The following is a 446,278-nucleotide window of genomic DNA, read 5'->3' on the forward strand; positions in this document are numbered from 1 at the left end:
GCATATGTGTTCATGATTGTTAGGTCCTCTTGTTGGATAGATCCTTTAAGTATGAGATAGTGTTTCTCTTCATCTCTTACTACAGTCTTTGAGATAAACTTTAATTTATCTGATCTGAAGATGGCTACCCCTGCTTTCTTTGAGGATCATTTAAAAATGGTAAATGGTTCTCCCACCTTTTATTTTCAGGCTGTAGGCATCCTTAGGTCTAAAATGAGTCTCTCGTAGAAGGTAAAGAGATGGATCTTGCTTTTTTATCCAGTCTGAAACCCTGTACCTTTTGATGGGATGATAAATCCCATTCACATTCAGAGTTACAATTGAAAGATATGAATTTAGTGTCATCATAATACTTATTTAGTCCCTGTTTTTGTAGATTGTTTCTTTGGACTTCCTTTTTCTTTTACAGAGTCCCCCTTAATATTTCTTGCAGAGCTGGCTTGGTGGTCACATATTCTTTCAGTTTCTGCTGATCTTGGGAGCTCTTTATCTCTCCTTCTATTCTGAATGAAAGCCTTGCTGGATAGAGTATTCTTGGCTGCATGTTCTTCTCATTTAGGACCCTGAATATATCCTGCCAACACTTTCTGGCCTGCCAGGTCTCTGTGGAGAGGTTTGCTGTTAATCTAATATTTCTCCCCATACAAGTTAGGTACCCCTTATCTCTTTTGCTGCTTTCAGGATTTTTTCTTTATCTTTGGAATTTGCAAGTTTCGTTATTAAATGCTGATGTCTTGAACGGTTTGTATTGATTGGGGGGGGGGCATCTCTGTCTCCTGGATCTGAATGCCTGTTTCCCTCCCCAAGTTAGGGAAGTCCTCAGCTATGATTTGTTCAAATACACTTTCTGGTCCTCTGTCCCTTTCAGTGCCCTCTGGAACCCCAATTAAACATAGATTTTTCCTTCTGAGACTGTCATTTATTTCCCTTAGGGAAAAGGCTTAAAATCCTCATGGTATTTTAATTGTTTTTCTCTTTTTCCTCAGCTTCCTTCCTTGCCATCAACTTGTCTTTTATGTCACTCACTCTTTCTTCTACCTCATTAACCCTCATCATTAGGACTCCATTTTGGATTGCATCTCATTTAATTGATTTTTAATTTAAGCCTGATTAGACCTAAGTTCTGCAGTCATGAAGACTCTTGAAACCTTTATGCTTTTTTCCAGAGCCCCCAGTAGCTTTATAATTGTGCTTCTGAATTGGTTTTCTGACACCGAATTGTAATCCAAATTCTGTAACTCTGTGGGAGAGAGGACTGTTTCTGATTCTTTCTTTTGTGGTGAGTTCTTCTTTCTAGTCATTTTGTTCAGTGCAGAGTGGCTAAAAATAAGTTGTACTGGAAAAAGGAAGAAAAAAGAAGAGAAAATAAAAAACAAACAAGGCTGGATATCCTCTGGTTCTATATACTGTAATTCCCTTGACTTCCCCTGGAGCTTTCCAGCGCTGCTTTGTCAGAACTTGCTCTTCCCCTGTCCTTCTAGCTGGTCTTCTGGGGAAGGGACCTGCTGTGTTGATTCTCATGTCTGTGCCCCTGGGGGAGGTCCTCCGCTCCCTGCCAGGTGCACGCCTCAGTGGGAGCTGTTTACCCCATGAGGCCTCTGTTCCCCGGCGGCCCCTCCAGGGTACAGGGTGACAGGGTGACAGCAAGAGGAACAACCCAACTGGCGGCGGCTAGCTCTTCAGCCCTGGAGTCAGCTCCTGCAAGTAACTACCACCGCTTTCCAGTCTGCGCTGGCCTGGATGCTCCTGGGGTGGGGAGTGCTGATCTGCACAACTTGGGGGCGCCCAGTGGCAGGAGAGTCCTCGCTGTCCTGGACCCTCCCAGCTTCTGCCTGTCCTGTGGAAGTGCAGGGTCCTGGGCTGTGTCTCCCAGAGTCCTGGGATCCCGGGCCTTCACCACTGGAATTGCGTTCCTGGGGCCCCGTAGCTCCCTCCCCCGGAGCCGCCACCTGAGCTGCCCCCAGGCCACGCTGGGGTGTCTAGACCTTTACCGCGCTTGGTCTGTGGTGTGTGGCGTCTCTCCCCCGGGGCACACTTCCTCTGTTAGTGACCGGGGAACCTGGAGACTCCAATGCCCCCCTGGGATCCTGCCCGACTTCCCTGCCAGCGCCTTTCCCTCCGGGATGAACCTGTGCAGATTTTTAAAGTTATTGCTTCTCTGGGACTGGGCTTTCCTGTCCTAGAGGCCTTCGCTGCCCCCTTTAGCCCAGCTCCTCGTGGAGCCCCTTCCCACTTGATTTTATTTATTTATTTATTTATTTATTTATTTATTTATTTATTATTTTTCCTCCTTCCTACCTTGTTAGAAGTGCAAACTCTTCTCTCTGTAGCTGTTTTCTCTTTAAATCTGAGGCCGAATTCATAGGTTTTCAGGATGATTGTAAGTTGGTGGGGACAGGTGACTTGGATACCCTACTCTTCCACCATCCTGCCCCACCCCCAATTTATCTAATTTTTATGGTATATGAACCTTGTCAGGAAGCTAAGGCTATTGCAGAGGCAATTAGAAATCCACAAATATTTTATTTCCCTCCATTGTAAATCAGAAAGGAATACAATAACATCTTTAGAGTACTAAATGAAAATTATGACCTCTAATGTACTAAATGCAACCTTAAATTCCACTAAAAGAGCTTTTAAAATTGAAAGTGAAAAATGATATTTCCAAACAAGTGAAAATATAAATTGTTTTGCAATGCACTGATAGTAAGAGAATCGGTCAAGTGATTTCTTCCATTAGAAACATTTTTGTAGGAAAAAAATACCAATATTGGGAAGAACAACTGAAAGGGTAAATATTGTCAGGACATAAATTGAAGTAGACATGAAATATTAAGATTTGTAGGTTGATTTCTAAAACATGGCTAAGATGTATTTTAAATATGAAAATAGGTAGAAAATAAAATAATAGAAAAAAGATCTATATTCATACTTTGAAAGAAATCTGCTGAAGCGCAGCCACTTTGAGGAATTTTGTCTTTAAAGCAAATATAAGCAGAAATATGAACAGTGCCATTTATTAAACATAGAGGAGATGCCAACCAGGAAGATAATACATTCAAAATCTTTCTACAACTCATTATAGCACTTCAAAATCTGAAGTGCTTTTTTAAATTTAGAAATATTAAGATTTAAAGCAATATTGGGTCTGTCAATTCATAACCATTGTTTTGTTTTGTTTTCTAATTCATAAACATTGTTTATGTCTTCATTTATTCAGGTCACTTTTACTTTCTCTTAGTAGTAATTTATAGCTTTCTTGTAGAGGTGCCAAAGTTTTTTCAAATGTTTATTTCTAAGTATTTGGCATATTGGTAATATACATAGTATGCTTTGTTGGAATTTAAAAACAAAACAGATGAACAAAGGGAAAAAAGGGGTGGCAAACCAAGAAAAAGACTCTTGTTCTGTTTTGTTGGGTTTTTTTTGTTTGTTTTTATTTAAATTTGTTAGTTAACATACAGTGTCATATGAGTTTTGGTTGTACAACATAGTGAGTGATTCAATACTTTCATACAACAACCAGTGCCCACCATGCCAAGCTTCTCATTAATCCCCATCACCTATGTCACTCATCCCCCCATCCATTCCCCTTCACCTCCCTTTTTGTAATCATCAGTTTCTTCTCTAGAGTTATGAATCTGTTTTATGGCCTGCCTCTATTTTTCCCCTTTTCTCACTTGTTATGTTTCTTAAATTCCATGTATGACTGAATTCATATGGTATGTTTTTGACTGACTTCTTTCTTTCTTGTGACTCACGATATCCCAGTAGGCAGGGCAAGCAGTTAGTTTACAATAAAAGGTAATAGCATAATTAATAATACCAAGGTGCATATCATGTTCTGATTGCTATGATTACTTACTGTTTACATAATATTACTAGTTTGGTTACATTTTCTTTTTTTTATTTGGGTTCATATTTTAAGAATATTTAAAAGTCCTGTAAAAATCAGAATTGACCAATTGCAGTTAAAAATATTTCCTCAGAAATGCATCTATTTGTGTTTCTCGGGGGACGCCTGGGTGGCTCAGCAGTTGAGCATCTGCCTTCTGCTCAGGGTGTGATCCCATGTCCAGGGATCGAATCCCATGTTGGGCTTTCTACAGCAAGCCTGCTTCTCCCTCTGTATATGTCTCTGACTCTCTCCCTATATCTCTCATGAATAATTTTTTTTTAAATTGTCTTTGTCTGACTTATTTTGCTTAACACAATATTCTCTACCTACATCCACGTCATTGTAAATGCAAGATTGCATTCTGTTTTATGGCTGAATAGTATTCTATTATATATATATATATATATATATATATATATATATATATATGTATATATATATATATATATTCACTTCTTTATGCATTCATCACTTGATGGACATTTGGTATCTTTTGGTAATTTGGCTATTGTTGATAATGAGACTATAATCGTTAGGGTGTATATAACCCTTCAAACCAGTATTTTTGTATCGTTTGAGTAAATATCTAGTAGTGCAATTGTTGGATCATAGAGTAGTTCTATTTTTAACTTTTTTTTTTAAATTTATGATAGTCACACAGAGAGAGATGAGAGAGAGGCAGAGACACAGGCAGAGGGAGAAGCAGGCTCCATGCACCGGGAGCCCGACCTGGGACTTCATCCCGGATCTCCAGGATCACGCCCTGGGCCAAAGGCAGGTGCCAAACCGCTGCGCCACCCAGGGATCCCTATTTTTAACTTTTTAAGGAACCTCCATACTGTTTTCCAGAGTGGTAGCACCAGGTTACATTCCCACCAACAATGTGAGAAGGATCCCCTTTCTATGCATCCTCATCAACATCTGTTGTTCTTTGTGTTGTTAATTTTAGCCATTCTGACAGATGTGAAGTGATATCCCATTGTAGTTCTGATTTGTACTTTCTTGATGATCATTGATGCTGAACATCTTTTCATGTGAGTGTTGGCCATCTGCATGTCTTTTGGGGAAAATGTCTATTCATATCTTTTGCCCAATTTTTCATTGGATTATTTGGGTGTTGAGTTTGGTAAGTTCTTTATATTTTTTGGATGATAACCCTTTATTGGATAAGCTATTTACAAAATACCTGCTCTCATTCTGTAGGTTGCCTTATAGTGTTGTTGATCATTTCATTTCCTTCACTGTGCAGAAGCTTTTTATTTTGAGGAAGTACCAGTAGTTTATTTTTGCTTGTGTTTCCCTTGCTTCAGGAGACATATATAGAAAGAAGTTGCTACAGCCTATGTTAAAGATCATGCTGCCTGTGTTTTCCTCTAGGATTTTGATGGTTTCATGTCTCACATTTAACCCTTAAATCCATTTTGAATTTATTTTTGTGTATGGTGTAAGAATGGGGTCCAGTTTCATTCTTTTGCATGTCACTATCCAATTTTCCCAACACCATTTTTGAAGAGACTGTCTTTGTCCCATTAGATATTCTTTCTTGCTTTGTTGAAGATTAATTTACTATGTAGTTGTGTGTCCATTTCTGGGTTTTCCATTCTGTTCCATTGATGTATATGTCTGTTTTTGTGCAAGTACCATACTGTTTTGATCACTACAACTTTGTAATGTAACTTGAAGTCTGGAATTGTGATACCTCCAGCATTGCTTTTCTTTTTTCAAAATTTCTTTGGCTATTTGGGGTCTTTGTGATTCTGTACAAATTTTAGGATATTTGTCCTAGCTCTGTGAAAAATGATGTTGGTATTTTGATAGGGATGGCATTAAAGGAATGGATTGCTTAGGGTAATATACATATTTTAACAATATGCATTCTTCTAATCCATGAGGAGGGAATGGTTTTCAATTTCTTTGTGCCCTCTTCAATTTCTTCATCCTTGTTTTATAGTTTCAGAGTGCAAATCTCACAAATCAATCCTCAACAAGAACAAAAGGATTGAGATCATACCATACATATTTTCCAACCACAACGCTATTAAAACTTGAAATCAACCACAAGAAAAAATTTAGAAAAACCACAATATGTGGAGGTTAAAGAATGTCTTACTAAAGAATGAATGAGTCGACCAGAAAACTAAAGAAGAAATAAAAGAATATGTGGAAACAAATTATAATGAAAACATAATGGTCCAAAACCTTTGGGGTGCCACAAAAGTAGTCATAAGAGAGAATTATAGAGTAATACAATCCTACATCATGAAGCAGGAAAAATTTCAAATAAGCAATGAAACCTTATACCTAAAGGAACTAGGAAAAGAACAACAAATAAAGCCTAAAGTCAGAAGAAAAGGGGAAATAATAAAGATTAGAGCAGAAATAGATGACATAGGAACAAAACAAACAAAAAGCTTAGTAGAAGAGATCAATGAAAGTAGGAGATGGTTCTTTGAAAAAATTAATATTGATAAACCCTTAGTCAGACTTGTCAAAGAGAGAAAGAGAGAGAGAGAGAGAACCCAAATAAATAAAATCACAAATGGGAAAGAAATAACCAACACCATGGAATTATAAACAATTAGAATATTATGAAAAATTTTATGCCAGATAATGGACAATTTGGAAGAAATGGATAAATTCTTAGAAACATACAAACTACTGAAACCAAAAAGGAAGATACAGAAACTGTGAACAGACCTAAAACCAGCAAAGAAATTTAAAAAGTAATTAAAAAATCAGCCAACAAACAAAAGTCCAAGAGCAGATGACTTTCCAGAGGAATTCTACCAAACATATAAAGAAGAATTAATACCTATTCTTCTCAAACTATTCCAAAAATGGAAATGGAAGGAAAATTTCCAACCTCATTCCATGAAGTCACTATTATCCACTAGAAAAAAGAACTACCGGCCAATATCCCTGATGAACATGAATGCAAAAATTCTCAGCAAAATATTAGCAAATTAAATTCAACTAGTATATTAAAGGAATAATTTACCCAATCAAATGGGATTTATTCCTAGGTTGCAAGAGTGGTTCAATATTTGCAAATCAATCAATATTATACACCACATTAATAAAAGAAAGAACCATACAATCCTTTCAATAGACACAGAAAAAAGCATTTGACAAAGTACAACATCTGTTCTTGATAAAAACCCTCAACAAAATATGCTTAGAGGGAACATATCTCAACATAATAAAGGCTATATGTGGAAAACCCACAGCTAATATCATCTTCATTGGGGAAAAACTGAGGATTTTTCCTCTATGTTCAGGGACACTCTCCATTCCTGTTATATAACATATTACTGGATCTTAGCCTCAGCAATCAGACAAAAAGAAATCAGACAAAAAGAAATAGCAAGGAAGAAATCAAACACTCCCTATTTGCAGATAACATGATACTGTATATAGAAAACTCAAAGACTCCACAAAAAAAAAAAAAAAAAAAAAAAATCCTGGAACTGATACAGGAATTCAGCAGTCACAGGATATGAAGTGAATATATTGGAGTCTGTTGCATTTCTATACACCAATAATGAAGAAGCAGAAAGAGAAATCAAGGGATCAATTCCACTTACAATCATATTAAAAACCATAAGATACCTAAGAATAAACCTAACCAAAGAGGGAAAAGATCTAATTTCTCTAAGTGTTTGGCTCCTTTAGATACTTCATATAAAAGTATAATCGTGAAGTATTTTCCTTTACATGACTAGTTTATTTCACTTAGCATAATGTCTTCAATGTTCATCCATGTTGTAGCATATTGCAAGAGTTCCCTCTTTGCTAACATGGAATAGTCTTTGCTGTGTTTTTATCCATTTTTCTGACTTCTGAAAGGAATTGGTGCATTTAAGACTGATGGTTTATCTTCTTAAGCATTTGCTAGATTTCAATAAGAAAAACATTTCTCTATGAGACATCTTTTAATTATGATTATGATTGTTCTATTAACTAAACTTCTATCTAAATATTTAAATTCATCTTAAGTCACTTTTTAAAAAATCTTTTTAAAAAATATTTCTACCTTGGGATGCCTCAGTGGTTGAGTGTCTGCCTTTGGCTCAGGTCATGGTCCTGAGGTCCTGGGATCAAGTCCGGTATCAGGTTCCCCAGGGGGAGCCTGCTTCTCCCTCTGCTTATGTCTCTGCCTTTCTCATGAATAAATTTTTAAAAAATAAAATTCTATTTATGTAAATATTTAAATGTTATTTTTAAAGACCGTGTGCCTTTTTCTCATATTGATAATTTGCACATCCAAAATTTTTCTTTACCTTGATAATCTTTTGAAAGGTTAATTTTATTAGTATTCTCAAAGAAATAACTTTGCTTATTCTCAGTATTATATATTTTGTTTCTCATTTATTTTTGCTTCTTTCAGTATTATTTTTTACCTTAAATTACTTTTTAAAGAATTTAATGTTAGTTTTTTAAAAATTTTTCCTTAATGTTTTCAGATAGTTTATATTCCTTCTAAGCAAGATCTAAGGTTCCCTCTAAACAAGGACTCTCTATATTATGCATTTTTTTCTGGAATTAGTATATCTAAAAGATGTACTATATAGTTTGAAGGATATTTGATATACTATATATACTATATATATAGATATATAGATATACTATATATACTATATATAGATATATAGATATACTATATATATAGATATATAGATATACTATATATAGATATACTATATAGATATAGATATACTATATATACTATATAGTTTGAAGGATATTTGAATTTCCATTAATTTTTCTTCTGTGACTCATGGATTATTTTAAGCAATATATTGCTTATTTCCTTATATTTATGAATTTTTAATATAACATTTGTTTTAAATTTTAGTTAGAAAATATAATCTAAATATTTCAATCTTAAGAAAGTATTTGGGTTGTTTTATATCCAAGCATGTGGTATATATCAGTAAATCTTTCATTGTATATATATATATATATATATATATAATATATGTATATATGTATATAATATATATTATATATTATATATTATAATATATTGTAATATAATGTTATATATTATTAATATATGTATATAATATATATGTATACATATGTATATATGTATATAATATATGTATACATATGTATATATGTATATAATATATATATATACATATGTTATTGGGCACAGTGCTCTCTGTATCAAATAGCTCGCTCATATATGTTCATCATGTTCAAATCCCTCACTATCTTTGATAATTTTTCTAAACCTTTTTTTCCTAAATATTTGCTTCATTTATGTTGAAGCTATATTAAAAGTCATGAAATATAATTTGTTATGCTTAATTTTATGTATTAATTTAAATAGGCTAAGGGATGTCTGGGTACCTAGTAAAACATTATTTCTGAATGTCTGTGAGGGTGCCTCTGGAAGAGATTAGACTTTGAATCAGAAGACTGAGAAGAAGATCATTCTTGATAAAACTGGTGCACATTCTCCAATTCTTTAAAGGCCTGGATAAAGCAAAAATGTAGAGGGGGAACTCACTCTATGCTTGAGATGAGACTTTAAATTCATCTTGCCTTAAGACGTCAACAATTGTGGTTCTTAGACTAGGACTTATAGCACCACTACCCCCACCACTGTTTTCATTCTTAAACTTTTGAACTTGAATTGAATTAGATCAGCAGCTTCCCTGGTTCTCCAATTTGCAGATGTCAGATCATGGGATTTCTTGGCCTCTATAATCATGTGAGCCAATTGCTACAATAAATATTATATCTATCCACTTGTATGTATCTCTATACCTATCATCTATTTATCTTTTTTTAAAAAAGATTTATTTATTTATTTATTCATGATAGACACAGAGAGATAGAGAGAGACAGAGAGAGAGGCAGAGAAGCAGGCTCCATGCCAGGAGCCCAACGTGGGACTCGATCCCGGGACTCCAGGACTGCACCGCAGGCCAAAGGCAGGCGACAAACTGCTGAGCCACCCAAGGATCCCTTCTATCTATCTTTCTAATAAATCTATATATACTATTGGTTCCCTGGAGAATCCTCATACATATTTGGGGATTTATTTTTAAAGATTTTATTTATTTGAGAGAGAGAGAGCGAGTGAGCAAATGAGGGAAGGGGTAGAGGAAGAAGGGGAGAGAGAGAATCTCAAGCAGACTGAGCTGAGCAAGTTGCCCAACTCAGTGCTCAGTCTCACAACACTGAGATCATGACCTGAGCCATAACCAAAAGGTCAGGGGCTTAGCCAACAACCACCCAGATGTCCTTGGACTTCTGTTTCTGTGGTGTGAGCTATAGGTTCCATAGATTATTTTTTTTAATATTTTATTTGACAAAGAGTAAGCATGAGCAAAGGATGGGGAGGGCAAAAGGGAAGCAGGCTCTCTGCTAATCAGGGAACCCCATGTGGGGCTGGATCCCAGAACCCTGGGATCATGGTCAAAGCAGAAGGCAGACTCTTACCTGACTGAGCCACCCAGTCACCACCAGAGATTTGGGAATTTTTAAGAATGAGTTTTCTAAATTGGTTCTGAGATTTCTGGATTTGGCTCTCTAATTTAATATTAAATTTAAATATACTAATGACTCCATTTCCAGTAGTAAAGACAGCATTGAGAGTCCATGGCAAACACTGTTTATAAATATGTGCAAAATATCTTCATTGGATACTCCTAATCAAGCACTTGTAAGAGGCAAGAAGACTAATGACTTTTACATGATACTTTTAAACATTTTTTTAAAACTAAGGAATACAGCAATGTTGATTTGGTTTTTCTTAATGTGCCAGACAACATAGTGACCAAAAAAATGACTAGTGATTTGAATTCCCGGGTAAAGCATTGCATAAATGACCTAAAATATCTACATATGCCCTGAAAAAAATTAATCTGTAGCCTCAGGGCTGCAACCGCTGAAAATAAAATTAACTTAAATCTCATCCTGTGATTGGCTGAATTATAATGCAATTAGAACTTCAAGACTCGGGGGAGGGGCAAGATGGCGGAAGAGTAGGGTCCCCAAATCACCTGTCTCCACCAAATTACCTAGAAAACCTTCAAATTATCCTGAAAATCTATCAGTTCGGCCTGAGATTTAAAGAGAGACCAGCTGGAATGCTACAGTGAGAAGAGTTCGCGCATCTATCAAGGTAGGAAGACGGGGAAAAAGAAATAAAGGAACAAAGGCCTCCAAGGGGGAGGGGCCCCGCGAGGAGCCGGGCTGAGGCCGGGGCGAGTGTCCCCAGGACAGGAGAGACCCGTCCCGGAGGAGCAGGAGCTGCACCGACCTCCCCGGGGGAAAGGGGCTCGCGGGGAGGTGGAGCAGGACCAGGAGGGCGGGGATGCCCTCGGGCTCCCGGGGACAGTAACAGACACCTGCGCCCCGGGAGAGTGCGCCGAGCTCCCTAAGGGCTGCAGCGGACGGCGGGACCCGGAGCAGCTCGGAGGGGCTCGGGCGGCGGCTCCGTGGAGGGGGCTGCGCGGCCCCGGGAGCGCGAATCCACCAGCGCGGGCTCCGGAGCACAGGGCGCCGGGACACAGCCCAGGATCCGGCCTCCCCCCGGGACAGGCAGAAGCCGGGAGGGTCCAGGACAGCGAGGACGCTCCTGCCCGAGCTGAGCAGATCAGCGGCCCCGCCCCAGAGCCTCCAGGTCCTGCACACGGAGTTCCTGCCGGAGCTGAATCCAGGTTTCCAGAGCTGCCCCGCCACTGGGGCTGTTCCTCCTGCGGCCTCACGGGGTAAACAACCCCCACTGAGCCCTGCACCAGGCAGGGGCACAGCAGCCCCCCCAAGTGCTAACACCTGAAAATCAGCACAGCAGGCCCCTCCCCCAGAAGACCAGCTCGACGGACAACTTCCAGGAGAAGCCAAGGGACTTAAAGTACACAGAATCAGAAGATACTGCCCCGTGGTTCTTTTTTTTTGTTGTTTTGCTTTTTGATTTGTTTCCTTCCCCCACCCCTTTTTTTCTCCTTTCTTTTTCTTTCTCTTTTTCTTCTTTTTTTTTTCGTTTTTTTTTTCTTTCTTCCCTTTTTTTTCTCTTTCTCTTTTCTTTCCTTCTTTCTCTCCTCTCTTTTTCTCTTTTTCCCAATACAACTTGCTTTTGGCCACTCTGCACTGAGCAAAATGACTAGAAGGAAAACCTCACCTCAAAAGAAAGAATCAGAAACAGTCCTCTCTCCCACAGAGTTACAAAATCTGGATTACAATTCAATGTCAGAAAGCCAATTCAGAAGCACTATTATACAGCTACTGGTGGCTCTAGAAAAAAGTATAAAGGACTCAAGAGACTTCATGACTGCAGAATTTAGAGCTAATCAGGCAGAATTAAAAATCAATTGAATGAGATGCAATTCAAACTAGAAGTCCTAACGACGAGGGTTAACGAGGTGGAAGAACGAGTGAGTGACATAGAAGACAAGTTGATAGCAAAGAGGGAAACTGAGGAAAAAAGAGACAAACAATTAAAAGACCATGAAGATAGATTAAGGGAAATAAACGACAGCCTGAGAAAGAAAAACCTACGTTTAATTGGGGTTCCCGAGGGCGCCGAAAGGGACAGAGGGCCAGAATATGTATTTGAACAAATTCTAGCTGAAAACTTTCCTAATCTGGGAAGGGAAACAGGCATTCAGATCCAGGAAATAGAGAGATCCCCCCCTAAAATCAATAAAAACCGTTCAACACCTCGACATTTAATAGTGAAGCTTGCAAATTCCAAAGATAAAGAGAAGATCCTTAAAGCAGCAAGAGACAAGAAATCCCTGACTTTTATGGGGAGGAGTATTAGGGTAACAGCAGACCTCTCCACAGAGACCTGGCAGGCCAGAAAGGGCTGGCAGGATATATTCAGGGTCCTAAATGAGAAGAACATGCAACCAAGAATACTTTATCCAGCAAGGCTTTCATTCAAAATGGAAGGAGAGATAAAGAGCTTCCAAGACAGCCAGCAACTAAAAGAATATGTGACCTCCAAACCAGCTCTGCAAGAAATTTTAAGGGGGACTCTTAAAATTCCCCTTTAAGAAGAAGTTCAGTGGAACAGTCCACAAAAACAAGGACTGAATAGATATCATGATGACACTAAACTCATATCTCTCAATAGTAACTCTGAATGTGAACGGGCTTAATGACCCCATCAAAAGGCGCAGGGTTTCAGACTGGATAAAAAAGGAGGACCCATCTATTTGCTGTCTACAAGAGACTCATTTTAGACAGAAGGACACCTACAGCCTAAAAATAAAAGGTTGGAGAACCATTTACCATTCGAATGGTCCTCAAAAGAAAGCAGGGGTAGCCATCCTTATATCAGATAAACTAAAATTTACCCCAAAGACTGTAGTGAGAGATGAAGAGGGACACTATATCATACTTAAAGGATCTATTCAACAAGAGGACTTAACAATCCTCAATATATATGCTCCGAATGTGGGAGCTGCCAAATATATAAATCAATTATTAACCAAAGTGAAGAAATACTTAGATAATAATACACTTATACTTGGTGACTTCAATCTAGCTCTTTCTATACTCGATAGGTCTTCTAAGCACAACATCTCCAAAGAAACGAGAGCTTTAAATGATACACTGGACCAGATGGATTTCACAGATATCTACAGAACTTTACATCCAAACTCAACTGAATACACATTCTTCTCAAGCGCACATGGAACTTTCTCCAGAATAGACCACATATTGGGTCACAAATCGGGTCTGAACCGATACCAAAAGATTGGGATTGTCCCCTGCATATTCTCAGACCATAATGCCTTGAAATTAGAACTAAATCACAACAAGAAGTTTGGAAGGACCTCAAACACGTGGAGGTTAAGGACCATCCTGCTAAAAGATAAAAGGGTCAACCAGGAAATTAAGGAAGAATCAAAAAGATTCATGGAAACTAATGAGAATGAAGATACAACCATTCAAAATCTTTGGGATGCAGCAAAAGCAGTCCTAAGGGGGAAATACATCGCAATACAAGCATCCATTCAAAAACTGGAAAGAACTCAAATACAAAAGCTAACCTTACACATAAAGGAGCTAGAGAAAAAACAGCAAATAGATCCTACACCCAAGAGAAGAAGGGAGTTAATAAAGATTCGAGCAGAACTCAACGAAATCGAGACCAGAAGAACTGTGGAACAGATCAACAGAACCAGGAGTTGGTTCTTTGAAAGAATTAATAAGATAGATAAACCATTAGCCAGCCTTATTAAAAAGAAGAGAGAGAAGACTCAAATTAATAAAATCATGAATGAGAAAGGAGAGATCACTACCAACACCAAGGAAATACAAAAGATTTTAAAAACATATTATGAACAGCTATACGCCAATAAATTAGGCAATCTAGAAGAAATGGACGCATTCCTGGAAAGCCACAAACTACCAAAATTGGAACAGGAAGAAATAGAAAACCTGAACAGGCCAATAACCAGGGAGGAAATTGAAGCAGTCATCAAAAACCTCCCAAGACACAAGAGTCCAGGGCCAGATGGCTTCCCAGGGGAATTTTATCAAACGTTTAAAGAAGAAACCATACCTATTCTCCTAAAGCTGTTTGGAAAGATAGAAAGAGATGGAGTACTTCCAAATTCGTTCTATGAGGCCAGCATCACCTTAATTCCAAAGCCAGCCAAAGACCCCACCAAAAAGGAGAATTACAGACCAATATCCCTGATGAACATGGATTAAAAATTCTCAACAAGATACTGGCCAATAGGATCCAATAGTACATTAAGAAAATTATTCACCATGACCAAGTAGGATTTATCCCTGGGACACAAGGCTGGTTCAACACCCGTAAAACAATCAATGTGATTCATCATATCAGCAAGAGAAAAACCAAGAACCATATGATCCTCTCATTGGATGCAGAGAAAGCATTTGACAAAATACAGCATCCATTGCTGATCAAAACTCTTCAGAGTGTAGGGATAGAGGGAACATTCCTCGACATCTTAAAAGCCATCTATGAAAAGCCCACAGCAAATATCATTCTCAATGGGGAAGCACTGGGAGCCTTTCCCCTAAGATCAGGAACAAGACAGGGATGTCCACTCTCACCACTGCTGTTCAACATAGTACTGGAAGTCCTAGCCTCAGCAATCAGACAACAAAAAGACATTAAAGGCATTCAAATTGGCAAAGAAGAAGTCAAACTCTCCCTCTTCGCTGATGACATGATACTCTACATAGAAAACACAAAAGTCTCCACCCCAAGATTGCTAGAACTCATACAGCAATTCGGTAGCGTGGCAGGATACAAAATCAATGCCCAAAAGTCAGTGGCATTTCTATACACTAACAATGAGATTGAAGAAAGAGAAATTAAGGAGTCAATCCCATTTACAATTGCACCCAAAAGCATAAGATACCTAGGAATAAACCTAACCAAAGATGTAAAGGATCTATACCCTCAAAACTATAGAACACTTCTGAAAGAAATTGAGGAAGACACAAAGAGATGGAAAAATATTCCATGCTCATGGATTGGCAGAATTAATATTGTGAAAATGTCAATGTTACCCAGGGCAATATACACGTTTAATGCAATCCCTATCAAAATACCATGGACTTTCTTCAGAGAGTTAGAACAAATTATTTTAAGATTTGTGTGGAATCAGAAAAGACCCCGAATAGCCAGGGGAATTTTAAAAAAGAAAACCATATCTGGGGGCATCACAATGCCAGATTTCAGGTTGTACTACAAAGCTGTGGTCATCAAGACAGTGTGGTACTGGCACAGAAACAGACACATAGATCAGTGGAACGGAATAGAGAATCCAGAAGTGGACCCTGAACTTTATGGGCAACTAATATTCGATAAAGGAGGAAAGACTATCCATTGGAAGAAAGACAGTCTCTTCAATAAATGGTGCTGGGAAAATTGGACATCCACATGCAGAAGAATGAAACTAGACCACTCTCTTTCACCATACACAAAGATAAACTCAAAATGGATGAAAGATCTAAATGTGAGACAAGATTCCATCAAAATCCTAGAGAAGAACACAGGCAACACCCTTTTTGAACTCGGCCACAGTAACTTCTTGCAAGATACATCCACGAAGGCAAAAGAAACAAAAGCAAAAATGAACTATTGGGACTTCATCAAGATAAGAAGCTTTTGCACAGCAAAGGATACAGTCAACAAAACTCAAAGACAACCTACAGAATGGGAGAAGATATTTGCAAATGACATATCAGATAAAGGGCTAGTTTCCAAGATCTATAAAGAACTTATTAAACTCAACACCAAAGAAACAAACAATCCAATCATGAAATGGGCAAAAGACATGAACAGAAATCTCACAGAGGAAGACATAGACATGGCCAACATGCATATGAGAAAATGCTCTGCATCACTTGCCATCAGGGAAATACAAATCAAAACCACAATGAGATACCACCTCACACCAGTGAGAATGGGGAAATTTAACAAGGCAGGAAACCACAAATATTGGAGAGGATGCGGAGAAAAGGGAACCCTCATACACTGTTGGTGGGAATGTGAACTGGTGCAGCCACTCTGGAAAACTGTGTGGAGGTTCCTCAAAGAGTTAAAAATAGACCTGCCCTACGACCCAGCAATTGCACTGTTGGGGATTTACCCCAAAGATACAAATGCAATGAAACGCCGGGACACCTGCACCCCGATGTTTATAGCAGCAATGGCCACGATAGCCAAACTGTGGACGGAGCCTCGGTGTCCAACGAAAGATGAATGGATAAAGAAGATGTGGTTTATGTATACAATGGAATATTACTCAGCTATTAGAAATGACAAATACCCACCATTTGCTTCAACGTGGATGGAACTGGAGGGTATTATGCTGAGTGAAGTAAGTCAGTCGGAGAAGGACAAACATTATATGTTCTCATTCATTTGGGGAATATAAATAATAGTGAAAGGGAATATAAGGGAAGGGAGAAGAAATGTGTGGGAAATATCAGAAAGGGAGACAGAATATGAAAGACTGCTAACTCTGGGAAACGAACTAGGGGTGGTAGAAGGGGAGGAGGGCGGGGGGTGGGAGTGAATGGGTGAGGGCACTGGGGGTTATTCTGTATGTTAGTAAATTGAACACCAATAAAAAATAAATTAAAAAAAAAAAGAACTTCAAGACTCACAAAGTGTCTACTTTTATATTAAGGACATTGATTGGAAAAGACTAGAATTTTGTCAGTTGGAACGGAGACATGTGAAACTGATAATAGTGTATTTAGCCCCTAAATTCTGCTGAGTCTTTTTTTTTTAAAGATTTTATTTATTCATGAGAGACTGAGAGAGAGAGAGAGAGAGAGAGAGAGGCAGAGACAAAGGTAGAGGGAGAAGCAGGCTCAATGCAGGGAACCCGACATGGAACTCGATTCCGAGTCTCCAGGATCATGCCCTGGATTGAAGGTAGCGCTTAACTGCTGAGCCACCTGGGTTGCCCCTGAGTCGTCTTTATGGAAGAAACCTCCCCACCCTCAGAGGAAGTGACCTCACTATCCTCTGCTAAAGTGTCCTCTCTAACCCCAGTGCAAGTGGCCCTCCCACCTCCAGTGGCAGTGGCTTCTCTACTCATGTTCTTTCCAAGGTAGTTTTAGCCTTCCTACCTCCATTTAGGATATTAACTTTGAGGAAATTATCATGGCTTCCCCTGAGGCAGCTGCATGTAACAGTGTTAACTCTTCTCAGGACCCATCCCCGCCACCTTCTTTGCTTCTAGACCTATAGCTAAACTCAGTCCCAGTAAATCCTTAAAGGTAAAGTACAAAATATGACCCACGAAGTGGTGGACTACACTCCAAAATAACTATTTGAGTTTTCTAATTTATACAGGAGGGAATCTGGGGAACCTGTGTGGAAGTGGATTAAGGATGTGGGTGGGATTATAGTGGAAAGAATAAAGATGGATCAGGAGAAATGTATTGGTAGGGTTTGCTTAGCAGAGATTTTGCATTTAATGTTGCAAAAACATGGCCCACTGTATAAGTTCAACCTCTGTTGGTTTAACATATATAGGGGAATCACAGGTGACATCATTGAGGACTTGAGAGATGTGGGGAGGTAATTTCTACCACATACTCATTCAACCCTTTTGGTTGGGCAAAAGATAGATGGATTTGGGGAAATAACCATGAATTTATAATAAGGCTTAACCAGATGGTGAATTCCATTGTATATGCTCTACCAGATAGTTTCACTGTTTGAACAGATCAACACATCCTTTGATCCCTGACATGTAGTGGTTAATCTGGCAAATGCTTTTGTTTCCATCCTTGCCGATAAAGTCCACTGGAAGGACTTTGCTTTCAGCTGGCAGAGCCAGGGAAACACCTTTACTGTCCTACTTCATGGATCTATGAACTTTCCAGTCTTGTGTCATAATAAAGATCTTGATTGCTTTTCCCTTCCATAAGATATCACATATCACACTTGTCCATTACCTTGATGACATTATGTTGATTGGACCTAGTGAGCAAGAAATAGCAAATGTTCTAAGCTTAAAACACTGCTATCAAAGGGTGGGAAATAAATCTGACTAAAATTCTAAGATCTAAGATAGATCTAAGATCTCTATTTCTAGTAAAATTTCTAGGAGTCCAGTAGTATGAAGCATGTTAATATAAACCTTCTATGGTGAAGGGTAGATTGTTATAACTGGACCTTTCTACAACCAAGATAGAGGTGCAATACCTAGTGGGTCTCTTTAGATTTTGGAGACAATATATTCCTAATCTGGGTGTTTTACTCCAATACATTTACCAAGTGACTTGTAAAGGTGCTAGTTTTTTGTGGGGCCCAAAAGAAGAAAAGGCTCTGCAACAGGTATAGGCTTCAATGGAAGCTGCTTTATCACTTGGGCTATATGATCCAGCATATCCAGGGATGCTTGAAGTGTCAGTGGCATATAGGGATGCTGTTTGGAGCCTTTCGTAGACCCCCCTAAGTGTATCACAGTGCATGCCTTTAGGATTTGGGGGGAAATCCCTGCCATAATCTACAGATAACTACTTTCATTTTCAGAAACAACTCTTGGCCTACTACTGGGTCTTTGTAGATACTGAATGCTTGACCATGGGCCACCAAGTTACCATACAACCTCAGCTGCCTATTGAGTGTTTTCTGACTCATCAAGCCATAAAATTAAGCATGCACAGCAGTGCACCATCATCAAATGGAAATGGTAAATATGTGATCAGGCACAACCAGCCCTGAAGGCAGAGGTAAGTTACATGAAGAAGTGGTCTAAATGCTCATGGTCCCCTCTCTTGCTACCCTGCCTTGTCTGCCCCAGCTTGCACTTATGGCCTTATAAGGATTTCCTTATCATCAATAAACAGAGGCAGAGAAGATATGGGCCTAGTTTACAGATAACTCTGCAGAGTATGCAAGAACCAACAGAGAGTGAAGAGCTGCAGCACTATAGCCTTTCTCTTAGACATTGCTGAAGGATAATAGTAAAAGGAAATCCTCCCAAGAGGAAAGAACTTCAGGCACTGTACTTGGTTGTGAACTTTGCTTGGAAAGAGAAATAGCTAGACATGTAATTTATGTTGATTCATGGGCTGTAGCAAATGGTTTGGTTGAATGGTCAGGGGCTTTGAAGGAACAAGTGGGAAAATGGTGACAAATTTGGGGAAAGAATATGTGTATAGATCTCTCTGAATGGGCAAAAAATGTGAAGGTATTTGTGTCCCATGTGGTTGCTCACTAAAGGGAAACCTCACCAGAGGAATATTTTAATGATCAGTTGAAGAGGATGACTTATTTTGTGGATACTAGTCAGTCTATTTCTCTATCTGCTCTTACTCAAAGGGCTCATGAACAAAGTGGTCATGGTAGCAGAGATGGAGTTTATAATTTGGCTCAGCAACATGGACTTCTACTCAACAAATATACATGGTTACAGTCCATGCTAAATGCCTAATCTGGGGCAGCCTGGGTGACTCAGAGGTTTAGTCCTGCCTTTGGCCCAGGGCCTGATCCTAGAGATCTGGGATCAAGTCCCACGTCGGGCTCCCTGCATGGAGTCTGCTTCTCCCTCTGCCTGTGTCTCTGCCTCTCTCTCTCTCTCTCATGCATAAATAAATAAAATTTAAAATTAATTAATTAATTCATTCATTAAAAAGAAAACATGCCTAATCAGTCAGCAGCATAGACCAATGCTGAGCCTCAGGTGTGGCACCATTTCCCAGGATGACCAGCTAGATACCTAGTTGCAGGTTGATTACACTGGACCACTTCCATCATGGAAGGGGAAATGTTTTTCCTTACTGGAATAAACACTTGCTCTGGATTTTTATCTGCCTTCCCTACATGCAATGGTTCTGCCAAAACTACCCTCTATGAACTTATAGCATCCCTTACCTACTATTATGTTATTCTACTCAGCATTTATTCTGGCCAAGGAACTAACTTCAGAGCAAGAGAGAAGTGTGGCAATGATCCCAGGCTCAGGGAATTCACTGGCTCTCCACTGTCATGAAGCTGTTGGCTTGATAGAATGGTGGAATGGCCTTTTGAACGTTCAATTACAGCATCAACAAGGTGGCAATATCTTTTGGGGCTGGGACAAAGTTCTCTAGAGGATAGTATATGCTCAGTGTTCAGTATATGGTGCTGTTTCTAACATAACCAGGAATTCATGGTTCCAGGAATTGAAGGGTGGAAATAGGAGTAGAGCCACTTATTCTTACCCTAAGTGACCCACTGGCAAAATTTTTGCTTCTCATTTCCATGACTTTATGCTATGCTGACCTAGAGTCTTAGTTCAGAGGGAGGAATGCTTTCATTAGGAGACACAACAATGATTCTTGAGAAGGAAATTGGAAGATTTTTTAGGATGTGTCTTAGTGTTGCCATGCCCTGTGATAAAAGTCAATAGAGAACTACAATGACAGGACTACTAATAGTCCAGAAGTGAAGGTTTACATCACCAAACCAGGCCAGGTGCTGGCTGAGGTCATAAGGAAAACTGAATGAGTAGTAGGAGAAGGTAGTTGTGAATACCAGCTATGACCACATGACCAGTTACAAAAATGAGGACTGAAATGTCATGAATATTTCCTCTTTATTTTGTTATAAATACACTTATGTGTATATATGCATATCTTGAGCTTTATTTTTTCCTCTCTTATTCTTTTATAGTAAGAGGTTTTGACTTTATATCAATGTTTTAATTATTGCTGATTTTATTTATATCATAGTATTTAAGCTAAAGGATATCAGAAGAGTAAATATTACTCAAGGACTTTATTTCCTTTTCTGAGAAGGGATTAGTGCCTTTTTGTTTGTACACAGGATATTTATATCACAATAGACAGCAATGACATTTATTTGAAGAATACATATAGGAATGCAAGTTGAGCAGGGGTAGATTGTGATAGTTAATTGTAAATGTCAACTTATGAACCACCAGAAATCTGATAAATCATTATTTCTCTGAATGTGTCTCTAAAGAGATTAGTATTTTAATCAGAAGATTGAATGAAGATTACCCTCATCAATGAGAGTAGGCATTATTCAATCCGTTGAGGACTTAAGAGAAAAAAAAAGGTGGAGAAAAGGTGTATTTGCTCTCTGCTTGAACTAAGGCATCCTTCTCCTGCCCTTGGACATCCACTGGCACTCTTGGTTCTCATTTTGAACCCAGACCTAAACTTACACCATTGGCTTTCAAAGTCTCAGGACTTTAGATCCATACTGAGTTACACTACCAGCTTTCCTGGTTCTCCAGCATCCACATGACAGCTCATGAGACTTCTTGGCTCCTATAAACATGTGAACCAATTCCTATAAAAAATCTTCTCATTTACCTATCATCTATCATCTTTATCATCTAATTATCGATCATTGATATCCTATCAGTTCTGTTTCTCTAGACAATTTGACTAGTGCACTTGTATTGTTGTAATTTCCTTTTAAGAATAACCCTTTGCATTATGATTTTTTTTTATCTCTATGAATGCTATCAGTGTTAAAGTCTATCAAGCTTTCTTTTGTATAAAGTTTTTGGATAAAGTTCCACGGCATATATCCTCCCATCCCTTACTTTGAACCTTTACATAACTGAGTTGTATCTTTTGTGAAGAGCATATAATTGAGATTTTTTTCCAAATCTTAGAATCATTGTTTTTTGATTGGTTACAGATCTGACTATAACATAACTACATAGCATTGCAATTTAAAATATAACAGTGAGCTTTAATCATGGTATTGGATTTATTATATTATAAAGTTTTTCTCATGCCTACTGATAATTTAGTGCATACTAACAATTAGTATGACATAACTTTAAAAATAAGAAATGTAATATAAATACTCATAAGCATGCATTTCTTACAAGTAATTCATCTGTGGCATTTTATATATAAGTATACAGGTATATTTCTGTTATAGTAGAAATCTTCTATATATTCTTGTCATATCAGACCAATAAAATACAGGTTTTGAATCCTAGACAATCCAGCAATGCAAGTAGTTTTTTGTTTTTTCTTTTTTTCCATTTGTCCTGTCCATTGAAGATAACTGCTCTTAAAGAATAAATAAAAGGGGAAAAGTTACTTGTTTGACCAATCAATTTAAAAGTGGTTAATTCAACAAATAGCATGAGGTTATCCTAATTATAAGAGTTCTATCATGCAATTTATTTGTGACCAACTTCTGAATGCACAAATACTAAAGGATTAAACATTATTAGAAAAAATTTAAAAGATCACACTGCAAAGAAGTTTTTAAACTGCAAAATGAGGTCATTTATACTTTATCATGTCATGGTATAGTTTGCAACATTGAAAATATTCTGCAATTCAATTTTATTATATGTAGCTATATGACTATCATTAATATATGTTTATAGTATTTACATTTATTTAATATGTTAAATTTTTTTTCATTTCTCTGCCTCTACCTTTCACCTTTAAACTATTTTATACTCACTGTGATATGACGGATTCTGTTGTCCTGCCTACTCTTTAGGTTCACTCTCACTTTCAAGTTGCCTGTATGTTTCAAAATAAATATAGTCACTTAAAATTATATTTTCTTTAAGATTGTTCTATAAAACTCTGTATACAATATCAATTTTGAAAAATGTTTGAATTCCTATTTAGGATCTGAGGGCAGCCACTACTTGAGAATATCTTACCATTGAGGACATTTCTCAACTAGTATCTCAAGATTAACTTGAGAAAAAACACAGTAATACAATTTTACCTAAAAATGAACTAATAATTTTTCATAGTCATAACATTAACTAAATAGCTTTAAGTTTTCTTATGATTCATCTTCTTACATATTTATTCCTACACATTTTCATAGCTCTTTCCCCTAAAGATATTTGATATCAGTTTTTCCACAATAAAGTCCTCCAACATATGAATATTACTTTAATATTGAATTATGTTAACTACACACTGCATATTATTCAGTAATTTTACATAAACTTTTCAAAACATTTCTGTGAAATGTATTGTTCTCTTTTCATTGATATCTTATCAATTTTAAATATTTTAATAAAATTTACTTTATGTTAAATAAAATGAATAATACAGATATAAAAATTCAAAAGCAGAAACTATTTTATAGCAATTTCTCTGAAGAAAACTAAACAATTTTAATATTATTTTTATTTTTGAGGCATATCATCAGATGTTTCTAAGGTTTTTTTAATGAAAAACCATTTGTCTTATTTTTTTTGAAGATTAGCTTTTACTATAATTCAGATTTTTTCATTCTAACTATTATTTATTGACTTTTAACTTTTTCTATCTCTGGTTGCCCTACTCTCAACTTATTTAACTGCCTAAAGGGCTAACTACTCTTTTAGATTTATCTGCTTTCTTTTAGTAAGATAATAAACACAAAATACTTTGAAATATATACTAAAAAATAATGTTCATATATATTTAATAATTAAGATCAAATAATAAAAGGAGGTAAATAATCATTAACTAGAAGTCATCTCCACTTAATTTTACCCCAGCAGAGTTCAAGTTGTTATAAGACTAAAACTGCTGACCTTTGAAAAAATTCTGTTAACCACTATACTAATTATCAACATATTAAGTATTTTGTTTTCATGTAGAGATAAAATCTAAATCTGAATTATTAGTTACATCATGATGGTATTTATTAATGTTATATATATGCCTACAAATTATAAAAGTAATGAATCTTAAATATTAAATCAATATACTCATCACTTGTATACTCCTCAGTTCTCCATTTTTTCCTTTGGAAATAAACTTTTACCAGTATGATGATCAGTACAGAGAGAATAATGAGAAAAGGAATTAGTAAGAAAAATGGCCATTTTGTAGATTTGCCATGGTAAACATTCTCAATGTAGCGTCTTTCTGGGAGAGAAAACATCAGTGATTTAAAAGCAATTACCAGGAATATAATAAAGACATTTCTATATTTTAATATGACTATCAGCACAAAATTTTTAACTCTTGTATAATGTTATAATTAACATGTTTTTAAATGAAGTAGATAAGTTAACAGCATTTCAATGTGCTCCAGAATCTTTTTAATCCATAATAGTCCTATTATTTGCTTTATCATTAAGAACCTTTTATTTAATACTCTTTTCAGAATAGTTTAATAATTAATATAGATGAAAAAAAAGTGTGACCCCTGGAAAAAAAGAATTTTTCTCAATACCCTATTTTTAGTAAGAGATACTGCTGTGAATGTTATAAAATTTTCATGAGGTCCAAAGTACTTTTCTTTTATTGCATTGATATGTATCATCACATCGTATCTAATAAAATTTATTTTATGTTAAATAAAATGAGTAGTACAGATATAAAAATTGCTTATTCCAACATCGTGTGGGTATTTCTCTGCTTCTTTCAAGAAGATATATAGTTTTCATTTATGTTCAGATTTATGATTTATTTCATATAAATTGTTAAATGAGTTGAGATTTTAAGGGTCATTTGATCTTATGTGAATATTCAATTATTACAGAAGAATGTTTTGAACTAATTTTCCTTCTTCATGGAACTATCTGTATTTTTCTTGAAAAATTGATTAACCATATAACAATGGGTATATTTCTGCCTCCCTATTCCATTCCATTGATCTAACTGTATATCTATCATTTACCAATGCCACATTGTCTTCATTAGTGTAACTATATGCTAAATCTATAACATAGTATATTCAATATAAGGGCAATAGACTAAGGTGTCTTTCTTTGTTGTTCTTTTTCAGGAATTTTTTTGGCTATTCTGAGCACTTTGGCAAATACTGTAGAATCAAATTGTTTAAAAAGAAACTCTCATATGGTTTGCCTTCCTTTAATTTCCCCCCTCCCCCAATGTTCATCTGTTTTGTTTCTTCATTAGTTATTATTGTCTTCTCATGTTTTATCATAGATTACTTATAATCACCTACTGGAAATCTTTACAATCTACCTGGAAACCTTGCTGACCAGAACCATTGAATTTTATTTTCCACTTTACCACAGGCTGCAGTGATTTAAACTATTTACCACTTCATAATAAATGTCCTATTTCTCCAACTTCTAATAACATGTTTTTGAATTGTCTTTGGATTGCTCACCAACAGTATTCTCAAGACAATTTCAACACATAATAAATGTCTTCAACAGTTTCCTAGAGGTCTTTTTATGTTCTGTGCGCCATTCAGTTCCAAAGCTAATGCCACATGTCTTAGATTCTTTTTATATAAATACACCATCTGATTACCATATTGCTTTCTATATTATATATATAAATATATATTGTTTATGGATATGAGAGAGAGAGAGAGAGAAAGATGTGTAGGAAACTTCTCCCAAATGTAGTAATTTAAAACAACCATTTAATTTTGTTCATTTTGTGTGGCATGAATTTGAGGATTTTGCATTTTCATGTCTCAATGTAATCAAATTTCAAACAGGGAAGATGATTTTCAGCACAATGAGTGTTCTAATAATGAGAGTTCCAAGAATTAGTATTCTAAAAGACCCAGTCAGAATCTCACTTGTATACATGTTATTGATCAATTACATTGTAAGGTCAACCTGGAATGATATGTGTGTGCTCAAAATATGCTTTTTTTAAAAAGATTTTATTTATTTATTCATAGAGACGCAGAGAGAGAGAGAGGCAGAGACAGAAGCAGGCACCATGCAGAGAGCCTGACGTGAGACCCGATCCAGGGTCTCCAGGATCATGCCCTGGGCTGTAGGTGGTGCTAAACTGCTGCGCCACCAGGGCTGCCCCAAAATATGCTTTAATTATCTGTTAATTTAGGTTTTTATATAGAGTTTGGCCCTAAGCATCATTGGATATACTGCATTATTCTAAAACCCACCTCTCTTTGGAAAAAAAGAAATGTAGGAAACTACTTCAAACTTCTACTTATAATTGGCTAATAGGAATAACTGGCTAACATTTGCAGGGTCAGAATAGGTCAGAAATATTAAAGATATTTATTCCCCAATCTCTGCAGCATCTCCCATAGTGGCTGCACATGCTCTATAGCTCCAACTTCTGCTGAGCAGTACTCTCCCTGTGACTTAGATCCTGATATGTGGCCCTGACCATAGTTACATGTCATGAAGGTGCCTCGGATTCTGGTTCTAGTAATAGTGCCTCCTTTCATTGTCCTTTTAGCCCTAAGAAGTAGTAGTGGATCCCTCTGTTGCCTCAAGATTCTCTGATTGGCTTTCAACTCTGCCATTATGTGTTAGCCTTATATTGAATATCTTCTGTGTGAAGGACTATAATGATTTTTATTTCCCTGTCTGGGCCTTTACTGATATATCTTATTTATGATATATGTTATGTATGTTATATTATTCTCTATGGTAAAACATAAACTAGCTTTATATGTTTTACTATTTGATGTCCATCTAAATATAGATTGGTAGGCAAATAAATAAAATTTTATTTTATTAAATTTAATAAATTAAAATGTTGTTTTAATTATGTTTTCAATTTGCTATTAATACTTACCAGAACTGAGTTGGGCAAGTTGAGGTGGAAAATTGCCACTGTCAACACTCCCACCAATCCATGCATCATCAATATTTTGGCAATTAGGAGGCAAGTATGAAGGATTACAATGACAGTTCTTTTTATTATTGCATATCTGAAACCAGGAAAAATATCACCTTATGAGATAGGTAGCTATAATTATTTGTGTTCCAGTAGAATTTTAAAATAATACTTAGGTCAGATAAGGCCAATCTTTTTACATGGTTTATGAATATATAAATGTGCGTGTGTGTGTGTGTTTAGTTATATGTTTGCTTTCTAGGATTATTCTCAATGAGTTTTATTCTCCCATCATATTACTGGTACTTACACCCCGTTCATTGCATTTTCTTGGAGTACAATCATAATCCAAGTACCCAGCATCTACACATTCTTGGTTCTTGCAAACCTAAAAGGAAAATAAGCCAAAGTAAATTAACTGAAATAACATTTGTATTTGACATTTTACTAAAAGAATTCTATATATTCTTATATAAGGATATTCATTTAGCTATAAGTGAAATATACTAAGTGATTAATTTATAGGGCTACTATGTTTCCAGCACTAGATGAGACTCTGATTATCTGATAGTAAAGAAAACAACAAAAGTATCTTCCCTTCTTATACCGGGTTAAAAAATACAGACATCAAATAAATAAAGTGGAGATAAATATGTCATAAATACTATAATGAAAAAATAGTCTTATGAAAGATTAAAGTACAGGCAATTTATCTGATATGTGAGAACTATTCTCATATCATATGTTCTCATATCATATATCACATATATCATAACTTTCTTATCAAACCTGGATGTTGAACAATACTTAGTCAAGAATAGAAATGAGAGGGGATCCCTGGGTTGCTCAGCGGTTTGGTGCCTGTCTTGGGCCCAGCGCGTGATCCTGGAGTCCCGGGATCGAATCCCACGTCGGGCTCCCGGTGCATGGAGCCTGTTTCTCCCTCCTCCTGTGTCTCTGCCTCTCTCTCTCTCTCTCTCTATCTCTCTCTATCTATCTCTATCTCTATCTCTATCTATCTCTATCTATCTATCTCTCTCATGAATAAAAAAAAAAAAAAAAGAATAGAAATGAAGAATGCCTGGGTGGCACAGTTGGTTAAGCTTCCGACTCTTGGTTTCAGTTCAGGCCTGATCTCAGGGTCCTGAGACAAGCCTGCATCAGGCTTCATGCTCAGTGTGGAGTCTGCTTGAGTTTTTCTCTCCCTCTACCTTTTCCCCCCTAAAATAAATAAATCTTTTTAAAAAAAAGAATAGAAATGAAACACAAAGTACTTATAGGAAAAGAAATATTTAAAATGACCCTACATTGAAAGATAGTATAGAAATTTGAGAAATATTAGCAGCAGTGTAGCTGTTACACAGAGAATAGCCAATCATTAAATCACTATATATTTGAGTCCTACAATGTGCCTACCCTAACAACACACCAGTGAACAACAAAAAAATTCTCATATTGTTCATATGCAGTGAAAGATACAGAAATACAATACAAAATTTATTTGTAAAAGGGCAGGTATGATGTGATAGAAATTGTTATGGCAGGACTGTGTCGGTCCTGTGTCGGTCCGAAAGTAGGCCTATAACCTACAAGCAACTGATTATATTTAGAGATTTTATTGGAAGATGGAAAGCTAATAAAAATAGGTTTTTGAAAGAGGATGGAAAGGGCAAGAGAAAATGTAGGATACCATTACAGTAGTCCAAGAAAATGATAACTATAGAGTGAAACTGAGTGGCTGTGGTGTAGTGAAAATCTGTGGTTGTATTTGAGATATAACTTAGAAATTTAAATCAGTTTAAGTTTAATTATAATTATGAATTTTATATAGAGAATGAAAAGGGAGACAGATCAATGACACTAAGTTTCCTGGCTTATCTAACACTTTGGTGGTGGTACAATCAATTGAGGTAGAGAAAGCTAAGCAGAAAACTCAAAAGTGCAGCAATTATGTTTTGAAATTTCTTTCAACTATGCTTCATATTTTAAAAAAAAATTTAAAATTTGCTGCCCTCATAGAAAGGTTCTGCATGATATGGTGAACATATAATTGGAAATAGTTTTTCTAAAAATGTTTTCTAAATAATATTGTCAATATTTCTTTGGAATTCTTTCCTCTTGAAAACATATGATCAAAATATACTATTTATAAAGATTTGATCTATTTGTTTATTTTAGAGAGATAATGGGTGGGGGAGGGGGTAGGACAAGAAAGAAAACTCCACTGTCAATGGGGAGTCCAACATCAGGCCATGAGATCATGATCTGAGCTGAAACCAAGGGTCAGATGCTTAACTGACTAAGCCATCCAGGTACTCCCATAATATGTGAATTTTTAAACCCAGAGAATGAATCTGCTCAAATAGGTTTTGCAAAAATTACTGAATGTGGAAAAATATATCATTAAAGGTGTTTGATAATTGTAGCAACTCATATCTCTGTTTAAGACTTAGAAGGATATATACTGATGTTAAATGGATGGCCAGGTTATTCTGAGGGGTTATGGTAAGAGTATAAAACTTCTAGCTCTGGTTACAGACTAGTGTTGCTATAGTTAGAGATATATGTGTTCTGTATAAATGACACATTAACATCTAATTAGCACTTGTGCAGAGAAGTTAAGTATGTAATTTGCAGAGCTGTTGTCTAGAAGAAGATAAACTTAACTCTCAGAACCATGAAATAAATTCTTTGAACCAGAGAAGAAAAAAGTTGAAAAGATATTGTTGATATTATGGGTATCTATTACTGCAATGATTTTATTTTATTTTATTTTATTATTTTATTTTATTTTATTTATTTTGCTTAAACATGCTTACTTCAGTAGTGCCATGCAGAAAGGCTAGAAAAATATTATCTGAAGTGATGAGCTAGCTACAAAACCACAGAAGTTCTTTATCACCATATAATAATAACACAAAGAAAACAATGTTTTTTCACTAAAGTCTTTGAAATAGATTTTCAGAAATGTGGCTGTAGATAAGAAAATGATGCAGTTTCCTATTTCTCTTACTATGATAGAATAAGATTCTGTTTAAATCTTCTTGTACAGAGAACTTAAAATGGAGGATAAAATAAATTATGTACACCTATTCTTTAAAAAGAACACATGCCTATACCAGAGATAAAATAAACATTATTTTTATGTTCTCAAAATATAAGACATTGTGATTCCACAAAACTAACCAGAAACTGAAGCCAATATTCCTCCACAGGTCATCAGTGACCAAGCACATAGGCTTTAAATAATCATATTTACCCTGCACCAGTGACAGAATAACAAGCAGACTTTACCAAATACTGAAAAAATAATCTGGAGAATTGCTCAATATAATGGTGCACTAAGAAGTCTCAAGTTCTTGTTCTCCCTTGGAGATATTTTTTTAAAAGAAGAAGAAAAGCTGGCTAAAATAACCAATAGGAACTCTAGAAACAGTCAATGGTCTACGGCAACCAAGAAAATGCCCAATCAAGAAATAGCCACATTCAAAATGGTGGAAAAATGAGTGGGATGTTTGATCAAATTTTCCCCACTCCTTCCCCAACATGGCACAGTCTTGGTCTGGAGGAGGAAACTGCTGAGGTCACAATTATTTCCTTTGAACTGAAGGGAGCAGTGGAAACCTAGTTTTCAATATTAAAATATTTCTAGGAGCTTCCTGAAGGACTGGTCTCTGCTTCACCTAACTTAAATCTCAAATAGAGAGAAGCAATGAATGCTGCTCAGGAAAGCTGCAAGGAGACTAAGATTCTCAGACAGACACCTGGGGCAAAAGATTATGCATAAAACACACAATAGACTATTTAAGCCCCAAGGAGAGGCTGGTATGAGACTGTTTGGAAAAGTAGTACATTTGAAAGCATTCGTGTATGTGAGAAAAGGAAAAAGCCAAAAGGAAGACCAGAAAGAATGCATGATCACAAAAGTTCTGAAAAAACCACAAGCACTCTCTCTTCTCAGGCTGATTGCAAGGCCCAGAGCATCCCCAACTGCCCTAACACAGAGCCAGTCTACAGACAGTAGAAGTGTCTCTTTTTACAAAAGTCCAATGTAAAAAAAAAAAAATTAAAATGCAGAAAAAGAAACAGGAAAACATGTCCCACTCAAAGGAAAAAAAACAAAGTGATATAATGGTATTTTAATAACCATACTAAAAGGGTGCTTGGGTGGCTCAGTTGGTTAAGCATCTGACTCTTGATTTAGGCTCAGGTCATAATCTCATGGTCATGAGATCAAGCCCTGCCCTGGGCTCCATACTGTATTGAGCTTGCTTAAATTTCTCTCTCTCCCTCTCCCTTTGGCCCTCCCACCACTTGCAGTCTCTCCTCTAAAATAGTTAAAATAAAAATGCTGAAAAGCTAAATAAAAACATGGATTGAAAATGACCAAAAATCAGAAAAATTCCATATGAATTAAATAAAAATATCAACAGAGAGCAAATATAAATAGCAATCCAAAAAATATGATACTGAAACATACAACAGCTAAATTTAAAAGTTCAATATATGAGTTCAACAACAAATTTTGGTTGGCAGAAGAAAGAATCAGTGATTTAATGATAGGGTATTTTATATTTTGAAGTATTAGAAAGAAAAAAAGAACAAAGAAAAATGAACAAAACCAATGGGACTTATGAAATACCATTAGGCAAATCAAATACATATTATGGGAGTTTCTGAAGTAGATGAGAAAAAAAGGGAGAAGGAGATTACTTGAAGAAATGATGGCTGAAAACCAAAAATGATGGCCCCATGTTTGAAGAATAACATAGATCTAAAAATTCTAGGAGTCCAGTGAACTCCAGTAAGACAAATGCAAACAGACTCATACCAAAGCACATTACAATCAAATTCAAATGACAAAGAAAAAAAGAGAATCTTAAAAACTGCAAGTGAAAAAGTAATCACCATGTACAAGGGATCCTAAACAAGATTACAATAGGTTATTCAGAAAAACTTTGAGGCCAGAAGGCAGTGGACTGATATATTGGAAGTACTAAATGGAGAAAAAAAAGCTCTGACAACTGAGAATTCTATATCCAACAAAACTTTCCTGAATTTAATGGGGGAAATTAATACTTTCTCAAATTAAAAAGAAACAAACTTTAAAAAGTTGAGGGTACTTAATATCATAAAATTTAGCCTACAAAAAATACTAAAGGGAGTCCTACAGGAGGAATAAAAGGTTGCTAGTCTGTAACTAGATTTTAGAGAAATAAAGGTCTGTGGTAAAGTTAAATAAATGGTGAAAGTATAAAAAACAGTGGGACTCACACCAGGATCTCCAGGATCACGCCCTGGGCTGAAGGTAGGCACTAAACTGCTGAGCCACCCAGGCTGCCCCAGACAACATAGATCTTAAATCAACCATTACAATAAAAAAAGTTCTAGATTAATGTTCTAGATTAATAAGTGATCAAATTAATCAGAAAACATACAAATTATAGACATGTATATACCAAACATCAGAGCTCCAAAATATATGGCACAGAGAGAACTGCTGGGGAAATAGACAGCTCTACAATAATAATGGCCTTTAATATCCCACCTTTGAAAAGAAGATCAATAAGAAAACAGAGGATTTGAACAACACTATCTACCAATTGGATCTAAAAGGCATATATAGAACATTGCCTGACAACAGCAGATACACATTTGTCTCAGCTGCACATGAATATTGCTTAAATTAGGCCATATGTTAATTACAAAATGAGTCAATAAATTTAGACTAAAATCATACAAAGTACCTTTTCTGGTTAGAGTAAAGTAAAACTACAAATTAAAAGCAGAAGGAACACTGGAAAATTTAAAAATATATGGAAATTCTTACATTTTAATAAAAAATTGGTCAACAAAGGACACAAGGGAAATTATAAATTATTCTCAAACAAATTAAAAATGCAATACACCAAATCTGTGAGAAGCAGAAAAACGCTGTTGACAGTCATTTTTAACTATAAATCAGCATGTTAAAAATTAAAAAGTACTTTAAATCAACAGCTTGAACTTGCACTATCAATAAATAAATGAATGAATAAACAAACCTAAAGATAACAGAAGGAAGAAAATAATAAAGAATAGAACAGAAACAAAAGAAAATTTAGAGAAAAAAAAAGACCAATAAAATTGAAAAAAACTTTTACCTAGGAAGACTAAAATAAATAATTTTCAAATAATTAAATTACAAATGAAGATGGAACATTGCTATCAATTTTACAGAAATAACAAGGTTTATACGATCAAAAACTGAAAGCCAACATTTGAATAAGATAACAAAATTGGGGATCCCTGGATGGCTCAGCGGTTTAGCGCCACCTTCGGCCCAGATCTTGATCCTGGAGTCCCAGGATTGAGTCCCACATCAGGCTCCCTGTGTGAACCCTGCTTCTCTCTCTGTGTTTCTGCCTCTCTCTCTCTCTCTCTCTCTCTCTCTCTGTGTGTGTGTGTGTGTCTCATGAATAAATAAATAAAATCTGTTAAAACAAAGATAATAAAATGAACACATTTTTAGGAACACCCCATCTACCAACACTGAATCACAAAGACATAGAAAGTCTGACTAGACCTATAACTCATAAATAGATTAAATCAGTAATCAAAATCCTTGAAACAAAGAAAATTCCTGGACCAGATAGCTTCACTGGTGAATTTTACCAAATATTTACAGAAGAGTTAGATCTATTTTTGTCAAACTCTTCCAACAAATACAAGAGGACATACACCCAGATGCATTCTATGAGGCCAGAATTACCCTAATATAAGAGCCAAGGACACAATAATAATGGAGAATTACAACCAAATATTATGAATATTAATGCAATGTCCACAACAAAACACAAGTAAACAGAATTCAACAGAATGTTAAAAAAAATTCTGTATTATGACCAAGTGGGAATAATTCATGTAATGTGAGAATGACTCAACATACAAAAATTAATGTAATATACCACATTAAAGGACTAAAAGGGAAAAAATCACACAACCATCTCCACTGAAGCAGAAAAATTGACAAAATTTAACATTTTTTAAAATTATAAAAAAAATCTAACAAATTAGGACTAGAAGAAAACTCCCTCAATATAGTAAGGACTATCTATAAAGAACATACAGCTATACTTCCAGGGAAGATGACAGAGTTGGAGAATCCTAAGTGTACCGCATCCCATGGATACAACTAAATAACTCAGTATAAATAATCCAGAAAATGATCCAAAGACCAGCAGAACAAACTTTCCACATTCGAAATGTAGAGAAGAGACCATCTCAGAGAAGGTATGAAGGACAGAGCTATGGACCAGAGCTAAACAGCCCTGTGAGACTGACCACAGGAAGGACAGACATCTCAGGTGTGGAGAGAAGAAACAGACCCTCACACCAGAAAGCTCAGGCATGGGAGATTCATATGAGAAAGACAAATCCCCATAATATTTGGCTTTAAAAACCAGAGAGCATAACTTCATAAGAGTTTACAATCAGTGGGGCCTAATACTTGGAACTTTAAAAATCACTGGGCTTGGCTCTGGGAGAGCCTTTGAAAGGTGAGAGGAATTTGAGTCCCAGCCCTTAAGGAGAAGGCACAACAAACAGTGTAGAAGGAGATGGAGCATAGAAAGCAGTTTTAAAAACACCTGGGTTATACAAGGGGGATATTTATTTACTAATCTCAGAGCCTGTGCTGGAGTGGAGGGATCTTTGAGATACTTCTCCAGGAACAACAGAGCTGGCAGACACCATTTCCCTCCTTTGCCCCACACCCTAGATATACAGACACCTGTGGGAAACAATGTAGCAAAACACTAGTTTGCTAAAAGGCCACTCTGCCCCAGTATTCTACTGCAAACATGCCCTTTCCAGCCAGATCTTATGCCAGGTTTCTTCCCATAGTTCCTGACACTGCACACCTTGCTCCTGAGTTACCCTGCAAACTAGTCCCTTCAATATTCCCTTGACCAGAGCCCATCCAAAGTGGTACCACAAGCCTGGCAGTGTGCAAGCTGTCCCAACAGGGGCCAGTGCCACTCCAAAGTGAGTCCAGCTCTGGGGAGAGAAGAAGGCATCTGGTCTGACTGCAGGCCCTGCCCACCAAGCTTCTCAGGGGACAACACAGGGAAAGTGTCTGCAATTTGATGCTAACATATCTCTGGGAAACTCCTGGTATGACCCAACTCAAGCCCAAGATAGCCCCAGATTTGCCTCCTGACAGCACAGGGACCAAATCCTGTCCATACAGGCAAAGAGAAATAAGGCAGGTGACTGAACTGAAGGCAAAACCAGCTTAACCATAATAGTAGGTGCATACAACAAACAAAGGAGATACCCTTGATGCACTAGGTTCTGGTAAACAGGGGACATTGCACTGCAGGGCACTTTGTAAAGCCACTACTTTCTAGAGAAGGACACCTAGCTTCCTTTCCTAACACATAGAAACAGAGAGGTAGACAAATATGAAAAGACAGAGGAATATTTCCCAAATGAAAGAATGGGACAAAAATCACAGCAAGACACCTAGATGAAATGGAGAGAAGTAATATGTCTGAAAGAGAATTTAAATTAATAATCATAAAGATACTTACTGGACTTGAAAAAAAGAGTGGAGGACATCAGTTAGACCCTTAACAAAGAGTTAGAAAACAAAAAATAAATCAGAGATGAAGAATTCAATAACTGAAATTAAAAATGCACTAGACAGAATAGTAGACTATAGGAAGGAGAAGAATGGGTCTGCAACCTGGAGAAAAGAGTAATGTAAAGCGATCAAGTGAATAAGAGAGAAAAAAAATAATACCAAATGAAAATAGGGAACTGGGCAACATCTAAAAGTATAATTACATTTGCATTATGGGATCTCAGAGGAGAGACAAAGGCAGTAGAAAATTTATTTGAAGAATAATAATAATAATGGTAGACAACTTCCAGAATCTAGGAAAGGGAACAAAACTCCAGACCCAGTAGGTATAAGTGGTCTCCACCAAATCATTCTGAGAAGGTCCACACCAAAAGACATGGTAATTAAAATGGCAAAAAGGAGTGATAAAGATAATTTTAAAAGGAGCAAGAGAAAAGAAAATGGTTATGTATAAAAGAAATCCCATAAGACTATCAGTTGATTATTCAGCAGAAACTTTGCAGGCCAGAGAAGAGTGGCATGATATATTCAAAACTGAAAAAAAAAAAAAAAAAAGGCTGTGACCACAAACATTCAATCCAGCAGACCTATCATTCAGAATAGAAGGAGAGATAAAGAGTTTCCCAGATAAACAAAAATTAAAGGAATTAATGGACACTAAACTAATCCTATGAGAAGTGTTAAAGGGGATTCTTTGAGTGGAAAGGGAAAACCATAAGTAGGAGAAAAAAATAGGAAGCACAAAAGCAATAAAAATAAGTATATCTATAAAAATGAGTCAAGGGATTCACAAAATAAAAGGATGTAAAGGATACTATATGTATAAAGTTTAGAGATATTAAATAATGGGTTCAAACTTAAGCAACCATCAACTTAATATAGACTGTTATATGCAGAAGATGCTATATACAAATGTAATGGTTACCACCAATCAAAAAACAGTAACAGAGCTGCAAAAAATAAAAAGGAATCCAAATATATCACAAAAGAAGAAAGCAAGAGAGAGAACAGTGAAGAAATACAAAAACGGCCATTATACAAGTAACAAAATGGTAATAAGTACATACCTATCAATTATTTTGAGTGTAAATGGACTAAATGTTTAATCAAAAGATGCGGGGGGCATCTTGGTGGCTCTTGGTTGAACATCACACTCAATTTCAGCTCAGGTCATGCATGGTCTTGGGGTCAGGATGGGGCCCCATGCCAGGTTCCTTGCTCAGTAAGGAGTATGCTTCAGGATTCTTCCCTTCTGTTCCTTCCCACCCCCTCCACTCACTCTCTCTCCCTTTATTTTCTCTCTTTCTCTAAAATAAATTTTTTAAAAAAGATATAAAGTGACAGAATGGATAAAAAAGCACAACTCTTCTATATGCTGCCTACAAGAGACTCATTTCAGACCTAAAGACCAATGCAGATTGAAAGTGAAAAAATGGAAAATCAGTTATTATAAAAATGGAAGTGAAAAGAAAGCCACAGTAACAATACTTATATTAGACAAAATAAAATTTTAAAACAAGATACAAAGAAGAACACTATATAATCATAAAGGGAACAATCCAACAAGAAGAGAAAGTAATTATAAATATTTATGCAACTATCATGGGAGAATTCAAATATGTAAATCAGTTAATAACAAACATAAAGTAATCAATAGTAATACAACAATAGTAGGAGACAGTAACATTTCACTTACATCAATGGATAGATCATCCAAACAGAAAATCAACAAGGAAACAATGGCTTTGAGTGGCACATTGGATCAGAGGGATCTAACAGATATATTCAGAACATTCCATCTTAAAACAGCAGAATACACATCTTTTTCAAGACAATTAAAACATTGTCCAGAATATATTATATATAGGAACAAAACAAATATCAACAAATTCCAAAAGATCAAAGTCATACTACTTATCTTTCATCTTTTCTGACTACAATGCTATGAAACCAGGAATTAACCACAAGAAAAATCTGGACAGAACACAAATACATGGAGGTTAAATAACATGCAACTTAACAATGAATGGGTCTACTAAGAAATCAAAGAGTAAATTTAAAAATACATAGATATATACAAATGAAAACACATGGTCCAAAATCTTTGGGATGTAGCATAAGCTATTCTAAGAAGAAAGTTTGTAGCAATATAAGCCTACCTTAAGAAGCAAGAAAAATAAAAAAATAAACAATCGAATCTTACACCTAAACAAGCCAAAGAAAACAAACAAAACTCCAAACCAGGAGAAGAAAAAAAAATACAATAAAAATTAGAGCTGAAAAAATGAAATAGTAACTAAAAAAGTGAAACAGATCAGTGAAACCAGAAGCTGATTCTTTGAAAATACCAATAAAATTGATAAAACTTTATCCAGACTCATTATTACTCATCAGTAATAATAAAATAATAATAATAATTAATAATAATAATAATAATAATAATACAAAAGCTCAGGACCAGGGGCACCTGGGTGGTACAGTCAGTCAAGCACCTGCCTTCAGTTCAGATCATGATCTTGGGATCTCAAGATTAAGCCCTGTGTCAGGCTCTCTGCTCAGTGGGAAGTCTGCTTCTCCCTCTCCTTCTGCTCCTCCTCTGCTCATGCTTGTGCTCTCTCTCTCAAATAAATACTTTTTAAAAAAATTTCAGGACCTCACAGAGGAATTCTACCAAACATTTAAAGATGGGTTAATACTTATTCTTCTCAAACTATTCTAAAAAAAGGGGGGGGGGAGGAAAATTTTCAAATCCGTTCTATGAGGTCAGCATTACCCTGATAACCAAACCAGATAAAGACACTCCAAAAAGAGAGATAGATAGAGAAAACTACAAGTCAATGTCTCTGATGAACATAGCTGCAAAAATCCTCAACAAAATGTTAACAAACTGAATCTAACTCTATATTTTAAAAAATCATTCACCACAATAAAGTGGGATTTATTCCCAGAATGCAAGAGTGGCTCAATATTCACAACTCAGTCAACGTGATATATCACATCAGTAAGAGAAAACATAGAAACCATATGATCATTTCAATTGATGTAAAAAAAGCACATGGAAAAGTACAGCATATATTAATAATAAAAACCCTCAAAGAGAAGGTTTAGAGGAAACATACCTCAAGATAACAAAGGCTGTATATGAAAAACCCACAGCTAATACCATCCTCAACAGATAAAAGGTGACAGCTTTTCTATGATTTAAGCAATACAAAAATATCCACTCTCCCTACTTTTATTCAATGTAGTACTAGAAGTCCTAGCCACAGCAATCAGACAACAAAAATAAATAAAATTAGTAAGGAAGAAGTAAAACTTTTACTATCTGCAGAGAACATAATACTATATACAGAAAGCTATAAATAATCCATCAAAAACCTACAAAACTGATAAATGAATTCAGTAAGGTCACAGGATAAAAAGTTAATATATAGAAATCCATTGCATTTTATACACTGATAATGAAGTAACAAAAAAAGAAATTAAGAAAAAAACACCTTTACATTATATCAAAAATAATACCTTGTAATAAACCTGAAGGAGGTGAAAGAATTATATTCTGAAAACTATAAAACAATGATGAAAGAAATTGAAGTTGAAACAAATAGAAAGATATTCTGTGCTCATGGGTTGGGAGAACAAATATAGTTAAAATGTCATTACAATCTAAAGCAATCTACAGATTTAATGCAATCCCTATCAAAATATCAACAGCATTGGGCTACTTGGATGGCCCAGCTGGCTAAGTGACTGACTCTTGATTTGGGCTCAGGTCATGCTCTCAGGATCATGAAATTGAGCCCTAGGTCAGGCTCTCTGCTTAGAGTGGAGTCGGTTTAGGATTCTCTCTCCTTCTTCCTTTATCCCTTCCCACTCACAATCTCTCTCTCTAAAAACAAAAAATAAAAAATAAAAGACCAACAGGATTTTTCACAGAACTAAAACAAATAATGCTAAATTTGTATGGAGCCACATAAGACTCCAAAAAGCCAAAGCAATCTTTTTTTTTTTTTAAGATTTTATTTATTTATTCATGAGAGACACGGAGAGAAGCAGAGATATACGCAGAGGGAGGAGAAGCAGGCTCCATGCAGGAGCCTGATATGGGACCTGATCCTAGAACTCCAGGATCATGCCCTGAGCCAAAGGCAGATGCTCAACCACTGAGCCACCCAGGTGTTCCGAGCCAAAGCAATCTTTAAAAACAAAACTATAACATCTGGAGATTTGAGTCCTTAGGTCTGAGATGGTGCCTGGGAATCTGTTTTTGTGAGTAGAGCTTCAGGTGATTCTTAAGGACCAAGCAGGTTTGGGAAATATTGGTGTTGCAGTTAATAACAAGGCTTTGATATCAGATGGATCTGGGTTCTAGTCACATTGCATTTGCTTGACAGCTGTGTGTTTTGAAGCACAGAAATAACCTCCTTAAGTGTTAGCTTCTTCTAATAGCAGTACTTACCTCTTAGAATTGAGAGGATTCAAAGAAATAACATATATAAAGAGTGAGGCCCACAATAAATATGCAATAAACATTATCCACTATACTCATGTTCTATTTAACCATAATTAGACAGATATTTGACCATTAAAGGCCAATGATGAAGAAAACTCACTTTGCTTTCTAGGTGGAGTTGAGATTTTACAGGAAAGTCAGTAAGGGGCACTGACTGGCTTAGTTGGTAGAGCATGTAACCCTTGATCTTGGCGTCCTGAGTCTGAGCCCACTTTGGGTATAGAGTTTTTAAAAAGTTATATCATCAATAAGACCCATTTTTTAAAAAAAGATTTTATTTATTCATTTTTTCAGGTGCCCCACTTGTTTTTAAATGGACCATATCCAAGTCTCTACTATGGACATTTTTCTTTACTTAGATTATTAGAAAGTCTTTACTATGGACATTTTTTTCTTTATTTACCTAGATTATTGGAGTTAAACACATTACCTTTCAGATGTATTTTAAGCATTTGTATTTTGTTTTGAGATGTAGATTCCTATTGTTATTAACCTTGAATTATTATTGCATCACTATTACTATTGAAACAAACTCCTAATTTTTCCCCAAAATTAATTCTTACATTCACATTGCCAGGTTAATTTGAAGTACCTTTTTAAGATGTGTAAAGTACACTATACTCTTATTAATATTCTCCTGTTCAAAATCTTCAGTAGAAACAAAAGCCAAGCCCCTTAAATCTCTCAAAAACCCACCAATCTTATTATCTTTATCTCCTGACACTATTCCAAATTTACATATGAAAGAAACCAATGGGATTGATCCCTGTTTTGTGAAGAAGCTTTATCATTTCCTGCCTCTGAGTCTTCATTGTTCCTAGTTCCCATAGGACTCCATCTCATTCACTCACCCTATAACCCAATTCTAATATATTCTATTAGAATATATGTAATTTCTTTTATTCAAAAAATAGATCTTGGGGCACCTTGGTGGCTTAGTGTTTGAGCATCTGCCTTTGGCTCAGGTCATGATCCCTGGGTCCTAGGATGGGCTCCCGCATTGGGCTCCCCTTGGGGATCCTGCTTCTCCTTCTGCCTATGTCTCTACCTCTCTCTGTGTATCTCTCATGAATAAATAAATAATAAATATTTTTTAAAAGTAAAAATTAAAACAAATTTTTTTAAATGTAAAGCAAAAACAACACTGGAGTTATCATAATCCCAGATTTCAAGATATATCACAAAGCTGTAGTAATTAAAACAGTATGGCACTGGCACAAAAATAGACACATAGATCAATGGAACAGAATGCCCAGAAATAAACCCATGACTGTATGGTCAATTAATCTTTAACAAAGGAGGTAAGAATATGAAAATGGGAAAAAGTCTCTTCAATAAATAGTGGTAGAAGAACTGAACAGCTACATGCAAAAAAGAACAAATGATGAGGATGTGAAGCTACTGTAACCCTTTTGCACTGGTGGCAGAAATGTAAAGTAGTAGAAAATAGTAAAATTAACAACAGTGTTAAGTAAAATTAACAGTAGTGGTAACAACCCTACTTACAATAGCCAGAAGAAAAACAAACCAAATGACCATTTACAGATAGATGGATAAGCAATTTATGGTACAAACAGGCAATGGAATATTATTCAGACTGAAAAAGGAATGAAATTTTGGTATAGTAATAAAATGGGTGAATTTGAAAACATATTATCAGGTGAAATAAATCAGATTCAAAAGTTTAAATACTGTATGATTCCACTTGGATTAGGTACCTAGAATATTCAAATTTAGAGACAGAAAGTATAATAGTGATTACCAAGCATTGTGGGGAAGGCTCATTGGGGAGTTATAGTTTAATGTGTAGAAAGTTTCAATGTTTCAATTTATAATAAAAATTATCTGGAGATAGTGATAGTGGCTGCAACAACAATGTGAATGTACTTATGTTTCTGAACTGCACATTTGAAAATGATTAAGAGGGTAAAATTTATGCTATACATATTTTACCACAGAAAATTGTATGTATTTTATACACAGTGTTTTAAAAACTAAGATAGTAGGTACAATCACTAAACTGTGAGAACAGTATATACTACTATTCACAGCAGCCGAGGGCACCCTAAAAGATGGTATATTGTTTGTTAGTATTTGGGGAATATACAGTCTAAACAAATTGAATTATTTTCCACAGTTGAAAGGGTGGAGGAAAAACAGAATATTTATTTAATACACACTATAAAGTGATTACATGTAAATAAAATGTGAGATAAGTCAAATCAATCCAGATAAATGTTTTTAAAAAAATTAACATTCATTCCTTATAATAAAACCTATTTGAAAATAAGAAAGGGGCATCCTAAAGGAGTACCATTTTATTTTTTATTTATTTATTTTTTTTAGTAGTACCATTTTAAATGTTATGCATTTTTGTCCATTAAAATTGATTATGCCTGGAGTTTTATTCAGCACAGTCAACCAGTGTGATTTTTCAGACCCAGCCAGGTGACTTCCAACAATCTATTTCATTACCATCAGTAATATGATATACTGACTTGTTTTAATCCTTTATGTGAGCATGCAAAAAGTTTATGTTTTAGGAACATGAAATCAACTCTTGTTTTCCATTCTGTAGGAAGAGGCAAATAAAAATTACCCTGCCCACATTGTAGAGATTTTTCTCATACTGTAATGTTTTAGATTTTTACTCAAGGAAAAACAAATAAAACCAATGTATAGCAGTGCTCATAATTATCATTTCTATTTTTAGTGCTGTCTTATTCCTGTCTTCCCTTATAGCTAGCCATAGTAGCAGTAAAAATGATGGCAATTGTCAGGAATTTCTTGTTTCCACCATATTCTTTTATAACTCTTTCAGTTTCTACCTCAGAATCATACAATATTTTCTACTCTGATCTTCCATAAATATTGTAATAGAGTATCTGTGCTAGTTTCTTTTTTAAAAAAATATTTTATTTATTTATTCGAGAGATAGTTAAAGAAAACAGGATCAGGGAGAGAGAGAAGCAGACACTCTGTTGAGAAGGAAGTCCAATGTGGGGCTCAATCCCAGGACCCCAGGATCATGACCAGTTGAAAGCAGACATTTAACCAACTGAGCCACCTAGGTGCTCCTGTGCTTATTTCTTTTGAGAGAACATTTTCATATTAGGTTTTGTGCTTATCATTTTTGTTTGAATTTCAAGATCAAGACTTAAATACAGATCTTAGCAAATCTGTGTTAGATTCCCTTTAAGATTAACTGTGCACAAGGAGGTAGTAACATCTACTATTTCTCATACTTAGTCACTAATGTCTGAAAATTGAAACAATATGTTTAGGATTCAATATCTCCTGCTATTTCTTTTTTTTTAAGATTTTATTTATTTATTCATAGAGACACACACAGAATGAGAGAGAGAGGCAGAGACACAAGCAGAGGGAGAAGTAGGCTCCATGCAGAGAACCTGATGTGGGACTCGATCCAGGGTTTCCAGGATCACGCCCCGGGCTGCAGGCTGCGCTAAACCGCTGCGCCACCGGGGCTGCCCTCTCCTGCTATTTCTTTGTAAACAAAAAGAATTATAAAATTTCTTGTGATGATGAATCCATTATAATTCAAATGAACATTTATATATGAAGCATGTAAAAAAACAATGATACTCTAATTTTCAGAATACCAAAATGATTTATTAGAACACTAACATGAAGCTAGCTTGATTATCTTTTGCTGGTAGAAATATATGATATAAATGAAGCCAAAAATCTTGCAGATACCATTTGGATAATATCTCCCATAATCTCTGCCCAGCACCTGTATCCTCCTTACCTTGAAACAGAAACTTTTCCAACATTATATCTATTGCTTATTTAATGATGAATAGTATAATGGTTTAAATCTGCTGACACAGATGTCTTATTTAATAAAGCATCACCTTAATCACAAATACTGTGGCAGAGTAGTGACTACCAAATATTCCTCATTCTGTTTACTAACTGTGGTGAATAAAAATGACATGCATTCTTTTTACACTTTAGCTATTTCCAAAAATCATTCTTAAAATGTGGAGATAGTTGGAGTTCCACCAATCATCTTGAAAACACCAGGAAGAGTATCACTGTTACAGGATCTATAGCTGAAAATTAGACTGAATCTAGATCATTGATGATATGGAACCCATTAACTCTTCTGGATAAACAATCTCCCCTACTTTTTAAATAATGGGAAAGAATAAGCCATCTACTGTTTAAGTCATTCTTAGTGGGTCTTGTGCAATTCCTAATTCATGATAGCCTATGTTTGGCTGCTTAGAAATAATGGAGAGTTAAAAATACAAGACAGTTTAGGCAATAATTTAGGAAATATTTTGTAAAGTAAATTTTATGAAATTAAAACTTATTACAAAGTTTAAAAATGAGTTTTTGTGAGAATTTGGGGTGACAAGTTTTAGATACTTTTTTACTTACTAATTTTTAAAATAAACATTAGTAAAGCTAGGTTATAATAGGACATTAATTGTATGGCAAATATTTCCATAATTATCAGGTAATATGTTAATATGTATATCCTTATTGAATATAATTAACATACAATGTTTTATTAGTCTCAGGTGTACAACATACTAATTTGACAGTTCTATGTATTATTCAATGTTCAACACAGTAAGCTTAAAAACATCTGTGACCAAACAATGTTATTATAGTATTATTAACTATATTCCCTATGCTGTACTTTTAATATATATATAAATATATATATATATTTATTTATTTACTTATTTATTTGAAGGAGAGAGAGAGAGGGTATATGAGTTGGGGGAGGGGCAGAGGGAGAGAATCTTCAAGTAGACTCCTAACTGAGCATGGATCCCAACATGAGGCTTGATTTCACTACCCATGAGATCATGACCTGAGCTGAAACAAAGAATCTGATGCTCAACTGACTGAGCCACCCAAGTGTCCTCTGCCTCCATCCTGTACTTTTTACCTCCATCACATTTATTTTATAACTAGAAGTTTGTACCTCTTAATCCACTGTATCTATTTCATGCATCCCCCAAACCACCTCCTTTATGGCAACCGCAACAAATTTGTTCTCTGTATATAAAAGTCTGAACAGATAGCCAAGACACACATGAAAAGACGCTCAACATCACTAATCGTCAGGGAAATGCAAATCAAAGCCACAGTCAGATATCACATCACACCTGTCAGAATGACTAGTTTCAAAAACTAAGAGGGGCTCAGCAGTTGGGCATTTGCCTTCAGCTCAGGGCATGATCCTGGAGACCCAGGATTGAGTACCTCATCGGGCTTCCTGCATGGAGCCTGCTTCTCCCTCTGCCTCTGCCTATGTCTCTGCCTCTCTCTCTCTCTCTGTGTCTCTCATGAATAAATAAAATCTTAAAAAAAATAAGAAATAACAAGAGTTATTACATATATAATAATATATACTATATTATATATAATAACTAAATAAAAAATCTATATATACTTTATATATAATAAATATAACATACACCAATATATACTACATTATATATAATAAAATATGTATTATATATAACATATTATATATAATAACTAAATAAAAATAAGAAATAACAAGAGTTATTATATATTATTATTAATTATATAATATATAATAATATATTATTATTACATATATAATATATAGAGAGAGGGAGAGAGAGAATATTTGTCATAAAAGATAATGAGATCTTGCCATTGGTGACAACATGAATGGACCTAGAGGATATTATGCTAAGTGAAATAACTCAGGCAGAAAAAGACAAATACCATATGATTTAATGTGATATATGGAATCTAAGAAACAAACAAACAAATAATAAAAATAGCAGAAGCAGACCTATAAATACAGAGAACAAATTGATGGTTGCCAAGACAGGGTAGAGAGGAGATGGCCAAATGAGTGAAGGACAGTGAGAGAAACAGGAATGGTGATAAATGGTAACTACCCTTGTTGTGAGCATAGCTTAATGTATAGGCTTTCCAAAAATCACTGTTATATACCTGAAACTAATGTTGTATGTCATCTATACTTCAATAAAAATTCAAGTATTGTGTATACAAAATATAGTTATTATAATAAATATTCTATATTTATGTAAATGAGTTGTTGGAAGGTTCATGAAAATAGAGAGTGGTTACATCTCAGGTGTGTGCCTTTGAAAGATTTTGCTTTAGTCTCTTTATCTTTATTATTTTCATTGCAAAAATGACTATATATTATTTTAACAGCTATTTTAAACAATTATAGGAAAAGATAAATTCATGGCATTGGTACTCTCTATGTAATATGAGACAGGTTAATAAAATACAGTGAATAAACAGTATGATTCCCAGTACAGTGAATATACATAATTTCCATGAAAAAAAGTATGAATAGCCAATAAAATGTTCATAGCAAAGTAATGTGTGTGAATGCAGATTTAAGTTTTTTTCTTATTCTTAAAGTTTTTTATTTTTGAAATCAAATGTGCACTTAGTTATGAAAAAAATATTGAACATGCATTTGAAAATAAAGTATAAAATACTAGGAATTTATTTGGTAATAAAAGACTACGTACCTTATTAAGACCACAAACAGTTCCTTCTTTTACCCACATCTTATTGCCATCAATAAAATCATGTGGAAAATCCAATGCAACACAGAGGCGTCCATTTATTTTGGTATAAATAGCAGTGGCATTTGGAATATTAATTATTTCTTCTCCTCTATATTCACATATTAATTTTCCACATGGCAGATCCCTATAATTTACAAATAAATGAAATCATTAGCTTTTAATAAAAAGAAATATTAGAATATCATTTATAAAGTAAAATGATTTAGGTAAAGCATTGAAGGCTTGCAAAGAGACGCATGCAAATTAATTGTAAAACGACAAAAAGTATTAAGGCCTTGCCTGCATTGTTAAAAATAACTCAATATTTTAATAATTTTTAATTATTCTCAGCCTGATCACTTTTTTGGTAATAATTCCTTCACTCTTTTTTTGATTTTTAAAGATAAGTAATTCCAAGCTTATTCCATTTTTAAAAATTGGTAAAAGTTCATCTAATTATGAATCTCATTGGATTTTCTTTCCAATTTTTCAAACATAATACCTAATATCAGAATTATTAGTCCCAAAAAGACAAGACATTGAGACCCATATTCAAAAAGCATTATTCATAATAAATATTAAAATATAGCCATGAAGATTCATCATAAAGATAGTCTATAAACCACAGACAAACTGGTAAAAGTAACCAGAATATAAAAATGTATTAAAAGCAAAAGGGCAATAATAAAATTTAAAATTGACTTTCCAAGAGAAACAATGGAAACCAGAAGATTATTGAATGACAGATTCAAAAAATAAACAAACTGTCTTCCCATTCTATAGATAGAGAAAAAAATCTTTCAAAATGAAATATAGCATTTTCAGACAATAATTAAGAAAATTTGTCACCAGCAGTCCTGGACTAAAGAAAATGTAAACCAAGTTCTTTACACTGAAGGGAATTTATCCTAGATGGAAGCTTGCAGAAGTACAAAATGTATATAGCTTTACCAGATTAAGGAAGTCTCTCTTTTTTTCTTTTTATTTTATTTTATTTTATTTTATTTTATTTTGAGACTGAGAGAGAGAGAGGCAGGGAGAGAGAGGGAGAAGCAAGCACCACGCAGGGAGCCCAATGTGGGACTCGATCCCAGGACTCCAGGATTATGCCCTGGGCGGAAGGCAGGCGCCAAATTGCTGAGCCACCCAGGGATCCCCAAGGAAGTCTCTTTTTATACTTAGTTAGATGACAGTATCTATCATGGATCAGTGCTAGATTTTGTGATAAGTTAGACACAGAATCAAGAAAATTGTGCAGATAAATCTAAATGAGGAGGCTATGAGAGAGAAGATATATTTAAATCACCTACCCCCAAAACAGATATAAAACTGGGCAAATTTGTCAAAACAACCATTTTGGGGTGACAGATCAGACAGAAATTAAAGGCATGATCCTGAAAATAATAGCTCCATAAAGAGTAATGATAAACTCTCCTTATATCACATCCCTAGCTGACAGGGAGGCTACATGCATGTGCTAGAGAGAACTAAGAAGACTGACAGGAAGTAACACCAGTGAAAACTTTAAATTTGCCTAGAATATAAATGTACTCCCCAATTACAAAGAAAAGGGCAATGCCATGTGGCTCATATGATAAAATCTATAAAATGCATAAAGAAAAAAGTAATTCTACCTAAAATTTACAGAAAGCGAGAAATCAATGCAAAACACATTAATAAAAGAAAGGAATAGAACCATATAATCATTTCAAGAGTTGCAGAAAAAGCATTCAACAAACTACAACATCCATTCATGATAAAAATCCTCAATAAAGTAGGGTTAGAGGGAACATACCTCAACATAATCAATTATGAAAAACCCACAGGTAATATCCTCTTCAATGAGGAAAAACTGAGGTTTTTTTTTCCATATAGTCAGGACAGGGATGTCCAATCTCAACATTGCTATTTAACATAGTCCAAGAAGACCAAACACAGGAATTAGACACACACAAAAAGAAAAAAAAGGAAGGAAGGAAGGAAAGAAGGAAGGAAGGAAGGAAGGGAAAAAGACAAAGAAAAGGCATCCAAATTGCAAGAAAGAAAACAAAGTTTCACTATTTTCAGATAACATGATACTATATCACATACACAAATTAGGTAAAGTCACAGGACAGAAAAATCAACGTAGAGAAATCTGTCACATTTCTATACAACAATAATGAAGAAGCTGAAAGAAAAAAGAAAGAATTGATACCTTTTATAATTGCACCAAAAATCAAAACATACCTAGGAATAAACCTAAACAAAGAGGTAAAATATCTGTAATCTGAAAACTATAAAACACTAATGAAAGAATTTGAAGATGTCACAATGAAATGGAAAAACATTCCATTCCATACTTATGGATTGGAAGAACAAATACTGTTAAAAAGTCCATATTACCCAAAATAATCTACACATTCAAAGCAATCCTTATCAAAGTACCACCATTTTTTACAGAGCGGGAACAAGCAATCCTAAAATTTGTATGGAACCACAAAAGGCCTTGAATAACCTATAAGCAAACTTGAAAGAGAAAAGCAAAGCCAGAAGCATCACAGTTCTGGACTTCAAGGTATATCCCAAAGAAAATATAGCTCTGGTATAAAAACAGACACATAGATAAACAGAATAGAATAGAAAACCTACAAATGAAACCACAACTACATGGTCAATTAATCTTCAACAAAGCAGGAAAGAATATCCAGTGGGAAAAAGACAGTCTTTTCCAGCAAATGGTGTTGGGAAAACTGGATAGCAACATGCAGAACAATAAAACAATATTTTTGGACCACTTTCTTACACCATACACAGAAATAAATTCAAAATGGATGAAAAACCTAAATGTGAGGATGGGAATATCAAAATCTTAGAGAACACAGTCAATGACCTCTATGACATTGGTCACAGCAACTTCTAACTAGATATGGCTCCTGAGGCAAGTGAAACAAAAGCAAAAATAGACTATTGGGATTTAAGCAAAATACAAAGCTTCTGCACAGCAAAGGAAATAATCAACAAAACTAGAAGGAAACCTTTGGAATGGAAGAAGTATTTGCAAGTGGCATGCCCAATAAAGGGTTATTATACAAAATATATAAAGGACTGATACAACTCAGCGCCCAAAAAACCTTGAAATATCCAGTTAAAAAATGGGCAGAAGATATGAAGAGACATTTTTTCAAAGAAGACATATACATGGCCAATAGACACACAGAAAGATGCTCAACAATTGCAAGTCATCAAGGAAATGTAAATCAAAACTACAGTGAGATGTCACTTCACAACTGTCAGAATGGTAAAATCAATAACACAAGGAACAATAGGTGTTGGTGATGGAGAAAGGGGAAAACAATAGCTATTGGTGGGAATGCAAGGTGGTGTAGCTACTCTGGAAAATAGTATGGAGGTTAATAGAATTCAAGAGACACCTCACTGGCTTAGTAGTTGAGCATCTGCCTTTGGCTCAGATCATGAATCCAGCATCCTGGGATTGAGTCCCGCATCAGGATCCCTGCAGGGAGCCAGCTTCTCTCTCTGCCTATGTCTCCGCCTCCCCCTTTGTGTCCTTCATGAATAAATAAATAAAATCTTTAAAAAGTAGAACTCAAAAGTTAAAAATAGAACTACACTATTATCTAGCCAATGGCACTGCTAGATATTTACTGAAAGGATACAACTTCATGTTTACAGCCACATTATGTACAATAGCTAAATTATGGAAACTGTCAACTGACTGATGAATAGATAAAGAAAAAATGATATATATATAATTTATATATATGGTAGAAGTGATAAATATATGAAATGGTGTACATATATAATATATATTATATATATACATCATCAATTGGTGCTTATTACAAGTGCACTCGTATGTATATATATATATGTATATATATACATAATGAGCTGTTGCTCACTACAAGTCCACTTCTTTATTAAGAAGCAATGAGCAACAGTAATGAGCAATGTTGTAATGAGCAACAGTTGTATGGAAGTGTTGAGTGACCATATTGTACAACTGACACTAATATTACATTGTATATTAATTAACTGGAATTTTAATAGAAACATTGTTAAGAAATTTTTAAAAACATTGTTAAAAAGATATTAAACATATAGTTGCCATCCAAGTATGCATCAAAGTGAAATTTTAAAAATATCTGTTTATCCAATGACTTGGACTTGCATCTTTGTCACTTGTTATATCCCAAGAAAAAGTGAAACAAATACATGACTTTACAAAACCAATCACAAACAATACTACATGAGAATGTTCACAGCAGCATTATTCTTAATAACCCCAAACTAGAAAGTCTAAATTCCCACCAACTGTTAAATAACTTAAGAAATATAACCATATATATCCACACTGAAAAATTCAGCAATAAAAAATTATAAACTACTTATTTATACCACAAAAAGGATGGACCTTAAACACATTATGATCATTAAAAGAAACCATACAAAAACCCTTATGATTTCCCTTATATAAATTTTCCAGAAAATCCAAATATATGGAGACAAATAGCAGGTTACTGGTTGCTTGGGAATGGAATCAGGAATAAAGGTTGATTTCAGAATGGTCATGAAAGAAAACAGGCACCATGGAAATCTGGGGAAAAAGTAAAGAATAGATGATAATAGGAAAGTATTTAAGAAAATTGATTGGGGGTGCTGTAGCTGTGGCAGGGACTCAGCAATGGTGGCATGTGATGGGAAACTCTATACCTGCAAAAGGAACCATAACACTTCCAAAATCCATACCCCTGACACAGCACATTAAAATACTAAGCTTACATGAAAACTACAAAAGGTCCCTACCCACACCCCATCCCCATTCTAACAAGTAACAACAAAAGTGGATTATTACTGAAAGAACTGCAAGATACATATGATCTCCGAAGGCCAATGTGAAGGAAAACCCTAATCTTAAGAGGGGAGAGAGTGTCCCACTAGAGAAATTTGAGGATTCTCGTGCCCATAGCTACAACAAGAGCCAAGCTTCTAAAAGATTAATATAAATCCTCGCTCTAAAGGCCCATTTATTTCAGTGGCTATTATCCTATAGAACATGCCCAACTGTATGTGAAAAAGCAAAACAAACAAATAAAACACAGTCTAAAGAGATAAAACAAACATCAGAAGTGAAAATAATATAAAACAGATGTTGGAAGTACCAGACATGAAATTTAAAATAACTGTGATTAACATCTTAAAAGCTCTAAAGGCAAGTTGACAACATGAAAGGCTAGAGAGAAAATATCAGCAGATATATGGAACCTGTAAGAATAAGATATAATGAAAAGGAAATAATAGCAAAATAATAATAATAATAATAATAATAATAATAATAATAGAAATTAAGAATGGCTTCCAAGGGCTCATCAATAAAAAAAATAAGAAAAATAAAAAAAAATAAAAATAAAAAGAGCAGAAGATTAAAAAAAACTCAACGATAGGTCAATAGAAACTTCCTAAATGAAAACTCAATGGTAGAAAATAACAGAAAAAGAGAACAGAAAATCCAAGAACGATGGAACAGTATCAAAAAGTGTAACATAGGGCAGCCCCGGTGTCTTAGCGGTTTGGTGCCACCTTCGGCCCAGGGCGTGATTCTGGAGACCGGGGATCGAGTCCCACGTCAGGCTCCATGGAGCCTGCTTCCCCCTCTGCCTGTCTCTCTTTCTCTCTGTCTCTCTCTCTGTGTGTCTCTAATAAATAAATAAAAAATCTTTAAAAAAATGTAACATATTCAAAAGAATTACAGAAGGAAAATCGGGCAGAAAAAATATTTTTGAAAATAATGGCCAAGATCTTTCCAAACATCAAGCAGGATAAATACCAAAACATAAACCACCTACAAATATATGACATCCAACTGAAGAAACCAAAGTCAATGAGAAAATCTTGACAACTAGGTTGTGAGCACATCTTACTTACAGAGAAATAAGGATAAGAAATAAAATAGACTTATTAAAAAATCCTAAAATTAAGAAAAGAATGGAGGAGGGCCTCCTGGGTGGTTTAGTCCATTAAGCAATCCACTCTTGATTTGAACTCAGGTCATGATCTCAGGGTTGTGAGATTGAGCCCCAGGTCTGGCTCCACACCTAGCACAGTCTTCTTATCCCTCTCCCTCCACCTGCTTGTGCTGTCTCTCTTTCTCTCTCTCAAAGAAATAAATAATAAAAATTTTCCAAAAAAACTATAAGGCAATGGAAGAAAAATTTTGAGGGGTGAAAGCAGAAATATCTAACTTGGAATTCTGTCCAGTAAAATGATTCTTTGAAAGTTAAGGAGAAATAAAGACTTTCTGAGACAAACAAAAAGTGATAGAATTCTTTGCCAACAGATTTGTTTTGCAAGAAATGTTAAAAGAAGTTCTTCAGGCAGAAGGAAAATGATTTGGGATCAGAAAATTGGATCTACATAAGAAAAAGAAGAGCATCAGAAAATGGATACATTAAAAAAATATTTTAAAAGCCATACATTTTCAGTGGATAAAAAAACATGACGCAAAGCTAGCTTAACATCTGAAAATCAATTAATATAACATACTATATTAATAAAAGAATGGACAAAAATAGAATCATGTAAATAAATGGATGAGAAGCATTTGAAATATACAACCAGAACTCAAGATTTAAAACTCTCTACAATAAATAAATAAATAAATAAATAAATAAATAAATAAATACTCTCTACAAAGTAGGAATACAGGAGAACTTTCCTAGTCCAGTAAAGGCCATCAACAAAGCAGAGATAATGATAAACTTAATGCTTAATTTTTCTAAAAAATTTGGGAATAAACAAGTATCTCTTCTTTCTCCACTTACATTTAAACATTTTCAAGCAAAAGAAACAAAATAAAAAGCATCCTACTTAGAAAAGAATAAACAATTCAGACTTTACTTGCAAATGACATAAACTTGGACATGGAAATGCTAATAAACTCAGATACAAAAAAGAGAGAGAGAATTTAGGAAAGTCATGCAATATAACAATATAAAATAATATAAAATACAAAAACAAAAAAATATTTGCATTTTCATTATTACTGTTATTATATACCGGCAATGAACAATGTGAAAATGGAATTTAGAAAACTATTCTATTCACAAGTTTCAAGAGTAGAATGCTTAGAACATACTTAATGAAATAAATGCTACACTTGAACACTGAAAAACATTAAACCTTCCTTAGAAAAAATAAATAAGATAAATAAATTGAGATATTCTATATTTATATCTATCAATTGAAACTCAATATTGTAAGGTGGCAATTCACCACACACACACACACACACACTTAAAACTAACAAAATCTGAAGAGTGAGGTCTATTTACCAGTGATAATTTCCTGATTTTGATATTGTACTACAGCAAAAATACATATGATATAAATCATAGAAAATGCTACCATTTGGGGAAACCAACTGAAGGGTACAGGGGGGCTCTGTATTCTCTATATTTATTTTTGCTACTTCCTGTGAATCCACAATTAGTTCAGAATAAAAAGATATAAAGATACAAGTCAAAGATAGGAAGACTAAACTATTCTAAATACAATGGGAAAAAAATTGAACATATTCTCCAGTGGAACAGATTTACAGGTAAAAATATGCAGTGACAAGAGGACTTGGAAAATGCTCAAAAGTTTTAGATTAGATAAATATGTAAATTTAAACAGTTAAGACTAGAATGCTAAAATTAAAAATAATGGTAATACTAAGTAGTAGAATATTATAGAAAAATAGAACTCTTGCATTCTGCTAGTGTAAATGTACATTGCCACAGTCACTTTGGAAAATAATTTGGCAACTTCTTTAAAAGGCTAGTATGAAGTTATCATATGACTCACTAATTATAGTCCCTATGTATCTCTAACTACAAAATATAAATGAAAATATATTGCACTATAAAGACCTGATCTTAAAGATTTATAGCTTTATTCATATAGCCAAAAACAATGTACCACATAATTGACCATCAATAAGTGAATTTATAAACTAATCATGCTATTGTGATATATATATACATAAGTATATAAATTTTCAGTAAGATTCAGAATTATTTAACAATAAAAAAATGCTAATATAGTAGTAAACTATTTGAATCTCAAAACTATGTTGGTAATATAAAGTGTGACACAAAAAATGCATACTGTAGGAATCCATTTGTATGAAATTTTTTAAGAGACTACAATTATCTATCATCGAGATAAAGCACAGGTTTTATGGGGCAGAGATTAAAGAAAACATCTTTCCATCATGAAAATATTAATTAAGTTTTACATTTAAAGTACATTCAATTGGGCAGCCCAGGTGGCTCAGCGGTTTAGCGCCTGCCTTCAGCCCAGGGCATGATCCCAGAGACCCGGAATCGAGTCTGGTGTCGGATTCCCTGCATGGAGCCTGCTTCTCCCTCTGCTGTGTCTCTGCCTCTCTCTCTTTCTATGTCTCTATGAATAAATAAATACAATCTTTAAAAAAATAAATAAAAATAAAAAATAAACTACATTTTTAGTTTACACAATTATTTAGGTCTATGTACATTTAAAAGTCAAATAAAACCAAACAAAGTGAGGATAAACAAAAGCCTCAACAGGAGTTTGTATATACTCTACCTTTAGTATGCTGTATCTACACATGGACTTAAAGAAAAACTTTACAAGGCTAAAACAATAGTGTTTTCAGGTATTTAACGTGAAATTTAAATTATTTTAAAAGTTGTTTGAAGTACGAAGGGAAAGTATTATTAACAATAACAAAAATAAATAAAAGGCATCCAAATCAGCAAGGAAGAAGTAAAACTTCTACTATTTGCAGATGACATAATATTCTGTATAGAAAACCCACAAGAATCCACAAAAAAAATGCTAGAACTGATACACAAACTCAAGAAAGTCACAGGATACAAAAATCAACATACAGAACTCTGTCAAATTCCTATACACCAATAATGAAGCAGCAGAAAGAGAAATTAAAGAATCAATCCCATTTGCAATGGCACTTTAGATAATCAGATACCTAGGAATACACCTAGTCAAAGATGTAAAAGACTGTACTCTGAATACTATAAAACACTGATGAAAGAATTTTAAGATGTCACAAAGAAATGAAAAAAAGAAAAGTCCATGCTAATGGATTGAAATAACAAATATTGTTAAAATGTCTATATTACTCATAGCAAGCTACACATTTAATGCAATCCCTATCAAAATACCACCAGCATTTTCACAGAGCTAGAACAAACAATCCTAAAATTGGTATAGAACCACAAAAGACCCTAAATAGCTTATATAACCTTGAAAAAGAAACGCAGAGCTGGAGGCATCACAATTCTGGACTTAAGTTATATTACAAAGCTGTAGGAATAAAAACAGTATGGTACTGGCACAAAAATACTTACATAGATCAATAGAATAGAATAGAAAACCCACAAATGAACCCACACCTACATGGTCAATTAATCTTCAACAAAGCAAGAAAGAATATCCAGTGGGAAAAAGATAGTCTTTTCCAGCAAATGGTGTTGGGAAAATTGGATAGCAAGATGCAGAACAATGAAACTGGACCATTTTCTTACACCATACACAGAAATAAATTCAAAATGGATGAAAAACCTAAATGTGAGACAGGAATATCAAAATCCCAGAGAACACAGGCAATGACCTCTTTGACATCAGCCATAGCAACTGCTAACTAGATATGGCACGTGAGGCAAGTGAAACAAAAGCAAAAATAGACTATTGGGACTTCAGCAAAATAAAATGCTTCTGCACAGCAAAGGAAATAATCAACAAAACTAAAAGGAAACCTTTGGAATGGGAGAAGATGTTTGCAAATGACATATCCAATAAAGGGTTAGTATCCAAAATATATAAAGGACCGATACAATTCAATGCCCAAAAAGCAAATAATCCAGTTAAAAAGTGGGCAGAAGACATGAATAGACATTTTTCCAAAAAGAAATACAGTTGACCAAAAGACACATGAAATGATGTTCAACAGCACTGGTCATCAAGTAAATCAAAAGTACAGTGGGATGTCACCTCACACCTTTCAGAATGTCTAAAGTCAATAACACAAGAAACAAGTGTTGGCAAGGATGTAGATGTTAGTAGGAATGCAAAGTGGTGCAGCCACTCCAGTAAACAGTATGGAAGTTAATCTAAAAGTTAAAAATAAAATTACTCTATGATGCAGCAACTGCACTATTAGGTATTTACCCAAAGGATACAAAAATACTGATTCAAAGGAATATATGCACCCCAATATCGACAGCAGCATTATCTACAAGAGCCAAGCTATGGAAAAAGCCCAAATGTCCATCAACTGATGAATGCATGAAGAAAAAAGTGGGAGTATATATATATATATATATATATATATATATATATATATATATGTATATATATACATAATGCAATATTATTCAGCCATAAAGAAGAATGAAAGAAAAAGGTGGGAGAATATATATATATATATATATATATATATATATATATAATGCAATATTATTCAGCCATAAAGAAGAATGAAATCTTGCCATTTGCAGTGATATGGATCAGCTAGAGTATTAGACTAAGTGAAATAAGTCAATTAGAAAAAAACACATACCATATGATTTCTCTCATTTATGCAAATTAAGAAACAAAGCAAATGAGCATAGGGGGGAAAAAGAGAGAGGAAAACCAAGAAACAAACTCTTAACTATAGAGAACAAACTGAAGGTTACCAGAGAGGAGATGGGTGGAGGAAGATGGGTTAAATAGGTGATAGGGATTAAGCAGTGCACTTGCTGTGATGAGCATCAAGTGTTGTATATAAGCGTTGAATCACTAAATTGTATACCTGAAACTAATATTATACTGTATGTTAACTGGAATTTAAATAAAAACTTTAAAGGACACCTGGGTGGCTCAGTTGGTTAAGCATCTGCCTTTGGCTCAGGTCATGATCCCAAGTTCCTGGGATGAGCCCCACATTGGGCTCCATACTCAGTGGACAGCCTGCTTCTCTCTCTCTCTCTCCCTCTTCCTCCCCCAACCTTGCTCATGCTCTCTCGCACTTCTCTCAAAAAAATAAAATCTTAAAAAAAAACATAAAAAATTAAGATTTCAAGGGCTAAAGTTAGATTAATTAATGAAAGCAATTCAATTATGTACTCTAGAATTATCACTATGTACATTATTTAAGGCATATGCAGTATTTTAACAAAATGTGTATCTTGAAAATTATGTCTGATGGATAATGTGAGCATCTACTTAAAGTGTATTAACATACACTAAAAATTTTATTTGGCTTATGAATCCTTTTGGAGATCTTAAATTCTACCACACAGCCAGTGGTACATCAGAGGCTTCACCAAAAGTGGTAGGGGAGAGTAACACCAGCCTAACTGTACACAATGTTCTCTAAATAATTTCCTAAGCAGTAAAATCATAGCAATGATGAAAATATAGATATCTTGGAGCAATTTTTCTATGGTCTGATTTTTTTCTGCCTTTGGGCAAAAAAGGAAAGTGGAAAAGAAAAAGCAGCTCTTGACATTCGGGTGAAAGTATTAACAGCAAGGCATTAGAGTACTGACCTGCACTCATAACTAAATCATCATGCTTAACTGTTGAATATAAGCAATTTTAGGAGTATTAACTTTAAGCCAAGCCACTCTGTGGCCATGATGGATCAAGAAAAAAGAAAAACTTGCTCCATAAATTATGTCTTGAACATAAAAAGACATGACATAAATGTTGTCCAAACAAGATTACCAAGCATCCCTTTCATCCAGCTGAGTGACTATTGCTTCATTATCAATGACTTTAACTTCTCTCCAGTCTTCCTGCTTCGTATATAAGTTCTAATGAGGTATCCAATCATAGAATTACCTTCACTTTCTGAGAACATCCGATTCAGAAGAAAGATCCACTTTCTAAAATCCTGTTGAAAATCACTTAAAACACACCCAAATCCTATAAGAATAAGTTTCTAAAACTCTCGAACCAAGATGTCCCACAGTTTCCCATAGTGTTTAGTTTCACTGGTACATGTAACATATGTTCATATATGATACGAACATCACATGTTCAACTACAAGTGTGTTCCTGTGGTCTTTGGCTGGAAGGCATTGACACAGAACCTCATCTACAAAGCATGGGTTGAAGTATATTCCAGTAAGGGTACAATTCTAATCTGAAACACATGCACATACGCATACACACACAGAAGGCACCTGAATATAACCAGAAAGGGAAGAATTATATGATTAACTGAGCCTTACGAATGAGAACTAAATCAAGAGATACTGCGGATTGGGTTTTTTTTTTTTTTTTGATTCAGTACAGAACATTCAATCTCTTAACTTGAATAATCAGAGTGCAGAACAAAACAATGGGCCTCTGTCAATTAGGTAACTGGAAATTAAAAGGTACTTAGCACTAAAGTGTGTACAAACTTCATCCTAAAACCTGGATGACCACTGAACCAACCATGTGCAGCGAAGACTCCAGGAAGTTCATAAAAAGCATCTTAAGAGGCTTAAAGAAATAAACAGTATTTCAGCTGCTACTCAAAGAGAGATTATTGTTTATAGCATGAGTCCAACTATGTTAAATGCCTCCCATAACAAAATTCTATAGCTTTCAGAAAGCATAAATGAATGCAAAGTATCTGCTACATATTTTTCATAGTATCCAATATAAAATTTAAAAATTGTGAAACATGCCAAAAAAAATAAATGTGACATAGTTAAGAAGCATATTAATCACTAGATACCAATATCAAAATTATTCAAATATTGCAATTAGCAGAGAAGCACTTTATAAAAGTTAATATAAAAATGATCATTAATTTAAAGGAAAATACAGTCATAATAGCTAGAAGTTTTTCTTTAGTCGGTATACACAATTTTTATACACAATTTTAGTAATTGTGAAACAAACTTCAATGTATTTTGAGCTTGAACATATGAAAAGGCAACTTATATAAATATACTAAAATGTACTTTGTGGTGTTTAATCAGAAATGAAATTATCACTGGAAGTTCATGTCTTAAATACAGAGATATATGTGAACATATAAGAAATTGCATGATGCATATATTACATGTATGTTCTAGCTCTACTGACTAAGAAGGCTTAGAAGTAATGAAAGACATTTTAAATAAGCACATCTGGTGCCCAGATATTTATTTTTTAAATATTATTCTCTACTAAAAGGAATATGGGCTACTTGGATATATAGCTGTATCCAGAGTAGGGGTAGGAAAAAGCATAACAGGAGTATAGAACGTTTTGTGATAGAAAAACTTGGAAGTTCTTAAAGAGCCATACACACTTTTGATAAAACACTATAGCCAAATAAAAGAAACTCTCAGTAGCCAAAACTGAGACAATTTGAAAAGGAATAAAAATAAATAACAGTAATGTATTCTATACTATTAAGTAAAATAACAATTGGTGAATCTGAACTGATATTAACAAATATGTAAACAAACAAATAAATATAGTGAAGGGAATACTTCCTACAGCACATTTCTAGCTTAAAAAAGTAGAATCAATAATGGAGTTACAAATCATCAATGGATTTTAAACCTAGTGGGTGAAAGTTTGAAGAGGAACAGAGTATGTCCATGGTCTCAATATAATGTAACCTAAAATATCCAAGATTGAGAAAAAATGCCAAGCACCTTTTAAAAACTTCATTAGGGCATACATCACTTCAGTAGTAAGCATGCCAAAATGCATAACATGAATAATTATGAAAAATATCCATCAAAATCAAATTGAAGGAAATCTTTAAAACAATTACTCTGTAGCATTTTTTAAAAACCCTATGGAAAAGAAAAAATTAAAACAAAATTTTCTAGATGAAAAATTGGTATGACTGGGTTTGTTCCTTAAAAAGGCAAAATCGCTATAAATACTTCACTGAAACAAAGAAATTTTAATACAAGCTATGTTTTTATAGCTGCAATGTAGTTATATAAGAAAATATCTTTATTCTCAGGAAAGACACACGATTTATTTAGGGGTTAGAGAAGGATAGTTTTTAATATGCTTTCAAATATTTTAGGAAAATCATTTTGAAGACAAGAGAGGAGAGTTGGAAAAACAGAAGGATAAAGCAAATGGGCAAAATGTAAACAATCGGTAAACCTAGGTAAAGGTGTATGAGGAATCTATACTATTCATGCAAACTGGAAATGTTTTACAGAATTTTTACTTTTACTATCAAACAAATTTTTAAATCATATCAAAATAAAATATTATAATAACAGCAACATTCTAAATATTCCCAACAGACTATCTAAATTCCACACTGGCATCAACCCAATAGTGTTAGTGGAATTCATGTTTATATTTTACATATCAGAAAAATGAAGCACATATCTAAGGTCACACAAGTAAGTAAGCAGTGGGATTAGGATTTGAAACCAAGATGCATGACTATAGAGTATCTATTCTTAACCACAGTGCTTTACTTACTGGATAGTAAAAATTCATGTATTTTCATTTCATCACCAGAAGAATGCTCATTCTTTGCAAAATTAAAGTGACAATCGCTTCTCAGCCTTTTGGCTAAGATCAAGTATTGTAAAATTAAAGTGACAGTATGCAAAATAAGAATGATCAGTCTAACTAATGTTAATGTACCTATATAAATTAAACACTGTGGGAAGGCATAAGGGATAATTAGATATAGAAGAAAGAACAGTATAAATATTCTGTATTAAAGACATAATTTCTAGTCTTACTTCATGATCAAGTAATATTCTGATTACTCATAACTTTAATTATCTGGTGGTATTTTCTAATTTAAAGCAATAGAGTTTCTCAAATAGATTTCTTAAAGCATACTTAGTTTTACACCGTATGTATCCTGAAGCACCTGAACCACAGTTCCCAGATATATCAGCCTTAGTATTAAGGTAAGCATAACACTCTTCAGGACCAAAATCTGCATCTGAAAAAAATATGTGGTTAGTCATATTGAGCTTGTATAAATTTAAAATATTTTATAAATATATTTGAAATTCTGAAATGTTTTAAAATATATTGTAGAAAATACAATCATAATATAAATTGAAAACAAAAACTAAATTTAAGATCACACAAAATTACCTCAATGAAATATTTAAAAATTGAAAGCACTCTTGTCAACTATCCAAAAGGATATCTTAATCATAGTGTACAGTTTTTTTTCTAGTTTTTAGTAAGTCTAGATATCTGTAAATGTATTCTTATTCACTTACAGATTCAATTAAAATTTGACTTATTAGTCAATAGCCTATTTTCCATAAATGTCTTTTTAAGTCAAACCATTAGACTAATATCTTATTTTTTATATTTTTCTCAAACCAAAAAATCTTGGGAGGTCATAATTTTTACATTCACTATTCAATTCATGCATATGATATGTTCAATTCTCTTAAGATCTAACCTACTCAAAGTAGTTTATTTATGATGACCTCTAATCAGTTTTAATGTAGTTGAAAGATTAACCCAAGAACTTTGATAGGAAGATTTAACCTCTGAATTGTGGTACTGAAGAAAAATGACACACCTAAGAGGATCCACAGTGGACACATCAGGATCTCAGCTGAAATTCCCACAGGCTCTAGTGAACTGAAAATAAGCAGTTTATTTTATCCCAGAGGTCATTTGCAAACCTCCTTATGGGTGAGAAGTCAAAATTATGTGCTTCAATAGGGAAGCAGGCCATTGCTGGTGGAGATAAAAATAGACCGAAGTTGAAAGATCTTTATAGCTATAGTGACTAAATTAGAGACTCAAAGGGCTTCAACATATAGTTTATCCCCTCCCCAAAGCTTTTTCCTGCTTCTAAATGTGTGAAGAGCAAGAGATTAACCCATAAGAGATCCTTGACTATAGGAAACAAACTGAGGGTTCCCAGAGAAGAGGTGAGTGGGGGGATGAGGTAAATGAGTGATGAGTAGTGAAGAGAGCACTTGATGTATGAGTACTAGGTGTTATACACAACTGGTTAATCACTAAACTCTACCTCTGAAACTAATAATACACTATATGTTAACTAATCGATTTTAAATATTTTTTTAAATAACAAAATTAAATAAAATATAAGATGACTTCCATAGAGCAGGATGGATTTTTCTGCAGTCTCTGTATTGTCACGTATCTGCCAAGGGCAGGAGTCTCAGTAAATACAACTCTCAGTTGAAAACCCTGAAGAGTTATGCCATAGAAACAGTGAACTAGATGGACCAAATTTTATTTAAACCACGTATCAGTGTCTGATTTAATTAAAGTGATGAGTCTCTCATTTCATACACTTAATAGAAGAAAAGATAGGAAATAGTAGTATCTATACAAAAGAAGCATTTTAGACTGAAAGCAGGGCTTCAAAAAGGCAAAGATTGAAGAAAATAAAAAAAAATTACTAGAAATATCTTTGTCATTCAAGAAAAAATATAAGATAAAGATATCTACCTACATTAAAATAGTTGAGAAAGGGAACAATGATATATATATGAAAATTACAAAGGATATAAATATGCGAGAAAGAAGAGTATCAAAAATAAATATATTGAAGTAATTTATGGAGAGACAATTAAATATAAATATAAACTGAATTTTTAAGAAAATATGCATAATAATACAGGGTTTACACCAGAGTTTCAAGAAATTCACAGAACATTAAGAAGAATTAAGCATACAAATATAGTTAAAAACGTCCAAACATATGATATGAAGACTGGCCAAAAACAAGGAAAATTTGTATCGTTCAAGGAGAAAAGAGACACAATTTGACAGATTTTCTTTAGAAAATATGGAAACCATATGACAATAGACTAACATCTTTAAAATGTTAACGGGGGGATAGAGGTTCTAATTCAAGATGGCAGTGTAAGAAGAGTCTGGGCAAATCTTCAGCTCCATCAGTAAAACTGATGGAGTAAAAATTTCACTTCAATTTCATCAGTAAAAATTTCACATCAGTAAAACTAAAAACTAAGTGGACAACTCCTACGGATTGAGCAAAGGAGAAAAATCCACATAGAATTTGATAGTAGAGACTGAGACACAGACAGCACCACCCCACCCCTGGCATAGTGACCTACAATCATAAGGGAATACAAAACCCAGAGCAATAACACAAAAAGAGCTGGAATGCCTATACTAACATCACAAAAATGCAGTATAAGAAAAATATTGTTACTAAAGACAACCAAAGAATTCTTACAATGATAAGTCAATCCACTAATAAAATATTACAGTTACTAAGTGTGTTCCCTAAGAACAAAACACCAAAATCTAGGACATAGAAACTGGCAGAATTGAAGTAAGAAATAGGCAAAAATAATACCTGATTTTTGTCAGCTTTTTTTTTTAAGATTATTTATTTATTTATTTGTGAGAGACAGAGAGAGAGAGAGAGAGAGAGAGAGAGAGAGGCAGAGGCACAGGCAGAGGGAGAAGCAGGCCCCAGGCAGGAAGCCTGAGGTGAGACTCTATCCGGGGTCTCCTTGGGCTGAAGGCAGCGCTAAACTGCTGAGCCACACGGGCAGCCCAGTCAGCTTTCAATAATGAATAGAACAAATAGATCAGTAAGGAAATACAAAACTAGAACAACATTACAAATGAAATAGACCTATCAGATATCTGTAGAACACTATCCAACAATAGCAGGATACATATTCTTTTCCATGCATTTGGAAATTCTCCAAAATAGATCAGATAAAATGTCAAGATAGTCTAAGTAATGTGAAATATGTTCTCTGAACACAATTAAATTACATTAAAAATCAATAATAAAAGTACATTAGGGAATGTGCAAATATGGGAATTATAAAACACACTCCTAAATAACCGAAGCATCAAAGAAAAAAAATCTCATGGGAAATTAGAAAATAATTTAAAGTAAATAGGTATAAAAATATGACATACAAAAATTTATGGGAAACATTGAAAGCAGTATTTAGAAAGTGTAAATTTTCTTAAAAAAAGATTTTATTTATTTATTCATGAGAGACACAGGTAGAGGGAGAAGCAGGCTCCACGCAGGGAGCCGGACATGGGACTCGATCCCAGGTCTCCAGAATCACAACCCAGGCCAAAGGCTGCACTAAACCGCTGAGCCACCCGGGCTGCCCGAAAGTGTAAATGTTTAAAATAGGAAATAGTATTTCAAATTAATAACCTAGAATTCCATCTTAAGATACTAAAAGTAGAATTCTTAACATAAAGCAAACAGAAGGAAAGAAATAATAGTGATTATAGCAGAAAACAATACAATAAAAGATACACAAATGACAGAAAATCAACAAAACTAAAATTTCGTTCTTTGAAAAGATCAATAAAGCTGACAGATTTGAATTATTAATTAGGAAATTTCCTGCAATAAAATGGCTGAGTGCAGATGACTTCATTGGTAAATTCTCCAAAATTTTGAGACAATATGATACATTACAGATTCTTCTAAAAATATGAGTAAGGAATGCTTTTGCATCATGCAATGTGACTTATTAAAACAACTCAAGATATTTCAAAAAAGAAAAAAATTAGAACAATATCTTTTACAAATATAGATATAAAAATTTCAAAAAATCTACAGAATTTAAGAAACAAAACAAATGAACATAGAGGGAAAATAGAGATGAGAATGAAAAAACAGACTCTTAACTATAGAAAACAAATGGATGGCTGCTAGAGGGGAGGTGGGTAGGTGGATGGGTTAAATAAGTGATAGGGATTAAAGAGCACACTTGTGGGATCCCTGGGTGGCGCAGCGGTTTGGCGCCTGCCTTTGGCCCAGGGCGCGATCCTGGAAACCTGGGATCGAATCCCACGTCGGGCTCCCGGTGCATGGAGCCTGCTTCTCCCTCTGCCTGTGTCTCTGCCTCTCTCTCTCTCTCTGTGACTATCATAAATAAATAAAAATTAAAAAAAAATAAATCTTTAATAAAAAAAAAAAAAAAAGAGCACACTTGTGATGAGTACTGGTTGTTGTATCGAAGTGTTGAGTCACCATATTGTACACCTGAAACTAATATATTATACTATGTGTTAATTAACTGGAATTTAAATAAAACCTTTAAAAAATCTACAGATGAATGCCCTGTGTGAATAGCGATTTTAAAAATCTCAACAAAATGCTAGTAAGTTGAATTCTAGAGCATATTTAAACATTGTACATCATTACCAAGTGAGATTTATTCCTGGCATGCAAGGATGATTCAAATACAAAACTTTGTCAGTGTTATACACCAAACTAGCACAATAAAAGGGGAAAACACATGATCATGTCAACTGATGCAAAAAAAGTATATGAAAAATTCAATGCATTTTAATGATAAAAACAACAAACTAGACATAGGAAAGTCCTTCAATATAATAAAGGCCATCTATAAAAAAACACAGTGAACATAATACTCAATGGTGAAAAATTGAAACCTTTTCCTAAATGACAAGGAACAACACAAGAATGCCAGATTTTGTCACTTACTTAATGTAGTAGGAGTCCTACTCTAGAGCAAGAGGCAAGTAAAAGAAATAATAGGCACCTAAACTGGAACAGAAAAAGTATTATCTCTGTTCACAGTTGCCATGATTTTATACATATAGAACCCTAAAGATTTCACACAAATACACACACACACACACACACACAACTAACACATCAATTCAGCAAAGCTTCAGGAAACTATTAAGATGATCTACAGCTCCAATGCAAACTATATCAAAATACTGACTTTTCTCTGCAGAAATAGAAAAATCTGTCCTAAAATCTGCATAAAATCTCAAGGGCCTTAAATAGAGAAAATAAACTTAAAAATGGAGGACAAGCTTGGAGGACTCATACTTCCTGATTTCAAAACTTATCACAAAAGCTACAGTATTCAAAACAATGTATATTGGCATACTAGGATAAAGACATATATTTATATATATATATATATATATATAGGATAAAGACATATATATATAAAGACAGATATATATGTATATATATAAATATATATACAAATAGAATAAAATACAGATAGAATAAAATAGAATAAAATATAATTTATAATAAATATATTATTTAATTATTGAATTAATTAATTATTAAATATTAATTAAATATAATAAATAAATAAATTTAATAAAGTAGAATTTATAGAATAAAATAGAATATATATAGAATAAAATAGAATATATATATATATATACACACACAAATAGGATAAAATAGAGACCCCGGGAGTAAATCCTTTCATACGTCTGATAATTTTTGATTAGGGTGCCAAAACCATTCAGCTGGAAAGGATGGTCTTTTTGATGATTAGTGTTAAGAAACTGGATATACATATGCAAATAAATGAAGTTGAACCCTTAGTTATATGATATTCTAAAATTAACACAAAATGGAGTAGATACATAAATATAAGAACTACAATTATAAAACTCTCTTTTAAAATGATAGGGATTAAGGAGTGCACTTGTTTTGATGAACACTGGGTGTTTTATGTAAGTGTTGAATCACTAAATTGTACATCTGAAATTAATATTACCCTATATGTTAACTAACTTGAATTTAAATAAAAACTTTAACATCTTTTTTTATTTGTGTATAATTTACACAAAGTGTGTTGCATTAGTTTCAGGTATACAACATATCAATTCAATGTCTCTATACATTGTAGCTAAAAACTACAAAACTCTTAGAAGAAAATATAGAGGAAAAGTTTTCTGACATTGGATTTGGCAATTATTTCTTGGATGTGATGCAAAAAACACAGACAACAAAAGAAAATATAAGTCAAAATCTTAAAAACAGTTGTACTTGAAAATGAACAGTGAAGTCACCTTTAATGGATATGAAATTTCAGTTTGGAAAAGTGAAAAAATTCTGCGGATGGATCACCGTGATGTTTGCAAAGTAATGTGGATACATTTAATGAGATTGAATTTTACATTTACAAATGGTAAAAATGATATGTCATGTATATTTTTCACAATAAAAATTTCTCAAGCGTATACCAACAATCCATATCCATCAATATAAAAAAGAATACACCATGACCAAGTGGTATTTTTTCCAGATATGCAAGGTTAGTGTGATGCACTGTATCAATAAACTAAAAGACAAAAAAAAAAAAAAAAAAAAAAAAAGACCATTTCAATAAACACAGAAAAGCATGGGAAAACCTAGCATTTTACTCTTGATTTACAAAAAACAAAAACTGGGTGACAGAAGTAGAACTTCCTTAACTTAATAAAGAGTATAATAAAACCATAGTTAGCATCATCTGTAACATTGAAAAACTCAACTCCCAACCCCTAAGATAGGGAATAAATGAGAATATATGCCCTAACTACTTCTACTTAATATTGTACTGGAAGTACTAATGGAGGAAAAATAGCCAAGAAAAAAAAAAAAAAAAAAAGCATATAGATTGCAAGTTAAGAAATTAAAATATACTCATTTCCTATGACATTTTCTGATATATAGAAATTCTAGGAATCCACTAAAAATATTTATTAGAACTAGTAAGGAATTTTAGTAGTTTGTAGGATAAAGGTTCAATAACCAATATCAATTGATATCTATACACTAGTAATGAACAATGAAATTGAAAAAAAATCCTATCTATGATAGCATCAAAAAGAATACCAAGAAATATATTTAACAAAAGTATAGAGCTTGTATACTGGTAATTACAAAACTATAAAACATTTAGTTAAAATTAACTAAATAAGATACTAATAATTGGAAAGAAATATCATGTTTATGGATTAGAAGTCTTCATATAGTTGATATAACATTGCACCTCCAGTTGATGTACAAATTCAACACAAAATTACTATAAAAATTCTACATCTGACTTTTTTGCAGAAATTGATTAGCTGATTCTGAATTTCAAGAAATAGAAGAGACCCAGGATATCTAAAATAATATTAAAAAGAAAAAAATTGGATTTCTCACATTTCTTGATTTCTAAACTACAAAGCTATAGTAATCAAGACACTGTGCTACTGACATAAACACAGTGATGTATATATCAATGGACTAAAATTGATGGCCCAGATATAAACCGTTACTTTTGTAAACAAATGATTTTTCAGCAGAGATGCCAAGTCAGTTAAATAGGGGAGTAATCATCTTTTTAACAGTGATGCTGAGACATTTGGATATCCACATGCTAAAATACTGAGTTGGAACCATATTTCACATCATATACAAAACTAACTCAAAATCGATTCTAGACTCAAATTTATTTTTATTTTTTAAAAAATATTTTATTTATTTATTCATGAGAGACACAGAGAGAGAGGGAGAGACACAGGCAGAGGGAGAAGCAGGCTCCATGCAGGGAGTCAGACGGGGGACTCAACCCCGGGTCTTCAGGATCATGCCCTGGGCCAAAGACAGGCGCTAAACTGCTGAACCACGCAGGGATCCCCTAGACCCAAATTTAACAGGAAAACTCCCAGAAGAAAAAGAAAAGGAGTAAGTCAGAACCTTGGAATAAGCAATGCTTTCTTGTATATAACACCAAAATGTAAAGCAGACACACACAAAAATAGAGAATTTGAACCTCATCAAAATTAAAACTTTGCATTTCAAAGGAGGCTATCAGGAAAGTGATGATATAATCTACACAATGGAAGAAAAGATTTGCAAAATATGAACTTAATAAACTGAATACAGATTATATAAAGAGCTATTACAGTTCAATAATAAAAAAGACAACCCAATTAAAAAACAGGTGAAGAATGTAAATAGATATCTCTCCAAAGAAGACATACAAATGGTCAATAAGCACATGAAAAGATGCTCATCTTTAGTCTTCAGGTAAATGCAAATGAAAACCACAAGATACCACTTCACACTCATTAGATCTCCCACAGAATAACTCAATATCATATAGATATTAATTAAACTAAAATTAATGTATGAGTTAATTTATTAATCTAGTTCTTAAATTCATATGGAGAGGAGTAAGTCAATACATATGAAGAAGATACAAAAGGCTAAGATGCCTTATTTTTGAGATATTAAAATAATTGTAAAGGGAGAGAAATTAAAATAGCATAAGATTGACAAAGCAGAGAAAAATGACCAAGAGAACACTGAAAAACATTCACACTTTTAGGTTTAAAACCAACAACCAAACAGTCAAACAAACACTTAGCTTTTAGCAGATACCACATTGCAGTGCATTTTAGAATTAAGTTGAAGCAGTAAAGGTGATCACCAATATGCTGTAATAGTAAACTGAATATATGTTGAACAACACACACACACACACAATCACATACATCTTTTCTTTCCTTCCCCTAGCTTCAGGCAACTATTAATTTACCTTCTATCTTTATATATTTGCCTTTTCTGTATGCTTAATATAAATGGAATCAGAATCTGGTTTTTTTTTTTTGTGGCTGGCTTTCTTAGCTTAGCATAGGTTTTCAAAATTTATTCACATTTAGCAAATATCACTTCATTTTTATCAATTAAATGATATCCTGCTTTTTATTTACTCATTCATCAGTTGATGGATATTTGCGTTGTTTCTACATTTTGGCTATTATGAATAAATGGTATCAGGAATATTTGCATATAAGGTTTTGTGGGCATGTTTTCAGTCCTCTTGGCTAATACATACCAAGGGTTAAACTGCTATGTTCAACATTTTGAAGAACTTCCAAACTGCTTTTTTAAGCAACTGTACTATTTTATATAGCAATGCATAAGAGTTAGGATTTTGCCTTATCCTCACAAAACACAAAAATTGCTATTTCAATTATGGCTATCCTAGTGAATGTGAACAAGTATATTTTTGTGGGTTTAATTTGCATTTCCTTAATAATTAATGATATTGAGCATCTTTCATATGATTTGCCATTTCTATGTCTTTTTTTTCCCAGAAATGTCTATTCAGATTATTTCCTTATTTGTTAAACTACATTGTCTTTTTTATTGTTGAGTTGAATGTCTTATGTATTCTGTATATGACCATTATTAAAAATATGGTTTGCAATATATTCTCCCACTCCTTGAGCTGTCTTTTCACTTTCTTGGTGATTTTCTTTGAAGAACAAAATCTCCTTAAAGTTTTGAAATCCAAATTATTCCTTTTTCTCTTATAACTTGTGCTTTGAGTATCTTATCTAAGAAAATTTAGCCTAATCCATGGTCATTAAGATTTATGCCTATGCTTTCCTCTAAAAGCTTTATGGTTTTAGCTCTTACATTTAGATCTACAATACATTTGAAGTTAATTCTTGTGTTTGGGGTGAGGTAGGGGTTCAAATTCATTCTTTTGTCTATGTACACTTGTTCAAGGACATTTATTGAAAATATTTACAGAGTATTTTGGATCATTACAGAATTCTGGGTGGGCAGTTATTTTCTTTTGGTGTTTAAGAAGTGTCTTTACTTCATCATCTGGCTTCTCTAATTGTTGACAAGAAATCTGACTCACACTTGCCTTTTCAAAGGCATTGTGTCTTTTTTCTCCCACTCTCTATGTTTTGTTTTCATCTTTTCATTTTTTGTAGTAGTTTTGCTATGATGTCTTTATGTGTTTTATCTTTAGACATTCTTCTTAAGATTCTTAGAGCATCTTGAATTTGTAGGATTAGCTTTCATTTGGAAAATTATTGGTTCTTAACTCTTTAAATATTGCTACTTTCCATTCTCTATCTTATCTTTTTAATGACTCTTTCCAAAATTAGGCAGGTTGACTGAGGTAGTGACCACTGAAATCAAATCAGGCAATTAAATGTGTCAGGGCTGATGTACAGTTTTATTCTGAATCTGCTCATTATCTTGGGTGTGACCCTTGCAAGCTACTGACTTATCAATATTTGTCTTCACTATAAGTCTGCTTGAGATAAATGTTTACCTTCAGAAAATCTCAGAAAGCTTCCTAGCCTGCTAACATAGGCACTTTAAATCTTTTAGAAGACTAAGGATTTGTGGTGGTAAGCTTACTCCACCATTTGGTCTTTGATTATCTTGTGACTGCAGGGAAATTCATAATGCCTTTTTAATGTTTTTAATCTAATTAAACAAATTGCTGAGCAGCTTCAAAGCTCCCAAAAAGCCTCACGGAAATTTTTTTCTATGGTTTTGACAGTCCCCTTAAATTTCAAATGCTAAAATTTTCAATTTTTTTTTCTAGTGGAAGATTTCTGCCTAATCCAAGCCTGACTTTCAGCTTTCAAAATCTCCAAATGTCTCTAGGAAAAAAATTGGCTAATAATAGTCCCCTAAAATACACAAACTTTCTCTCCTGTGGTAATTTAAACAATTAGCTATCTTTGGTTTCATTATAGTCTAATACTTTTTAAAATATCATCAGGGGACACCAGGTGGCTCAGGGGTTGAGTGTCTGCCTTTGGCTCAGGGCGTGATCCTGGGGTCCTGGGATCTAGTCCTACATTTGGGTCCCCACAGACAGCCTGTTTCTGCTTCTGCTTGTGTCTCTGCCTCCCTGTCTCTCATGAATAAATAAATAATTTTTAAAAGAATTTAAAAATACAGTATCATCAATACGATGCATCTTGGTTTTTCTAGTTATTTTCTCACAATTACATCTGTCGCTACTCGCTACATCCTATCCCTAAATTTAATATTGAATACAGATTTTATATTTAATTTAATTGCTAAATATTTAAATGTAAATAAGCTATCTTAGAATTTATCGTCCATTCTATTTTCTTTTTTTAACTTTGTTCTTGTCTTCTTTGGGGCTAATCAAGTATTGTTATTCTTTTTGGTTTTCTCCTTTATGAGAGAAATATTGTAGTTTCATATTATTTTATTATTATTCTTGTAGCTATCTTAAATTATAAAATGAATACTTGATTTATGAAAATTTTTCATTTTACTTTGTGCCACATTTTATTGGAATGATTGACTTTTGTTTCAGGATTTGTTTTTTTTCCTCAGTGAAACTATTTTTTTCTATTTTTATTCTTCTAGGGATTACCACATTTTTGATATATTAAGAACTCCATTTCATATTATTCTTTATGTTTTAAGAGATATGTTTATTAGTCAACAGTGAATTTTGCTAATTCCTATGATGATTATTTCTTCTGGCTAATTCTTCTATCCCCTGGTTTAGTCTCCCTTTTCTGCGACATCATTAACAACCAATTCTTATAGAAATAAATTTGGAAAGTAAATTATAGGAGTTCAAATGCATGCTATCACATACTTTTTTTGGGGGGGTGGATATCTACCGATTTAAGATTTGGTGAAATTTGCAATTCTATCATAGATGATAGATGATGATGAGGAGGAAAATAGATGATAGATGATAGATAGATGATAGATAGATGATAGATAGATAGATAGATAGATAGATAGATAGATAGATATCTGAGAGAGAGAGATGGGGAGATAGAAATATCTCTCTTCAAAATTTCCTTTGTGGTTCAAGTCACCCAGTTCTTTGGGAGAGCACTTTACCATAATATAAGTTTCTTCCCTTGTATCTTTGTGTCACCTTTCTTCAAACCAACAGTCATTCTATGTCATTGTATTTTTATTTTGGGTTAATAATCATTTTGCAACTCATTTTTACACAAAAACGAGAGGAGGCATTTACCTGTTACAATTGAGAAAAGATTGACCCACCTGGCTATCTATATGAATATCCTAAATAATTCCTCTGTCAATTGCTCTTGCCTTTTCTGATACAGACATGACATGCTGCTGCCATTGCTGCTGTCTCCATCTTTTTCAGCAAATGATTCTGTGTATATTTTGTACCATGATTTTCCTTTTTGTTTTCAACTTTGGTGCACATCATCTTTCAATGATTCCATAGTTACTGGATCTTCATGACCCCTTTTTGGGATTTTATAAGCTATCCTTGTGGTTCCCAGGTGTGAATTTGTGTAACTGGAAGTGTGTACCTGCATGTATGATTTAAATTGTATTCGTATGCCAACTTACATTTATGACCTTCTAATGCCCATAGCCATATGTATTTATTTTATATTTACTAATAAAAATTGTGGATATGGAGTAAGAGAAGGAAGTGTAACTTATGTTCAGTCTGCTTTCTTCCTTCTTAAATGAAGATCCCATGGACTTTGAATCTTTCCCTTTATTATTTTGTGGAAATAATTCATAACTTTAATTCCAGACAACTTGTCTAATTTTTTTCTTACAGAGTATTCATTATATCTTTCTGTAATCCTTTAAAATATTTATACTAAAAATCACATTATTTTTTAAAATCACAATTATGTATCAACATCTTTTTTTTTGCTTTCCAGAAAAATACATATATGAGAGATCAAATTATAATAAATACCTTGACCAAATACAGCTATACATTGTCGTAGCCCACTTATACAACTTCCATTCAGACAGACCCATTGATTCTCTCCACATGGATGCCCATTCTGAACAAAAAAGTTATCTTGACATGTTGCAGATGATCCATTGCAATATTCAGGGAGATCACATTCATCAGTGGAAATTCTACATATTTCTCCTTTTGCAGAATACTGATGGAGTGAAGTAAATGACATTGAATAAAGCAGAATGTAAACATATAAATATTATGAAAAAATGACTTTGTTCATGTAAGTAACATAGAAAATTTTAAAAAGCTCTTACTTGACAATTTTTACAACATGCACCAGTATCACAAATTGAGCCAACTTTTAGTGTACATGTGGCAGGATTACAGCATGTGTTTGAAACAGTTTCACAATCCTAAAAGGCAAATCAAATGCTCTGAAGTATCTTCCAATTTTACTTGTGTTAGAGACATATTTTTATGATGACAACATATTATATAATATACAGATAGATGTTTAAATAACATGTTGGCGAACAAAATATGAAGCTACTTAATCATTTACTTAACAGATATTAGTTACTACTCTATGCTATATTGTATATCCCTAGGTAGGTTTGACTATGTTGGTAGTAGGATTTTCTGAAACTCTGGAGTCCACGAAAGGCAAGACATCAAGCTCTCTGATAAAGAGAGCTGGGTAGACAGAGATAGTTAAATACAAGACAAAAATAAATAGAAGCTATAATTTATCGCTTTCATTATAGTGACTAGCTCCTAATCAAGTCTTATGAATCTACTGTGTCTTAACAAGTCTGTAACTTTTATGGGATGCTCAAAGTTTACTTTACATTTAATTCTCTGAAGATGAAGAGCTAGAAAATTATGTTTCTAAACAAACATGACTGAAATTAACTCCTCTATATCACTCATCTATATTATTATGTCTTGATTAGTGCTATGATTCATTCAATATTCCCAGTAGTTGTCTTTTCAAAATTCAATTGTTATGCGTAATAAAAGCAACAGTTAAAATGGAGAAGGCTGGAGAAACAATTCTTACATACAGTCACACACACTTTTACTTTTTAAATTCCTAGGGATTTGGTATAGGGTTAATGGACAAAAATCTCAATAAGTTACACAAAAATAAATCATGTATTTCACTAGTCTTAATATGAGTTATAGCATAATACTTATTAAAGCAAACTAAATTTGCTGTATTTTCCAGAACTAATCTGTCTAATCAAATCATTGTATTGCCATCTATATGGGATTCCAGAAAGTAAAGTTATATCACAGGGGCTGTCTCAATTATATGATAATTAATAGAGCTATAATACACAGCTGTCAATTTTTACTAGAAATTTTCAGAGTTTCCATTCAGACCCAAACAAGAAAAGACAAGTGGGTACTGGGAAATAGTTTCTTAAAAACACATCACCCAACAAGGTATGTAAAGCTCACTTTCATATTGGGGAGGGTGCACATGAGTGACTTAAGCTACTGCTGTAGGGAACACTGAACTCCTTTCTTGTCTTGATTTTTTCACCTCCATATGCCCATTATGAGTCTCATGAACTCTTTCCTTCATTACATTCCTTTTATCTCAACTCTTCCCACCTTCCTTCAATTTATCTAAGACCTATGTGGTTTAGAAACATGTTTTTTTTTTTTTAAGATTTATTTAATTGTGATAGAGAGAGAGAGAGAGAGAGAGGCAGAGACACAGGAGGAGGGAGAAGCAGGCTCCATGCCGGAACCCGACGCGGGACTCCATCCCGGGACTCCAGGATGGCGCCCTGGGCCAAAGGCAGGCATTAAACCACTGAGCCACCAAGCAATCCCCAGAAACATGGTTTTATTAATTATATATGGTCCAATATTTTTTACTTAAATATTGACCTGTATTAAAATACTCAAAGCCTCAAGTATGCCTCATTTTCTTGTTGAATTGTGAAAACTTTGTATCTATTTTTCTGAATGCCAGAAGATCCTAGGTTAGGAAGAAATATGGGAGTACCTTATTTTATTGTGCTTGACTTCATTGCACTTTACCGATATTACATTTTTTTTAATTGAAGATTTGATTTGATTTGATTTTGATTTTGATTCTATCAGTGTCATTTTCCCAACAGTCTGTGTGTCACATTTTGGTAATTCTTGAAGTATTTCAAACTTTTTCAGTATTATTATATTTGTTATGATGATCTGTTTTCAGTGATTTTTGATGTTACTATTGCAATTTTGGGTAGTGTCATGAACCATGCCCATATAAGACAATAAACTTAATTGTGTATTCTCTTGACTATTTCACTGATGAGCTGCTCCTCTTTCTCCCTCTTCTCCGGCTTCCTATTCCCTGAGACACAACATTGAAATTAGGCCAATTAATAACCCTGTAAAAGGAGTCGTCTCGTATTTCTCACTTTAAGTCAAAAGCTAGAAATGATTCAGCTTAATGAGGAAGGCATATTGAAAGCTGAGATAGGCCAAATCCAGGACTCTTACACCAAAAAATTAGCCAAGTTTTGAATGCAAAGGAAGAGTTCTTAAAGGAAATTAAAACTGCTGTCTCAGGGACACTTGAATGATAAGAAAGCAAAGTGGCCTTATTGCTAATATGGAGAAAGTTTTAGTGGTCTGGATAGAATATCAAATCAACCATAACACTTCCTTAAGCAAAAACTTCATCTACAGTAAGACCCTAATTCTCTTCAATTCTGTGAAGGCTGAGAGAGGTGAGGAGGCTGCAGAAGACTCTGAAGCTGGCAGATGTTGGTTCATGAGGTTTAAGGAAAGAAGCTATGTACATCACATAAAAGTGCCAAGTTAAGTAGAAAGTGTTGATATAGAAGCTGTAACAAGTCATCTAGAAGATTGACTAAGATAATGAAGATGACTATACTATGCAACAGGTTTTCAGTGGAGATAAAACAGGCTTCCATTGAAAGATGTCATCTAGGACTTTCATAGTAGGACAGAGAAGGTAATGCTTAACTTCAAAGCTTCAAAGCACAGGCTGACTCTCTTGGAAGCTAATGCAGCTGGTGACTTTTAGTTGAAGCCAATACTAATTTACTATTTCAAAAATTCTAAGGCCCTTAAATTTTATGTTAAATCTACTCTCTCTGTGCCCTTTAAATGAAACAACAAAGTCTGAATGACAGCACAGCTGTTTACAACAAGGTTTAGTGAATATTTTATGACCACTGTTGAGACACGCTTCTCAGAATAAAAGAAGTCTTTCAAAATATTACTACTGATTGACAATACATCTGGTCATCCCAAAGTTCTGATGGAGATGTACAATGAGATTAATGTTCCTATGATTGCTAACACAACATCCATTCTGCAGAACACTGATCAAGGAGTAACTTCAATTTACATTTCATAAAGTTACAATTACAATACATAGTGATTTCTCTAATGGATCTGAGCAAAGTTGAAAACTTTATGGATAGGACTCACTGTACTGGGTGCCATGAAAAGCATTCAGAAAGCATTAACATAAGTTTTGAATAAATTGATTCCAACCCTCATGAAAAACTTGAGGGGGTCAAGACTTCAGTGGAAGAAGTAACTATAGGTGTGGTGGGAATAGCAAGAAAACTAGAATTGAAAGTGAAGCCTGGACTGAATTACTGAAACCTCATGATAAAACTTTGACAAGGAGATGCTTCTTCTAATAGATAAGCAAAGAAAGTCATTTCTTGAGATGGAATCTACTCCTGCTGTGAAGATTGATGAAATGACAACGAAAGATATAGAATATCATATAAATTTAGTTGATTAAACAGCAGCAGGGCTCGGGAAGATTGACTCCGATTTGAAACAATTCTACTGTGAGTAAAACATCGTCAAATGCCATCACATGCTTACAGGGGAGCTGTTCATGAAAGACTCAATCAATGCAGGAAACTTCATTGTTGTATTATTTTAGAAACTGCCAAAACCACTCCAAATTTCAGCAACCACCATCCTGATCAGTCAGCAGCCATCAACATTAAGACAAGATTATGACTTGCTGAAAGCTCAGATTATAATTAACATTTAAAAAAAATGTATTAGCAAATGTATTTAGCAAAAAAATTATTTAACTATTTACCTTGTTTTTTAAACATAATTCTATTCCACACTTAATTGACTATTTTTATAGTCAATTTTATTACATATAAACATAACTTTTATATGCACCAGGAGATCAAAAAATTTTTGTGATATTCACTTTATTGTGGTGGCCTAGAACCAAAGGTATGCCTGTATGAAGGAAGACAACACTCAAGAGGGAAAGTAAAATATCAGACAACTCAGTTATATAATTAGTGACCTTGAAAATCACCTGTATGAATAACCTACAAACCACTGAATCCATATAATGATATACAAGTGCACTCGACATTTTAATATAAAAGTGAGTTTGATGTATTAGGGAAAATGGCAGCATAATACTATAAAAATTTATTTACAACTTTTCATGTAATTCTGTTATATATTCTTCCAAATTAGTACTAACCTCTGCACTTCCACAGTCACATTGTTCTCCTTGTTCCACTTGTCCATTACCACAAACTGCAACTTTGTATGATGGATCTAAGTGTGGCTGATTTTGAAGACATTGGGACTTTGGCTTTGAAATAAACTGTGCAAAATCCTCCATGCTGCAGTTACTAAAGATCTTCACACCACTGGAATGACTAAACATACATCAAATTTCAATTTTTTATGTAAGTTGTTGCTTCATAAATTGCCTAGACTTGGAATAAAGCTACTTAATAGCATTCCACAAGAGTCAAAATGCTCAATTTTGTTAGTGTCAAGCTTTCAAAATCTGTACAAGGGAAGTCAAATGTGCAAGAATTTATATTAAATAATTTTAGTTAGGATTAAAATTTTATTGGTTCTTATATTACACTCACTCATGACATTATTTTCTCTTATAGCTCCTATCTCACAAAGTACTCCACCTGTTTCATTTGTTGCTTCTTTTTTCTTTTCTTGATTCCTATATATATAATACCCTGTATTAACAAAAGAGATTGGGCTTTTTGCTGCTTTATCTATATTTAATTATAGATAATATTATCAGTACTGCATTTTGAGTAACATCTATACCTGACAGCTCAGAGAGTTGTATCTCTAACTCAAACATATCGCCTAAACTCAGGAGTCCAGTATCCAATTCTTTATTCAGAGATAACATTTATAAGCACACATTTAAAATATCAACCCTTACTATTCTTATCCTTTTAGTGACATTTATTTTTAAAATATTTATTAGCAATCAAAATTTTATTATTTGCTCATTATCATCTCCTACTTTTTTAGCTTCAGGAAAAAGGCATTCCCATTCTTGTTCTTTAGCCAGAGTAAAAGCGCTCTCTCTCTCTCTCTCTCTCTCTCTCTATATATATATATATATATATATATATCTATATATCTTTAAAAATGAATTCATGGTGGAAACCTTCTGTTGAAAATAGTACATTCTTTGGTTGCTTTTCTATTATGATTTTTATTATGCTGAGTAGCATTAACATGTGAAAAGATTATATTCATAAAGGTTTATAATTTGATGACAGATATAGCTAATGCGAATTTTTGAATATTAAGGCAATAGACTCAAATCACAGTTCTTTGAATTAGCACAGGGAAATGTTATTTACATAGAGTCGAACAAATTAGGGTGTTTTGAATGAATTGCAATTTTGTTTAGAGGTCATATCCTGGTTGAACATACACTTCAGTTATGACCACAAATAATTTATTATTACATTGCCAGTAATTCAGATGATTTCCATTTATATACCAAAACACATAAAACATTATATTACTAAAAATTAGGCAATGCAAAATATTTTACTATGTGTGAACTGGTTTATAAGATATAAACTTTCTAGTAGTAAAATTAATGCTGTTATAAGAAAGAAAATATCAATAATTATATCCAACTAGAGAAATTTTTTGCAGCTTGAATCTTTGCAAACATTTGTTGGATGTACCCATTCTCTCATTTTTCCTTGATAATAGAGCTGATTTTCAGTTGAATACAGGACTTCCAATCAGTTTATTTAGATTATCTTGACCTTATATCTGATCTATTTTGGAGAATTTCCAAATGCATGGAGAAGAATATGTATCCTGCTATAGTTGAGTTTGTTTTATGCTTTGCCTCCTTTCTCCCCTATGTTCATGTCTTATTTCTTAAATTCCATGTATAAGTGAAATTAGGTTTTTGACTTTCTCTGACTTATTTCTTTCAGCATAATACACTCTACCTGCATCCACATCTTTGCAAGTGGCAAGATTTCATTCTTTTTGATGGCTGATTAGTATTGCTATATATATATATAGCAATATATATATATTGGAAAGAACCCAAATGTTCATCAACTGATGGATTATTATTAGAGAGAATGTGTTATTATCAACTTTGCTGCTGTAGGCAGTGGGGTTGATTTTCTAAAACATAGACAAGCAGAAAATGGCTGTGAGAAATGTCCTTCAGAAAGACAAGGGGCTGGCTCTAGTCACTGACTGGATGATGGTTTCCTAAATCCTATATTTGATCCTAATTCTATAAAATCTAACCATCATACTCTAAAAATAATTATGACTACAACAAATTCACTAGATCTTTAAGGCATGACAAGGATACTGCAAAAAAGCCTTCACTAGTAACAGAAAAAGCTGAATAACAGCTCCTCTGAAACCAGGAGATGCCAATACTTTTGGTTGAGTGAGGTCAAAATGAAAGAGATTGATGCAGACAAGACCAAACTAATAAATCATTCTTGTATAGGGATCACGAGCCTGAATTTGGCTTATCAAATCATGGATTAGATTATAAATTCAGGCATATAGTAATAAATGTAGAATTAGATCACATATGATAAAGCAAGTGTGACATCAGAATACAAGTGACAGGGCAGCCCCGGTGGCGCAGTGGTTTATCGCCGCCTGCAGCCCAGGGTGTGATTCTGGAGACTCGAGATCGGGTCCCACGTCGGACTTCCTGCATGGAGCCTGCTTCTCCCTCTGCCTGTGTCTCTGCCTCTCTCTCTCTCTCTCTCTCTGAATAAATAAATCTTAAAAAAAAAAAAAAAAGAATACAAGTGACAGTGAGGTAGACAATCAGCTTGGGCATTGGAATGGATCCAATGACTTGGACATTGTTGGATAAAGCTTATATTTGACCATAATTAATTATTTTAGCAGCCTAGACTCTTTAAACTAAATATACCAAACTTATTTTTATATAAACTATGTATATAAAGCATATAAAAGTAAAGCATCTTACATCGCTTCTGGGTTCATTATGCAGACAGCTCCTGAGCACTGGCATTTGTTAATATCATCATAAGCTATTCCCATACTAAGGCTCAGTAATTGGGCTAAAATAACTGCAAGCGATTCCAGACTTATGGTTCTGGGGTGCTGGCAAAAAAGAACACACATGCACACACTCACATTCAGGAAGATAATTCATTTGCCTGGACGTTAATGTAATTATTAAAGATAGTCACTCAATAAAATTGAATAGAGTCATCTAATGTATTAAACACAGGCATGCCATCCATATTGGTCTAACATGATACAGGTACTATTATCAATACAAGAAAAATATAAAAAGTGACATCTGAAATTTTACCAAAATGTAAATACATGGTTCACTTGGCATCAGGGCAAGAAAAATATTACCCCAATAACTTTTAATTATATATACAAAAGTTATATTTGTATTCACAAAAGAATATCTTTAGACATAATACATATTGATCAAATTATTAACAGATTATGTTCATCTATAATTTAATTATAATTAAATTATATTTATATTATATATTATAATAAATTAATTATGTGAATCTTCCATACATTTAAAAAAATCAAAAATTAACCCATTGAGTTAGGCTAAATAATGACCAAAAATAAGAATGCTGACTTGGCACAGTTGCTTAAACTTTATTTTCAAAACTAAAATATCTTTATAATTTTGTTTGCAAATATAAAATACTTATTATCGTGCACTTGGGACATACTAAAACATACACAGTCTAAGAAAAATCCAAAACCCACACTATCACTTTTTAGTATATCCATACTTATCACTATTAGTATATATCTAATAGCATTTTGTCGAACATACTTCAAGAATGGTTTCTGGGAATACATTTGGGTATCTTATGTTTGTCTCTCTATATCAGCTTTGCAGCATTTTCCACCCTGCTCTCTAGCCCAGAAGGTGACACCAACAGATTAGGTTAAAGGGTTCCTTTACCCTCTGCTTTTACCTTGATTTGGTCTAAAGAGAGGAACAGGCTGAGAGCAAAGTATTTATTACCACCACTGCCAGCATGCCTATAATTGTCTGAAATATTGAGTGGAAGCCTCTGTCTGTGACCGTAGTAAAATGACATTGTCCTTTCCTTCAAGTCTGGGTGACATTTTTTTATTACTATCCTTACAAGCATGGCAAAGTTCTTATGTCTTGCATACCCATTGACAAATGGTCCCTTTATCAAATTATCACAGTTTAATATACCACCCATCTCAGAGAGAGACAGAGAGAGAGAGGAAGAATGCTAAAGAAATTGAAGGATTCTGAGGATTTGGCTAAATTTCAAGAATTTAAATAATAAGATATTATATAATAATATAACAAATAATAGCATATTATTACTATAGTTACAGATTTGCTTGTTTGCAGGATAATGTGGAAAAGGTATAGCAATTATTCAATGTATCCTTACAAAATCATTTCTTTTTTTAAAAAACATTTTATTTATTTATTCATGAGAGACACACAGAGAGAGGCAGAGACACAGGCAGATAGAGAAGCAGGCTCCATGCAGGAAGCTGAGCCACCCAGGCATCCTTTAACAATCATTTCTTATTCTGTATCTGTCCTGTTCCCTGTTATCATTTATAGCTCAATAAGATGGAAAAAAATGATATTCAGAAATTTCAATTTAGCTATTTGTGTAAAAGTAGTTTCCTTCTCTCTCTCAATGTATAAACAAATCTTTAAAAAAAAGTAGTTTCTTACCCCCACTCCCCATTAACTGCTTGTCTTCTATCTTCTTACTACGACATGTATTTTGACCTTTCCTTTCATAGTATGATGGGATCCGATACATGGTTTAGTTTTTGAGATGACCTTCCTTTACACTCTCATTATGACAATCTCACATTGAACTTCTACTAATCAGCTCAGGCCGCTATTACAAAATACTACAGATTGAAGTGGTTTAAATAACTAATTTATTTCCTCATAGTTCTGAAGATCAAAAGTCCAAGATTGAACTACCAGCAGGGTTAGTCACTGGTGGGATCTCTCTTCTATGGCTACCTTTTTGCTGTGTTCTCTCACGTGGATTTTCCTCTATGTACGTGCAGATAGGTATTTCTGGTGTCTGTTCCTGTTTTTGTAAGAACACCAGGTCTATTGAATTAGAGATCCACTCTTATGATCTCCTTTAATCTTAATTATCTGCATAAAGGGCAGCCCAGATGGCTCATTAGCGCCGCCTTCAGCCCAGGGCCTAATCCTGGAGACCCAGAATCGAGTCCCACCTCAGGCTTCTCCCTCTGCCTGTGTCTCTGCCTCTCTCTCTCTCTTTCTCTCTCTCTCTTTCTCTCTCTGTGTCTCTCATGAATAAATAAATAAAATCTTAAAAAAATATATATTTCCATAAAGGTTAAATCTCCAAATACAGTCACATGGGGCTTAGGGCTTCAATATATGAATTTTAGGGGGCTCGATTTAGTACATAACAGACCAATATGAAAAACTTGTAAAAGGTAAGGACTAGAGTATTAGAATCTCCTACAGAATATGTTTATGATTACTTCCATTTTGAAAATAAAATAATAGAAAAAGTAAAAAGTAAAATTAAACATTGGATTTTTAAAAAATATTTTAGGAAAAATATTGCAACTAAGCAGACAAGTTTCTTTTTGCAAATAATACTTGCTTAGGACAGTAGTTGTAAAATAACAACAGTAACTGACATTTATTAAGGCTTCTTATGTGTCAATCACTAGAATGAAAAAAAATATGCAGATGAGTATTGATTGAGCAACATGTGATTACTTACCATAGTATGCCTGCCACTTATGCTTATAAAATCTTTTAGTCTCTAATTTAAGGTCAGATTCTATATATGCCTTTCAGACAAAGCTTGCCAATATTGTTCAAGTCTTCTAAATTTGGTCTGAAAAATTAATTATCCAAGTATGATTTATTTGGGCTAGTAGCTCTTTTAGTGTTTGCTTTGTGTTTTTTGTAGGTATTTAGTTAGGTACATATGATTTCAAGTTTATTATATAAGGCTGGTAAAATTTTGTTTAATTCGAAATAGTGAATCACTTAAAATTCATAGTTTACTTGAAGAACATTTTGCTGATTTACATTAACACTGATACATTAATTTTCCTTTGGCACTATATTCTGCATTTTTGTACTCTTCAGGTTAAAATTTCTGGCATTATATATGGTTTTGAAACATAAAAGAGAAAACAATCTGATAACTTTTTTATTTTTAATAGTTGAAATTAAAATATTTTTAGCCACTTCTGGTTATTGCCTTTTCAAAATTGATAAAATTTTGTGTAATGGTTTCACACAAATCTTATGCCTTGATGCAGTTTTATGTACATGTACACATATATATAGAATACTTATTTAACATATATACACATTCACATACAATTTATACATATTATATGTACATACACATATACATACATATTTGAATTGTATTTATATGTCACATACCTGCATACGTAGTACACTGTAGAAGATATAGAATGTTTTTATTACTCAGAAAGCTTTCTTCAGCAAGTTTCCAGGCATGATCTCTCCACGAAATGTTTCTGTTCTGATTTTTAACAATATGGCATATCTTTAGCTATGCTTTAGCTTCATAAAAATGGCACCAAGAAATAAATAGCCTTTGTTTCTGTCTTCTTTTTCTCAACTTACAGTTTTTGAGATTCATCAATATTGAGTGCACCAATAGTTCTTTTATTGCTTACATTATATGAATATATCACATGTATATCCATTTCATGGATAAGAGGACTCAGTATTGTTAAAATGTCAATCTCCCTCAAATTGACCGAAGGATTCAGTTCAAAAACCAATCAAATTCCAAGCTTTTTTTGTTGGAATTGACAAGCTGATTTTAAAACAGAAATACCTAAATTAGTCTGAAGTAGTAGGGCTTATACTACCATTATGGATGATTTACTATAAAACTATAGTTATCAAGACAATGTGATGTTAGCAGGAAGGACTAAAAAGACCAATGATACAAAAGAATACATAAAAAGAATATATATATGATGATTTGATTTATATAATAAAGGCACCACTGTAATTCTGTGAAAGAAAAATAACCTGTTTACTAAGTGTCATGAAATGATTGCTTGCCTACTGTGAATAAATAATCCTGACCCCTAACTCACAGCAAACAAGTTATTTGAATGTGATTTATATAGATCTGTAATTGAAAGGCAAAAATAAGTTTGTATTAGAAAATATAAATGATTAGCAAAAATTCTTTGAAGGTGTTCTTTTTTATATCTAGTTTGTTAACAGTTTTCTCTCTTTTTTTGTCATAAATGGGTTCTTTTTAAAATTTTTTATTTAAATTCAATTAACCAACATATTGAACACTACATCTGACACGAATGATGATATCATAAATGAGTTCTAACTTTACTAAATGTTTTTTTCTGCACCTATTATTTATTTTGGTATGATAGATCATGATTGATTTTCAAATATAAAATTAACCTTGCATTCCTAGAATAATTCCAACTTGGGCCATGTGTTAATCTGACAGATTGCAGACATAGTTGACCTAAATCTCAGTTCATAACACAAGTGAAGAAACAGGCCCCTCTTTTAATTTTCTCTAAAAGAATGTGTTATACATTGGTACTAGAACTTTTCAGGATTTCCTGAAGGAGGCCATATCAACCTCAAGTTTCTGTGTATTTTCATTTTTTAGTTTTATAAGATTCAATTACTCAATAGTTCAATGTTGATTCAGATTTTCTTTCCTATTGACTTGATAGATTTTTATTATTCAGGAAATTTGTTAATTTCATCCAGATTTATTGCCATCTGTTACTTAAGAACATGCCTTGTTTTATTTTTGATATGTCTGAGATCTGTGTTGATGGTGTCCCTTTTTTGTCAATGATGTTTTGATAATTCATTTGCTCTTTATGAGATAGCCTACTAATTTTGCTTGGAATTTATCAATTTTATTTATCTTCTTGAACAAATTGCTTTTGTACTTGATGATCTCCATGATATACATGTTTTGTATTTTTCACTGATAATATTATTTTTATTACTTCCTCCTTTCTATACAGTCTTTCAGTTTAACTTACAACTACATGGTTTTGAAATTGGATTTAGATTGTCTATATTTAAGCTACCTTTATTTTAATTTTTATAACTAAAGCTACAATGTTCTCTGTTCTTTTTTTTTTTATTTTTTCTGGCATCCCAGGAGTTTAAGTATGCTGTATTTTTGGTATCATTTAACTTAAAATGAGTTCTAATTTCTCATGTTTTATTTGCAAACCCTTAGAAGTTTTATGTGATGCTTCTATTATTTAGTTCTAATTTTAATCCATGGTGGTCAGAAAATTTTCTCGGTAAGATTTCTCTCATTGATGCTGTTTATTTATCACTGTTTTATTTATTTTGGTAAATTAAGAAAAAAGCAAGGGAAGAGAAGAAATCTTATAGATAAACATATCTGATAGATATGTTTATTCCCTTGTTTGGAGTGATGATATTATGGATTTATGCATATAATAAAATTAAAGTGTATACATTAAATATGAATAAATTGTTATGTTTAATGCAGTTAAAAATAAAATATTATTCTGCTGCTCTTTGGTATAAAGCTTTTAAATATGTTTCAACAAAATGGAAAATAGGGCATTTCTGAGTTAGATTTTTTTCTCATTCTCAAATATTATCATGGATGTCTTTTCTTCTTTTATTCTTTCACATTTGCTTTATGTATTTTGAAGCAGTGTAACTAGGTACATGAAACATAATGATTGCTATGTCTTTTCAATTCCTTTATCATTTAGTATTACCATTTCTTGTTTTTTTTAAGTTTCTTTTTTAGATTTAATTATTCATTAATGAGAAACACACACAGAGAGAGAGAGAGGCAGAGAGGCAAAGACATAAGCAGAGGGAGAAGCAGGCTCCATGCAGGGAGTCCAATGTGGGACTTGACTCAGGATGCCCTGAGCCAAAGGCAGAGGCTCAACTGCTGAGCCACCCAGGCATCCCAATATTCCTATTTCTTGTAACACATCTTTCCTTAAAGTCTACCGCTATGGATTGAATTGTGTCCTCTGCAAAATCTTAGGCTGAAGCCCTAGCCCCCAGTGTGACTAATGTGACTGTATTTGGAGACGGGGTATTTAGGAAGTAATTAAGGTTAAATACAGGCATCTCATAAAACTGTGGGCTTAAAAAGAAGATCTCTTTCTCTTCTTTTTCTCTCTCCTTCCCCACTTCTCCCCACTATATAAAAACACAAGAGAAGATGGATGCCTGTAAGCAAGAAAGAGAGAGAGCTGTCACCAGAACCTGACCATGCTGGCACCCTTATCTCAGACTTCCAGCTATAAGAAAATAAACTTGTGCTGTTTAATCTACCCACTCTATGTTATTTGGTTATGGCAGCACAACCTAATTAAAACATCTATTTTATTTGCTATTAACATCTCAAGAAAAATTGATTTTGTTTAGTATTTACATTGTATAAATTTTCAATGTATAGATTCCATTTTCAGAAAAATGGAGCAAACAAACACCAGTTTATCTCTCCCATTGAACCCATCTATAAAACCTGGACAGAATGAAGAGACAGCTCTTCAACAAGTCTGAAAGTATCAGCATTCAAAGGGGGAAGAATACCCTAACCCAAAGTACCAGTGAATTGGTCTCTTCTGGCCTAAAAGCCATGTAGTGTGAATTTGGAAGTGAGCACTATATTGCAAATGGAGAACCAGGAGAAAAATCTAGAATTCTAAACTGAAAAGTGGGAAAGGAAACTTGAATCTCAGGGAAAGTGGGGATGTCCTGTGTATTTCTTTTTTTCCTTTTCCTTCTGTTCTTTCATGTCCCATCTATCAGATGATTCTTCAGGGACTGTAGCAGCACTGAAGTGGACAAAATGGGGGAAATTACAGAGCCAAAATTCTGAATCTGAAGGAAGAGCACTTTTCCCTTCTTTTAGTGGAGCTTTGGGTTCAAGAATTTGGGACGAAATAAGGTAGTCCTTGTTTTGTCATACTCTGTTCTCTACTGCTTGGCCTCCGGAGGTGATACAATCACAGAAATGGAAAGATTCTGGACAAAAGACTAAAAAAGGCAACCACAAATAAGTGAAACATACTGGATGATAGAGAGGTGTGAATTGAGGAAATCAATCCCACAAAGCTATCGTCTATCTATTTACCATCCATCTATCATAATCATCTCTATCCTGTAACCCTCTCTTAATATTTAAGTCTATATTTTTTAAAATTTATGTATAAACCATTGTATTAATCTGGGCTTGCTAGAGAAATAGAACCAATAGCACAGTGAGAGAGAGTCGGAGAGAAAGACATGTATTATAAGGAATTGGCTCATGTGATTATGGAGGCTGACAAGTACAAAACTGGGAGAGTGGGCCAGCAGCCTGGAGACCCAGGACAACTAATAATGCTATTCCAGTTTGAAGGCCAGCAGGCTGAACACCCAAGGAAGATGATGGTACAGATGAAATCTGAAGGCAATCTGCTGACGAATTCTCTCTTGCTTGTGCCGGATGATCCTTTTGTTCTATTTCAGCCTTCAAATGATTGGATTAGGCCCACCCACATTAAGGGAGATAATGTGTTTTACTTAAATTTCACCAATTTAAATATTAAATATTAAACTCTCCAAGTCAACATGCAAAATTAATCATCACAAGCATCATTCTAACATTTCAAATTCAGGTTCAAAATTAAACTCCTCTTTTACCCTTCCACTTCCCTTATGCCTCTGGCCCTGTTCCTCTGTCTAGTTTTTTTAAAGACAAATCTGAGGCATAATCATTTATTTTTCTATCCTACAGATTATGTATTCCAATAAGGTGGTAAGCCCTTTATGTTCTATTTTCATAGTATTTACTGAACAAAATCTACTCACAAATCCAAGAATAAAACACTAGCTTATATCATTCATCTGCAATTATCTCCTATCTGGTCTCCTTGTTTTAGAAACTTACCACTCAACAATTATTTTTCCATAAGGCTACTAGAAGAATATTTCACATTGGCTTAAAAACCTCCAGTGCCTTTTTATTGCAAGTTGAATAAAATTCAAAACTATTTACCAAGATCTATAAGGCCCCATATAATTAGACTCTTGTTGACTTCAACAATCTTAATATTTTTTCAGCCATCTTGTTCATGACATTCATGTCCATCTGAAAGCCTTTGAATTTAATGATCTTTCTTGTAGTCTCTGACTTCTTAGACCTTGCCATAACTGCCTCTGTTTCATCCTTCATCCTTCCCTCTTAAATATTTTCTCCTTAAGGTTTTTCTCTGATCACCCTAGCTTAAATAGTCCCCTCTTCATCCCACCGATTATATCACCCTAATGTATGTTCTTATTAGCAAATGCCATTAACTAAATATTATGACATTACTTTCAGTTAAATGATGTCAACAGATTTTCCAAGTAGAAATGATCCTACATTCTTTGGATAAAATCACCTTGGTCATGGTCAATTATCTTATAAATTGTTAGGTTCAGTTGGTTAGTATTTTTGATTTATGTTTCTACTTCTCTTCATGTTTGTGGATAAATGAGCTCTAATTTCATCTTGTGTAACATCCTCTTTGGGTATTAATATTATTATGGTAATTCTGGCTTCCAAATTTGTATTTTTATTTTTCTATTCTCCATAAATACCTAAGATTGAAATAATCAGTTCCCTCAAAATTGTGTAGAATGCCTAAAAACATTGTTTTATTTTCCTTATGAGATTTTTAAAATAATTGATTCCTTTAATAATTTGGTTATTCTGAATTTCTAGTTCTTCTTGTGTAAGTTTTAGGAAGTGATAGATTCCTATTAAAAATGTATTTTTCTACATTTGCAAATTTGTTATAATACCTACTATCTTCCTAATGTTATCTACATCTGCAGTATTTCCCCTTTATTTTTATAATTTTATTAATATGTCTATTTTATAAAAATTAGTTTTGACAAAAGTATGCTTGTTTTTAGTTTTTTTTTGAGACAATATTCCTTTCAAATATTTCTATTCTACCTATAATGCCTTGCATTGATTTCTGCTTTTATCTTCATTATTTCTTGCCATTTATATGTCTTAAATGTTATCTTGTTTCCATCTTTTCACATATTTTATATTAGATAATTAGCTCATAGTTTTCAGCTTTATTATCTGCAAAGTTCATCAGATACTAATTTCCTGGACTATTCTTCCTTTACTCCTTCACTCCTAAAGTTTTAGTATCAATTATTTTAGCATCAACAATGCTTTTGATTTAAAGTTTCTTATGAACATGAGATTTTAATTTTATTAATTATTTTTGTTTATTGTATAGCTGGAATTGCCTTGACAACTTGTCCAAAAATCATTTGATTATATATGTGTGGGTCTATTTTTAGATTTCTATATTGTTACATTGATCGGTTTAATTACACTGCAATATCTTAATTACTGTGTTTTTTGGAAGTTTTTATCTTCCACTTTTCCTCAATTTTCAAACTTGTTTTATCTATTTTCTTAATATTTGTATATAAATTTTTTGTTATCAGCTTGTCAATTTTTTCCAAAAAAAAAAAAAAAAAAGCCTGCTGAGATTTTGATTAGGACTGCATTATTATCACTATAATATTGCAAAGGACAATTTAATTTCATATGAGAAAGACAACAATTTAATAATTTTTTTATAAGAAACAGATATAGGATTAAAAAATAAAATACCTTTTAAAAAGCTAAGAAAATTAGAAATGAAACTGAGCCTCCATATTATGTTACAAAGTGTCTATAATAATCTAGGATTATTAAATCTGGGATTTTTGAGGTTCTAGCCAATTCGATAGGAGAAGAAAGAAAAGATATAAGTATTAGAAAGGAAAAAAGAATGAAATTGTTCTTATTCACATATGACAAAATTGGACACGAAAAAGTTTAAATCTAATACTACTTTAGGTAAACATAGAAATATACAGGTCAGTGTATAATATTTGTTTTTCAACATAACAGAAACACATTATATTTAAAATATAATATTGTCAAAATCAAACCAAATATATGCAAAACATCTACATGGAAAGCTACTGTGAAGTTTATGCCTATTTGCTATGATATATATATATATATATATATATATATATATATATATATTTTTTTTTTTTTTTAAGAACTGGTGCGTTATTGGCTTCTCTGAAGGTTCTTTTTTTTTATTTTTTATTTATGATAGGCACACAGTGAGAGAGAGAGAGGCAGAGACATAGGCAGAGGGAGAAGCAGGCTCCATGCACCGGGAGCCCGACGTGGGATTCGATCCTGGGTCTCCAGGATAGCGCCCTGGGCCAAAGGCAGGCGCCAAACCGCTGCGCCACCCAGGGATCCCGGTTCTTTTTTTTTTTAAATATAAAGACTTTATTTATTTATTCATAAGAGCCACACAGACAGAGAGAGAGGCAGAGAGAGGAGCGGGCTCCTCGCAGGGAGCCCAATGTGGGACTCGATACCAGATTCTGGGATCACGCCCTGAGCTGAAGGCAGACACTAAACTGCTGAGCCACCCAGGTGTCCCTGAAGGTTCTTTTTTTTTTAAAGGATTTTATTTATTTATTATTGAGAGACACGCACAGAGAGGCAGAGACATAGGCAGAGGGAGACACAGACTCCATGCAGGGAGCCTGATGTGGGACTCAATCCCGGGACTCCAGGATCACACCCTGAGCCAAAGGCAGATGCTCAACCACTGAGCCACCCAGGCATCCCAATATATTTTACTATCAATTCTATTTGCTCATACTTGCTTGTTTCTTATTTAAATAGAATATATTTTAACTTTTTATGTTCACTTTCACTTAGTCCTAGTAATGTATCTCTTGTAAAGAACTAAACATTTGAACTTGAAAAAAACTTTAAATTCATCAGAGATTTTATCACTTAGTTGGTGAGCTTAATTCATTTACATTCACATAATTACTGTTATATTAAAATATATTAAACCATTTTATTTGATATTTTCAATTCACTTTATTTTATATTATTATCTTTCTTCTTCCTTAGCTATAATTTTCATTTATTTCATTAGATTATTACATGATATAGTTTTGTTCTTACTATCCATTCTTAAGATCAAAGTTCATCTCATATGCCCGTACTTCTTTTTTTTTATAATTTATTATTTTATTTTTTTTTTTTTAAAGATTTTATTTATTCATTCATGAGAGACACAGAGAGAGAGAGAGAGGCAGAGGCACAGGCAGAAGGAGAAGCAGGCTCCATGCAGGGAGCTTGATGTGGGACTCAATCCCGGGACTCCAGGATCACACCCTGGGCCAAAGGCAGGCACTAAACTGCTGAGCCACCCAGGAATCCCCCTCATACTTCTAAATTTTACTATTATCTATAACTTTCTCTTAAGAAGACAAGTTCTATAACATTCTTTTATGTCAATTCTATTACTCCTTAACCACACCATCATAGAATATGTTCTGGTTTAATATTGACATAATACCTATCATTCTCCACTGCAGCACAGTTCCAGCTATTTTCCTTTATAGCTTTTCATGTTATAAGTAATTTCTACAAATATATTCTGAATGTTAGTATATCTGGGAATATTTTTATTGTGTCTTATATTTGAATGACTTCTTTTAGGTATTAATTGTGCCTTTCAAGTACTTTTATATTACTTTTTTTATTCATTATTCATTATGATTTCTCCACTATAGAACTTCCTTGTTATTATGATCTTCATTTTTCTGGAAATAAAGCAATTTTCTTCATTGTATTTGATATTTCATTTCATTTTTGGTGTGATTTTTTATCTATTCTGTTTTGATGTTTTATATGACCTTTTCATCCAACGACCAACTTTTCTTTTCTCCTACAAGATGATTGAGTATAAGGGATATGGGAGACTGCAGAAGGGATTGCTTGACAAGGATTTTGTTGATCTGATAGTGGCTATGATTTAGTGAAATTTATTTTCATTTCTCTTTCAAAAGTCTTCTTATGACTTTTAATTATTTATCTCCATTACCTTTTTCTTAAAATATTTAACATACTTATTTGAGAGAGAAAGAGAGCACACACTCGAGTTGGGAGACGGGCAGACAGAGGAAGAGAATCTCAGCATGGAGCCCCATAGGGCGCAGTCTTATGACACTGAGATTATGACACGAGCTGAAATCAAGAGTCAGACCCTTAACCAACCAAGTCACCCAGGGGCCCCAATCTCCATTACTCTTAATATCTAGCTATTGGCACTTTTACTTCAATAATATATTTCCCTTAACTTTTCATTTACTGTTCCTATACCTTTTCTGATGTCTCCTGGGAGAGGTTCTAATTCTGATTTTATCCAATATTTTGTGCAGTTCTTATAATTATATTTTTTGTACCTAATGCTTCAAAGTAGTCCACTCCTATAATATCTTACACACTTCATTCTATAACTATAAATAGTTCTGCTTCAAGTGGTATATATTGTGTACTGTGTTTTCTTCCAAAGACGTATAATACTCAGGATCTACATAGTCCATGAACTGAGGTCAACAGATAATATGTCCAGTAATACATAATGGTATAAAAACCTTGAGGCCAAGAACTGCTTGTGTCAGTCCTCATGAATGAGTAAATTAGTGACTAACAAGTAAGTGGATGAGTCCAAGGAAAAAGAGTTGCAAGACATCAAATATCTTCTGCTAACTATTCTTACATGTTTCTACTAATCCAAAAGTCACCTGGGTTGTGGTTTCATCTACAAACTTTTAGGAAAAAGAAGCAACTGAGGGATATAGATCTTAGATTTTATTCCACAGCTCTGAGAAATTAGGTAGGGAGGTGGTGTTTAAACATAAGAGGACAGAGAGGAGCTAAGATAGGGTAGTAGGAGGACCCTAGGCTTGCCTGGTCCCTCAAACACAGGTAGATAACTATCAAGTCATTCTGAATATCAAGAAATTGTTCTGAAGACTAGTAGAACAAATTGTACAACTAGAGAGAGAGATAGAAGAGGCCACATCATGGAAGGTGGGGTGTAGGGAGGCATGATTTGGGGGAGAAAAGGATCCCAATGAGGGAGTCCAGGTCAGGGAGGGAGGCAAAAGAGAGAAAGAGAAGTGCACAAGAGATCACACAAGGAAAACATTTATCCAAAGACATTGACTGATAAAATGAGAGGGGCTGATTTTCATGAGCCCCTGGTTGTTTTTTTACAACCAATGGGGCCAAAGATTGGAATTTCAGAGGCCTAGAGTGTGATCAGGGTGGAGCCTGGTGGGTATTGCATTACTCCAATGGAGGAGGACAAATAGCCCAGTAGCAGGAATTGAGAATCCCCTGGTATACCCTGAGAGAAGTTCCCCTCCATAGACCACATCTTGGATAGATGGCATTATCTTTTCAGGGACAAGAGAGCTGGTGGGTGCCGTTATTCTTCCCTACCTTTAGGTCAGAAACACCTGCTGAGGGTAGCTCATCTGGACACTGGTTATTTGCTGCACTTTATTCCAAAACCCACTCCCTGTACTTTGCTGTGTCAGCTTTTCTGGGAAAAACTTACATCAACATCAGCATGGCAAGACCCTTCACCAGAGGACCAATGGGTCCATGTGATGACTGTTCCCTAAAGTTTGGAGTTCTAAAACTCAACCAGCCTGCCTGGGATAGAACACAGGTGCATGGTGCCACAAGAATGAAGTCAGTCACACAGTAAAGGAAAAGATCTGAGGGATGCCTGAGACACGTGATAGGTGATTATTTGCTCTTTAGGGAGGGCTTCCTAGACAGTGGCAGGCAAGAACTCCCTTCTCTAGGATGAGGGAAGGGGCTGGCTACATTTTTCTTCCCTTCCCCTCAATGTAAACTAACTTCAGTAAGCACAGCGCCAACAGCGGCAGCCTAAACTGCTTACACCAAATCCCACCTTCCTACACTCTTGCCATTGCTGCCTTTCTAGAGCAATTGTCCCAGAGAATGAGATCAGTGGATCCCTACATCAAAAGATTAGCACAAACTGCATGTACCACTTCTACTGACCATAAAATTCTACAAAGCTCAGTGACAGTAGAAATAGTATCAGGTCTCTTTTAACAAGCAAACCAGAGAACACTAGTTAAAATTCACCACACTCTAAACAAAGTCCAATGCTCCCCACTGCAGGCAAGAAGAAACTCTCCAGAGGGCTGACTTGAGGGAGCCAGCAGCAAAAAAACAGCAGCAAAGTGCACATAAAACACACCAGAGACATATCCTGAAGTGCCAGGACCTGGACAGTATATGACCTCTTCTTAATAAAGCTATTACTCCCAGGAGCAAGAGATATAACAGGCCTTCTGAAGACAAGACACCTAGCCAAAATGCCACGACAGAGGAATTCATCCCAAAAGAAAGAACAAGAAAAGATTACAGTCAATCAAAACAGATATAAGTAAGATGCCTTATCCATAATTTAAAACAATAATCATAAGGATACTAGCTGGGTTTGAGAAAAGCATAGAAGACACCAGAGAGTCCCTTACCATACATAGGAAAGACCTAAAACTAGTCAGGTTGAAATAAAAAATGCTATAACTGAGATGTGAAAAAGACTGGATATAATGACCTCAGGATGGAAGAAGCAGAGGAATAAAAGATAAAACTATGGAAAAAGTGAACTGAAAAAAAGAAGGAAAGAAAACTATTGGATCACAAATGTAGACTCAGAGAACTCAGCGAATCCATAAAGCATAATAACATTCATATCATAGGAGTCTGAAAAAAAGAAAGGAAGGGAAAAAGTTTTAGCAAATTGTAGCTGAAAACTTTCCTAATCTGGAGAAGGAAACAGACATTGCAATACAAGATGCACAGAAAATTCCCACCAAAGTCAACAAAAGCTGGCTAACACCAAGACATATTGTAGTCAAATTAACAAAACACAGACAAAGAAAGAATCTTGAAAGCAGAAAGGGGGGAAGAAGTCCTTAACTTAAAATAATCACTCTGAAAATGACCACTAAACAAGAAGCTGCAAGAAATATTAAGGGGGACTCTGAGTAGGGAGAAAAAAGACCAAAGGAATAAAGCAACAAAGACTAGAAAGGAACACAGAACAATTGTAAATATATATGCACCTCACTTGGAAGCATCCAGATATATAAATCAATTAATAATAAACAAAGAAAATCATTGGTAATAATACAATAATAGTAGGGGACTTCAACGTACCACTCACAGCATCCAGGCAGAAATTCCTCAAGAAAACAATGAACCAGATGTACTTAACAGATATATATATATATAATATATATATATTATATATATATATATATATATATAACATTTCATCCTCAAACAGCAGAATACACACTCTTCTCAAGTTTCCATGGAACAGTTTACAGAATAGATCATATACTGGATCACAAATCAGGCCTCAACAAGTACAAAAAGACTGAGATCACACTATGCATATTTTTAGACCATGACGTTATGAAACTTGAAGTACTTGAAGTCAACCACAAGAAAAAAATTGGAAAGACCATAAATATATGGAGGTTAAAGAACATAAGAATGAATGTGTTAACCAGGAAAGTACAGAAAATAAAAGTATATATGGAAATAAATGAAAATGAAAACACAACAGTCTAATACCTTTGGGATGCAGAAAAGGCAGGCCTAAGACAGAAGTATATAGCAATACAGGCCTATCTCAACAAGCAAGAAAAGTCTCAAATACACAATCTAAACTTACACCTAAAGGAGCTAGAAAAGGAAGAGCAAATAAAGCCTAAATCCAGCAGAACGGAAATAATTAAGATTAGAGCAGAAATAAATGATGTAGAAACAAACAACAACAAAAAAGTAGAATAGATAAATTAAACTAAGAGCTGGTTCATTGTCAGAATTAATGAATTGATAAACCCCTAGTCAGACTTATCAAAAAGAAAAGAGAAAAGACTCAAGTAAATAAAATAATGAAAGAGGAGAAATCACAACCAATATCACAGAAATACAAGCAATTATAAGAGAATATGATAAAAAAAGTATATGCCAACAAACTGGGCAATCTGGAAGAAATGGATAAATTCCTAGAAACATATAAACTACCAAATCTGAAACAGGAAGGAATAGAAAATATGAACAGCCCCATTACCAGCAAAGAAATTAAATCAGTAATAAAAAGTGTCCCAACCAAAAATAGTCCAGGGCCAATGGCTTCACAGGTGAATTCTACCAAACACTTAAAGAAGAGATAACTCCTATTCTTCTCAAATTATTACAAAATATCAAAAAGGAAGGAAAAATTCCAGTTTCATTCTATGAATTTAATATTTCATATTTAATATTCTACAGTACATTAAAAGAATCATTCACCCTGATCAAGTGGGATTTAATCCCAGGCTGCAAGAGTGGTTCAATATTTGCTAATCAACTTGATACACCACATTAATAAAAGAAAAGAGAACCATACCATCCTCTAATTAGATGCTGGAAAAGCATTTGACAAAGTATAGCATCATTTATTGATAAAAAACCCTCAACAAAGTAGAGATAGAGGGAACATACCTCAACAATGTAAAGGACACATATGAAAGACCCATAGCGAATATCATCCTCAAGGGGGAAAACTGAGAGCTTTTCTTCTATGTTCAGGAACAAGAGAGAAATGTCCACTCTCACCACTGTTAATTAGTTTTGTGCTAGAAGTCTGAGCCTCAGTGATCAGACAACAAAAAGAAATAAAAGATATCCCAATTGGCAAGGAAGAAATCAAATTTTCACTATTTGTAGATGACATGATACTTTATGACATGATACTTAGGCAGCCTGGGTGGCAGAGCGGTTTGGCACCGCCTTTGGCCCAGGGCGTGATCCTGGAGACCAGGGATCAAGTCCCACATCGGGGTCCCTGCATGGAGCCTGCTTCTCTCTCTGCCTGTGTCTCTGCCTCTCTCTCTCTCATGAATAAATAAAATCTAAAAAAAAAAAAAAAAAAAAACCTCCACCAAACATTTCAAGAATAATACATGAATTCTGTAGAGTCATAGGATACAATATTAACATGCAGAAATCTGTTGCATTTCTATACACCAATAATGAAATAATAGAAAAATAAATCAAGGAATTGATCCCATTTATCTCTGCACCAAAGATAATAATACCCCTAGGTATAAACCTAACCAAAGATGGAAATGATCTAAATTATGAAAATTATAGAACACTTATGAAAGAAATTGAAGAGGACACAAAGAAATGGAAAAACATTCCGTGCTCATGGATGGAAGAACACCTATTGTTAAAATATCTATACGACCCAAAGCAATCTACACATTCAATGCAATCCCTATCAAAGTACCACCATTTTTCACAGAGCTAGAACAAACGATCTTAGTATTTTTATGGAACCACAAAAGACCCTGAATAGTCAGAGCAATCTTGAAAAAAGAAAAGCAAAGTTGGTGGTATCACAATTCTGGACTTCAAGTTATATTACAAAGCTGTGGTCATCAAGACAGTATGGTACTGGCACAAAAACAGATACAGAGATCAATGGAACAGAATAGAAACCCCAGAAATGGACCTATAAGTATATGGTCAACTAATCTTTGGTAAAGCAGGAAAAAACATCCAATGGAAAAAAGACAACCTCTTCAACAAATGGTGTTGGGAAAAACTGTACAGCAACGTGAAAAAGAACAAAACTGGACCACTTTCTTTCACCATAGACAAAAATAAATTCAAAATAAATGAAAGGCCTAAATGTGAGACCTGAAACCATCAAACTCCTAGAAGAAAACACAGGCCACACATATAATAAGAAGCCAGAGGCAAGAGAAACAAAAGCAAAAATGAACTACTGGGACTTCACCAAGATAAAAGTTCTACTCAGTGAAGGAAACAATCAACAAAACTAAGAAGCAACTTTTGGAATGGGTGAAGATGTTTGCCAATGACATATCTGGTAAGTTTAATACCCAAAATTTATAAAGAACTTATCAAACTCAATAATCAAAAAACAAATAATCCAGTTAAGAAATGAGCAGAAGAGGGATCCCTGGGTGGCGCAGCGGTTTGGCGCCTGCCTTTGGCCCGGGGCGCGATCCTGGAGACCCGGGATCGAATCCCACGTCGGGCTCCCTGCATGGAGCCTGCTTCTCCCTCTGCCTATGTCTCTGCCTCTCTGTCTCTCTCTCTGTGTGACTATCATGAATAAATAAATAAAATCTTTAAAAAAAAAAAAAAAAAAAGAAATGAGCAGAAGATATGAACAGCCATTTTTCCAAAGAAGACATATAAATGGCCAATAAACATATGAAAAGATGCTCAACATCACTGATCATCAGAGAAATACAAATCAAAACCACAATGAGATATCACCTCATACCTGTAAGAATGGCTAAAGTTAACAACACAGGAAAGAACACATGTGGCCAAGGATGAGGAAAAAGGGGAACCCTTGCACTGTCGGTGGGAATGCAAAGTGGTGCAGCCACTCCAGAAAACAGTATGGAAGCTCCTCAAAAAGTTAAAAATAGTGATCCAGCAATTGGATAGTAGATATTCACCCAAAGGATATAAATTTTTATTTATTAAGGATATAAATTTATATCCTATAAATAGGATATAAATTTTTATTTATTAAGTTCAGTAAGAACTTTTTAAAGTTCAAACATTTCCAATGATCTTAGAATTATTTTGTAAATTTTAATATACATAAAATAATAAATATTAACTGTATATTAATCTAAATAGCATTCTACTTATACATTTCAGCCAAACAATTAAGCCATACTATACCAGAGCAACACCTCCTCCATAATGGCTATCACACATCTTCCCTTGAAAGGTTGCACCAACATAATTTGATTTTTCTCTGTAACTTAAGTTTAAAAACAGGATTATAATTATATGATTTTGTAAAATTAAGCAAATTACTATTGAATTTTCCTAATAAAACTTTTTGGTTTGCATATTTATATAATAAATTTATAAATATTTCCACCTAACATTAGAGCTTGAAATGACTAAACGTGTCTGCTTGTTTTGAAAACAGTGAAGCACATTTAAAAACAATAAAAAGTTTATTTTCATATTGAAGTTTTAGAAAATAACAAATCTTTATGTAATAAAATTTTTTAAAATTTTTGTTACATAAAAATTTTTTTAAATTTTTGTTACATAAAATTTTTTTAATTTTTAAATTATTTTTTAATCTTAAAAATTAAAAAAAATTTAATTTAAAAAATATTTTTCAAAGTTAAAATTTTTTAAAATTTTTTTAAATTATTTTTTATCTTAAAAGTTTTAAAAAATTAATTTAAAAATATTTTTCAAAATTAAAAATTTAAAAAAATTAAATCAATCCTAGAATATCAAAATAGAAGAGGAGGCTTATATTTTTTAAAGTGCAGCACAATGTAAATATGGTATGTTAGAGATATTAAAATATACAGTAGTATTGACATATCCTTGGAGGTTTTTTGTTATCTTATGAAAATAAAACATTAAAAGAAACCCTAACTACTACATCCATCATGTGTGTTTCTTTAGATACATATTATTAATATTTCAAACACAGTTAGGGACATTTAATGATATATTACACATTCTAAGGTAAGAAAGCATAAGAACAATATTGAAAGAGTGAGTTTTAAGTACAAATAAAATGATTGACATCAATAATTCTCTGTAAAATCTATGTTTTAAAAAATAATATTCCCATGATGTTGTATGTAGGGCAAAAATGGCATATTTTCCCTGAAGGCCTGTCGTTGTCAGAAATTGGGTCAAATATAGGTGTTTCCTTTGTATAAGATTTAGTAAAACCAAGATATGCTTACACAAGTAAAAATGCTACATCGTGAGGACGCAAAACAAGATAAGATCTTTTCCATTTTAAAAATCTGTGTAATAATTCATTAGCATCTCCAGTTACTGAGATTTTATTTTCATCTATCCAAAGTTCCAATGAAGAGAGAATTATTGTAACATTAAATGATGTAAAAATCTAAATAGAAGACATAAAGAAAATATGTTTAAAGGTCATGGTTTAAATAGATCCAGGGATTTATCTATAAAAATAAACACTACATTGATAACAATATTAAACAACAAAACTGCTAAGTCTGGTTCAGATCTTATAGAGTATATTAGTAAGTAATAAATACTACTTGTAAAACAAGTAATAATTAACATTTTGAAATACTTGTACTTCAGCAAGCCCCATGTGACATGCTTTATCAATTTTATAATTACCATAACTTAATTAGGTATATATAATAACTATTTTTCTTTTTATTATCCCTACTCAGAAAACTGAAACTTAAAATGGTTATATAATTTGGCCTATTCCATACTCATGTGTATTCAGGCAGTGCCATAAAAAAACGTATGGAAATTATTTAGGTAACACAGCAAATGCAAAAAACTAAAAAGGAAATACTTACAGCGTTGGTCAGTCCAATCAACTGGAAAATTTTTTGAGTGACAACAATCATATCAGAACCCATATAATTATACTGAAAAATATAAGAAATTGTTTAAATTACCAATTTATTAGTTTTTAAACATTATTATAGAATTATATATATTTAGTGTAAAATAGAAAAAATATTTTTACAATACAAAAGACACTAAAAACTCTTCCAAAAATAAAAGAGGAGGGAAAATTTCTAAACTCATTTTATGAGGCCACCATCACCCTAACACCAAAATCAAACACTGCAAGAAAGGAGAAATACAGATCAATATTCCTAATGAACATAGATGCAAAAAATCCTCAACAAAATATAGAAAGACTAAACTCAGCAGCATATTAAAAGGATAATACACTGTGATCAGTAGGGATTTTTTTCAGGAATATAAGAATGGTTCAACATCTGCAAATCAGTCAAAATGAAACACTACATCAACAAAATGAAGGATACAAATCATGAGATCAGATGATGAAGAACCATCAGAAGATACAGAAAAAAGCATTTTAACAAACTTGGACATTCTTTCATAATGAAAACTCTCAGCAAAGAGGATATCTAAGAAGGTACATCAACATAATAAAAGCCATATATAACAAGCCTATAACTAGTAGTATACTCAACCAGGAAAACCTGAAAGCTTTTAGTCTAAGATCAGGAACAAGACAAGGATGCTCACTCTCACCATTTTTATTTAACATAGTATTCAAAATCCTACCCAGAGGAACTAGGTAAGGAATAAAGAAGTCATATAAATTGGAAAGGAAGATGTAAATTGTCACTATTTGCAGATCATGTAATATTATATATAGAAAACCCTAAAGTTACACACACACACATATTTAGAACTAATTTTCAAAGTTAGCAAAGTTGCAGGGCAAAAAAATCAATATGCAAAAATCTGTTGCATTTCTGTATACTAGTAACAAACAGAAAAATTAAGAAAACAATTCCATTTGTATTTACAACAAAAAGAATAAAATACCTAGAAATAAGCATAAATAAGGAGGTAAAAGATATATACAGTGAAAACCAAAAGACAATGATAAAAGAAATTTAAAAAATGTATAAATAGAAATGTATACTACGTTCATGGATCAGAAGAATTAGCATCGTTAAAATGTGTATATTACCCAAATGAATATACAAATTCAAGGTAATGCCTCTCAAATTTCCAATGACATTCTTCACAGAAATAGAACAAAAAGTCTTGAAATTTGTGTAGAACCACAAAAGACCCTAAATAGCCAAAATAAATTTGAAAAAAGAAAAGAGCTAGAGACATCATACTCCCTGATTTCAAAATATATTACAAAACTATAGTAATCAAAACAGTATGATATTGCTATAAAAACAAACACATAGACCAATGAAATAGAACAGGAAGCTCAGATATAAATCCATGCCTTGTGGTCAATTAATTTATAACAAAAGAGTGAATAATACACAATGGAGACATTTTTTATTTGCCTAGTTATCAACTTATAAGAATTCTATGAATACTGAAAATATTCATGTTTTATTCTCTGAAATAAAATATCAAAATATTGACTTTGATAATTAAATTCATTTGCTTTTTAATCACAAAAATCTTTAATTTTCATGTATTCAAATATGACCTCACATTCCCACACAATTTTCACCTTTGCAATTTTAATTAGGAAGGTATCAATTCCTCCTATACTTTTTAAAAATGAGAAAAGATATAAGTTGTCAATTCAGAAAAAAGCTAATACCAGTGACCACTAAATATTAAATGATGTTTAAATTAATTATCAATTAAGGAGAGAGAAATTAAAATCACATTTAGATTACATTTTATGTGCAATGACTAGCAAAACTTAAAGAGAAATATAAAATGGATGGTTAGCAGGTATGAAAGGAACATTAGATTTTCATTTTTAACTTGGATATATTAAAAAAAGTTACAATCTTTTTATGAAGCAATGAATGATATCTATTAAAATTGAAAAGCATAAATCTTTTGAGCCATCATCCCTACTCCTGGTCACCATTCTCACAGGGTTAAATATCCAAGATGGAAGTACACATGAATAAAGGATAATTCATAAGCACTATATACAGTGGAAAGCAAAACAAAACTGGAAATAAAATGAATACTCAGCAAAAAAAGGAATCTATTTCACCACATGCATACCTGAAAGTCCTCAAAAAGAATTAACTACTCAGTTGACTTGAAGAAACACACACACACACACACAAACACACAAATTAAAAATTAAATAATCCAAGAAAACATCCTACACTGCCAGACTTGATCAAGAGAAGAATTAAATGTTTACAGAAGACATACTACATTTTCAAAGATAAAAATAACTTGAAAGTAAAAGTACTGAAAGAGCATACCATGCAAACAACATTGAGAACCGACATGTCCATGAGGAAGACATGTCCATAAAATTATAAATACATATGCATCTAAAAAAAAGATCCTGGGAAAGGGGAAAGAGTTAAGATGGCAGAGGAGTAGGGGACCCTAATTTCATCTGGAACCTGGAATGCAGCTAGATAATTATCAAATCATTCTATACACCTGAAAAATTAATGGAAGATCTGGGAAAAGAATTGCTGCAGTTCTACAAAGAGAAAAGTGATCACTTTTTGCAAGGTAGAAAGTGCAGAGGAGATGTGACTCTGGGGCAATATATCAGAAGATAAGCCTTGGAGGAGAGGGAGTTCCTAAGCAGGTTACCAGAAAGTATTAGAAACATCAGAGTGTAAAATTAGAACTTTAAGAAGTCTGTTACAATTGGGAACATCCCTAGCCTAAAGGTGCTCAGGTGGTGAATTAGGCAGAATCCCAGGTGGACAGTGTGGTCTCTGGATTGTCCAGGTCACAAAAAGAATGGGGGTGCCTAAGTGCAACAGATTTCCCAAGCATCAGAGTAGTGAAGTCAGCTGAAAGTAGCAAGTTTAAGCATCAGCCTTCCACTCAGTGTTGACATAAACTGAGAACCACTGCAAGGTCAGGCAACCATTCTCTGGGCAGGAGCCCAGGAAAAGGCAGAAGCTCAAGGACAACTCCTTCTTTACCCAGTAGGAATGGCTCAGGTCCACACTGTAGGAGTCCAAAAGTTTGGAGACTGGAAACTGGGTGATGTGCCTGAGATAAAAAAAAGGCTTAGTCGCAAGCTGGGTGAACATAGAGTTAGGATGAAAATCAGGAAACAGGATGAAAATCAGTGATTGACTACTTTTCTTTGAGAGATCAGTGAAGAGTTGGGGGCATGAACTTTTAGCTGTGGGGCTAGAGATCAGAGTTCCATCATTTTTATGACCCTTATTGGTGCTGAAAGTTTTCAAGGAGCAAAACAGCACCACATAGTGCAATCTGGAGCCACTTACAGATTGGCAAGGTGGGCACAATTCCATCGGCAAGAATACCTGAGAATCAGTGCAACAGGCCCTTCCCATAGAAGACCAGCAGGAGCAACTAGCTAACACCAAGTCAATCGATCATATAGAACTGCAAAATTTCAGCTCTTGGAGAAAACAGTACAGCATTTGTGGTGTTTTTATTATTCTTTAGTCTTTCATTTTTTTCCAGATATTTTCTTATTTTATCAATTCTTTTTTTAAAATTCCTTTTTAATTTATTAATATATATATTTATTTTTGGTTTTCTTTCATTGTAATATTGTAATAATACAATATTATTATTGTATTATATATAATGTATATAATATGTATGTATATAAATATATAAAAATCTATTTAAAAATATATTTTTTCTTTCTTTCTTATTTTGTGATCTAGTTTCCTCTAACAAACAGACCACAATACACCTAGGATCTAGGTTATTGTTTTGTCCTGTCTTACTTCTTGTTTGACTTTTTCTCATTTTGTTTTGTTTCTCTTTTCTTCCACTTTGGTTTTTTTTTTTTTTTTTTTTTTTTTTTTTTTGCATCTTTCTGGTGTTGTTGTTGCTATTTTTGTCTATTCTCTCTCTTTCATCTATTCTTTTCTGGACACAATGAGGAGAAAGAGAAACTCACCCCAAAGGAAAGGACAGGAGGCAGTACACACTACCAGGGGTTTAACCAATATGGATGCAAGTGACATCAGAACAAGAATTAAAAACATGGCTATAAAGATACTAGCTGGGGTTGAAAAAAGTATCGAAGACAGTAGAGAATCCCTTACTGCAGAAATAAAAGAACTAAATTCTAATCAGTCCAAATTGAAAATGTTATTAATGAGATACAATAAAAAATAAAAAATGGAGATTCTAACTGCTGGGATAAAGGAGGCAGAAGGGAGGACACAATGATGGAAAGTAAGAAAGCTGAGAAAAAAAAGAAGAGAAAAAACACTACTGGATCATGAAGGAAGACTTCGAGTAATCAGTGATACCATAACACAAAATAATATTTGAATAATAAGAATCCCAGAAGAGGAAGAGAGAGACAGAGGGATAAAAGGTTTATTTGAACAAATTAGAGCTGAGAAATAAATAGACACTCAAGTCCAGGAAGCACAGAGAAACTCCCTCAAAGTTCATAAAAATAGGTCAACACCTCGACATATAAAACTGAATCTTGCAAATTTCAGAGATAAAGAGAAAATTCTGAAATAAGTTTGGGACAAGAAGTCCTTAACATACAAGGATAAAAATATAAGGCTAACGGTAGACCTGTCCAAAGAGACCTGGCAGGCCAGAAAGGATAGATGGCATGACATATTCAATGTGCTAAGTATGAAAAATAAGCAGCCAAGAATACTTTATCCAGTAAGGCTGTCATTCAGATTAGAAGAAATAAAGAGTTTCAAGGACAAACAAAATTAAAGGAAATCATGAACATTAAGCCAGCCCTGCAAGAAATATTAAAAGGAATCCTTTAAGTGGCGAGAAAGCACAAAGGTAACAAAAACCAGAAAGGAACAGAGACAATCTACAGAAATAATGATTTTACAGGTAATACAATGGCACTAAATTCATATTGTTCAATAATTACCTGAATGTAAATAGCCTAAATGCTCCAATCAAATGACATAGGGTATTAGAATGGTAAAAAGCAAGACCCACTGATAATGCTGTCTACAAGAGACTTATTTTAGATCCAAAGACACCTCCAGATTGAAAATGGAGGAGTGGAGAACCATTTATCATGGTGATGGGCATCAAAACAAATCTGAGGTAGCAACCCTTTTATCAGAAAAATTAGATTTTAAACCAAAGATTGTAATAAGAGATGAAAAGGGATACTTATATTATACTTACAATGTCTATCCAACAAGGAGATCTAACAATTGTAAATATTTATGCCTCTAGCATAATTGGGAGCAGCCAATTATATAAAGCAATTAATAACAGAAACTTAAAGAAGCTCATTGATAATAATACAAAAATAGTAGGGAATTTAACAACCAACTCAAAGTAATAGATAGGTCATCTAAGCAAAAGAGCAAGAAGGAGACCAGGGCTTTGAATGATATACTGGACTATGTCAACTTCACAGATATATTCAGAGCATTTCATCCTAAAGCATCAGAATACATATTCTTCTTGAGTGTACACAACATTCTCCAGAGTAGATCACATACTTGAGTCACAAATCAGGGTTCAGTCGGTACCAAAGATTGAGATTATTCCATGAATATTTTCAGATCACAGTGCTTTAAAACTTAAACTCAATCAGAAGAGAAAATTTGGAAGGAAAACAAATATATGGGAGTTAAAGAGCATCCTATTAAAGAATGAAAGGGTCAACCAGGTAATTAAAGAAGAATTTTTAAAATACATGGAAACAAATTAAATTGAAATCACAAAAGTTCAGAACATTTAGGATGCAGCAAAAGCAGTCCTAAGAGTAAAGTATGTAGCAATAGAAGCCACTCTCAAGAAACAAAAAATGGGGACCCCTGGGTGGCTCAGCAGTTGAGTGTCTGCCTTTGGCGCAGGGCGTGATCCTGGAGTCCCAGGATCGAGTCCCACATCAGGCTCGCTGTGTGGAGCCTGCATCTCCCTCTGTCTCTGCCTCTCTCTCTGTGTTCCTCATTAATAAATAAAAATAAATAAAATCTTAAAAAAAAGACTTAAAAAAAAAGAAAAGAAACAAAAAATGTCTCAGATATACAACTTAACCTTACACCTAAAGGAACTGGAAAAAAACAGTAAGTAAATCCTAAATCCTGCAAGAGAAGATAAATAATACAAATTAGAGCAGAAATCAATGATATAGAAATCAAAGGAACAGTAGAACAGATAATGAAACTAGGAGCTGGTTCTCTGAAAGAATTAATAACATTGATAAACCCCTGGTCAGACTTATCAAAAAGAAAAGAGAAAGGACTCAAATAAATAAAATCATAAATGAAAGAGGAGTGATCAGAAACAGCACCAAGGAAATACAAACCATTATAGCAATTATATGCCAACAAATTAGGCAATCTGGAAGAAATGGATGCATTCCTAGAAACATATAAAGTACCAAAACTGAAACAGAAGACCTGAACAGACACACAACCATCAAAAAATTGAAGCAGCCATCAAAAAACTCCCAGCAGAGTCCATGGCCAGATGGCCTCCCAGCAGAATTCTACCAAACATTTAAAGAAGAATTAGTAACTTTTCTCTGAAGCTGTTTAAAAAAATATAAATGGAAGGAAAACTCATACTCATTCAATGAAGCCAGCATTTCCTTGATCCCAGAATCAAATGAAGATCCCCCACCAAAAAGAATTATAGACCAATATCCCTGATGAACATGAATGCAAAAATTATTCCTAAGATACTAGCTAATAGAATCCAACAGTACATTGAAAGGATTATTTACCGTGACCAAGTGGGATTTCTTCCTGGGATGCAAGTGGTTCAATATTCAGAAATCAATCAATATGATAGACCACATTTAAAAGAAAAGACATATGATCCTCTTAATAGATGCAGAAAAAAAAATTTGACGAAGTACAGCATCCTTTCTTGATTAAAACTGCACAGTGTAGGGATAGAAGGAACATACCTCAAAATTATACAAAAGCCATATACAAAAAGCCCACAGTGACTATCATTCTCAATGGGGAAAAACTGAGGGCTATTCCCTTAAGGTCAGGAACACAACAAGGATGTCCATTCTCACCATTGCTGTTCAACATAAAACTAGAACTCCTAGTCTCAGCAATCAGACAAAAAAAGGAAAAGAACGGTATCCAAATCAGCAAAGAAGTCAATCTTCCCCTCTTTGCAGAAGACATGATATTCTAAGTATACAAAATGTAAGAATCCACCCCAAAATTGCTAGAACTCATACAGGAATTCAGCAAAGTAGCAGGATACAAAATCAATGCACAGAAGTCAGTTGCATTTCTATACAATAAGAAGGAGGCCTAAGAAAGAGAAATCAAGGAATGGATCCCACTTACAATTGCATTAAGAACCATAAGATATCTAGGAGTAACCCTAACCAAAGAAGTAAATGATCTGCAGTCTGAAAACTATGTAACACTTTTGAAAGTAATTGAGTAAGACACAAAGATATAGGAAAACATTCCATGCTCATGGATTGTAGAACATTGTTAAAATGTCTATAATACTCAAAGTAATCCACACATTCAATGCAATCCCTATCAAAATGCCATCGACATTTTTGACAGAGCTGGAACAAACAATCCTAACATTTTATATTCATATGGAATGAGAAAAGACCCTAAATAGCCAAAGGAATGTTGAAAAAGAAAACCAAAGGTGGTAGCATTACAATTCCAGACTTCAAGCTGTATTACAAAGCTGTGATCATCAAGACAGTATGGTACTGGCACAACAACAGACACATAGATCAATGAAATAGAATAGAGAACCCAGAAATTGACTCTGAACTCTATGGTCAACTAATCTTTGACAAAGCAGGAAAGATCATCCAATGGAAAAAAGACAGCCTTTTCAACAAATGGTGTTGAGAAAATTGTACAGCCATATGTAGAATGAAACTGGACTACTTTGGGCACCTGGGTGACTAAGGCGTTGAGCATCTGCCTTCAGCTAAGGCCGTGATCCCAGAGTCGGATTGAGTCCCACATCCAGCTTCCCACAGGGAGCCTGCTTCTCCCTCTGCCTCTGTCTCTGCCTCTCTCTGTGTCTCTCATGAATAAATAAATAAAATCTTTAAAAAGAGAGAGAGAAAGAAAGAAACTGGACTACTTTCTTACACCATACACAAAAATAAATTCAAAATGGATGAAAGATGTAAATGTGAGACAGGAAATCATCAAAATCCTAGAGGAGAACACAGGCATCAACCTCTTTGACCTCAGCCATAGCAATTTCTTGGTAGACACATCTTGGTAGACACATCTCCAAGGTAAACAAAATCAAAAATGAACTATTGGGGCTTCTTCAGGATAAAAGCAAAGAAACCAGTCAACAAAACTAAAAGATGACTTACAGAACTGGAGAAGATATTTTCAAATGTCTTATCAGCTAAAAGGCTAGCATCCAAAATCTATGAAGAACTTATCAAAGCCAAAATCAAAAAACAAATAATCCAGTCAAGAAATGGGCAGAAAACATGAACACACATTTATCCAAAGAAGACACTCAAATGGCCAATAGACATGAAAAAATTCTCAAGCTCACTCAGCATCAGGACCACAATGAGATACCACCTTCCACCAGTCAGAATGGCTAAAATTAACAACTCAGGAAATGACAGATATTGGTGGGGATATAGAGAAAGGGGAACCCTCTTACACTATTAATGCAAGCTGGTACAGCTACTCTGGAAAACAGTATAGAAGTTCCTCAAAAAAGTTAAAAATAGAATTACCCTACAACCCAACAATTGTCCTATTAGATATGTACTCAAATGATACAAGCATAGTTATTCAAAGGGGCACATGTGCCCTAATGTTTATAGCAGCAATGTCCACAATAACCAAAATGTGGAAGGAGCCCAGATGTTCATCAACAGATGAGTGGATAATGAAGATATAGTATATATGTACAATGGAATATTACTAAGCCATCAAAAAGAATCATTATTTTGTTGTTTGGAACAATGTGGATGGAACTAGAGGGTATTATGTTGTGAAAAATAAGTTCATCAGAGAAAGACAAATATCACAAGACCTCACTCATATGGAATTTAAGAAACAAAAAAGATAACTAGAGGAAGGGGTAAAAAAATAAAATAAGATGAAATCAGAGTGGGAGAAAAACTGTAAGAGGCTCTAAACTATAAAAAACAAACAGGGTTTCTGGAGCAGATGTAGGTGAGATCATGGGGTAATGGGTGCTGGGCATTAAAGAGGGCACTTGATGTAATGAGCACTGAGTGTTATATGTAACTGATGAATAACCAAACTCTACCGTTGAAACTAATAATACACTATATGTTAATTAATTGATTTTAAATTAAAAAAAGAAAATAGAACATGAAATTACTAAAAAGATACAAAATGCAGAACTGAAAGGGGAAACAGAAAATTTAACAATAATATTGGAGACATAAGTATACAACTCTTAATAATTGAAGCAAAAACTTAGCACAACATAGAAACCTGAGACAAAACCAACAGATATCAATGGGACATCCCACCTCAAACAGTAAAAATTGATTTTTCTTGTATAGGCCACAAATAGACCACATGCTATGCCACAGGACAACTCTTCAATAGAGTTAAAACAATTTTTTAAAGTATAAAATATACTCTCTGACCACAAGAATTAAATAAAAAATTGACAACTAAGGGAAATTTGGAAAATTCCAAAATATGTGGCTATTAAGCAATCGATTATAAATAACGGATAATCAAAAAAGACATCATGGGGGTAGTAGGAAATGCTATATTAATCAAAATACAACATAGTAAAACTTAAGTTATTTAACACAGTGCTCAAAAGCAATGTATAGAAAGTGGCTATATATTTTTTAAAAATCTTCTCAAACTTAGGAAATTAGTCAAAGTAAAGCAAAGAACCCAAAGAAAGGAGGTTAAAGAAATTAATAAAGGTCAGAGCAATGTGCTTGAAATTCACATAAAAAATAACATAGAATATTAACATTCTTTGAAAAGATGAATATAATTGACAAACTTTTACTGACATTGACAAAGGATATGAAAGAAGTCTACAACTATTTATTTTTTTAAAGATTTTTATTTATTTATTCATTAGAGACACACAGAGAGAGACAGGCAGAGAGACACAGGCAGAGGGAGAAGCAGGCTTCATGCAAGGGAGCCTGATGTGGGACTCAATCCCGAGTCTCCAGGATCAGGCCCTGGGCGGAAGGTGGCGCTAAAACGCTGAGCCACCCAGGCTACCCGAAGTGTACAATTACTAATTCAAGATGGAAGAACTACAATTACTGACCATAAACAAATGATAAGTGTTATAAGGGAAGTCTGGGAATAGTGTGGTGAAAACTTAAATTAAATAGTTAATTCCTGGGATTCCTGGGTGGCTCAGTGGTTTGGTGCCTGCCTTCAGCCTAGGATGTAATCCTGGAGTCCTGGGATCGAGTACCGCATCAGGCTCCCTGCATGGAGCTTGCTTCTCCCTCTGCCTATGTCTCTGCCTCTGTGTGTGTGTGTGTGTGTGTGTGTGTGTGTGTGTGTGTTTCTCATGAATAAATAAATAAAATATTTAATTAATAAATAAATAAATAGTTAATTCCTTATAAGACATAAATAACCAAAACTGACTCAAGAAGAAATAAGAAATCAACAAGCTAAAGATTGAATAAGCATTTAAAAAATTTCTACCAAAAATAAATAAATAAATCAGTTTCAGAAGGCTTCATTGGTAAATTCTTCCAAATATTTAGAGAAAAACAACACAAATCCCTTATAAACTTTTCTATAAAATAGGAGGAAACTTTTTCCTATTTGTTCAATGAAGTTAGTATTACCCTGACACCTAAAGTCATAAAAGATATAATAATAAAATAAAACTACAAAAGAATATGCCACATGAATATAACTATAAAAATCTTAAAATACTAATAAACCAAATGATGCAATGATTTGGTTTGTAACCACACATTTGGTTATTCCACACATAACCAAGTGGAATTTGTCCCAGGAATACAAGGTTGGTTTAATATCTAAATACCAATCAATATAATTCAACTTATAAAACAGACAAGAAATGTGAAGCTTTAAGCAAATACAGAAGAAGTACTTGAGGGGCAGTCCAGCCTAGCGGCTCAGCGGTTTAGTGCTGCCTTCAGCCCAGGGCCTGATCCTGGAGACCTGGGATCGAATCCCATATCAGGCTCCCTGCATGGAGCCTGCTTCTCCCTCTACCTGTGTCTCTGCCTCTCTCTCACTCTCTCTCTCTGTATGTCTCTCATGAAAAAATAAATAAAATTTAAAAAAAAGAAGTACTTGAATAAATACTTGACTAAAGTATTGACTAAATATACTTATTCATGACAAAAACAGTCAATAAACTAGGGATAGAAGGGAACTCACTCAATCTGATAAAGGATATCTATTAAAAACCCACAGATAACATCATATTTAACAATGAAAGAATAAATGTTACTTCTTTTATATCATGACTAAGGTAAGGATATCTGTTCTCATTGTTCATTCCACCTTTAACTGAAGGTTCCAGCTAAGGCAATTATCAAAAAAGGAAAAGAAACAATAGGCATCTAAATAGGAAAGAAAGAAGTTAAGCTCTCTACTGATAGATAAAAAGATTTATATATTGAAAAATCCTAAGAGCCACTAAAGTATGTATGCATATAAAAGGTATTTCAGCAAATTTGCAGGATACAAGATCACTATACAAAAATCAATTACATTTCCATACATCTACAATAATCAATTCAAAATTAAATTAAGAAAATGAATCTATATACAATAACATTGAAAATAATAAAATATCAAAATATAAATTTAACAAAAGCACAAAATAAATATCAAAAACTCAAAGCCACTATTGAAAGTAAAAAGACATAAATAAATGGAAAGTTATCCTGTGTTCATAAATTGGAACATCTAATATTCTTAAGATAGCAATAATTTTTAATTGTTCTATAGATACAATTTAATCTTTATCAAAATTTCAGTTTTCTTTTTTGTTGATAGATTGACACATTGATCTTAATATGTGTATGATAATAAAAGTGATGTAGAGTGTCCAAAACAATTTTAAATAAGAACAAAGTTGGAGGACTCTCCTTACTCTCCAATTTCAAAACTAACTACAAAGTTACAGTAATTAAGAGTTATTAGGTTAGACTCATAAGTCAATGAAACAGAATTGAATGCCCAGAAACAAAATCTAACACTTATGATGAATTGATATTTGAAATTTTAAAAAAACAGCAAGAAAATTAAATGAGAAAGATGGATGCTTTCAAAATTTAAAGTCATTATGGTTTAAATGACACCATCATGAAAATGAATACACAGAATGGGTAAAAATATTTTAAGTCATATATCTGATAAGGGTTTAGTATCTAGAATATGTATAGAACATTTACAAATAAACAATAGAAAAACAAACAACCCAACTAAAATATATGTAAAGAATTTGAATAGACATTTCTCCAAATAAGATATGCAGATAATTTATAAAAAGTGCAAATATTCTCAACACCTCTGCCACGCATTAGGGAAATGCAAATCAAAAGCAGAATGAGAAACCAATTCACTTCCACTAAGGTGGCTATAAACAGAAAGATAGTCAATAACAAATGTTGAAAATGTAGAGAAACTGGAACTCTTATACATTTATCCATTGCTGGTGAACTATAAAATAGAGCAACCACTTTTTAAAACCATTTTTTTCCAGTTCATCAAAATCTGAAACATAAACTTACCATATAACCCAGCAATTTTCATCTTTTGCATCCACTCAATAGAAGTGAAAGTATATGTCCACAGAAAACCTTATACATAAATTAGTATTATTTGTAATATTAAGAAAGCAAAAAAACAATGTCTAACAAATGGGCAAACAAATGTGATTCATCTATATGATGGGATATTTGGCGATAAAAATTACTACAGTGTTAATACATGCTATAAATTGTATGAACCTGAAAATATGATAAATTAAAAGAGCAGAAATAAAAGGTTACATATTGTATGATACCATTTATATGAAATGTCCTTAAACCAAAAAAAAAAAAAAAAAGCATATGATTGCTTAAGTCTTCAAGGTAGGAAAGCAGGGAGTGACTGCTAATGGATATAAAGTCATTTTGTAGAGTGATGAGAATGTTCTAAAATTAGATTACTGTGCACACTGTACAGCTCTGCAAATATACTAAAACTCATTAATCATACACTTCAAATAGACCTTCTGAAGTATAAATTATATCTCAATAAAGTTAAAAACAACAATAAAACTGAAGCAGTTACATAGCTCCTTTTGCTCTTCAATGAGTTCAGTGACTGCATCTCTCCACTATAACTTAAGACTGGGAGGTTTATTTTCTTTTAAGGTTATATTACAGGATTTCTAAACAGGACAACAGGTAAGAAGCATTTCCCAAAAAGGGAGTTCAAATGCAATGTTGTTTTTTTATTTCTTCAATTAACTCTCGAGACACCTTTAATTTTGCCTTTCCAAAAGGAAAGATACACACATATAGACATCTATGCTTAACCAAAGAACACAAAGAGATCTTCTGATAAGCCTCAACTTGAAAATTCCTATCCCTGAAACCCAGTTTATCAAAGAATTTTAAGAAGACAATCTCTGAATATACTGGCATATTTAACTGCTTCGAACTATGCTCATAAATTGAGTTGGATTAGCTCTTTGAAGGAGATAATTAATTTAGAAAGATGGAAGTAAATTTTACATTAAGTTAATTTGGAGAATAGAAATAGAAATTTAAAAAATGAGATTGGACAGGTTAAGAGAGAATATTAAGAGAGGAATGGTGTTCAGTAAGTACAAACAAGTCTTTCAAGAAGTGTTATAAATAAAAGAAAAATATTGCTGTGTTACCTAAGAGAAGGGAGACTGTTGTTTTGTTTTTAACACAGAATAACACTTATTTTTTTTATGAAAATTGATGATGTGGGCTGGATTTTTTAGTGTCACATCCTTCAATGAGTGAGTGTTAATGTACACAATCAGAGTTCTCATATTAGATTGGAGCACCATTTCATCCATACTAACATCAAGGAAAGTAGAGAATATGATTATATATCCAAGTTCAGTATTTGATAAAGACTAAAGTTTGTGGGGTTTCTTCCTGATTTGTTCTATTTTATTAGTAAAATATGAGTCTGTAAGGTAACCAGTAAAAAGTGGAAAAGCACAGTGAAGTTTGGACATGTATGAGATTAAAGTGAGAGCATTCCCTATTATGGTGTATTCTTTCTAGTTATAAACAGATTTTTTCTAGACTTCAATTTAACCAGGTGTGAGGCTTTTCCAGGAAGATAATTAAAGGAAAAAATGGCAAGTGGGTTGAAGATGTTTGCAAAGGAGTGACAATAATAAGGAACCATAGGATACATGGTTTATATGGGAAAGGTTGATTACATGGTGAAGGCCAATGCAAAAGTGATAGAATCAATGATGAAAGTCTTGGTGGCATAAAATATGCAAGACTGGAAATGAGGAAAGAGAAATACCCCAAAAAAATGGAAGTCAAAGACTGTAATGCTTGAATATAAAAATATGGAGAAATGATATTATAGTAGTCATCAATTATAATGTATAATCATGGCAGCTGGTGGTTGAAGCAGGCTGATGAATAGTACTACTGAAGTAGTAAAGTCAAGGAATTGAAAAGTATGGGAATTGAAATGAACATTCATGTAAAATTATGATACGAGTATTATTGGAAAGTAGAGAGTGACCAAAGTGTTAAACTTTTTAGGAAAAAAAAGCAAGGAAAATGCAAAACTTTATTTATATTCTTTCCATTCCTGTATGATGTTACTTTGTAGTGTATTAAAGTATATTTTCCTACCCCTTGAATTAGAGGCTGGACATTGTTGCTCTTTTTGGATGTTTTAGCAATCATGATGTAAGGAGAAGCTTATAAGCCACTTACAAAGTGAATGTTGCTGTTTTGAAGGACCCTATCAATGCTAATAGCATGCAAACAACCCCTCAAAAAAAAAAAAAAAGACAAATTATAGGCCTATTTGCAGACTGATGAGACACCAAGTGGAGCAGAGATAAGATATGCTAGCTGAGACATCCTTGGACCAGTCAACCCAAGCAAAATTCAACCTTACTGAAGATACATGAGTGATGCCAGCCAGTAAGAGAAAATCAGAATAAATTTTAAAACTGTGAGTTAAATGAATAGTTGGGTGGCTTTTTTTTTTTTTTTTTTTTGAACCACTAAATTTTGGAGTACCTTATTATACAGAAAAAGCAAACTGATATACAAAAAAAAAAAAAAAAAAAAAGGATTCAAGAATCTTTGGAGGTGCAGCTCCCGGCTTTAATGAGCCTGGGCTGCCCGCGCCCACCACTTGGGAGCTGCCGGTGCGGGCGCTGCCCCTTGCGCCAGCGCGCCTGGCCGCCTGGCTGCTGGCCCTGGAGCAGCTGTGCGCAGTCCTCAAAGTGTTGTTAATAACAGCACTTGTAGTCGAAGGGATTGTTGTGGCCCAAAAGACCCAGGATGGACAAAATATTGGAATCAAGCATATTCCTGCAACCCAGTGTGGCATTTGGGTTTGAACCAGCAATGGAGGTCATTTTGCTTCACCAAATTATCCTGGCTCTTATCCGCCAAACCAAGATACAAAGGAGTGTATCTACATTTTGGAAGCGGCTCCATGTCAAAGAATAGAGTTGACCTTTGACGAACATTATTATATAGAACCATCATTTGAATGTCGGTTTGACCACTTGGAGGTTCGAGATAGGCCATTTGGTTTCTCTCCACTTACAGATCGTTACTGTGGTGTGAAAAGCCCTCCACTAATTAGATCAACAGGGAGATTCATGTGGATTAAGTTTAGTTCTGATGAAGAACTTGAAGGACTGGAATTTTGAGCAAAATATTCATTTATTCCAGATCCAGACTTTACTCACCTAGGAGGTATTTTAAATCCATCCCAGATTGCCAGTTTGAGCTCCTGGGAGCTGATGGAATAGTGCGTTCTAGTCAAGTAGAACAAGAAGAAAAAACAAAACCTGGCCAAGCAGTTGATTGTATATGGACAATTAAAGCTACTCCAAAAGCCAAGCAGTCTTCACACCATCTTCACCAGGAGTACCTTCCATCCGAAGAATCACTTTCTTTGCTCACCAGTGAGAAAGTCCTCTTCTGTTAAAGTTTTATCATGAGATTGTTGCAATTCAAATCTAGTAATTTCAGTTTGAAATATTGAGAAAATTACCAAATGTGATCCAGAGACACAAAATGAGCAAATTCTGTTGGAAAACTGGCTCTGATAGATTTGCTTGATACAGCATTGCCACAGATTTTCAATATGTAAAAAATGCAGTATCTGAGAAGCACAAAAAACAGGGTATGCCTGTATTTTTACAGAAAGGCCACCAAGAACAATGAACTGGAAAACTACTTGCATACTCAAACACCAGTGACTTCTTTTTTATACATAAGTAGATTTTTCTGAAACATCACCCATTAACTACTTTATCCCATTTTGAGTATTCACTGGTTAGGGTGGTTAATCTTTAATATTTTTTACTTTGAATTTTTTTTTAAGATTTTGTTTATTTATTCATGAGAGACACAGAGAGAGAGAGGCAGAGGCAGGCTCTATGCAGGGAGCCCGATGTGGGACTTGATCCCTGGACCCCAGGATCTTGCCCTGAGCCAAAGGCAGACACTCAACCGCTGAGCCACCCAGGCGTCCCTCCTTTGAATTTCTTAAATCTGTTTGCCCATTTAGTTAAACACAGTTTTAAAAATTTGATCCAATTCCCATGTCAATTGTGTATAATATTTTGGATTTTTAATTTAAAAAATGTAGTGATTAAAGTTACATTCTCCAGTGTTCAATATTAAATTTCTAAAAATTTATGAATATAGAATTTCTCCAAGAAGTATTTCAGAAAGAGAGCAAGAACTAAAAAATAATAATTTCATAAACACTTAGATGACTAAATATTATCAAATAAAAAAGGAAAAACTATGTAATATTATAGGTATAGAGGAAATCTATGTTCCCATTATCTTTTCTACGTACCCTATCATGAGTTTGAGTTTTATAATTCTTATATACAGTTTTGTATCTTCATATTTATGTACTATTCAAATATATACTATTCTGTATATTTTAAAAATTTGTATCAATTGTGGAAATAAATCAGTATCCATTCTCCTTTTAAAAAAAAAAAAAAGAATCTTTGGAGGTGCCTGGGTGGCTCAGCTGGTTAGACATCTGACTTTTGGTTTCAGGCTCAAGTCATGATTGTGGAGCCTACTTGAAATTCTCCCTCTCCCTTCCCTCTGCACCCCCCCCCAAAAAAGACTTTAAATTACAAGAAAAAAATATACAAAAATATCTAATTTATGGAAATAATGAAATAAAATGCCTAACAAATGTGTGAAATCTATAGGAAGAAAATTCATAAACTTCTCGGGGATTAAAAAATAATTACAGGCAGCAGAACTTCTGAGATGGTAAAATGATGAGCTCTGTAAATCCTAAATCCTTTCCACAATAAGCAATGATAAAACAAAATTTTCAAAAAAAAAAAAAATTTCAAGATTCTTGAAATTGACCACATACAAAAAACAAGAAGCATTTATTAAATAAAAACTTCTAATATTATGGAGAGAGTAGTAAGAATCTGTTGCATTTTATTTACTTGAGGCTGTTCCCATCACCATCTCAAGTTCTTCTGTATAGTAATTCTGCCATGCTAGGTCAAGACATATAAGCGAGCAGCTTCCCTTCTAGAAGAAGATGAGTTGATATGGAGCAGAGCAAGGGCAAAATGCCCTGAATGCATGCCTAGATACATCGTCAAAAACAATAGTAATCTCTGTATCGATTGAACATCAAAAGTCATTATTACAGCTAATCTCAGGATGTGATTCTCATTGTTTCAAAAAACAATCCAAAGACTAACATGGAGGTGGAGGGAATACAACAGCCATCGTATACAACGTATATGTTGATTCATATATCTTTGGTAGTCTGGAATATTCCATAAATACACAAGATATCATTCAGGCTCAGGAAAGACAATATAAGAATCCAAGATATCCACAAGATCATGTATAAACAAACTGGAGACATTACTTACTAGCAGAAGACACATGTGAACATCCTGATACAAAATTAAAACCTCCCTGACTTGGAAGACTACGTAAATATTGAATACTATCCCCCATCCACAGATAAATCCCAGATAGAAGACTTACTGCTCAGTTGTTGAAAGATAACCTTTGACTCATCATTGACTAGCTGACCACTAAAATATGCTGACCATATTATACATACAAAACAAAACAACAAAACCTAGGAAACCTGGCTTAAAAATAGAAACAAAGGGGGAAAACCAGTAATAACCAACATTTTTAAACTGCCTACAAGAGACTCATTTTAGACCTACTACATCTGCAGATTGAAAGTGAAAGGATGGAGAAACGTACTTGATATAAATGGATGTCAAAAGAAACCCAAAACAGTAATATTTACATGGGATAAACTAGACTCTAAAACAAAGTCTTTAACAAGAGATAAAGGGCACTAAATAATCATAAGGGGGACAATCCAACATGAAGATGTAACAATTGTAAATACTTATGCCCCAACATGGGAGCACCCAAATATGTAAAAATTAAAAACAAATATAAAGGAACTCATTGATAAAAATAGTATGAGACATTAACCTATTACTTATATCAATAGGCAGATCATCTAAACATAAAATCAACAATGAAAAATGGCTTTGAATAGCACACTGGAACAGATAGACTTAATAGATATATTCAGGATATTCCATCCTAAAACAGCAGAATATAAATTCTTTTTAAGTGCACATAGAACATTCTCAAGAATAGATCATATATTAGATAACAAATCAGGCCCCCTCAAATACGAAAAGACTGAAATAATACCATGCACCTTTTTTGACCACAATGCTATGAAACTTGGAAGTCAGTTAAACTACAAAATTTAGAAAAACCACAAATACATGGAGGTTAAACAACATGCTACTAAACAATAAATGGGCCAACCAGGAAATATAAGAAGAAATTTTATATATATATATATATATATATATATATATATATATATATGCAGTATATACATATATACATATATATATACATATGTACATATATACATGTATACATAGAGTATATATGTACATGGAAACAAATAAAAATGAAAATACCACAGTCGAAAACCTTTGAGATACAAGAGAAAAATATATAGTAATACAGGCCTATTCCAAGAAGCAAGAAAAATCTCAAATAAACAACCTAGACCTACATTCAAAAGAGCTAGAGAAAGAACAACAAGTGAAGCCTAATCCAGCAGAAGAATGATATAGAAACTAAGAAAAACAAAACACAATAGATCAATGAAATCAGGAGCTAGCTTTTAAAAAAAATAAATAAATAAAATTGATAAACTTAAAGCCAGGCTTATCGAAAAGAGAAAGGACCCAAATAAAATTACAAATGAGAGAGGAGAAATAACAACAATTACCACAGAAATATAATTATAGGAAAATATCATTAAAAAATATACCAAAAAATTGGTCAACCTGTATAAATTGCTAGAAATATATAGACTTTCAAAACAGAAATAGGAGAAATAGAAAACTTAAGCAGACCAATAACTAGCAAAGATATTGAATCAGTAATAAAAAAAAAACAAACTCCAAACAAACAAAAGTCCAGGGCCAGATAGCTCCACAGGCAAATTCTACCAAACATTTAAAGAAGAGCTCATGCCTATTCTCAAACTACTCCAACAAATAGAAGAGGAAGGAAAACTTTCAAACTCATTCTATGATACCAGCATTACCCTAATACCAACACCAGATTAAGACTCCACTAAAAAAGAGAACTATAGGCCAGTATCACTGAAGAATATTGATGCAAAAATTCTCAATAAAATAGTAGCAAATTGAATCCAACAACATAGTAAAAAAGTCATCCACCAATCAAGTAAGATTCATTCTTGGGTTGCCAGGGTGACTCAATAAGCACAAATCAATCTATGTGATATGACACATTAATAAAAGAAAGGATAAAAACCATGGTTATTTCAATAGATGCAGAAAAAGTACCTGACAAGTACAACAGCCATTCATGACAAAAACCCTCAACATAGTAGGCTGAGAGGGAACATACCTCAACATAATCAAGACAATTTATGAAAAATTCATAACTAACATCATCTTCAGTGGGAAAAACAGAATTTTTCCTCTATGGTCAGGAACAAGACAGGGATGTACACTCTCATCATTGTTATTTAATATAGTTCTGGAAATTGTAACTACACCGATCAGACAACAAAAAGAAATGAAATACATCCAAATCAGCAAGGGAGAGATCAAACTTTCACTATTTTCAGATGACATGATACTCTATATGAAAAACCTAAAAGACTCTACCAAAAAATTGCTAAAACTAATACACAAAGTTAGTAAAGTTGCAGGATATGAAATTAACGTACAGATATTTGTGCATTCCTATACACCAATAATGACACAGCAGAAAGAGAAACTAAGGAATTAATCCCATTTACAATTGCACCAAAAACTACAAGATACCAAGGAATCAACTAACCAAAAAAGTTAAAGACCTGTACTCTGAAAACTATCAAAAACTAAGAAAAGAAACTGAAGAGAAATGAAAATATGTTCCATGACTCATGGATTGAAAGAACAAATACTGTTAAAATGTCTATAGTACCCAAAGCAATCTGCACATTTAAGTAATCCTTATCAAAATACCAACATTTTTCACAGAAATAGAACAAAAAAATCCTAAAATTTGTATGAAACCATAGAGACCCTGAATAACCAAAACAATAATGAAGAGTAAATCTGAAGACATCATGTTTCCAGCATCATAATCACATCTTTATGTTACAAAGCTGGAGTGATCAAAACGATATGGTACTGGCACAAAAATAGACACATAGATCAGTAAAACAGAATAGGAAACTCAGAAATGAACTCAAAACTACATGGTCAATTAATCTTTGTCAAAGCAAGAAAGAATATCCAAGGAAAAAAGACAGTCTCTTCAACAAATGGTATTAGGAAAACAGGATAGCAACATGCAAATAATGAAACTGGACCACTTTCTTATACCACGCACAAAAGTAAATTCAAAGTGGATGAAACACCAAAATGTGGGACTTGAAGTCGTGAAAATACTAGAGAACACAGGCAGTAACTTCTCTGACATTGGCCACAGTGACTTCCTTTTAGATATAGCATCCTGAGGCAAGGGAAACAAGAAAAAATAAAACATTGAGATTTCATCAAAATAAAAACTTCTGCACAGCAAAGGAAACAATTAGCAAAACTAAAAGGCAGCCTAAGAATAGGAAAAGATATTTTTAAATAATGTAACTGGATAAAGGTTAGTACTCAAAATATATAAAGAAGGTATAAAATTCAATACCAAAAAAATCAATAATCCAATTTAAAAATGGGTGAAAAACATCAACATTTTTTCCAAGAAGACATACAGATGGCTAACATATACATGAATGCTCTACATCATTCATTATCAGGGAAATACAAATCAAAACTGCAATGAAATATCACCTCACAGTTGTCAGAATGGCTAGAATCCACAACACAAGAAGTAGCAGGTGTTGGTGAGGATGTGGACAAAAGAGAACCCTCTTGCACTGTTTGTGAAAATGCAAATTAGTGTATCATTCTGGAAAACAGCATGGAGTTTCCTCAAAAAGTCAAAAATAGAAATATCCTATAATCCAGCAATTACACCACTAGGATTTATCCATAGTATACAAAAATACTAATTATAAAGGATACATAAACTCCAACATGTATAGCAGCATTATCTACAATAGCTGAAATATGGAAACAGCCCAAGACTTCATCGACTGATAAATGAATAAAGAAGATGTGAGATATATATATATATTATATATATATATATATATCACATGTGATATATGTATCTATCTGAGATATATCTCAGATATATCTATCGCTGTGGCCAATGTCGATAGATAGATAGATAGATAGATAGATAGATAGATATCACATATCAGAGGTATATATATATTATATATATTATATATAATGGAATATTACTCATCCATAAAAAAGAATGATATCTTGCCGTTTGCAACGACATGGTTGGAGCTAGAGAGCATTATGCTAAGTGAAATAGTCAGAGAAAAACAAATACCATATGATGTCACTCATATGTGGAATTTACAAAATAAATAAGCAAAGAGGGGGAAGAAAGAAAGAGGCCTAAATAAACAAACAAACAAATAAATAAACAGATCTTAACTATAGAGAACAAACTAACGGTTACCAGATGAGAGGTAGGTGGGAGAATGGTTGAAATAGGTGATGAGGATTAAGGAGGACACTTGTGATGAGCACTAGGTATTGAAAGCAAGTGCCAAATTACTATATTTTACACCTGAAATTAATATTATACTGTATGTTAACTAACTGTAATTTAATTAAAACGTTCATAAAAGGATAACAAAATATGCTGAAACAGCTAAGAGAAAAGAAAGAACTAAGGAAATTCAGGAAATGGAACATGATTTATGAACAAAATGAGAATAATAAAGATAGAGAAATTATAAAAAGAAATGAAACAAATTCTGGAGTTGAATAATGCAATAAGTGAATTGAAATTCATTAGAATGGTTCAAAAGTAGATTTGAAGAGACATAAGAATCAGCGGACTCAAGAATAGAATAATTGAAATTACTGAGTCTAAGAATCAGAGAGAAAAAAAATAATTATAAGATACTATTGTGCAGAACAATATATGAATTATGGAAGTCCCTAATAAAGAAGTTTTTTGAAGAAACAATGGCCAAAAACTTCCCAAATTTGATGAAACACATGAAACTATAAATCCTGGAAGCTCAACAACAATAAGAAGGATAAATCCAAAGGGCATCACATCAATACACTTTATAATCAAAGACATTACAACCAAACTATCAAAGTTAAGATAAATATAGAATATTGAAAGCAGCAAGAGAGAAGTAATAATAAATTATCAGTCAATTTTTCATCAGAAATCTCAGACACCAGGGACAACTGTGTGGCTCAGTCAGTTAAGTATTGGACTCTTGATTTCAGCTCAGGTCATGGCCTCAGGGTTGTGAGATCAAGCCCCGGATCAGGCTCCATGTTAAATGTGGAGTCTGCTTAAGATTGTCTCATTGCTCCTTTCCCTATTCCCTCTGTGTCTCTCTTGAAAAGAAGAGGAGAGGAGAAGAGGGGGGGGAGGGGAGGGGAGGGGAGAGGAGAGGGAGGAGATATCACATATCTCCTATAGAGATTCTATCTATAGAGATTCTCCTATAGGAGATTCATATCTCCTATAGAGAGTCCCTAAACAAGAAAATAACACTGTTTTACTGGAGGATAAAAATGAGAGAGAAGAGAAGAGAAGAGAAGAGAAGAGAAGAGAAGAGAAGAGAAGAGAAGAGAAGAGAAGAGAAGAGAAGAGAAGAGAAGGAAGAGAAAAAAATGAAAAAAAAAAAAAAGAAGAAACCTCAGAGGTCAGAAGACAATGGGATGACATATTTAAAGTGCATTTTGCATTTATGCAAAATGGTACATTCACTTTAGAAGAAAGTCTAGCAGTCTCTTACAAAATGGAACAAACTCTTACCATATGATCTAGCAATAATACTCCTTGGTATTTACCCAGAGGAGTCAGAACTTATGCCCACACAAAGACCTGAACATGGATGTTTTTAGCAGTTTGGTTCACAATTTTCAAAACTTGTAAACAACCAAGATATCCTTCAGTAGCTGAGTGAATAAATAAATTGTGGTATATTCAGACAATAGAATTTTATTCAGTGCTGAAAAGAAATGAACTATTAAGCCATGAAAAGGCATGGAGTAAAGTTAAAAACATATACTAAGGTGAGGAAAATAGTTTGTAATGGCTACATAGTCTAATTTTCAATTATATGACATTCTGAAAAAAACAAAACTATGGAGATAGTAAAATAATTAGACATTTCCAAGCATTAGGAAGATGAGAGGGATAAATAAAAATTACTAAGAAACTATTCTAAAGGTAGCAATGGTTTTAATTTACGTCAATTATGTAAAACTAAGAATAAATTGATAGAGATTTGATTTCCAACTTATTAACAATACTAATAATTTAAAATACATTAAAACAGATATAAAGCAAAAGTAGTCATTTATTGTCATTTCTTAAAAATTTATTCCAATTTCTTATAAACCTTCATTGCTAATATAAATGGACATAAAACAAATAAATCAAAATATACTTACCAAATTCTTTTCAACTACAACATGCATTTCTATATACTGAGAGAACTCAGAAAGTGGCTGAAAAAAAACAAAAATTTTATATCAAAATAGAAGTATTACTTAAATATTTTAATATATATCATTACCTCATGAATTCAGTGTCACAAAATATACTTTTATATATAAAAAAAGAATTAGATAATATAATCAAAACTTGCTATCATTGAATCATTTTCAGAAATTTTGCCTTTGTCACTTCTTTTGCATTTGATCAAATATTCAATTTACTCAAGAAAAGCTTTCCATTACTTCCAGTGGGCAACTTCTCATTGGTACTGGGCTATTCATATTATTTTCTCTAAAGAAACTTTTCTATTGACTTTCCATTACAAAATATGTGTGTTTAATTAGCTTAAAAATTCTATTATACTGTAGCGTGTGGTCCTCTTTTTTTTTCCTATACCCCAAAGGAGTGAGGACACATCTCTATCTAAAAGAATGAGATATCATTTGAAAGATAAAGTAATTTTTGTATAATTTACTTCAGAAAAACGTTAGCCAAATAATTTTAAAAAAATGTTCGCCAACAAATAATTAAAATGACAAACTTTCTTAAATCAGATCACAGATATTTCAAGATGTATATTCTGAGTATGATGTGATCCACTTAGATCATAGTAGTTAAATTAGGCATAAATGTGAAGCCTAACGGTATTTCAAATCTTGCTTATCATTTATGTGACTTAGATTGTTTTCCCAAAATGAGGACAAAGTAATAATTGTTATAATTACTATTAATAAAATGTTACTTTTATTCATCATTATTTTTCATGAAGGAGGAACGCACATGTGAGACAGATGCTGCAAGCACTTTGAGACTATAAGTGTGGAAAATTCAAAATATTTTGTTACTAAAATAGCATATCGTCTATATGCACTGAAAAATATTTGGAAGCAGAAAAGGATAATCAAATATCAGAAATTGAGGAAAATTTTGTCATGTTTATTTTAGTGTCTGCATTTTTTCTTCTTTACACTGATATTTAATCCTTTGAAAGTTCAAAACCATTGCATTTTAAACTGTTTTTCTTTAACATAGAAAGAGAATAATTAAGGAGGGAACAACAAATCTGGGGATTTAATAAAGATGAAAAGAGTGATGATTTTAGTAATTTAAAGGAAAAAGAAAAGTTGAGAAAGGTCAGATAGAAAACTTTAGGATTGATTACTCATTTTCCCCCCCTCACTTTAAAATTCTTTCTTAGCCCAACTTTTGGAGATTTGAGGGTTTCATTTCAAAAATGCTGATGAGGGATCCCTGGGTGGCGCAGTGGTTTAGCGCCTGCCTTTGGCCCAGGCTGCGATCCTGGAGACCTGGGATCGAATCCCACGTCGGGCTCCCGGTGCATGGAGCCTGCTTCTTCCTCCCCCTGTGTCCCTGCCTCTCTCTCTCTCACTGTGTGCCTATCATAAATACATTTTTTAAAAAATTTAAAAAATAAAAATAAAAATAAAAAATGCTGATGAAATCCCCTTATGGTTTACTGCTTTCTTGTCATTTCTTCCAAAATTAAGCACTAAATTTTGCATAACAGTCTTGCATATAGGATTCTATCCTTTTATTAAAGTCCCTAAACAAGAAAATAACACTATTTTACTGGAGGATAAAAATAAAATAAACATTTAAATTAATTGAGAAAAATAATGTATTAATGGATTGAAAGATTCAAATCTGTTTTTGTTTTGTTTTGTTTTGTTTTGTTTTAATGAATATTAGTGTTGCTTAACATACCCTGAATTAATTTTTGATCATTGTCATACTTGAGATTGGGATTGGTAATATTCAGTTAATAATAATTTATTCATTTACTGAGCAATAAGCTTGTATGCAGAAAAAATACACAGTTCATCCTAAACAAATAAAAATTTAAGACAAAAATGCATAAAATAATGCCAGGAATTGTGTGTGTTGGAAAAGTGAGTAGATATTTGATTTCAAAAGACCTCTAAAGCCATTTTATTTAATAAGAGAAAGTAGCCATATACAGAGACAATTTGCTTAGATATATGTTATATAAAGATATCTCCAAATGCAGGAAAGTTTCCTTTAGTCAAGTAAATGCTAAAGAATTATATCTAAGCAAGAAAATCACATAATACTACCTGATGATCTAATTGCAACATGGATAGGTTAAAGATTTAAGTTTAAAAATTGTCAAAGGTCATTAATACAAATATTCAGGGAGTAAGATGGGACATGAAGATAAGTGATGATAGATACATAAATGATAGATAGATATAGGTAGATAGATAAGTAGGTAGATAGATAATGTGTGTTTGTATATTTTATCTTGGGATTACTCAAGAAAAAAACTTGAAAGAGAGTGGCAGATCTGTAAATCACAGTAGATAAATCAATGGAAAAATACATGACAAACAAATGAAAACCTGAGATATAACATGAAAAATATCAGTATCTAAAATGTGAATGCATAAGGAAAAGTCAGAAAAAGTGGGATAGAATGGAAAACTGGAGAGTTTTATCAGGGAGTAAAGTGAGTAAAAAGTTCTAGAGAGTTTTTATTTTATTTCACCATCCATATCAAACTTAATGGCAATGGACTGAATCCTTTCCTCCTAAGATTGGAAAAAGACAAAGATATCTCTTCTCACTAATTCAACATTATACTTGATGTGCTAACCAGGGCAATTTAGCAATTAAAAATAAATGGAAGGCATCTTAATTGCAAAAGAAGAAGTTTGCAATAAAAATTAAGTGTGCAATAGTATTTCAATAAAAAATGTAGAGATAAATTTCACAAAAGAAATTTTGATGACAACTTGAAGACTAAACTGTATAAAACATTGCAAAAGAAATTAAAACCTAATAGCCAAAGGCTACTCAATGTTCACAGATAGAAAGAATTAATATTGTTAAATGGCAATATTTCCCAGAGAAATCTACAAAATCAACAAAATCCCATCTGGCTTTTTAAGGGAATTAAAATAAATAAAATTTTAAATTTATTTGGAAATGAATACTACCCAAAGTAGCCAAACAGTTTCATAAAAGAGCATCCCTGAAGAGTGTACATCTACTAATTCCAAAGCATACTTCAAAGGTATAGTGGTTAAAAAAAAATAAAATGTGGTTCTGGTATATGAATAGACATAAAGATCAATGAAACATAACTGCAAGTGCAGAAATAATTCCAAACATTTATGATCAACTGTCCTTTGGGTGAAAAAAAAAATGAAAATTCAGTGGAACAACGTATATTTTTTTCAATAAAAAAATTTTTTGGGAAAACTAGATTCCAAATAAAAAATGATGAATTTAGAACTCTATCTGATTCCATTCAAAAAATTGACTTAAAATGTATCATATATTAAAATGTAAGAGATTGAATAATAAAAGTTTTAGAAGAAATATAGTAATGATTTTTCTAACTCTGGTGTGGTGGATAGTTTTATCTGTCAACTTGATTGGGCTACAATGCCCTGATTTGTAGTTAGACATTATTCTAGATGTTTCTGTGAAGGTAGTTTTGAAGATAAACATTTTTATTGGGGGACTTTGAGTAAAGCAGATTACCCTTCAAAATGATTGGACCTCATCCAATCATACATATATTACATGCATTTTGTTGGTTATGTTTCTCTGTAGAAATGTCTGCCCTGAAAGAAATCCTTAACTACTGTATTTGCTGAGCTGAGATTGTTGAAAACAAAACTCAATCTCATTTATATGAATGGATGAAATATTATGCAAATTGAATTTCCAATGTTACATGTGTCTACTATTAAAATGTGGACATAATTGGGAAGGAATAAGATCTTGAAAATTGGAATAAAAACATATGGGAAGACTCTGATGAAGCTCGAGTTCACTGAACCCCTAAATTCTGATGAATCTTCTTTTCTAGTAGAAGCAATCTCTCCATTCCTGTATAAGAAGATTAACCCTGTCTTTCTTGAGGAAAATGTAATGGTCTCTCATGAGGCTGTCGCCTTTAAAGATGCTGGTGACTCTCTTCAGGACCCTGGATATGTATCTTCAATATTTATGTGAATTGCTTTTGTGTTAATTATATCAAAATTTTGGCATAATAAATATGGAGAAAGGAGTGCATCTGCAGACAATAAAGATCTAGATCACAAGAAAACATGCTACTAACAGTGGAAAATGCCAGGTTGTAGTTCTAATAAATTGAATACTAGTTTTAAGGCTTACAATAGAGGTCATGAAGTTTCTGGTATATCTATCTATCTATCCAGTCTGTAATGTATGTTAATGTAAATAATTTGTACATTAGAAAAATACATTGTTTATATTGCTGCATAGTAATCATATAGTTTACTCAATCACCTACCTCTATACTTTGTATTTTATGGGACATTTCTCTTGACTCAATATCCTTCTCAGCATATAAAGAAACACCTTTATTCTTATGTTTTACTTGATAAACCACATGTTCAAAACCAATTGAAGGCTCCAAGGGCTCAATACCATAACTTACATTTTCAAACTGTAGTAAGCCCCTACAAATATCAAAAAATAAGTAAATAAATAAAATAATGCATTTTTAAAGTCAATACAATAAATAAATAAGAAAATGACAGTGAATGAGTTTAATAGTATGTAGATTATTTTGAGTCAGTCTTAGATGGTAAAGTAGGAAAGAGTTACTGAATGTCCACAAACTCACTGAATGGCAAGAATTGTAACATAATTGGTATTCATTTAGCCATTAATATTTTATAGTTTACAAATATATCAAAAATCTCAATTCAAGATTGAGTAGGAGACATAACAAGAATTTGCATATTATGCTTTTCCACTGACAGTTTTCTACAATAAGCCATGCCTCACTTTAAAACTCCTGAATATAATTTTTAAGAATTTAAAAATTTGGGGGGCCCTTGGGTGGCTCAGTCTGTTAAGCAATTGACTCTTGGTTTTCGATCAGGTCATGGTCTCAGGGTCATGAGATGGAGCCCCCTGTGGCAGGCTTCATGCTCAGCCTTCTCCCTCTGCTCCTCCCCACTTCTGCTCTCTCCCTAAAAAAATAAAAAATAAAAAATAAATAAAAAATTAAAAATTAAAAAATTAAAAATTTCTAAAACACGGTTCTACTTTGTAATCATAAAATTATATAACGAACCTGAGTCCAGAACATGTGCTAACGATGGCCATAGAATTTGGATAACCTTCAATATACCCTTGGTAGTAGCAAAAATTCTGAAAAATAAAGATACCTCTATTAGCATAATTCATTAGAACAATTCATGTTAAAGGAAATATTTTCAAATATTTAAAACATATATGTTTATTTGCATATATGTGTCAATTACTCATTATTTCCAAAATAGATTTATAAGATTATTCCTTGAGCATTTGATTCAATTATCCAAAAATTTTCCTGTTATAAATTACACATGACATTTGCAGTCACTAGGGTCAAAGTAAAAATCATCAAAAACTTTTTTTCCACACTCTCTTGACTTAATTTTGCAGGATAGAGGTTAAAAAATTGAATCCAAAAGATAATTTGTTCTTTTCAGAATTACTTGAGTACAATGGCCAACTAACTTGCATTAACTCTCACTGATAATAAAGCAAAAAGGTAAAGGAGGGGGACAGGGAATCCTCACTAGAAACAAAACTGCATTTTTTTAAGATTTGCATTTGTAATGGTTTTCACTTGAGGGCACTCCTCAAGTCAGGTCAGCATAATATTTCAACAAAAAAACCCAAATTATTGACCAGAGTTTGAAAGTGTCTAGAAAATGAGATATGATATTCAAGAAAGGAGGAGGCACAGAATCAGGCTTTAAAAATGTGTGCTATTAACTCAGGTGTAGGTTTTTTACTTACAACTAAATTGACACTTTATGAAAATAGTTTAGTAGAAACTAAAACCAAAAAAAATGGAAGAACTAAGGAGAGCTTTTTGGTTGTCTCCAAACTCAAGAGTAGAGTTTGGAAACTGGTTCCCGTCTAGTTATTTGTCTGCAATAGCAAGAATAAAAAAAAAAAAAAAAGTCACAAGCTCCAATGTATCATTGAATATGGCTAGTATATGATTTTAAAATATTGTATATATGAATAAAAGAAAAACGTGGCCCCTAGTCAAGAGAACAATCCAAAAGAGAGCTGACCCTGAAATAAGTCAGGATTTTGGAATTAGTAGAGGAAAAAAAAAGGCATTAAATCAGTATTAAAAATGTGATCAAAAATATAAAGGAAAGTTTGAGAACAATAAGCAAATTCAGCAAAGAAATAAGCGTTATACAAATGCCAACTCTAAATTTTAGAACAAAAAATATATTTAAAATGAAATGTACAGGATAGGTTTTACTGCACATTAAAGAAGGTAAAAGAAAAGGTTAAAAAAAAGAGTATGGATCTATAAGATATTATCAAATCTGAAAGAAAATTGAGAAAAAAAAGGGACTTTAAAAATTAAATATAGTTGCAGCTACCAGTAAGGCTATATTATCTAACATATGCTTAATTGGAGTTTCTGAGAAATGGAAAGAAAAAAATAGGTAGAAAAATATTGAAGAGATAATGGCTAACACTTCCCCAAATTCAGTGAAAAACTACAATTACAGATTCAGAGACTGAATATACAAATGGACAAAGGCCAGACCAAATATTAAAAATAGTCCTTCAGTAACCTGTCCAGAAAACCAATCCCATTGTTGACAATAAATAGCCCAGAAAGCCAGCCCACTGCAAATCAGATTTCATATTGCTATCTCCAGTAATAATCCAGGAAGCCGAACAATAACTTATATAACAGTCACCCCCAGATAATCAAGACTTGATTAAAAACTTTCAGCTTACCTAATTTTTTGTCTCTCCTTCCAATTTAGGACCAAGCAGAGAAAATTAAATATGTACTCCTAAACATAAAACATAAAATACTTCACCATTTCTAGTTAGCCTACACCTTCCTCAGGCCAACAACCTCTAATCAGGGATTCATGAAGCTTTCCCTTTTTTCTATCATATGAATGAGATAGGGACAGATAGGGCTAGGCAGGGAAAGATAAGAGAAGGCCCCCCCGAGTCAGGTTCCCATAAATCCCAAGGACATTGAGATGCAACAAAAACAGAGATAGGAAGTAAATCCAGCCCCCTAGCCCCAAAATGCTAGGGAGTATCTTCCTTTAACATCTACCAAGTAATCACCAAGACTCAAAACAATCATATGTCATTCATTCAAAATGGCTCAAGAAATCCCAAGTCCATCAACTTTCTAATGAGGTTTTCTATAAGAGGCAAGCTGAAAAAGCCCTCAGTGGCAACCCTGTCAGGATCCCTTTCACTTCTGAGAGCTTTCTCTGTATCTTTGCTTAATAAACTTCTATTCCTTTACTCCTCTCATTTCTCCATGAGATTCATTTTTTGACTCTGTAAGACAAGAGCCAAGTTCTCCCACTTCATAAACCTTTCCTACTTTCCTCCTGCTTTTGAGTGTCTGCCAAGATTCAACTCTCTCACTCTGGCAAGCTTTGAATAAGTAGTCTTCACTTATTCTCATTGTTTGGTTTTGCTTATTTCCACAAGATCTAAGGAACTCATTAGTATAAAAAAAAAAAAAGCAAGCAGTAGAAACTACTTATGAAAGTGACCAGATATTAGATTTAATAGGAAAAAAACTTAAAGGAGACATTATAATTATGTTCAAAGAATTATTGAAGGAAACCATGATTTAAAAATAGATGTATGATAATATCATATCCAATAGAGACTATCAATAAAAGGTAGAGATTGTCAGAAAAAGTAAAAAACAAGACAAATCTATAATCTGTCAACATGTACCATGCTTTAAATTCAAAGATACAAATAGATGGAGAATAAAAGAATGAAAAAAGTTGTATCATGAAATAGCATCCCCAAGCAAATCAGATAAAATAGACTTAAAAAAAATTTTTTTACTAGAAATGAAGAGTAACATTCTAGAATTATTAAAGTTTCAACACATCAGGAAGATATAACATTTTTAACACATGTGCACCAAATAACAGAACACCAAATGCACAAAGCAAAAAAAACTAGGTAAAATTAAAAGCAGAAATAGACAATTCAACAATCATAGTTGGAAACTTTTCTTTTTCTATTTCACATTCAGTAATGGATAGAACAACTAGACAGAAGATCAACAAGAAGATATAAAGCTTGAAAACAGCATAAATCAATGAAGCCTAGCAGACATCTGTTAAACACTCCACCAAATAACAATAACAACAGAATATACATTCTTCTTATGTATACACAGAACATTTTCTAGGATAGACTATATGCTAGGCCATAAAAAAGCCTCATTTAAAAGTATATAAATAATAAAAATATGTTCCTAAAATAGCATGAAATTCAAACTCGTTTACACAAAAATTTGGAAAAACTCACAAATATGTGGAAATGAATAACCTACTATGGGTCAAAGAACAAATAAACCTGAATCCACAAAATACTTTAAAGTAAGTTAAAATGAAGGTATACCATACTAAAAAGTATGGTAGGTAGTTAAATTAGAGATAAATTTATGTGGATAAGCGCATATATTAAGAAAGAAGAAAATCTTTTCTTTTTTTAAATATTTTATTTATTCATTAGACAGAGAGAGAGAGAGAGGCAGAGACATAGGCCAAAGAAGAAGCAGGCTGTCTGTAAGGAGCCTGATGCGGGACTCAATCCCAGAACCCTGAGATCACAACTTAAGCCAAAGGCAGATGTTCAACCCTGAGCCACCCAGGTGCCCAAGAAAGAAAAAAATCTTAAATTAATATCCTAACCACCCACCTAGGACATGGGGAAAAAAAAAAGAAAAGAAACTAAATCTACATCAAACAGAAGAAAGGAAATAATAAAGATTAGAGTAAATAAATAAATAAGAACAGATAAAAAATAAATCAATAAAACCAAAATGTGACTCTTTAAAAAATTAAATAAAAATGACAAATCTTTATAATAGCCTGAGTTTGATACAGAAACTTATTTCTCAACAAATAAAGTGCATTAATGGGTTTATGTGCTTGAGATTAACATAAACTTTACCATATAACTCTATCAGTTGAAAGCAGCTAGTCTGGTTGGAAGATTCCCTAGGTTCCTTAATAGTCATATACCATGCCAGTTGGTACTCTAAAAGGCTAGGGTTATATTTGAACCAGAGATCATCATGGTTTTCTGATGGAATATGTGGGTTCAGGAAATAGTGTTGAGGTGGGAATGTCTCCTCTCACGATTATACCAAATAATCTTTTAGAATTTTTGCATTCCATCTCAGTAAGGAAATTTGTCCTTACATAAAACAGTACATAGCAGGGACATAAAAACAGTTCCACTAATTTGGAAGATGAAAACTTCCAACTGGATGTGTTCAGATTCTTATTTCACTAAACAAAGGCTAATCTAGTAGTTGGAGTGACTGACTCTGAATATCAAAGGGAAATTGGTTATCTTTACCAATAAAAGCAAGAAGGGCTATGACTTGAACCCAGCTGATTATTACAGCAACCAAAAGAAAGTATAGTTAAAGATGCAATAAAGATTTACTCTATTCTGCTTGATTAATATCCATAACAAGCTAAGGTTCTGGGTGAAAGCAATGGGAACAAGGAATAGGTAATAGGGAGGAAAAGCCATAGACAGCAATTATAACTTAATACAGAAATCAAGAAAATAGTGCCTTTGCATATTTTCTCTTTTTTTCTTATATGTATACATATGTGTTTATTTGTATGAGCTAACCATTTTCTTTTTCCTTCTTCCTATTGGTTTATCTACAAGTTGTTGAAAGTTAACTTCACAATTTAATCTCTAGTTATCATAGCATTAATTAACGATCACAATGGCTCTTGTGATTCTTTTTATCCTCAATTGAAGGGAAGAGTGGGAATTTCTTCACTCGTAAAAAGGGTAGCTGAATCTTGTTAAATAGAAATATAGGGTAAATATGTTGTTTTACCAGAGTTCAAATGTGTGCAAATGAAGCCTGACTAGTCAAAGTTGTAGACTTTATCAATTATTGATGTATTGGCACTCAGCTTCTAATAAATCTTTTATCCGCTTTGTGCAAGTAAATCTAGGCTCCTAAATTATTTTTTCCTTTGCCAAGAGGCACTGGAGATTTGCCAGAAGAGCATGTAAGAGAGCATGAGAAGAGAGCTTTGTTTCCTGGTTCCAGTGTGCTGGTTTGGAAAGCTCCTGTAAGTGTCCTGCTCATTGTACCACCAGGATCCCTCAGTACTTGATGATTCTCCAGTACACAGATCCTTTAGTGCATGATGGTCACTAGCACCCATCAACCAGTAGTTTCCTTTCATGATTCAGATCCCTTTCCTTTTGTAGCAGAGTAGTTTTGTGAGATACTGCTTGGTGAACAGCTTTCCTGACTACCTTAAACAGATTTCCAGAAAGTTCCAAAAAGAAATTCTATGGCAATACTTATGGGTACAGCACCATTGTGGCTTCCTGCTCTTCAGCTTTAAGTGTTCCAAATACATGAGATATTCTTAAATGTATATGAAGAGAGGCACAGTTGTGCCTCTTCTAACAAGGTTTGGATCGCAGCCCTGGGATAACAAGACTGTCTTCTTTATCCCAGTTCTAGGGTTGCTGGCTGCTTCTTGTATCTGGTATTCCAACGTTAATTTTAGAGTTCTCTCTACTTATTTTTTAATCCAGTCTCTGTTGCACTTAATAATTCTTTATGTAATATTTTCCCTGTTTAAGTTACTATATGGTTTCTTTACATTGAACTATAACAGTATCTTATTTTTTTTAAAAATTTTTTCATTAGCATATCATCATAACAGATTACTTTGCCTTTTTTTTTTTTTAATTGTGGGCCCATGTAGAGTTTCAACGGTTCGAATCATAGTTTATAAGATCAAAATAAAATACCTGGACCTTTCTACCAGCTTTTTCTACTTCCTTCCAAAGGTGGTTTATATAATTCAGATTGATAAATTTCTAATCTTTTGGAATAATCAGTAAGTTATATCAGCATTATAAATATTTGGAAAAGTTAAAAATAAATAAGTAAAAAAATCATTTTTAAGTAAGCATATGATAGAATTTTCAGAGGAATCAAAAAATTATTATTATTATTATTAATCAATTTCCTTCTTTGGTTTTTTTCTATTTTTATCATTGCCATTTCTTGCACTGTTTTCTTCTATCGCATCTTGTTTAATGTTCTTTTTGCACTAAAAAGAATGTGTATACTGTTGCTACTCTGTGTTATCTCCTATAAATGTTGATTAGATGAAGATGATGGATAGTTCCTCTCAAGATCCACCAGATTTGCTATTTGTTTCCTCTTCATCTATCAATTATTGAGAAAATATTTAAATCTTCAATTATTTTAATAATTTATATATTTCTCCTTTCATTTCTGCCAATTTCTGCCTCATGTAATTTGAGATCTATTTTTATGTGCATACAAATTTCGAATTGTTATGCTATCCTGGTGATTTTACCTTTTAATAACATGATGAATATTTATTTGTTCTAGGGAAATTGTAAAGTCCACATTCATGAATGGCTTATACTTGTGAGCTCTAGGCAATAAATAAATTCTTTCTATGTCTAATGGACTAATCTGTTCTTTTGTAGCTAAGTCTGTATTTTCCAAGATAATATGACTTTGAGGGATAAAAATCACTTGTAGATTTTATTAAAAACAAATTGACCTACACTTTTAACCTAATTCAATAAACTTTCCTGATTTTCCCTGCACTACAAATAGGCCTGCAGTTTTGGCAAATATCAGTTATCTATGTGGAACCATATATGTATTACATTTGAAGCCAGCATTAACAACCTACTTCATTCAGGTTTTCAATAAAGTATTCTTTGCTTTGTTTTTTAAATTATACATTTATCTCTCATGGTCACCTCCTGGGATGTAGGGGCAGAGGTAAGTGCTAGGAATGGCAGAATTACATAAAATTCCGGTATGGGATATTGTAGCTCTGGTGTCTCTTTGTCCCACTGGTTCCAACTCGGTCTCTCTCTCACACACATGCACATACATGCTTTTATGCCACACACACGTATCATACATTTATGTGTGTATGTGTGTATAGCGTTGACAGCACATAGTATTTATGTATTTCTGTAGATGACTCACGTAAAATTTAAACCAACTCACCATATCTATTATTTCTTCTGTTAAAAGCTTAGTCTAAACAAAAATGCTTTAATTTCAAAGTACTGGTTGATTCACTACACAGAAATCAGGAATACAAACAGAAAAAAAAAGCAATAAGAATTGGTAGGGCAGTGAGAAAGAAAAAAGAAAACAGTATATCAGACATGGGTCATCCTAGCAATTTTATGCACGTTTCTTGATTATTTTTACAACAAAGCATAGACACTATTAAACAAAGCTTCAACTGTCCAAATACATGAGATATTCTTAAATGTATATGAAATTCCATGTATATTTATTTAGTCCTTGAACATGTTAGACAAGTCTTTGGACTCTCCTTCTCTTCCCAGATTTACCTTTCTTGATTCAAATTGTGGGTTTTTTTTTTTTTTTTCATTTTAAGTATTTCATGGTATTTTCAACCTTACTGCTACCTGTACTTAAGCACATACATCATCATGAAATAATAGCTTAAAGAAATCACAATCCTTTTTGGTTTGGTTAACCATCTTTGTAATAAGGGCTAACTTGTGACGCGTTGTAAGCAGAAGGTTAGAGGTTCTCAGAAAAAGAAAACGAGACACAGTTTTTGTGACCCAAGGGAAGTCATTTTAGGCTGGCAGGTTTTTTCTGTAATTTATCCCCACCAGCACACTGTATTTGCCCAAGCACACTTCCTGCAGAGCTTCCTAGGAAGTATCAGAATTATAAAGAAATGCAAAAACCTCAGTATTTAAGGATTTTAAGGTAACAAAAGGAATGCAAAAACTGAATCTCTATCAGGCCCGGAAATAGCCTAAGAATATCAGAGGAAATAAATCTGTAGTAAAACTCTCAGAGCTGTTTCAAAAATAAACAAGGCCCTGCATTCTCTACCCATGATAAGAGCCCAAGACTCCATCTCATTTATACTGACTCTCTGAGCATGCCCCATAGCCTCTAACCCCTTGTCCAACACTTACCTCTTTTTCATTATTATGTTAAAATCTCCACACCATGATGAACACAATCTTCATTAACAAGCATAAAAATGTATGTATAGGCATGTTTTCTAACATGCCTGCACAACATTTATCTGCACAACATTTTCTGCACAACTTTATCCCTGCCTTTGCACATGATAACTAATTTTCCCTCTCTGATTATTCACCCTAAACACAAAATAAAAAGAACCTGCTCCCTCCTGCTTAGGCTTTGGTGCTATTCCCTGTGATCTTGTTTGTTGCAAATAGTTTCCTTTGTGTGACAACCACCCAGTGTAGTCCCTATCTGTAGCTCACCAAGGAGAGAACCATCTTAGTTCAGTTACAGCATCATCAAAAGTAAATGTTAACTTCATTTTAAAACAACACATAACTCACAATCCTTTGTTTTCCAATATGCGAACCCTAAGTTACATAATCATAGGAACTCACATAGTAAAGGTAAAACAGACAGTAAAATCATACCTGAAACTGTTGTTCAAGAGGCTTCATACTTCCTGTGCCATTATATCCATAAACTCTAAAATTATGAGGCAAAAAAGCTCTGTAAAATAAGGATAAAAAGTATTTAATAGGAAGTTTGTTTTCTAAGCTCCTATTTTGAAAATATATTTATTGTATTGTATTTATTATAGACAGGAGTAGACAGGGTCAGGGGAGAAATAGAAAGATTACTTTATTCTAATTTTACTCAAAAATCCTGGTGTCCAGACCTCTCCTCATTCACTTTACCATCATACTGTCCTCTAGGCTGTTTTAATTTTATAATACACTAGGCAAGGGACACCTGGGTGGCTCAGTGGGTTGAGTATTTGCCGAGCCCTGTGTTAGGCTCCCTGCTTAGTGGGGAGTCTGCTTCTCCTTCTGTTTCTCACCCTACTCTTGCATGTGCACTCTCTCTCAAGTAAAATCTTAAAGAAAAAAAAAAAAAACAGTAATAGGCAACATCCCTTCCTGGGATGTTCTTCAGCTCAGTTTATTGTCTTATCTACTTCAAGTCTTTACTTAAATAACAACTTATCAGTGAGGCTTATCTTGGCAAGTTTATTTTAAAAATTCAACTTTCCTAATTATCAAAACAGGATTTTCAAACAACACTTCTAACTTTGCTCTCTATTTTGCTTAAGCATTTATCACCTTCTAACATTCTTCCTAATTCATTCATTTTTATTGATGTAGGAAAGATGTTAGGGTTTGAAACCGACAGCCAAGAGTTCTTGAGACCTCTTTGGTAGAAAAAAGGTGATTTTATTAAAGCACAAGGTCAGGATCTATGGGTAGAAAGAATTAAACTAGGGTCATGAGGAGTGGCCAATTATATACTTTCAAGTTGGGATGGGATTCAGGGTAGACTTATGTCTCTAAGAAATTCGAAAGCAAGGTTTCCAAGACCTTGAGGGGCTAGCTGTTGTTAGGAAAAGTTCATTTATTACTGTCTAATAAAACCTTAGTCATGATACCCTTCAGATGTATATCAGTGGGTCATATACTTGGGGCATGGCTGCCAATATACATCTTGTGGGGTAGTGATAAAGGAAGTTTCTGAAGGAATTTTTGTAGGTTAAAGTAGACTTACAGGATCCCCGGGGGGGGGGGGGGGTCGGGCTAATACTACCTTTTGCCCCTAGCAAATATTAGTGCCAAAGCAGATGAGTTTCCCAAAGAATGTCACTCTGCCTGTTTCAAGGATTTGTCAGTGGGCTATAGGTAATAAGGAAATTTAATTTTTTCTTTGCCTTTGTTTCCCACATTAATACCATCAATAATCTCATTTGATAACAATATAAACAGAGATTCTTGTTTATTTTGTTTACTAGTGCATCCTAAGCACTTAGAAAAATATCTGTAATATAGCAAATGGTTACTAAATATTGAACTAATGTGACAAGAATTCAACAGATTAGATGGAGATCTCACATTGCAATATATTATTTATAAATATGGGAAGAATATGCCGAAATGGCTCTGTAAATTTTTAAAAGATTTTATTTATTTATTTATTTGACAGAAAGAGAGAGGGCACAAATAGGAGGGGCCACAGAGGAAGAGGGAGAAGCAGGCTCACCATTGAGCAGGGAGCCCATCATGGGGCTCAATCCCAAGACTCCGGGATCATGACCTGAGCCCAAGGCAGATGTTTAACTTACTGGGCCACCCACGTACTCTTGAAATGACTCTATAAAGAGAAAGGGTAATTGTAGATATCCCATTTCATTTTCCTAATTTAAGCGTAATATACAAATCTGTGACTGCCATGGCAGTCTGGATTTGTTGAAGCAAAAGGTCAAAGAGCCAAACCACTGACAAGCGGAGCAAGATTTTTTGCAATTTTGTCATACCAAAAAAGACTATGACCCACAGTAGAGTGGGGCTTCAAGAAACACACAGATCCTGAGTTGAAGGTCCTATAAAGAGATTTAGCTGTTGATATGTGGACACCATTTTTTGGCAAAGAAAGAAAAGGCCAAATGTCCATATTTGGGCAAGGAAGCTACTTGGGGATGCCTAGAAACAGGCAGAGCCCCTGATGTCATGTATCCCTCCAGTGAAAATAATGAACATTTGAAGTATATCAAATACATAGCTTCTCTCCCTGTAAAATCTTTTGCCAACATTGGAAATTATTCAGAGTGGCCAAGGAGCTAAACTTAAATTCTCTGAAAATAATAACGAATTTTTTTTTCAAAAATGATGATACAGAATCAATAAACTCAATGTAACTCACGTGTAATAAAAGCAAAGAAAAAGCACATCTGATTTGTTTAAAAGGCTAATGAAAACCAAAATAAAATCTTCAAAGCATTAAGACAAAAAAAGAACAAAAGATTTTATCTTCAAAGTAATAGCAGTAAGACTGATAACTACCTTGTCAATAAAAATGAAGAAAATCAGAAGATACTAAAATGACAATTTTAGAAGACTGAAGTTATTTACAAAATGTCATCCTAGAATTTATTCCAGCAAAAAAAGTTAAGAGTAGGGTTAGGTAAAAATGTAACAATGAACACAAACCAATATAATTAAAAACAAAGAGACTTACAACAGAAATATGGAGAATTCCAGAGATATATAAATTAACTGCACATAGAAATGAAATGCAGGAAGAAATGAAGAGCACCAGACTGAGTAAATTTATTGTTAAATATAAAAGAATATTGACTGGACAAAAAATAATAGTAATATCTCATTGGGATTGACAAGTATGCAGGATTATAATGGCTGAAAAAAATAATGCCACATGTATTGATATTTAGAAATACAGTAATGTAATATAAACTTGAGTATTTAATGTAATGTAAACTTGAGTATGTTTGCTAATAGTAAAACAGAAAATTCTACACATTCAAAGATATGAGGGGGAGCTAAGAAGTATTTGGAGAAAAAGGTTAGCCTTAAGTTTATAAACTAGAAAATAAAATTGTTGATGAATAATCACTTTAGAATTCACTTGCAGAAGTAATAAAGGTCAAAATAAGCACAAAAAAGTCAAAAGCAAAGCAATAATACAAAAATCATATAATGTAGGCGATGACTGAAGTAAAGGAAATTTTTTTTACATAAAACTAAATTTTTCAGAAAGGAAAAATTCTCTTTACTAAAATGTCATAAGTGTGAAAACAGAAGGCATAAAATAAAAGAAGTTATTTGAAAAACACATCATGAATTAAAGACTTTTAGGCAAAAAGTTGAAAGAATTCTAAAAATAGGAACAAAAATGTTAGATTACACATTACTTTTTAAAAAGTATAAACGTCTTACATAGTGCTTCACAAAGAAGACAATCCAAGTAGCCAAATGATATATTTTAAAAAGTATTCAGACTTACTTGCATTTAGAGAGATACATATTAAATCACAATAAGATGTCAGTATATAATCAATAGTTATTGAAAAGTTAAACTATCTACCATTATTAATAGAATATGCAATTCAGAGGGGTATATAAATTAGTATAATGTTTCGGGAGAATTGCTTAATAATTATGACAATGCACGTAATTTAACAATCCAGTCTATCTTTAGTTATATATCATAGAACATCTTGTGCACATGAACCAAAGAATATATATATGAATTTTCATATTTGAATATTTGCAATATCTCCATAATAGAAAAAAAACACAAAAAAGCAGAATATATTGTTGTATAATCATGAAATTGGATCTTATGCAGTAATAAAAATGAATAAACTGAAATTACTTTTAACAACATTGGTAAATCTCACAGGCATTATTTTGAGTGTCTAAAATAAGCTGTAGAAGAGTACATCATTTAAATTCAAAACAAAGAATAGAAATATATTACTAGGATAATTAAATAAAATCAAGGAAATGATTATCACAATGATCAGAAAGTGGTTACAAATAACAGAGATAGGAAAATGATATCCATTTGGCTCTTGGAGGTCAGTCAATGTGTGTTTGATGTCAAAGGGATACAGGAATGTTCACTACATAATTACTCATTTAACTGCATAAACATATTTCAACAATTAATTAAATAAAGGTAATTAGTAGTGATTTTTATGAAAGAGAGAAGATTCAATCCCTTATTTCCATTTCTACTCTCAACACACAGAAATGACCAATTAACCGTACTAATACATTTTTTAATATGTTACTACACGTTAAACAATAAAGTGGTTTGACAAAGTATGGCCCATATGCCAAACCCAGCCCATCACTTTAGTGATATTAGAATATAGCTAGGTATATCTATTTGCATATTCCCTATGCTGGCTTTCACAATGGCAGAATTGAGAGGCTACACGAAAGATCAGATGAAGTTCATTCTAAAATGTTTACTATCTGGCCCTTTGCAAAAAGTGTACTGATTCTTGCTTTAAACAGAATGATCAAAAAAGTAAAAGCAAGACTAGTGCTTCAGCTAAAAGAGTAAGCAGGTGACACTACCAATTAGTACGGAATCTGAACCAGATTGTGTCTTAGGGATGGAGTTTTTTAAAATGCCCTTTAGTCTCTGGCATGAGAACACATTGTGGGCTTTCAAGTAAAGAGCATGGAGCTAGAAATATTCTCAGTAATTTGTAAACAGAAGGAGAAAAAAAATTAATGCCTGCTGTTGGTGAACAACAGGGTCCATGATTAAGATCCACATCAGGCTCCCTGCAAGGAGCCTGCTTCTTTCTCCCTCTGTCTGTCTCTGCCTCTCTGTGTCTCTTATGAATAAATAAAATCTTTTTAAAAAAATGAAAACCCTAAACTACAGCTCATGCAGATGTGGAATGGGTTACAAATGGTCCCATCATTTCTGAAACTCTGAGATAATGAATAATATAAACATTGGAGCCAGATAAATGGACCCACCAGGAATGAAGCAGAAACATCCATAAATCCATTGCTCTACTTACAGTTGCCACAAAAATCTTCACTATGTAAAAAATATAGTCTGTGTGAAGCACAATAAAATGAGGTTTGCTTTAGTATTATCCTCACTATTCCAATCTAGATCCATTCCTGATTTTGGCAAGAACAACTTTGAGCAATATGATAAAATTGGTGTTCTAATTCTTTTATATTAATCCCTGGGGGATTGCCAAGTTTCTGTGACAAGGCACATATTTTTGCTAGCTCTGCACACAGCCAAAACTTCATAGGCTGTTGAGAGTGCAAGTGATAGCGCCCTGTTTGTATATAGACTGTTGGCTAAGCCTGAAGCCAACTATCTGCCAAGACACCCTGAGTAGAGACAGTGGTCACTGAAGGCTTCATGACTCCACCAGCAGGGATTCCCTGGCCACACTTTATTTTGCTTCCTTTCATCACAGTATTAATCACTATATTCTCATCTGTTCATATAAAATGAAAGGAAAAAAAAACACAAAGTTTTACATTTTACTTTGATTAGAGATTTTGTCATATATATAAAGTTGAGTTCTATTTGTGATTACTTTATTGATATTTTGCAACAATATTTTGAATTTTTTGAGCCAAGATTTATTTGGTGACTTTTATTTTCCAAAAAGCTGGTTTTTCTTTGATTAAGCATTTGTAATTATGTTCTAATTTTATCATGCTAGTCATTGAGAATATGATTACTCTTCAAAAGATTTTGTGTTCTACTATGTGATAGCTTTTAAGTGTACTTTGTATGTAAATAAAAGCATTAATTGTAGGGTATGCAATACTCAATTCATCAATTACATTCTCACTAATTGTATGTTCTGTATCTTTTTTTCTTAATATAAAAAAGATAGCTTATGAATAGCAGTATACTCTTAAGCTCTATCTTTTTTTATATTAGAAAAAAAGTATAGAATATACAGTTCAACTAATGATGACACAGATAGCTAACAGACACAAGAAATGATGCTCAATATCACTTATCATCAGGGAAATACAAATTAAAACCACAATGAGATATCACCTCACACTTGTCAAAATGGCTAAAATTAACAATACAGGAAACAACAGATGTTGGCAATGATGTGGAGAAAGAGGAACCCTCAACTGTTGATGGGAATGCAAGCTGGTGCAGCCATCTGGAAAACAGTATGAAGATTTCTTAAACAGTGAAAAATAGAGCTACCCTATGATCCAGAAATAGCCCTACTAGCTACTTATCAAAGAATACAAAAAAACTAATATAAAGGGATACACGAACCCCGATATTTACAGCAGCATTGCCTACTATCACAAAGTTATGGAAATAGCCCAAGTGTCCATCAACTGATAAATGGATAAAGAAGAGGTTTTATATATATATATACACATTGTATGTATGTGTGTGTGTGTGTGTGTATGTATATATATATATATGAACAATGAAATATTAGGCATAACAAAGAATGAAATCTTGCCATTTGCAATGACTTGAGTGGAGCTAAAGTATATTATGCTAAGCGAAATAAGTCAGTCAGAGAAAGGCAAATATCACGTGATTTCCCTTATAATGTGGAATTTAAGAAACCAAACAGATTAACATAAGGGAAAAAGAGAGGGAGTCAGGCAAACCATAAAATAGATTTAACTATAGAGAACACACTGATGTTTACCAGAAGGGAGGTGGGTAGGGGATAGGTGAAATAGGTGATAGGGATTAAGGAAGGCACTTGTGATGAGCACCGGGTATTATATGTAAATGATGAATCACTAAATTCTACTCCTGAAATTAATATTATAGAATGTATTAACTGGATTTTAAAGTAAAAATTTGGGGAGAAAATACACAATTTCAGAGTTTTAAAAATACATATGTAGAGTTCTGAAATTCTTATTTTTACCATTTAAAAAGTACCACTACAGTTCTGATTTTTCTTTATTCCATAATATAATGTACCTATTTTTTTCCTCAATTCATCAGCTGGCATAGGATTGAGTTTGGCTAATCACAATATATATTCTAAGTCCTTAGTACATTCTGACAGGATATGCTAAGTAATTTTCTTTTTTTTTTCAGTTAGTAATTTTCTTTTAATTATCACTATTCTTTCCACCCTAAAATTCATGATGTTCTTTTCATTAATAGCTGAATATTAGGGATTCAAAAACAAGACATATTTATGTTCTGATAAAATAAAAATAAAAACTAATGTTTCATGAAATCCATGGATAGCCAAATAAAAATCTGGTGCTACTGAGAAGGAGGAAGATGGGAGTATACACTACAGGTCCAACTTCTAGATATTTATTGTATAAACTGGAAGTTTTTTAAGGCATAAGAGAAAAATGAATAGCCAGTTACTAGGAACATCTGAAAATACAAAATAACTACATTCTGGATTAATTATAAACAACAATTAGAATAAATACAGGTGATAAAATAATGTAGATCACCTACTTTTGCATTAAGTTCACCGTGTATGTTTTCCCTTCAATTATAATGTTGTAGGACACCTGGCAGGAGAGTATATTAAAAAAGCAAAGAAAAGTGAGAAGAATGTTATTTTATATTAATGATAATTACAGTCAAAGCACATTAATACAATAAAGAGAGGAAAATATATAATTTAATGTTGCTTTATTTCAACAAAATTTGATATTTAAATATTGGCTTTCATAATAAAAATAGATGGAAGAATATGATTTGTGCCACTTCTCGTTAATTTTTAAATGAAGCTAACAAAACCTTTGACTCTGAAAGATTGGTTTTTTTTATCCAATAATCACATTAGCTTAATAAAGAATGAGATCACTGCAAAACTTATGCTAAATTATTCTACATTTGACTCTGAAAGATTGTTTTTTTATCCAATAATTACATTAGCTTAATAAAGAATGAGACCACTGCAAAACTTATGCTAAATTATTCAATACAAGATTTATATAGAAGAGCAAAGATTTAACAGCATATATAGTATTTGCAGATTTTATAAAATTAATTCCACTTTTGGATCAAAACTCATTGATCTATTTTATTAATAGTAAGATTAAGAAATGATGTCTCTTAAATGGGCAATTTAGTCTTAGTACATCAATTTGGGTAGCTTTGACATCTTTACATCATTAGGTCTTCCAATCAAACAGCATGAGATATACTCCATTTATTTAAGTCTTTAATTTTTTTCGTGTTTTATTGTCTTCAGGGAGGAAGTCTTGCTTATCTTTGTTAGATTTATTAAGATTTTGATTTTTATGTAGTGTAGATTTTCTTTTTAAAAGTTTCATTTTATATTTTTGTTTTGCACAAGGCATTTGATCTTCTCTATAAGCCACAATTGATTATTATTTTTAATTGTTACATACTTTGGGCATATAAACATTACAGCAAATTACATTAAATGCCTTGTAGTGAAAGGGAAGATGAGGGAAGGGAGAAGAAATGTGTGGGAAATATCAGAAAGGGAGACAGAACGTAAAGACTGCTAACTCTGGGAAACGAACTAGGGGTGGTGGAAGGGGAGGAGGGCGGGGGGTGGGAGTGAATGGGTGACGGGCACTGGGTATTATTCTGTATGTTAGTAAATTGAACACCAATAAAAAATAAAAATAAAAAAAAAAAAAAATAAATGCCTTGTCACCAATGTCTATGTTAAAAAATAAAAAGATTGCAAGTATTTGAAAACAATTTTAAGTGCTCTCTCATCCCATGGTTAATTCTCTTTCTTGCACTCCAGCTAACCAACATCCTGAATTTTGTGTTTATCATTCCCATGCATATTTTTATATTTGTACTAATTATGGATGTTTAATTTTTTGCATAAACTTTAGCCCTGCATAAATATAATACTTCTAAAAGTTATATATTTCATTGCTGGATTTCATTTGCTTGAAACAATCTCATACAAAAAGCACTATGCAAACATTTGCTATCATCATTGTCATCAATATATGTAGCTTTAAAAATTTTTTTTCTGATGTTATAGTATGCCATTTTCTGAATATAGCACAGTTGTTTCATCTATGCGGTTGATGGATATTTTATCTTGTTTCACTATTTTAGGAAATGCCCCAATTAATAATGTAAACATATCTCTTTGTGAATATTCCTGAGATATATATTAAACTAAACCCATGAAAGAACTTCTTTTATTAAAAAGTACTTTTGCAACTTCACCTGAGGTTTAAAATTAATCTGCAAATTTGTTGTACCAATGTAGAGTCACAAAATGTGAATATTATCCTTTTATACAACTCCTCTAATTGCATTTTTTGTTAGATTTAACTTTTGCCATTGATGATGTTTAATAGTAACCTATTGTATTTCACTTGACAATTACTGATAAATTTTCTGATTTGTATATATGTTTGATAATTATTACTTCCTCAAGTTCAACACTTGTCACTCATAACTTTGCACATGTTTGTATTTTTTTTTGTTTTTTATATTATTGTATGATTTCTTGATATATTCTGAATACCTTTTGTGTGTTATGTTATATGGGTTGCAAATATCTTCTGTGAGTCTAGAATATTTTTCAGTTTGTTTATGGTAACTATTTATATCTTTAAATCTAGGTATTCCCTAATCCTTCTCTTAAGAATTTGTGTCCTTTTTCTTTTTGGTATAATTCTTCTGTATTAAGGTCTTAGAAATAATCTTCTATCTGGTCTTTCAGATTTATAGTATTTTACTCTCAGATTTAAATGATCTTGAATCAATTTTGCTGTATAATGTAGCACTAATACACACTTTATCATAATTCTGTATCATTAATCAACTGTGAGTTCACTGTTTATTAACCAGTCTATTCTTTATCCAATGATTTCATTGCCACCATTGAATAGAGTAAGTTAATATGTGTGTGGGTCTTTAGGTGGCACTCTATTCTGTTCTATTAATTTGTCCCTTAGATCATATCACATCATATTAATTACTAAAACTTTATTTTTTTTAATTTATTTTTTATTGGTGTTCAATTTACTAACATACAGAATAACTTTAAAATATGTTTTGAAATGAATCAAAGTGAATCACTGTTTTGTTCTTCAAAGTTAGCAATCTTTTACCATTTATCATGCCATATATATTTTAGAATCAACCTGCCAATCTCCACGAAATTTTTTTAAAGATTTTATTTATTTATTCACAAGACACACATACACACACAGAGGTAGAGATACAGGCAAAGGGAAAAGCAGGCTCCCTGCAGGGAGCCCAATGTGGGACTCATCCCAGTACCTCAGGATCATGCCCTGAGCTGAAGGCAGCCACTCAACAACTGAGCCCCCCAGGCAGGCGTCCGTCCATAAAATTTCTTATTCGAACAGCAATCTATGGATTTGGTGAAAATTAACCCAAGAAAATACTAAGTATTCTTGACTGCCAACATGATCTATCTTTTATCTTTCCACTTTTATTAGTGGTTGTGTAATGCCTTTTTTAAAAAAGATTTATTTATTTTAGAGAGATAGATGGAAGAAGAGAGAGCATAAGTGGGAGGGGAACAGGGAGAGAGAATCTAATGTCTTTCAATAAAGGTTGACTCTATCCTAAAAAGTCTTTACCTTTTAAATAATATTTATTGTTAAGGGACCCATATTTTTGGCCTAAATGTGTGTGTGTTGTACGTATTTATGTGTGTGTGTATACATACATACACACATGTATACAATATGTACACTCTATCAAGATGTTATTTACCAATAAATATTAAATATATGTGTATATTTTCCCTAATTTTTTGTTCTACATTTCTACTTAATTTTAATATTTGAGTCTTATAGTTTGTTCTTATTTTACTCTTAGTTTATAATACCATGTAGAATATCTGGTATTCTGATTTCACTATGTCAAGGTGTTGTCAATACTGATTTTTATTTCTTCCGTGTTGTCATACTTGCATCTGAGGATTCTCTTTTTTTCTACCATTTCTCAGTTATTATATGTTTAATATAGCCTCTTCTCCAGGTTTTTTCCCCTCTTTCAGGAATTTAGTTATTATATACCTAAGCCTCTAATTCTATATTCCTCTTCCCTAGGCATTTGTATGTTACATCTATCTGGTGTCTTTAGCTAACTCTGGTCTACTGTTAATTCTTGATTTTTTTCCCGCTTTCATTATACTTTTTCCCAGCTAGATGTGCCATTCAGTTGTTGGGTTTTTTTAACTGCTAGTTCAATATTCTTTTCTTATAATCTATATCATTTATCTGTGAATTATAACAATTATACACTATGTGGTTTTTTTTAAGATTTTATTTATTTATTCATGATAGACACAGAGAGAGAGACAGAGACACAGGCAGAGGGAGAAGCAGGCTCCATGCAGGAAGCCCGATGTGGGACTGGATCCTGGGTTTTTAGGATCACGCCCTGGGCCTAAAGACAGGCACTTAAACCGCTGAGCCACCCAGGCTGCCCTATACGCTCTGTTATATTTATAGCTTTGTTAAACCAATATATAGCCTCACTGTTTCAAAAAATACTATATATGTATCCAGCAGTATTCTAGAATGGGAGATAGAGATATTAACAAAATAGTAAACTTTTTCCCTGGTGAATTTGACAGTTGAGGACTGGTAATTTTTTTTTTTTGTACTTCTCTTATGAGAATTATTATCATAGAAGGTAGTGATGCCTGGTTGGAGATATATCCTTCTAAGTCATTCTGTATGTATTTTCTAATATGAGCAAGCAATTTCATATTATTTTGCATTCAAAAATAAAACTCTTTCAAAATACCTTAATGCCTCACCTTTTTTCTATTTAAATTATTAAATTTTAAGTTTTCATAAATATGCATTCCTTTTAAAATGATATATTGATAATTTTAAGCTTATAATATCTGAAAGAGGGTGACAAGTGAGTAGTTGCTAAGGAAATATTTGCATTCAAATACTGGAACATTTCCTACCCAACCAAAAATAAAATTAAGGTGTGGTGTTTGAAAAAACACATTTCATATCTTGGAAATGACTCTAGAAATCAGAAATAAATAAATAAATAAATAAATAAATAAATAAATAAATAATAAGATATTTTCTAATCCAAAGAAAAGGAAACCTAACACCCTGAACCAAGATGAATTAAGATGGCATGAAAAAAGTCTTAATGATTAACATATTTGCAACCAAGATGCAAAAATTACTCATATAAAACTTCATTAAATGAAATGATCATTAGATAGTATAAGGAAGCCATAAGCTTAACAAACAAAAAAAACCCTCCAAATATAACCTAGTAAGTAAAAAGAGAATCTCTAGATGAATTGGGTCAATGATTATTCAAAAAAACTCAAGAGGGAAACATTTAAAAAATGGGACTTGGGGCTTTAATAATAAATATCACTGCACTATATTTCTATGAAGCATTATCTTGATTCATTTTCAAAAGGGCTTTTCCACTTAAGGAAAACTGGATATAAATATAAAATTCACCAAGTTGCATGGATGAAAATGCCAAGTTTTCTTCTTACAAAAAAATATCCACATGATTTTAGAATGTGAAGAATGTTAGTGCTTAATTACATGTGATTCAGCTCCTCCACTGATTGTTGACCGTATTTTCTCTGGTATGGTAATTTGCACACGAAGTCTTTCAGAATCTGCAAGATACAAATGTTTTATTAAAGTAATACCATCACGTCATAGCTTCCTCCATTATTTCCTCATCTAAATCCACAATATTTCATATATCACCTTTTTTTGAGCTATCTTTTCAAATACACTCTATTCCCACTTCTTTCTAGAATTACAAGAGAAATTCAGTACAAGTAAAGTCAGGTCCTTTGGACCTTCCAACTACAGAGTCCACAGGTCGAAAAATGCAGAGTAGTATATGAAACTCTAACCTTGAGGCATTCACTCGAACCATGGCATCTCTCATTTTTCATATGGTACCAAGATGACTGGGAAAGCCCCCTCATGTCCAATGTGGATTTTGGTCGGGGAAGGTGATGTGGTGGTGGGCCCTGGCTTACAGAGTCGGAGCCCCTGCAAGAAGGCACTTTTCCAGGGTATCCAGCCTCTTAGAAGAAAATGGAGAGAGGAACTGATATTCCCGAAAGGTCAGAGGCAAGGTTTTTGTACTTACTATTGTCTGTCTGGAGCCCGATGAGCCCGATGAGCAAAAGCAGAAAGCACAACATAGCTTCATGTCCTTGATGCCAGCCCGAATATTGGCGGTTGGCTTGCCTAGAGGGCAGTTGGGAGCGCGAGGAATATCCCTCCTGGCCACGCACCCTGCAAGAGACAGCCAACTTTGAGAGCAGAGGTGAGTCAAGAGCATGGGTATTGTGCACTGTTGAACGTGGACTATCTTGCCACCTGCGTCTGTGTAGATTTCGAACAGTGTGACCCCGCTTTGAGGATAAAAAGGAACAGAATCACTTTCAAAAGGAAGAGCTGAAGAACAATTAATGAACAGGAAGATTCATATATACTTCTTACTGAACTTTTAATTCAAGATATGTATGTATTTTCAATCAATATATAAGATAAACTTATATTCTTAGAAGTTATAAAAAGAACAAATTACATCCAGTATAGAAAAAAGGAACATAAGAGGAAAAATCAATAAAATAGAAAACATGTAATAGAAAAAAAACCGAAATCCCAAACTTAGTTATCTTAAAAGTTAATAAAAATAATAAACTCAAAGAATGAATAATGTAGAGAAAAATCACAAATTATTAATCTTGAAAATGAAAAAAAGGAATTTGTTCTACAGAGTTCAAAAGAAAGATAAAGGAGGGAAGGATACTATGAACAGCTTTGGCCAATATATCTAACAACTCAGAAGAATTGCGATGAATATATATATCTTCAAATAATATTCAAGTAAACAAACCAGTGTAATTAACACCTAGATTCAGATCAAGAAATAAAACATAGAACCACAAAACCCCAGAGTGTCCCATGATAATTGTTACTGTCACCATCATAGAATAGTTTTGTCTGTTTTTGAACTTTAAATAATTGGAACCAATCACCATGTACTCTTTTATATGTGAGTTCTGTTAATATAATGATTATGAGAGCCAGCCAGCCATACTCTGAAGAGCAATAGCTTTGCTTTTTCCTTATAGGTGTTTATCACTCACTGAATGAATATAAGACCATCTATATTTTCATTTTACTGTTGATTGACATTTGGTTTGTTTATAGTGGTGGATATTAAAAACTATATTTAGCTATTTTATTTCTTTGATGAACATACGTAGTGATTTCCTTCAGTTACATTTCTAGAGTGAAGTTGCTAAATCACCATGTATGTTTTGTAGATATTTCTGAGTTTTCCAAGATTGTTGTACTAATTTATTTCTTCACCAGAAATATTTGAAAATTCCAATTCATATCAGTGCCTACACTTTTTTGTTTTTTATTTCATTGTAGTCATTTTGGTGGACCTATAGATGCCCTGCATTAATTTGCAGTTTCAGTTATTAACAAATTTTACCACAATTGTATATGTTTATTTATATAACTTATTTGGTAAATGCTTATAATAGTCATTTATATAACTTATTGGCTAATGCTTGTTTGACACTTTGGTCCATTTTTCAATTGACTGGTGTTGTCTCTTTTGTATTATATGTTGAACCTAATAATGCATTCTAGATATGATTCTTTTGTTGGATATAATGGTTTGCAAATATCTTCTATACTGGGGCTTACATTCAATGGATTTTTGTATATACACCTTGGTATTCAGAAATTTACTCCCCACCCCTTCCGGTTTGCTGGGATTTTCATGATATGTATCTTATTGTGAATGTGAATTTTATCAAAAACTTTTATTATAGGGGCACCTGGGTTGAGTGTGGGTTGAATGTCCGACTCAATTTTGGCTCTGGTCATGATCTCAGGGTAGAGCCTACTTAGGTTTCTCACTCTCCCTTTCCTTCTACTCTTCCTCTCCACTCCACACCTTCATCCTTACTGATGCTCTCTCACTCTCTTTCAATTAAAAAAAGCTTTTGCTATATAAATTGAGGTGACTATATAGTTTTCTCCATTTTCTGTTAATTTGGTGAATTAAAATTAATGGCTTTCTAGAGTTTAAACAAATTGTATGCTGGAATACATCCTATTTGATGTACTATCTTTTTATATTTTGCTGGGTTGATTTGCCAGCATTTTGTTTAGGATTTTTGCATCCATAGTCATAACAAATATTTGTCTGTAATTTTCTTTCGTTGAATAAGCTTGTCAGTTTTTGTACCAGAGATATGCTGCCCTCAAAAGAAAGTGGGAAATGTTATTCCTTCCTCTATCCTTTGAAAAAGTTAGTGTAATGTTATGAATATTTCTTCTCACATTTCTTAGAATTTAGAAATGGAGTGATTTGGACCTAGAATTTTATTTGGGAGAGACTTTCTTTTTAATTTATGAAACCAATTTTTAAAAAGAAATGGATTCAGATATTCTTTTCTCTTTGTGTTAGAAAAGTATTGTTTCTGATGGATTTTATCCAATTCTTCTGAGTAGTTAGATATATTGGCCAAAGTTGTTTATAATATCCTTCCCTCCTTTATTACCCTTTGAACTCTGTAGAATCTGTACAAATCCCTTTTTTCATTTTCAATATTTATAATTTGTGATTTTTCTCTAATTCTTCAATCATTCTTTGAGCTTATTATTTTTATTACCTTTTAAAATAACTAATTTTGGGATTTTTTTTTCTATTACATGTTTTCTATTTTATTGCTTTTTGATCTTATGCTCCTTTTTTTTCTATCAGGATGTAATTTGTTCTTTTTCTAACTTCTAAGAATAGAGGTTTATCTTATTCATTTTAAACAATTCTTTCTAATATGTACATTTAAAACTTTAAATGTTCATCTATTCATCACTTTAAATTTATCACCAAATTTATATGTATTATATTCAGTGAATGTTGATATACTTTATTACTGTTCATTTCAAAATGTTTTCTAATTTTCTTTTTTTTTTTTTTTTTATGATAGGCTCACAGTGAGAGAGAGAGAGGCAGAGACACAGGCAGAGACACAGGCAGAGGGAGAAGCAGGCTCCATGCACCGGGAGCCCGACGTGGGATTCGATCCCGGGTCTCCAGGATCGCGCCCTGGGCCAAAGGCAGGCACCAAACCGCTGCGCCACCCAGGGATCCCAGTTTTCTAATTTTCATCATGGTTTCCTCTTTGCCCCATGTGCCACTTAAATTCCATAAGTATGAGGATGTTCCACTCACATTTTTCTTATTAGTATCTAATTTAATCCTGTTGTGGTCATGGACCATACTCTGAACGATTTTAAGCCATTGTAATTCACTGAGATAAGATTAATTTTGTTCATTTAATGCTTCATTTGTTCATTAATGCTTCATTTGTTCATTAATGCTCCACATAAACTTCAAAAGAATGTGGATTATTCACTTGTGAGCTGTTATTCTATAAATGTCAAATAGGTCGTTAGATAACAGAGTTTCAAATATTTTTACACCTGTGTTAATTCTTTTGCCTGCTTGTTCTTTTAATATGCTCAACTAAGAGAGTAGATATATCTATTACTCCTTTGTGTTCTATCAATTTTTTTATTCTTATATTTTTAAGACATGTTATTTTGTATATCCCCATTTAGAGATGTTTTGTCTTCTTGATGAATAGCCTTTATCATTATGAATTTCACTCTTTATCTATTGTAATACTTGTCGTCATCTTCTATTTTGTCTCACACTTACATACCCAGATTTTGTTTTATGGTTAGAATATGCATGGAATATTTTTTTTTAATTTTTTTTTACTTCTTTACAGAGAAGGGTAAACTGCACCATGAATATACAAATAGAAACATCCAGACCAGGAGAAACTACCAAAAAACTACAAGTCAAACACCTGAGGCTTTTATGAAATAAATTTTTGGGGGAGAGGGGCAGTAAAATGGCATCTTAAAAAATGCATTCATATGTTGGTTTTCAGTATTTATGTCTTATTTTACTTTGTAAATAAGTAATTTCAAATTTCAAAATATTTTTAAATTGTTTCCTTATTTTTAAGGTGTGTATGTGTATTTTCAATAATATATAGATTTTTTAAAATCCAGATTGGCAATATTTAGCTTTAATTGAAGCAATATGTCTATTTCATTTACTGTTCATACAAATATGTTTACTTCTCTCATATTGCTAGTTTTTCTATTTTTTTCTGGTTATTTTGCTATTTTCTTTCTTTTTAAAGATTGATTGATTGATTGATTGGTGATTGATTGATTTTAGAGAGAAAGAGAGCGTTGGGGGAAGGGCAAAGAGAGAGAGAGAATCTCAGACTTCCCGCAGAGCACAGAGCTGGCAGGGCTCCATCTCATGACCAGAGACGAAATCAAGAGTCAGGTACCTAACTGACTGGGCCACCCAGGCACGCATTGTCTTTTCTTTTTACTTGTTTACCTTCTTAGAAAATTGTAATGAGCACTGGGTGTTGTATGGAAGTGTTTAATAACTATATTGTATACCTAAAACTAATATTACACTGTATGTTAACTAACCAGAATTTAAATAAAAATTTAAAAAATATAAAGTCATTGTCACTTCCCCTCTAGTGACCATCAGTTTCTTCTCTATAGTTTAGAGTCTGTTTCTTGGTTACTCTTTCTCTGTTTTCCCCTTTGTTCCTTTGTTTCTTAAATTCCACATATGAGTGAAATCATATAGAATTTGTCTTTCTCTGACTATTTCTCTTAGCATAATACATTCTACCTCCATCCATATCATTGTAAATGGCAAGATTTCATTATATTTTATGACTGAGTAATATTCCATTGTGTATATGTAGGAGCCCTTCTTTATCCATTTATCAGTCAATGGATACTTGGGCTGCTTCCATGATTTGGCTATTGTGGATTATTGCGTTGTAGTACTTTTGTTTTCTCCTTTCCACTCAAAGAGTCCCTTTTAATATTTCTTGCAGGGTTGGTTGGGTGGTCACAAACACCTTTAGTTTTTATTTGTTTGGGAAACTCATTATTTTGCCTTCTATTCTTAATGATAGCTTTGCTGGATAGAGTGATTTTTACATGTTTTCCCATGTAGCACTTTGAATTTATCATGCCACTCTCCTGTAGCTTGCCAAATTTCTATAGAGAAATACTGAGCTAGCCTTATAAGTTTTCCGTAGTAAGTTAAAGGCTCCTTTTATCTTACTGCTTTTAAAAATTAACTATAATTTGTTAATTTAATATGTCTTGATGTTGGCCTGCTTTTATTGATTTTGATGGGAGTTCTCTGTGCTTCCTGGATCTGGATGTCTGTTTCTTTTTGCCAGATTAAGGAAGTTTTCTGCTATTATTTCTTCAAATTAATTTTCTACTCTGTTTTCTCTCCATCTGAGGTTCCTATAATTCAAATATTATCCTGTTTGATGGAGTCACTGTATTCCTTAAGTCTATCCTCATATTACATTATTCTCCTCTCTTTTGTTCAGCTTCATTATTTTCCATTACTTTGTCTTCCAGATTGTTCATGTGCTTCTTTCAACCTGCTGTTTGTTGTGTATAGGCTGCTTCTAATCTCATTTATTTCACTTTTCATCTCTGATTTATTCTTTTTTATTCCTTTATCTTTGTGGTAAAGGTATTATTAGTGTCTTCTATTCTTTTCTCAAGCCTAGTGAGTATCCTTATGATTGTTGCTTTAAATTCTCTATCATTTATGCTACTTACATCTGTTTTGCTTAATCTTTGGCCATGGCCTTCTATTATTTTTTCATTTGGGATAAATTCCTCCATCTTTGCATTTTTTCTAAGTCTCTGCCTCCTTCTCTATGTTACAAAAGTCAGTTGTATCTCCTGCACCCAAAAGTAATGACCTTATGTAAAAAAGCTCATGTGATGCCCACAACTTGGCACTTCAGGGAGCATCTCGGGTATGTGGTGCATTAACTCTGCTGTTGAGTTTTGGCTGTTCTATCCTTCAGACAAATCATTTAAAGAGGCTTTCTTTGCCTGCTGTGGGCTGTATATAGTCCTGGCATAAATGTGATGAGTTTTAACTAGGTATGCTCTGGTCTGCTTGTGAAATAACACTTGAAACCACCTCCAACAAAACTGAACCTCTGCAGAATTCTGGTTGGGAGACACAGTGGGGGCATTTGTGCATGTCTTCTTGGGGAGGGTCCTGCCACACTGGGATTGAGGCAAGCTTGACTGAGGAGAGAAATCCCACCAAAGTGCAGGGCTGTGGGGCTTTGTGTAAGTAAGTTAAAAAGCCAGTGTTGGCACTGTGCTACTTCCCACAGGTGGCTCTGTGTTTATGCTGAGGGGTAGGGAAGTGAAGATATGTTGTCAGCCAGCTCCTTTGTCCCCAGAGAGGCATCTCTGTAAATTCCATCTCTCAGGGAAGCATATAATGAAGAGTAAATAGTCTGTCCATTGTGTGCCCCAGGCATTCTTCAAATCTCTGTTTCCATGCTACCTGGCCCCAGATTGTTTGCATGCCTTCTCTCAAGGAGCAGGGAAGTGCTCTACCCCAGCCATGCTCACTGACCTTTAAGACTCCAAGTTATAATCCCTGCTGGTTGAAAGAACTCAAAAAACTCAGCCTTTCTTATATCCCAAGACAATGGCTTTGGGGAACTATTCTCCTTGTATGATACCTCTGTGCTCCTCTCTCTCTCTCTCTCTCTCTCTCTCTCTCTCCCTTCTCTACAAACACAGCTCCCTGTCTTCATAGCACCCATGATCTGTTTGTCCCCTATACCATGTCTCCACATTTCCTACCTTCTTCAATGTGTCTTCTCTCCCTTTAGGTATGGAATTTGTTCTGTCAGTCTTCAGGTCAATTTCTGGGGTATTTAGGATGATTTAATAGTTATGTAGCTGTGTTCCTGGAAAGAGACAAACCGAGGGTCCTCCTACTCCACTGCCGTCTTCTGACTCCAGACCATAGTTTTTTGTTTGTTTGTTTGTTTGTTTTTTTAATTTTTATTTATTTATGAGAGTCACAGTGAGAGAGAGAGAGGCAGAGACATAGGCAGAGGGAGAAGCAGGCTCCATGCACCGGGAGCCTGACGTGGGATTCAATCCAGCATCTCCAGGATCGCGCCCTGGGCCAAAGGCAGGCGCTAAACCGCTGCGCCACCCAGGGATCCCCCGACCATAGCTTTTTAAAATAAAACTGGTTGGGATCTCAGAAGACAGACACTCTTGAGAGAATTTAGAAGATGGAGATCTAATGCTTCATAATCAAGACTTCAGAAAGCAATTAACTAATTACCAAAAGGACAATACCCTCAGGAAAACAGATCCTGAAAAACACTGGGAAGCTTAAACAAAAAGAAGGATCTCAAATCCAAGAAGATACTTTCTAAACCAAAAGGAAAAAGATTACTCACGGAAGTGGAAAGCTGACTCCATTAATGTTGCAGTGGCTTCTCATTGACTGAAGGTAAGTAAGGGCAGCCTGCTTTTGCCAGACAAAGAGGAAATCTTCCTTCTTTCTGCTGGATTATGCAAGCTGTGATGAATGGTACATGCACGAGAGCCCTGCCTCCCTGACTTCTTCACACCAATTTAGTTAGGTTTCCTTGACACAGCATCACAAAATTGATCTAGAAATCTAGAGCCATTCCCAATAAAAGTCCCATCGAGTGAGTTTATATGAGCATGTGTGTGAATGTGTTAGAATTTATCAAGCTAATTATAAAAGGTTTATGGAAATGAAAAGGATCTAAAATGCCCAAACAATTTTTAAATAAAAAGTCATACAAGCATACTTTATTTTATTGAACTTTGTTTTTGCACTTTGCAGAAACTGCATTTTTGCAAATTCAAAGTGTGGCAACCCTCACTGAACAATTTCATAGGTGTGATTTTTCCAACAGCATTTGCTCACTTCATGTCTCTGTGTCACATTTTGGTAATTCTCACAATGTTTCAAACTTTCTCTTTATTTGTTATGGTGTGCATTATGTACATCTGTACATCTACAGATATGTACATTGCTTTTTTGGACATAATGCTGTTGCACACTTAGACTACAGTACAGGGTAAACTTAACCTTTAATATGCACTGAAAACCCCCCAAAATTCTTACTTTATTGCAATATTGCTATACTGCATGGTCTGGAATGAAATCTGAAGTATGTCTACAGTATTACTGTACTATAAAGCTCCAGTAATTAAATGAGTGTGTTAATGGCTTCAAAGAGACACAGATTAGTGGAACAGAATATAGATTGCAGAAACAGATTACCTTTTTCATCTCTCTCTCTTTTCCTATAACTATATATGCATAGAAGTACACGTTTATATATAAACACATATGTATATATAACATATATAATATGTATATTCATGAACATATATATATATTTATATGTATAAATATACTCACAAACACATATTCGATTCTTTGTAGGTAAAGGTAACAAATAGTTTCATGAGAAAAGCACTGCCATGTCAATAAGTGGTTCTAGAAAAACTACATGTTCCTATGAGGACAGGAACCCTAAACCCTTCATCATGCCATATACAAATACTAATTTGAAATGAATCATTGAGTCAAACATAATCAATAAGACTATAAAACTTCCAGAAGAAAATATAGGGAAAAAAAGAAAATATAAGGCAACTTTTCATGAACATATGTACAAAAATTTTTTGAGGTAAGTGCAAAAGTAACTAATCAGAAAAGAAAAAAAAAGATAAATTGGACTTTGTTGGAATTAAGAAAATTTGACCTTTTTTAAAAGTTTTATTTATTCATGAGATACACAGAGAGAGAGAGAGGCAGAGAACACAGTGGGGAGCTAGATCAGAGGTTTTTATACAGAAGATGGAAAAGCAAAGTATTTAATTGGCTATAGTTTATTTATTTATTTATTTATTTATTTAAGATTTTTAAATTTTCTTATTCATGAGACACACAGGGAGAGAGGCAGAGACATAGGCAGAAGGAAAAGCAGGCTCCCCACTGGGAGCCCAATCCTGGAGTCCTGGAATCCTTACCTGAGCCAAAGGCAGGTGCTCAACCACTGGGTGACCTAGGCATCCCAATTGGCTACAGTTTAAATGGTTGCCCTTTTTGGGCTAATCTAGTTATTTAGATGTTTATAATTACTTATTTCTTGAGTTTCATTTTATAAGATACCAAAGCATTGATTCTGCCTTGGGTTTTGGTTTGCTTATATGGACTACCAAAGGCACTAGAGCCCCTCCAGTTTAACGTCTTTCTTGTTTAACTTCTCTAACAATATACATAAAGAGAGATGTACAACTTAAAATCAACCATCAGCTGAAGTAGATTATCCTGGTATTAAACCTTCCCCAAATCTCTATGACCTTATAAAGCATTTTTAACATCTTCTTGCTGAGATGCTCCAGGGGTCCCCAAGGTCTGTGTTCTTTCTCATTGCAATGACTAATAAACCTAACTTGTTTTACTACAGTTGTGTTCACAATTGTCTTTGGCAGGAAGGCATTGACAGGAGGAAATAAATCCACTATAACTCTCTCCTCAGTTAAGGACTTTCTTCTCGATGTTACAGCAATTAAGGCACTATGGCCTTCCACAAATATGCTTAGGTAAACTTCAAAGGTTAGACACTGTCTGCATTACTCCTGTTATATCCCCATTTCCAAGCCATGCTTTAGTGGAATATACAGGAAACGTGAAAAATTGAAAGCCCATGAGAAAAGAATCCTTTATATGTCTAAAAAAACCAACATGGCATAATGAGGTATTAAAGGAGGTAAAGAAGAGAGATAAAGGAGGTCAGCTCTAAGAAATAAAATGAGTATGTAAGCATACTCTATCACAGAATATAATGGCTTCAGTAATTCCATATATAAAATATAAAATATAAAAAATGAAGACAGGTACTGAACACTTCACATAAAACTCTTTCATGTCCTATATAGTTATACTTTTTGACAGACAATTTGATGTAAACAATTGAAGTTTAAAGTGATCATGCAATGGTAACTTACAAACAGAAGTAAATCTGAAAAAAATAGAAGAAAATAAACTTTTATGCAAATAATTTTTCAGCCAAAGGTAATGGAATTGTAATGGAATTACATTCATTACTGGTTTTTGATTTGTGATTACCATTAGGTTTGTCTATAGCATCTTCTACATATAATAGTCTATATTAAGTTGATGGTCACTTAAGTTTAAACCCATTCTTTCCTGCTTTACACACACACACACACACACACACACACAAAGACACACACACACATTTTAGGTATACGTTGTCATACCTTATATCCTTTTATCTTGTGCATCCCTTGACTGGTTTTAACAGATATACATATTTTCACTGCTTTTGTGCTTTCTATTTTACTCCTACTTATGGTCTTCCTTCCCACTCAAAGTCCTCTAACATTTCTTGAAGGAGTGGTTTAGTAGTCATGAATTCCTTCAGTATTTTTTTTTTGTCTGAGAAACTCTTTATCCCTCCTTGTAGTTTGAATAACAACCGTGCTGGAAAGAGTATTCTTGGCTGCAGATTTTTTTTCGTTTCAACACATTCCATATATCATGCCACCTTCTTCTAGCCTGCAAAGTTTCTGCTGAAAAAAATAATAGCTTTATGGGAGTTCCCTTGTATGTAACTATCTTCTTTTCTCTTGCTGCTTTTAAAATTATCTTTATCACTACTTTTAATTATTTTATTTATTTATTTTAGAGAGAGCATGTGTGTGCATGAGTGGGGGGAAAGGCAGAAGGAGAGGGAAAAAGAGAGAGAATCAAGAGAATCCAGGGTGCCTGGATGGTACAGCCAGTCAAGCAACTAACTTTAGCTCAGGTTATGATCTCAGGGTCCTTGGATTGAGCCCTGGGTCAGGCTACCTGCTCAGCAGGTAGTCTGCTTATCCCTCTATCCTCACCCCACCCCCCATTCATGCTGTCTCTCAAATAAATCAATTTTTAAAAAAGAGAGAGAGAGAGAATCTCTTGCTGAGCATGGAGCCTAACATCAGGCTTGATTTCAGGACTCAGATCATGACCTGAGCTGCAGCCAAGAGTTGGATGCTTAATTGACTGAGCCACCCAGGCACACATCACTACTTTTTACATTACTGTATGTTTTGGTGTGGATCTTTTTGGGTTGATTTTGTTCAGTTATCTCTGTGACTTTGGGATCTGGATTTCTGTTTCCTTCCCCAGATTTGGAAAGTTTTCAGTTATTATTTCTTCAAATATATTTTTCTGTCCCCTTTTCTCTTTCTTTTCCTTCTGGGATCCCTATAATGTGGATGTTACTACGCTTGATGGGGTTGCTGAGTTCCCCAAGTCTTTTTGCATAATTTTTTTCTCTCTCACTTTTTCAGCTTGATTACTTTCCATTACTGTGTCCTCCAGGTTGCTGATTCAGTTTCAGCTTCATCTAGTCTACTATATATTCCACTTAGTATATTTGTAATTATATTTATTATGTTCTTCATCTATGATTGGCTCTTTTCTATCTCTTTTTTAAGGGTCTCACTGTTGTCTTCCACTCTTTTCTCAAGTCCATTTAGTATCTTTATGATCATCACTTTAAATTCTCTATCAGACATATTACATATTTCCATTTTGTTTAGGGATCTTGCATGATTTGTCCTATTTGGGGGGGTGGCGGGGGGGGGGGACATATCCCTCTGTCTCCAGTTTTTCTAACTCTCTGTGTCTGTTTCTCTGTATTGGGAAAGTTGATTACATCCCCTGCTCTCAAATTCAGTGGTCTTATGAAGTGCCTGTAGTACAATGTCCCTTATTCACTAGAACCAGCTGTTTAAGAGGTGTCTCCTATGTGTACTGCATGCACTCTGCTATTATGGCTAGGCTGCATTTCCCTTCAGTCTAGTTCTCTGGAGTGGTTCTCTTTAACCTGTTGTGGGCAGTGTTTGGTCTCTATGGTGTTAGTGGGCCAATGTGGGGCTGCCTTGGGCTTGAGTTGAGTTAGAACAGCATTTGCCATAGATGTGATAACACCAAATTTCAGAGTACTTTCCCTGTGTTGTCTCCTCAAAATCTTTAATTGGTGGGTGGGGCCTGCAGTCAGACCAGTTTTCTGCCCAGGCCCACTGCTGAGGATGCAGTCTGACTTGTTTGTATGTGGCTATTTTTTCTTCACCCTGAGGAAGAGGTCACTTTGGAGTAATGGTGGCCCCTGTCTGAATTGTTTGCCTACTGCTAGGCTATGACACTACCTTGAATGGGTTCTGGCCAAGAGCATATTTTATGGAGTGGATCTACCAAATTGCAGAGGGGCAAGGCATGCAGTGTTAGCAAGTTAGCTAGTTAGTGTCTGTGCTACACTGGTTTCAGCTTGTGGCCCTGTGTTTATGCTGGGGGGCAAGGGAGAGAAATGGCATCTGCCAGCTACTTTGTCCTAGAAGAATCTCCCAAAGGTCTCTGTTCCTGCAAGACAAGTTCTGCTGGTTATAAGAACTCATGAAATTCAGCCCCTCTGGTTTCAAAGTGAAATCTTATGGGGATTTGTCTTGCCCATGAGGAATCCCCAGTGTGGCAGTTTTCTTCACCATACCTGTAGGCTCCTCCTTCCCATTGACCATCTCTTGGGGTCATTTAGCTCTCCCACCACATCTACACCATTCCTACAATCTTTCATGAGTTCTCTTCTTTTCATTTAGTTGTGAAGTTGTTCTGTCAGTATTTGGATTGTTTTCTGGGTTACTTACATTGATGTTAGAATTATCTAATTGTATCTGTGGGATGAAGTGAGGCTAGAGTCATCCCACTCACCATCTTTCCAGCAATCCTCACCCTTGACCCTTGATGCAGAGAGTGTATACCTTGGCTAACATCCTCAACCCTGGCCTGGGAATTAGGAAGACAGAGAGGAAGGAAGGAGCAGATTTAGGATGGGAGAGGTAGGGATCCCAGAGCTACAGGAAATTTCTCTCCGGGAAGAGCCTGGTTGGAGACAAAAAGAAATGGTTGAAGCACTAGTAGTCTCACCCTATTGGGCGTTCAATCTTCCAAGCTCAGAAAGCAATCCAAAGAGAAGGAACTAGGCTGGGCTAGAGCACAGCCAGCATGGCCAGGGCTGAAGGCCATTGGGAAGCTCTAAGGCTACAGGCAAGCAATACTCAGGAGTTCATCACACTGCCCTAAGCCCTGTAAGGACTGTACTTGCTTTCAGCTCATGCTGGATCACCCTTAGGGCTTCCATGTGGCTCAGCATGCTGCCACAGGATGCAGAAGAAGAAGCAGACACAGGCTTATGCCTTTGCACACAACTGATTTGTTCTGGCTAAGTTTACATTGATTAAAGCCTTCAATAGTGACACAGGAGCAAATGAGCATAATTTGCTATTCTGAAGTTCTTGGTAATTTCATTTCTCCATTTCATGGTTTTCTGGCATGTTTTATTTGCTGTTTTGGAGGAATAGAGGAAAATAGAAATGTTAAAACCTTGTACAAGAAATTTTGTTTAAAAGCTACTGCAGAGTTAATTTAGGAAAAGGAAACCTAAGTGTTTTGTTAACAGTTACTCTAAGCACTAGCAGGGAAGCTATAGAGGTGGGAAGGGCAACACGGCAAATAGAAACTGTGTCCCAGGTGGACAAGAGCATGAAATTGTCTTTGAATATCCTAAGAGAAATCTTAAACCACACAAGTCCAAAACCTAACTCAACTTCTACCCCACTTCTCATCTATATCTCCTTTTATCCCAGCACACCCTATTGCAAGCATGAGTTGTGTCAACAGTTGCAACATTAAACTCATCAGGCTTAAAACGTGAGCCTGCTAGTACTACACCAGAGATCCTCAGAAATTTTTATTAAAATAAGGCAGGCCAGTGATCACAATGACCTAAAATAAGTTAGAAATGAGGATGGGGAAAGTAATGGTAGAATTATCCTATGTGTCATATACATGTATGACATATACATGTATGATATAATATATATATCATACATGTATTATATATGTATATATTATATATAATATATATCATACAATTCACCCACTAAAGTGTACAATTGAATGATTTTAGGATTTTTTTCATATATTCACAGATGTGTACTTTGACCACCCCTCACCCAGCCTAAACAACCCAGCCCTACACAGCCATTAATCTTTGTCTCTATAGATGTCCCTGTTCTGGATATTTCATTAATATTGTCTCTATAGATGTCCCTGTTCTGGATATTTCATACAAAGAAATATGATTTTGTGACTGGATGTATTCACTTAGCATAATGGTTTCAAAGGTTCACCCATGTTGTTGAGGTGTGTTTCATTCCTTTTTATGGCAAAATAATATTCGTTGTGCATAAATTACTATCCATACAATGTTTATCCATTTATTAGTTGATGGACTTTTGGCAAAGGAATCTCTTGGGCTCTGTGGTGAGCTACTCTCAGGCCTGAACCAGGAGCAAAGAATCTTTGTTTATTGATGGAGACTCTGTAGGTTCTCATTAGATTCTACCTAGGTTGATGGTTTCTTTATCCATGTACAATGCTTTGAGGTATGCAGAAGTGCACTCATTTCAGTAAGAGGGAGATGAGGAGGAGGGCACTGAAGCAAGAAAATCTTACCCCGAAAGCTCAGCTCAGTGAAGAAGGAGTAACAATTCTGGGTTCCCCAAAAGAAAAAGATATATCCTAGATCTCAATTTACCTGAGGCCAAGGATGTATCACCTGGAGATGCAACATTTATATATGACCAGGAACTCAGTTCAAGCAATTCCCTGAAGATAGAGTGATCTTAATGACTCTCTGAAGGTTCTGGGGCTGTCCTTACCTAGCAATATTTCCTCTCAATATCCAAAAGCCTAGAATGTATAGAGCAGGGATACTGGAGAGATGTGGACTATGGGTGTCTTTCCCTGAGAAGGGATCAGTTAGCATGGCCCTGGGGATCTAAGGGTGGGCAGCAGCAGTGTAGCTTGGGATGTAACAATTTTCTTGGTTCAAAAGAGGCAATATTGTTTTTCCCCATTAAGGATCACAGCAAGTAGAGGAATCAATAGACACAAGCCTACATATTTCACTCTCAGGATTTATTTTTTTTTGTTTGTGAAATTGAAAGCTTTAAGCCATAACAAAAGGAGAGAATAGCAGATTTTTTTCATTATAAAATCAGATCACTTAATGGTGAATGTCTTGGTTAATAGTCTTTCTCCAACCTATGGCTTTTGATGTTGCTTAGTCACTGTTGTAAAACAGAGAAAAATGGAAATGTTAAATTTTAATTGTTAATAAAAGCTATCTAATTTTACTATGCAACTACAGGTGTAGGAAGTAATTAGCATATAGAACACTGCTTATAATGTCACTGTCTATGCCAGTGCTCCATGAAAATTATCAAACCCAGCTTTCTTTTTCCTGAATTGTCTGTGACAGCTCCAGTAAAAGGAAATACTATAAAGTGGTATTCACATGTATTTCAGTTACACAGTCTTAACAATTCATGTGGAGAAAAGAAAATTATCAGCAAGGAAAAAAGAGGAAAAGAACATTAAAAATATGTGAAGAAATAAATAACTATTGTCTATTTTTATCTTCCAGGGAAGAGTACTTCCAGAAGTCCTCTATGCATTTCCAACAGGTGTCCAACCTATGTACACGTTAAACTCAAACTCATTCTTCACTCCCTCCACGTGGTCACTCCCAACACAAACTGGTGCTGACCAGGCTGTACCTGTATGTCATTAGTAAAAGGTGTCATCATCCATTGGGTCAGAAATATTTATCCCTGCAGGTTTGTCTCTGTAGTTCTCTTGTATTCTAACCTAAATACACCTATCCAGTCACCCATTCAATTGAGTCTACACCTCTGTTATATCTCCTAAAACAATTCTTTTCCTCTTAATCCTGCCCTTCTCACACATTTCTGTGTATTCTATAGTCTTAAAGTTGTTTCACTAACCTTTGGTTCTTACTGACTCTGAATGACTTTTCCCCTACTTTATCCCAGTAAAATTTGTAAAAAGCAAACCATGTCATCCTGAATCCCTCCCTTACTACTTCAAAAATACTTTAACTATACAAGAAATACTTCTATATAAGAAAATGACTCCTTGTCATGGCATACGAGACACTTGTCTTGGCTCATAATTACTTGAGTAAATTTTCTCTTGCAATTTTAATTTTAATAAATTTTAAAATGTATTAAGAGCACACATTTGAAAACAGGACTGCATTTACATTTAATCTTGCTTATCTTGCTACTTTATCAATAAACATCATTTAAGTACTTCTTACACTTTATACTCAAACTGTCAATTCATTTTGTTGGTCACCTTCAAAATTTGTTCCTAAAATCATCTTTACTATCCCTGATCGCAGGTACCATCCCTTCCCTCCTGGATTGTTACAGTAGTTTCTCCACTCTCTAATTTCTCCAGTTCTACTGTTGCCATCATACAGACTATTTTTAACAAACCAACCTTTTATGTTTTAACAAACCAGCCTTTTAAAGTGGAAGTAATGTGCTTCAAACTTTAATCTTCCAGTGATTTCCCTCTTTCACTGGGAATAAAACACAGATGGCCCCCAAATCTCCCACAGCCTACAAGAGTTTTACTGTCTGATCTACTACTACCACAGCCCTCTTGCTAACTCTGCTCCAGCTAACCTGACATGACTTTTATTCATCAAACATTCCTGGCTTATTGTTTCATTGAATCATTCATGTGCTTGGAAAGCTCCTGCTCAGGTATATGCATGGATACCTCTGCTAGCTCTACTCCTATGTCAGAAAGAGTTGATTTACAGCTGGAATGGAAAAGCTCTACCTTTATCTCTGGGAAAGCCAGGGTCCCTGGTTTCACTTTTTGCCAAGATGTCAGTGAGATTTGTCATGGGCTCTTAATTTTTTTTTTAATTTTAAGTTCAATTTGCCAACATATAGTATAACATCCAGTGCTCATCCCACCAAGTGCCATCCTTAATGCCTGTCATCCAGTTACCCCACTTCCCCTCCTGCAACCCTTTGTTTGTTTCCCCAAAGTTAGGAGTCTCTCATGGTTTGTCTTCCTCTCTAACTGTTCCCCACTCAAGTTTCCCCCTTACCCTAAAGTTCTTTTCACTATTTCTTATATTCCATGTATGAGTAAAACCATATGATAATTATCTTTCTCTGACTGACTTATTTCACTCAGCATAATACCCTCCAGGGTATTATGGATACCCATCCATGTCGATGTAAATGGTAGGTATTTGTCCTTTCTGATGGCTGAGTAATATTCCACTGTGTGTGTGTGTATATATATATATATATATATATATACACACACACACAATATATATATATATCACATCTTCTTTATTCATTTATCTGTCAAAGGACATCTTGGCTCCTTCCACAGTTTGGCTATTGTGGACATTGATGCTATAAATATTGTGGTACAGATCCCATCATTTCACTACATCTGTATCTTGGGGAGCAATTGCTGGGTTGTAGGGTAGCTCTATTTTTAACTTCTTAAGGAATCTCCACACTGTCTTCCAGGAGTGGCTGTACCAGCTTGCAAGCCACCAACAGTGCAAGAGAGTTCCCCTTTCTCCACATCCCTGCCAACATTTGTTGTTTCATGTCTTATTAATTAAGGAAACTTGAGGCCTTGTGCATGAGGTGTACCTGTGGTGCTCATTGCTTGCCTGCACTCTCTTTGCTGCACTGTACCATTTACATTTAAATAAAAGCCTCATGTGAGTTGACCCCAGAAAGTCAAGTACCTCCTTTCAAATATCTAAACTGGGAAATACTCATTCAATCATATTCAAAATTTCTATCCAGCTCCTCCCTCACCATCAACTCTCCCGTTTACCTCTACTGAAAAATAAGAACATTTTACGTGAAGGGTAGTAGTTATGTTTTCTTTGGTGGCAGATGGGAAATAGAAATCCATTAACAACAACAAAAGAAATCCAAAAAAACAAAAACAAACAAATAAAAACAAAAGAAATCCATTAACTTAACTCTCCATCAAAGTAAAATATGAAGGAGTGGCAAATTAGTAATTGGATGAACTCTTGATTTCACTAATGGTTGAATTTTTAATTTTTCCATTTACTCCCAGTGATAGGTCTGTCAAATACTATGATTTCTCTATGTATCTGACTTATAAATATGAATAAATATAGGTATACAAATGTATATATGTACATATACAATTTATAGATATATATTTTGAATATATGCAAATGCCAACTTTATCCTATTTATAGTAAAGAATTTTCTTTCTAACCTGGAGGGACAGTGCATTTATCATTTTGCCTTGCATCTAATAGATCATCAAAAATGGAAATTTCATTTTCCATCACCAGGTATATATCAGGCTATATGTATCAAAATTGTGAAGTTCTTAAGAGTTAAACCCTGGAGTCTGGTTGTCTTAAATGAAATTACATCTCCCAAATTTACTAAAATTTTGTACACATAGTAACTTAAGTTTTTTATGTCTGTCCCTTCATTTCTAAAATGAGGATAAATATAACCATGGAGCCTTAGTGAGGAAGAAATATCAATGTTGGGAGTCAATCTGTGTAAATCTACCAAGTTAGAACTTAAATGTGTGAGCAAGATGCATGATGGCTCATAAATATTTTAAAGTCATTTCTTATCATAAAAATGTTGGTTAATAAATCTCTGGTAATATTAACAAAATATTAAATTTTAGTTTTCAAATTAAATTAAAACTAAATTAAATTTAGTTTTAGTCTTTGTTTTAGTATGTCATGATGTAATATGGAATAATAGCTTTTTAACACTGAGGTATTGTTAAAAATTTTAAACTATTTTATGAATTATGTCACTTTCACTAATTTGTTTCCTCCATTTACCTTTAACTTGATGACTGGTGGCTGTTACTTTTGCTGTCTTCTGATACAGATCTGTAAAAAAGAAATAGCATTACATTAGGGTTAAAAAACATTATTTTTTTCTTTTTTGAGTATACTTTGCACACAATGTTACATTAGTTTCAGGTATACAATGTGGTGATTTCACAAGTATATGCACTATGCTATATTCACAAGTGTAGATACCATCTATCCTATTATAGCACTATTACAATGTCATTGACTCTATTCTCTGTTGTGCCTTTTATTGCCATGATTTATACATTCCATTACTAGAATCCAACCTTTTCCTCTCCCTTTCACCCATTTTACCTAGCCATCCACCCCACTCCCCTCTGGCAACCAACAATTTCTTTTCTGTATTTATAGATCTGATTCTGCTTTCTGTTTTATTCGTTATTTTTTCTATTCATAAGTGGAATCATATGGCATTTGTCTTTCTCAGTCTGACTTCATTTAGCATAATACTTTCCAGGTATTTTGTTAATTTTGAGAAATCTTCATGATGTTTTCCACAATAGCTATACCAATTTACAATCCTACTAATGGTGTACAAATTTGTTTTTATTTCCTGCACATCCTTCCCAACACATTATTTTTTGTTTTATTGATTCTAGCTAATATGATAGGTGTAGGTCATATCACATTGTGGTTTTAATTTGCATTTCCTTAATGATTAGTGATGCTGAGCATCCTTTTATGTGTCTGTTTGCTATCTGTATATCTTCTTTAGTAAATGTCTATTCAGGTCCTTTGCCCATATTTTAATCAGATCATTTATGGAGTCTATTTGGTTTGAATTGTATAAATTTGCAAATGTCTTCTCCCACTCAGTGGGTTTCCTTTTCCCTACTTCCCTGAGTATAAGCTGATTTTGGCGTAGTCCTAATAGTTTATTTTTGCTTCTGTCTCTTTTGAGGACACATATGTAGAAAAATGTTTCTGTCATCAATGTCAATGAAATACTGCCTATTGTAGGATTTTTATGATTTCAGGTCTCACTTTTAGGTTTTTTTAATCTTTTTTTTTTTTTTTTTTTTGGTATATGGTGTTAGGAAGTGGTCCAGTTTCTTTTTATTTCTTTCTTTCTTTCTTTCTTTCTTTCTTTCTTTCTTTCTTTCTTTCTTTCTTCTTTCTTTCTTTCTTTCTTTCTTCTTTCTTTCTTTCTTTCTTTCTTCTTTCTTTCTTTCTTTCTTTCTTTCTTTCTTTCTTTCTTTCTTTCTTTCTTTCTTCTTTCCATGTAGCTGTCCAGTTTCCCCAGCGCTATTAGTTGAAGAGACTGCCTTTTTTCTCATTGTATATTCTTGCCTCCTTTGTCACAGATTAATTGACCAGTTTTAGGTTCATTTCTGCCTTCTCTATTCTGTTCCATTGGTTGATGTATCTATTTGGGGGCCAGAACCATACTGTTTTGATTACTAAAGCTTTGTAGTATATCTTGAAATCTGGGACTGTGATACCTCTAGTTTTGTTCTTCTATTTCAAGATTGCTTTGGTTCTTTGGGCTATTTTGTGGTTCTCTAAAAACTTTAGGATTGTTTGTTCTAGCTCTGCAAAAAGGAAATGCCACTGGTAGTTTGAGAGAGATTGTATTTAATCTGTAGACAGATTTGGGTAGTATGGATATTTTAACAATATTCATTTTTCCAATCCATGAGCATGAAATATCTTTTAATTTGTGTCATCTTCAATTTTGTTCATCAATGGCTTATAGTTTTCAGAGTAAACTTCCTTGGTTAAGTTTATTCCTAGGTATTTTATTCTTTTTGTTCCAATTGTATATGGAATTATCTTAATTTCTCTTTCCACTACTTCATTATTAGTGTATAGATTCACAATTGATTTCTCTGTGTTAATTTTGTATATTTCAACATTGCTGAATTCAATTAATATATAGTTTTTTAGAGGAGTCTTTGGTTTTTCTATGTAGAGTATGTTGTCATCCACAAATAGTAACAGTTTTACTTCTTCCTTACCAACCTGGATATTTTTTATTTCTTTCTGTTGTCTAGTTGCTATGGCTAGGATTTCTAGGACTATGTTAAAAAGTGGCAAGAGTAGACATCCTTGTCTTGTTCCTAATCTTAGAGGAAAAGTTTTCAGAGTTTCATCTTTGAGGATGATGTTAGCTGTGTGTTTTTCATATATGGTATTTTTTATGTTGAGGTATGTTCCTTATAAGTCCACGTTCTTGAGAGTTTTTTTTTTTTTGGTGGAAGTTTTATATATTATCTTTATTTGCTCAAGTAAGCAACAGAGACATTTTCCTTTAGCGTAGAACAATGAGACCTACTTATTTATCCTTATTTCTGCATTCTTTTTTCCCTAAAGATCCACTGACTAAACAAAATTGTGATTTGTATAGTGATATGGTAAAGAAAAAAGTTGTGTGTAAGTGAAATGCTAGATAAAGAAAGACAACTATCATATGATCTCACTTATATTGGAATCTAATTTTTTTTTATTTTTTTTATTTATTTATGATAGTCACACAGAGAGAGAGAGAGGCAGAGACACAGGCAGAAGGAGAGGCAGAGACACAGGCAGAGGGAGAAGCAGGCTCCATGCACCGGGAGCCTGACGTGGGACTCGATCCCGGGTCTCCAGGATCGCGCCCTGGGCCAAAGGCAGGCGCTAAACCGCTGCGCCACCCAGGGATCCCGGAATCTAATTTTTTTTAAACAGAAAATAACCTCATAGATACAGAGAATTGATTGGTAGTTACCAGAGGTGGGGGTGTGCTGTGAGTGAAATGAATGAATGAATTCAAAAGATACAAAGTTCTGGTTACAAAACAATTAAGTCATGAGTATATAATGTTAACTATATTTAATAATAAAATATTGTATATTTGAAACTTGCTAAGACAATAGATCTTAAAAATCCTCATCACAAAAAAATAAAATTTTGTAACTATGTGTGGAGACAGATGTTAACTAGGCTTTTTGTGGTGCTCATTTCAAGTACCTTAAGTCTAATTTTAGAAACATGAGCAATATTAAGTGTAAAATGGGCATTGTCTTATCCATATTCTCCCTTTGCTATAATGTTTTTTTTTTATATTTTTCTCAACTTCAACATATTCTATTCATTAAATTTCCTTATCTCTATTAATCTCCTTGGCACAATGTGAAAAAAATAGAGGTTGCTTAGGTGGTAGACAGAGCCTACTAAAGCAATTGTAGTCAACATGGCTTTCACTTTGAAAGGCACTGTGAATTTATTAAGTAGCTTCAGTTATTTCTATATCTATAAGAACAAGATAACTACTACATGAAATTGGAAAAAATTTGGTATATAACAAGACTGAATATGTCTAAATACTAACCCAATTCATCTGAGATCCAAACTTAACACTTTTAAGTCCTATTAGTAATATTCTAAAATATATTTTAGTTTTTCCACAATTGGATTTTAATATGACTTTTAAAAATAATAAATTTACTTACTCTTCACTTTCTGATCCCTCTCTGTTCCAAAATCTTATTTTATTCCATTTAAGGGCAACAATGGCAATTAAAATAAGGACAGGTATAAAAATGTAGAAACTGATCAAGAGGCCATTTTTTTTAGGAGCAGCATGTCGCTTTCTGAATAAGGTGTTGCTTTTCTCTGAAAATGTGAAAGTACATTTTAACTTTTTCAAAAATAATATTCAAAGCTTATTAGTAATTTGAAATATAAAAATTTGGGATTCAAATAATACAGTCCTAGGATAAATAAGTTTATATTTTTAAATGTTTCCAGTAAATAAATAAATAATTTTTAAATGTAAAAAAATAAAAATGTTTTCCAATATTCTGACTATGCCCCATAAAGTATTATATATTTGTCAACTCAATATATAATTAATATAAATCTACATTTAATCTTTATATGTATATTCAATCTTTCTATATATTTTCATATTTTTCTATACCCTTTTATGGACTGCTACTTAAAACACATTAAACTGATATTCAAATTTATTCATTTAAAAAATAGAGTAAGTATAAAAGAGGGACTCTAGGGTTGGGGAAGACACTGGAGAAGTAGGGACCCGACTTTCATCTGGTCTCTGGAATTCAGCTGGATAGCTATCAAATCATTCTGAACTTTTGTGAAATCAACCAGAGATCTAAGAAAAGAATTGCTGCAATGCTACAAATAGAAAAGCAACCATTTCTACAATGTAGGAGTATGAAGAAGTGAATCCTGGTGATGTTCAGAAGATAAACCAGATGGAGGGAGCCTCTGTAAGCTGGCTGTGGGAAAGTGATATAGCAGCAGATTGCAAAATAGGAACTTTTAGAAGTCTGCTCTGGCAAGGGACATCCCTGCCTGAGAGGCAGTCAGGTAGAGAAGCCAGGTAGAATCCCTGGTGGGACAGTGTGGTCTCAAGTTCCCCAAGGTCACAGAAATAATAGGAGTCCCTTAGTGATGCAGAGTTCGCAAACATCAGAGCCAGGGAGCCAGCTGCAATCAGTGAGCCCAGGAGCGGGCTTTCAGCTCAGTGTTACCATAAACAACATAAGTATTAACTTTTTTTTTTAGTATTAACTATTTTTAAAGACTTTTTTACATTTACTTTTTATATGCATATTCTTCATTTTTGGCTCCCTTTTATTACGTTCATTTTTTTTTTTTTGTCTCTATGTTTTCCTTTCTTTACAATTTTGGGATCTAGTTTTTTGTAACAACAGACCAAAATACACCCTGGACATAGTGTATCACCCTGTTCTGTCTACCTATTTGATTATATTCTCTCTTTTTTTCCTTATTTTCTTCTTGGTTTTTGATCTCTTCTGATTTGTTTAGTGTATATTTTGCTGGGGTCATGGTTGTATTTTGTACTTTATTCTCTCATTCATCTGTATTTCTCTGGACAAAATGACAAGATGGAAAAACTCACACCAGAAAAAAGATCAAGAGGCTGTACTAACCGCCAGAGCCTTAATAACTATAGATATTAGTAAAAATGTCAGAGCTAGAATTCAGAATAACTATTATAAAGACACTAGCTAGATTGAAAAAAGCATAGGACACACTAAATAGTTGCTCTCTGGGGAAATAAAAGAACTAAAATCTAATCAGATCAAAATCAAAAAGGGTATTACTGAGATGCAATTAAAAATTGAGGCTCTGTCAAGATAAATGAGGCTGAAGAGAGAATCAGTGACATAGAAGATAAAATGATAAAGAAACTGAGGAAAAGAGAGATAAACAAGTACTGGAAAATGAGAGAAGGATGTGTGAGATCAGTGATACCATAAATCAAAATGATATTAGAATAATTGGGATCCAAGATGAAAAGAAAAGGGGGGGGGGCAGAAGGTATACACTGGAGTAAATTCTAGCTGAGAACTTTCTCTAGTCTGAGGAAGGAAACAGGCATTCAAGTCCAGGAGGCACGGAGAACACCTTTCAAAATCCATAAAAATAGGTCAACACCTCAAACTATAATGGTGAAGCTTGCAGATTTCAGACAGAAAAAATCCTAAAAGCAGCTAAGGACAAGAGGTCCTTAATCTACAGAGGTAGAAACATAAGGCTAGCATCAGTCCTATCCACAGACAACTAGGAGGCCAGAAAGGACTGGCAAGATTGGAGCAAAAATAAATGATATAGAAACAAAAAAAGTAGAACAGATTGACAAAACTAAGAGTTGGTTCTTTGAAAGAATTACTAAAATTGATAAAACCCTCACAACACATATCAAAAAGACCCAAATAAATTAATAAAATCACGAATGAGAGGAGATCACAACCAGTACCACAGAAATGTAAACAACTGTAAGAGAATATTATGAAAAATTATATGCCAACAAACTGGGCAATCTGAAAGAAACAAACTACTAAAACTGAAATAGGAAAAAATACAGAAAATTTGAACAAACCTTTAACCATCAAAAAATTTGATTCAGTAATAATAATCTATGAACAAACAAAAGTACAGAGCCAGATGGCTTCCAGAGAGATTCTACTAGACATTTAAAGAAGAGTTAATACTTATTCTTCTCAAACAGTTCAAAAAAATAGAAATGGAAGGAAATTTTCAAACTTATTCTACAAGGCCAGCATTACCTTGATTCCAAAACCAGATGAAGACTCCACTAAAAAGGAGAATTACAGGTCAATATCCCTGATGAACATGGATGCAAAAATTCTCACCAAGGTACTAGCAAATTGAATTCAACAGTGCATTAAATGAATTATTAACCACAATCAAGTGGGATTTAGTCCTGAGCTGCAAGGGTGGTTCAATATTCACAAATCAATAAACATGATATGCCACATTAATAAAAGACAGGATAAGAACCACATGATCTTCTCAACAGATGCAGAAAAAGCATTTGACAAAAAAGTACAGCATCTATTCTTGATAAACTCTCAACAAAGTTGGGATAGATGAAATATAGCTCAACATTATAAAGGCTAGAGACAAAAGACACACAGCTACATATCTTGACATCATAAAAGCCAAAGAAAAAGAAACACAGCTAATATTATCCTCAATGCGGAAAAATTGAGAGCTTTTTTTCTCTATGGTCAGGAACAGGACAATGATGTCCACTCTTACCATTCTTATTTAATATAGTACTGACTTAGCCTCAGCAATCAGAGAATAAAAAGAAATAGAAGGCATCCAAATCAGCCAGGAAGAAGTCAAACTTTTACTATTTGCAGATGACATAATACTCTATGTAAAAAATCTGAAAGATTCCACCCCAAAATTGCTAGGTGATATACCAATTCAGCAAAATTGCAGGATAAAAATCAACATACAGAAATCTGTGGAATTCCCATATACCAATAATGAAGAATCACATAGAGATCAAAGAATTGACCCATTTACAATCAATCACACCAAAAACCACAGGATACCTAGGAATCAATCTAACCAAAGAAGTGAAATGCCTGTACTCTGAAAACTATAGAACTTATGAAAGAAATTGAAGATGACACAAAGAAATGGAAAAGAATTCCATGCTCATAGATTGGAATAACAAATATTGTTAAAATGTCTATACTATCCAAAGCAATCTACACATTTAATGCAATCCCTATCAAAATAACAAGAGTATCTTTCAGAGAGCTAGAACAAACAATTCTAAAATTTGTATGGAACCACAAAAGACCCTGAATAGTCAAAGCAATCTTGGGGGGGGGGGGGAAGCATGAAGGGCACCTGTATGGCTCAGTCAGTTAAGCATCTGCCTTCAGCTCAGGTCATGATCCTGGGGTCCTGGAATTGAGCCCCCATGTTGGGCTCCCTGCTGAGCAAGGAGTCTGCTTCTCCCACTGCCTCTCTCTGTGTCTCTTTCTCTCTCTCTCTCTCTCTTTCTCTCTCAAATAAAAAAAAAATAGAAAGAAAGAAAAAAACAAAGCTGGAAGTATCACAATTCCAGACTTTAAGCTACATTATTACAAAGCTGTAATCATCAAGACAACATGGTATTGGCACACAGACAGATACATACATCAATGGAAAAGAATAGAGAATCCAGAAATGGCCACAACTATATAGTCAACTAATGTTTGACAAAGCAAGAAAGAATATCCAATGGAAAAAAGGCAGCCTCTTCAACAAATTGTGTCAAGAGTACTAGAAGCAACATGTAGAAGAATGATAATGGACCACTTTCTGACACCATACCCAAAAATAAATTCAAAATGGATGAAAGACCTACATTGGGACCAAAGATATAATTGAATCTTTGAACTGCTGAAAGTGAAAATTCTCAGTGCAGAATTCTACTTCCAGTTAGAATACACCTCACAATTTGAGACATTTTTTTAAAAACATTTTAAAGACAAAAGCTTAAAACAGTTGGTCACCACAAGGTACATTTAAAAAAAAAAAAAAAAAAGAAGTTTTTTTCAGTGAGAAAGAAAATGACCCACATGGAAATTTAAATGTGCTGGAAGAGTTGAAAAGCCCTTAAAAACAGTAAATGCGTGGGTAAATGGGAATATTTATATAAAAAATTCTTTAACTTTCTTTTGACTGTTTAAGGCAAATATAAAATGTATTGTCCAGTTTGCAACATATCTATACATACACACACACACACACACACACACACACAGAATATATAGTTAAAAATGCAAATGATGGAAAGACATAGGGAATTATACCATTATGAAATTTTAACATAATATTTAGAAAAAATGAAAATGCTGTGAAGAACATGAGTTAATGTTCATGAATGTTCACCAAATACATTAAAAAATGTTTTATACCATCTACTATCCATATCTTTCAATAGGATGGTCTACTTCAAAGATGCAACTTGGTTGTGAACTAGCACATCACAATAGTTAACACCCTTGGAATATACAGAGTATATAATAAAACAATTACCTAGTCTGTAATTTAACCATACTTATCTATAAAACTCTGCCATATAAACAGAAATGTTTTGGGAAGTATGGTTTAAATTAAAGGAAGGCCTATTAGCATGTTCACTTCTTGACTGGAACTTAAAAGCATATGCAAAATTTTGACTGATAGTATGATCTGGAGCTGTACTGTTTAATTGCCACTAGCCACAAATGGCCACTTAAATTTAAATTCAATAAAGTAAAATAAAATGGAAATTTTAGTTCTATAGTGGCACCATCAACGTCATGTGCTCAATAGCCACACAGTCAGTGGAGACTATTTCTCTAAGTGCAGAAATCACTACTGAAGCACACTGATCTTGATACTAACTTTGTGGATGCCAAAATCCATCATTATAACTTCCTCCTGGTGATGATGGTGATGGGAGACAAATTGGAGGAGAATATCCAACATCACAGTGACAATTAAGCCTATCATTGCAAATCTAAAACCAAAACCAAACAAAAAATTAGATCATTTTAGGTAAAATGCAAACATTAAATTCATCATTTGTGACTGTTGGTCAATGTAAGTTATTAAAATATAACTTCATATACTATAATTTTTATTTTAATATGGAAAATAATTTTTAAAATATAATAAATATTTTGTAATATCTTTTCAATGTCATAGGTACTTCCTCTTATTTTCTCTTGTATTTTAAAATAACAATAGATTACTAGCTGATACAATGAAAATGTCTTATTCTACAAAGGCATAGAAATTATGAAGCTAGAAATTATAAAATAGTGGAAGTTGATATATATAATGAATTGTGCTAGGTTTTAAAATATGCCTGATATAAGAGCCAATTTTTACAAAAAATGGAGAAAAAAAACATAAAGGAAAAAGCTTGCTTAACGAGACACAGATACCAAAATGTATTTTGCTAGAAGTAGGAAGGCTATAAAATATCTATAAATGTGATCTGGTGGATGGGCACTTGGGTAGCTCAATCTGTTGAGCATCTGCCTCCAGCTCAGGTCATTGTCTCAGGGTCCTAGTATCCAGCCCCACATTGGGCTCCCTGCTCAACAGGGTGTCTGCTCCTCCCTCTCCCTTTGCTCTTCACACCTGCTCATGGTTTTCTCTCTCTCCAATGAATAAATAAAATCTTTTTTAAAAATGTGATCTGGTGGATGAATCAAAAGGGTCAGAAGCAGAAGAAAGAGTCTAGAAATAGATTCAAGCAAATTAAATTTAAACTAAATAAGAAAAGAAAGAAACAAAAGAAACTGTTAATAATAGGACATGTAAGTGATTTGGGAGAAAATTTGATACAAGTCATGTAGGCAGGTCACTTTCTTCCTGGATTATTATATAAAATATGAAGCATCAATATAGCAGGAGATATTAGCCAAAAAGTTAAAGCCAAATGCAGGCTTGGAAAATTTACTAAATTTACAAAATTTCTATTCCCTGGTAGATATTTTCACAATGGATGGACAAATAGAAATGCAAATGGTAAATATGACCATACATGCTTAAGAACTGTATCTTAATTTCTTAATTAAATGTAAATTAACAATAGATTTAGCATGTGAGAAGAGATTTTAAAAACTGAGAATGTAGTCTTGCCAAAATTTGAGAAAATGCATTTTTATCTATAAGGGTGAAAGTAAAAACAGTATAGTATTTCTAAAAAACATAATATCTATGAAAATTTAAACTGCATAAATTTGACCCATCGTATTTCATTGCTAGCAATTTAAGAAATCAGATAATTGTGTGAGGGGTAATATATAACAATGTCCATTACACCATTATTTACATTAGTAAAGTAAAAATTTGACATTATCTTAAAGTCCATTGGTAAATGAGTTTTTAAATATAGTTTGGAAGAGACATACATGGAAGTAAATTGAAGTTATTAAAGGATGAAAGATCTGGATGGATAAGAAATACTGCTCTCACAAAAATATTAGATTTTAAGTAATATGTGTAATATAAACAATATGTGCAATATAAATAGTGTGTTTAAACATCAGTACACATACATTCAATTACAAGCAAAATTTATATAAACATGTATAAATATATATTTGTAATCTTCAATGAACCCATTTCTAAAATTTTATACTGGAGTATTTTTCATGCTGCATTTTTGTACAAAGTTCAAAGTTTTTTTAGCTCATGAGGCCTATAATAACCTGAACACATAAATCATATGTATATGTATATGGAATGGAATCCACTTTATTAAATTTCTAAAGGAAATTTCTACATTGAATAATTCCAAACTTTATTACCACCTTGGAAAAAGTTACTGACATGGATTTTATTTTATTTTTTAAAATATATTACTTATTTACTCATGAGACACACACAGAGAGAGATAGAGGCACAGGCAGAGGCAGAAGCAGGCTCCTTGCAGGGAGTCTGATGCTAGACTCTATCCTAGGACCCTGGGATCACTAACTGAGCTAAAGGCAGACACTCCACCACTGAGCCACCCAGGTGCCCCTGACATGGATTTTAAACATTATACATGAAAATAGAGGAAATATTACATACCCCATGTCCACTGCAATTTTTTTCTGACTCACAATTTGGTCTATTTGGGTAGTTATTGATGTCTTCGCAGAGTCCATCAAAACAATACTAAAATGTTAAAACAACCAACAACAATTTAAATGTAAAGTCAAGAGTTGCACAATTATACTTGGTACAAAAATTAGACACACAAGATAGATTCATATATACACACACATACAAAGCATATGAATCTGGATTTCATGACATCTATTCCTTCTAATAAAATTAAGTTGAAGTCTAAATGGCATGTTATTACTTTACCATATAAAATTCTGAGAATGAGATACTAGTTATTTCCCCATGAGGCAGCAGAGCTGTAAGTTAGTTGATACTAACTGGCCTAAGAACAAATATAGCCAACTTGTACTGACCATTTGTAATAAGCTAGTATCTGTCTTTGCATTTTCTATACATTTTTATAATATATACTCAGAATGACCCTCTGAAGATGTTTTAACCTCACCTTATATTTGATAAAAATAAATGTACTCTTTCATGATCATGCATGAGTGATTAACAGAGGCAATATCAGTGCAGAAACTACTTCAGTCTCAGAGCCACATATTTATAGATCAATGTTAAATATTAATGTTCCTGTCATTTTTAGATTTATTTCCAACTTTAATGATAATCTTTCTTCTCTTTCACATTAGCAGTGTGACCTAGTACAAATTATTTAAACCCTCCTTGCCTCAGTTTATCCATCTTTGAATTTGGAATATAATTGATACCCAAATTTTTTTAAAACTATAGGTTATAAAAATGTAGGTTATAAGGATGAAGTAATTTGTTAGACATAAAGGGATAACAGCAATGTTTGGCACACTAGTAAATTTTCACTAACACAAGATATTGTTTTACTGATTATTTATTTCATTTTTTTGTAGACTTTAAGTGCTTATTCCCCTATCCAAATTTTAATTTACCCTAAATATCTTACCTGTTGACAAAACCATTTTCATTCTCCTTAAACATTGTCACTGTGGCAATAATACACTAGTCATATTTCACTTGGTTGTCCTTAAGGGAAAAATAAGCTATGAAAAGTTAAGACCTATGCTTCTGATACAGTTTCCTTCAAGTAAACAGACCAATTTATAGGTGGCTTTTTTGTAATGACAGCAAACAAGAGATGCTATAAAAGTACATAGCCTTGGGATGATGTTTTAAATATAAACTAATACACAAGACTTCCTTCTTTGAACAAGAGACACAAATAGTGTCAAACAGAAGCAGACACATCATAGTTCAAAGGAAAAAAAAGCAATATAAGTAAATACATATTTCCTAAAGAGAAATACCTGGATTATATAAGCATATTTTCTTATATAGTCCCAGGTATGAGTAAGAAAAAGGCAGATAATTTTTTTTATTTATTCAATGATTAGCTTATCTCATTTTGGATGATTAAATGTCTCAAACATACCCCTTTTCAAGTGTAAAATGAATGTGCTGAGATGTATTTGTCCTAGCCTACCTGTGTGAGCTAGAAATCACTGAAACTCTTTACCTGTTCTAAGTCTTTTTTTTTTTAAGATTTTATTTAATCAAAAAAGCTTTCTATCACATCTAATATTAAGCAAACTTGTATTATGAGAATAATGTTTATCTCCATGTAGTATACTTTTCACTCAATATATTACAGTATTAAATACATATGTTTTTAAAATTTTTAAAAAATACATATGTATTTAAAATTTCATTGTGATTAGTAAGAGAGACATACTTTTCTTTGTGTTAATAAGTAAGATATAAAGTCTCCCCTCTCCCTCTTTCTCTTCTTATCTAACAAGATAATTTTTACAAAGGACCCACATTTAATGAGAGTAAGGTAAGAAGTCTTTCCTTTCCAACCATTCTGAAATCAACTGAATAATGTAGAATAACAGATGAAAATAAAGTGTATCTTTAATTTTCTAAACAATCATAGAATAATTCCAGTTCAAGTTCACAGACATGGCAGTCATGATTGTTCCCCCTTTCCTAATTCATGTGAGTAAAGGAGAATCAGAACAAGCCAATTAGAAGATGAGAGAGTTAAGAACTTCCTGGGGTTTTGAAATAAAATGAAGGCCACTGGTGGATAAAATGCTGTGTGGAAGCGACCACATCAAATGCAATGATAAAAGAGAGAGCCTAGTTGATCAGCCTCACAATGCTCTGGAGGAGCTTCAGCCTCAGAGTAATAAGGAAAAGCAGAGGAAGGAGACCCAAAAAGTCAGGTTGGGCAGGGAGGCTAACAGGTGGAATTGTCCATGGAAGTCTGTCCACAGAACCACAGAAGTAGTTAGCTCTCATGTTCACCACTTGCCTCTCCTTTCTCTCAATTACAAAATGCAGCCAACACAACATTTTTTATCCCAAGGAAGAAAATTTAGAAAGGTATTTTGTTTCCTAAAGCAACTGAATTAATGATGAATATAGAATTTAGGCTTTTCAAGTGGTCTGTCCTCTAGGAGAGTCCTAACCAATTAAACTACAGGATGTACCATAGCCGAAATGGCCAGTTCCCAAATGAAGACAGTTTGTGAAAAGTCCCTGTCACATGGATAAGGCTGTAAATTAGTTTTTTTTTTTAATTAAAAATAAAATGGGAGTAAAAAGTCATGCCAGCTCAAAGTTCCTACTGAACCAAGTAGGAAGAGTCAGTTTCCCTTCCTTCCTTTCTTTCCTTCCCTTCTCTTCCCTTTTCTTTCTCCTTCACTTCCTTCTTTTCCCTCCATGGGCACATTAGTCAAATGGGCATAAGCTAGTGATCAGACCTTCCCAGGCAGAGAATCACTGATGGTGAGATGAGTGGTCATACAGGGCAGTAGGACACACCAGCATGGCATTCTTCTGTGGCATTCGTATGCCTCATCCTCATATGATTTTATTTCAATTGTTATCGTTATTTTAATTGTATTCTCCCTGTAGGTAAGATATGGTTTCACTCTCATTACTTTTTTTTAACATTCTTCATCTTGAGGGGGTGTGGCAAGATGGTGGAAGAGTAGGGTCCCCAAGTCACCTGTCCCCACCAACTTACCTATATAACTTTCAAATCATCCTGAAAACCTATGAATTCGACCTGAGATTTAAAGAGAGAACAGCTGGAACACTACCGAGAGAAGAGTTTGCACTTCTAACAAGGTAGGAAGACGGAAAATAAATTAATAAATAAAAAAGAAACCAGTGGGGGAGGGGGCCCCACAATGAGCCGGGCTAAGGTCAGGCAGCGACAGCCTCCAGGACAGGAAAGCCCAGGCCTGGAGAAGCAAGAACTTTAAAAATCTTCTCAGACAGAAAAGTGCTTGCAGGGAACTTGGGCAGGATCCCAGGGGGGCAGGGGGAGTCCCAGGTTCCTGGGGTCACTAAAAGAGGAGGTGCATCCTAGGGGGAGAGCGCGCGACACACTGCAGGCCCAGCGGGGTAAAGGGCAGGGCCTTGGGGAGAAGCTCAGGCAGCGGCTCCAGGCAGAGGGGGCTGCGGGCCAGGGAGCACAATTCCTGCAGTGCAGGCCTTGCATTCCAAGGCTCATGCGGGACACAGCCCAGGATCTTGCATCCCTGCCCAGGGGAGGCGGAAGCCATGAGGGCACAGGACAGCGAGGATGATCCAACCGCAGGGCGCCCCCAGAGCATCCAGGCCAGTGCGGACTGGGAGACTGTGGTAGTTACTACGGGAGGTGACTCTAGGGATGGAGAGCTGGCTGCTGCCACTGTTGCTGTTCCTCCTGACATCCTGTGCCTGGGAGGGTCGGGGCCACCGGGGAACTGGGCCTCACATGATAAACAGCTCCCACTGAGCCATGCACCTGGTAAGGGCAGGGCAGCTCCCCCAGGTGCACACACCTGAGAATCAGCAGAGCAGGCCCTTCCCTGAGAAGACCACCTGGAAGGACAGGGGAAGAGCAAGTTCTTGACCAAGCAGCACTGGGAAGCTCCACAGGAAGTCGAGGGATTTACAGTACATAGAACCAGAGGATACCCCTCCTGTTTTTTTTGTTTTTTGTTTCTTTGTTTTTCCCTTTTTTTCTTCCTTTTTCCAGTACAACTTGTTTTTAGGCACTCTGCACTGAGCAAAATGACTAGAAAGAAGAGCTTACCACAAAAGAAAGAATCAGAAACAGTACTCTCTCCCACAGAGTTACAGAATTTGGATTACAATTCAATGTCAGAAAACCAATTCAGAAGCAAATTATAAAGCTATTGGTGGCTCTGGAAAAAAGCATAAAGGATTCAAGAGACTTCATGACTGCAGAATTTAGATCTAATTAGGCCAAAATTAAAAATCAATTAAATGAGATGCAATCCAAAATGGAGGTCCTAATGACAAGGGTTAATGACGTAGAAGAAAAAATGAGTGACATAGAAGACAAGTTGATGGCAAGGAAGGAAGCTGAGGAAAAAGAGAAAAACAAAAGACCAGGAGGAAAGGTTAAGGGAAATAAATGACAGCCTCAGAAGGAAAAATCTACTGTTTAATTGGGGTTCCCGAGGGTGCCGAAATGAACAGAGGACCAGAAGGCATATTTGAGGAAATCATAGCTGAGAACTTTCCTAACTTGGGGAAGGAAACAGGCACTCAGATCCAGGAGATAGAGAGATTCCCCCGCCTAAAATCAATAAAAACCGTTCAACACATCGACATTTAATAGTGAAACTTGCAAATTCAGAAGATAAAGAGAAAAATCCTTAAAGCAGCAAAAGAGACAAGAGATCCCTAACTTCTATGCAGAGAGATATTAGATTAACATCAGACCCCTCCACAGAGACCAGGTAGGCCAGAAAGGGCTGGCAGGATATATTCAGGGTCCTAAATGAGAAGAATATGCAGCCAAGAATACTCTATCCAGCAAGGCTCCCATTCAGAATAGAAGGAGAGATAAAGAGCTCCCAAGATTGGCAGAAACTGAAGGAATATGTGACCACCAAACCAGCTCTGAAAGAAATATTAAGGGGACTCTATAAAAGAAAGAGGAACTCCAAGGAAATGATCCACAAAAACAGGGACTGAATAAGTATTATGATGACACTAAATTCATATCTTTCAATAGTAACTCTGAACATGAATGGGCTTAATGATCCCATCAAAAGACTCAGGGCTTCAGACTTGACAAAAAAGCAAGACCCATCTATTTGCCGTCTACAAGAGGCTCATTTTAGACCTAAGGATACATATAGCCTGAAAATAAAAGGTTGGAGAACCATTTACCATTCAAATGGTCTTCAAAAGAAGGCTGGGGTAGCAATCCTCATATCAGATAAATTAAAATTTATCCCAACGACTGTAGTAAGAAATGAAGAGGGACACTATATCATACTTAAAGGATCTATCTAACAAGAGGACCTAACCATCATAAATATTTATGCCCCTAATGTGGGAGCTGTCAAGTAGATCAATTAATTAATAACCAAAGTTAAGACATACTTAGAATAATACACTAATAGTGGGAGACTTCAACACAGTGCTTTCTGTAAATGACAGGTCTTCTAAGCACAACATCTCCAAAGAAACAAGAGCTTTAAATGATACACTGGACCAGATGGATTTCACAGATATTTTTACAGAACTTTACATCCAAATGCAACTGAATACACATTCTTCTCAAGTGCACATGGAACTATCTCCAGAACAGACCACATACTGGTTCAGAAAACAGGTCTCAACCGATACCAAAAGATTGGGATTGTCCCCTGCATATTTTCAGACCATAATGCTTTGAAACTAGAACTAAATCACAAGAAGAAATTTGGAAGAAATTCAAACACGTGGAGGCTAAAGACCATCCTGCTAAAAGATGAATGGGCCTACCAGGAAATTAGAGAAGAATTAAAAAGATTCATGGAAACTAATGAGAATGAAGATACAACCATTCAAAATCTTTGGGATACAGCAAAAGCAGTCCTGAGAAGGAACTACATTGCAATACAAGCATCTCTCAAAAAACTGGAAAAAACTCAAATACAAAAGCTAACCTTGCACCTAAAGGAACTGGAGAAAGAACAGCAAATAAAACCTACACCCAGCAGAAGAAGAGAGTTAATAAAGATTCTAGCAGAACTCAATGAAATAGAGACCAGAAGAACTGTGGAACAGATCAACAAAACCAGGAGTTGGTGCTTTGAAAGAATTAATAAGATAGATAAACCATTAGCCAGCCTTATTAAAGAGAGAAAAGACTCAAATTTATAAAATCACAAATGAAAAAGGAGAGATCACAACCAATAACAAGGAAATACAAATGATTTTAAAAACATATTATGAGCAGCTATACGTCAATAAATTAGACAATCTAGGAGAAATGGATGCATTTCTGGAAAACCACAAACTACCAATACTGCAATATGAAGAAATAGAAAACCTGAATAGGCTGATAACCTGGGAGGAAATTGAAGCAGTCGTCAAAAACCTCCCAAGACACAGAAGTCCAGGACCAGATGGCTTCCCAGGGGAATTCTATTGAACGTTTAAAGAAGAGATAATACCTATTCTACTAAAGCTGTTCTGAAAGATAGAAAGGGATGGAATACTTCCAAACTCATTCTACGAGGCCAGCATCACATTAATTCCAAACCCAGACAAAGACCCCACCTTAAAGGAAAATTATAGGCCAATATCCCTGATGAACACAGATGCAAAAATTCTCAACAAGATACTAGCCAATAGGATCCAACAGTACATTAAGAAGATTATTCACCCTGACCAAGTGGGATTTATCCCCAGGATGCAAGGCTGGTTCAACACTCATAAAGCAATCAATGTGACTGATCATATCAGCAAGAGAAAAAACAAGAACCATATGATCCTCTCAAAGATGCAGAGGAAGATTCGGCAAAATACAGCATCCATTCCTGATCAAAACTCTTCAGAGTGTAGGGATAGAGGGAACATTCCTTAGCATCTTAAAAGCCATCTATGAAAAGCCCACAGCAAATATCATTCTCAATGGGTAGCACTGGGAGACTTTCCCCTAAGATCAGGAACACGACAGGGATGTCCACTCTCACAAATGCTATTCAACATAGTACTAGAAGTCCTCGCCCCAGCAATCAGGCAACAAAAAGAAATAAAAGGCATTCAAATTGGCAAAGAAGTCAAACTCTCCCTCTCTGCAGATGACATGATACTATATATAGAAAACCCAAAAGACTCCACCCTAAGATTGTTAGAACTCATACAGCAATTCGGCAGTGTGGCAGGATACAAAACCAATGCCCAGAAATCAGTGGCATTTCTATACACTAACAATGAGACTAAAGAAAGAAAATTAAGGAGTCAGTCCCATTTATAATTGCATCCAAAAGTATAAGATACCTAGGAATAAACTTAACCAAAGAGGTAAAGGATCTATACCCTAAAAACTACAGAATACTTCTGAAAGAAATTGAGGAAGACACAAAGAGATGGAAAAATATTCCATACTCATGGATTGGAATAATTAATATTGTGAAAATGTCAATGCTACCCAGGGCAATTTACACATTCAATGCAATCCCTATCAAAATACCATGGACGTTCTTCAGAGAGTTGGAACAAATCATCTGAAGATTTGTGTGGAACCAGAAAGGACCCCAAATAGCCAGGGGATTTTTTAAAAAGAAAACCAGAGCTGTGGGCATCACAATCCCAGATTTCAAGTTGTACTACAAAGCTGCGATCATCAAGACAGTGTGGTACTGGCACAAAAACAGACACACAGATCAGTGGAACAGAACAAAGAACCCAGAAATGGGCCCTCAACTCTACGGTCAACTAATATTCAACAAAGCAGGAAAGACTATTAACTGGAAAAGGCCAGTCTTTTCAGTAAATGGTGCTGAGAAAATTAGACAGCCACATGCAGAAGAATGAAACTAGACCATTCTCTTACACCATACACAAAGATAAACTCAAAATGGATGAAAAATCTAAATGTGAGACAAGAATCCAGTGTCCTAAAGGAGAACACAGGCCACACCCTTTTTGAACTTGGCCACAGCAACTTTTTGCAAGATACCTCTATGAAGGCAAGTGAAACAGAAGCAAAAATGAATTATTGGGACTTAATCAAGATCTAAAGCTTCTGCGCAGCAAAAGAAACAGTCCACCAAACTAAAAGGCAACCTACAGAACGGGAGAAGATATTTCCAAATGACCTATCAGATAACAGGCTAGTATCCAAGATCTATAAAGAACTCTTTAAACTCAACAGCAAAGAAACAAACAATCCAATCCTGAAGTGCGGAAAAGACATGAACAGAAATTTCACCAAAGGAGACATACACATGGCCAAAAAACACATGAGAAAATGCTCCGCATCACCTGCCATCAGGGAAATACAAATGAAAACCACAATGAGATACCACCTCATAGCAGTGAGAATGGTGATAATTAACTAGACAGGAAACAACAAATGTTGGAGAGAGAGGATGTGGAGAAACGGGAACCCTCTTGCACTGTTGGTAGGAATGTGAACTGGTACAGCCACTTTGGAAAACTGTGTGGAGGTTCCTCAAAGAGTTAAAAATAGAGTTACCCTACAACCTAGCAATTGCACTGCTGAGGATTTACCCCAAAGATACAGATGCAGTGATATGCCAGGACACCTTCACCCCAATGTTTACAATAGCCAAACTCTGGAAGGAGCCTCTGTGTCCATCGAAAGATGAATGGATAACAAAGAAGTGGTCTATATGTGCAATGGAATATTACTCAGCCATTAAAAATAACAAATACCATTTGCTTCAATGTGGATGGAACTGGATGGTATTATGCTGAGTGAGTAAGTCATTAGGAGAAGGACAAACATTATATGGTCTCATTCATTCGGGGGATATAAAAAATAGTGAAAGGGAATAAAGGGGATAGGAGAGAAAATGAGTGGGAAATATCAGAGAGGGTGATGGAACATGAGAGACTCTGCGAAATGAACAAGGGGTAGTGAAGGGGAGGTGGGTGGTGGATTGGGGTGAGTGGGTGATGGGCACTGATGGGGGCACTGGACGGGATGAGCAATGGGTGATATGCTATATGTTGGCAAATTGAACTCCAATAAAAAAAAAAAAGTCAGGAGCTTAGCCGAGGGATTTGTATTAATAGCAGAAAAATAGATATCTTGGTGTGGAGACATATCAACACAAAGTCAGAGTTTATTAAATGTGAAAAAAAAGATTCTTCAGCTTAATTTTCATAAATTTAATTATGCTGTATCCTACTGTAAATTTTACTGGGTTCATCCAATATGATATTTCTTCATGTTCTTACATTTTTATGTTTTTATGTTGATGCTTTTTGGCAAATCTTTCTGGCAAACTCTTTCCAGGAGTCACTTCCTCAAATACTTTTCCATCCTTAAATTCTTTCTCCTATTCTAGAATGACAATGTCATGGATATTATATCTTTTGTTATAATCTCACAGGTCCCTGAGGCTCTATTCACTGTGTTTTTAGTCTACTTTCTGTTATTCAGATTAGGTATTTTCTATGGTTGTATCCTCAGGTTACTGATTCTTTACCCTGTCCCCTCCATTCTGCTCCTGAGCCTATCACACTGAGTTTTATATATTGATTATTTTTATTTTTTTAATTTCCAGTTGGTTCTTTTTTATATCTTCTCTCGGTGTACTAGAACTTTCTATATTGTTTCTTTTCTTTTTTTTAATTTAGATTCAATTAGCCAACATATAATACACCATTAGTTTCAGATGTACTTTCTATTGTTTCATTAGTAGTTTCAATCATGTCTGTAATTGCTCTTAAAAAATGCTAATGATGGCTGCTTACATTCTATGAAGTATACTGATAACCATCTTGGTGTTGTCTTGGTATTAGTGTTTGGGTTTTTTTCCCTTTCAAGTTGAGATTTTCCTGGTTCTTGGTATGAAGAGTGATTTTTTATTGAAAGCTAGATATTTTTAGTTTTATGTTATGAGATTCTAAAACCTGTTGAAACCTGTTGTAACAGTTCCTGTTAGAGCTCTAGAGGAAAGGCAAGGGACATTGCCTCATTATTGACAGGTAAGGTTGGAAGTTTGTTTCTTGGTGGTATATTCATCTATTGATTGAGAACATTAACATCATAACAAATTTAAGTCTTCCAGTAAATGAGGATGGTCTATCCATTTTTTAAAAGATTTTATTTATTTATTCTTGAGAGACACAGAAAGAGAGGCAGAGACATAGCCAGAGGGAGAAGTAGGCTCCATGCAGTTAGTGTTTCAGCACTAACACCTGAAATGAGAAGAACTCCTAATTACTAGAAGGGTCAAAGAAGGACAGATGCCACTGGGCCTCTGCTCATTCCACCCTGGTGAGAGTGTAGATATGACCCCAATTTTTTCTATGTTTTCAGTTGAAGTAGAACAGCTATTATTTAAAAGTGTGCTATTTGCTATACTGCTTTTTTGGCTAAAGAAGTTTGGCCTTCCTTGATGACTTCTTTTTGTCTGTTCTATTTGGCATTTCTGAGTTGCTAGCTTCTCTGACACCCAGCTTGGGATATATGAGGCAAAAAGGAAAGGAAACACATTGCTATGTTGTTCCTTGGGTTTTGAAGTCTCTACTTAGTTTGCCTTTCTCTCTTCAGCTTTCAGAGTCTTCTTATTTTTGCCTTACATATAAAATTGTTTTTTTTAACTGTACATAGTAGAAAAGTATGTCTAGTGCATCCTTCTGGAACCTCAAATCTCTATCTAGTCATTTTTAATCATCACATATATATTTGTCAATATTTTCCTATACATGTAACTCTTTTTGTAGCATTTAAGAAATCTTTTAGTGTACTAGACACTAAATTTTCTTTGAGCTCTGTATTAAAAATCTTTATCTGCAATTCCTCTGAAATAGTATTTTCTATTTTAGCCTAGAGATTAGTTTATCTATTCTTATACCAATACTGCAATGGTTTAATTATTTTAACTTTACAGTAAGTCTTGATATTTACTAGTATGAATTTCCAGTTTCCTTTTTCTTTAAAACTATATTGACTACAGGGTGTCTGAGTGGCTCAGTCAGTTAGGTGTCTGCCTTTGGCTCAGGTAATGTTCTTAAGGTTCTGGGATCCAGCCCTGCCTCTGGATCCTCTGCTTCTCCCTCTCCTTCTGCCTCTGCTCTCCCTCCTATTTATGATCTCTCTCTTTCTCTCTCAAATAAATAAAATCATTTTTAAAAAATAAAATTACATTGATTATATTGCCCTTTGGAGTTTGTTTCTTGGTGGTATATTCATCTATTGATTGAGAACATTAACATCATAACAAATTTAAGTCTTCCAATAAATGAGGATGGTCTATCCATTTTTAAAAAATTTTATTTATTTATTCATGAGAAACACAGAAAGAGAGGCAGAGACATAGCCAGAGGGAGAAGTAGGCTCCACGCAGGAAGCCTGATGTGGGATTCGATCCCAGGACTAGGATCACGCTCTGAGCCAAAAGCAGATGCTCAACCACTGAGCCACCCAGGCATCCCAGATGGCTCATCCATTTCTGTAGATCCTCTCTATTAGAGTATATCTCTACTTTACACTATACTTTGCAGTTTCAATGTAGAAGTTGTCTTGCATATCTTTTATTTAGTTTTCCTAGGTTATAAATGCTTTTAAATGCTATCAATGCCACAATGTCATGATGCTAGCACTCCTTCTAAAAACTTCACTTTTAAACTACTTATAAATGATATAACTTCAAAGACATAAAGTCACAGGGCTGTTACAATCTTGGCTTGGGAAGGACCAGCAAGACAACTTTAGCAAAACCACAATCTACACTTCAGTCAAAATCAAAACCCACAGAATTTCCATGTGTAATCCAAACAGAAGAAATGCATGTTTTGTAGGTTTTGCTCTGATTTCTTATACACTATGTTGGAAATATATGGTGGGGTCATTAAAAATTATTTGCAAATGTTGCTGTATAGAGAAATGTAGCATACTATAATTTAACCAACCTACAGTTGGTGTTTAATGTGTATTAGTTTTATTCTCTATTGTAACTCAATTCATAATTGCTCTATACTAGTGTATATTTCCTAATAGCTAAAAATTAATTCATTATTACATTAGAAATGGATTTAAAAGTATGTTAATATATTAAACTCTTTACACATTATTTTTAAAGTAGGCTCCATGCCAAGCACAGTTCAAACTGATGACCCCGGATCAAGACCCAAGCAGAGATCATGGTCATACACTTAACTGACTAAACCACCCAAGCATCTCACTCTTTACATATTTCTAAATCACTTTACAGAAGGCATGTGCTAATTTATACTTAGTTTAAGATGATACTAATTATGCTTCTCACCATCAAATGCTATTTTCAATGCCCAAATAACACAAAAATAATTGCTGGATATTCATTTAATTTGTATTCATATAGTAACAAGTTAGATGGAACATTTTCATATTCTATAGTCATATATTCAATTTCATGAGACTTTTTTGCACTGATATATGTTGGGGTATGTGTGTATGTATGTGCATATACACATATACATACTATACACATATATTGTGATATATGTATATGTTGTGATATATATATATTATGTGGTGTTTTCTTTAATACCAACTGAGTGTCTAATAATTCCATATAACTCAATTCTGACACTATTTGGAGTTAAAATCACATTCTACAACTTAAAAGTGCCATAAGACTGCCCCCATGTCAGATACCAGATGCAAATCCCAGACCACCTATACTTCTAACCATCTGGCTTATAAATTGGAGGTTCCCATGGCCCCCTCCTCAGGTTTGATAGTTTGCTCATTTGGCTCACAGAACTCAAGAAAACACTTTACTTATATTTACCAGTTTATTACAAAGTATGCAACTCAGCCACAGTTGAATGAAAGAAGTGCATAGAGTAAGTTATACTGGGCACTACGGGGCAAAGAGGATGTCATAGTGCCCATGACATCTCTAAACATCTTATCATTGCAGCAAATTGTTCACCAACTTAGAAAGACTCTGAATCTCAATGTTCAAAAGTTTTTATGAAATTCAACCTCTAGCCACACCACTTTTCTTTCATAGAGGTCTGTGAGTGGGGCTAAGTCTTCCAACTCTAATCATTTGGTTTTTCTTATAACCAGTCCCACCCTAAAGCAATCTAGAGATTCCACCCTAAGTCATCTCATTAGCATAAACTCAAGTTTGGTTGGAAGCAGATGAATAACAGAACACATTCTTATCACACAGGAAGTTCCAAGGGGATTTAGAAACTCTGCCAAAAATGAGGGACAAAGACCAAATTATTTTTATGTGTTATACCACACACACATACACACACACACACACACTCAAATACCACCTTAAGGTATATTAATGATTAAATTAGTTAATAAATTTATGTATTTACTCTGTCATATTTATAGTAAATATTTTTTTTCATTTTAAATATCTTTGAAAGGATGACATATTAATTTATAATATAGTCAGTGATAGTTTGTTCCTTTGCAATTATGTCATTTTTATGTCAGAATATCTTTTCTCATTCTTAGACAAGCTTACTAGTCACTTCCGTTTTCCTCTTGATTTTCATTTCTTAAAATATTATATCTCAATATAAATATTTTTATTAAAATATGTGTACTTTTTTCCTTTGGTCAACTTATTTTTAATGGTAGTTTAAAAAGTTTATTTTGTTTCTCAAAATTTTTAAGAAAAAAATATAAACAAAGCTTAAACTCTGTTTTATTATTGTGTCTTATGGGAAGGCCAAATTTTTAACATACATATATTTTGCTTTTGGAGGAAGAATTAGGCAAGTTGGCCAATGACAAATAAATGTTTTACTTTCATTACAATCAAATTGTCAATTATAGAAAGATTAAATTCTTGGCTTCTTTTGCTTTTCTTCGTTGTTCTTATTAGATTGTTCTGACCTCCTTTTCATGTATTATCTGATTCTTTTTTGTTTTTTATTTACACAGATTTTTGAAGATTAGATTCTGGCTTACCTAAGAGGTTTAGATTCTCAAGTATGAGAAAACAAGTTTAAATATCTATAGCAAAATTTATAATTAAAAAATGATAGTGAAGTAAGCATTCCTTTGGTTAATAGAAATTCTGATGTTTTAATCTTAAGATCACGAAACAGTAACCAAAATTTGTAATATTAAATATAAATGAAAAATCTTAAAGTCTCTCTCTTTCCAGAGGGAACAGTTCTATATCTCAGTGTAGATGCAGTGTATCCAGCGGAGGAAGTGAGTTCCGGGTCTTTCTAGATCATCATCTTGGACCTCACCCTCTTTTTTCTCTTTCTTATGCACAAATACTTACATACACAGACACTCAGACACACACACGTATCATGTATGGAATCAAGTAAAATTTTACTTACCTTATTGTATCCACACATAGTGCCATTGCTCATTTGGGTAAGATCCATAGCTGAAGATGTTGTGTCATTTCTTACATGGGCTGACAAACAAATATGGCCTCCAAGGTAAGTATATTGAACATCATGAACTGATGATTTTGGTACTATTTCTGAATGCGTCCAGTGACAAACTAACTTTCCACAAAGGATACTCCTGGCAATATGAAGATAATTCAAAATGTTATTCAGATCATAACATCAAAGTTATTCAGAACATACAGAACATACATGATCTTATAGAACAAATAAATTCATCTGTATATATTAGGTCCATCTCTCATTTGTATTAACTTATTTTTGCATACACACACACATGCATTTGAGAAAAGCAGTTAGCTAAATACACACCCAAAACTGCAACCTGTGTTTCCACAATTTCCAAAAATATCTGCTTGAAAATTCACTTCTTGTGTACATAGATAAGTAGAAACTTTAGCAACTGAAAATATAAAGTTATAATTAGTCATCTTAAAAAATTTTTAAAATAAAAGTGCTTAATTACTATAGGGACATCTAGACAATAGCAATGCCCAGTCAGTGTCATCTGCTATAAATATTTAGTGTCATCTACTGGATATATGAGAAGGAGAAACACTAAAATCTACCCACTTGAGAATAGGAAAATTGTATCACAGGCAGAAATAATTAAGAAAGTAGACATTTGCTCTTTTATCTATAATTCTAATATTCTGCTCTCCTTTGCACCTATCACCTGAAATTGGATTAATATCCTCTTTTATTGGTCCTGTACTTATTAAATCTGTTTTGCCTGTTTACATAGTTCAAAGTCACATTGATTCACAATTTTATTTTCAAATTTGGATTTAAACAAAACATATCTTTTATAATGGCTATTGGATGGATTATTGACTTTAGAAAAATATAGTTTGTAAATGAACCCCAGAACAAAAGACACAATGATTACATTTTCCAAATAATTTTTCACACTGTACATCCGGATCTTGGCATACTCCTCCAAAGCAAAAGGCAGTCTTATTATTGCATGGTTCTAAATCAATAGATTTCACATCAGGTACACAAGATGTAGATGTTCCATTGCAAAATTCTGGAAAATCACATGGATCTGTCCTTTGCCTACATAAACGTCCTCTTTCTGCTATCTGTGAGACAAAGAAAAACTAGTATTTTTTTAAAGTAGTAAACCAAAAATGTAAAAAAATTCTTAAATGAGAGCAGCATATTTCTGTTACTTCCACTAGTAAAAGTGGAAGTAACATTTTAACTACTTAAAGTCAAATTATGAATTTACTTAAAAGCTCAAATGAAATAGATTGGAAAAAACCCAACTGTCCATCAATGGATGAATAGATGAACAAATTGTGGTATTCATACAGTGGAAGGAGCACTGATATATATGCTACAAGGTGGATGAAACTTCAACACTATCTTAAGAAAGCCAGACACAAAAGGTCACATATTCTATGCTTCTACTTATATGAAATATCCAGAATAGGTTACTCCAGAAAGAACACAAATTGGAGGTTGTCAGAGACTGAGGCAGAGGGAAAAAGGAGAGCAAGTGCTTAATGGGCTGGGAGTCTCCTGTTTGAGTGAGGAACATGTTTTGGAATTAGGTAGAGGTGGTAGTTGTACAGCATTGTGAATGTACCGAATGCCCCGAAATTGTTCACCTGAAAATGGTAAATGTTATGCTATGGGATCTTACTCTTAATTTTTTTAAAGGCTCTACCAAATGTAGGAATTATCCCCATGTGTACGGAAAAGGGCAAAGGACTGTGTAGAAAAGTCTTATTGTTCAATACCGCTGATTTGGAGACCAAGGCCAAGATGAGAGTTCTGGTGAATGGAAGAATGATAAGCTTTATAGCTAAGTAGTAGAAACTCTAGACTTAAAAAAAAAAAAAAAAGAAAGAAAGAAACTCTAGACTTGCCTCTTTATTCATGCTCCTTTAAGACAAGTGACCACTGGCTTTAATTACTAGCACAGAGAGTGAAAAAGAAACACACGAACAAAGTAGAATGATGTTAGGAGAGATTTCATTGACAGAGAACCTACCAATCAAAATCTCTAATGGATCAGCTTCTATGACTGTTGTTGACACCTGAAAGTGACACAAAGGCAGCAAGAGGCTGCAATGAAGTGATCCCCAAACACAAATCTTACTCAGACTCCTTTTAGGTGTGGCAATAAAGGAAAACTGAATGGAAAACTTGCCAAGGGAAGTCAATGATTCAATCCACTTCTGGGACCAGGAGTCCTTGCATAGAACTTCAGTACTAAACATGCTACATCTTGCTGACTATAGATTGTTATTGTCTGTTTATTCAAATATTGTATGTCAACTGTGTGTTGGGCAGCTTATTTTCAATTTTGTCATAAATTGCCTGATCGTGAAGAGCTAAATTCAGGTATGACCAAGAATAATTCATAGTGTCCAAATAATCAGAAATTAATACTGAATCATAACTGGATGGGTCCTGAGTAGATTAAAAATGATGCAGTGAAAGGCATAGCTAAGGAGGTTGGAAAAGATCTAAAGACATCCTTGGAACTTAGAATTAAGTACATATATGAATGTATGTACCTGAGTCAGGTACATAAAGTTGTATGAATGTATGAATTAACTAAATGTATGTATCAGGTACATAAAGATACATATTGTATATATAAGTCAGGCACATAAAATTGCATATTTGAAAGCTGTGTAAAAAAAACAGTCTAAAAAATGCTAAAAAAAAAAATGAACACACAACACAAAAAAATATGGAAGAAAACCAAATAGTATTTTGAAAGCTTACCAGACAAGTTTTTCTATCACAGCATGGTCCGCTGCCACACTCTGCAAATCCAATCAGAGTACAATCTACAGGGTTACAACATTTTCTATGACTGCATTCCTATAAGCCAAAATAAAAGAGTTAAATAATAGGAATTTTCAATCAAATAAATAAATGCATGTATTTCAAAATATACAAAATATTTCCTCAAGTTAATTACAAACACAGTATGATTTTCACTTCTGTATTTAACACTACATCTAAACTTATATTTTCAGCATAGGAAAAAAAAAGATGGTAATTAAATCCATGCTTCTATACTCAAGAAACTGAACTACAAAAAACTGAATGCAATTTCTTTCAATCTTCTAGGAGTATGTAATTGAATGCACTCTAACTTCTTAGTTTTTAATTTATTATGCCCTAAGTACTTTTCTATTTTACCAGACCTCCTCAAGATCTCATATTGGGAACATATAACAATTTATGCATGTAACAGCATAGATATTCTAATCTATAACATTTTATTATCATAAATAATGGGTCAAAGAAAATAGTTTATCTTTTTAGCTCTAAGGCCTTATATTAAATATTAATTCTAGAAATTATTAGATAATAGAGCACAAAAATATGACTCTTCATAATATACAATTTTTTCTTTTCATACAGTAAAAGAGTGATGTTTTACAAGACTGATAGTAATATCTAAAAATTATTAAAGTGGAAAGGCACAAATAACTGTATTTATATTTGTTTCAATATTATTTTTATTGCTAGAGTGCTGAAAATGTCACATATCTGCACATTATGGTTTATTTTATATTTTGTGTCTGTATTTCTGTTCATGTATTCCTGTTTATTTTATTTATAAGCACTATATTAATGATGTTAACTTCTAGCCACCAATGTATATCACTACATTTTAAAATTTGTCATGACACTTACTTTTGTTTTGATTTATTGTTCAGGTAAGTCTTTGAAATTGTGATATTGTGAAATGGTATACCCATGAAATCTGAGAATCATCATCTTATTTTTTTCTTCTTTTGTTCTTTAAGTTTATGGGTAAAACTTTATTCCACCCTGACCCCACTAAATATGTGAGTTTATGTTTATAAAATGTTAGTGTCATATATTCACATATATTCACTTATTTTCATTTTACCTTTTTTTTTAGATTTATTTATTTATTTATTTATTTATTTATTTATTTATTTATTTGAGACACAGAGAAGGGGGCAGAGACACAGGCAGAGGGAGAAGCAGGCTCCTCACAGGGAGCCCGATGTGGGCTGGGATTCTGAGATCATGCCCTAAGCCAAAGGCAGACGTTCAACTGCTGAGCCAACCAGGCAAACCTACATTGAATTTTTAATTTGAGTATAGTTCACACAATGTTATACTAGTTTCAGGTGTACAACTTTGTACTTTGACAAGTTTATACATTATGCTAGGTCTGTAAGTGTAGCTACATCAGTCCCCATACATCACTCTAACAATATCATTGACTATATTCCTTATGCAATGCATTTTATTCTTGTAACTTATTCATTCCATAACTGGAAACCTGTATCTCTCTCTCCCCTTAATCTATCCTGCCCAACCATTCACTCTCTACCCCTCTGGTAACCATCAGTTTGTTCTTTGTATTTATAGATCTGATTTTGCTTTTTGTTTGTTTATACATTTGGCTTTTTTTTTTTTTTAGATTCCACTTAGAAGTGCAATCATATGGCATTTTTCTTTCTCAGTCTGACTCACTTCACTTAGAAAAATGCCCTCTAAGTATATCCATGTTTTCTCAAATGGCAGAACTCAGCCTATTTTACAGCTGCAGAATATCCCATTCTGTGTGTGTGTGTATGTATCATTTTCCTTATCAATTTGTCCATTGATGGACAATAGCTTCCATATCTTGGCCATTGTAAATAATGTGATAAGTGATGTGTATGTCTTTTTGAATTAGTGTTTTTGTTTTCTTTCGGTAAATACCAGTAGTGGAATTACTGGATCATATGAATTTCTATTTTCAATTTTTGCCTCCATACTGTATTTCACAGTGCTGCACCAATTTAAATTCCCACAGTGTACAATTCCCTTTTTCTCCACATCCTTACCAATACTTGTTATTTCTTATGGGTTTTTTTATTGTTATCTATTCTTTCCAGTGTAAGGTGACATGTCATTGTGACTTTGATTTGCATTTCCCTGATGATAAGTGATGTTGAGCATCTTTTCATGTGTCCATTGGTCATCTAGATGTCTTCTTTGGAAAAATGTCTATTCAACTTTAAATCAGATTGTTTTTTTATGTTGTTATATCAATTCTATATGTATTTTTTATATTAACCCCTTATCGGGTATATCCTTTGCAAATATCTTGCCCCATTTCATTTTCCTTTTTTTTTCTTTATTTTAATTCCAGTATGGTTAACATACAGTGTTATATTACTTTCAGATTCCATACATCATCCAGTACTCAGCATGCCAAGTGCACTCCTTAATCCTCATCACCTATTTAACTCATCCCCCTACCCACCTCCCCTCTGATAAATATCTCTTTCTTCGATATAGTTAAAAGTCTGTTTCTTGGTTTGTAAGGATGTAGGAGAAAGGGGAACCCTTTTGCGCTGTTGGTGGGAATTTAAAATGGTACAGCCACTATGAAAAACAGTATGGAGGTTCTTCAAGAAGTTAAAACTAGCCTAGTTGTGTTACTAGGTAATTGCTGAAAGAATACAAAAATACTAATTCCAAGGGATTGAGGAACCCAATGATAGCAGCATTATCTACAATAGCCAAATTATGGAAGCAGCCCAAGAGTCTACTGATTTATGAATAGATAAAGATGTGGCATATATGTATGATGTATTATGCTAAGTGTATTATGCTAAGTGAAATAAGTCCGTAAGAGAAAGAAAAATATGTGATTTCACTCATATGTGGAATTTAAGAAAACAAATAAGCAAAGAGGGGAAAAAAGAAAGACAAACCGAGAAACAGACCCTTAACTATGGAGAATAAACTGATAGTTACCAGAAGGGAAGTGGGTAGGGGGATGTGTTAAATAGGTGATGGTGTTAAGGACTGCTCTTGTTTTGATGAACACCAGGTGTGGTATAGAATTGTCAAAACATTATATTGTATACCTGAAACTAGTATTACATTATATGTAACTGGAATTTAAATTTTAAAAATTTAAAATTTAAATTTAAATTTTATCTGATGCAAGTAGTGCTGTTACACGTTTCTTTCTTGTATTTGCATGATTAGTGTTTCCCCATCTCCTCACTTTCAATCTACAGTATCTTTAGGTCTGAAATGAGTCTCTTGTAGGCAGCACATGGATGGTTCTTGTTTATTTTATCCACCCTAACATGCTCTGTCTTTGGTTGGGGTATTTAGTGCAGTTACATTCAAAGTAATTATTGATAGGTATGTATTTATTGCCATTATGTTACTTGATTTATGGTTATTTTTGTAGCTTTACTCTGATCCTTTCTTCTTTTTATCTCATGTTTTGTTGGTTTTCTTTAGTGATATACTTGAATACCTTATTCTATTTTTTGCACATCCATTACTGTTTTTTGATTTATAATTACTATTTGTTTTATATATAACATCTGCACATAGTAGTCTATATTAAACTGATCGTCACTTATAATTTTGAACTCATTTGGTACTCCTCTCCCTTTCATATTTCAGATATTTGTTATCATATTTTATATCTTTTTATTTTAGGAATACCTTAATTGACTTTTACAGAAACACTTATTTTTTACTGCTTTTGTGGTTTTTATTTTTTGTATAGTCTTTCCTTTCCACTCAAAGTATGCCCTTTACTATTTCTTGTAAAGCTGGTTCAGTGGTTATGAAATCCTTTAGTTTTTGATTGTCTAAGAAACTCTTATCTTTCCTTCTATTCTGAATTATAGTCTTGCCGGATAGGAATATTCTTGAATACCGATTTTTCCCTCAGCACATCATTCCACTCTCCTCTGGCTTGCAAAATTTCTGCTGAAAAAACTAACTCATAGCTTTATGGGGTGTTTCCTTTTTATGTAACTGTCTTTAATTCTCTTGTAAACTTTAAAATTTTTTATCACTATTCTTTGCTATTTTAATTACTATATGTCTTGGTGTGGACCTCTTTGGGTTGAGTTTGTCTGAAGATCTCTGTGCCTCCTGAATCTGGATCTCTATCTCCCTCCTTAGACTTCGGAAGTTTTCAGTTATTATTTCTTCAAATACATTTTCAGCCTCACTTTCTCTCTCTTCCTCTTCTGGGATCCCTAAAAGGTGAATGTGATTATGCAATAATGACAGTAATTATTGCATAATAAAAATACACTCTGTCTCTCCCTTGTTTAGCTTGATTACTTTTCATTACTCTATTCTCTAGGTCACTAATGCATTCCTCTGCTTCCTATGGCCTACTATTTAATCTATCCATTGTAGTTTACATTTTATTTATTGAGTCTCTGTTATTTTTTATCTCTTTATCTAGGCTTTATCTGATCTCTTCCACTTTATTCTGAATTCCAGTGAGTATCTTTATAATCATCAAATTCTCTATCAGGAATATTACTTATTTCTGTTTCACTTAGATCTCCTGCTGTGATTTTGTCTTGTTCTTTCATCTGGGACAAGTTCCTGTTTCATTTTGTCTTCCTCTGTTTCTCTGTGTTAGGAAAATTATATCCTTTGCTCTTTAAAGTAGTGACTTTATAAAGAAGAGGTCCTACAGTGCCCTGCAGTGCAGTATCCTCTGTTCACCAGAACCTGGAATGTCAGAGGAGTCTCCTATGTGTGTTGTTTATGTCTTGCTATTGTGTCTCAATGTCTTTTCCTTTCAGTTCAGACTTCTGCACTGATTCTCTGCCTGTTGTGGGCTGTGCTTGCTCTCTGTGGTGTTAGTGAGACCCAGGCAGGCTAGCTCTCAGGGACATGACTGCAGGAGGGCTCACAGTGGTGTGATGGTTTTAGCAAAATTTGCACTGAGCTGCTAGTCCTAGGCTCAGATCCCCAAAGTGCAGCAGTGGCCAGGGACATGGCACATGTTAGTGGCAGCAGCCAGGGTGCAGTGTGTGTGGATGGCAAAGTGGCCAGGATCATGTGGTGGCTGGCCACAGTGTGAGGCATCTGTGAACACAGAGGCTGGGCATAGAGCAAGGTTGTGGCTGGATAAGGCACTCACAGCATTAGCAAAACTTATGCTGAACCAGTAGTCTTATGTTAGATTCCCAAAGCAAAGTAGTAGTCAGGGGCACAGTGCATGTTAGCAGAAGCAGAGAGGGATGCTGTGTGGTGTCTATCTCAATCAGTCGGAGGCCCCCAAATGTGGAGCAATGATTGGGTGAAAGCCAGTGGTATGGGCAGTGAAAGTGGTATGGAACAAAGGAGACATTAGTTTATTGAATACACTACAAGGGAGGGGGGCTGGAGGCAGGACAACAAAGGAGAGAGAGAGGCTGTCTGCAATGGGAGCCATATTTAAAGTGGGAAAGTGAGGAGGTATGGGATGTGTGGAATTTTTCCTTTTATCTAATGAAAGGGAATATTCCCTTTATTTATTTAAAACTGCCTAGTTTTAAGTAGTTTATTGGTTTGTTAGGTCATGGATATCTTGAGGTGAGTGGCCTGATGGGGCTGTCTGTATTCAGCCAGGTGGTCACTGGGGCCCTCTCTACATTGCATTGCTCAAGACTGTTTGCCTGAAAGCAGCTTCTACAGGCAGCACACTGCAGTTGTGACAACCAGGATGATGTGATGTCTGTCTGCCTGATGGCTTGGGAGTGAATTGTGGCAGAAGCTGGGGACTTGTAATGTCTTTACCTTCTGCAGGTGGGTGGGGCAAAACACAGCAGTTAGCAAAATTTGTACTGAGCCATTAATCCTGGGATGCAGGGCCTGGAGGCAGAAGTTGGGCAGGGTGTGCAGCATTAAAACAATTCCCACTAAGCCCAGCTCTGAGGCTAGAAGGCTTGGAGTGGGCAAGTCTTCAGTGGGTGGCTCAAAGTGCTAGCAGGTTAGGTAGCAGGTATACATGTGGCACCACCTTTTGCACCTTCGGCTCTGTGTTTATGCTGTGGGATTGTGGAGGAAAATGGCAGCTGCCAGCTCCTTTGTTCCCAGAAAAGACCCCAACATGTTCTAAATCCTTATAAAGAGGTATCTCTCCCGTTTGCCCCAGGCATTGTGCAAAATGTCTATTCAATATTGCCTCCTGTAGGCTGTTGTCTTTTTAAGTGTGGGGACCCAGCTATCACTTGCCCTCCAGGTTAGTTCAGTGCCTAGTCAGCTGACTTTTAAAGCTCCAGGCTACAAGTCCCCCTGGTTATACAAGCACAGTTCAGTCCCTCTGGTTTTCAAGGCTGGACATTATAGGGACTCATTTTCCCCATGTGGTCTCCCTAGTACTTTCCACTCTGCACACCTGCAACTCCCTCCTGCAGACAACTCTCAGCCACTGTGTCTGCCTTTCTTAACCTCTCAGATTCACCTTCTTCCCTACATGTAGTTGTGGAGTTTGTTCTGACAGTCTTCAGGACGCTCTCTGGCTTATAAACTCAGATATGAGTGATATCTAGTTGTAAACATGGGGCAGGGTGAGCTCAGGGTCCTGCTACTCTGCCATGTTCCTGGAATCTCCTTGGCTTTTTTATTTTCTTGATGGCTTCCTTCACCATACAAAAGCATTTCATCTTGATGTAAGTCTCAATAGTTTATTTTTAGTTTTGTTTCCCTTGCCTGAAGAGACATAGGTAGAAAAATGTTGCTATGATTGAAGCCATAGTAATTATTGCCTCTAAAAATCTCTTCTAGTATTTTCATGGTTTCAGGATCACACTTAGGTCTTTAATCCATTTTGAGTTTATTTTGTGTATAGTTTAAATGGTCAAGTTTCACTCTTGCATTTTAGCCATCCAGTTTTTCCAACACCATTTGGAAATGGTAAGAGACTGTCTTTTCCCAATTGTATATTCTTGCCTCTTTTGTCAAAGATTAATCGAATATATAAATTCGGATTTATTTCTGGGCTTTTGATCTATTCTATTGATTGATGTGTCTAACTTTATGCCAGGACCATACTATTTGGATTACTACATTTTTGTAATATATCTCTGATTCCGAGATTGTGATACTCTCATCTTTGTTCTTCAAAGATCACTTTGGCTATTCAGGGTCTTCTGTGAATCCATATAAATTTTAGGGTTATTTGTGTTAGTTCTGTGAAAAATGCTGATGGTATTTTGATAGGGATTGTACAGAATCTGTAGATTGCTTTGGGTAATATGAACATTTTAACAATATTAATTCTTCCAATCTATGATCATGGAGTATCTTTCCATTTGTGTCATCTTCAATTTCTTTCATCAATGATTTTTAGATTACAGAGTACAGATCTTTCACCACATCTAATATCATACTTGGTGTGGAAAAACTGGGAGTTTTTCTTTAAGATCAGAAACAAGATTCTACTCTTATCCCTTTTATTCAACATAGTACTAGAAGTCCTAGCCACAACAATCAGACAAGAGAAAGAAATAAGAGCCATCCATATTGGTAAAGAAGTTGAGCTGTCTCTATTTACAGATAACATAATACTATACTCAGAAAATCTCAAAAACCCCACCAAAAAACTACTAGAAATAATAAATGAATTCAGTAAAGTTGCAGGATACAAAATTAATGCCCAGACCAATAGTGTTTCTATATGCTAATAACAAAGTAGCAGAAAGAAAACAAATAGAAAACAACACCATTTATATTTGCAGAAAAAAAAAAAAATTACCTAGGGATAAACTTAACCAAAAAGGTGAAAGACCTATACTCTGAAAACTATAATACATGGAATTGTTTTGAGTGTTAAGTTGTAAGAGCAGCTTTGATGAGAGATTTTTCTTCTGAAATAGAAGATAAATTTTTTAGGTGCCTTTATAACACAATAATTTATTCCTGACCTTTTGTAATACCTGGATTATCATGTAATATTTTATATAAAATTAGATACAATGTTTTCACACTAACTGCAAAGTTAGTGTATTATTAAAGTATATCAAACCTTTATTACTATATAACATCTTTTGAATTTATAGGAGTCAGATGATATTCTTTTTCATTTTTATATTTCAATATTAACAAAAGTTTGTTATTCTTCACAATATAAGTATTTTAATGAAAAATTATCTAGAGTAGGGAAGATAGAGGATTGAATATACATTAAATATTAATGTGGGGGGGGACAAAAATCAATGACATGACAGGGAATTCCCAGGATAGTATCAAAGAAAGGGTCTATAGTAGAGAGCAAGTTTTCACAATATTCGATGAATAATGTAAATTTAGACTAAATGCCTGGCTTAGAAATTGACTTGTAAGGGCAACTGTGCTGTAGGAATAGAATCTCATCATGGGACTAGAAGCCAGAACTTTATAAAATAGGTAGCTAAGGTTCATCATTGAGAAATTTGAGAGTCAAAAAGACATTTCTTTTTCTCCTACTTGTCCAAACCATTATCAAATTCTCTTCAATATTTAATATCCTACAATTTTTCTCTCTTGGTAAACTTAATATATGTTGAAAAATACTGAAATGTTTACTTCTGGAATAAACCCCAGAAGCATATTCTTTTTATAAACTAATTTCAGTTGATAATTCTAATTTAGATATTTTGTAAGTATTTTCCAAAATGTAAATCAGTCATTCAAAGTAACATTAATAGAAGGCATCAACAATTGTCATGATTTAATTCTATTTCTATATGCCTGCAAAGGATACTGGGAATTAAAATTTTTGCAAGTACTCATTTTACAATAACATTCAAAAACATTAAATATTTAGAGTTAACTTTAAGAATTAAAGATACTAAATAAGTGAAACAAAATATGCTCATCTTTTGAAAATCATAACATTATGAATATGTCCACTCTCCTCAAATTCATCAAGATTTTTAAAAATCTCAGTCAAAATTGGATATACATACATATAGAAAAAAAATACCCTATGCTTAATTTACATACATTACTTAACATGGATCATATATATATATATATATATATATATATATAGCTAAAACCAAAAAAAATTCTAGAAAAACATTTATGAGAAATCTTTACAACCTTGGAAGAGATAGGGCACAAGTAGTATAATGCATAAAAGAAAAAAAATGATAAACAGCTTTATCCAATTAAAAACTTTAAGCACTGGGTGTTATTCTGTATGTTGGCAAACTGAACACCAATAAAAAATAAATTTATTATTAAAAAAAACTTTAACTTTTTGAAAGATATCATTAAGAAAATAAATATGTACAAAATGTTTGAATAGACACTTTAAAAATGGGGACAGGGATCCCTGGGTGGCGCAACGGTTTGGCGCCTGCCTTTGGCCCAGGGCGCGATCCTGGAGACCCGGGATCGAATCCCACATCAGGCTCCCGGTGCATGGAGCCTGCTTCTCCCTCTGCCTGTGTCTCTGCCTCTCTCTCTCTCTCTCTGTGACTATCATAAATAAATAAAAATTTTTTTAAAAATGGGGACATATAGAAGTCCCATAATCATATGAAACAATGTCAAATATAATTAGTCATCAGGAAAATACAAAATGAAGCCACAATGCACACATTCAAATGACTAAAATGTAAAAGAATGGCAATAACAAAAGTTGATAAGGATTAAAAACTATCACTCTCATACTCAGATTTTTTGAATGTAAAATATTACAATATTTGGGAAAGCAGTTTGACATTTTGTTATAGATTTAAGAGTAAATTAACATATGATTTAGCAATCCCACCACTATATATCCGCAGAAATAAAAACATAAATTCAACAAAAGATCTGAACATGAATATTCCTTAGAAGCATTTTTCATAATAGCTGCAAATGAAAACAACCTAAACATTCATTAATAATTTCATGGATAAACATTCCACTATATAAATATAATGAAGACCACCTCGACACATCATAAGTCCTTTTTGTTAAAAACCAAAGATAAGGTCGCAATGCCTTTGTGATACAACAAAGATGGGTTCTATGGATCATCTGGCTAGGTATGGCAGGCAGAAGCAAAATTGGGCACTGATGTCTTCAGTGAAAATGGGACAAATGGTTAAAAACAGAACCACTCTATGATCCAGCAGTTGCATATGGGGTATTTACCCAAGGATACAAAAATACAGATTTGATGGGATACATGCACCCTGAGGTTTAAGCAAGCAGCATTATCAACATTAGCCAAATTATGGAAAGAGCCCAAATGTCCATCAATTGATGAATGGATAAAGCAGGTGTGGTATATATATACAATGGGATATTACTCAGCTATTTAAAAAAAAGAAATCTTGCTGCTTGCAATGATGTGGATGGATCTAGAGAGTATTATGTTATGCAAAATAAGTCAGTCACAAAAAGACAAATACCATGTGATTTCCTTGATATGTGGAATTTAAGAAATAAAACAGTGACCCTAGGGAAAAAATAGAGAGGCATCTCTATTATGATTATGTTCTTAACTATAGAGAACTGAGTATTGCTGCAGTGGAGGGGGGCAGTCTAAATGAGTGATAAGCTTTAAAGAGGGCACTTGTGATGAGCGCTGTGTGTTTTATATAAATGATGAATCACTAAAGTCTACTACTGAAATTAATATTACACTGCCTGTTAACTAACTGGAGTTTAAGTGAAAATTTGGAGAGAAAAAAAAGCCAATTGCATAGTTTTAAAAACACATTAATGTAGACTTGTGAAATTTCAGAATTATTATTATTTTAATTTCCTAAGAAAAGAAAAAAGAACACATTTGACCAGATGGACTAATAGATCAACATTCCATCCAAAAGCAGAAAGAATACACATTTTTCTCAAGTTCACATGAAATATTCTCCATTTTAGGTCATGTGTTGGCCACAAAGGAAGTCTTAGTAGTTTTAAGAAGACTAAAATCTTATCCAACATCTTATCTGACAAAGATATGAAAGAAGAAATCAATTGCAAGAAGAAAATTGGAAAAATTACAAATATGTGGTGGTAAAACAATATGCTAATGAATAACCAATAGGTCAATGAAGAAATTTTTTAAAAATCAAAGGATATTTTGAGACAAATAAAAATTTAAATGCAACCCAGAAAAATGTGATGCAGCAAAAGCAGTTCCAAGTGGGAAGTACATAGCAACATAGGCTTATCTCAAGAAATAAAAAATATCTCAAACAATCTAACTTTATACCTAAAGTAGGTAGGAAAAGAAGAACAAAGTTAGTAGAAGGAAGAAAATAACAAAAATGAAATGGAAGTAAATTAAAGGGAGACTGAAAGCCTAATAGAAAAGATCAATGAAACTAAAAGCCAATTCTTTCAAAAGATTAAAAATATGATAACTTTTAGCTAGACTCACGAGAAAATGAGAGAGAGGTTACATAAATAAAATCAGAAATGGAAAGGGAGAGGTTACAATGGATACTAAAAAATACAAAAGTTCATAAGAGATTATTATGAATAACTTAGTAGAAATGTATAAATTCTTAGAGACACATATACCAAAACTGAATCATAAATAGAAAATATGAATAAACTGACTACTAGTAAGGAGATAGGGTCAGTAATCCAAAACCTCCCAAGAATCATAAAGCCAAGATCAAAGGGCTTCACTGGTGAATTCTCAAACACTGACAAAAGGTTTAACACTTACCCTTCTAAACTCTTCCTGAAAACTGAAGAGCAGGGATCAATTTCAAACTTACTTGATGAGGCCTGAGTGCAAATTATTCAGGTGCTTGTTAAGTATCTATCCATTGCACATTTTATTCATCTTCCATGCATATATTTCATGTGTATTTTATATCACAATGAAATGATGAGTATGAGATATTTATTGTTAAAGTGGGCAGAAAACTACCTTTCAAAAGTACTAAAATATACTAAAGTATATTTAGTATAAAATATACTAAAGTATATTGAAAATTTATTTTCAAGAGAACTGAAATATAGTGAAGAATACTAAAATATACTAAAGCATATTCTCTTAGTATATACTAGTATATTAGTATGCACTATTATGCTTTCTTAGTATATTTTAAGAAAGAGAATATAATTTAAATGAAATTCCCTCAGAAGGGAACTGTGACATGCAAAGAAATACTAATAACCAAAAAGAACAATAGATAAAAAAAAGAGTACTTTCTGAATAAAATCTTCAGGGCATTTTCTAATGTAAAGTACAGAGGTGACAGAAATGCAATGTTTACAAAAATGTTATGTAAGTTAAGCCCTGTTATTTTGGAGGTGGCCTAGATATGGTTAAAATTTACATATGTATAGTAAAAATGCAAGAATAATCACTAGAGGAAAATTAAAAGTACACATCCACTAAGCTATAGAAATAAATGGTGGAAGAAAGAAAAACAAGCAAGCACACAGATTAAAAAAAATGAACAGAAATTCAATTTAAAAACATGAAAAATTGGGATCCCTGGGTGGCGCAGCAGTTTAGTGCCTGCCTTTGGCCCAGGGCGCGATCCTGGAGACCCGGGATCGAGTCCCACGTCAGGCTCCCGGTGCATGGAGCCTGCTTCTCCCTCTGCCTGTGTCTCTGCCTCTCTCTCTCTTTCTCTCTCTCTCTCTCTGTGACTATCATAAATAGATAAAAATTTTAAAAAAACATGAAAAATTTGAGGCTAATAAAATTATAAAAAATATGCAGTCTAGAGGAGTGTAAAAAGTCATAACAGCTAAGTGTAATGAATTACCTAGAGAAGATTCTGTTACAGAAAGATGCTATTGAGTAAAAAGAAAAAAAATCCAAATAAATTATGGACTTTAGTTAATGAAAAATATGCAAAAATGTTAATCACAATGATGTTTAAGAAGATAATCTGATTAATCAAAGACAGACTGGATAGTAACTCAAAACCCAGTGTAGATCTTGAACTTAATAGTACAGGAAAATGAAATGAGAAGAGAGAAATAACAGGGAAATATCAATTAAGGGTAGTAGCTACTGTGTGCATAGATACATAGATAATGTCAGACCAAATAGACTTTAAAACAAAAAGCAACATTAAAGAGATTCAGCATTTGAAAATAAAAGTTAAATTTTTAGGAAGATATAACACTCATAATTGGGGCACCTGGGTGGTTCAGTTAGTTAGGTGTCTGCCTTCTGCTCAGGTCATGATCCCAGGGGCCTGGAATCCAGCTCCTGCTCAGCAGGGAGCCTGCTTCTCTCTCTCCCTGCCCCTGCTCATTCTCTCTCTCACTATCTCTCTCTCTCTCAGATAAGTAAATAAAATCTTAAAAAATAATCGTCATAATATATCTCTTCACCATATAAAACAGCTTCAAAAAACAGAAAGCATAAATTGGATAATGTATAGTGAGAATTAGGCAAATCGAACTGTATGGTTAAAGGTATCAATATTATCTCTCAAGTACCAAGTTCAGGCAAATAAAACTCATAAAAATACAGAAGATATGAGGCATTCACCTAAAAATTATCATGTAATTAAGTTGTATAGAATTTTGATTCTAACAATTCAAGAGTTAACATTTTCTCAAGTGAACATAGAACATTCCAAAAACTCACCATGCATTAGTATATGAAAACAGGCACAACAAAATACAGTGATTAGCTATCTTACCACACACAACTAAAAAAGGGCAATAGCAAAAAGCTAAACATAAAATAATAAGCCAAGGATTATTATTAATCCAATTCTGTGAGATCAAGTTAAAATAAATGAAGTTCCTCCAGATGCAAGAATGGAAATTAGGAGATGAAGAGGTATACAACATACACGTAGTAACTTATTGAGCCACTGCAGTCACTTTGATGAATTCAGAAGATCCTTGAAGTGACATAGTATTGACATTACCAATGTTTATCATACAGAAATATGGGTATTACTACTAATGGTTACACCATGAAGAAAATCTACCTCTTTAATCCACACTACACTTACCTCTTACTTAAACTCTTCAAGTGCTTTAAATTCAGAGTGAGTCAGTTATTACATACCCCACATCTCCATATCTTGGATGTTTAATAAAATGGTGCTGCATTTCAAAAAAAGTCCTCCTGTATCACATCTATATTTATAAAACTACATAAAACGAATCTTTGGAAGAGTTATAAATGTTTGTTACTAACCCCTTCAAGGCCACAATCACACTGTTCTGGTGGTTCCAGAATTCCATTGCCACAAGCTGCTGCACTTCTTCCTTGGTAAACCACTTCTGAAACTTTTTGATTCTGAAGACACTGAATTTCAGGCTGTGAAACCATATGTTTAAAATCATCCATGCTGCAACTGCTAAAATACTTTACACCATGGGAACGTCTAAAAATAAATTATATTCCTCAGATACATGGAATACAGTCAGTATCAAAGTAACACTATGAATTACTGAAAAGTACCAAAAATTCTGTAGTGCTGCATTTACAGAGGAGCCAAGAAGGAAGAGAGAGGATTTTTATCTTTTATATAAGTTCTAAGTAAAAGCAATATGTTTATTTCTATTATAATCCAATATAATAGACATCTAGGAAGTAGAGGAAGTTAAGATGACATGAGTTAAAATATATTAAAACATAAATAATGTTTGCCACAAAAACTCTCTTTAAATATGTCCTATTATTATTTACATTATGATTATCAACATCACAATTTTAATAATTATTATAAGCACTAGTTATAAGAAAATGACACATGCTAGAAAATTTATGTGGAAAACTGAAGAAATAATGATGGTTGATTGTGTTACAGAAAAATCAGAATCATTTGTACTTTGATAACAAAATTAATCAATTAAAATATCTCAACATTGATTATATAAAATGTATAAGCCCTAGATTCATTTTATTTTGTTATCTTTGGAAATATTTCTGTGTTTCTATGTGTACTGTTTAATGATTTTTATTTAATTTTGTAACAATCTAAAACTTAGAGAAATTACACAAAAATAGACCAAAAAAATTTTCCCCAAACAATGAGGAAACACAATCCCAATAACTCTAAATATTATGCTATATAATTCCTACAGACATTAATTCTTAAAAAGACTCTTCAAAATCAGGAAATAATTACACATTATCTAATCCTCAGATGTCATCCAAATTTCCCATCATTACAATATTTGTACTTTATAGCAAAAAGATCCAGTTGAGAGTCAATATTGCACTTTTTTCAATTTTTTTCTCCAAGTTTTTATTTAAATTCCAGTTAGTTAACATGCACTGTAATATTGCTTTCTGGTGTAGAATTTAGTGATTGATTCATCACTTACATGAAACACTCAGCGCTCATCACAAGTGTTCGCCTTAAATCTTTCACTCATTTAACCCATCCCCCCCACCCAAACTCCCCTCCAGCAAACCTCAGTTTATTTTCTATAGTTAAGAGTCTCTTTTATGGTTTGCCTCCCCTAAGTTGATTGTTTTATTTCTTAAATTCCACATGTGAGGGAAATCATATGGTATTTGTCTTTCTCTGACTTATTTTGTGTTCCATATGCTCTCTAAATCCATCCACATCATTGCAAGTGGCAAGATTTCATTCTTTTTTATGACTGAGAAATATTCCATTGTGTGTGTGTAAATATATATATATATATATATATATATATATATATATATATCACATGTGTATATATGTATACATACTACATCTTCTTTATCCATTCATCAGTCAGTGGAACCTTAGGCTCTATAATCTGGCTACTGATGATTATGCTGCTATAAACCTCGAAGTACACATTTTCCACAAAATCAGTATTTTTTTTTATCCTTTGGGTAAATACCCTGTATGCAACTGCTGGATTGTAGGGTACTTCTGTTTTTAACTTTTGAGGAACCTCCATATTGTTTTCCAGAGTGGCTGCAGCAGTTTGCATTCCCACCAACAGTGTAAGACTGTCCCTCTTTCTCTGCATCCTTGCCAAGCACCTGTGTTGTTTTTTCCTGTGTTAAGTTTGACCATTCTGATATATGTGAGGCCGTATACCTCATTCTGGTTTTGACTTTTATTTCTCTGATGATCAGTGATGTTCTTTTCATGTGTCCATTAACTATCTGGATGTCTTTGAAAAATGTCTATCTACGTCTTCTGCTCATTTCTTAACTGGATTACTTGGTTTTTGATTATTGAATTGAAGCTCTTTTTTTTTTCTTTAAAGATTTATTTATTTATTCAGAGAGAGCGAAAGAGAGGCAGAGACACAGGCAGAAAGAGCGAAAGAGAGGCAGAGAGAGAAACAGGCTCCATGCAGGGAGCCCGACGTGGGACTTGATCCCGGGTCTCCAGGATCACACCCAGGGCTGCAGACGGCGCTAAACCGCTGTGCCACCGGGGCTGCCTTGAATTGAAGCTCTTTAAGGATTTTGGATACTAACCCTTTATAAGATATCATTAGCAAACCTCTCCCATTCTGAAGGTTGCCTTTTAGTTTTTTGTTTCCTTCAAATTTGCAGAGGCTTTTTATCTTGATGAAATCTCAATAATTCATTTTTGCTTTTGTTTCTGTTGCTTTTTTCAGACATATCTAGTAGAAGTTGCTACCTGTGCTCTCCTGTAGGATTTTGATGATTTCAGGCCTCACATTTCAATCTTCCATCTATTTTGAATTTATTTTTGTGTATGGTGCCCAAAGTGGTCCAGTTTCATTCTTCTCCATGTTGCTGTCAGTTTTCCCACACTATTTGTTGAAGAGGCTGTTCTTTTTCTCCCTTGGATATTCTTTCCTGCTTTATCAAACATTAGTTGGCCATATAGTTGCAGGTTATTTCTGGGTTTTCTGTTCTGTTCCATTGATCTGCTTTTGTGCCAGTACCATACTGTTTTGATTACTACAGCTTTAAAATACAGTTTGAAGTCCAGGATTGTGATTCCTCCAGCTATGCTTTTCTTTTTCAAGATTGCTTTGGCTATTTGGGTCTTTTGTGGTTCCATACATATTTCAGGATTGTGCTATTTCTGTGAAAAATTACGTTGGTGTTTTCATATGGATTACGTTAAATGGTTGGATTGTTTTGGGCAATGTAAATATTTTAACAATATTTGTTATTCCAGTCCATGAGCATGGACTATTCTTAAATTTCTTTGTGTCATCTTCAATTTCTTTCATCAGTGTTTTATAGTTTTCAGAGTACAAATCTCTTTCCTCTTTGGTCAGGTTTATTTCTAGGTGTCTTATGGTTTCTGGTGCAATATTAAATAGGATGGATTCCTTGACTTTTTCTGTTGCTTCATTATTGGTGTATGGAAATGCAACAGATTTCTGAATACTGATTTTGTATCCTGTCATTTTAATTTGTTTATCAGTTCTGGCAATTTTTTTTTTTTTTTGGTGGACTCTTGGGTTTTCTTTTTTTTTTTTTTTTACTCTTGGGTTTTCTATATAGAGTATCATGCTGTTTGCAAATAGTGAAAGACTTCTTCCTTGATGATTTGGATGTCTTTTATTTCTTTTGGTTCTCTGATTGCTGAGGCTAGGACTTCCAGTACCATGTTAAATAATAGTATTGAGAGTGGACATCCTCACCTTGTTCCTGACCATAGAAGAAAAGCTCTCAGTTCTCTCCCATTGAGAAAGTTATTAGTGGTGGGTTTTTCATGTAGGGCCTTTATGGTGTTGAGGTATGTCCCCTCTATCCCTATTTTGTTGAGGGTTTTTTTTTTTTTATCAAGAGTGGATTTGTACTTTGTCAAGTGCTTTTTCTGCATCTATTGAGAGGATCATATGGTTCTTCTCCTTTCTTTTATTAGTGTGGTGCATCACACTGATTGATTTGTGGGTCTTGAACCACTTCTACAACCTAGGAATAAATCCCACTTAGTCATGGTGAATAATTCTTTTAATGTATTGTTGAATCTGATTAGCTATTATCTTGTTGAGAATTTTTGCAGCCATGTTCATGAAGGATATTGGTCTGTAGTTCTCTTTTTTCATGGAGTCTTTGTCTGGTTTGGGAATCAGGATAATGCTGGCTTCATATAATGAATGTGAATGTTTTCCTTTCATTTATATTTTTTTTTGGAATAGTTTGAGAATAGGCCTTAACCCTTCCTTAAATGTTTGGTAGAATTCACCTTTGAAGCCATCTGGCCCTAGACTTTTGTTTGTTGGGAGATTTTTTATTACTGATTTAATTTCTTTGCTTATTTTTCAGTCACTCAAGTTTTCTATTTCTTTATGTTTCAGTTTTGGTAGTTTATATGTTTCTAGGAATCCATTCATATCTTTCAGATTGTCTAATTTGTTGGCATATACTTTTTCATGATATTCTATTATAATTGTGTATCTGTTATTTCTTCTCTCTCATTTGTGATTTTTTTTTAACTTGGGCCCTTTCTCTTTTCTTCTTGATAAGTCTCTCTAGTGGTTTATCAATTTTATTAATTTTTTTCAGGGAAATAACCTCCTCATTTCATTAGTTTGTTTTACTATTCTTTTTAGTTTCTTTTTTAAGATTTATTTATTCATGAGAGACACAGAGAGAAAAGCAGAGACACAGGCAGAAGGAGAAGCAGGCTCCCTCTGGGAAGCCTGATGCAGGACTTGATCCTGGGATGCTGGGATCACAACCTGAGTCAAAGGCAAACGCTCAACCACTGAGCCACCCAGGATGCCCCCCTTTTTAGTTTCTGTATCATTTTTTTTTCTGCTCTAATATTTTCCCTTTTTCTGCTGGCTTTCTCATTTGTTGTTCTTTTTCTAGTTCCTGTATGTGTAAGACTAAGTTGCTTACTTGAGATTTTTCTAGCTTCTTGCTATACTTCCCTCTTATGACCAATTTTGCTGCATCCCAAAGGTTTTGGACCATCATATTTTCATTTTCATTTGTTTCTATGAATTTTCTTATTTCTTCTTTAATTTCCTGGTTAATCCTTCATTCTTTAGTAGCATGTTTAACCTCCATGTATTTGTGTCTTACCAAACTTTTCCTTGTGGTTGGCTTTAAGTTTCATAGAGTTGTGGTCAAAAAATATGCATGGTATGATCTCAGTCTTTTTGTACCTGTTGAGGGGTGATTTGTGACCCATGATTTGTGACCCAATATGTGATCTATTCTGGAGACTGTCCCATGTGCACTCAAAAAGGACGTGTATTCAGCTGCTTTAGGATGAAATGTTCTGAGTATATCTATGAAGTCCATCTGGTTCAATGTATCATTCAAAGACATTGCTTCCTTGTTGATTTTCTGTTTAGATTATCTAAAATCCCCTAATATCACTGAATTATTATTAATGAGTTGCTTTATGTTTGTTATTGTTTGAATTATTTGAGTGCTCCCATGTTAGGGGCATATATATTTACCTTTGTTAGATCTTCTTGTTGGATAGACCCCTTTCTTATAATACATTGCCTGCCCTTATTCATCTCTTGTGACCGATTCCATTTAAGATCTATTTTTGTCTGATAGAAGTATGCTACTCTGGCTTTCTTTTGATGTCCATTGGCATGATAAATGGTTTGCCATTCCCTCAAAATCTGCAGATGTCTTTAGGTCTAAAATTAGTCTCTTGTAATCTTGTAGGTAGCATATAGATGGGTCTTGTTTTGTTTTGTTTTGTTTTTATCCATTCTAACACTCTATATCTTGTGGTTGCAGTTTTAGTCCATTTACATTCAAAGTATTATTGATTGATAGATATGTATTTAGTGCCATTTTATTACTGTTTTGTCATTGTTTCTGGAGTTTTTCTCTGTTCCTTTCTAGTTTTTGTCACTTTGGTCTTTCCTTCCAACCAAAGAGTCCTCTTTAATATCTCTTACAGGGCTAATTTCTCTTAGGTTTGTTTGTCTGGGAAATTCTTTCTCTCTCCTTCTATTCTGAATGATAGCCTTACTGAATAAAATATTCTTGGTTGCAGATTTTTCCCACGCAGAATGTTGAATATATCATGCCAATTTCTTCTACCTTGTCATATTCCTGTGGAGAGATCTGCAACAACCAGCAGGGTCTTCCCCGTGTAAGTTAGAGACTTCTTTTGTCTTGCTGCTTTAGGATTTTTTTTTAAGATTTTTAAATTATTATTATTCATGAGAGACAAGAAAGAGGCAAAAACATAGGCAGAGGGAGAGGCAGGCTCCCTGCAGGGAGCCCGATGCAGGACTCTATCCCAGGACCTTGGGATCCCACCCTGAGCCAATGGCCGCCACTCAACCACTGAGCCACCCAGGTGCCCCAGGATTTTTTTTATCATTGTATTTTGCAAAATAACTATAGAATGTTTTAGTTTTGGTGTGTTTTTGTTGATTTTAATGGGACTTCTCTGTACCTCCTGGATTTGGATTCCAGATTAGGGAAGTTTCCCTCCCCACATTAGGGAAATTTTCAGCTATTTCCTCAAATAAAACTTCTGCCCCCTTTTCTGTCTCCTCTTTTCTGGGACTTCTATGATATGAATGTTATTACATTTGGTGGAGTCACTGATTTCCCTAAGTCGAATCTCATGATCCATAATTCTTTCTCTTTTGTTCAGTTTCATTCTTTTCCATTATTCTATCTTCCATATCACTTATTTTTATTCCTTTTCTTCTTTTATCTTTGTGGTCATTATGTACACTCTGGTTTGAATCTTGGTTATTGCATTTTTCATTTGATAGTTTTTAATGCTTTTATCTCTGTGGTAAGAGCCTCCCTGAAGTCTTCCATTCTTTTGTCAAGCCCAGTGAGTATCCTTATAATTGTTTCTTTAAATTCTCCATCAGGCATATTCCTTGAATGTTTCACTTAGATCTCTGGCCATGACCTTTTCTTGTTTTTTCTTTGGGATGGATTCCTCTGTCTTGACATTTTGCCTAAGTCTCTTTTCTTCTTCTGTTTATTAGAGAAGTCCGTTATGTTTCCTGCTCCTGAGTAATGGCCTTATGAACAAGAGGTCATATATTGTCTAGGGCCTGGTGTGTCAGGTAACATGTCTGGTGTGTGCTACATGTACTCTGCTGCTGTGTTTTGGCTTTTCTATCTTTCCAGCAAGTCGTCTGTAGAGCCTGTCCCTGCTGGCAGTGGATAGTGTTTGGACCTTGGCTAGCGTGTGGTGAGTTTTAACTAAGTGTGCTCTGGTTTGCTTGTTAAATGAGATCAGATGCTACTTCCACTAGGACCAAAGCCTGCAGAACTCTGTTCAAAAGATGTGGTGCATGCAGGGATTTCTGTTGGTTTTCTGGGGAAGAGGCCCACCGGGCTGGGACTTAAGCACACTTGCCTGAGAAAAGCAGTACCAGTAGAGCACAGGGGTATGGGACTTGGTGTAAGCAGGTTAGGCAGCCAGTATCAGTGCTGGTTTATGCTGTGGGGCAGGGGAAGGAAATGGGGCCAGCCAGGTCCTTTGTCCCCATAGAGGGGTCTTCATGCTTGCTGCTCTCAGGGAAGCACTCCCAGAAGAGCAAATAATCTCCCCTCATGAGTTCCAGGTGTTTTTCAGATTGTTTCACACTGTTTCTGTTGCTTCCCTGTCTGGAGCAGTGCAGTGCACTTTGGATTCTGTCCCAGTGAAGCCTGCTGACTCTGAAAATTCCAAACTTTAGGGATATGCTATGGCAGGGGCCTTGTGCTGGTCTTTTGGACAAGGTTCTGACAGTGTTGGGACAGATGCAGGTTTGACTGAGAAGGACAGGGATCTGGGATTTGGAGCAAGCAGGCTAAGGAGACAGTGTCCATCTAGGTTAGCTGCTCTCAGCAGGTGTCTACTGTGCCTACTGGGTAGGGGGAGGAAATGGTGCCCGCCAGTTCTCTTGCCACCAAATTGTCATCCTGTGACCACTACCTCTCACAGATATGCTCCAAGAAGAGTGAGCAGTCTCTCTCCCATACACCTTTAGTTGATCCTCAGATCACTCGCTGTCTATCCCCAGGATGCTTGCCCGCCTTTTCCCTAGGAGTGGCAGCACCCTCAGGGCTCTATCACAGCTATGATGGCCATCCTCTAAAATTCCAGACTTTGAACCCTGCTGGTTGCAAAACCTCTTGAAAATTTGCCCCTCTGGTTTTTTTCAGCCAATGGATTTGAGGAAATGTTCTGTTTGTTTCTCTGTATATCCCCACTACCCATTATCTGCTACCAAGGCTCTCTCCCCTCTGCAGCACCTGGAATCCATTTCTGCCCCAATCCATGTCTCCATGCCTCCTACCATCCTTGATATGGCCTCTTCTCTTCCTATAGTTGTGCAGTTTATTCTGTCAGTCGTCAGATTGATTTCTTGGATGTCAGAATAAGTTGTTATCTAGTTGTGTTCTAGGTACCAGACAAGCCAAGGGCCTCCTTACAACGATGCCATTTTAGCTTCTCCTCAACCCTTGCATTTAATTCTCATGTCTCCTTAGTTTACTTACATTGTTTTTTGTTGAATTACATGATTATGAGAAGTTCTGTGATTACAGACTTATTATTCGGTAGAATGTCCCTCAGTTAGGACTATAAAATATTTCCTCATAATTAAACTGAGGCTATGCATCTTGGCAACATCATCACAGGAGTGTTGCTGAGTCTGTTTCACTGCATTCTAACAAATGGCATAGGATTTCAATTTGTTACAGTACTGATGAAAGTCGTTTTGATTAGCTAAGGTTTATCTGCTAGTTTTCACTCTAAAATTACTTTTTTCTTATTAGTTAGTAATTATCTGAAGAGAAATACTTTGGTTTTGTGTTAATATCCCATTCCTAATTATGTTTTCAATTTTAATTTATCCATATATTTATATGAATATGGAATCATGTTTTTTGGTCATGTTAATAAATAGGCTATAATCCATTAGTATCATTATTACTTATAAAATTCAGATTCCCACAGATTTGACTATTGGGAGTTGGCTTTTGTGTCTCTTTGATGAATCTCCATAATTCTTTTTTCTCATGCAAAAGAAATTTTCTCATGCAATATGTTCCAAGCTTCTTTTTATTTTCTTTTATTTTTCTTTTATTTTCAATCATTCCTTCAAAGTGCCCCAGTTATTTTAGTGAGGAATAGTATTTTTAAAACATGATTTGGGTGATACATGTATTATTGTTACTAGATTTTTTTCAAGAGGAGAGATCAAGGCCATGCTCACATCTTAAAAAATCACAGCCCCTTTGCTCTTACCTACAATTTGCCATATCCCCACCAATTCTGGCTCCTGCAATGGCATGAGCTTACTGATACTTCAGTCTCAGGAGAGACAACTCGTTAGGGTATGGCTAGCCAATGATTTGAGTCCCCAGGTCAGTAAGACTTTTAGAGTTCCTATTGTCATCCTATTTTATTTCCTGGTACACAGCTACTTACTTCATGCTTCTTAGTTCTTGTTAGTGGATTGGTCCCACCTGGTAGTATTTATGGTGCATTTCAGTTTGGTAAACTTGTGGAATATGCTTTTGCTGTTTGTTTTTCTAGTTTCACTGTGTTTTATGAGAGAATAGGGGGAGGCTAAAATACCATGCTGACACTTTTACCACTTGATTTCCATCCTTTCCCTTATTCTTGAAACACATCCCTCCCTAGGTAAAATTCCATCCTATCTTGGTTCTTGTTTCTTTTTTAAAGACTTTTTAAATTTACTTATTCATGACAGACACACAGAGAGGGAGAGAGAGAGGCAGAGACACAGGCTGAGGGACAAGCAGGCTCCATGCAGGGAGCCGGACATGGGACTTGATCCCCGGTCTCCAGGATCCGGCCCTGGGCTGAAGGCGGCACTAAACCGCTGAGCCACCTGGGCTGCCCTTGGTTCTTGTTTCTAATATTTTCTTCCTTTCTGTTCCTGCTCACTGCAATTCACCTGTTTTTCCTCAATTATTCAGCCTGTAAATATGAGAAGTATACAAAGCTAATCTTAAGGTACCCTTATCACTCTTTTAACTTCTTTGTAAATGATCCTCATGGTTTTAACTTCCATCAATAAAGTGATGGCACATTTTAAATTCCTTACTCTCTGAGATCAGGACCTATATATAACTATGCATCTAACTCTAATGGATGACTCAGAATCCTCATCCTTAACATAAACTGCCCCTCAAGACTTCTCATTTCTCTGCTTTCCTAAAATATTTTTCTTTTTCAATATCTGTTAATAAGTGTGATAGCTAAAAGCCTACAAATAATTCTTCACATCTTTTTTCTCTCAATCCTAATAAACTGCCATAAATTATTATGAGAATTATCTCTAAAATTTTACTATGTTGTTATTCCTTCTGATATATATTACATTCCTTTTAAGATAATTTTTACTATTCATACTGATAAATTAATTTAAAATGTGTTTGGTTACCATTTATCATAAAACTCTAGTTCTTGCATCATGATTGCACAATCAAGCTCTTCCATATACATTCTTGAATCATCTGGCTTTCTTCCCCTGACTTCTTATGTTTTAGCTTCACTGTATTTTACTTTCTTTTCCCTATGTCTAAAACTTTCTTCCTTATAGTCTCAGCTATTTTTTTTTCTTTTTTATCCTTCTCTCAATCTCCTTATTCTAGTCTGTCCAGCTTTTCAGGCTTCTTGCTCTTCAAGTATCACTTAATTTGCCAGCCTGAAAAGTTTTCAACATGCTCTTATGACCAAATTCATATCCTTCATTATTGTTTCCTCAGAAAACTTTCCTTTATCAGAAAGTTTCTCCCCGCCATGTATTCCCTATTTATTTCCTTCTTGGCACCTATCATAAGCTATTTATACTTTGTTTAAAAAGTAGGTTTACTTTTTAATTTTCAGACACTGATAGGATATTTATGACAAATCTATCTTGTTAGCCATTTATAAGACTATCACAATCACTACAACACAGTAAGTGCTTATTATATATTTTTAGAATGAATGAATTTCATCTCAAGACTCTAGTAAATGCCCAGAAAGTTATCATCAACATTCACTTTCTCTGTAACATTTAATATAGAAATATTAAGTACATTTTATGCAATATCAAATACTCCTCTTTAAATAAGATAAAAACAGAGGGGGGGGGGACAAACCATGAGAGACTCTTAACTCTAGGAAATAAACTGAGGATTGCTGGAGGGGAAGTAGGTGGGGGGATGGGGTAACTGGGTGATGGGCATTAAGGAGGGCACTTGATGTAATGACTATAGGTGTTATATGCAACTGATGAATCACTAAATTCTACCCCTGAAACTAATAATACTATATATGTTAACTAAATTGAATTTAAATAAAAAATTAAATAAGTTTAAACAAGCACATTATGTTTTTAATAAAAATATTCTTACTCAAGTTGTATTGCAAGAGATGAAACATCAGTTACTGCTACAAACATTTCCCAAGAGAAGATATAGATTTGATAAAAATAAAATCTTACATTGCTTCAGAATTCATTATGCATGTAGATCCTGGACAATAACAATTGTAGATGTCATCATATGTTAATCCTAGATTAATTCCAAGCAACTGTGCCATAACAACTGAAAATGCATCTAAAGTTATCATCTGTGGATACTAAATGCAAAAAAAAACAAAACAAAGCAAAACAGAATTGTTGCCTAAGTTATTTCTTCACCTCTTTGATCTTTTCTTTTTGGCCATATGACTTAAATGTAAATACAAATTTAAGAAACTACTATGTCAGAGCTCATTATTTTCTTAGGAATATGGAGAGCAAGAAAAAAATAGGTAATTTTTTTTCTTTTTGAGTTATTATATTTTTAATCCAAATGGCACTGACATAGAACAAAATAAGATTAATGCTTTTATTATAAATTCCAATAAGCTTTAAAAGTTTTTGAGAATATGCACTGTTTCAGTAACTATATTATTTTTTAATGAACACTTAGAAAAAATGCATAGATTCTTAAGGGTTGAATTTGCGATCAGTTTTGACTTCAGAAATAGTTTTGGGAGAAAGTCAAATTGATTTTTTTAAAAGCCAGAATACTATAACAATTTGCAATTAGCATTTGCCTTCAAAAAACTCTTGGGAAGTAATGATGGCAGTAGACACAGACCTTGGCAACTTATAATCTTTTTACTATCTCCACAGTTTTCCCTTTTCAGAAGATCATATAGTTGGACTCAACAGTATGTAGCATTTCAGATTGGCTTTTCTCACTAACCACTATGCACTTAGTTTTTTCCATGGCTTTTCATGGCTTGATGGCTCATTTTTTTTTAAATCATTGGATAGTTTTCCTTTATATCAATTTACTCTAGTTTATCCATTCATATATTAAATGACATCTTGGTTGCTTCCAATTTTTAGCAATTATGAATAAAGCTGCTATAAACACGTATGTGCAGGTTGTTGTGTGGATATAAGTATTCAACTCATTTGGGAAACACCAAAGAGGACAATTACTAAATTATATATATAAAAAAAAAAGACTAAGGACTTGAATAGATATTTTTTTCCAGAGATAGTATACAAAAAGCAAAAAGAATATGAAAAGATGTTCAGTACCAGTAATTACAGAAGTGCAAGTCAAAACCACAGTGAAATATCACCTCATACCACTTAGAATGGCTGCTACTAAATAACAATAACAATAACAATAACAATAACAGAAAGTAATGTGTTGGTAAAGATGTGATGAATGTAAAATGTAAACTGTTGGTAGGATTATAAAATGATGCAACCACTCTGGAAATAAGTATCTTGGTTCCTCATAGTATTAAGAATAGAGCTACTACATGATCCAGCCAATACCTACTTCTGGTATATATCCAAAATAATTGAAATCAGTATCTTGAAGAGCTATCTGCATTCTCATGTTCATTGCAATATTACAATAGCCAAGGTATGGAAATAACCTAAGTGTCCACTGACAGATAAATGGATAAAAAGTGTCATATATATATATATATTATTCAGCCATAAAAAGAATGCAATCCTGCCATTTGCAACAAGATGGATGAACCTGGATAAAATTATGCTAAGTGAAATAAGCTGGACACCAAAAGAAAAATACTATATGATCTCTCTCATATGTGGAACTTAAAACTGTCACACACAGAAACAACAAGTAGAATGTGGATTCCAGGGGCCAGATTGTATGGAAAATGAGACAAGTTGGTAAAAAAGTACAAATATTCATTTACGGAAGATGAAGAGGTCTGGAGGTCTGTTTCACAACAATGTGAACATACTTAGCACTACTGAATTGTACACTTAAAACTAGTAAAAATGGTAAATTTTATATTACTTGCATTTTACCACAATAGTAAAAAACTTTTAAAATTATAACATTTGAGTTTCAAAATTTAAAAAAAGTATACTCTTATAAAAATTTGTCAAAACATTATGGCAGATATACTATACATACTTTGTTCCTTGAAGTGGATATTTCAAAACATGATATAAACTGAGTAAATGGGAATAAAATACATACCAGAGCAATTCCTGCAGCAAACTTTGGATTGCAGGCCATTCCATGATATGTTGCTCCCACATAATTCAAAAGGTCCCTATAACTAAATAATATTTTTTTTCTCAATAAATGCATTTTAAATTACTAACTGAATGACTTTTAAGAATTGGATTTCTCAATAAACCTTTTTTTTTAAATACAAATATTGCATATTACATCTAATGCTTTCAATAGTTTTGTATTTGGGTAATCTCCCATAGTTCCTACAAAAGTTAAGTTCTAAAGTCTATTTTAACATTATATGATACACGTCCAAAACCCAGCAGTGCCTAATCCTTCCAAAAAATTAACCACTGCTGGATGGATATAATTCTAATATGTACAAGTCAGGATAGCTTACTGCCATGATTTGCACATAGTGAACCCCTAACGCATGTAAAAAATGTTGGATTGGAGCACAGGGAGACAAAGAGACAGAGTATGCACTAGATCCATTAAGAATAAAAGAGATAGCACGTAGAAAGTGTCCTCATACATTTCAGTCTTTAGTTTTTGTAGCTCTTGAGTTCCCAAACCTGACCTTAAATTCCACAGGAATCACCAATATATTTAGGAATATCTTGCATATTATACCTTAAATTCCACAGGAATCACCAATTTATTTAGGAATATCTTGCATATTATTCAGAATTGTTTTTATTATTTCCATCTCAATAATCAAACTATTAAGAGAAACCTATATAGAGACTCTTAAAAAAAATAGTGCAAGTAGTTAATAGCTACATCTTAGGTCAGTATAGATATACCAGACAGTAACCACACTACTAATTTGATGTATTATATTTTAACTAGCATTATATGCAATTATTGCATTCTGTTAACTAATTTACATTGTGTTTAAAGTTCAAATGATGGTTTTAATTATTTACTAAGAAAACCTTTAAAACCATTGAGGCGCTGTTTATCTCAAGGCTTTCAGAATTTTCAAGTTTACTATATTTCCATAGGTAACAGCCTACTCTGAGAATACTTGCCTATTATGACTTAGCATTCTACGCTATTGTCAGAATTTTATATTTTGCATTTCATCAAAACACTATGCATATAATCTTTTTTTGAAGTGTCTTATCATTACATAAAACACACTTTGTATATAACCTTGACAGCTATCATATGAAATAATTTAACAAACCCTATGTCAATACAAATAAGATACTTGCATTAATAAGTATGCCATATCATGGGACCTTTGAAACAAAAATTGTTCTTTCCATGACACAAATCTTTGTAGTACTTCATTAGCATCTCCGCTAAGTGAAATCTTATTTTGATCTGACCAGAGCTCCAAAGAAGTTAGCATAATAGTCATATTTAGCTGGGAAAACATCTGAAAACAGAAGGTACATAATATATAGTTTTAGGTAATCATAAATATAACATTACATTTCTATACATAATGTTAATATATTCAATTTACTCTTTTTTGGAGATGAAATTCATTCATTGAGGGATGAAACTAGTTGATAGGACTAGTTTTTAAAAAACTGGAAATGGTATTTACACAACCAATATTACTGCATTAATAGGAATGTTTCTTACTTAAATGAAACACAAATACTTACAGTGTTGATTAGACCAAAGATATGAACAACTTTCTCAGCTGCAATTGCTACTTCAGAGCCCATATAATCAAACTGAAAGGCAAATTTTGTTTCTTAATTGCTAGTGACAAGTAATAAACTATTACATATTAAATGGATATAAAATATTAAAATAATGCAGGGCTCAGGTGAAAGGAAAAAATAGAATTAAGATTTATCAAGTACTTAGTAAGTTTTAGGCATAAACCTAGAGACTTCATATATTAATCAATAATCTTAAGATGAAAAGGTTGTGATTGACTTCCTCTTCACACATAGAGAAATTAAGAGTCAAAAGTTAAGGTTCCAAGATTCCGTAATTACAAGGGTAAGAACCAGGACTCAAGTCTCCAACTAACTACACTACTAAGTCTTTTTTTTCCCCACTATAGTATGCTGCCATCATTTGTCTTCATCCCACTAAAACATGACTATAAATCCTGGATAAACAGCGTACTTTCTAAATACAGACCTCTGAGGACCATAACAGTGAATAATTTCAAGAATATGTCTTCATTCAAAGGAACAGAAGTCATAATATTTTCTCTAAATATTTCTAATTATGTGTATGTACACATTTCTAAGTGTTAGCAGAAAATATAAAAAGTGGCATCTTGGTATCTTCAATAATCTAATTTTCAGCAAGTCTGCCAAAAACTACTAATAGAAAATTAAATATAATGGATAGACTTCTCTGATTTGGACAAAAGAGATGTTATCCTCCCAGGTCCTTAGAAACTATTTATACTTTATTTCTCTGTATGTAGCCTATCCCAATAAACTATATTGCATAGTTACACAATGCAGCATGAGTGATATGAGTGAAAGTGATCCTTTGCAAAACTGAACATATGAAAAGCAAGACAAAAGAATACAAAAATATGACTATGGAAATAAACCCATATATTTCAATAGTCACAAATTATCAACAGACCAAATATTAGGTAAATGAGAGAAACTATTGAAAAAATCCACTACATGCAAATTAAAATAAAAACCTCTAAATTATGAGTACATAGAGATATTAAGAGTCAAAGCATGAAAATATACACCAGGAAAATAATAGACAAAAAGCATATATTATACGATAATTATATTAATCAATGCAATAATTACATTAATATTTAAAAAGCTTAAAAGCAAAAAGTGTACATGATAATTATCACAGTGCATTAATATTCAATTATTAAGAAAAATGGAAGAATTCTAAACTTGACTATAATAGCGTAGCAACAAAATGTATAAAACAAAATTTAACAAAATTAGAAATTATCATAGTGAGAGATTTTTACATAGTTTTTTTAATCATTAATAGATCAAACAGGCAAATTAATACAAGAATTTTCAAATTAAAGCAAAACTTAGATATGATATGTATAAAAACATATAAAACAATGAGACTTTTTTTTCAAATATACATAGAGGTTTTACATAAATTGACTTATATTAGGCCATAAAACAGTTATTTGAATATAAAACATAAGTGTCACTTAGATCACATTGTCCAATCACAATGCAATTTAGTTATAGTAATATGTATAGTGTTATTTGATAAAAAGTATTTTAATCATGTTATTTTTACTTACATGGATAACTCTAAAAGCTCCATGATGCAATTTATAACTTACTTTCAAACAGAGAGAGCACAAGTGATAATGGGATACATTGTAAAACAATAAGTCTAAGAAAAGAGAATATAGGTGTTGTTTCATTATTCTTATTTTTACAGCTTTCTTAGTGTATGTGCTGCCGAAGCGAGCACTATTTTTACAACTTTTATGAAAGTTTGAAAATATTTCCAAGTAAGATGTCTTAAAAATGAAGATAAAATAAAGACAACTGCATATGAACAAACGCTGAAGAGACCTCATCAACAGGCTAAACAAAAAAATCAGAAATACAGACCAACAAAAGGAATGAAGAGTCTTGGAAATGTTAAAATGTGGAAAAAATGAAGTGCTTTTTTCCTTTCCTTAATATCTTTAAACAAATCAATATTTTATTTAAACTAATTCATTTTGTGGTTTATAACATATGAAGAAGTAAAAATATATTACACTAATATCACAAAGAGGTTTTATGGAATTTTACTGTTGTAAGGTTCTTACATTGTATGTGAAGTGGTATAACATTAATTCTAGATTGTAAAAAGTTAGGAACATTTCATTGGAACACTAGAGAAACCACTGGTGTAAGATATGGGGATAAAGAGGTACAGCAGGAAAAAAAAAAACAGTATGGGAAATAAAAGCAAGTGCTGAAAATAATCCACTAATCCAAGGGTAACAAAGGAGGAACAAAGAAGTAAATCATTGATGGGACAAATAGAACACTAATAGGACAATAGCACTTAACCTACATCCATATTTATCAGTAATTTTGATAGACATAATTCAACTGAATTTCTAATGAAGAGGCAGAGATTATCTGACTGAATAGAGAAAAAAAAAGACCTACCAATATTGTTTACAGAACTATACTTTAAAATTTAAGATAGATAAACCCAACATAAAAGAAGAAATACTAAGCATATTTTAAGGAACTCCTCCAAGTTTTTAGTAGTTGGGTTTCTTTGTTTTGTTTCGCAGGATGTCATTTGCATTGAAAATGCCTTCTGTTGTTACTGGAATGGTAAGAAGGTACCCAGCTAAGTGGAGAGAGGAAAATAGGCCATCTAGATTCAATGTTAGCAACCTGATGGGAGAAGCTGTGGCTAAACATAATTCCACCACCTGTGATCTTGATTTTAGGCCAAATACTATTACTCCCATGTAACAACAAAAATCAAAATCTAAATGCTCCTGGGGTTCAGTTAAGATGGTGGAATAGTAGGAGGATCCTATGTTTGCCTCATCTCTGGAACAAAGCTAGTTAAAATGTTAGATCATTCCAAACACCCAAGAAATCAATCTGAGGACTGACAGAACAAACTGCAGAACTTGGAGGGAGAGAAGAAGTCACATCATAGAGGGTAGGAGGTATGGAGACATGATTTGAGGGAGAAAAGAACCACAAGTGCTACAGAGGAAAGGGAGCTCTGACCATGGAGAGAAGGGAGAGAGGAGAGAGGGAAGGGGAGAGGGAAAGAGAGAAGTGCACAGGGGATCACATAAGAAAAACTCTCCCCCAAAATCATTGACTGGGAAACAAGAGAGGCTGATTATCTTAAGTGTTTACAACCAGCAGAGCTCAAAGACTGGTGTTTTATTAGTTCCATGCTGTAATTTGTATGGAGTCCAGTGGGTGCTGCCGTGCTCCTGTGGAGAAGGAGGGTAGATGCCAGGAGCTAATGATGCAATCTGAAGATCCCCAGGGATGCACTGGGAGAGACGTTCCCCTTTCTTGGAACGCATCTAGGAGAGGTGACTTTCCCTGTCAGAGACAAAAGAGCTGGTGGGCACCATTGTGCTCCTCATCACCCTTTATGCATGGGGGACAGAGACATCTGCTGAGGGTGGCTAACCTGGACTTGGTTGGGCTTTTTGCTGTGTGTTACTCTAAACTCCAAACTCCTGTGCATTGGTGCAACTGCCCCTTTGGACAAAGTGGTACAAGCCTCAGCCTGGCAAGACCCTCACCCCGAAGATCAGCATGGGTCTTTACCACAATGGGTTCTTAAAGTTTGGAGTTTTGAAACTCATCCAGTGTGTCTGAAATAGAACATAGGTGCACTGCATGGCCTGGCAGGCAGACTACCCAGACACAGACAGGGAGAAGGCAGGGATCTGAGGGATGCCTCTGACACACAAGAGGAGACTGTTTGCTCTTCTATGAGGGCTTCCTGGACAGCAGTGGACATGAACTCACCTCTTTAGGGACAAGGGGTAGGGCTGGTCCACTTTTCTCCCATACTCATCAGCACAGACTGACTTCAGTGAACAGCACCGTTCCATCAACAATAGAGGCTTAAGCTGATTACAAACCACTCCTGCTTATGTTCTGCAAGTGCTTCTTAACTAGGGCAAGTGTGCCTGAGAGCAGCAGGTCCCTACCCCAGAAGACCAGCAAAAACCTCCTTATGCACCAAGTCTACTGACCATAGTGCTGCAAAGCTTCAGCTCAAGTGGAAATAGCATCAGGCTTCTTTTAACAGGCATACCAGAGCACAGCTAGTTAAAATTCACCACACTCTGGACAAGGTTCAAACTCCCCCACTGCAGACAAGGAGAAACTTCCTGAAGCATCAGGCCAGGAAGAGTATATGACCTCTTCTTAGCAAAGCCATTACTCCCAGGAGCAAGAAACATAACAGGCTTTCCTAACACAGAGAAGAAGACAGAGACCTAGACAAAATACCAAGATGGAGGAATTCATCCCCCAAAAAAAGAAGAAAAGGTCATGGCCAGGGATCTAATCAAAACAGAGATAAGTAAAATGCTTGGCCCAGAATTTAAAGCAAATCACAAGGATACAAGCTGGGCTTGAGAAAAGCATAGAAGACATCAGGCAGTACCTTCCACAGAGATAAAAGAACTAAACACTAGTCAGGCCAAAATAAAAAAATGCTGTAACATAAATGCAAAACTGACTGGATGTAATGACCACAAGGATGGAAGAAACAGAAGAATGAATAAGTGAATAGAATAATGAAAAATAATGAAGCTAGAATAATGGAAAATAATAAAGCTGAAAAGAAGAGGAAAAGAAAAATATTGGATCATGAATGTAAGACTTGGGGAACTCAGTGACTTCAATAATATAATAACTGATATCATGCAAGTACCCAAAGAAGAGAGGGGAAACAGAAGGTTTATTTAAGGACACAGCTGAAAACTTCCCTAATCTCGGGAAATAAATAGATATCCAAATCCATGAGATACAAAGAACTCCATCAAAATCAACAAAAGCAGGCAAACATCAAGACATATTACAGTAAAATTTGTAAAATACAGACATAGGGGGAAAAAATCCTAAAGGCAGCAAAGAAATCCCCAACTTACAAGAGAAGACCAGTAAAGATAGCAGCAGAGGTCTCCACAGAAACTTGGCAAACCAGAAGACAGTGACATGATATGTTCACCATGATGAATGGGGAGAATGTGCAGCAAAAATACTTTATCAAGCAAGGCTATCATTCAGAATAGGAGAGACAAAGAATTTCCCAGACAACCAAAAACTAAAGGAGTTCATGACCATGAAACCAGCCCTACAAGAAATATTGAAGGAGACTTTTGAGTGGGAAGAAAAGACCAAAAGTGACTAAGACTAGAAAGGAACAGACAAAATCTCCAGACACAATGACTTAACAGGTAATAATACAATAGCGTTAAATTCACATCCATCAATAATCACTCTTAATGTAAATAGAATAAATGCTTGAATCACAAGACTTGGAGTGTCAGAATGGATTAAAAAAACCAAGACTCGTTGATATATTGCCTACAGGATACTCATGATAGACCTAAAGAAACCTGCAGATTGAAAGTGAGGGGGTGGAGAAAAAAGCAGGAAGGGAAAAAGTCCTTAATCTACAAGGGAAAACAGATCAAGTTCACAGCAGATCTGTCCACAGATACTTGACAGGCCAGAAGTGAATGGCAGGCTATATCCAATGTGCCAAATAGGAAAAATATACAGCCAAGAATACTTTATCCAGCAAGACCAACATTCAGAATAGGAGAGATAAAAAGTTTCCCAAACACAAAAACTAAAGGAGTTCATGACCACTAAACTAGCCCTGCAAGAAATATTAAGGGGATATTCTTTGAGACGGAAAAAAAGACCAAAAGCTGTAAAGACTAGAAAGGAGTAGGCAAATTAGATTTCAATTTATATTACATAAAGTAGTTGGACACTATGTGAACTCAAAATTTAATTGAGTTAATATATTTCATTAATATGTGGGAAAATATTATTTTAAAAAACTTACAAAATAGTATATCTAAAACAAAAATGGGACGCCTGGGTGGCTTAGCAGTTGAGCATCTGCCTTTGGCTCAGGGCATGATCCTGGAGTTATGGGATGGAGTCCCATATTGGGTTTCCTGCATGGAACCTGCTTCTCCCTCTGCCTGTGTCTCTGCCTCTCTCTCTCTCTGTATCTCTCAGGAATAAATAAAATTAAAAAAAATCTTATAAAACAAGAGTATATTAATATATATGCATGTGTACAATTAAAACAGGACATGTATACATATGATTTATCTCCTGGTAATAAAATTATGTGTGGGGTCGCCTGGGGGCTCATTTGATTAAGTTTCTGACTTCAGCTCAGGTCATGATCCTAGAGTCTTGGGATTGAGCCCTGCATCAGGCTCCCTGCTCAGTGAGAAGTTGGCTTCTCCCTCTACCTCTCACCCCACTGGTGTTCTCTCTCACTCTCTCTCTCAAATAAATAAATAAAATCTTTAAAAAAAACTGTATTTTTTCTTTATTATTTTTTGTCTATTCTTTACTGTTATTGATTTTTTAAATTATTTAAAGATCCAAATATTTCCTTTTTTAAAATTATTTCCGTTTATGACCAAAATCATGACATTGTGACACTTGTTAAGATACTTTATGCAAAAATATCAGTGATAATGGACAAATCTGATTTTTTAACTTGCTACTCATATGACTTTGCTCAAAGTGATTACATAAACAAGAATTCCATAACTAAATGGATATTCCTATGAATAAATCTCATTTTCGGAATACAGAACTTCCACTAGAGAACTCAAGCAATTATACAGCCAGCATAAACTAATCTCATAAAAGAGAATATTTAACGATAAGGGTCTAATAAACAAAATAGCTTGTTTTAAAACGGAAATCAATTCAAGGAAAAGAATTCACCACATTACAGAGTGGATTCAGAAATATCTATAGCTAGTTGTAATCCAATAGTTATACTGTAGTAGAACCCTTGCATACATACATATACATCATTGCTAGAATTCTATACTGATTTGGAAATCAATACCATAAATATTGGTCCCTGTATATCAATGTAAAAGCAATTAACAACGTTTTTTTTATATCCTGCTATCCTAAGATACATATTGTGAACAGAATGAAATATCTGTATTGCAAACAAGGCAAGTTTCTTTTTCATATTCCCTTTGAACTTAAACACAGGACAAAGATATGATGCAATTTATCAATAGTACCTACCAAGGCTTTATCCATAACGACTTGTATTTTCAAAACTCTTTTCAATAGCACATCTGAATTTTTCTGTGAAACAGAGAACATGCATTAAATAAAACATTTTTAAAATTCTTATATTGTTTGTAATTATCATGAACATTACCTACATATATATGCACATAATTACATACATACATACACAAAGAGAGGTATAGATACATAGAAAACCAGATAGATATAGATTCATCAAGATATAATTAGAAAATAAGAGAATACCCACTGAATAAATAAGTAGATTCAAAATACAAATTTTAGGAAGAAATCAAAAGATTTTACCTATATTCCTGATAATTAGAATCCTCAAAAAATTACTGGAGGGAGAACCCATGTTTCCTTCCTCTGAAAACCTCTTCCCCAACCTTGAAGTTAAATGAACTTCCACTGACTGTCCTCCAAATGTTGCCTCTATATTCTCATTATTTTAATTAACTGTATTAACTTGTGGCTTATATTCAATAGAATGCATCCATTTTAAGAATACAGCTATAAGAATTGGTACTAATGTAAATACCCATGTAACAATTTCCAGAAGTAAGATAGAGAAAATTTCCATTTTGCTCTGCCAAGTCAATCATCCACATGGCTGAAGGCAACCAATTGACCTGTTTTCTCTTACCATAGGTTAGAATAATCTATTCCAGAATTTCATATAACTGGAATCATATAGTGTGTACTCTTTTGTTTCTGACTTTTTTCCCTCAGCATTCACTCATGTTGTTGTGATTATTAATTCATTAGTTTTTACTGCTAAGTAGTATGTCATTTTAGAAATATACCATTTTATAAATATACCATTGACCTGTCGATGCTGTGAAAGATGGAATAAAATGGTGTCACTTATGTAAAATGTGTTTTAAAACATAACTGGGAGGACATAAAGGAGGTAGGCCTTATGCACATCCTCACTGGGTAGAACCATGAACTTTTGAACTGGGCCCAAACTTAAATATTCCTAGGGCCCTGCACAAACTTATCTGCAACTTGCTAATAGTAACAAATTTTTACTTAGTGACAGCCTTAAGAACCAATTATGTTTAGCCTAGTTTACGTTTCTGCTAACAATCAAAATCTTTGTAAACATATGCAGGCAGATTATAAAGACATAATAAATAAATATTATGACATGAATAAATCTATGAATATCCATGTACAGATCATTGTAAAGTTATATTCATTGTTCTTGGTAAATATTTAAAAATGGAATACTTGAGTCATATGGTAACTGTGGGTGTGTAAAGTAATACAAAAGTACCAGATTGCTTTCTAAGATAGTTTGATTATTCTAGGGTCTTTGCATCTCCTCATGAATTTGAGAACCAATATGTGTGAAAATGTTTTCTGGAATTATCAAAATTGGGATTATACTGAATCTACAGATTAACTGAGGGGAAATGAACATTTTAACAATGTCAATATCTTTATTCCTTGTGACCTTGCTCTTATAGCAAAGGGACACTCTTACAGTCCTGATTGTTTGACAGAATTTCTTTTTAATCTATACACACAGAGTTAGGTCACTAAAAACATAAGGTTATTTTTTTCCTTTAAACAATGTATGCCATTTTTTTTAATTTTATTTATTTATCCCTGAGAGATACAGAGAGAGAGAGAGACACAGACAGAGACACAGGCAGAGGGAGAAGCAGGCTCCATTCAGGGAGCCTGATGCAGGACTCGATCCCCGGACTCCAGGATCACGCCCTGAGCCAAACGCAGAGAGAGACTCAACCGCTGAGCTACCCAGGTGTCCCTGTATGCCATTTATTATTATTCTTTTTCCTATTTAGCATCCAGAAACTCTAGTAAAATGCTGACTGGCAATAGTGAGGGCAGGCAGGCTTGAGTTATTCCTAATCTTAGGGTCTGTTTTAGTCAGTGCAGGTTGTAACAACGTATACCACAGAATAGCTGGCTTAAACAGCAAACCCTCATTTCTCACAGCTCTAGAGGCTGGGAAGTTCAAGATCAAGGCCTGAGCAGATGCCCTTGGGTAAGAGCACTCTTCCTAGTTTGCAAATGGCTGCCTTCCTCTCACAGGACAAAGCAGAGAGAGAGAAATCCATATCTCTTCCTTTTTTTTTTTTTTTTTTTTTAAATAAGAGCATTAATCCCATCCTTAGGGCTCTACACTCACAAATGATCTAATTTAACCCTAATTATTTTTCAAAGGCTTCCTGATGCCATCTTCCTGAGGGTTGGAGTTTTAACTCAACTCTCAGGGGAATTTGGGGAACACAGCATGCAGTCCATAACAGGTAAAACATTCAGTCACTTACATTTATTAGGTTAGCTGTAGATACTCACAGATGTTCTTAATTAGATCAAAGAAGTTTTCTATTCTTAGTTTTTATCATGAATGGGTATTGAATTTTGACAAATGAAATTTCTAGAACAACTGATTAGATCTTATGGCTTTCTACATAACTATGTTAAATTGTTTTATTTAATTCCTCTTTTTTTTGTACTAATTTAGTAATAATGTCTCAAAATCCCATAGTCAGAATTCTTGAAAGAATATTTTTATACTATAATGGCAACTGGACTGGGTAAAAAAAGAGTTGGGATATCGTATACCCCCTAAAGAAGCCATTCTCAACATCCTCTCCATAGATATTCCTGTCTTATAAGCACTTCATTTTGGCAAAGGCTAAAAAGCCAATCTTGAGTTTTTCCATATTTGTAGTTGATTTTCTTTGATGCCAAAAATCCTATAGAATATTTATAAAGTCCAGCATATTAACAACATTATATATATCTGGGTGTTGCCAGTTTCTATCATAGTTTCTTGAGAAATTTTTCAAATTTAGGACTCTTTTTTCCAACGTTTTATTCTTTAATAACCTAGAATACTTTGGGTGCTAGTTTATTCATGAATGACAATATTATCTAGAATTTCTATTATCGTCTTTCACACTCCATTAGTCAGGATTCCTCAGAAAAACAGAACACTTATTATAATTTGTTATAATTAGATTTATATAAGGAATTGGCTCACATAATTATAGAGGCTGGCAAGTTCAAAATCTACAAAGTGGGCCTGTAGGCTATAAATCTACAAAGTGGGCCTGTAGGCTATAAATCAGGCTGAGGTACATTTCCAGACTGAAGGCAGCTGGCTAGAAGATTCTGTGGGAGGGTCCATCCATTTGTCCTATTCAGGACATCAACTGATTGGATAAGGTCCATCCACATATGGAGGACATTTCTCCTTTATTCAAAGTCCACTGATTTAGATGTTAATCTTATTCAGAAACACCCACAAAATTTGACCAACTGTCTGAGCAATATGTCCCAGCCAAGTTGACACATAAAATTCACCACCACACATTCTTAGGTTTTTTTCTATCATCATTTTATATAATTGCTTTCTAGACTCCTAAACCTGACTATAATATCACGTATTGGGGTTTATCGTAGTGTCTATTATTCATTAGCTACTTATCAATGGCTTTCAATTTTAAAATAGCTTTATTTTTCTCTTACATTTATTTCCTGAGCTCTTCCAAGGATCTTTTAAACAGATTATATAAATGTAGACCATTAGACTACTATAGAATGTATATCTCAGGGCTCACATTATCTAGGTTTGAGTTTTATTTCTATATCTTAACAAAGAATTTTCCAGAATAGTAATTTAAACTCTAAATCTCTGTTTCCTGATCTGAAAAGGGGGACAGCCATACTAACTTTTAGAATTGTTCAAAAAATTGGAAAGACAGAATATATGTAAAGCTCTCAGAACAGTATGTGGCACCTATGAAGCAGTACATGAATATAAAATAGTTTTTTCATTCACTTTGGATTTTGTGTTTTTCTATATTTATATTTCATATACTTCATTTATTCTTTTCTAAATATTATTATTTTAGAATATGTAGGTCTTTCAAGTCAAATCATTCTTAAACAAAGGGTAGAGATTAATGATTTTTATTATACTTTTGCTTTATTATAAGAAATAACCAATTATCTAAGGATGTTTGCTCCCTTCTCCAAGAGAACAGATATCAATGAGACACCTGTCCAGATTCAACTGTATTGAGGTAGGGATGCACACACCCTTCTCCCCTTACTCTTGACTAAATTCAAAGAATCTAATTGAGGACTCTTATGGGCCCCAAATCAGAGCTAGGAAGGGAATTAACCAGGAGAGTTTCATCCACTTTGATATTTTCCTGAGCAAGACATAAACCTGTTAAGCCACTGACAGTTGGAATTGCTTGCTTCAAAATCTTCTGGGATTTGACTTAATAGCAATTCTCATGAAAATACGGGATGAGGACAGAAGCTTACACAGCTCTTCCATCTTTTCATGTGATTGAAATTTCATGATATTTGGCAACTATTATTTGTGAATTTGGTTGTGATTGCTTTTGGGCTACTATCTTCAATCAGGAGGAGATCAGAGTCTCTCTTTTTCTGTTTAATTGTTGTTTGTTTTACTTTGAGGGAAGAATATTTCACATTAGGAGGAAAGAAAATTTTTAAATTTCAATAAAATATCTCAGTTATGTAGTTCTGGCTTCATACAGAATTACAGATCAGAAATTACTTTGCCTCAGTTTAAGTAATTGTGGTATTGCCTTTCAACTTCCAGTATTGCTGCTGGGAAATTTCATGCTATTCTGCATCCTGACCATATATAGGAAACCAGATTTTTTTTAAAATATCAGTTCAGGGATGCCTGGGTGGCCCAGTGGTTGAGTGTCTGCCTTTGGCTCAGATTGTGATCCCAGGGTCCTGGGATCAAGTTCCACATCAAGCTCCCTGAGTGGAGCCTGCTTCTCCCTCTGCCTATGTCTCTGCCTCTCTTTCTGTGTGTCTCTCATGAATAAATAAAATCTTTAAAATAAATAAAATATCAGTTCAGAAACTCACTTTAAACAATTCTGATAAGTTTTCATTTTTTTGAAGATTGATTGATTGATTGATTGATTTGGGGGAGGAGAGAAAGCAGGAGCAAGTGGGAGAAACAGAGGGAGAGGGAGAAGCAAACTCCCTGATGAGTAGGTAGCCAGATGTGGGGCTTGATCCCAGGGCCTCAAAATCATGACCTGAGCAGAAGGCAGACACTTAGATGACTGAGCCATCCAGGTGCCCCTCTGAGAATTTTTCTTGGATTATTTTGTGATTTATTAATTTCAATTTCCTGTTTATTCATACTGGGAACTCCTGTTGTATTACCCATCTCTTATTTTAATTTAAATATCTTATCTCTTGATTTTCCTTGTCATTTGTCTTTGTATTTTACTTTTTGTGTGATTTCTGGAATTTTATCTTGTGAACTTCCTATGGAGTTTTCTTTCTTTTTTCATTTTTATTATCATACTTTTAAATCCCTAAGAACTATCACTTATCTGCTAAGTGTTTTATTTTTTAAATAGCACTCCATTCCTAAATTTATGGATGAAATATTTTGTCTAACTCCTCTAAGGATATTGCCATTTTATTTTCTTCACCCTCTGTATTTTTTGGTACCTCAAACTTTAAAAACTTGATCTTTTCATGTCTCTATCTTCCATGTTAAATTGAGCTCTCAGCAGCTTATTCCAATATCTTGATGACCACATATGGAATTTTTGGGTATTGTCTTTGGAGAAAGCAATGTGTCTTGGTTGGGAAAATGCTGTCAACATAAATAGTTTTGATTCTTTTGGCTGGTTTAATTCCTTTCTGACGAGTCTTCCAATACACTTCTCAGAATGTATAAGCCTGGTTCAAATATCCAGTGTGCCAATTGGAAATTAAACACACAAGTTTCAGTATGGTATTCCTCTACGGGGAAATACAATAGGATATCTGTGACTGCTGTCCCCATTTCATAGACTCCCCAAAGAAAGCAGTCTTCAATTATCTCTCAGTCTACAAATAATTCATTAGGAAAGGAAACCAGGATGGCTAAATACTTACACATCTTATTTTCAACCAATTATCTTAAGTCCCTTTAAAATTATTTCTTAAGGTAACTGTACATGCAATTCCAGAAACATTTGAATAGTAATGTAGTATGTGTCACATTTCCCATAGCCTATTCCAATTCCTATTTCAGGATTTCTATTCCTTTAGTGCCTGGGATTTTTGATCACATCTCTTTAAAGAATGAAGAGGTAGACAGTGGTGGACAGCAAAGCAAAGTTTATTGAGTGATAGTACAAGGCTCCCAAAGAGGGAGGGGACCCAAGAGGTATGCCATTTTGGTGTTCAAATCAAGGGACTTTTATAAGGTCTTCTGCACAACTATTTTAAGCAAGTAGAGTGTGGGCCCTCTGCAGATTGGTTGCTAAGGCATGCTAATCAGGGTTTCAATCATGTACCTGTCTACCTATCAGGTTAATGTTTAAATTCTGATGGTCCTTGTTGGACTGACATCTGGGGACTTATGTCTTAACTGTTTCAGCTCACAACAAAATGTCAATAGTTGCATCTGAGGATGTTTTGCAAAAGTCACTTTTACAGAAGTTGCAAAATGGGATGCTATTGTGGTCTTTCTAAGCTGTAAAACAGGATAGTAGTCCAGTTTTGTCTTAGCTGGCCTGGCTCCCTGTCTTCTTGGTGGGGACCCTGGCCCTGACTACCTAATTGTCCAACTAATTCCTAACATTATCAGTTTAAGATTCATCTTTTTGGGGGCTAAATCAGCTATCTGCTATTTGATACCCATTATTATTTCTTCTGTTCTGTATGTGTTTATATGTTTATGCCACTTCAAAAATCCCTTTCATTTAGTGGGTTTCTTAAAAGGGATAAGAGGGATAAGTGCATGTGTTTAACATGTTTTTAATAGATAAGCTCTTTACAGTATTTTATCTGGTTTCTGTTCTACTTTTCAACTCTTTGTGTTTACTTTTATGAATATAAAAATATGCCTAAAATATGTTTTTATGTTATTCTTTCTGTTCCCTTTTAAAATCTGATATATAATCTCTTCATTCATGCTCATAAAAGCACTAGTCATGTGATAATATGCTTAACTAAACCTATAGATCTAAGCCTATCAAATATAGGATGAAAAGCAACTTTCGAACTATTTCATGAAAGATAGAAAATTCACAAACATATATCAATATTGACTTATCTCCATTCCTGCAATGATATATTTGGTTTTGTCTTTGGTTCTGACATTTTTGTTTCTATTTTAATTCATTACAACATTTTGTTTTGTACCCAAACTTTCCATAATGACTTCATTAGCTTGATCCACTACATTAGAAAATATGGTATGGTAAGCAAATAATAATAGTAATAATGATTTTTATTTATCACTTTTTAAATTTTTCTATATACTATGCTAAGTAATTTCCATTTATAAAGTTAATCTTTAAATAACTGTATGAGTCATGTATTATTTTTATTACTGCTTTTTCACAAGTAAGAGAATTTATACACAGAAAAGTTATATTACTCATCCAAGTTCTTAAAGCTAAAATGGACAGACTTGTAATTCAAACCAAGGCAACTAGGATGGTATGTTACCCCTATCCTGTCTGATCTCTCTCATTGCTAATTCACTGGAGGAGGATGGCTTCAAGTACAGTGTTACTTGAATTTTCTGTCCATCCCTTCAGGTTCTTCCTCTGCCACAGAATATTCATGGAATCCTTCAAGTTTTTCAATTTACTTATGTGATAGTACTCTGTTTCAGTGGTGAAAATTGTCTTCATTTGTATCCAGTGTTGTACTGCAATATGCAAATGGTTTAAAGAAATGGCATAAAGTTTGTAGTCATCTCTATATCTTTTATTATTTTTATGAGTTTTTGTAAGGGCAGCTTTATTAACCTGTATATGTACCAATATCTTTGACAAAATAAACACAAGCAAATTAAAGCAACAGAAATGGAATTCATCATAAATTCAGTTCAAGTATCATTCATTACTATTTTACTTTGCTTCTCTTTAAAATGATATCCAACTGTGATGAGAATATGTGGACAGAGATTCATTCATTTTAGCCACTGATGATGAAAAACAAAGCTGTTCAAACATTTCCAAGGAGAAAGTTAAAATATATATTTTTTTGAGAGATACATTATGTGTATATATATTCTTTGAGATATATATATTCTTTTGAGATATATATGTAAATATATATATATTAATTTTTTAAAAGCCTCAAATAATTCATGAATGTATCTTCATATACTCATATATATATTTTTTTGAGATATATTTGTATATATCTCAAACAGTCTTTGGAAATATGCCCACCCTAGATGTAAGTGTTTATAATCAAAGTGTGATTGTTTAGAACTGTGCTACATTCATGAAGTACATTTCTTGATTAAAGTAAAAATATAAAAATGGAAAGGGGCACCTGGGTGGCTCAGTCAGTTAAGCATCCAACTCTTGATTTGGGCTCAGGTCATGATCTTAGGATCCTAGGATCAGCCCCACATCAGGCTCCATGCTCAGTGGGGCACCTGCTGAGGATTCTCTTTCCCTCTCTCTCTCTGCCCCTCCTCCTGCTTGTGCACACTTTCTCCCTTTCTCTCTCAAATAAATAAATCTTTAAATATATATATATATATATAAATATACACACACACAAATAATGACATAATTATATAACATATACATTTTAAGTCTATATATAAGTTTATTTTAAATTTTATATAAATTTTAAATTTTATATAGATTTATATATATAAATGGAAATAACCTATATACATTTCATAATTATATAACCCATGTACATGATAGATAGATAGATGGATAGATAGATATCACAAAAGGGTATACATCAAATGGTTGTAGTGGATTCCACAACCTCATTTACCTCTAGAAAATGGTATATGGTCCATTCTTATTTTCTTACATATGTATATGTTTATTTTAATAGATGTTAAGCAATATACTTAATTTAAAATAATAAATGTAACAATTTAATTATAAGTAAAAATATGTATTATTCTTTTAATAGAAAAAAGAAAATTTCAAAGAGGAGTATATAGCTATATCAGTATATAAATCAGTATACTTATAAATTTCTATTTATAACTAGAGATACTAAAAGAATCAGAATACTTCACTACTCTAAGAGCACTATCTCTAGACAATGAGATTTAGACAATTTCCTGCCTCTTTTCTACTTTTACATTTTCTAGCAAAATTTTCTATTAAAAAAAATATTGGTGGAGAAAATTTCATACAAACTAATAATCAAAAACTTTGTGTAATATTATATTAATAGAATGTTAATTCAAAAACAGTACAAATATGTATATATGCATCAATATACTCACAATTAGAAAAATGTAAGAATTTTGGTTTTTTAATTTTGTGCATTTATAGCTATTACATTTTCTAGATATATGACTAAACGTAAAAATATATTTAAAATTAATATCTTACAACAGAAGATATTAATTACCAGTGTATTTGCTTTCCAAATGTAATAATTCCAATGTGAATAAACTTATCAAAGATAACACAAGCAAAGATCACATATAAGTGGTTACTTACTTCTGATTTCACAAGAATCCTGTAGGGTTGATCTACCAGTTGAGTCGTAGTATAATTTTCTTGTACAGGGGAAAAATCAATTTTATTATTCTTTATTTGATAAAGCATATGCTCATATGCAGCTGCAGATTCCAATGGCTCAATGCCATAACTGACATTCTGCAACAGCAATAATCCCCTAGATATTTAAACACATAAGAAAGAAATAAAAACATAATTAATCTAGATTACCTACTGAGAAATGTAAATCAACATTATATAAAAACATTTAAAAAAACAGGCTTTTTTTTTTTTAAGATTTTATTTACTCATGAGAGACTGAGAGAGAGAGAGAGAGAGAGAGAGAGGCAGAGACACAGACAGAGGGAGAAGCAGGCTCCATGCAGGGAAGCCCGATGTGGAATCGATCCCAGGACTCCAGGACCACACCCTGGGCCAAAGGCAGGCACTAAACCACTGAGCCACCCAGGATCCCCTATAAAAACATTTTGTAGGAATTTAACAGTGGCCTTTGTGGTCTAATATCTAAGAATTATCTCTTCTTACTTGGCTAAACTTTCAAACACAATTTTATAGCTTCTTCTCTCTATTATGACATTTAGAAGTCATTGTGGTGCTAGTGCCAAGAAATGTGAATATTGTTCCTGCTAGCAAAAACTCTTTCTGTGTAAGTTTTATGACTACCAGCCTGATAAAGAGAATAGGAAAAATGATAAGAAGAGGAGGAGGAAAGTATATGAGAAGAAACAAAATCAAAGTCTCTATTTTCCTTGTCTTCACTCTAACCTTGAAGACATTTCCAAAAATTATAGGGCCACACAAGATTTTCAATCATTTATATCTCTAGAATATGCCATTACCTGAGTCCAGAACAAGTGCTAAGTGTCACAACTGATTTTGGAACCTCTGCAGCATATCCTTGATAAAGGCAATGGCCCTAAAAAGAATATATGAAGATACATTCATGAATTATTTGAGGCTTTTAAAAAAGTTTTTAAGATATTTAAATTCCAGTTAGCTAAACACATGTATAGTATAATATTAGCTTCAGGTGCACAACGCAGTGATGCAACACTTCCATACAACACCGGGTACTCATCACAACAAGTGCATGAATGATTTTTAAATAGTTTCTGGTTTATCTTTACTTCCTAGATATCATCAAACATTCGCATTTAGCCATTACCATAAAATTATCCACCAGATATTCCATTATCTGCAATCTCTTCCTCTTAAACCTTTTTTTCTAATAGTCATGACTCCTATCCTTTGCCAAATAATTCTTGCTTTAATTCTAATTTTTTGACAAATAACTTTATCTGCATCTTTTCTCTCTTAGCCACATTTCTTAAATGTGTAGTTTATAACTGCTAACTTGATGTAATTCACAGCATTACTTTAGCTTCATATGTGAACATGTCACTTTTTTTTTTAAGTTACCCAAAAGTATCTTAATCAATATTTCTTCATTTCTTTCTCTTTAGTATCTTACCATGTTCATTACCCTTAGTTTGAGCTTTCCTTCTTATGGACTTCCACAGCATTAATCTTCCCAGATTCTCCCCTAATACTCTCTTTCAGTGAATATTCACTTCTCTTCCCTTAAAAGTCTAGTGACATCTACAGTCAGTCCTGTTCCTTTGTTAATGCTATGCTAATAAAAACTATAGTATCATCACATTCTTTATGAATTTGTTTCTATGTCATTATTATATGTTATTAGCTGTCATGCATATTATTTCCATTAGTTCCAGATAAGAACTTCCCTCAGTGAGAAGGGAGTAGCAAAAATAGAGGAGAGGCACACTGACATCCAGTGGCCTTTGTACAGCCAGAAGAAATGCTCTCCATCACATTGATGCTTCATCATCTGATCCTACCTATCAGTACAAGATGGCCCAGGTAAGTACCTCTTACCACCACAGGCTGCAATAGCAGAAGTCGAGTAGAGTCAGAAGAACAACGCTCAATGGAATAATATAAAAAGCTATAAAAAAGCTAAATTGTCATTGGAACAACACACCACACTAAATCTAAACTTAAACTGGGTTGACTGCCTTCAAAAACAGATTTAAACATCAAAGATTCAAGCGAAAATCACTCACTATACCAAGAACCAAAAAACTCACAACAAAAATAAGAAAAGACAACTGATGACAGTATTGAGATGAGCCACATGTTAGAACTATCAGACAAACATTTTAAAGCAGCCATGGAAAACTGCTTCAGTGAGATTACAAATTATCTTGAAACAAATGACAGAATAGAAACACTAGCAAAAAATCTACTTGGGACAAAGAGAGTCATTACCTAATCATAAAAGCATCAATCCATTCAGAAGACATGGCAATCCTAAATGTACTAGGCATCAAAAAACAGAGCTTCACAATACATGAAGCAAACACTGATACAACTGAAAGAGAAAGACAACAAAAAAGCAATAATAAATGATGAACTCAGTATCCATCATTCAGTTATTGGTAGTACTAGGCAGGAAATCGATAAAAATACAGAACTGAATAACATTAATCAATATGATCTATATTACATTTATGGAAGACTCCACCCCAACAGCAGAGTACACATATTTTTCAATTATCCAAGAGCATTCATTTACACATACAATATAGTGGATTGTGAAGCAAGCCTTCACAAATTTAAAATAATTGAAATCATACAGGATATATTTTCTAACCATAATGATATCAAAGTAGAAATCAGCAGACAAGAAAAACAGGAAAAATCTCCAAACATTTGGAAATTGAACAACACACTTTTTAAAACCCCATGGATAAGCAAGAAGCCTCAAAGGAAATTTTAAAATATATATAACTGTGTTAAAATGAATATACAGCATATTGTTGTAGGCTGAAGCTCAGGCAGTGCTGAGCAGGAAATTTTAGTACTAAAATTCTTACTGTAGCAAAGAGAAAAGGTCACAAATTGATAATACGCTTTTCTCTCAACAAACTAAAACAAGAAACTCAAGGAAAGGAATAAGGAAGAAAATAATAAACATAAAGCTAAATGCTATGACACTGAAAATAAGGTAATAGTATGGAAAAAGCAAGAAAAAGCTGATTCTTTGATAAATTCAATAAACTGAAAAATCTCTAGTATGATTAACACAGTTAAGAAGAGAGAAGAGAGCAGTCATTCATGTCAGAAACAAAACATTCCTGTAATCATTAAAGGATACTAAAGGCCATGACAAAATTACACTACTAAATTCCACACCTAAGATAGAATGGATCAATTCCTTAAAAACCACAAATAACAAACAATACATATGAAACAGATAAATAAGATATTCCTATAACTATTAAATAAACTGAGTCGGTAATTTAAAATTTCATACACATACATACACACACACAAATCCCCAGGACTAGTGACAACAATAAAGAATTTTACCAAACAACTTAAAAATTACTATGTTCTTTATACAACATCTTCCAGAAAGTAAAACGGGAAATAAGACTTCCAAATTTATTTTGAGGCAGATATCATTCTACTACAAAAATTAGACAAAATCTGGACAAAAAAAAACCACAGATCAATACTTCTCATGAACTTTGATTTTAAAAAAAAATCCTCAAGATATTATTAGCAATCAAACCAGTCATGGGTAAAAAGAATTATCCATCAGAGCCAAGTTGCAGCTTGCACAAGGTTTTTTTAGGTTTATACCAAAGCATTTTCTTTCAATCACTACAAATGCTATTGCATTTTAATTTCAGTTTCCACATGTTGTTAGCTGGAAATGCAGTGTATTTGTTGTGTTGATCACATATCCTAAAACCTTGCAGAAGTTACATATTTTATGGTGTTTTTTTAGATGGATCCTTGAGATTTTTTACATAGATGTGTCTTGTACAAATATGGGGCATTTTTCTTTTTTCCTTTTCAATCTGTATACTTTTTATCTCTCTGCTTTGCCTTTCTGTGTTTGCTACAACTTCTAGTGCTGTACTGAAGTGTGTTCCCTATTTGCAGGATATGCATGCTGAAATTACAAAATGTTATTAAAATACATAAGAAAAGAAAAAAGATTAAAAAAAATGGAGAGTCTCACTGCATTCACAGATTGGAAGATTCAACATAGCAAAAATGTCAAGTCTCCACAAATTGATCTACAGGATTAAGACGTTGTCTATCACAATCCTAGCAAGTTTGTTTGTATTCATAAAGTAATTTAGTCTGAAATTTATATGAACAAGCAAAGACTATCCATGATAAAAATATTAGAAAGGAATAAAGTATGAGAAATCACTGTTGTCTGCAATAAATGCTTAATTTACAAGTAGAAGCATGGTAGTGGCAGAACTACAGACACAAAGGAACTGGACAGAATAAATAAGAACTGAGAAATATATCCACAAAAATATGCCCCACTGACTTTCTGACAAAGATGCAAGAGCAATTCAATGTAGACCAGTCTTTTCTATCAATGGTGTTAGAACAAATACACAACCTCAGTCAAAAGAATAAACCTTAATCCAAACCTCATACCTTACACAAATTATCTCAAGATGAACATACAATTAAATGTAAATAAAACTGTAATACTTTTAGGGGGAAAAAATCTTCAGGAACTAGGCATACATGGAATTCTTAATTTGATACCCAACTCCATTTATAAAAGGAAAAGTTGATAAATTCACTCTCATCAAAATTAAAGATTTCTAATCAATGAGGGACCTTTGAACAGGATAAAAAGAAAAATTACAGACGGGGAATAAATATTGGTACATCATATATCTGGCAAAAGACTTATACTTAGAATATATAAACTGCTTTAAAATCAACCATAAAAACTAATCAATCCAATTAGAAAATTATAAAGGATATTAATAGACATTTCATTTCACAAAAATATGTTCAATATCACTGGACATTAGGGAAATGCAAATTTAAAAATTAAAAATTACATGAGATATCACTAGGCATTTATTGAAATGACTAAAATTCTAAAAAAATGTAAATACTGATCAAATGGTGTCAAAAATACAGACATTCTATCTTTCCTACATTGCCAGTGGAAGTGTAAAATGGTACAGACACTCTGGAAAATAGTTAATATTTTAAAATATTATATATATTAAATATATAATATTAATTAATATTATAATATAATATTATAAATATTAAAAATATATATATTTACCATATAATGGCAATCATATTCCTGGGCATGTATCCCAGAAAAATGAAAAATTATGTCTACACAACAAATCGCACATGAATGTTCTTACAAGCATTACTTTCAATGGTTAAAGACTCTAAAAGATAAAGCATGAGAAGATGGAGACCTGATGTTTCTTTGTGGGAAAGTGATTGTTTAGAAATTTAATTTCTTAAATAGATTTCAAATGATTGAGATTTTCTATTATTTCTCCCCTCAAATTTGATAATTTCCCTTCCTTTTCAGGGAAGTTGGCCATTTCATCTAAATTATCAAATTTATTGACATAAAGGTTTCATAATACTTCAAAATATTTTATTTTCTGTATGACTAATCATATTTCCCCTTTGTCCCTAATATTGATGGAAATTGTTTTTGTTCTAGGTTAGTCTTACTAAGGGTTATTAATGATATTTGTCCTTTTAAAGAACTAAATTCTGAGCTTTAATTTTTTCTATTCTTTTTCCTTTTTCTATCTCATTGGTTTCTACCCTTATCTGCATTATTTCCTTCCTCTACTGTGTTTTTACGCTTTACAGAGTATTTCATTTTGTATTGAAATTAATTTAATGGCAACCTTCCTGAATCCTCTTGTTGCTGAGTTTTAGGCCTTGGGGTAGGGAATGAGGGTGATAAGAGTATCTCTCACTCTCTGCTATTCAGTAGAGTCTTACCCTCTTCAGTAGAGCACACAGGCAGCCTAATCGTTAGTCAAGGGCATAAAGACAATTCCCTCCCTGCAAAAAATTCATACATCTGACGGCCCCTCTATCTGGTCCTGAGTCATCCCAGTTAAAGCTGCATCAGCAGCTCTGGTCCAAGTCTGCAAGCTTTGCTTGGTCCCAACTCCCTATGCTATGGTTGAGACTTTACCCTCAATCAGAAGGGCCAAGTTGAATGTGACTCACCTTCTGGCTCTCTTTTCTCTCAGAGAGAAAATTTTTCCTGATCTGCCTATTGTCAAATGTCTCAGAACAGGTGTCTTGTGTACTTTGTTCTGCCTTCTACTTGCAGATGGTGACAAAAACAATGTTGCACTAGTTTATTTTTAATTTCATTATCTCTCCATTGCAATATAGCAATAGAATCTGACCCTTCACTTGCATTTACTTCTTGCCGATCATCTGTTCTCACAAAGTAAATATCTCACAGACTAAAGCTAATTTTCTCACATACTTAAAAATTTCTTGAACCCTATCCACATTTTAGGATACAATGTAAACTCGTATGTTTCACACGTGAACCTCTTCAGATTCTGTACCCAATATGGTTTAGCATCCTTACTCTCCCTTTCAATAAGGGCTTCTGATCTGTTTGCCCAATAATTCTGTGGGGTAGAAAGCATTTTTTCTTCTTGCCAATGGCAACTTAATGATATTTAAAAAGTAAACCTACACAGCATAAAGCAAAACTAACTTACCTTTTTAAATGAAGAATCTGGATACAATGTTCCTGATTTGTTGTATGCATACACCAGGAAATGAGGGTCTAAAAATGACCTAATTCAACCAAAGTAATGACACTTCATTGTAATTGTAACATTAGCAAAACCAGAATCATGAAATTAAAATTTACTTTCAACTCTACAAGTTCAAATATCCAAAAATTAAATGGTCTCCTCTCTCCATTACCTCAGTTGCATTCTGATAGCACATTTCATATATAAGAAAAAATATTAAGTGGCATAATCAGATAGCAGCAGGGACACACCATAATGACATAGATTTATGTATACTAGAAACCAGGACTTCTGGATTCCAACAGCAAACTTTTCTTTTAGATTCAACAATCAATACATCGCATTGCATAAATATGTTAATATTTCCTAACAAGTAGCCATAGGTTGATAAGAAAAAAAAATATGCTTTTTCCAATAGTTTTCATGAAATTATACTGTGGTAAAAACACTTCCCAAATTTTCAATGCCTCAAAACAACAATGAATGTTCTTCACAAGTTTATTGCAGGTTCAGCTCCACTTCATTCTGGAACCTAGGAAAAGACATACCTTCTTTCTTTATTTATTTTTAAGATTTTATTTAGTTATTCATGAGAGACAGAGATGCAGAGACACAGGCAGAGACACAGGCAGAGGGAGAAGCAGGCTTCATGCAGGAAGCCCCACATGGGACCCGATCCTGGGTCTCCAGGATCATGCCCTGGGCTTAAGGCGGCGCTAAACCACTAAGCCAACGGGGCTGCCCAAAGACATACCTTCTAACCCTGGAACATGCCTTGCTTGAAGCAGAAGGAGAAGAGAAATTGTAGAAGCACACAACAGTTCTTAAAGCCTTTGTTTAGAAGCAGAAGATTAGTGCCTTGCTCAAATTTCATAAGCTAAATGGTATCTATAAACAAACCTCATATGAATTGTACCAAAGTGTCATCTTCTTACAGAGAAGATAGTGATTGTTATGGAACAATCTGACACCACTATTTATTGCTGGGAGACTGGGGTTTCTTAAGGATTCCAAAAACTAAAGCGTAGTTCAAGGCCAGAATCAAAGAGGGGCCAGAGCATTCATTGAGTGTGTGCTTTCACCTCTACTTTTTTTTTTAAGATTTTATTTATTTATTCATGAGAGACACAGAGAGAGAGAAAGAGGCAGAGACAGGCAGAGGGAGAAGCAGGATCCATGCAGGGAGCCCGATGTGGTACTCGATCCTGGGACTCCAGGGTCACGCCCTGGGCCGAAGGCAGATGCTCAACCGCTGAGCCACCCAGGCATCCCTCACCCCTACTTCTCATTCCAGATCTGCTTCTTCATCTTCTTTCATTCCTGACAACTCTTCCTTTCCTCAGTTCAAATAACAAAACTAGAGAGCTTCCCAGAAAAAAAAAATACTGATATTTATCAGCTCATATCCCACATATATTCAAGGACAATGCTGAGTGGCCTGAATTGTTTTAGGAGCGAGTACCTGGAACATGAATTCTGGCACATGGGCAGAGCCACATTTTAGCAACTAAGCAATTATTATACTCATTTTTTTAAGATTGTATTTATTTATTCATGAAAAACACACAGAGAGGCAGAGACACAGGGCAGAGGGAGAAGCAGACTCCCCATAGGGAACCCGATTTGGGACTCCTATCCCAGCAGCCTGTGATCACACCCAGCAGAAGGCGATGCTCAACCACTGAGCCACCCAGGTGTCCCTCATGAATATTTATTTTTATCAGCAATAAATCCCACAAAGGAAGAACACAATCAATAGGTTGGATAGCATGTTTGCCACATATAGAACAGATTAAGAGTTAATACCTACAACAAACAAATTCGTCATGGGAAAAAAAGAAAAGAAAAGCAGAAAAGTAAGTCATAAATTGAAAATAAATAACACAAAACATATGAATAAAAATGAAAACCAAGGGCAATCCCGGGTGGCTCAGTGGTTTAGTACTGCCTTCAGCCAAGGGCGTGATCCCGGAGACCGGGGATCGAGTCCCACGTCGGGCTCCCTGCATGGAGCCTGCTTCTCCCTCTGCCTGTGTCTCTGCCTCTCTCTCTCTCATTCTGTGTCTCTAATGAATAAATAAATAACATCTTAAAAAATAAAATAAAATAAATAAAATAAATAAAATAAAATAAAATAAAATAAAATAAAATAAAATAAAATAAAATAAAATAAAATAAAATGAAAACCAGAAAGGAAAAACAAAAGCTTAGGAGAAGCAATTCAACTAGAATGGTCAGTAAACATTTGAAGATACTACATATTAATAATCAGGGAAGTGCCTATTAAAATAACAATAAAATAGCATTTCTTATCCATTAACAAAAATAAGTGAAGATACTTATTTTATTGAGAATGTAGATAACAGAAATGTTTCTGTATTGGTCTGAGTGAAAACTGGGATAAACCCTATTACGTAAAAACTAGTAGCATATAGCACTCTTGAGAATTGTATCATTTATAATCTATCTATTTCATGGGTGCCCAGAGTATCATGGCCAAAGATATCCATAATATGGCTTTTCTTGCTATAAATATATAGGTGGATAAATAATAAATGAGATATATTTATTTGATGGCTACATATGTATTTACAATCAATTAACTCTTTCTGCACAAAATCAGTGTAAATAACTCTCAGATAAAAATGACATGTGAGGTGCCTGGGTGGCTCAGTTGGTTAAACGTCCAACTCTTGGTTTTGCCTCAAGTCATGATTTCAGGGTCATGAGATCAAACCCCACTATGGCTCAGTACTAGGCATGAAGCCTGCTTAAGATTCTCTTTCTCTGGTTCCCTCTGCCCCTCACTGCCACCCCACCCATTCTTTCTGTCTGTCTCTAAAAAAATAAAAATAAAAAGTTATACAAAATGTTTCATGAAAAGCATAACCACAAAACCAGAACAATAACATAGTAAGTATCTACTGTTCACATTTTTGGGTCATTAGTTCTGCTAATGATGGCCAGGCTTGCTCATTGGTTAGTCTGGGATTCAGCTGGATTTTGGCTGATCTAGAGATGATTAGGCCAATATAAAAAATACTGGACTAATATAAACTATGGTCTTTGTGCAATAATGATGGATAGGATCATCAGTAATAATAAATATATCATTCTGGTGGGGCACATTGATAATGGGAGAGACTACACATGTGCAGAGGCAGGGGGCATATAGAAACTGCCTGTACCTTCCTCTCAATTTTTCTATGAACCTAAGACTAGTCTAAAAAATTAATATTAAATTGGAAACAGGAAACAGGAAACTGCAAACAGCTGATAATTGTTTAGAGAAGTTTCTTTAGGGAAATACAAATTGACACAAAAATGTGATAGAAATTTTTAACACATCTTGCATGCTTTTGAAAATCTGAACTGCTACTGTCTTTTCAGAAACTGGCAACATCTCTCAAAATCCTAATACAAAATGTGAGTAATAAGGAAAGTTGTTGTGCAAATTAAATCAGTTACTACATGCAAATTGGAACATGCCTATCAATTGGTAAGAGTTCCATGAACATCAGTTACTTTTGTTGTTTTTGTTGTTGTTGTTATCATTATCACCATCATTACTATTATTCATACATCTTGATCCAGAAATCCATTTCTTGGTAGCAAGCCCACAAAACAAAATATTTATTACATAAGAAAATACATACAAGGATGTTTATTGCAGGGCTCTATACTGACAATCCTTGGAAATATAACCTCATTACCTATAAACATGCCATACTAGAACTACAGTTATCTTTTAAAGAATAAGTTAAGATATATAGAGAGAAGAGGAAAATGAACACCATTATTAAATAAGACCTGCCAATTGCAAAACAGCATTTCCATTTCTCTAAAAAACTTTTTTGGTAGGTTTCTACATATTTTATTTAAAGAAAAGGTGAAATTTAGAATAGAAAATGGTGGAAAGACACATATGAGGTTATTAATATTGTTTTCCTCATGTAGTGAAAATTTAAGATAAAAAAATATTGGTGTAATATCAAATAAAATGTTTAAAATCATATAAATGTATAAAATGACATGAACAAAATTAAACATGGATAAATTAAATCATTGCCTTAATTATTATAGTTATAATAATAATAATTATAAATAATTAATAATTAAGAACTACATAGACTAATTTTCATTTATCTGACATAAACATTAACTTTGTAATATGAAACTAGAACTTGGCTCAAATACTAGATTTAAAATCTCAAGCTGAAAACTCAGATGCTAAAACAAAGATGTAACATATTAAATATGTCATTTTTCTTGTTTAGGCTCAACTTAGAGTAGTAACTATAAAAATTTCAGAAGTTAAAAAGACTGTATGAAAAATGGAATGTCAACTTACTGTTTTTCAAGATGGAGAGTGTACCTTTTCCGGTCAATTTTGATGGCATAAGTGACCTATAGCAAAATATTCAAGAAGAATGTAATTATTAGAAATTCTGAATTCTTAAAAATCAAAAGCCATAACTTCTTAAAATATATTTACTCTTCCATATAGACAACACAGATCATATCACATGTCTCAAAATAATATATACATATATAATTGTAATCTTCCTTCAATCTTGGAATGTATGACAGAATTAATCATAATTAAACTTAAAATCAAGGAGTCTCAATTATTTCAAAACTAAGAGCATTAGTTGTAGAGTAATCTTGGGAGAAACTAATTTTATTATCTTTTTTCTACTTTGCAATTTCTAGCCCAAGTACATTAAAAAATTAAAGAATATATCACAGTTCCCCTTTTAAGATTAAAGGAAGTATCCCCTAACTATAAAAACACTCTATATCTCCCTCTCCTCTTTAGGAATTGCTTTAGCTACAGAGGGTCACCTCACACCAAGTCACAACTTTCTGAGACAGCCCACATTTACCGAGAAGCCCCCTCATCCCAACTCCAGAGATTGATGGACCATGCCAGCTTCATGCTTTGTTGAGACTCAAATGCGTCTCCATCTCCCCTTCCGACTTCCTGCCCTCCCCTTCCACAGGGGCTCATCACAAGAGCATACCCTAATAAACTGCCTTCATGGGAATCTTCTCAAAGACTCCATCCCAAAGAACCCAATCTGTGACATGATCATAAAAGATACACATTCTTCACAGCATAGCACTTGGTTAATGTTGGTAAACTTTCCACATTTGCAAAGAACATGATTTTGTCATTGGATACAGTTTTCTGCATTTTAAAACTTCTCATGTTCAGTCCCCTGTAAGCTTACAGCTATTGAAAAACGTGTATGGAGTTGACAGCGGGCACAGTAAGCTAAGCATCTGACTCTTGATTTTGGCTCAGGTCATGATCTCAGGGTCCTGATCTCAGGGTTGTGAGATCGAGTCCCACATCAGGCTCCCTGCTTAGTGCAGAGTCTGCTTAAGACTCTTTCTCCCTTTGCCCTTCTCCCACCTCTAAAATAAATAAATCTCTAAAAAAAGATGTGTTGACATCTTCTCAAATTATTGTGATATTATTTTTTTCTCCTTTAATCTGTAGTTTTCTTCATTACATATTTTGAACCTTTGTTGTTGGTTGCAAACAGGAGTAAAATTAACAAAATGGCAAATACTTATAAAGTATGCCTCTATGTCATCTTCAGAATTTGACTTGAATTTTGGGTTGTAATTTCTTCAATATCATACATTATCATTTAATATATATGAATAATAAATAATGTAGAAGTGTATTTTCAAATTTCCATATACATTTTCAAACCTTAATATTTCACTTAATTGCATTGTTACCAGATAAATACTATATTATCAGTATTTTATTTTTAATGTTTTTTCCTTGCTTTTGTCAATTGTGTTGAATAATCTGTATATTCCTGAGAAGAATGTGATTACTACAGTGATAAAGTTGAATTACAGCTAGATTAGAAAAACACTATCTTTATTTCTGGGGTTGCCTAGAAGTCTAGATTTTCTGATTATCAGTTAAGACAAAGGTGGTAAGATTTAAAATGTACTTTTTAAGGGACAAAATCTCTCTTGGCCAAGGTTAGCTTCTTTAGTGCTTGCCTACCTAGTTTGACAAGGCTGGCTTGGCTACTTAGAGTCACTGAAAGCTTTTTAAGAAGTTTTTCCCAAAGTCAAAATTCCACCAATAAGTCTCATTATTTCAAAGACTCATCATGTTCCAGGAGAACAGAGACTGGACTCATAGGGAGCTCACTGTGGATGTTTCTTGAATTCCTGATATTTGCCTGAATTATTTCTCTTGCTGCACCATATGCTTTGCCATTAAATAAAAGCCCCATGGTAATACCCTGTAGAGTCTAGTGAGTCCTAATGAACAGCAGAGGGAGAAAAAAAACAATATATTCACTGTGATGGGTTAACTTCTATATAAATCAATCAAATAAAATATTTTTGTTGTTCAAATTGTCTTTAACTTTATTAATCTTTTTATGATTTGTAAGCCAATACTTGAGGAAAACATTTTAAGACCTATGAAAATGGATTTGAAATTTTCTACCTCTAGTACAATCCGATCTTATATGTGCTGAGAGCATTTTTAAAGACATATACAAATTTAGAATTTTTATATGTTCCTAGTAAATGGAATATTTTATTAAGTAATGATGTTTATCTCTCACAATGGTGTGAGGGTGTGTGTGTTAAATGTTGGGTTTTTTTCTGCTTTTATCATGGATATTTGGTTTGCTTTTGGTTAGCATTTTCCCAGTATGTGTCATATTCCTCTAAACATTTGTTTAGATATTTGTTTTGGTGTAATAGCTTTTATGAACACATAATCACTGGCTGGTTTGGGTGCCATAAATAAAGACAAACAGACCAGTCTATCAAACCTGTCCCAGTGTCTTGTTTTCCACTTAGCAATTCAATGCTCCTCTCCAATCTTGCCACTAAGGTTCCAATCCTTGGATTCCTATCAGATCCCTGCGTGTCTTTACATCAACACTTCTTGAAAACAAAGTGTCCTAACCAAAACTTCTAAGTCATATAAAAAGGGAAGTAAAAATCAGTATAAAATTATTAACCAGAAAAAAAGATTCAAAGAGGCAATATATAAAAAAAGGTATATTAAGACTTAATAAAAAAAATGCCAGTTAAAAATGAAGCTTTCATTTTGATGTTCATGTTAACAAAAATGAGAAGCTAGAAAGTGTCATTATTCTTTGTTAATGGGAGTCAACTATCATACAACTTTTATGAAAGATGTCTTGCAAATATTTATCACTTTTTTAATGACTTGCTCATGATCCTATGGAGATAACTACCTAAGAAGGCTTATAAAACTACATGTTTAAATGTGGCAAAGAATGATGTTACATCCATATAATGCGATAATCATGCAGTTATGAAAAATGAGAAAGCAATGTTTACTATAAAAGTAAATTCTGACTTTATAAATTAAAAGCCAATTAGCACATCATATATTACCATCAAAAATATATGTGCAAAAAAATATGTGCAGGAGTGTGCATGTCTCTAAAAATTCATTCAGTTCAAATTTACTACCTTTAGAAACTGAGGCAGACATTCACTTTCTTAACAACTCTTCGTACTGTCTAGATTTAATTTTACAACATACGTGCTTTCCTTCTGAATCAGGTTAAAAATATCATATTTGTTTTAATAGATGTATATATTTCTATATAAGCAAATATAAGCATGAAAAAATTCTTTATAGTCATTTTAAAAAATGTTACACAACAAATACTAGTGTGACCTCATTTACATAGAATATTTCAATGTACATATTTTCTAGAAAAAGTCCAGGAGACTTTTATATGATAAGGATTTGGGGCACTTTTGTCTGAGTCTGTTTTTAAAAATTTTCATAATGTTCATTGGGAAATGAAAAGAAAAATCAAAATACTTGCTTTCATTTAAACAACATGACTCTTTAACACAGTAATTAGAACAAAAAATTTCCAAAGGATATACATGAATTGATTTGGGTCATGTACTGCAATAATAAAACACTCATATAAAAAATGAATTTTCCACAGGATGGCTCAGTTGGTTAAGCATCTTGACTCTTGATTTTGGCTTAGGTCATAATTTCACAAGTGGAAGCCCCAACTGGAGCTCTGCCCTCAGTGGGGAGCCTGCTTAAGGCCCTCTTTCTTTCCCTCTCGTACTCTCTCTCAAATAAATAAATTCAATTTCTACGACCCAGCAATTGCACTGTTGGGGATTTACCCCAAAGATTTAGATACAATGAAACGCCGGGACACCTGCACCCCGATGTTTTTGTTTTTTTTTTTTTATTCATGAGTATACACAGAGAGGAGAGAGAGAGAGGCAGAGACACAGGCAGAGGGAGAAGCAGGCTTCACGCAGGGAGCCCGACGTGGGACTCGATTCCGGGTCTCCAGGATCACACCCCGGGCTGCAGGCAGCGCTAAACCGCTATGCCACCGGGGCTGCCCCACCCCGATGTTTCTAGCAGCAACGTCCACAATAGCCAAACTGTGGAAGGAGCCTCCGTGTCCATCGAAAGATGAATGGATGAAGATGATGTGGTCTACGTATACAATGGAATATTACTCAGCCATTAGAAACGACAAATACCCACCATTTGTTTCAACGTGGATGGAACTGGAGGGTATTATGCTGAGTGAAGTAAGTCAATCGGAGAAGGACAAACATTTTATGTTCTCATTCATGTGGGGAATATAAAAATTAGTGAAAGGGAATATAAGGGAAGAGAGAAGAAATGTGTGGGAAATATCAGAAAGGGAGACAGAACATAAAAACTCCTAACTCTGAGAGGCGAACTAGGGGTGGTAGAAGGGGAGGAGGGCGGGGGGTGGGGGTGACTGGGTGACGGGTACTGAGGGGGGCACTTGACGGGATGAGCACGAGGTGTTATTCTGTATGTTGGCAAATTGAACACCAATAAAAAATTAATTTATTTAAAAAAGGTGATTTTTTTAATTACGTGCGTTTCTGAAGCTTCACCGTCATTGGTACTTGTCCCAATCTTCCGCGGCACGGTAATTTGTAGAAGGGATGGTTCAGGATCTACAGTAAGGACAACATGTGTGAGCATTCCCCAGTGCCCGGCCGCATCCTGATTCTTCACTTCTCCTCTCACACCACCTCACTCTGAAGCTCCAAGCCCCAACACACACACACACACACACACACACACACACACACACAGGGGCACGCACGCACCCACCACAAAATCAGACTTTGTACATCCCGGGAAGAGGCTCCCAGGAAGTGGGGAGCGTGACCCTGCCCCGGTCCAGACTTCGGGACTGGCCGACCTCAGCCCGCAGGTGAAGGAGTGCTGCGCCCCAGGCCCCAGGCCCCAGGCCCCAGGCCCCAGAGGTGCGCGCCCTCCCCTCCAGGTGCAGGGTCCGGCGAGGGAGGGGCACCTGTCCCAGCCTCGCTCCGAGCCCTCCCCGCAGCAGGCCCAGGACGACCCTGACGCCAGGCGGGCTCTGACAAGACGCTGGTCTCTCCCCAGCGGACCGGGGCTCTGGAGCAAGGTCCCGGGGCCCGCCGAGCCCAGAGGCTCTGCGGCCGGTGGCCCTCCGCGGAGCAGGGTCCGTCACTCACGATGGCCCGCGGAGGTCAGCCGGCCCAGACCTGAGAGCATCAGCAGGAGAGACAGCATCGCGGGGCCCGCCGGCCTGGCCACGGTGACGGCTGTTGGCTGCGGAACGGCGGCCGCGCGCGGGGCCCTGCCCTCCCGCCGGTGGGAAGCGTCGGCGCGGGCCGCGGGGCGGGGGCGGGGCGGGGCGGGGCGGGGCGGGGGCGCGGCTGCTCCGCCCACCCCGCCCCCTCCGCCCCCTCCGCGGACCCGCGCGCAGCCGCAGTCCCCCCGCCCCGCCCCCTGCCCCGCCCGCTGCGCGTGGGAAGCGCACACCCGCGGGTCCTGCTGCCCTCGTGGGCTTGCGCTTTATTTTGCAAGGCGGGGACATCGGAGACTCGTTCGGGGATGACGTGAGGGTCACGAAGTGCATTTCCACCCTGGAGACGGGCCGTTTGCCGGTGAAGTGCTTGGCGGTGTTAATAGTCCACGTCGTAGTTTTCTGGCGCAATGGCTGAATTACTGCAGTGAAAGAAAATAGAAAATGGAAATTCACAATGTGTTTATTAGCAGACAGGTGTCTGTTTTAAGCATATCTACTGCCAGATTTCTAGAAGTCTCGGATCAAAACAAATACACACAGGTGCACACAGATAAAGAGAGTAGAAAACGTATCTGAACCAATTAGTTCTATGGTCGATAACTTTCATAGAAAGCTCCTTTGTTAAGGAAACTAAATAAAACGTTAATTATGACATGGATGCATGTATGTGTTTTAATCCTTCGGTATAGAATTGCAATTTATTTATTTATTTATTTATTTATTTATTTATTTACTTATTTATTTAATAATTGCAATTTAAATACCAGGCCAAGAAATGTGTGGGCAATATCAGAAAGGGAGACAGAACGTAAAGACTGCTAACTCTGGGAAACGAACTAGGGGTGGTAGAAGGGGAGGAGGACGGGGGGTGGGAGTGAATGGGTGATGGGCACTGGGGGTTATTCTGTATGTTAGTAAATTGAACACCAATAAAAAATAAATTAAAAAAAAAGAAAAAATAAATAAATAAATACCAGGCCAAAAACAAATCATAACTATGAAATAATCCTGTAAGAACAACTTTATTTTCCCATTATTTATTTATTTCATTGTGTATAGCTTGGCTTCTTAGGAAAATCTGTGGCTAGTAAAACGTTAAATGTAAACTTCTCTCCCCATTTGTATGACATTCACACATGTGAAGGGAGTAACTTGGAAACAGCATTCATTTTCTAGCTAAATGCACAAGTGGTGACTTCTATAATTTCAGTTTTGCAAGGACATTTTTGCCAGACAATTCTTGAGTTCTCCATCCATGGAACACTCTGCTTATATTCCTTACATGCAATATTTATGCATAAAATCAAATGGTGGTTTTCTCAGTTTCTAAAAGGAAAAAAAATAAAAAGAAATGGACGAAGCTAACTTAAAAAAATATATACATTCCTTTTTCATGATTTTCCTAAACCTATTTTAGTGTCTATTTATTAGGAAAATATTGGTACAGGTAACAAATGATAACAGTAGGAATTTAACTTAAAAATAGCCACTTCTGCATATTTCACTGAAGTCACTGAAGTATGTGATGCCTAATCATTTAGCTTTGTTATGATCTGTGTTGTATCCTGTATTTAATTTATTTGAATATTTCTATGTACCTTATCTTTTTTTCCAAATTACATGAAAAAAATGATGGGATTAACATATCAAAATTATGTTGCTTATGGTAAATTTTCCTGATTGTCTATAACCTGATTAAACTTTTTAAGTCTAATATATATGTTACTGAAGGAATGAAAAATATTGAAAGGTTATTCATGATTCTTCTAAAAATCTGTTGTTTAGTCAAGTAACCAAAAGAGAAAATATATATTTATTATCTAAATTCATTATGGTATTTGCATTGGTGATATTGATGGCTCACTTTTTGCTAGGCATAATTTACAGGCATTCACATCATTTGAATTTAATTCAACAATTATTTTTACATGTTTACTATAAGCCTGAAACTGGACAGATATCAAAATATGTGTGACAACATCCCTGTCTCTCCAATAAATAAATAAATGCAAATAAATGATGGATTTTTGTGTTAGAATGGTAACTTGTAATAGTTTGGGGATGGTGGGATTGAAATGATGAGGACTAGAAATAATAGGTTCATTAAAGGAAATTTTATAAAGTTTAGGCCAAAAATGTCTACAGCCTCAGGATGAGAGTGGGAAGAAAAATAAAGTTGTAGAAATATCCGAGATTTATTTAAGAATAAAAATCAGCTTGCTGAATAATATAATATGGAGATTGGTGAAATTGTTGAGAAGACCTAGACATTGAGATGAGAAGCGCACCAATTTTATTTCATTTTTTATGGCTTTATCTATAACTTTTCAGAAAATTACCTACAGTTATCATTTTTTAAAGTTTTATTTAAACTTAAACTTTTATTTAAATTAAGTCCCAGTTAGTTAACAGACAGTGTAACATCAGTTTCAGGCATACTATATAGTGATTCAGCACTTCACACAACATCCAGTCTTTGTTACAAGTGCCTTCCTTAATTTCCATCACTTGTTTCACCCATCCCTCCACCCATCAGCACTCTGGTAACCATCACCTATAGTTAAGAGTCTGTTTCTTCGTTTGCCTCTCTCTCTCTCTCTCTCTCTCTCTCTCTCTTTTGCCTCTCTGTTCATTTATTTTGTTTTTGTTTTTGTTTTTTTTTCATTTATTTTGTTTCTTAAATTCCATACATGAGTGAAATCCTGTGGTATTTCTCTTCCTCAGACTGACTTTTTCACTTAACATTATACCTCTAGAACCTATTCATGTCATTGCAAATTACAAGATTTCGTTCTTTTCATGGCTGAGTAATATTCCATTATATATATTGATGACTTCTTCTTTATCTATTCATCAGTCAATAGACAAGGACTGTTTTCATAATTTGGTTATTGTAGATAATACTGCTGTAACATTGGGGTGCATTTATCCCTTTGAACTCGTATTTTTATATTCTTTGGGTATTTTTAACTTTTGAGGAACCTCCACACTGTTTTCCAGAGTGGCTGCACTGGTTTGCATTCCCACCAACAGTACAGGAGGGTTACCCTTTCTCCACATCCTTGCCAACACCTATTTCTTATGCTGTTGGTTTTTGCCATTTTGACTGGTATGAGGTGGCATTTCATTGTAGTTTTGATTTGCAATTCCCTGATGATATTTGATGTTAAGCATCTTTTCATGTGTCTGTTGGTCATCAGTATGTCTTCTTTGGACAAAGTTCTCTTCATGTCTTCTGACCATTTTTTAATTGGATTCTTCATTTTTGGGGTGTTGAGTTATATAAATTCTTTATAGATTTTTGATATTAATCCTTTATCAGATATGTCATTAGCAGATATTTCCTTCCATTCCATAGGCTGCCTCTTAGTTTTGTTATTTCCTTCATTGTGCAGAAGCTTTTTATTTTGATGTAGTCCCTTTATTTTTGCTTTTATTTCTCTTACCTCAGAAAATCCATCAAGAAATATGTTGCTATGGCTGGTGTCAAAGAAGTTATTGCCTCTGTTCTTCTCTAGGATTTTAATGGTTTCCTGTTTCACATTTAGGCCATTAATCCATTTTGAATTTATTTTTTGTGTATGATATAAGAAAGTAGATCAGTTTCATTCTTTTGCATGTTGCTCTTCTGTCTTCTTAACACCATTTGTTGAAGAGACTGTCTTTTTCCCATTGGATGTTCTTTTCCTGCTTTGTTGAAGATTAATTGACCATATAGTTGTGGTTTAATCTCTTGGTTTTCTATTCTATTCATTGATCTATGTGTCTATTTATTTTACTATGTGTCTATTTTTGTGCAAATACTATACTCTCTTAAATTGACTACAGCTTTGTAATATACCTTGAAGTCCAGAATTGTGATACCTCCAGTTTTCTTTTTCATTTTCAGGATTGCTTTAGTTATTCAGTGTCTTTTGCAATTCCATACGGATTTGGGGATTGTTTGTTCTATTTCTATGAAAAATGCTGTTGGTATTTTGATAGGGATCGCATTAAATGTATAGGTTACTTTGGGTAATATAGACATTTTAACAATATTTGTTCTTTCAGTCCATGAACATGGAATGTCTTTCCATATCTTTGTGACATCTTCATTTCTTTCAGCAGTATTTTTATAGTTTGCAGAGTCTTTCACCAATTTGGTTAGGTTTATTTCTAGGTATCTTATTGTTTATGGTGCAATTGTAAATGGGGTTAATTCTTTATTTTCTCCTTCTGCTGCTTCCTTAAGGTGTGTCAAAATGCAACAGATTTCTGTATGTTGACTTTGTATTTTCAACTTTACTGAATTCATTTATCAGTTCTAGCAATTTTTTATGGCATCTTTAGGATTCTCTCTATATAGCATTATGTCATCTGGAAATAGTGAATTATTTCTTCCTTACTGATTTGGATGCCTTTTATTTCTTTATGTTTTCTGATTGCTGAGGTTAGGACTATGACTACTATGTTAAATAACAATGGTGAGAGAGGACATTCTTGTCTTCTTGTGACTATAAAGGAAAAGCTCTCAGGTTTCCCCCATTGAGGATGATATTAGCAGTGGGTCTTTCATAGATGGCCTTTACTATGTTGAGATATGTTCCCTCTAAACCGACTTTGTTGAGAGTTTTTATCACATTGTACTTTGTCAAATGCATTTTTCACATCGATTGAAATGATCATATAGTTCTTATCCTTTCTTTTATTCATGTGATGTATCACATTGATTGATTTGTGAATATTGAACCATCCTTGCAGCCCAGGAATAAATCCTGCTTGATCATGGTAAGTGATATTTTTCATGTATTGTTGGATTTTTTTTACTAGTATTGAGAATTTTTGCACCCATTTTTATCAACCTCTACTTATGCACTCTCTCTTTCTCTAAAATGAATGAATAAATAAATAATCTTAAAAAATATTCTCTTAATTGTTTGTATTTCTGTGGTATTAGTTGTTATTCCTCCTCTTACTTGTGATTTTATCTATTTGGGGCCTTTCTCTTTTATTTTTTCTAAAAGATTTTATTTATTTATTGGAAAAAGAGAGAGCACAGGGTTGGAGGAGGAGGAGAGCAATTGTTTGTTTTTTTTTTCTGCTTAGATAATCTGTCCATTGATATAAGTGGGGTGTTAAAGTCCCCTGCTATTATTGTATTATATTCAATAAGTTCCTTTATGTTTGTTATTAGTTGTTTTATATATTTGGGTGCTTCAATATTGGGGGCATAAATATTTACAATTGTTATATCTTCATGTTGGATTGTCCCCCTTATGATTTTATAATGGCCTTCTTTGTCTCTTATCACAGTCTTTGTTTTAAAGACTAGTTTTTCTGATATAAGCTTTACTATTCCAGTTTCCTTTGAAATCCATTTGCATGATAAATGTTTCTCCATTCCCTCACTTGCAATCTTTAGGTCTAAAATGAATCTATTGTAGATAGCATAGAGATGGATATTGTTTTTCAATCCATTCTGACACCCTATATCTTCTGTTTGGGGATTTGGTCTATTTACATTCAAAATAACTATTGATAGATATGTATGTATTTATTGCCATTTCATTCTTGTTTTGTCATTGTTTCTGGAGATTTTCTTGTCTTTGTCACTTTGGTGTCTCCTTTCCACTCAAATGGTCACCTGCAATATTTCTTTCAGGGTTGGTTTAGAGAAAGTAGTTGAAGCATACAACTATAAGAAATCATCAGATTGCTAGGGAAGAAAGTAAGAGAGTAAGAAAGAAACGAAGTCTTTTGTGTATCTTTCCATTTTTTCTATGTGTATTCTCTTCAATTTCTTTCACCAATATCTTATAGTTTTCAGAGTATAGGTCTCTTTACCTCCTTGTTTAAATGTATTCCTGGATATTTTATTCGGTCGATACGATAGTAATGGAATTATTTTCTTAATTTCTCTTTCTGACAGTAAGTAGAGGAAGATCTCTACATGCATACATGCATGTGTGTGTGTTTTCATCCTCCTATTGAGACCTTTCACAAAATAAAACTTTTAAATTTGGATGAAATGTTATTTATTGTTATTTTTGCATTTATTGCATTTATGGTATTATGATTAGGAATTCTTCACCAACTGTTTGATCCCAAAGGTTTTCTCTTTTTTATTGCCCTTAAGTTTTGATATTTCCCACTCAAAATCTCTTCAAACTAACAAGTTCAGAAAGGTTGCAGTAATAATAGATCAACTAAGTTAATTGCATTTCTACCACCAACAAATGTGTGAAAATAGATATTAAAATGCATTTCAGTTTATACTTTCTAGGAAAATTAATATACTCTTCAGCATTTATATTCAGTATGCAGTATGCATTTTAAAATTAAAAATACTGATTAGAAAATCAAAGAAAATGAAATAAATGGAAAGATGTATTCATGAGTTGGAACATTTAATGTCTCAAAGAGCTAAATTATCTTAAAAGTGATCTGCAGTTTTGACACAATTCATATTAAAATTGCAGCAACTGTTTTTGTAAACAAGATAATTATAAAATGTACATGAAAATTCCAATGACCTAGAATAGTCAAACCAATCTTGGAAAAGATGAGTAAAGAGAACATTGTCTTTACAAAGAGAACATTGATGCTGTCTTACTATATAACTATAGTTATCAAGATAGAATAGTACTAGCTAACAGATACTAGAACAGTTGAATTGAGTAGAGAACCCAGAAATAATGAACAAGCCTAATTGAATGGAAAAATCATAGCCTTTTAAATAAATGGTGCGACTGCAATTAAACATCCATTGGCAAAAGAATGAACCTGGACTGATATCTCATACATTATGCAAAATTAGATAAAATTTGATCCAAGAGTTAAGTGTAAAATGTAAAACTTTTGAAGAAAAGGTTAGGAAAAAAATTTGTGATCTAGAACTAGTCAAAGAGTTCTTAGCTTTAACACTGAAACCACAACACATAAGAGGAAAAGTAGATAGATTTGACTTTATTAAATTTTAAAACATATGCTCTGTAAGAAACCCTGTTGAAAGGATTAAAAAAATTGAAATTCAGACTGGGAGAAAATAGTTTCAGACTGAATATCTGATATGGGACACTCATCTTGATTGTAAAAGAACCTCAAACAGGTCACCAAAGAAATCAAAAGTGAAATAAAAAAAATTCTCCAAGACAAATGAAAAGGGAACTACAATATATCAAAACTTATGGATTCAGTAAAAGCAATTGTCAGAGGAAATTTCATAGGAATAAATGCCTACCTCAAGAAACAAGAAAGATATCAAATAAACAATCTAACTTAGCACATAAAGAAACTAAAGGAGGACAAATTAAGCCCAAAGCTAGTAGAAAGAAGGAAATAATAAAGATCAGAGTAGAAAAAAATGATATAGAGACTAAAAAGCCAATAGAAAAGATCAATAAAGTCAAGAGCTGATTCTTTGAAAGGACTTTAAAATCAGACAAAACTTTAGCAAGACTTACCAAGAAAAAAAGAGATGACTCAAATAAATAAAATCAGAAGTGAATGAAGAGATTATAACTGGTGCCACAGAAATTCGAAGGATCATAAGAGAATACCATAAACAATTATATGCCAACAAATTGAACAACCTAGAAGAAATGGATAAATTCCTACAAGCTACAACCTTCCAAGACTGAATCATGAAGAAACAAAAATTCTGAAAGCACCAAATACTACCAAGGAGATTGAATCAGTAAACTAAAATCCTCCCCAAAATGGCCCAGGACCAGATGGCTTTTCTGTTAAATTATACTAATCATTCAAAGAACCATTAAAACCTTTATTTCTCAACTCTACCAATAAATAGAAGAGGAGGAAACACTTCCAAATGCATTTTTATGAGGCCCACAATATCCTGATAACTAAATCAGATGAGAACACTACAAGAAAATAAAAATATAGATCAATATCCCTGATATAGATGCAAAAATCCTCAACAAAATATTATCAAACCAAATTCAACAATACACTAAAAGGATCATACACAGTGTGCCTAGGTGGCTCAGTATATTAATCATCTGCCTTGGGCTCAGGTCATGATCCTGGGGTCCTGGGATCAAGCCCCACATCAGAGTCCCTGCTCAATGAGGAACATGTTTCTCCCTCTCCCTCTGCCTGCCACTCCATCTGCTTGCACTCTCTCTGTCAAATAAATAAATAAAATCTTTTAAAAAATAAAAATAAATAAAAGGATCACTATGATCAAGTGGAATTTATTCAAGGGATATAAGGATGTTCAACATCTACAAATCAGTGTTTTATAGCACATTAACAAAATGAATAATAAAAATCATATGACCATTTCAATAGATGCAGAAAAATCATTTGACAAAATTCAGCATCCATTTTTTATAAAAACTCAACAAAGTGGGTATAGAGAGAACATACCTCTACATAATAAAAGTCATATAGGATGAACCCACACCTAACATCATACTTAGTGAAAAGCTGAAAGTTTTTCCTCTGAGATCAGGCACATTATCTTGTTCCTGGATGCCCATTCTTGCAATTATATTCATCCTTCTACTGGAACTCCAAGCCAGAGAAATTAGGCAAGAAAAAGAAATAGCATAAAAAATCAGAAAGGAAGCAGTAGAATTGTTTCTGTTTACAGATAATATGGTCTTATATATAGAAAACCCCAAAGGTTAAAAAAAAAAAAAAAAAAAAAAAACCTGTCAGAACTAATAAGCAAATACAGCAAAGTTGAAGGAAAGAAAATCAACATGCAAAAATCAGTTGTGTTTTTACATACAATCAACAATCAAAAAAGATATTAAGAAAAAAATCTCATTTACAATAGCATCAAAAAGAATGAAATACTTAGGAATAAGTTTAACCAATAAGGTGACAGGCTTATACACTTAAACTAGAAAACATTGCTGAAAGGAGTTAAGGTAAAAATAAATGGAAAGACATTTCATGCTTATGGATTTGAAGATTTAATATTGTTAAAATATTCATACTACCCAAAGTGATCTACAGATTCAATACAATTCCTATCAAAATTCTAATGGTACTTTTTTTTTTTACAAAAATAGAAAATAAAATCCTAAAGTTCATATGGAACCAAAACTGACCTTTAGGAGCCAAAATAATCTTGAGGAATAGGAACAAAGCAGTAGGCCTCATACTTCCTGATTTGAAAACATTAAAAAGCTACAGTAACTGAACAATATGTTATTGGAATAAAGACAGACACATAAACCAACAATGCAGAATAGAGAGCCCAGAAGTCATCTCACATATATGGCAACTAATCTTTGGAAAAGGAGTCAAGACTAGTCATTGTTGTAAAGGTAGTGGCTTCAACAAATAGTGTTTGGGAAACTGGGTATGCACAAGCAAAGCAATGAAAGTGGGTCCTTTTCTCACACCACACACAATAATCAATACAAAGTGGATTAAATACTGAATTGCAAAATCTCAAATTGTAGCCTCTAACATGGGGGAAAACTTTGTAACAGCAGTGATGGCTGTGACACCAAAAACACGGTCACAAAGAAAAGTTACAAACAAAAGCAAAAATAAACAAGTGAGACTACATTAAACTAACAAGCACAGAAAAAAGAAAGAAAAGGCAACCTACAAAATGAGACAAAATATTTGTGAACCATGTGTCTGATAAATGATTAATACCTAAAATTTATAAGAATCTCCTATAATTCAATGGCAAAATAGTGGACTCAGTGCGACCCCGGCCGGTCCGGGCAGCGGTGGAGGGGTCGTCGCTACGGGAAGCCGCCCCTCCGCCGCCCCGCGCGCAGCCCTCCTCCCTGCTTCTCCGCGGCCGCTGTGGGAGGGGAGCACCGGGAGGCGCCGGCTGCCGCGGCCGCTGCCTCTCCCCGCCCCTGTGGGCGCGCCGCTGGGCAGGTGCTGAGCGCCCCCGAGCCCGCTCGCCGCCCCCCTCCCCCGCCCGGCCGCCCGGCCGCCGCAGTGCACATGGGGTGCTGGAGGTAGATGGGCGCCCGGCCCGGGCGGCGGCGGTGGGTGCAGCGCTGGGCAGAAGCAGCCGTGGACTCCAGCTGCCCCGGGCGCCCCTGCGAGCCCCGGCTGGGCCATGGGGACCTCCGCGAGCAGCAGCACCGCGCTCCCCTCCTGCGGCCGCGCGGCCGGCGCTACGACGGTCGCGGGCGCTCTTCTCCCGCTTGGATTCCTTAGCACCAGCACAGCTCAGCTAGAACAGAAGGCCTCAAATCTCATTGGCAAATACCACCATGTTGACCGTGCCACCGGCCAGGTGCTAACCTGTGACAAGTGTCCAGCAGGAACCTATGTGTCTGAGCACTGTACCAACAGGAGCCTGCGTGTCTGTAGCAGTTGCCCTGTGGGGACCTTTACCAGGCATGAGAATGGCATAGAGAAATGCCATGACTGTAGTCAGCCATGCCCATGGCCAATGGTTGAGAAATTACCTTGTGCTGCCTCGACTGACCGAGAATGTGCTTGCCCACCTGGCATGTTCCAGTTTAATGGTACCTGCGCCCCCCATACGGTGTGTCCTGTGGGGTGGGGTGTGCGGAAGAAAGGGACAGAGACCGAGGACGTGCGGTGCAAGCAGTGTGCTGGGGGTACCTACTCTGATGTGCCTTCTAGTGTGATGAAATGCAAAGCATACGTAGACTGTCTGAGTCAGAACCTGGTGGTGATCAAGCCGGGGACCAAGGAAGCAGACAATGTCTGTGGCACACTTCCGCCCTTCTCCAGCACGACCTCACCTACCCCTGGTACAACCATCTTTTCACACCCGGAGCACATGGAATCCCATGAAGTCCCTTCCTCCACTTATGTTCCCAAAGGCATGAACTCAACGGAATCCAACTCTTCTGCCTCTGTTAGACCAAAGGTACCGAGTGGCATCCAGGAAGGGACAGTCCCTGACAACAGAAGCTCGGCAAGGGGTGAGGAAGGCATGAACAAGACCCTCCCAAACCTCCAGGTAGTCAACCACCAGCAAGGCCCCCACCACAGACACATCCTGAAGCTGCTGCGGTCCATGGAGGCAACTGGGGGCGAGAAATCCAGCACACCCATCAAAGGCCTCAAGCGGACTCACCCCAGACAGAACTTGCACAAGCATTTCGACATCAATGAACATTTGCCCGGGATGATTGTGCTTTTTCTGCTGCTGGTGCTTGTGGTGATAGTGGTATGCAGTATCCGGAAAAGCTCAAGAACTCTGAAAAAGGGGCCCCGGCAGGACCCTAGCACCATTGTGGAAAAGGCAGGGCTGAAGAAATCCGTGACCCCGACCCAGAACCGGGAGAAGTGGATCTACTATTGCAATGGCCACGGGATTGACATCCGGAAACTCGTAGCAGCCCAAGTTGGAAGCCAGTGGAAGGACATCTATCAGTTTCCCTGCAATGCCAGTGAGAGAGAAGCGGCTGCTTTCTCCAATGGGTACCCGGCGGACCCTGAGCGGGCCTACGCAGCTCTGCAGCACTGGACCATCCGGGGTCCCCAGGCCAGCCTCGCCCAACTAAGCAGCGCCCGCCGCCAGCACCGGCGCAATGATGCTGTGGAGAAGATTCGGGGGCTGATGCAAGCTACGGCCCAGCTGGAAACTGACAAACTGGCTCTCCCGATGAGCCGCAGCCCCCTTAGCCCGAGCCCCAGCCCCAGCCCCAACCCGAAACTGGAGAATTCCGCTCTGCGGACGGTGGAGCCTTCCCCGCTGGGTAAGAGCAAGGGCTGCTTCGTGGATGAGTCCGAGCCCCTGCTTCGCTGTGACTCCACATCCAGCGGCTCGAAGGCGCTGAGCGGGACGGGCTCCTTTATTACCAAAGAAAAGAAGGACACAGTGTTGCGGCAGGTACGCCTGGACCCCTGTGACTTGCAGCCTATTTTTGATGACATGCTCCACATTCTGAATCCTGAGGAGCTGCGGGTGATTGAAGAGATTCCTCAGGCTGAGGACAAGCTGGACCGGCTATTTGAGATTATTGGAGTCAAGAGCCAGGAAGCCAGTCAGACCCTCTTGGACTCCGTATATAGCCATCTTCCCGACCTGCTGTAGAACAACGAGGGATACCGCACTCTGGAAATTACTCCATTTAGTGGCAGGGTGGTTTTTCATTTGTTTTGGTTTTATTTTTCTGGTTTTTTGGGGGATGTGTGTGCGTGCGTGTGAGTGTGTGTGCATGTGTGTGTGTGTTTGTGTGTGTTTAATAGAGTATATGGCCAGTGTTTTGGGTTCTTTTTTCTTTTTTTAACCCTTCTAGGAAGATAGTTTATGAGCCTTCTCAAGGTGTTAACTGTTGAAAAATGCCCACCACTAAAGCTTTTTAGGTTCCGTATTTTCTTTGTTTTGACTTCTTATGTGTTTTCAAAATTGTTCTGTGCACTTTAAATTCACTTAATATACCACAAATGCAGTGTAGCTTTTCCCTGCACACTGGATTGTGAGGCTTTTAACTTCTTCAAAGTATAATGGCATCTTGTTAATTCTATCAGCAGTCTTCATGTCTCGACATCCACATCTCCTTTTTTTTTTTTTTTTAATGATAGTCACAGAGAGAGAGAGAGAGAGAGAGAGAGAGGCAGAGACACAAGCAGAGGGAGAAGCAGGCTCCATGCACCGGGAGCCCGATGTGGGATTCGATCCCGGGTCTCCAGGATCGCGCCCTGGGCCAAAGGCAGGCGCCAAACCGCTGCACCACCCAGGGATCCCCACATCTCCTTTTTTTTAATCATTACTATTTTTATTATTGTTTGTAATTTACAAATTTTCTTAAGATTTGAAGAAATGTAATACCCCATTGAGTTACTGTAATGCAATTAGATTTTGAGTTCTCTTTTTAATATGCCTTGTATAGTTCATATTCATGGCTGAAACTTGACCACACTGTTGCTGATTGTATGGTTTTCACTTGAGCACCGTGTAGAATGCCTGATTCCTTGTGCTACTCTTCTGCTAATATGCTCTGGGCTGGAGACATGAAATCCTCAAGCCATCAGAACTTGCTACTTAAGTGGCTTGACAACTGGGCCACCAAAGAACTTGAACTTCATCTTTTAGGAATTGAGCTGTTCTGGAACATACTGCTGCACTTTGGAAAGTCCCAACTAAGTGCCAGTGGCACCTTTTTCCATAGGGAATTTGCCCAGCTTTGCTTTAAATGATGTCTTATTTTTTATATATAAGTAGTCTGTAGGTCCAATCCACCTCAAGGCCTTGGTCTTGGTGGGTCTCCTTCATCATTCAATCACTTTAATTAAAAATGGCTGCAGCTGTAAGGACTCTTGTCTGATATATTTGCAACTCTGCTCCCATTTATAAACCTGCTCTCTCTCTAATGCTCAGTTGGCAGACTCGAATGCAAAGGTGGTGTGGACTCCCTTTGTGTGGGTGGGATTTGTGGATCATGGTGAGGGATCGATATGAGAAAAATGCCTTCAAGTGTACTAATTTATTAATAAATATTAATGCCTTCAAGTGTACTAATTTATTATTAATATTTTGCTATTTGTTAAAAAACAGTGATGTTCAATCATAAGGGAAATGTAAATCAAAACCACAATGTTACTTCACACGTGTTTGGATGACCATTAAAAAAAAAAACTGGAAAATAATTAGTGGTAATGAGAATGTGGAGAAATTAGAACCCCATTACACTGTTGGTGGGAATGTAAAGTGGTCAGCTGCTATGGAAAACAGTGTGGAATTTCCTCAAATTAAAAAAAAAAATTAAGATTTTATTTACTTATTCATTAGAGAGACGGGGGCAGGGGGCAGAGACACAGGATAGAGAGAGAAGCAAACTCCATGCGGGGAGCGGATGTGGGACTCGATCCTGGGCCTCCAAGCTCCTGGGCTGAAGACAGGCACTAAACCACTGAGCCACCCAGGGATACCCAAATTAAAAATGAATAACCATATAGCCTAGCCATTCCCTTTCTAGGTAATTATTCAAAATAATCGGAATCAGGATCTCAAATAGATATTTGCATTTCATTTTCATTGCTGCAACATTCAAAGAACAAAGCAATGGACAACCTAGATATCTATCAACAGATTAATGAACTTAAAAAATGTGGTATATACATATAATGGAGTATTATTTAGCCATAAAATAGAAAGAAATCCTGTCACATGCTACAACATGGATCAACCTTGACCACATTATGCTAATTGAAATAAGCAAGTCACAGAAGGACAAAAACTACATGATTCCAGTTAGTATTATCAGGTATCTACGCTAGTCAAACTCAGAAGCATCAAGTAGAATGGTGGTGATGGAGACATGGGCTGGAGGAACTGGGAGCAGGGCAAAATGAGGAGTTGCTGTTCAGTGGATATAGAATATCAGTCATGCAAAATAAAAATGCTCTGGAGATCTATGTATAGCATTGTGCTTCTATAGTTAATAATACTGTCTACTAAGAATTTGTTAAGAAGTCAGATTTTAAGTAGTGTATTTTTTACCACAATAAAAAAAAATATGTTGAAGTCCTAACTCTTGGTACCTACTGTTTATTCTAAATCTCCCTCCAATTCAGCTACCACCTGGAAGGTCTCCATGGCTTCCTGAGACTGTGATGAAAACTTTATCCTGAAGTGCCAGAACCCTCAATAATCAAAATTTTCTTATTCTAGCATTGTTAGGCATATCCATTCACAGTTACAGTGGGACACACTCAGGTGTGTATCACATGGGTTCCACTCATATTCCACTACCCACCCCCTGTCTCCCTTGGGAAAAAACACTCCCAATTCCTCTGGCTAATCAGAGTCTATTATCCCTGCCAGTACAGTGACTCTTATTTTTTTGCTTTTTTGTCACTGGATACAAAAAGTTCAAAATGCCCTTTTTGTATTTTAGTTAGAAAGTTAGGAACTTGCTGTTTGTTCTGGAAAGAGCCTGCCTCCTTTAGAAACCATGACCTTCTATCCAAAGATCACAGAATGTGGGCAGAGGCCAGAAAGTTCCCTAATTGGTGACTGGGAGAAAAGGTAGGTGGGGCCACTCCTACTACCACCCCTATATTCCCATTCTATAGTCCTTCCTACTTGTGACGCATTAGGAATTGTGAATTAATAAATATGTTGCATCCTAACAATATTGTATTAGTCAAGTTTCTGCATAGAAACCAAACCAATGAAATATCTATATACATATATAAAGATACATGTGAGATTTATTTTAGAATTGTCCCATGTGGTTATGGGGGCAAAGAAGTTCCATAATCAGCCATCTGCAAGCTGGAGAACCACGAAAGCTGGTGGTATAATCAATGTTTGATGAGTCTGAAAACCTGAGAATCAGATGCTGATGAATTAATTTATCTGAGTCCATAAGAACCAGGAACACTGATGCTGAAAGGCAGGAAAAGATGGGTATCTCAGCTCAAGGAGAGAGCGAATTCACCCTTCCTCTACCTTTTTATTCTATTCAGATACTTAGAAACAATGTTTTACTGCGTATCTGGGTATCTTATAGCCCAGTCATGTTGACATATAAAATTAATCACCACAGAAATCATCCCATTATTTTAGAATACCTCCTTCAATCTGGTGCTTCAATTTTAACTTTAGAAAGCTGTTGAAGAGTTCTGTAAGGCTAAGTGGCACATTATGAGAAACAATCAGTGGATCTCATTCCCATGTGTGAATTGGGCACCTTGCTATGGGGCTATGAATGTGGGAGTCTATGCTATGGATTCCACTATATTACTGGTTATATCAATAATCCCATATACCATAGTGCCAGTTAAGGCTCTGCAGGTAGGAAAGGTTAGCCAATAATTGAACAAAATTAATAGAACAAAACTCTGGCCCTTCCAGGATGGAAAAAGTTGTGAACTTCCCACCAAGTTGCTTTCCTCAAAAAAAAAAAAAAAAAAAAAAAAAAAAAAAAGCTAATTTGAAGCTTAATGTGGGTCTCTGCCTCTGACAAGTTTGACATTCAGAGGCAGTAGTAACTATATTTGCTTCAGTAAGTGGAAATATAGATATTAGGCCTACACATAGCTACCATAGCTATGCCATTTATATGCCTATCATGACACTCCTGGGGAAATTTGGTTTTAATTAATATGTGATACAAAAAATACTAATACTTTGTACCTACTCTTATATGTGGGAATACCCACATGCCTCTACCACAGACCTCCTTGTCTCTAATGCTTCAGTACTTTTCAGGCCCATAACCAAAAGGCCAGAAGTCCAGGTTATTTATTGCCTCTCAGATTTGAATTCACTGTTCAATACTTGTTCTGCAATAATGGATTGAACTCTAAACATTTTATCCATTACTAGTGAGGATGATGCTAAACTTTGCCATTAGAGGATCCCAGAGGCACACTGAGGAAAGAAGAGATTCCTCTGGAGTGTATTGTGTTTTTCTTTTGCTTATTCCTTCTGCACAGGGAATATGAACATGGATGTAAAATATTACTGATATGAATGGAAAAGAATATATTCCCCAAATCAGTGGCCACACACCATGTGCTGAAGATTTTATTAATCACTTCAATAGACACATCTAGCACATTGATTGAAATTAGGTATACAGTTCAGCATTGAACAACACAAGTTTAAACTTCTTAGGTCCACTGATGTGCATTTTTTTCAATAAATATATGTACAATAGTATAAATGTATCTTCTCTTCCTTATGATTTTCTTAACATTTTTTCTCTAGCTTACTTTATTGTAAGAATATACTATATAATACATTTAACATGAAATATGTATTTAGTCGAGTGTTCATGTTATCAGTAAGGCTTCTGGTCAGTACTAAGCCATTTGTAGTTAATTTTGAGGGGAGTCAAAAAAGTTACACATGGATTTTTTACCTGTGGAGGGGGATTCAGCATCTGTTAGAGATGTTCTGAGCTGTTCAAGGGTGAATTGTATTGTTAGATATGGCAGCATCAGTCTAATCATTTATCAAGTTCCATCTCGTTTTTGCAGGAACCAGACTGACAAATTAAACAAAAATATGATGGAGACTACTGTCCCTGCAGTAACAATGGTACTAATTTCTCCTACCTCCTTTCCCCAATATATGTCTGTTTTTTTGCTTTTGAGTATAGTTGACACGGAATATTCTGTTTTGGGTGTACAACACAGTGATTTAACAATTCTACGTGTCACGCTATGCTCACCACAAGTGTAGCTATTAACTGTCACCATACAAGATATGTTGTTTTTGATTTACCATCCTGGCCAGAAGAGATGACGTCAGTCAGAAGTTTACTTTTGGTCTTTCCTACTAGGATAATAGCTTTTACTCAACAGGTGAGGGATCCAATGTGGAATTATCTCAACTGCCAAGTATATCAATTTCAGTTATGTATTTGAGAACTGAGGGAATGACCATTGGAGGTATCTATAGATCCAGGAGGCAACTATGAGCCAAACTTTAGCCAAGAACCAATTTATTATCTGGTTCTCTTAGGCCCCAAATCCAACAGGGGTGCTGATGATCCTTTCGGTATCAATATCAACCCAGATTTTGTATTTAATTACCCTCAAAATATATTGTCAATCCCCCTTTGCCAGTGTACAGACACTTGAGTAATTGGCTTAACTTCCCTTAAGACAGGAGGAGTCAAGATAGTTTATACTCTCCATGGAGTTAGAGGGTCTTTCCAACAAGCCATATTCTCATTCAAAGAGTTTCAGATCTGGGCAATTGGGTGGCTCAGTGGTTGAGCTTCTGCCTTTGGCTGAGGTTGTGATCCCAGGGTCCTGGGATTAATTAATCCCCTGTAGGGAGCCTGCTTCTCCCTCTGCCTATGTCTCTGCCTCTCTGTGTCTCTCATGAATAAAAAAATAAAACTATTAAAAAAAAACTAAATAAAAACTGGTTCAGGTCTGGGAGCTGAGACTCAGGGATTGTGATTTTTGTATTGGGAGATAATCCTTGGTCTCCTGCTATTCTTGCTTTCTCTTCATTATTGATGTAATCAACTCCCTAGTGGCTGCCAGTCTATTTTGCATCCAAAAAGCCACAATCCTCTATTTACTGTCTGCAAAACTACCTGTGAGTCAAGTCCCCTTGGCGGCTCCTTACCCATACTAATCACAGTGGTAATTATGGCCTCTTGGATTCTGGCAGCTAAGCATTCATTACCCCCTGACCAGTAGATCACCATCTGCGTTATGACAGACTTAATCCTAATTATTGGCCTAGGAGTCAAAAGAAGAGATGGGAAACTCCTATGGGATAGGGGTGGAGGCACCTATTGTCTTGTGGGGAAGAAATGTCTACAACACCTTCAAGCATAGTGGCTTCCAACCAATGAGCAGAGGAGGTGGGAAGAGAATAGCATACATCAAGAAGTCCTCTTCCCTGTTTTCAAGATCTCAGGTTTTTCCCATAATGCTATGACCTTAGCCTAACAGATCTCCTCTGGCTAAGTATTCAGATGTCTCTGGAACTTGCAAGTGTGACAAACACATCTGCCAGCCATTCACCTGCATCCCTCATGCAACAACGGCTGATAAAGGCCTCCTTGTAAGCCCCACTGAGACTCTATGGCTTGCAGGCATAGGAAGTAACTGATTGTCAATACCTTTCAATCTCTTATCCTTCTACAAGGCATCAACAAAATTTAGCACTAAACAGCTAACTCCACTGATTTAAACGTCTGCTTTATTTCCACCACCACATTCTCCTCTAGCCGGCTATTTTTCCTTGTCGCCATGAAATTTTTAGAGTTTTACTGCCACCTGGTGGTAGGGACAATCTGCGCCCTTTTTCCAACCAGGATCCTGTCATCCTTGCTTGTTAAAGAATTAGATATCAAACCAAGTCCACATCTTACTACCAATTTACTTGTAACACTTCCAGTATTCCACTTCCTGTTTTAATCTGGAGATGCCAAGACAGGCATAAATGTGCGTGGATTTTATTAGATGAAAACCACTGTGAAAAATGGGGAGAATGATAAAAAGCCTGAGAAAGTTGGCAGACAGTGAAGCAAGTCTGACCCCAAGGGAAGGAGATAGGGACAGAAAAATGAATAGTAGCAGCCTAGGATTCACACAGTTTAAGGAGGATCCATTCAATGTAAGGAAGGCTCATCAGGACTGTAGGGGAAGTCCTCAAGCCAGAGGCAGCTGTCAGAGGAGTACCGAGTCTTCCAGGATTGCCTGCCTTAGTATCTCTATTAAGATTCCACCATTGGTTGGGATCATGGACAGTGTGGCCTTAACAAAACTGTGTAGCAGTTCAGACCCTTCACCACTCATGCTCCTTGTAGTAGGAGGACTGCAAAGAACATTCTTGTGGCTGTCACTCATGGCACTCAGTTTATGAACACACTTATGTGTAGCCAGGGTGTCCAACTTTTAGAAATGGATATAGGCATATATAGCCATTGATGTAGCAGTGGCACTTTTCCAATGTCAATATACCTCAGAAATTTGTTTAGCATCCAACTCAGAAACTAGCAAACTGATTCTATAGGGACTTGTGAGGGAATGGAGCAGAGGGAAGCCATAGCCAAATAACCACAGCCCTGTCAGAGGATGCTTTAGAAGGTCTTGTCTTACATCATGGGAACTATGGCAGCCTTGTATCGAGTTACAGATGTCACAACCTTCGTTTTTTTCCATTTCATATGTGGTAGGGACAGTAATTCTCACCAAATATTCCACAAGTTCTCCTGATGTATGCCAGCCTCCTTTGAAGTTAGAATTATGTGACTAGATTGAGCCAATGCACCATGGGAATAAATTATTTGTATCACTGCCAGTTAGTTAGTGGACAGATATGGGTTTTCCACATTTTCTTCAGTTTTGTTAGCAATATGAAAATATAGAGCTGCAAGACTGAAGAAGCCTGGAAGACTAGTCATCAAATAGAGGACAGACTCTGCTACCCAGAAAAAGTACCATACCTGCACAAGATGACATAATCCATCAGAATCCAAGAATCAGCTAAAGCAATGAGTCAAAGAGGAAAATGTTATTATGAATAATCTCAAATTTCATAGGTGAGTTCATTCTCCTTGGTATCTTTCCCTGGTTCCTAACTGTAATTCTGGAGAGGCAGGCAAGCTCTGTATATTTTCCTTTGGTGATCCACATGTGCATACTCTGCATGTCCTGAGCTCTACCTGTTTAAGTTGGACTCTGCTTTTACCCAGGAGTTCAAAAAAGCAACCTCACATAACACACTTAGGGAGAGGTACAACCGCCAACAAGAATTATTTTGGTAATCTGTGTCTAGTTCACCATAAGGCTAGTGGGCATTTAGGTAGGCATATGAACTCAGATAAAACACTGATTCTGTGTGTGTGTGTGTGTGTGTGTGTGTGTGTGTATTTGAGTTAGCAGCAATGAAGAGTATTTTATATCAGGAGAATAACCAGCATTATCAGAAAAATATCCTACTGATTACATATTTCAAAGATAGGTACCTCAGAATAAGTATTTTGCAAAATCTCCCTGGGTAGAATATGCACATAATTATGAGCTACTTGTATACAAGGAAAAGAGACAAAAGTCAAGGATAAATAACACCAATATTTAAGGGCAATTAAATGGATGGTAACAAAGTACACTGAGAAAGAATCATCAGGAATAGACACACTATTAGGAATTAGAAGAGAATGGAAATGTTTCCGAAATGAAAGGACCAAATTTTAAATGAGGAATAATCAAATATAAAAAAAACTAACAAAAAATTAAAAGAGAACTGAAATGAATTCATAGAAATTAACACTGTAGAGGTAAGTGATTATTTTTCCAGACTAATTCCAGAAAAATGTCAGATACCAAAGCCTGTCTGCATTAAGCAATGAGGAAATGGTGTTGCATTTGGATTTCTGAGAACTTACATCTAGTACTGAAGGAAGAGTTCACATGACTGTATATCTGCACAAGATCGCATATTTTGGCTGGTACAGAATTACTAAGCCTTGCATTTCCCGAACAGGAAAAATATCCTTAAAGTATTACATGACTATGTGATTTCCAAATTTTCAGTTTTTTCACACAATTTGTATGGAATTATGAGTAATAGAGAAGTTTTCTCCAGGAAGCAGAACATTTTATTTCAGCAGCATTCTCCTAACTGCAGCATCATCTCCTTTTCAAATCCAAAAGCAAAATGAATTTCCTACAAAACATTTCTACTCCATCTTTGCTGGATCATATGGTAGTTCAAGTTCTAATTTTTTGAGGAACCTCCATACTTTTTTCTATAACATCTTCATTTTGCATTCCCATCAACAGTGTGCAATAGTTCCAATTTCTCCACACCTTCAGTAAACTTGTCTTTTTTTTATGAGTGCAAAATTTCTTGCCAGCTGGTAGAAACTGGCCCCAGCACACCACTGCCAAGGGTGCCAGTAAAGAGGAAGATCCAGGTTCTGTAGGGCCCAAACTATATAAAATTTGATGAACCCTGAGAAAAAGAATACAAAATTTAAGGTCCTGACTTTGAAAAGAGCCCTATTCAAGTAAGTGATCCTGATGCTTTTGCTTTCTCAGCTCCATGATAAATCTACTCTTTTTTGGTAAACAGGTGTCTCGACTGGCTAAAGTGGATACAAATCTTTCAAAGAGGAGAAGCAGTAACAAGAGGAAGATTGAGTAAGTGCCACTGGGGCAAATCACAGGCTAGATAAAAGTTAGGAGCTCTGAAGAGAAGTAAGGAGATTAGACTGAAACAAGAAGATTCAGGTCAACCTAAGGAGCATAAGGAAAAACAGGACATGCTATCCTCGGGTCATGAAACTGAACTGGCAGGCTCTTTTGATGTCATGAGACGAGGGTTTTGGGCTGCTTCACCGATTCAAAGCCTCTTCTGGATTCAAGTTGGAAGAGGTTGAGACTAAAAATACAGAGAAAACATCAGACATCATTTAGGTGATTCAAGTGCAGATGTTTTATTATTTCATGCTTTAAACCCTCAGCAGTGAAAATAGAGGTGAGGGTGAAATTATTTTTCCCTTCTTGGTTTAGGTCAGTTTCTGATGATTTATTTGGTAATGTCCTTCTTCTAGGCCAAGGTCATTAGAGACTGTTGCTGAAAGAGAAAACAAAATAAAACAACACAAAGTGCCAGTGTTGCCTTTTTTTTTTTTTTTTGAGCTCTAATATAAGTAATTTAAAGGGCACAGTTAACTGAAGGGAAAGGATCAGAAAAATAAAAACTAATTCCAGAAAAAACAATTATCTGTTACCTCAACTGCAAATACTCTTAGTTTTATAATAGAAGTGACCGCCTCAAATTCCCTAACTTGTTCATTTGTCTATGTTTGGAAACTATTTAGGTCAATAAAACAAAGTGCCTTGCAATTTCCATTCTAAGTATATGAACTAATTTTAATTTAGAATAAAAGAAAAAAATGTGAGAATTCTAAGTACAATCACAGTTAATAAAATATAAAAATACTATATATATGCACACATCCATTCATGTGTATAAATCTATATATTAAAATGTTGTAACAATGACCATCCTAGGTGCTAAGATTAAGGATGATTATTTGATTCTTTTGCATATGTATATTTTTAAAATGAATGTTTATTTCTTGTTACAACTGTAATAGGATGCAGAATGATACACACACTGACATACATATAGAGTGTATTGAATGACTTCAAAAGGACAGTCAAGGCTAGATTTGGGCATTCCAAGGTTTCTGGATGGAAAAGGATCTTAATGTAATTAAAATCTAAAATCACCCTTCATAATTATGAAAAATGAAACCAGTTTAAAAAAATGTTGCAAACTTCAGTACAAAACTGAAAATGACAAAAATTTTGGAACAAGATAAAGAATGTTTAAAAAAAGGAATTTATTAACAGTAGGCTAGTCCCCAAATCCCAATTTACATAACAAGAATCAGAGAAATGAGAGATGGGAAAGAGTAAAAATATACTAAGCATCTCTCATAAAACGGAAGTCTCAAAAATGCCTGTAATCTCATATAACTATATTGTATGTTTTCTACCTGTGTCACACTCATTATAGAAATAGCTCATTACTAAATGACATGGTGAAAAGTACCAAAGAAAATGAATTAGGATAGTAAAATTAAAATTTAAGGTATACTATAGCTCAGAAAGTAAACCATTCACATATCTAATTGCCTAATAATAAATTACTTATAAAAGTTACAACCTGGTATAATGGATTGGTGATTATCACCACAAGTAGATAATCTGGCAATAAGGATAAAAAACAATGATAGTGTACATATTATATTTATGCTTTGATCAATTTCTCTTCTAGTATATACCCTGAGACTATAATTCGACAATTGCTCTAAAATGTGTATTTATATAATAATGCTTATTATGGGGTGTTTACAACAATGAAAAACTGGAAGTAGTCTAAATATTAATAATAATGGATTTTTAAGATGAATTATTTTTCATTTTTAAATTGCATACTAAAAATAAATAAATTGGGGATCCCTGAGTGGCTCAGCAGTTTAGCGCCTGCCTTTGGCCCAAGGTGTGATCCTGGAGTCCCAGAATCGTCCCACATCAGTCAGGCTCCCTGCATGAAGCCTGCTTCTCCCTCTGCCTGTCTCTCTCTCTCTCTCTCTCTCTCTGTATCTCTCATGAATAAATAGATAAAATATTTAAAAATAAATACATAATAAATAAATAAATAAATTGAATACTGTATGTCACAAAATGATGACATAGGGCCTATATTTTATGACATGCATAGTTGTGCATAATAGTCTCTAAACAAAAGTATAAATATATCTATGTTTTGCTTAGAAAAATATTTAAGAAGATATGCATTTATATTGTTAATGGAAATTTTCTTTGGTTATTGTGATTATGAGAAACTTTTCCTTAATTTATCTATCTACCAAAGTATCTGAGCTATTTTAATTAATATTTGATAGTACATTAAAAATCAGAAAGATGTTATTTGAAAATAAAAGCTCTATATCTTATTCATTGTTAGTACTAAAGTTTATGTGGATACCACTATTTTCTTTCTATATGAGTTTCAGAATCTTTTTCTCAATTCTCCATGTCCATGTATCCAAAAATATTTTGATTGAGTTTATGTTAAATATACAGAAACTTAAATACACATAGATGACTGAGTTGAAAGAGAGGCAAGCAAGATTTAAAGTTAAAAGTATAGCAAAGGGAGAAGTAAGGACAATCAGCTTCAAATTAATTGGAAAAGGAAAAAATATTTTTGCTAATTGACTCATGGGGAATTAGACTTCATGGGGAATTATCTTTGCCAAAATTCAGGAAAATAAAATCAGGTTAATAATTTAAAATAGATGTAAAATTTAAGTACAATAAATACAGTTTTAAAAATGAAAATAAGTTTTACAAATTTAATTGAATCCAGGGCGCCTGGGTGGCTCAGTTGGTTGAGTGGCCAACTCTTGGTTTTGGCTCAGTTTATGTTCTCAGAGTGGTGTGATCCAGCCCTGAGTCAGCTCCATGCTCAGTGAGGAGCATGAGATTCTCTTGAAATTCTCTCTCCCTCTCTCTCTGCCCCTACTCCCTCCAAATAAATAAATAAACCTTTTAAAAAAGTTTTGATAAAAAAATTTAATTGAAACATAATAGACGCTAGATGGTTCAACAGTGATTAAAAAGTATGTTGTACCAATATATACTCCTACCTGAAATGTGCCAGAGACCTAATTCCTTAATATTCTCAAGAACCCTTAATGTTGCCAGTTCTTTTAATTTTAGCCACTTTTGTAGGTTTAGGAGACTCTCATATCTCTTTTGTCTTTTTCGGATAATGACGTTTGAATTTTTCATGTTCTGAGGCTTTTGTTATCTTTTGTGAAGCCTTTTATCTATTAGGCAAGAAGCTATTTGCCTATTAGGTTATCCCACCTTATGTTACTGATCTGTAAGGATTTTTTATATATTCTGAATGAAAGTACTCATTGAAAATATGTTACAAAAATCTTCTACATTGTAGCTTCCCTTTCCCTTTCATTAGTCTTTTGGGAAGCAAAACATCTTAAATTTAAAAAAAAAATTATTGATTTTAGTAAACCCTTAAAGGAGATCTCTTAACAAACTTTTAATTATTGTTAATAATAGGGACAATATTGTACAGCAGATCTCTAGACCTTATTAATTGTGCATAACTGAGATTTTATTCTCCTTGATTAGCAACACCTATTTTGTCCTCCTCCCAGACTGAGGCAACCACCATTCTACTCTATGTTTTTATGAATTTCACTACTTTGGATACCTCACATAAGTAAAATCATGAAGTTATTTGTCCTTCTGTGACTACTTTATTTCACTTAGCTCACCTATGTTGTAAACTAAGATTCACCTATGTTGTCACATATACAGGATTTCCTTCTTTTTTCATGCTGAATGACATTCAACTTTATGTATATACCACATTTTCTATATCCATTGATGGATATTTAGTTTGTATCCACATCTTGATTATTGTTAAATAGTGCTGCAATGAATATGAGAATGTTAATATCACTTTGAGATCCTGATTTCAATTCTTCAGGCTAAATATCCAGAAATAGGATTACTGGATCATACTGAAGTTCTATTTTTAATTTTTTTTGAGAAATCATAAACAGTTTTGCATAGTGGATGCAATAATTTGCATTCTCACCAACAAAGTACAATGATTCCAATTTCTCTATAACTTTGCCAACACTGTTGACTTATTTTTTTTATAACAGCCATTTAACAGGTGATGCCTCACTGTGGTTTTGATTTGCATTTTCCTGATGATTAGTGATGTTTCCCGTTGTTTCACATACCTATTAGCCATTAGTATGGCATTTTAGAAGTGTTTATTGAAGACTTTAGCCCACTTTTAAGTCACATTATTAGGGGGTTTTGTTTGCTTTTGGTTTGGTTTTTTGTTTTGTTTTGTTTTGTTTTGTTTTGGAGAAAAGGACTCTCAAATACATTAACTCACTTTTTGATTGATTGAATGATTAAAAAGTAAGAAATACAATGATGATACTTATTCTGACAATTTTTTTTCAAATTAAGAAATATTTTTTATTTCTTATTTAATTTAAATTCAATGTGCCAACATATAACACCAAGTGCTCATTTCATCATGTGCCCTCCTCAATGTCCATCACCCAGTTACCCCATTCCTCCACTGAACTTCCCCTTCGGCAACCCTTCATTTGTGTCCCAGAGTTAGGAGTCTCTTTTTGTCTTCCTCTTTAATTTTTCCCCACAGTTTCCTCCCTTTCCCTTACATCTGAATCTTTGGGGTAAATATCCATAGTGCAATTGCTGGGTCGAAGGGTAACTCTATTTTTAACTTCCTGAGGAACCTCCATACTGTTTTCTAGAGGGGCTGCACCAGCTTGCATTCCCACCAACAGTGCAAGAGGGTTTCCTTTCTCCACATTCCTGCCAACATTTGTTGTTTCCTGTCTTGTTAATTTTCGCCATTCTCACTGGTGTGAGGTGGCATCTCATTATGGTTTTGATTTGTATTTCCCTGATGGCAAGTGATATGGAGCATTATTTCATGTGCCAATGGCCATGTGTAGGTCTTCTTTGGAGAAATGTCTGTTCATGTCTTCTGCCCATTTCATGACTGGATTGTTTCTTGGGTGTTGAGTTTGACACATTATTTACAAATCTTGAACTCTAGCCTTTTATCTGTCATTTGTGAATATCTTCTCCCATTCTGTAGGTTGTATTTTTTTAAAGACTTTATTTATTCATGAGATACAGAATGAGAGAGAGAGAGAGAGAATGACAGGCAGAGGGAGAAGTAGGCTCCATGCAGGGAGCCCAATGTAGGACTCCATCCCAGGTCTCCAGGATCATGTCCTGGGCTGAAGGCAGCACTAAACTGCTGAGCCATCGGGGCTGCCCTGTAGGTTGAATTTTAGTTTTGTTGATTGTTTCCTTCATTGTGCAGAGAAGCTTTTTATCTTGATGAAGTCCCAATAGTTCATTTTTGCTCTTGTTTCCTTGCCTTCATAGATGAGTGTTGCAAGACGTTGCTGTGGCCAAGTTCTTAATAGGTTGTTGCCTGTGTTCTCCTCTAGGATTTTGATGGATTCTTGCCTCACATAATTTAGATACTTCAACCACTTTGAGTTTATCTTTGTGTATGGTATAAGAGAATGGTACAGTTTCATTCTTCCACATGTGGCTGTCCAATTTTCCCAGCACCATTTGTTGAAGGGCTGTCTTTTTTTCCAGTGGATATTGTCTTTTGCTTTGTAGAAGCTGAATTGACCATAGAGTTGAGAGTTAATTTCTGGATTCTCTCTTCTGTTCCATTGACCTATGTATCTGTTTTTGTGCCAGTACCACACTGTCTTGATGATCAGTGTTTTGTAATACAGCTTGAAGTCAGGCATTGTGATGCCCCCAGCTTTGGTTTTCTATTTCAACATTCCTCAGGCTATTTTCAGGAACTTTTCTGGTTCAACACAAACCTTAGGATTATTTGTTTCCACTCTGTGAAGAAAGTCCATGGTATTTTAATAGGGATTGCATTGAATGTGTAAATTGCTCTGGGTAACCTAGACATTTTCAGAATATTTATTCTTCCAATCCATGAGCAGGAAATGTTTTTCCATATCTTTGTTTCTTCCTTGATTTCTTTCATAAGTGTTCTGTAGTTTTTAGAGTACAATCCTTTACCACTTTAGTTAGGTTTATTACTAGGTATCTTATGGTTTTGGGTGCAATTGCAAATGGGATTGATTCCTTAATTTCTCTTTCTTCAGTATCATTATTAGTGTATAGAAATGCAACTGAATTCTGCATTGATTTTGTATCCTGACACATTGCTGAATTTCTGTATGAGTTCTAGCAATTTTGGGGTGGAGTCTTTTGGGTTTTCTATGTATAGTATCATGTCATCTGCAAAGAGAGAGAGCTTGACTTCTTTGCTAATTTGAATGCCTTTTATTCCTTTTTGTTCTCTTATTGCTGAGGCTAGGACTTCTAGTACTATGTTAAGCAACAGCAGTAAGAGTTGGCATCCCTGTCATATTCCTGAACTTAGAGGAAAACTCTATTTTTTCCCATTGAGAATGACATTTGCTATGGGCTTTTCAAAGATTTTTTTTTATTTATATATTCATGATAGACAGAGAGAGAGGGATGGAGAGAGAGAGAGAGAGAGAGGCAGAGACACAGGCATTGGGAGAAGCAGGCTCCATGCCAGGAGCCCAACGCGGGACTCAAACCAGGGTCTCCAGGATCATGCCCTGGGCTGCAGGCGGCGCTAAACCGCTGCGCCACCGGGTCTGCCCCTGGTCTTTTCTTTTATTGATGTGATCCATCACGCTGATTGTTTTATGAATGTTGAACCACCTTTGTATCCCAAGGATAAATCTCACTTGATCATGATGAATAATTCTCTCCATGTACTGTTGGATCCTATTGTTCTCTTAGTGAGAACTTTGCATCCATATTCATCAGGAATCTTCATCTGTAATTCTCCTTTATAGTGAGGCCTCTGTCTGGTTTTGGAATCAAGGTAATGCTGGCCTCATAGAATGAGTTGGGAAGTATTCCCTCCATTTATATCCTTTGAAAAAGCTTTAGTAGAGTATGTATTATTTTTTCCTTAAATGTTTGGTAGAATTCTCCTGAGAAGCCATCTGGCCCTGGACTTTTGTGTCTTGGGTGGTTTTTGATGGCTGCTTCAATTTTGTTGCTTGCTACTGGTCTGTTTAGGCTTTCTATTTCTTTCTGTTTCCGTTTTGGTAACTTATAAGTTTCCAGGAATGCATCCATTTCTTCCAGATTGCCTAATTTGTTGGTATATAGTTGCTCATTATACATTCTTAAAGCCATTTGTATTTCCTTAGTGCTGGTCATGATCCCTCCTCTGTCATTCCTCATTTTATTAATTTGATTTTTTTTTCTTTTTAATAAGTTTGGCTAGAGGTTTATCTACCTTATTAATTCAGCTCCTAGTTTTGTTGATCTGTTCTACTATTCTTCTCATCGTTATTTCATTAAGTTCTGCTCTAAACTTTCTTATCTCTCTTCTATTTTGTTTAGGCTTTATTTGCTGTTCTTTCTCCAGATCCTTTAGGTGTAACGTTAGCTTGTGTATTTGAGATTTTTCTGATTTTTTGAGGGAGGTTTGTATTGAAATGTACTTCCCTCTTAGGATGGCCTTTGCTTTATCCCAAAGATTTTGAACAGTTGTGCTTTCATGATCATTAGTTTGCATGAATCTTTTTAATTCTTCTCTAATTTCTGGGTTGACCCATTCATTATTTATTAGGATAATCTTTAGCCTCCAAGTGTTTGAGTTCTTTCCAAATTTCTTCTTGTAATTGAGTTCAAGTTTCAAAGCACTGTGGTCTGAATATATGCAGGGAATAATTCCTATATTGAGACCTCATTTGTGACCTAGTATGTGGTATATTCTAGAGAAAGTTCCAGTGCAATTGAGAAGAGTGTGTATTCTGTTGCATTAAGATGGAATGTTCTATATATATCCATGAATTTCATATGGTGCAGTGTGTCATTCAAAGCCTTGTTTCTTGGTGATCTCCTTAGAAGATCTGTCCCTTCATGAGATTGGAGTGCTGAAGTCTCCGACTACTAATGTATTATTATCTATGTGTTTCTTTACTTTGGTTATTATTTGGTTGATATAATTGGCAGCTCCCACATTAAAGGCATAAGTATTCAAAATTGTTAGGTCTTCTTATTGGATAGACCCTCTAAGTATGATACAATGCCCTTCTTCATGTCTTACTACAGTCTTTTGTTTAAAATCTAATTTATCTGATATAAGGGTTGCTACCCCATCTTTCTTTTGAGGTCTATTTGTATGGTAAATGATTCTCTATGCCCTCATTTTCAGCCTGAAGGTGTCCTTAGATCTAAAATGAGTCTCTTGTAGACAGCATATAGATGGGTCTTGCTTTCTTATCAAATCTGATGCCCTGTATCTTTGACGAGCATTTACCCCATTCACATTCAGGATAACTATTGAAAGATATGAATTTAGTATCATTGTATTATCTGTACAGTTGCCATTTCTGCAGATTGTCTCTTTCTTTGGGCTCTCTCTTCACTTACAAGATCCCTCTTAATAGTTCCTGCAGAGCTGGTTTGCTGGTCAGATATTCTTTCAGTCTCTGTCTCGGAACCTTTGTATCTCTCCTTATATTCTGAATGACATCCTTGCTAGATAAAGTATTCTTGGCTGCATGTTTTTCTCATTTAGTACCCTGAATATATCATGCTAGCCCTTTCTGGCCTGCCAGGTCTCTGTGGATAGGCCAGCTGTTAATCTGATATTTCTCCCCCTATTTGTAAAGAATCTCTTGTCTCAAGCTGCTTTCAGAATTTTCTCCTTACCTCAAATTTGCAAGCTTCACTATTATATGTTGGGGTGTCAATTTATTTCTGTTGATTTTGGAAGGGATCCTCTGTATCTCCTGGGTAGAATGCCTATTTCCTTCCCCAGATTAGTGAAGTTCTCAGCTATGATTTGTTCAAACGTACCTTCTGGTTCTCTCTCACTCCATGAATCCCAATAATATAGGTGTTTGTTTTTTTCAAACTCACTTATTTCTCAGAGCCTCTCCTCATGGGATCTTTGTTCTTTTTCTCTCTTTTCCTCAGCTTCCTTCATCTCCGTCAACTTGTCTTCTATGTCATTTATTCTCTCTTCTGACTCATTTACTCTAGCTGTTCAAGCATCCCATTTAGACTGCATCTCAGTTAGATTATTTTTAATTTTGGCCTGATTATATCTCAGTTCTGCACTAAGAGATTCTCTATAGTCTTTTATGCTGTTTTCAAGTCCAATTAGTAACTTAATAATTGTAATTCTGAATTCTATCTCTGATATTTTACTTAAGTCCATATCCAATAGCTATGTGGCAGAGAGTATTACTTCTCATTCTTTCTTTTTCAATGAATTCTTCCTTCTAGTCATTTTGTCCAGTGCAGAATGGCTGTATAAGTGAGCAGAGTCAAAAATATCAGCCAAAACCCAAGGAAAATACACACTAGACAATTCTGAAGAGGCCAGGAACAAGAAAATAAAAGAAAAAAGACAAAGGAAAAGAAAAAAAATTTTAAAAAGGAGGGAAATAGTGGAGGAGAGAGAATGCAATCTCACAGAGTGGACCAAGATGGCGATTCATTTAGTTCTAAGTGTATTTTGTTCTGTAGGTTAAAAGATACTAAGTTCCAAAATTACTTTAAAAAAGCAAAACATATATTACACAAAAATAAAATTGAATGTGATTAAAGGAAGCCAAAAATGAAGAATATATCTATAAAATGCAATTGTAAAATATGAAAATCAACAAAGAAAAAACTTAAAAATGAATAGTTGATAAAATATCATAGTTAAAATGGGAAAAAAGAAAGAACATTGGGAAATTATAACCTGAAAGATAAATAAATCATAAGAAAAACAGCTCGAGTTTTATATACTAGTTTCCCCTAATCCTGGGATTTTCCAGTGCTGTTTGGTCAGTAACTTGCTGTTCCCCTGTTCTTCCAGCTGATCTTCTGAGAGAGAGGCCTGCTGCACCATCTGTGCCTGAGTGGAGATGCCCTGCCCTTTGCCAGGTGGCTGGGCTCAGTGTAAACAGTTTGGCCTGTGAGGCCTTTGTTCTTAAAGGCCACAGCTCTCTTGCCAGAAGCGGTCAATTTTCTATTTTAGAGTTCCAGCTATTCTTTCTTTACATCTCAGGTTGAATTCATAGGTGTTCAGGATGGTTTGAAAGTTATCTGGCTAAATTTGGGGGACCAGATGAAATGAGGACCCCTAGTCTTCTGCCATCTTGCCTCCAATCCTTACTGTTCTCTTAATATGGTGAATTACATTACACTGGCTTTCTAATTTTAAACCAACCTTTCATTCCTAGATCACCCTTCCCTTCCATGGCTATTTATTTATCTTTTACAATGCTAACTATATTTACTTGGATATGTTTTGTTTAAAATTGATGCATCTTTAATCAGAAAATGATCTGCAGTTTTCCTTTCTAGTAGTACCTTTGTCAAGTCTTGGTATTAAAATTAGAGGAGTCACATGGAAAAACTTAGGAAATGCTTCTTTTTATGTTTTCCAGAGGAGTATGTGTAAGATAGCTATTCTTTTTTCAATATTTGGAAGATGTAATGGTTTGATTTATTTTCCCAACTCTTTACTTTTTTCTTAATTTATGATTATTCATCCATATTTTTTGCAATGTGACTTTTTAGTATCTCTTATTAGAGTGGAGTATATCACACACATCCATCCACTCAGTGATGTGGAGTTTGATACTGTGACTTGTTTATTCAATGCACTATAAGATGATGTGATTAAGCAAGTACTGCTCAGTTTGTCTTGGCTTTTTTGTTCCTGATGCATGCCATGAAAACAATATGCCCAAGTATTAACTTTGTGAGAAAGTTTTAAATGAGTTTCCAGATCTTTAATGGAAAACTTATTCATATTTTCAATTTTTCTCTATTCTATTTTGGGAAAGATGGAAAGATGTGTTTTTGGAAAAATACATATATTTCATCTAAAGACTTAAATTTATTGACTTTAAGTTCTCACCAGTATTCTCTTTTCTTCTAATGTCCAAAAAATCAAAATTAAAAACTATGCAATTTTATTACCTGATATTGGTATTTTATAACTTTACTCCTTTTATTTTGAAATACTGGCTAATTTTTTTTGTTTGTTTCCATGGGCTTCAACAGATAATGTTTACAAACACTTGTCTTAATGAAAGAAGATGTTAGGTGGAGGACACATTATACACTTTCAAATGAGTTAAGCATATGGCTATTCTCATATCTTTCTAAAACTACACATACACTTATATCTTAATGAAAAACGATGTTACTTGAAAGAGAATTTATACATAGTGTAGTTTAAGTTATATGCATTAATCTTTTCAAGAATCAGCATCTGTCTTTGCTCATTTTTATGTTATTTTCTGTTTATTTTCTTTTTCATTTATTTCTGCTCATTCCTTAATTATTTCTTTTCATCTGCTATCTTTGAGTGCAATACTTTCTTCTTTTTCTATCTTTTTTGATAGAGATTATAATGAAAAAAATCCCCATTTGATTCCGGTAAGGTGCATTTCATTGTGATTAAAGGGATTGAAGTATAATCTTGCCTTGAGTGTAGCAATATGCCTAATTTTTGTAGAGCATAAAACAGTCTGTCTTAACAATAGGATTAGGAAGGTGACTACCTATATTTAATAGTGCTTCTTTTATTTTTAGAAATATTTTATTTACATTCAATTTAGTTAACATATGGTGTATTATTAACTTCAGGGGTAGAATTTAGTGATTCATTAGTTGCGTGTAACATTCAGTGCTCACTACATCAAGTGCCCTCCTTAATGCTCATCACCCAATTACTCCATCCTCCACTCACCTCCCCTCTAGTAACTGTTAGTTTGTTTCCTATAGTTAGGAGTCTCTTATGATTTGCCTCCCTCTTTGTTTTTATCTTATTTATAGTGCTTCTTTTATTTTTTTAAAAGATTTATTTATTCAGAGAGAGAGAGAGAGAGAGAGGCAGAGACACAGGCAGAGGGAGAAGCAGGCTCCATGCAGGGAGCCCGGCGTGGGACTCGATCCTGGGTCTCCAGGATCACACCCCGGGCTGCAGGTGGCGCTAAACCACTGCACCACCGGGGCTGCCCTATAGTGCTTCTTTTAAAATTAATAATGTCCCCAATTCAGACATGTATTCCAACATTTGTTCCACAAATATCACAGCATGCAACTTTGTACTGCAAGGATGAAGACAGAACTTGAAAAATAATCTGAGGTGCTCTATAAAATATTCTCTCCTTTTATATTCTATCCTTCATGTGGTAAAAGAAATTTTTATATACTGACAGTGAAGGGAGAATATATAATTTTATAAAATGTTCTATTTGATTACTCCATAATCTGATCTCTAAATTTACTTTCTCAGATGAATTAAGACAGTAAAATGAATGAAAATTCTAAGGCTTTATCTTATTAATAGTAATTTTTCTGAGATAACTGTAACTATAAGCATGAATGATATCCCTTATAAAATTAGCCCTCTTTGTATTTGGCAGTAAAATGTCATTAAGATATAAGTGCTCCTTCCCAATGCTCAAAACAAAAATCTCACAAATTATGTGCTTATTGATGCCTGTGTGTGTATACACAAAAATCACTCCTTTAGTGTAGTTTGGGGAGGAGAAGTTGAGATATCAAGAAAATAAGTTTTATTGTTTATTATTATAAATACTAATAATAGTGAAAACCATAAAGAATATTATGAACAAATGTTTTGGTTTCAAATTAACAATTTTGAAGTTCTGCTAAGCAATGATCAAAACATGCAATGCACCAAAAGGAAAAAAAAAAACAATTCCAATGCACAATGGCTAATCACATTGTTCTACACTCACCTTACACTGGGTGATAACTTGCTGTTACTACTGCTTTCTTCTGACACAGACCTATTAAATTGACAAAATTTATTTTAAGTGTGGAAATTTAAAAATATTGAACCAAGTGACTATTTGAATGAAGAATATTTTTCAAAGAAATAGAGTGATTCATTAAATAAAATGTTTCCTTTCAACAAAAATAGATACATTTCAATAAAATAGATACTGTTCTTTTTCCTTGAAGTAGACTAACATACAGTGAGTGTTATATTAATATCATGGGGGAAATTTAATGATTCAAAAATTCTATACATTACTCAGTGCTCATCAAGGAAAGTATGCAGTATTTTATACCAATTATCCCCTTCATCTCTTTCACCTAAGCCCCCACACCCTCTCTGGTAACCAGTTTGTTCTCTGTATTTAAGATTCTGGTTTTTTGTTTCTTTTAAAAAGTTCTGTTTGTTCCTTTGTTTTGTTTCTTAAATTCCACATATGAGTGAAATCATATGATATTTTTCTTTCTCTGATTGATTTATTTCACTTAGTATTATACCCTGTAGGCCCATTTATGTTATTGCAAATGGCAAGATTTCATTCTTTTTATGGTTGAGTAATATTCCATTGTGTATATATACCACATCTTCTTTATCCATTCATCCATAGATGGATGTTTCATATTAGAAATGCCATCATCCACCTTGCTTTGTTGACTAACTCCTATTATCTTCATTTTACATTTATTCAATTATTTATAGGCCCACATTTGTACAGACACATCCTCTGATTCTATGATATCCTTAACTCCTCAGGTCAAATTAAGCCAAAAACTTAAAGTAGCAGTTAAATATTTGTTAATTTTTCTACATTTTTCTATTTTTTCTTTCTTTCATAACACGTATTTGTATCTTTTCTTCCTACCAATTCTTGGAAGTTAAAACTAGAGGAAAATACCTCTGTGGAAAAATATAGTAAATTATGAATAAGGGGCTTAATAATTGTGTCTAAATATTTATGTAACTGGTTACACATAATGTAGTGATTGCACTTACCAATTTAGTATAATCAAAAGTTCATGATATATTGGAAAGCTATTTTTATCTCCCATTTTGTAGAGTTGTATATAGAGAGAAAGCTTAAGAACATAGAGATTAAACTTGCTCAAGGTATCATAGTTTCTGCATGTAAGATTTAGGAAGTAAAACTAGGGTTTCTCAGGCTAAATACATTTTTTTCCATTTCATGATGCTTCCTCCTATCTCCTAATGTGTGTTTTGAACTGCACATGTAATTTATAAATGACTTTATAAATTAGCAGCATCAATATTTAAGAAAATAAATATTTTGGAAGTAGGTTCATAAATACTATCTTCGGCTGAGAGAGCTGTTCTGATAAAGTTGTTTACCACTGGTCTGAGAATCTGTAGCTAAAAAAATTTATCTTTTGAAAGTTCCCTTGAAGTTCAGTGTTACACATTCTCAGAAGCCTTTGGACAATGAAACTATTTAGACAGGGTTGGCAGACTAAGAGGCTGAATAAACTTATGCTATACTCTTGTCAGCCATATCTCCTCTTCAAGTGATACTAGTGGTAAAATGAATGGTGTTAGTAATGAGTAAAACTAGGGAAAAAAAAGGGAGGGTATCAAACTGCTTTGAAATGTATCCCTCCACCTCTCCTCACATTATTCTATCTACAGTCTTAGATTATTCCTGATGAAACATGAGTACTTTTTCCTTGACTCATTAAATTTAGTAAGAGTAAACATACATATACCTCTCACTTTCAGTTTCCCCTCTGTAGCACAGCTCTCTTATTTTTTTATGCTTTATTAAGACAACAGCAGTGATGATGAGCACAGGTAGAGAAATGTAGAAAATGAGTTGAAATTGGTGTTTTGAAAGAGTGGTATTTCCTTCCCTCAAGTTGCTTTTACCTATAATGGAAAATAACCATTTCAAATTTCAAAATAACCATTCAAATTAAAATTTCAAAGAGATTTTATTAACCAAACAAAAATATGGAGAGAATATCATTACCAACATTATTCCTAAACACTAAATATTTCACTCACATATATTATGAATTATGAATGTAATAAAATATTAAATATTAAATTACCATGTAAAATAGACTGTTACTAGTATTCTACTGATGTCTATGAGTTTTCAACATTACATCATACAGTGATTTATTTGATTGAAGATAATCTTTTATGAAGCACATGCTTAATACTTGCAAATATTTCTTCAGTTTCTATCTGATATAGCTTATCCAAAATTCAAACATGTATATCATAGAGAGTATTGAGATTGTACCCACAAATGAGAATTAAACCTGGGAAGTGTGGCATTTAATTTCTTTTACATTACTTAAATATCTTTCTAAAAATTAAAAATTAGTAGTCACTAAATAATTATTTAACTAAGTTCTTTAATCAAATATATAGCAATAAATTGTTAAAATGGCTCTATAATTATTTTGTAGAATGCATGGCTCAGGCTGGCTTTGACACATTTCTGACCAACTAATGTTAATTTCATATTTTTCTCATTAGTTTATTTTTAAAAAAATTTACTTATTTATTTTAATGAGAGAAAGCACACATGCATGCCTGTGAGCAGGGGTGCAAAGAGAGAGAGACAGACTCTCCAGCAGATTCTCCACTGAGCAGGGAGCCAACATAGGGCTCAATCTCATGACCCTGAGATCACAACCTGAGCCAAAATCAGGTCTAATGCTTAACTGACTGAGCCACCCAGGTGTCCCTCCGCATTAGTTCTTATTCATTCTCAGCTGACATCTGTATTCATTCCTGAGTATCTGATCTATGTGCCTCCTCTACTTCCACCTCTGTACATACCAGCCACCTATCTGGGTTTATAATGCATCAAGCTCTGCTTTCTCCACAATTGGCAAGCATTTTTTTAAATTGGTATAAAATACTGCTCTATCATTTCTCTGCCAGTTGAAACAATGGGGAAGCTGACAAGTAAAGAAACCACCACCACCACCACCACCCAGTTATAGTCAGGCATGATCACAGCTCAATATCCTCCTCTTAGGACTGCCCCAGTGCTTCTCCTCCAGTTCCCATATCATTTTTCAAGTCAGTTCAAGCTAGGAGCAAAACTTTCTTTCCAGTCAAACTTTTTGCTTGTGAATGGGGTTCTCAATATCTCTGGGATGAGGATTACATAATATTTGTAATGATAAAGCCAGTAAATCAAATGAAGAGAGCATCCTCTCTGGCTAAATATTGCAGATTGAGTCTTGGCTACTTTCATAGTCTTGTGGATAATCAAGGATACTACATGGGTTATTTGAAAAGGAACGTAATATATGCCCAAATGGTCTCAGAACATATGTAGGATTTCTAGGAACCAGAAAAAATGGTCATACCTCTTTACCCTCTGTCTAGTTCTAACAGGCACTTCTAATAATAACTGAGAAAGAATATTTTATTCATTTAATCACTCTGGGTTTCCGTTTTCTATTGGTTAAGACTATTCCTTTTTTTTTTTTTTTCTTTTTGGTTAAGACTAGTCCTTAGTAATATGCCTTCAAGTTTCTTCTATTTCATTCCAAGGTGTCTCAGGGAATTATTCAGGCACTTAATTATTCATGGTATTTCACCTCGTCCCTTTGATTACCCCCAACTGTCTTAGCCTTTATGACTCAAGAGTTTAACTGTTAAATCAGATTCCCTGAAACATAGTTCTTACCCCTACCAAACTTTATAGGTGAACATCAGATACAGAAAAAAAGGTTTTTCTCCTGAAAGAGCCTGAATCCATCAGCTGAAGCTGCCCAAAAGTTTTCCTTCTTAGGACCTGGTTGGCTCAGTGGTTGAGCATCAGCCTTTGCCTCAGGTCTGGGGGTCCTGGGATCAAGTCCTGCATCAGACTCCCCACAGAAGCCTGCTTCTCCCTCTGCCTATGTCTCTGCCTCTCTCTCTGTGTCTCTCATGAATACATAAATAAAATCTTTTAAAAAATAGTCAAACTTTTAATTATTCCTACTATATTTATATTCTCATTTTGAAAATTCTTGCATTTATGAATCTTAATAATATACAATAAGATAGCTTGCAAAATTTAAATACCAAGGAAAGACTTTTTAAAAAGAGGTAAACATCAATTGCTATTTCAAAGGACATATTATAAAATATTGTCATTATAAAATATTGTTACTTTTTTGCTCACTTTTTGGTTATACTATAAAATGCTATCAATTGACACTGGTAACTAGCTCTATTGTTCTGCTTAAAGAACAGCATTTATGTAACAAAAAATAAAAAATACAGAATATGTAATTTTAAATAAATATCTATTTTACACATATTTATGTGAAAATAATAATATATGTATAATTATATGTTACATGTTAAACTATTATTCCTTTTTTTTTTTTTGGTCTGATAGAGTTTAATATGGCTGTGTGCTAGCTCTGTAAAAGTTGGTCACCTTAGGTATGCCTTCCCCCTAGTATCCAAGCTTCAGGTAAATCTGCCAGAATTTCATTATTTATTTGTCCCAAAAGAAAAGGGGTGAAGTTGGACGGACTCTGCTTCAAGGTTATTCTAGGTGGGTTCCAATATCTTCTAAAACCAAGGAATATCTCCCAGGTATTCCCAGTCCTATACAGGGCTGATTAATCTCAAAATACTACTCGGGGACCCCAGGAGAGATATTTTACAGAGGATAGTACAAAAGATTAGACTGTAGTCCTTACAATGCAGTAAAAAGGAATGAAAAATAGCCTGAAAAAATCTGATGGCATTAATATGACAATGACTACTAACAAACACTATTTTAAACCTGAAATGTGTGAGACCATCCAAAGTAATCAATCTAAATTAACTAGTCGAATTTTTTGCACCAGAATTTCTACTTTTAAATTGCCTAACACTGGGTAGACTTTTTGTTAGCAAACCATGTCAATGTTGATATAAAAAGTACAGAATGAACTTCTACCGTCTTAGATTTAAAAATCTTCGAAATGAAACAAAAACATATTTGTTGGTATCAGTTTCTTTGTAACCTAACTTGGAACCTATACTTTCATTTCTTCTCTCACATATTGTCTTGGATTAATGAAATTTGAAAGATACTAACCGGATGGAGCCTTGTGCCCATCATCTATACTTCCAAATTCTCCCTTCTTCTCCAGGCATGTAGGAGGAGCAAACCCCTGTTCACAGTGGCAATGATGTAAATTGTTGCAAACCTGGAGTAATCAGAAAATAGAACAAATAAAAATTTGTTCTATTTATGGACCAAAAACTACAGGCCAATGAATATTCTATACTTATTCAACAGAGAATTTATTTCAGAGAGTTCATCCAGTCCACAGAATTTAACTTAAACAAATTCAATAAATTTTCATAAATTTTCTCTTGAAGTTGTCCATACTTTAGAAAGTATATTCAGCTTCTGCTGCCAAAGCAATTTTTTAAAAAAATTCTAAAACTTACCATTGTCAGACCCAAATATTGGTAATTACCAGTAACATTCCACTAATTATCATTTAGTTGCTAGTTTCACAGAACAGTCCAAACTCTGATTAACAAGCAAGAACTAGAAGGAAAATTCTAATGGCTTTTGTTTACCAGTTTCTACCTTCCCTCTGTGAAAATAAGATCATTTTGGTTATGTTATAATACATGGTGCACATAGTACATCCGCCCCATATATTTACCAAACACTTTATACATCCAGAATCATCTTAAACATTTCTACTTTATTTTCTCTAATAAATAGTTTGGCAAAATTTCTTAAGAAAATAAGTTTGAAGTTATAAATTATTGACTGTTAAATGACATTAAGCAGTATGAAAATTATTTTAAAATTATTAAAATAATTTTTAAAAATCTCTGAACTATTTCACTGAATTGTTCAAAGCATCTTGTTTAAAATGAAAATGAAAATTACTTACTCCATGGCTATTGCAATAAGAAGAATTGCACTGCTGAGTATTTATCTGGTATTGAATTTCTACACAGGAAAAGTTGATACAATACTAAAAGCAAAAGGAAGTGAAAAATAGTCATACAGATTGTGGATGGATAATACATAAGAAAAATTGAAGAAAATTTCAGAATTCACATTATCAAGAATTGGCATAAAAATACAAAAAACAAAATAATGTAATAATTGAAACATTGAAATAAATGTGAAATAAGCTATGTGCCTTCAGACTGTAAAGATGTAACTATATGTGAGAAGTTAGAAATTTTATTTGCTTACCATTTAGCACTAGAAGTCAACTTAAAAAGAGAACTATCTGGAAAAATAATTTGATTAGTCCTTTGAGTTAAAGAACTATCTAAAAAGCATTAAAAAAAATAATAACCCAGGCTCCACCTGAGACATTTCTGGGGGCAGGGTCCACATGATTATTGTGAGAGTTAAGGTTGAGAACTATGAAGTGGGCAGTTGAGTTAAAATTATGGGTATGAACAGCACAGGAAGATAGTTTACTATTCCATGTGAAAAAAATTGATGAGAAAGAGAACAGGAAGGATAACAGATAATTATATTAGGTAATATGACAACAGGAGATTCCCAGTTATGAGGTGGCTAAAAGGCCCTCAAAGAAAATGAGTGTCTCATGTGTGAATTTATACTGTTCTAATTTATGGCATCAATTTTTGTGCTCTTTCTTAATTATCAAAAAATTTTTCAGTAAATTCAATACTTGGTGAAAGGATTTCATTTTTTGAGTGAATTATGTCTTTGGATCATAATAACAAGTAGGTATGCAAAAAGAGGAGAAGGACCCTGGAAAAAAAAGATATTTGAGCCAATCTCCTTTAGAATTTAAGGAGAGAGAGAGACCTCAGATCATATTTATATTCCAAATGCTTCCAGATGAGCAAGATGTGATAGAAACTTTGGTTATTTTCATGGACTACTATCAAAATGTTTTATACAGAAATACATTTATTTAGCAAGCATATCTTGTGACTTTCTCTAAAAAAAATGAATGTCAAAAAAGACAAATATCATATGCTTTTCACTCATATGTGGAATTTAAGAAACAAAACATACTAAGAAAAAAAAGAGACAAATAAAAAAGAAACAGGCTCAGAACAAATTGTTGATACCAGAGGTGATATGGGGGAATATTCACTTGAAACTAAGGTAATACTGTATTCTAACTATAGCTGAATTAAAAATACAATACAAAAAAATTAAAAGTTTAATAAATATGTTAATTTAACCTTCCATTGTATCTCTTGGAATTAATAGCTTGTAGGATTAATTAGAATATTAAGCTGTTATTAGATATATAATTAATTTAATAATAATCTAACTTCTAATAATCAAATTGTTTTATGCTATTTTATGTTTTAATACTGTTTTTTTATTTTCAAATTTTTATTTAAATTCTAGTTAGCTAACATACAGCGTAATATTGGTTTCTGTCGTGGAATTCAATGATTCATTACTTACAACACCCAGTGCTCATTATAACAAGTGCCCTCCTTTGGGGTGCCTTGGTGGTTCAGTCGGTTAAGTGTTCCATTCTTTATTTTGTCTTAGGTCATAATCTCAGAGTCCTGGGATCAAACCCCACCACAGGCTCAATGCTCAGCTGGGAGTCAGCTTGAGGACTTCTCTCCCTCTCCTTCTGCCCTTCCCCCAACTTGTGTGCATAAGCTCTCTCTCTCTGAAATAATCTTTTTTAAAAAACCAAAACACAAAACAACAACAAAAAAATAAACAAAAACCCAACTGCCCTCCTAATTTCTATCACCCATTTAGCCAATCCCCACCCACCTCCATCCATCAGCCCTCAGTTTGTTCTCCATTTTTAAGGAGTCTTATGGTTTGTTTCCCTCTCTCTTTTTTCATTTTTCCCCTTCCATATGTCCATCTGTATTATTTCTTAAATTACATATGTAAGTTAAATAATATGGTATTTGTCTTTCTCTAAGAAAAAAGACTTATTTTACACAGCATAATACATTCTAGATCCATCCATGTCATTGCAAATGGCAAGATTTCATTCTTTTTTGATGGCTGAGTAATATTCTACTCTATATATCTACATCTTCTTTATCCACTCACCATTCATGGACATTTGGGCTCTTTCCATAGCTTGGCTATCATTGATAATGATGCTATAAATTTTATGGTGCCTGTATCCCCTTGAATTCTATTTTTGTATTCTTTGGGTAAATACTCAGTACTGTGATTATGGGTAGTTCTATTTTTAACTTTTGAAGGAACTGCCATTCTGTTCTCTAGAGTGGTTGTACAAGTTTGCATTGTGGATGAGGGTTCCTTTTTCTCCACATCCTCCCCAACACTCGTTGTTTCTTGAATTTTCTTATTTTAGCCATTCTGACAGGTGTGAAGTGATATCTCATTGTGGTTTTGATTTGCATTTCCCTGATGATGAGTGATGTTGAGCATCTTTTTGTGTCTGGATGTCTTCTTTGGAAAATTTTCTGTTCATGCCTTCTGCCCATTTTTTATTGGATTTTTTAAGGTGTTGAGTTGTATAAATATATATTTTGGATACTAATCTTTCATCAAATATGTCATTTGCAAATATCGTCTCCCACTCTGTAGGTTGTCTTTTAGTTGGTTGTTTCCTTCATTGTACAGAAGCTTTTAATTTTGATGTAGTTCCAACAGGTCACTTTTGCTTGTTTCCCAGATTTCAGGAAATATATCTATAAAGAAGTTGCTATGGCCAATGTCAAAGAAACTACTGCCTGTTCTCTCCTGTAGGATTTTAATGGTTTCCTGTTTCACATTTAGGTCCTTAATCCATTTTTAGTTTATTATGTGCATGGTGTAAGGAAGTGGTCCAGTTTCATTTTTTGCATGTAGCTGTCCAGTTTTCCCAAGACCATTTGTTGAAGAGACTTTTTCCCATTCCATATTCTTTCCTCCTTTGTTGAACATTACCATATAATTGTGGGATTATTTCTGGGCTTCTATAATGTTCCATTGATCTAGGTGTCTATTCTTGCGCCAGTACCATGCTCTTTTGATCAATACAACTTTGTTATATAACTTGTAGTTTGGAATTGTGCTACTTCCAGTTTTGTTTTTCATTTTCAAGATTGCTTGGGCTATTCAGGGTCTTTTGGGGCTTCCAAACACATTTTAGGACTGTTTCTTTCTAGTTCTGTAAAAATGCTGTTTTGTTAGTGATTGTATTAAAACCATAGATTGCTTAGGGTATTGTAGACATTTTAAAAGTATTTGTTCTTTCATTCCATGAACATGGAATGTCTTTTCAGTCCTTTCTGTCATGTTCAATTTCTTTCATCAGTGTTTTATAGTTTTCAGAATAAGGCTTTCATCTCTTTGTTTAAGGTTATTCCTAGTATTTTATTATTTTGGGTGCAAATGTAATGGGATTATTTTAATTTATTTTTCTGCTGCTTGATTATTAGTGTTTAGAAATGCAACAAATCTCTGTACCTTGATTTTGTATATTGTGAATATAATGAATTCATTTATCAGTTCTAGTAATTTTTGGGTGGAGTCTTTTAGGGTTTTCTTTTTTTCTGTTTTAACATATAATCATTTTTTAGTTTCCCTTTTTTTAATAATAAATGTATTTTTTATTGCTGTTCAATTTGCCAACATACAGAATAACGCCCAGTGCTCATCCTGTCAAGTGCCCCCCTCAGGGCCCGTCACCCATTACTCCCACCCCCCGCCCTCCTCCCCTTCCACCACCCCTAGTTCGTTTCCCAGAGTTAGGAGTCTTCATGTTCTGTCTCCCTTTCTGATATTTCCTACCCATTTCTTCTCCCTTCCCTTCTATTCCCTTTCACTATTATTTATATTCCCCAAATGAATGAGACCATATAATGTTTATCCTTGTCCGATTGACTTATTCCACTCTGCATAATACCCTCCAGTTCTATCCACGTTCAAGCAAATGGTGGGTATTTGTCATTTCTAATGGCTGAGTAATATTCCATTGTATACATAAACCACATCTTCTTTATCCATTCATCTTTTGAAGGACACTGAAGCTCCTTCCACAGTTTGGCTATTGTGGACATTGCTGCTAGAAACATCGGGGTGCAGGTGTCCCGGCATTTCATTGCATCTGTATCTTTGAGGTAAATACCCAACAGTACAATTGCTAGGTCGTAGGGCAGGTCTATTTTTAACTGTTTGAGGAACCGCCACACAGTTTTCCAGAGTGGCTGCACCACTTCACATCCCCACCAACAGTGTAAGAGGGTTCCCTTTTCTCCACATCCTCTCCAACATTTGTGGTTTCCTGCCTTGTTAATTTTCCCCATTCTCACTGGTGTGAGGTGGTATCTCATTGTGGTTTTGATTTGTATTTCCCTGATGGCAAGTGATGCAGAGCATTTTCTCATGTGCTTCTTGGCCATGTCTATGTCTTCCTCTGTGAGATTTCTGTTTATGTCTTTTGCCCATTTCATGATTGGATTGTTTGTTTCTTTGGTGTTGAGTTTAATAAGTTCTTTATAAATCTTGGAAACTAGCCCTTTATCTGATACATCATTTGCAAATATCTTCTCCCATTCTGTAGGTTGTCTTTGAGTTTTGTTGACTGTATCCTTTGCTGTGCAAAAGCTTCTTATCTTGATGAAGTCCCAATAGTTCATTTTTGCTTTTGTTTCTTTTGCCTTCGTGGATGTATCTTGCAAGAAGTTACTGTGGCCGAGTTCAAAAAGGGTGTTGCCTGTGTTCTCCTCTAGGATTTTGAAGGAATCTTGTCTCACATTTAGATCTTTCATCCATTTTGAGTTTATCTTTGTGTATGGTGAAAGGGTGGTCTAGTTTCATTCTTCTGCAATTTTCCCAGCACCATTTATTGAAGAGGATGTCTTTCTTCCATGGATAGTTATTCCTCCTTTATCGAATATGGGTTGACCATAAAGATGAGTGTCCACTTATGGATTCTCTATTCTGTTCCATTGATCTATGTGTCTGTTTTTGTGCCAGTACCACACTGTCTTGATGACCACAGCTTTGTAGTACAACCTGAAATCTGGCATTGTGATGCCCCCAGCTATGGTTTTCTTTTTTAAAATTCCCCTGGCTATTTGGGGTCTTTTCTGATTCCACACAAATCTTAAAATAATTTGTTCTAACTCTCTCAAGAAAGTCCATGGTATTTTGATAGGGATTGCATTAAACATGTAAATTACCCCGGGTAACATTGACATTTTCACAGTATTAATTCTGCCAATCCATGAGCATGGAATATTTTTCCATCTCTTTGTGTCTTCCTCAATTTCTTTCAGAAGAGTTCTATAGTTTTTAGGGTATAGATACTTTACCTCTTTGGTTAGGTTTATTCCTAGGTATCTTATGCTTTTGGGTGCAATTGTAAATGGGATTAACTCCTTAATTTCTCTTTCTTCAGTCTCATTGTTAGTGTACAGAAATGCCACTGACTTCTGGGCATTGATTTTGTATCCTGCCACACTGCCAAATTGCTGTATGACTTCTAGCAATCTTGGGGTGAAGGCTTTTGCGTTTTCTATGTAGAGTATCATGTCATAGGTGAAGAGGGAGAGTTTGACTTCTTCTTTGCCAATTCGAATACCTTTAATGTCTTTTTGTTGTCTGATTGCTGAGGCTAGGACTTCCAGTACTATGTTGAACAGCAGTGGTGAGAGTGGACATCCCTGTCTTGTTCCTGATCTTAGGGGAAAGGCTCCCACTGCTTCCCCATTGAGAATGATATTTGCTGTGGGCTTTTTGTAGATGGCTTTTAAGATGTTGAGGAATGTTCCCTCTATCCCTACACTCTGAAGAGTTTTGATCAGGGATGGATGCTGTATTTTGTCAAATGCTTTCTCTGCATCTAATGAGAGGATCATATGGTTCTTGGTTTTTCTCTTGCTGATATAATGAATCACATTGATTGTTTATGAGTGTTGAACCAGCCTTGTGTCCCGGGAATAAATCCTACTTGGTCATGGTGAATAATTTTATTAATGTACTATTGGATCCTATTGGCTAGCACCTTGTTGAGAATTTTTGCATCCATGTTTACCAGGAATATTGGTCTATAAGTCTCCTTTTTGGTGGGGTCTTTGGCTGGTTTTGGAATTAAGGTGATGCTGGCCTCATAGAATGAATTTGGAAGTACTCCATCTCTTTCTATCTTTCCAAACAGCTTTAGTAGAATAGGTATGGTTTCTTCTTTAAACGTTTGATAGAATTCCCCGGAGAAGCCATCTGGCCCTGGACTTTTGTGTCTTGGGAGGTTTTTGATGACTGCTTCAATATCCTCCCTGGTTATTGGCCTGTTCAGGTTTTCTATTTCTTCCTGTTCCAGTTTTGGTAGTTTGTGGCTTTCCAGGAATGCGTCCATTTCTTCTAGATTGCCTAATTTATTGGCGTATAGCTGTTCATAATATGTTTTTAAAATCGTTTGTATTTCCTTGGTGTTGGTAGTGATCTCTACTTTCTCATTCATGATTTTATTAATTTGAGTCTTCTCACTCTTCTTTTTTTTTTTCACTCTTCTTTTTAATAAGGCTGGCTAATGGTTTATCTATCTTATTAATTCTTTCAAAGAACCAACTCCTGGTTTTGTTGATCTGTTCCACAGTTCTTCTGGTCTCGATTTCGTTGAGTTTTGTTCAAATCTTTATTAACTCTCTTCTTCTGCTGGTGTAGGATCTATTCGCTGTTTTTTCTCTAGCTCCTTTATGTGTAAGGTTAGCTTTTGTATTTGAGTTCTTTCCAGTTTTTGAATGGATGCTTGTATTGCGATGTATTTCCCCCTCAGGACTGCTTTTGCTGCATCCCAAAGATTTTGAACAGTTGTATCTTCATTCTCATTAGTTTCCATGAATCTTTTAAATCCCTCCTTAATTTCCTGCTTGACCCTTTCATCTTTTAGCAGGATGGCCTTAACCTCCACGTGTTTGAAGTCCTTCCAAACTTCTTGTTGTGATTTAGTTCTAATTTCAAGGCATTATGGTCTGAGAATACACAGGGGATGATCCCAATCTTTTGATATCAGTTCAGACCCGATTTGTGACCCAATATGTGGTCTATTCTGGAGAAAGTTCCATGTGCACTTGAGAAGAATGTGTATTCAGTTGAGTTTGGATGTAAAGTTCTGTAGATATTTGTGAAATACATCTGGTCCAGTGTATCATATAAAGCTCTCATTTCTTTGGAGATCTTGTGCTTAGAAGACCTATCAAGTGTAGAAAGTGCTAGATTGAAGTCATCAGTATAAGTGTTTTATTATCTAAGTATGTCTTAACTTTGGTTATTAATTGATATATTTGGCAGCTCCCACATTCTGGGCATATATATTGAGGATTTTCAAGTCCTCTTGTTGGATAGATCCTTTAAGTATGATATAGTGTCCCTCTTCATCTCTCACTACAGTCTCTGGGGTAAATTTTAATATATAAGGATGGCTACCCCTGCTTTCTTTTGAGGACCATTTGAATAGTAAATGGTTCTCCAACCTTTTATTTTCAGGCTGTAGGTGTCCTTCTGTCTAAAATGAGTCTCTTGTAAACAGCAAATAGATGGGTCCTGCTTTTATCCAGTCTGACATCCTGCGCCTTTTGATGGGGTCATTAAGCCTGTTCACGTTCAGAGTTACTATTGAAAGATATGAGTTTAGTGTCATCATGATATCTATTCAGTCCTTGTTTTTGTGGATTGTTCCACTGAACTTCTTCTTAAAGGGGAATTTTAAGAGTCCCCCTTAAAATTTCTTGCAGAGCTGGTTTGGAGGTCACATATTCTTTCAGTTGCTGCCTGTCTTGGAAGCTCTTTATCTCTCCTTCCATTCTGAATGAGAGCCTTGCTGGATAAAGTATTCTTGGTTGCATGTTTTTCTCGTTTAGAACCCTGAATATATCCTGACAGCCCTTTCTGGCCCACCAGGTCTCTGTGGAGAGGTCTGCTGTTACCCTAATACTCCTCCCCATAAAAGTCAGGGATTTCTTGTCTTTTGCTGCTTTAAGGATCTTCTCTTTATCTTTGGAATTTGCAAGCTTAACTATCAAATGTCGAGGTGTTGCACGGTTTTTATTGATTTTAGGGGGGGATCTCTCTATTTCCTGGATCTGAATGCCTGTTTCCCTTCCCAGATTAGGAAAGTTTTCAGCTATGATTTGTTCAAATACATATTCTGGACCTCTGTCCCTTTCAGCGCCCTCAGGAATCCCAATTAAATGTAGGTTTTTCTTCCCCAGGCTGTCATTTATTTCCCTTAATCTATCCTCATGGTCTTTTGTTTGTCTCTTTTTTCCTCAGTTCCCCTCTTTGCCATCAACTTGTCTTCTATGTCACTCGTTCTTCCACCTCGTTAACCCTCGTTGTTAGGACTTCTAGTTTGGATTGCAACTCTTTCAATTGATTTTTAATTTCTGCCTGATTGGATCTAAATTCTGCAGTCATGAAGTCTCTTGAGTTGTCTCAAGAGACTTCTAGAGCCACCAGTAGCTGTAAAATAATGCTTCTGAATTGGCTTTCTGACATTGAATTGTAATCCAAATTTTTAACTCTGTGGGAGAGAAGACTGTTTCTGATTCTTTCTTTTGAGGTGAGGTTTTCCTTCTAGTCATTTTGCTCAGTGCAGAGTGGCCAAAAACAAGTTGTATTGGGAAAAGGAAAAAAAGAGAGGAGAGAAAGGAAAGAAAAGAGAAAAAGAAAAAAGAAAAAAAGTAAAAAAAAAAAAAAGAGAGAGAGAGAGAAGAAAAAGAGAAAGAAAAAGAAAGAAAGAAAAAAAAGCATGGGGGAAGCAACAGAAATCAAAAAGAAAAAAAAACAAAACAACAACAAAAAAAAAGAAAAGAAAAGAACACGGGGGAGTATCTTCTGATTCTGTATACTTTAAGTCCCTTGACTTCCCCTGGAACTTGTCCGTCTAGCTGGTCTTCTGGGGGAGGGGCCTGTTGTGCTGATTTTCAGGTGTTAGCACTTGCGCGAGCTGCTCTGCCCTCTGCCTGGTGCAGGGCTCAGTGGGGGATGTTTACCCCGTGAGACCCCAGGAGGAACAACCCCAGTTGCGGGGCCAGCTCTGCAGCCCTGGAGTCAGCTCCCCCAGTTAACTCCGGAGCTCTCCGTCTGCAGGGCCTGGATGCTCCGGGGGTGGGGCTGCTGATCTGCTCAGCTCGGGGCAGGAGCGTCCTTGCTGTCCTGGGCCCTCCCGGCCTCTGCCTGTCCCGGGGGAGGCCGGATCCTGGGCTGTGTCCCTGGCGCCCTGTGCTCCCAGGCCTGTGCTCCTGGATTCAGCTCCCAGCTGGGCAGCCCTCTCTACGCGGAGCTGCCACACGAGCCCCCTGAGCTGCCCCAGGTCCCGCCGTGCGCGCTGCAGCCCTTAGGGTGCTCGCGCACTGTCCCGGGGCGCAGGTGTCTGTTAGTGTCCCAGGGAGCCCGAGGGCATCCCCGCCCTCCCGGGGTCCTGCTCCAACTCCCTGGGAGCCCCTTTCCACCCGGGAAGGTTGGTGCAGCTCCTGCTTCTCCGGGACGGGGCTCTCCTGTCCTGGGGACACTCGCCCCGGCCTCAGCCCGGCTCCTCGCGGGGCCCCTCCCCCTTGGACGCCTTTTGTTTCTTTATTTCTTTTTTCCCCGTCTTCCTATCTTGATAGAAGCGCGAACTCTTCTCACTGTAGCATTCCAGCTGGTCTCTCTTTAAATCTCAGGCTGAATTCGTAGATTTTCAGGATGATTTGAAGGTTATCTAGGTAATTTGGTGGGGACAGGTGACTTGGGGACCCTACTCTTCCGCCATCTTGCCCCTCCCTTCTTTTAGGGTTTTCTATGTATAGTATCACACCATATGCAAATAGTCAAACATTTTACTTCTTCCCTACCATTTTGGATGCCCTTTTGAAAATATATTTTATTTAAATTCAATTTGCCTACATATAATATCTAGTGTTCATCCCATCAAGTGCCCTTCTTAGTGCCTGTCAACCCAGTCATCCCATCCCACCACCTTCGTCCCCTTCTGCAACTCTTTTGTTTGATTCCCAGAGTAGAGGAGTCTCTCATGGTTTGTCTTCCCTCTAATTTTTCCCCATTCAGTTTCCCTCCTTTCCCTTACAGTCCCTTTCACTATTCTGATATTCCCCATATGAGGGAAACCATATTATGATTGTCTTTCTCCAACTGACTTATTTCACTCAGCATAATATCCTCCAGTTCCATCCATGCCAAAGCAAATGGTAGGTATTCGTCCTTTCTGATAGTTGAGTAATATTCCATTGCATGTATATACCACATCTTCTTTATCTATTCATTTGTTGAAGGACATCATGGCTCCTTCCATGGTTTGGCAATCGTGGACATTGCTGCTATAAAACATTGGGGCGCAGGTGTCCTGTTGTTTCATGACATCTGTATCTTTGGGGTAAATATGCAGTAGTGCAATTGCTGGGTCATAGGGTAGCTCCATTTTTAACTTCTTGAGGAACCTCCATACTGTTTTCTAGAGTGGCTGTACCAGCTTGCATTCCCACAACAGTGCAAGAGGGTTCCCCTTTCTCCACATCCTTGCCAACATTTGTTGTTTCCTGTCTTGTTAATTTTCGCCATTCTCACTGGTGTGAGGTGGCATCTCATTGTGGTTTTGATTTGCATTTCCCTGGTGGCAAGTGATGTGGAGCATTTTTTCATGTGCCAATGGCCATGTGTAGGTCTTCTTTGGAGAAATGTCTGTTCATGTCTTCTGCCCATTTCATGACTAGATTGTCTTTTCTTGGGTGTTGAGTTTGATACATTCTTTACAGATCTTGGATACTAGCCCTTTATCTGATATGTCATTTGTGAATATCTTCTCCCATTCTGTAGGCTGTCTTTTAGTTTTGTTGACTGGCTGTTTCCTTCGCTGTGCAGAGAAGCTCTTTATCTTGATGAAGTCCCAATAGTTCATTTTTGCTCTTGTTTCCCTTGCCTTCATAGATGTGTGTTGCAAGAAGTTGCTGTGGCCAAGTTCTTAAGAGGTTGTTGCCTGTGTTCTCCTCTAGGATTTTGACGGATTCTTGTCTCACATAATTTAGATCTTTCATCCATTTTGAGTTTATCTTTGTGTATGGTATAAGAGAATGGTACAGTTTCATTCTTCTCCATGTGGCTGTCCAATTTTCCTAATACCATTTATTGAAGAGATTGTCCTTTTTGCAGTGGATACTCTTACCTGCTTTGTCAAAGATGAGTTGGCCATAGAGTTGAGGGTTAATTTCTGAATTTTCTATTCTGTTCCATGACCTATGTGTCTGTTTTTGTGTAGGTACCATACTGTATTGATGATCAGAGTTTTGTAATACAGCTTGAAGTCAGGCATTGTGATGCCCCCAGCTTTGGTTTTCTATTTCAACATTCCTCTGGCTATTTGGGGTCTTTTCTGATTTCATACAAATCTTAAGATTATTTGTTCATTTTGAACCCCTTTTATTCCTTTCTCTTGTCTGACTGCTATGGTTAGGACTTCCAGTGCTTTGTCAAAAGAAGTCGTGAGAAAGGAGATTCTTTTCTTGTTCCTGACCATAGAGGAAAAGCTCTGTTTTTGCCCATTAGGGACGATATTATATTTGCTGTGGTTTTTTCATAAGTAGACTTTATTATACTGAGTCATGTTCCTCTAAACCTACTTTGTGGAGGGTTTTAATCATGAATGGATGTTGTCAAATATTTTTATGCATCTAATGAGGTAATCATATGGTGTTTGTCCTTTCTTTTATTGATGTGCTGTATCATTTGATTTATTTGCAAATTGAACCATCCTTGCAACCCAGGAACAAATTCCAGTTGATCATAACGAATGATTTTTTTAATATATAGTTTGAATCGGTTTGCTAACATTTTGTTGAGGATTTTTGCACCTATATTCATCAGGTATATTGACCTATAGGGCGTTTGTGTTGTTTGTTTGTTTGTTTGTTTTGTAGTGTCTTTATCTGATTTTGGAATCAGGGTAATTCTGCCTCATAGAATAAATCTGGGGGCACCTGAGTGGCTCAGTGGTTGAGCATCTGCCTTTGGCTCAGGTCATGATCCCAGAGTTATGGCATCAAGTCCTGCATCACACTCCCTTGTGGGGAGCCTGTTTCTCCCTCTGCCTATGTCTCTGCCTCTCTGTGTCTCTCATGAATAAATAAATAAAACCTAAAAAATAAAAAGAATAAATTTGGAAGCTTTCCTTTCATTCTTTTTCTGGAAAATTTGGAGAAGTATAGGTATTAAACTTTCTTTAAATGTTTGGTAGAATTCACCTGAAAGCCATCTGTTCTTGGGCTTTCGTTTTTTGGGAGTTTTTCAACTAGTTATTCAGTTTCATTGCTGGTAATCAGTTTGTTCAAATTTTCTATTTCTTCCTGGTTCTGTCTTGGTAGGTTACAATGTGTCTAAGAATTCATTCATTTATTCTAGGTTGTCCAGTTTGTTGGCATATAATTTTTCATAACATTAACTTATAATCCTTTGAATTCTGTGGTATCAGGAAGTCATTCACACATAAGAAAGGAATAACTTAGCACCAAAAAATCATAAAGCAAAATTTGTAGGAAATACAAAAAAATTGCACAATATTAAAATAACAATTCATTATGACTTTGAGTCTAGACAAGATAACACAGACCTATTTCTGCATGCATTTCCTAAGCACAATTATAAAACATTATAAAATTATAAATGGCTGAGAGATAAACAGAAGTACTCAGAGGTGGTAAGAAAAAGGGTGAGCCGATTTGAGATCCAAACTGGAAAAATAGCACAGCAGTGGAGTATCTTGTGCTCCTCCCCATTTCCCCTCTGTTCCAACACAACAGAAGTATATTTTTCTATCAGTACAATGCTGCCCTGATATTACACAGCCACAAAAAAAGGATGAGATCTTGCCATTTGTGTAACATGGATGGAGTTAGAAGGTATTATTCTAAGTGAAAGAAGTCAGATTGAGAAAGACAAATACCATATGATTTCATTCATATGTGGAATCTGGAAAACATACAAATAAATAAAAAGCAGAATCAGATCTGTAAATACAGAGAACAAATGATGATTGACAAGGGAAGGAGGAAGAGGAGCAAAATGTGTGAAAGAGAATGAGAGTTATAGAATGAATAAGTCATAGAATAAAAGGTACAACATAGGGAATATAGTCAGTGGTGTTGTAAACACTTCTAGTAAACACAGTATAATATATAGAGAAGTTGAATCCCTAAGTTGTTCACATGAAATCAGTGTAACATTGTGTGTCAACTATATCAAATATAAAGATTTTAATGATTTACAATCACTCAAAAGAAAATGAAAAACATATGTATATGTTTAAGTCATGCACAGAATTGGTTTTGTGAAGAACACAAAATGATGAAGTAATCAAAGAAATTTATTAAATGGAGAAATACTCCAGGTTCATGAGTTGGAAGTTTCAACATAACAGAGATATCAATTCTCTACAAATTGATCTATCAAAATCCCAGCAAGGCTGTAAGCAAAAACAAGCTAATTCTAAATGTATATGGGCAAGCACAAGCCATAGAATAGCTAAAATAATCTTGACAAAAGAATAAAATGAAAAGCATCACTTCACCCAATATTGAGGCTTCTTATATAGCTAAAGTAATCAACAGTGTGATATTGGTGGAGGAACATAAAACCAACAAACTAGAGCATAAAACCCCAAAAATATACTCACACATTATGATTAATGGAATTTGAACAAATGTACAAAGCTATATAATGAAGTAAGTACAGTCTTTTCCACAAATAGTACTACAGCAATTGTACATCTGTGGTGGCTAATTTTATATTTCAAGTTGGCTAGGCTATGATGCATAGTTGTTTGGTCAAACTCTAGATTTTGATGTGAAGGTATTTTTTAGATGTGATTAACATTTAAATCAGTGGACTTTGATAAAGCCAATTGCTCTCCATAATGTGGGTTGACCATCCAATCAGTTGCAGGCCTTAAGAGCAAAGACTGAGCTTTTCCCAAAAAAGAAAGAATTCTTCTCCTGACTGCAACATAGAAACTAGCCTAAGTTTCCATCCTGCTGCTCTGCAGAATTCAGATTCAAGACTGAAACATCAACTCTTCTCTGAATTTCCAGACTGCTAGATTTTGAACTTGCCAACCCCCACTGCTAAATGAACTAATTCCTTGAAATAAACCACTCATTCTGTCTTTGTAAAAATACACACACATAAACACAAATACACAAACACACACTATTGATTCTGTTTCTCTGGAGAACCCTACTACAGTATCCATAGACAAAAATAAAATCTTGACCTAAGTCTCAAAGCTTATTCAAAAATTTACTCAAAATAAATGATGTTTAGAAAAACTCATCGCACAGGGTACATGGGTGGCTGAGTAAGTTAAGCATCTGTCTTTTGCTCAGGTCATGATCATAGGGTCCTGGGATCTAGCCCTGTGTTGGGCTCCCTGCTCAGCAGGGAGTCTGCTTCTCCCTCTGCCTCTCCCTCTGCTTGTGTGCACTTTCTCTCTCTCTCTCTCTCTGATAAATAAATAATATCTTTTTTTTAAAAAAAAGAAAAACACATGGCAGAAAATTTGGGCTATCTAGGACTAGGCAAAGAGCTCTTTGAGTTGACTTTAAAATGCTTACTCTGTGAAAGCCCATGTGAAGAGGATGAAACTTAAACTACAGATTAAAAGAAAATATTTACAAGCCACTTAACTGACAAAAAAATTAGTATCCAGTGTAAAATATCAAAACTTGACAATAAAAAAATACAACTAGAAAATCCAAAAAGAACTTTAGGAGACATTTTACTGACAACAACATATAAATGGCACATAAACACACAAAAAGATATACATCATTAACTATTAAGGAAATGAAAATGAAAATTACAATGAGATATCACTATCCACCTATTAGAATGGCTAAAATAAAAAACTGATAACACCAAATGCTGGTGAAGATGCAGAGAAACTGGATCTTTTATATATTGCTGAGGGGGATGTAAAGTTGTACAGCCACTCTGGAAAATAGAATTGCAATTCCTTATGAAATTAAATATATATTGGCCGCATGGTTCAGCAACTGCATTCCAGGGAAATGAAAACATGTCCACACAAAAATTTACACACAAATGTCAATAGCAACTTATTTGTAGTATCTGAAAACTGAAAACAACCCAAATACTTTTTTAAAGATTATTTATTTCAGAGACAGAGAGAGAGAGAGAGAGAAAGTACATCTGCAAGTTGGAGGTGGGATAGAGGGAGTGGGGAAGAGAATCCTCTAAGCAAAAGAAAATCAAGAGTTGGGAAGTTAACCAACTGAACCACCCAGGAGCTCCCCAAATACTCTTTATGGTTAAGAATGAATGGTTAGGCAAACTGTGGTATAACTATACAATGGAATATTATTCTGCACTAAATATGAACAAATTATTGACACATGCAGCCTTCTTGATAGATCCCAAGGATATTATGCTGGGTGACAAAACTAATCTCTACAGGTTACTACATGATTCTATTATTATAACACTTTCCAAATAATGGAATTATAAAGATGGAGACCTGATTAGAACATGGGATCAGGTATACAGGGGAAAGATATGACTGCAAAGTGAAGCCATGACAGAGTTCCATTTTGGTGATGGAACAGTTCTCTGTATATTGATTATGATAATAGTCCCATGAATATACACATGTTATAGAATTGCACAGGACTAGACATACACATAAACACATTCATGTGAAAAGAGATGAAATTTAAATAAGGTTTCAATCAATTTCCTATTTTTTTATATTGCATAGGTTAAAGATACTAAGACAATCTGGGTGTAGGATAGACAGGACCTCTCTAACCTACTTTCCATTAAAGTATAATTATTTCAAAATTAAAAGTTTAATTAAAGAAAAAAAGATCACCAATAACTATGGCTAATTCTGGGTAAGTGGATTCCTTCTTCATATTTTTCTCCATTTCAAAAGGTATTCAAAGATATATTACCTTTAAAATTTATATTTCTATTAACTTTGTAATGTTAAGACAATGGAAAAAATGTTATAAACACCAAAAAATACTGGAAATAAGTGTTCTGAAATGTAAAGATAATTTATTTCTAGGTGATAGTACTATAAATGATTTTTTCCCCCTTACTATTCCTTTTCTGTATTTTCAGGCCATTTTTGATGTATATAAATTATTTAATAGAAAAATCATGTTAATTTTAATCAATCAAGTAAAGTTCAGCCAGAAAACATAAAAGAATAAGGAGTCATTGGAACTAACGTAAATTAATTCCCATGAAATGTGTTAAGCAAAAAGAAGTGCAAAAGTATTTATAGAACTTGTTTAAAAAATGAGATATAAAAAATGTACATATCTGCACCATTATGCAAAAATAAAAGGTAAGATAACTAAAACTAAATAAAAACTAAGAGAATAGAAACTAATAAAAACTAATTGTTTCTCTATTGAGAGTAGGAGAGAGTAATGAAAATGGTAGAAAATTTACAGGGATGGGAATGGAGTAGAAGGATAAAAAAATGATAATTCTTTGAGTATAACCATATACAATTTTAAATCTTTTTTTTTTAATTTCTAAATTCTCTAAAAGATTTTGAGAGAGAGAGAGCACATGTGCACAGGAGCAGAGTAGAGGGCGCAGAGGAGCAAAGCAGGGAGAGACTCATGCTGAGAACAGAGCTAGTCACCAAGCTCCATCTCACAACTCTGATATCACAACTTGAGCTGAAATCAAGAGTTGGGTGCTTAACTAACTGAGCGGCCCAAGTGCCCCTATAGTTTTGAATCTTAAAAATCATTTTATATTTCACATATCAAAAACTAAACTAAAATAAAGTGAACAAGGACAAGGGGAAATCCAAAAAGTTTAGTTTTTCAAATGAACAATCTAAACATGTCAAGGAGGAAAAATGAATTAACCCAAATAATTCTTGAATAAAATATTTTTACATACACTTCAGAATAAAGGCAAAAATAATTTCACAGTAGAATGAGTCAGCAATTCTGAGATGGTTTAATGTGCATTCCAGATGCATCCAAGGATGGAATTTACATATATCACTGTCAAAGAAAGTGCCAAAGTATATCACTATCAAAGAAAACAATCACAGATATGAAAAGGTAGGCTAGAATGAACCCTACATTGTGGATTCAATTGAAAAGTATAATTTTGACTTCATGTTTTTTAATGTAGATATATAGATATAGGAAATAGAAATAAAATATGAGTATGATTATATACATATATACATAAATGCATATATTCATGTATATGTATCTATATATTTTCATATGCATGAATAGTATGTAGATATAAAAATTTCCTAGTTCTGTCTGCTGATGGGGCCAGAAAAAGTGACACTCCAATAGCAAAAAGCAAAATTAATACCTAGATCTTGGTTTCTAAATACCATTTCCCAATCAAATGAACCAGGGCTCCTTGGAGAAAGGCTGATTTTAAGAACTGGGGCAGGAAACATACAATATGAATGTAGAACATCTTCTGATTCTGGAAAGTAAGCAAGCACTCAGAAAGAAAAAAAAAAGCACAATGTTACAAGTTTGTCAAAGACATGAGTTGATTGAAGGAACTCCTGATGACCAAATATAGAAAAACTTGAACAATGAAATCAATAAAGTAGTATTGGATTATAACCCAGACCATGAGTCTATAATGTTACAAATAAATGACTGAATACATAAATGTAGAACAAACTAACCTTCAGTGCAGAGGAATTCAAAATAATTTGTGTAGCTACTGAGCCTCCAAGAAAGTGTAACAAACTTCCTACTCCTTAAATATGGGCCATGCACAGTAACTTCTTTCAAGGAAGTAGAATATAAAGATGGAAATAAAGAGTAACTTTACAGCAAGAAATCTGACAAATATTACCTCAGGCAAGGGATCAAGGTTAATATCAACACTTAACAATGATATGACCAAAGATACTTTACCTCTGGGGTTTCCTTCCAAGAACTCATAAATGTAGCCTGCTCATGAGAGAAACATTGGACAAATCTTAATTTGAGGGACATTCTACAGAATATTTTACTAGTTCTCCTCAAAACTCACAAGGCCATCAAAAAAGAAATTATGAGAAACTGTCACTGTCAAGAGAAGCTTTAAGATACATAATAAATGTAATATGGTCTTTTTGGTGGAATCTTGGAAAAGGCATTAGGTAAAATAAATCTGAATGAAGTATGGAATTTATTTAATATAATGTTTGATTTGTTCATTGATTATAACAAATGCACCATATCATTGTTAGATGTTAATAACTGGGAAAATTGGATGAGTTGCTTATGGGGAAAGATGGATAAATGGGCAAGAGTAATGGTATGCTCTAAAACTGGGCATGGTGATGGTTGCACAATTTCATATATTAACCAAATGCAATGAATTGTACAGATTATGGGTGATTTTTATGGTAAACAATATTTCAATAAGGCTATTTAAAAATGAATTGCTTGGTATATTGCCAAAATGAGTATACTATAAAATTTTTTTTAAACACTGGAAATTTTGTAGTTCTAATTACCATAGCAGGACCACACACAGTGCCATCTTGTACAAATGTATCATCTCTATCCTCAGGTGTTTCATATGTTGTCCATGTATTTTTAATGGCCTTTTCTTTGCTTCGATATGTAGATACACACATTTCCTCTCGGACATGTGAGTAAATCACAGACAAATTTGCACGTGATACTAATGCCTTGTGTGGCCACGCACAGACTAATTTTCCACATAGAAGATTACTAGAAGCATAAGGAAGGAAAAAATCATCTTATTATTTACTGAAATAACATAGATTGCTGATGTACCTAAGTTTAAAAAAAAGTGTTTTACTAACAACTAATTTTACTAAATTAACTTACTAACTTAACTCCAGTTTTCAACAATTTTCTCTCAGAAAACATTTTTGAGCACACTGATTTATGTATGATGTGACATTTTTTGTTTTGTGAGGCTATGTGCCAAGGGAAAAATTAAAATTTGAAATCTGACAGCCTGGTCTGTCTTATATTAGTTTCTGAAATTTGAGCTAGTCTTCAATTATTTCTAGTAAATTATAACTAGTCTTCAATTATTTCATTAGTAAAATAGAATAAATAATTATTACTACAAACATCATTGTTGTAAAATTATCAGCACTGAACACATATCATTTGTAGCCAATGGGTACAGCTCAGATCATAAAAAAAAGAAATCTGTGATAAATTGTCATATATTCTAGGACCTTAGCAACATTTAACCTATATCCCAAACAAAACTACAAATTTCTAAATACATACCTAAAACTACAAAAGTCTCGGCCACAGTTTCCATATCTATCTGCTCTTGAATTTATTTCATCATAACAAGCAAATGAACCACCTCTAGAAGCTAAAAGAAAAAAAAACAAGTAAATTAAAGTACATAATTCCAATAATCATTGTAGAAATAATAAGCTGATTTTGGAAATTATAATGAGATACTTAAGGAGGTTTATAATTAATTAGAATTAAAAAGTTGCTGAGGTAGATCTAGGATTAAAAAGAGAGCTTCTCATTTTAAGCTTGGTAGACTTTGTTTCATATCAAACAGAAAATAAACAGCAACATTATTCATATGGCATTATATTATTAGAAATATAATAATTGGAAGTATTGTCCTCTCTTTGCCCTCTGAATTGTTTTTCTTCCTTAGCTGACTACCCAATGTGAAAATATAGTTTGTGTTAGTTCAAACAAAACGGGAGCAAAAGAGTATCTATGATTCAATACTGATAAGAAACTCAAGGAGTATTTTTCTGAACTCTTCTTCAACACTAAAGCCCTCATTTCTGTTCCCTTTATCCTAACAATCACACACACACAAAAATTAAGGGGGTCCAGTCTGAAATGGCCACTTAGGAAGGCCATGAACTCCCCTCCTTGCTCACTCCAAATCTATACCTATTTATAAATTCTTCCTAAAAAGCTAAGTACTTACTAAATGGCTTCTGCACAATGAAAAGACAGAAAGACCACACAGAGAACTGCAACAGAGATGGAGACAATGTAACAGAGGAAACCCTCACCCCTGATGTTACAGTGGGAAGGGATAGGATTTAGGGACCATGAGCAGATTCATCTGCCCTGAATCATAGGGAAAAAAAGTTGCAGTTTAAAAGAGCAACTAGAATTTAAGGGATCCAGCCTTAGAACTCCAAATGCTGGTACTCTACAGGTCAGAGTGGCTGCTGAACACCACAGTTTACATATCCCCTCCTCCTTGATAGCAGAGACAAGGGCAGGGTCCTGATGCTACAGCTAGTCAGCTGCTTCAGTGAACCCTGGGTTCCTAGCCTGTACCAGCCCAGGACACTGTGAGCACAGAAAAAAAAAAAAGCCATGGTTTAAAAGAGCAACTAGAATATAAAGGAATGAGGAAGGAGGAAAATGGTAGAAGAGTAAGGGTATTGATTCATCTGGTCCCCCAAACTTACCTAGGTAACTTTCAAAACATCCTGAACACCTACAAATTCAACTTGAGATGTAAACAGAGAACAGTTGGAATGCTACAGAGAGAAAAGTGATAGCTTCTGACAAGGTAGGAAGGTGGAGAAAAGGAAGATAAATGGGGGTGGAGGAGGGAGCCATGGAAAGCTGCTGTAGGAAAGCAGGGCAGCAGAATATCAGGAACTTTAATACCTCAAAGAGTCTTCCCTGACTGAATGCTCAGTGGGAAAATAGAGCAGAATCACAGGGGAGCCAGAGAAGCCTCAATATTCCCGGAGACACAGTAAGAATAGGGGAAACCAGGAGAATGCTCACTGCAAATTGTGGTCCCATCTGGTAAAAGACTGGAATGCTGCAACCCTCCAGGGCATCTGGGAGAAGCCAGCCAGGTGTGTGTCCAACACCGGAGTTATCTTTACCTAGAGCCTGGCACAGAGGGATGCAGGCTGTCTTCTGGTTCCCTTCAGCAGAGGCAGACCCCGTGGGGACAAAAGACAGTGAAAACTTTCCTGCCACTAGGCACCCTTCAATTTGTACAAAGCAGTGCTCCCATGCCTGCCCCCAGGAAGATCTGAGCCAGTGTGCACTGAGAGTGGTTCAGTACACGTGATGGTGTCCAGCCCCAGAGCCAAGAGCCAAGAGCTCCCCCGTGTACTGAACTGCAATCTCTCAGTGCACACTGGCCTAGATCCTCCTGGGGGCAGGCAGGGAGTACTGATTTGTACAAATTGAATGCCGCCTACTGGTGGGAGAGCTTTCGCTGTCTTCTGCCCTCCCAGGTTCCGCCTCTCCCAGAGGGGACAGAGGATAGCCCACTCCTGTATGCTGCTGGACTCTCAGGGCAGAGAGAGCTCAGCTGCTGGACTTCAAAACTAGTCTGCCTCTCCCAGATGCCCTTGGGGGGTTGTTGCCTTCTAGCCATTTGCCAGGACCTAGGAAGCTTAAGTCCCACAATTGGATCATGGTTTGCTAGTGAGCTTTCTCCCTGGCGCCCCTATTCTTACTTTGTCTCTGGGAATATTGAGACTGCACTGCCCCTCCTGCAAGTCTGCCCTATTTCCCCACTGAGCAGTTTTCAGGCAGGGAAGACTCTCTCAGGAGCAGATTTTCAAAGTTCCTGATTATGCCCTGCACTGCTCCCTTGCAGTTGCTTACTGAGGCTCCCTCCCCTTGCCATTTATCTTCTGATATATCCCCTCAGCTTCTTTTCAGATTCCTTCCTTGTAGGAAGTGATCACTTTTCTCTCTGCAGCATCCCAACTGCTGTCTCTTTACATCTCGTTGAATTCATAGGTGTTCAGGATGGTTTGAAAACTATCTAGATAAATTTGGGGGACCAAATGAAATGAGGACCCTTATTCTTCTGACATGCTTCTTGCCATCTTGCCTCTCCCAATCGCATATTATCCTTTTGTCATTAATAATTTTACCTTAAATACTATTCTCACTGATTTATATTGCTATACCAACTTGCTCTTTGAAATTTAGACTTGCCTAGTATATGTTTTTTCATCCCTTATTCTCAATCTTTGTTTTTAGTTGGTATCTTATAAACAGCCTTCATATGGGACACAATAATGGAGTTTGCTATGCATATATGTTTAACATATGATGGTGATACAGGAGAGGTAGGTTCTTATCTCAGAGTCGAAGAATGAATATCGTGGGCAATGGAGAGTGAGTAAAGCAACAGAAGTTTATTAAGCAAAGATAACAGGGAAAGCTCTCAGGAGTGAGAGGGGTCCTGAAAGGGTTGCCACTGAAGGCTTTTTGGCAGGCCTTTTATTGAGAACCTAACCAGTGAGCCCATGGTCTTGAGATTTTTTGTGCTTTCTTGAGTGATTGGCATATGGCTGACTTTGGGTCTGGTGAGTTTCTGTGACTACTTGGCAAGCATCACAGGGAGATATTTTTAACTCTGCTCACTCATACAGCCATTCTGCACTGGAAAAAATGACTAAAAGAATTCACCACAAAAGAAAGAACCAGAAGTAATACTCTGCCACAGACCTACTTGATATGGATTTAAGTAGCATGTCAGAGATACAATTCAGAAGTACAATTATAAAATTATTGGTAGCTCTGGAAAAAAAGTATAAAAGACTCTAGAAATTCTCTTACTGCAGAACTGAACTCTAATCAGGCCAAAATTAAAAATACTTTAAGGTGCAATCTAAAGTGGATTCTCTTACTGTTAGGGTTAATGAGGTGGAAGAGAGAGTGAGTGACATAGAAAATAAGTTGATAGGGATCCCTGGGTGGCGCAGCGGTTTGGCGCCTGCCTTTGGCCCAGGGCGTGATCCTGGAGACCCGGGATCGAATCCCACATCGGGCTCCCGGTGCATGGAGCCTGCTTCTCCCTCTGCCTGTGTCTCTGCCTCTCTCTCTCTCTCTCTGTCTATCATGAATAAATAAACAAAATCTTTAAAAAAAAAAAAAAGAAAAGAAGTTGATAGTAAGAAAGCTGAGGAAAAAAGAGAAAAACAAGAACCCATGAGGAATGGCTTTGGAAAATAAATGATAGCTTGAGAAGGAAGAATATATGTCTAATTGGGATTCCAGAAGATGGGGGGAGAAAGAGAGAGACAGAGACAGAGACGACCACAAAATATATATGAACAAATCATTGCTAGGAACTTCCTTCATATGGGGAAGGAAACAGGTATTCATATCCAAGACATAGAGAGGACACCCATCCCAAAATCAACAAAAAATGACCAACACCGCAACATATAATACTGATGCTTGCAAATTTCAAAGTTAAAGAGAAAAATCTAAAAGCAGCTGAAGGCAAGAAATTCTTAACTTATATGGGGAGAAATACCAGATGAACAGCAGACCTCTCCACAGAGATCTGGCAGGCCAGAAAGGGCTGGCATGATATATGCAGAGTATTAAATGAGAAAAACATACATCCAAGAACACTTTATCCAGCAAGGCTGTCATTCAGAATAGAAAGAGAGATGAAGACCTTCCAAGATAGAAACTGAAAGAATATGTGACCATCAAATCAGTTCTGCAAGAAATATTAAGGGGGACCCTGTAAGAGGATGGAGCCCAAAGAAACAATCCACAGAAACAGGGACTGTATAGGTAATACTACAACATTAAATTCATATCTTTCAATCGTTACTCTGAACATGAATGGGCTAAATAACCCCATCAAAAGATGTAGGGTATCTCACTGGATAAAAAACCAAGACCCATTTATTTACTGTCTACAAGAGACAAATTTTAGACCTAAGAACATCTCCAGACTGAAAATGAGGGAATAGAGAACCACTTACCATTCAAATGGTCCTCAAAAGAAAGCTGAGGTAGCATTCTTCATATCAGATAAATTAGAGTTTATACCAATGACTGTAGTAAGAGATGAAGTGGGACACTATATCATACTTAAAGGGGCTATCCAACAAGAAGAACTAACAATCATGAAGACCTATGCCCCTAATCTGAGAGCAGCCAAGTATATCAATGAATTAATAACCCAATTAAAGAGATATAAAGATAATACTACATTAATAGTAGGACACTTCAACATGGCACTCTCAGCAAAAGACAGATATTCTAAGCAGAATGTCATGAAAGAAACATGGGTCTTGAATGATACACTGGACCAAATATATTTCACAAATATATACAGAACAATCCATCGTAATGCAACAGAACACACATTCTTCTCATCTGCACAAAACCTTCTCTAGAGTAGACCACATATTGTGCCACAAATCAGCTCTGAGCAGATATAAAAAGATTGGGAATATCCCCTGCATATTTTCAGACCAAAATGCTTTGAAACTAGAACTCAATCACAAGAAGAAATTTAGAAGAAACACAAAACAGGGGATCCCTGGGTGGCTCAGCGGTTTGGCGCCTGCCTTTGGCCCAGGGCACGATCCTGGAGACCCGGGATCGAGTCCCGCGTGGGGGTCCCAGCATGGAGCCTGCTTCTCCCTCCTTCTATGTCTCTGCCTCTCTCTCTCTCTCTCTATCATAAATAAATAAATAAATCTTTAAAAAAAAGAAAAAAGAAACACAGAACACGTAGAGGTTAAAGAGTATCCAATGAAAAGATGAATGGGTCAAGCAGAAAATTAGAGAAGAATTTAAAGATCCATGAAAACTAATGAAAATTAAAGTAAAACTGTTCAAAATCTTTTTGGAATACAGCAAAAGTGGTCCTAAGAGTGAAATACATAGCAATACAATCCTCTCTCAAAAAATTGGAAAAAACTCAATATACAAGCTAACCATGCAACTAAGGGAACTGTAGGAAGAACAGCAAATAAAGCCAAAACCAAGCAGAAGAAGACAGATAATAAAGATTTGAGCAGAGATCAATAAAGTGGAGACCAAAAGAACTGTAAAACAGATCAACAAAACCAGAAGATGGTTCTTTGAAAGAATTAATAAGATAGATAAATCCCTAGCCAGCCTTACTAAAAAGAAAAAAAGACTAGAATTAATAAAATCACAAACAAAAGAAAGATCACAATCAATACCAAGGAAATACAAATGATTTTAAAAATGTATTATAGGCAACTATATGCCAACAAATTAGGCAGTTGGAAGAAATGGATGCATTCCTGGGAAGCCTATAAGTTACCAAAATGGAAATAGAAAATCTGAACAGATCAATAACTGGTAAGAAAATTGAAGCAGTCATCAAAAACCCCCTAAGACACAAAAGTCCAGGGCCAGATGGCTTCCCAGGAGAATTCTACCAAACATTTAAGGAAGAAATAATACATATTCTACTAAAGCTATTTGAAAAGAGAGAAATGGAGGTAATACTCCCAAACTCATTCTATGAGGCCAGAATTACCTTGATCCCAAAACCAGACACCCCACCATAAGACACCCATTCATAAAGGAGAATTACATATGAAGATCCCTGATGAACATGTATGCAAAAATTCTCACTAAGATACTAGCCAATAGGATCCAACAGTACATTGAGAGGATTATTCACCATGACCAAGTGGAATTTATTGCTGGGATGGAAAGGTGGTTCAACATTCATTAAACAATCAATGTGATAGATCACATTAATAAAAGAAAAGACAAGAGTCATATGGCCCTCTCAATAGTTGCAGAGAACTCGTCTGACAAAATACAGCATCCATTCCTGATTAAAACTCTTCAAAGTGTAGAGATAGAGGGAACATATCTCAATATCATAAAAGCCATATTTGAAAAGCCCACAGCAAACATCATTCTCAATGGGGAAAAACTGAAGGCTTTTCCCCTAAGCTAAGGACCATGATGGGGATGTCCACTCTCACCACTGTTACTCAACATAGTCCTAGAAGTCCTGGCCTCAGCAATCAGACAACAACAACAACAACAAAAATAAAGTGCATTCAAAATGGCAAAGAAGAAGTCAAGCTCTCCCTATTCATAGATGACATGATACTATATATAGAAATCCCAAAAGACTCCACCCCAAAATTACAAGAACTTGTACAGCAATTCAGCAATGCGGCAGGTTACAAAATCAATCCACAGAAATCAGTAGCATTTCCATACACTAATAATGAGACTGAAAAAACTAAGGAATCAATCCATTTATAATCACACCCAAAACCATAAGATATCTAGGAATAAACCTAACCAAAGAGTTAAAGGATCTATACCCTAAAAACTACAGAATATTTATGAAAGAAATCAAAGAATATATAAAGAGATGAAAAGACATTCCATACTCATGGATTGGAAGAATATTGTGAAAATGTCTATGCTACCCATAGCAATTTATACATTCAATGCAATCCCTATCAAAATACCATGGACTTTCTTCACAGTTAGAACAAATAATCTTAAGATTTGTATGAAATCAGAAAAGACCCCAAATTGCCAGAGGAATGTTGAAATAGAAAACCAAAGCTGGGGGCATCACAATGCCTGACTTCAAGCTGTATTACAAAACTCTGATCATCAATACAGTATGGTACCTACACAAAAACAGACACATAGGTCATGGAACAGAATAGAAAATTCAGAAATTAACCCTCAACTCTATGGCCAACTCATCTTTGACAAAGCAGGTAAGAGTATCCACTGCAAAAAGGACAATCTCTTCAATAAATGGTATTAGGAAAATTGGACAGCCACATGGAGAAGAATGAAACTGTACCATTCTCTTATACCATACACAAAGATAAACTCAAAATGGATGAAAGATCTAAATTATGTGAGACAAGAATCCGTCAAAATCCTAGAGGAGAACACAGGCAACAACCTCTTAAGAACTTGGCCACAGCAACTTCTTGCAACACACATCTATGAAGGCAAGGGAAACAAGAGCAAAAATGAACTATTGGGACTTCATCAAGATAAAGAGCTTCTCTGCACAGCGAAGGAAACAGCCAGTCAACAAAACTAAAAGACAGCCTACAGAATGGGAGAAGATATTCACAAATGACATATCAGATAAAGGGCTAGTATCCAAGATCTGTAAAGAATGTATCAAACTCAACACCCAAGAAAAGACAATCTAGTCATGAAATGGGCAGAAGACATGAACAGACATTTCTCCAAAGAAGACCTACACATGGCCATTGGCACATGAAAAAATGCTCCACATCACTTGCCACCAGGGAAATGCAAATCAAAACCACAATGAGATGCCACCTCACACCAGTGAGAATGGCGAAAATTAACAAGACAGGAAACAACAAATGTTGGCAAGGATGTGGAGAAAGGGGAACCCTCTTGCACTGTTGTGGGAATGCAAGCTGGTACAGCCACTCTAGAAAACAGTATGGAGGTTCCTCAAGAAGTTAAAAATGGAGCTACCCTATGACCCAGCAATTGCACTACTGCATATTTACCCCAAAGATACAGATGTCATGAAACAATAGGACACCTGCACTCCAATGTTTTATAGCAGCAATGTCCACGATTGCCAAACCATGGAAGGAGCCATGATGTCCTTCAACAGATGAATAGATAAAGAAGATGTGGTATATATATGCAATGGAATATTACTCAACTATCAGAAAGGACGAATATCTACCATTTGCTCTGATGTGGATGGAACTGGCGAGTACTATGCTAACTGAAATAAGTCAATTGAAGAAAGACCATCATCATATGGTTTCCCTCATATGGGGAATATAAGAAACAGTGAAAGGGACTATAAAGGAAAGGAGGAAAACTGAGTGGAGAAAAAATTGAGAAGAAGACAGATAATGAGAGATTCCTAATTTTGGGAAACAGAAAGAGTTGCAGAAGGGGCAAATGGGATGGGGTGGGATGGGGTGACTGGGTGATGGCACTAAGGAGGGCCCTTGATGGGATGAGCACTGGGTGTTATACTATATGTTGGCAAATTCAATGTAAATATAAAAATTAATTATGGACAGGAGAGGACCCTCAGTTCCTTATTTGGCTTACCACCTCAGTGACCCCCATGATCCTAGTCCACACCATCACCAGCAATCCTTCCAAGGTGGCTCAAGCACTATGCACACCAAGACACCTCCAGTCAGTGCTCACTACAGCTCCAGCCCTCTTGCCAATGTGACACAGATGCAAAGCACCCAGAGAACATACCAGGCCACCTTGGCTATAGATAGCTTGCCAGAACATCCGCAGCTCAGAAAGCTCTGGGGCCTCCCAGCTCACATTTGTTTCAGCTCCAGCCACTGCATAAGAGCAACTCCTGCACAAAGTGCCCAGGTAATGCCCAGCCCATGCCTTGCCTTGCTCCAGCTATCCTGCAAGAATACCATCTGCATGGAGTAACCAGGGACAATATGGCCTACACCAACCTTAGCTTCAGCTATCTTGCCATGGTGCCTTCTGTGCACAGAGCCCTGGGACCCCTCCATTTGCGTCCATTCCAACTTGCAAGAACAAACTCCAAGGTTGATTAGAGGAAGGAAGGAAGAAAGATAAGAGTAGAAATAAATGAAAAAATAATTTAAAAAACAATGAAATAAAGAGCTGGTTGGTTCTTTGAAAAGATAAAAAAATTGATAAAACTTCAGTCAGACCCATTGAGAAAAAAGAGGGCTCAAATACATAAAGGGAGAATTAAAAGATGAGAAGTAACAATTGGCACCACAGAAATACAAAAATTATAAGAAACTACTATGAAAAATTACAGGACAACCTAGAAAAAACACATAAATTCCTAGAAACATAAAATCTATCAAAACTGAATTAAGAAGAAATAGAAATATGGTCATCTCATTAGATGCAGAAAAGGTATCTGAAAAAGTAAAACATCCATTCCTGATAAAAACCCTCCGCAAAGTGGATTTAGAGGGAAAATACCCCAATACAATTAATGTCATATGTGAAAAACCCACAGCTAACATCATATCCAATGGTGAAAAACTGAGTAATTTTCCTCAAGATCAGGAATAAAACAGGAATGTCCCACTCTCACCACTTTTATTCAACAGATTCCTAGAAATTCTAGTCACAGCAATTAGTCTTGGAGAAGCAGGAACTTTAAAACTCCGCCCCAGATTCTTCCGGATCAGAAAGGTGCTTAGCAGGGAGCTCCCAGGTTGCCGGGGTCACTAACAGAGGAGGTGCGCCCAGGGGGAGAGGGCGCCACAGACCCCAGGCCAAGCGCGGTCAAGGGCTGGAGCGCACCCGGCGGGGCCTGGGGAGCAGCTCAGGCCGCGGCTCCGGGCGGAGGGTCTGGGCCCTGCTGCCTTCAGGAGCCGCGGCCCCAGAGCGCGATTCCAGCAGCACAGGCCCCGGATCCCAGGGCGATGGGGGACACCGCCCAGGATCCTGCGCTCTCCCCGGGACAGCGAGGACTCTCCTGCCGCCCGGCGCCCCCAAGCTGTGGTCAGCTTTTTTTGGAAAAAAGAATAAAGGATTCAAGAGATTTCATGATTGCAGAATTTAGATCTAATCAGGCTGAAATTAAAAATCAATTAAATGAGATGCAAACCAAAATGGAGGTCCTAATGATGAGGGTTAATGAGGTACGAAAGCGTAACATAGAAGACAAGATGATGGCAAGGAAGGAAGCTGAGGAAAAAAGAGAAAAACAATAAAGACCATGAGGAGAGATTAAGGGAAATGAATGACAGCCTCAGAAGGAAAAATCTATGTTTAACTGGGGTTTCAGAGGGCGCTGAGAGGGACAGAGGACCAGAAGGCATATTTGAACAAATCATAGCTGAGAACTTTCCTAACCTGGGAAGGGAAACAGGCATTCATATCCAGGAAATAGAGAGCTTCCCCCCCAAATCAATAAAAACCATTCAACACCTCCATATTTAATAGAGAAACTTCCAAATTCCAAAGATAAAGAGGAAATCCTTAAAGCAGCAAAAGAGACAAGACATCCCTAACATTTATGGGGAGAAATCTTAGGTTAACAGCAGCCTCTCCACAGAGACCTGGGAGGCCAGAAAGGGCTGGCAGGATATATTCAGGGTCCTAAATGAGAAGAACACGCAGCCAAGAATACTCTATCCAGCAAGGCTCTCATTCAGAATGGAAGGAGAGAGAAAGAGCTTCCAAGATGATCAGAAACTGAAAGAATATGTGACCACCAAACCAGCTCTGCAAGAAATATTAATGGGGACTCTGTAAAAGAAAGAGGACCCCCAAAGAAATAATTCACAAAAACAGGGACTGAATAGGTATTATGATGACACTAAATTCATATCTTTCAATAGTAACTGAACATAAATGGGCTTAATGATCCCATCAAAAGATCCAGGGTTTCAGACTGGATAAAAAAGCGAGATCCATCTCTTCGCTGTCTAGAAGAGACTCATTTTAGACCTAAGGACACCTACAGCCTGAAAATAAAAGGTTGGAGAAAAATCCACCATCCAAATGGTCCTCAAAAGAATGCTGGGGTAGTAATCCTCATATCAGATAAATTAAAGTTTATCCCAAAGACTGTAGTAAGAGATGAAGAGGGACACTATATCATACTTAATGGATCTATCCAACAAGAGGACCTAACAATCATCAATATATATGCCCCGAATGTGGGAGCTGCCAAGTATATCAATCAATTAATAACCAAAGTTAAAACATACTTAGATAATAATACACTTATACTTGGTGACTTCAGTGTAGCGCTTTCTACAATCGATAGGTCTTCTAAGCACAACATCTCCAAAGAAACTAGAGCTTTAAATGATACACTGGACCAGATGGATTTCACAGATATTTACAGAACTTTACATCCAAATGCAACTGAATACACATTCTTCTCAAATGCACATGGAACTGTCTCCAGAATAGACCACATACTGGTTCACAAATCAGGTCTCAACCAATACCAAAAGATTGGGATTGTCCCCTGCATATTTTCAGACCATAATGCTTTGAAACTAGAACTAAATCACAAGAAGAAATTTGGAAGAAACCAACCATGCAGAGGTTAAAGATCATCCTGCTAAAAGATGAAAAGGTCACCAGGAAATTAGAGAAGAATTAAAAAGATTCATGGAAACTAATGAGGATGAAGATACAACCGTTCAAAATCTTTGGGATACAGCAAAAGCAGTCCTGAGAAGGAACTATGTCGCAATACAAGCATCCCTCAAAAAATTGGAAAAAACTCATATACACAAGCTAACCCTGCACCTAAAGGAACTGGAGAAGGAATAGCAAATAAAACCTACACCCAGCAGAAGAAGAGAGTTAATAAAGATTCTAGCAGAACTCAGTGAAATAGAGACCAGAAGAACTGTAGAACAGATCAACAGAACCAGAAGTTGGTTCTTTAAAAGAATAAGTTAGATAGACCATTAGCCAACCTTATTAAAAACAAAAGAGAAAAGACTCTAATTAATAAAATCACGAATGAAAAACGAGAAATCATAACAAATACTAAGGAAATACAAATGATTTTAAAAACATATTATGAGCAACTATATGCCAGTAAATTAGGCAATCTAGAAGAAATGGACGCATATCTGGAAAACCACAAACTACCAAAACTGGAACAGGAAGAAATAGAAAACCTGAACAGGCCAATAACCAGGGAGGATATTGAAGCAGTTACCAAAAACCTCCCAAGACACAAAAGTCCAGGGCCAGATGGCTTCCCAGGGGAATTCTATCCAATGTTTAAAGAAGAAACAATATCTATTCTACTAAAGCTGTTCTGAAAGATAGAAAGGGATGGAATACTTCCAAACTTGTTTTATGAGGCCAGCATCACCTTAATTCCAAAACCAAAGACCCCCACCAAAAAGGAGAATTAGACACCAATATCCGTGATGAACACAGATGCAGAAATTCTCAAGAAGATACTAGCCAATAGTATCCAACAGTACATTAAGATTATTCACCCTGACCAAGTGGGATTTATCCCTGGGATGCAAGGCTGATTCAACACTCGTAAAGCAATCAACAGGATAGATCATATCAACAAGAGAAAAAACAAGAACCATATGATCCTTCAATAGATGCAGAGAAAGCATTTCACAAAATACAGCATCCATTCCTGATCAAAACTCTTCAGAGTGTAGGGATAGAGGGAACATTCCTCAGCATCTTAAAAGCCATCTACAAAAAGCCCACAGCCCATTTCATTGTCAATGGGGAAACACTGGGAGCCTTTCCCCTAAGATCAGGAACATGACAGGCATGTCCACTCTCACCATTGCTATCCAACATAGTACTAGGAGTCCCTAGCCTCAGCAATCAGGCAACAAAAAGAAATAAAAGGCATTCAAATGGGCAAAGAAGAAGTCAAACTCTCCCTCTTTACAGATGATTTGATACTGTACATAAAAAAACCCCAAAATACTCCACCCCAAGATTGCTAGAAGTCATACAGCAATTTGGCAATGTGGCAGGATACAAAACCAATGCCCAGAAATCAGTGGCATTTCTGTACACTAACAATGAGACTGAAGAAAGAGAAATTAAGGAGTCAATCCCATTTACAATTGCATCCCAAAGTGTAAGATACCTAGAAATAAACCTAACCAAAATGGTAAAGGGGCTATACCCTAAAAACTACAGAACGCTTCTGAAAGAAATTGAGGAAGACACAAAGAGATGGAAAAATATCCCATACTCCTGGATTGGAAGAATTAATATTGTGAAAATGTCAATGCTACTCAGGGCAATTTACACATTTAATGCAATCCCTATCAAACTACGATGGACTTTCTTAGAGAGTTGGAACAAATTATCTTAAGATTTGTGTGGAATCAGAAAGGACCCCGAATATCCAGGGGAATATTGAAAAAGGAAACCAGAGCTGGGGGCATCACAATGCCGGATTTCAAGTTGTACTACAAAGCTGCGATCATCAAGACATATGGTACTGACATAAAAACAGACACATAGATCAATGGAACAGAATAGAGAACCCAGAAATGGGCCCTAAACTCTATGGCCAACTAATATTTGACAAAGCAGGAAAGATGATCCACTGGAAAAATGACAGTCTCTTCAATAAATGGTGCTGGGAAAATTGGACATCCATATGAAGAAGAATGAAACTAGACCATTCTCTTACACCATACACAAAGATAAACTGAAAATGGATGAAAGATCTAAATGAGACAAGAATCCAACAAGAATCCATCAAAATCTTAGAGGAAAAAAAAAACAAAACAAAACAAAACAAAAAAAAATCTTAGAGGAGAACTCAGGAACACCCTTTTGAACTTGGCCACAGTAACTTCTTGCAAGATACATATTGCAAGATACTATTGGGACTTAATCAAGATAAAAAGCTTCTGCACAGCAAAAGAAACAGTCAACAAAATTAAAAGACAAACTACATAATGGGAGAAGATTTTTGCAAATGACATATCAGATAAAGGGCTAGTATTCAAGATCTATAAAGAACTTATTATACTCAACAGCAAAGAGACAAACAATCCAATCATGAAATGGGCAAAAGACATGAGCAGACATTTCACCAAAGGAGACATAGACATGGCCAACAAGCACATGAGAAAACGCCTAGCATCACTTGTCATTAGGGAAATATAATCAAAACCACAATGAGATACCACCTCACACCAGTGAGTATGGGGAAAATTAACAAGACAGGAAACAACACATGTTGGAGAGGATGTGGAGAAAGGGGAACCCTCTTGCACTGTTGGTGGGAATGTGAACTGGTACAGCCACTCTGGAAAACTGTGTGGAGGTTCCTCAAAGAGTTAAAAATAGAACTACCCTATGACCCAGCAATTGCACTGCTGGGGTTTTACCCCAAAGATACAGATGTAGTGAAATGGCAGGACACCTGCACCCGGATGTTTATAGCAACAATGTCCACAATCGCCAAATTGTGGAAGGAGCCTTGGTGTCCTTCAAAAGCTGAATTGATAAAGAAGATGTGGTCTATATATACAACGGAATATTACTCAGCCATTAGAAATAACAAATACCCACCATTTGCTTCAACGTGGATAGAACTGGAGGGTATTATGCTGAGTGAAGTAAGTCAATCGGAGAAGGGCAAACATTATATGGTCTCATTCATTTGGGGAATATAAAAATAGTGAAAGGGAATAAAGGGGAAAGGAGAGAAAATGAGTGGGAAATATCAGTGAAGGTGACAGAACATGAGAGACACCTAACTCTGGGAAATGAACAAGGGGTAGGAAAGGGAGATGGGCAGGGGGATGGTGTGACTGGGTGTTCGGCACTGAGGGGGGCACTTGATGGGATAAGAATTGGGTGTTATGCAATATGTTGGCAAATTGAACTCCAATAAAAAAATATACAGAAAAAAAAAAGAATGCCAAAAAAAAGAGAAAAGAAATAAAAAGTATTTAAATTAGTAAGGGAGAAGTAAAACTCTCACTATTTGCAGAGGACAGGATACTGCATATAGAAAACACTAAAAGCTCTACCAAAAAACTACTAGAAGTAATAAATGAATTAAGAAAAGTTGCATGATAGAAAAATTAATACACAAAATTTGGTTGCACTTGTGTATATTAATAACAGAGTAGCAGAAAGAAAAATTAAGAAAATCATCCATTTATAATTGCACCAGAAATAACAAAATACCTAGGAATAAACTTAAGCAAGAAAGTGAAAGATCTATACTCTGAAAACTATAAAACATTGATGAAAGAAGTTGAAGATGACACAAATTAATGGAAATATATTCCATGCTCATGGATTGGAAAATCTTCAAACTGTCCAAAGCAACCTACAGATTCAATGTAATCACTATCAAAATACAACAGATTTTTTCACAGCACTATAACAAATAATATTAAAATTTTTATGGAACCCTGAAAGACCTCAAATAGACAAAGCAATGTTGAGAAAGAAAAAGAAAAGTGGATATATCACAATCCCAGATTTCAAAATATGCAGCTAAACTATAGTAATCCAAAGAGTATGGTACTGGAACAAAAATAGCTCAATAGAACATAATAGAGAGGTCAGAAATAAACCAGAAATGACACTTATGTTGTCATTTATTCTAAGACAAAGGAGGCAAGAATATATACTGGGGAAATGACAGTGTCTTCAATAGTATTGGAAAAACTGGGCAGCTACATGAAAGAGAATAAAAATGAAAATGAAAAAGAAAATAAAAATAAAAAACCTTTTCACACTATGCACAAAAATAATCTCAAAACGCATTTAAAGACCTAAGTATAAAGTACAAATCCATAACAGTCCTATAAGAAAACACAAGGCAGTCATTTTTTTGACATTGGTCATAGCAACATTTTTCTAGATATGTCTCTTCTAGGCAAGGGAAACAAAGCAAAAATAAACTATTAGAACCACATCCAAATAAAAAGCTTTTGCATTATGAAGAAAACCATCACCAAAGCAAAACAGGAACCTACTAAATAAGAGAAGGTATTTGCAAATGATATACCCAATAAGGTGTTAATATTAAAATTCTGTAAAGAATTTCTATAACTCAACATAAAAAAATCCAATTAATAAAAGTGAGCAGAGGACCTAAATAGACATTTTCCAAAGAAGACATGCAGATGGCCAACAGATACCTGAAAAGAAAATCATCAGGAAAAGGTAAATAAAAAGCAAAATGAGATATCACTTTACACTCCTCAGAATGGCTAGAATAAAAAAGACAATAAAGTGTTGGCAAGGATGTAGAGAAAAAGGAACCCTTATGCACCTTTGGTGGGAATGTAAATTGGTATAGCCCCTGTGGAAAACAGCATGGAGGTTCCTTGAAAAAATAAAAATAGAAATGTCATATGATCCAGTAGTTCCACCAGTGGGTATTTACTCAAAGAAAACAAATAGAAAAAAAAATTGAAAAGGTATATGCACCTCTATGTTTACTGCAGCATTATTTATAGTAGCCAAAATATGGAAGGAACCCAAGTGTCCATCAATAGATGAATGGTTAAAGAAGGTATGGTACACATATACAGTGGAATATTACTCAGCCATAAAAAATAATGAGATCTTGGCATTGGTGACAACATTTATGGACCAAAGGGTAGTATACTAAGTGACATAAATCAGACAGAGACAGACAAATACGTATGATTTCACTTATATATGGAATCTAAGAAACAAAACATATGAACAAACAAAAGGCAGAAGAGACACATATATACAAAGAACAAACCGATCGTTGCTGATGTTGTGAGGGGGAGATGGGAAAATGGCTTGAAGAATATGGGAGACACAAGCTTCCAGTTATGGAATGAATAAATCATGGGGATAAAAGGTACAGCATAGGAAAAACAGCTGATATTGTAATAGCATTGTATGGTGAGAGATGGTAGCTACACTTGAGGTAAGCATAGCAAAATGTATAGAGTTGTTGGATCACTATGTTGTATGCCTGGAACTAATGTGACATTGTGTGTCACTTATACTTCAATTAAAAAAAGAACTACTGAATTTTAAAATCAAGAAGGACACCAATGTTCATCTACTTCACCTCTTTTATATGTTTAGTTATGCCTAATTTTAAAAGCTTAAAAAAATTGAATGTAATAATAGCTACCCTTTCACTATGACTTGGTGACTTAGAGGTGCATTGTGTTGATCATGTTAATCACATGTAATAAAACCTGAGATCTTGGGATGTCTGCATGGCTTAGTGGTTGAGCATCTGTCTTGGGCTCAGGGCATGATCCCAGGGAGCCTGCTTCTCCCTCTGCCTATGTCTCTGTCTCTCGCTCTGTGTGTCTTTCATGAATAAATAAATAAAATCTTTAAAAAAAACCTGAGATCTTTTGTTGTCACCACTATGAACTGGCAAAGGAGGTCCCTTCAGCAATTTCACAGATTTTCATTGCTGGAGGACATGATCAATAAACTTTGTTTTCTGTCTTGACACAATCCATTTATATAAAAGATGCTATAAAACAAGTTAAAATAGATTTGTGAGCAGAATCCACCATAATCAGCAATTGTCTTTTGAAAAGGCCTACTCTTGAACTCACTCAATAAGTAATTAGCTTCCCTTTGCTTTGTCCCAAATTACTGATTTGATCTGATTTAATTTGATTAAATCTAACCTAAACTTCTTAATTCTCCCAAATTCTATCCAAGGGCCAGGATCAAGATGGTACAAAATTTAAGAGGGTAGAGGAGCAAAACTTCAATAATCAAATAATCTCCTAATATAATAGTTTTGAAAATCAAAATTAATGGCAAGAAAAATCCATGATAAACAAAATATTACCCTTCGACCCAGCAATTGCACTGTTGGGGATTTACCCCAAAGATACAAATGCAATGAAACGCCGGGACACCTGCACCCCGATGTTTATAGCAGCAATGGCCACGATAGCCAAACTGTGGAAGGAGCCTCGGTGTCCAACGAAAGATGAATGGATAAAGAAGATGTGGTTTATGTATACAATGGAATATTACTCAGCTATTAGAAATGACAAATACCCACCATTTGCTTCAACGTGGATGGAACTGGAGGGTATTATGCTGAGTGAAGTAAGTCAGTCGGAGAAGGACAAACATTATATGTTCTCATTCATTTGGGGAATATAAATAATAGTGAAAGGGAATAGAAGGGAAGGGAGAAGAAATGTGTGGGAAATATCAGAAAGGGAGACAGAACGTAAAGACTGCTAACTCTGGGAAACGAACTAGGGGTGGTAGAAGGGGAGGAGGGCGGGGGGTGGGAGTGAATGGGTGACGGGCACTGGGTGTTATTCTGTATGTTAGTAAATTGAACACCAATAAAAAATAAATTTAAAAAAAATAAACAAAATATTATATTTTAGATAGAGATAGGTCATTGTCATGTAACACTGCTTTACTGCCATTGGAACAGCTTTTCAATCAGCCCTCAGTTCCTTTGAGTGCCCTGGGGAGCTAGGTCAGTAACCTGCTCTATCTGCTTCCATACACTGGAGGAAAAGTGAAAGAGGCAAAATGCAGGTCATCTCCAAAATTGCTCCTGGGATTTCCCACCACTATGAACAATCCAACATCCTTTTTGGTGGCCTTTTTCAGCTCAACTTTGGGGCTTAGGATGGCAAGTATTTCTGCATTGTTTTCTTGACTATCAAAGCCCACTGCTCTGACCATCCCACTGCTGACCTGAGTTTTCTTTTCTTCCCAAGACTATGTCCACTATGATTCCAAAACCTAACTCTCCTGTGGCCCCAAAAGATTTAGGCATCTTGGGCAACAACCTTCTTACTCTTGTCTCCATCTTGTAGGCTTTAAACTGATAACACCACAAGACCCATAAGCACGAAAGACATTGATTGGAAGTTAAGTTTGGGATGTTCTGGAACATGACCTTGACTCTATTGTTTCCAGAAGCCAATGGGAGCACGTTCTAAGATAGACAATGCCAATGCTGGCCAGAACTGCAATGACCTGCTATGGAAATGTTTTTTGCAGAGATTCTGATAAGGTAGAGGCATCAAGAAAATGCATTTTTTCACCTGGTAGGGCCAAGAAAAAGTGAGTAACTGGGTTTGTTTTGTTTTGTTTTGTTTGTTTCTTTGTTTGTTTAGGTGGCTGTAAGAATATCTAGGGGAAAAGTGTTTATTTTGTCGATTTTTATGTAACTGTTTGCCTTAGTTATTAATCCTTTGAATTTTATAACCTAGTGTTTCCCACCACATTTTATTCCCACGCAGGACTGTAATGAAGGTAGGCAGGTATTTGTGTATCTATTTATGGGTGAGAAGACCCAGTGTTCTGTTACTTGGTGATACTTAGTGACACTAAGCCCAGTATTCAAGAGTATTAAAAGCAGCTACTCCTAAATATATTCACATAGGGGGTTGCAACAGTTGAAGTAAGACAAGTACAATTAAAAGGAAGCATCTATGGGGCACCTGGGTGACTCAGCCAGTTGAGCATCAACTCGATTTTGGCTCAGATCATGATCTCAGGGTTCTGGGATTGAGCCCCATGGCAGGCTCTGCATTCAGCAGGGAATCTGCTTGAGATGTTCTCTCTCTCTCTCTCTCTCTCTCTCTCTCTCCCTCTCCCTGTACCCCCACTCTATCTCTCTAAAATAAGTAAAATCTTTTAAAACATATTTTAATCTTTTAAAAATCTAGATATTAAATATTTAATATCTAAATATCTATAGACAGAAAGAGGAGAAAGATGAAGTACTTTCATAATGCTTCCATGTGTAAATACTCCAGGCCCCACACATCACTGGAATATATCAATAATTCTCTAAACATTAATGTATTGAATTCTCAAATCAAAAGCATAGAGTGGCTCAACAGACAAAAATACAGGACCCAACTACACTGCTTACAAGAGACTCACTTGAGCTTTAAAGTCATATAGAGGCTCAAAATGAAGGGTAACAAAATATATTTCATGAAAGGGGTAATCAAACGAGAGCCAGGATAGCTATATCTATTAATAGACTTTAAGTCATAAAACAGTAACAAGATACAAAGATAGTGATGTAATTATAAGGAGGTCAATTCATTAAAGAGATATAACAATCAAATATATATGCACCCCACAACAGAGCACCTAAATATATTAAGAAAATACTAATAGCTCTGAAGGGAGAAATAGATGACAATACAGTAATAGTAGGGGAAATCTATACCATCACTATCAACGATTGATAGATTATCCAGACAGAAAATCAACAAGGAAATGTTGAACTTGAATCATACATGAGACCAAAGGGAACTAACAGACATAGCCAGAATATTCTATTCAACCACATTAGAATTCATATTCTTCTCAGATGCACATGGCACATTATCTAATACAGAGCACATGTTAGGTCACAAAACAAACCTTAGAAAATTTGAGAAGACTGACAGTCTTTTCTAACCACAATGGTAGAAAACCAGAAATCAATAACAGAAAGTAAAACTGGAAAATTTTAAAATATGTGCAGATTAAACAATATACTCCTGAATAACCAATGGTTCAAAGAAGTAATCCAAAGAAAAAATCAAGAAAAGTCCTAAACAAAAGTGGAATCATAATGTAGAAAAACTTATGGAATGCTAAAGAGCCCAAATAGCCAAAGTAATCCCAAGAAAGTAAAAAACTAGAAGCAATATATTTCCTAGATTTCAAACTATACTACAAAGCTGCAATGCTAAAAAAAAAAAAACAGTATAGTATTGGCATACAAATGGAGAGACCAATGGAACAGAATCAAGAGCCCAGAAATAAACCATACAGATATAGTCCACTAATATATGACAAGAGTACCACGAAGCTCAATGGAGAAAAAGTTTCTTCAATAAACAGTGCTGAGAAAACTGTATAACCACATGGAGAAGAATGAATTTAAACATCTACTTTACACCACTCATAAAAATGAACTCAAAATAGATTGGAGACTGAAACATAAGACCTAAAACAATAAAACTCCCAGAAGGAAATGCAAGGAAAGAACTCCTTAACATTGGCCTTGGCAGGGATTTCCTGGATATGAAACCAAAAGCATAAGCAACAAAAGCAAAAATATATATGTTAAACTACATCAAACCTTTTACAAAGCTGCTTCATAGCAAAAGAAACAATAAAGTGAAAAGATAACCTAAAAAAGGAAAGGAAATATTTGCAAATCATATATCTGATAAGGCACTATTATCCAAAACATATAAAGAACTCATACAACTCAGTAGGAAAAAAATCAAATAAATGTATTAGAAAATTGGCAAAGGACCTGAATAGACATTTTGCAAAGAAGACACACAAATAATCAACAGGTATATGGAAAGGTGATCAACATCTCTAATCATCAAGAAATTGCCAATCAAAACCACGATGAGATATCACCTTACCCTTGTTATGTTTGCTATTACAGAAAAGGCAATAATAACAAATGTTGTCAAGGATTCAGGAAAAAAGGAATACTTGTGTACTGTTGATGGGAACGTAAATTGGAACAGTCACTATTGAAAACAGTATGAAAGTTCCTCAAAATCTTAAAAACAGAAAAAAAATAAAAATTAAAAAAATCTTAAAAATAGAACTATCATATGATCCACTTCTGGGTATCTATCCAAAGGACTTGAAATCAGGATATCAAAAAAGGTATGTGCACTCCTATGTGCATTGCAGCCTTATTCACAATAGCCAACATATATATACAACCTGTATAGGAATGAAGGAATGAATGTAAAAGAAAATGTGATATATCTATATTATTCAACCATGAAAAGCAGGAATTCCTGCCATTTGAGACAATCTGGATAAACCTTAATGGTATTATGCTAAATTAAATAGACCAGAGAAAAATAAATCCTATATGTTACCACTTATATGTGGAATCTAAAAAAGCCAAACAGAGAAACAGGGAGCATTTTGGTGGTTATCAGGGGCTTTGGGTAGTGGAAAGAGGTAAATATTAGTCCAGGGTATAAACTTCGAGTTATAATATTAATAATTCTAGAGATCAAATGTACTACATGTTGATTATAGCTTATAAATACTGTATTACATACTTGAAAGGTGCCGAGAGAGTAAACCTTCAAAATTCTCACCACAAAAACAAATGGTAATTATATGACAGGATGGAGGTGTTAAGCAATGCTATGTGATAATCATTTTGCAATATATAAATGTATCAGATCAACATGTTGCATGCCTTAAACTTACACAACATTATATGTCAATTATACCCTGATCATGTTAGAGGGAAAAGATATTCCAGAGGAAAAAAGACACCAGCAACATGCCAGTGTAGGAAGCCCTGGACTCTCCCTTCCATTCACAAATTCACCAATTCAGCTTCAACTCATGGATTAATTTTCTTTGTGATGAACCCTAAATTAAATGAAAGGCTCTTTTACTCTGGGCAAATGCAAAACCAGACTTGCCAAAGCCAGTAGGGAGATTCAAGACACCCTGTTGTCAGAGACCTTACTACAATGCAGTACCTTACAAGCAGGAAGAGACCATCTAGCTCTCTGTTTCACCCAGCAGAGAAGGATCTGCTTGGAGGTCGAACATGCATACATTTTCAAGGGAGCTGCCCAAAGATCTGGAATCTGTCTTCCAGTTGTGGGAGCTCTGTTTGGTCTGAACTGTCTAGATGCCAGGGACAACAGGAGTAGCAGCTTGAGCTAGTAGTTACCAATGAATGGTACTCCCTCTATTAACCACCAAATGAATGGATAAATAATCCCAGATCTTAGCTTCCCCCTTGGGAGGCAAAGACTTGATCCATTCATCTAGATCCCCAAGTACCACACTGAAATCATGAAGCTGACAATACACTACACTAGCAACTGAAAAATGTACTAGAGAAGTTCAATAACAGACTAGGTCAAGCAAAAGGAATGACCACTGAACTCAAAAAGAAGTCACTGGAAATTATTAAGAACAGCAAACAAGATAAAAGAATGAGAAATAGTGACTAAGGGACTTATAGAAGTCCCACCAATGGGACTAATATATGCATTATGAGAGTTCCAGAAAAAGAATTGAGAAGGAAAAGATCAGGAAGCATATTCAAAGAAATAATGGCTAAAAACTTCCCACATTGGAAGAAGGAAATGGATATCCAGATGGAGAAAGATCAATGAACCACAAATAAGGTGAACTCAAAGAAATCCATAACAAGGCACATTATAATAAAATTGTCACAATTCAAAGACAAAGAGAGAATTTGAGAGTAGGAAAAAAAGTGAGTTCACACATACAGAGGAACCTCCATAAGACTATGAGGAAATTTTTCAACAGAAACTTTACAGTCCATAAGGCAGTGAGATGATACTCAAAGCACTGAAAGAAAGAGCTTCCAACAAAGAAAATTATATCAGACAAAAACGTCCTTCAAAAATCAAATGGAGACAAAATCTCTCCAGACAAACAAAAGCTAAATGAGTTCATGACCACTAGCCCTGCCTTAGAAAAAATGCTAAAGATAGTAATGCCTGCATTATGCTGGCATAAGACATCTCTCTTTTTGTGCCTCTTTTGAAATTAAAAATCCACATAGATTTATTATATACCACATCTATTTTGACACTCAAGGAAGAACAGAAGATGGAGGAAAATAGTTCCCAAGCTTTAAGAAATTAAAGATTTAGATGTAAACACACAAAGCATGATGTTAAAAGAGCAAAACACTAATTACTTAATGGGCTTCAGAGTAAGGAAATAATGCAACAAAGCTTTAAAAACATTTTAGCTGGGGTGCCTGGTTGGCTCAGTAGGTTAAGTTTCTGACTTCCACTCAAATCATGATACAGAGTCCTGGGATCCAGCCCCATATCAGGCCCCTTGCTCAGCAGGGAGTCTTCTTGTCCCTCTCCTTCTGCCCTTCCCCCTGCTCATGCTCTCTCTCCCTGTCTGCCTCAAATAAATAAATCTTTTTTAAAAACCTTTTTATTTGAATTATTTTAAATAATATTAAACAGATAATGTCTACATATAAAATGAATTGGTTTTTTCTTTCCACAAATTTTTTATTGTGTTGAAATATATATATAAATAACATTTACCATCTTAACCATTTTAGTGTATTATTTAATGGTATTAAATGCATTCACATTGTGTAGCCATCACTACCATCCATTCATAATTTTCATCTTATAAAACTGAAACTCTATACTCTCCATTCCTACTCCTCCCAAGTCCTTGGCAAACACCATTCTACTTTCTTTTCTTTTTTTTCTTTTAAAGATTTTAGTTATTTATTCATGAGAGACACAGAGAGAGGCATAGACACAGGCAGAGGGAGAAGCAGGCTTCTGGTAGGGAAGCCTGAGGCGGGACTCAATCCCAGGATCCTGGGATCATGACCTGAGCCAAAGGCAGATGCTCAACTGCCGAGCCACCCAGGTGCCCCACCATTCTACTTTCTATATCTATGATTTTGACTATGTGAGGTACCTCATATCAGTAGAATCATAGAGTACTTGTCTTTTTGTGACTGGCTAATTATTTCAGTTAGCATAATTGTCCTCAAGATCCATCCATGCTGTAAAATATTACAAAATTTCTATCCTTTTTAATACTGAATAAAATTCCATTGTTTGTATATACATTTTTCTTTTTCCATACATCCATTGATGGGTACCTGGGTTGCTTCCAAATTTTAGCTATTGTCAATAATGCTGCTATGAACGTGGGTGTACAAATACCTCTTCCAGACACTGCTTTCAATTCTTTTGGTTATATTCTCATACATGGGAATGCTGGGTCATATAGTAATTCTATTTCTAATTTTGAAGGAACAATCATCTACTTTTCATGGCAGCTTGTACCATTTTATATCCCCACCAACAGTGTACAAGGGTTCTGATTTTTCTACATACTCCCCCATCCTTGTTGGAGTCTTTGTGTTGTTGTTGCTGCTGCTGCTGCTGCTGCTGTTATTGTTTTTGTAGCCATCCTAATGAGTGTGAAATGATATCAAAACCTTATGGTTTGGATTTATATTTCCCTAATGATTAGAAGTATTGAGCTTCTTATCTTATTTGGAGAAAATTCTATTCAAGTTCTTTGCCCATTTTTTAATTGAGCTGTTTGCTTTTTATTGTTGAGTTTTAGGAGTTTTCTATATATTCTGGATATTAATTTCTTTTTTTTTTTTAAAGATTTTATTTATTTATTCATGATAGTCACAGAGAGAGAGAGAGAGAGAGGCAGAGACACAGGCAGAGAGAGAAGCGGGCTCCATGCAGGGAGCCCGATGTGGGATTCGATCCCGGGTCTCCAGGATCGCGCCCTGGGCCAAAGGCAGGCGCCAAACCGCTGCACCACCCAGGGATCCCCTAATTTCTTATCAGATACATGACTCATAAATGTTTTTCTCCCAATGAAACAAGACAGCCAGAAAGCAATTAATAATATGGCCTCTTATTTGGGGCCAGGTAACACAGTTGTAGGAACTGTTCTGGGTATTGTAGGATATTTAGTAAGCATCCCTGACTTTTACCTTCTAGAAGCCAGTAAGAGTCCTTTCCCAGTTGTAAAAACCAAAAATGTCTGTAGGCATTGGGTCTAGAAAGCAAAGGTAATGAATCCTGCTAAATGTACTACAGGACAATCTCCCTCATTCCTACCTCTCACAACAAAGAATTATCTGGCCCAAAATATCGATAATGTTGACATTGAGAAACCCTGATGTGACTGTTGGGTTTGCACCCACATTCCTTCAGGTGTTACACAACCTAATTTCGTGACAAATACCCCTAATAATGTATGTGACTTTCCAACTAATAAGATTTTCTCCCTTTTAGAAGATAAACATCACCACAAACTAAATGATGCTAAAACTTTAACATCATTTTATATTATACCTAAATATTAAGTTTCTGCATGTGCATAAATAACACTGAAGAGTATGCCGTAGGACCTAGACTTGTACAAAAAGAAAATGTGCTAAGGAACTTAGAAAAGGACATACATTTTACCCCATAAGCATATTTTGGCCAGAAACTAATAATTTAGAGGCACATACTGATTTGTGTGAGCTATGTGAAAGAAGATTTTTATTGACTGTTGCCTATAAATCATATGTTATTCTTATCTTGGAAAGCTAATGCCTTCTTCAGAACTCAAGACCATTCTTGTTAACCAGTGTCCATGACAGATCACAGATGACCTAGTTAAAGAATTTTAGTTAATTTGGATTGAAATACAGTTATGGTTGAGAAAAATTTTTCAACTCCAAAATTATCAATTTCCTTTTCCCCCTAAAAATGCTCACAAAATGTGATTGTTTTTTCAAAAATAAATACAAAAGTTAACTGTTAATCAGGCCCTGACTTATCATATCCTAGATGCATTAACATAAATAGTCAATAGGACTGAAGAGATATTACTTCAAAATCAAGATGCTTCAAATGTTATACTTGCCTCCAAGAAATTTTTAATACTTTGGGAGAAGACTATTGCACTTAAACACCTGAAGCTCTCACAGAGAGCTTTAAATCACTCAAATTACTAAAGAAACAGTAAACAAGATAAATAACTTGAGGTATACCTAGTTGACATCCCACTATGTGGATCTAAGTTTATCTGACTAGCACTGAAATTTAATTTCCTAATTTTACTTAGGGAAACATTGAATCATGGATCTGTTTCTACTTATTTTACTGGCCATTTGTTTATATCTCAATTATGTTTTATGTACTAGTCTAATGTCACCATTGTCTTGCCAGACAGCATAACTATGATTCTGATAGAAAAGCAGAACAAAATTATAATTATCACCAAAACCTCATCTCCTCCTTAAATTCCTGTCATTCATATAGATCTACATAATACTTACATAGGTACACAATACCTATGACCTGTCTAAGGAAGGCCTAAATGGAGGACTGAGATAAAACACTTTACTCTCTCAAAGAATATGAACTATATATATTCAGGAAATTGTATATTTCAATGAAGCTAATGATCTATACATTTATAGGAAGCTATTAAACTAAACTAGACAGGTCATAAACTGAAACACTCACTCAGGAGCAAGCCCGTTTGAGCACACACCAACACTTGAAATCCACCCAATTAGTTATTAGTCCTGCTTTGTTCTAGTCAAACCCCATGTTTCATTTAAGCCTAAATTAAACACCACCACCATCAATTCTATATAATATTCTGAGAAGCTGCATTTCCCCTTGAGTTTTCTTCCTTTGCAAACAAGAATTCCATGTAAATTAAGGAGTTTTTTGCTTTTCAGAATCAAGAAAATTTTATTTCCTTTAACACTAAGACACACTAGGCAAGATTTCACTCATTAACAAATTATATTTACATTTTGTCCTATACAAGTGAATAATGAAGCTTAGAATAATCAGAATTTAGGAACAAAGAAGAAAGTTTTGATCATTACCTCCACCAATCAATTGTTTACACTGTTTGCTAGCTGTCCGACATTGTCCCTCATAACAAAAGGCATCACCGGATTCACAACTTTGTCCGTTGCGTGCATAAGTGTCAGGCACACAGTGTGAGGAAACCCCATTGCAGTATTCAGTGAAATCACATTCATCCAAAGATTTCCTGCATGGTATACCACCTGGTCTTAGCTAGCAGGGAAAGAGGAACATAAGAAAAGATTATGCATCAGTGATACTCAGTTTCCTTTTCCTTCAGGCTTTAATTTTTCATTTATCTTTTTTTCTAAGTTGCTAAGAGCAAGGAGAAAACAAATGATCTTGTTAACTACTTAAGCATTGCGTGGAAATTTAAATAATTAAATTTACTGTGGAAAAAGGAGCCGGTAACACTTGTGAGAGAATTGGGAAATTCAAAGATAAGTAGACTGCCATAATTATAAAAAAGACAAAAGCAATTAATATAAAAATTAATAAGTAATTAATATAAAAACTACTTAAAAATTACTTTAGATCCATTATGGCTATGCTTACATGGCAGCCTTTGGTTTCTCCATATGCTGTCCCTTCAAGCAGAAATCAGCAACCATTTACAAAAAAATACATATGGGTCACAAGCATTTAGAAAAAAGTTTGTAGATTTTAAGGACACACAGGAAAAGATTTACTTCACATATCATATTACAAACAACTATAAAAAAAAAACCTTCCCTAATTATATACCTCTGATCTCTTCAGTACTTACTCTTTAGCTGATACCTTACAGTATTCCCTTTCTGTATGTGTCTTTGCCACAAACTTCCAAATATCACTACAAACCATTTCTTCAACCTAAGCCCCAATTCTTCATGGCTATCATCAGTATCCCATGCAAACTATGTCAAAGTTGTTCTAGCTTTCAAAGATCCTAGAGGCCTAGCTTCTATAACATTTATCATTCCCCAAAATAGGTTTTCTATATACTTTTTTCCATGTTGTCACAAATATTTGCTATATATAGCAATTCTGACACAAATTCTTCAAGTGATGTGTGGGAAGACAAAACAATGCTTGAGTCACCCAAGCTTATGTAGTTAGCATTCAAATAAAAATAAATGATCAAAATTATTTCTAAAGGAAAATACATATAAGCATAATAGAAAAATATTAATACCAGTTTCTTTGAAATATGCTTCATTTTATAAATATATATAAATGGCAATATTACATTTATTCTAATTTCTTCTATTGTTTTGATTTTTTATAGCAGTTTGAAGGTCACAGAAAATATGAGGGGTAAGTACAGAGATTTCCCATATAACTCCTGCCCCACACATACAAAGCCTCCTCTTATCAACATTTCTGCCTGGAGTGGTACATTTGTTATAATCAATGAACTTACATAACACTGATCATAATCAGTCAAAGTCCATAGTTTACATGAAAGTTCTTTCTCATTGTTATACATTTTATGGGCTTAAACATATGTATAATGACATGTATCTTTTGTTATGGTATCATACTGAATATTTTTACTGCCCTAAAAATCCTTCATGCTCTGCCTATGCATCTCCCCTTTGGTTCCTGGCAACCAGTTTTTACAGTCCTTTTCCAGAATGTATTTGGAATCATAGAATGTGTAACCTTTCCAGATTGAATTCTTTCACCAAACTTCTTTTTCAATATGTATAAATACCCAGTTCCTAAAATCTCTTTCCTCAAATGCTCTTGGAACCAAGTTTTATCATCCTCCTGGCTCATATAAAAAGGTATTCATGTTTCTTTTCTTTGCTCCTTAATTCCAAAATGGCCCTAAAAATGGATGACTCCCTTTTCCTCCTAAATATTAAGAATGTTTTCGCCTAAAATCTTTTTATGTTTTTTTAATTTTCTTTTCAATTTATTTTTACTCTAGTCAAGACTGTCAGTCTGTACATGTAATGTGCAATTCATTGTCAGGACTATGTCCCTTTACTCAACTAAATGAGGAGTGGATGGTTAATTTATTGCCTCTGACCGCCACACCAGTCTTGACTGCATCATAAAGAGAGTACTGTGTATATAAGAAAACTCATAGTTTGAGCTATATGCCATTAGGCCCAAGGACTAATGAGAATCACAACTACTTCTCCAGTTTTAACAGCAGATATTCACACATCTCTGTTGATATATGAATCTGGTCTAAGTTATTACTTTTTGGTGCAACAATGATGGAGAATTTGGTAATCTGCTATATTGCTTGTGTTCAATAGGTTAGTTAATTTTTTTAAAGTTATACTTAATATGAATAATTATGACTAAATCGTGCCTACTAATGAAAAAAAAGAGGAGTGTACATCAGCAAACATCAGAATAGGAGATTCCTGGCTGCATATACATAGAAATGCCTATTTTAAACAACTACCATGAATGAGATAATCTGACTGAAAGGTTCGAGTCCCAGGTGAAGCAAAAAGTCTGAGAGTAGATGTATTGGAAGATGGTAAGAAGAACATTTTCACTTTACCCATATCACCCCTCCCAAAAGGTGGCACAGTTCAATGCTAAGAGAGACTGTCCTGGCTGGTGATTTCTCTGACAGAAAAATTAAAGTAATGAGAACATGGTTTTCCAAGCACTACAAAACACTGCCCATGAGACTACTTTTGTCTCACTCCACTCAGAACATTGAGGTACTTGGCATACTTAAATAGTCTGGGAACACCTAGGAATAGGGGAAAGAGATGGGAGTTCACAACAATCAGTGTGTGAACCAGCCACATATCCAATTAAATGGCTTATAGATGCAGCAAGAGTCTCATCCATAAACCAACAGGATGCTTCATCTGAGGACACCCACAACTAGCCAACCAATACCCCCAGCACTCCATGCTCACACCATGTGGCCGGAACTCCAAATTCTCCAGCAGATGGCACACATGAGCCTCCAATAAATGGGCGCAATCCTGCAGCCAACACATGGATATCAGTCCCTGGCTTGACTCTGCTGAATTGCACAACTTTGAACACTTTAGGGCACTGACCTAGGGAAAATTTATGAGAGGCTCTCCATAGCCAGACTGGCTTTCTGGGATTGAAAGACGGTGTACAATCCTGATCTCTCACTTCCTAGGAGGTGTGGAACAACCCTAGGAGAAGAGTGGAACAAGCACACTCCTAAAAAAGGTCTGAGAGACCCCCCAAAACTCTAGCTGAGCTGACTGGTGATTGGCTTCATTCTCTCTCAAGGCCAATTACTAAACACTGAAAGAGATGGCTACTTTTCAAATGTGAAGGCAGCAATGCAAGGCTTCCAGAAATGTAAAGAATCAAGGAAACATGATGCCACCAAAGGAATGAAACAAAGCTCTTGTGGAAGACAAATAAAGAAATGGAAACAAACAAATCTAACAAAAAATTTAAAATAATCACCTTAAGCTCAGATAAGAAAGCACAGAAAGACAAATAAAATCAGGGAAACGATACATGAAAAAAAATGAGAAGTTTCACAAAGAAAAATTATTTTTTAAAAAAGAACCAAACAGAAATCCTGGATCTGAAGAATACGAGTGAACTAAAACATTTTATTAAAAAGCTTCTAGGGCACAGTTGATCAAACAGAATAGTGAACTCAAGAGCAATCATTTAAAATTTTCCAGTCATAAGAACAAAAAAAGAAAAAGATTAAACCCTAACTGGTATTTATAGAACACATAAAAAGAAACAGCATATGTGCTATAGGAGTCCTAGAAGGAGGCAGTAAAAGAGAAAGGGCAGAAAGTTTATGTAAAGAAATAATGACAATTTCCCAAATCTAGAGAGGAAAATGTACATAAATCCAAAAGAATTCTAAATATACTGAACATAAGGAGGTCTTCAAAAGACACATTACAAATCAATTGTCAAAACTCAGTCACACAGAATTTTGAAAGTGTAAGAGAAAAGCAACTCATCACATACAAGGGAAGCCATATAAGACTATAAGTAGATTACTCAACAGAAACCTTGCAGAGCAGGAGAAAATGGGATAATATTTTCAATGTGCTGGAAAAAAAATACTAACCAAGAATAGTATATCCAGGGATGCATGCATGGCTCTATCAGTTAAGCGTCCAACTCTTGATTTCAGCTCAGGTCATGATCTCAAGATCATGACATCAATACCTGTGTCAGGCTCTGAGCTCATTGAGGAGTCTCCTAGAGATTCTCTCTTTCTCCCTTTCCTGCTGACCCTCCCCCACCACACTCTCTCTCTCTCTCTCTCTCTCTCTCTCAAATAAATTTGAAATAAATCTTTAAAAATAGAAAAGAATACTATATCCAACAAAGCTATCCTTCAGTAATGAAAAAGAGATGACTTTTCCAGATAAACAAATCTAAGGGAGTTCATGTGTCTTACAAAAACTACTAAAGAGAGGTCTTCAAGTAGAAATGAAAAAATTCTAATTAGCAATATGAAAACATATAAAAGTATTAAAATCACTGGTAAAAGTAAGTTACAGTTAAATTCAGAATACTCCCACTACTTTAATAGTTGGTGCATAAAATTTTAACTCTAGTATAAAAATTAAAAGACAGAAGTATTAAAAATAATTATAGCTATAATAATTTGTTCATGGATACAAACTATAAAAGGATATAATATATGAAATCAATAGCGTAAAATGAGGGGAAGAGTTTTTGTATGAGATCAAAATTAGTTGTCATCACCTTAAAATAGAATGTTATAATTATAAATTATGTCTTGTGTGAGGCTTGTGGTAATCACCTACAGATACACACATAAATATCTATAGTGAATATACAAAATATAAAGAGAAATTAATCAAAGCATACTACCACATAAAAATAATCAAATCACAAAGTAAGACACTAAAAAAAGGAAAAATAGGATTAAAGAACTACAAAAGGGCAGCCCTGGTGGCTCAGCAGTTTAGCGCCACCTTCAGCCCAGGGCGTGATCCTGGAGACCCTGGATCTAGTCCCATGTCCGGCTCCCTGCGTGGAGCCTGCTTCTCCTTCTGCCTGTGTCTCTGCCTCTCTCTCTCTGTCTCTCATGAATAAATAAATAAAATCTTAAAAAAAAAAAAAACTACCAGAATACAATAATATGGCAATAGCAAATCCTCCCTTAAATTTAAAGTAAATAAATCATAATAAAAAGATACATAGTAAGCAGATTAATTAAAACAAGATCAAACTATATGCTACCTAAAGATCCAGTTAAACCTTTAGGACACACATAAACTGAAAGTGAAGGGATAGAAAACATAATCCATGCAAATAGCAACCATACAGAGCAGGGAGGGCTAAATTTATGTCAGTATAAAATAGACTTCAAGTCAAAAACGGTCACAAGAGACATAGAAACTTATTATATAATGATAAATAAGTCAGTTCATTAAGAGGATATAACAACTGCAAATATACATGCACCCAGCATCAGAACACCTAAATATACAAATATTGACAGAACTAAAAAGAGTAGGCAACTTCATCACTCTACTTTCGGTATTGGCTAGATCATCCAAAAAGTAAAATCTGTACTGGATTAGTGGGCTTGAACAACACTATAGACCTAATGGACCCAACAAAAAATGCAGAATGTTCCATCCAACAGCAGCAGAATACAAATTTCCCTCAAGTGCACAAGGAACATTCTCCAGGGTAGATCATAGGTTAGGCCAAAAGAAAAAGCCCTAACAAATTTAAGAAGACTGAAATTATGCCAAGATTTCTTTTCTAATCACAATGATGTTAACTAGAAATAATTGCAGAAAAAAATCACAAATATGTGGAAATGAAACAACATACTCCCAAACAAATAATATATTGAAGTAGAAATCAGAAGGAATCAAAAAATTTCAAGACATGAAAAATTGAAATATAACAATTCAAAAACTAAGGAATGCAGTTAAATGCTTAATTCTGAAAAAAATGTTCATAGTGACAAACATCAACAATAAAAAGAAGGAAAAACTTAATTAAACAACTTACTTAACACGTCAAGGAACTAGAAACAGAGCAAACTAAGTTCAAAGTTACCAGAAAAAAAAACAAATAAAATTTAAAACAAAAATAAATAAAATAGAGATGAGAGAAACAATAGAACACATCAGGGAAACTGCAAGCTGGTTTTTGTACAGACAAAACTGATAAACCTTTTGCTAAACTAAGAAAAAAAGAGAGAAGATTCATAGAAATTATAAATGAAAGAGGTGACACTACAACAAATATCACAGAAATTCAAAAGAACACAAGAGAGACGACAATTATATATATACTACATAACAAATCATATAATTTAGAAGAAAGAGATAAATTCCTAGAAATCATTTACCAAGATTGATTCATGAAAAAAATAGAAAAATCTGAACAAATCAATAATGAGTAAAGAGATCAAATCAGTTATCAGTTAAAAATCTCCCAACATAGAAAAGCCCAGGATCAGATGGCTTCACAGATGAATTCTTCCAAACATTTAAGGAATACTAAATGTTAATCCTATTCCATCTCTGCCAAAAAACTGAATAGGAAAAAAAACTTCCAAACTCATCTTATGAAGCCAGAATTATCCTAATACCAAAGTCAGACAAATATACTACAAGAAAAGAAAACTAAATGCCAATATAATTTTAACCTGATGAACAAACCTGATGAACGTAAATATAATAATTCTCAATAAAATACTAGCAAACTGATTTCAATAGCACATTAAAAAGTATCATACATCATGACCAACTGAGATTTATGACTAAGATTCCAGGATGTTTGAACATATACCATTCAATAAATGTGATATATCACATTAAAAAAGCAAAGATAAAAATGTGATGAACTATATGTTGGCTAATTGAATTTAAATAAAAAATAATATGATCATCTCACTAGATGTAAAAAAAGCATTTGACAGAATTCAACATAGTTTCATTATAAAAATTATCAACAACTAGGTATAGAAGGAATGTACTTCAACATAATAAGAGCCATACATAACAAGCCCTTGGCTAGTAAGACAAAACTGCCCCCTCTCATCCTTTTTTTTTTTTAAGATTTTTTTTAAAATTTATTTATTCATAAGAGACACAGAGACAGAGACACAGGCTGAGGGAGAAGCAGGCTCCTTGCAGGGAGTTTGACGTGGGACTTGATCTCAAGTCTCCAGGATCAGGCCCTGGGCTGAAGGCAGCGCTAAACCACTGAGCCACCCGGGCTGCCCTCTCTCATAACTCTTATTTAGATTAGTACTGAAAGTCCAAGTCACAGGAATTAGGCAAGAGAAAAAAAAAAGGCATCCAAATTGGAAGAGAATTCAAGTTGTCTCTGCAGATGATATTATCCTATATAAAGGAAACTCTAAAGACTTTACAAAAAAAATGAAAAAAATGAATTCAGTAAAGTCACAAGATACAAAATAAAAATATAAAAATCAGTTTTTTCATACTAAGAATGTGCTATCTACAAAATAATTAAGGGAAAAAAATCCCACTTACAACATGAAGCAAAAAGAGTAAAATTCTTAGGAATAAAATTAATCAAGGAAGTAAAAGATCTGGATCCTGAAAAATATAAAACACTGATGAAAAATTCATGAGGACACAAATAAATGGAAAGATATCCTTTGCTGGCTTTGCTTTGTATCCTTTTGTTGTAATAATGCATAGTGATACGTATGCTATATGCTGAATTCTCTGAGTCCTACTGACTCATTAAACCTGGAGATAGTACCAGGGTACCTCTGACAAAGAGGAAAATTGTTGTCTTAACAATACTGTCTTTCATTCCATTCACATGGAACATTTTACTATGTATTTAGATTTTTAATTTTTCTCAGCAATGTTTTGTTATGTATATGTTTTACATTACTTTTATTAAATGTGTTCCTAAGTACTTTTCCATGCCATTGTGAATGAAATTGTTTTCCTAATTTAATTTTCAGATTATTCACTTCTATTATTATAGAAATACAGTTCATTTTTGTATAGTTGTGTATCCTGTGACTTTGACTAACTCATTTATTTAAAAGGTATTTTTGATAGATTCTTTAGGATTATTTACATATGAGGTCATTTCATCTGCAAACAAGGAGAATTAGTTGCACTTCTCTTCCAAATTTGATGACTTTATTTCATTTTCTTACTTGACTGTACTCTCTGGAATCTCTAGTACAATGTTTTAATAGAAGTGATGAGAGTCTACATCCTTGCTTTGTTTCTGATTTTAGGGGGAAACACTCAGACTTTTGTCATTAGTGTGTTAGCTCTAGATTTTTCACAGATGCTCTCCACCAGGTTATGTTCTTTCCCATTTCTAATGTGTTAGTAATTTTATAACGAGTAGGTTCTGTTTCTGCATCTTTTGAGATTAGGAAGTGTTTTCTTTTCCTTTGATTAACATGGTGTGTTATATTAATTAAACCAACTTTATATTACAAAGATAAATCCCTCTTGGTCATGCTGTTTAATCTTTTTCATATGTTTCTTGATTCTGCTTGTAACTTTTTTAGAATTTTTGCATCCATATTCATGAGGTATATTAGTCTACAGTTTTCTGTGATGTCTTTGGTAACCAGGTGATACTATCTTCATAAAATGAAAGATTTTTTTCTCATATTTTCAGGAAGAGATTGTGGAGTACTGATGCTCTTTCTTTTTTTTAAGTGTTTGATAGAATTCACCAATAAACTCACCTGGACCTGAGCTTTTCTTTGTGGGAAGATTTTAAGTTACTGATTCAGTTTATTTACTTCTCCATTCAGATTTTCTACTTTTTTCTTAAGTCAGTTTGGTAATTTGTGTCTTCCTATTTTATCTAAGTTGTCTAATTTGCTGGATATGGCAGGCCAGCAGATTTCCTTATAATTCTTTAAAATTATGTACTATCAGTACTGATTCTCCGCTTACATTTCTGTGAAACCTCTTTTTCATAGTCTAGGTAAATGTTTATCCAATTTTATTTATTTTTCTCAAAGAACCAATTTTGGTTTCTCTGATTTCCTTTCAACTTTATTTCCTTCCTTATATTTGCCTTGGATTTAATTTGCTCTTCTGTTCATAGACTTTCAAGGCACAAGCTTACGCTATTGATTTATTTCATATTTTCTAATATAAGTATCTATAAGTAAAAATTTCCCTCCAAGCACTGCTTTACCTTTATGCCATATGTTTTAATATGTTGTTTTTTAGTTTTCATTCAGTTCAAATTATTTCTAATGTCCTTGTGAGTTCTTCTTTGACACACTGATTATGGAGAAATATATTTACTTTCTAAAATTTGTAGATTAAATTTCCTTTATTTGTTGATTTTTTATTTTATTGATATCAGAAAATATACTTAGTATTATTTTAGTCTTTTAAAATATACTAAGCCTAGTTTTATAGCCTAGCATATGGTCCATCCTCAAAGATGTTCAATGTGTGCTTGTAAAGTCTATATATTCTGCTGTTGCTGGATGGAGTATTCTTTAGTGTAAATTTGGTTAAGTTGTTTGACAGTGTGATATGAGTATTCTATATCAATGATTTTTAGTCTGGTTGTGGGAGGCCATAAGCCAGAAGACCCAGCAAAGCTACACTCAGATTTCTGACCCACAGAAACTATGAGGGAAAATGGGGTGGTAATATATTATGCAGTAATAGATAAATAATATAACATAACCATACAGATTCTGACTCTTGCCTGCCACTCTGACCTTGTCTATCATAGTATGGGTTTTCAAAAAAACAGAGCACAAAGCAAAACTTATATCCTAATGCTTCATTAAGGTTTGGGAGCCCAAGTAGACCAAAGCAAAACAAATACAAGATGGTTGGTGCATTAGTAAGCTAGCCAAAGCTTTGCCAAAGATATGTAGTTGCGGTCTCCAGAAAGAGCATATGAAACATCGCATCTCAAAAAATCTACCATTCAAATTAAACAGAAAACCATTGCCAAGCATACCTGGGTATAGTCACATAGACTCAGTCCAGGAGACCATGTTCTATAGCAAATCGAGTAGTTACTTGATCATATCGTATATGAATTCTTCATTTTTACAAAGTTATTTACCAGAGTTTTATTTTATTGTCTTTAAAACAGAAGCCAGTTTACAAAATGTCTGATTTGTCCACCATGTTCTAGAAACGTGTATAATATAACTACCTTGCCTAACTATGGTTTGAATTGGCATTTATAATAAAGAAGCCATATTTTGGAAGTAAATGCTAATTAGGCACTTTTGTCTTTTAATCAGTATCAATGAGCAGAAAAACATGTTTGAACAATTCTGGAAAGACATGGATACTAGGTCCAATACACTATTTCTTTATCAGTCATTAAATTGTAAGAGCATAACAAGCCATTTTTCTTCTTCCTTGATTCATTTCCCATTCTCAGAATCTTTCTATTACTTTTCTTTTGTTTGAATACTCTACACCAATACTTCTATTTGTCACTGAGGTATTAGATCGAATGTCATGCCTTACAGAGCTATTTCTAAAATACACACTCACTCAGTGTTTATTCTTTTGCCCTATTTCATTTTTAAATCACTTTATCACTATCTGAAATTATCTTTTAAATATTTGTTTGTTTAAGGATTAATCTTCTGTAATACCCCTCAGTATGGGGTAAAATATTTTCTGAAATAGTCAGTAGACAAACAATTTCAAGCTGAAAATAAACTGTAAATGAGTATCTGCTCCTTATGTCAACCTTTTATTTCATCTAAATTTCACTGAGTTTTTATTTGTATCTTTTGTTTGTTGTTTTCTCCACACTTTGTTACTGCACATTAGTTTTAAGGATATGAGCAAAGAAGAGTGGTGTCTAGCTGCCACATTTAACTGAATTACACCAATTTTTCTTTGATATTAAGAAAACAATATTTCCAGTACCATTTTTTTCTATTTTTCCTTCTGGTCTAACCCTTACATTTGGCTCTACCTGCTTAATATTTGTCCTCCAACTCTATGATTCATTTGAGGGACAGAAATTTAGGTATTCACTAAGATTAGTGTTGATTTCATGCATAAGTTGCAAATGTAGTTTATCTGTAATATTTCATATACCATCAATTTTATTGCTCTCAGTTCTCTTCTTATAACATTGTCTTAATTCAAAGAGGTCAACCCTTATAATTCTTTGAGAATGACAGTTTCCTGAAAGTGCTTCTGTATCCTACAACTTAGTTTTAAAAGCATATCCAAAGAATGATGTCACAAGATGGCAGAATAAGAATCCTCTACTCATATTTCCGTTCAGCAATAATACATGACAGCAATCCATAGACAAAAGTGTCTCCAGAAAAGCTCTGTAATCCAGGTAGGAGACACCAAAACCCAGGTGAACTTTAAGTTTGAGGAAACCAATTTGAAAAGTTGGGTGAGTTGAGTAAGTTGCCCTCACCCAGGCAGCTACTTGCTGACTCAACTAAAGACCCAGAAATAGCTCTATACCTGAAGACTTGTCTCAGCCACAAGCGGCAATGATCCTGCTATAAGTATCATATGCCAAGGTACCCAGGAGTCACATCCACCCATGCATGAGTAAGAAGCACACAAACCTTAATCCCAGATGTACACCCTCAAATTGCCCCAGAATCAGCTGTGGTCCAGGAGTACCTGGAGGTAAGCATCACACACTGTTTGACTATTTTGAAAGGGTCCTGTGACTAGGCTGCAGCTCCTACCAGCAACAGCCTGAGAACCATCCTGCTGATAGAGGGATTTGACAAGAGACACTCTCATCTGTACCAAAGATTCAGAACAGGCCCTATATTCAGCTCCAGCCCCCAACAATCTTGCCAGCCAAGGAACTTCACAGGAAACATTCCCAATTGTGTTGGAAGCCCAAATCTTTTTGGGCCCCATATTATGTGGTAGTCCCCTCCCAGCCTCAATCCACTAAGAGTCCTGCCAACAAAGGGATCTGTCAGGAAACACTTCTGTCTATACTCCCAGAAATCCGGAAAAACTTCTATATTTGACTTTAATCCCCTCACAGCTGCAGTCCATCAGCATTCCTGCTGGATGAGAAAATCAGCAGAATACACTCCTGTATGTACTCCTGGAGATCCAGAAATGACCCAATTGTCAGCTTCATTCCCTACAAGCCATAGCCTGCCAGCTGTCCTCCCAACACAAGAACCCAGCAGAATATATTCTAGACTGTGCCTAAGAAGATCCTGAAATGGCTGAAAACTTGGATCTAGCCCCATTATCAGCCATTATCAGAGAGTTCTCCAGCCTACTCAGGGACCTGGCAGGAGACATTCCCATCTGTGCCTCCAGAGCTAGGCCCCCAGACCTCAGTCCTGGTCATGGACCCTGAAAGAGCACAGGAACACAGTTCCAGCCATTCAAAGCCATGGTCAGGGCTATCTTTGCCCACAAAGGATCCATCAAGTGATCTGGCAGGAGCCCTCCTAGGAACCTAGTGGGAGTCACACCCATGCTCACAACTGGTAATAAGATGCTGTGTGAGCCTCCAATTATGGGCCCTAAAGCATACCCTTATTCCACTGTCATCCTACTGAACAAAGTACTAGAGGAAATCCCATATAGGAATCAAATAGGACCATGCCCACCCAAGCCCAAGGTTAATAAGCTCAACAACTACAGATCTCACTACAGACCCAGCAACAGTCTTGTAAAATGGCTCTAACCCATCAACTGTCAATTCTGGAGTTAATCCCATCAGCCTAGGAATTGACAGATCTTTACCTGCAGAAAGCATTCTATAGAGACTGCAAGAGTTGTTTACTCTTTTAGACACACAGATATCAACCAAGGCTACATGGATCACAAAGAATCAGACAACTATGACACCATAAAAAGAAACTGATCAAGCTAGAGTAACCAACCACAAAAAAATTGAGATCTAAAAAAATGGAGATCCATGAGTTGCTTCACAAAAATTCAAAATAATCATCTTAAAGAAACTCAATGAAATGCAAGAGAACACATATAGATAACTGAACAAAATCAGGAAAACATGTAAGAATAAAATGAATAAAGAAATAGAAAACATTAAAGAGACCTAAACAGAAATCCTCAAGTTGAAGAAAATAACAGAAACAAAAAATTCATTAAAGGGCTTCAACATAAGAATCAATCATGAGGAAGAAAGAATAAGTGAACTTGAATACTATTGACTTGAAATTAGCCAGTTACATGGGCAAAAAGAAAAAAAAAAGTGAAGAAAGCCTACATGAATTATGAGACAATATAAGCAAATTTAATTCATATTTTGAGAGTCCCTGAAGGAGAAAGAAGAGAGAAAGTAGAAAGATTTTTTAAAGAATAATAGATAAAAATTTCCCAAATCTTGAATAGGTATATAAAGGCAGGAACAGAAAGCTAAAATGACTCAAGCAGGAACAATCTAAGAAGATTGCCCAGGACAAATTATAATTAAAATGTGAAAAGTCAAAGGAAAACTTTTGAAGCAAAAATTGAAAAGAAAAATTACACATATGGGAATCCATATAAGGTTATCAGGAGATTTCTGTGCAAAAAAAAAAAAATGTAAACGAGGAGACAGTGAGGTGCTAAATTTAAAATGCCAAAAGAAAAAAACATGCTGGATAAGAAAACTATACATGGCAAAACTGTCCTTCAGAAATTAAGAGAGTTAAAGACATTCTCAGATAAACAGAAGCTAAGTGAGCTCATCACCTCTTGACCTTATAAGAAATCTCTAGGGATTTCATCAAAATTAAATGAAAGGACACTAACCTATAAAAACTTATAAAAGTACAAAGCTCACTGGTAAATGTAAAAACAGACTCATATTCAGAATATCTTACTACTGTAATGGTGGAAAATATTGTTATCTGTAGTACAAAAGCTAAAAGACTTTTGTAAAAGTAAAGTAAAAAGTTATAGTATTATAAATATTGTTACAACGATTTGTTAAAGGATGCACAATATAAAAAGATGCAAAGTGTGATGTTAATAGCACAAAATGTGGAGAATTAAATGAGAATTAGAAATGTAAAGCTTTAGTATGTGATTGAAGATAGGTAATTATCAGCTTAAAACAGACTATTATAGGTAATGGAGATTAAGGAGTGCACTTGTGATGAGCATCAGGTGTTGTATGGAAGTTTTGAATCACTATATGTATACCTGAAACTAAGATTACACTGTATTTTAACTAAATGGGAATTTAAATAAAAAATTTTAAAAATAAAAATAAAACTACCTTATACTCTGACAATTGCACTATTTACTATTATTGTATTTACCCAAAGAAAACAAAAACACTAATTTAAAGGGATACATGCACCCAGATGTTTGTAGCAGCATTATTTACAATAGCCAAGATATGGAAGTAGCCTAAGTGTCCACTGATTGATGAATGGGTAAAGAAGATGCGGTATATATATGCAATGGAATATTATTCAGCCATTAAAAAGAATGAAATATTGCCATTGCAATGACTTGGATGGAGCTAGGGTATAATACTAAGTGAAATAAATCAGACAGAGGAAGACAAATACCATATGATTTCACTCATATGTGGGCCTTAGGAAATAAAACAAATAAGCAACGAGAAAAAATGAGAGAGAGAAACAGAGAGTCAAATCAAGAAACAGATTTTTAATTATGGAGAACAAGTTGATGGTTATCAGAGGGAAGGTAGGTGAGGCAAGGGGTTAAATATGTGATGGAAATTAAGGAGTTAACTTATTGTGATGACCACAGGGAGAAATATGGAACTACTGGAATACTGAATTATTATATTGTATACCTAAAATTAATATAACACTGTATGTTAAGTAACTAGAATTAAAAACTTAAAAAATAGGGATGCCTGAGTGGCTCAGTGGTTGAACATCTGACTTCAGCTCAGACAGAGCATGATTCCAAGGTCCTGGGTTCAAGTACCACATTGGGCTCCCCACAAGGAGCCTGCTTCTCCCTCTATATCTCTGCCTCTCTCTATGTCTCTCATGAATAAATAAATACAATCTTTTAAAAAAACTTATAAAATAGACTATTATAGCTATTAAATGTTTTGTGTAAGCCTTATGATGATCACAATGAAGAAAGAGAAACAAATTAAAGCACACCACTACCAAAAAAATAAATCACAAAGAAAGATAGCAAGAGAAGAATGAAGAGAAAGAGAACACAAAAAAATAAAAACAGAAAATGATTAATAAAATGGCAATAGAAAGTTCTTAACTATCAGTGATTACTTTAAACATAAATGGATTTTCTCTAACCAAAAGACAGAGTGGAAAATGGATAAAAAGCAAGATCTAATAATAAACTGGCTATAAGAAGCTCAATTTACCTTTAAGGACATTTTTATGCTGAAAATAAAGGAAAGGAAAAAATATTCCATACAAATGGTAACCAAAAGACAGCAGAGTTTGCTATTCTTAAATCAGATAAAATAGACTTGCAATCAAATCAGTCACATACACACACACACACACTTGCACACAAACACACACACACAAACAAGAAAAATGAATATAACACTTGTTTTAACTATATATGCACCAAATATTGGAGTACCTAAAAACTTAAGTAATATTGACAGACTGAAGGGATATATAGACAGCAATTCAATAATAGTAAAGGACATCAATACCCTACTATTAACATTGGATAGATCAATGAGAAGGTGAATCGGGAAGAAAATGGCAGGCCTGAATAAAACTATAGACCAAATGGACCTTCCAACTGGAACAAAATACACATTCTCCTCAAACACACATGGAACATTCTCTGGGATAAAACATATGTTGGTCCACAAAGCAAGTTTTATGAAATTTAAGGGAATTGAAATAAAATCTAATATCATTTCCATGCACAATGGTATAAAACCTTAAAAAAAAAGCAGAAAAATTCACAAAATATGCAACTTAACATCATACTCCTGAACAACCAATGGACCAAAGAAGGAAAAACAAAATCAGAAAAGCATCTTGAAATAAACAAAAATAAAACAAAACAAAAAACATTACCAAAACATAAGGGATATAGCAAAAGTAGTTCTAAGTTTACAGCAATAAATGTCTACATTAAAAAAATCTCAAATAACCTAACTTTATCCCCAAAGAAAGTAAAAAAGGAAAACAAACTTAGTCCCAAGTTAGTATAAGGGAGGAAATAACAAAGACCAGGCAGAAATACATGGAACAGACCAAAGAGCCAAATGGGGAAAAAAATCCATTAAACCAGGAGTTGGGTTTTGAAAAGATTTTTAAAAAGGCAAATCTTTAGCTAGACTAACAAAGAAAAAGTGATAGGACTCAATAAAATAAAATTATGAAAGAAAGAGGAGACGCTAAAATTGATATAATAGAAATACAAAGTATCATAAGAGGCAACTATAACAATTATCTACCTACCAACTGCATAACCCTTTAGAAGAAATGAATAAATTCCTAGAGACAGACAACCTAGCAAGACTGAATCATGAAGAAATGGAAAACTTCAGCAAACCATTCACAACTAAAGGGACTGAATTTATTATTAAACCTTCTAACCAGAAGTAGATGGTTTTACAGGGGAATTCTATGAGATATTTAAAGAATTAATGTTTATATTCCTGACTCCCAAAAATTAAAAATGAGGGAACACTCCCAAACTCATTTTATAAGGCCAACTTTACTCTGATACCAAAGACAGGTAAGGACACTACAAGAAAAGAAAATTACAGGCCAATATCCCTGATGAATACAGATGCAAACTTTCTCAACAAAATACTAACACACCAAATTCAACAGCACATTAAAAGTATCATATGCCAAGATCAAGTGAGATGTATTCCTGGCATGCAAGTATGATTCAACCACAGTAATCAATGCACATAATACACCCCATTAATAGAAGTAGGGGTAAAACTTATATAACCCTCCAAAGTGATGCAGAAAAAAATCTGACAAAATGCAACACACTTTTATGACAAAAGCTTTCAACAGTTTTGGTATAGAACAAACATATATCAATATAATAAAGGCTATATATGACAAACTTGAACTAATGATTTTCAATAGTGAAAAGCTGAAATCTTCCTATGAGATCAAAAATAAGACAAAGTTCTCCATTCTTACCACTTAATAAAGCATTAGAAGTCCTAGTAAGAGCAAATAGGCAAGAAAAAAGAATTAAAAGGCATCCAAATCAGAAAACAAGAAATAAAACTGTGGGGGAAATGGAAAGATGTTGGTTAAGGGTGCAAATTTTCAGCAATAAAATGAATCAGTCTGGGGATCTAATGTATAGCATAGTGACTAAAGTTAATAATATATTATTTACTGGAAAGTTTCTTACTAAATGTTAAGTGTTCTTTCTATGTAAAGTGGTGGATGTTTTAACCTTATTGCAATCATTTAAAAATATATACTTATATGAAATCATTACATTGTACACCTTAAACTTACACAATGTTATATGTCAATTTATCTCAATAAATCTTGGGAAAAAATTTAAAGATAAAAGCTTATTCATTCTCCAATCTTATGGACATCTGCCATTTGCCTTTTTCAGAAGTTTCTTTTTTCTTTAGGATTCCAGTTAATTGTTCCAGTGTAGGTAAATTATTCAGGAATTCTTTAAATGTTTTCAATAAAGAGGGGTTGGTTGATTGTAACAATAACTGAATTGCAAAGGAACACACACTTGCACACAAGTGTGCAAGAAGACTTTACAAGAAGATGAAGAGAATTTAGCTAATGGAAAAGAACAAAACAAAACTAACTTCTTGACCCCATGTAAGATATGGTGTTAGAAAATAAGACCTGGATGTTCTATGCAACTGAAGAATTACTGAACTCTAATTGAATTTATTTTAAAAAAAAAAGAAAAGACCTTAAGAGGGTTGCTCAGATGTATTTTGATTACAGAAATATCTCAATGGGTACAAGAAAGATTTGTAATATAGTATAGAGATGTGAAGTCAAGTTGAGAGAGGAGAATCATCAAGCATTATGTACATGAGAGTCCTGGAAATGACAGATTATTGAATGGACAGAAGAGTAAGAGGGGTCCAATGTTTTTGGATATGATACAATGAGAAGGGCTGATAGGATATTAACATATTTTCCATCTCTTTGAAACAAGTATTTCAAGAAATACAAGGAATTTAATGCTGAGCTACTATAAAATAGATTGCCTCTTACCTTGCAATCTGGCGTGCAGCATTCCCCAGAACCACATTGTTTACCAGTTTTTATTACACACGACCTAGGGTCACAGCAGGCTTTATGCGTACAAGTCTGTAAAATAGACAAATTCAAATGGTCTCTTCTCACATCAATTATAATTTGTCTTTTAAGAAACTTGCCAATTCCAACTAAATTGCCAAATTTATTTATACAGAGTAGTTTTTAATATTCCTTATTTTAAATATATGTAGGATGTGCAGTAAGTAATGTATCCTCTTTTGTTCCTGATACTAGAAATTTCTTTTTTCTTTCATATCTCTTTCATCAGCACAGCAAGAGACCTATCAAATATTATTGTCAAAAGCACTGATTATTGTCAAAGCACTAGCTTTTATTTTCATTCTCTGATTTCTATCTCATTGATTTCTACTTTTATCTTTATCATTATTTCCTTCTATTTATATTAGGTTTAACTTAGACTAGTATTTTAGTTACCTGAAGCATTCTAATTGAGTTTTTACCTTTCTTCTTCTCTAATATAATCTTTTATTTCTATAGATTTTCCTTGTAATGTTTTAAATGAATCTCATAGATTTTGACATTATGTTTAAATGTACATAATGCTAAATATATATCCTAAAATTGCTTTTGTAATTTTTTCTTTGAGCCAAGGGCCATTTAGAAGTTACAGTTTAATTTCCAAATATTGGGGGCTTCTTAAGATATTTTATTAAACTTGATTTCTAATTTAATTCTCAACATAAAATAAATATGTTGAGATTTATTTCATGCCTCAAAATATATTCTATCCTAATAAATATTCCAATTTTCTTTTAAAGGAATTATATATTTAAGTTGTTAAATATAGTAACCAATAAATATCATTACATTAAGGTGGTTTGTAGTACTGTTCAGGTCTTCTATATCCTTGCTTTTTTTTTTCTAGTTGTTCTATCAGTTAATGAGAGATGCGAAATAAATCTCCAAATATGATAGTAGATTTTTAAGTTTCTCTCATTAGTTCTGCCAGTGATTGCTTCATGAAATTTGAAGATTTAATGTGTGTATATATGTAAATATATTTTTATGAATTTATATATTTATTATTGTTATATCTTATGTATTTATCCTTTTATCATTTTGAAGCATTACTATATCTCTACACTATATATTAATATAGTCACTATAGCTCTTTTATATTGGCTGTTTGCTTGTTATATCCTTTTCTGTTCTATTACTTTCTACAATACAGAGTATTTGGGGTTAAAAAGAATCTCTTACTGATAGCATGTGATTGTCACTTGATTTTTATCTAGTCTGACAACCTTTGCCTTTTGATTAGAGTGCCTGTCCTATTTATATTTAACGTAATTATTAATACACCTGTATTTCAATTTGTTATTTTGCCATTTGTCTCTATCTCGTGTTTGTTCCTCAATTTTTCCCTTCTTGTCTTATTTTATGCTGATGAAATATGTTTTGTATCTAGCCAATAAATCCTCTATTGGCTTTTTAGCTGTATGTCTGTATAATTTTTCAATATTTGCCCTAGGATTTACAGTTTCTTTGAAATACTATAATCTACTTAAAATTACTACCGATTTTCTTCAAGTAAATTATAGAAACCTTGTAACAGCTTATTTCAATGGACCCTTTCATATTTAATGCTGTTATATTATTATATAGCTGTAGATATGTAGACACAGGTATATACACATAAGTGTGTATATGTGTTTATGTATATATATTAGTGTTTATATGCATATATACATATATTAATCCATTAACACATACATATCCATACATATATGGGTGTATATGTGCATAATAAATACAAATGTAAATACATATTTATATGCACATATATGTATGGTGTATATATCAATGCATAGTGAATAATTATATGTATTTACATATTGTGCGTGTATATAATGTAGTTAGTAAAATTAACAGCAGAAAAGAAAAAGGACACATATAATTATTTATATTTACTCACATATTTACCAATTCCCTTGCTCATCCTCTTATAAATCAGACTGATCATCTATTGTGTTGGCCCTTCCGCCTAAAATATTTTAAAGTCTTAGAATTTTCTGTAGTGTAAGTTTATTGTGATATACTGTCTCAGCTTTTGCTTAACTGAGAATAATTTTATTTGCTTCCACTTTAAAGGATAACTTCTTTGAATATATATATCTTTTTCCTTGATCTTTTTTCTTTCAGTATGTTTGTCATTTAAAAGTCTACTGACCTCCATGACTTTTAGGAAGTTAGCTATATTTTGTATCATTGTATCCTGTACCTAATATGTCATTTTTTTAGGCTGAAATTAAGTTTTCCTGTTATCTTGGGACTCTGGGGGTTTTATTGATCTCTGTATAGAAGTGGGGTTTTTTCGTGCCTATATACTTATAGTTTAACGAGCATCTTGGATTCATAAGTAAATGTTTTCCTTCAAATTTGGAAAATAATCAGCACTACTCCTACAAATTTTTTTCTGTCATTTATTTTCTCTTTCCTTTATCTTGAAATCCAATTACACTTACATTGGGCTTAATATTTCCTCTCAGGTGTCTAAGGTTTTGTTGTTTTTCTTCAACTCTTTTGCTCTCTGTTCCATAGATTATATGTTTTTATTGTTCTATTGATCAACTTCATTGATTATTCTGCTTTTGGTCAAGTTCATTAATTCTTCGGCTTTTTGTTTTATTTCAGTTATTGTACTTTTCATTTCTATACTTTAAATTTATATGGGTTTTTTTATAGTGAACTTCTACGTTGATATACTTTAGCTCCTCATTCACAAGGATAATTTTTTTCCTTAAATTATTTGAGCATAATTTCCTTTAATGCTCCTAATATATTAAAAAATTACTGTGAAGTCTTTATCTGATAAATACAATATCTTTGACTTCTCAGAGTCAGTTTCCCTTAACTGCATATTTTTCCTAAATCTGGTTCACATTTTCCCAATTCTTTGAATGTCTAGTAATTTTTGGTTAATAGTTAGATTATAGGTACAACAATATAATGCCTGTATTCAGCTGTATCCTTCTAGATGCTTTTGGTTTGTTTATTTTTTGCCCAGTAGGCAAAAAAAAGTAGGCAGTTAAGTAACCTGGGTACAAACTATAAACTTTATCTCTCCAACAACTATCTCTGCTCAACTCATATGGCTTCCAACTGCTGAATTTTTAGCCTGATTCTCTGGTGAATGTGACATTCAGCCAAGGATTTAGGCAGAGAGAACACTTAGGTTTCAGAGTACAAATTATCTGTAATTTCCTTGTTTCTTAAGATTTCTCTTTAATTTCCAGTTGCAGTCCCAGTCAAACTCACAGGGCTTACCTGGGGCACCTATATCTTTAAGAGTCTCATCCTATTTTTTTGTCCTATAGGGTAATTCTGGGCCATGCATATTTTAGCAGTAAGCCAAATATGTGTAAAATTGATCATCAGATTTTAGGTTGTACCACTTTCACAGTTTCTCTCACTTTCAGGGTTTTCCCCTCTCACACTGAGTCGTAGAGCCACAATTTTCTATAGCTACATTTTTATATTTTCTACAGGTGATAGATTTTTTAAAAAACATACTTTCAACTGGCATCATCTGTCAATAGAAAGCTTTCTGCTTTATATAGCAAACAATGCATTTTGCAATTCCACTGGTAACAGTCTATTGTCTTTAGATATTCCTGTCTTTGTTATTGTTTGTATTAAGGGTATATCTCAAATCCTTAGACACCCTTCGTGATAACTAATTATGAATTTGGAGTTGACACATACACTAAATATCAGAAGGCAATCTATGAAGGTCAGAAGGCAATCTATGAAGGTAAACATTATCTAAAAGGCTTTTGGTACCACTTCAAAAAAAAGGCAAAAATCAGAAACTTGAAGGCTTCCATCTTCCCCAAAGTCGATCTTTTTCCATTTGTTTTTCTAAGAAACAAGGTCTTCATCTTTTTTACCTGTTATACACATATATACACATACTTTTTTACCTATATACAGATACATATAGGAATTTTTTTAATTTAAAAATTTTCTACTAACCTCTATAGTGCCACAATCACATTGTTCACCTTCTTCCAATTTCCCATTACCACATACTCTCCTCTGTCTTTGTTTATAAACTGGTATTTCAGGAAGGATGTTCCGAAGACATTCAAAGCCAGAATGTGAAGCTAAGTATTTGAAGTCATCCAAATTACAGGTGCTAAACTCCTTTACACCCCCAGACTGCCTAAAATATTTTTAAAAAATGGATATGACAAAAATTATTGCTGTATATCTGCATTTCCACTAATGTATGGTATTCTGAAAAGAGATTTAAAAAGCATTGTGGGGAAAAAAAAGCGCATTTTTAAAAATATTCACTGCATTGCAAAACATACTATTGTTATATCACACATTTTAAGTTTCACCAAGAAAATTATTGTAATGAAAAAAATACAAAATCTTTTTATTGTCATCCATCCTGTTTTTAAAAAGTCACAGTATTTTTTATCTATCTTGAGACCATTATTAAATCTGTAAATATAAGCACTGTGTTCATTTTATTTACTTTCCCAATGCCAAACAACTGAATTTTAAATTTTAAGCATCAGTATTTAACATTTTTTAAATTTTAATATGATTTTAATATAACGAAATTCTTGTAATGATTATATAAACATGTTTGTATTAATTTTAATAGTATTTTTAGAGCTTTTGCTCAACATAATTGAACATTTCAAATAAAAACCTGTTGACACTGAAGAAATACAATCCTAAGAGATTACAAATAATTATATGCCAACAAATTAGGCAACCAAATGCCCCCCTTAATACCCATCACCCAATTGCCCCATCCTTCTGCCCACCTCCAGCAACCCTGTTTGTTCCCTATTGATAAGAGTCTCATATTGTTTGTATCTCTCTCTTTTTTATCTTATTTTTCCTTCCCTTCCCCTATGTTCATCTGTTTTGTTTCTTAGATTCCACATTTTAGGGAAGTCATATATTTATCTTTTTCTGACTGACTTATTTTGCATAACCTAGTACACCCTATGATGACAAGTGATATGGAGCATTTCTTCATGTGCCAATCAATGGCTATGTGTAGGTCTTCTTTGGAGAAATGTCTGCTTATGTCTTCTGCCCATTTCATGACTGGATTGTTTGTTTTCTGGGTGTTGAGTTTGACAAGTCCTTTATAGATCTTGGATATTAGCCCTTTATTTGATATGTCATTTGCAAATATCTTCTCCCATTCGGTGGGTTGCCTTTCAGTGTTGTTGACTGTTTCCTTTGCTATGTAGGAGCTTTTTTATCCTGATAAAGTCCTGAGAGTTCATTTTTGCTTTTCTTTCCCTTGCTTCTGGAGATGTGTCTATCAAGAAGTTGCTGCAGCTGAGGTCAAAGAGGTTGTTGTTGCCTGTGTTCTCCTCAAGGATTTTGGTGGTTTTCTGTCTCCCATTTATGTCTTTCATTCACTTTGAGTTTGCTTTGTGTGTGGTGTAAGAAAGTGATCCAGTTTTATTCTTCTGCAGGTGGCTGTCTGATTTCCCCAACATCATTTGTTGAAGAGACTTCCCCCTCCCCGCCCCACTGGATATTCTTTCCTGTTTTGTCGAAGACTAGTTGACTATAGAGAGAACTGAGGATCCATTTTTGGATTCTCTAGTCTCTTCCATTAATCTATGTGTCTGCTTTTGTGCCACTACCATACTGTCTTGATGATCACAGCTTTGTAAAACAGCTTGAAGTCTGGAATTCTGATGCCTTCAGTTGTGCTTTTCTTTTTCAACATTACTTTGGATGTTTGGGGTCTTTTCTGGTTGCATACAAATTTTAGGATTCTTTGTTCTGGCTCTCTGAAAAATGCTAGTGTTATTTTGATAGGGATTGCATTGAATGTGTATGTTGGATAGCATAGACATTTTAACAATATTTGTTCTTCCAATCCATGAACATGGAATGTTTTTCCATTTTTTGTGTCTTCTTCAATTTATACATTCTACAGGGTATAGATCCTTTACCTCTTTGGTTAAGTTTATTCCTAGGTATCATATGGTTTTCGGTGCAGTTGCAAATGGGATTGATTCCTTGATTTCCCTTTCTGCTGCTTCATTGTTGGTGTATAGAAATGCAACAGACTTCTGTGCATTGACTTTATATCCTGTGACTTTACTGAATTTTCCTGTATCAGTTCTAGCAATTTTGGGGTGGAGTCTTTTGGATTTTGCAAGTTCCTTGTGATATGTCATGGAATTGACCTCTTTTTGTTGATTTTGAGGGGAGTTCTCTGTTCTTTTTAGACTTGAATGCCCATTTCCATCCCCAGATTAGGGAAGTTCTCAGCTATAATTTGTTCTAATAAACCTTCTGCCCCTTTTCCCTGCTTTTCTTCTTGGACTCCTATGATATGGATATCATTTCACTTTATGGAATTGCTGAGTTCCCTAAGTCTATCTTGGTGATCTAACAGTTTTCTCTCCCTCTTCTTTTAAGCTTCATTATTTTCCATAATTTTATCTTCTTATATCATTAATCCACTTTTCTGATTCCTCCATCCTTGTGTTTGTGGCTTCCACTTGGGACTGCATCTTGGTTATAGTATTTTTAATTTCGGCCTGGCTAGATTTTAGTTCTGTTATCTCCACAGTAAGGAATTCTCTAGTGTCTTGTATGTCTTTTTCAAGCCCAACTAGTATCCTTATAACAATCGCTTTAAATTCTACTTCAGACATCTTACTTATATATATATTGGTTAAATCCCTGGCCATGTGTTCTACCTCATGTTCTTTATTTTGGGGTGAATTCTTCCATCTCATCTTTTTGTCCAGAAAGGAAAAAAAAGAAAGAGAAAGAAGATCAAACAACAACAACAAAGTAAAACAAAGAAAATGGGGCAGCGGGGCTGGGGGGACAAGAAAAAAAAAAACAAGGTGTGTTTTGGTCTGCTTGTCAAAAGAATCTAGGTCCCAAGATAAAAAAAGAAATGAAGTAAGATGGAAGTAAGCAAAAAAAACAAACAAACTATATATATGTGTACATATATATATAACAATAAAACTTTTAAAATTTAATAATAAAAGATTTAAAAAGGAATCAGAAAACATAAAATAAATGAAAAAAAATAAGAATAAAAGAATAAAAGTAAAAAGGAAGCTACATCCTACTTCCCCTAGAGCTAATACTTGCAGTACTCTGTGTCCAATAATCTTAGTGTGAGCTAGTTGTTTGTGCTGGTATTCTGGGGAAGGGCCCTGCTGTGCTGATTCTCAGGCTGACTTGTTTTGGTGAGAATGCATTTCCAGGGCACAGGGGGTGGCAGAGCTAAGTGTAGGTGGCCATGGCCTTCACTAGGCGGTACTGTTTTGTTTCCTAAAGCCTTTCAACACTGATGGTGGGGATGAAAATTGCTGTGACCAGCTTTCTAGCCTCCAAGCTAGAACTTTGTACCTCCTACTCTTCAGTGAGCCCTCACAGAAGAGCAATCAGTCACATCTGTGTCCCCGGTTTCCATCTGAACCCTATGTTCACCCTGCCTGTGTCCAAGCCTTTCTATCTCAGGCATGCAACTGAGTTTCAAAACTTCAAATTTCAGGAACTCTTGTGGCATGGAACTGCACTGTTCCTCCTGGGGAGGATGTCACCATACATGCCAGTCAGTCCCAGGAAAGTAGTCACACGACCATTTAGCAGTTCGAAGTTTATAGCAGAAAGCTGGCAACAAGACTCACTGCTCTCATCCCAGGAAAACTGTTGCAGGACCATGCCACAGTTCATAGTTTATAGTAAAAGCCAGCACTAAGATCTGCTCCTCTCCTCTGGCTTCCTGGTTCCCATGCCTGGGAACAGTGCATCAACTTGGTACCACCCATTCTTCCTGCATTCCAGGGTATCCTCAGGGCACCCTGTCACTCTTGGGATTCTATCCTTCTTTGCCATCTAAGGAGCTTTAAGCCAGGCACATTCCAGACAGTAGCAAACTTCCAAAGGTTCAGATTTTGTGCTCTGCAGCTTCTAATACCTTGCAATAGCAGCTATAAGCAGGTTCCCTCCCTACCACCAGATCCACAGCTTTATCTACCCCAAATGAACTTACACACCTCTTACCTCCCAAAATGTGGCCATTTTTCTACTTAAGACTTGGCAGATTTTGTTCTTTCAGAATCTGATTGATTTCTTGGGTGTTAATAATGATTTTATAACTATCTGGCTGTGTTTGAGGAACAGGACAATCTCAGGGTGCCCCTACTCCTCCCACCCCTTACCCTACCTCCCCCTTACCCCTCCCCCTGGAGAGAGAATCTTAAGCAGGCTCCACACCAGGGTCAAGCTCACAATCCTGAGATCATGACTTGAGCCAAAATCAAGAGTCAGGTGCTTAATCAACTGAGCCCTTAATTTCTAAATTCTTGACATTATAGAACTAAATTGAATTTTATTAATACTCCACTCTTACATTTCTTATCAACAAACAAATAAAATTCATGAGCCAAAAACTCAAAACTAAAAACAGAGAAAATCTTATAAAACTAAATATGGATTCCAAAATTAATAGCTGAACAGAAAATGTGATTCTAAATTCTTGGCAGATGCCAAAGTTCTGTAGAAACTAAACACAAATTGTTTAAAGCCTGGAAGCCCTGGCCAGAAATTACACAGTTAGAACATGGGAAAACAGCAGAAAGGGGTTGTAAGTGAACCTATACTGTTCTAGCTGCACTTCATGTTCTTCTCAGAGGAAACCTCAGTATTGATTAGGTTTGAGACAGACTAATACTGACAGGGAAACCTAGTAATAGTAACCTGCCTACCAGAAAAGCTTTCCACTGGACTGGCAATACAGCAAATGAACTAGCAATGAACGATCTGAAAATGAAATAAAGAATACAATTCTATTCATAATAGTAAAAAAAATAAAAAGAAATAAAATATTTGAAGATAAATTTAACAAAACAAGTACAAGACATATAAACTGCAAAAAACAATATATTGCTGAGAAAAATTAAAGAAGACCCAAATTAATAAAGACATATATCATACTCAAGGATTAAAAGACTCAACATTATTAAGATGACAGTTCTCCCACTATTGGCCTATGCAATTAAACAACACAATACTTACCAAAATCTTAGCAAGAGTTTTCATAAAAATTAGAAAGCTTATAATAAAATACACATGAAAGTACAAAAGATTAATTAAGTGGGGGAAAGGATGATCTTTTCAAACAATGACATTGGAATAACCAGAAACCTACCTAGCAAAAATAAAAAGGAACTTAAACACATATACATAATTTATTCAAAATGTATCATAAAAATTAATATAAGAGCTATAAAACCATGATGCAAAAAATTGATAAATTATACTTCATCAAAAAATTTTTCTCAAAAAAAGCACAATAAGAAAGAAATATTTGAAAATCAGGTATCTGGTAAAGAACTCCAAACCAGAATATAAACAATCCTTACAACTCAATAAAAGTGTGAAAATTTCTACTTTGTTTTTCTTTAAATTGACAAGATTTTTGAATAGGATCTTCAAAGAAAATATACAAAGCTATTAAGCATGATAATATGTTCAACATCATTCAATATCATTAACTTAGAAAGAAATGCAGGTTAAAACCACTATGAGGTAACGCTACACACCAACTAAAATAATTTAAATTGAACATACTAAGCACACCAAGTCTTTATGTGGAACAACCAGGACTGGCCACATAATTTGTGGGAACCCAAGCAAAGTGGAAATATAGGGTTCCCTACTTATAAAGCAGGGAAAATATATTATTAATGTCACTAAAATAAAGTGTTTTCCTTTCCTCAGCAGTCTCTCTCAATAGGTCATGGTGTTATTTATTTACAATTTAACATCTTTCTAAATAAAACAATTTTCTTAATTGTTAATATGAATTGTACTGTTCATCCTTTATTGTACAATGCCAGTTTTAAATGGAATTATCAAAGCATTTAGCTTTATGTGGCATTACTGAATTTACACAATTCATATGCTTTTTCCCTAGAGGTTGCTTTCAATCTGGCCAAGGGAGAAAAATACAAGCCAGACTCCAGAATTTAGGAAGGAGGAAGAGTTTCATCAGGCATGGAGAGGCCTGCAAGAGTGTCGGTCCTATTTTGGCATGTGTTCCATTGTACTTGAAAAGAATGTATTCTATAGTTGTTGGGTATAGTGTTCTGTAATTGTCAGTGCAGTTTGGTTAATAGAAGTATAAAAATTCCTAACCAAAACAAACAAAAATTTTTAAAGGAATATGTGCAATAAAGAAAATTATCTTACACTGCTTTACGTGACATTGTGCAAACATCTCCTGAACAATAGCAAATGTCAGGATCATCATAACTCAATCCCAGATTAAAGCCAAGCAACTGCACGATACTGACAGTGTATGACTCCAAGGATAAACCCTCTGGATACTAAATATAAGGAAAAAGAAAAGAGTTAGCTAAGAATCCTATACTATTCTATAATAAAATTACTATAATAAAAAGTTAGTGTATGCTATGCTAAATAATAAAAAATAGTACATAAACTCATTTTTAAAATCAATGCATTCAAAATGCCTACGTAGATCCAACTGTAGTAGAGTTATATAAGCATATGGACCATAGACATTAAATATGGATGAGTGAACAAATAGTTTAATTTCAAAATACTAATACTTAATGACAATACTAGCTACCTAGCTAATCTAACAGAGTCTCAAACACCATACTGTATTGATTCTTTGAGTCATTTTAAATAAAATGACTTTAATCTTTTATTTTAACAATCAATTGTACATTCTCTTTGTAGTAGGCAGCCTCTGACATGAATCCCAATGATCCACCTCCTGGCATTCACGTCCTTGTGTATTCCTATCCTGTGTGTATAGGTTGGACTTACTGACTTCTAATTAACTAAATGTAGCAGAGCAGATGGCTCATCATTTCCAAGATAGATTATAAAAAGACTGACTTCCTGGTTTCCTGTGTGATGTGGTAGAAGAAAAAAAAAAAAAAAAAAAGACTGACTTGGATTCTAAGTCTCACTCAGTCTCTCTAGGTGAAGCCAGCTGTGACATCATGAAGTAGGCTTCTAGAGAGGCCCACATGCATGAGTTTGAAACAGATTTTATGAGATCTGCTACAGCAAAATGACTAACTTTGGAAGCAAATCCTTTCTATGTTGAACCCTGAGATAATTACAGCACTCCTTGACACCTTGACCTCATGCACCTAGACTCTTGGCCCACATAACTGAATTGTTTTCATCTGCTAAGTTTGGTGTAATAGGTTACACAGAAATAGAAAATTAATAACCCTCATGAAGTATCATTGTTCTCCTTCGGGTCATTTCCAATTTCTACACAAAGATGTTTATAGAAGCTTCATTCATAATTCCCAAAACTCACAAGTAACTACGATGTCCCTCAATAGGTGAGCAGATAAATAAATTGTGATATATTTCAGACAATGGCATATTATGCAGCATTAAAAAGAAATGAGCTATCAAGTCATGAAAAGAAATGGAGGAAGTCTAAGTGCATATTACTAAGTGAAAAAAGTAAGGCTACATACTGAATGATTCCAACTACATGGGAGTCCATAAAAAAACTATGGAGACAATAAAAAGGTCCATTTTTGCAGGCAGGGAGGGGAGAAATTAATAGGCAGAACATAGAGGATTTTTAGGGCAATGAAAATATTTTGCATAATAATACTATGATAATGGAGAACTATCATCTTTTGTCCAAACTCATATACAATGCCAAGATTGAGTCCTAATGTGAACTATGGACTTTGGGTGATTTTGATGGGTCAATGTAGGTTCATCCTTAGTAAAATATATACCATTCTGGTGAGAGATGTAGATAATGAGGGAGGTTGTGCATGTGTATGGGCAAGTGGTATATGGGTAGTCTGTGTTACCTTTCACTCAGTTATGTGGTGAACCTAAAACTGTTCTTAAAAAATAGTCTTTAAAAAGGTGACGGGTTCCTTATGGCCCAGGCTACAGCACTGTGAACAAGTGGCAAATAAAGAACTATTCAGAGAAGGCATCCTTGATCCATAATATGTCTTGCCTTCATGTATATAAAGACTCATTATAGGGGATCCCTGGGTGGAGCAGCGGTTTAGGGCCTGCCTTTGGCCCAGGGCACGATCCTGGAGACCAGGGATGGAATCCCACGTCGGGCTCCCTGCATGGAGCCTGCTTCTCCCTCTGCCTGTGTCTCTGCCTCTCTCTCTCTCTCTCTCTCTCTCTCTGTGTCTATCATGAATAAATAAATAAAATCTTTAAAAAAAATAAAAAATAAATTCCTTTAAAAATTAAAAAAAAAAAATAAAGACTCATTATATACAAGGTACTTTAATTTAGTTATGCACTGGCCTACAAGGATTCCTTATACTTCCACTTGTGTTTCTCCCTTTTACTCTCATAATAAAATGCTTTCTTTGCTGTTTAGCACAACTTATGCCGTATTCTGTAATTTCATTATCCCTGAAATTTGGTAATATGAATCAAATTGTATTAATGGGTTAATTGCATTCGTTACAGAAATGACTTTGATTTTCTGTATTGTGATGTTTAGATATCTGGGGCCTTGCCAATGCTAGACTCCTCCCAGGGTTACCCAATTAAGATAATAAAACAACTTACCTGCAAGTGTGCCTTTCATATGGAAACCAATCAACCTAGAGCCCATATACCCTACCACCTCTTTTATGAGGCTCACATACTCAGGCCACTCTCCTCCTGCCAAAATCAGGTACTAGAGCCAGATACCAGAAAACTAGACAGTCTCTATGCAAGAAAGCCTGCTGAAATTATTCAAACTAGCCAAACCTACGCCTGCTTACTTTGCCTTACCCATTCCTCCCTTAAAGAACCAACAAAGGCTCTTGTCCACATTTCCTCCATGCTCCCTTTGCTGCCTGAACAACCCTAATGCTTCCTTCTATGGCCCTTGCAAGGCATGCCTTCTGTTTCTAGGGAACTATATGTTAAACTTCTTCCTGCATTACCATGTCTGCATGTCTTCCAATACCTGATGAAAATAAACTAGATTAGTTCTACTTTAGTCCAGTTAGTTAATTCAAACTAGACTACAACCAAATTAGTTGCAAATATATACTGTAAACTCTATGACAACTGCCTAAGGAGTTTTTTTTTTAATATAATTGATATGCTAAGAGAGGAGAGGAAATAGAATCCCATGAGATGTACAATTAAAACCACAGAAAGCAAAAAATGAGACAGGAAGATTTTAAGATTTTTAAAAATTTATTTATGATAGACATAGAGACAGAGAGAGGCAGAGACACAGGCAGAGGGATAAGCAGACTCCAGGCCCGGAGCCTGATGTGGGACTCGATCCCGGGACTCCAGGCCTGCGCCCTGGGCCAAAGGCAGGCGCCAAACCATTGAGCCACCCAGGGATCCCCGAGACAAGAAGATTTTAAAAAGAAATAAGAAACTAGGACAGTGAATAAAAAAATAGATAAAATTCAACATCCATTTATGATTAAAATATCTCAACAAAGTGGGTATAGAGGGAATATACCTTAACATAATAAGGGCCATATATGACAGGCTCACAGTTATCATACTCAAAGGTGGAAAACTGAGAGCTTTTCCTCTAAGATAACACACAGGACAAGGATCCCATTCCTGCTACTTTTATTTAACATAATATTAGAATTATGCAAATAATGGAACTGGACTCCTATTTCACATCATTTACAAAAATGAACTCAAAATGAACTAAATACTTACATGTAAGAAATGAAATTATAAAACTATCAGAAGAAAACATAGTGAAAAAAATCTTGACATTGGTCTTGGCAATAATTTTATGGATATGACACCAAAACCACAAACAACAAGTTTCATTACTATAAAAGTTTCTGCATGGAAAAGAACCAATCAATAAAACAAAAAGGCAACTTAGAGATTAGGAAAAATAGGTTTTTAAAATACAGATCTGATAAAGGGTTAATATCCAAAATATATTAGAAACTCATACAACTCACGATCAAAGCCAAATAAGAATTCCTGTATTAGGAACTCATACAACTGATAAAGAAATGGTCAAAGAAATGGTGCCTGGGTGGCTTAGTCAGTTGGGCATCCAATTCTTGATTTCAGCTGAGTCATGATCTCAGGATCATGAGATCGAGCTCCATATTGGGCTCTATACTCAGTATGGAGTCTGCTTCTCCCTCTCCTGCTCCTCCTCACCACTCTCTCTCTTAAAAAACTAAATAAAATCTTTTTAAAAAAATAAATGGTCAAAGGACCTGAATAGACATTTCTCCAAAGAGAATATTCAAATAGACAACAGGTACATGGAAAGATACATGCTCAGCATCACTGATCATCAGGGAATTACAGGTATCATTTCACATCTATTAGAATGACTATTATCAAAAAGACAAGAGATAATAAATGCTGGTGAAGAAAATGGAACCCTTGTACACTGTTGATAAGAATGTAAATTGGTACCAACAATATGGAAAAGTGTGGCGATTCCTGAAAAAAAACAAAAATAGAGCTGTCATATGAATCATCAGTTCCACTTCTGGGTATATATACCTGGAAAAAAGAAAACCTCTGTCTCAAGGAGGTATTTGTACCCTATGTTCATTACATCCATATTTACAACAGCCAAGACATGATAACAACCTAAGTGTCCACTGATAGATGAATGGAAAAGGAATATAGTGACATAGTAATAATACAATTGTATTATATATTTGTATTGTATATTTGAAAGTTGCTAAGAAAGTAGATCTTAAACGTTCTTATCGCACACACACACACATACACACACATAGCAACTGCGTGAGATGATAGATGTGTTCACTAACCTAATTATGAAAATATTTCACAACATACACATATATCAAATCATTATGCTGTACGTCTTAAACAATATTATGTCAATTATATCTCATTAAAGGTAGAAAAATGGATCTTATGCATAAATTCAGCAAGGTTAAAAAAAATTCAGCAAGGTTATATATACAAATATGTATAAAAATAGACCATATATATATATATATATATATACCCTAGCAGTGAAAAATTAGAAGATGAATTTAAACAATCAATATCAGTCATAACAGCATCAGGATATATAAAATAGCTATGAATAAATTTAGCAGAAGATATATGAAATCTCAGAGAATTTTTATTTTACTTTTATTTTTTTAAGATTTTATTTATTTATCCATGAGAGACACAGAGAAAGAGGCAGAGACACAGGCAAAGGGAGAGGCAGGCTCCATGCAAGGAGCCCGATGTGGGACTTGAACCCAGGAATCCAGGATCATGCCCTGTGCCAAAGGCAGGCAGGCGCTCAACCGCTGAGCCACCCAGGCATCCCTCTACAGAGAATTTTTAAAAGACATCAATAAATGGAGAGATAAATCAAGTTAGTGGACACTGGAAGATCCAATGTTGTTAAAATAAATTTCCCGTAATTTATTTATAAATTACACACCATTCCAATCAAAATCTAAGTAAGCCTCTGCATCTGTGTATCTGTGTGTCTGCATGTAACTAGAAAAGCTGATTTGAAAAACTTTATGAGAATACAAAGCTGTATATAGACAAGTGACAAAAAACAAAGTTGGAGGACTTTATATTGATTTCAAGACATTTAATAAGGTCACCATATTCAAGGAAGTAATTATTTAATTATTTTGTCACTTTAAAAAAAACCCTTAAAATATTATGATTGGTAGCTATCTTCCTGAAATCTAATCTTCAAACTCTTTGTTGCTAGTATTAACAAAAATAACATTTTTACATTTATATTTTAATTTTATAATGATATTTTTACAGTATTCTTACTAAACTGATATTTTCATCTTTTTTATTTACAAATTTCTATTTTAAAAATGCCAATCAAAATTAGTCTTAAGAATGGCATCAGGAAAATACACATACTAACCTCTTTTTTTTTTTTTTTACTAACCTCTTATATTCAATAATTCTTATCACCTGCTTTATTTGCTTTACACACACACACGTGCACAATCTAAAAATTAGTCCTCAGCAATGAAACATTGTTTTCAAGAATTAACAACAGTGATGAAGACTTGGACAATTTCTGATGGTCTTTCCTCAAGCTTTGGCTAAAGGAAGACCAAAAGCAATCACTGAGAATAAAAACAAATCCCTATAAAATGTCTGTTCTCTTAGCCATGGTAACAAACCCAGACTGGTTTTGGATTTATCTAATCAATCAATATGTAATTTATAGGAAAGATAACAAGTAGATATCAGAACTGATTATAAGTATCTAATCTGTCAATAACAATTCACTTCATTGTACATGCTACCAAAATACAACCAACTGTACTGCTGGCTCAGTACAAAGTATAGACTTCTTTTTTTGAAGTATTCTGTTAGTTCCTTTCCCTACTTTTTATACAAGTTGTTGCAAAAGGAATATAAATCTATAGTAGGAGCTCATTCTCACTTTTACCAGAAAACAGTAATTATGAATATTTGATGGCTGTTTCTTCCTCCAACAGTCTGCTCATCCCAAACACCCCAAAGAATTGAAAGCATTAATAAAATAGTTACCTTAAAATAGAAAAAATAACAATCAAATAATAAAAAAATCACATGAATTTACACCAATTATTAATGTTGGGAGAAAAGCTAGTATGTTTAATAACATTAAAATTACATTGATTATGTAATAAATTTTGATGGAAGTATGTCACTGTTCAAAAAATTTATTTAGGTAAAATATGTTTTTTTTAAATATGGCATTATAATCAGTTCAATTCATAAATGTTCTTTTTTTCTTAAGATTTATTTATTATTTTAGGAGACTAAGGGGCAGAGGGAGAAGAAGAGAGAGAATCTCAAGCAGACTTCCCACTGAGCACAGAGCCAATGCAGGGCTCAATCCCACAACCCTGAGATCATGATATGAGCCAAAAATCAAGAGTTGGATGCTTAATGGACTGAGCCATCCAGGAACCCCTAAATTTTCTATTTCTAAAAGCAATTATATACAGTTTAATATTTAAGCTCCAAATTAGTAATATAAAAAACTATTAAAGGATTAATAAACTAAGCAATAGATATATTCATTCTTTAAAATATTTAGGAAATTTTGAAACATGAAAATAATGAGGAACTGGAAAATAATTACATACCAGAGCAACTCCTACAGCAAAATTTTTATTACATATTTTTCCAGGAAATGTGGCTCCTATAAAACTAGGATATTTCTGGAAGCTAAAAAATAATAATTTTCCTCAGAATTGCATATGAGTGGTATTATTAATGACAATCATTTTCATAGCAACAAATATTACCTATGGCCTAAGCTACTCTGAATTAAACTATTTAAGTACATTTTTCTCAAACCATCAATGTTAAGAGCAATTTAATATTTTGTAAATTTTAAATTTAATAAACATCTGGAAGTATAATAAGGATAAGGCCTAATAATTTATGCAAAAAGTTATTGCACTAGTGTTTATAGTTTTTATGCTAGTTCCCTGTATATTTATAGCTCTAAAAATAAAATTTTCTGTGATTTTCTTATTTACTAATTCACTAAAGATTAATAATTTTTCTGCACATAAGATTCTAGAGCATGTAACAATTCCATATATTCATGCTATTAAAAAGTCAGATAAAGAAAAAGGTCAGATGAGAGACAAGAATGTGAGACAGCAGCAAGTAGTATAACTTTACAAACCAGAAGAAAACAAAGAAATTATATCACTCATAATTAATCTCTCTTAGATATTTCAGTACTTTTATGTAATTTTACTTATATCAGATAATTTTATGTCAGCTTATAAAAGTATTTTTTAAGTATTGCCCCACATCAGCTCCTTGAGGACAAAGACTCTTAACTTATATGCTTTTCCCATCCCATGATGCATATCAAATTTAGAGCAACATAACATTTAAATGCTTATTTTTTATAATTAACATGAGATCACTTCAAGTTATTCCTTTAATGCTATACAAATATGGAATGCTGTACTCACGCAAACAAATATGTAACCTGATGAGGTCGGAAGATATGCTTGTGCTTCCATTCTAAAAATCTAGATAATATATTATTAGGATCTCCTATAGTAGAAATTTTGTTTTTATTTGACCAGATTTCTATGGAAGATATTACAACAGTCAGTTTTAACTGGGAAAACATCTAAAAAAAAAAACAATAATAAATTTTAACATTATTTTAAACTTTCAGAAAAATGCATATAAAATAATTCAGTATTTTGATTTTGGGAATTTCAATAGCACAGCAAAATACTATACATATCAATTCATATTACTTATACTTTTACAAAACAAAAAAACAAAATAGTTTTTTAAAACTTACGGTGTTAACAAAGCCAATTATCTGAATAACCTTCTGTGTTACAGCCTTTATATCAGAGCCCATGTAATCAAACTGAAAAAGATAAACTATTTTTAAAAATTAGTGGATGCCATCAAGAATATATTACACATTTTTTACATGCACAATTTGCTACATTTTAAAGTAGCCATAGGGCTACATTCCAGTTGAAATCCAGGAAATCAATAATGATGTATAAACAATGATTTCCAAAAATTAATAAGTAAATAAACTCAATTTATAACTTAATGTATATAAGAAGTAAATAAAAATATTTAATAACATGATTTTAATGTTTAGTGCACTCAGCTTGTGGCATTACTTATTGCTTATAAAAATTTAATAATTAATTTTTTAATGTGGTATTTTAAAGTGCACTTATTTCTAAAATAACAACATATACTCACAAACCAAAACATATAAGCACAAAGAGGTGGAAAATCCTAAATGAGAGGTTCACTCTTAATGTGACTCTGGATACTGCATTTGGTATATTCTTTCATTTCACCATGTAACTCATGTTCTAAATTCTTATTCCAATAAGCTCTTTCTATGTCTAATTGCTTTAGAATGCCAAGACAGGGCAGCCCTGGTGGCGCAGTGGTTTAGTGCTGCCTGCAGCCCAGGGTGTGGTCCTGGCGACCTGGGGTCCAATCCCACGTCAGGCTCCCTGCATGGAGCCTGCTTCTCCCTCTGCCTGTACATCTCATTCTCTCTCTCTCTCTCTCTCTCTGTGTCTCTCATGAATAAATAAATAAATAAATCTAAAAAAAAAAAAAAAGAATGCCAAGACAATGTGAAATAACAATGATGATGTCAGGTATGTGAGCTTTGCTCTGGATTTTTCATTGGAAAATTTCAAATATTTCATCATTTAATGTTCAGTTTAAGATGAGTATTCTAGATTGTGTTGAGAAAAAACTAAATCTTTTTATTTCCTAAATGTTTACAAAAAACAAGAGTTGAATTTTTATCAATAGCCATTTTGATGGTGATTGACAATGGCTTTTATCTTTTGACCTATTGATACATTTCATTAATAGATTACTTACACTATACCATCTTATTCCTTGATCAAAGCATTACATTCTATTAATTTGCGATCAAAATTAATATTTTATTTAGAAGTTTATAGCTTTAATATGGACCTGTTTCTCATGTGTTTGTATATGTGCACACACTTTGTCATAATTGATTGAGCAAATGAATGTTGCTTAGTAAATATGAGAGCACCACTTAAAACTAAGTTGCATTTTTTCCTATGCCCTAAAATTGTATTAGTACATGAATTATGTCTTGCCAAAACACTTAAAAACTTTCCTTTAAAACTATACCTAACACAGACAACTGAAAAAAATTCTTTTTTCCCCAGCTTTTTATGATATAGTTAATATATAATATTGTGTAGGTTTAAGGTGTAAAACATGATTTGACTTAAATTCTTATCTCCCTTGGAGAATTCATTAAATTTGCACTTGTTAATTTTAATCTTCTCCAAAGTCATAGTTATATCATCTTAATCTTTACTAACATCATAATATGTATTTGTCCTTTTTGCTTAATTATACTTTCTACCATTTATTTTTCAACAACAAGCTCTTAAATTTATTTATTTTAATGTTTCTGTTTATCAACTTATGTTTTATTAACTATTGTCTATTCTCCTCACATTCCTCATTTTACGGTTTTAGATACTATCCTCTGTGGTAGGCATTCTAGCTATTTACCAATATTCAGCTCTCTTCTAGTTCAGGAGCCCTTCCTGAATATAGGCATGGCCAATATAGGCATGGCCAGTTTATTCACTTTGGACAATGAAGTGAGGACAAAGTGATAAGTGACACTTCTGAGACAAAGTATTTCTCTACTATGGCTCATGTCTGTCTGGTCTGCTCTTCTACTGGCTTGGAAATTGGGAGAGAAAACCTATCAGTAAAGAAATACCAAAAATCTTAAGCATTTGGAAGGCTGAGCCAACACATGGAAGACAGTTGTCTAGAGTCACCTAGATCCATGGCTGACATCACATGAACAAAAATTAAACTGCATTTAGCTATTACTATTTTGCTTTTTTTTTCTTTTTTGATGTCTGAATAATATTCCATGGTATAAATGGAATATTATTCCATGGTACCACATCTTCTTTATCCATTCATCACTTGATGACATTTGGGCTCGCTCTATAGTTTGGCCATCGTTGATAATGCTGTTATAAATATTGGGTTGCATACATCCCTTCAAATCTGCATTTTAGAGCTAGAATGTATTTATGCTAAGTGAAGTAAGTCAGAGAAAGACAAATACCAAATGATCTCACTCATATGTGGAATTTAGGAAAGAAAATAGATGAGCATATGGGAAGGGGGAAAAAAAAGGAAAGAGGGAAACAATCCACAAAGGATTCTTAATGATAGAGAACAAGGGGCACCTGGGTGGCCTAGCTAGTTAAGTATCTGCCTTTGGCTCAGGTCATGATTCCAGGGTACTGGGATTGAGCCCTGCATCGGGCTTCCTGCTCAGCAGAGAGCCTGCTTCTCCCTCTCCCTCTGCCTCTCTCCCTGATCATTCTCTCTCTCTCTCTCTCTCTCTCTTTCCCTCCCTTTTCCTTTTCCTCTCTTTCCACTCCCTCTCAAGAAAAAAAAAAGAGAAAAAATTGATAGAGAATAAACTGAGGGTTGATGGAGGGGGAGGATGGAGGATGGGTTAAATGAATGATGAGTATTAAAGAGGGCACTTGTGATGAGTAGTGCGTGTTACATGTAAATGATGAATTACTGAATTCTACTCTAGAAACCAATATTGTACTCTATGTTAACAACCAAAATTTAAATTTAAAAACATGCAAAGAAAAAGAAAAAGACCACATTAATTACCAAAATCAGGAATGAAAAAGGAGACATTATAGTAATCCAGTAGTATGCTATAGCAGGCTTATACTGGTTCACTACAGCTGATTTTTAAATTTTCAACCCAATTTTTAAACAGCTATTACTAAATTATATACATTTTCAACCAAGTTAAATTAAAAATAAAGGTAATAAATACATTTAAAAAAAGATTTTTTATCATAGTACAACCTAGCCTGCTATAATTAATCCTTATGCTCCAAATTTTTAAAATATTGTATAAAATTCATTAATTTCTAAATAACTTATAATTATAGTTTTGTGTTTCCACTCTGAAAAAAGTTACTCATGATAGTATTTAAAATTTTTTCACTGTATTATTTTTCTTTATCTCTTTTAATTCTTGTTTTAGTATATTATGATAGAGTTTTGGCATATTGATTTTTACTTTTACAAAATTATTGGTGTTTTCCTTGTGACCTAGAAATGACTACTGATGTATGTATTTCCTACAGACATCTTTAGGAATTTGAATATATGTGACACCTATTCAGAAGTTACAAAGGTAAATAAGTGTTTAGTGAGGCTGGCTAATAAATAATTTGATCTCTGTTAACATGTTTTTTCCATATCTTAAAGGCTAAGAAAAATGCCTTAATGTACTCCACTATAGTTTTGGGTTTTGATATATTTCCAGAGGTTTTGTTTTTTAGTTTCTTCATAACTCACTTGTCAACTAAGAGTTCACTATTAGAAATGCATCTTTAACTTGAATTGTGCTTTTCAACCTAAATATCTTCATTCTTCTACTTTAGGCTTTGTATCCTGAATTTGCCTGTTAGTAATACCACCTTGATCATCTTTTTAATTGACAATCCCGGTATATTTTTGAAGGTCTTTTAAAAAAAATTTTATTCTTAATAATGCCATTTTGTTTAAGCTGTCTCACATATGTCATGTAAGCTGAGAATCTTTGCACTTTAAAGAGATAGTTAACCTACTCACATTGTAATCAATGGAGCTGATCTATAATTTTCTATTTTCTTATTCATGTCTTCATGGTATTTCCTTTTGACTTTTGGTAGGTTATATATGAATATTTGGGGGCTGATTTTAAAGTTATACATTTGAGATTGTATATTCAGATATGTTTAAACATTGTAAAACAAGTTTCTCCATGTTTATCCACCAGACCACTTACACAAAACCTCTTACAAGGTAACAATAAAAAATTTCTAGGACTTAGCAGTATTCAACTATTGTTTTCAAAATTCTTACTATCTCTTAGTATGAATTTGATGGATATGATTAAGTAAATGAAACAACCCCACACCCTGCCAAGTGATTAGAAGCAGCAGTATATTTCTCTTTCTTTTTTACTTAGTGATAAAGTCTGTGTAAATATTTTTTGAAATACCTATTTCTTGTTACTCTGCTCCAAAATTTTTAGATCAACTTTATTGAGGTATAATTTACATAAAATTACATTCAGAAGTCATTAATTTTGATAAGTACAACTTACTTTTTATTATGAAAAAAATCAGTATACATAAAATTTAAAATTCAAAGACTATCCTTATATCCTTCAATTAGATGAATCTACTATTAATGTTAGATAAATTTCCATATATATATATCTGTTTATAGAGGTAGATCTGGGCATACATTGTTCATTTTTCTGGACTATTTGATATTAAATTGCAAAGACTTCCACATGTACTCCCTAAGAATAAGGATTTTCACCTGTTTGCCCACTACAGCATTATCATAAGGAAGAAACAACAGTAGCTCAATAATATTGTAACATAATATTGCCAGAGAGTGAAGCTAATCTGTGGCCCTTTCCATTGCTGAATACAGCTTCCATCTAACCCTGCCAACAAAGAAACCTAACCAGAGCTCCCTGAAATCCTGGTAGCCCACCCAACAGGCCCAATTAGAAACACTTGAACAGAAAGCCTGGCAAGTGTCTCTGCATCTACAGAACCAGGATGATGGTCCTCACTGGCCAGGGAGTTGAGGTTGCAATTCTGTCTGATTAGATCCATAAAGAAGGAGCTTTCTAGGTAAGGGCCTGTTCTGCAGCTGAAACCAGGAATGAAACTAATTTACAGCCATCCCCAAAGGTGAATACAGTCTCAAGCCCATCTGAGAAGGAAACATAATTGGAGCTCCAGGATTCTGTGTATCCCATCTTGCAACTCCAATTAGAGTAGATTTTGACCACCTAGGTAAAGCTAGGTTGGTGGCCTGTCCAGGCCAAGGAATTTGGTGCATAGTTCTGCCTAATATGATTCTGAAACAAGAGACAACCACAGTCGTGTTTTGTATTGAGGACACTGCAATGCCTGGAAACTAATTCATATCCCAGCTCACTGCTGAATATAGCCTTCGTCCATCAAACCAGGAACATAACAGAACACAGGGTGCTACATAGCCCACCCTGCAGCTCTGCCTACAGTAGTACTTAAGTAATGAACAGATCTTTGCCTTCCACACCTGTAGAGCAGAACTAGTAGCCTCATCTGGCCAGGAATTCAATGCATAGAGCTGCCTGACTTGGGTCCACAAACATGAGCTGTAGAAACCATGAGGCTCATTCCGCTGCCATACCAGGACAATAACCTAATACATAACCCTGCCCAATACTGAGTATATATACAGTCCTGAAGCCTAGGAATTCTGATTAGAGAATCCAGGCAACTGCAGAGCCTATCCTACAGCTTCACTTGGGCAAGGAACTAAGTCAGTATTCCTATACAATGGTTCTCAGCCAGCAGCACCTACCCTCAACTTCAAAACTCAGTCAGTAGTCTCACCCAAAAATATGCACTGATAGTGAATACCACTTGCCCAAGGATGCTACCAGCTGACACACCCAGGGCTCAATTTAAGGCAAATGGTGAATGACTATCTCTACTAAAGCAACCTATAAAATCTGGGAGGAAAAAAATCGCTTATTCAATGGGAAGATACTGACATAAGGAATCAAGATCATGAAAATTTGGAAAAACAAGGTACCACCAAAGGAAACTAATAGAGCTCCAATAACTCATCACAATGATATAGAGATCTACAAACTGTCAGAGAATTTGGTGTAATTGCCTTAAAGAAGCTTAGTGAACCACAAGAACATGCAAATAAAATTAGGAAAACAATGCATAAACAAAATGAGGAATTCAACAAATAGAAATCATTTTTAAAAATGACATATCGAACCTGAAAAATACAACTTAACTGAAGAGTTCAATAGAGGACTCCAAGAGCAGCAGACTTTACCATGCAGAAGAAAGATTCATGATCCCCAAAATAGGGCATTTTAAATTATCCAGAGGATCAAAAAAACAAAGAATGAAAAAGTGAGGAAAGTCTACAGGACTTAAAAAGAAACAATATCTGTTGGAGGGGCAAGATGGCAGAAGAGTAGGGGTCCTCAACTCACCTGGCTCCACAAACTTACCTAGATAACTTTTAAAACATCCTGAATACCTGTGAATTCAACCTGAGATTTAAAGAGAGAGCAACTGGAATGCTACATAGAAATTTTCACCTCTAACTAGGTAGGAAAGTGGAAAAATAAAATAAAAAAGAATAAAGTGGGGGAGGGAAACAACAAATAGCTGGGCTAAAGAGGAGCCTCCAGGCAGAAAGTCCAGCCCTGGAAAAGCGGGAACTTTAAAAATCTGCCCTGAGTTTTCCCTGACAGAGGCGAGCTTAGCAGGGAAATGAGGCAGAATCGCAGGAGAGGCAGTGAAGCCTCAAGATTCCTGGAGTCACTATAAGAGGAGGAGCACCTGGGGGAAAGCTCACCACAAAATGACTTCCAATATCAATAAAGGGCTGGAGCACCACAGCTCTCCAGGGCATTTGTGAGAACCCAGTCAGTTAGATCAGGGGCTCCAGAGCTCCCTGTAGCCTAGAGCATGGCTTCAGATGGAGGTGTGTGTGCCACATTCCCTTCAGGAGAGGAGCTCCCTGGGAGCACAGGTCCAGCGATACAGGGCCCAGATCCCAGGGTGCCCAAGTGGAAAAAGCAGGGGATCCTTTGTGCCCCCTGGGACAGGTGGAAGCAGGGAGGGCACAGAACAGCAAGGACTCTCCTGCCACTGGGCACCCCAAGCTGTGCAGATCAGTGCACCAGCACCCCAAGAGCATCTAGGCCAGTGCAGACTGGGAGACTACAGTTAGTTACTCACGGGGAGCTCAACTTCAAAGCTGGAAATCTGGCCCCACCATTGTTGTTTTTCCTCTTTGTTTCACCTTGTGCCTGGAGGAGGTGGGGCTTCTAGAAAACAAAGGTCTCACAGGATCAACATCTCACTCCCAGTATGTGGAAAAGGGCAGGCATCTCCACCCAGGCACAGACACCTGAGAATCAGCACAGAAGGCTCCTACCCTAGGAGAACTGCTGAAAGAACAAGGGAAGAGCAAATTTACTGACCAAGAAGCATTGGAAAGCTCTAGGACTGAGAGAAATAGCATATAGAACTAGAGGGTCCCTTTCCCCCTCTTCTTCTTTTTCTTTTTCCATTACAAATCATTTTTATATCAGACTAAAAATTTCCAATATTTTTTCTCTTTCCCAACTTAACAATATTTTACCAGCTATTTATTTTCACTACTTTGTTTTAAAATTTTTTTTACATTAGTGGTCCTTCTGCTTTATTTTGCACTGTTTTCTTTTTCTTTTATTTTCTGGTCTCTGACCTCTTAGAATCATCTAGGGTGTATTTTATTTAGGTTGTGATAGATATTATTGTTTAAGGCCACTCATACAGCCGCTCTGCACTGGACAAAATGACAAGAAAGAAGAACTCACCACAAGACAAAGAATGAGAAACGGTTCTCTCTGCAACAGTTGCAGAATTTGGATTTAAATATGATGTCAGAAAATCAATCCAAAAGTACAATTGTAAAACTAATGGTGGCTCAGGAAAAAAAGCATAAAGGACTTTAGAGATTTCGTTACTGCAGAACTAAGATTTAATCAGGCCAAAATTAAAAATAGATTAAATGAGATGCAATCCAAACTGGTTGTTCTAACTGCTAGGGTTAATGAGGTGGAAGAGAGAGTGAGTAGCACAGAAGACAAGTTGGTAAGGAAAGGAAACTGAGGAAAAACAAAAAAAACAAGAGCCCATGAAGAAAGGCTTAGGAAAATAATTGACTTGAAAAGGAAGAATATATGTCTAATTGGGATTCCAGAAGAGGCTGAGAGAGAGAGAGAGAGGACCACAAAATTTATTTGAGCATCATAGCTGAGAACTTCCCAAATATGGGGAAAGAAACAGGCATTCAGATCCAATAGATAGAGAGGACCCATAAAAATATCAATAAAAATCGTTCAACACCTTGACACTTAATAGCAAAACTTACAAATTTCAAAGATAAAGAGAAAATTCTTAAAGCAGTGCAAGAAAAGACATTCTTAAATTATATGGGGAGAAATATTAGATTAACAGCTCTCCACTGAGACCTGGCAGGCCAGAAAGGGCTAGCAGGATATATTCAGGGTCAGGGTACTAAATGAGAAGAACATGCAGCCAAGAATACTTTATCCAGCAAGGCTCTCATTCAGAATGGAGAGATAAAGAGCTTCAAGATTGGTAGAAACTGAAAGAATATGTGATCACCAAACCAGCTCTGCAAGAAATATTAAGGGGAACTCTGTAAAAGAAAGGGGATGCCCAAAGACATAATCTACAAAAACAGGAACTATTGAATAGGTATTACGATGATGCTAAATTCATATCTTTCAATAATTACTCTGAACGTGAATGGACTAAATGATCCCATCAAAAGATGCAGGGTATTGGACTGGATAAAAAAGCAATACCCATCTATATCCTGTCTACAAGAGACTCATTTTAGACCTAAGGACACCTCCGGGCTGAAAATGAAGGGGTGGAGAACCATTTACCATTAAAATGGTCCTCAAAAGAAAGCTGGAGTAACAAACCTCATATCAGAAAAATTAAAGTTTACACCAAAGACTATGGTAAGAGATGAAAAGGGACACTATATCATACTTAAGGGGTCTATCCAACAAGAAGACCTAACAATCATGAATATTTATTCCTCTAATGTGGGAGCCACCAAGTATATCAATCAATTAATAACCAAAGTAAAGAGATACTTATATAACAATACACTAATAGTGGGAGACTTCAACACGGCACTTTCAATAAATGACAGATCTTCTAAGCAGAACATTACCAAAGAAACAAAGCCTTAAATGATACACTGGACCAAATAGATTTGACAGATATATACAGAACCTTCCATGCAAACACAAGTGAATACACAATCTTAAGTACACTTAGAACTTTTTCCAGAATAGACCACATACTAGGTCATAAATCAGGTCTCAACCAATAGCAAAAGATTGGGGAAATCCCTTGCATAATTTCAGACAAAAATGCTTTGAAACTAGAATTCAAAAAAAAAAAAATGAAACTAGAATTCAATCACAAGAAGAAATTTGGAAGAAACTCAAACACATGGAAGTTAAAGAGCATCCTACTAAAAGATGAATGGGTCAACCAGGAAATTAGAGAAAAATTAAAAGATTCACAGAAACTAATGAAAATTAAGATAGAAGCGTTCAAAATCTCGGACACAGCAAAACTGGTTCTAAGAGGGAAATACATCACAATACAAGCCTTCCTCAAAAAATTGGAAAAAATTCAAATACACAAGCTAACGTCACACCTAAAGGAACTGGAACAGGAAGTAAAACCTACACCAAACAGAAGAAGAGAGATAACAAAGATTTGAGCAAAACTCAATGAAATAGAGACTAGAAGAACTTTAGAATAGATTAATAAAACCAGGAGCTGGTTCCTTGAAAGAATTAGTAGGATAGATAAGCCCCTAGCCAGTCTTATTAAAAAGAAAAGAAAAAAAGACTCAAATTAATAAAAGCACGAATGAAAGAGATCACAACCAATACCAAGGAAATACAAACAATTTTAAAGATGTATTATAAACAGCTATATGCCAACAAATTAGGCAATCTAGAAGAAAGGGATGCATTTATGGAAAACCACAAATTACCAAAACTTGAACAAGAAGAAATAGAAAACCTGAACAGACCAATAACTAGCGAGGAAATTGAGGCAGTCATCAAAACCTCTCAAGACCCAGAAGTCCTAGCCTCAGCAATCAGACAACAAAAAGAAATAAAAGGCATTCAAATTGGCAAAGAAGTCAAACTCTCCCTCTTCACAGATGACATGACACTGTATATAGAAAATCCAAAAGATTCAACCCTAAGATTGCTAGAAGTCATACAGCAATTCAGCAATGTGGCAGGTACAAAAACAATGCACAGAAATCAGCGGCACTACTATACACTAACAGTGGACTGAAGAAAGAGAAATTAAGGAATAAATCCCATTTACAATTGCACCCAAAACCATAAGATACCTGGGAAGAAACCTTACCAAAGAGGTAAAGGATCCATACCCTAAAAACTACAGAACACTTCTGAAAGAAACTAAGACACAAAGAGATGGAATAACATTCCATGCTCACAATTGGAATAATAAATATCTATGCTACAATAGGGTATGCTTTGAAAATGTCTATGCTACCCAGGGTAATTTACACATTAAATGCAATCCCTATCAAAATACCATGGACTGGGCAGCCTGGGTGGCTCAGCTGTTTAGCGCTGCCTTCATCCCAGGATGTGAATCATCTGGAGTCCTGGGATCGAGTCCCACATCAGGCTCCCTGAATGGAGACTGCTTCTCCCTCTGCCTGTGTCTCTACCTTTCTCTTTCTCTCTATGTCTCATGAATAAATAAATAAAATCTTAAAAAAATACCATGGACTTTCTTCACAGAGTTGGAACAAATCATCTTAAGACTTGAATGAAATCAGAAAAGACCCTGAATAGCCAGGGAATATTGAAAAAGAAAACCAATGTCAGGGGTATCACAATGCCTGACTTCAAGCTGTATTACAAAACTGTGATTGTCAAGATATATGGCACTGGCACATAAACGGACACTTAGACCAATGGAACAGAACAGAGAACCCAGAAATGGGCACTCAACTCTTTGGTCAACTAATATTTGGCAAAGCAGGAAAGAAAATCCACTGGAAAAAAAGAAAGTCTCTTTAGTAACTGATGTTGGGAAAATTGGATAGCCACATGTAGAAGAATGAAACTAGACCACTCTCTTACATAATACACAAAGATAAACTCAAAATGGATGAAAGATATAAATTATGTGAGACAAGAATCCATCAAAATCCTAGAGAAGAACACAGGCAACAACCTTTTTGAACTTGGCCACAGTAACTTCTTGCAAGATACATCTGTGATGGGAAAGGAAACAAGCCAGAAATGAACTACTGGGGCTTAATCAGAAATAAAAAGCTTCTGCACAGCAAAAGAAACACTCAACAAAACTAAAAGACAGAATGGGAGAAGGTATTTGCAAATGACATATCAGATAAAGTGCTAGTATTCAAGATCTATAGAGAACTTATTAAACTCAACACCCAAGAAACAAAAAATCCAATCATGAAATGGGCAAAAGACATGAGCAGACATTTCAGCAAAGAAGACATACACTTGGCCAACAAGCACATGAGAAAATGCTCTGCATCACTTGCCTTCAGGGAAATACAAATCAAAACCACAATGAGATACCACTTCACACCAGTGAGAATGGCGAAAATTAACAAGACAGGAAACAACAGAAGTTGGAGAGGATGTGGAGAAGGGGGAACCCTCTTGTACTGTTGGTTGGAATGCAAACTGGTACAGCCACTCTGGAAAGCAGTGTGGTGGTTCCTCAAAAAGTTAAAACAGAGCTACCCTATGAACTATCAATTGTACTAGTTGGTATTTACCCCAAAGATACAGATGTAGTGAAATGACAGGACACCTGCACCCCAATGTTTATAGCAGCAATGTCCACAATAGCCAAACTGTGGATGGAGCCATGGTGTCCTTCAACAGATGAATGGATAAAGATGTGTTCTCTATATACAGTGGAATGTCACTCAGCTATCAGAAAGGATGAATACCCACCATTTACTTCGACATGGATGGAACTGGAGGGTATTATGCTAAGTGAAGTAAGACAATAGGAGAACAACCATCATAGTTTCATGATGTCTTATATAAGTGTCTTATATAAGACACTCTAGATTTTAAACCAAAGACTATGAAAAGAGATGAAGAAGTGCCCACAACATCATAATAAAGAGGTCTATCCAAAAGAAGATCTAACAATTGTAAATATTTATGCCTCTAACTTAGGAGCACCCATATCTATAAAATAATAACAAACATAAAGGAATTCATTGATAATAACACAATAATAGTAGGGGACTTTGACATCCCACTTACAGCAATGGACGGATTATCAAAGCCGAAAATCTACAAGGAAACAAAGGTTTTGAATGACACAATGGACCAGATGGACTTAACGCATATATTCAGAACATTTCATCCTAAAACAACAGAATATACATTCTTTACCAGTGTACATGGTACATTCTCCAGAGTAGATAGCATACTAGGACATAAATCAGCCCTCAGGAGGTCAAAAAATAGAGATGATCCCATGCATATTTTCAGACCACAATGCTCTGAAATTTGAAGTTAACCATAAGAAAAAGTTCAGAAAGATCACAAATACATTGACATTAAAGGACATCCTACTAAAGAATAAATGAATTAGCCAGGAAATTAAAGAAGAAATTTTAAAGATATATGGAAACAAAGGAAAATGAAAGCGCAATGGTCCAAAACCTTTAGAAGGCAGCAAAGGCAGTCCAAAGAGGGACGTATATAGCAATTCAAGTCTACCTAAAAAATCAAGAAAAATCTCAAATACATAATCTATTCTGACACTTAAAGGAGCTAGAAAAAGAACAAAAAAATGAAGACTAAAGCCTGCAGAAGAAAGGAAATATTAAAGCTTAGAGTAAAAAAGAAACAAACAAAATAGAGTAGAACACATCAATGAAACCAGAAACTGGTTCTTTGAAAAAAAATATTAAAATTATTAAAAATTAAAATTTATAAACCCCTAGCTAGACTTATCAAAAGATGGAGAGAGAGAGAGAGAGAGAGAGAGGATGGAAATAAATAAAGTCATGAATGAGAGAGGAGAAATCACAACCAATACCACAGAAATACAAACAATTATAAGAGAACATTATGAAAAATTATATGCCAACAAATTAGGCAATTGTAAAGAAATGGATAAATTCCTAGAAACACAGAAACTCCAAAACTGAACCTAAAGAATCAGAAAAGTCAAACAGGCTGATAATTTGCAAAGAAATCAAATTAGTAATGAAAAATCTCCCAATAAACAAAAAGTCCAGGACCAGATGGCTTGACAGAGGAATTCTAAAAACCATATAAACCTGAGTTAATACCTATTCTTCCCAAACTATTCCAAATAACAGATGTGGAAGGAAAACTTCCAAGTTCATTCTATGAGGTCAGCATTACCCTGATTCTAAAACCAGACAAAGACTCCACTGAAGGAGAGAATTGCAGGCCAATGTCCCTAATGAACATGGATGCAAAAATTCTCAGCAAAATACTAGCAAATCAAATCCAACAGTACATTAAAAAAAATACATTAACCACAGTCAAGTGCAATTTATTCCTGGACTGCAGGGCTGGTTCAATATTCACAAACTAATGTGATACACCAAATTAGTAAAACAAAGGATAAGAACCGTATGATCCTTTTAATAGATGCAGAAAAACATTTGACAAAGTACAACATCCATTCTTGATGAAAACATCCACAAAGTAGTGGTATAATGAACATACTTCAATATCATAAAGGCCATCTACAAAAACCCCACAGCTAATATCCTCAATGTCAAAAAACTGAGAGTTTTCCCTCTGTGGTCAAGAATAAGACAGTGATGTCCATATTTGCCACTGTTATTTAATACAATACTGGAAGTTCTAGCCTCGGGGATCAGACAATAAAAAGAAATGCATCCAAACTGGCAAGAAAGAAGTCAAACTTTCACTGTTTGCAGACAACATAATACTTTATGTAGAAAACCCAAAAGATTCCACCAAAAAATTATTAGAACTGATATGCAAATTCACTAAAGTCCCAGGACAAAAAATCAATGTACAGAAATCTGTTTCATTTCTATACACCAATAATGAAGCAGCAGAAAGAGAAGTCAAAGAATTTATCCCATTTACAACTTCACCAAAAAAGCATAAGATACTTAGGAATAAACCTAATCAAAGAGGGAAATGATCTATGCTGAGAAAACTATACAACACTTACGAAAAAAAAAATTAAAGAGGACACAAAGAATGGAAAAACATTCCATGTTCATGGATTGGAAGAACAAATATTGTTTAAATGTCTCTACTACCCAAAGCAATCTATACATTTAATGCAATCCCTATCAGAATACCAACAGCATTTTTCACAGAGCTGGAACAAACAATCCCAAAATTTTATGGAACCACAAAAGACACTGAATAACCAAAACAATCTTGAAAAAGAAAAGGAAAGCTGATGCATCACAATTCCAGACTTCAAGTACTTCAAATACTGCATGATTTCATTCATATGAGGAATCAAAAAAAAAAAAAAAAAAAAAAAAACAAAATTAAAAAACCCAAACAAACAAAAAACAGAACCAGACTCACAAATACAGAGAACAATATTGGTGGTTGCCAGAAAGGAGGAGGGTCAAGTATATGGGCAAAACATGTGAAGGGGATTAAGAGATAAAATTCTCATTATAAAATAAATAAGACATGGGGATGGAAAGCACAGCATAGAGACCTTAGTCAATAATATTATAATAACTTTGTATAGTGACAGATGGTAACTACACTTACCATGGTGAGCATGCATTATGTATATAATTGTCCAATCTCTATATTATACCCCTAAAACTAATATAGCATTATATATCAACTATACTTCAATTAAAAAAATACAACCCACAAAGACTTAATCAGGAAGAAATAAAATATCTGAGTAGAGCAATAACAAAAAGGAGATTGAATCAATAATTTTAAAAAATGTCCCAGTGAAGAAAAGTTCAGGACTAGATTACCTCACTGGTGAATTTTACCAAATAGAAGAATTAACACCAATTCTTCTCAAACTCTGCCAAAAACAAAATCAAAGATGTTGGAACAATCTCAAATTCATTTTATGAAGCCTGCATTACCCTGATAGCAAAGCCAAATAAGGGCCCTATAAGAAAAGTACACATCAACATTCCTGTTGAGTATTGATGGAAAATTGTCAATAAAATACTAGCAAATTCAGCTATTCAGCAGCACATTAAAATTCATTTGCCATGATCAAGTTATAGCTAGAACAACCAGACTTAAATCAATAAGGAAACAGATTTAAATATACTATAAACCAATTGACAGACATATACAGAATGCTCAACAGCAGCATATACATTCTTCTAAAGGACACATGGAACAATCTGCAGTATAAATACATGTTAGGCCATAAAACAGTCTTAACAAATATAAGAAGACTGATACGATACCAAGTATCTTCTCTGACCACAATAAAATGAAACTAGAAATAGAAGGAAAACAGGAAAATCCACAAATACGTGGAAGTTAACTCAATCTTAAATAACCAATGGGTTAAAAATAATAATAATAAATAACCAATGGGTTAAAGAAGAAGTCACAAGGGACTGAGAAAATATCTGGAGGTAAATGAAAGCAAAATACAACATTCCAAAATAATGGGATGCAGTGAAAACAGTACTAATATGGATGCTTATAGAGAAAGTGCTTACATTAAAAAAATAACCAAGTTCTCCTCTGATTGACTTATTTCACTCAGCATAATACCCTCCAGTTCCATCCACATCGAAGCAAGAGGGTATTATGAGTGAAATAAGTCAATCAGAGAAGGACAAACATTATATGGTCTCATTCATTTGGGGAATATAAAAAGTAGTGAGAGGGAATAAAGGGAAAGGGAGAAAAAATAAGTGGGAAATATCAGAAAGGGAGACAGAACATGAATGACTCCTAACTCTGGGAAATGAACTAGGGGTGGTGGAAGGGGAGGTGGGTGGGGGGTGGGGGTGACTGGGTGACGGGCACTGAGGGGGGCACTTGACGGGATGAGCACTGGGTGTTATTCTATATGTTGACAAATTGAGCACCAATAAAAAATAAATTTATAAAAAAATAATAAAGTTCTCAAATTAACAACCTAACTTTTTACCTCAAGGAACTCCAAAACATAAAAACAAACTACAGATGATTGCCAACTTGTGGCAGATTGATGAACAATTTTTCTACTTTACAACGATACAAGAGTGATGCACATTCAGTAGAAACCATACTTTGATTGAATGTGGATCTTTTCCTGGGAGAAAATTTTACCTATACAATCATTCTGTTTTATACTTTCAGTACAATATTCAATATATTACATGAGATATTAGACACTTTATGATTTTGCTCACTGTAGGCTAATGGAAGTGTTCTGACATGTTTAAGGTAGTCTAGAAAAGTAATGATGTTTGGTAGATTAGTTGTATTAGGTGCGTTTTTTACTTTTATTTCCAACTTATAATAGGTTTATCAGCCCATAACACCATGGTAAGTTGAGGAAGATATGAAACTAAAAGTTAACAGAAGGAAGGAAATAATAAAGAATAAAAGAGAGAAAAATGAAAGAATAGAAAAACAATTTTTAAAATTAATGAAAACAGGAGTTGGTTTTTTGAATTAATAATTTTAAAAAAGCACAGATAAATAAAACAGAAATGAAGAGTGGACATTACAACTGATGTCATAGAAATAAAAAGGATTATAAGACCACTAAGAATAATTATATGCTAACAAATTGGATAGCCTATAAGAAAAAGATAAATTCCTACCAAGACCAAATTTATATCAAGACTGAATCACAAAGAAATAAAAAAAATATGACCAGACAAATAAAGAGTAGTGATATTGGATCAGTAATCAAAAACTTCTCAATAAAGAAAAGCTCAGGACCAAATGTATTCACTGGAGAGGGGCACCTGGGTGGCTCAGTGATTGAATGTCTGCCTTTGGCTCAGGTCGTGATCCCGGGGTTCTAGGATTGAGTCTGCATTGGCCTCCCTGTGAGGAGCCTGCTTCTCCCTCTGCCTATGTCTCTGCCTCTCTCTGTGTGTCTCTCATGAATAAATAAATAAAATCTTTTTTTAAAAAATTCACTAGAGAATTCTACCAAACATTTAAATAAAAACTAACACTAACTGCCCCCCCCCAGCTCTTTCTAAGAATTGTAGAAGAGAAAAACATTTCCAAACTCATTCTATGAGGTCAGCATTATCCTGATACCAGCAAAGCCAGGTAAAGACACTACAAGAAAAATAGAAGTCAATTATCCTTGGTGAATATTAATGCAAAAATCATTAATAAAATGCTAGTAAAATGAATTTGACAACAGTTCATTAAAAGGATCATACATAATGACAAAGTGGGATTTATACCTGAAACATAAGATTGATTTAACATATTAAAAAATCAATGTAATACCACATATTAATAAAACGGACAAAAAAAACCCCACTTGATCATTTGATGTCAAAAAAGTGACAAAATTCAGCACTATTTCATCACAAAAACATCTAACACACTAGTAATAGAAGTACCTCAACATAATAAAAGCCATATATCATTACAGCTATTATCACACTTAATAGTAAAGACTGACTAATTTTTTTCTAAGAACAGGAAAAAGGCGACCATGCCTACCCTCCCACACTATTCAACATAGTATTAGATGTCCTAACTATAGGATTTAGAAAAGAAAAAGAAAAAAAAGGCATTCAAAAGAGAAATAAAGAAGTAAAATCATCTCTGTTCATTAATATGATTTTATATGTAGAAAATCCTACAGATTCCACAAAAAAAAAAAATGTTGGAGTTAGGAAACAATTTCAGCAGTTACAGGATATAAAATCAACATTAAAAATCAGTTGTCTCTATACACTAACATGACCAATCACAAAAAGGAATTAAGAAAATGCTCCCTTTTTCTATAGCACCAAAATGGATAAAATTCTTAAGAATAGACTTAACTTATGAGGTGAAAGACTTGCACAATGAAAACTAAAGACATTGGTTAAAGGGAATCAAAAAACATGCAGACAAAAGGAAAGACGTCTCATGCTCGTGAACCTGAAGACTTCATTGTGTTAAAATGCCCAAACTACCCAAAGAAGCTATCTACAAATGCACTGCAATCCTTATCAAAATCCCAATGGCATATTTTGCAAAAATAGAAAAAATAGCCTAAAAGAAGAATCTTACTTCCTGATTTTAAAAATAGCCTAAAAGAAAAATCTCACTTCCTGATTTCAAGACATACTACAAAGCAGCAGTAATCAAAACTATAAGGTACTGGCATAAAGACAGATATATGGATGAATGAAATAGAAAAGAGTATCCAGAAATAAAGCCCTGGGTATATGTGGCCAAATGATTTTCAACACAGGTGCCAATATACACAGTGGAAAATGGAAAGTGGCTTCAACAAATGGCACTAGAAAAACTATCTCTACATCCAAAAGAGTGAATTTGGTCCTTTATTTTTTTTAAATTTTTATTTATTTATTTATGATAGTCACAGAGAGAGAGAGAGGCAGAGACACAGGCAGAGGGAGAAGCAGGCTCCATGCACCGGGAGCCCGACGTGGGATTCGATCCCGGGTCTCCAGGATCACGCCCTGGGCCAAAGGCAGGCGCCATACCGCTGCACCACCCAGGGATCCCTGGTCCTTTAAATCATATACAAAAGTAAACTCAAAATTGATTAAAGGCATAAATAAAATGTAAGACCGAAAGTGATAAAACTCCTAGAAAAAAGCATAGAAGAAAACCTTCAGGACATTGGATTTGGCAATCATTTTTTGGATATGACACCAAAAACACAGACAACAAAAGTAAAAATAAACAAATGGGATTACATTAAACTTAACTTTTATGCATCAAAGGAAACAATCAACAGAATGAAAAGTTAACCTACAGAATAGAAGAAAACATTTGCAAACCACATATCTGATAAGTTAGTATCTAGAATATAAAAAAATCCTATAACTCAACAACAAAAAACAATTTTAGAATTATTTAATAATAGAAATATTAATAATGGAAAAAGTATGGCAGTTACTCAAAAAAATTAAACATAGAATTAACATATCTTCTAACAATCTAGCTTCTGGGTGTACACCCAAAAAATTCAGAGCAAGATCTCAAAGAGGTATTTAGATATTTATGTTCCTTGCAGCATTTTTCACACTAGTCTGAAGGTAAAAGAAACCCAAACGTACATTACAGAAGACTGGGTAAAGAAAATGTGGTATATAACATGCAATGAGATATTCACAGCCTTAAAAAGGAAGATAATTCTGTCACATGCTACAACATGAATTAAAACTCTTTTTTTTTTTAATTTATTTGTGATAGTCACAGAGAGAGAGAGAGAGAGAGAGAAAGGCAGAGACACAGGCAGAGGGAGAAGCAGGATCCATGCACCGGGAGCCTGACGTGGGATTCGATCCCGGGTCTCCAGGATCGCGCCCTGGGCCAAAGGCAGGCGCCAAACCCCTGCGCCAAACCTGAGGACATTATGCAAAGCAAAATAAGCCAGTCACAAAACTTCAAATACTCTATGATTCCACTCATATAAATCATGGAGTGTTTGAAGTCAAAATCATAGAAATAGAAAATAGAAAGGTGTTTGCTCAGGATGGAAGAGGGAGCGCAGGGTGGGGGCTGGGGATAGTGTTTAATGAGCATAGAGTATTTTCAGGATGAAAAGGTTCAGAGATTTGTTAAACAATGTGAATATACTTAACACTACTGAACTATACGTTTAAAAATGGTTAGTATGGTAAATTTAATGTTACATGCTTTTTATTACAATAAAAGAATAAAGAAAACTAGGATTCAATGCTAGATCTGACTCCAAACTATGTACAACTGCTAAATCTAGTTTACTATGAAACATAATAAACTCTGTACTTATTCATTAGAAAACAATTAGAGAAATGGGTAATTCCTCACTGGTGGACTGTTTCAAGAAAGAGCACCAGGGAAGCTTGCTAAGGAAGCTTAGCAAGCGCCAAGGCCATAATCAGTCCTCATACCTGATACTGGCAACCACACAGCAATATAAATTGTGTTTAAATGAAGTAGTTGATATTGCTTAAGTGTATCCCTATCTGCCTTTAAATCTTAATGAATTATTTTCTCTGTGAGGGAAAAAAAATGGCTAAAAAGTAATCCTATTAAAAGAAAAGAAAGACCACAGGTTTTAAGATAACTGTATCAATAAAAGGTACCAGATTAGTTAAAAGGATTTGAGATTGATAGATCCAAAAGGTCTCTGGGTTCCCAACCAAATAAATAAATGGTTATTGGTTTAAGCATCTAAATTTTGAAGTGATTTTCTATGTAGTAATAGATAACTTATGCTGATTTTGAAGTCTACTTTGTCAGATATTAATCTAGTTAAACAAGTTTTTTAGAAGTTTTGTTTTTATGATATATTTTTACAGTCTTTTACTTTCATTATGTACCATATTTTAGATATGTCGGTTTCAGGCAGAATGTGTGCATACATGTGTCTTGCATGATAATCTTTGTCTTTGCTTCCAATTAATCTTTATCGTTGGTTTTTAACTACAATACTTAGTTTCTCTACACTTAATATAATTACTTACATGTTTGCGTTGAAATTTATCTTAACCTTAGCTTTTAAATGTGTCCCACATTTATGAAACAAATGTTTATTCTATAATGGTTTTCTTTCCCTTTATTGACTTCTTTTTGTGGATTTTGCTTAATTCTGCTTTTCTACTTCTACTTCAATTTCTGTAACCTCTGCCAATATTTAGCTCAGCTTTCCTGCTTCATATCCACCTATTCTAGAATCAACAGACTCCCTCATGGAATGAAATATTTTTGTAACTTCTGTCTTAAAATTTTAATATCTGAAGGTTTTCTGTATCTAAATCTATTATTTCTTGTTTTGCTAACCCTTGTTTATGGTACCTAATTTTCTTATAAATTTTGAGCTCACATATGGCTGATAATAACCTGTGGGAATCCTGCTTGAAGTTTCATTTCTACAGAGAGAAATATTCTTTGTCTCCAACAGGTGTCCTTGGACCTTACCAACCTGGAATAAATGTAGCCTCATAACTTAGAACCTCCTAACTACCTATGTTATACAAACTAAATACCTTAACCCATACAAGGTCAGAAGTATAATCATGAATCCTCAATATGAAAATTTTGTTCATTTTTTTTTCTGTTATTTCATTTACCTAGAACTGAGAACAAAAGAGATAAATTGTTTTTTCCCCTCACTTAGAAGTAGCATATTGGTTTTGTAGATTATTCTTTCAATTAAACCAAAACAGTTAAATATTATTGTATGTGAGGGTTGAGAGTTTCACTGAGGATGTAGTTCTCTTGAAAAAAAAATGACTGACAAGCTTTAAAAAATGAAAAATGCTTTACTTAACAAAAGCAATTAGAGATTCTGTACATAAAATAAATGAATTAACAAACTCGGCTTATGCACAATTTTTAAGAAGTTATTAATTGCAAAAGCAAAATAAACATTTATCAAAAAATAGTTTTAAAAATGTTATTACATTACTGAAATCAAGCTAAAGACAAAGCTTAAAATCATTTTAAAATAACAAAAAGGACCTACCAGATTTTTATCCACAATAATATACATTTCAAGATTTTGAGGGTATAACTTGAAAAATTCAGTTCTCTGAAAAACACACAACATGAGTCCTGAGGAATTTCCAAAAATTTACCTTCTATTTGAAATTATATTCAGAGGTAAACTGAAAGACATGGTGCTACTAATTACATAACAAAGCTGCTTCAATCTACAAAATTCCAAGTACTATTCAGAAAATTCTATTCCAAAAAGTGTATGTGGTTAATAGAATGTTCAATAAGATCTCAAGCTATACAAGAATCCAGATATTTGTTAATTTTAGCAATAGCTGCAATGGGAAATATTAACTTTACAACATAAATCTTTTCTTTCTTGCCTTGTGATAATTTTCACAGTAGTCTTCCATATAGGCAGATTTTCTGCTACCAATTATTAGGAAACTACTTCTGGCAAACAATAAATTTTAGAAAAATATTACTGAAGTTTACAATCAATGGCAGTTCACTAGAGTCTGGAATGTTATTTATGACGTTATAGCAGTTTACAGGCCTTTATGGAAGAAGAATTTGTCACTTTGTTTTACATGTACCTCATGTAGGCCACACTAATAGTGTTCATTTCTGAACTCTCCTGAAACAAAACTTAACTTAGAAATCTAGATCACGTGATATTTTCAACTAATTTATCAGCCTAATTGAGGAAAAGGAGTAATTTACATTACCTATCCAAAGGTCCACATGTGAAAATTAATTTTTTTTAGTTTCTTGAATCCTATATTCACATTTCCAAGATTAATTACCTAAGTCTTACTAAACTTTAATAACAAACAATGAAGAATTTTATTTTTTATCCATTTTAAAAGTCATGGAAGGCCTTCATGAAAAAGTAAAATAATCTTAAGATCTGCAAGTCATCAAATTTTGCTCTGAAAAGTATTTTTCATTTCACAAAATTATGGGGAATAAGTTAAAATTAAAAAGTCGACACTTACTTGTGACCTTTCTTTGTTATAATAATATGCACTGTCATAGCTGTAACTCCTATTTTCTCCTAATAGAGGTATATTAGTGTTACCAAGTTTTTCTTCATAAATCATGTGCACAAATCCTGATATGGCCTCCATTGGTTCAATGCCATATGAGATGTTTTTAAGCTGCAATGTTCCCCTGAGTATTAAAATAATCAAAACAAGTCTGAAATTATTCTACCAAAACTATGATATTCTAATGAGAAATTTTGGCCAAAAAGAATATTTTTACATTTAAAGTCACCTTGGTTTCTCTACTTTATTCATTGAGGTGTTAAACTCAGGACTGGACCAGTAATACCAAAGGATACATATTGTTTTATATTACAAATATTCTAAGAGAAATATTTTTATTATCTTAAAGAAAGCATGTTAGTGACATGGATCTGTGTGATTAAACAGGTAGGACCCCTTCCTAAGGCATAGGTTTTCTCAACAAGCTTGTCACATCTATAAGCACTCTCTTCCTTAGTCTTAGGTTTTTTTCTTCTTTTTGAGCTCCCAGTCTTCCAACACTTAATACCAGAAGTCATTTTTTTGTGTGGACTTAGCTGATGGTATTACCTGCCTAAAAACGACCAGAAGCAGAGACAAAATATCTGTCAGATCTAGGCATTCTGCAATTGTCAACCATTCTAGAAAATTAAGAAATCAATAAAAACATTAAAAAATCTAGAAAACCTAAAGAAATACAGAGAGACCAACCAACACCCCCTTACACTCAAGACTGCTCAAAGCCTCAAGAAGCAGATCCTGTTAGAATCAACAAGTAACCTTTCATCAGGGACAAATGCTCCTGAGGTAACCAATTCTATTTTACCAGTACTTCTGTTTCACTCCTTAGGTAACTGAGATAACAAAGGTAGATATAGAACTAGAAAAGATAAGCGAAGGATCAACAGGACTAGCAGGATCTAATACCAGCAAATGGGATATCTTTAAATAGGCTACAACCTGAGTCCTGAACAAGTGTTGAGTGACACAAGAGAATTTGGGAAACCTGCAACATATCCATGATAACTGCAATCCATCTGAAAAAAATACACAAGAACAGATAACTTACTTTTAAAATGGATATGCCAGTTGTGTTGTTTGTATTTATTACTTTATCTATCTTAGTTCTTTAACATGTATGGGCAATTACCCAATGAACTTTTGTCAGGTAGAAATAAAAACTAGTCCAGGTCATTCAATTTCAGTGAATGTGTAAAATAATATTCTAGAAAATTTCAGAATATTTACATTTTTTAAAATATTTTATTTATTTATTTATTTATTTATTTATTTATTTATTTATTTATTTATTTATTCATGAGAGACACAGAAAGAGAGGCAGAGACACAGGCAGAGGGAGAAGCAGGCTCCATGCAGGGAGCCTGACATGGGACAGGATCCTGGGTCTGCAGGATCACGCCCTGGGCTGAAGGCGGCACTAAACCGCTGAGCCACCTGGGCTGCCCCAGAATATTTACATTTTTAAAGATAATCCAAAGTAAGAAATCTGTAAGAAGTTACCTCTTACCTGAGCTAACAAAGATTTAGAATGTTTGATGTCATCTTTGTCATAAAAGTAAACAACAGAAACTGAAGATAAAAATGATCTAGACAAAAATCACAAAAGATACTCAAGTTGTGACACAAAACATAGACAAAATTTTTCTTTATAATACAAATTATCCTTTTACTGAGGAGTGGTGGTGCCAATTACCTTTGCGTAGTCTATTGTCCAAATACTTCTCTGTCATTTACAATAAATCAGGTGCTGAGGGAAGCATTTGAACTATAATAACATAAAACTAACCTGCATGCTAATGAACAATCCAAATAGTTAGAAATGGTAAATAGTAAAATAACATAGATTTCAATTTCCAGCATAGAACTTTAAAATCTTTGTCTTTATTTCTCACTGATTCTAGATTTTAAACCTATCTTAAATTTAAAAACTAGGGTTAGAACAGAATTTAAAAAGATTTTCTTGTCATTACTACAAATTCATATTCTTTAATTTGAGCCAAGTACCAAGTTCTCAACAACTGTGATAAGAATTTTCCTTTATTCTCCTCAGTAACAATTCAGAAACTTGACACCTCTCTTGCCAATCATTCCATATAACCTCCACATCACTTCAGTTTCAGATCACCTGTACCCATCCTCATTATTTCCAGAGGATGACTACTTCTATTATTCAAAGCATATCCTTATACACACTTGTGCTACAAATCCTATCTATGCTGTATATTGAAGATATATACTTTTTCAATCCTATAATTTTAAACTCTTCCTCTCTACTGTTTTTTTACCCTAATGCTATTTGAAAGTTTATTATGAAATCATTATCTTCACAAATAATTCTCCCTTGACCTTGTGTCCTACTCTAGCTATTCTTTATATATTTTCATTTCTCAATGGTGTCTCTCAAAAGAGCACCCTACACATAGATTCTCCACTTTGTCAATTCTTATTCACCCCGAAACCACTCTGGAAAAGATTCATAACCACCAGAATGTCAGATCCAAATGGGAATTTAAAATCATTGCCTTGAATTTCTAACATCATTTTGAAAATGCTCACCCTCAGTCTAGTCACTTCACTCATATCACACATCATTGTTCTGCTTCTCTTCCTACCTTCCTGACCCTTCCAGCTTGGTCTTCCATGTTGGCTGCTCCTTTTTTCACATTTATCTCAGAAATATTGATCTTTCCCAGGATTCATTCTTTAGTCACTAGTCTATTTATAAGCACTCTATAAGCTCACTTTTTTTATATTACAGCCAAATGATTGATTACTGCTAAATCTATATCCTTAATGACAATCTCTCCCCAGAAATTCAAATTCCTATATTCATATACTTAATGGGGAAAACCCACCTGTATATCTTATAGGCACTGCAGACCAAACTCATCCCTTCCTCACACATAAATCTCACTTGTTTATCATTTAAATAACTATAACCTACCCATTTTCTTAAGCAACAACTAAATTATCCAAGATGCCTCACTGTTTCTCAATCACTCTAACAAATCCACCTTTGAGGTCTATTGAATTTTTCTTTCCAGTACTGTGACCAATGCCATAGCTCAAGCCACAATCATCACTCCCCTAAGCTACTATATAACTACATAATTAGACACCTTATCTCAACTTTTGCTTCCTTAAAAAAACAACTCCCCTAAGCTACTATATAACCACATAATTAGACACCTTATTTCATCTTTTGCTTCCTTAAAAAAACACCATCATCACTCCCCTAAGCTACTATATAACCACATAATTAGACACCTTATCTCAACTTTTGCTTCCTTAAAAAAACAACTTCCTTAAAAAAAAAACAATCTCAATGGGATTATAAAGTACATAGTTAAAAACATTTTTGGCTTCCAATATCCTTATCATGGCATTATAGATCTATATACAACCTGGCTCCTGCGTACCTTCCAAAATCTTTTACTTCTATCCTCCAGAAATATGTCCTTTAGTAAATCACATGGACTTTTGCACACCACAGAATCCACTCTGTCTCATGCCTCCATGTTTTGCACACAATTTCCTCTAAACAGAATGTCCCCCTATATTATTTCTTTTTTCTTTTTTTTTTAATATTTAATTTATTCATGAGAGCCACAGAGAAAGGGAGGCAGAGACACAGACAGAAGTAGAAGCAGGCTTCCTGCAAGGAGCCCAATGCGGAACTGGATCCCAGACCCCGGGATCATGCTCTGAGCTGAAGGTAAATGCTCAACTGCTGAGCCACCCAGGCATCCCATTACTTCATTTCTTTACAGAGCTCACAAGGTATCTTCTCTCAAGATACAAGTTATCTTTTACCTCTTTCGAAAAAATCTTCCATGATTCCCAAAGAATGCAAACTACATAGTTATTATATTACCATATTATAATAAAATTCTCCCTTTCTCTGTTAATTTGTCTTAATATATAAATTCTTTCACTGTGGACCATGTTTTACCTTTATATGCCTATGATTTTACCCAGAAATCAACATATAATAAGTATCACATGTATATAGATATCAAATACACATTTGAATTGAAATGATTCTATTCATACCTATTTTTAAAAATCAAGAAACCAAAGAATAAAATAGTTACTTACTGCTTTTTGAGATGGACAAAATATGGTTTTCCTTTTATCGTAATGACATAAGCAATCTGTAACATGAGTATCCAAGAAAAATTAGTAATAATACTTGAAAATAATATATGCTAAATAGTATCATTTCTGAGTTATGCTTTAAGGATATTTACAATATTAATAATTATATAAAACCATTATATATGCTTCCCTTCCTTTGTGATACTCAAAGCCTCAGAATTCTAAATTGAAAACTAGGTAGTAGTCCCCACAGGCCTATTACTCACCCTAACTAACATTTCTGAGGAAGAAGTTTGCCTGATGATTTAGCAACCTTTTGGCTTAGACACATACCACTCTTCACCATGCCTAAGGCAAACTATCAAAGAAACCCACCTTACTCTAAATAACTTGTCACTTGTTTACTCCCAGACCTTCCAAAAAGTAAGCTACCCTGCTCCATGAAAGAGATACTCCTAAAATATAGCACTACAAGAAATGCACTACACTTCTAGCAATATAAAATAATAAGTACCATTGCATTTTGCTTATCCACATAAGCAATGAAACTCCTCTTGGATAGAATGTAGGAGAGGATAGAGCAGGAGCAGAGACATGACTAGAGAACAGAAGATGACAGAAAATATAAGAGTCACTAAATTATTTATTTGGCTAATTTTAAAAAATTATTTTAACAATAGAAATAGCCACTTAAAAGTTTTCAGTTCCTTAACTTTGTATTATAGTAGAACATGATTCTTTGCAACAGGTAAATGTTCTGAAAAGAGTCATTCGAATGGCACTCTAGAAGTAAGTACGTAAGTGGGATCTGGTGAGGATCCTGAGAATTGTGCCCTCTAGAAATACCTTATTATTAAACACATATGATGAAAAATATGAGAAAAATAGGAGAGAATTTCAGATCAGAAGGGTAGAATATATAATAAATAAATTTAAATTTTAGAACAGAAAAATTGCAATACTTGCTATTAAAAATTCAATAGCTAGGGTTTGAGAGATCAGATGGTGAAGAAGATAGAATTGGTGAATAGGAAGACAGATCAGTAGAAAATATTCAGATTGAAGCACAGAGAAAAAAATACCAAGAAGAAAATAAAAGAAGTGTGACTCATTAAAAATGTCTAACACTGGGGATGCCTGGGTGGCTCAGTGGTTGGGCAGCTGCCTTCGGCTCAGGTCATGATCCCGGGATTCAGGATCAAGTCCCACATCAGGCTCCTGCAAGGAGTCTGCTTCTCCCTCTGTCTATGTCTCTGCCCCTCTGTCTCTCTCTGTGTCTCTCATGAATAAATAAGTAAATCTTTTTTTTTTAATGTCTAACATTAATGTAATTATAGTCCAAGAAAAACAGAAGAAAGATAAAGATAAGAGACTAGGAAAGAAACAGATTTGAGGAATTAATTCCTGAGATTTTCTAAAACTTATGAAAGATGTTAACCTATACTCTCAAATACTCTATTAATCTAAAACAGATAAAATACAAAGAAAACAAAGCTAGGCATATCATACTCAAGCAACTAAAACAAAAAGAAAAAGCACATATTTAAACAGCCACAAGAGAGAAACGGCACATTACTTTCAAAATATTTTTAAATAAAGCATGCCTAAGTCTCACACAGAAAGAATGAACACCAGCAGGCAATGGAATAACATCTTCAAAGTGCTGAAAAAATGATATTTAACCATGAGTTTATATCCAGCAAAAAATATATTGAGATTAATCTATGCTTTTGTACATATAAGTTTATTTCTTTTTTTCATAAGTGGTATTCTCTTTTGTGGATATGCCATAATTTGTTTATCTATTCACTAAGGATGGACTTTTGGGTTGTTTCCAGTTTTGAGCTGTTAAAAATAAAGTTGCTGTAAACATCAAAAAAAGAAAAGAAACTGAAGTAAAGCATGAATGATTCCAAGAAGGTGTTGGCTATCCTTGCCATATGCTGCCTAATGTTGTTCAAAGAGCACCTGTTATCCTTTGCCTGGACAGTAAGGTTATGGTCAAAATATTATTCTCTTGCTTCATCATCTATGCTGTTTGAAGTAAGTGATTAAAAGATTTTTATGATTTGGCTGATGTTCAGTATTCTTCAATTCTCTTGCATTCACCAAATCTGTTGACTCTCTTGAACAAATGCAATTGAAAGAATCCTCTGTTTATTTGAAGCACTGAAATAATGCTTTAATTCTAAAACAAGGCCCAAAGTATTCTTGCTGACTTTTTCAATAATCTCTCATTTGAATGAGGCCTACTTATTTATTTTTCAAAGTTACCTCTTTTTTTAAGATTTTTATATATTTATTCGTGAGAGACACAGAGAGAGAGAGTCAAGAGACATAGGCAGAGGGAGAAGCAGGCTCCATGCAGACAGCCTAATGTGGGATTTGATCCCAGGACTCTAGGATCATGCCCTCAGCGGTTTAGCGTGTCCACACCCAGGGATCCCTCAAAGTTATCTCTTTAGCAATAGGATTTCGCAAACTGGAAGAAGAGCAAAGAATGTTACTGAAGTAGTTGATTGCATTAAAATGGAATGTGTGGAAGGAAGAAGTAAGCCCTGTCCTCAAAATGTATCTGTCTTACGTCAAGCCTGTTCTTAAAGGGGAAAACATTTCTTACGAAAAGGAAGAGAAATTCCAACTTGAAGTGGATACTTGCTCTATCTTTTGAAATAGTTTTAATACCTTGAAGAATTCAGTTCTTTTATCTGGATGTTACTAAACAGTTTTCCAGCATGGGAAGAAGTAGTGCTGAAGAGCAAGAGAATAAAATTTGGTGATAATATTCTGGTTTTGTCAATGAACAACATTTTAAAAGGTTGTCAAGAGATACAACATGATAGTGAAAAATGCAAAAGCAAGCTAAGAAGAATAATGATGAGAGTTGTTAACTTCACAATGTTAATGTCTTGTGTTTTTTTTTTTTACCACCAAATGTTCATTAGGAAATATAATGAACTAAATTATATGTGACCACTGTACAAATTATATTACAATATAAATGGAATAATTGCAAGTAGTTTTATAAGCAAATTCTGTAAAACAAGGAACTATTAAGGCAAGTCAAATCATCATGGAAATATAATTCAGGAAAGAGGTACATAATTTAGTTCCTGTGAAAGGTGAAATGAAATGGAGTCACATGTCAAGGGGTCTTAAAATGGATCCAGAAAGCCATTAAGGAAATGTCTTAGCAACCAATTATATTCAGCCAAGATTAGTTTTCTGCCACCAACACTAATCAAAATTCTTTGTCAAAAATATATACAGTCACTCCTTTTTGTCTTAAAAACTCTTTGTTTTTGTTTCCTAGGGGGATATAATTTGGGTTGCTAAATCTGTGCTTCCTAAATTGCAATTTTGAGATTCTAAATAAATGCTTTCCTTTTTTTCAATTCCACCTGTTTTCTTTTTTATTTTATTTTATTTTATTTTATTTTATTTATTTATTCACAGAGATACAGAGAGAGAGAGAGAGGCAGAGACACAGACAGAGAAAGAAGCAGGCTCCAAGCAGGGGGCCTGATTGGGACTTGATCCCAGGTCTCCAGGATCATACCCCGGGCTGCAGGCAGCGCTAAACCATTGTGCCACTAGGGCTTCCCTCCACCTGTTTTCTTAGTCAACAATACATTTTGTTTCAGATGAACAACAAATAATTTTTAGTATTTAAAATTATTTATTATGCACCATGCAATACTTCTTTTTTTATCTTTATGTACCTATGCATAGGCAATTAGAAAAAATTCAAAATTAATTGGGTACCCATGTTCTTATTTCTTAAATCTGGGAGGTTTCCATGTTGCATCCTAGGCCTTCTTACTTTTGCAGGTCTTATCTCATAATATACTGAATACATTAAATACATCACACCCCACATTAAGAATAATTTTCTGTTGCAAAAATATTAAAAGGCAGCTTTGAAAATTTTTATTGTTAAAAGAAATTGAACTTTCATATTATTAAATGACTTTTAAAAAATGCTAGAGATTGGACAAGTGGTAAACTCAAAGATCATCTGTTCCGTGAAAAAGAATAAAGAGAGAGGGTTGGTATTTTTCATTTCAGGAAAAAGAAAGTAAACAAGAAGTCCAATGGAGCCCTTCTTTCTGATCAGAAAAAAAAGCTGGAGTAGCACTCATCTACTTTGCATGACTAAGAATTCACTTGATGGGTGGTGGGTGAGGCCTGGGGAGTGGATAGTGAATAAAATCCAGCTACTACAGGAAGAAAATGTAAAGAAATAGTACATGGGGAGGGCTAGGGGTAAAAGGAGAAGGAAATCCTTATGTAAAACAGTGCATCCTTATGTAAAACACAGAAGGAAGGTTTTTAAAAACCATGACAAATATAAAAGTTAATTAGGAGACCACCCACGATTATGACTAGCATTAGATTATCCTATAGTAGAAGGAACCACGTGAGAAGTAGATTTTCCTGGGGAATTAGTGAAGGAATATGTACTAATACCCAGGCTCCTCTGTAAGCTAATTACCGAATCACCTTTCAGCTCCTCACTGGTTCTGAAAGCTGAGGCAAGTAGCTGAAGGAAATCACCAGGGCTAGGACAAGAGGACCAGAAAAGTCAATGATCAAAAAAGAAATACTATTTGAATGCAATATTTCAAACAATCAAAATTAGTGCCCCCCAAAAATCTATGGTGAACAAGTTATCAAAGTTTTAAAGAAAGATAGTATCTGACCCTGACTCACCTTACCCACCTTACCTTTATCCTCCAAGAAACACATACATACGGAGTCACACACATTCATACACTTCAAAATTCTCATTGTTGTAAATCCAGTTCCAGCTGTCAGCTCTGCCTCCCAAGTATTCTGTTCCTGCCTCTATTCAGCAACTTTGGTCTTGATATTAAAGGCAACTTAATACAATTTAAGATATAAAAATATTTTTCAATTACATTATTTTCTGGATTTCTTTTTGCATCAAATGATGAAATCTTCTCAGGAACTGTGGTCTGCAGAAATGTTTTATGAGGATCTAAAATAAAAATAAGCAAAGTTATTTTGATACCTACAATCCTATATTATCCACTTCTAACTCCAATCCCGCATTTATTTCTGTACATTACCAAATTTTTTTTATATTATCTATGGATCTACTCTTCCTTTCCACTGTGCTTCTGGTCTGGTCATTCCTATCCACATATTTCTTGGCCCTTGTCAATATATTAAGTTTTTATTCTCTCTCTCAATCTCTATACATAGACAAATACACATACAGAGAGAGAGAGAGACAGAGAGACATTCCCAGTTAGGCAGTTTGACAGTTTGGCTAGGTAACACTGAAAAACAAACTGTGGTATTGTAAAAGAGGTGTGGAAAAGAGAAACACAAGTACAGCAAGAAAATGGGATCAGGGACGCCTGGGTGACCCAGTGGTTGAGCATCTGCCTTTGGCTCAGGGCATGATCCTGGGTCAGGGGACTGAGTCTCCCCCTGGTCTTCCTGCGAGGAGCCTGCTTCTCCCTCCTTGTCTCTATCTCTGTGTGTCTCATGAATAAATAAATAAATAAATAAATAAATAAATAAATAACTTTTTTAAAAAAGAAAATGGGATCATTCGCAGGGGAAAAATACAGGATACTGAATATAAGAGTGATCTGCATTTTCAGTGGAGCAGGTGGAGGACAGCAGTCACCAAATCATGAAATCACTGACAAACAGCTTCTTTATGACGATGCAATTATTTCTAGAATAGCAGAATTTTGTATGTGGAAAAGACCCCATTATTTCATCTTTGTCCGTTTTACAGACAAGAATACCAACCAGGAGACGTGAAAAGATTTTCTGCCTGGAGGTTGTCTCTACTTTCTTGGCCACAGATGCCAAAGCGAGGGCCAAGGAGAAAGTGGGTAGGGAGAGCTCGGGGCTGGTATAAGGTCTGGGCCTGGGGCCTGGACCAATAAATACGTTCCCCTAAGAGAACACATTCCGTCCCCCACTCCCCCCACCCCACACACACACACACACACCGCCAAAAGCCAGGATGGCAAGGAGTAAGAAGTATCTGGACTTACTGGGGCCTGCGTGCAGCTCTCCAAGTCGAACGAGAAGGACCAGAAGAAGGAACATGGCTCTGCTGTCTTGGAGCCCGGCTGGCCATGTAACAGCAGTTGAGGCGTGAGGAAGGTGGAGGCGCAGCTCGCGCAGGGCGGCTGAGCGCTGCAGGGGGCACGGCGGGGAGGCAGAGGGCTCTCAGCTCGCTCTGCTGCCCCTGGGGGTGGCTTGGCTCGGTACCATGCCCCAGCGGGCAGACCAGGGACAGCTAAAGCAAAGACACCCACACACATTCAGCTTTTTGTTAAGAAAGGAAAGATTGAGAAATTTTCAATTCTCAGATTAGGGTGGTTCCTGGCGAGGCGTTCGTTTATATCTTGTACTTAGACCAACGGTTTTTGAAGTCATTTCTTGTTTCAGTGAGAAAGAACAAAGATAAAAATGCTCAAGTTACTGATGGCAAAAGAATCTCCTCCTATTACATTTACATATGATCCAAACAGGCAAAATGCTTATATTTGCAAAAAACTGTTGCAAACACTGTGACTTTTATCAAGATAAGTTGGTTCCATAAGCCATTATGGGACAGCTGTTGAATGCAGAAGCCCCAGTACAATCCCTTGTCAAATATAGACTCTTCCAAACAATCATCTTTAATATCTCAAATTATTGCTACACTAGTTTTCTTGCAGCCCCTGATTTTACTACTTTAAGTAGACCTTACTGCATTCTGCCCTTATTAGGGCCAAAAACAGTTTGATTTTTTGAAGTCTATAGTCATTCCTTCCTTCACAGATCGTAGCCCACATCATATTAAAAACATTAAAATACAGCCACACCCCACATTAGCTATAACTGTTCTTTAATAAATGTCAAAGACATATTTATAAATTCACTTTGAAATTGACTGTTCCAAAAACTAAAGGAATTTATTTACAGAATATAACAGTAACAAATAATCTTAAAAAGAACCAAGTGGACAATAAAGTCACAATAGATGGAATAATAGCAGGATGGATATATACTACTTAATGAATTAGCAACTTATAGTATCAGTTTGACAAACTCTCCCAGGAAAGAATAAAAAAATAGAAAATACAAAAATAAAATTGAGATAGGAGAATAGAAGTAGAACTGTCATTATCCAAATAGCATTTCCAGAAAGAGAGAAAAATTAAAATAGTTAGAAGGAACTACTTAAAGGGAAAATAATAGGAAAGTTTCTCTTGATTTAAAAAATAAGAGAATGAGGGGATCCCTGGGAGGCTCAGCGGTTTAGCGCCTCTTTGGCCCAGGGCGCGATCCTGGAGTCCCGGGATCGAGTTCCGCGTCGGGCTCCCGGCATGGAGCCTGCTTCTCCCTCCTCCTGTGACTCTGCCTCTCTCTCTCTCCCTATGTCTATCATAAATAAATAAATAAATCTTTTAAAAAATAAAATAAAATAAAAAATAAATAAGAGAATGAACTTAGAAAGGACCCATATGCTAAAAACAGAGTACTAAAGGAAAAGCAAATTTGAAATGTATAATGACAAAAAGAGAAAATTCTGAAATATATATATATATATATATATATATATATATATATACACATACATACATACTAGGTATTTTTTTAAAGCAGACAGCTCAGAGAAAAAATCCACCTCACGAACATATTTTTTCCTACACCTTAGGTATAGATCTATTTATGTTTTGCTCAAATTATTCTTTTATCTCCACAATTATTCTTTCTGTTGAGCCATTTGTTCCATAATCAGAGGTAATAGTCTCATCAATTTGGATTAATAATTATATTTATCACCATCATCTCTTTTTCTGTAAAAATTTGGTGCCACTCTTTCACATCATCAACACTCTCACTACTAGTGTACTTTTCTTTTTTTTTTTTTACACTACTAGTGTACTTTTCAAACTTAATGTTCTAGTACTGTACATTAACAACTACAAAAATTAGTAGAAATAAAAGCGTAAGTGCTCATGTCACTACATGGGTTAAATCAGGTGGACATGGTCTTACTTTAGAGAGTAATTTGTTTAAAGTCTATGAAGTTCATGTCCTGAGAGTCTATATACAGTCCTGTGTCCAGATACATGATGACCGTTGTTACTTTCTATGCTCTTGTGTTTCTGTGTGATATTCATGCATATTTATTTCTCTTTCTTATCTTTCTTCACCTTCTGTCTCCTGCTTCTTTCTCTTCTTTTATGTTTTCACATTTATTCTTTAGGTCTGTTTGTCAGTTTTATTAAGATATAATCGACATATAAAGTTGCATCACCTTAAGGGTACAACTAGTTGATTTGATACATACATACATTATGATTACCACCATTAGCTGACACTTCTATCACATCACATAATACCACTTGTTTTATGGTAAGAACTTTTAAGATCTACTTTTTTTAGCAATTTTCAAGTAAGCAAAAGATTATTGTTAATTAGAATCTCAATGTTGTGTGTTAGAGCCCCAGAACTTACTCATCTTCTAACTGGAATTTTATACCCTTTGACCAAAATCTCCCTAATTCCCCCAGCTCCCACCCCCTGGTAACCACCATTCGACTTTTCTATGTGTTCAGTTTTTTTAGATTCTGTATATAAGAGATCCATTGAGTATTTGTCTTCCTCTGACTTATTTCACTTAGCATAATGCCCTTAAGGTCCATACATGTCACAAATGGCAGGATTTCCTTCTTTTTTTTATGACTAGCTAATATATCACTGTGTTATCTTTCTATATTTCTTTTGAGATTTTGTTTTCATTTCCTTTGGATATATACCCAGAAACAGGATTATTGGATCATATGATAGTTCTATTTTTAACATTCGAAGGAATCTCAATACTGTTTTCCATAGTGGCTGTATGAATTTACATTTCTACCAACAGTGCATTAAGATTCCCTTTTCTTGACATTCTTGTCAATACTTGTTATTTCCTGTCTTTTTGATGATAGCCATTCTAACAGCTGTAAAATATCTCATTGTTGTTTTTATTTGTATTCCCTGGTGATTAGCAATATCGTGCATCTTTTCATATGGCTTAGTGTCCATTTGTATGTCTTCTTTGCAAAAATGCCTAATCAGTTACTCTGCCCATTTTTTAATGTTATAAAAATATTATTTAAAATATTGAGAAGATTTTGTTGTTATTGAGTCATCTGAGTTGTTTATTTATGTTGGATGTTAACCCCTTATAGATGTATGATCTACAAATATTCCTCTCTTTCCTTGAGTTGCCTTTTCATTTTGCTGATTGGTTCTTTTGCTGTAAAGAAGCTTATTAGTTTGATGTAGTCCCACTTATTTATTTTTGCCTTTGTTGCTTTTGCTTTTGGTGTCTTAAACAAAAAATCATTGCTAAGACCAATGTCAAGATTTCTCCTTTTGCTTTCTCCAAGGAGGTTTACAGTTTTTGGTCTTCTGTTTAAGTCTAATTCACTTCTAGTTCATTTTTGTGAGTGGTTTAGATAGGGCTTTAATTTCATTTTTCTATATGTGGTTATCAGTTTTTTCAAAACCATTTCTTGAAAAGACTATCTTTTCCCCATTGAATATCCCTGGCTCTCTTGTCAATATTATCTGTACAGGAGATTATTTCTGGACTCTCAATCTGTTCCATTCATCTACATGTCTACTTTTATGCCTATACTATACTCTTTTGATGACTATAGCCTTGGACTATCGTTTGAACACAAGAAGTGTGATGCTTCCAGCTTTCTTCTTTCTCAGGATTGTTGTGGCTATTTTGGGTCTTTTGTGGTTACGTAAAATTTTAGGATTGTTTTTTCTATTTCTATAAAAAAAATATGTGGAATTTTGATATGTATTCCTTTGTTTACTTTTTTTATTGGAGTTTGATTTGCCAACATATAGCATAATACCCAGTGCTCACCCGTCAAGTGCTCCCCTCAATGCCCATCACCCAGTCACCATATCCTCAAGTCCACCTCCCCTTCCACTAACCCATGGTCATTTCCCAGAGTTAGGAGTCTCTCATGTTTTGTATCCCTCTGATATTTTCCACTCATTTTCTCTCCTTTCCCCCTTTAATCTCTTTCACTATTTCTTATATTCCCCGAATGAATGAAACCGTATAACGTTTGTCCTTCTCTGATTAACTTACTTCACTTAGCATAATACTCACCAGTCTATCCACAATGAAGCAAATGGTGGGTATTTGTCGTTTCTAATGGCTGAGTGTTATTCCATTGTATGTTTATACCACTTCTTTGTTATCCATTCATCTTTCGATGGACACCAAATCTCCTTCCACAGTTTGGCTATTGTGGACATTGCTGCTATAAACATCGGGGTGCAGGTGTCTAGGTCTATCACTGCATCTGTATCTTTGGGGTAAATCACCAGTAGTGCGATTGCTGGGTCATAAGGCAGAACTATTTTAACTCTTTGAGGAACCTCCACACAGTTTTCCAGAGTGGCTGTACCAGTTCACATCCCCACCAACAGTGCAAGAGGGTTCCTCTTTCTCCAAATCCTCTCCAACATTTGTTATTTCTTGTCTTGTTAATTTTAACCATTCTCACTGGTGTGAGGTGGTATCTCATTGTGCTTTTGATTGTATTCCCCTGATGGCAAGTGATGCGGAACATTTTCTCATGTGCTTGTTGGCCATGTCTATGTCTCCTTTGATGAAATGTCTGTTCATGTATTTTGCCCATTTCATGATTGGATTGTTTGTTTCTTTGCTGTTGAGTTTAATAAGTACTTTATAGATCTTGGATACCAGCCCTTTAACTGATAGGTCATTTGCAAATATCTTCTCCCATTCTGTAGGTTGTCTTTTAGTTTTGTTGAAAGACAAAGAAGCTTTCTACCTTGATTAAGTCCCAATATAACATTTTTTCTTTTGTTTCCCTTGCCTTCACAGATGTATCTTGCAAGAAGTTGCTGTGGTCAAGTTCATAAAGGGTGTTGCCTGTGTTCTCCTCTAGGATTTTGATGGATTATTGTCTCACATTTAGATCTTTCACCCATTTTCAGTTTATCTTTGTGTATGGTACAAGAGAATGGTCTAGTTTCATTCTTCTGCACGTGGATGTCCAATTTTCCCAGCACCATTTATTGAAGAGACTCTCCTTTTTCCAGTGGATAGTCTTTCCTCCTTGGTAGAATACTAGTTGGCCATAGAGTTGAGGGCCCATTTCTGAGTTCTTTATTCTGTTCCATTGATCTATGTGTCTATTTTTGTGCCAGTACCACACTGTCTTGATGACCACAGCTTTGTAGTACAACTTGAAACCCGGTATTGTGATGCCCTCAGCTCTGGTTTTCTTTTTCAATATTCCCCTGGCTATTCGGGGTCTTTTCTGATTCCACACAAATCTTAAGATGATTTGTTCCAACTCTCTGAAGAAAGTCTATGGTATTTTGATAGGGATTGCATTAAATGTGTAAATTGCCCTGGGTAACACTGACATTTTCACAATATTAATTCTTCCAATCCATGAGCATGAGATATTTTTCCATCTCTTTGTGTCTTCCTCAATTTCTTTCAGAAGTGTTTGGTAGTTTTTAGGGTATAAATCCTTTGGTTAAGTTTATTCCTAGGTATCTTATGCTTTTGGATACAAGTGTAAATAGGATTAACTCCTCAATTTCTCTTTCTTCAGTCTCATTGTTAGTGTATAAAAATGCCACTGATTTCTGGGCATTGATTTTGTATCCTGCCACATTGCCCAACTGCTGTAAGAGTTCCAGTAATCTTGGGGTGGAGTTGGGTTTCCTACGTACAGTTTCATGTCATCTGCAAAGAGGGAGAGTTTGACTTCTTCTTTGCCAATTTGAATGCCTTTTATTTATTTTTGATGCCTGATTCCTGAAGCTAGGAATTCTAGTACTATGTTTAATAGCAGTGGTGAGACTAGACATCCCTGTCTTGTTCCTGATCTTAGGGGAAAGGCTCCCAGTGCTTCCCCATTGAGAATGAAATGGGCTGTGGGCTTTTTGTAGATGGCTTTTAAGATACTGAAGAATGTTCCCTCTATCCCTACACTCTGAAGAGTTTTGATCAGAAATGGATGCTGTATTTTGTCAAATGCTTTCTCTGCATCTATTGAGAGGATCATATGGTTCTTGTTTTTTCTCTTGTAGCTATGATCTATCACGTTGATTGTTTTACAAGTGTTGAACCAGCCTTGCATCCCGGGGATAAATCCCACTTGGTCAGGGTGAATAATCTTAATCTGCTGTTGGATCCTATTGGCTAGTATCTTGTTGAGAATTTTTGCATCCATGTTCATCAGGGATATTGGTCTATAATTCTCCTTTTTGGTGGGGTCTTTGGCTGGTTTTGGAACTAAGGTGATGCAGGCCTCATAGAACAAGTTTGAAAGTATTCCATCCATTTCTATCTTTCAGAACAGCTTTAGTAGAATAGGTATTGTTTCTCCTTTAAACGTTTGATAGAATTCCCCTGGGAAGCCATCTGGCCCTGGACTTTTGTGCCTTGGGAGGTTGTTGATGACTGCTTCAATATCCTCCCTGGTTATTGGCCTGTTCAGGTTTTCTATTTCTTCCTGTTCCAGTTTTGTTAGTTTGTGGTTTTCCAGAAATACGTCCATTTCTTCTAGATTGCCTAATTTATTGGTGTATAGCTGCTCATAATATGTTTTTAAAATCGTTTGTATTTCCTTGGTATTGGTTGTGATCTCTCCTTTTTCATTCATGATTTTATTAACTAGAGTCTTTTCTCTTTTGTTTTTAAAAAGGCTGGCTAATGGTTTATCTATCGTATTAATTTTTTCAAAGAACCAACTCCTGGTTTTGTTGATCTGTTCTACAATTCTTCTGGTCTCTATTTCATTGAGTTCTGGTGTGATCTTTATTAACTCTCTTCTGCTTGGTGTAGGTTTTATATGCTGTTCTTTCTCCAGTTCCTTTAAGTGCAAGGTTAGCTTGTGTATTTGAGTTTTTTCCAATTTTTTGAGGGATGCTTGTATTGTGATATAGTTCCCTCTTAGAACTGCTTTTGCTGTATCCCAAAGATTTTGAATGCTGTATCTTCATCCTCACTAGTTTTCGTGGATCTTTTTAATTCTCTAATTTCCTGGTTGACCCTTTCATTCTTTAGCAGGATGCTCTTTAACCTCCATGTGTTTAAATTTCTTCTTGTGATAGAGTTTAAGTTTCAAGCATTATGGTCTAAAAATATGCAGGAGACAATCCCAATCTATTGGTATCAGTTAAGACCTGATTTGTGACCCAGTCTATTCTGGAGAAAGTCCCATGTGCACTTGAGAAGAATGTGTATTCAGTTGCATTTGGATTTAAAGTTCTGTAAATATCTGTGAAATCCATCTGGTCCAGTGTATCATTTAATACTCTTGTTTCTTTGCAGATGTTGTGCTTAGAAGATCTGTCATTTGCAGAAAGCACCATGTTGAAGTCTCCCGCTATTAGTGTATTATCATCTAAATATGTCTTTATTTTGGTTATTAATTGTTTGATATTCTTGGTTGCTCCCACATTAGGGGCATAAATACTCATGATTATTAGGTCTTCTTGGATAGATAGATCCTTTAAGATAGATCCTTTAAGTATGATATCATGTCCCTCTTCATCTCTTACTACAGTCTTTGAGATAAACTTTATCTAATATGAGGATTGCTACCCCAGCATTCTTTTGAGGACCATTTGAATGGTAAATGGTTCTCCAACCTTTCATTTTCAGGCTGTAGGAGTCCTTAGGTCTAAAATGAGTCTCTTGTAGACAGCAAATAGATGGGTCTTGTTTTTTTATCCAGTCTGAAACCCTGCATCTTTTGATGGGATCATTAAGCCCATTCATGTTCAGAGTTACTATTGAAAGATATGAATTTAGGGTCATAATAATACCTATTCAGTCTCTGTTTTTGTGAATTATTTCTTTGGAGGTCCTCTTTCTTTTACAGAGTCCCCCTTAATATTTCTTGCAGAGCTGGCTTGGTGGTCACATATTCTTTCAGTTTCTGCCTATCTTGGAAGCTCTTTATCTCTCCTTCTATTCTGAATGAGACCTTTGCTGGATAGAGTATTCTTGGCTGCATGTTCTTCTCATTTAGGACCCTGAATATATCCTGCCAGCCCTTTCTGGCCCACCAGGTCTCTGTGGAGAGGTCTGCTGTTAATCTAATAGTTCTCCCCATATAAGTTAGGATCTCTTGTCTCTTTTGCTGCTTTAAGGATTTTCTATTTATCTTTGGAATTTGCAAGTTTCACTATTAAATGTCGAGGTGTTGAATGGTTTTTATTGATTTTGGAGGTGGATCTATCTCCTGGATCTGAATGCCTGTTTCACCCCCAAGTTAGGGAAGTTCTCAACTATGATTTGTTCAAATATGCCTTCTCGTCCTCTGTCCCTTTCGGTTCCCTCTGGAACCCCAATTAAACATAGATTTTTTTCTTCTGAGTGTGTCATTTATTTCCTTTAACCTTTCTTCATGGTATTATAATTGTTTTTTTTCTTTTTCCTCAGCCTCCTTTCTTGCCATCAACTTATATTCTATGTCACTCACTCTTTCTTCTACCTCACTAACCCTCATCGTTAGGACCTCCAGTTTGGATTGCATCTCATTTAATTGATTTTTAATTTCAGCTGATTAGATCTAAATTCTCAGTCCTGAAGTCTCTTGAATCCTTTATGCTTTTTTCTAGAGCCACTAGTAGCTTTATAATTTTGCTTCTGAGTTGGTTTTCCTACATCAAATTGTAACCCATATTCTGTAACTCTGTTGCAGAGAGTCCTGTTTCTGATTCTTTTGTATCTGATCTTTTGTGGTGAGTTCTTCTTTTTAGTAATTTTGCTCAGTGCAGAGCGGCTAAAAACGAGTTGTACTGGAAAAAGGAAGAAATAAAATACCAAAAAAAACCCAAGGTGTATCCTCTGGTTCTATATACTGTAAATCCTTCAACTTCCCCTGGAGCTTTCTAGCACTGCTCAGTCAAGAACTTGCTTTTCCCCTGTCTTTCCAGCTGGTCTTCTGGGGCAGGGGCTGCTGTGCTGATTCTCAGGTGTGTGCACCTGGGGGAGCTGCACTCCCCCCTGCTGGGTGCTGGGCTCAGTGGGAGCTGTTTATCCTGTGAGGCCCCTGTTCCCTGGCAGCCCCGCTCCGTCCCAGGCACAAGGTGACACTAGGAGAGACACCACTGGTGGCGGCCAGCTCTCCAGCTCTGGAGTCAGCTCCCACAATAATTACAACAGTCTCCCAGTCCGCACTGGCCTGGATGCTCTGGATGCAAGGGTGCTGACCTGCACAGCTTTGGGGGCGCTGATGGCAAGAGTGTTCTCGCTGACCTGTGCCCTCCCTGCCTTCGCCTGTCCCTGGGGGAGTGCAGGATCCTGGACAGTGTCCCCTAGCTCCCTGGGATCTGGGGCCTGTGCTGCTGGAATCATGCTCCCAGGGTCGCAGCTCCTGAAGGCAGCAGGGTGTAGCGCCTGCCTGACCAGCCGGCTTCTCCTGGAGGCCCTGCTGGGCATGCTCCAGCCCTTTACCGAGCTCGGTCCACAATCCGTGGCACACTCTCCCCCCGGGCGGACTTCTGTTAGTGACTCCGGGAGAATGGAGGCTCCACTGGCCCTTCTGCAGTTCTGCCCGAGTTCTCTGCTAAGCACCTTTCTGTCCGGGAAGAATCTGGCACAGATTTTTAAAGTTCCTGCTTCTCCAGGGCTGGGCTTTCCCATCCTGGAGGCTTTCACCACTTGACCTTAGCCTGGCTCCTCACGGTGCCCCTCCCCCACTGGATTCTTTTTTATTTTATTTGTCTGTCTTCCTACCTTGTTAGCAGCAAAAACCCTTCTTCAATAGCGTTCCAGCTGTTCTCTCTTTAAATCTCAGGCCGAATTTGCAGGTTTTCAGGATGATTTGAACGTTATCTTGGTAAGTTGGTGGGGACAGGTGATTTGGGGACCCTACTCCTCTGCCATCTTGCCCCGCCCCTCTATTTTTGTATTCTTTGGATACATACCTAATAGTGCAATTGTTGGATTATGTTTATTATGATGTCTTGGTGTCGATTGCTTTAGATTTACCTAATTTGGAACTCTCTAAGCTTCTTGGACCTGGATGTCTGTTTCCTTCCCTTAGTTAGGAAAAAAAATTAAGTTGTTATATTTTAAAATAAGTTTTTTGTCCCTTGGTCTCCCTGTTTTCCTTCTGGTACACCAATAATGCAAATACTATTCTGCTTCATTTTGCTCAAAGATCTCTTAAATGTTCTTCATTTTTTTTAAAGTTCTTTTTTTTTTTCATGCTGTTCTATGTGGATGAGTTCCATGGTCTTCCAGTTTGCTGATCCATTCTTCTGTTTCTCCCAGTCTGTTAAAACCACTTGTGAATTTTTTAGTTACTGTATGCTTCACTCTTTGACTTCTTAAATTTTTTCAATCTTTTTATTAGTGTTCTTACTATGTTTATCTATTCTCCACCCTTGTTCAGTGGGCATTTTACGACTTATTTTTAATCTCTTATCTGGTAGGTTACTTATCTTCATATCATTTAGGAGTCTTTTTCTGGTTTTTTTCTTGTTCTTTATTTTGGATCATAGTTCTCTGTTTCCTAATTTTGTTTGACTTGTTTATTTCTATGTACTAAACAAAACAGCTGCTTCTCTCAATTTTGAAGGAGTGGCTTTGTGATCAACTTTCTTTTTCAACCTTATGCTAGCTCTTAATTATCTCTCAATTTTTTGTGATAGTTTAACCACCTGGTTTATTCTTAATTCATCCCTATTTTTTGAGGGTATGCCAAGATCTCTCAGTATTCACTTAACGGAATCTTATTTAGCACCTAGTTTCAGGTTGATTGGAAACCAGACCCTCAGGCAAATATGTAAAATATGAACATATATACAATTCTGTGGGACTGCAGTTATAATCCCTACTGGTGTCCAATCCAGGAGATCTGGAAGTGTTCTTTGGGTGATAGCTGCAAAAACCTAGGGTGCAGATAAATGCATATGCTCCTTTCTGGTGTACTCTTTGAGGCTAAAATGTGCACAAGGATGTTGTTTCCCTGTTTAAAATCCCTGGAGTGGTACCTTAGCATCTACATGTGGAGGAAATTTGAAGATTGCACCTCACGCTGAAGCTCTAAACTTTATAAATAGGCTTTTTTCCACAGGAAGACTGGAGTGGTGCTTCAATCTGTTGTTTGTGTAGTAACCTCAGTGTGGTGATCAAACATGAACTGTATTTCCAATTGTCACATTCCTTTGGAGCTTAGGAATGCCAGCTTCCTTGGCCACCAGAACTAGGTAGATCAATGGCCATTCCCTGTGAGGATTATCCATGCTAATGGATTTAGATATACAGCTGGAGAGTACAGGGATTGGAGTATGTTTGCTAGCTTAAGAAAGGTAATGATAATATATCTTAACTGCATATTTCCATAGATCAGGATGCAGCCAAGAGTCCTTGTCCATGTTTGTATGCTGGCTTTAGTTTCAGAGTGGGAGAATGCCCACTCTGAGAATTAGATTGCATCTCATTTAATTGATTTTTAATTTTGGCCTGATTAGATCTAAATTCTGCAGCCATGAAGTCTCTTGATTCCTTTATGCTTTTCTCAAGAGCCACCAGTAGCTTTATAATTGTGCTTCTGAATTGGCTTTCTGACATCGAATTGTAATCCAAATTTTGTAACTCTGTGGCAGAGAGTACTGTTTCTGATTCTTTCTTTTGTGGTGAGTTCTTCTTTCTCGTCATTTTGCTCAGTGCAGTGGCTGTATGAGTGGGCTGAGTCATGAATATCAACCATGACCTAAGTAAATTTCACCCTAGATGATGCTGCTGAGGTCAGAGACCAGAAATTGAAAACAAAGATCAGAACGAAATAAAACAAAAGGAGCACTAATGTGAAAAACAAATTTTAAAACAAAGTAGTAAAAAATAAAAGGCCAAGAATCCTAAAGAAGAAGAGGCAAAAAAAAGAAAAAGAAAAAAGAAAAAAGGGGGGGAGGACTGGGAAATGGTGATGATGATGAAGTTGTAGTGGAGGGAGAATGTAGGGGTTCTAGTGGGTGATCCTCTTATTTCCGAGTATATTAAGTTCTGTACATTAGAAGATGCTCAGTCCCAAATTTACATAAACGAGAAATACTTGTAGAGGGCCCCAACATTGACCACCAAAACATAAGTGAGATAAAAGAGAGGGGCCAGAATAGGAATGAGGAATCTTCACAAAATGAACCAGCATGGCATACCACTTGGTTCTGGGTGCACGCTGGTCATGTTTTAGAAGGTATTAACTTCCACCATTGTAGAAAAAAATGAGGCAGAGAAAACAAAAAACACAAAACAAAAAAACATACCTTGTATATCTCCCAAAATTGAGAATGTTGAAGGGAATATAGAACTGGAAAATATATCTAGGACCTGTAATTGTAGAAATATGAGAGTCAAAAAGGAAGAATCTTAAAAATGAAGAGGTGGTAAATACTGTAGTTAAGGTGAGGAAAGAGAAAAAAAGTTGGAAATTTACAGTCTGATATAAAAATGAGGTGTACTGGAAAAAGGAAGGAAAAAAAGGAGGAGTATCCTCTGGTTCTATATACTGTAAATCCCTCGACTTCCCCTGGAGCTTTGCAGCGCTGCTTGGTCGAGAACTTGCTCTTCCCCTGTCCTTTCAGATGGTCTTCTGGGGGAGGGGACCTGCTGTGTTGATTCTCAGGTGTGTGCACTGGGGGAGCTGCCCCGCCCCCTGCCAGGTGCCAGGCTCAGTGAGAGCTCTTTAGCCCGTGAACCCTCTGTTCCCTGGCAGCCCCACTCCATCCCAGGGAGACACAAGGAGGAACAGCCACACTGGCGGTGGCCAGGTCTCCAGCCCTGGAGTCAGTTCCCCCATGACTACCGCAGCTCCCAGTCCTCCCTGGCCTGGATGTTCCGGGGGCGGGGGTGCTGACCACAGCTTGCGGGCGCCGGGCGGCAGGAGAGTCCTCGCTGTCCCGGGGAGAGCGCAGGATCCTGGGCGGTGTCCCCCATCGCGCTGGAATCGCGCTCTGGGGCCGCGGCTCCCGAAGGCAGCAGGGCCCAGACCCTCCGCCCGGAGCCGCTGCCTGAGCTGCTCCCCAGGCCCCGCCGGGCGCGCTCCAGCCCTTGACCGCGCTTGGCCTGGGGTCTGTGGCGCCCTCTCCCCCTGGGCGCACCTCCTCTGTTAGTGACCCCGGCAACCTGGGGGCTCCACTGCCCCTCCTGCCGTCCTGCGCGAGCTCCCTGCTAAGCATCTTTCTGATCCGGAGAATCTGGGGCGGAGTTTTTTTTTTTTTTTTTTTTTTTTTATTTATGATAGGCACACAGTGAGAGAGAGAGAGGCAGAGACACAGGCAGAGGGAGAAGCAGGCTCCATGCACCGGGAGCCTGACGTTGGATTCGATCCCGGGTCTCCAGGATCGCGCCCTGGGCCAAAGGCAGGCGCTAAACCGCTGCGCCACCCAGGGATCCCCCTGGGGCGGAGTTTTAAAGTTCCTGCTTCTCCAGGACTGGGCTTTCCTGTCCCGGGGGCTTTTGCCGAGGGGGCCTTAGCCCGGCTCCTCACGGGCCCTTCCCCCACTAGACTCTTTCTTATATTTTTTCTTACCTTTCTACCTTGTTACAAACAAAAACCCTTCTCTCTGTAGCGTTCCAGCTGTTCTCTCTTTAAATCTCAGGTCGAATTTGTAGGTCGGGATGATCTGAAAGAAATCTAGGTAAGTTGGTGGGGCCGGGTGAGTTGAGGACCCCTACTCCTCGCCATCTTGCCCTCCCACTTGATAGGTATTGAATTGAATCTATAGATGGCTTTGAGTACTGTGGACAATTCTAACAAGAGTAATTCTTCTAATCCATGGACGTGGATTAGCTTTCCATTTATTTGTGTCATCTTCAATTTTCTTTATCAAGCCTTACAGTTTTGATTTGTCCAGATATTTCACTTCCTTGGTACATTTATTCCTAAGTATTTATTTTATGTATTTTCAATGGGATTGCTTTTTTATTTCAGATTGTTAGTCTATACAAATGCAACTGATTTCTGCATGTCTATTTTATATACTGCAACTTTGTTGAATTTGCTGGTTAAGAGTTCTAAGACTTTTTTGGTTGAGTCTAGGATTTTCCTGTATAAAATCATATCATCTACACATAAACTCAATTTTATTTCTTCCTTTTACGACTGGATGGATTTTATTCCTTTATCATGCCTGATTGCTCTACTAGGACATCCAGTTCTATGCTGAATAGGAGTGGTGAGAGTGGGCACTCATGTCATTTCTTAACTCAGAAGGAAAGCTTTCAAGCTTTAAGCCTTTCACTGTTAAGTATAATATTTGCTGTGAGCTTGTTACATATGGCTTTATTATAATGAGGTATTCTTTCTGTATATCCAATTTGTTGAGGATTTTTATCCTGAAACAATGTTATATTTTGTCAAATACTTTATCTGTAACTATTAAGATGATCATATGATTTTAATCTTTCATTCTACTAATGTGTATTACATTTATTGATTTGTATATGTTGAATTATCCTTATATTCCACAGATAAATTCCACTTGATCAGAGTGTATGTTCTTTTAATATACTGTTGAATTCAGTTTCTTAATATTTTGCTTATAATTTTTGCATCTATGTTTTTGGTATATTGGCTTGTAGTTCTCTTTCCTCCTGGTGTCCTTATCTGACTTTGGTATCAAGGCAATTCTAGCCTCATACAATCAGTGTGAGAGTTCCCTCATCAGTTTTTTGGAAGAGTTTGAGAAGGGTTAAATGTTTAGTAGAATTTACTAGTAAAACCGTCTGGTCTTGGTCTTGTCTTTGTTGGGACAGTTTTGTTTAGGATTTATTTATTTGAGAGAGGTAAGGGTAAGTAGAGATCAGGGAGAGGGAGAGAGTCCTAAGCAAACTCCAATGTGGGGTTCACTCTCATGACCCTGAGATCACAACCTGAGCTGAAACCAAGAGTTGGACACTTAGTAGTGGGTGTCACCCAGGCACCCCGTTGTTGGCAGATTTTTGATTACTGATTTTTGATTACTGATTTCAATAATCTTGCTGTTATTGATCTGTTTATATTTTCTATTTCTTCAGGATTCATTCTCAGTGAGTTGTATGTCCCTAGGTATGTATCCATTTCTTCAAGGCTATCCAATTTATTAGCATATAGTTGTTGATAGTAGTGTCACAATCTTACATACTTCTGTGGTATCAATTGTAATGTTTCCTTTCATTTACAGTTCTGAGTCCTTTTTTTTTCTTAATCTAGGTAAGGTTTCATTTATTTTTGTAATCTTTTCAAAAACCAGCTCTTGGTTATGTTGATCTTTTCTATTATTTATCTGGTCTTCATTCCATTTATTTCTGCTCTATTCTTCCTTTCCTTTTTTCTGCTAACTTGGGGCTTAGTTTCTTTTTTTTTCCCCTAGTTCCTTGAGATGTAAAATTACATTGAGATTTTCTTCTAGAAATATATAGCTATAAACTTTCCTTTTAGAACTGCTTTTGTAGCAGCCCATAGGCATGTTGTGTTTCCATTTTTGTTTGAGATTTTTAAAAATTTTCTTTTGATTTCTTCTTTCAATCCATTGGTTGTTCAGAAACACGTTAATTTCTACATACCTATAAATTTTCAGCTTTCGTCTTGTGTATTCCCAATTTCATACCATTGTGATCAGAAAAGATACTTGATATAATTTCAATCCCTTAAATTTGCTAAGATTTGTTTGGTGGTCTTTCAAATGATCTATCCTGGAGAATATTATGTGAGGACTTGAAAAGAATTTGTATTCTGCTGCTGTTGGATGAAATGTTCTATGTATGTCTGTTAGGTCCATTTCATTGTCCAAATCTAATGTTTCCTTGTTGATTTTCTGTCTGAATTAACCATCCATTGCTGGAAGTGGGATATTAAAATCCCCTATTATTGTTTGCTGTCTATTTGTCCCTTCAGGTCTGTCAGTATTTGCTTAACATATAATTGTTGTACCCTCTTGATGAGTTGACCCCTCTATAATTATATAATGACCTTCTTTGTCTCTTGTTACCATTTTTGCTTAAAGTATATTATGTCTAATATAAGTCTGGCCATTTCTGCTATCCATTACATTCCACTTGCATGAATAATCTTTTTCCATCCCTTCGACTTCGAGCTAATATATGTCTCTAAAGCTGAAGTGAGTCTCTTGTAGGCAGGATATAGTTAGGTCATTTTTTTTTTTAAAGAATCCATTCAGCCACTGTGTCTTTTTGATTAGGGAATTCAATCCTTTTACATTTAGAGTAATTATTGATATGTAAGGATTTGCTAATGCCATCTTTATTGTTTTCTGCCTATTTTGTAGTTCCCTTTTTCCCTCTTTCTACTTTGCTTAAACATCAACATTTATAATCTTAATTTCTGTAGATCAGGAATCCTAGGTACCACTTACTAGATACTCTAATTTAGAGTGTCTTGGAGGCAGAAGTCAAGATGTTATCTTGGGCCACAGTCATCTTAAGGTTCATCTAGAGAGGGATCCACTTCCTCCTGTCCTTGTTGGCAAGATTCAGTTCATGTACTAAGAGCAAGAGCCTTTAGTCTCTTCTTGGGCTTTTGGGAAAAAGCCAACCCCAATTCCATCCAATGTGTGCCTATTCAAGGTATATCTCAAACATGACATTTTGCTTCATTAGTGCAAGCAAGGAAGAAAAGTCAGAAAAATAGAGAGAGTATGAGCATAATGGAAACATTAGTTTTTATTGCCTAATCTTGGAACACTCTATCACTTTTGTGGGATTCTATTTATTAGAAGCAAGTCACTGGTTTAGCCCAGATTCAGCAGTAAGAATCAATTCAGAGGTATAAACATGAAGAGGTTGAGATTTTTGAGTTGTTCTAGAGGTTATAATATATGTACACAGCTTATCACAGTCCACTAGTATTAACATTTCAGCACTTCAAGTGGAATGTTGATACCTTATCATTTAGGCCACTTTACCTGCACACAAAGTGATCACCACTGTGATATAATTGTCATAATTGTTCTCTGCATATATTGAGAACTCTATCTAGCAATGTTAGAATTTTTGCTTTTAATTGTTACCCATTTTAAAACTCAAGAGCAGAAGAATATCGTATTTGCCCTTGTATTTCTCCTTTTCATTGTTCTTCTTTCATTCTATAATTCCAAGTTTCTTTTAATATAATTTCCTTTATTTCTTATGAATTTCATTTAGCTGTTCTTTTAGAACAGGACTGCTGGAGACAAAGTCTCTGGTTTTTTTTGTTTTTTGTTTTTTAATTTTTATTTATTTATGATAGTCACAGAGAGAGAGAGAGAGAGAGGCAGAGACACAGGCAGAGGGAGAAGCAGGCTCCATGCACCGGGAGCCCAATGTGGGATTCGATCCCGGGTCTCCAGGATCACGCCCTGGGCCAAAGGCAGGCGCCAAACCGCTGCGCCACCCAGGGATCCCCAAGTCTCTGTTTTTATCTCAGATGTTTTTCACTGTCATTTCTGAAGGGTGATTTTTTTGGATATAGAATTCTATGTTGAGAGTTCTTTCAGCACTTGAAAAATTTTCTGTCCCTTCCTTTGTCATCCATGATTTCTTAGGAGAAAACTCATTTGATCAGGGGGTTCCACTCACTGACTTAACCAAAGAGGGGCATCACCTTGTTACTTCAGGGTGGTGACAGTGGAAGTCAGAGTTCTACACACAGGTTTGGTAATACTGCCTTATTAACATGGCAGGTGTTGAAGACGGGGTTTCACTCACTGGCTTTGCTGCTGCAGTGCTTGTTGTTTTGGGAGTGAAGTGTCACTTTTTTCACATAGTGTTTCTTTCCAGAGAAATAGTCATGGTTAAAAGTTTTCTGACCTACTCGGATGCCCTCTTCTTTGTCCTTTGGTGAGCAAGGTTTTATTGGAGTTATTTTTTTCTATGTCCTTTGGAATTTCCAGATTGTCAGCTTCTCTAGTTAAGGCCTATCTATATGTATATATAGAAAGCAAGTAAAGGCCACAAAGAACTCACTGATAGGTTGTTCCTTGAGTCCCATGATCTCTAACCAGTCTGCCTTCCTTTCTCTACCTCTCAGAGTTTCATGGGAGTTGACTTACATATTTTTCTCCAAAGGTTTTTGTTGTGTCTAACAGGAGAAGTAAAATGGAATGTGTTTATTTTTTTTTTTGTCTATAATTGGAAACATGAATCCATTTTACAGGAAGACTACCATGGTAAGTTATGTATTTTTGTAAATCATTTAAAAATGATTTAAAAAAGAGGAGCAACCTAGCAAGAGAAAACTTAGATAACTCAGCCAAACACCACAGGAAAACCCCACCCCATTCCCATCAACAAATATGGAGTAGAGAACCTAGACTTCACACTGCCTGGCTATAATAAAGCACTCCTCTCACCCAGCCCATCAGGATGGCATCAAGAGAGGATCAAGTGGGGAGCTGGAATTTTGATACCTGCCCATAGTGCTACTGAAGGTGCTGTTGGAAGCTAGAGTTTCATCGTAATCCAATCGTAATAAGGCTTCACTTCAACTGCATATGGGTAAAATTAATGAGGTACCTCTTCCTCACTCCCACCTTCACCCCCAGCCCAGCCAGATCAAAGACTACTAAGGCCTAGTGGGAAATCAAAAGTTCCAACTCTAGACAAAGTACCAGGCATTTTTCCCCAGTACTCCCAATGCCTAGGCCATCAAAAAAGCATAGAGAAGAATCTGGAATTTCACTTTCATCTAATATTGATATGGTGGCATCTTACCCTTTTCCCCAGAAAAATTCAGTATCAAAGGAGTCCCACTAAAACAGATTTAAATAAGATCCAGAGTCTCATAATATAATAACCAAAATATCAAACCAAGAATAAGAAAATCTCAACTTGAATGAGAAAATACAATAGATACCCATACTAAGATAACAATAGATGTTGGAATTATCTGACAAAGATTTTAAGGTAGCTATCATTAAAAAAAAAAAAGCTTTAATGGAAAAAGAATGAGACCAAGGTAAAGATAGAAAGTCTCAGCCAGCAAAGAAATAAAGAAAGAAGCACTAAATATGAATTTTATAACTTCAAAATACAATACCAAAATTAAAGCCTCAATGAGTGAATTTAACAACAGCACAGAAAGGATAAAGGAAAGGATTAGTGAGCTTAAGGTATAAAAGTAGGAATTACCCACTACTCTGAACAACACACAGAAAATAGATTGAAAACAAACAACAGAAAACAGAGCTTTCAATACATGTGGGACTATAACAAAAATCCTAGCATCCATGTCAAAGGAGCTCCAGAAGAGGAGAAAGAGGACTGAAAAAAATAGGACTGAAAAAAATATTTGAGGAAATAGTGACTGGAAATTTCAAAAATTTGGCAAAAAACATAAGACACTGTGCAAAAACCAAATAGGATAAACTCAAGGAAATCTATACTAAGTTCTATCATAATCACATTTCAGAAAGCTAAGACAAATATATATTAAAAATAGTAAGAGAGATCATACCTACTCACCAGGAAAAAATAATTCAAATAACTGGACTTCTCATCAGAAAAGATGGCCTGAGAAGGAACATTTTTCAAGTGCTGAAAGAAAATAACTGTCAATCCTGAATTCTGTATCTAGCAAAAATATACTTTGGGAATTAAAGAGAAATAAAGACATTTTCACACGAAAGAAAACAAATAGAATTTGTACCAACAGACCTATTTTAAAATAATGGCTAAAGGAAGTTTTCAGACAGAAAGTAAATGATAAAAGAAGGAAACTTGGAACATTAAGGATGAAAAGTGAACACAGAAGGATTAATATGGATATTTATCATAAATTTTCTTTCTCTTCTTGAATTTTCTAAAATTATCTTGTTTAAAGAAAAGTTTAGGGAGGCGGGGCAAGATGGCGGAAGAGTAGGGTCCCCAAGTCACATGTGCCCACCAAATTACCTAGATAACTTTCAAATCATCCTGAAAACCTACGAATTCAGGTTGATATTTACAGAGAGAAATGGAATGATACAGTGAGAAGAGTTCGCCCCTTCTATCAGGGTAGGAAGATGGGAGGGGTGCAGGAAACAAAAGGCATCCAAGGAAGAGGGGCTGGCGAGGAGCTTGGCTAAGGCAAAGCACGAGTGCCCCCAGGACAGGAAAGCCCAGGCCCAGAGAAGCAGGAGCTTCACCAATCTTCCCGGAGGAAAAGGCGCTTGCAGGGAGGATCCCAGGAGAAGCGGCCATGCCCTCAGGTTCCCTGGGACACTAACAGAGGACCTGTGACCCGGGGGAGAGCCACCACACCCAGCGGCCGAGCTGGCTAAAGGGCTGCAGGGCAGCACTGGCTGGACCTGGGACCAGCTTGGGTGGCGGCTTGGGCAGAGGCTCCGCACAGAAGGGGCTGCATGGCTGGGAGCCCAATTCCAGCAGCACAGGCCTGAGAGCCCAGGGCGCCGGGGGACACAGCCCAAGATCCAGCGCTCTCCCCGGACCGGCAGAGGCCAGGAGGGCACGGGACAGCAAGGACACTCCTGCCGCCCAGCGACCCTGAGCTGTGCAGATCAGTGGCCCTGCCCCTGGAGCATCCAGGCCCCTGCAGACTGAGATCTGAGGTAGTTACTGCAGGAGCTGACTCCAGGGCTGGAGAGCTGGCCACCGCCACTGTTATTGTTCCTCCTGGGGCCTCACAGGATAAACAACCCCCACTGAGCCTCACAGTGGCCTCACAGGATAAACAGGTTAAACAACTTTCACTGAGCCATGCACCAGGTAGGGAGCTGAGCAGCTCCCCCAAGTGCTGACACCTCAGAACCAGCACAGCAGGCCCCTCCCCCAGAAGACCAGCTAGACAGACAGGGGAAAAACAAATTATTGAACAACCAGCACTGGAAAGTTCCAGGGGGAAGTTGAGGGATTTACAGTATACAGAATCAGAGGATACTCCCCCTTGTTTTTTGTTTACTGTTTGCTTCCCCCCCCTTTTTTCTTTTCTTTTTCTTTTTTCTTTTCTTTTTATTCTTTTTTTTTCTTTTTCTTTTCTTCTTTCTCTTCTCTCTTTTTCCCCTTTTCCCAATACAACTTGTTTTTGGCCCCTCTGCACTGAGCAAAATAACTAGAAGGAAAAACTCACCTTAAAAGAAAGAATCAGAAACAGTCCTCTCTCCCACAGAGTTACAAAATTTGGATTGCAATTCAATGTCAGAAAGCCAATTCAGAACACAATTATAAAGCTACTGGTGGCTCTAGAAAAAAGCATAAAGGACTCAAGAGACTTCATGACTGCAGAATTTAGATCTAATCAGGCAGAAATTAAAAATCAATGAAATGAGATGCAATCCAAACTAGAGGTCCTAACAACGAGGGTTAACGAGGTAGAAGAACGAGTGACATAGAAGACAAGTTGATGGCAAGGAGGGAAACTGAGGAAAAAAGAGAAAAACAATTTTTTTTACCCTTTCATTTTATTAAAATGGCACGTAATTAAAACAGCATACTGATCACTTCATACATCTGCATGCCCCCAGGTGTGTGGCTGAGGAGTGGCACGTGGGCTCCCTCCATGAGGCTGCAGACTCATGCATTGAGCAATTCATGTTCTTTATCAGTTTTCCCAACAGCGTCAGGATTTGATAATGGGTCGAGGTCACCAAAGAGGCTAAACCAGGCAGTCAGATCCGAGGCAGCCTTGGCAGGCTCTTTCATTGCAGGGCTGTTGTCATTTGGATAGGTTAAGGGAAATAAATGACAGCCTGAGGAAGAAAAATCTACGTTTAATTGGGGTTCCCAAGGGCGCCAAAAGGGACAGAGGTCCACAATATGTATTTGAACAAATCATAGCTGAAAACTTTCCTAATCTGGGAAGGGAAACAGGCATTCAGATCCAGGAAACAGAGAGATCCCCGCCCCCTAAAATCAATAAAAACCACTCAACACCTAGCATTTAATACTGAAGCTTGCAAATTCCAAAAATAAAGAGAAGATCCTTAAAGCAGCAAGAGACAAGAAATCTCTGACTTTTATGGGGAGAAATATTAGATTAACAGCAGACCTCTCCACAGAAACCTGGCAGGCCAGAAAGGGCTGGCAGGATATATTCAGGGTTCTAAATGAGAAGAACATGCAGCCAAAAATATTTTATCCAGCAAGGCTCTCATTCAGAATAGAAGGAGGAATAAGAGCTCCCAAGATCAGCAGAAACTGAAAGAATATGTGACCACCAAACCAGCTCTGCAAGAAATATTAAGGGGGACTCTGTAAAAGAAAGAGGAAGTCCAAGGAAACAATCCACAAAACAGGGACTGAATAGGTATCATGATGACACTAAACTCATATCTTTCAATAGTAACTCTGAACATGAATGGGCTTAATGATCCCATCAAAAGGTGCAGGGTTTCAGACTGAATAAAAAAGCAGGACCCATCTATTTGCTGTCTACAAGAGACTCATTTTAGACATAAGGATACCTACAGCCTGAAAATAAAAGGTTGGAGAATATTTACCATTCAAATGGTCCTCAAAAGAAAGCAGGGGTAGCCATCCTTATATCAGATAAACTAAAGTTTATCCCGAATACTGTAGTGAGAGATGAGAGGGACACTATATCATACTTAAAGGATTTATCCAACAAGAGGACTTAGCAATCATCAATATATATGCCCTGAATGTGGGAGCTGCCAAGTATATCAATCAATTAATAACCAAAGCTAAGACATTCTTAGATAATAATACACTTATACTTGGTGACTTCAATGTAGCGCTTTCTACAATCGATAGGTCTTCTAAGCACAACATCTCCAAAGAAACAAGAGCTTTAAATGATACACTGGACCAGATGGATTTCACAGATATTTACAGAACTTTACATCCAAACACAACTGAATACATATTCTTCTCAAGTGCACATGGAACTTTCTCCAGAATAGACCACATACTGGGTCACAAATCAGGTCTTAACCAATACCAAAAGACTGGGATCATCCCCTACGTATTTTCAGACCATAATGCTTTGAAATTAGAACAAAATCACAAGAAGAAGCTTTGGAGGATTTCAAACACGTGGAGGTTAAGGACCATCCTGCTAAAAGATGAAAGGGTCAAACAGGAAATTAGAGAAGAATTACAAACATTCATGGAAACTAATGGGAACGAAGATACAATCAATTGGAAAAGGACATTCTATGGTCTCATTCATTTGGGGAATATAAAAAATAGTGAAAGGGAATAAAGAGAAAAGGAGAAAAAATGAATGGGAAATATTAGAAAGGGACACTGAACATAAGAGACTCCTAACTCTGGGAAACGAACTAGGGGTGGTAGAAAGGGAGGTGGGGGGGTGACTTGGTGACAGGCACTGAGGGGGGTACTTGATGGGATGAGCACTGGGTGTTATTCTATATGTTGGCAAATTGAACACCAATAAAAAATAATTATTAAAAAATAATAAAAAGCAAAGCAAAAGTTTATAGAAGAATGTTTATAACAAAAGGTAAAAACTGAAAAAAAGTAAAATCTCAGAAAAAGACATGCTTTATGATTCCATTAATATATGTACAACTAGGCAAAACTAAACAATGCAATAATAAAATGCAAAGGAACAAGTAACACCAAATTCAGTATATTTATTAGTTTCAGTCAAAAATAGAATTGAGGCAGGGTCTAACCATAAGAGCATGTGATACCCCATCAGACTGGTAATATTGTATGGTAGACCGATAATCTATTCTTTAATTGGTAGATATCTACCTATTTGTTTGTTCTACTATGGCTATTAAACTGAACATCTGCATATATTATGTACATACTATTCGTGCATATTTAATTAAAAAGGAAACAACTAAAAAATTAGTTAATTCATAGTCTGAATCTGAAATGACCTTCTGGCTTAACTACCATGCACAATTAAACTTCAGAAAGAGTGGGATGATGTCACAGACTCCTCTACTCTCACAATCTCATACAAAAGATATGATTTTAGGGTCAAAATTATGAAATGTAGGAGTATCATTCTTAGACTCACTAGGCTTAGGTGAATTGACACTTATCTTAGTGTATAGGTTATCTTATTCTGAACCATACTAAAATGGGAAAATTTATTCTGAATACTGTATACAGAGTTAATACATGATGGAGAAGTGTTGGATTGGGAATTAAATAAACCCAGGAACAAAGCAAATATATTAAATAGTAACCAGGTTAAGTATGTTAAATGGTGGTTTCTAAGCTACTAGTGTAAATGCCCCTTTGTCGGTATAAGGTTCTTGTCATCATTTGACTTGTCCTGGGATGTTAAGTCAAACGCCACCAGCTAATGAGTGTTTGTTTGGGGGAGGGAGGTTTTGGCTTGGATATTGATTAAATTTTAAGATTCTATTTTGCCTTAAGAGGTGTGGTCTACATTTGCTCCTAATAGAGAAGGAAAAATTGAGTAGAATATACTCAGGTAACCTGTTATATTTCTCACTAGTAGGCAAATATCTTAGTGACCATGTAAAAATGCTTACTTCATTTAAGAAAAATTCTTGATACATTGTTACAGAAGAGCATGATATCAAAATTTGAGCATTCAAGATGCCTGGGTGGCTCAGCAGTTGACTGTCTGCCTTCAGCTCAGGGTGTGATCCCGGCCCTAGGAATCAAGTCCCCAAATCGGGCTCCCTGCAAGAAGCCTGCTTTTCCCTCTGCCCAAGTCCCTGCCTCTCTCTGTGTCTGTCTCTCATGAATAGATAAATAAAATCTTTTTAAAAAAAGTTTGGGCATCCAATTCCTACAAGATATTTTATTTTAAAATGCAAGGCACAGGGAAATTATCTTTATCATTGGAATTATCTCTAACTTACTGCATTTCATCTTTAGAATTATCATAATGTCTTCACTTTGAATTATTTCTCTGAATACATAGGGGAAATTTAGTTCTTTGTGCCCTAAGTGAGAATGGAAAAGTTGTAATTGGACGTAGTAACTTTGACATTTCCAATAGAAACATAATAGGAGCCACTGGTGCAATTTTATTTCCTAGTAGTCATAATAAAAATTTAAAAAAAAAACAGATGAAGTTCATAAGAAATTTTATTCAATGATCCAAAATATCACCCTTTCCACATGTAATCAATACAGAATATTATTGGTAAGTAATTTAACATTCCTTTTTTTGTACTGTCTTCAAAATTAGGTGTGTATTTTATATTTACAGGATATCTCAATCAGACTAGCCACATTTCAAGTGCTCAATGGCCATATTTGGTAATGACTAACATACTGGACAATATAGATCTAAAGTAAAGGAGGCACATAGAAATGGATTTTGAATGTGTTCCCTCTATTCCATTATTTATAGGATTTTGATAACTCTTGTCATTATTTTTTTTTAATGTTTGCTAGAATTCATCAATGAAACCATGTGGTCTTGGGCTTTTCTATCCTGGGAGATTTTTTATTTCTAATTTTATTTCATTCTTGTTATTGGTCTAAGAAGACTTCCTACTTTTTGGATTCATGATACAATCTTGGTAACTTGTATAGTTTTAGGAATTATCTCTTGTTTTTTCTGTTATCTGATTTGTTATTATATAATTGTTTAAAGTAACCTGATATCATACTATGCATTTCTGTGGTATCTGTTATATTGTCTTCTCTTCTATTTCTCATTTGGGTTTTGAGTCTTCTTTTTCTTTTTTTCTTACAGGGTGAAGACAGGGATCTGACAAAAGCTATGGGAAAAAAGGAGTGATTGTTTGTGCTTTTGTGAGATCTTCCTGAAGAGCATTGGCTGAGAATTCCCAGTTCTGGGGATGAGAGGAGGGGTGACAACATTTCCTCCTGCCCACTAAACATTTTTAGTGAGCAATATTGCACTGACCAGCGGAGACTGCTTATACTAACCCTGTCCCACTGTGCCCTGTAAGTTCATCTCCACTAGGGCAAGTCCACTTGAGAAACAGAAGACCAACACAAACCCCTCAAAGGTACCAATTCTCCCCCAGAAGACCAGCATAAACCCTTCAAAGGTACCAAGAGATCAGAGATTGCTACAAAGCTACAACTCTGGGGGAAATAGGATCTAGCTTCTTTTAATAGGCAGACCAAACATACCTAGTTAAAACTTGCCACACAGTGGGCAAAGTCCAAACATCTGCCACTGCAGACAAGGAGAAACTGCAGAGGATTGACCTGAGGGAAGGAGTAGCCAATCCACAACAGCAGACTGCACACTCTGAAACACCTCCTGAAGCACCAGGTCTAAGATATTATAGGACCTCTTAGCATAGCCATTACTCCCAGCAGCAGGAATATAACAGGCTTTCCTAACAATCACACACAAACACAAAAGCAGAGACCTAGACAAAATGACAAGATGGAGGAACCCCAAAAGAAAGAACAGGAAGAAGTAATGGCCAGGGATTTAATCAAAACAAATATAAGATGTCTGAGCCAGAATTTAAAACAAGAAAAATAAGGATACTAGCTGGGCTTGAGAAAAACATAGAAGACTCTAGAGAATCCCTACTGCAGAGATAAAAGAACTAAAAACTAGTCGGGCCAAAATAAAAATTGCTATAACTGAGATGCAAACTGATGGAATGCAATGACAACAAGGATGGATAAAGCAGAGGAGCAAATCAGTGATATAGAAGATAAAATTATGGAAAATAAAGAAGAGGGAAAGAAAATCACGGATCACGAATGTAAACTTAGGGAAATCAGTGGTTTCTTAAGTATAATATCATTCATATCATGGGAGTTCCAGAAGAAGAGAGGGGAAAGGAGGCAGAAGGTTTATTTGAACAAATTATAGCTGAAAACTTTAATCTGGGGAAGGAAACAGACATCAAAATTCAAGAGGCACAGAGAATTCCCATCACATTCAACAAAAGCGAGCCAACACCAAGATATATCATAGTCAAGTTCACAAAATACACAGGTAAGGAAATAATCCTGAAAGCAACAGTGGGGAAAAAAAAGTCCTTAACCTACAAGGGAAGATAAATCAGGTTTGCAGTAGATCTGTCCTCAGAAATACAGCAGGCCAGAAGAAAGTGGCAAGATATATTCAATGTGTTGAGAGGGGAAAAACTGGCAAGCAAGAATAGTTTATCTAGCAAGGCTGTCATTCAGAATATAAGGAGAGATAAAGGGCTTTTCAAACAAAAAATAAAGGAGTTCACAACCACTAAACCAGCCCTACAAGAAACATTAAGGGGGACTCTTTGAGAGTGGAAAGTAAAACCAAAAGTAACAAAGACTAGGCAGGAACAGAGAACATCACCAGAAATATCAACTTTATAGGTAATACAATGACACTAAATTCATGTCTACCAATAATCACTCTGAATGTAAATGGACTAAACGCTTCAATCATAAGGCATAGGGTATCAGATTGAATTTTAAAAACCCACAAGATCTATCTACATGCTGCCTACAAGAGACTCATTTTAGACCTAAAACACGTACAGATTGAAAATGAGGGGGTGGAGAACCATTTATCATGCTAATGGACATCAAAAGAAAGCCAGAATAGCCATACATATATCAAACTAGATTTTAAAACAAAGACTGTAATAAGAGATGAAGAAGGGCACTATATCAGAATTAAGGGATCCATTCATCCAGAAGATCTAACAATTATAAATATTTGTGCCCCCAACTTGGGAGCACGCAAATATATAAATCAATTAATAACAAACATAACAAAACTCATTGATAATAGTACAATAACATAGAGAACTTTAAAACCCAACTTAGAGTAATGGACAGACCATCTAAGCAGAAAATCAGCAAAGAAATAATGGCACTGAATGACACACTAGACCAGATGGACTTCACAGATATATTCAGAATATTTTATTCTAAAGTAGCAGAGTACACATTCTTTTCAAGTGCACATGGGACATTCTCCAGAGTAGATCACATCCTGGGTAACAAGTACAGCCCTTAACAAGTACAAAATCATTGAGATCATACCATGCATATTTTCAGACCACATGCTATGAAACTGGAAGTCAACCACAAGAAATAATTTCAAAAGGCCTCAAAACATGGAAATTTTTAAAATCCTACAAAATAATGAATGGATGAACAAGGAAATTAGAATTTTAAAAATACATGGAAGCAAATGAAAATGAAAACATAACAGTAAAAAACCCTTGGGATGCAACAAAAGCAGTCCTAAGAGGGAAGTATACTACAATACAGACCAACATCAAGAAGTAAGAAAAGTCTCAAATACACAACCTAAACTTATACCTAAAGGAGCTAGAAAAGGACCAGCAAATAGAGCCTAGGACTAGCAGAAGATGGTAAATAATAAAGATTAGAGCAGAAATAAATGACATATAAACAAACAAAAAACCAGTAGGACAGATCAACAAAACTAAGAGCTGGTTCTTTAAAAGAATTAGTAAGAATAAAATTGACAAACACCTAGCCTGACTTATAAAAAAGAAAAGAGTTGAGTGTCCAACTCTTGTTTTTGGCTCATGATCTCAAGGTTATGGGATTGAGCCCCATATCAGGCTCTACACTCACCATGAAGTCTGTTTGAGACTCTCCCTCTGCCCCTCACTCCTACCCTCCGTCTCTCTCTCTTTCTCTCTCTCTCAAATAAATAAATCTTAAAGAGAAAGAAAAACAGAAAAAAGAAAGGACTCAAATATATAAAAATCATGAATGAAGGAGGAGATATCACAATCAACACCACAGAAATGCAAAACAATCATAAGAGAACTCTAGGAAAATTACATGCCAACAAACTACGCAATCTGGAAGAAATGGAAAAATTCCTAGAAAAGTACAAACTACCAAAACTGAAACAGGAAAAAATAAAAACCTGAACATACCCATAACCAGCAAAGAAATTGAATCAGTAATCAAAAATCTCCCAAAAAACCAAAGTCCAGGACCAGATAGCTTCCCAAGGGAATTCTACCAGACATGTAAAGAAAAGTTTACACCTATTCCCAAACTATTCCAAAAAATAGAAATGGAAGAACAGCTTCCAACCTCATTCTATGAGGCCAGCATTACCTTGATTCCAAAATCAGACAAAGATGCCACTAAAAAAGGAGAATTACAGGCCAATATCCCTATCCATG

At 34.9% G+C, this 446,278-nt stretch overlaps 4 protein-coding genes and 1 long non-coding RNA gene across 18 annotated transcripts; 2 read left to right on the top strand and 3 right to left on the bottom strand.

The window, feature by feature from the left end:
• Positions 1–22,087: 22,087 nt before the first annotated feature.
• On the bottom strand, positions 22,088–152,765 carry ADAM2 (ADAM metallopeptidase domain 2). 4 transcript variants are annotated; one of them, XM_049094838.1, is made up of 21 exons: positions 152,610–152,765; positions 152,045–152,121; positions 146,976–147,031; positions 139,643–139,721; positions 131,187–131,263; positions 130,542–130,563; positions 126,043–126,099; positions 101,625–101,696; positions 101,019–101,185; positions 99,976–100,057; positions 81,192–81,328; positions 78,408–78,588; positions 74,209–74,307; positions 73,901–74,096; positions 61,458–61,563; positions 46,572–46,755; positions 27,210–27,287; positions 26,858–26,993; positions 24,082–24,241; positions 22,824–22,885; positions 22,088–22,417 (listed from the first exon to the last, which is right to left on the bottom strand). In XM_049094838.1, the coding sequence occupies exons 1-20, from the start codon at positions 152,662–152,664 to the stop codon at positions 22,852–22,854; spliced, it is 2,055 nt and encodes a 684-aa protein (XP_048950795.1). In that variant the 5' UTR covers positions 152,665–152,765; the 3' UTR covers positions 22,088–22,417; positions 22,824–22,851. The 4 variants fall into 4 exon arrangements, with proteins under 4 accessions (XP_048950795.1, XP_025292270.1, XP_048950794.1 ...); XM_025436485.3 differs by having other exon boundaries at positions 130,395–130,563; XM_049094837.1 differs by lacking the exon at positions 74,209–74,307 and having other exon boundaries at positions 130,395–130,563.
• A 12,941-nt stretch (positions 152,766–165,706) lies between these two features.
• On the bottom strand, positions 165,707–261,211 carry LOC112652441 (A disintegrin and metallopeptidase domain 3-like). Of its 5 annotated transcripts, XR_007402615.1 has the most exons (22): positions 261,041–261,207; positions 260,412–260,494; positions 255,840–255,895; positions 251,450–251,528; positions 245,705–245,781; positions 244,845–245,022; positions 235,351–235,413; positions 228,238–228,309; positions 227,836–228,002; positions 226,637–226,718; positions 224,614–224,750; positions 213,464–213,653; positions 199,333–199,431; positions 197,477–197,672; positions 196,900–196,990; positions 196,513–196,705; positions 182,182–182,268; positions 179,998–180,112; positions 174,753–174,915; positions 171,286–171,336; positions 167,116–167,186; positions 165,707–165,860 (listed from the first exon to the last, which is right to left on the bottom strand). XR_007402615.1 is itself a non-coding variant. In XM_049094836.1 (21 exons), exons 1-20 carry the CDS (start codon positions 261,096–261,098, stop codon positions 171,288–171,290), a joined length of 2,235 nt encoding a protein of 744 aa, XP_048950793.1. In that variant the 5' UTR covers positions 261,099–261,207; the 3' UTR covers positions 165,707–165,860; positions 171,286–171,287. The 5 variants fall into 5 exon arrangements, 4 of the variants coding, with proteins under 4 accessions (XP_048950793.1, XP_025291777.1, XP_025291927.1 ...); XM_049094836.1 differs by lacking the exon at positions 167,116–167,186; XM_025435992.3 differs by lacking the exons at positions 165,707–165,860; positions 167,116–167,186 and adding an exon at positions 167,484–167,650.
• Positions 261,212–271,159: 9,948 nt separating this feature from the next.
• LOC112652362 (tumor necrosis factor receptor superfamily member 21-like) lies at positions 271,160–273,611 on the top strand. The gene has a single exon (XM_035700087.2). The coding sequence runs from the start codon at positions 271,160–271,162 to the stop codon at positions 273,116–273,118; it is 1,959 nt and encodes a 652-aa protein (XP_035555980.2). The 3' UTR covers positions 273,119–273,611.
• A 9,311-nt stretch (positions 273,612–282,922) lies between these two features.
• On the bottom strand, positions 282,923–417,414 carry LOC112651951 (disintegrin and metalloproteinase domain-containing protein 5-like). Of its 7 annotated transcripts, none has more exons than XM_025435780.3 (22): positions 417,256–417,413; positions 416,137–416,216; positions 411,729–411,812; positions 411,215–411,270; positions 408,624–408,702; positions 408,056–408,132; positions 407,066–407,240; positions 406,096–406,161; positions 384,495–384,566; positions 384,151–384,314; positions 383,302–383,383; positions 376,418–376,554; positions 370,178–370,367; positions 366,137–366,232; positions 348,054–348,249; positions 320,672–320,762; positions 319,915–320,134; positions 301,351–301,434; positions 300,531–300,642; positions 297,190–297,349; positions 295,431–295,481; positions 282,923–283,087 (listed from the first exon to the last, which is right to left on the bottom strand). In XM_025435780.3, exons 1-22 carry the CDS (start codon positions 417,308–417,310, stop codon positions 283,075–283,077), a joined length of 2,340 nt encoding a protein of 779 aa, XP_025291565.1. In that variant the 5' UTR covers positions 417,311–417,413; the 3' UTR covers positions 282,923–283,074. The 7 variants fall into 7 exon arrangements, with proteins under 7 accessions (XP_025291565.1, XP_025291501.1, XP_048950789.1 ...); XM_025435716.3 differs by lacking the exon at positions 417,256–417,413 and adding an exon at positions 417,005–417,194; XM_049094832.1 differs by lacking the exon at positions 406,096–406,161 and having other exon boundaries at positions 417,256–417,414.
• LOC112652318 (uncharacterized) lies at positions 339,599–376,391 on the top strand. The gene is made up of 3 exons (XR_003131384.3): positions 339,599–339,721; positions 349,304–349,332; positions 376,143–376,391. It is a non-coding gene; the product is annotated as an uncharacterized LOC112652318 (long non-coding RNA).
• Positions 417,415–446,278: the final 28,864 nt, after the last annotated feature.

This window comes from Canis lupus, chromosome 16, assembly GCF_003254725.2.
Source record: "Canis lupus dingo isolate Sandy chromosome 16, ASM325472v2, whole genome shotgun sequence".
In the NCBI taxonomy this organism is placed as follows: Eukaryota; Metazoa; Chordata; class Mammalia; order Carnivora; family Canidae; genus Canis; species Canis lupus.

Coding starts and splice junctions, on each gene's coding strand:
- LOC112651951 (XM_025435780.3), bottom strand. CDS start 417,310: ATGTTCCTTCTTCTGGTCCTTCTCGTTCGACTTGGAGAGCTGCACGCA. Junction 408,133..408,623: donor CTAAATCTTTGTTAGCTCAG/GTAAGAGGTAAC, acceptor TATTTTTTTCAG/ATGGATTGCAGTTATCATGG. Junction 376,555..383,301: donor TTGCTGTAGGAGTTGCTCTG/GTATGTAATTAT, acceptor CCTTATATTTAG/TATCCAGAGGGTTTATCCTT.
- LOC112652441 (XM_049094836.1), bottom strand. CDS start 261,098: ATGCTGTCTCTCCTGCTGATGCTCTCAGGTCTGGGCCGGCTGACCTCC. Junction 228,310..235,350: donor TCGTTATGGATAAAGCCTTG/GTAGGTACTATT, acceptor TTTGCCTTTCAG/TTTGATTATATGGGCTCTGA. Junction 174,916..179,997: donor TGGATTTTGGCATCCACAAA/GTTAGTATCAAG, acceptor TCACATTTTCAG/AGAAAAGCAACACCTTATTC.
- LOC112652362 (XM_035700087.2), top strand. CDS start 271,160: ATGGGGACCTCCGCGAGCAGCAGCACCGCGCTCCCCTCCTGCGGCCGC.
- ADAM2 (XM_025436485.3), bottom strand. CDS start 152,664: ATGTTGTGCTTTCTGCTTTTGCTCATCGGGCTCATCGGGCTCCAGACA. Junction 101,697..126,042: donor TTGTAGTTGAAAAGAATTTG/GTAAGTATATTT, acceptor TATATTTTTCAG/TATAATTATATGGGTTCTGA. Junction 100,058..101,018: donor GATGTAGCATTTTTACTTGT/GTAAGCATATCT, acceptor TTTAAACTTAAG/TTACAGAGAAAAATCAAATT.